This window comes from Acanthochromis polyacanthus, chromosome 1 (genome assembly GCF_021347895.1).
Source record: "Acanthochromis polyacanthus isolate Apoly-LR-REF ecotype Palm Island chromosome 1, KAUST_Apoly_ChrSc, whole genome shotgun sequence".
Classification (NCBI taxonomy): domain Eukaryota; kingdom Metazoa; phylum Chordata; class Actinopteri; family Pomacentridae; genus Acanthochromis; species Acanthochromis polyacanthus.
This window is the reverse complement of record NC_067113.1, coordinates 42,831,710-43,268,391: the sequence shown is the minus strand read 5'-3', so window position 1 is coordinate 43,268,391 and position 436,682 is coordinate 42,831,710. Positions and strand designations below refer to the sequence as shown.

The following is a 436,682-nucleotide window of genomic DNA, read 5'->3' as shown; positions in this document are numbered from 1 at the left end:
AGTTTTGTATTTAAGCAGTGCAACTACTTCTGTACATTACATTTGTCCTAAGTAGCATGAGATTTCAACTCGTCAAGAGTAGCATATGCTCAGATGCACCAGCTGTAGCAGCTGTTGAAGGTCCAAAGTGACAGGTCGACACTTTAAGGTTTGTATGGCGTTCTCATTGAATAGAAATATTTTTTAAGGTTTGATAATTAATAACTAGCTAGCTAATAAATAGTTAGCTACATTATAGCTAGCTAGCTACCAACTACTTAGCTTCATTACTGAAGCAAGCCCAAGCCTACATTTTGCTAGTTAGTTAGCTTCATTATTATACATATATACACAAATGAATTGCACTTTAGCTTATTGCGTATGACAGCTTGCTAAGTGTTATTAAGTGAGTGTGTTTGTGGTCTGTTGGAAAGTCTGATTCCAGCATGAAGGAAGGACCTGCGGTAACGCTCCTTCACACACCTGGGATAATCAGTCTGTCACTAAAGGAGCTGTCCAGTGCCCTCAGAGTGTGTCATGCATGGAGTGGGAGATGCTGTCCAGCAGGGATGTTAGCTTGGCTAACATCCTCCTTTCTCCCACCACCTACACTGGATCCAGGGGGCTCCCCAGGACAGAGTAAAAGTCTTCCAAAAAAAATCCTAAAAACATCTAAAGTGATTCGATAAAAATCAGTAAAACTTAAATATTTTTTGAGAACATTCACATTCACATAAAAATCAACATTTTTTTCTGAATGTTCTTAAACATTTCTGACATTTTTTTCCACCAAAAAATGTTCAAAGATTTCCCAAAAACGTTGTAAATGTGGAAGTTTTTACAAACCAAGACAGAAAGCAACCAAGAAATGGAGAAACAACACAAATGAGACAAAAAAACACAAAATGACAAAAATGAAGCAAAAAGTGATGACGAAAGCACAAAATGACAAAAACACAAGCGAGACAAAAAGGAAACAGAACGACCAACATCAGACAAAAAACAAAGACAAAAACAACAAAACATATTTTTTCCCACATTTTATAACTATAAAACGTGTCAATTTTGACCAGCAGGATGACACGAGGGTTAAAGAAGAAGAGGGAAAAGTTGTGTCAGCGTGAGAGAGAGCGAACCACTACAATACGGGGCTTGTAGACCATGTTCTCGCTTCTAATTCCAAACCAACTATTTCCATTTGGAAAAATTCTTGGAAGCCATTTATCTTCATGTGTTGTTAAGCAGAGGGAAGGAGCTAATTATAAATGATTTAAGTATCATGTTCCCCTCTGCTGGTCAAGGCCAGAGCCAGCACTGAGGCCCAGCTCTCCAGCAGGACCAGGTCACCGAGAACTCCCAGCCGACCACAGCACGGTCCGCACATCCACACCGCTGACAGACGCTCTTCTCTCTTTATTTCTCTTTCTGCATGCCGCTGGAGAGTTTGGCCTTCGCTGGTTGTTTGACACTAGTCCAGAGTTTTGATCTCCACACGGCAACATTGCATATCAAAGATTTCCTCCGTGGAGGAGACAAGTCATCCCCATCAAGAAGACGGTGTCTGCACTACAAAAACTCCAAATCTTACCAAGTCTGTTTGTCTTATTTTTAGTCAAAATGTCTCATCCCACTTGATTTAAGATAAATTCACTTAACAAGAGACATTTCAGCAAGACGGAGGGACTTGTTTGAAGACAATGCATCTTAAATATCTTGTTCAGTGAAACAATCTTGAAATGATCTTGTTTTGAGTTGGATTTTACAAGAAAACTCAAAATAAGTTTATCCCTCATGCCGTCCTGCCGGTCAAATTGACCCGTTTTAAAGTTTGAAAATGTGGAAAAAAATGTTTTTTCACAGTAAAACTTCTGATGTCCACATTTTCAACAGTTTTGGGAAAACTTTGAGCATTTTTTGATGGCAAAAAAGAAATGCTAAAAATGTTTCTTAAGAACATTTACAAAAAATCAGCCAAAATCCAGCAAATTTCGCTGGATTTTGGTTGATTTTTATGTGAATGTTCTTTAAAAAATGTTAGAAATTTTCCTAATACACATGGAATCACTTTAGATATTTTTAGGATTTTTTTTGGAAGATTTGTATTCATTTTTTGAAAATATTTACAAGAATTTTCTTGCCATATTTGGGGAATTTTAAAAATAAAACTTTTCACAGAATTTTTTAGAGAATTATTGGAATTTTGTTCCGTAAGGCTTTCCAAAGGATTTTCAGAAATTTGTTGGATTTTTATTTGCTGATTTCTTGGCATTTATTCAGACATGAAACAATATTTTTGGAACCCATAAATGAAGAAAACAGGAGGGTTAATGTATCTCTAATTAGGAGGTTACATGAAAGCAAAATTCTATTTTTGAGTGAAAAACTGCTATTTTTTTTAGCATGTCTGGCTGATTTTAAGACACCTAAGCTTGACAATCCTGGTAAAATCAAATAAGTTTCCCAGCTAATTTTAAGATTTCAATATTCTAAATATCACATCTTATTTCAAGCAATCTTACCAAGCCATTTTTCACTTGTTCTACTGTCAGATTATTTAACTTATTTCAAGGTAAAGTTCCTTGAAACAAGTTTTTTCTTGTTTTGAGAAGGGCATTTTTTCCAGTGTTGTGCTCAGGGAGCTTTCCCCTTCCCATAATTCCACTGTACAGTAAATCAAGCCTCCCTGGGAAAGCCTGTGTTTGCAGAGGAGAAAAATGGTGTGTAGAGAGAGAGAGAGAGAGAGAGAGAGAGAGAGATAAAGCAAGTGTGGGGAAAGAGTGATCTACGGCTTGACAAGTGTGCAGCGACACACACACACACACACACACACACACACACACACGCTCTCCAACCAAAAGTCTCACACTTTATAATTTCTCGTATCTCACTCCACATCCAGCACTCTCAAATCCGCAAATCCCCACGAAAAACCGCCGCCAGGATCCGAATCTGCTGAGCGCTAAACAAAAGCAGGTTGCCGCAGCAACGGGGCGACCAGCGAACAGATCCAGAGAGATTCTTGCGCCTCGCTTACTCGCCGCAAATCCCAAACGCTGTATCATCCTGACTCCAACCATAAGTGTTTCCTTTATTGATGTGGGGACCGTCCTGCCTCTCTCTCTGGAAAGCAGGGTCAGGAGGTTCACTCTGTCCTCAGGCCTGAGAAAGATACTCTGGAAAAAATGCCCCTCTCAAAACAAGAAAAAAAACTTATTTCAAGGAACTTTTACCTTGAAATAAGCGAAAAAATCTGCCAGTAGAACAAGTGAAAAATGGCTTGGTAAGATTTCTTAAAATAAGATGTGATATTTAGAATAATGAGATCTTAAAATTAGCTGGAAAACTTATTTGAAGCTTTATTTTACCAGGATAGTCAAGCTTAGATGTCTTAAAATATGCTAAAAATATAAAATAAAACAGCAGTTTTTCACTCAAAAATAGATTTTGGCTTTCATGTAACCTTCTAATTAGAGATGCTTTAACTTTCCTTGTTGTCTTCATTTACAGGCACCAAAAAATGTTGTTTCCTTGTCTGAAAAATACTCCAAAAATTCAGGAAAAATTTCTCCAAATTTCTGAAAATCTGGAAAGCCTTCAGGAAGAAAATATCAATAATTCCTTAAAAGTTTTATTTTTTTAAAAAATCTCCAAATTAGGCAAGATCATTCTTGTAAATATTTTCAAAAAAATGAGTAAAAATCTTCCCCCCAAAAATCCTACAAATATCTAAAGTGATTCCATATATATCAGTAAAAGTTCTAATATTTTCTTTAGGAACATTCACATAAAAATCAACCAAAATCCAGCTTATTTTGCGTTTTCTTGTAAAATTCAACTCAAAACTACATAATTTCAAGATTGAGTAAACAAGATATTTAAGATGCATTGTCTTCAAACAAGTCCCTCCATCTTGCTGAAATGTCACTTGTTAAGTGAATTTATCTTAAATCAAGTGGGATGAGACATTTTGACTAAAAATAAGACTAATAGACTTGGTAAGATTTGGAGTTTTTGCAGTGTACTCTCAGAGGTGTAAGCGAGTGTGAAGATCCAGCTCTCTTAATACCTGACTAATCATTTACTGAGACTTTTTAGAGGCCGCTAAAGGAACAGTTCAGGATTTTGGGAGACGGACGAGAGGAGTCACGCCAATCTCACGTCCATCCAGCTGAAGTCAGGAGAAGAAACAGTGAGCCTGGCAGTGTCCAAAGTCAAATAAACAGCCTGCCAACATCTCCCAAGCTGATTAATTATAGCTCTTTTGTTCAAGTCAGAGAAAGAGAATTTGACAATTTGTGGCTTTAGTTAGGTGTTGAAACAAATTCTTGACGATCGACTGCCAAACCAGACTGGATAAAGCTGGAGTAGGCAGGATTTTTTTGGCATCTTTGGGTAAAAACTCCAGACTAACCTCTCAGCACGTTGCAATAGAGGTGGTCTGAGGGGTAACTGGACTTCTTTTGCACCTCCTCCTGGTTCAGTTTTCAAACAAACCTTGGAACTATAGATCGAGTGGAGGACTTGGAAGCTGGGATCCAAACCCTATGTGAAGTCACAATCAATGTTGACCTTTAAGACTAGCTGGGTCAATATATAATTGTGGGACTTTTTGTATCATAGCTGACATTTTTGCTGTTTTCAGGCCTAAAATCAACATGGCCGCCTATAACCAAACACCACATGGCATTTTTACAGAAAGATTCTTCTAAATATTCTATATAAAACTGAGTAAAATTCAAATTGAAAGTTATTTAAAAGATATTGTAGTAAATCTGTTGACATGCCATAAATCCACACTTGACTCACACACTACTTTATATTAAATAACTAAAAAGCCTTGGAGTCTTGCCAGTCTTTTCTTCAGGAGGAAATGACATCATGTGGAGCAGGTCATGTGGTCTGGAATCAACACACTTTCTCGAGAGGTGTTTTCGTAACGGTAACTTAGTTGAAAGTGATTTGTGAGACACAAAACGACAAAAATGAAACAGTGAATGACACAACAAAGAGACATGACAAAAACAAGACTCGAAACGACAAAATCAAGACACAAAATGACAAAAACCAGACACAAAACGACAAAAGTGAGAGACGACATGACAAAATTGAGACACAAAACGACAAAAAGAAGACATAAAAACAAGATGAAACGACAAATACACAAAATGACAAAAACTAGACAGGAAACAACAAAACCGATACACAAATCATGGCGCAGATCATGTGATGTGGAATTAACACACTTACTTCAGAGGTGTTAAAACTGCATTAAATTCAGAGGGTTATTTAGTGGACATTTTAGTGATATCCAGTCATTTTTTTATTATTAAGTGACTGTTTCCATAATAAATAATTATGGAATTTGTAAACACATGATCACAATGAACATAAAAAATATTGTATGAAAGATAAATCTCATGGACTTCAAATGTCCCTCAATCATATATTGACCCAGTTCATGTATTCTGATTCAACAAATAACTTAAACTCATCGTCTGCGAGGGTCTAAGTGGATGTTTGTAGGCAGGCCAACATTTGTGACAAAGTGGGACTGCAAGAACGTCTTTTGCACAAACAAAAGGTGCTCACAACAAAAGCTTGTCATGAAGAAAGACTGTACAAGGAGAGTCTCGTCCATCCACACCTTTAGAAATCATCACGAAAAGAGCTGTTCAAGCTGTTCTCTGTGTTTATCTCTTCCTGAATTCTACCTACTGGAGCTTTAAAAGCCTAAATGTATCTGCAGCATGCAGGCGTCCAAGCAGTACAGACGAACAACAAAGGTCCATCTATTTTATGTGCGTCCATCCTGAACCGTCCTGAAGGCGAGATGAACCCTTGGTTGTAAGGCCGTTGGGAGAAAGTGTCTGTCCCCTGCTGTCTTTACCCATATTTCCTCTCTCTCCCCACTGCTATTGTGAAATAAAGCCATAAGCATGACCCAAAAATACTGAAAAAAAAACAAAGATGAGTCCCTTTACAAATGGTGCCTCAAAGGGCGATGTGGCATTTTCACAGCACTGGATTTACAGAGAAGTACCAAGCACAAGAGCGTCATCTCTGAAACAACATTCATCAAAGCTCGCAAATTGTGCTGAGACAGACTTCTGAAGCCAAGAGAAAACCTAGAGGAGCACGATGGCCTGGCGCAGAGCTGAGACCGACAACGTAGCCAAGACGATCTTATCTGAGGAGCTCAGTGTGGCCTTGCGTCAGTAGAACTCCTGGAATGTTACAAAGACAGGGAAACCATTCCTCCGGCTGCACTGTTTACAGCAAGGTAGAGTAAATACATCTTGACTTCAGTTTCACACTTCATGAAGAGTCACTTTATCTTCCCAGAATAATCAACTATTCCTTCGGTTGTGAAACATTTATGCCTTCCGTTGTGGTTTTGTGGATACAAAAGTTAGAAAGATTGATATGAGTGCTCTCCTTCCAGTGGATTCCACTAAATATGTGCGCAAAGTTGAGAAAAATCCCTTCAACAGCTGTTTATTTTCCCTCCATCAAGGCAGTTTTCATCTCTAGTTGATCGGGGAAAGAATCCTCGCTGGTTTCGAAATAAATTCAGTCCTAAATGGACAGATGATGCACTGCCAAAGATCTGCAGCCGCGATGAATAAGATGAAGTGCAGCAATTTTACAGGAGCTGAATGCCGACAGGAGGGCAAAAAGGCAAACGGATTGCTTCTGGTTTACAACTTGTCCATAAAGAAATAGTAAATTGTTTCTCTTGAAAGCAGCTAGAGAGTCTTATTCAGGGGCCCAACAGAGCCAGTTTGATAGAGCTGGAGCTTGAACCCTTGACCCTTGACTTGAACCACTACTGCCCCTGATGGATCAACAGACGGCAGTGATGGGGCGCTTTCTGTCCGACTCCTTCCTCCTCATCAAGATCAACATAATAGCTTCATTCTGGGAAAGCATCGCAAACAAACCTGCGGCGAGATTAAATCAAACACCGGCCTCAAAGAGCTCTAATCTCTTTCTTTGTTTCCCCTCATATCATGCTCCTCATTATTTTTATTTGCTCTCCTTTTGTTGAGCCTGGGCTTAAAGTTGGCAGGGCCGCAGACGAATTATCCGAGAGGGGGAGATTAGGAGAAAGTTGGTGAGGATTTTTAAGGCGGCCTGATCTCACTTTCATCCATTTCACAGTTTGTTATTAGTCCACACTCCGCCACAAGAGATCGGGCTGTTTGCGAGGCACAATCGCTTCATTCAGGCTACATCAAAGGCAGCGTGGAGTCCGTGACATCTGAGGACGTGCTTCCAGGAAAGGAGGTGAGATTGTATGATAGTCCACACTGCAATAAACACACTCCGCTTAAAACATCCCTTGCCTTATATATAGTACCTCTAAGTGCAAGAAATAATAATATATACTGGACGATACACCAACAAAATGATACATCTTCACTACAATAAAAAAAAAAACAGTCAGGTCAAGGTCATACACCCCAAAAGGCACATCTATACTATATAGAGATGGCCTGGGTGCAATATGAATGAAATTGCTCAAGTAGTTTCAGAGATATGCTCCGGAAACGAAATGCGTACGTACGGACATACGGACGGACGTGCCCACGCCAATACCCCCCTCCGTGCCTACGGCTGGCGGGGGATAAGAACTCCAAATCCTACCAAGTTATTTGCCTTATTTTTAGTCAAAATGTCTCATCCCAATTGATTTCAGATAAATTCACTTAACAAGTCACATTTCAGCAAGATGGAGGGATTTATTTTAACCCTTCTGTTGTCTTCAGTTACAGGCACCAAAAAATATTGTTTCCTTGGCTGAAAAAAAATCCAAAAATTCAGGAAAAAAAATCCCCCAAATTTATGAAAATTTGCAAAACCTTCAGAAAGAAAATACCAATAATTCCTCAAAAGTTTTGTTTAAAAAAAATCCCCCAAATTTAGCAAGAACATTCTTGTAATTTTTTTAAAATCTTCCAAAAAAATCATAAAAAATATCTAAAGTGATTACATATATATCAATAAAACTATTATTTGCTTCAAGAACATTCACACAAAAATCAACCAGAATCCAGCGAAATTCACTGGATTTTGGTTGATTTTTGTGTGACTGTTCTTAATAAACATTTTTAACATTTTGTAAAAATATTCCAAAAAATTCCTAAAAAAATTCTAAAATGATTACATATTTATCAGCAAAACTTTGATTATTTTCTTGAAGAACATTCAGAAAAAAAATTTGTGAATATTTTTAACATTTCTTTTTTTTTTCCAACAAAAAATGTTCAAAGATTTTCGAAAAATGTTGAGAATCTGGACATCAGAAGTTTCACTGTGAAAATATTTTTCCCCCCCCACATTTTCAAACTTTAAAACGGCTCAATCTGACAATCTGACACGCAGGACAAAACAAGGGTTAAGACAACGCATCTTAAATATCTTGTTAAGTCAAACAATCTTGAAATTATCTTGTTTTGAGTTGGATTTTACAAGAAAACTCTAGATAGATTTAAGATTTAAGAAATCTTACCAAGCCATTTTCACTTGTTCTATTGGCAGATTTTTTTCCCACTTATTTCAAGGTAAAAGTTCCTTGAAATAAGTTTTTTGTTTGTTTGTTTTGAGAGGGGCATTTTTTTCCCAGTGAGATGGACTACATGCAGCAGAAAGCAGACAAGGTGGAATGGATGTCGTTCCGCTTGTCGGCCATGAGATGGTGTCTTCGAGTCGCTGGATTTGCCGAGATTCATGACTCATGTTTCAGAGGAAAAGTGGCTCAGTTAGCTATTCCAGGGGCTTCTTTCCCTGCTCTTTGGAAAACATTCAGCCGAAAATGGCAGCCTCTCGCTCTGACATTGACGTCTCTGTGTTGAACGCACCTAAAGCACGGCGAACGTTGGAGAGCGCAGACCACAGTGGACTTGTTCAAACAAAAGAGTGGACCAGGAGAGCGGTAGCGTGTTATGCTTTGTGGACGGCGGTTAACGTGTCCCGTCCAAGAAACATACGAGGCTGATGAACCGGTCTGAAAGAGTGACGCTCTCCACGGCCTCCGCTCGCTCCGTTCTGTCGTGCGGAACCATCGCCATACAATACAACCTAGTGTTCCAGCTGACATATACATTCATAAAGTACAATAAACGGCTCTGTTAAACGACCGGCTGCGATCACGGATTGATCCAACGCTGCGCCCTTGGAGATTAAGTACATCTGTGGAAACAAGTGATCAGCTGTCACCTCGAATGATTCATGATCAAGTTAATTAAACGGGTACCCTCCGCAGCTTAGCGGCCATGTGACTGCTTTGAAAATTGAGAGGGTGGTTTCTCACACAAGGCATTCCTGTGACAGTACAATGAGGCCTTGTTTTGCTGGAGGGCACTGCAAGTTTCTGCCAGATGATCCCTCGTCTATCTCTGTTTGGTCTGTGGTGCGTTTATAATTATTCAGAGGTAAGGTGAGGAGCATCTCTTCCTCTTCCTGCATCAAACACGGACAGCTTTGGTTCGCCACAAAGCTGGAGATGTGGAGATGACCTGAAATGGCCTCAGACTTCCATGTTTCCCAAAGCTTTTCCTAATCCTGTGGATTTTCTGCACACCACAGCAGATGGAACAGCACATAAAAAGATATTCTCTTGATATGACTCAAAGTCTGTCATGGATATTAGGAACATTGAGGACCAGAGAGGGAGAGAGAAAACACCTGTATGGATGTGATGATCACGCTGAGTGGTGGAGGACGGAGTTGGCACTGATGCCTCGACATTCCTTTGAACTTAGCGGGCATATGACTCTTTGGAAAGCCTTCAGATGAAAATGGCAGCCTCCTGCTCTGACATTCTCGTCTCCGTGTTCTATGCAGCTGCTCCAGCACCACTTGCACCTAAGCTCTCTTGGCAGGATGTGAGAGACAACTGATGTAACTTACTCTTAAGAGGAAAAAACAAGCTCTTCGTAGAGATCAGACCTGCCCGCTTCTCATCTGACCTGAAGGGCTGGTCGGACATGAGAGCAGCAAAGCTCAAGCATGCCGAGCATTTACATGAAATTCTACACAAATCTGGCAAATACTAAGAAAAATATTTTATTGAACATTTACTAGGATAGAAACAAAGGACGAAGGGAAAGTGCAGCACAGAAGTCTACATTTCAGTCATCCAAAAGCAAAGTTTCCTGTCACCTCCAACAACACAGAGGGGCAGCGTCCGGTGCCAGCTGAGACCCGATCCGACAGGGGCCGATCCGATCATCACCGGCTGTAACGACATGAGACGTACGTGGCATGAGGCCAGAGTGGCAAAGGATATGAAAGAGACACAATCAACCGGACTATAAAAAGCACAGACTGACTTGTGGGTGGCCGAGATGGTGGATGAACAACTGACTGGTGATCTTTCCTGGACATCCGGTGGTGGCGAAAAGGTTTTCATTGGCTCGAGACCATCTGAGGAGAGGAAGAGCATCCCTGAGTGTCGTAATGTGATAAAACTCAGTAGAAATACAGGGGGTCTCGACTTATGTCGGAGTTCCGTTCCTACAGGTTTATGTAAGCTGACTCGGAAGAAAATGGAAACAAAGTTATGTGCATCAAGATGTTAATCAGTTCTTCATAAAAATCATGAATACCAACAACTTTCATGCATGTATGAATCATTTTACGAGAAGATAACAGAATATGCTGCACTGTTTTTACAGCTTGATCTTATAATACCGATGTTCGTCGGTGTTTCGTCCTGTTCTGAGCATTTTATTAAATCTAATTTCCCTTCCATGGTGTGTTGCCCTTAAGGCAGAATTATCGATGTGCTTTTATTTTGAAAAAGCCTTTATTTTTGAGTTGCCTGCTCACAGTTGTCACTTCCTATCCACTGTTTCGATGTTTACCCTTTACATGTGTACGTGCTTTTCTGGATGTACGGCTCTCTGCTTTGTAAACGCCACAGAGGCAATGTCATTAGTAATTAACCTCATTTTGGACTTACTGGTTAAGTTAAAAGGATATATTTACATATATTTATGTTGTTTTAGTCTGTTTTTGTTGCGGTTTTCACTAACATAACGACGAAACGCCGTAGGTTGATGATGTCATAAACTGAGGACCCCCTGTATAGAATATCAACAGTTAAAGTTCTTATAATGTACCTCTGTGTCTCACATGTCCCCATAGTGTCTCTGTCTTCCAGTATTTTAACTGAAAATACCGCAAAGATGGTTCATTTCCCCATAACCATAGCTGGATAACCACCTTCTAGGATTTTAGGGTTGTTCTAAACTGAATGTTTTCCTATCAAAACCATTGAGCTGCCTATGCTACTGCCTCTTTCAGGAAGAAGACTCTCTCTGTGGAGCTATAAATCACAGTTTTACTTGGACAACTATTATTTAGTTGTAACACATGGGTTGAATTCTTGCAACAACTACAAAGACGTTTCGAATGGATTTTTACCACATAAGATCTTCAAGGTTCATTGAAAATATGTCAAATAAGTTGATAAGAACCTGCTTCTATTATGAAATATATCTGTTTCTCTGTGAATGTTGGTAACAACTCAAAAGATTAAGTGTACAACAGAATTTCCTTACTTGAACAGCCGAGCTTTATCTATATGCGCCGGCCTTTTTTCTTGAGGGTAACTGCAAAGAATGAAGACATGATTTAGACACATTCCAGATCAGTACATCAGGTAGCATCAGCGTCACACATTCCCTCACCTGGAGCGCGTTATGTCCCAGATAAGCCAGTCATTACCCGCCACCGCGCCCACTTTGATGGTGTTGGTGAGACACCAGTCGGCCGAGATGAGCGTTCCACAGTCCAGCGACAGGATGGCCTGCTGGGTGACCAGGTCGTAGAAGCGAATCGTCCCCTTTTTCTCTGCCACCATTAACTGGAGAGGACAGACGGTTCACTTAATGTAAATGTGTACGAGGACTGACGAGGTTGGATTGTACATAATACATGATAGTCCTTCTTCTATGGTACCAGACGATGTGGACAAATGTTAACAACTTGTGCAACACTGATGTCAAATAAAGTGATGGGTCATGAGTGAGTTGGACATACACTGCCTGATAAGAGTCTTCCATTGGATAATTACTGCAGTGATTGATATGTTTCAGCTGCAACAACTTATTTAACTCTAGCTGATGCAGTGAGGAGCTTCTCATTTATTAAACAACCATGTTGGAAGACATATCCTGGGTCAAGGAAAGGATGTTGTCAAGTTATTGTCCTGCATCAAGCAAGGAAAATAAATAAGGAGATAAAACTACTAAAATAAGGTTAAGCACTATCCAATGCATTATTAAAACCTGAAGGATAGTGGAGAACCATCATCTTCTAGGAACAAATGTGGCTGAAACAAACTCTTAGATGATCATAGGAAATCAATGGTAGAACTCATCTCTATGTTTAACAATGAAAGTAAGAGCATTTCCACATGTACAATGTGAAGGGAACTCAAAGGATTGGGACTAAACAGCTGTGTATTCGTCACAGATTGCTACTTAATGGACTGTGATAAAGTTTTTATTCATTTCTTCAGAGATAAAAAATAATTTTGGTGATTTTCTTCCTATTTTTTAGACAGCATACCTTTTAAACCTGCTTGGTATGCTTTAGGGTTCATAGGATTAAAGTCATACAATTACTGATGTCTTGGTGTTTTGTTGACAAAATGAGTCTTACTTTGGCAGGTCCGCTAACCAGGCATCGGCATTGGCATTGGTATTAGCATTAGCATCGCTCATGAAGTGTTGTCTTGACCTGCAGTGTTTAGGTGGGTGGTACGTGTCAAACATTCACATGAACGTCAGGACTCAAGGTTTCCCAGCAGAATGTTGCATTTTAACAAGATGATCGATGTGTATATCAGCAGACTTTTTGGAACAGCTGTAAACATTGACCCCTTCAGACGTCGCACCAGATTACGTCACAGTAAACTTTAAATGTTGGACAGAATCTTTATTTGGCTCATTTGACCTCCCATGACAATATCAAATATGTCTGACCACAATCAGGACGACGTCCTTCCCACAACAAAGAAGGTGACATGGCTCCTTAATGACCTTTGGCAACTACGGTAAATTCAGATTTCACATTTCACCAAGCTTCACACCTGATTATGTGACTGGAATGCATCGGTACAGGTACAGTGGCTATATATAACTCAGGAGTTTGACCTCAGGAGAGCACGTATCTAAAACAGCCCCCTCCTACCTTGAACACTTCCTCTGGATGCCAGCACACACTCATGCCAGGAGAGCGAAGTCTGAGAACAGTGCTTTCGTTTCCATCCAGGTCCCAAACTCTGCAGACGTGAATTAAGAAAAACAATGAGGACTGACATGAGCAATGAAACAGAACAACAGAACCGTGTTTGATGTACTTTGCTTCGGTGTATTGGACCCAACATTGCATTTGTATTTTAGGCAACGTGAGAATTAATAGCAGAAACTGGTAGAAAAAACAGGACTTCTCATCAATTTGAATTAGTCATTTTAACAGATTGATTCAGCTTGATGTGTGAACCGCTCCAAAAACAAAATCCACAACCTCTTAATTAACAACAAAGATGGGGGGCTTTAGAACAAACTGCTAAAAATAGCATCAGATTCTGAGTCACCCTTCAGTTCTTACATAACATCTGACAGAATTCACCTCACAATGGTCTCCTTTTTCAGTCGCAAACACACAATGACATGTCAAACCTCGACCCCAGCAGATAAAGAAGGTTCATCATTCACATACACAAAAATATTCTTGAAAATGGGACTTAGTTGTTTCTCGGGATACTAATTCTGTAGCTCAGTGCAAGAGGGATAGATGACCTGTTTTCATTCAAGTACTTCATCCAACTCCTGCCATTTGTGCGCAAGCAATGTACTGCCTCTTCCTGCTTTTCCAGGGAAAAGAGCTTCTTTTCTCAGATCCGGGCCTTCAGCTGCGAAGACAGACAGACTTATGCTGAATTCCACTTACAGGGAAAACGCCAGCGTCACATTACATTGAGCTATGATAGCACCGGCAGAGGGCAGAGAGGGGGGCAGCAGCCTCGCCTGAGTCGGCGTTACGCTCCACTCGCATTACAGCAAATGTTTCGCTGTGGGCGGCCCGCTGCCATTCACTTTCTGTGGAGTACGGAAAGGGCACGTCAGCTGAGGAAGAGCCGCCGAAGAGAAGCTGAACTGCTTTATGCAAATGAAACAGGGTTTTGAAACCGAGCAAGAATCAAAGCTCATGTGAGGATTATGACCAACATTGATTAAAGTCAACGGTAGCTCCAGCAGCTAAATAAGACGTATGATTGCAAAAGCAGCTGAGAAACACCACGGATGTAATGAATCACTTGGACGGAGAGGGTTGCGGTTCTTGAGACCTGGATCTATGGTTAACCACATCTGAACGATCCCTGAACTAGAAGAAAAGGTGGGGATCGGGGCATAAGGGAGGCTTGCAAGTGTTTCTGGGAATATTAAACAAATGCTTGTGAAGCATGGGAAGGCGCTGACTGATGAGGTCATGCAGAAGACATCATGTAATAAAGCCCAAAAAGCACCTCCAAAGACCATCTAAATGTCAAGCGTGTTGTTGGAGAGATTGATGTCCTCAGCGGTGCGGTGTAGGGGAGGATATGCCCCGTCTCAGATGAAGACCTCAGAAAACACTCAAGTTTTCCTGCCTCGTCTTCTCTGCAGCAGGATAGAGTCCTGTCAAAACTGTGGGCTTCTTTCCTTTGCCCATGTGCAGACTCAGCCAGAGCCTCCGTCGTGGAGCATGAGTGAGGCTGAGAAGGAAAAATAAAAAAAGAAAAACCCCCAGACCGCATCAGGAAAACAACGACTAAACCCTATTCTTTCAGACCACTAGCCAAGCAGAGCTCAGTTGCACGCTACACCACCAACGGCCAAACTGTGGTCAACCACTCTGCCCTTCAAATGGAGAGCACCGGCTCCCCAAGAAAACATAACCTTTGCCGAATGAGGTGAAAGACATGACACACGAAAACACGCGTGACCGCCTCGGATAAAACACTGTGTAATTGCATAACACTACATCGAGCAATAACACTCTGCTTCCATGTACAACAGGGTTGAAAAGGACATCTGAAGTCCTGTATTGTGTTATCAAATTGAGAAAACAGCGAGGCCAGAGTGTTACGGTTTGTCAGTGTTTCCCATAAGTGGAGGAAACGGGAAACGCCGTTAGCGCTGTGTGATCTGATTTACTGTAGAGAGCAGAGTAAATAATCGAAGGTGAGGGAGGGAGAGAGAGAACTGGAAGACTTGAACAATATAATCCCAACCCGGTGCCTCTCAGGGTCATCCTGGTCGAGGTACACAAAGTCTGAATCAGCATCTAACAGCTCAAGACTGACCTAAGATTCAGAACATTGCCATATCTTAAAAATCACATTCTGCAGTTTTACTGTTGGGAAGTGGTTCTATTGTTTGACCTCGGAGCAATAAAAGCCATCAAATGGCAGAAGCCTCTTGACAAGAGGTGAAACGTCTTCAAGAACCAAAATGAGAAGTCCAGTTGCCTTAGTGCTTAGGACTATAATGACCTGATGACTAAGAATCTATACAAAAATAACATCATCCCCCAATTCTGTGAAGCAGAAACCTTAAGCTAAAACTAACGGATGCATGGTATGAAATAGCTACGTAAAAGTAAGGGCTAAACGGCTAAAATAGAAGGCTTAAAATAGCAGATAAATGCTTGAAATATCTAAAATTTAAAAATCAACAGGGAAAACAAGATCGCCTCAATCAAGTGATATGGCTAAAAATACAACGAGTCACCACAGTATGAAAAGCACTACCATGTGAAGCCAATAACGTTGATTGTCCAGCTACAGTTTCATCTGTAAAGTGGTTATATACAAGACAGGAAGTGAGCACTGAGTTCTTGAAGGTGATGTGTTGGACACTGGAAAAAAACAAATAAGGATCTCAGAGAGTTTGGCAAGAGTGAAAACATCTTCAAAACAGATGTGATGTCGGGTGTTCCTGGTATGCAGTGGTTACCAAGATATCCACTACCGAGAGCACTTAGAGTGGGCACTAGAGCATCAGAACTGGACTGTGCTGCAATGGGAGAACACAGCTGGTATGTTGGATCATGTTGTCTTTTCAAGCACTTGGATAGCGGGGTGCATCATTTACCGGGGGCAAGGATGGAAGCTGGATGAATTATGGGAAGAAATACTTAATACTGAGTACCTAAATACTGCTACTGACCAAGTACAGCCATTCATGGCAGCAGTATTCCCTGAAGGCCTCTTTCAGCAGAATAATGCTCCCTGCCACGATATTGTTCAGGAGTGAGGAACCTTAAGCTAAGCAAAGCAAGCGAAGGAGTTCAAGTGTCTCGGGATCTTTTTCACTAGTGATGGGACAATGGAATGAAGAATTCAATTTACCAGTCCATCTACGCTCCTACTCTCACCTTTGCTCATGAGCTCTGGGTAGTGACCGAAAGAACAAGATCACAGATACAAGTGGCTGAAATGAGCTTCCTCCATTGGGTGTCTGTGCTCAGCTTTAGAGATAAGGTGAGAAGCTCAGAGATCCAGAGGGAGTTCAGAGTAGAGCTGCTGCTCCTTCATGTCAAAAGGAGCCAGTTGAGGTGGTTTGGACACCTGATTCAGATGCCTTTGGTGAGGCTTCCTTTCGAGGTTTTCCGAACATTTCTGCCTGGGAGGAGACCCAGGGTAGAATCAGAACTCGCCGAAGGGATTATGTATGTACGCCTCGGGACCCCCCAGGAAGAGCTGGAAAGCATTGCTTGGGGGGGGACGTCTGGAATGGCCTGCTTTGTTTGCTGCCTCCACGATTCGGCCCCAGATAACTGGAAGACGATGGATGGATGGATGGATGGATGGATGGATGGATGGATGGATGGATGGACATGACAAAGAGTTCAAAATGTTGACTTGGCCTCTAAATTGCCCAGATCTCAAGCTGATAAAGCATCTGTGAGATGAGGTGAAAAACAAGTCTCATCCATGGAGACCACGCCTCAAATATTCCAGGAGTTAGAGGATCTGCTGCTGTGGAGACCAGGCCTCGATGGTTCAGCGCTATTTTGGTGAACCTACACCTACACAACATGAAGCATGGGGTTTTGGTGTAATCAGTGTGTGTATAAATAGCCGAAATAGTTGACTAAACATAATGGATAACTGATCGAAATAAGCTTAAAGCTACAATTTAGCTGAAAGTGAGATAAAGCAGCTTGAAGCTATGGAAAAGTGGTTGAAGCAGTAGCAACAGACAGCTCAAATGGATAGATAAATCCTTAAAATCTTCTCATCAAGGCCAGAAATGGATAAAAGTAATCAATAAATGTTTCACATTGAGGGTAAGTAGTGGAAACATCTTTCCTTCGTCTCAGTAAATGGCAGAAGAAATGTCAGCCTGAACCGAGCCAACCTCAACATGCACAAATTCAACTGTACGAAAAAATAATCCTGTTTACATAACTAACAGTGTCAAATAAGGTTTGGTTGATAATCCATTCGTGAGAACGCATTCAGAACACGATGGGTAGAGTTTACATGGAGTATCTGAACTAATCTGACAGGGCTGTAGGGGTACATGAGACCAAAAACGCCAGGAACCGCTCTGACCAAGACAGCATGGATGAGATTTGTTTCTCAGGGAAACACAGGGATTACCGCTGAGAACAGGCTTTGAAAATGCTTTAAACCATATATGTAAGTATATAAATGCAGCAGCAGGTGTGCAGCGGCGAACTCAGTCAACCCCAAATCCTGTGAAGATGCTGCAGTGTGCCCTTGTGATCTCTAGATGGCACATTTCCCTACAAACTCCACCCTGCTCCATCTACGCAGACACCATGAGCTGTTAAGACTACATGAAGAGAACTCCCCCGAGCGAGTGGAGTCTGGTTCCCCACCTAGATACTGAAGCATCAGGTTGCATACTGGCAACAGCAGAGATCCCAGAACTGTGGGGGACAGTGATGACAAAACTAAGTAAACTTATAGTAGAGGCGCCGCTGCCAAAGCTAACAGAGTGACGGAGAGGTCATGAGCCCATACATGCAGACATGAACCTCCCTCCCTTTTTCTGCAGGACCACTTCCCTCCTCTCGCATTGGGGCTCGGTTTGTGTGGGCTGACTGGAAGGTCCTCTCCTGTTAACTTGATCTATCCCTTGTTCCGCCTCTGTCTTCCTCCCGCGTCCCATATTTTCTCAACATGACAGAATTTAAATCTTTCAGCAGATGGAGCGCACTCCTGTTTTCTCTGGCCGGTCAGCAGAGGGAGGGGAGGAGGAGAGTGGATGGGAGCGAAGGAGACTTGTTCTACTCGGACTATCATCATGCTGGTGGCTGTCGAAGGGGTTTTCTAATGACAAATCAACCAGTTGTCAGCTCGAAGATGAATGTGATGTTTAACGCGGCTTCGTGGTTGTGAATGCTACTGATGTTTATGATTATATTCCACATGGGGAAAGCTAGGCCAAAGACATGTAATCAGATTTTTTTGAAGCTGATTTAGAATGTAGGATGAAACAAAATTATGTATCCTCTAGGGCAGGGGTGTCAAACATGAGGTCTGTGGGTCAAAACCGGCCCTCCAGAGGGTCAATCCGGCCCTCAAAGTGTAAAAATTACAAAGAAGACATTAACTGCAAACCTATAAATCTAAAATTGTTTCTAGACCATAACAAGTTGTTTTGATCTTAATGTAAAATAGTAGATTGTTCTTTTGTAATTGTGCCTCATTTTTGTAATAATTTGACTTGTTTTTATTGTCTGTTGTCTTATTTTGTCTGACTTTTGTCATTTTGTGTTTCCTTTTGTCTCACATGCGTTTTTGTCCTTTTTTTGTCATTTTTTGACTTGTTTCTGTCCATTTGTTGTCACTTTGTAACTTTTTTCCTCTTCTTTTGTTTTGTTTCGTGTCATTTGTATCATTTTTGCAATATTTTGTCTTGTTTCTGTTGTTTATTGTCTGATTTTTGTCTATTATTTTTGTCATTTTGTTTCTCGTTGTTGTCCCTTTGTGCTTTGTTTTTGTCTCGCTTGCGTTTTTTGTCTATTTTTTAGGCATTTTGTCTTTTGCTTCTGTCACTATTTGTCTTGTTTGTGTCGTTTGGCCATTTTTTCATTCGCTGTGCATTTTTTTGGTCAAATTTTTTTGTCCCTTTTTGTTTTGTTTCATATCGTTTATCTACTTTTTTACCGCCCGGCAAAACTGCGTTTTCCGGAAGGTATTGTTTTCAGCTGCATGGTCTTGCTTGCTTGCTTGTTTGTCTGTAACAATTTGGTTTCCACGCGATAACTCCATAAAATATTGATGTAGCCTCACCATATTTGGTACACAGTTGTACCATAATACGACACAGGTCAAGTTCGCATTTGGTGATCTTGACCTCATTTTCAAGGTCACAGGGGTCATCTTTGTTGCCGGGCGGTCCAAGTTTGGTAAAACTTCCTGTTATATTTAGTTCTTTCTTGTTTTGTCATTTTGTCTAGTTTCTTTGTCTTTTTTGTCATTTTGATCATAAAGTAAAATACTACATCATTAAGTTCCAGATAGCTGTGATTAAATGTTGTGTTCCTTTCTAGACACTCTGTGATCTGGAAGTTGTAATGTGTAAATGATAAACTGAGGCTGAATGTTGCTGAACTTATTTTTCTGAAGAAATTTCAGGTTGTTCATAATATTTTATAAAATAATTCTTTAAATGTGAATATTTTCAGAATGTGCTTTTTTGCACTTGGGGTTGTTGTTAGTTACAGGTTATCAGGTTATGATTTAACTGATGCAGCCACTTGACATCAAACTGGGCTGAATGTGGCCCCTGAACTGAATTGGTTTAGGACCACGGGCCGCATGTTTGACACTCCTGGCTTAAGTAAATAGCAAAAACTGTTTGTCTTTACAATTGAAAAGCAGCACATACTAAAAGCCTTGTAGCTACAACAGTTACTGCAGCATTGACTCATGATGTACAGGTTTTGTCCCGGCTCTGACCCTGGCTACTGACACACTATTTCCCCCCTCTGGCCTTAATTGAAAAGGAAAATTTGGGGACCCTGTTGCAGGTCCCCCTTACAGAGGAAAATCTTTCTGCGGCTAATTGGATTTCCATATTTAACCAATTAGCTAGAAAAGCTACAAAGCGGCTCTGTGCTTACGCACGGCCACACTGGAGCATGTTGTATTTAGCATCATGTTTCACTGTGGAAACACTGTCAGGACTTTCTGCACCATTAACAGAGAACAGAACCGAAAATCAGAAGCCGGGAAAACACACACACACACACACACACACACACACACACACACACACACACACACACACACACACACACGGAAATAAAACGGTTTGGACCTGCAAGTGTGGTCATCACTGACGGAAGCAATTTGTTTCCCCTCTGTGGGCTCGAACACCAAATGGTTAATGTAGCTGGTGTGGCCCTCCATCACCTAGGCAACAGCATGGAAAAACAACACGTAAACACAAACAGAAAACACGCCATCGATCAACTGTAAATGAACGTTTTCTAGCAGGCTTCGCTACGCATGCTGCAGCTCTGCTTTGTGAGTGTGTGTGTGTGTGTGTGTGTGTGTGTGTGTGTGTGTGTGTGTGTGTGTGTGTGCGGCTACGTTTCCTGCATCGCTAAGTACCAAATGTCAGTGCTAAGTAGAGAAAGTCTGATTCCAAATGACAAGCGCAGTTGTGGCCAATGTGCTCCAGATGTTGCACTACCTTGACTTCATGCCTATCCTGCAGATCAGAAGTCAGCAGGCGTAGCTTTCTGTCGGCTGCGGCGGTGCACAATCTGCGGGGAGAGAGGAAGAGGAAAAGAAAGAGGGGATATGAAAACAAACAAAGAGAGAACATCAAAACAGTGGGAGCGTGTGGACACAATGACAGACGACATCTCTTTCTACATGCACGCCTGCGAACGCCTCGACTGACACCTCTGGATGAGAGCGTCGGTGTGTGTGGTAGAAACTTGGACAGCGATCAGTGGAAACGCTGCCAGGGAGATTCTAATTGCAAGCTAAGATAAACACGGAGAAAAACAAGATTCCTCACGCCATTTACGCATGTCTCTGTTCAAAAACCTGTGCGGAGCCAGGCAGAGGACTTTCCCTCTAATCAGTCCTAGTATATACCAGCGCCTGCAATTATTCACACAATTACACTAACTCACTTATGACAAGAAAAACACACACATATCACCAGAATAAACAGACAGCGGTTCACACATTTTCAGTCGCAGGCACAGATGGATTTGGCATGATGTCACTACAAACACCCTTAACGTGCTCCGGGGTTTTACTGCTGCAGTAGATTAGATTATATTAGGATAGGCCCTCTAACCTTGCGAATTAATGTTTGTTGTAAAGCATGGAACAGGTCCTGGCTCCTTTTTTGTTTAATGTCAAACCAATTTCCAATATAAAAAGGGAAACTCCGCTGTACTTTAGCACCTGCACATTTTTGTTTTGTTGTTTTAAGGCGCTCCTTTTTTGAACTCATCCTTTCTCACACCATCACTTCAGCTGCACACACAGAGTTATTACAAACCTTTAGTGAAGCAGGAGAAGCTTCTTGAAAGAGGAAACATCTTTAAGCGTGGAACTTATTTACTCGCTTGAACATTTGAACTCTGAAACCTGGCAGATTATCTTTTACTCCTCCCCAAAAAAAATCTCCCATTGCCAGTTCCATTTTGCTGTACGTTTGCTGATTTGTAGAATATTTTACTTTTCTGACTCACAAACTGCAATGTTTAAAAGAGAGTTGAAAGTCTGGATTTACAGCGGACAGGCAGACAGTTAGCTTACTTAGCATCAAACAGGAAACAGGAGGAAACTGCAAGCCTGGCTCTCCACAAAGTTCTCCTACAAGCACCTTCAAAGCATCATCTATACCAACCGCATCTGTCTTAAAACCCCGAGCAATTACAGCGATACCAAAAAACGAATAAAGAGTTTCAATGATTTAAAAGAAGATAGTAATGGAGCAAGTTGGAGTTCCTCGTGCAGAACATTAAAACAAGATACTTGAGAAGTGCATTGTCCGATAAAGAAGACGTGTTTAAATCACTTTAGTTTTTGGCTAAATCTAAGTAAAATTAATGTTGTAGATTGAATATTTTCTGTGCTAAACGCCAACAGACTGACTAATCTATTTTCTATTCCGTATTTTATTAGCTGCAGAACCAACACTGTAATACAGACTCAGCGGCAAATCAGTACCAACAATTAAAACAGAGCTGGAATCAGCTAGAATTTATATTGCTCAGAGAAAATAATGAAAAAGGAATTGGTGAAAGGTTGCTGCTTCTAACAGCCAATCTAAGTCCGCCTGGTCCTTCCACTGTCTGTGTTTTACCGCTTTCTCACAATGGAAAACAACAACTTCTGAGCAACAACCCAGCACACTGAAAAATGTTAAGATTTGCAGAGGGTTTGGACAGTGACTATCCATTTTTAAGACAGTGCTAACCGCCCCGCATCCACAACTACTCCGTCCATCACTATTTACATCCTTCGATTAGCCCCGCCTACAATTGTGATTGGTTTCAATAAGCAACCCAGAGCACTCCCCCCCCCCCGATAGCAAAATGATAGTTTGGTGCAGACAGAGCGTTATATACTACAGAATGAGCTGGTAAAGTTTCCTATCTGAAGATCTCAGGCTGCACTGTTTGGTTAGAGGACAACAGCTTATTTCTCAGAGTCTGCATGAGCCACATTTACCGTCCATCGCTCTCCCATCGGCCTCTTTTAGGGCAACTGGAGCCAGATATACGCATGTTATGAAACTGACATGTAATTTATGGGCTGCACAATGGGGGGTGGTTAGCACTTCTCGCCTTGTAGCAAGAAGATCCCTGGTTCGTGTCCCGGCCTGCCCAGGATCTTTCTACATGGAGTTTGTATTTTCTCCCTGTGCATGAGCGGGTTTCCCCCACAGTCCAAAAACATGCTGAGATTAATTGATTATTCTAAATTTGCCAGTGAGTGTGACTGTTTGTCCTGTTTTAAGTTACTGTAGTGTTTATAAGTTGCTTTCTTGTTTGTTTGTTTTTATTGTGAAGCACTTTGGTCAGACTTTGGGCTGTTGTAAAAGGCTATACAAATAAACTTTGACTGACAGGTGCTGATTCTTTTGCTGCAACCTGTGATCACATCCGGGTGCATGCTCGGGGAAATGGTTGGAGTCTGGCTGACAGCTTTTGTTTCATGTCATCCCCGTCTCTCTCCCGACTCATTTCTTGTCCTGTCTTTATTGCAAACTCTCAGCGTGTCGTCTGCCGTCTTTACTACGTGACAGCCAAGGCTGGGAAACGTGCGCTTGGTGGAGGTCTGTGGTTTTAATAGTCTCCAGGTTATTATAAGCTGCTGTGGTGGCAGCAGTGCTGCTCGAGCCTCCTCTGGGCCCCCGTTTGAAGTGAGCCCGTGAGAACGTTGTACTTTTCCTGGAAGGCGCAGCTACGTGCAGACCGAAGGGAGGGATGGAACCTGAGTGGGTAGTCATCAGCGCAATAACATGTGCGCACGTCACAGGGCTGGCTCGAGGGTCCTGTGGAGTAAACCACAGAAGGCCAGGAATTATCGCTGCCTTTCCTTTTCAATTACAGAAAGCCTAAACACCTCCAGGGGGACCGCAGAGCCTTCCCGCTCCAATTAGGCGGAAACTCTTGCTTTCTAACAATCTACAGTTGGGCTACTTCCCTCCCGTCCAAAGCCACCTGAAACAACTTGGCTCACACTCAGGCAGCTGCAGCGTGACAGTGAGAAGCGATGATGCCTACTTTCACTGTTCACTAAAACTGCATCTTGCTCTGGACTGAATAACGATCCCGTTGAGTTAAAAGACACAGATAGCAGGTTTCTGATGAGGTAGTGAAGCGTGGCTTGATACCTTCTAATCCTGTATTCTGCTGACCTTTTACATAACAAGAGGCACTTGAACCGCAGATGTTCCCCCGTAAACACCATCTTTGATTAAAAACAGCCAGTTTTGCGAGGTCATTCCCTAAGCCGATTAATGAATTTCATAAATATGAAGGCACATCAGTCCAGTGACACAGTTTTCATCATTTTGGATTTGAAACTAAGTAATCAAGATGTGACTGAAGTGAAGATTTGTAGCTTTAAATATTGGATTGAACTGTATTAGCTGCAATTACAGCCATTTTTTACAGTCCAAACATTCATAACTATAAGAATTATTATTCAAGGTCGCACACCGTACAGTTTTCGTTTGTAATCGCACATCTCCAGAATATGTCTTTCAAATGTCTTCACATCTTAACAGCTTTTATTTTACACCTCTAAGTACAGTAAATTGTATTTATGTTTCTTTATTGAGTTTTTATTGTTTGTAATGTGCATCAAGAGCCACAGTAAAGAAGACAAGTTTGCTACGACTCGCGACTAATTTTGCAAGCACGAGTGTAACTAGTCTGACAGCTGCAGCTTTTATGTTTTTATGCAGTGAAGACAGCACACATAGAGACGGTTTTCCTTTTCTTCGAAGCATTGCCATCAGAAGAGTCTGACTTATAGTTAAAGGGCACTAAGTTGAGGACCCCCTGTATATAATAAAAAATATAAAGCATAATATAAATCGGACAATGATTAGACCTACAGAGAGGAGATCCAGAACCTTATTCAGTGGTGCTCAGACAACAACCTTGTTCAAAACACCAGCAAGACCAAGGAGGTCGTCGTGGACTACAGGAGGTCCAGGAGGACAGAGAACGATCTTCTCCTCATTCAAGGGGAAGCGGTTAAGCGTGTTGACGTCCACATTACATCTGATCTGACCTGGTTTCTGAACACAGCTCACCGAGTCAAGAAGGCTCAACAAAAGGCGCTTTTCCACTAGCTTCTACTCAGCTCGACTCGGTTTAGGTCGTTTTCCGTTACAGTTGAGTACCATCGTGGGTGGAGTCGTCACATCACGGCAGACCGACCAAAGGCGATGGTACACCTGCTGCTCAGCCCGTGGCTTTTTGTCAGATTCAAAGTAAAAGAAGAGAGCCAGAAAAAGCTGAAGGAGGCGAGTCGAAACACTCAGGAGAACAGGAGAGTTTGGAGTTTTCTCACTTTTGTCATTGGGTGTCTCATTTTTGTAATATTTTGTCTTGTTTTTTTAGTCGGACTTTTGTTGTTTTGATCATAAAGTAAAATACGACATCATTCAGTTCCAGATAGCTGTGACTAAATGTTTTGTGCCTTTGTAGATAAACTGTGATCTATAAGTTGTAAAGTGTAAACAATAAACTGAGGCATAATGTTGTTGAAATTGAACTTATTTTTTTAAAGAAATTTCAGGTTGTTCGTAATGTTTTGTAAAAAGATAATTCATTAAATGTGAACATTTTCAGAATGTACTTTTTATTGCATTAAAACAAAAGAAAAATTTGGAGTTTTAGTTATTTATAGATTATTATGCTGCAATTTTACTGGCCCAGCCCACTGGAGATCAAATAGGGCTAAATGTGGAACCTGAACTAAAATAAGTTTGACACCCCGATATATATGGTAATGACGGCGAAAGAAAAGAGCAACAGTACCTGATAGTGGGTATCCTGTCCAGCCGAGACTCAGGGCTCCAGGCGAGAGCATCGACACGCAATTCATGATGAAAAGCTCGAAGAACGTTGAACTCAACTCCCTCGATCTCCACATCCTCCTCCTGTGGGACGAGTTCACGGTCAGACAATAACGAAGACACTGTGCGATCAGTGAGTTAGACTGTGCGATGCTGCATCTCTGACCTGGAAGAGGCAGGTGCCCACTACCACATACTGGTTTCCACCGTAGGCCAGGAGAGAAGCTGGAGTTCCAGAGCTAAAAGGGCTGAACTCCACCACGTGAACATAGTCCTCACACGCCACCGTGTAGCTGGGACTGCGGCTCGAGTCTTCCTGCATGTTGTGTGTTGTGGTTAAGCTGGATTCAGTTCAGGTCTTACACTGTAATACATCACAATAATAAAGAACAGACTACATTATCCCTCCTGTTGTCTTCATTTACAGGCACCAAAAAATATTATTTTGTCTGAAAAAAATCCAAAAATTCAACAACAAATAAAAAATCCCCACATTTCTGAAAATTTGCAAAACCTTCAGGAAAAAATTCCAATTATTCTTTAAAAGCTTCCCTTCAAAGTTTTATAAAAAAATAAATAATCCTCCTAATTTAACAAGAAAACTATTGTAAATATTTTTTAAAAATGAGTAAAAATCTTCCAACAAAAATCCTAAAAATATCGAAAGTGACGACCTATGTATCAGTCAAACTTCTAATATTTTCTTTAAGAACATTCACATAAAAATCAACCAAAATCCAGCGAATTTGAAACTTTTTTTTTAAGATTTCTTTTTTCCCCACCAAAAAATGACACAAAACATTTCTTCACAGGTATCTGGAACTGGATGATATAGTATTTTACCGTATGATCAAAATGACAAAAGTCTAACAAAAAGAAACAAGACAAAATATTCCAAAAATGAGACACAAAATGATAAAAGCAAAAAAACACAATGACAAAAAATGAGACAAACAACACAAAATTTTAAAAAAGAGACAAAAAGTTTGGACAAAAACTAGACAAGAAAATACAAATGGCACAAACAGAGAAAAAAATGACAAAAAAGAAACAAAGCAACAAAAAAATAGACAAATGACACAAGCGAGACAAAAATGAAACACGTGGACATCAGAAGTTTCACTGTGAAAAAAATTTTTTTTCTCCACATTTTCAAACTTTATAACGGCTCAATTTGACCCGCAGGACGACATGAGGGTTACAATCAAATGTTTGGAGTGTCATTAAAAAAAGTGCTGCTCAGAACATTTAAAAAGGAACACCAGCTAATAAATAAATACATATTATATATATATATATACATAAGGTAATACGATAAGTTAACATTTCATTTAGCTCACTATTTAGCTACATTAGCCAAAACAACCATTTATGTGTGGTTATTTTACTCATATACATTTTTTGTAATTTAGGTTGCATATGTGCTCTGTACTGGACATCTACTTTAGTTCTATTTTTTTTAACATATTTGAGCTACCCTACTCAATCCTGATGTGATCAATGGAGGACATCCTGGCCTTTCTAATGATATCTCAAATGACTGGGTGGGATGAGGGGAACTTTGTTTTCATGCTGAGAAAAAATGGAGACTTCAGCAAAACTCACCTGCCAGGTAAAGAGAACAGTTTAGTCAAAAACTGTTAAGATGTTGTTGTTTTACTTATGATCATCATATATTTTCTTGTTTCTGAACACGTCAAGAATTATAAATTGGGGTCAGGGTTCTATTAAACTTTTGGTCAGGAAAAATAACAGCCCCTTTATGAAAGTCGACTGTTGTGGACATGAGAACGATTTAATATATTTTCTATGTAAAGTAATTAATGTAATAAACAAATAGTTGTTTATAACTAGGTTTCGTTCGGCCTTTAAAATTTTACACTATTATTATTTAATTTAGTTTCTTAAAAGTTTCACTAGAAAATGGATCGGCATGTTTTCTTCTCAGTCTATTTTGATTTCAAACTGTTGCTTTTTTTATGGTTGTTCTGTTGCCTACTACACTGGACATGCTATAAAGTCTAAAATAAAAATAATTTTATAAAATCCTAAATTGTGAGTTGTTGTTCTCACAAAAAAAAAAAAAAATTGAAAGATGCTTTTTTTCCCTCGGTTCTCAGGAGGATATGGTTCTTCCCTTACAGTCTGAGCAGGAATTTAAATACTGCTGACTGAAATAAAAATTTAGGAAGTTATATGATGATTCCACCCTGCAATCAAAAAGTAAGATAAATAATATGCAGTTGAATTAAATCTGTTCATACTTTTAACAACAATTACCATCTGTAATAAATTAAATGATTCCTTGATGTCAAAAGAACACCATTAGACAATAGACACTAAAATCAGACTCTGAAGCAAAGCATGCACAACACTTTAGAACCATAAAACCAAACTTCATTCAAATATCTGCTTGTTTTATATATCCCTGTCGGCACAAATGTATGCACAGTGAGTGAGGCACAGTGAGGGGTTTTCTTACCACACTATATAGATCTCCCTTCAATTCGGCTAGCACACACAAAAAAATTAAAGAGGCAAATTTAGATACAGACTACAATAACAGTGATTGTGACAGTCTAGTAAAACACAAAAGCCCAATTCACGATACGATTCTGTGGTGGAATTTTCTTCCGAATTACAAGAGAATCTCTCATATATCTGAGTTACTTCGGTACAAAATGAGTTAGCTACACTATGTGCAGTATATTAAATGAGCTATCGGTACATTCAGAGCTTCATTGTTCATAAATACGACACATAATGGTGACATGTCACCTGGGAAACAGCTAAAACGTGCATGTGAGAGTCCTGCTAGTTAGCGATTAGCCACACTAAAATTAGGCTCGTCCTTCGTTTTTTTTACCATTTAACGTTCACTGTGACACCGTAACATCTATCTCTTTCTGTCGAGAGTCTACTCCGATTCAGAATATTGTAGTAACTAATGTATTTTACCACTTTATTTCCAGCGGAATCAAATGCTGCCCGCCTTGGAGATGTTTATAATCTTTTTCCGTGTACGACACGGAATGTACCACTAAGTGCAATAGTCGAGGGGCGGCGAGGTTCGAACAACGTAAATGAAAAAAACATTTCGAGATAGACTCACATATAATTGGAATGAATCAGTTTAAAAACCTTTAACAACCCGATCTGTTATCCTACTATGACACTTTTAACATTATGGAGAGAAAAAATACTTTAACTGTAGGATAGTTGCCTCCGCCGTCTGCTGCAAGCTGATTGGCCAGAAGGCAGCGACGTCACCGGCAATTTAAAAATTTGAAACGGCAAATCTTTGTGGTGAAGGACGTGTCTTTGGCTCAGGAGACTGGAACAATACTAAAGGTTAGCACTATTTAATCAAATGCATTCAGCAATTTGTATGCATGCAGTGGGAGCTGAGAAAATGGCACATTAGTGTACTATTTGGGTAAATAAATGTGAAAAAAGTGTACTTATTTCAGTAGATATTTGCCACTTTGGCCTACAATCCTGATGGTTTTCTTTTCATTAAACTTCATTTAGCTCTTCTGAAGTCTTTATGATTATAGTTGGCAACCTATTTACAAGAAAAACTATGCTCTTTTCAAGTTTCTAAATTCATTTCATGTGTTTAATTTATTTGTTTTTAAATCTAATTCACGTAAAGCCTCATAACCAAGTTTTAAACAGGTTTCAAGTTTTGTTTCTGTTTCAGGGAATAATGGAGGCCTTAGGTGACCGTCTCAAACTGATGGTAAAGACCTTCAGGAGGGAGTGCCACAGAGTTTTGCAGTCAGAAAGAACTACTGTTTATGGAGCTGATGGCATGCTGATGGTGTTGCAGCTCGCCATGGCAGAAGTGAATAAAAAGGTAACCATGACATCATTGCAACCACAACACAGCTGTATATTCACAGACTAGCAAGATTTTCTAAAAACATGATTGTGTTGTGAAATTTCCAAGACACAGCATCCATAGTTGTTAAAAAAAAAATATAGCCTACAACTTCATGTATTTTATGACCCCTTTTATTTTGATAGTCTGTGTTTGAGTTCACTTCAAAATACTTAAAGGTTTTACATGCATAAAAAATGCTGGAGAGCACATTTACGACAATGCAACACAGGAGTGTCAAACATGCAGCCCATGGGCCAAAACTGACCCACCAGAGAGTCCAATTCGGCCCGTGGGGCGACTTTGTAAAGTGTAAAAATTACAGAGAAGATATTTGCTGCAAATTATAAATTCGTAAAACTATAAATTTAAAATAATTCCTAGATCATGAAAAACTGTTTTGATCATAAAGTAAAATACTAGATTATTCATAACTGTTTTGTCATTATTTTTGTTGGTTTTTTTGTCTTTTTTTTCTGACTTTTGTCATTTGTCTCATGTTTTTATCATTTTGTGTCTCATTTTTGTCTCGCTTGTGTTTTTTGTCCTAATATTGTCAATTTGTGTTTTGCTTTATTTGTTAATTTTGTCATTTGTCCATTTTTTTTGTCGCTTTAGAACAGGCATGGGCAAACTACGGCCTCGTTAACTTTATACAGTGAGAGGGCTTCAGCATCGTCAGTTTATTAAGTTTCTTGAAGAAACTGATGCTGATCACCAGGACTTGCTTTACCACTCTCATGTCCGCTGGTTAAGTTTGGGGAAAGTATGTCAGCAAGTGTGGAAGCTCAAGGGCGAGATTAGCTCATTTTTGGAGTTAGTAGGAAAACCGATGATTTTCTGAGCTGTGCCACAGAGATTGGCTCTTTGATTTTGCTTTAGCAGTGGACATACTGACGCACATGAATGAGCTGACTGTGAAGCTGCAAGGGAAAAATAAATTTGTGCACGAAATGTACACAAATGTGACAGCCTTCAAAGCCAAACTGACTTTATTCTCAAGACAAATGTCAAAAAACTCCTTCGCTCATTTCCCTGTACTGGTGACGCTGCCAGAGGCCAGTCGACAATCGATGAAACATAAGGAATCACTAGAAGACCTACACGGACAATTCTGCCGTCGGTTCTCTGATTTTGAAAAAATGGACAAGACACTTGAGCTGGTATCATGTCCTTTGTCACAAGACCCAGAAACAGCAAATCAGGAGTTGCAGTTGGAGCTGATCGATCTTCAAAGTGACTCGGTCTTAAAGGAGAAGTTCAGCTCCCTTAAACTGAATGACTTTTACGCTTCACTAGGTGAAGCCAAGTTTCCAAACATTGGGAAGATGGCACAGAGGATGCTGGTGTTGTTGGGATCTACCTACGTGTGTGAGCAGACGTTTAGCGTGATGAACACATACTGTATATAAAGATGGACGTAGCATCTGGCTCCAGAATTGAAGCCAACCTGGAAGTGTCAAAAACTTGCAATATCACGCCGTTCGCTAGGGTTGGCTCCAAAAAGCTTTTTCTCCATAGACCCCAATTCATTTTTGGAAAAAATAAAATTTGATAGACTGATTTTCTACAGCTCAGGATTTTTTTCCTGTTAGTTTTCATGGTCAAAATGAGAGATCAGGTGGCTGATCTTAAAATAAATCAATACTGAATTTTAAATAAATCGTTAAAGTTGGCGGAGCCAGGGGGCGTGGCTATACTTGATAGACAGCAACAGAAGCCTCTGCGGTAAAATGTGATAAGAGAGTCCTCAGCCAATCCTGCCCCTAGTTGCTCTCCGGTCCAGCCTGTTTGATGATGCTTTTTATGTCACTTACTCCAAAAATCCAAAACGGCGACCAGGAAGTAGCAAAATCCGGGCTTCATTTTCTCGGCGTTGAAACCAACGGGTGACGTCACGGTTAGTTTACGCCTGGATGAACATCAACAAAGCACACCACAGATCCCAGTTATCTGATGAACACCTCAGATCCATCCTGAGAATTGCCACAACCAAATTGAGACCAGACTTTGATGCACTGGCAGAAAAGGGTGACCAACAACACTATTCCCACTGACACTGAATGAGTATTCTTCACTTTGTCAGTAATGTCTTTAACATGTAATTCATATTAGTTTGCACAATCTCCCACCATCTGATGCTGGTCTGTCCCGTCTGTCGAATTTCAAAAGTCAATGTGGCCCCTGAGCAAAAAGTTTGTCCACCCCCGCTTTAGAACTTTTTTGTCTAATTTTTTGTCTCTTTTTTTTGTGTGTGTGTGTGTGTGTGTCGTTTGTCTCATTTTTGGTCATTTAGTTTCTTGTTTGTGTCTCATTTTTGCCGTTTTTTTGTCTCATTTTTGTCATATTTTGTCTTTATTTGGTCTGACTCTTATCGTTTTGATCATAAAGTAAAATACTTTATCATTCAGTTCCAGATTCCTGTGACTAAATGTTGTGTTCCTTTCTAGACACTCTGTGATCTGGAAGTTGTAATGTGGAAATGATAAACTGAGGCATAATGTTGTCAAAATGAGACAAAAAGTTACAAAGTGACAAAAAATGGACAAACGACGAAAACATGCTAAAAAAAACATTAACAAATGACACGAACGAGATCAACAATGACAAAAGGGAGAAACAACACAACAAAAAGTAGACGACTCAAACGAGACAAAAAGGAAACACAAAATGACAAAAGCATGAGACAACCAACAAAAATAGGCAAAAAATATGACAAAAATGAGACACAAAATGAAAAAAGAACTATCTAGTATTTTACTTTATGATCAAAACAACTTGTCATGGTCTAGAAATTATTTTATATTTATAGTTTTACTAATTTACAATCTGCAGTTAATGTCTTCTCTGTAATTTTTACACTTTGGGGGCCGGATTGGAGCCTCTGGAGGGCCGGTTTTGGCTCGCGGGCCGCATGTTTGACTCCCCCGCTAAAGAGGAAAGAAACACTGAAAACATTCTCCCTCCGATTAATCCGAAGGCCTAAAGGTGAGCCCAGTCCACATCACCGTCACGGCGTAGTTCAATTGAACCATCAGGCCGACTGTCATCACATCTATAACGGATGACATTACCGCAGGCTTCCGGCTGAGACCGCTCATGGCTTATTTTTGGACGGCGGCAGAAGGTCTTTTCTGCTTTTAAACTGATTGGTTCCAGGCCGTCGGTAATTACGGCCGCTGCTTTCGCTGTTTTCTCTCTTCCTGTGACAGCAGCGCGGCGGAGAGTTCAAAGTGGCTCTGAGCGACGTCCTGATGGCCTGGAAGCACTTACTGTTAGACAAACTTCACCTGCCGCCCCCCAGCTCTGCACGCTCGGAGAACTATGATCTCATTCTGGAGGCTTACGAGTCCTTCCTGAAACGCTCCAACGCCGTGGACCTGGTTGATATCTTCTCCATGTACAAACAACTGGGACTGGAGCCCGAGGAGCCCGTGAGCCCGGTGAGCAGGAGCTGTTTGAAATGAGATTGGCTGCAGAGTCCCAGATAAGGCCGATCGATTTATCTCCCTAATATTTTTTCTATTCTTCTGCCAAGACCCAGCTGTTTGAGTTCTTATCAGGCAACATGGAGATTCCACAGCCTCCAGACTCCTCAGTGCCATCAACGCCGTCTCGTAGAGTCGATCTCTGCAGCTCCCAGGTAGGCCCAGTGTTGCTGTTCTGCATTAACCCTCCTGTTGTCCTCATTTAAGGGCACCAAAAGTATTGTTTCTATGTTAGAAAAAAATTCAAAAATTCTGCAAAAAATTCCCCAAATTTCTGAAAATTTGCAAAACCTTCAGGAAGAAAATTCTGATAATTCCTTAAAAGTTATATTTTTAAAAAATCCCCAAATTTGGCAAGATAATTTCTGCAAATATTTTTTTAAAAATGCGTAAAAATCATCCAAAAAAATCCTGAAAATATTTAAAGTGATTACATGTATATCAGTAAAACTTCAAATATTCTCTTTAAGAACATTCACATAAAACATTTCTTAACATTTCTTTTTTTCCCACCCAAAAAATGTTCCCAAAAATACTGACAATGTGGACATCAGAAGTTCCACTGTGAAAACATTTTTTCCACACATTTTCAAACTTTAAATCTGCAAAACCTTCATAAAGAAAATTCCAATAATTACTTGAAAGTTTCCCTTAAAAGTTTTATTTTAAAAAATCCCTTAAATTTGGTAAGAAAATTCTTGTAAATGTTTGCAAAAAATTAGTAAAAATCTTCCAAAAAAAAATTCTAAAAATATTTAAAGTGATGTTTTTTCCCACATTTTCAATCTTTAAATTTGCAAAACCTTCATAAAGAAAATTCCAATAATTACTTGAAAGTTTCCCTTAAAAGTTTTATTTTAAAAAATCCCTTAAATTTGGTAAGAAAATTCTTGTAAATGTTTGCAAAAAATTAGTAAAAATCTTCCAAAAAAAAATTCTAAAAATATTTAAAGTGATGTTTTTCCCACATTTTCAATCTTTAAATTTGCAAAACCTTCGGGAAGAAAATTCCAATAATTCCTTAAGTTTCCCTTAAAAGTTTTATTTTAAAAAAATCCCCCAAATTTGGCAAGAAAATTCTTGTAAATATTTTCAAAGAAAGAGGAAAAAATCTTCCAAAAAATCCTAAGAATATCTAAAGTGATCACACATATATCAGTAAACTTCTAATATTTTCTTTAAGACCATTCACAAGAAAATCAACCAAAATCCAGCGAATCTTGTTAGGTTTTGGCCGTTTTTTTTTTTTGTGTGAATATTTTTAAGAAACATTTTTAACATTTCTTTTTTTTCACAAAAAAATGTTGAAAATGTGGACATCAGAATTTTTACTGTGAATTTTTTTCCCACATTTTCAAACTTTGAAACGGGTCAATTTTGTCCCGTAGGACGACAGGAGGGTTCATAAAAGGTGCAACTTCTATCATAAACTTCCATAAGAAACCCCCTATTTCCACTTTGCCCTCTGCCCTCATAGAAAGTTGTTTTAGTAATACGAATTGCTTTTCTCCTACAGGCAATAATCTGTGCTTTTACTTTCCCAATCGTACTTATTTTCTGTCTGGAATCCATCCTGCTCTTATTGACAGGAACTCTATATCATATCACTCAGATTTAAGAGGGCAATGTGAATTCAATTACTAAGCAGATGTTTAAAACACGACACGACGTGGGGCTGGATGAGAGCTTCCATAACGAAGTCTCTTTCCTCTTCTCTTCTGTCATTTGCAAATTTACGGGGTTTTTAGTGTGGCCTTGCTGCTGCATTACCAGTTATGGTGATGCCATTAATGGGGTTTATTGGTGCTGCTAGCTGCTGATTTTAATGGTTTTTACTTAGACAGAAATGCTAATCTTTGACGTTTAGGTGGATTGTTAGGTGAGGGAATCAAAACCACACTCCAGTCTGTGCTTCAAATAGGGTTGCCTTAACTTAGCATGAATCCAGAAGTAAATAAATACTTAACAAATACTTCAAAAATGTAAGCTTTTCTGCATAAAACCTTCAATAAGTGTTCTTTTTCTTGTACAGGTTAGATACAGTCATGAAAAAAAAATGAATGTCAGCAGGAAACCACTCTAGGCCTTTGAATGTGCTGCTGATGACATGAGATGTCCTCTTATATACTCTGGGAATACAATGAAGCTGAAGCATGTCAAACAGGACATAAAGTGTTATAATCAGCTGCATTTATGTCATGTTTGTTGTATTCTTCAGATAAAATACCTTTAGTGGTACCAGGAATTGAAATGAACAAGAAATTGAGAAAAACAAGGGTGGTCTAATGGTTTTTGCTGGTAGCAATCTGTTTTTCTAAACCAGTGTAACCAAATGTTCTAAACCAAAATGACAATAGTGTCTGATAATAATGTGTTTTCTGCCTGTCATAAATAGGTGAAAATGGCAGTAAGAAGGGTCTTCTTCTCCTATCTCAGTTTGCTGGTGAACTCCAAGAACGACATGGCCCTGGCATTAACCCTGGACGTCCCCAGTCGATCTCTGGGCCGACAGGCGTTTACCGACATCAAGCACGCTGCTCACGACCACAACACCTCTCTCTTCTTGGTGAGAAACATTCACACTAATCACGTGCTCCACGTGAGGCCACACCGCCCAAAGTACGACTTAAAAAATCGAGTAATCCTCTCCGGTGTTTTATTTTTCAGGCTGTGACATCTTTCGTTAGGGCCATCCAGCTCGGAGGGAAAGGCTACGCTCCAGCCGAGTCCGACCCACTGAGGAAACATTTCAAAGGCCTGTCGGAGTTTGTCCAGTTTTTAGACAACCTGGAAGAAATACTCGGGGAGATTCCTGACCCAAGGTACACACTGCAGCTTCATCCAGTCTTTAGTTAAGTCTTTAGTTAAGGTTTGATGTAGGGAGGATAAGACATACCTAATTTAGAACTAAGCGGTACATTTTTTATGTAATAGTTAAATAGAAGACGTAGGAATTTCATCGTGTGTAGCCAGTAGGGCTGGCCCGAATAGTGGTTTCTGGCCTCCGAATATTCGGGCCCTATTAAAGACGAATATCCGAATATTCGTTCCGCCCGGTAATTTCCGCCCGGTGGTGGTGGCGGCTTATGGCAGAGATGGCCCGAATATTCGGATCCGTTCATCTGGTCTCCAAATTTTGCCTTCGTTTTGTCTTCAGTTAAACTGAAGAATTCCCAAACACCGGGGGGGGTATTCGGATACCAAAATTAATATCCGGATACCGCCGAAGCGAACAAATATTCGGATATTCCGGATATTCGGGTCCAGCCCTAGTAGCCAGACCATTCTTTAGCACTTCCGGAGTGACGTGTAGAATGATCTGACTGCACCTCCTGATCATTCTGCTGAGGAAAGAAGCTCTGGCTTGTTTGTGTTCCTTTAAACCAATCATAATCATCTTGGGCAGGCGCTAGAACAGGGAGAACCACCGGCGATCACTTAGAACGGTGGCAGAAAGAATCGTTTTGGAAAAATTGTCATGTCTAGAGATTATTCTATATTTATAGTTTTACTGATTAACAATCTGCAGTTAATGTCTTCTCTGTAATTTTAACACTTTGAGGGCCGGATTGGACCCTCTGGAGGGCCGGTTTTGGCTCGTGGGCCTCATGTTTGACCCCCCTGCTGTAGACCTAAAGTGTTCTTGTTTGCAGCTTTTTGTTATTTTTCAGCTAATCGTGCCCACGCCTTCTAGGAATCCATTAATGTGACGCCAACTGGGACTACTTTCTGTTTAACTAGCCCATCGCTGGAACACTACGGAGGCTGAAGGATGTGTTTTTAATAGACTTTGACACAAAGGAATAAGATGAATCACACTTTGACAATCCAGGCAATATTTTACATTGACATAAAGAACACCACCTTAACCTTTAGCTGTGTCCTCAAGGCTTTCTTAATGAGGAAATGAATCTTTGTGGTCACGGCAGCTTCTTTCCATTTGCAACGTTTAATCACATATACATGGCGGATAATCCTTCCAGCTACAAATAATTTGCTGACATTTTCCATTTCCAATGATGCATCATTGCATTACAAAGTGCTGCTTTAATTCCTCCTGGTTTTGTTGTCTTACATAGAGGATCTGTGTTTTAAGAGAAACCCTTCTAGCTGATGAGGAGAATACGGAGATTCCAAGAAAAGCTGAGCATCTGGCAGCAGCCGAAGTCGAATACAGTGAAACTCGTGATTTACGATCGAATGGAATTTTCTTTGAATCGCTTCACTTCTTCCTGCAATCCCAGTTCAGGTTAAATTCTGCTGCCTTTCCAGGGTTTTCCAATTCAGTTCTCGTGAATTCAGTTCAATTCTGGAAGCCCTGTGTTGAGTTGGTGGGATTATTTACAGCAGGAGCGTCAAACTCATCTTAGTTCAAGCTCCACATTCAGCCCAGTTTGATCTCCAGTGACCAGGAAAATCACAGCGTAATAACCTATAAATAACCACAACTGCAAATCTTTCCTTTGTTTTGACTGCAAAAATATTCACATTTAAGGAAATGAAGAATTCATTTACAAAAACAGGTAACTCTACCGGGCTTTGCAAAAGTTCTGTTACACGGTTTCATGATCTTTAGAGATGTTTACATGTCGGAGTGAAAAATTCCATTGAATAAACTGAAAGTTCTACCTTATAGGCAGGTGTCCTTAATACAGTTTTTTTCTCCGGTGAAGTTGTATCAAGATGGAAGTCAAAAGAGTTGAGATATCTGCTCTCCTTTGTGCTGAACATCAGCCGGATGACCGTCCACAGAGTTGCGGAGAGGCTAAAGAATGGTGAAGATCTTTCAGGTCTTCACCATTCTTGAAAGATCACTGAAAGATCTTCACCATTCTTCAGCCTCTCCGCGACTCTGTGGACGGTCATCCAGCTGATGTTCAGCACAAAGGAGAGCAGATATCTCAACTCTTTTGACTTCCATCTTGATACAACTTCACCGGAGAACAAATTTGTGTTAATGACATCTGCCTATAAGGTAGAACTTTCAGTTTATTTAATGGAATTTTTCACTCCGACATGTAAACATCTCTAAAAATCATGAAACCGTGTAACAGAACTTTTGCAAAGCCCGGTATTTTCAGAAAACTCTTTTTTTTTTTTTATTGTTTACTTGAGATGATAATGGTAATCACACTAATAATTTATTTTTCTCTATTTTGTCATGTACTTTCTACTGAGTTAAATCCACTCAACTTCAATTTGATTGATATTATCTCAAGTAAACAAAAAAGTTTTCTGAAAATGTATCAAAACTGAGTTATCTGTTTTTGCAAATGAACTCTTCATATGTCTTTTTACAAAACATCATGAACAACCTGAACTTTCTTCAGAAAAACAAGTTCAATTTCAACAACTTTATGCCTCAGTTTATCATTTCCACATTACAGCTTCCAGATCAGAGTGTCTACAAAGGAACAAAACATTTACTCACAGCTATCTGGAACTGAATAATATAGTGTTTTACTTTAAAAAAAGACAAAAAAATATTACAAAAACTGACATGCATACAACAAAAACAAGAAACAGAATGACAAAAAATGAGACAAACGACACGAATCAAAGCAAAAATTGACAAAAAATTGGACAAAAAGTTTTAAAAAAATATTTCTGTTTATTTGAAAAAGGACAGCGTGCAGTTACATTAAAAAGATGGCTGCACCAGATTTAGCATCATGCTAATTTCCATCTGTAGTCCTTAAAATGTCAAAAACGATACACAAAATGACAAAAATGAGAAACAAAATGACAAAAACATAAACCAAACCATAAAAATCAGACAGAAAAAGACTAAAAACACCAAAAACATAACAAAATATTACAAAAATGGCACAAACAACAAAAGTGAGAAAAAAGTGACAAAAAATGAGACAAACGACACAAAACAAAACAAAAAATGAGACAAACGACATGAAACAAAACAAAAAAGTGACAAAAAATTGGAAAAAGTTACAAAATGACAGAAACAATACACAAAACAATGCAGCAAAATGACAAAAATAAGACAAAAAACACAAGCGAGACAAAAAAATACAAGACAACAAAAATAAACAAAACAACAAAAACGTAAAACAAACCATAAAAATCAGACAGAAAAAGACTAAAAACACCAAAAACAAGACAAAATATTCCAAAAATGGCAAAAACAACAAAAGCGAGAAAAAAAGTGACAAAAAATGAGACAAACGAAACAAAAAATGATAAAAAATGAGACAAACGACAGGAAACAAAACAAAAAAGTGACAAAAAATATACAACCGAGACCAAAAATGACAAAACGTGACACAAATCATAAAAGTCAGACAGAAAGACTAAAAAAAAAAAACAACAAAAACAAGACAAAATACTACAAAAATGAGACACAAAATGACAAAAAAATGAGACAAATGACACAAAACAAAGCAAAAAAGAGACAAAATATGAGACAAAAAAGTTAAAAAGCAACAAAAAAATGGACAAATGACAAAAACGAGACAAGAAATGACTCAAAACAACAAAAATGATAAAGGCAAAGCATAAAATGACTAAAATAAGACAAAAAACACAAGCGAGACAAAATGAAACACAAAACGACAAAAATGTGACACAAACTGTAAAAGTCAGACAAAAAAGACCAAAGAACAACAAAAACAAGACAAAATATTACAAAAAGGAGACACAAAATTACAAAAGAACAATCTCGTATTTCACTTTATGATCAAAACAACTTGTCAAGGTCTAGAAATTATTTTAATGTGTAGTTTTATGAATTTTTACACTTTGAGGTCCAGATTGGAGCCTCTGGAGGGCCGCTTTTGGCCCACGGGCCGCATGTTTGACACCCAGGATTTACAGCCTGAGGGACACCTGTGGTCATAAAATCCACCTGTCTCGCTGCATCTTGTTATTATTTCCTCCAAATCCCCGTAATGACTCCCGTCTAAGCTCCTCATTTAACATCGGGATTGCTAAAGCATGTCCATCTTTGCCACATCAAAGCAATAAGTCACCGGCTTTGATGACCTATCATCAGATCAGTCTCCGTACCATTACAGGTTATTCTGGACGTCAGCACATTTGGCACCACAACAGAAGAGTTTATCAGAAATGATTTAGCCGTTCAATCATGTGAGCTTTTTGAGGTCGAAGCTGCTGAAGGCATCCTTTGTAGCCAAGCTGTAACAACACACTGTGAGGTTTGTGTGGCAGTGCGTTCAACTCTCTCTGCTCTGCTCTTTCTAAATAAACCCACTTTATTATTGTTTAGCTAATTAGAAGGTGGATGTTATTAAATTCGTATGGTTATTTAGTTGACATTTCAGTGATATCCAGTCAATTTTTGTTGAAAAACCGAGACACAAAATGGCAAAAACCAAGACACAAAATGACAATAACGAGACAGGAAACGACAAAACCGAGACAGAAAATGACTAAAAGGAGACACGAAGCGACAAAATCGAGACACAAAATGACACAAACAAGACACAAAGCGACAAAATCGAGACACAAAATGACAAAAACGAGGCACAAAATGGCAGTAACAAGACACAAATTAACCCTTTGCGCTTCAGTGCGCTTCAGTGTCCCACCGGCGGTACACCTACTAATTTGCATAGGAATTTCAAGAATGTCCGACGGCTGCAAACGCGATTATACAAACACTATACGCCGATGGAAAGCTTAGATTCTCATGAATCCGCCGGTATAAACCACTTTCAGATGCGATTGCCACAGCGGGTGAGAAAAACACATTTGTCCGACAAAAACGAATATCCATCCATCCGTTCTCTATACACGGCTTCAACGCACACAGCGCGACTCACATTTCCGGGTTCATTATTACACACAGAAAAAAAGATTCCACAAAAAACGGCCATAATCCAACCTTTTACATCCAGACAACACAAGCCAGTAAACTATTTTGTCCAAGACATGTCCTGAAGTCGGTATAAAATCCACGAATCGGTCGTTTTCAAGGAAATGCACCTCACGATGTGCGTCCAATATTCCCCATATTTTTTGTAATTTTTTTATTTAAAAATAGAATATTAGCGATTTTTTGAAAACGGCTGGAATTGACTGCAGCTTAAAGGGTTAATCAAAACGAGACATAAAATGACAAATGAGAGAAACAACAAAAACGCGACAGAAGATGACAAAACAGAGGCAGAAGATGACAAAACAGAGGCACAAAATGACAAAACAGACACAAAATGACAAAACGGACACAAAATGACAAAACAGAGACAGGAAATGACAAACGCGACAGAAAACGACAAAATGGAGAGACAAAAGCACAAAATCGAGACAAAATGACAAAAAGAAGACCCAAAATGACAAAACAACAACTTAACAAACAGAACACAATCAAAACTGTTTCCGAATAAGCTCATTTTATTATTGTTTAATGAACTAGAAGGTGGTTCTTATTAACTTTGGACCGTTATTTTGTTGACATTTTATCCAATCATTTTTTTATTATTAATTGATTGTTTCCAAAATAAATAAATGTGGAATTTGTAAAGACATGATCATAATGAACATAAAAAATATTTTTTGCTTTCAATAAAAATGTATGCAGATATATCCCATGGACTTCAAAAATCCCTCAGTTATACACCTAATGTTCACCGTTGCAGTTTAACATGTTAGCATGTTAGCATTTGCTCCTCTGAGGGTTCTCGGTTCATGCGATGAGAGAGCTCCTGTCTGATGTGAACTGGGTCAGCATGCGTCTTTCAACAGGCAGTGCCTTTACGCTCTCGGCGGAGGAGTGGATTTCCTCACACAAACGCCTTCTGTGGCGAGTTCAGGGCCCCTTGTTCGGCGAACATCTGTTTTCCCAAATGATTCTGTTACTTGCTTGCATCAGAGCCAGGTCAGGGGTTGGACCTCCGCCTCTCCACCTTACCGCCATCTTCTTCTGACACGCTTTAGTGCACTTGACTCCTACAAACCTCCATAAGTGATGTGTTGGAGGAAAATCCTGGGGTTTCTCAGCTGACGGTCCATGGTGAGCGCAGAGACGGTGCCCAGGGTGACTTTAATGGGGATTTGGAACACATTTCCTGCTTCACAACTGTTAACATTGGCAGAGCTGAGTCACAGGGAAGTAAAGCTCAACAAAAACAAGACAAAATATTGCAAAAATGAGGCAAAACAAAAAAAGAGACAAAATATTAGAGAAAAAAGTTACAAAGCGACAAAAAATTACACAAAATGACAAAAATGAATAAAGCAAAAGACAAAATGACAAAAACGAGGCACAATGACAACATTGAGAAACAAATTGACAAAAACGATATAGAAAACGACATAAGAGACACAAAATGGCAAAAATGAGACACAAAATGACAAAAAAATGAGATACAAAATGACAAAAACTAGACACAAAACGACAAAAACAATACAGGAAACAACATAAGAGACACAAAACGGCAAAACCGAGACACAAAACGGCAAAACCGAGACACAAAACGACAAAACCGAGACACAAAACGACAAAACCGAGACACAAAATGGCAAAAACGAGACACAAAATGACAAAAACGATACAGAAAATGACAAAACCGAGACACAAAACGGCAAAAACGATACAGAAAATGACAAAAATGAGACACAAAATGGCAAAAACGACAGCTGCCGGTCCATGGTGAGCGCAGTGATTGTACCCAGGGTGACTTTAACGGGGATTTGGAACACATTTCCAGCTTCATAACTGTTAACATTGGCTAAGGTTAGTTACAGTGAAATAAAACTCGACTGGATGCTAGCTCTGAAACAATTACTCTGAGCCCTTAAAGTCAGTGTCCAATTAATTGAAAGTGAAGCTGCAGTATATCTTTTGAAGACATTCAGACTAAGGCCGCAGCTTTTCTGGGTTTCCAGCTTTAGGAGAGAGTTATTCCTGTTGGCAAACATTGGCTGAACTCTTGAGCGCAAATAATTCCATCCAGATGAAAACCTGCTCCCAGTCGACTCCTTTCCAAAACAAATGCAGCCTTTTTTCTGCATGTACAGCGCGACACGCTAACTGTCGCTGCGTTTCCTCCTCAGTGCGTGTGGAAGCAGACTGGTGGCGGCCATCAGGGCGGCGCTGGTGAAGGGTCGCTGCAGTGGAGAGGCGGCGTACGTCGCAGCTGAAGAGACGACAAAGCAGCTGAAGGAAAGGATTTGTCAGCTACACCAGATCCAGAAACAGGCTGCACATGGGACCGGGATAAGTCCTGCCAGGGTAACACTGCAAAAACTCCAAATCTAAACAAGTCTATTTGTCTTATTTTTAGTCAAAGTGTCTCATCCCACTTGATTTAAGATAAATTCACTTAACGAGACATTTCAGCAAGATGGAGGGACCTGATTTAATCCTCCTGTTGTCCTCATTTACAGGCACCAAAAAATATTGTTTCCTTGTCTGAAAAAAAAATGCAAAAAATAAAAAAAAATATACTTCAACATTTTTGGGAAATTTTTTGAATATTTTTTATTGGGGAAAAAAAGAAATGTTAAAAAAAAATGTTTCCTTAACCCTCCTGTTGTCTTCATTTATGGGCACCAAAAAAATATTGTTTCCTTGTCTAAAAAAAAAATCCAAAAGTTCAGCAAAAGAATTTCACAAATTTCTGAAAATTTGCAAAACTTTCAGGAAGAAAATTCTAATCACACCTTAAAAGTTTCCCTTGAAAGTTTCATTTTTAAAAAAATCTGCCAAATTTGGTAAGAAAATTCTTGCAGATGTTTTCAAAAACTGAGTAAAAATCTTCAAAAAAAAACCTAAAAATATCTGAAGTGATTTCATATATAATCAATAAAACTGCTGATATTTTCTTTACAAACATTCACGCGGAATTTGCTGGATTTTGGCAGATTTTTTTGTGAAAGTTCTTGAGAAACATTTTTAATATTTTTTTTCCACCAAAAAAATGTTCAAAGATCTCCCAAAAATGTTAAAATGTGGACATCAGAAGTTTCACTGTGAAAATATTTGTGTTTTACACATTTTTAAACTTTAAAACGGGTAGATTTTGACCCGCAGGACGACACGAGGGTTAAGACAATGTATCTTAAATATCTTTTGTCAAACAATCTTGAAAATGGCTTGTTTTGAGTTGGATTTTACAAGAAAACTCAAAATACGTTTAATGCATCTCAGATTAGGAGGTTACATGAAAGCAAAAATCTATTTTTCAGTGAAAAACTATTTTTTTTAGCATGTCTGGCTTATTTTAGCTTGACAATCCTGGTAAAATACAGCTTAAACTAAATTTTCCAGCTAATTTTAAAGTCTCAATCTTCTAAATATCACATCTTATTTCAAGAAATCTTACCAAGTCATTTTTCACTTGTTCTATTGGCAGATTTTTTTCACTTATTTGAAGGTACAAGTTCCTTAAAATAAGTTTTTTTTCTTGTTTTGAGAGGGGCTCTCTCTGCTCTCCAGCCAGTGTGCGACAAAACCTTCTTCATCTTGTTTCAATATCCGCTCTCATGTTGATGTTTATCTGCAGCCAAAAGCTCATGCGGTCAATCACGCCACCGCCTATGGAGGTCGGGACACCGTCAAGGTGCTGATGGCGCTGCTGGACGAAGAAGCCGTGAGTCCTCCGTGTCCCAACAAGGCAGATCTGCTGTCCGAGGACCAGCCTGTCCTCAGTGGAACCGATGGAACCTGTTTCCTCATGATGTTCAGGTTGGTTACAGTTGATCCTGCATGTTTTATGAAGTGTCATTGGCTGTTTTATGCACCAAGTTTAAAAAGAATGGCCAGCCAGGTCTTGAACTGTACCAGGGTCAGTATATAATTGTGGGACTTTTTGCATCATAGTCGACATTTTTGCTGTTTTCAGGTCTAAAACCAACATGGCCGCCTATAACCAAACACCACATGGCATTTTTACACAAAGATTCTTCTAAATATTACATATACAATTGAGTGAAATTGAAAGTTATTTCTAAAGATATTGTAGTAAACCTGTTGATATGCCATAAATCCACACTTGACTCACACACTACTTTATAGTAAATAACTCAGAAAGCCTTGAAGTCTGTCCAGTCTTTTCTTCAGGAGGAAATGACATCATGTGGAGCAGGTCATGTGATCTGGAATTAACACACTTCCTTGACACAAAATGACAAGAACGAGACAAGAAATGACAAAAACAAGACAGAAAACAAAACCAAATCACAAAATGACAAAAAGAACACAATCAAAACTATTTTCTGAATAAACTCATTTTATTATTGATTATCTCATGAGAAGGTGGTTGTTGTTAAATTCGGATGGTTATTTAGTTGAGATTTTAGTGATATCCAGTCATTTTTTATTAATAAATGATTGTTTCCATAATAAATAATGATGGAATTTGTAAAGACATGATCATAATGAACATAGAAAATCCAGCAAATCTCACTGGATTTTGGTTGATTTTCATGTGAATGTTCTTAAGAAAATTTTAGAAGTTTGCATACATATGCAAGTACTTTAGATTACTTTAGATTTTTGGATATTTTTGGAACATTTTTACTAATTTTTCGAAAATATTTCCAAGATTTTTTTTGCCAAAGTTGGGGGATTTTTTTTTAAGTTTTAAGGGAAACTTTTCAGGAATTATTGGAATTTCTTCCTGAAGATTTTGCAAATTTTCAGAAATTTGAAAATGTGGAGGGAAAAAAATTTTTTCACAGTCAAACTTCTGATCTCAACATTTTTGGAAATTCTTTAGTTGAAAAAATAAATGTTTGAAAATGTGGAAAAATATATAGATTTTCACAGTAAAACTTCGGATATCCAAATTTTCTACATTTTTGGGAAATCTTTGAACATTTTTTGATGGAAAAAAAAAAGAAATGGTAAAAATGTTTAAGAACTTTCATATAAAAATCAACCAAAATCCGACGAATTTTGCTTTACTTTGGTTTATTTTTACGTGAATGTTCAAGATTCGTTTTTTACATTTCTTTTTTCCTTCAAAAAAGGTTCGAAGATTTCCCAAAAAAGTTGAAAATTTGGACATCCGAAGTTTTACAGTGAAAATATATTTTTTTATTCCACATTTTCAAACTTTAAAACGGTTCAATTTTGACCCGCAGGACGACTTGAGGGTTAATACTGTTTTTACCATTTCTGGTCATGATGAGCAAAAAGCATTTTTTCTTCTTGCGACGTGTGCAGTTGATCACAACAGACACGTCTGACGGGGCTTCTGCCAAATTCTTTGTGGCAAAAGAGCGAAAAAAAAAAGTTGCATTTAGCTATGAAAAAGTCATCACACAGAGACTGAATTAGATTAGACCGTTCTCACAACCACAGAGTTCAGTCAGAGTGGGAAAACCCCTGAAGCAGCAATTAGACCAACGCAGGACTCTACAACTCTGCACTGAAACCATATGGAGGAAAATCCTCCCACACTGCACTGGAACAATTTCTCTGGTCAAGCATCTGAAATAAAAATATTAAAAAATAATAGCCACTGGCCGTGTTTCGGAGGGGGGGGGGGTGGCTACACTGTGTTGGAAGTGGAGGACGCTGGATGGCCGATGCTCGTGAAAACGTCTTTTACATGCTGGAAACTTGACTGTTAAAGCTACAATAAAGAGAGAGCAGCGCTTTCTTGGTTAGTGTAACCGTGTAACCTTCTAGCTTCTCTAATTTATAAACCTCTTGTGCTTGCATCTCATTGCGGCGCTCTCTCCAGATCCCCCGAAGTGTCTACTGGATGTTCTCCAGAACCCCTCAGGAACCGAGTCCAGAGCCGACTAGACCTTCTCAAACCCAAGGTAACACGGGCCCCTCCGTCCAAGAGCCCCAAATCCAAACCATCAGTTACTTCAAATTGAATCAGATGTGCAAACACTGAAAATAATGTCTTTACATCCTGTAATTTCTCCCTGGTGTTATATTATTTATTTGCTTAGCTGAAGCTCACATCTTAGCTGACTTCCACCGTTCCCGTTTGCACAGCTGTGTTTTAGCTCTCAGTGTTGGTTTGAGTGTGCTGTTTAAGTCGGTGGCATAAAATGAATTATTTGTGGGGGATTCAAACCATTAACCAATCCTGATGATAAGTTATCCTATTGTCAGGGCCTGTTTGCTTACAGCGCACACTGTAGCATACTTTATATTTGATATCAGCATCTCTGTCTTCCTTCCTTCCTGGCTGCAGGCTTAGCTGTTCTCTTGTTTCACTGGGATGTTTTCAGAGGTCAGTTTAAAACATCTGACAGGATCTTTTTTTGTTGCCTGTTGTAGTTTTGTTGACCAAAGCAGTTCTCACAGTATACACTCAGCAGGGGAGAGTAACTGAAGCACATGAAGCTGGTAACTGAGTGTTTCCATTTATTGCTGCATTATGGTTCTGTGTTGCAGTTGTGGGCTTTGACAAAGGAGAAGACTGCATGGAATGAAAGAAAACGATGCTTGTTCTGTGTTTCAGTATTGGCCTCAAACATCCAGTATTCCACGTGGTGTAATGCTATGCTGCTTAGGTGTTAAATCATCAACTCTAACCATCAAATTATGAAATTTATAGTAATACTTAAGGGTCAATATATAATTGTGGGACTTTTGAAGTCCATGGGATATATCTTGCGTACATTTTTATGAAATTATAAAAACTAATGTTTTTTATGTTCATTATGATCACATCTTTCCAAATTCCATCATTATTTATTATGGAAATAATCACTTATTAATAAAAAATGACTGGATATCACTAAAATGTCAACTAAATAACCGTCCAAATTTAATAACAACCACCTTCTAATTAGCTAAATAATAATAAAATGAGCTTATTCACAAATAGTTTTGATTGTGTTCTTTTTATTAAGCTGAGATAATCATGACAGATGTTTCTATTTTTGTCAGTGTATCAAATTTTATATGGAAAATAACAAATTGTATCCCTTTCAGCTAAGTTCCCCGTTACAAAAACACCTCTCCAGGAAGTGTGTTAATTCCAGATCACATGACCTGCTCCACATGATGTCATTTCCTCCTGAAGAAAAGACTGGCAAGACTCCAAGGCTTTCTGAGTTATTTACTATAAAGTAGTGTGTGAGTCAAGTGTGGATTTATGGCATGTCAACAGGTTTACTACAATATCTTTATAAATAAATTTCAATTTCATTTTTTACTAAATTGTATGTAGAACATTTAGAAGAATCTTTGTGTAAAAAATGCCATGTGGTGTTTGGTTATAGGCGGCCATGTTGAGTTTAGGCCTGAAAACAGCAAAAATGTCGACTATGATGCAAAAAAATCCCACAATTATATATTGACCCTGAAGTTATTTTATCAAGTGACTTTTTAACAGTGTATTTTTGCCCCACAACAGCTGAGTCACCCCAAAAACACAAGAGCGGCTTTAGATTTTAAACTAAGCCTGATCTTTCAACATGAGGCTCATCAGCTGTGTGAACCCCCTTTTGAACATGTATGCTGAACACATTTGGTGAAATGGCTCCTTTATTTGATTGCGCTAGCAGATGTCATCTTAGCTCCCCACAATCTGGCTGCCTTCCTGTTTGAGTGCGCCGTAATGGTCCCTGGGCAGCTCACCGCTTCCTGAACTCGGCGAGCGGAAGCTTTCTGCATCAATTTCACTTTGAAGATGCCATATCAGTCGCGTAACTCGACTAGCGAGGGGAACTTGAAAGGTTATTGTTTCCTGTTGTCTGCTAAATGACTTGATCCCTGGCTTCTCCAGCGGTTTCATCATGCGCTGACGTCAACCTTCGCACACGGAGATGCACAGATTTAGTTTCTGCTTTTGGGACCTTTCCAAATCTTTTTCTCAGTGCCACAGATGAGCCAAAAAAACCTTAGTGGAACTCTGCTGCTGCTCCTTTGGACATGAAAGACGATGTTTCAGAAGCATGGTGCTCTATGTACGTTTGATTTAGACAGTGATAGCAGTAATGGTGCACCTGTTCTCACTTCTATTACCTGCATGAGCTCACGTCAAGAGCACAAAGCTGCAGAAATGGTTTGCACCTGCTTTTGGAAGGAATGTGTTGGTCAGGTGTCCGGCGCGGGGTCAGGCGGTGTGCGGAGGTTATTTCAGGACAGCCCGTCCGACCACATGGTGCCACGTTGGGCTCCCACCTGTTGTAATTGGATTAGATGTTCTCCGTCAGTCATAGTTTGGCCGTGCTCACTCTTCCATCCACCTCCCATTGTTTCAGATATGTTTTATTAGCATGCAGCCAGGGCAGCCGTGCATTTTCAGCTCCGTTATTGAAGTGAAGTGTGCCCCGGTCTTGGGGTTTGCTGTTGTTTTAGGTGCTCTGTTAAGAAGTTCTTTTGAAAAGTACAAAGGCTTTGATCCCTTTGTGCTTCACGGACCCACCCAGCTTTGCTCGCTGTTTTTTTTTTTTTCTCCCCCTGAGATTTCTCCTCCCTACTGTGGCCCATTGGCCTGAAGGGTGAAATCCTTGGATTGTGTTAATCCCAAGCAGGCGTAGATCAAACAGTGGATGAAAAGCTGTGGATGTGCATGCCCCAGGGCCGGGATTGCACTCCTCAATATCGTTCGCTTTGTTAGAACTAACTTGACTGTGCGAAGGGCTTTTTAATGAAGTGCTGCACTACTGTCGAGGATATTTAACTGTGATAAGACTGAAGCATAGTTTCTCCTGTTTAAAGCGGCATACAGTTGAGCTAATATATGATTTGTTGGCCTGTATTAATGTCATTAAAGCACCCAGCAGGTGTTCTGTAATTGAGACAGAAAACGACAAAAAACGTTGACATTTATTATTATTTATTATCGTTTAGCTAATTCAGTCTTGCCGGTCTTTTGTTCAGGAGCAGGTCATGTGATCTGAAATTCGCACACTTACTTGAGTTTTTGTAATGGGTGATTTGACATTGCCATAAAAGAAATATCTGTCATGATTATCTCAACTTAATAAAAAGAACACAATAAAAACTATTTTTGAATAAACTCATTTTGTTATTGTTTAGCTAATTAGAAGGTGGTTGTTATTAAATTTGGATTTAGTTGAAATTTTAGTGATATCCAGTCATTTTTAAATATGTACATCTTTAACATTTTACACTGTGTTGAATAATACAGTGACAAAAGACACATTTTTCCTAAATAAAATGAACATAAATGAAATGGTCGGTCAACTGTTTAGAACAATCAGCTAATTTATATATTAATTAATTGAAATATAGTTTTTAGTAGCAGCCTTGAATACAGCCTCACAGAGCTGCAGAGATTTGCTGCTCCCATCTCTCTTGCTGAGCAGTTAAAACTAAGCAGGAGTGGAAAAGCACTTATTGAATTTTTAGTGTGAGGGTTTTTGTTTCAAAACACCTAAGAGCCAGAGAGCACGATTTAAAATCCAGAAGACCGAGGTCACCTGTCCTGAGTCACTGATACTGATCATCAGCTATGTCATCGTATCAGCTGGACTGAGGATGGTTTTCTGTTTATTCCAGGCCAGAGTCAGAGTCATCAGATCCCAGTTTGCGTGCACCTACAAGGATGAAGAACTGCCTCTCAACCGTGTGCTGGACTTCCCCAGCTCCAGCCAGCTCCCTACCTGTGCGCACTCAGCACCCAAACCCAGAACCACCACAGCTGTGGACGATGAGTGCAGCTCTGAGGCGGAGGACACAACCACAGGTACAGATTCAACCTCCAGTTTTTGCAAATACTACAGGTGCTTTTTGTACTCTACTGCACGCAGAGCAAAGCTCAAAATGTCAACACGAGCCGTGCTGCGTTCTTTCTGCTGGAGCAGATTCCCGTTTCCTCTGACGCCACACGGCTGGACTGAGGCCCAGGCACACCTTCTCAGCTCCAGCCTTGAACCCTTCCTGGTCCCAGCCCTGGGACTGGTACTTACCATCAGCCATTAAATGAATCCCCATTCTATAAAACCTGCTCGGCCCCACATCTGTAGTAAAAACCAGAAAGCACACACACTCACACAGACCTTCTGCCCATTTCCCCTTCTGTGTTTTGTTCCGTGGGAATTCAGGCTCAGTTCCATCAAGTTTACATGACAAATGTTGAATTTCAGCTTCATACAATAAACATAAAGCCTGCTTCAACTAGCAGCTAACGTCAGCAATTTCGTCACAACATTTTCCCTTTTTTTTTTTTCCTACTGACTTGTCACACTTGCTTTTGCTTTGTTTCAGTCTTTGCAGCCAAGCCTACGTCCGGGTGTCTGAGTAAGGAGCAGAGTGAGGCACAGCGGGGGGCTACTCTCCAGCAAAGAAGTGGAAATGCCCAAAACAGAGGTGCAGGCCCTGGTAACAGAAAGAAAACTGGCATTCAGATGCAGAGCAAGGGGAACAAGAGGAAGCAGCTGGAATCTGACCAACGTGACGGGTCAGAGAATGAGCCTCCACAGAAGAAACAGCCGAGCAGTGCGTCAGTCAAAATGCCTGGCAAAAATGTCTGCAAGGCCCCGAGTAAGAAGAAGCTAATAGCTGGACAGGGAAAGCTAACCAGCTTTTTCAGAGTCTAATCATTATATCCACTAATTAATGACACAATATGGGCATTCTGTCAAATGTAGTTCAGAAAAAGCAGCCGTAGGTTGTACAGTTGATTTCAATAGTGAGTTGCGTACATCTTGGAAGACACACTTTTGTTTTTTATCAAGAGGTTGAAGAGGAAATGATGTTTGTCTGCATGCTAATAAGCAGCTTAGGGTAGGAGACAGTTAGCTTACATTAGCCGCAAGACCAGAAGCAGAAAGAACATTATCTAGCCAGCTAACTAGATGCTACCATAGCTTCATTTTTAGCTAACTTATTGTTTTTCAACCTCTGTAAACAAACGAGATATAATGTGTTGATTAGAAAGCTTCATGCCTTGTCAAGACTTTATCTGGAAGCAGAGTTAAGTGGCTAACCACGTCACCTTGCTAGCTATCCAGCTGCTAGAACTTACAAATAAACTTATGTACAAATTATACAACCAATATGTTTAATAATGAGTTTCAGAAATTTGGTAAGAGCCAAGCTGCTGTTTCTTTCTTCTTTTGTCCTTGTGTAGTGGTAATCTTGTCACTTTGGGGATTCATGTATACAGTAGTGTACACAGGTAGCATCCATGTTATTATTTAACTCTCAAACTATAAGGTAAATCAGTATCTCAAAATGGAAAATTATTCATTTAATTACCGAGCATATAAAATGTCAAAATGTAGTCAATGAAAAGCACAAAATCTTGAGTAATAATAACTTAATCCTACACCTTTAGCAGTGTGGAAAATGCAGCTGCAAACTGAATACATCAACTGGGCGTCTATATTTTGTAATTGCACTTTATCTCTTTTCATCTTCAAGACCAGTGATCACTAAACCCGTGTAGATGCTGAAATGTATTTAATCACTGGCTGTGAATGTTGAAATTTTATTTCACTCATGTTGGAATAAACTCTGTAAATGTAATGCAACTGTTCATTTTTAATAAACTTTTATTTTGTCTCTACAAGGCAATGCACTAGGAGGGAATTTTTTACATCGCATCCATTGATGGGTGGCAGCATAAGAGAAACACTTATGCTTCCCAGCAGGGTCGGTACACTCTTCCTATCATACATCGCAGCACTGAAAAAAAGGAAGGACACAACAGAGAGCATTGGGTTATGTAAATATTAAGAAATGTGAAATGGTTAAATATGATCTTACAAACGTTTCCTGATTCTTACCGTCAAGGTCGGTGTCCCTTCGATCTATTTTCAAACTGTACTCAGCAGGAGTGTGGATCGAGCTCCGGGTGAAGGCCGGGGTCAGCCCACGAACACTGTGCCCTTTCAGCCTCGTGTCCTGGAACGTTGTATTGATCAGTGATTACATGTGACACCTTAAGCCCACACATGCTCCCGCTATGCAGGATGTGAACTCTGGATGGTCGAGTTGCAGCAACAGCTCTTAAAGGTTATCTGTTCTCTTGTAGCGCAGGTGTTGGATCTGCCTTTACCAGCTGATCCAAGCCACAGGAACCCCAAATGGAAGAAATGTGTTTGCTCATTTTTACTACATCACAGTGGCCTGTTTTCCTCCACAGCTCCGGTTCACCCAGATGTCTTTGTTGCCTCCATTATAGCTGCCTGTTCCCCATTACCGCAGAGATAACCGCCATGTTCATGATACACAGGAGACGCAGTCGCCAGATAAACTCTTTACACATCGCGGCCAAACGTTTGAGGGAGCTCCGATACATCATCATTCTTCCCACTGTGATTCCAATAAATCTTTATAGGCTTGTGATCATTTGACCTTTTCAGCTAACAGTATTTCCCGGTTTTCCAATGCTGCTGTAAAACTTTTTAATAGATCTGTGTGAAATATTGACTTAACAGTAGATGCGAGAACGGTGGCCAACTGAAAGAGGCCAAGTGTTCAGTCACAGGATGGAGATAATGTGCTCTTTGTTGTTGAACTATGGTTAGCGGAGATTGTTTATAGACAGAAATCTCGTACAATGAACAGTTATGATGCGTGACTGTCACTGACGAAACAGTATTAAGCTGAATGACGACAAACCGTTGCTGAAAGTTATCACAATGGCAGGTAAATTTGGATTTAATCATACTTATTTTCAATCAACAGTGCTTCAAGATTGGTTCTAAATATTGGTTCTGAATATTTAGCAATGATTTTGTTTGTCAAGGTTCAAATAGTTCTAATAATGCAGTTGTATTTGCAGGACTAACTATTCATACTTGGACATTTCAGGGGAAGTCATACAATGCTAACAGTACAGCACAGCGAATGGTATTTTTTTAGTTGCTCTTATATTTGATGGTCGTTGCTCAGAATAAGATACTTTCCAATAAATGAAGCGATCAGTTACAGCTAAGAAACCTTCACAACGGCTGACATAGGTCAAGGGTCATGAATGCTGCAACACTTACCGAGATGATGAGGGCTTTAGGGCTCTCGTCTTCATCTCTGATGGTATTGTCCAGCAAAAGGCTCCTTCGGTACACTGGAGGAAACACAACAGGCTCAACCATGGGCTCGTCACCCCGGATCAAATCCAGGCCTTCTTGTTCTGTCTCACCAACTTCTAGTTTAGCTGCAGGCATGGCTACAGTGACCATGTTGCCGCTCAGTTCGGAGAACAGTACCAGAGTGAACAGGACAGAGCGGACAGAAATCATGGTATCTGCAGAATTTAGAACTTAGGACTTCCACTGATCTCACCTCACCAAATGGCTGTTATGACTAGTCTTGCAATTGCTTTATATCCTGAGGCAGAGGGACTTTTGTTTCCAACTTAGAATAGTTGAATGTAAAAATCATCATATGTCCTGCAGGGATGCTTCTATCCTCAAGGTCAAAGGTCACAGTCAATGGGCTTTAATTCTATTAATAGGAAAGAAGAAGGTGAACAGCTTTATTTTGTCTGCTTGAAGATGAGATGAATTCAGATAATTACAGAGGGGAAACATGGTGGGCTGTAATTTCAACCACATCACCGAGTGGGGTCAAGAAGGCTCACAGGAGGTTAGAAGGCCAGAAGTGATTGTGAATGTCTTCTTTCAAAATCCACTTTCTGAAATGAACCCAGTAGGTGACAGGATGGAGATGGGATACAGCCGAGACGGTCTCCTTCTGAGTGGTCATCAGGAGTCATTCTCTCTGAGTGGCATCAATGGCTCAACAAAATCCTCTAAGAAACATCAGTAACACGTTTGAAAACTCCAGAACTCATGCTCAAGGTGCCAGTGATGACACCCCATTACCTGAATTGATGATATGTAAAACAACAGCACGTGAAGACAAGAATTAATCAGCAAACATAATTACTGCCTTGTACATGAGGTCCTCCATTTATGACGTCCTCGATTTAAGATGCCCTTCACTTACGGCGTTTCATTGTTGAGTCAGAACTAGTTCAGTGAAACTAGCTGGCGAGCAGAGTGGATAAATACTGCACGTACAGTAGTCACATGACACTATAAGACGGCTTTGTTTACATTTTTGCCAGTATTTCCCAACTGAGTTGTGTTTCAGTGTGAGCTAATGAAACTTTTTTATTACTGTAGTTGAACAAATATGTAAACTGACTGATATCGTGAGGCACGTAACCGCTTTGTTTACATTTTCACCGGCGTTCCGACTTACTGCAACAGTCGACCTACGTCACACCGTAAGAACAGAACTCCGACATATGTCAAGGACCCCCTGTAGTTGTTTTCCTCCATCAACCAGTCATGTTACAGTTACATCCATCTATGCTTGCGATGTTCCAAGAACAAAGAACCAGTCTGCAGAACAACAGGCCATCATATCAAAGTGCCTACTCTTTCCTGCCATCGGCATTGCAGCACATCCAACCATAATGCCCTTTATGCAGCTCTGTGTCCCTCTTTCCTGGCTCAGCCACATGGATGACAACTTGACCACCAGGTACTTGCCAGCAAGCTACCTTCCGAGTCCTGGTTAAATGAGGTGGCTCCTGTGCCTCTATTCCAGGCAAGGTACAAGTACTTTGCCAATTAATGGGGGTCATAAACAGTCATCATCAAGACCTTTCCCCTTGGACCAAGGTGGTGGTTTTGGATAACATACTAAACTATGACGTTTTTTTCACATTTTGGACCCCATACTAAACTGTGAGGTTTTTGTGACATTTCAAGCGACACACTAAACTATGACGTTTTTGTCATATTTTGGACGACAGACCCGGGGTGGCTAATCGGGAGGACCGGGACGATTCCCGGTGGGCCAGCCTGATGTTTGGGCCACGAGGTCCGGTGTTCAGTCATGGCTCTGGGTTGATCATTCTGCTGCTACCGCTGTTCCTGGGTCACCTCCACTGACAGCTCTGTTTGTTTTTTGCAGATGCACCGTGACGTAACACGTCCGTGCACACGGTCAGAGGTGTTTGAAAGATGAAAACAGGAAGAGCAATGGTGGCGTGGAGAAGGCAAGAATTAAAAAGAGGAAAGCTCTGGAAACAGACGCAGCCGAATGTGCAGAAATTGGAAACTTCTTCAATAAAGCTCGCAGGTTGAAACGACAAATGAGGACGAGGAAACGGATACGGACTTTGTTGTTGAACTTTGCAAACCGCTGTTCAAGTTCATTATCAAATCAATTTATTGTGTGTCATTGTGGCATAAAATATAACGCTATATAATTTAAATAATAGTATGATGCGACCACATAACTGGGAAGCTTTGTCCTGTAGCCTTTCAGAGTCAGAAGAAAGATCCAGCAACAAGCAGCAGCCAAGAACCACAAGTCCAGAGTGGGAGGTAGGATTGTTCATTGAGTGAATATTATCAGAATGAATATAATGAAGAGTCTGGTGTACAGCTGCTCTATGTGAGAAGATGATTCAGCTCTACATTCATGAAACTGACCTGATGGCTTTGTAAAAAGGGGAGATTTGTGCTGAGAATTTTGACCATTTTAAAAATGTGATTTAGTGTCAGAGGCAGAGCCAGTAGTGATGAGGGGATTACTGCTATCAGTATGAAGGAACAGGTGAGCTGTTGGAACAGAGTGAACAAGCAAGCATTAGTTCCAATACGTTCTATGCCCAAACCATAGTAGTGACCCATTTTATTTTTTATCATTAAAAGACAGTAAATACACAAAGCCCACAATTGAAAGGGAACAGGATGAGATAAAAACATTTACTTTCATTTCTGATGTTGTCCAGTTTTAATAAAGTTCATGCTATTTTTATAAAATGATGAAAGTGAATAAATTGTATTTCTGCAATCTGTGTTTGATTTCTGTCTTTTCTCCTGACATCCAGATGTTCAGAGGGAGCTGATGCCACATCTGGTCCAGTCGATGGAAAGTCTTGAAGTTCTCTGACTGAAGATGGTCCTCTGACTGGATTTAAGGTTCAGATGCTCAGGAACAAACTCCACCAATGAGCCAACAGGGAAGCTTTAGGTTTATTAAATGTTGCTATGAAACATGAAGACTAAACTCTCCACAAGGATCTAAAATAAGTTGGACTTCTACATGAGAGCTTTAGTTATTCTTCATCTACTTCCCGAAAAGTTTGGAGCAGCTGGGCCAGCCACGCCCGCACGGCATTGGCATCTGGTGGTCACGGCCCCCTGGGGAGGTGACCCCTGCCGGCCGGCTGGCCAGCCGCGGCCCCCCACCGTCCAGAGTGCGGGCGAGTGAGGTGTCCCCGGTGAGGGTGGGGGGTGAAGCCTCAGCGTGAGGCCGCACGGCAGTGTGAGGAAAGGCCTGTAGTCTCTTTAGCTTTAGGAGAGGATTTTATTATCCATCTTATCTGTGATGTAATTTAAATATAATAACTGTAGTGTTCATCATTACTTTGGACATATTCTGGGAGGTTATTTTTCTAATCTACACTGCAGGAATACGTACTACAACATGTGAATCAGTCATTAAACAATGTTAACAACTAGAAAGTAGATATACTGTTTTATTGAGTTTAACTTCAGAGACTAAGCAGATATTCAGGACTACTGACAACACAGGGCTTTAACCTTACTATTTTATTCACATTTAGGCTTTCTAAACCTTACAATGATGTGAACCAGCATCTCCATGAACAGTTTTATTAACTAAATGCACCACATTACACAAACACAACACACTTCAGCTGTTCACATGAAACTCCACACAAACATCGTTAGCTTAATGCTGCGTTAGCTTTAATCAGGCTACGACTGAGCAGCTAGCTTGGGCAGCATCCCTAACATTAAAGCTAATACACTGACAGTCATTAAAAACTTTGAGACCATATTTTTCAACATAATTTTATTTTGAAGCCCGAAACTGGATTTTCTTCATATGAATCATTTGTTTAGCATATTGGCATACAGAAACAAAAACTTAAAGTTTTATATATAAGTTTTATATATATTTATAAGTAATATTTTTATTTCTTTTTTTAAGGTTTGGATACCCTTGAACACTTATTTGAACAGAATATAGATTCTGATATTGTTGTAAAGAATAATGTTGGAGATATGCACTCATGTTGGAATAAATCCTCATTGTGAAGCAACCCTTACTTGCACTGAATTGGAAATATTTTAGAAAAACACACTGAATTACAAGACAAGTCTAGAATTACATGATTTTCATAGTAATAGGTCGTGATCTAAAGTGGGCCGGTCTGAGGTGTGAAAGTCCAGGGCTGAAAATGAGTCCCACTACAGCCCTGTTGGACGACATACTAAACTATGACTTTTGTGTCACATTTTGGACGACATACTAAACTACGACGTTTTTGTCATGTTTTGGATGACACACTAATCTATAATGTTTTTATACATTTTGTACCATGTATGAAACTATGACGCTTTAGTGATATTTTCCATGAACAACTGAAAAGCATTGCTGAGAAGAGGATGTCTGTTTCCACCACAACCCTGCACCGGTTATCCTGAAGAATAGAGGAATTTATTTTGTGTTCTTTAGCTATGCCATTAAGTAATGGCCAGAAATGTGTTTTTGCAAATTCACATCAACATTTGATCTTTCATTGACAACATCTAATCAGTTTGTCCTTCCGTCTAAGTGAACGTTTGTGTCAAAATTTAAGAAATTCCCTGGACACTCAGGTTCCTGAGATATCATGTTCACAAGTCAACAAGCCCTCAAAGTCATACGACCACACAGGTCGTATGTACGTGCCCCTGAAATACGACCCATGAGAGCGTATTTAGATTAGCGCCCCTACAGGAGACAGGAAGGCATTATGGGATTTAATTCGCAAAACGGCTTTTCCCTCACTTTCGCAAGACGGGTTTAGGGTTAGGGTTATGGTTAGGGTTAGTGTTAGTGTTAGGTCAAAGTTTGTTCATGGTGACGTTTCAGCTGAGAGACCGGAGTGTCGATATTTACTCAACCGCTAGAGGTCGCTTAACTTCAAAACGTAACACTCGGTCGTAATAAGGGCGTGTACAGACGACCTATGTGGTCGTTTTTTCAAGCAGGACAGTCTCTCACAAGTATGGGGTGCATGGTTGGACGTCCCCCAAAAACATCAACCCTCTGGTTTTCAATTTTGCCAGCATGAAGGTTTAATAAAATGAACTTCTGTTTAACTTTTAAAAAAAGCAGTACCCTCCGAGGCAGAAAAAGGAACACAGAAGAAAAGTGCAGTTCCTCCAGTGGTCACTTGAACTGGCTTTTTCAGTGAGTCAGTCCACATTGATCCAAGTATTAAAATGTCCAACTTTACAGCACAAATTACCATGCTTACAGCCTGGTACATAAAATAGTTTTGGTATCTGTAGCTAATTTCTTCATTAACTGTGCACGGGGTGAATTTTTACATAACCCTTACCAGTTTAGGCTGTAATAAGGCTCTTAAGTTTTACACAAGGTATGTGGTTGCTTTGACGTGGACGTCTTCATGGGACAGTCTGTGGGCTGATTAGCGAGGAGTTAGCAGGAGTCAAACACTGTCGGGATGCTAATGGCCAGAGCCACAACACTGAGTTTCAAAACTGCTGCTCAGAAAATCTATAGGTGACTTCCAGAGGATTTGTCCATCTTATACAGTCTGTGTCTCTTATGAGCAGTTGCTGATTCTAACTAACCATACAATACTTTAGGAAATAATGCATCCATTCTCAAAGTGTTCTGAAAAATCTTATGCTGTGCACAAATCCTGCTCATTTTGGCGATAACCATCAGTTACCAACCACTATGCCCAAGTACAGCCTGACGGAGCTGCTAGAATAGTTGTCGATGCTGGAAGGAGGCTGTGTTACCATTAAAAGGAGCCAGGTTAGCTGTTTCCACTCTTTGTGCTAAGCTAAGCTAACCAGCGGCTGGCAGGAGCTTCGCATTCACCACACTAATCAGAGAGTGGTATTGATCTTCTCATCTACACTCTCAGCAAGAACGCAAATAAGCAAAACGTCAAGCTCTTCGTTTAGAGGAGAATTTGATACGCCACAGCTCCGTGATCAAGCCTTCAGAGCGTTTGATCGACAAGCACCCACACCACGGTGCCGACCATCAGCTGATGATAAAAGGCGAAGGCAAGCAAAAATGTTGACATAGCTCCTCGTGGGCTTCTTCTCGGCTCAAAAGGCTTACCTTATTAACATCACAGGAGCCGTAGCGCAGAGGATGGAGAACCAGGACATGAATAATAGCTATTCAGCTCAAGTGATTTTACTTGGAGCGGTCAGCCTTTATTTTGTAAGTATTATTGTTGGAGGGCGAGGACTTCTACTGAAGGAACTTGTCCACAGGGGCATGGCCGTTCCAGCAGAAGCACAACTGAACTTGTGAGCTTCATGCTCTGTTGTTGTAACCTTTCTGGCTCTTTCTCTCTCTCTGATAATGTCTCCCTCCCTTTTCCCAGACTTCTCCTAATAGAGGCTGCATTTATGAACTGATACTGGATGAACCGCACATCAGACCACCTGATTCATAGACTCTACCAGCCCTCCTGGCACTTGCCTGGAGGTTTCAACCAACTCCGAGTTGTGGTGAAAGTTGTAATCTGGTGATTTTTTTCCTCCCTGGTCTGAATTTCTAAGAAACCATTTCCATAATTCTACAACAAAGAAGCCAAAAGTCAAATAATCTTATGAAGAACAGATGTGATTCGTTGGGTATCCATGAACATTATTTACTAAATTCTGATGTTTCCACAACACAAGTTTATTCAACTACACTGCAAAAAAGTCCCCTCTAAAAACAAGAAAAAAAAACTTATTTCAAGGAACTTTTACCTAGAAATAAGTGAAAAGATCTGCCAGTAGAACAAGTGAAAAATCACTTGGTAAGATTTCTTGAAATAAGATGTGATATTTAGAATGTTGAAATCTTAAAATGAGCTGGAAAACTTATTTGAAGTTCTATTTTACCAGGATTGTCAAGCTTAGGTGTCTTAAAATAAGCCAGACGTGCTAAAAATTAAAAGTTTTTCACTCAAAAATAAATTTTCGCTTTCATGTAACCTCCTAATTTGAGCTGCTTTAACCTTCATTTATGTGCACCAAAAAATATTGTTTATTTGTCTGAAAAAAATCCAGAAAATCATCAAAACATTTCTCAAATTTCTGAAAATTTGCAAAACCTCCAGGAAGAAAATTCCAATAATTCCTTAAAAGTTTCCCTTAAAAGTTTTATTTTTAAAAAGATCCCCAAATTTGGCAAGAAAATTCTTGTAAATATTTTCAAAAAAATGAGTAAGAAAATCTTCCAAAAACTCCTAAAAATATCCAGAGTGATTCCATATTTATCAGTAAAACTTCTAATATTTTCTGTAAGAACATTCACATAAAAATCAACCAAAATCCAGTTAACTTTGCCGGATTTTGGTTGGTTTTTATGTGAATGTTCGTAAGAAACATGTGTAACATTTCTCTTTATTCCCCCAAAAAATGTTCAAAGATTTCCCAGAAATGTTGAAAATGTGGAAATTTTCACGGTGAAAATATTTTTTTCCCCACACTTTCAAATTTTAAAAAAAGTCAATTTGACCGGCAGGACGACGCAAGAGTTAAACATATTTTGAATTTTCTTGTAAAATTAAACTCAAAATAAGATTATTTCAAGATTGTTTGACTAAACAAGATATTTAAGATGCGCTGTCTTAAAACCGGTCCCTCCATCTGCTGAAATGTCTCTTTTTAAGTGAATTTATCTTAAATCGAGTGGGATGAGACATTTTGACTAAAAATAAGACAAATAGACTTGGAGTTTTTGCAGTGTTGTAAGCAGTCCTAATTGCATCCAGATTGAAACTTTGAACCGGGTGAAGCTGTGGAGTGTTTTGTTCATCAGCTCTGTCAGCTGCTTGCATCACTTGTCAGTTGCTGGTGCCGTATTTCAATCACACCGCCTACAGCTTTGGTGCGTAAGAGATCTTAGAAGTCTGGGCTCTATGACATCAGTAGCAGCATTGTTTGAAACCCTCCAGGGTCCGGCACGTTATTTCCTCGTCCTGTATTAACACGCTGCCTTTCATCGCTGACACTCATCTTCTAATGAAAAACAAAAGGAAAGAAAAAGACAAACACCGTCACAGCGGAGGTGAAGCTTCGGTTCCAAGGAAATGTGATGCTCCGTGCAGGATGCCTCACGCCCGTGTGTGTGTGTGTGTGTGTGCGTGTGTGTGTGTGTTGAGCTGTGCCAGAGGCCGGCGTGCTGCATTCAGCAGAGATGCACTGCAAAAACTACAAATCTTACCAAGTCAATTTGTGTTGTTTTGAGTCAAAATGTCTCATCCCATATATCTTTTCACAGTGTAAACTTTCATATTTTCAACATTTTTGGGGATGTTTTTAAACATTTTTTGGTGGGAAAAAGGAAATGTTAAAAGAAATGTTTCTTGAAGAACTTTCCGAAAAAAAAATCAACGAAATCCAACGAAATTCACTGGATAGAAAATATCAGAACTTTTACTGATATATATGGAATCGATTTAGATATTTTAAGGATTTTTTTAAAAGATTTTTTTCCTCATTATTTGAAAATATCTGCAAGAAATTTCTTTCCATATTTAGGGGATTTTTAAAAAAAATAAAATATTTAAAGGAAACTTTTAAGGAATATTTTTTTACTGATATATATGGATGTACTGTAGATATTTTTACGATTTTTTGAAAGATTTTTACTCATTTACATTCTTTGTTTTTTTTAAATTTCTTGCTAAATTTGAGGATTTTTTTTAAGTAAAACTTTCAAGGATTTCTTAAAATTTTCTTCCTGAAGATTTTGCAAATTTTTAAAAATTTGGGCAATTTTTGTTGGACTTTGGTTGATTTTTTGTGACTGTTCTTAAAGAAAATATTTGAACTTTTATTGATATAACTGTAATGAATGTAGATATTATTTAGGATTTTTTGGCAAGATTTTTATTCATTGATTGAAAATAATTACAATTTTTAGATTTTTAATTTTAAAAAAAATTGTTTCTTGCCAAATTTGGGGATTTCTTTGGAAAAATTAAACTTTTAAGTGAAACTTTTAAGGAATTTTCTTCCTGAAGTTTTTGCAAATTTTTACAAATTTTTTTGCTGAATTTTTGGATTTTTTTCAGACAGGGAAACAATATTTTTTGGTGCTTGTAAATGAAGACAACAGGAGGGTTAAGGCACCTAAGCTTGACTATCCTGGTAAAATATACCTTAAAATAAGTTTTCCTGCTAATTTTAAGATCTCAATATTCCAAATATCACATCTTATTTGAAGAAATCTTACCAAGCCATTTTTTCACTTGTTCTACTGACAGATTTTTTTTCACTTATTTCAAAGTAAAAGTTCCTTGAAATAAGTTTTTTTTTCTTGTTTTCAGAGGGGCATTTTTTCCAGTGTGCGGGCGCAAACGGGGGGGATCGCATTTTGGAGCAGGATTTTTTTGTTGCCCAGAGAACAGACCATGGTTTCCTGGAACAATGCAGCTGATGAGAGTCTCTCCAAGGAAAATAAGGCTCTGACATCATGGGTTCTTAAAGCACACAGCTGAGCCAACACGCTCTCCTGCTATAATCAAGCCTCAGTGAATTTCCACTGTCGGCTGAAATCGAGAAAGAGGGAGAATCTCCAGGTCCAACGGTTTAGACACGTTTTTCACTGCAAAAACTCCAAATCTTACCAAGTCTATTTGTCTTATTTTTAGTCAAAATGTCTCATCCCAATTAATTTAAGATAAATTCACTTAACAAGAGACATTTCAGCAAGATGGAGGGACTTGTTTGAAGACAATGCATCTTAAATATCTTGTTTAGTCAAAAAGTCATGAAATGATCTTGTTTTGAGTTGAATTTTACCAGAAAACTCAAAATAAGTTCAACCCTTGTGTTGTCCTGTGGGTCCAAATTTACCCATTTTAAAGTTTGAAAATGTGAAAAATAAAATATTTTCACAGTGAAACTTCTGATGTCCACATTTTCAACATTTTGGGGAAATCTTTGAACATGTTTTGGTAAATAATATAGAAATGCTAAAAATGTTTCTTAAGAACATTCACAAAAAAATCAACCAAAATCCAGCGAATTTCGCTGGATTTTGGTTGATTTTTTTTTGTGAATGTTCTTGAATAAAATATCAGAAGTTTTACTGATATATATGTTATCACTTTAGATATTTTTAGGATTTTTTGGAAGATTTTTACTCATTCTTTGAAAATATTTACAAGAATTTTCTTGCCAAATTTGGGATCTTTTTAAATAAAACATTCAAGGGAAACTTTTAGGGAATTTTTGGAATTTTCTTCCTGAAGGTTTTGCAAATTTTCAAAAATTTGGGGAAGTTTTTTGCTGACTTTTTGGATTTTTTTCTAACAAGGAAACAACATTTTTTTAGTGCCCACAAATGAAGACAACAGGAGAGTTAAAGTAAGTTTTTCCAGCTCATTTTAAGATCTCATTATTCTAAATATCACATCTTATTTCAAGAAATCTTATACAAGCCATTTTTCACTTGTTGTATTGGCAGATGTTTTCGCTTATTTCAAGGTAAAATATTCCTTGAAATAAGTTGTTTTTCTTGTTTTGAGAGGGGCATTTTTTCCAGAGTTTTTCTTTCTTTTCTTTACGCATGCTTCAGTCTAGCTGCTAATATTCTCGCGGTAGCTCGGTGCACTTGCTGGACTTCTCGTGTCTGTTTTACATCTGGCTTTGGCTCACCGAGACAATAAAATGTAACACGGGGCTACTTGTAAATTTGTCACGATCAACTCATCACTTTCCAACGCTGGACCGTAGCCTCGGCATATGAGAATACTCGGGGATTAGAGACAACAACAAAACGCTGAGCCGACAACAGCAAAGAGCAGAAAGTCAAAACCCAGCAAGAAATGAACTCCTGTGTGTCCTGTTGGAAAAGAAATGAAACGGCTGAAGCCTGATGAGGCCTTACGACCGCTTTCTCTGTAAAACAACCGGCAGAATAAGTAGTAAAAATTGGTGAGTGTAGTAAAACAGACCACAAGGTCATTCAAAAGACAATTGTGTGTTTAAGATGAGGAGTTGAAGAGTGTGGGGAGATTGTGTTTCAGGGCCCGGTCCAAAAGCGGTGTCCTTAGATGCACTGGATCCCGCAGATCAATGGGAAGGGATTGTGCTGCTTCCAGAACCAACCTGGTTCTTGAGGTTATTCAAACATCTCGGTGTTGCGCTCTTCCCCCGCTCACCATGTAATCCAAAATTAGCGCATGTAAGCACATCGGAGCACGTTAAAGACATCCTGATGTTTGATGCCGGACGCACAGATTCGCTTTTCTAATTGGCTCAGGGCAGGGGTGTCAAACTCATTTTAGTTCAGAATGTTCTTCACCCTCGTGTTGTCCCGCGGGTCAAAACTGACCCGTTTTAAAGGTTGAAAATGTGGAAAACATATATTTTCACAGTGAAGCTTCTGATGTCCACATTTTCAACATTTTGGGGAAATCTTTGGTGGAAATAAAGAAATGGTAAAAATGTTTCTTAAGAACATTCACATAAAAATCAACCAAAATCCAGCAAATTTTGCTGGACTTTGGTTGATTTTTATGTGAATGTTCTTAAAGAAAACATTAGAAGTTGTTCTGATATATATGTAATCACTTTAGATATTTTTAGGATTTTTTTTTCAAGATTTTTACTCATTTTTAAAAAATATTTAAAAGACTTTTCTTGCCAAATTTGGGGGATTTTTTTTTTAAATAAAACTTTGAAGGGAAACTTTTCAGGAATTACTGGAATTTTCTTCCTGAAGGTTTTGCAAATTTTCAGAAATTTGGGGATTTTTTTATGATGAATTTTTGGAATATTTTTCAGACAAGGAAACATTTTTTAGTGACCAGAAATGAAGACAAACAGGCCAGACCAGTTTTTACTATATGATCAAAACAACAAAAAAAGACAAAAAACAAAAACAAAAAAAAAACAAAAAAAGCAAGAGAAATATTGCAAAAATGAGACACAAAACTTTAAAGAAAAAATTAGACCAATGACACAAAATAAAACAAAAAAAAAGAGAGACAAGAATTAGACAACCAAGTTACAGAGCAACAAAAAATTGGATAAACAACAAAAAGGAAACACAAAACGAACATGAAAGTCAGACAAAATAAGACAAAAAAGCAAAATCAAGACAGAAAATGACAAAAAATGAGACACAAAATGACAAAAGAACAATCTAGTATTTTACTTTATGATCAAAACAACTTGTCATGCTCTGGAAATTATTTTACATTTATAGTTTTACTAATTTACAATCTGCACTTAATGTCTTCTCTGTAATTTTTACACTTTGAAGGCGGGATTGGAGCCTCTGGGGGGCCAGTTTTGGCCCGCGGGCCGCATGTTTGACACCCCTGGCCTATGGCTTGTTTGCTCACACACATTCTCTCTGATTTATTTGACCCTGAATCCTGCAAGCTTGCAAGCTGCAATTGGCCCATTAGGGAGAGATAATTGATTTGTGTAATCGTCATACATAGAGGGGGATGAAATAACATCGTTTGGCTCTGCTGAGAGGCAGCCAGAAAGTCAATTTATCGGGGTTTTGTTGTTGCCCTGCGTCCATCCTGTTGACAAAAACGCTGACAGTGAGTTGGAGCTCGCTGCTGTCACTCTGAGGATCCTCCAAAGAGCTGAACATGCAGCTTGGGCCTCGGGGAGCTCCACGCCCCGCTCCGTTTGCTTTGGCACAACCCGGCCACCTCTTAGGAAGCATCACTTTGTCATTCAGAAAACCCATCGTTCACAATGCCTCGACCCGAGTTATGGTTTTATCTGTAGCCGAAACGTCTAACCCTCCTGTGTGTCAGACTGATCCGTTTTAAAGTTTGAAAGTGTGGGAAAAAATGTATTTTCAGAGTGAAAACTTCACAAACATTTTTGGGAATTTTTTGAAAATTTTTGGTGCAAAAAACGAAGCACTTAAAAAATGTTTCTTTAACCCTCATGTTGTCCTCATTTACAGGCACCAAAAAATAGTTTCCTTGTCTGAAAAAAAAATCCAAACAATTCTGCAAAAAAATTCCCAAATTATTGAAAATTTGCAAAACCTTCAGGGAGGAAATTCCAATAATTTCTTAAAAGTCTCCCTTGAAAGTTTTATTTAAAAAAATATCCCACATTTGGCAAGAAAATTCTTGTAAATATTTTCAAAAAATGAGAAAAAATCTTTTAAAAAAATCCTAAAAATATCTAAAATGATTACATATACATCAGTAATAGTTGTAATGTTTTCTTTAAGAACAATCACATAAAAATCAACCAAAATTCAGCGAAAATCGCTGAATTTTGGTTGATTTTTATGTGAATGTTCTTCAGAAACATTTTGAACATTTTTTTCCACCAAAAAATGCTCAAAGATTTCCCAAAATTGTTAAAAAAAAAGGGGAAATCAGAAGTTTCTCTGTGAAAATAGTTTTTTCCCCACATTTTCAAACTTTAAACTTGGTCAGTTTTGACCCGCAGGACGACACGAGGGTGAAGAACATTCAGAAAAAAATCTACCAAAATCCAGCGAATTTCTTGTCAAATTTGGGGATTTAAAAAAAAAAAAAACTTTAAAGGAATTTTTGGAATTCTCTTCCTAAAAATTTTGTAATTTTTTTTTATAAATTTGGGGATTTTTTTTTCCAGAAAATTGACTGGCCTGCAAAAACTCTAAATCTTACCATGTCTATTTGTCTTTTGTCTCATCCCACTTATATATATATATATATAAGATATATAAGATTAATCCACCGTACAAGGGACATTTCAGCAAGATGGAGGGACTTGTTTGAAGACAAGGCATCTTAAATATCTTGTTAAGTCAAACAATCTTGAAATTGTCTTGTTGTGATTTTACAAGAAAACTCAAATAAGTTTAGTACATCTCAGATTAGGAGGTTACATGAAGGCAAAAATCTATTTTTGAGTGAAAAACTGCTATTATGTTTTAGCATGTTTACCTTATTTTAAGACACCTAAGCTTGACAATCCTGGGATAATGTAACTTCAAATAAGTTTTCCAGCTGATTTTAAGATCTTATTATTCTAAATATCATATTTTATTTCAAGAAATCTTACCAAGCCATTTTTCACTCGTTCTATTGGCAGTTTCTTTTTAAACTTATTTCAAAGTAAAAGTTCCTTGAAATAAATTTTTTTTCTTGTTTTGAGAGGGACATTTCTTCCAGTGAAGGGAACAACCTTTTTGGTGCCCGTAAATGAAGACAACAGGGGGAGGAAAAGACTTAACAGGGACAAACTTGTAGTTCTTCTATTTATGCATCTGAATCCTCAGAGGTTCCTCATAAAATCCGCCCAGAACCACGCTGGGTGATGTTGTGTAGCGGGGAGGTCTTCACAGGATTATGCTTCCCCACAGATCTGATCGGTAGTATGTGGATGAAAGAACCTTCCAGCCATTTTTTGTGATGTTGACAAGTGGTTTATTCAGCAGGAATGGTGAACAGTTTGTCAGTATTTCTTCTTTTTTTTTCTCTACAGAAGGCAATCGAGCACCATAAATAACAGCGCTGTAATCAAACAGTTTTTGGACAGTGAGCTTTCAGGAAATCCTATTTTCTCATTAAACACCTCACAGAGTCGCTCTCACTTTCTAGGCTTTATTGATTGTTTCAAACAACTGACAAACTGAAAAGTTTTAAATGATTCATAGTCAGACGGTTTGAAGTTGTGGCTTTCTGCATCACCGCCTCGAGTACACCAGAGACAACGAAGGACTTCTGTCTGGTTCGCTTTACTTTTTAATACACAAGCTGCATTCAGGTACCAGAAACAGTGTGTGAAGGGCGTATTGTAGCTGCAGTGCAGATGAGACAGGGATAGCATCAATTGATATTTAATGAACTGGTCACAGGTTCAGTTTATGACATAACAATGCAGAGTGAGGCTTCGTTCGCATCAAAAAGTCTTTGGTTTGTACTGTACGTCTGAAGATGTGGGAGGACAGAGCCGCTCTCCAACCAGCTTCCTTTTCATTTCAGTCGCCAGGCCGACCGACGAGAGGATTTGGAAGGAACAGACACTAAAGCACAGAGCAAATCTCCATTTTAACACCTTGGTATTGAGAAAAGCACACATTTAAATTAAATCTTGAGAGAGCTGCGAACAAATGTTTTGGACAAAATAAATTAAACTCCTGGCGTAGACTTAAAGCGAGACCACGGAACTTTTGAGAGAACGAAAAATGATCTCCTGTCGAATATCAAAAGTTGAATTCCAAACCAAAAAGTGCACCTTTATACTGGTTATACATACTCTAGCAGGGCAGGGGTGTCAAACATGAGGCCCGTGGGCCAAAACTGGTCCTCCAGAGGCTCCAATCCGGCCCTCAATGTGTAAAAATTACAGAGAAGACATTAACTGCAGATTGGAAATTAGCAAAACTATAAATTTTAAATAATTTCTAGACCATGACAAGTTGTTTTGATCAGAAAGTAAAATACCAGATTGTTCATCTAGAAAAAAACAAATAACAAAACTAGATTGTTATTTGTGTGTTTTTGTCATTTTGTGTCTCCCTTTTGTAATACTTTGTCTTGTTTTTTTGTCTGACTTTTGTCGTTCCTCTCATCTTTTTGTCGATTTGTGTTTCCTTTTTGTCTCACTTGTGTTTTTTGTCTTATTTTGTCATTTTGCTTTATTCACTCTTTCGCATGCTGTTCTGTCTTTTTTTAAACTCGTTTTTGCTGTTTATCCAATTTTTTGTTGCTTTGTAACTTGTTTATCTAATTTTTTGTCTCTTTTTTTGATTTATTTTGTGTCATTGGTCTCATTTTTAAAAAAGTTTTGTGTCTTATTTTTGCAATATTTTGTCTTGATTTTGTTGCTGTTTTTTTGTCGTTTTTGATCATATAGTAAAAACTGATTCAGCCCTCTTGAGATCAAACTGGACTGAACGTGGCCCTTGAACTAAAATGAGTTTGACACCCCTGCTTTATGCTAAGCTAAGCTGTGGAGGCTAACTGACAGATATGAGAATGGCAGAGAGCATTTTAAACCTGCAGTGTGGAACATTTGTCGCCCCCTTTAGGCAAAGAGAGTTATTACACTAACACCATTAAAGAGCGGTTGGCTTGGAGAGGTGTACCTGCTGCTAATGAGCTAAATTTTGTGCTTATGCTAAACTGTAGCATGTCACAGATGAACATAAGGATTGTCCTGTGCTAACCACATGTAGCCACAGTGGTTGGCGTTTAGCAAAAGTTGCGTAGTCTCGCTTTAAGCCGTTTTAATCGTCAGTACCTTGGCTTCCAGTGAGGTGTACGTACGCACAACACACACAGACACACACACCTCTGGATAGACAAAAGCACACCATGACTTTTAACAATCTCAATACAATTGGAGGAATCACAGTTCACAGTACTTTTGTCAAGTTATTTGGCATAAGGGATCTATATTGAGAAAATAATTTAAAAACAGTAGAAAAAATAGCATTTTGCCTTCTTGGGACCACAACATGTTATATTCTTTGTCTTTTTTCTTTTTTTGTTATTCTCCATGCATTCACAGATTTCACACAGATACATTTACTCGCTTACACTACTACCTTATTGAAACAGCTTACAAATAAAAACACTATTAAAATGGTGGCCACAAGGCTGTGCAAAAGGGAAGACCTCCAATGTAAGCCCTGCCATCAGTCTGTCTCAGCCATCTCTCGCAAGTAACAAACTACAAAATAGCACCATTATACAGTGGATAGGATTCTTAATACAGTTTTGTTATATGAAACCATCATGTACAATGAATGATAGTAATGCATAGGTTAACATAATGGGAGTACTGTTTGATTATACACAGGCAGAGGAGACAGAGCCAGAGACGGGTTGTCTTGGGCGTTTTTAATGGAGGCTCGGACAAACAGCCGTTACAGTCGATCCTCATGCAAGGACTTCTCAGAACTGGCTTTTCATGAAGCTTGTGATTTGTGTGCTCGACCTTCGCTCGCGGTTGCACAACTCTCATTTACACTGTGGGTGAGTTCGTATGCGTGTTCGTGTGTCGGTATGTGTCACGTCTCCAGAGGACTTGTCATTTTGGTCGGCAATATTTACCAAATTGTTCAACCTGCGTGTTTCTGCGGTGGACTTTGCAACCGATGCCATGGAGTGGCCGATAACGCAGTCCAAGCGACAACTGAAGTAGCAAAGTTCTGGGCCTCGCTAAGCTAACAAAACAGCACAGGCCAAGATCAATCATTAAGCTTCTCCATTTGTGAGGCTATTGTTTCAGCCTTTGATAGCTTTGGGAATACTCTCCTCATGAGAGAAAGATAAAGATTTCATTTTCAATCCTGGTAGTTTATTTTTTTATTTTTTGCTGACTCACTGCAACTAAACTTTAATGACTTGTGATTAACCTTGACAACGGGCCTCCGCTCGAGCTGAAATGTTCACCGCATAACTGGAGCGTTGACAAAAATCGGATTTGGCCGGGCTCGCGTATTGTGAAAAGGATGCAGACGACAAACATTCCGCCTGATTGTCGCTATTTGACTTATTCCACTCGCGGATGCCAAACGCACTTTGAATCCGCTGGATGACCCATTTCTGACGACCAAACGAGCTCCGACTGGCCCAAAAAAATAAAAATCTCTAATTCAGTTTAGCTCCCAGATAATTTGCTTTTCTGTTTTTTAAAGCCACTGTCTTGTTTTTCTAGTACCTACTGTGCTTCCACCTTTCTTCAGAATCCCCTCTAATGGCGCTTGATCTGTTGTAAGAGAAGTGTTTGGATTGTAGACTCAGTCGTCGGGTTCTCGACACTTCCTGGGGCTTAGGAGGGATTTGGATTGGTCTCAAACCTTCTAGCAACTCCACTTAGTAGGGATTTGACTCAGGCTCAAGGTAAAATAACTACAACAATGTTTTAAGTCTGATGATGAACCACCTGGTCTTTGTCTTTAAAGCAGACTTCTATTTTTTAACATGTTAAAAAAAATCCACAGTAATGCATGGTGCGTAAAAACAAATTCTGAAGGTAAAATATCAGCTTTGAACCGGGGTACTAACTGTTAAAGTATCCTGTCTCTCTCAGAGTTAAAGGATTTACCTCCGCAAAAGTTCAATTGACAGGACGGACCACTCGTTCTCAATGAGATCTCTGATTGGCTGAAGCCCAGATACACCTTTCCTGGAGCCAGGGGGATGCTGCAGCTCACACATGGAGGTATAATAAGCTCTTGTTCGTGTCTCAGCAGCTAAACTAGTCTTGTTACATTGCATTAACAAAGAATTCCTCCCGATATGGAATGGTGCAGTGTATAAAATAATCACAAGATCCCTCATCAAACCCTTAAAACACCACTTAGCTCTCGGGTGTCAATCATTTTGAAGAGCCTTTGGGGCCATTGCTAGCATCCTCTTTGTTTTGTTTTACAGTGAACCATTCCACAGGGGTACCAGGTAAGGCCACTCCCCTCTCTCTTCCCAAGTCGCTGGGCGTTTGTCCATTCGCTCCGTCCCTACATTCTGTAATTTTTGCCCCCCGTGCTGCCTCGACTTGAGTTTTTCTGGTGTACTTCCTGCAACAAAACAAAGACACATTTTCAGATGCACAGCAGGGGCACAGAAGACACAGGACTGCCTAGAAACTGGATTATATTGTCTTTTGTACTTATTTGGGCACAGTTGAAATGACAAAAAATGAAGTTATTATTATTCTAGCAGTGATTGATCTCACAGATGCACAACACCTCAGGATTAACGGAACTTTTGCCCCTAAATTTCAACATAAACACGTCTCCACATCCAGCTTTTTTTTCAAAGACAAGGCCAACAGTAGTTGTTGCTTCGCACCATGTGTGATTTGATCACTCCATACATGCTGTGAGTTTTTGACAGTCTATTCATTTGCTGTCACCACAGCTGAAACCCCCAAAAAGAGGAACAGCCACTGCTAGCAAGCCCTCTTAGTTTTCTGTCTCTTAATGTTGGACTTTACAGCCAGTACTATCAACAAAATTTTGTTATGGGACTGGTAAAAACTAAATGCATAATGACAACAATGATTCTCGGCTTGACTAAAAATGCTGCGATCTTACAGTCTGGAGACCCAGACAGCAAAAAGCCTGATCACTTTTGGTCACTAGCCGAGATGTAGGAAGAACCAGCAGAGTCATTCACTGATCTGAATCAATGCCCCGGTAAGTAAGAGGCTCATAAGCCCTTGATGTAATTTGGAGCGAGGCCATTTAATGCTTTAAATGTGATGAGAAGATCTTCAAAATCAATGCGGACTGTAACAGGAAGCCAGCGTAAGCTCATATGCTCATATCTCTTAGTGCCAGATAAAACCTGAGCAGCAGCTTTCTGTACCAGTTGGAGTCGAGCTCTGACTGCTGCCGGCATGGAGCGCATTGCAGTATGTCTGATGTTATATTTATCAATGGCAGTGATTGAGTTGCAAAAAGCTTGATAGGACATTTATTTTAACCCTCCTGTTGTCTTCATTTAGAGGTACAAAAAAATATTGTTTCCTTGTCTGAAAAAATACCAAAAATTCAGCAAACAAATTCCCCAAACATAAACCTTCAGGAAGAAAATTCCCCAAAAATTCCTTAAAAGTTAAAAAAAAATACCCCAAATTTCGCAAGAAAATTTTTTGTAAATACTTTAAAAAATGACTAAAAATCTTCAGAAAAAATATTAAAAGTATCTAAAGTGATTACATACATATCAGTAAAAGTTCTATTTTCTTGAAGAACATTCACAAAAAAATCAACCAAAATCCAGCGAAACTCACTTTACATTTGCGAAACATTCAGGAAGAAACTTCCAATAATTCTTTAAAAATTTCTCTTAAAAGTTTTATTTTAAAAAAAATTGGCAAGAAAATTCTTGTAAATATTTTCAAAAAATGAGTAAAAATATTTTTTAAAAACTCCAAAAAATGTTTAAAGTGATATTTTTTCCCCCCCACATTTTCAGACTTTAATTTTGCAAAACCTTCAGGAAGAAAATTCCCCCCCAAAACCTTTAAAGATTCCCTTAAAAGTTTGATTTTAAAAAATTACCCAAATTTGGCAAGAAATTTCTTGCAAATATTTTCAAAAAATGAGCGAAAAGCTTTCCAAAAAAATTCTAGAAATATCTAAAGTGATTACATACATATCGTTAAAAGTTCTAATATTTTCTTTAAGGACATTCACAAAAAAAAAAACCCAACCAAAATCCAAAATTTGCTGGATTTTAGTTGATTTTTTACTACTGGCTGTAAAGTCAACATTAATTTGACCCGCAGGACAACCCAAGGGTTAGCGATATGGTGTCATATTCTGTACAGATTATTAACCCATTTATGATGAATGTGTCATGTAGCACCTCATACAACCAAGATTTGAAACAGCAGGGATATATAACATTTCTATAAAATGGTTTATCTTCATTGGAAAAATATGCAAAATTACTACAATGATCCTTTCAGTTTATATTTGCTCAAACAAAATGACGACTTTCCTGCAACGACACCAGAAACCAGAGACATGAAGACCGTTGCAGACGTCGATATGCTAAACGTGGTCTTCCGTATCTGCAGAACTCGCATGTGTCAGTCTGTTCTGGCGAGCCGTCTGAATTTCAGGACATAATGTACAGTAGCAGAGTGGAGATTCTGCCTGGGGAGCGGGAGTGCCAGTGGGTCTACCACAAAAACCACTTAGTTCCTTCTCTTGCTAATGGTTTTCTTTTTTGAGAAATGGGTAAAAAGCACACAGTTGAATCTTAAAAGGATCACACTCTCCTGCAGGTTGACAACTTGAGAATGTGACGGAGTCTGCATTTAGACATTACAAGAGGTTTCAAATTATTTATGTAGACTTCTCCGATTTCACCATGAAACCGCAGAGAGGTTGTGTGTTTGATAAGGCTTTAAATGACATAAAATGATCAGTATCAATGTCAATATGCATGCATACCTTGAAGGATGAATGACTATGTCCAGGTAAAGGTCTCTGTGGGAGAAAAATGAAGCCACTTAAGTTGGATGGATTAATTTCACCTGCTATGCAGTAAACTTAAACCTAGTGACCCCTTAAAGTAACAGTTTGTTAATTTGAAAAATACAGTTAATGAGCTGAGTGATTTGATAAAACTCTTCTGTTGGTATTACAGCCATTAGCTGGTTAGCCTAGCTTAGAATAAAGACTGGAAATGGGTTAACTGCTGTCACATAACATTTATACTTTTGGTACCTGCATGTGAAAGATTTGTCTTAAATAGCGAACTTTAGCTAGCTAGGGTATGTTGTAAGTTAAGACAGTTAACCCTTTAAGCTTCAGTCAATTCCAGCCGTTTTCAGTACAAAAAATCGCTAATATTCTATTTTGAAATTTAAAAAATGACGAAAAATACAGGGAATATTGGACGTACATCGCGAGGTGCATTTCCTTGAAAACGACCGATTCGTGGATTTTATACCGACTTCAGGACATGTTTTAGACAAAATAGTTTACTGGCTTGTGTTGTCTGGATGTAAAAGGTTGGATTATGGCCGTTTTTTGTGGAATCTTTTCTTCTGTGTGTAATAATGAACCCGGAAATGTGAGTCGCGCTGTGTGCGTTGAAGCCGTGTATAGAGAACGGATGGATGAATATTCGTTGTTTGTCAGACAAATGTGTTTTTCTCACCCGCTGTGGTAATCACATCTGAAAGTGGTTTATACCGACGGATTCATGAGAATCTAAGCTTTCCATCGGCGTATAGTGTTTGTATAATCGGGTTTGCAGCCGTCGGACATTCTTGAAATTCCTATGCAAATTAGTAGGGGTACCGCCGGCGGTACATCTACGACGCACTGAAGCGTAAAGGGTTAAAACTTAAAATCCTAAATATCATGTCTTTTTGGTCTGTAAATCTCTACCAAAAAAGGTACAAACAATTTGAGGTTCTCTGCGAGACCAGTCTTTATGCTAAGCTAACCAGCTGCGAGCTTAACAATTCATGTAACATTCTCTTGACACTATGTGCTCATAAACTAGCAGAACATCAATCATATCCCGTCCTGTCCTGATGATTTAACCTTTTTTTTTTTAAGAGTGTATCTGTTCGGTGCTGTGCTCACCTTCTTGTTTTTTGTCTTGTCTGGCTGCTGTGCTGTCCTACGCTCTGTGCCCTTGTCCACTTTGTGCCCTGCGGTACTAACCTTGGGTGTTCTCGGCATGTCTGTGTGGCGCTGTGCACGCACAGAGCGAGCTGCCTTGCTAGTCTTGGCAGGTGCACAGTACATCTCCAGGCGCCGCAGCTCACAGCTTTGGAAGCAGCACTCGTCCACGATGCCGCGTGACCGCCGTGCGTTGGGGCCATAACCTGGTTTACCTGTCGGAGAAGGACAACAGGAAGGTTTAGACACCTGAGGAGACAGAAGATCATTACCGCTGCTTCATAAAGTGAACGTTAGCTGGAGCGCTCCTCTTACATGTGGGTTTAGGGCCATTGAATGCTCATTAAAAGCTCTTTTTGAAAGGACAGATTCCAGGTGGGACTACAGTATTATGAGCTGTAGGCCATTAAGACATAATAAACTTCCTGTGAGCATGTGAAGGTCTTTCACAGACTAAATGTCACACAGGCTAAACCTGCATGTTTGCAATGGTACCACCTCTCTACAGTCATGTAGTGTAAGTAAATGCTGGTGTGGTTCGAATAAGAGAGCGCTATTGTCTACGGTCAGCAGCAGCTCTAGTAGCCTCCGCAATTCCACTTCCTGTGATCTCTTTAATGTCGTCAAGACAACTCGCTGTAGATCTACCTTTCTTTCTGTCCCTTGAATGATTGTTTTCTCGAGGCAGTGATGTTTGGTAACATGACCAAAGTAGCTGAGTTTTCTTGCGATGACGTTAGCCCGCAGTGTTTTTTCGACTCCTAGCTCCTTGAGTACATATAGTCTAACATATAGTCACTTGCTACTGGTAACCTCTAATCCAGTACTACTTGTTTCAGGGCCGGATTGCCGGCAGCTGAACCAACACCCCCACCTGTCTCTTGGAGATGGATGAGGAGGGTTTCTGGACACCCTGATGGAACTAAAAGCAAAATCCATCTTAAGGGCGTCGACTCTGGAGAGTCAACGATGGCCATCCAGCGACTCCATCGATGCAGAAGGACCTGGCCACCCACTGCATTTGCTTTTGGCCAAGTTAGTTCACATGAGAGGTTGCAATGGTACACATGAAGTCAATTTTATCATCCACCCAAGTCCATAACCGTCCATGCGAACCCCTCGGCAGATATCCACATACAGGCCAAAGTTTCCATGCACTGCAAGCACACCGACTGCCTAGCAACAAGGAAAACAAATGGTGCTCACAACAAACGCTTGTTGTGAAGAGAGACAAGAGATTCCCCACCATCCACTCCTTTGCAATCCATCATGAGATGCAGCTGAAGTGGTTACTGTTGGACTTTGATTTCAGGCTTTCCATCAATGGTGCCCAAACAAAACTGGAGGTTTAAAATTCTCCAGATATCCCGTGCTATGTGCTATGCTAACTAACTGCAATAACCTGTAAAAAATGAGAGAAAGTCACAGCCTTTCAGAAACATCCGTGGAAGCCACTTTTACTCCTGCTACTGTTAAATATGCAAAATATGTTGAGATTTTAAATGCTAACTCTGCTATTTTTAAATATGAACCCTAAATTTCCATCTTTTTTTTGGCTCTAAATGATTAAAAAAACAGAAACAAATGCACAGATTTGCTCAAATGTTGAGCAAGAACACTGCAATAATTCTTGTTTTCATCCTGCCATGACAACAGAATAACCTTTAGAGCAACAACTAACGGCTGTTTTTCAGTGCTACTGTTAAATATGTAAGTTATGATGTGAGAATTTAAAAGAAAATTCAGTTATTTTTAAACCTAAACCCTATTTTTACATCTTTTTTATATTTTAAATGATTACAAAAAGTGAAAAATGTTCAATTTTGGCACAATATTAAGCAAGAATACTTAACAAAACAGCTTTTAGGGCTTCAACTAATTGCTATTTTCACAGCTAATTGTATCCTTGATTCACAAATTAGTTGTTTGGTCTATAAAATGTCTAAAAAACATTCTAAACAGCTATATCAATGGTGACACCTACCACAACCATCATTACCCCAGTTAATGGCAATAGGATTTGGACCATGGTATTCTATTTTCAGTCATTTTGGACAGTAGTTGTTTCATGTTTTGTTAGTTGTCATAAACAAATCATCTAACTTTAAAATTGCAAAAATTTGGTTTCTGAAAGCAGCCAAGGCTCATGGTTAGCTTCTTCAGAAAGACAGGAATTGCAACCACCAATTGAGTTGATGGAAAAGAAGCTGGACAGGAAGTGACACGATGATTTGAGGAAGATTACATACAATAGCCACAGACACATTTGCTATCAGAGATAATGATGGAAGCTATTCAGAGAAACACGAACAATCTAGTTTCTCGGTCGTCTATGTGTAGGGTAAACTGGTACGGATTGTTAAATTTTGAAAACGTGATCATGTAAGCTAATGTACGATTGGTTTTCAAGGTGGTTCATGGTTCTGCACCCTCATCTTTCTAGTTTTTTTTCATTGCACCATGAAATGCTACCATGTCAACAAGGGCTTGTTGTATCCTTCTATGTAAAACTGCCTCTGGACAATCGACCAATAACCAAATGGAATCGGCTCCCCACTGAGCTAAAGACAATAACTGATTTTAAAGACTTTTCTAAAGAAACTAAACAATGGATCCAGAGAAACCAAACCTGTCAGTATTGTCAGTCCTTGAAATTACTTTTTTAATCATGTAAGTGTGAGAATGTGAGATCCTTTTTGTAAAATGTGAAATCTTGCTTGCTCCAGGAACTGCAGATAGAAGCTAGCTAGTGCGCTATAATCTGCTACAGAGCCTCTCTACCTTGAGTTTAATAGTCTTCTGTACATGGTCCCTGTCAAATAAACTAATAATAATAATAACAAGTGTTTGACACTGACGTGTCTATGTCCCCCGCCGAACAGATGGATTTGAAAGTCACAGTCAACAAACGCTCGGTGTGACCTTGAAAATTATGCGAAGGTCACCTAAATTGACTGGTGTCGGGGGATCATCCTAATACATGTTGACATCAAGTTTGACGAAGATCCGACGATTCCTTCATGAGATATCGCGCAAACAAGGATGCGGGACGTACGTAGGGATGGATGGATGGACGGACGGACGGACGGACGGACGGAGGGAGGCGAATACTAGGTCCCCCTCTTCGCGCGGCGGGGGACAATAATGATAATTGTTTCCTGAATTGTGCAGGTTTAGCTCCAGTCAGCCAGGAACAATGTTTTGAACCAGCTCACGGATCTATAGTTAGCTTAATTAGCTACCTGTCTACTGCTGATAAAATCTGCATATGGTAAATATACTTTCAGCCAACAAAATCAGTGAGTTAGAAGTGCTTTTGTCTGCCTCTTTCTTAAATAAAAGGACTCTGAAAGTTTACATTAAATTTCAAGGGGAAACTATGATAGTAACCTGCGTATGAACTGTGCAGGTTTAGCAAACTTCTACAAATCAGACTTTTTTATACCTCTTAGCAGAATTAAACAAACTGTGGTGAGCGGCCGGCCGTCATGCTTGTGTTAATGCAGTGATAATAGCCAGGTCCCACGTCTGATGTTTGTAATGTATGGACAGTCTTAATGACACTGATTTCTTCCGTGTAAAATTTACAGTGCATCACGTTGCACACTGTGGACCCATTTTGGCAGCTGTTTGACTGTAAAAATAGGGGGGTCACAGTCACCCAACTGCTGATTAGATCCCGCTCAGTCATATCTTTTACGCAGAGGTCCGTCCAGCAAGGGAAAACCACAACTCCTCGGGGCCCGATCCACCTGCAGAAACATCCAGGCGGGCCCCACTGTTCATTCACATTTTAATTTGGCAGAAACGTCCTGAAGATGGAGCATCGAAGTTTAGTTGTTGTCGTCAAAATGAAACCTATAGGACTACTTCAAAGTGCGACACTCAGCTTTTTTGACTCAATGACCACATTAAGCTGCAATGACGCCAATAGTCACTTCCTCTTACCCCCAAAGCCCACCCTCTTTGGTGGCTTTTAGAAAAACCCAGACTCTCCATTTACAACTCCCCACTCACCTTGAACAATATAGCCCTGATGGGCTTTTCCCTGTTACCAAATGAAATAATAATAATTTAATATGGCATTTACAAGGAGGAAATGCCTTTCCCTCTCAGAGTTAATAGCTCTTGGCTCAGAAGGCTGCCAGTGCTGACAAAGTGCATTAACTTCTGCTCTCTGTGTGCCGTGTTCTGACAATGTTGTTTTGGACAGAGAGCAGCTTTCATTGAGAAACAGAAGCATCATTCTCCTCGGACCCCCGGAAACAAAGCAGAATGGAGGCTAATGGAGGTGTGAATGAGAGGAGGGGAGAAGGGGGAAGATGGGGGGAGGCTTTCATGTTGCCCATCAGGTAGAATGATGCTAAAAATACGCCGTGCACCTGCATTATTTAGGATACAGAGGAACCGGATTTACCCAGATCTCAAACTTCCAAAACAGATGTGTTAAATTAAACATGCAGACAGATTTTTAAAGAAGACCTCCATTTAAATGCTGATGTGTCTTCTTATTCAATGCTAATTTATTGACACCTTTTATAGCTGTGTTTTTCTAGGAAAGTCGTTTCTGTGCTTTCAGTCCTCTGAGCAAACAGATGGTGAGGATCAGCGCGCCCGGGCTTGGCTGCTATATTAACACCTGATGTCAAAACATTTAGAAAGAGAAAAATATGACGTTGAGCCCTGGCTGGCGATTATATAATGATTGCTGAAAGCCAAAAAAAGGGTCCGTGCTCCATTGCCTGGCCTGTTTTCCAATCCCTCCCAATAAAGCCTTACAAATTAACATCCGCTATTATTCTGAAAATAGTTTGCCACCCTGCTGCACAAACAGCTGGAAGGGACAGAGAAATCAGCTGGCACCGGTTGTGATATGTGGGATAATCAGCTTGGACAGGTTGGGAAAAACACGCATATAATAATCAGGTCTGAAAGCTCTGGTTTTAAATGCTGTAATCCCTTGTAAACAAAGACTTTTTTGCTGAGACTGTTGTTAAACCAACAAGGGTAAACAGACTTTCCCAGCAGTGCTTCCTGCCTCGTGGCTCTGTGCTGTTTGAAATGGCGGATGCAGGGATCACACATGATGGTGAATAAGGATTTCAGGCCGGATTAAAAAAGCATGTGTTGGGATTTGATTTTGAAGTAGAATCATTGGCTGTGTTGGCCCTAATAGCAAAAGTTCATTCGAAGGAATACTCAACTGAAAATCTACCTTCAGGGCATCAAATGCTGGAAAAATGCCTCTAATCTCCTTCTGAAGTAGCAGATTGAGCTTTCTAACGGTAAGCACATAGATTATTGGACTAGAAGCAGACTATCAGGAACAGAAATACCTTAAAACGGGCAAAAAGGAGCAGATTCCAAGTAAGATGAGTAAGATTTTGAATGCTGGCCACATATCAAAAGACGATGAGGTGTTTGGGCTGCAACAAGACAATATTTTTGTCTATAAAATGTCTGAAAAAAGTGAAAATCTGTCATTTACAACAAAGACAAACTTCAAATCCTCACATCTATGAACCGTGGACAACTTAATTTTTGCAATCTAAATGTCTAAAACCATTAATCAATTACTAAAATAGATGCAAGTTATTTATTTTTGGTCAATCAACAGCTTGTAGCATAGCAAAGTAATGTACAGTAACATGCACATACATGGTGAAATGAAAGACTGCAGTTCCTCAAGTGGCCACTCGAGGCTGCCTCCACAGTTGAGTCAATCCCCATAGACGCCCATAATAAAATGTCCAACATTACCGCAGAAATAAACATGTTTATAACCCGGTACAAAGAAGGGTTTTGGTCTCTATGGGTAATTTCCTCTTTAATGACAACTGTGCAAAGGGTGAATATTATTATAACTTACCCATTTAAATTCTACTAAGGCTTGAAGTTCTGCCTAATTACAGAAGTGGACAGTGGATCTCCCGCCTCGGCTCCACTCACACTCCACTTGTTCGCTCATTTTTGTATTAGCTGGATATTAGGAGGAGTCAGGCACTGTCAAGATGGTGATGATCGGACCCACCGCACTGCACTTCGACATTCGGAAAACCTATAGATGACCTCACTGAGGGTGTGTCCATCTTTATATACGGTCTACGGCTGTGGCAGAAGCCGAGCCAGGTACATATCTTAGGCCAGGGCTCTCACAGAGGTCTCATTGAAATGAAGGAGGCGGCTGTGTAATTTCACACACCGTGCTGGTTTCTGTCTGAACAGAGGTGGTTTGAGATGTTCCTGTGGATGTTATGACATGTTCTGGGATATATTCTTTTTTCCGTAACTCTCAGTCGCCTTTGGAAAAGGTTGCACCAGGTGTTGATTTCAAAACGACTGCATGTGCCGTCCTCTACGCATGAGAAGCGCTACGAACTCTTCAGAACTATAAAGGCCAATTCATGGTTTCTGTGAAGACTCATGTGATGCAAATTTTGTCATCCGGCCAAACTGATGTTCTGCACAACAAAAGAGCCGCCTGGTCATGAACCAGAAGTTTGTTTCGTGGTCCGCATGTACATCATGATGTTGGTACTGTAATAGTGGCATACAAATCTTTTTCTTTTTGATTTGTGGCTGTTTTGAGCATGCAGCCAAAACAATTAATTGGTCTTTACCCCTATGAGTCCCAAGAAGTTTTTGGGTGCATTTTTACTCATTATGTGTCACATTTTTCACTAAAACATCAAGTTCTGCACCTCTGTGGAAACAACACAACCATGGCTGGAAGTAGAAAGAACTAAAAAAAAAAAAAAAGTGTTTTGTGCAATCTGGGTTCAGTTCAGTCAAAAAGTCAGAATTTTTGTCATGTGACTGTTGGTCACAGTCCAGTCAGTCATGGCTTATTGGTTACGCCGACGATCACAGAATTGTTTTTTGGCAAACTACCTTGGCAAGTGCAGATTATTAAATAATTATGGGCATAAAGTTGGTCAAATTGTTTGATAAAATTGCATGTTACGCATGATTAGTTGAAGGACTATTAAAAAATAACTACTACTAGTGCTGTCACACGGTTAAAATTTGTAATCAGATTAATCACAGGGTTGCTGTGGATTATGCACAATTAATCATGATTAAATATCATTAATTTTTAATCTAGATTAATAATGTTTCATTTTGCATCCGCAAACAGACTCAAGAAAGAAGGGTAGAACCAAGATGATGATTTTATGTCATTAGTGGATGATGTTTTCATCCACAATAACCCGTTAATTTTGACAACCCTAGATGATTTTTGTGTTGAGGACTTTTTCACGAGCCAGACATCATGGCTGGATGATGTTTCACCTCACTCCCAACCCTGCAGCATCATCAAAGCCAGAACACATTAGTTTAATTGTGCATTAGCCTACCTAGTTAAGCCTTCCCTTAAGCAACTGCACCTTCTCTAAATTTTCCAAACATCTCAGCCTTCTTATTTAATGTCACGAGATGAGGAAGAGGTGGATTGGGGCAACTGGTATTTGGGACTAATCCTGCTACTGATGAATAAGGCTGAACCAACTCACTCCTTGGTCTTCATCAGTATTTGGGACTAATCCTGCTACTGATGAATAAGGCTGAACCAACTCACTCCTTGGTCTTCATCAGTATTTGGGACTAATCCTGCTACTGATGAATAAGGCTGAACCAACTCACTCCTTGGTCTTCATCCTCTCATCTTGACTTTCCCTTGGGATCATCCATCCATCCGTCCATCCATCCATCCATCCATCCATCCATCCATCCATCCATCCATCCATCCATCCATCCATCCATCCATCCATCCATCCTCACTTAAAACCAACCATTTGGGCAATTGGTGTGAAAGCCGTCAGTGAGAGTCTCCACTGAACATGGACGAAGCATGTGTGAGCTACTAACACTGGTTGTTTTAGTTTCTAGCGTTGGACATCACCGCACGCCTCCATGAAACGTCTTTTGGTTCGGTGTTTGACAGGTTCAACATACATAGCGTTCATTCCTCTAAGGAACGGCACTGGAGAGAGATGGCTGGATTCCCCCATTCCAGAGTGGCACAGAAAGCATCTGGGTTTTACAGCTCGGTCATGGTCAATAAAAAGCAGCGGATTCTTGGAGCTGATGCACTGCCCTTCCTGCATAGTGTCAGGCAGTTTACAGCTGGGAAGGGACTGTAAGAGCTGCTTAAAGTACTGGAAACTACCTCTTTATCGCCGGTACCGCAAAGAGTTTACGGCGTGTGCGAAGTGTTCCTGCGCTGTGACACTGGAACTTTGTCCAACCGCACTAGAATTAAAAGAGTTGTTTGTGGCATTATGAATAAAAAGAGATAAAATGGGATTTATTGAGGGAACATTTTCTTGGCAACAGTGTTGAGACATCTTTTGGAGATCACTGAATTATATAATATTAAAGTGTCTGATTGAATCTAAGAAACGTATGCAGTTCATTCATTCTGGTTTGGGTAAAGATACGTATAATAGTGAGCATTAGCAGCCTTCATTAGAGATAAGAAGAACAATGCTAATGTTTTAAAGCAGGGGTGTCAAACATGCAGCCTGTAGGCCAAAACCGGCCCTCCAGAGGCTCCAATCCGGCCCTCAAAGTGTAAAAATTACAGAGAAGACATGAACTGCAGATTTTAAATGAGTAAAACTATAAATTTAAAATAATTTCTAGACATGAAAAGTTGTTTTGATCATAAAGTAAAATACTAGAGTGTTCATTGTTCTTTTGTGCCTCATTTTTGTAATATTTTGTTTTGTTTGCCTTTTTTTGTTGTTTGTCACTTTGTTTCTTGTTTTTGTTGTTTTGCGTTTCCCTTTCTTCTCGCTTGTGTTTGTTGTCTTATTTTTGTCATTTTGTGTTTTGCTTTATTTGCTGTTTTGCGTGTCGTTTTTGTCTCACTTGTATTGTACTTTTTTTTGCCATTTTGTGCTTCCTTTTTGTCTCACTTGCATCGCTTGTCTATTTAATTCTCGCTTTGTTTCTCAATTTTGTCATTTTGTATCTCGTTTTTATAAAATTTTGTCTTGTTTTTTGACTTTTTTGTAGTTTTGATCATAAATCATTGTTTTGTCATTTTGTGTGTCATTTTTGTAATATTTTGTCTTTTTTTGTCTGATTTTTGTCATTTTGATCTTACAGTAAAATCCTATATTATTCAGTTCCAGATACTTGTGACTAAATGTTGGGTTTCTTTGTAGACATTCTGTGATCTGGAAGTTGTAATGTGGAAATGATAAACTGAGGCTGAATGTTGCTGAAACTGAATTTATTTTTCTGAAGAAATTCCAGGTTGTTCATGATGTTTTGTAAAAAGAGAATTCCTTCAGTATGAATACTTTCAGAATGTACTTTTTTCCACTAAAACAATGGAAACATTTAGAGTTGTAGTTATTTATAGGTTATTATGTTCTGATTTTACTGGTCCGGCCCACTTGAGATCAAATTGGGCTGAATGTGGAACTGAACTAAGATGACTTTGACATTCCTGTTTTAAAGTGAGGTTTGTCAAACAACAAGAATGCTAATGGTTACCACTTCTTTTCCTACAGTTGGACAAAAATCTCAGTTGGACAAAAGTGGACTCGCTTTATTAATAGCCTTTCAGTCTCGAAATGAACCCAACAAAGGTAAAAATTGAAAGTCTTGATTTTAGGAAAGTGAGTTCGAGTGATTCGAGTTATTAGAATATTCCTCCCATTTTCAGCTGGGACTCAATATATCTTCATACAACCGGGGTTACGTTGGGTTACCTCGTGTCACAGTGTGTATTTTTGGTGAAATATTGAGTGTGCACAAGTGATCAACAGTGTGTCGGACTCTATGGTTACACCTGGAATGCAAAATGAAAAGCAATTTATGAGACTACCTAAGGCAAACAGTGGAGAACGCCAGGAAGGATATCGACTATAAATCTCTGTGATCTCCACGCTAATGTTACTAAACGTATCCTTGTTTTTCTTTGTGGAGGTCCTACGTTATGCGGGCGGACTAAACTGGTGAGGAGTTTCAATGGCGAGGTACTGTTTAGTCCCCGAGTGTCCTTAAATAACTCCAGTCTCGGCTTCACCTAATGTACAGATCTAAATCTGGAGGACGCCTGCCTGTCCTTTTCATGAGACGCCTCTTTGTTCCGTCGAGCAGTAATTCACAGAGAGGTTGGATATTTTGTAGTTCGGGTCCTAATGGGAAAACGACACCTTTTTTTGGCGGCGATGGAGAGGACACAGGAGGTCTTTCTTCGGATCGCGCTGAATTCCGCCAGTGTAAAACCGGGGAGGGTGGAGGGGTGTCCTGATCATCCTGTAATCCACATAATCCCCTGCTGCTGAGGCCTAGCTATGTGTGTGTTTGCGTGCGTGCGTGTGGGCGTGCGTCGTCGTGACGTGCTGTTTACACATTCACCCTCCAGCTCAAGTAGCTCCGAATAAAACAGTCGAATGCTGAAGACTCATCAATGGCAGCTAGAAGCAATTTCCTCCACTCTCCTTTCACTTCATGTGCCGCCTCTGCAAGCCAAAAAAAAAAAAGAGGGTACATATTTGCCTGCCCTGTTTTCATTCGAACTTTGTGTAGCAACAATAAGCTCTCGGCCAAAAACGACGGATTATTTCAACCCGTCGTAACTCATGAGGGGTTGTGCATCCTTCGTTTTCCAGAAACACACAGTGAGATTAGATATCTCATGCCTCCCTCCAGAATAACTGAATGTTTCAGCAAAAGTGACTTAGGACACGGAGCTACTTAGTGCTTACACTTTGGCCAAAAAAAAGTCCCATAACAGATCTGATTCATGGAATGAACATCCCAGTGAAATCACCCCGCGGTCCTGCCTGCTAAAGCATTACAAAGACAACTGAGGATTTCTAGGTCAGGCTAATAATTGGAAAAACTGACTACGGTTGTGGATTTTTTTTTTTTTTTTTCTTTCTGTTTCATAGACCGCAGTTTGTTTAATTACCTTTAAAGAAAAAAAATATTTCCACCAACTAGTGTTTAGCATTTCTGTCAGGGTAGGAAATCTGCAGGCTTGAAATGCAAGCGGTGGCATGCTTAAGGTGGATTGGCAAAAGTGGTGGGAGCACAGAAAGCTCGCTGTCGTTGCAACGCCGTCTCTGGACACATTATCAATCAGGAGGCTGCCAAGTTCAACACGGCCAGACTGGAGGGGAAGAGTTCAGGGAAAGGAGCATGCTTCCTTTGGCCGAGCCGTTACGCTGCCGGGTCCTATAGACGGCTGAGCCTAAATGGATTCTCCAGGAGAAGAAAATGGAATGACAAGCGAGAATATGAGAGAGGGAGAGAAACCGAGGAAGACAGTGAGCGGCATATTTTCCAAGGCACGGCACCCTGCTGCTCAAACCTCATCATCTTTTCAGAAAAAGGATGGAGTGTTTGTGAAATACACCTCTTTTTCAACAGGAAAATGTAGCATTGATAGATGGACGCTGTGTCGTTCGGTGACAGCTCCGTGTAAGGTAACGCGGGAAAGACAAATACATTCCCCCTACCGCAAAAAGGTCTGTTCCCGTTTAAGAAGTGTATCCTGCATGAGGATTCATGAGTTACATTGGCCTACGTTCAGCACTTTCTCATGAGATGGATATGGACAGCGCTACAAGTCAGCCTGTGAGAAACATTAATAAAACTGTAGTAAAACTCCACGATCGGTAGCCAACCCTTTGTCACATTCACACATCATCCAATCTCTGGACACCCTCATGCCTTGTCAAAATCTTAAACATTTCAGCAACTTTAAGCTACCGCTGCAGGCACTTCTTGGGACCATTTGTGAAATGAAACTGAAGAAAAAAAGGATTCCAAAGTCCAAATCCAAGCAGCTGTGTACTCAGAATCCAATGTAACGGCTAATGGCTCTGGACAAATGAGTGTAAAAAGACAAATTCAAGGCCTGCGTTCACTAAATTGTAATGTTTTATAGTGTAGTTCATGGTTTTCCACAGTTTCTCAGCTTAAACGGTCATTTATACAAGAGAAGTGCTGCAGCGGAGGGAATCCAGAGACCAAAAAGTCTTAACTGGCAGAAAACTGGCAAGCGAGCGGGCTGTCACGACCACTTCACAGCGTGCGGGCGTTGCCAGCAGCATCTGGATGAACAAGACTCCCAGCTTTTCTGGCAAATGTCGCACAGAGGCCCATGATGCAGAGAAAGATGATGGAAAAGCGGCAGGGAGTGGGATGGTGTGGAGCAGCAGCAAGGTGCACGATGACGCCAGTGTCCATACGGAGATCTGATGACATCCAAAGACCTTTTTGGAACATTTTATGCCAGTGATTTGAATTTATTGTGTGCGACGCCTTAGCATAATCAACGGTAGCATGAATAATGTTATTTAGATGACACATTTGGTTAAGGCTTTGTTAAGAAAGAGTTGGATTTGGATCAACCATCCAACTGCCTGGACTGTTCTCCACTGAACATGTTGTGTGCTGTAGAGTCGTCTAATATGAAGCTAACTCCTCGCCACGCTAAGCTGTGCATGAACAAGGCGCAGCAGTCCAACCCAGTTTCCAAGAGAATGACGCCAATATTCGATAATTCTGCACCACAGTGTCACTGGTCAGTGTCAGCACAGAAATGTTGCAAGCCACATGGAAAATGGAGGTTGGGGTGGTGAATCCAGGTCTAGCATGTTCCATCGCAGTCCTGCAGTCAATGTTTTCTTTATGAAGTGCAGTCATGATCTTTTCATGACCATAACCGGGTGGCAAAATACATCCCAAACTTTAAGCATACTCTCATTGTCATGGGTTAATATTTAGACGGAAATCAGACGTTTGGATTTTTGCTATCTTTACCAGCAGCTGAAAGCTATTAATGCTAAATGCAATAATGATAATGTTAAATACATACGACGTTCAGTTTTTAGCGACACTAGCTTGTGTTGGTCCACATGGTTGGTCCAAACTGAAGTCTGTCTGTGTAGATCCTCAGTCTTCCAGGTCATGAACAACTGGAAGCCTTATGGATATAAGATGAGACGTCTTCAAGAACCAGTAAAAAGAAGTCCAGTTTACCTTCTCTGATGATTGCAATGAAATTTTGTATGGATATTTTTGATCCCCAGAGGATGAACGATAATGAAGAGTGGATCCCAAGAGGCTTCGTTTGATATGTATTAAACAAATATCCAATGGATTTCCATTAAAATTGTCCGCCTTAGTGCTAATTAGCAAATGTTAAATACATACAACTTTCAGTTTTTGTTGACACTAGCTAGTTTGGGTCCAAATTGAAATATTTACTGATGGATTACCATAAAGTCTGTCTGTATAGATCCTCAGTCATCGAGGTCTTAAACAACCGGACGTCTTATGGATATGAGGTGAAATGTTTTCAAGAACCGATAAATAGTAGTGCAGTTGCATTCTCTGATGATTGCAATGAAATTTTGTATGGATATTTTTGATCCCCAGAGGATGAGCCATAATGAAGACTGGATCCCAACAGGTTTGGTTTGATATGTATGAACAAATATCTAATGGATTTCCATTAAAATTGCCCTCCTTAGTACTAATTAGCAAATTTTAGCATGCTAAACAACGTTGGTAAACACTATATGTGCTAAAAACCAGCGTGTTAGCATTGCAGAACTGCTGACATGGCTTTAGATTTATTTGCTATCATCGCATCAATAAAATGGACTCATCTACATATTTGGGGGTTTTAGATTTGCATGGTTCCACACTGACCACTAATGCTCTGTTGTACCGAGGCTGCCATTGAGAAACGGGCCCCTTTCTGGACTGTAATCTTACATCAGTCACCAAGTTCTTAAAAAAGGTGGATTTTTAAACCATTCTGGGTTCAGATTAAGGCGAAAGCAATCAATTACTGGAAAAGAGAACAACTGCAAATGCATTATTGATGCTGCTGATCTCCCACAGAAATCCTATATCTTCCTTTCTTTTTGAAACTGGCAGCTGACAAAGTCGACCACATGTGGAAAATCCTTCATAACTTTGGGACCAAACCAAACCATTTATAATGGATTGTTATGCCAAATCTGCACAGCAGTCAGAGGGACAATCAATTATAATAGATTTAAAAAAAAAAAAAAAGCCTTTTAGTGGAGACATGATGCTCCTTGAGGGCATTTTGCGCAAATTGGCTTAATTGAGGGACGTCAGCCAAGGAAATGTGAATAAGGATCTTAAAAACTTGTGTTGTGTAGCGTCTGAGCCAGCTATACTGCTAATGTACAGTCATACTGCTCGTCTCTGACAGATAGATCAGGATACAAGTCATGGGAAACACTGGCTGCCGGTGGAACATTGCACCTAACCTTGGTAGCTCCATATATCCTGTGCTGTTCTGGGCTAGGTTGTACTCTTAATGGAAAAATTGGAGATTTAAATCCTGGATTCTTGGTCGAGGGTTTTCTTTGGGTAGCTTTCCCTTCTCTGGTGGAAAAAAGAAAAAACTTCACTGCAACATTTGCTTTCTACCCCTCCTTTTTCTCAGAGATAGTCAGCCAAATTCCACTTAAAGCTCTTTCCCTGTGGGCAAAACTACGATTTGCCACCAACAATAGTTACTTATCATTATTCCATATTTCACCTGGGTTTTCTTGGTCGATGTCTGGGCTTCAGACCAACAAGTAGAGCGGAGCATTAAAACAAATGTGAAGAGAACTTAAAGATAAGACTGGCAGAGGAATGAATGAAGGGAGAAACATTAATGCAGGGAAAGTCAAGACAAGATGTCAAACTGGCTGCTTTTTTATTTATGAGCTCGCTGGAGAGCTCTGGGACATATACAGCCAACCTTTATGAATAAATAAAAAGGTGCACTTACTGAAATAAAAGCCTCTCTCTCCACAGACAAACTGCAGCGTGTCGACCAGCTCCGCCCCGCACAGGGTCTCAGGGCCCGCCCCTGTTGCCGTCGGAGTCAGGGTGAGGACGCACAGCAGTAGTGAGAGGGTGTGGCCACAGGAGATACAGCACATCGCACTCTGTGCACGGGGACAGAGGGAGAGCCTTAACATTTCCACTTCTGTTACAGAGCATCACCACAGGCACAGTTTCATTAATCACTGCAGAGAGAAAAGACATTTTAGCGCACAAATCTGCTGGCACACTTGGTGGCTCAGTGTTTTACGCATCTGTAGTGGCGACATTTCCAAAAACCAATGAGCTAAAAAAAAAAAAAGAAGGAAAGAAACAGATGGTATCTTTACAGGGTTTTGGAGATGTGGAGGAAAATGTATTAAATCCAAACTTCCACTTGGTGCCAAAGTCAGTTAAACAGGAGGCTGAGCAGCCCTGATGCTCCGGAGCGCCTCTGCGCAAAAACCGAGCGGAGCGCATCCAAATTGAACACACACTTCCCCTCTTATCATCGCTCTGCTCAGCTCCTGAGTGTGTCAACAACAATCCGTGTTCATCAGAGGATTTTATCCATCATATCTTACATTAACAACCCGCTCAGCATTTCCCCTGCTGTTCCAAAACCCAGCTGTCAGCGCGTTATTACGCACAAAAAGTGCTGCGAAATTCAGAAAGGAGAATAAAAGGTGCAAAAAAAAAACAAAAAAAACGCCGGGGGATCTTATGTGAGATGGAAAAAGACTCTCCCGCCAAAGCCAGCCGGAGAAAGCTGACTGGGCCAAATGTACATAATAAAGAGAATAAACACAGGACATTATCCATCCACATCACAACCCCAACCGCACAGCCCCGACGCCCAGAAGTATTTCATGTTAAGCTCTCCTCTCTCTCGACCAGCCCCGCCGCATCAGGTTAGATATTTAGCACTTAATAATGCACACTCAGCAGTAATTACTTTGAAAGTTGTAGAGCTGCATTAGAGCTTTCTGCTGAAAAAGAGCGCAGGACGCACAGAGCTGCGCTGGAGGATGAAAACCCTCCATTCATCCGTGCAGTCAAACTCATGCACGATTCATGTCAAACATTCCCAAAAAAGAAAAAAAAATCAATTAAAGCAAAAAAACAAAAAGGTGGACGATATCTAAATTAGTGCATTAAACAAAAAATACCAAGACATGCAAGCATCCATAACTGAATGAAAAAGGATTTTAAAAATTTGAATAAATCCACATTTGCCATGCATTTAAAAAGCTGCAAAATAGAAATAAGCCATAGAAATTCCCGTTTATTGTTTCAGTTTAAACTAGAAAAGGATGCTCTGTGCAAATAGTGAAGAACCAAGGTGATAATCTATAGTGTCAAAGGAAATCAGGTAAGTTACCTTGAAGACATCACATAAATGCCACTGAAAGGAAAGAGCGCTAGACATCCCCACGGGTCTCCGCAAGACAAAGCCCGGCGAAAATGAACTTGTTTGAAGTCATTAAAAACGGGGAGAAAGAGGATGAGATGCGGGCAATGTCACATCTCAATATTCCGACTTTGTTCCATTGCGCAGGCTCGTTTTGGAGAAGTGAGATTTAGCGAACAGGAGACGGATTTAGAGAGAAAATCCCTCACATTTATCTACATTACACAGACATTTTCAACAGGAAACAGCTGGGGCAGCATTTGCCTCCTACTCGTCCTAAGTTATTCATTAAGGATTTTGGGCACATATTCAAATAACGTCATTTCTCTTTTTTCTCAGAACGGGATTGAATTTTGATCTCTCTAAGACTTGGTTAGTAGTTCAGATCAAGATAGAAAAAGCGGTGCTGCCCCACACCAGCAGCAGCAGCAGCTCTCACTCACACAACACACTATTTTATGCCCTGAAAGCCCGTGAAGGAGAAGTTAAAGACAAGCCGGAGGTTGCGATGTGCCTCCCGGTCGTCGTGCGTAATTTGGCACCGTGTAATTCAGCAGTCTGTCCAGCGTCCGAGCTGATTAACGCCGAAATAAATCATTAAAAACACTTTTCCACTTACTTAGCACAGTGCTCCCGACTTGGATGGCCAATAAAAAGCGAAATAAAAAAAAGCGAAAGTGGAGTGAATATGGAAAAATATGACATTTTTATTGCAATGCAGAGCCGGTATGAGCCAGAGATAACCAGAGAGCCACATCTGAAGTCATGTTTGCTTCAAACTTTGTGCCACTGTGCAGGATTTGTGCTGCTTTTCTGCACACAGTTACAGTAATTTCAAGTAATAATGCTGCTTTTTTGGCTCTTGTTTCCTCTCTGTTGTTGCTGATTTTCAGTAGTCTGTAAATAACATGGGAACTAATGGGGAAGAAGGCATTTATTTCAGATTTTAGCCTTTACTGGTGCTCTGACAAACATTTGATGCCACCCACTGTCCACATGTGGGCCCCTCAGTTTCACCGCAAGAAGCAGCAATGACAGACTGAAGCCTCTCATGAGCTGGCTGAGGGCTTATCAACACTGATCCAACCACTGAACATGAGATCAGTGCCGCAACCCAATCATAAAACAGGACAGCAGTGTATCCCAGCATGCTCAGCCAGAGAGCTTCCCAAAGCAAGGTTGGATCCAAAGGGGCTAAAGACAGGCAACAGTTAGTTGTTGGGGGTAAAGTGGGTCAAAACGCCACCGTGGTCGCACGTCCCCATATAACACAGCAGCACGGATTCACACTCAGCATACATCTCAACTGAAATGGAATGAGTGGTGTCCAACCTGAGGGTGCCGGGCCCTGGTAGGGACGCAATGGTGAATGGAAGGGGTCATAAGATCCCTAAGAAGACAGAAGCTTCCGAAGATCTACTTTTTCTCTTCAATAGTGGAATATTTTATTAAAACTATGCTCTTTCTGTGAACTTTTCACAACTCACTGTCAAAAATGAATGTTTAAATTAGCTTAAAGCTGGAGTGCAGGACTGTTAGATTCAAGTCCTTATTGAATGAGTTTACTCAATGCTGACTAAGCCTCTCAGCGATACTGAAATCTGTCTGTATTTTACAGCATACTGGAGTTTTAAATCTACTTTTCTAATTGGGGTATCTATCCACCATCCATCTAATATCCATCCATCCATCCATCCATCCATCCATCCATCCATAGCGACATAGATGAAGTATTCTCCAATGCTTCAGATGAAAAAAATGAACTTCAGAAAACTACTTTCAATCAAAAAAGAAAGCATTTCGAGGAAAGATTACCATCTAAAAAAGAACCACATGGCAGACTTTATTAGTGCACATCTTGTAATTACTTTCACGGCCAGAAGGGGGAGACAGAAGTTCTGCACTGCAGGTTTAAATGGTCAGAAAGTGTTGACAGTAATGGAGCTGTATGATAGATGTCGACTATCTTTATTTAGTTTGTGCCTCGACATCAGAGCTAAACCTGTTAGCGAGTCAATACAAGATTAACTGACAAAGTTGTTTTTTCAAGCAAAAATGCTGAAACTGGCCACAGATGCGACAACAGAAACTATTAGCTGAACAACACAAAAATCGTTAATTGTAATCCTTAAACTCTCAGTCCCAATTGATTTGGTAACATCTGTAGTTACCAAGGCAACAGCAAGGGCCGCTTACAACAGCAGACATGAGCGACCACTTCGTCAGATCGTATAGGAGCTTCTGCAAAAAGCAACTTTTTTCACTTGAAGATTTTTGTCTTTTGCCAGACATGGAGCAGACATACAGACAAACAGCCATTTATGTAAGAAGTCAGTTACCATGTTGTGGAGTTGGAGGTGTTCAGGATGTTCATGGGACGCTCACTGCTCCATCTTCTTCCATGACTCTCCTCCAAAAACCTAAAAATAGAGAAAATGACTGTGGTCTTGCTGATGATGATGAAAACATTTAGTTTACTGTCTGCGTCACAGTAGTACAGTTTTAATGTATGAACAACTCATTTCCATGTAATCTGAATCCAGATCTATACAAAAAATGCACTGACACTAGCTGTTAAAGTGTAAAACACAACTGTTAACTGACTTTTTCTTTGGATTCAAAGGGTCACGATTGATTTTGGTGCGTTATTTTTGGCAAACGTATTTGATTTTAAGAAAAGCTCTTTTTTTTTTTTACAATGAAAATTAATTTCTACATTCCTGCAAACTGCACATTCACATAAGGTCCGTGCATTAAATAACACATCTGCATTGAAAATCTAAACTCCTCGCCAGACGTCGCTTCGACTGACGCTGTTTTATTGCTAATCTTTAAGTCCTAACTGCAGGTTTCCATGACCTCAATCTGTGACCTGACTTATGTTCCACGGAGATGTCCACTGAGCGTCTCCGTTTGCCTTCCCCCGGCAGGTTGCGTCACTGATACAACGTGGAATATGATGATGATGATGCTCCTGTGATGAGAAGGACAAAGCTGCTTTCACACCAGAGGGTGACCTTGTTAGCATCAGATCAGGGATGCGGTCGGTCACTGATGCCTGTAAGCCTCTCTGTTGGTGGCTGATCTTAGAGGTGAAACTCTCTCATCTTTCACTGCCAGCTGACAGAAAGAAGGAAAAAAGAAAGAAAAAAAACCCTACACAATCTAGCGTGTAAATGCTTCATCACAGACTGTGCTGTTATCAGTGTCGCTGTGGTCTGGCAGTATTGATGATGAGCTTGTGCGGTACATCTGCTGATGCAGTCGGAGGGGAGGAGGGGGGAGGCTGACCTTCCCTTGCTTGGCGTCTCAAATGCCCAGTTCTCTGAGCTGCCTCGGTGCCAAGTTTCTCTCCCTCCCTTCCTTACTCCTTCTCTTTTCTCTTTGGTTGCAAGACTTTTTGAACCCCCTCACCGCCAGCCTCCCCCTCCATCCCTCCACCTCCCCCCCTACAGCCTTGTCTAAGGAGACGTCCGCCCCAGTGAACTCATTGACCAGGAAAAGGCTTGTTTTCACTCCCTTCTGGAGGGAGACAGTGCTCGCTGCAAAAAGTGTCCATCTCTGTGAGTGATTGTGAATCTCCAAATCAGACTTTTCTGACAGCAAATGTGCAAAAATGACGCCACTGGGATGGTTTTTGGCGGATATTTTCTTGAATTTCTACACAACAGATAAGCAATGTTTCATTGTGCTCCATTTGAAGTGAATAATTTTTGCACAAAAGAAGATTTTGGTCTCAGACTGAGTTCTATCACCTCATCTGGACCATCCATCCATCCATCCACCTCTTATCTATACACCACTTAAACCTCATTAGGGTCATAGGCTAGAGCCTATCTTTGCTGACACTATGGACAGGTCACCAGTCTGTCGCAGGGCTACATATGCAGACAGTCACTCGCATTCACACCTACGGACAATTTTAGAGTTACAAATTAACCTCAGCATGTTTTCGGACTGTGGGAGGAAGCCGGAGAACCCGGAGAAAACCCACGCAAACTCCATCCAGAAAGATCCCCGGAAGGCCGTGACGCAAACCGGGGATCTTCGGGCTGCAAAGCAAAAGTGCAAACCGCCAAGCCACAGCGCTGCCCCCTCATATGGACCAGCTTGTACATATTAATGCAAAGCAATAAGAAAAGGCTTGTGAAGATGGACATTTTTTGCAGTGTTGACAGCGTCCCGTTGGGTCCATCCTGCCAAGCAAACGTCCGAGTCAGAGGCGCCCACACAGGACAGCAGTGCAGAATGCAAATGAATGCAAGTGGATGAAAGCGAGAGGAAGAATTACATTTGCGAAAACCTGCGTGGACACTGATGCAGGACTGGTACCAAAGATGAAAGGCAAAGTGTGAGGTTGGAGATATGTCTAGGCATGCACACAGGTTCACTTGAGGACACACACACACACACACACACACACACACACACACACTTCATTAGCAGTTATTCTGTTGATTAGTCTGAGGGTTTTTCCATCTCAACTGTTCCTCTGTTAGATTTCCTTCTTCATCCATCGACTTAAACAAAAAAAAATGCTTTGCAAAAACAATGAGGGCAGGGTATCTATTGCAAGTGATTGTGGGGGTAATTTAAGACGTTCATGTGTGTGCATTACGGTGGTTAAACAGGGTGTGGTTATGAGTTTGTGTGTGGCACTGGTGTCCATGCATTCAGGGCAGATCCTGTTATCAAAGCCCTCCGCTGTGTCGTACGCTGTTCATATGGAAGAAATAAAGGTGCGTCATGGAGCAAACGCAAGAAATGGGGCGCTTGTTTTGATACGCTATGTTTCCGTAGTAACATGTAGGGGTCACAGTAGTTTGGCAAAAAGGCCAGGAAATTCTGTGGTGCCTGTTGATGATCAAAACCTACTTTTTTCAGAAATATCTCCGGGCCAGTTTAACTGTTTGTGGCAGGGTTTTCTCCAAGCTGCAACCACACGTCCACCAGTGACGAAAACAAAAGACACACAAAGTCAGCGTTGAGTGCAGCTTAATGGGATTGCGGCCTGTTGTGTGTAGCAACATGGAAGTCAACAAAAAAGGGACGTTTAGTCTGCTTATTGAGTCCACAGCACTTACTAGTCGCAACGCTGCATAGTTTTATAAAGCCAGATCATTTTCTGAATGGGCTAACTGCACCTCACTATCATTCTGCTACATGTTCTGGTTCGTTTGCTTTTCGTTAAACCAATCACAATCATTTTTTGGGTGGTGCTAAGAGAAGATTGCAGCAGTAGTGTCTCCTCCAAATGATTTTGGTAGAACTTTTTCGTAGGGAGTTATGATAAAATGGCTAATTCACTGCAAAAACTAGCAACTTTGGCTTACTGCATGATCCAAAACTTTGATAAAAGTTTACATTTTCTGGTTCTTGCATGGAGTTTTGAAAAGTCCGGATCAACTTCTAATGAGGTTACTATCCAGCAGGCTGCTGATGTCAGTGAAAAACTTTGATAAGCTCACTGTGAGCTAACAGGCGCAGTTAGCAGGTAGCTTGTGGACACAGTGAAGTCATATGTTTGCCTTTTCAGCACATTTGAATCAAAACAAGGTTTTAAAGGAAAGTGAATATTAGATTTACATTTGTCAGATGAATAGCATTTTGCCATAATTTCACGCAAACTTAATCACCGTATTGACAGGTGAGTTTTTAGAGATGGAATAAAGAAAAAGATTTGACATCACTTTAGAAAGCTGTTGTGGTGAGACATACAAAAAAAGATAGGCAGATTTTCTTATCCAGCAGACATGGAGGACCAAATCTGGCATCATTTTTGTCATCACTTGAATTCAAATTCAGTATTCCCCCCCCCCCCCCTTTCTTTTCAACTAACTTCAGCCATCTTCAGAATTGATGTGAGCAGTTAGACTGAACCTAAAGCTAAAAGATGCTATATAATACCAGGATTATTTCAGTAGTCTCCTTAGAAGTGGAGCTTTAAAAAGGTAATTTTTCACCTTTCAGCTTTTGGCCTCTTCCACTCTCATTATTAGTTTTGTAGGTCCAACACAATCGGGATAAAAACATGTTAATAACTGCATTCTAGAGCTACATGTAGACAGATTTGGTCAGCTTCAAACTGAGCCAGGCAGTGGTGTCAGACTTGATTTGACCTCCTCAGATTGTTGCGTTTAAGTTCTTTCTGGAGACCCAAACAGCATCCAGCTCTGTTGCTCTGAAACATCAAAGGTCTCTAAAAAGGCCAACATGAGCTGCAGGTGCAACACGTGGCTCACACTGAAAAGTCCCAGACGTGTTATTTTTAAAAAGGGGACTTATTTTTCCCACCCCACGCATTTGTGACATCGCGCTAATTTGGAGACCTGTCGGAGCGTGCAAGCATTCCCGTCTATTACAAAATCCAGGAATGTTCCATGGAGTCAGAAACGAAAACACAAAACAAATAGCTGAACAATAGTACAATTTACAAGAATTACAGGCTTAATATGTGGTTTCAGCAGACAACTAATCCTGGAGAGACAGTCCGCAGCTGAGAGCCAAATATCTGAAACAATGCACAGATTCAGGACTTTTTGTGATTATTGCAGCGAGCCATCCTTCCCATCCACATGTAATACGCTCCCTCATGATACAATTATGGCGCTTTTCCACTAGCACCTACTCGGCTCGACTCGACTCGGTTTAGGTCATTTTCCATTACAATCGAGTACCACCTCATCGTGGGTGGAGCCACAAAACACTCACCGTCCTTGAACATGGTCTAGGATAATGCAGCAGTGGAGTTGAGGCCACTCTCCCTCCCGTTGCTTGCTGGTTGGTGCCTTTAAACGGCGTCCATTTGGATAAACCACTTTGAACACCTCCGGTTTGACCCACTCTGGTCGTTGTGGTCCTTGATGGACTGATTGTCACTTTTGGGCTTTTTCAGTCTCTCCTGACACTGCTTCTTTGTCCTGCTGTATCCGTAGGCGGCCATCCGCTCAGAGACCTCCTGATACACTTTCTCGTTGCCAGTTGCACTGTCCAGCTCCCTCTGGATTCTTTGGTCCACCACCAAAGACAGTAAAGTCCCGACCTCTTCGTTTGCCCATGGTGCTGGTCTCGCAACTCGCAACAAGAAAGTATATCAGGAGGTCTCTGAGCAGATGGCCGACTACGGATATAGAAGGACAATGAGGCAGTGTCGGGAGAAGCTGAAAAAGCTCAAAAGTGACTATTGGTCCATCAAGGACCACAAACGTGGTCAAACCAGAGGTGTTGGAAGTGGTTTAGCCAAATGGACGGTATTTACGGGCACCGATCAGCGAGCAATTGAAGGGAGAGTGGCCTTGACTCCACTGCTGCATTATCCTAGACCGTGTTGGAGGACGGTGACTGTTTTGTGACTCAACTGAAATAGAAAACAACCTAAACCGAGCCGAGTAGGTGCTAATGAAAAGCACTTTTAGAGCTGGACCGACACCTCAAAGCAGACGAGTAAGCTCTGGGTTTGTGCTGTTTACGTATCCCACGCAGAGCAGTGGCTCTGGGGGTAAAGGCCATCAGCTCCATGGCTCTCTGCGGCCAACCGGGGAGTGGGTGCGGTGCTCCTCTTTACCCACCAGCTGGCATTGGGGAGGTTATGTCTAGGAAAGAGATCTCTGCCAGGCCTCAATTATGAAGGGGGGGGGGGGGGGGGGGGGGATAATCCAGGACACACTGAAGCAATTACAGCCCCATATAAATCAATATGCTTTGGGTTAAAAAGTGATCTGCTCCCAACACTCTGGAGAGACTCAGTCAGCCTTTGATTTTTCAGAGATGGGAGCAGTTTCCTCTTGAATTCGAGGATGCTGCGGCTGTGGTTTTAACTGTCAGTCAGGCTGCGTCAACAGTCGCAGACCGTGAGGAAGAGCAGACGATAAATATTGATCTGCAGCCACCGGGCCTGGATAAATCGTTGTGAAATTCACGTTGCATAAAGCAAAAAAAAAAGTTGCATAAACAAGCAAGCCTCCCTGCAAATCACCAAGTAAACAAATGTCTTTCTGAGAGGCAATACTTTCAATATTTACTGAGAACTGAGATACGAGTGTTAATAAGGGGTAAACATGGCGTTATTTGTTATTTGTAAGTGTAAAAACCTACTTGGCAATAAAACGAATTCTGATTTATTTATTAGGAAGCTGGCAGAGGCAAAAATCCTTCAAAACAAGCTGTGGGTGTGCTGACAGTGAGCCTCATTATCGGTCCTCTACTGCCATCTACTGGTCAAAAAAGACAACTGACTGATTTCACAAAACCTTCAAACTAATCAGCACATATCTAAATCCTGTTGGATGCTCTTAGTTGAATTTAAAGCCTGTCTTACTCAGTTATTGCTGATCTTTGTTGACAATCTTTTAATACTGCTGCAACTAAACTGTCAAGAGGACCGATGGAAAATACATCAGTAGCTTCTTTAGTCATGCAGACAAACAGAAAAATCCCCAAATTGCTTGTTTTTCTTTCAGCTGTAGATTTTATGCCATTCTTTGTTCCATATTACAGAAAATTCTAAATCCATAGGGTTTAAAATCACCTATATACATATATATAAACACACACATATATATATATATATGTGTATGTATATATACATACATACATATCTATACATATACACACACACACCACCATAACGGGCTCCGAATGCAATCTTTAGTTGCAGTAAAGACACAAAATTGTCTTTAGGAATGTCAATCACATATATCAAAACATTTCTCACTGAACAGTTTAAACAAAAAGGATCAGACATAAAATGAGAAAGCAGAGAAAAGTCATGTGTTGACTGTTTGGCATTTTCCTCGTTAAGGTTAATTCTGCCCCTGAACAAATTGATTTGAAAACCAAAGAACTTTAACTTAAACTCACAGGAAGCAATCATAACATTCAAGGTTGATTTATTTCAAAAAGCAACATCAACAGAAATGATTCATTGGCTGTCAACATAAATGTCTTATTGAGAACTCAGAACGTGCATCAACACAACGATGCAACCAGAGACAAAGAAGAGCACCAACTTAGAAACTAAATCAAACAAAGAAATCAAGTGTTGGAGAAACGTGGACATCATATAATGGAAAATGAATTCATGAAAACAAAACAGAGGCTTCTACTGAAATTCTATCCCCACTTCATCATTGAATGATGATTCAATCTTCACATCGTGAGTGAGTGAGTGTTCCCAGAGGGACTTTTTCTGGAGGAACACTAACCCGCACTCCTCACAGCTGTAGCTCTTTGGCTTCCCGACGTGAGTCCGCCTGTGTTTCTTCATGTGATACGACAGCCTAAAGCCTTTGTCACAAATGTCACATTTAAATGGCTTCTCTCCTGTGTGGATGCGCATGTGTGACTTCAGGTAGCCCGACTGGATGAAGGCTTTGCCACACACTTCGCACTTGTACGGCCGTTCTCCGGTGTGGTACCGGTTGTGGAGCCGGAGCTCGTTGGCAGTCAGGAAGGTCTTTCCACACACCGTGCACTGATGCGGCCTCTCGCCCGTGTGGATGAGCTCATGTCTTTTAAGCGACGTCTCCTTCATGAACTGCTTCCCGCAGCTGTTGCAGGGATACCGGACGCCAATGTGGATTTGCTCTACGTGGTTGGTCAGCTGCAGCTTGGTGCGGTAAGCCATGTCGCACTGTGTGCAGGCAAAGGGTCTCTCCTCCGAGTGGGTTCCCATGTGGACCGTGAGCTCGGAGGCTGAGCGGTAGCATTTCCCACACTGCCAGCACAGGAAGGGCTTCTCCCCGGTGTGTTTCCGCTGGTGCACCGTCAGGCAGTTGGAGGATCTGAACTTCTCTGGGCACATGTTGCAGATGTAAGGGAACTCTCCTTTGTGGATTCTCTGGTGGATGGCGAGGTAGGACAGCTGGATGAAGGCTTTGTCACATTGTGTGCATGGATACGGCCCGGTGAAGTCGTGCTGCTTCTCGTAGTGTTCCCTCAGGCGTCTCAGTAAGGTAAAGGTCTTGTCACACATCGTGCACTGCATCGGCCTGTGCATCAGCTTGTGCCTCTCGAATGCAGGCTCGCTCGCGAGGATCTTTCCGCACTCTTTGCAGTAGAGCGGGTCGTGAATCCTCTGGTGCACTTTGAGCATCGTCATGCTCTTGAATTCCTTCCCGCAGTCGTCGCATTTCATGATTTCCGTCATTTCGACTTTGCAGATGTTCTCCTGGTGCTCCTTCAGAGCCGACAGATACTCAAAGTGTTTGCCGCAGTTGGAGCACCACACCGGTATCTTCAGCGGTGGGCCCTGTTGGGAGTCAGAACCGGTCACATCGCTCTGACTGGGCTCCGGTTTGGGCTCTCTTTTCCATGTTAATCTGGCAGTTTTCTTATGACAAATAGCATAAATCTGGTGCCTTTTCAGCCCGTGCATGTGTTTGAACCGCTTCTTGCAGTGGACACAGTGATATGGACGATCATCTGTGTGACACTGTATGTGCCTGTTCAGCGTTTTGATGCTGTCAAATGCCCGAGAACAGACAGGGCACACTTTGAGGGCTTTTTTGATGGCTTTTTGCACAGACGGGGACTCCTCCGACGCATCTGCGGGTGCATCTGGATTACTTTCTTGCTTTTCAAGGCCATCGGCATCACCGCATGTTTCAGCTTCAGCCAGAATCTGTTCCAGCGTCTTGCTCTGTTCCTCCCTGATGCCCTCGTGTCCGTGAATAATTTGGTGCTTCTTTAACGTGTCCTTGTACTTAAAGCCCTTCTCACAGGTGATGCAAATAAAAGGACGCTCCTCTGAGTGAGACCGTAAATGCTTGGCGATGTCGGCGGTGCAAGGAAGGATCCTGCTGCAGATGGGACAGACTTTACCCTCCATCGACGACTCCGTAGGCGGCAGTGGATTTGAACGCTGCGTCTCTTTCCTCTTAGGCTTCTTCTGCTCTCTGCTCTTACAAATCTCCTTCTGGTGTCTCTTCAACACATAGGGATTCTTGAATTTCTTCTCGCAGAAAGAACACTTGTATGGGCGGTCCTCTGAGTGGGACTTCATGTGTCGCTCCATGTCGACTGGGCGGGCAAAATACTTCCCACACAGAGAACAGTTTTTGTTTTCCAATATATCTGAAGAGCTAGCATCCCCCAAGTCCTCCTCCTTCGGGCTCACACTCATTTCTCCCTTTTCGTGAACGCGCATCGTGTGTCGGTTCATGTCGTAATGGTCCCTGAATCGTTTGTCACAGCTGGCACACTTGTACTTGAGGTCCCGATTTGCGTCATGAATCTCCTGGTGCCGCCTCATGGCTGCAGCTCGAAGGAAAGTCTTACTGCAGATAGGACACGTCTTATTGTTGGGGTATTTTTTTCTTTGCTTCTTAGCTGTCATTGAGTCTTTCTTGTCTTTTAAAGCTTTTCTCTTCAGCTGCAGCCTTTTGCTTTGTTTTAGTGGCTGAAAAGCTGCCGGCTTCAAGTTGTCACCCGCGTCCTCTTGTGCGTCTCCGAGTGTTTCCTCCTCGTTCACGTCGCTCTCTTCGTGATCGTCAGCCTCCACCAAACCGGGTGGCTGTTCAATGTGTATGTAGTCCAGCAGTGTCACAGTCTCACCCTCCACCTGGACGGTCATGCAGCCTTGCATCTGCTCCGATGAAGGCTGCAGCTGTATTTGGCCGGGATCGATCACAACCTTCTCCAGCTGAGGGAGCGACAGCGAAGAGAGGATGCAGTTCCCAAAGGAAGATGGAATGGTCTGAGTTTCATCTGCGGGGCAATAAGGAATCCCATTAGCGTCATAGGAGGTGTAGTGTGATATTTTCTGAGTGTGATGCACTAAAAGTAAAAGATGATATAATTATGGCAAATGTTAAAAGACTGAAGACCAGAAAATGTCTGGCCTTGTTCTCTGTAAAACATGACCTAATGATAACCTAATGTCCTCTGTGGGGAGTGATCTAGGGGTGAAATATGATAACCTGACATCATGATCTGACCAACAGATTTAGAATAATGGTGTCAAAACTGTCACTCCAAACATACGTCCTTGAGGTGTGGAAAAACGACCAACTCTCACAGTATAAAAGACGAAGCACAATAAATGGATCAATTACATTGCTCAAATGAGACCAGAATTTTTATGACTTCTCCGAGTGGTTTTGACCAAAGGTGCTTTTATACATATCTTTATTTATGTATTACTATTTTTTTTCTTTTTTTAAATACCATACTGTAGGCTCCCCTTTGAAGTTCGTAGTTCCAATTTGTTTTTTGTTTTGCATTCTGCTTCTATGTTCCAATTGTTCATTTTTGTTTGTATAATGGCAATGTGTGAGGGGAATTGATCTCCAGCTTTTTAAAGAGAAGATATTAAAAAGGTAAAATTTTTGTTACAGGCGATTTTACACTAGAGGAAAATTCTCCCACACAACTTACTTTAAAAAAAAAAAGGAAAGAAATGTGTTGAATAAGTATTAAGATGTACATGTCTTTGTAATTTTACTCGTTCCAAATAAAAATAAAATTAAAAAAAAAAAAAAAAAAAAGACGAAGCACATCTCAGTATCTCTGGTTCTACTTGTGGGGTTAATCACCGCTAAGAACCACTCCTGGATTTTGTCGACAGTAAATCCTGCTGCCTCTGAATGCTGACTACTCTTGGTGATTTTTTTTGGAAGATCTTTAACATTTGAACAGGGTCAAGTCTTAGAATTTGCCCCATGATTTGGGACTTAGATTCCACTTCATCAGTAGCAGCAGCTATCAACAAACTGGCGTGAACATTAGCTGTTGTTATAGAAACTTGTTCTTCAGCCCAAAGCCCTGCAAAAGCACAGAGGTTTGATCTGTTATCTGGATTATCACCAAGACCTTTATAGGCCAAATATATGCTAATGGGAACTCCTTTTCAGACACAAATGACTTCTTAGAGATGTGATGAACAATGTTTATGGAACTAAAATTTTCTTAATGGCTTAAATAAAGACTTACACACCATAAAAATATTAAAATGCAAACTTCCTGACTGTTTTTTTAGATTTTAAGAATTGTATTTCTAAATTACATACTGAATAAGTTCTGCTTGTGATTGCAATTGTTTCCTCCACTGATGATTATAACGATCTGTGATGTATCAGTTCTGATCAACATTTGATCAGCTCCTATTTTTCAGTTCAGGTCTGTTGTGACAATACAGACAACAGTACAAGCAGCCCAGTGAGACTCACCAGAGAGGTCAAAATGTCCCAGTGTTGTGTGGTACAGGAGCACAGTTTTCAGGTGTTGTGGGTCAGGAACTGAGTGTGCACACTCCTCTAGGGCAGCGGGGACAGCACCGAGCATGGAAGCAGTCTATAGAGAGGAGAGACGAGAAGAGAAATTTAAAAGAAGAAAATAAAAAACTGAGCTGATGACACATATCAAAGGGCTTCTGTGAATAACTGTGGTCTTTTTCCTGTCCTTTCTGAGATACTTTTAAAACAAAAATCACTAAATGGCAGGTATTTGGATGTGATTTTCAGCATATTTCATATTTATCTGACCAAATATTATTTACTTAAACTTAGTTGTTTGTGTCCATAATCTGTAGATTTTCAAAACAAAGCAAACATGTGGGTATAAATAGAAAGGAGACCTACAGTGTTGATGGGATGTTGTGTTATTGCAGTGTAAATGAAGGTAATAATTATGGATTTGACAGCTTTTGACATGATTTTACAATTAAAGTCTTTTTTTGGACCAACATTTGTTTACATTTTGACAAACTGACACCTAATTCCCTTTTACCATCCTCTGTCTGTAATGTTGCCACGGAGACACAGACAACTATCACTGGATAACTGTAGTTCTGAGGTCGACTAGTCAAGCAGTTTTGCTCTCATCTGATCAAATTCTTATTGGTCTGACAGTTTTTCATGTTGCTTTTATGAGGAAAGGTTTATATCAACACTCTTTCAGGATTAATCCATATTTTTTGGGCATCATGAGGCACAGATTACCTGGGAAATCCCTGGATTTTCAAAACTTGAGACCGCTGTGTCCGATTCATTTAATAATGCTTACTGAATATTCTCACTCCAAACTAAGTGACACCTTGTTAAATAAGTTGTTGATTGACTGCAAACAACCAAGATGATCTCATCCTGATGCCACATGACCTAACAACAGGAGCCTGTGTTCTATTTCTCAGTAGTTCTTGTACTGTTATCCTGAGTTGAGATCGTTCTGTATTCATAGATCATATGAATACAGGAGGTCAAGTTTAAAATGTGAGTAATCAGTTGGTTGAAGAGTGAGGTAGGTCCATATATATTTGGACACTGACACGTTTTGTTTTTTGCCTGTTTAATGAAGCATATTCCAATTACAGTTATATAACGGACATAAAGTGCTGACTCTCAGCTTTCATTTGAGGGTATCCACCTTCAGATCGGATGAAGGTTTTAGGAGTTGCAGCTCCGTAACATGAGCCATCCTATTTTAAAAAGGACCAAAAGTAATTGGACAATTGACTCAAAGGCCATTTCATGGGTGTGTCTGGGTAATTCCTTTGTTATGTTATTATCAAACATATAAAAGGCCTGGAGTTGATTTGCAAGCAGCATTTGGAAGATTTTGCTGTGAAGACAACATGCGGTCAAAGGAGCTCTCCATGCAGGTGAAACAAGCCGTCCTTATGCTGTGAAAACCCATCTGTGAAAATGCTACAATATTAGGAGTGGCAAAATCTACAGTTTGGTAGATCGAAAGAAAGAAAGAAAGAAAGAAAGAAAGAAAAGCAAAAAGACCTGGACGTCCACGGAAGACAACAGTGGTGAATGATCGCAGAATCATTTCCATAAAGGCTAGATTGGACTTTGCTATGAAAAACATCTTTAAAAAAGCCTGGAAGAAGATTCTTTGTTTAAAAAATGCTGTAGTTCCTCACATTTTTATGTAATCTTTTTGTTCAACCCACTGGATTAAAGCTGAAAGTCTGCATTTCAATTGCATCTGAATTGTTTCATTTAAAATTCATCATGGTACTGTACACAATCAAAATTAGAAGAACTTTGTCTCTGTCCAAATATTTATGGATCTAACTGCAAGTTTAGTTTCAGTCAAACTCTCTTTGGTCGACTCCAGCCCTACTAGACTATTTCTAGGTAAGTTCTGGAGCTAGAAAGAACATCTTTTTCCTATGATTTCAAAGCAGATTTAACCCTCTGATGTACAACATGGGTCAAAAGATATCCATATTCCATTGAGTACGAGTCACTTTTGACCCATGTTATACATCAAAGGGTTAAAGGTGCTTCTTGGACATAATATCCTCTGTAGTGTCAGACATGACTGAGTTCTAACTCCAAGCAGGAGTGATGTTTTGGTGCAAACTGGGTCAAGTGTAATTTGGAATTCACTGTCTGTTTTTGTTGCAGCAAACAGAGAAGCTGACTAACACTGAAAATGCGACTTTTCCACTCTTGTTCTCGTACCTGTTGAATGTCTGGTACTGGAAGAAGCTTCTCCAGTCTGGACAAGAAATCAAGCATCAGCACTTGTAGAGCACTGTCATATTCAGGCCCGAAATCTGTTGGGAAAACATCCTGGGAAAAACAATAATCACAGTTTATAGTTCAGTGACCAAATATTACAGAACCACTGCATATAATGTGCTCTATATAGATAGACAGTTACAATAGTTTATCAGAACAACTAAAGTCAAAAACCTGGAAGAATTTCTCCTTCTCTTCAGGATCTTTCAACAACAACTCGACTTGGTCTGCAAAGTTTGATTCTGGAAACTCGACTTCTGCAAAACACGGCTGGAACAAAAACATGCACGGCTGTACTTTATGCAGAAAGAAAAAGTTATCTGATGAGAAACATCATCACGCTACAGAGCTGTGTGTCACATTTTAGGAAACTAACCTGCGCCGCCCAAGTGGATATGAGGGCCTTGATCCGATCCAAGTGCATCTCAATGGTTTCTGTGTCCCTAATGTGCTCGGCTCGACACAATTCAAGAACCACCTGCAACAAATGGTAAGATAAATACAGTGTTCTCTTGCCATATCGTGGTGTCACTGTATTGAAGATTTTTAAACTGAATTTGCTATAGATAGAAAGATTAAACCTTTATTGATGCCGCAGATTTGTCGCTATATAAGTATTTTTATATATTTATTACTGCATCGAGGTGCGTTGAAGAACGACGGTGCAGTAAAAATATCTACCTTTTAGGCTCTCCGCAACTGGTAGATGCTTTTATTTTGACACACACATAGAGCAGTTTTAAAGAAAACGTGGCAGGAAGTCATCAAACACACTTCACACTCACGACAACATAACACTTCACCAAACTAACTAGGCTGACTAAACCACAAAAACACAATAAAACACAAACACTAATAACACTGGAACACTAACATTAACCACAATAATGACATTTAACCCCCAACACCATGAACTCCCATGGTGCATTTCAGCACAACAGTTCAGTCATAGCGACAGGCTCTGCGATCGTTACTTTATTTTAATTATATTTGCGGGAAAATAAGCATTTTCTATCCTAAAAAATGTTTAAATAATGTAAAAAATAGATAAAAAATAACAATTAAAACATATTAAAATAATATTTAATTGAAATAAAATGCAGCATTCAGGATCTCGCCTTGTCCAGTGCACATCGATGTCTCATCGCTGCGCATAGTAAAATATAAAAAAAATAAAATAAATATGGTCGCTATTCGCGGATTTCCATCCATCACTGGAGGGTCTGGAACGTAACTCCAATGATAAACGAGGGACCACTGTAACAGACAGCCCAGATGCTGTGAATTTTAGAGTGACATGGTATGATTTTACTCATTACTGAGCAAATTAAGATAACTGCTATCATTAAACCTCAATAGTGTGTTTTAAAAAAATAAAAACCCTTAAATGTCTGAGTAGCCGCAGCCTTACCCGAGCTCTCAGTCCCAGGAGGAGCTGAGCCTTCTGATCTGCATTCAGCAGTTCTGGCACGATTTCTGTGACCGTGCTGATGAACTCCTCCACCATGCCGTAGTCCTGCACGTTTCCCCTCTGCACCACATGCCACATGGCTGCAGACACGAGGCGCAGGGGAGGTATGAAGAGGCGTAGAGACTGCAGGAGCAGAGGAGGATCTGGAAGGTATTTTTACAAGAAAATCAAGCTAAAAATACAGCCACCACTTTGCTTCAGATAGTTAACATTTTAAAACAATTACACACTGATGCTGACATCTTACTGTTATTTTGGTGTAAAGTATTAAATGCACGTACCAGTTTATTAAAATAGCAAGTAAAATGACATTCTGAGAAACAGATTTTTTGCACACACAACTTTGGAAATACATATTACACCACTGCTTCTTTACAGTTCTTGGTAGAGCCATGTTGTGTTCTCTTACTGTTGTAGTGGTCGGCTGTTTTGCTGATTCCAAACCAGTTAGCGACGGCTCTCTCACTGCATTCCTCATTAAGGACCAAGGTGGCCGTCTTCTCTTCATCTCGCAGTTCTTTCCCTTTAAGAGATCATTTAATTTAGATTACGGGTTGACTTTACCTTTTCAGCTCATAAAAGGACAACAACGGTCACTGAAGAAATGCTTTAGCCATCCAATGTGAATTTCAGATGGTTTAATAACTATTTAAAAAGCTGTATGGGGCAAATACACTACCATGCATGTCTATATGGTCACAGCAAAAGTGTGTCTGTGAAAGATAACTTGAAATTCTTAAGAAACATAAGTTAAATTTCAACCACTTTATGCCTCAGTTTATCATTTACACATTACAACTTCCAGATCACAGAGTGTCTACAAAGCAACAAAACATTCAGTCACAGCTATCTGGAACTGAATGATGTAGTATTTCACTTTAAAAAACAACAAACACAGAAAAAAAACACAAGCGAGACAAAAAGGAAGCACAAACAACAAGAAACAAAACAACAAAAACGTGAGACCAATGACAGAAGTCGGAGAAAAACAAGACAAAATATTACAAAAATTAGAAACAAAATGACAAAAGAACAATGAGCCATCTAGTATTTTACTTCATGATCAAAACAACTTGTCATGGTCTGGAAATTATTCAACATTTGTAATTTTTTTGTCTTCTCTGTAATTTTTACACCTTGAGAGTTGGACTGGACCCTCTGGAGGGCCGGTTTTGGCCCACAGGCCGCATGTTTGACAACCCTTATCTTAAAGTTTAAGACAATAACTCACAAATGAAATCAAGTCCTTTTCATGCAATAACATTTCTGTCACAATGTAGGGACTGCAGTTTATTCTGCCAAGTAGAAAACTGCTTTAAATGAGCTTGACTGGCTATTTAAAGCTATTTCAACCAGTAAAAACAAGAGGATTGGTTATAATCCAGGTCACACAGCAGCTAAAATAATGCAGAACTCTCCCCACAACCTTGAAGCAAACGTGATGCATTCAGGGACTTGACAAGTGTGTCGTATTTACCAGCGTCACCCCAGTAAAGTAGTAAACATGGCTGTGGGAGTCGTGACTTTCTCGGCTAACCAAGTTGCTGGAATGGTAAAAGCAACACACTCCTTAGGCATTTCGTTACTTTTCTTATAAAACACACTGAGTAGGAAAGCGAGTCGCTGCGTGTCTGTTCTAACGCTCGTTGAGCTTCCAGACATTAGCATTAGTTGTCATTTTAGTTTTGTTTTTAGCCACCACCGCTAGCTGCAGTTTCAGTTGAAGTCCTCGAAGGCCGCATCTGTCAGCCGTTACACTCCCCGCTCCCTTCGGTTGCTAACTAGCGCTAATCTATGCTGCCCCTATCACTTATGTTGATTTCTACATTTCTAAATAAGAGAAATGCTTGTTAGCTGCCCGTGCTAGCTGCTAACTAGCGCACACAGAGGCTAGCGTAGCACAAAGCCACCGCCATCTCAGAGCGGGGTACGCCATGTTCAAAATCGGGCGCACACACTCCGAAAGAAAACCCCATAACTCGAGTTGAAAGACACATGTTTGAGTTTTTATCGACTTACCGTGGTCGATGCGATCCGGGTTCTCCATGTTGTCCCGGAAAACAGAAGAATTAGGTCAGGAAATCAATTCAGGGCTGTTGTGAGTCGACGTCTGTCCGACCCTGCGGTGCAAGTTGGCGCGGAGGAAGGGCGGCTCGATATTCTCCACGGAGTGCGCAGGCGTAGATGTTAACACAAGTTGCGCTGGTTTAATGTAGGAGTCACGGTTTCTTGCGCCCGATATCCGCTCATACGACCCGCTAACATACACACTCTGTTAACTTTAGTCAAGGAATTACTCCGTGTGATAATTTGACATACTTTGGGACAGTCTGGTACAGGAACAGGCTGTTCTTCTTCGTCCAGTTAATTCCGGGTTGAGACAGATCGCTGCTGGATATCACCGCCACCTGGAGGCCGTTTACGGAAATCAACCCAAGCCTTTCACTTCATGGCACTAAAAGATTTAAAAGTTAAAATGTTTACTTTATTAGTGTGACCATTACACAAATCAAGTACAAAATAGACATAAATGCATTTATACTGTCTGATAAAAATGTTGTACTATTTGACCAAATTCACAATTTTATTACATTTTGTACTCCACCGTTATATTTTGGATGCCAGGTATACCAATCTTGCTAATAACAACAACAACAACAACAACAACAACAACAATTATAACAATAAGTCTGAACCAAAACTGATCTAATTTAACTTTCCCTTTTATTTTAGCTAAAATTTGATCAGATTGCTGATAGAAAACTAGGCAAATTCATCTAATTCTTTCAATTTGTTGAAAATTTATTGTTCTACTTATTGCAGAGTGGCTGTTGGTTGTTTGAATTGAGAATAAATATGTATTTAGTTATTTTGTGGTTATGGTATGGCAAAAAAAAGATTATGTTTTTTCCTCTAGGAGAGTAAAACTATCCTGATGTCTGTGGAAACATTGATTATTGTCAGAACTAAAACAGAATGATTTTCATTTTTTAAACTATTGTTTTAGTGTTAGGGGTTTTCATTATTCTTCTGATTATTCTACATATTAATTGATGGAAAAAAATGCTTAAAAATTTGTTGGAAAGGAAATTTAAAGAGATGAAATTATACACTGGGTAATAGCTGTTTGGCAATTAAAACGGGGTTTTCTTCCTGCTATGCACCGAACGATAAATTAATTCTGAAAATAATTGATGGTTACAGTCTTGCAGGTTTTCTCTGAAGGAGTAATACTGTCTCGTCTGAGGTTTTCGTGTGTTAATGAACTGACACAAAGTAAAAAAAAGAGTATTTTTATAAAATGCACTTTACCACATATTAGCTCAGCATGAACAAAAAGAAATGAAGTCTTGAAACTGGACTTTTCCACAGCTCATAGCTAATATTGTGCTTCTATACTTCAAATTTATGACAAATTTGTGATAAATTCAATCACATCGACATAGATAACACAGAATAAATGTTTATTTTGAGGCCCCTGTGTTGCACGTTATGGTGGTATAAATACAGGTAGGCCCTTTTTTTTCTTGTGGAAACAGAAATAAAAGAAACTCCTAAAAGTATTCTTGTCCAGACTTTTTTGACCGTGTATTTCTTCATCAGTCAGACTGCAGATGATAAAAACATAAATGTTTCTTACATAATGTGTGTTTGTCTCTGTACTAATCCTCATATATCAGCTGCCTGACATTTGCTATATTGGCTATTGTTGCTCATACCTCACCCCATTCATTGTTAATTTAGTGTTTTGCTTTTCAAAGTAGAAATCTGGCATTAGTCTTTATTATTATTATTTTTATAAAAATGTTTTTCTCTGATTTTCATATTACTTAATACAAGTGACAAGTACTATCTGTCAGTCCAAAACTTAGGTCAAATGTTCCTTTAAACTGGGGCTAATGTTAGCTTTGGACCCCAAGAAGTTCATTACAGTAAATTAACAAATAATAATAATAATAATAATAATAATAATAATAATAAATCTTGTTACTTTTATACCCTTTTGAGAATGTTTAGTTGAAGTGCGTTTCAGATTTGCTAACACTGTAGCGCCTTTACTTAGTTCCCACTTGTTTAACTGCTAACTTTTATTAGCTTGTGTTAGCTTAGCGTTTAATGTAAACACACGAGATTGAACGTAAATATGTAATATGGAGAATAAACATAACACATGGTGCTTTCATATTTTTGTTTAGTTTACTTTTGTACATGCTAGCAGTTAGCTCTGTGACTGAATAGTAATACATGCGGGTCACACACTGGGCCTATCGTTAGCTCTAGACTCCAAGAAGTTCAGTACAGTAAATTAACAAATAAATATAAAAATAATAAAATAAAAAATAATAACTGCAACAATTGTTCATTTTGTTACCTTTATACCTTTTTGAGGCTGTTTAGTTGAAGTCTGTTTCAGATATGTGAACATTATAGCTGCTTTACTCAGTTCCAAGTTGTTAACCTGCTAGATGGTATTAGCTTGTGTTGGCCTAGCGTTTAGCATATATGTTAGCTCTGTGACTAAAAGCTAATACATGCTGGTTGTCACTGTCACTACCATGGCTAACGTTAGCTGTGTAGCTTGTGTTAGCTTAACGTTTAGCGCTTCATTCCGCCTTTGACAGGCAGCCGCAGCCGTACATGGTAGCGGTAGGCGGGACTGGAAGGCTCTGGTCCTCCCCGGTGCCTCCAGCCGTCACATGCCGCTCATGTGTCGTCCTGCTCGGCTCCGCCTCACAGCTCCTCTGTTATGAAAGCAGAGCAGTGGGTGTGTGACAAGCGGAGTCCGCTGCAAGGTCAGAAAACTGGTAAAAAATTAGCTGCTTTATTGTTTTACTCATCATTTTTTATCTAAACTCTCATTCTTTGTGCGTTTTCTAACTGCTAGCATTACTATTAGCATCGCTACTAATCTGCGTTGTGTTCGTGGTTCAGTGTGTCTCAGTCTGCGCTGTACAATACATACATAACATGCAACATCCAATGTACAAGAACAGCCGCCAGGACAAGGTGTTCCTGCTGAATGTTCATGCAGTTTACAGCAAACTCTGCACTTCATCCACATACATGCAACATACATGCACACAGATGTTTATTTACATGTCTTCACAGTTTGTTCGGGGGTTGTGTGTGTTTTCTGTGGCTCTGAAGTGAGTCAAAGTTTGACTGAAGTATGATTCTTTCATTTACATTACAGTTTTACCTTTACGGATTAAGGAAGCCGTGATTGTGATTTTTTTAGTAAATTATTTTTTTTTTCAAACAGTTAATGAATTCACTGAGAAGATCCTCGTTCATCACTGAGATACGACATTGAAAAAGAGTTCTAAACCTGTGCAAGTAGCAGTGACATGCCAGAAACAATGGGAGTCACTGTTGTAGTACATCATAAATAGATTTTATACACCTAAAGACTGGCAAAAATGACACATTTTTAAACAATCATTCCATGGATTATATTACCAATTAGCTGAATAATCTAAATCACTAGATTTTATTGGAAAAGTACAATTTGGGCAACAAAGTTTGACTGAAGGATTAAACTGTAAACTCAAACACGATAAAAACAGTTAGTAGGGCTTATTATTTGAGCCAATAATGCTAATTAAAAAAAAAAAAAAACATCTGTTCAGTCATTTAAAGTGAAAGAGTAGTAAAAGTAAAAGAGAGTCATCTGTATGTTAAACACTGAGTTTGACACACAAGATTTTACTATATCTTCATAAATAACTTTCAATTTCAATTTTACTCAGTTGTGTACAGCCATGGCCATAAGTTTGGACACAAGTACCATGACGCTTGTGAATCTTAGAAAATACCACAAAATTGTCACTTACAATACAGTACACAACTCCTGAGAACTATATTAAGTTTCATATTTTAAAAAAAACATCAAAAGAGTTTGGTGTCATTTTGTTATTCTTACCAAATTCGGTTGTGAAAGTACTGCATTTTTTTGTTATTTTCTTCTAATATTATGTTTTGGGAACAAAGTTGTTCCAATTGTTGGAATTTATTGATAATATTATATCCCTTGTTGATTTGTTGACTAATTAAATTGGTGCTGTCAAAAAATATTAGTTATGTTCTGTAATAGACATCAAAACAGACATAGTAAGTCATGCTGTGTCCAAACCTATGGCCATGACTGTAGATAATATTGAGAAGAATCTTTCTGTAAAAATACCATGTGGTGTTTGGTTGTAGGCGGCCATGTTGATTTTAGGCCTGAAAACAACAAAAATGTCAGTTATGATACAAAAAGTCCCACAATTATATATTGACCCGACTTATATCACGACACAATGTGGAAGCAAATCAGGTTAATCAGATGTAGAATTTTTCCTATACTGTGACCCTCTAAAAAGCTTTTACCATTACATAATAAAAAATATAAATGTTTCTTACATAATGCATGTTTGTCTGTTTACTAATCCTCGTTTATCAGCTATATTGGCTATTGTTGCTCCTATGTCACCCTATTCATTGTTAATTTAGTTTTTTTGCTTTTCAAAGTATAAATATGGCAGTAGTCTGTATTTTTTAATGTGTTTCTGCGATTTTCATATTATTTAATACAAGTGACAAGTATTATCTATTTAGTGTCACTCTACATTCACAGTCGATATCAATAAATACTCATAAGAGTGTCAAATGTTTACTAACCCTCGTGTCGTCCTGCAGGTCAAAATGATCCGTTTTAAAGTTTGAAAATGTGGAAAAAAAAACAATTCACAGTGAATCTTCTGATGTCCACATTTTCAACATTTTTGGGAAATCTTTGAGCATTTTTTGGTAGAAAAAAATGTTAGAAATGTTTCTTGAGAACATTCACAAAAGATTTTTTGTGAATATTTTCTTTAAGAACATTCACAAAAAATCTTTTGTGAATGTTCTTAAAGAAAATATTAAAAGTTTTACTGACATATATATAATCACTTCAGATATTTTTAGGATTTCTTGGAAGATTTCTACTTATTTTTTGAAAATATTTCCAAGAAGTTTCTTGCCAAATTTGGAGATTAAAAAACAACAACAAACTTTTAAGGAATTATTGGAATTTTCTTCCTGAATGTTTTGCAAATTTTCAGAAAAATGGGTAATTTTTTTGTTGATTTTTGGGATTTTTTTCAGACAAGTAAACAATTTTTTGATGCCCGTAAATGAGGACAACAGGAGGGTTAATGTGTGCCTCAAAAACTGCTGAAGAGTTTGATTTTTGCTAAGTTATTGAAATTTTGATGGCACAAAAAATCCAGGTACATAATTTAAGTGCAAAAGAAAACGTGAGAAACTCAGCAGATATTTAAACTTATAATCTGATGATGTTCCTGTGTATGGAACAATTATGCAGTGATACTGAAGAAAAGTACACCTGTTAAAAATCTTTGGTCTGAGTGTTTGACAGTCAGACCAAATTGCTTACACTTAAAGCTACTTCACCGTTCTAATAGACGTTCTTTGTTCTCCACACAGATCCAACCCAGTCGTCCACGATGCTTCGTGTCACCTCCGCCTCCCTCTACACCTGCTGCCAGAAGGTGAGGCTGCTGCTGCTGCCTCCCTCTGCCTCTGCCTCCACTCTCACCTCCCCCAACAAAAGACCGGAGAACCAGCGCACGGTGGACTCTCTGTACGAGCTGTCGGTGGACATTAAAAAAGTGCGCAAGTTCAAGGGCTGGGTTCTGTCCGAGAACTCGGCGTACGTGTCTGAAACGGCGGGCCTGCTGAAGGACATGGGTGCAGACGACACGGTGATCGCCCGGATCCTGGAAACCCACCCTGAGGCCATCCTGTGTCGGCCGGAGGACACCGTCGCCCAGAGAGACCTGTGGGTGTCCGTGTGTCCCAACAGGCGTGAGCTGATGAGCATCATCGAGAAGTTCCCAGCCTCCTTCTTCACGTTAACTCACCATGACAACCAGCGGGCCAACATCCTCTACCTCCAGAGCCTTCGCCTCAACAAGAGGATCATCAGTAAGCTGATGGCCAGCGCCCCGCAGAGCTTCAGCCGGCCTGTGGAGAGCAACAAGGAGGTCATCCACACCCTGAGGGAGACCTACCTGGACCTGGGTGGAGACGAGGGCAACCTACGGATCTGGCTGCAGAAGCTGCTCAGTCAGAACCCGTACATTCTGCTGCGACCCGCTGAGGCCTGGAGGGACAGTCTGGGCTTCCTGAGGGAACGAGGCTTCACCACGGAGGAGCTGCTCAGTCTGGTCTGCAGCCTCAGAGCTTCCATCGCGGAGCTGAAGCCCGAGGCCATGGAGCAGGCCCTCACCTACATCGAGGGGGCTCTGGCCTGCTCCGAGGACGAACTCAAGCAGGTGGTGATCCGCTGCCCGGCCGTCTTGTACTACTCCCTGCCCACCCTGGTGGGGCGGTACCAGGGCCTGATGGACGTCGGGGTGAGCATGGACCAGGTGAAGGAATCTCCCAACGTGCTGGAGCTCACCACCCAGATCGTGCTGTATCGCATCCAGAAGCTGGCCTCCTACGGATACGACGTGCGCTCGGGCAGCCTGGACGTCATCGTGGGAACCAAGAAGGACTTCGAGATGAGTTACGGCAAACTGCACCTCAGGCAGCAGCGACCACTGTTCAACCCCGTGGCTCCTCTGAGATCTGCGGAGGAGTAAACTCTACATGCTGCAGTTTGAAGTAGTGGTTTTTGAGAAGCACTTCATCGCTTCACCCTTTGTGCAATATGCATGGAAAAGTGAGGTACTTTCTAATGCCAAACTTCCACTAAGACTTGCATTGAGATCATTGCAGAACCAACCGACGCTGCCTTCATCACGGTCTTCAGATGCTCTGAAAATATGACACCATGTGTTCACATTTTTAGCAGGTTTTTTTTTGGGAAGTATTGCGTTTTATATGAAAAATATGCCAAGGAATATATGGTGTAACATTGAAACTGAGTAAGGATGTAAAGGAATGTGTGGAAATGAGAGCCTGTCAACCTTGTACTACTGTAACTGAACTGGAAACGGCAGATGAGCAATAAACACCAAGTCAACAATTTGATGTTTTGAAGTTTCATCAAGTGTTAAGAAGTTGATTTTCTTTTTCAAGTATCAAAATTAAAGTCTACATGACATTTAAGTGGGTTTTGGAATGAACTGAAACTAATTTAATTGGATTTTTTCTCCAAAGTTGCTGGCTAAAAGTTCATCTGTATTAATCAGATGCACACATTTAGTTTTTTCCTTGATTTTTTTAAACCTGACCTGTCTTAAAATAGTTTCTAAAATTTACTGAAATTATTCCCAGATGTGATAAAACAGAACACAAAGAAACTGATGAGTTGAAAGACAGCTAAATTTTTCTTCCATGTATTTAATCCATCTAAATCAGGGGTGTCAAACATGCGGCCCACGGGCCAAAACCGGTCCTCCAGAGGGTCCAATCCGGCCCTCAAAGTGTAAAAATTCCAGAGAAGACATTATCTACAGATTGTAAATTAATAAAACTATAAATTTAAAATAATTTCTAGACCATGACAAGTTTTGATCATAAAGTAAAATACTTGATTGCTCATTGTTCTTTGTGTCTCATTTTTATAATTTTGTCACGTTTTTGTCATTTTGCCTAATTTTTATCATGTTGAGCCTTTTTTGTCATTTTGGGTCTTTTTTATCATTTTGTCTCATTTTTGTCAGTTTGTGTCAAAGTTTTGTCATTTGTCTCATTATTATCAGTCTCATTGTGTTTTGGTGTCTCGTTTTTGTCATCTCATTTTCTTATCATTTTGTCAGTTTTTTTGTCATTTTGTGTCTCATTTTTATAATTTTGTCTCATTTTTGTCATTTTGTCTCATTTTTGTCATGTTGAGCCTTTGTCATTTTGTGTCTTTTTTATCATTTTGTGTCTCATTTTTGTCAGTTTGTGTCAAAGTTTTGTCATTTGTCTCATTATTATCAGAGTCTCATTGTGTTTTGGTGTCTTGTTTTTGTCGTCTCATTTTTTAAAATCATTTTGTCAGTTTTTTTTATCATTTTGTGTCTCATTTTTGTCATTTTGTGTCTTGGTTTTGTTATTTTGTCTCATTTTTGTCATGTGGAGCCTTTTTGTCATTTTGTGTCTCATTTTTGTCAGTTTGTGTCAAAGTTTTGTCAATTGTCTCATTATCAGTCTCATTGTGTTTTTGTCTCGTTTTTGTTGTCTCATTTTTTATCATTTTGTCTCATTTTTGTGATTTTGTCTCGGTTTTGTCATTTTCTCATTTTGAGTCTCATTTTTATGATTTTGTCTAATTTTTAGAATAATTCTGTGTCTCATTTTTATCAATTTGTGTCTCATTTTTAATAAACTTTCATCTACGTTTACCAAAACAGCGGTATCTATAATTCTCGAGGTGTGGCGAAAACAATCCCAAAAGATTGTGCTTCATTTGGGACTGATATTACCAATGGCCTTTGACTGTTTTAAACACCTCAGGTCCAAAGAACACACTGAAACCATTAGTATATTTAACCCAGTTTTAATTAAAACAAGCACATTGAGAAGGAACAAGAAGCAGGTGAAGCGGTTCTCTCCAGTGGTACATTTATTTGGGATTATACAAGGGCACCATAAAGACATGAAGACTCCGCTTTCCTCTCCCCTTTTTCCTCAATAACCATCGACAAGGGCGGAAAGATGATATAGTGACATTGCATCTATAGTGGGAAGGAATGAAACAAGTCCACTAGTACTGAGATAGATCAAAACACTTCAGTTGATATATACACTGGACGGCTCGACGAAAACAATCTGGGGAGTAAATGAGTGCAGCGGAGATACAAGCTTTTCTCACCGTTTTGATTAGTCTGAACCGACGGTCTATAAATGCTTTTGGTTTTTTATTGAAAATTTGTCCAAAAGAACGATCCCATCCACAATGATTTCTCTTATCAAAAATATATCAATGGGTCTATGGCTACACAAAGAGAGAAAACACACATACAATATCCAAATATGTACAAGTTGTATGTGAGCTGCAATTAGCAAATTTCATTATATACACAAGGGCTTTAGTCCCCAGTAAATATGAACCCAGGCGTGAGCGCGGTGCAGCAGCCTCTTCTTCGGCCGTGTCGTCCACACCACAGCAGACGGTCCGTGTGGATGCGTTTAGTGACGGGTTGGGATGCTTCGTCCTGGGGGTGTGTTCATGCAAATCGTAGTGCTGTAACAAAATTTCTTAGAGAGTCTTAGTGTCCGTTTTGTTTTGGTCGTGTACGTGATATGGGTGACGGTATGTCTGTAGGAACACCTGCATGAGGAGAAAGGAGGAAAGGACAGAGAAGTGTTCAGAAATGCTGTTTCGGTGATTAATTCACGGAGCATGGTGGACTCAGAAAACATACGAGCATCATGTAAGTGTAAGGAAAGGAAACACGTCCAAAGATTCGGCCATTTGTGCTCAGTGCTGCACCAAATTTTCCTCTCTAAACACATCTGCTGAAGTTGGTTTCTAATCAGATGTCACTGTGGTTGCAGTTTAACTGAAACACTGACATTCATATCGAAGGAAATTTAAAGCAAACTTTGAAATGTCAAGGAGAAACAAATGTCTATTCACTGCTTTGGAGCAAATAAATTTCAGCAAACAGAAGCTGGCACAGTGGTCCCTCGAAAATCCGCAAAGTAGCAACCACATTTATTCGATTATTTCTGTATATTTTAAGCCTTTATAACCCCTCCCTACACAAGGCAGAGCAGCACCATGCACAGCGATCAGACGTCTGTGTGAAACAGACAAGGCCAGATGCTGAATGATGCATTTTTTTTTCAATTAAATATTCTTTCAATTTGTTTTAATTACTATTCTTTAGATTGTTTTCACTTTTTTTAGGTTCAAAAATGCAGTGAAAACACGTTTTCAACATTTTGGGGAAATTTTTGAAATTTTTTTGGTGGGAAAAAAGAAAAGTTTCTTTAAGAACATTTGGAATAAAATCCACCAAAATCCAGTGAAATTCACTGGATTTTGGTGGATTTTTATGTGAATGTTTTTAGAGAAAATATTAGAACTTTTACCGATATATATGGAATCACTTCAGATAATTTTAGGATTTTTTTGAAAGATTTTTTTTGAAAATATTTACAATTTTTTTTTTATTTCTTGCCAAATTTGGGGATTAAAAAAAAAAAAAAAAACTTTTAAGGGAAACTTTAAAGGAATTTTTCAAATTTTATACATTTGCGGATTTTTTTGCTGAACTTTTTGATCTTTTTCAGACAAGGGAACAATATTTTTTGGTGGCCATAAATGAGGACAACAGGAGGATTAAACATCTTCCAAAACTAATGAGAAGAAACAAACTAAACATTACTTGGCAGCATTTTTCTGTCATTTTTGACCATTCACTGAATACAAATGTATACTATGCTTCAGTAGAAAAATTAAATTATAAAAACTAGAAGCTATTTTTGTTTTCAGTTCTTTGCATTTTGGCGTCGTTAAGTTTCTTTTAGCCTTCAGTAGTTTTCCCTGTCACTTTTTCCAGAATAAATCATTCCACAGTTCATTAACATCTTCGTTTGATATACTAAAGGAGAGGTATCTTCTACGTGTCTACAGCTGACCTCTTTAGTGGTTGCTCTGTCTCTGGACTTTAGAGCTTTTGCCGTTCCCAGAGTCCTCGTTGTGCCGTTTGCCACTGGTCTGAGTGGAGGGGTGGTGCTCCGGCCCTGAAACAACCGCACAGTTTAGAAATCTGCCAAAGAAGTGCAGTTTTATACTACTTAACGATCAACTACAGCTTAGAATAATGAGACAGCACTTTTAAGTATTGTGATTGTAAATTAATCATTGTGAACTGTTTCAGCTCACCTTTCTGAATTGCAGCACCAGGAATCTGCTGGGTGTTCTGAGTGTAACACATCATGCTGGAACCGGCTGAGTAACCTGGAACTGTAAGGAAGAGTCAAGGATTAGCAGGGTCGATGTATAACTGAGGGACTTTTGAAGTCCCTGGGACACATCTGCATAGATTTTTATTAAAAGTAAAAAATGTTTTTATGTTCATTATGATCATGTCTTTACAAATTCCATAATTATTTATTATGGAAACAATCACTTAAACACATGATCTGCTCCACACTTTTGTTGTTTTGTGTCTCGTTTTTGTCATTTTATGTCTCATTTTTGTCATGATGTGTCTCGATTTTGTGGTTTTGTGTCTCGCTTTTGACATTTTGTCTCTCATTTTTTTCATTTTGTGCATGTTTGAGTTCACTGTGCTGACCTGACCAAACAAACGCAGAATGTTCTTGTATTTGACTTCATTAAACAGCTATAGCAGCAGGATCTATAAATCTTCAAATACTAAGAGAGAAACAGGCCGTGCACAGTTCATGTATGACTAAAACGAGAATGTTCCGGCTTCTCCGGCTCTTTAGACGGATATAATTTGACACATCTGACTGAAACGCCACCAATACACTGAGGGTGAAGTGAATTTAGTTCATGGCACAAAAATAGACGCGAACCCTCAGAAAACTCAGCAGTAAAACTTTTCTTTGTTTTAACAGTTTTAACTAGAGCCACTTTCTACTTCAACCTCTGAGGACCAGGGCTCCATGTCATCACAAACACCAAATTAACCTCTGGATGTGACGAATGTGAACTCAGCAAGTGAGATGAATGAAGTGAAGGCGCAGCAGCTGCCAGTCCTCACCCTGCTGGTGTGTCCTGATGCTGGACTGTGGATCCCCCTGCAGGTACATCATGACGCCACTCTGCCAGTCTCCCTGGGAGTGAACCGGCATCTGATAGACTGAAATAAACCCAAAAACAAATTTAGTCAAAAACATGACCGCTGGAGGCGACAGAGGTCTGAGAGGAGGAGGTCTTGTACCTGATGGAGCTGCAGCGTCGTGTGAAGCCTCAACAGGGAATCCCATCACGTCTGACGACATCTCATTGGTGCCATTACCGTTTCCATTGGAGTTGGATGGAACTGTAGCCAAAAGGCCTGCAGATGGAAACAACAGTCAATAACTGATACACAGTTACTTACTTTTACGTACCAGGATCATCTTTAAGTCATTTAGGACAAATTTCATGCAATTCTAGACAAATTTTCCGTAATTATGGATCATTTTCTAGTCATTTTGGACAATTTCCTTGTCATTTTCAACAAGTTTTACGTCAGCTTTTATTGTTCTCGTCATTTTGGATCATTTTTGTGTCTTTGGAATAATTTCCTGGACAATTTTTGAGCCACTGCCAACAGGTTTTATGGTAGCTTTTATCGTTTCTCATCATTTTGGATCATTTTTGCGTCTTTGGGATAATTTTCAAATCATTCAGGACAAATTTCATGTCATTCTGGACTAATTTTCCGTAATTACGGATCATTTTCAAGTCATTTTGGGCAATTTTCTTGTAATTTTCAACAAGTTTTATGTCAGCTTTTAGCGTTTCTCATCATTTTGGATCAATCTGTGTCTTTAGGATAATTTTCAGCTAATTTAGGACAAATTTCATGTCATTCTGGACTAATTTTCTGTAATTATGTATAATTTTCAAGTCATTCTGACCAATTTTCGAGTAATTTCAGTCAAGTTTTGAGTCATCTCAACTTAGAAGGTGGTTGTTATTAAATTCGGACGGTTATTTAGTTGACAATTTAGTGATATCCAGTCATTTTTTATTACTAAGTGATTGTTTCCATAATAAATAATTCTGGAATTTGTAAAGACGCGATCATAATGAACACACAAAACATTACTTTTTGTTATTTCTAATAAAAATGTATGCAAGATATATCCTCTGGACTTCAAAAGTCCTTCAATTATATATTGACCTGGCAGTCTTTCAGAGAAAATGAAAACGATATCTAAGGTGATCCCTGCTTATTTGCTGATCCTTCTTTGTATTAATAATCAGATGTTTGCACGTCCTTACCCAGACCCCTGTAGCAGGAGAGCTGCTGGTAGATCTGCTTCATCCGCTCGATGTTGAGGCGGCTGGCCTCTGCATGGTGCACCATGGGCTTTGGATAATGCATTCCAATGATACATTTTGCTGCCTTCTGCACGGCCTCCGGAGCGTTCCAGGGATCATAAATATACTTGGCTGGAAATCCCCTCAGAATGGGCAGGTAGCGCCTGTGCAAAAGGATGAAGAGGTTTAGTGGGCATGTGGTTTAAATGATTTCTAGGAAAAGGATCACATCTACGGCGGTGGGATTAGCCGCTGATTTATCAGAGTAACGGCATCATTCACCTACGGACTGAAGTTAAAGTCATCACTTGACACAAACAGTGATTTAACTGTTCAGTTTTGCCTGTTTAAAAGTAGTTCTTAATTTTCTGTAACTGTTTGCTTAGTCATATAATCAGTACGATACCGTAGGACACAATACTTTAAGATTTTTTTGACTTTTTCTATATAAAGTTAAACCTGAAAGCAACATTAAAAATGATTTCTCATCTTCATTTTAAATATTAGTGGGGTTGAGTGTATGGATTAATGTTTTTTGTCATTATTTTGCCAGTTGAACAGTCTTTCATTAAGAATTCGACTAAATATTTATTCTGAAAAACACAAATTTGAAGTGTGCGCTGGCAGACGTCCTGACAGCATGCAGCCGCTGTTAGGAGCACAACAACAGAGATGATCAGTAGTCAGCCATAAAATGTGTATGTAGGCCCAAATAGTCATGTACCACATTAGCAATGTCTACACTGGATTTTTGATTCAATTAATGTTATCTTCACTCTTTTTTTGTTCAAAAATAAGGACATTTCTAAGTGACGTCAAACTTCTGAACAGTAGTGTATATGAATTAAAGTTTCTCTAAAATGAGTTAAAGTTAATATTAGCTAAAGTTGCTCTGTATTAAAGTTGCTCTACATTACTTGAAGGTGCTTTAAAGTTCCACTATATTAATTACAGCTGCTCTATATTAGCTAAATTTGCTCTCCATTAAAGTTGCTCTATAGCAGTTAAAGCTGCACTATATTAAAGTTGCTCTGAAGGAGCTAAAGTTGCTCTCTATTAGTTGAAGCTGCTCTATATTAAGTAAAGTTGCTCTATAATAGTTAAAGTTGTTCTATATTAGCTAAAGTTGCTCTTAAGGAGTTAAAGTTTGTCTATATTAGCTAAAGTTGCTCTATATTAGTGAAAGTCACTCTGTATTAGTTAAAGTTGCTTGAAAGGAGCTAAAGTTGCTTCAAAATGAATTAGTTAAAGTTGCTCTATATTAGTCTAAGTTCCTTTATATTAGCTAAACTTACTTTAAAGTTGCTCTATATTAGCTAAACTTACTTTAAAGTTGCTCTGTATTAGTTAAAGTTGCTCTATATTAGCTAAACTTACTTTAAAGTTGCTTTGTATTAGTTAAAGTTGCTCTATATTTGCTATAGCTGCTCTAAAGGAGCTAAAGTTGCTCCATATTAGTCAAAGTTGACCTATGCCACCATTCAAAAGTTTGGAGTAAGTCAGATAATTTCATGTTTTCCATGAAAACTCTAAACTGTGTCTGCTAATGACATCTTACTGTTCCTGGAACAAGGAGGAAGTGTTCTAATAGATGTAACCCCACCGTATGTAATCGCCATTGGGGTCTGTGCGTCGGCCAAAACCCACGGGGCAGTAGCAGTGGAAGAACTGCTGGAAGAAAGAGCTGCAGGAGAGCCACATCCAGCTGCCTGCATTCACACTCCAGTCTGCATCCAGCAGCAGCTCCTCAAACACCTGAACACAAACAAAGACGAGAAATGTGACTATCCCAATACGATCTGTGTTATCTGGTCATGATAAGATGGTTAATCAAATGATCTTATCAGTGTGGGATCGGCACAAAAAAAAAAATAAAAAAAAATCGCCTCATGCTTTACCTTCATGCCCTCCTCCCAGCTGATCCACAGGTCTCCTCTGGTCAGGAAGCAGGCGACGGCGTGTCGGGCCAGGTGGTGGATCCAGCCCTCCTGCCTCAGCTGGGTCATGATGGCGTCGATCCAGGGGAAGCCGGTCCGGCCCTCCGCCCACTTGGCCAGCGCCTCGGGGTTGCGGTCCCAGGGGATCTGCACGCAAATGGGGTTGCTCTCCATCTTGTCGAAGCAGGGGTTGTTGGTGGCCGCCGTGTAGAAGAACTCACGCCAAAGCAGCTGACCGTAGAGCGACAGAGGAGGGGAGCTGTTCTTCTTCACCTTGGTGAGGGGAAGGAAAGTGTTACTGATTCAGACAGACATCAGCCTTACTTTTTTATTATTGTTATATATATATTAGGTTTTTTTAAAATTTTGCTCAATCATTTTCTATATTTCAGTCTTACAGGGTTAAGTATAAATGTTCAGGCAGCCCGTCCAGAGAGCTACTCCTGGTTGTAATTTATGTTTTGTTCTGTAAACTAGTAAGCACAGGATGTAATATTTATTGGTAGACCAGGTAAGCACGTTTGAAACTCCCAGTTTTTGTTTGTATTAATTTCTTAAATCTGAGGAGCATCCACTACCCTCCAGTCCTGCAACACTGAAGCTGCAGATAACTCACTATGCAGCATCACAGATTTAACCTATAGGAGCTTGTGTTCCCTACTCAAACAGGAAATCTTCTCTTCTGAAAGTGTACTTGTTCACACCATTTTTCCAGCCTTAATTTTCAGAACAAACCTATCATCATACATTCTTCTAGACGCTTACCTTCCTGTAGAGGTCGGTGAGTTTGAAGTAGAAGAGGCGACAGGAGAGGCAGCCAAAGCGCAGGTAGGGGCTGAGGCCGGTCGGACTGGCGAGCAGCGAGTTGGCGTTCATTCTGGGACGCTCAAAGTTGGCCACCCACGCCTAATGGCAGCACAGTCACATGGTCAGATATGGAAAGGAACAGAGCCTGCTATGTCTTAACGCTCGAATAGATTGCTATCGAAGTTCACATTAGAAGAGGAACAACCTGGGACTGACATCTGTAGCTGAAAATGTCACCTTATATAACTCTAAAATCAATTTTTAAATTAAACTGCAGGAGGATGAAGCGTGGCTGAAGATAATTTTCTTCGCTGGATCTGATCTGATTGGACTGACCTTCCTCTCCAAATGCCTCTCTAGTCTGGTGAGGGCTTCAGTCTCTCCTCCCGGCCACACAGCTGAGGACAGACCTTCAGTATCAAAACCTGCAGGGACCACACCAACAGCATACATTAAAATCCATCCTTCTGTGAATTTTCAGTACGTGCAATCATTAGGGACGTCTGATACTGGCTTTTTTGCCAATAACCGATATTGTCCAACTCTCAATTTCCAACTCCGATATCAACATATGTAGGCTATTTAACTAATTTTAGGCAAAATCACGTATCTCCTGTTGTGGAATTAACACATCATGTCTGATTTTATTGTGATGCTCCGTTGGATGCATTCTCAGATGCAACACGGCTTTCAAATGCAAACATTGTCTGAGCAAAATAAGAAAACTACTTCAACTTAAGGTATGGAAAAATGCCATATTTATGCCATATATATGTTTTTTAATTGTCTCAAACAACCGTTTACACTCTCCCTCTCTCCTTCTATGAGTCCGGTCTGAAATCCAGGCATTATTTTATCGGTTTCCATGATAGGCAAAAAAACGATAACGATACTGACCGATATTATATTTTTGTGCCAATATTGAGCCTCCCTAGCAATCATCAAATTTTATCCTGGATCAGGGCTGGAGACTGAAATAAAGCACTATGTTGTCAGATTTACTCAAGCTGAAAGCAATAATCTAGAATCTGAAGTAAACGACTCCAGCTGTTGTTCTTTCTGATTGAACTCACCAAGTTCCTCCAGGGAAGGAACCCCAAACTTGTCATCGTGGTCCTCAGACAGCGGCGTAGTGCATTTCCCCATGATCTCAGCTGTGATGGACTCTGCAGGAACCTCCACTGCATCCATGCGACTGATGAGAGTCTGGAACCGCTTGTAGGTGAGGGGAGACTGGCCTCCATTCAGCTCTATGATCCTGCAGAGAGGGAACCAAGGACAAAGCTCTGTTTTCATGCCAAATGATGCTACATAAATGCTTTGCCATGGCAGACGGCGGTATTAACTCACTTGTCCAGGTCATAGAGTGTGTGGGAGATGCGAACTGTCACCTCCACTCCAGCCTCAGAGGCCAGCTTCTTAATTGCTGCATCTCGCTCTTTCCCAAAGGGCTCGGAGTCGTACTCGTAAGACAGACGACTAATCTTCCATTCCTGGAAAACCGGAAAGAAACATTAATATATTTAGTGTTAACAGCACCCAGGTTCTGTAGCTTGGTGGCTAAATCAGATGGACACGTCACCTTGAAGAGCCTGGGAAAGACATCAGTGGGTTGGCCTCGTATCACAAAGAGACGAGAGTTGAGCTTACGGAGGCTGGAGTCCAAGTCCTCAAGACTCTGCAGTAAGAACCTGAAGGAAAACCAACACAAGTTAATGTACAAAAAGATGCTACAATGTCATGAATTGTCGTGGTGTTTAAGTTAAACAGGATTAGAGGAAAGCGACTCAAAGATTAGAACGAACACATCCTCTTTTTTTTCTGGAGATGAACGGTTTCTGGATTCAGACCAATGTTTGCTTCCGTTACATCACAATAGCAGCGCTTTGTACAGATCAGAAACAACGCAATTTGTTTCCCCAAATTTAATCCAAGCCTGACCACAATTCTTCCTCTTGCACTGATAAGTTACGAGAATAAGGATGCAGCTGGTGATGAGTTTTATGGTCCAATAAATGCTACCGTTCCAAAGTTTGGGGTCACAGAAATGTCCTTATTTTTGAAAGAAAAGCATTTTTTTCAATGAAGATAGCATTAAATGGATGATAAATCCAGTCTAGACATTGTTAATGTGGTGAATAGAGTTATGGTTTTAATTTTTCTTCCTTCAAAAAAAATTTTAAAAACATGATCCGATTGTCAAAATAGTTGGAGAATAATGTAACAGTTGCCAAATAATGGATTAATTTTGCAGCTCTTGTACAAACTTGCACAAGTCAGTGATGCCATGAAAGAGTGGAATGAAAAACACTGAACAAGGTTTAAACTGATGGCTGTTCTGAACAATGGGAACATAACTGCAGCTTCCCTTCCATTCACTGATTAGCGCGTACAAAAAGAAGAAAATAGCGTGTGAGAAAAGTCAACACTTGGGCCCAACCCATCAGAGGTGGACTTAACTACATGTACAAGCCTCAATCTATGCGACAAAACTCTGTGATGTTTTAATAAATGTCCTGAGAGGGATGGAAATGTGTCAAAGGCTCAGCAATCTGAACAGAGCAGATCTGTGAGTCATCAGAAACGTCTGACCGAGCTAAATTCAGCAAACCAGGGGAGGCAGAGGGACAAATGGCCTCTTCAAAGGTGGTGAAGAAGCCCATTTCTGGTAAATGTGTCACCGTTAGATAACAATGCCACAGGCCCAACAGCCTGACATTCTCAACGACAGAAATAATTCAATGAAGGCTACCGCTGAAAGATCATAGAACCCATGAAAAGACAACAACAAGACAGTGTAGATGGGTACAGATGGAATAATCTGCTGTGGCATTTACACTAAGATATTGATGTAGTGACTTGTCTCTTGTCCCTTCAGAGCATCATTTCGGACAGTTCAGGGTTAGCAGTAATCTTGAAACAGTTGGTCGACCATCAATAAGCCCACTCAGAGAAATTGCCGATTATTTTGATGGTTAACTATTATTTTTCCGTTATTGTTCAAGCCAAAAATGGCTAAAACTGTGAATATTCGCTGGTTTTCTTTGCCTTCTGTGACAATAAACAATTAATTTGGGGTTTCTAGTTGGAAGAAACACTGAAGTTGCAACTTTTGATCCTGGCAAACAGTGATGGACCTCCCACTGTTTCTCACAGTTTACAGACTTCATGAATAATCAAGATGAATTCACAATGAAAAAGCTGCATTCCTACTCAACTGTAATCAGATAAAACGGTTTTGTCTCGGAGTGCCGAATTTCATACCAGGAAAACTACTTTTCCATGCAGCTTTGTATATTCTATACAGCTCGACTACATCCGGCTTTTCACTGAATCTGCTTTCTTAGTTCTCAAAGGAAAAATAAAAGTTAAAATATGTGAATTAACTGGTGTGTAAATATCCTGTTATGCAACTTCCAAAAAGGCCTCAAGTTGGCTTGCCTCGTAAAGCAATTATTCCTCATTAAACATAACTGCCTGTTACATTCACCCTCATTTTACTCCTGCAGAGCTTTGGCATTTGAAACCTGCTATAACTACAAAGGGAAGTGATCTCCCTGGAGGGCACCAATTTTCCTCTTTGTAATTACCCCTGAACAGCCCAATTTAACTTCCACTTTGCATGAATAAACAGGCATGTCCGGGTCATTTTTTTTTAAACGGCAAATTTGCTCTGTTGTAAAATCTAAAATAATTTTTATAAAATTAAAAACTATGAGCTGTCAAAAAAAGCAGGAAATAACAAAAAAGTGAAATTTTGAAAGATGCTTTTATCCCCGCAGTTCTCAGGAAAATATTAATTATTCACATTCTATGTTGCCGTGATTTCTGATCATCAATAACGAATAAAAAAAATGCTGCATTTTTGACAATGCCACGAGGGAATGAACAGCCTTGGCGTTTTGAGTGACTTTCCTGTTTGGTTCCGTTTCTCTCGTTGCCTGTCTTTGTGAATATTTGGGGAAGATCTGAGTTTTGTTATTTTTGTTAAGAAACCCCCACCCTCAAGGTGGCTCTTCAACCACTCACTTTGGGAATTTTGTTGACATCTTTGTTTATTCCCCCAATTATAGCTTTTCTTTGTTTTATGTACTTCTACTACACAATCCATCACTCCTGGTGCCATTTTATAGTTATTATTATTATTATTATTAAAGCAGGCCCAAAGTGACCCTTCAGTCTGACTCACGCTGACAGTGGATGAGTCAACCAGCCTTCATCCACATGAGCGTAATCATCTCTGTGTGTGACGTCAGCGAACAGACAAAAAGACAACATACTGACCCAGCAGGTCAAAGTATGACAAACACACACATTTAACTGCTTTTATAACACAGTCATAATTATATTTAGCTGTTTTCTATCATACCATTTGCTTCTTTTCAAACATATACACCAAATGCAAACACCAGAACGCTCAGCCACAGGTACATACATGCGTGCAGACGGAGCAGCAGTAACACGGTGCTTCCCGTGCTGTTGCTATAGGTACAACTCGTAGGAGGAAGATTCCTGTATCATCTGGGTCTAATCATGTCTATTACTGACATGAAAAAACCTCAAACACGCAACTGTTACTGTCCTATTTATTACCACAATGCAAACATTACAACTCATAAATCATATCTTTATATTTAACCAGATTATTAATTCACCAAAGCACTACTGTGTGAATTTCACATGAAAATACGATTCTGTGGCTATATCTGAGAAGCTGGCTGATTGGTGCTCACAGCTTACACCCTCTTCACCGAAAAAAAAAAAAAAAGATTTTATAACAATATATTATAAGATGTGAAGCCAAAGCAGAGGTGTGGAGATTGTAATGATAGTTATTATCCTGTTTCTGTTGCTATCATTCGTTTTTAGGTCAGACTTCCAAAGTGTAGAATCACAATCAAATGTGCTCAGTGTGGGCTAAATGTAAACCACCGGCACACCAATTACCTGGAAGGAACTGGAAGTAGGGAGAACTAAAAGAACTAAAACACGTCATGAACGACAGTTATGTCATAAATCACTAAAAAAAAGACACAGAAATGAAAGCTGAATTGACAAGAAGTGGAATTAGTATGAGCCAACAGACGTTTTTGGCCCCTTCATGGACATTATTCAATCTTAAATTCACAAAGTGAGATCTACTTTCTTGGTCGTTTTTCCTGCTCGCTCATGATTTTTTTTTTTTTTTTTTAAATCACTTGCTCCACATTTTGGACCCCGTCTTCACTAATTTCCATTTCTGTTTTGCATGTAATCTTCTGGTTAATAGTGGTTAACTCCGATTTGAAGTCTTGGAAATCTTTACGAACGTCTCGCAATTCCTCCAGCACCATCACTAGCACCGTAATTTGGAGACTAAGGCCTTCACTAGCAGCAGCACTAGCCATAGCTTCTTCACTAACTTCAGAGGTGTTTGATGTAGAAAGAACGTCGTAGGTCAAGGACATCATAAGTTGAGGAGCCCCTGTATTTACATTTTTATCACCCCTACGAACTAGATGTTTTCACACTACTCTCCACATCAACTCTAAAAAGACGTCTTACCGTGCTGAATGTATCTTTTAACAACTTGTGCCTCTGTATGCTTGCATTTTCCCTATCAGTCTCTCCTTATCCTATTTCTACTCTGCGTCAAGACAATCTGTCGTTTGGCCCAGATCCATCAAACAGTTCCTCAGTTTTGGTCATGTGACCATCTGGGTCAATCGTGACCTCTCAATTATGCTGAATTTTATTTCTTCAGGAATCTATTTTGTGCAAAAAGTTCACTTTATTAATTGTAAGCTTAGTCGTGATTATTTTTGTTCTGATGGGAGTACACATTCATACAGTTTCCTGCTATGGTAAATCGTGAAATTTTGGAGATATTTTTGAAGAAACACGTCTTCTAAACCCACTGGTGAAGTCTGGCCACCACAATTGTGTTTTTGTGGAGTTGTAGGGCAGAACTACAGAGAACAAAAAACCTTTTAAGTGGTAATTTCCTGATTTAAACACATAGGAAGAGGTCAAATGGATGTTATTTTTTTCCATACATTAGCTGAATATGAATGTATTTTCCAATAGCACCCTTCTTCCCTCTCACACAGACGTATACATTGACATCTGGAAGCTGTTTACGACAACTAGAGCTTTTTCTAAAGGACTGATTCCGAGTCTCCGTGTTGGCTGCTTTGCCCTCTTCATCTCTGAGGTCAGTGTGACACTATAAAGCCAAAGTCAAATCATCTGACTCAACCAGAAAAGCAGCCAGCTTAAGCTCCACTCATCTAGGGAGCGTAGACAAAGACAGAGCTCTGGATATAAACCCATCCATGACTGGTGCATTATTTTTCCCACACCGTCCTCGGACACTCCTACATCCACACTCCGTTTCATAAACAGCTCTTTTTATGGAGCGATTCCTCACTAATTACATCCTCATGAGCTTGTCTTTCATAACCACGGGCCACCCAGCGTTATAACTCTGTCGACTGGGTTAAACGGCATCGAGCGTTAAAGCATGATGTCAAAATGGGTATCGGATGCACGCAGCTTTGTTGGGATTAACGCTCATCAAAGATAGTGGGGGTCTCTTGCAGTAGTGGGAGAAAAGAAGTAGGTCAAAGAGGACGAGCGGGATGGGAGGTTCCCGCGAACACACTGACCTACTTATGCCATGCCTGCCCATGTCGAGGGGGGGGAGGGAAAGTTATCGTGATTACGTCATCTGGCGTTGACCTGCCTGGCTTGCCGAGGATCACCATGCAGATCTCAAGAACCCTTCGCAAGCATTTTAGATAATAAACGTACCGGAACGAGTGCTGATTACAGATGCTGCAGGCTAGCGCAAGCTTGTCATAGTGTCTCGCTGCATTGGTTTGTTTATTTAGTCTTAATTCGAGAGAAGTATACAGAGAGATACGAAATCAGACGCCTAAACGTTACAGAATTACAAATGTGCATGTACTACGGAAATATTACTCAGTTTTCAAGCAACAGATCATGTTTAAACCCAACATTAAATCAGAACTTCCTGCCAGTCAGTGCTTCAGTTCCAGTAGCTGCAGATGTGTACAATGTCGTTCTGAAGCTTTATTGCTGCTTTTAGTGTTTTACTGCGGCTCCGTTTTCTTTAGCACCTTGTAAATCCAGCCGTAAAGGAGTGACAGAAATAATGTAGAAACTTGCTTTTTTCCCTTTCATACTTTTAAAAGGATTTCTGTATTTGTAAAAAAAAAAAAAAAAGACTACAGATGTGGATGATTTTATGTTGCTCGTAGATGATTTTATGTCGTTACTGGATAATTTTATATCGCCACTGGATGATTTTATGTCACTAGTGGCTGATTTTATGTCTCTAGTGGATGATTTGTGTTATACTGCTGCTCTGTTTTGTTAAGCATCTTGTAAATCCAGTTGTAAAGGTACCACAGAAATAATGTAGAAACTTGCTTTTTCCTTTCATACATCATTTTTTTGCATTTGTAAATAAGACTACAGAGAAAAAAAGTGCACAAACAACACATCTTATGGATTTTTTACTCAACCACTATTGCATTAGGACGGTCTCTAGACTCGGATCTTAATCCTCTCTGTATGTTCTCCACTTTGCAAGGCTTTTACCCCATGTGCATGTGTGATACGTGCATAAAAAATAAAATAAAAGGAAATTAATCAGGGCGTACTGCATCACCCCAGGCTGCTGTTACATAACCGTGGAAGCTGCTGCTGCTGCCCCACTCTTCCACGGACGACATGGCACCGCAATGCAAACCAGTAGGAGAGGAAACAAAAACACCCAGCGAGACACCGACTGCACTGCAAAACCTCTGGGGCATTTTCTTTCAGCTGCTTAATGTGTGATCTATTGAATTTGGCAAGGAAAGGTTCACCTCTGTGGAACAAATGTCTGGAACCAAGTTTGGGTTAAAGTGTTGCCAACTATTTGATTTGACCGGGAAGAGCTTCCACACTGGGCTGGCTAACAGTCCTCTCTCTTATCTCTGTCACATGAGCCTGTAAAGCTTCAGATACTTATTAATGTCACCAGACCCTAACAGCCTGTTCCTGCCTCGGTTGTCAAACAATCATACACCCTTCCAGACAGTCTGGAGCTCAAGAAACATGTCAAACATGCGGCCTGCGGTCCATAACCGGTCCTCCAGAGGGTTCAGTCCGGCCCTCAAAGTGTAAAACTTACAGAGAAGATGTTAACTGCAGATTGTAAATTAGTAAAACTATAAATTTAAACTAATTTCTAGGCCATGACAAGCTGGTTTGATCATGAAGTAAAATACTAGACTTCATTTTTGTCTTTTCGTGTCTCATTGTTGTAATTTGTCTTGTTTTGTCTCATTTTTGTCACTTTGTGTTTTGCTTTATTCATTGTTTTTGTGTATCATTTTTCTCGTTTTGTGTTTTTTTTTGCCTCGCTTGTGCTGTTTGTCTAGCTTTTTGTCATTTTGTTTCACATTTTTGTCACTCAGTGTCTCGTTTTTGTTGTTTTGTGTTATTTACGTTATTTTTGTCACTGTGTGTTTTGCTTTCATCGTTGTTTTATGCAGTGTTTTTGTCGTTTTCCGTTTTTGTTTCATCTTGCTCGTGTCGTTTTTCCATTTTTTTGTTGCTTTTTAACTTTCTGGTCTGTTTTTCTGTCTCTTTTGTTTCGTGTGATTTGTCTCATTCTTGGGTGTTTTGTTTCTCGCTTTTGTGTTTCGTTTTTGTAATATTTTATGTTTTTATGTCTTTTTTTATGTGACTTCTGTCATTTTGATCATGAAGTAAAATACTATATCGTTCAGTTCCAGATTCCTGTGTCTAAATGTTGAGTTTCTTTGTAGACACTCTGTGATCTGGAAGTTGTAATGTGTAAATGATAAACTGAGGCTGAATGTTGCTGAAACTGAATTTATTTTTCTGAAGAAATTTCAGGTTGTTCTTGATGTTTTATAAAATGATAATTCCTTAAATGTGAACATTTTCAGAATGCACTTTCTTGCACTAAAACAAAAGAAACATTTGGAGTTGTGGTTATTTATAGGTTATTATGCTGAGATTTTATTGATCTGGCCCACTTCAGATCAAATTGGGCTGAATGTGGAACTGAACTAAAATGAGTTGGACACCCCTGCTTTTAAATGATCCATATCCTCGTCTCTGATCAGAACAGTGTCGTGAGGATGTTAAGAGGTTAAAGCGAGGTTCTTCAATTCAGTATCTACAGCTCTGGCTCAGATCTGGGCCTGCCAGGTGTCTAATCTTTATATCAGAAATAACTGCTGATCTGAATGCGACCACAGTGGGGATACGCAGCATTGTATTCAGGAAACTTTTTCTTTTCAACATTACATCAGCAAAAAAGCAGACCAAGACCAACTTCGACGATAATTACAGTCTAGCAGGGAGGCAAGAATCAACACACCAAAATACTGTTTGAGGAAAAGAAGGTTATAAATTATGCGTGATGTCACCAATCATATTCTGCAAGGTTTAATTGGCATAATTGATGTTTCCGCTGTTCTTTGTCGGGTTTTGTTTAGAGGTTATTGCAGTGTAATGTTCTAGTATATCTGAGGACACTAAGAAGAACTGGAAACACTCGGATTAACAGTGCAAATCATACTTTTGGGATCTTATAGTCGCATCACAAACAACTCAAGCGTTTCCATGGTTTCAAGTAGTGCTGCCTAGCGACTAGAGGATGGTTTTATGTCACCAGTGGATAATTTTATGTCACTAGTGGATAATTTTATTCCATATATATACACAATGATGAATCAACTGTCTTTTTTCCCTGTTAAATACATTCGTTTGAGCAGTTGTTTTTAAAGACAGAAGTAGAAATTTGGGGATTCCAGCATCCTAAATGTGAATATGCTCTGGTTCCTCTTCTCCTCTATGACAGGAAACTCTGTATCTTTAGGTTGTGGACAAAAACACAACCCTAAGATCGTCATACTGGGCTTTTAGAAACACTGATTTTTATTGTGACATTTGTTAGACCAAACAATTAATCAATTAAGGAAAGAAATAATCAACATACCAACTGATAATGGAAATAACTATTTATTTAACCTTTTCTAAACTTCAAGTGTGGAAGTCAACATCTCCGCTTGAAAGAAAAAAGCAAGATTAGGCCTGTTGAACAATGCCATGCCAAGATATCCCTTACATATTTCTGCAGTGACAGAAAGTCTTGCTCCTATCTTTGAATGTCTGGAGACTCTTGACAACAGGAGTGTTTTGTAACTGGTTAGGTACTAATACAGCAGTGTTTGGCCTTCAACAAATGAAGCATTGTAGTCACAAAACAAACGGTAAAAGCCAAATCTGAAACACATTTTATCTCCAAATAAACCAAGCTTTAAACTTTTTGGGTAGGTGTGACTTATTTGTCGTCACTTAAACTGTCGACTGCATTCGGAATTTATCATTTTGACTAGAAAATAGCAGAAAATTGTTTGTTTATCTGTGCAAATCCCAACAAATTAAGTCTGTGATCATCTAGGACCAAAAAAATGATAAAAATCATCACATTTAGGTTGTTGAAATCACAAAATGTTTCTCTTTTCTGCTTGAAAAGTAAAAGAAATCAACAATTAAATGAAAAAAAAAAGTCAATTTACTAAATCGGTTAACAAATTAATTGCAAGACGCACATCCAGATACAAATACACCACAGTTTGCTGTCAAAGGACATCAAGTCATCATACACATGGGTATGGGTTTATTTACATAGAGAGGGGTAAACACACCAAGTAGGCATCTCTGAGTGTCAAACGCTTTAGTTTCCGCATTCTGGTGAATTCTGCTGCACCAATTTGTTCCTTTTCTGCACCAATTTAAGGTGGAAATTGAGGCACTGGGTGACAAATGTACCTTTGAAAGTCTATTTGTGTCAGCTTTCAAGAACAAAACAACAGTAAGTGCTTTAAGAAATAAAAGGGGCCTTGGAATGAGGTGTAAAATATGAAAGAAGAGTCCCAGATTTAATCTAATGGAAGGGCAGCGGCAAAGAGAAAAGGTCTCAAATACTCCTCTGAAGCCAACAGAGTTCTCGTAATGTGGGTGAATCTGACAGGAAATGTTCCGTCTATGGAGAAAGAAATGATTTAATGCTATGTACGTTAGCTCCTGTACTGCTACTGTCAGAGGGCTTGTAGTTATGCAAGGAGTCTGGGAAATTATGAGCATCATCATCATCATTTTCTGGATTCAGGTGAATTTTCATGCACCAGTTTGTGAATTTTCTGCATCAGTTTATGGTGTTTATTCATGTATATTATCTGAAATGCGTGCATCACAGTCTCCTGCACATCCAGTCACCACACACAAAGGATGCATTTGAATGCTTAATTTCCTGCATTCTAATCAAACTTTTATACAAGCCTTTGTCCCTTTTCTGCATCACTTAATGATAGAAACATGTTTACTTACGCAAAAGAAAATACAAAATTCAGGGACTGGGCATGAAATCAAAATATAACGGAATGCAGATGGATGTAATTACATTTTCGACAACAGACTCAGTGGTAGTATTAGCTCAGAAATAATATTTTTCACAGTAAATACAGTGTCGAATGGGACTTTTGCACATTCAACTTTACTTTGCATGGAGGAAGTTAGCTTAAATGTATTTTACTTTTTATTACAGGAATTCTATACATGTGTATACATTTAACAGTGTCTTGTTTGAACTGCTTCATGCCACTCAGTGCAACATAACCCTGTAAAACCCACTGTTGCAAAAATACATCAGTTATATTTTTATTATTAAAAGTAGTAGTTTTTTAAATAATTTGTATGTAAATAAATATATATTATTTATATTTCATTTTTTCTATATTTGGGATTTACAGAAATATATAATTATTTTTAATTTTTAATTATTCATTTTATTATTATTTATATCTAAATAAATGTATATTATTTTTGCTTTTATTTCTATATTTTGTTTTTACAGATTTATATATATATATATATATATATATATATTTTAAATTTGTATTTCATTATTTATTTTTATTATTCGTATCTAAAATATACATTATATTACTATTTTTTCTATATTTGAGTTTTACAGATTATATATATATATAATCTTTTTACATTTTATTGTTATTATTATTTACATATATTTATTATTTATATTTCAATAGATAAGTATTATTTTTGCAATTTTTCTATATTTGCATTTTACAGATTTTAGATAGATAGATAGATAATATTCTTACATTTTTGTTTAATTATAACTTTTTGGTATTTATTTCAAAATAAATACATATTATTGTTGCCATTTTTGCTACAATTGCTTTCGATATGTGGGTTTTACAGTGTGTGTGTGTATATATATGTGTGTGTGTGTGTGTGTGTGTGTGTGTGTGTTAATTCTGCTGTGTTTTTTCTCCCATATTTGGGTTTTGCAAGGTTTAGTGTGTTTTGTGATGTGCAAATTGATGCTGCTACATCCCTCCATCTGTCTCGTATATGTAGTAACTACATTGAATGCACGTGTTTCTGATGCTCTGCTCACCTCCACCTGTTGATCCCGACGTTGGACGATCCTGCGAACCAGGGGTCGAGGATGTAGACGCAGCGGACGGTGTCTGCTCCCAGCAGAGATTCCTTGAGCGACGGGTTGTCGTGGAGCCGCAAGCCCTTCCTGAACCAGTGGATCGTATTAATGACCATTACTCAACTGGACGAGTCCTTTTTAAACTTTTTGAATAGTATCGGCAGTCTTTTCTGGTGCTCACTCCTCTTTTATTCCCACAGTTTATTCTAAATGAAGCCCAAGAAGGAGAAGAAGAAGAAAAGTCCAAATATGTGAATAAAAGTCTCTGTGTTGCTGTGTTTCGGTTCCGCTCTGGTTAACCTTGCTCTAACAGAACCTTTTCCATTGTGTCGAAAAACTCAGAAACGCACGGATGCTGAATCATTTGGGCACGAGACGGCGCGCGCTCTCCGACAGTGCGGCGGCGAACTCGGCGGGCTTTAGGACTTGGATGACCACGAAGCAGCAGCCTGGCTGGTTGTATAACTTGTTTTTCTGAATGATGAAAAATGCATGTAAAAAACACACACACACTGTTATCCGCTCTCGCTCTTTTACACACAAAATTTATCCCAATAATGTGTTAATTCACCGGCCTCTAACGTTAAACAGCCGCTGCTGATAAACGACCAAGACACGGTGGCAGGACCGGCGGTAACCCGCTGCGAATACCGGGCAAAGCTGATTATGTAAATACAATTTCTGGCCGCAAAACCGTCAAATTCGTCACCCGAACGCGAACCGGACGGATACTCAGCTGTGATAACCGCTTCTCTGATCCGTCTGACAGGTCTCCCTGACCGCCGAGCAGATGTTTTGAGTGGCTAAACGGGAGAATTTTCCTTAAACGTCCACGAATAACTGCCGTTGCTACTCGCCGCACCTAGGGTCGTGACTCCGCCTCCCGCTGACGTACGCGGCTCCCAGCGCCGCGATTGGTCCGCTCCGCTGCGTAAGTTGTCTCGGCGTGGTCACGTTTTTGCAGCGTGCTCCCTCAGCCAGCATGCACCGTGGACTCCGTCGTGGGAGAAATGACAGAGTTGTGACCTCTTATGGCAGCCGGCGCGGCCCCAGCGGGGTAGTAATTTCATTTACGAGGCTCTGCTAAGAATATTACCCCAGACAGAACAAGAAAATCTACTTAAAGGCAACAGGCTGCTCAAAAATATACAATTTCTGCATACATATCTGTATATTACTAAAGATCTGTGTTAACGGGAAGAACACCCTGGCTTATTTGTCACATAAGAACCCGGATTATCACATGAACTCTGGCATGAGCAGAAGGCAGTGGGTGCAAAAGATTTTAAGGGGATGCAGGAAACATCCCCCTCACCATGTCGCACGTGTATTTATTCCCTCCCATAAAAACAGAAAAGAAGTACAAAGCTTTTATTTTGAATAAAACAAGAGCAGTATAACTTTTTCTCCTCAGCATACCATATATCAGGGATGTCAAACTCATCTAAGTTCACCCCAATTTGACCTCAAGTAAGCCAATAAACCAGTAAAATCACAGCATAATAACAGCTCCTAATTTTTCCCTTTGTTTTAGTGTAAAAAAAGTATATTCTGAAAATGTTCACATTTAAGGAATTATGTTTTTTACAAAACATTATGAACAACCTGAAATTTGTCAAGAAAAATAAGTTCAGTTTCAGCAACATTGTGCCTCAGGTTATCATTTACACATTACAACTTCCAGATCACAGTTTATCTAAAAATAAACAAAACATTTAATCACTGCTATCTTATTTCATGATAAAAATGACAAAAGTCAGACAACAAAAATAATGAAAACAGGACAAAATATTACAAAAATGAGACACAAAATGAAGAAAGCAAGAAACAAAATGACCAAAAATAAGAAACAACATGAAAAAACTAAAACAAACCAAAAAAATTACACAAATGACACAAACGAGACAAAAAAACTGACAAATACGTTATAATGCAACAAAAAATGAACAAACCAGAAAAAAAAATCTCACAAATGAGACACAAAAATGACCAAAGCGACAAACAAATTTACAAAAACATGACACAAGTGTCAAAATCAGACAAAAAAAATGACACAAAACAAAAGCAAGACAAAATGTTACAAAAATGACACACAAAGTTACAAAAAAAGACACACAGAAGGACAAAAGTGGGAAACAAAATTACAAAAAATGATACAAATGACACGAAACAACCAAAAGAGATTAAAAAATAGACAAAAAAGCTGCTAAGCGACAAAAAATGGATAAACGCCAAAAACAAGCCAAAAAAATGACTGAAGCTAGACACAAAATGACCAAAAAATGGACAACACAAGCGAAACAAAAAAAACACAAAATGACAAAAAAAAGACAAAAAATAACGAATAAAGCAAAGCATAAAATGAGAAAAATGAGACAAATGACAAAAGTCAGACAGCAAACAACAGAAACAAGACAAAATATTACAAAAATGAGACACAAAACGACACATATACATATAGGTCACACATGCACTTTTAAGAGCTCATTACCCCAAATTAAAGCCCTAATGAAGGACAGAGGAGCAAATCCAGCCTGTGCTAACTCAGATGAGGTAATAATAAATGAGAAAACTTGATATGCTGTTATGATCCTGCTGCGGCCTCTGCCCTTCTTTCCCCTTCTTCCTCTTTTTCCTACTTTCTCCTTTGGGTGCTGATCTGTTTCTGTTTGGACCTGTCTCTCTTTGGCTCCCTCTGTCTGTCTTTCACCTCTCCCTCATTAATGCCTCTCTCTCTCTCTCTCTCTCTCCCTGTTTCACCTGCCCGCATTCTGCTACCTGCTGATTGCTGCAATGAGTGTCAGCTGCAGTAATCAGCTCACTCCTTACACCTGTTCACAACCACGTCTTGCAGTATGAAGCTCAGCTCATTCAGTTACACTTTGCTGGATCATAATAACTCACTTTTCTGTTGAGATGCAGCTTCCCCACCTTTTGGACTTTGTTTTTCCCCTCTGGAATACCCTTCATGGACTTCTCACAGCCTGTTTCACCTCTATCTGCCCCCAGATTCCCCCGTCTGTGTTCAGTCTCCCCCATCTTGTGAGTACCCCTCCTGAGCTTTGTTAATTCAGTTTAGCTTTGTAAGCTTCTGTTTTTGTATTCATAGTGTCGGTTTGGAGAGTTTAGAGGACTTTGGCTTTGTTCTGTCCCCCTGGTTCTGATCTCCATTCATGTATTGGTTTAGTTTCTAGTTAAATAAAGATCTTCCTATGGGTTCTCCTGCTCCCCCTGTAACATATGCAGGAGGGGGAAAAAAAGTTGAAAGCAATACAGAATTGGTTTTGAATTGGCTCCCTTTGCCTGAATTTTACTCCAATCTATGCAAACACAGATGTATGATTCATGCATGTGTGTCATTTTCCACGTCCACCTCAATGTGTTAATCACGTGCCTTTTTCTCCCCAAATAAAGAGAAGATAAAGAGTTTTATTTTGAAAAGCCGGTATTCATTGAACGCTCATTTTCTTTTTAGTTCTTTACTTAGGACACTATGAATACAAATTTTGAGCTCCTATTTCATTCTTTGGTCTATTTATAGTCCATTATATTTTGATTTGTCAAGGCCAAAGGTTCTTTATTGTCATATCAATACACATTTGCACATGAAACAATACGAAATTGGACCCTGGTCCCGGTTTCAGCCATAAAACAATATAAAAACGCTTTCATAAGAGACAATATAAGTATAAAGAGACACACTAATATTTATCACTCAGTGCTTGAGTATTGTGCCCTCTTTAACAAAAAAAACTTTTTCTCTGTAAATTGATATAAAATAGGCACAAATTGATGCTTTAAAAATCTTCAACATGAAGAAAATGAAGCATCTAAATGAATCCTGAGCACACGTGTACGAAGGCTGGATGTGCACCTGACACCAAACTGATGTCTGCATCATCATACATTATGTGTCATCTGTGTTTGTGTGTGAAAATGTGAAGTAGTATAGTCGCAAAGACACTTGATATCAAATCACTTTTTCTAAAATTTATTCTCAAATTTGCCCAGCATGCAGACAGGAAATAAGTCAACTTCAGAGGAATATTTGCTGTTTAAATCACAGCTCAGATCTCTCATGTTATATTAAATTCAAGATTATTCACACACATCTTCTACTACTTAAGTCTTGTTTTACTGAAAGTCTCTTATTCTGAAAGGTATCGCACAAATGAACTTGCAAAGAGTGGAGATGTAGCTCCTAATAATCATCTAGATGCAGTATGTATAGATTTTAATATTATTAGTAGTGTTACTGATAATACATATTTGCAGTAGTCTGTCTAGTTTTCTGCAGGTTTGATGCTGTTTAATACGTTGTTTTTTTTTCTAATGCGTCACAGTGCTCTTACATAAACCGGCCTGTAATTATGCAAGACAAGAAATGCAGCTTTGGCCAGCAGAAGTAGTACCTGCTTTTGGCCACTGAGGGGCAGTATAACACCATGCCTCACATACACCCGTGATCATTTAATGCGTTTATTCATTTATAGTAATAAGAAGTTCACACAGGATGCTGCAGCTTTTCCCCTCACATGACGACGTGTCTCTACAGATATTTATTTAATTAACCAGGAAAAGTCTCACTGAGATTAAGCATCTCTATTAAAAGACAATCTGAGTGAATATCACATAACACACACTACTAATAACACAACTAGTATTACTAATGTTAGCTTTAGGGATGTTTGATGTCTTTTTTCTTCAAAAAACACAAAAAATATTACAAAATGAGAAACAAAACAATAAAATAACAATGGACAATCAGATTTTTTACTTTATGATCAAAACAAAAAAAAACAACAAAACAAAATATTGCAAAAATGAGACACAAAATGACAAAAGCGAGAAACAAACTGACAAAAATGAGACAAACGACACGAAACAAAGCAAAAAAAATGCCAGAAAACTCTACAAAGAAATTATGAAGCGACAAAAAATGGACAAACAAGACAAGAAATTACAACGGCGTGAAACAAAATGATAAACGCTACACAAAACGAATGAATAAAGCAAAACACAAAATGACGAGAGACAAATAAGTGCAACAAAAAGGAAAAAACGACAAAATCATGAGATGAACGATAAGTCAGAAAAAAAGGCAAAAAAAACAAGACAAAACATTACAAAAATAAAACAAACGACACAAAATAAAACAAAGAAACAACAAATTAGACAAAAAAGACAGCAACAAAAATGGACATGGAACAAAATGACAAATGATACACAAAACAGTGAATAAAGGAAAATACAAAATGATAAAAATGAGACAACACAAGCAAGACAAAAAGGAAACACGAGAAAAACACAAGATAAATGGCAAAAACAAGACAAAATATTGCAAAAATGAGACATAAAATGACAAAAATTAGACAAATGACACGAGATAAAACGACACAAAAATTAGGCAAAAATATTACAAAGCGATTTAAAAAAAAAAAAAGGGACAAAAACCAGAAACAAAGTGACCACAAACTAGACAGAAAACACAAGTGAAACAAAAAAGAAACAAAGCAACAAAAACGTGAGACAAACAACAAAAATCAGACAAAAAGCAACAACAGGAAGACAACAAAAGAGCCAATCTAGTATCTTGCATTATGATCAAACAACTTGTCATGGTCTACAAATTATTTGAAATTTATAGTTTCACTAATTTACAATCTGCAGTTCATGTCTTCTCTGTAGTTTTTACACTTTGAAGGATGGATTGGACCCTCTGGAGGACCGCTTTTGGCCCACGGGCCGCATGTTTGAGCCCCCTGCGGAAATGCCGGTGAAATCCAAGCATTATTTTAACAATTTTCATGATAGGCAAAAAAAAAAAACCTGGTAACGATATCGACTGATATCATATTTTTGTGCCGATATCGGACATCCCTAGTTAGTATTATAAAATCAGAGTTTAGAAATATGAAATGTATGTATTTACCTCTGTATTTACTGAGAAAAGGTACACACAGTATGTTAAAACAAGTAACAGAAAGGGTTTTTACAGTGACACGGAGAATCGACAAACAGTGCAGCACGGCTGAGGAAACATGTTTACATGATGCACTCACTCTGCTGGCAAAATACTAACAATCTATCATCTCGCCGGGAAAATCGGGATAATTTTTGCTGTTACCAGGCAACCAAGGCTTAATAAGTGAGGACAAGCTCAGGAGCGAGACCCAGCTGTCCACCTCCACCGCTCTCACCTGAGTTTAGTCAGTGAGACGAGCTGCAGCAGGAAGAAGTGGGTTAATGTCTCAGACGCCTTAATGGTGGCATCTGCTGACGTAAAGCTGAACAACTCTTTCTGTGCTCCGTATGTGGAGGCTGCTCTATAAGAGAAGCTGTTAGAATAGTGTGATCTGCAGGGGTGTCAAAGATGCGGCCCACGGGCCAAAACCGGACCTCAAAGTGTAAAAATGACAGAGAAGACATTAACTGTGGATTGTAAATTAGTAAAATTATAAATTTAAAATAATTTCTAGACCATGACAAGTTGTTTTGATCAAAAAGTAAAATCCTAGATTATTCTTTACTAATCTTCTTTTTGTTTGTCTTTTTTTTCTGATTTTTGTTGTCGTGGTTTTTTTTTGTCTATTTTGTGGTCATTTTGTTTCTCATTTTTGTTAATTTTTTGTTGCTTTGCAATTTTTTGTCTAATTTCTCTTTTTGTTTCATGTTTTTCTCATTTTGTTTCATTTTTTGTCATTCTGTGTCTCATTTTTGCCATTTTTTGTCTCACTTTTTAAAATTTGGTCTTGTTTATTTTTTGTTGTGTTTTTGCCTCTGTCGTTGGTCTCATGTTTTTGTCATGTTGCGTTTCCTTTTTGTTTCAGTTTTTTTTTGTCTATTTTGTGGTTGTTTTTATTGTTTTTGTCCATTTTTGTGGTCGCTTCATAATTTTTTTGTCAAATTTTTTGTCTGTTTTTGTTTTGTCTCATTTTTGTAATATTTTGTCTTGTTTTTGTTTATTTGTGTTGTTCGTCTCATGTTGTTATTTTGTTTCCTTTTTGTCTCATTTGTGTTTTTTGTCTTATTTTTGTCACTTTGCAGTTTGCTTTATTTGTTGTTTCGTGTGTTGTTTGTATCATTTGTTGTTTTGTGTTGTCTGTTTTTTTTGTCATTTTGTTTCTCGCCTTTGTCATTTCTTGTCTAATTTTTGTCGTTTGTTCATTTTTTTGTTGCTTTGTAACTTTTTTGTCTCTTTTGTTTTGTTTCTTGTTTTTGTGGTTTTATGTCTCATTCCTGTCATATTTTTTTCTTGTTGTTTTCTGCATTTATTCCACGTAAATAATATAGCTGGTCAAACTGATGTAGTTTTCTGTTAATAATGAACATATCCTTTAATATTAATGACAGCTTTAACCACAATTTTTGCTACAAACACATAAATTTAACATTAAATACACTAACTGTCATGCTGAAAATGGAAAAATGCTGTAATATTTTCCAGTAAGTTACACAAACCTCATTTTATATGGTATTTTCACGTAAATTTTCTAATTTTTAAAGGTTAAAAACACTTTTTTTACAGTAAAATATGAAATGAAGCACGTTTTTAACTCTAAAATCAACAATAGCAATACATTTCTTTATCATAAATGTAGAAAATATTTTACAGTATTGTGGCAACCACATCTGCTGGAATTTTAATGTTAAAATGTACATTTTTTTCTTTCCTAAGAAAATGTGAAAGGGCCTCTGGCAGGGCGTGCAGCGTGGACAGATGGTGGTCCAGCTCAGATGTACAAGGAGAAGCCCCAGCAGAGTGGGTGAATCATCGTTCCACCAACTGTTCCTCTCAGCGTGTCCTCAGAATTCAGCTCACTCACACTTTGTTGTCAGAAACGTTGGGTTTTGGGGGAGAAATCGGCTCAGCGACGTTGTGATGAAGTGGAGCAGAACCTGGAGACGGAGCTGCAGGTCTCACGAAGCTTGGAGGACGTTCTCTGAGCAGTAAAATATTCATAGTGACCCGGTCTCAGAGATCATAGCGTTCTTAAAGACTCCTGCTGCGGAGCTACACTCACTTCTTACTTTAAATTATCACCAGTGGTGGACAAACTGCCCAGAAGCAGCCGCTTTGGCCAGTATTTTTCATTCAGACAGTCAGAAAGATGGTATTTTAAACAGTTTGTCATTACACAGTAAAATAGATATATAAACCCTGTATTTAAAAAAAATCGATGCCACAAAAATATAATACAGGATGTGGATAACGTTCAAAACCAAGAAAAAAATTATCATTTTTCAATTCAAAATGTACATATTTTTTCTTTTCTAATAACAATGAAACATCTGTAAAATAACAATATATTTTGGTGATTTAAATTAAATAAAAAATCAATATGTTCAACTGTAATAAATCACCATTTATAAAAAATGTAAAAAATATTAACAATTTTTCAACTTTTAACACACATTTTAAAAAATGAATATCTATAACAAAAAAGAAACAATAAATTTTGCTGATTTTAATTCAATAAAAAGCTAATGTTTAAAAGTTGGAATGGACCATTTAAAGAAATGTAAAAATATTTACCATTTTTCAACTTTAATGTACACATTTCTTTTAAAAAAATAACAGTGAATATTTGTAAAATAAAACATTTAGCTGATTTAAATTCAGTTTAAAAAGTCTGTTTAAATGTTGTAAATTATCATTTATTTTGTACATTTAATATATGTTTAAATACTACTACTACTACTACTACTACTAATAATAATAGTATACCATATATTGCATTACATACATATGTAAATTACATATATAATTAAATTTCAATAAATTCGATACAATATTTTAGTTATATATATAAATTTAATAAAAATAAATTAATAATATTTTTAAGTAACAATGATATAAACTATATATATATATATATATATATATATATATATATAAGCATTTATTTAAATACATTTAAGTAAAATTTAATAAAGTATTTATCATTTATATATATAAATTAATACATTTATATGTACATAATTCTGTAGATATTTTTTAATTTAACATAACTAATAATGATATTTGAAATATTGATAATGGCACTATATATATATATATATATATATATATATATATACATATATATATATATATATATATATATATATATATATATAATACAATCATTAAATTACATTTTAAAAAAAATCAAATTACATCTATATATAATTATGGAATTTAGTCATTTTTTCTGTGATTTTACTGTTATCTGTAATACAATTTGTAAAATAAGTCTGACAGTAAATTGTTCAACACATCACAGTTTAACTTGAATGACAGTAAAATCATGATAATACTCTGGTAAAAATCAAATTATTTTGATCTCAGCTGCTTTTACAGACCCTTCAATTACCTAAACAGAGCTGCTGCCTCTATAATCATAAAAGCAGCAATAAATTATCGGACAGAAAGCAAGGAAATGACCTTTATTTACCTCAGAAAAATGAATTCTCTGACCTAAAATGCTGTGATTATGTGTGCCCCCTCCTCACCATTTATCCTCTGTGGCAGAAGAATAAGACAATAAAATGTAAATTAAAAGGTTGGTCTATATTTGGACGTGACATTTGTCTGCATTACTGCTTCCATCGTGTCAGTGGGCTGGTTGGCATAGCAGCTACAGTTGTATCTCCCTCTTTTGTACAGTTGTGATCCAGGTGTGGTGCTGAGGAGCAGCAGGTAGCTCGTCCCTGCCACTCACAGCTGATCCAGCAGCTGATTGGCTCGTCTCAGCCCGCGGCTCTCCAGGCCCCGCCCCTCCATCAGAGTCCAGCCTGCTGCTCGCTGCGGAGGGTTTGTGCGCTCCCTCTCTGTCAGGTTACGCGTCTGAAGTTGTGGAAAGGAGGAGACCGAGGACGTCCAGCCACTTGGAGGAGCGGAAAAGTGGATGCTCGCTCGCGTCGTGTCGCTCTTTACGCGTGGGAATACAAATCACCCGGAGGAGGGAAGGCATCGGGGCGAGTTTGTGGTTTTATTCAACTGAGAGACCAAGCATACCCAACAGTATGCGGTGCAGTTATGGCAGGCAAGGGTAAGACAGTCGTGAGGACGCTGGAGGATTTAACGCTTGATTCTGGTTATGGTGGAGCCGCGGACTCGGTCAGGTCGTCCAGCGTGTCGCTGTGCTGCTCCGACACGCATCAGTCCTTCTCGCATGGGGGCAACTGCTGGCATCTGACGGAATCCATGCACAGCAGACAGAACAGTTTGGACACAGTCAACACCGTCCTGGCGGAGGACACGGAGATCCTGGAGTGCTCGGGTCAGTGCGCCAAGCTGCCCGAGCTGGAGGACGTGCCGTGGAGCCTGGGCGAGGTGGAGGGCGCGCTGAGGAAGGACGAGGAGCTGATGGTGGGCGACCCTCCGCCGGAGGTCCTGGCGCGCCTGTCGGGGCTCGTCAGCCGCGCTCTGGTGCGGGTGGCCCGGGAGGCGCAGCGGCTCAGCCTGCGCTACGCCAAGTGCACCAAGCACGAGATCCAGAGCGCCATCAAGGTGGTGCTGTCGTGGACCATCTCCGTGAACTGCATCACGGCGGCTCTGAGCGCTCTGTCCCTCTACAACATGAGCACCGGGGACAAGTTCAGCCGGGGCAAGTCGGCGCGCTGCGGGCTGGTGTTCTCCGTGGGGAAATTCTTCAGGTGGATGGTGGACAGCCGGGTAGCGCTCCGGATCCACGAGCACGCCGCCATCTACCTGGCCGCCTGCATGGAGAGTCTGTTCAGGGAGGTGTTCAGCCGCGTCCTGCGCAGCGCGCTGGTGGAGAGGGACAACGGGGTCCCCAAGTTTACCCCGGAGTCCCTGGAGCAAGCCATCAGCAACGACTCGGAGATCTGGGGTCTGCTGCAGCCCTACCAGCACCTCATCTGTGGCAAGAACTCCAGCGGTAAGAAAGATTTTTTATTCATTAAATATGTGTGGACACTCTGGTCACCAAAAGGTCTCTGCTGGAGGCTTCTGTGCGTCAAATCAGTCAGATCCCCCCCCGGAACAACCAACCAGTGGAGTCCACATGTCTCAGGAAATGTCTAGAAACGAGGCAGAAGGGTGACTCAACTGGAACATACAATATTCCTTTAAAAAAATCAGCTAAGCTGCATAGACTGTAAAAAATGTTATGGTAAAAAACAGTCAAACCATGACAGTAAACATCTTTAAGCTCCAAAACAGTTTGATCCCGTTTATACAGCACTGAATCAGGGGAGAACTGTGTTTTATTTACTTATTTACATTTTCTTCTCTTGCACAGTTATTTATTGGAAAAATGCGATTATTTTTGGCATTTATTTCTTAAAAAGAATACCAGTTTTCACCGTTTCTACTGGTTTCTAATGGAAACAGGTTGTGATATTTTTAATATTTACATTTATTACATGTAAAAAATACAGTTTGTACCGTTAAATTGATGTACTTTAGTGTTAATAATTCCGTCACACGAGTGCCACAATAAATAAATCTGTTAAAAATGAGGAAATAAATGTGTAGATATAAAGAGAAATAAATAAATAAAACTGTTAAAAATCAGGAAATAAATGTGTAAATATAAAGAAAAATAATAAAAAAATCTGTTAATCAGGAAATAAACGTATAAATATGAAGATAAATAAATAGATCTCTTAAAAATCAGGAAGTAAATGTGTAAATATAAAGAGAAATAGATAAGTAAAAAAATAAATCTGAATATCTTGAAAAAATAATATATTTTGCTGATTTAAATTCAGTATGAAGTAGTGTAATATTTTTAAATGTTGTAAATTACTGTTTATAAAAATAAAAAAAATACCATTTTTCTATTCTCAATTTTTATATTTTTTCTTTCAAATAACAACAAATATCTTTAAAATAATAATATATTTTGCTGATTTAAATTCAGTAAAAAAAGTATCTTTAAATGTTGTAAATTACCATTTATTAAAAAATTTAAAAATTATTTACCATTTTTCAATTCTCAATATACGTATTCTTAAAAAAATACAAATCTGTGAAATAGCAATATATTTTGCTAGTTTAAATTCAGTAAAGAAGTCTGTTTAAATGTTGTAAAATACAATTTATAACAATAAATTTTATATATATATATATATATATATATATATATATATAGTATCATGTATCAAATTGATTAAATAATTTTATTATTTATTTAAATAATTTCTAATATATTAAATCACATGCACACACACGCATATATATTATTGATATAAATTCAGTAAACATTTTGTAACATGTTTAAATGCTGTAAATGTACCCTTTACCTCTACACTGTATAATTATGCAGGGGAATTACCACTGCTGATATTTGCTGTGTAATTCCACCCCCAAACAAAAGGAGCTGACAGTTTCTTGAATATTTACGACCTTCAGCTCATTCCTCTGAAACCAGAACTGACTACAATATCTTTATCTACCGAAGCCCTGCAGCTACAGCACTCAGAATCGGTATTTATGGTGGAAAAGGATCAAACAAGCTCCAGCTTCAGTGTCTTTTGAAACTATTCTGTCATTAGAGGCAACAATGCTAACGCTATTGAGTGTTTCTTTTTGCATTCGAGGGTCACGATATGCGTGCCGTGACTGTGCAGAAGCAGGTTTTTGTTTGTTTTGTGCGCTGGCCTTGTTGATGATGCTACTGTCTCACTCCAGAAGGTGTAAGCTGTCAGTGTGGGCCGGCCCTCTCATCCTCAGCCCTGAATGAGTTGGCTGGAACTAGAAAGCAGAAGGGACTTGAAATGTTATTCTGCAACCGAGAGCCAAACCGGGCAAAGCAATGTTGACCAGAAAGAACAAAAAAAAAAAATCATATTGCAACTAACTCTGTCGCTAGCTGTTGCAACTTGTGCCTCGTTTTGTCATTTTGTGTCTAATTTTTGTCGCTTTTGGTGTCGTTTGTATCATTCTGTGTCTCAGTTTTGTCGTTCAGTCTTGATTTGTCATTTTGTGTCTCGTTTTTGTCATTTTGTGTCTCATGTTTGTTATTGTCTTGTTTTTGTCATTTTGCATCTCAGTTTTGTCGTTTCCTGTCTCGTTTTTCTCATTTTCTGTCTCGTTTTTCTCATTTTCTGTCTCGTTTTTCTCATTTTCTTTCTCGTGTTGGTTGCTTCCTGTCTCGTTTTTGTCATTTTCTGTCTCGTTTTTGTCATTTTCTATCTCAGTTTTGTTGTTTCCTGTCTCATTTTTGTCATTTTGTGTCTCGTTTTTTCATTTCATGTCTCATTTTTTTCATTTTTTGTCTCATTTTTATCATTTTGTGTCTCACTTGTCATTTTGCGTCTCGGCTTTTTCATTTTGTGTCTTAGTTTTGTCATTTTGCGTCTCAGATTTGTCGTTTCCTGTTTCATTTTTGTCATTTTGTGTCTTGGTTTTGTCATTTTCTGTCTTGGGTTGGTTGCTTCCTGTCTCATTTTTGTCATTTTGTGTCTCGTTTTTTCATTTCTTGTCTCATTTGTCATTTTGTGTCTTGCTTTTGCCACTTTGTGTCTTGCTTTTGTCGTTTTGTGTTTTCTTTAGCTTAGCTGAGGTGAAAAGAGGAGATGCCTGGGTTAGTTTCGAGGCTTTCTTGCACACGTGCATCCCGTCTTGTCAATGATTCATCCATTATAGCACCGGAGAAGATTGTACCAGAGGAAAAATTGATCGCGAAATATCCCTCAGTGATGTGAAATGACCTTAAACTCAATGTCATTGGTTGTTCTTTGTGTCTCCCACCTTTGGTCTTGGTGATGTGGAACAATAACATCTTATATCAATTACAGTGAGTTGATTGATTGAGAAAAAACACCTTTAATTATATTTTGATGGTATATTTTTGAGAAAAATGGGAATTTCCTTGGATCATAGGAAACTGAACATCCTGGGTTTGACAATTTTTAGATTAAGTATAAAAAACTATTTATGAAGAAAATAGTTGGTAGATAAATGTGCAGCACTGTATTCTGAGTAGTAAAATATCTGTAGAGTTTGTGTTCAAGTTCCTCAAGGCTTCATTTGTGAGCTTAAATCATCACAACAACCATTTATCACTGCAGGACTATAGCTGCATTTTTCATTTAATCTTTCAGAAATGTATTTTTTGGCAGTATATCACATTTTATATGGAGAATAACAAATTGTATCACTTTCCACAAAGTTCCCCATTACAGCAACACCTCTCAAGGAAGTGTGTTAATTCCAGATCACGACCTGCTCCATGTTTTGTGTCTCAATTTTGTCATTTTGCGTCTCATTTTTGTCGATTTTTCTCGTTTTGTGTCCCATTTTTGTCATTTTGTGTCTCAGTCTTGTTTTCCGTCGCGTTTTTGTTGTTTTGTATCTCAGTTTTGTCATTTTCTTTCTCGTTTTTGTCGTTTTGTATCTCAGTTTTGTCGTTTTCTCATTTTTGTCGATTTCTCTCGTTTTGCGTCCCATTTTTGTCATTTTGTGTCTCGGTTTTGTTGTTTTCTGTCGCGTTTTTGTTGTTTTGTGTATCAGTTTTGTCGTTTTCTTTCTCGTTTTTGTCGTTTTGTATCTCAGTTTTGTCGTTCTGTCTCATTTTTGTCGTTTTATCTCGTTTTGTGTCCCATTTTTGTCATTTTGTCTCAGTTTTTAATAAAAAATGACTGACATCACTAAAATAACTGATACAAAAATCTCGCAACTATACTGTATGTTTACCCAACTGAAAAAATAGTTGGTAGATGAACGTTGATTTGCAGAAGAAACATAAAAATGAATTAGAATGTATGATAGTGCATCACCTTCATTATTTATTCATTTGCCTATTCTTTTCTTGATTACAGATCCACCTTTTCCATCAGAAAGTATCAAAGAAATAGTAAAAAAAAGAGGTAACTGTAGCTTCCAAGAGCATTAACTGAGGCATTCAGATTACTTTTTTGTCTATTCCATCCAATAACGCAAAGATCCTCAGCCCGCAGTGATATAAAACCCTGAGGTTCAACTGATTCCACTTGCTGCCTATCAGATAAGTGGGTTAACTAAATATACCGCTCCTCACTCCTCCTCGTGTCTGTCTTTATTTTACGCTGAGATCCGGCCCGCCGTCGTACACGACCGCTTTGTCTTGAAGCGGTTCTCCTCATCCCCCTCCTCTCCTCCTCCTCCACATCGTTTCCTGGTGGTGCAGAGGAGGCTCCCATGTGCACTCACACAAAGCAGCATGATGTCATTCTGTGACAGGCTAACACTGAAAATGTGCTGTTTTTTTTCCCCCCTTCCTGACCCACTCTGTTTTGTCAAACATTTCAAGAAGCTGCGTTGTTTCACGACACCTAAAATGGCATCATTTCAGTTTAAATCGCCACATGTGCAGCATTTTAATGAAGCAGCTTTATCACACATTAACACTCATTCGTTCAGGTGTCTGTGAGTTTTCTCTTTTCTTTATTTTTTGTGTAGTTTTGGTAGCAGGAATGATATTCAGGGTGAGAAACTCTGCCTCCTGTCTAAAAATTTCGCCTGAGGAACCAAAGCAATACAGCACATAATGACTAAATCCACATTGCGCTGCACTCCCACTGACCAAACGTGACAGCCTCTTTGCTCTGACTAATGAGCAGGGCAAAACTGAAGCGTTTCTTTTCCAGAGGTACATGCTGCTGTCCGACCTGAGCGGTCCGAACAGAATTTCTAACGTTTAGTACTGCAGAAGAAAGACAGTGTGAGTGAAAAGGGCTGGAAAGGAAATGTATTTTTAGAGATTTAAGCTGCTAAAATCTTCCAGGTCTTACTAATATCAATAGCCACCGTTGGTCTGAAACTGGTCACAGCTATGATCCGGTTAGCTGTGGAGGGTGGAGGACCAGCTGCTAAAAGAACAAATGAAGCGTTTGTTTTTGATCTTGTGAATTATTTAACCCTCATGTTATCCTACGGTCAGAATTGACCCAGTTTAAAGTTTGAAAATGTGGGGAAAAAAAAAAAAAAATTTACAGTGAAACTTCTGATGTCCACATTTTCAACATTTTTGGGTATTTTTTTGAACACTTTTTGGTGTAAAAAAAGAAATGTTAAAAATGCTTCTTTCAGAAGTTCGCTGGATTTTGGTTGATTTTTTTTTTTTTTTGGTGATCTTAAAGAAAATATCAGAAGTTTTACTGATATATATGTAATGACTTTAGATATTTTTAGGATTTTTTTTGGAAGTTTTTTGCTCAATTTTTAAAAATATTCACAAGAATTTTCTTGCCAAATTTTGGGGGATTTTTTTTAATGCAACTTTTAAGAGAAACTTTTAAGGTATTATTGGAATTTTCTTCCTGAAGGTTTTGCGAATTTTCTGAAATTTGGGGAATTTTTTTGCTGAATTTTTAGATTCAAGGAAACAATGTTTTTTGGTGCCTGTAAATGAGGAGGGTTAACTGTGTAAAGCCCACTGTTGCAAAAGTACATCATCAGTGTAATTTATTATTATTATTATTCAGTGTTTTATCTATCATCTATCTATCTGTCATCTATCAATACATATAGATGTATAAATATCTATCTGCCTTTCTTTGCAATTTTTGTCTCTCTGTATGGATGTGTATACTGTATATCTATCTCTGTCTATATCTATCTTATCTATCATATCTATCTCTAAAGCAGCTCATTGCCTGCTGCTGATCACATGATTGTGATCCTACTACAAATCCACCGCTGTGGACTTATTGGGACTTATCTGCTGGAAGTCATACAAGGAACAATTGATTAAATTGGGGGTGTTTCTCAGTCCCATCAATTCCCACCGCCTGCTTCATATTTAGGTCACGCAATTCGGTATCTGTACATAACGTACACATGCATAACACACGCCTGTGCTCAGTGTGTTTGTGGGTACATCTACATTAAATGGGCACATTCTGTGGTGCTGTGATTTCTGCCAGAAATTTTTCCAAGGTTTCAGTCCTCGGAAATGAGCAGCCTTGGCAGAGACCTGTGCTCTCTGGATGCCACAAAAAGATGCAAAATTACCACAAAAACACATGAAATTTGTCCATAAAGATGCAAAATTGTCCCTTTAAAATGCTAAATTACCAGGAAAAGATGCAAAATTACCACAAGATGCAAAATTACCAAAAGAAGATGTGAAATTTGCCCATAAAAATGCAAAATTACCAAAAAAGATGCAAAATTGTCACGTTCATTCGTCTGCCTCTCTTTGACAACATTTCTAGTGTTGATATTTGTTGTATTTGTGCATTTATCTGACTACCTATTATGCACATTTAATTCATGCCAAATGATGACTGTAAAACACACTGCAGAAGAAGTAGCAAAGGTGCGCTAAATATAATAAGGGTGGTCTCCTGGAAGGTACAGCCATTACTCTTGCTGGGTGCAACAACGAGTGTGTGGTGTGCACATAGAAAATAATGAGGGTGGTTGTTCTAGCAGTCCGTCATATTCTGCCAGTGTGTGTGCCCTTAAAGGCGTTTGAGCCAGTCGGCCTCCTCTAGGCAAGGATATTTACACTTCCATTCCATTTTCTTACATTCTATATGCTTGAATGTAATCAGTAAGGAGGAGGTGCCATCCTGACTGTTAACCAAATGACCAAAATGCATCCTTTTCGAGAGGCTGCAGAGGGTTTGTTTAGTTGAAACTCCTCGTCCAGTCCGCCTGATTCATTACTAGGTAACTAGATGAGAAGGAATTGTAGAATTACAAACGCCACAGCTATGGTAAAGGCATCCTCTAACAACGTCCAGTGGGAGGTGTGCACGGCTTTGGTTGGTGGTGTGAGAACAGAGGGGCTCCTCCATTGGGATATCCCCTCTACTGAGTCTGGTGTTTTAGTCTGGGAGTGCTGCCAAACTGAGTGTCCAACACACACATGCAACAGTTAAGGTAAGAGCTAAAGTGGCTGTAATTGCTATTTTGAGAATCTCTTGTGTAACGCGTTGTTTGCTGTGATGAACGTGAACAGACAATTACCTGATTCTGTGGCTTCATTCATCTTTACAGGGTTCTGTGACAAGAATCGGCTCATTGTTTTGGTTTTCTAGCAGGGAGTCGTTTTCGGGAAAACCGTCTAAAAACCCTCCTATACATTATGTGCTTAGCACCAAACAGCATTTAACAGCTTGCTACTGAACATGCTGGAGAATTTAGCTGCAAAATAGTCGCTCAGGAGACGGTGGGGACCAAAAACGGAGCGAAAAGAGGGCTTTGTGACGAGAATCGGCTCATTGTTTTGGTTGTCTAGCAGGCAGTTATTTTCGGGAAAACCGTCTACAAACCCTCCTATACATTATACACTTAGCACCAAACGGCATTTAACAGCTTGCTACTGGACATAGTGGAGCATTTAGCTGCTAAAAAGTCACTCATGAGATGGTGGAGACCAAAAACGGAGCAAAAAGAGGGCTTTGTGATGAGAATCGGCTCATTGTTTTGGTTTTCTAGCAGGGAGTCGTTTTCGGGAAAACCGTCTAAAAACCCTCCTATACATTATGCGCTTAGCACCAAACAGCTTGCTACTGAACGTACTGGAGAATTTAGCTGCTAAAAAGTCACTCATGAGATGGTGGAGATCAAAAACAGAGCAAAAAGAGGGCATATGTTAATGTTGCATTATCAGATGTCCAGAAAACAACTCGCGTCATAATAATGTCGCTCCATGACTCTTGTATGTGAGGTGGATCATCAAAAAATGCTCACTTGAATGATTTGTAGAATATTTTGAGTGGTTTTGGAGAACAATATTGAAAAATCTGGATTGAAAATTTTAAGACCCAATTACAGAAAAAAATCTGTCCTTCAGTCTGTCCATCCGTCCGTCTGTCATACTTCATCAGATTTGACTCTGCTAATTCGATACACGCAGTTTTATAACCACTAAAACTGCAGTTCTGGTTTTCTTCCCTTATACATAGAGATCTTGCTTTGTTAGCCTAGAATAGCCGCCTGAGGCTGCTACCAAGATGGCTGCTGAGCGATGGGTCTTGCCTGAGGACTTTGGTAACACCTTGTCAGTCATGTAAAACCATCTAATGACAAGCGACGTTGGAAACAAACGGCGTTGTCATCAGCTTCCAAACCTGCTGGGGTGGCGTTTAAATTTGGAATCCCCAATGACTTGATTGTATCTGATAATGTCTGTCATTTGCCGTGACCTTCCCCAAGGAACCGATCCAACCTCCGCAGGACAGATGACACAACATAATGGAACTGCATAGCCGGCTATAGTCAGTCTATTAAATTAGCAGCGGGGTGTCTGCTGCGCCTCCTCCTTCGCTCTCCGTCTTTCACACCATGTTCTTCTGTGTTTTCTGCTGGGGGGGCGGGCTCAGCTCGTGTTTGCATATTTGTTGTTTTCCACTGTGGTTTTTAATAAGCTCAACTCATAACCGCATGATTCTGGCAAAGTCTTTTGTTGTCCGGTCTGTTGTTATTTTCCGCTCTCCTTGGGGGGAGACTGGCAGATGAGCTGACAGATTGCTGTCGTTCTGGTGGAGATGCGAACACTCGGGCAGCCGAGTTCGGTTGTGATGGATTTTCATGTCATGATAATTTCATAAGAGCAAAAAGGGCCGCTCCCACACACACCTCCACCCCGTTTCAGCAGCAATCGGAGATGGTGAAGTAGTTTCATGAGCTGCGTCTATTTCTGGTTTCCCTCCATGCTGGTGCCTTGTGAAAATATTGACTTTAATTTCATATGCTTCTTCATTGGTAGGGATTCCAAACCCATCCGAGACCAGCCCAAAATACGTTATTGCTTCCGTGTCATTGGAGCGTGGATCCCCTTCCATTTTCAGAAAGTAGGTGAACGCACTGGGTCAGGATGAGATAATCGGAGGAGTGTGAGAGCGTCGGATGCTTAATGCTGCGAGGGATCCGAGATGCGAGGGAGGGGAGGCCATGCTGGAGCGTGAGCTGGAGGAGGTGGTGCTGAGGGGGCATTGGCGCAGGTCCCTCAGAGATATAATTACCATGCAGCTCTCTTTAATTAACACTTGTGCTTATCTGGTCGTCATTAAGATTAGGAATTAGTAACGGGAAACACCAGGGACCTGGAGAGAATAAAGATAACTCCTCTCATTCATTATTAATACCGGCCTCTCGTAGTTCCACGTCAGCATGTTTGATCTGATCACTCAGCGTGACTGAGATATGTCTTCTAGACATTCAGACCTGTGGACTCTCCTTATGAGGCAAAGCAACTTGTTTCATCACTTGTCCTTGTTGTCAGTACTTTTGTGCACACCCACAACAATAAGTGCCTACTTGGATGATCAGGAAAACTGCAGGCTGTGAAGAACATTTTTACACGACTCTGTTTTTAATGACAACATAAGATTGAGACATAAATGGGTCATTTTATACTTAAAAGATAATCAGTGAGCTCGAATTACCTCATTATCGTGTATTACTCATGCTTTGACATTTCTTTTCGACAATATTTTTTTTTCATTTTCCAGCCCAAAAAAAGCATTTAATGAAACTCTGATGTGTAAAACTGTCTTAATCTGACCAAAGTAGAGAGGACAATATTTTCCTCTGAAATGTAGCAAAGATAATACCCAAGTAAAGTACTAGTGCCTCAGAATTTTGTGTAGGTGCAATACTTCTGTAAGTGCCGCTGGTTCAATTACTCAACTGATTTCTTCCCGTTTTCTTTGTGAAAGTGTACTGCTGTCTAGGATTTAAGATGCAATAGTAGTCGAGATAATAAGGGTCAATATATAACAGAGGGACTTTTGAAGTCCATGCTATATATCTTGCATACACTTTTGTTAAAGGTTAAAAAAACACAATGTTTTTCATGTTCGATATGATCATGTCTTTACAAATTCCATAATTATTTATTATGGAATTACCTATTAATAAATGACTGGATATCACTAAAATCTCAACTAAATTACTGTCGAATTTCATAACCATCTTCTAATTAATTAAACAATAATAAAATGAGTTTATTCAAAAATAGTTTTGATTGTGTTCTTTTTATTAAGTTGAAATGATCATGACAGATATTTTTTTTGGCAATATATCAAATTTTATATGGAAAATAACAAATTGTATCCTTTCAGCTAAGTTCACCATTACAAAACACCTCTCATGGAAGTGTGTCATTCCAGATCACATGACCTGCTCCACATGATGTCATTTCCTCCTGAAGAAAAGACTGGCAAGACTCCAAGGCTTTCTGAGTTATTTAATATAAAGTAGTGTGTGAGTTAAGTGTGGATTTATGGCATGTTAACAGGTTTACTACAATATCTTTATAAATAACTTTCAATTTCTCTCAGTTGTATATATACTATTTAGCAGAATCTTTCTATAAAATGCCATGTGGTGTTTGGTTATAGGCGGCCATGTTGATTTTAGACCTGAAAACAGCAAAAATGTCAACTATGATACAAAAAGTCCCTCAATTATATATTGACCCATATACCAAATCGTAATTTAGGCTGTCTATTCTACAAATGTTTCAGTACTGAATATTATTTGCATTTCACAAACTAGGGCATGTGTTATCAGTTTTGTTGCTTTTGGGGAGTTGAATCAAGGCTGAATCATAGCTGTAATAAGACATCAGTGTTCTGGATGCACTCAGGCTACATTTAAAAAAAAAAAAATCTTTGTGTGTTGGTTCTCATTTAACATCTTTGCATTTTCACATGATCTCCATTTTCACTTTGTGTATTTGTCACACTGAGTTTAAAAGACGTGCTGGAGCCGTGGTGTGTAAAGCCTCTCCTTCTGTTGACACTTGACTCTTGCTATTGGTGTGATGGCTGTACAGCAGGTTAGCCGGTCGCTATCACAGTTAGATGTGGCTGATGAGTTCACCCGACACTCACACTTCTGTGAGCGGGAAATAAATCCGTGGCAACAATGCTGCGATGTCAAAATGACCCGATGGTGCAGTCCAAGTTTGACAAATACACAGCGTTATGGAGAGATGAATCCTCAATGTCGCGAGTCTTTGATGTTGAAGCAACTTGTGACAGCGGCTGTCAGAGCATACTGCGTTTATTGATGTTATCTGTCAACAGCACAAACACGCATTTCAGCACTTATATCTTGTAGGGATCTTCTATAGCAACGAACATCGCCAGACCTTGTACTCAACCTACATTTGAACTATAATTTGAACTTCAGAAGCAGTTTCTAGCTGTATTTCAAGAAAAGGGGACGTTTAAAGCTTTTTTCCCCTCCTTTGTAAAGAGAGTCTGAGTAATGCCAGCGGGTGTTAACAGCCTCACAAGATGCATCAATTGGCCAGTTCATCCAAATTAGTAGAAGAAACATGTTTTCTCACTTAACCCTGATGACATCTGGCAGTGCAGAAAGTGGAGTTTCCCTTTGGATTTTAACTAGGGCTTTCAAAATTGACGCATTAATGCAGATTAATTCATCATTATGAGAAATCTTATTAAAAATTTTGAAAATATGGAATAAAATCATCCACTACTGACATAAAATCATCCACTGGTGACATAAAATCGTCCACTAGTGACATAAAATCGTCCACTAGTGACATAAAATCGTCCACTAAAGACATAAAATCGTCCACTAAAAACATAAAATCGTCCACTAAAGACATAAAATCGTCCACTAAAGACATAAAATCGTCCACTGGTGACATAAAATCGTCCACTAGTGACATAAAATTGTCCACTAGTGACATAAAATCGTCCACTGGTGACATAAAATCGTCCACTGGTGACATAAAATCGTCCACTGGTGACATAAAATCATCCACTGGTGACATAAAATCGTCCACTAAACACATAAAATCATCCACTAGTGACATAAAATCGTTCACTAAAGACATAAAATCGTCCACTAAAGACATAAAATCATCCACTAGTGACATAAAATCGTTCACTAAAGACATAAAATCATCCACTAGTGACATAAAATCGTTTACTAAAGACATAAAATCGCCCACTAAAGACATAAAATCATCCACTAGTGACATAAAATCGTTTACTAAAGACATAAAATCGTCCACTAAAGACATAAAATCATCCACTACTGACATAAAATCATCCACTGGTGACATAAAATCGTCCACTGGTGACATAAAATCGTCCACTAGTGACATAAAATCGTCCACTAAAGACATAAAATCGTCCACTAAAAACATAAAATCGTCCACTAAAGACATAAAATCGTCCACTAAAGACATAAAATCGTCCACTGGTGACATAAAATCGTCCACTAGTGACATAAAATTGTCCACTAGTGACATAAAATCGTCCACTGGTGACATAAAATCGTCCACTGGTGACATAAAATCGTCCACTGGTGACATAAAATCATCCACTAGTGACATAAAATCGTCCACTAAACACATAAAATCATCCACTAGTGACATAAAATCATCCACTAGTGACATAAAATCGTTCACTAAAGACATAAAATCGTCCTCTAAAGACATAAAATCATCCACTAGTGACATAAAATCATCCACTAGTGACATAAAATCGTCCACTAGTGACATAAAATCGTCCACTAAAGACATAAAATCGTCCACTAAAAACATAAAATCGTCCACTAAAGACATAAAATCGTCCACTAAAGACATAAAATCGTCCACTGGTGACATAAAATCGTCCACTAGTGACATAAAATTGTCCACTAGTGACATAAAATCGTCCACTGGTGACATAAAATCGTCCACTGGTGACATAAAATCGTCCACTGGTGACATAAAATCATCCACTAGTGACATAAAATCGTCCACTAAACACATAAAATCATCCACTAGTGACATAAAATCATCCACTAGTGACATAAAATCGTTCACTAAAGACATAAAATCGTCCACTAAAGACATAAAATCATCCACTAGTGACATAAAATCGTTTACTAAAGACATAAAATCGTCCACTAAAGACATAAAATCATCCACTAGTGACATAAAATCGTTTACTAAAGACATAAAATCGTCCACTAAAGACATAAAATCATCCACTAGTGACATAAAATCGTTCACTAAAGACATAAAATCATCCACTAGTGACATAAAATCGTTTACTAAAGACATAAAATCGCCCACTAAAGACATAAAATCATCCACTAGTGACATAAAATCGTTTACTAAAGACATAAAATCGTCCACTAAAGACATAAAATCATCCACTACTGACATAAAATCATCCACTGGTGACATAAAATCGTCCACTGGTGACATAAAATCGTCCACTAGTGACATAAAATCGTCCACTAGTGACATAAAATCGTCCACTAAAGACATAAAATCGTCCACTAAAAACATAAAATCGTCCACTAAAGACATAAAATCGTCCACTAAAGACATAAAATCGTCCACTGGTGACATAAAATCGTCCACTAGTGACATAAAATTGTCCACTAGTGACATAAAATCGTCCACTGGTGACATAAAATCGTCCACTGGTGACATAAAATCGTCCACTGGTGACATAAAATCATCCACTAGTGACATAAAATCGTCCACTAAACACATAAAATCATCCACTAGTGACATAAAATCGTTCACTAAAGACATAAAATCGTCCACTAAAGACATAAAATCATCCACTAGTGACATAAAATCGTTTACTAAAGACATAAAATCGTCCACTAAAGACATAAAATCATCCACTAGTGACATAAAATCGTTTACTAAAGACATAAAATCGTCCACTAAAGACATAAAATCATCCACTAGTGACATAAAATCGTTTACTAAAGACATAAAATCGTCCACTAAACACATAAAATCATCCACTAGTGACATAAAATCGTTCACTAAAGACATAAAATCGTCCACTAAAGACATAAAATCATCCACTAGTGACATAAAATCGTTTACTAAAGACATAAAATCGTCCACTAAAGACACAAACACAGTTTATATGTGTGATCAGAGTCCGGCCTTCACCAGATACTTGGGCCTAAACACACTCATGTCTGGACATGCTTGGATTGTGAGAACCTGATCAACGCTGCTTGCAGCTTTAATTACTGTTTGCATCAAGTATGCTCCTTATCTCGTGGCATAGAAAGTTTAGCTGTATATCTTTAACTGTAGCTTAACTGTAGCTTCTTTCAGTTTATATATGCCGTGTTTGATTAGACCAGTTGCAAATATATGGTAAATAAATGGTAAAAACACTTTATCCAGACACTATATTCAACATTTATCCTATTTGTGTACCTGTCTGGTGTTAAAATTGCATGTTAATGTCACAATATGAGTTCAATAAAGCATGGCCTTGTCACTCATTTTCATGATGACTATCTCTTTGGTGTAAAGCACCTTCAGTGACACCACAACCAAAGATCAACTGAAGATAAAAGTCAAAGTGAAAAGTCGAGCTACTGTGTTCGATCACGTAGTCTGCAAGGCTGTGAGGTCTAAATCAAGCTGCTTGCATCTGCGGTGAAAACCACGTTATGTCTTGTCAGCTATACTTTATATTTTCCACCTCGTCTCGACGTTTTCAGGGTCCCACCGTACAGTCGCTGTTGCACTGACCCTGTGGTTATTTTCTGTGTTCTTTAAATATGCTTTCTATCGCACCTTAAGCGCAAACTATTTTTTTTTTTTGGTGTCTGTCATCCAAAACATCTTCACTGTGCTTTCAGAAAACAGTCCTAGTATGGTTGTTTTTAATAAAATAAATCCCAGCTGGACTGGATTTTTTTTCTCACAAATGGGAACTAAAGCCATTGACCTGCTTTTAAAGGGAGACGTTGTATGAGTCAAGCCGCTGACGAGTTGTGAAATATTTGACTTGCTGTAACGCCGGAGTCATTCTTGGACGGAGAATGAGGATGTTGGCCTGAAAAAATCACACCCTCATTTACTGAGTCAGAGATTGCTTTTGTCTTTCTGGGACTTTCATGATTGCTTTTTAAACTGTTGGCTGCAACACAAACGCTATCACTTGGAACCGTCTGCGGTTGTTTTTCTACGCTCTTATGAGGAGATTTTCTAACTCGAAACCAACATGCTGCCAAAAGAATTTAGCATTACAATAGCTGTATGTGGGCACTTTGATCAAAGGAAAAAGATACAAAACTCGCTGTTTGATTGCTTACTTGAATTTAACGATTGATTAAATCAGTTATGAAATGCATACAATCGCAACATATTCTTGGTTAGTTTGGTTATTTATTGTATTGCCGTTGAGTCATTCGGTTGGACGGAGGGTTTCCGTTGTTCCAGCACTAATGAGTTGTTTTTAAACGCAGCAGGCATCAATCACAGCCTCCCACTGCACTTATTATCCTCCCTCTGATATTATATCACACGCTTACTACAGACTCCTGGAGTTGTTGCATTTACATCATAAATATGAAATTTCCTTCCTGCATTCATGCGATTGTTTGGAGCCTCTGCTCTAACTGTACTTCAAAATATCCATCTTTCCTGCTGAGATAAACTGAAATTGAAATGCTCTTCACTTCTCTGTGATTGTATATTTTCCAAAAGTGGATAAATCTGTGAGTACGGTCGAAGCATCCAAGCCTCTGGGTGGTAGCTGACGGACGTCTGAGGACTTCCTCTTCTGCAATCTGTCATTCATTCAACAGTTCTTTCATCAGTGTTCCTGGGGTTTTCCTTGCTATATTCAAAGATTAATCAGCTCTGGAAATAATGAGCTTTTGAATTAGGTTTTTCTTTTCTTGGAACAGAAACTGGTCAGTGGTAAATAAACAACAAATGATTACACTCCCTCTCCTGTAGCGTTGCACCACATTGGACGTTTTTCATGAGACGGCATAAATAACTTTATCTGGAAAGGATAAGTCTTTCTGCAATGACTAGGATGAATTTGTAGGGTAGTGACTCGACATTAAATTAAAAAAAAGAATTAAAAAAAGACATTTGGAGCCTTTCCTACTTGGTGTTTCACTGGCCAAGACATCTACAATATTTCTTTTTCCCCCCTTTGGTTGGAGGGCATTCACATCTGGCTTTGCACTCGTCACACGGAGCTTTGTGGTGCTCCAAAAATCAGTTTTGTCTCTCTTTGTCGTGTGAGACGCTGCTTACAGAGTACCTGATCAGGGTCATCCTTTCTGTAGTTGAAATATTTTCATAAAATTGATGTTTCTTTTTGCAACAGGAATCTTTCTTTTCTGCGTTTCTCTCCTGTTTCTCGGTCATTTTTCTGTCAACGTGGAGCCTGCATGTCACCAAAGTTCCTTTATTACATCCATGATGTAATAAATGATGTAATGATGATGTTCTATCACACAGATTAACCCTGTAAAACCCACTGTTGCAAGAATACATCAGTTTGAGTTTTTTTAAATTATTTACTAATACTGTGTATATATATATATATATATATATATATATATATATATATGCAATATATAAAGCCTGAAATTCTTCATACCCCGAGCTGATTTTGACCGAAAGTTAAGATAAGATGTTGTACAAGATGCATCATCGTAGAAAAAAATATTTTCTCAGCTTTTATTTACATTTAAAAGTAACCAACTTAAAATTTGTTAGGGGTATGAAGAATTTCAGGCTTGACTGTATACATATATTTTATATATACATATGTATATGCATATATAAATGAGCAAAAAGAAACAAAAATATATGTATATATGTGTATATAGAAGAAAAAATTAACAAAAAAATAAAATGAAGCAAAAAAATTATATCTTATATATATAATTTCTTGTTAATTTTGTTAGTTTTAAAAATAAATGTAAAAAATAAATTATATATATATATATGAACAAATTAGCAACATAAATAAAGGGAAACTAAAAATATAGATATACATAGGGTGTTTTTATTTTTAAAAATAAATTATATATGTTTGTGTGTATATGTAATTCTGAAAAAAATATTTTATATTGTATTTCTTTTGCTAATTTTTTTTACATATTGTATATCTATCTAGATATATATGTATAATTTTTTGTTTGTTTTTCTGTTGCTCATTTTATTTTCTGTATGTGGCTCTTACAGGGTTGAGTATAGAAAAGGAAAATCATGCAAATCTTTTTTGTATCGAGCAGAAAAAAAGGTCTACATGATGTTTGACTTAATTACCATTGCTCTGGTCTTTCTCTGTAAGCTGACACTTTGTCTTCTCCCCAGTAGACCTGGTTTCCTGTAAACTTTGAGAGCTTGACAAACAGGAAGGCCTTCATGTGTCTCTACAAAGTCTTTTATGTTTTTGTGTGTGGTGGCTTCAGTTGACCTCAGCGTGTCTGCAGTCTGCTTCGTTGTTGCCTTCCTGTAGACCCGGGTGTTGGTGAAGGGTCACATTTCTGCTCAATGTGAACGCTGATCGGTAGTCGACGTCTCCCAGCGGCCTCTATAAGCAGCGATTACTCCAAACTACAACATGCTCACTTGGCTTCCACCAGTCTGTCCACTCATGTTCTAGCAGGAGTGATTAAAAGCTTTGCCAGAATCGCCAAGAAAGGTTTTTCACATCGCCTTTTTTCGCTTGTCCACAGTTAAACCCAGTTCAGAGAGGAGCAACGCTTTGCAATTAATTAGTTTTCATTCTGCACTTTGACAGAAAACCGATCCAACCAAAGGCCAGTGACCTTTTGGTTTACTTGTGGGGCTGTAATTTAAGCGTGGGTGAGCTGCGATAAGTTGGTTTTAAAGGATCAAAAAGAGATTAAGAGCCGAACACCACCAATTGGATGATTTCACATAAAAACACCTCACAGATGATGTCTGTCAGCTGGTGGCCGGCGGTGTTGCATCTCTTTTACACAGTTTTATCCACAAGGCTTACTAAGAGCCCATCATTTGTCTGTCTGCATTGAATTGTGTAATGCTTGTGTAATACTTGTAAGTTATGTACCAAGGAGAGCTTCTAAATATACAGTCTGAGTCTTCTCCTCCAGCTTACAGACAGAAAGAAGCAGTGACAGCTGTTTGAAGAAATGAGATGGCACGCTGTTATTTTGGAAAAGACTTTTCTGTCAGATGTTACCCAGAAATTGGAAAAACTGGACTGTTAAGCCAAAGCCAGACATTACCTTGGGTTCTCAATAAATGATGAACTTTTAAAAAATCAAACAGATTAATTGATAATTTGGAGAGTCATTAGTTGCAGCCCTTCTAGCAACACGTTGTTCCCTCATTATCTGCCCAATTTGTGGTGTGATCTTCTCACTGATATGGTGGAATCAACATCCTGTAATTAGTAATATGAAATCATGCTGAATTAATTAGGAAAAGCAGTAGCTGTAATCTCACCTTTGTGATGTGGACGTAAGCTGAGTGTTTACGGAGTCTGTCAACAATTATCTGTCTGTCAGATAGTCGTTCTTTAAGTCATTTGAAGGATTTGGGAACGTTTCATTCTCTTTGCCTGAAAAATAACGGTGCTACAGACTTGTGACCCCAGTTACTCCTGGAGTTGTAGTAATTTAAAATGGGCTCGTCACAGAATATGTTCGTCAAAGTATTCTCCATGTATTTATTCTAGTACTGAGTAAGCACACAGTGTGTAGGAGCAGTAGACCCACAGGTTATGTCTGTGTGTGTGTGACGGATAGCATTCACTGCTTATTTTATCTTGTCAAACAGTTACAGGGGTCCACCGTAAGTCAGAACTCTGCCGAAAATGTGAACAAAGCCGTTACATGCATCACGACATTGATCAGTTCTTCAGAAAAGTCATGAATGCTAACGACTTTCATGCATGTATGAATCATTTCACTAGAAGAAAGCAGAATATCCAGATTAGCGTCATGTCTGTGAACGTACCATGTTTAGTTTGCTCTAGTTGCTGGGAATAGCGGCTAATTCTTGCGTCATCTTGCATTGAAACAGAAATCTTTAACAAATCCGTGGATCCAGACTATAAGCCGCATCACTGTCAAAATCTAATCAGTTGGTCGTTTTCATTTCTGACCTTTCCTAAAAGTTTCATCCAAATCCGTTGCTCCGTTTTTGAGTAATGTTTGCGAACAGTCGGACAGACAAACATACGCAATCGTCACATAAATCTGTCGTTCCTTGGCGGAGTAACAAACAAAAAATATTTTAAGCACCAGAAAAACATTTCAGATGAGCAACACTGAAACATTAGAACAGGTCAGCAGTTTTTGTAAAGTATATCATAACAAGTAAGTCATGTAGAGCGCAGACTGTGGTCACTAAAACGGACACGGACAAACAGAGCACATGGTGTGTGTCCACGTTCTCCCGTTCCAGAGCCACGGGGTTTCCGTGTGGCGTGTTCCATCTCGACAGGACAGACACGCCGTTACAGCATTTAATTAATGAGGGGTGAGTGCCGGATCACTTTCTAGCTGTTCCCAGGTGGTGATGAGAAATTAGGCTTCTTGCTCCGGGGAGAACCATCTGGTGCCACAGTGACACAAAATAGGCCAGTGGCATGAAGACAAGGCATTGTGGGTAACGGAGTCCAGGGGAATACCTTCAGCGATCTCGAACACATCCTCCCTCTTTTCTCCTCCTGTGTTTTCCGACTCCACCGCTTCATCGTAACTTGACAAGTGCAAACGCCAACACACACGGCTCGCAGTAGGGAACACCAATGTTTTTTTTGTTTTTAAAGCCCACGGTTACGTAAGCTGTTTCTCAATGACTGCTTATTGTGAAACGGTGACAGTGACACACCGTCCCTCTGGAGTATTCCTGAAATTTAGAGCTGCTCGTGTGAACGTGGCAAATTTTTCCACTGCTTTTTGTGTAGGAGAGAACGCTTCCTCCCACGGGCGAGAAGCATTTCACGATGATCACGAGCTACTGGAACTTCTGCTCTCAGTCGCTGGATGCTTGTGGCGCTCGCCAGGCTCTTCTGGGCGACGCTTCTCGTCAAACGTTTAGCTCTCATTTGCGCTGAGGATGTTTCATTAGGTGGATTACTTGCCCTTTCCACTAATTGCTATTTACTTAAGAAAATTAGGTTGTGTTGCAGCTGAAGAGCGAAGAAGAAATTGGAAAACATGCAGCTAAATTTGGCATTTTGATTGCACTGCCAGGGTCCACCGTTTTCATCCACGGGGACAGCGGTGGGTGGTCGGTGGGGGGGATTGCCAGTGCTGCTGATGAATATGTGAAACGGCTTCAAAAATATACCTGGCTGCCCTGAAGGAATGACATTTTATGTTTTTTAATGTCTCACTCTGAAGGCCATGTCATGAGATTAGACTGATGTAGCTGGATAGGACTTCAGGCCTGCTGTGCTTAAATGTCTGCATGAAGCACAAGACGTGATAAATGGGTATTATTGGTGTTTAAATTAGATGATTGGTCTGGTCCAAGTCGACTGTGTGTAAATAACGAAAGCAGTAGTGAAAGAGGGAGTATGATGACATCAGTAACTGGCAGGGAGCCTGAGCTTTTGTACTCAAGTTGAAAGTGAAACTGAACAATTGATTGGATAAAATATGAACATGTGTGTTTCCTTCAGTTAGTTGCCAAGCTTGATTTCTTTGTTTACATCAGGGGTGTGAAACACGCTGCTCACGGGCCAAAACCAGCCCTCCAGAGGGTCCAAAATAAATTAAACTATAGATATACTATCCCATTTTATTTTACCATGATATTACCATTAAAATACAGAAAATGTCCTATGTTCCAATGCGGCACATGGGACGACTTTGTAAAGTGTAAAAAGTGCAGAGATTAACTGCAAATCGTGAATTTGTAAAACTATAAATTTAAAATAATTTCTAAACCTTTTCATGAAGGTAAATACGAGATTGCTTGTAGTTCTTTTGTCGTTTTGTGCCTTGATTTTGCAATATTTTGTCTAGTTTTAGTTGTTTTTCTGTCTGACTTTTGTCGTTTGTCTCGTGTTTTTGCCGTTTTGTTTCCTTTTTGTCTTGCCTGTGTTTTTTTAATCATTTTGTTTCTGCTTTATTCGTTGTTTATGTCACACTTTTGTTGTTTTGTGCCTTGTTTTTGTAATATTTTCTCGCTTTAGCTGTTTTTGTCTGATTTTTGTCATTTTGTTTTTGCGCTTTATTCATCGTTTTGTCTCATTTTTGTCGTTTTGTCTTGTTTGTCCCACTTGTGTTGTTTCTCCATTTTTTTTGTCATTTTGTGCCTTGTTTTTGTAATATTTTCTCGTTTTAGTTGTTTTTGTCTTGCTTTATGTCTGATTTTTGTCATTTGTCTCTCGTTTTTGTTGCGTTGTTTCCTTTGTTGTCTCGCTTCTGTTTTTGTCAGATTTTTGTCATTTTGTTTTTGCGCTTTATTCAACGTTTTATGTCTCATTTTTGTCATTTTGTGTCTTGTTTGTCTCACTTGTTTCTCCATTTATTTGTTGCTTTGTGTCTTGGTTTTGTAATATTTTGTCTTGCTTTTGTTGTTTTTTTGTCGTTTTGATCATAACTTAAAATATATTGTTCAGTTCCAGATAGCTGTGACTAAATGTTGTGTTCCTTTGTAGACACTCTGTAATCTGTAAGTTGTAATGTTTAAATGATAAACTGAGGCTGAATATTTTTGTGATTGGACTTTTTTTTTGTCAGAAATTTCAGCTTGTTCGTGTTTTGCATAAAAGTTAGTTCCTTACACGTGAACATTTGTAGCGTTGTGCTTTTTGGCACTGGGTTATAATGCTATGCTGTGAGATCAAAGTGGGACTGAACTAAAAGGAGTTTGACACCTCTGGTTTACATAGAATCTTCTGCATGTGGACACCTGTAGCTTTCACACGATTTCATAACAACAAATGAGTTTCTTTTCTGTATTATTTCACTCTGCTATGCCGCTGGTCTGGTTGAGCCTGCTTTGCGTCATCCTGTGGCCCTTTTGGCCGCCGTTAGAGACAAGTAGAGGCAAACTGAGGCGTAAACGGGTTGCATCACAGCCCCTGTTTACCAAATCAGGCTTCTCTGCCAATAACTGGATTACTGCAGGCATGCAGACAGTCAAACAAACAGGTGTCTGGACGCACACAGGCGCCCATGCATGTTTGTGTTGCTGCACCTGTGGGAGTATTTGGCGACCGCAGCGATAAAACTGCTACAGACATATTTTAGCTCTTTTTGAACCTCAAATCAATCCAAATGCAATGCAATCTCTGATCCGAAGTCTTCTCTTATAATACTCATCTCCAGCACCTAAACAAATTTATAGTTCGGCAATAAAGTTCTATGGTGCAGGGATGGAGCCTGCAAAGATCTGTGGAGCAAATTACTATGTAAACAGGGATTCTAGTGGCTTAGAATTGGTCTTTCGGTGGGTAAATACGCGTGATCTACACTTCAGAAAAATATATATCTGTGTATTTACACTTAAATGATGGCTTATTTTAACGGAAACTGTCCACAGCATGTGATTCACCAGTGTAGTGTCTTTTACTCACATTTTCAATGTTATTTCAGTGTTGGCAATGGAATGTAAAAGACACATATGTTAATAAAAAACTATTCTAATCACCAAGGATTTTTTTGAACTAGCTTTTTCATCACTGTAGGTAAATCACTGGCTAACAAGAAGGTTCAGTTTTTATTGCTGTAAGTGTAGTAGTGTCAAAAATGCAGTTTTTATTTACAGCTTGTGGTTCATAATTTATCAGAAAATATCAGTCTTTTGCGTTAGGACAATGAACCATCAGTATTTTTTCAGGAATTTATTAACATTTACAGTTTTCACTTCTTCCTTTTGCTCTGCTTCATCAAATCACAGATGGTGAAAGAGGAACAGAATACCACATGAACTACATGGTAGAAAAGGTTTTAAAGGCCAGTGAACACAGGTGTATTCCCACTGCTGTTTCTGCTGTGTAACCTATAAAATTTGGTCTATTTCTGGTCGTAATTTGTAATACTTCAACGACCCCACAGAAGAAACTCGACGTGTTAAACGAGTTTAATTTCAGAGCTCTGCCATCGTTGAGTGCAGTCGTCGGTATTCATGTATACCCTGTAGCTAAGTTTATTCATCCAGCAGCTCATTCACCTATGCTAATGCACACCTACACAAGGCAGTCGCACGGTACCGTTCCTGCTTCCACACATTCAAAGTAGATAATCCTCAAGCTTCATGGAGTCAGATTTTTTTCCCACACTCCAAAAACAGATACTCAATCTCATCAGTACCCACAATTCATCATAATGTCCCAGAGGCTGCCTGGTACTGTCATGAAAATGCAGTTTGTTTTTGGCCCGGTCTCACCCGTGAATGTATCATCAGGGGGCTGGTAGAATCTCTCTTCCTGACCTGCATTTTTCTCTGTGAAAGCTCAGTTTAAATATGAGTCAGACTGAGTCAATATGAACATCCACGGAATGTAGACGGCAAAGAGAATATCAGGGGCGTTTTCTTAAGCACAAAGAGTCAGAAAATAGTCCAGCTCTGAGAAGTAACTCAGGGCCAAAGCTGATGTATACATTTTGCTGTTTTGTCCAACAAGCAGTATAAAAGGAGACACGCTCTTTGAGACACATTTGGTCTCAATATTTAGGATCTGAGCCTCAAGTGGTGCATAGGTGTGACCCAAAATGACTCAATAAAAAATTTCAAACGGGCTCTACGACCAGGACACGTCAGCTACAGCTATGAAATTTGGTAGGCATATGTAACTTGTTAAGATGCACAAAAATGTAACTGACAACCCAAATCCCAACAGGAAGTCAGCCATTCTGAATTCTGTGTCATATTTTGGACGATTTTGGACCAATTTTTGCACTTTTTAAACCTAGAAACTCAAACATGGTAACCTGAACAGAGTTCAAATTTGGCCGGGATGTACACCGGGCATGGGTGATCAAAAGTGTGGACAGCACGTGTAGCATACGTGATTACAATATTACAGTTGCAGCAGTAATTAGGAGCTATACAGCAAGTCATAGCTACAGCGTCCATTCTCCTCAATTAGCGCCATTGACAGTTGTTTGGCGTAAACGTGGTCGGCACTTCCGCAGTGAATGTGTAGTTCTGACAGTAAATCTAAACTTTCTGTCTGATGTAAGAGAAAATACCCCAAAGTTCAACCCTGAAATAATGAAGTTCCTGTTAGGTGATACAGTTTTGAATCATTTGACATTCAAGTGATGCTGCATGCATTGTTGTACGCTATCTTATGACCTTAGGAAGTTCCCCGGGGTTGTTTGTGCTTCCGATATTTGTCACATTTTAACTCCGCTGGTCTCCACTGGTGCTAATATGTTTGCTGTTTGGGGCTCTGCAGGTAGCTTCTGGTGTTTTTATCGTAGCTTTCTCATAGGTGAAATTTGTATACATGAAATAAGAGAGATTAAACCAATACAATGAGCTGAAGAGGCATTAAAGCTCTAAAGACATGAAATAAATTTTAGTTTCTGTAATGGTGATGCAACTCAAACAGGTTTAAGTAGTCTGTGAAACTATTTTCATACTGTACAAAAATGGATGTTAGGTAATGGATGCCCACAGCAGTATAAAAACAAACCATACAAATGATTAAGGTTCACTATGCAGCCCAAAATGTAAATGTCTGGATGCTATGAGCTAAAAAACACTGGTATGTTTCATTTTTCATCGATGTCGCTGAAACTGTAAATGTTATGCATTAAACAGTTAACCCCTAGTGAAAACTATTCCATCTTATTTTCACTCACTCACTTTCTACTTTCACACCTTCAAGTGACTGAAAATCACTTACTTTTTGGAGTTTTTTTTAGTGTGAAGTTGACAGTTGTCCTTTTTCTTTCTGGTTCTTTCTCTCTCCCCGTCTCTGCTGGAAGTCGAGGGCTGTGAAATTGCCCAGGAAACATCAATCATGCCTTCATTTCCTATCCTGTCCCCCCCCCGCACCCCTACTCCTGCATCTCCCCGACTCCCTTACGGGGGTTTTCACCCAGCTCTTCTTGTGCTGCTATCATCTCCAGTGTCTTCTCCACTGCATAAATCCTCGTGTGCTCTTGGGAGAAGAGGCTGATGGAGTGCGCTGCCATAAGTTCTCCTTAGGAAGGATGGAGCTCGTTTGTGTTTTAGTGCAACACAGTAGTGAGACATTTATGTGTTTAGAGACCTCATTCTGCAGGTTAGAGGAGTGATGTGCTGGAGGTAAGAGATTTCCCTCTAGTGGGAGATGGATTGGCCATCTGAATTTTATTTTTTTATTTTTTTCAGAGCTCACAAAGGGAAACCATGGAATGTATGTCAAGCTGCAAATGATGTTTTGAGTGCACATGTTTTTATTGGTCCATTAAAGAAATATCTCCTGGGTATTTCCTGTTAAAAAGAAAGAAGAGGAAAGTGAACATTTACATAGAATGTAAATGAAAATATAAAAAACTAATGAAAAATATTAAGCCATATATATGTGTGTATATATATATATGTGTGTGTGTGTATATATATATATATATATATATATATATATATATATTCTGTAAAAACATTCAAATAAAAAACATATATGATTTTTTATTTTTTTCATTTAAATATTTACAAATATTATATATGTATATATTAAATATAAAACTGTATGAAATATTTTAATGAAAACTATTTAAAATATGTAAAATTTATATTAATATTTAATATATTTAAAAATATTTAAATGAAAACTATTTAAAGTATATAAAATTATTTATATTAATGTTTTATATATTTAAAATCTTTAAAAATATTTAAATGAAAATGAATAAAAATATGTTTTTTGTGTTCAGCTATATATTTAATTTTTATTTTTTCATTTAAATGTATATATTAAAATATTTTTAAATATTCTCATGAAAAAATAGAAATGGTAAAAATATAAAACATATTAATACAATATTGTATGTATAAAATATTCAAATAAAAAAAATTTAGGCCATGTAATAGATAAACAAATTCTCATATGCAAAGCACATTAAAAATATAAACAAAGAATTTTGTGAACATAATAACTTTAACATATAAATACATGAATTGAGCCATAAAACTGACTGCCTCCTTCCCACTGTTTGCAGAACACATAAAGACGTCTCGTATTTCCATCAGTGCAGAGGCGAGACAGCGAGCCAACCTGTCTTAAATAATTCCAGTGATTATAGCGAGCTGTCAGACAGGTGACACGGGAGACGAATAATGTGATCTGACAGTGAGAATTATATGCAGAGGAGGGTTTACTGTGTGACAGATGTAGGAAGAGGCTGCTGGGATATAAATATGCTGCGCTTCCATCAGAGTCCTTTCACATCGTTGACTAACTTTAGAAAACTTTTATGTTTGTCATCACTTTTTTTGTGTGTATGACGGATCTTTAGCATGACAATAGGCCCCAGGGACCAGATGTACGAGAAGACCAATTTCTGCCTTCGTTGTCCAGCCGCCCCAAGTGTCAGCTCCTCTTTGTTGCCGTTATTGTCGGTGTCCATCTATGCATGAGCCTTTATGCCGTACAGATACTGCTCTGTCAGACATTTTGCTGCTGACACCGTTAATCACCCACACAAATACACAAACAGCCTGACGCACATTCAGCAAAGAGTCCACCAGGGGAGATAAACAAGTGTTCCTCCGTGGAGAAAATGACAAAAAACTGTCAAACGCTTGCTCCGAAATCGGCTTTGATCACCTTTTCTTGTGACAAACAAATGTGTGAAATTACTCTAGCGTCTGAAGCGTTCTGCTGGTTTTCCTTTTCTTTTTGTCTGGGGGAGACATCAGTACAATTAATTGAAAAGGAACTTCCGACACTTTCAAACATTGTTCACACCGCCTGCATGACGGGCAAAAAGGTTTCCCCCCCCGACGGCTTATCAGATGCCTAAACAATTCTTTTGATGAGAAAAGAACTGTTTGTGTTGGTGTGAGTGTTTGGAATTTCGTGTTGAATTAATTTTTGCATTTGAGGCAGCAGAGGATTAGTTGTTAGGTTTATAACTTGTGACTGGTACCTGTAATGTTTTTGATTCAACATAACTGGCACTGAAAAAAAACCTTTCAACTGAGTAGTTAATTAGGAAAAAAATGTAATATTAATGTAAGTTGTTTACCCACCGTTTTTGTGCTGCTTTATTCAAATCAAACACAGCAAAAACAATGCATGATGGCAGATCTCGTGTTTTTGTTCATTGTGACCCTCGACCACATGGAAGTCACTGGTGTGGACCATCATGTGGCTGTGGTAAGAGCTGCTGAAGTGCTACAGGTTTTATGACTGTACTGGGAATTTCTAAATATCACTGAACTCATCTGCTAGTTGCAGAGAGTTCAGTAAGAATTTGGCTGCAAAATTACACAGTATTTCACGCCTGTGTCGGTCATTGTACTTGCACAACCTGCAGGTTTTGCTTTAAGCTCATTTCCAAGGTTTTAGTGAGTAAAATGTCTTGAGTATTTTTTTGGGGGGTAATGATTTGTGTGTCTAGAGCACAGAGATGTTTAGACAGTGGAATACTAAGGAGTGCATTCAATCAGATTATCAGCGTGTTATGTTTGTGTTGCAATTCTCCATATTTAGCTTAGAGTGGCAATCAAAAAGCATCTACACCCGACACATTACATGGAACACTGCACTTCTCACATGCTCATATGGATAGAGCTACTACACAACAGAAATACAGGAGGTCCTCGGTTTATGGCGTCTTCGACTTACAGCATTCCAATGTTCCAGCTATAAGATGGCTTTCTTTACATTCTCTGGTTGTACGCCACATTGGATTGTGCTACATTCACTAACTTTTTGTCCTTCATTATGGCTCCCAAGCGTAAGTCAGACTCTTCTGATGCTTCAAAGAAAAGGAAAGCCATCTCCATGGAAGTGAAATTAGACATAATAAATGCTTGAAACGGGGCCAAACACAGACGAACATCAGTCAAGTTGTAAAAACAGGTCAACATATTGTAGTGACCCTCTGTGATGAATGAGTGAGACTTCATCTGGTTCTCTGGTCATTCATTGAACCTTCACACAGGCTACTGTGGACCATAGTCAACGCCAGAATAACTACAGAAACCCCATAACTTAGCTCCAGAATTAGCTGTCGTTCCTAGCTCTCTACTGCTGACTCTTAGCCAATCAGAGGTGAGCTAACTAAACATGACATGTTCACTGACATTAGGTAAATTTGGAACTTAACAATTAACATTGAAACATCAACAACAATATCAGTTTGTTACAATATTCTGTTATCTTCCAGTAAAATGATTCACACATGCATGAAAGTCGTTGGTATTCATGACTTTTCCAAAGAACTAATCGATATCGTGATGCACCTTGTGGCTTTGTTTACAAAATGGCGAAATTCAACTTGCATTAATCCGTAGGAACAGAACTCTGCCGTAAGTCGAGGACCTCCTGTTTAATGTCGTTGCTGACTGACAAGAACCAACATTCTAGATGTTTTTTTATCAGTAAAGTTGTAAATTCAGACCAGAATTAAGTAAATTAGTAAATTACTGCTTCTGGGCTTGTCATGAGCTTCTATTTGTTTGCTCAGATGCCTGCTCGCTGCATCAGGCAGAAACGGGTCCTAAAAGTTCTGGAGTGCTTTGGAGGAGGTCCGTTTCCCTCCAATGGGATGAGTGAGAACATTCTTTAATTGCAATTCTTTAATTGGGAGAGTTGCATGGGTTCCTTTTAGTTTGATGAGTAGAGACATAAATGGCTTGTCAGACAGTGGTGGTTTTAAAAAAAGCACTGATCATTGTGAGTCTGACAGTCTTAATGTGGCTGTAGCTACATATTGTATATTTGACTTTGGGTCTGATGTTTAGTGAGGAGTGAGGCTTGAAGGCCTTTCTACAGACGGTCAGTGGTTGGTTTAGACTGAAATATAAACTGTTTAAGCTGTAGGATGAATTTCAAGAGCATTAATCTGAGTAATTTTGGAGATTCCCTTAATTTTCATGTATAGTTTTGAGTAAAATGTTTTCACTATTGACTTGTCACGTAAGCTTCTGCCATGAGTAAATAATTAGGTTAAGTATGGAAAAAAATGGTAGAATTGTCTATAGTGATAGGTCACATGACTGCTAAAGACAATGTACAGTACCTATAAAGACACGGCAGCTAAAAACATTTAGCATAATAGCTTTATTTATATGCCGCCCTGAAGAACAATGTTCACAGAGTGCTTAAAACATGCAACACAGTCAAACACGATATAGGCGACAAGTCAGAGCAGTCAATTAAAATAAATAGTAAAAATGACAATAAATTTAATTAATAATTAGGTCGATTAGCAATCATAAAAACAAAGGGACTAGACACTTTAAAAATTAAAAACACTGAGTTAAAATTAGAAATTAAAAATTAAAAAGGCAGAGAATTAAAAAATTAGAAAGACGACATCAAACCAAAGAATCAGGCAGCGGAAAGTAAAATAAGAGAGAAAATCTAAAATAAACAGGACATAATACAGAATAAAACACTAAATAAAACTAAAAGTGAACCTCACGTAAAAGCAAGTCTGTAAAAGTGGGTTTTCAGAAGTGATTTAAAAGAAATTACATTTGATGCCAGCTGCTTTAATTCTGCTTTTCCTGGTGTACAAGAACCAGTAGCAGTGCAAATATTTAGTATTTATTATGTAGGCTTTATGTACATCAGTGTGTGTGTGCTGGGATGTCCTCTGCTAGCTGAGCGACTTCCATGTGAACGGCTTTGAACTGACAAAAGCGGCCTTAAAGCCTCTCCCCTTTGATCCAGCTAAATGATGAGCAGATAGCTTTAAATCAAACTAAATTAGAGATCAAATGTTCTTTCTCTTTGAATAGTGGCAGTCTTTGCAAATAGCCTCCTGATTGTTCTTGCAGAAGCTCGGCTCCGGAGGAGGGAAACGTTATATTTCTCCACGTCTCTAATTTGCTTTTTAGATCATTTGTTTCCTCAGAGTCCCACTTTGAACATTTTTTACTCTGCGGTATAATTATGCCCAACGGTGGAGAACCTCTACCTAACGCGCAAATTGACAGGAAGCCTCGAAAATATAATAACCTCTATGTGGAGTGAGCTCGCTCGCTATCGTGTGTGAAGATCTTCAGCTGTTAGTTCATGAGTCAGCGTGCGGAGAAGAGTAATTGGGACCAGACTAATGGGGAATTACTATTCTGAGGTTTTGGTAGGCATTATGTGGGACAGCATGAACATGAGCGTTTCACTGTGTTCAAGTGTCACTTAGGGAGCTTACAAACCAGCCATTTATAATGGGAATAAGTTACAGAAGTTAAAAAAGGAGGTACAGGGGTCCTCGATTTACTTTCGAGTTCTGTTCCGACAAATTGATGTAAGTTGGTTTTTGATGTAAGTCGGAACTCCAGAGAAAATGTGCAAAGTCACAATATCGATCAGTTCTTCATTAAAGTCAGAAATACCAACAACTTTCATGCATGTATGAGTCCTTTTACAAGAAGATGGTAGAATGTTCCTCAATTTTTACAACTTGATCGATGTTCATCGGTGTTTCGAGCGTTTCATTAAATCTCATTTCACTTCCATGGTATGTTGCCCTTAACCCTCATTTCGTCCTGTGGGTCAAAACTGACCTGTCGTAAAGTTTTGAAAATGTGGAAAAAATAAAAACATTTCACAGGGAAACGTCTGATGTCCACATGTTCGGCATTTTTGGGAAGTCTTTCAACAGTTTTTGGTGGAAAAAAAGAAATGTTAATGTTTTTTAAGAACATTCACAAAAAAATCAACCAAAATCCAGTGAAATTCGCTGGATTTTTTTCTTAATTTTTTTGTAAATGTTCTTAAAGAAAATTTTAGAAGTTCTACTGAAATGCATATGGAATCACTTTAGATATTTTTATTAGGATTTTTTTTTGAAGATTTTACTCATTTTTTTGAAAATATTTACAAGAATTTTCTTGCCAACTTTGGGGGAATTTTTAAATAAAACCTTTAAAGGAAACTTTTGAGGAATTATTAGAATTTTCTTTCTGAAGGTTTTACACATTCAGGAATTTTTTTCTGATTTTTTTTTTGTTTTTTTTCAGACAAGGAAACAATATTTTTTGGTGCCCGTATATAAGGACAACAGGAAGGTTAAGGCAGAGTGATTGATGTACTTTTATTTTGAAAAAGCCTTTATTTTGACGTTCTGTTTTGATGTTTAGCTTTACACACGTACGTGCTTTTCTGGATGCACAGCTCTCTACTTTGTAAAAGCCACAGAGGCAATGTCGTAATTAACTTCATTTTTGGACTTACTGGTTAAGTTTAAAGGATTTCTTTAAGTGTATTTATGTTGTTTTATTCTGTTTTTGTTGCAGTTTTCACTGTTTGTAATGTATATCAAGAGCGAGAGTAAAGAAGTCAAGTTTGCCTTGTCTACGTACAACTGGTGAATGTAAACAAAACTGTCTCATATCACAGCATGACGATGTATTCATCCGCTACGCTCGCCATCTAGTCCCACAGAACCAGTTCTGACGCAACAATGAAATGCCGTAGGTTGAGGACGTCGTAAACCGAGGACTCCTTGTACTAGCAGGCACATGATGGGCTGTTTTCACTTGTATGTTGTTTGTGAGATTTTAGGGTTTACTGTCAGAGAAATACCACACTCATATAATGCATCACTTCTTTGAAAACACCCTTAATAATGACCTCAATTAAAACTTTTGGGGCAAATCATCACTCAAGTGATCCAAGACATGCCTCAAATCCTTCAAGACAAGTCCCAGGCAAAGTCTCAAGTTTCGAAAAGAAAATTTAAAATGCAGAAAACTTTTCACCTTCCACTTTTTGTGTGCACAACGTCACAGTCTATTGTACTCGTATAGATTTGCAAAACGAAAATCAATGTTAGGAATAGCGACTCTACTCTTGATTCAACTCATCACTCTGCCTCCTCGTGAGAATTTTTCACAGTAATGGATAAAACTGCTCCTATACCACAGAGGATTTTTCTTTTTTTTTGCCATGTCCAGGCAGCAGAAACAATTTCTAAACACAACACTGACAAATTATCACCTTTGGAAGTTGGGATGGCAAAAAGGCAAGCAAAGCAATTCACACCTCCAGTAGATATGAAGCAAAAATTATATTTTTTTTCGCGTTGTGTGGCTGATACAAGTCTAGTCAGTCCTTTCTAACTTTAGTTTTTTGGTCTCCACCAACTCCTGAGGGAAACGTCTGCCTCTTTAGAGACTGAATGCTTCATTGTCTTCACCAGCTAGTCACTAACTGTTGTTTGGTGCTGGAAAGGTACACTACAGAGTAGTCTTTGCTGGAAAAACTCCTGTGGCTGAAAGCAAAACGGAAAATAAAAACACTGATCTGAGAAAAATGCAGTAAAGCTTTATAGAGGAACTGCAGAGAGGAACTTGAGAGTCTGGTGATTCTCCATGGATTTGTTCCCAGCAGTGACATCCTTCTCATTCAACTAGTAATGTGAGTAAATCCCATGAAAACCTCATGACCAGCACCGGCCGACAACAATACATTTATCAAAGTGACAAAACCACCGAGACACAAAATGACAAAAACAATACACAAAGTGACAAAAAAAACGAGGCAGAAAACAATACAACCGACACAAAATGACAAAACAAGAGAAGAAACGACAAAACCGAGACACAAAACGACAAAACGAGACAAACGACAAAAACACATGAAACGACAAAACCGAGACACAAAATGACAAAACAAGACAAACGACAAAAAAGACACATGAAACGACAAAACCGACACACAAAATGACAAAACTGAGACACAAAATGACAAAAACAACACATGAAACGACAAAACCGAGACACAAAATGACAAAACTCGGACACAAAATGACAAAAACGACGCACAAAATGACAAAACTGAGACACAAAATGACAAAAACAACACATGAAACGACAAAACCGACACACAAAATGACAAAACTCGGACACAAAATGACAAAAACGACGCACAAAATGACAAAACTGAGACACAAAATTACAAAACTGAGACACAAAATTACAAAAACGACACATGAAACAACAAAACGAGACACAAAATGACAAAACAAGACAAACGACAAAAAAGACACATGAAACGACAAAACCGACACAAAATGACAAAACTGAGACACAAAATTACAAAAACGACACATGAAACGACAAAACGAGACACAAAATGACAAAACAAGACAAACGACAAAAACAACACATGAAACGACAAAACCGAGACACAAAATGACAAAACTGACACAAAATTACAAAAACGACTCATGAAACGACAAAACCGAGACACAAAATGACAAAACAAGACAAGAAACGACAAAACTGAGACACAGAATGACAAAATGAGACAAGAAACGACAACAGTCACAAAATGACAAAACGAGACAAAAAACGACAAAACTGAGACACAAAATGACAAAACGAGACAAGAAACGACAAAACTGAGACACAAAATGACAATACGAGACCGAAAACGACAAAACAATACGCAAAGGACAAAAACGGGACACAAAACGACAAATTTGAGACATAAAATGACAAAAATGAGACATGAAGCAACAAAATTGAGACACAAAATGGCAAAACCGAGACACAAAATGACAGAAACGAGACAGGAAACGACAAAACGGATACACAAAACCGCAACAATGAGACAGGAAATGACAAAACCGAGACACAAAATGACAGAAACGAGACAGGAAACGACAAAACCGATACACAAAACGACAAAGCTGATACATAAAATGACAAAAATGAGACACAAAGCCCAAACACAAAACGACAAAAATGAGACGGGAAACGACAAAATCATGACACAAAATGACAAAATCATTAGTTTTTGTTTCACTTTTAATAAAACGTATGCAAGATTTATCCCATGGACTTTCCTCTTGAACCCACACGAAGCACATCAACGTAATTTCCTCCACAAAGCTGCCGGACTCAAGAATAACAACAACAAAAAAACAACAGATTTCAGCATTTTCTGATTGTGCCGTGGGCCTACATAGGAGGTTTTGGAAGCAGTAACAGTGCTGAGTAGCGCTGTCATACACCCACTCAGTCACCCTCATCAAACCCACATGTCGTAGCTGCAGTTGCTATGCTCCTGCTGTTTTGTTGCAGTCCCAGCATTGTGTCGTGTCTTGGGTGAGGCAGCACTTGTCAAAGGTTCAGAGAAGAATCCATGGGTTTGTGAGCAGCAATTCTTCTGTGCTCTTCACATTCATCTTTGTGCACATAAGAATCCGGTTGAACAGTACAATATTTATCACATTACGGATTTGTCTCTCCTCTGCATTTGATTTGCATCCTGGTTTTGGTGTCGGCAAGCTAATATTATTCCAGACGTCCACCTCCTCGTGGGCTCGATGGGAGTGCTTGGATCTGCACCAGTGTGTCCTCACATTTGGAAGTCCCAGAAAACCTTCATCTTCTGCAGAAGGCAGCATAATCAGATGCTCGAAAAACCTCAGCTTGCTTTCTTTGTTGTGAAAGAACCAGCAGCTGCATTCCACTTGTAATGTTTTTGATTTTATGCTCCAAGTTTGTGTAGGTGACAGTTTGAGTTCTTCCATACTTCCATTATCGTATGGAAAGCTTCGCCCTTGGTCTCACTCAGTAAGTCTGGGGATTGTTTGAATCTGTGTTTCTGTTCTGTACCAAGACGGCAACCTTGTCAAATAGACGTTACTTTTATATAAAACCTACAATAGTTCTCAACTGCAAACATGTTTTGAAAGACGCATAATAGCTGCATAAAATGGGCATGATTGACCCATTGTTGGTTTTAGAAAGTTGCAGAAATTGTCAACCTCCCGAAATAGAACTCCAGTGAATGATGATTTTCATTGCCAGTTAATCTGTCAGTTAGTGTCTGGTTTATAGAATGTCAGAAATGGTGAAAAATGTCAATTTCACGTCCAAAATAGTCTTGTTTTGTCCCCAACCCAAAGACACTGAGTTTACTGTCATGGAGGAATAAAGAAACATGGGAATATATGAGGTTTAGACGCTCAAGTCAGAGGATTTTACTTTTCTATCAGGAAAAAATACTCAAATTAATTAATGGATTGCTGTCAAAGTGGATGGCAATTAATTTTGTTTTTCACAGCTGATTGATTGGCAGTTCTACCCGTAATATGTCCAAAATGTTTTTCTATCATTTCGTCAACTGTTTGGGGCTGCTCAGGTTGTAAATTTGATCAAGTTGTGCTCAAAAAGATACTTTTTGCATCATATAAACATCAGGGAAAATAAAAATGCAAACATATCTTGAGATTTGTTCCCCTTTTTGTGCAAAAAAAGTAAAATCTCACATCATTGTAAGGTCAAGTTACTACTCTTTTTGTTTTACAAGTGAATATTTGCATGCAAACGGTGATGTAATGCACTGATGCATGCTTCTCCTCAGTGCTTATTTGGGCCACATTCAAGCCACAGCCATCCAAGTGTCCCAGATGACCACTGTGGCCTGCTGTGCTCGTGTGCGTGTTTAGAAGCCTTGTGATCTGCTGCAGATGGGTCATGACTTCAGCTGAGTGTGGATGCACCAGCAGACAGGGAGGGCTCGCTTTAGAGGATGCAGCAGATCCTCTTGTTCTTGTTTGAGGCCTCATGATATGGTGGCTAGCAGGATGGGAGGTGAAGGAGGGTTGGACTAGTTCAGCCTGTTAAAGAAGGGGACTGTCATAGCTCATACACTCTTGTGAAGATGACCATCCTCCCCGTGTTCGACTGCAGTGATGTCATCTATAAAATGCGATGATGTTAGCCTAAAGTGTTCTTTTCGACTCCTAGCTCTTTAGATACAGATGCATTTGTTCTCTTCCCTGTCCAGGGTATCCTCGGGATCCTGCGGTAGCACCGCATTTCAAACAAATCCAGTCTCATTTTATCTGCTGATGTCATAGTCCAGCATTCAGAACCATATAATTCCACTGCAAAGGTTGTTGATCTCAGTAGTCTGACCTTGAGGAATGAAGGAAGTTTACTATTCCATAGCTTGGTCATGTTTTGCACTATGCTTCAGGCCCCTGCTAGTCTTCTTTAGATCTCTTGGGTGCAGTTCCCTTTTGCGTTGATGACCGAAACCAGGAACTCAAAGCTTGCCACCTCTTCTATGACATCATCGTCCAAAGAAAAGATTCTGCTATTTGCTGCAACAATCGATTGGAATTCCCTCCAAAAATCTGTGAAACTGTCAGAAGCTGCAGCAGACCCTAGCTGACCGCTTTCACTGAATTGCTAGCATTAATTTAGTCTGTATTTTTTGACTTAGGTTAGTATAGTGGCAGACAGGAAAGTAGCAAGAAGGATCGGGGAAAGACCTGCAGAAAATGGCCGCGAGCTGGATTCGAACCCAGCTTATAGCCCCTGTTTAGGAGACACAATAGCTCAACCAGTTGAACTATCTGGGCGCCCTATATGGGCTGTTTCTAATCTCTGTGTCCTTTATGTATTGTTTATTTATCTTTCTTCCTCTTGGGCCTCTTGCCAGGTCATCGTTGTAAATGAAAAATTGTTCTCGACTGATCTTACCTGGTAAAACAAAGAATTGAAAAAATATCAAGTGAACTTCTTTGGATGTTATGTGTGACGTTTGTTTTGGAGAAGCTACATGGAGCAGCAGCTAATATGAAGCACTGTCCGTGAAGCCAAAAAGAAACTCGGGCGTCCCTTTTTGCTGTGCAGAAAGAAAGCAAGAAAAGCTCCTGTGCTGTAATAGTGTGCCACTTCAGAAAGGACAGCTCATGTATAAGTGTACAGCGATGTTTATTGAAAGACGTGGGCGGTCAGACTCCATCTATGGGAAGCATCTTCATGATGTGTAGGCCGATATGAAGGCAGGAAAGAGGACAAATGCTGCTGCTGGTGGAGTCGAGCCGGTAGGTGGTTGATGGAAACTCCCAACTGGATGTTCCCAAACGCAGCCATGGTGGTAATGAGGAGGTAGTTGGTTGTGCAATAGTTGGTCACAAGACAGAATGACAGATTAGCAGTGAACAGCATCCAAGAACAGATTACTGGTCAGTTATATCGTCATAGTGGTGTTATGAATGAAGGGTCCATGACAACACAGCTGTCAGATATCACCAGATTACAGGTATTCAAGCTAACTTTGATTATTTTCTGTAGCTGTTCAAACACCTGCATAAAACAGCTGGATGGAACTAACAGAAGTGTAATATTTCAGTCACTACTTACATGTTTTGTGAGCGTTTGTGCCCCTTCTTCTCCCACAGGGGAGAAGGGGAGGAGACAGCAGGAAAATCTACCAGAAATTCCTCCACTGATGTGTGAAAAGATAACATAGATCCCCCTCGCTGAACTTTGACTTATAAAATATGAAAATACGCCTATCACAAGATCCCCGAGCCACAACCAAACTTCTTTCATCTGCTTTTTCTCTGAACAGTTGAAATTCTGTTCACAACATACTCTTCTTTTAGCTCCGGTTTGGATTTCACCAACTGTCTTTAGCTGCTAAATTCACCAGCTGGCTGGTTCTGTGTGCTGAACAGGTGGTGTACGGTTGGTTTTGAGAGCTTTATTGCTGACATCAGCTGCCTGCTGTGGCTGAAAACGATGCTTTGCATAATGCGTGAGTCAGTGGGGTCGTCACTATTAGCTTTTTTTCAGACAAGTAATGTGTCCCGTTGTTTATATGAACAGCAGCTTTAAAAAAAAACTGAGAAATGGTGGCTCGACTGGTTAAGCGGGTGACCTATAAAAAGGATCTGTAGACCCCAATGCATGGTCATGGGTTCGAATCCAGTCCGTGGCTCTTTGCTGCAGGTCTTTCCCCATTCTTCTCTTAAAATCACAGCATGTTTGGGCCGCATGTTTGACACCCTTGCTGTACAGTAACCGACTGTTTAAAAAGCGTTAGCTATCGGGAAATATTGTTTTCATTTTAGGAGCTTCCTACACCTTTATTGGGAAAATAAGGCAGATCACATTGACGAAATTAGAGCCGTTTTACACCAATCTTCTCAATCATTTTGAACAAGTTTCCAGACTTCCATCTTGTTTTGCAAATTTCAGTCATTTTGGACACTTTATTTAATCATTTTGACAATTTTAAGACATTTTTAGACCATTTTTCAGTTATCTTGTAGAAATTTCAGCCATTTTTGACCAATTTTGAAGCCATTTTTTTTCCAATCATTTTGACACATTTCCATCATGTTTAACAAATTTTAAGTCATTGTGGACATCTTATTCCAATTGTTTCGACCAGTTTTGAAGCCATTCTACATCATCATTTTGAACAGATTTCTAGGTTTCTGTCATGTTTAACAAATTTTAAGTCATTTTGGACCCTTTTTTTCGATTATCTTGTCAATTGGAAGTCATTGTTAGACCATGTTTCAGTTACCTTGTAGAAATTTCAGCCATTTTTGACCAATTTTGAAACCATTTTACACCAATTTTCTCAATCTTTTTGAACATTTTGACAATTTTAAGTCTTTTTTAGACCATTTAAGTCATTTTACTTTGATAATTTTCCTTGAAGGAGCACAGCAACAAGCACCACTGCTTGAAAAACGTTAGCTAACGGGAAATATTATTTGCATTTTAAGAGCATCCTACACCTTTATTGTGGAAAGTAAAGCAGAAAAGCAGAAACACTCCTACTGTTCTGATTGTGAATGTAATTTTAACATCATTTCCATATTTCTATAGAAAACGCTGACCTTCTTCTATTGAATTTTGCATGTAGGAGTTCTTTCCCTTCACGACATCCCTGCTTTCACACAAATAAAGCATGAATGTACATTTTTCACTGCCACTCGCAGCAGGACCTTTCCTCCACACTTATTTCACTGTCAGAATCCACCAGGAGAGACTTTCTAACAGTTTCCATGATGAAATGGCAATAGCTGTTAAACAGTCGGGGAATCCCTTGCTGCTTCCAGACAAAGCTCTTTTAATAAACGTCTCGTCTCTTGTGAAAGATGTCCTTGCTGCCTGGGGGAACTCGCAGACGCTCTCGCTGCATTAATGCATTTACAGATGTAAACACCACACGTGTCGGTCCATGCCGGGCAGCAGGACTGTGACGAGATGCAAGAAGAAAGAAATATGGAGGTGTGATAATTGGGCTTACTGAGTGGGGAACGAATGCAGGGAGATGGAGGAGAAGCGAGACGAGGAGGAGGTGGAAGAAGGGGCGGCAAAGGCCCGAGTGGCAGGGGCCCGTTCCCGCTGAGCAGGCCGGGATAATCAGAGCAGGGAAATGAGCCGAGTCCCACGCAATCCTCGCCAACCGCCCCGGAGCGACCGATGACAAGCCTGATGGATGGCGGCGCACAGCGAGCTCCCTCCTCCGGGAGCGAGGGAGGAGGTGGGAGACGAGGGGAGGGGAGGCATGGAGCTGCAGGTGGTCAGAGAGGGAGCCAGATACCGATCGATGGGGAAGACTGACCATTAAAGACGAGGTGAATGAAAAATATGTTTAGTGATGATGACCACTGAGAGGGAAGTTATGCAAATATTTCTTGGAGGAAAAGCTTCTCTGTAGGAAGAAACGGTCTCATTTTTACTGGTTACAGACTTCTGACTTGCTTCCCACATCTCCATTTTTATTAAAAGTAAAAACAAATAATGCTTTTTAAGTTCATTATGGTCATGTCTTTACAAACTACAATCAGTCATTAAAAATGACACTCATTTTTTGTCGTTTTGTATCTCGATTTTGTCATTTTCTGTCTTTTTGTCATTTTGTATCTCGTTTTTGTCATTTTCTGTCTCATTTTTGTCATTTTGTATCTCGTTTTTGTCATTTTGTATCTCGTTTTTGTTATTTTGTGTCTCAGTTTTATTTTGTGTCTCAGTTTTGTCTTTTTCTCTTGTTTTTGTCATTTTGCATCTCATTTTTGTCATTTTGTGTCTCAGTTTTGTCGTTTTCTCTTGTTTTTGTCATTTTGTCTTGATTTTGTCGTTTTCTCTTTTTGTCATGTTGTGATTTGATTTTGTTGTTTCGTGTTTTGTTTTTATTTTGTCTTGGTTTTGTCATTTTGTATCTCATTTTTGTCATTTTGTGTCTTGTTTTTGTCAATTTGTGTCCGTTTTAGTCATTTTGTGTCTCGTTTTCCTCATTTTGTGTCTCAGTTTTGTCGTTTTCTCTTTTTGTCATATTGTGATTAGATTTTGTTGTTTCGTATCTCGTTTTTATTTTGTCTTGTTATTTTGTGTCTCATTTTTGTCATTTTGTTTCAAGGAAGTGTGTTGATTCCAAATCACATGACCTGCTTCACGCTTTGAATTTCAATTTTATTCAGTTGTATAAATCATAACATATAATATATATAAGAACCTTTCTGTAAAAATGCCATGTGGCGTTTGGTTAAAGGCGGCCATGTTGATTTTATTTCTGAAAATGGCAAAAATGTCAGCTATGATACAAAAAGTCCTGCTATTATACATTGACTCACTCATTAAGCTGTTTCCTTGGTTAGAAAAGCTACCAATCACATGGAATTAAAAATGGGGACATCTGTCTGTGCTGGAGCCGAAGAATGGCCACGAAAATGGTACCACAGCATTATTTTTTCTGGTATTTGAAGGTCAACTTACAACAAAAACAACTATTTGATTGACATGCCTAAAGTTGAGTCAGAATCTGAAGTGACTGAAAAAGACATAAATTGGACGTCATGTCAGTCCGTATACGTCATTTAAATATAGGTTGGGACAAAATAAAAACCTGTTCTGACTTGACGTGACCTGAACATGATGTTAAACGGACCAAATGAACAGAAAAGGTAACTGAGTCTTATTACCAGACGGAAGCCTTCAAGGGTACAGGCTAAAATAGCTTTTTAAAGCGTAATTATAACATAAAATATAAACGACATATCATCTGCAAAGTACAATAAAACTCTTAAGTCAGTGAAGTAATTATACAGCTTTCCTACTGTAGCCTGAAGCTTGTGTGGCAGAAGTGAATTTGGATGATCTTTGGCGCAATTAGCGAACGTAACTGCCAAAAATATTTCAAAACTCAACTCTGTTATGACTGGAGTTTTTTGAGTGTTATATACCAAAATGTTTTCAAATGTGGCTAATTTTATACCAGTTGTCTCAATCATTGTCAACAAGTTTCCAGGTTTCAGTCATTTTTCAGTTATTTCAACCATTTTTGACCAATTTTAAAGCCACTTTACACCAGCTTTGAGTCATTTCGAACAAGTTTCCAGGTTTCCGTCATGCTTAACAAATTTCATTATGGACACATTTTTCCATTATTTTGACAAGTTTGTCATTTTAAACCCATTTTTCAGTTATCTTGTAGAAATTTCAGCCATTTTTGACCAATTTTGAAGCCATTTTTGGCAATTTTCTCAATCATTTTGAACAAATTTCCAGGTTTCCATAATGTTTAACAAATTCTAAGTAATTTTGGACACTTTTTTTCAATTATTTTGACAATTTTAAGTCATTTTTGCCAATTTTTTGCCAGCAAACAAACATAGCAAGCTATCAAGTATTTTTTGTCAATTAATGTCTTAACTATTTTAAAAGCTAGTCAAATGACATAAAAAAATTGTTGTTCAGTAAAGCAAAATTCCCTTTCAGTTAATTTTCGCTGATTGTTTTATATAATGCAGCTCAAAGGATTAAATAATAAATCTGTAAAACACATACATTCTTTGAGCAGAAATAGCTCTTTTGCAATGTACAGTACATACAGATAGGAACATAAATACAGAACATCTGCGTACGGTTTAGTTTACATCATGTTTTTAGGACACTTTAGAAGACTTTTACACTTTTACTAAGCCTCTAGATCTGGATATTTTTGTCAGTCCAAGTCGACTCCAGTTAAAAGTTAGCTGCAAACTTTTCACTTGCCAAACCTACAGGGGGTTAGTGTTTGATATTCAAAACTCCTCTTCCTTACTTTTTTTAAAGCCTAAATAAATCAAGACTGTGCCTGCTTGTACAGCAGGAAAATCTCAAATCTGCCACAAACTATGATCCTGGGACCTCTAGCCGACATTGATGGGACTCCACAGCGTCTTCAGCCAAATGAAAGATGGTCTGAAAATGTACGAACTGACGGTCATAATCACACGTTTCTCCCTCGATGCTTATATCTGCACACCGTGTTGACTGTTACATAATTAAACAGGAAGTCCTCAACAACAAACACATCACAAACATCACATATTGATCTCTAGGGAGGCTGATTTTATCTGCTTGAGCTCAGTAACATAAAATATTCTCTTACACCGGTCTTGATCTGTTGTACTTTACCTCCTCGTCCTCCTGCCAAAAAAGACACAGTTTGATCAACTGTCTGGCAAATAGACACACTATACTTTCATGTTTTATTCACACCTACACATGTCCCTGTATGGCAGCACTGGGCCTCACTCAGTGCAACATAATGCAGGAGAAGACAGACAAGATCGTATCAGGGAATCTGAGACGCTGTTTCCAATTGGCTGGATGTTGTCCCGGCCTGAAGTGCACCTTGTGTCTCATTGCTGGGAGATCAGCGGCCAGGAGAAATAAATAAGGCCGTAAACACTTACTGCCAGGGGGACGGCCACGAGGGAGAGCTTATTTTTCACTCTCCAAGAGAGGTCTGTCCAATCAAAACATGTCCAGCTCCCCGCAAAATCACACCGACCGCTTCGCTTGAGTGTTTAAAGAGACGGGTGACAGATGTCAGCACTTAGAATTATAGAAATCCCCAGAGAGAGGCTTTTTATGTGAAGCTACACCACTCTTATGAGCCTAATTCATCTAATTGAGCCGTCTAGGGTCACAATCATCCAACTTATTCAACACGGATTTATATTTTCTAAAAGAAAATTCTGATAGTTGCAGCAAATTGGGAGACTAAGAACAAAATTACCAGCAACAATTTTAATTAGTGATAAGTTAAAGGCTGCTAAGCCGTATGATTTCCAATGGATGACATCTTGAATAGAAAATTATGTTACTCTGAGCACAGGCGTGTGTTCTGCATGTGTATGTTTTGTACAGGTACCGAATCACATGACCTTAATATGTAGCAGGCGGCGGGAATTGATGGAACTCAGAAACACCCCCACAATTTAATGAACTGTTCATTGTATGATTTCCGACAAATAAGTCCTGATAAGTCCTCACCGGTGGATTTGTAGTTGGATCACAATCGTGTGATCGCAGCAAACAGCTGATGTAGTGTTCACTTGTTGTCATGGTTACAGTGACGTCGTACCGCTATCTCACAATACAGACGTCTTTAACGAATCCAGAATATAAGCCGCATCACTTCCAAAATCTAGTCACTTGGTCCTCGTGTCATTTCTGACCTTCCTTGAAAATTTCATCCAAATCTGTTCGTCCAGAGGTGTCCAACATCTGGCCCATGGGTAAAAACCGGTCCTCAAAGTGTAAAAATTACAGAGAAAACATTAACTGCAGATTAAAAATTAGTAAAACTATAAATTTAAAATAATTTCTAGACCATGCCAAGTTGTTTTGATCATAAAGTAAAATTATAGATTGCACATTGTTCTTTAGTTGTTTTGTATTTTTTTTGTAATATTTAGTTTTTGTTGTTTTTTTGTCATTTGTCTCATATTTATTGTCGTTTTGTTTCCTGTTTGTCTCGCTTTTGTTTTTGTCTTATTTTTTGTCATTTTTTGTTTCTTATTTCGTTGTCTTGCGCATCGTTTGTCGCTTTTCTACTTTCATTTTGTTTCTCACTTTTGTCATTTTGTCTCTTTTTGTACAAAGTAGTAGAAGTAGTACAAAGATAATTCCTTAAATGTGAACATTTTCAGAAACTTTTTTGCACTAAAACAGACAACATTTGGAGTTGTAGTTATTTGTAGGTTATTATGCTGTGATTTTACTGGTCACTGGAGATCAGATTGGACTGAATGTAGAACTAAAATCAGTTCGACACCTCTGCATTAGTCTGTTTAGTAATGTTAACAGACAAACGTACGCTGATCGTCACATGACTCACCGTCTTGCTCGGTGGAGGAACAAATGAAAGCAGTTTGTGACGTTGTCATCATTAAGACGCCACAATATGCAGGCATGTCGAAAAGTAATTTGTTCGTGCTGGAGGCGTGAGAAAACAGAACATGTGTGTGTGTGTTAGCGTGTGTGTGGGAGGCCGGCGACATTAAGTGCAGCTCACATTGGGTGCGAAGTGTGTTGACTCATTAAAGAGAGCGGTGCAGATTGCCGATGGGGAGCCGATGCCAACGGTGAGCAGAGGAGTGTGTCACACTGCAGTCAGGACCACAGAGCTGCACCTCTGAGCGATGTGCATCGACAGGCGCCTCTTGGCGACGTCAAAGACGGCGTGTCAGGGCTGATGAAAAGTGACTGATGAGCATATCAGTGTCCACTTTAGATCCAGCTCATAATACATGCTGATGAATAAAGCCATCAGAAAGTTTCAGCAGGAGCCGGCCGATAGGGAGAGGTACATTAGCTCGTGTCACGTATCTAATAAAGAAAATAGTTTGTGACAAAGGGAGCTCAACTTTGTCTCAAGGCAGACTGACTATGTGGCGAGGCTCTGTCTCTGGATAAAATATGATTCTCTGTCTCAGTTATTTTATTATTACTGACACTGATGGATAGCTTTAATTATTAATCCGCTGCAAAAATCTCCATCTTGTGACACTGCCTTTCTCTGTTATAGCATCCCAACAGCTTTATTTTGAGATAGATTTAATCTGCTTTCAGTGCTTTCTACACACGTCATTTTTCAAGTTATAGTTTTGAATTTGGAATGTTTACATTTTTGAAAAACGAATTCCATTCGTATAGATTGATGTAAGTCAATTTTCGCCGCAAGTCAAAACTCCAGGGAAAATGTAAACAAAACCGTTACGTGCACCAAGATATCAATCAGTTCTTCAGAAAAGTCATGAATACCAACGACTTTCATGCATGTGTGAGTAACTTTACAAGAAGATAACAGAATATGTTCCACTGTTTTGTAGCTTGATCTAATAATGCCGATGTTCATCTGTGTTTCGCCCTGTTCCGTGCGTTTTATTAAATCTAATTCTATTATATCTATATCTGTCTATTATTTATGTCAGCGGGGTTACTGCATTGGCTTCAGTATCTGGCTGGCTGGGTAAGTGTGTGTGTGTGTGTGTGTGTGTGTGTGTGTGTGTGTGTGTGTGTGTGTGTGTGTGTGTGTGTGTCCGTTCATGGGCGTGGTTCTGCCATCTACTGAGGGCTCGTCTAGTTTCTATCGTATCTAATTTCTATAGCTGTCCAAATAAATGCGTTAACACAGATTAATCCATCATCGTGATTAATCTTATTAAAAAACTGTACTCAGTATCTGTACCTCGGAATGACTCAAAGTCCCTGAAACATCTCTGGTAAGGCATTTTGGGCAGTTTGTCCTATCAGTAGTGGCAGAACCAAGCAACTGGAAATGGATGATGCTGAACAACATGTTGGCCGTTTCGATGGGAAATGAGAATACAAAAAATCCCAAGAAGGAAGAGTCATCGACAGTCATATTCACAATCTGAAGGAAGGAGTTTTGTGTTCACCGAAGCCCAGGTGTTTCATTAACACATTAAGTGGATATATATTCCATTTTTTCTTGAGTCTGTTTGCTCATGCAAAATGAAACAGAATTAATTCACATTAAAAATTAATATAGAATTTTGATTAATCGAAATTAATCTACAACAACCCTGTGATTAATCCGATTAAAAATTTAGTCATTTAACAGCACTACTAATTTCACTTCCATGGTGTGTTGCCCTTAAGGCAGAATTATCAATGTACTTTTATTTTGAAAAAGCCTTTATTTTGAAGTTGTCTGACAGTTGTCACTTCCTGTCCGCTATTTTGATAATCTTTACACACGTACGTGCTTTTCTGGATGCACGGCTCTCTACTTCGTAATCACCACAGAGGCAGCAATTAAGTTCATTTTTGGACTTGCTGGTTCAGTTAAAAGGATTTATTTACTTGTATTCCTGTTGTTTCATTCTGTTTTTGTTGCAGTTTTCACTCTATTTGTAACGTGTATCAAGAGCCACAGCAAAAGAAGTCAAGTTTGCTGCTACTCACGATTCACTTCTCTTCGAAGCACTGCCATCAGAAGAGTCTGACTTATACTTAGGACTCATAATGAAGGGTAAAAAGTTAGTGAATGCAGCACAATCCAAGGTGGCGTACAACCGGAGAATGTAAACAAAGCTGTCTTATAGTGCTGCGTAACAACGTATTCATCCGTTCTGCTCGCCAACTAGTTCCACATAACTAATTCCGACGTAACGACGAAACGCTGTAGGTTGAGGACGTTGTAAACTGAGGACCTCCCGTTCACTGATTTGTATTGGAAGTATGTTTCAACCTTTTTTCTGCACCGGTAGAAAAACATAACCAAAACTGACATTAGAGACTTATCAAGGCGTTCAAATTCAAGATTCACAGGAAGGCAGAGACTTCACATTAGCATACCATAGCCATGCTCAGTCACATGAGCTCTGTGAAGTTGACTCCTGCCTCATTACCACATCTGTATGTCCTGCGTCCTCAGATCAGACGATCAGAAAGCAGGAGTGAGTCTGTGTATTCCTGTGTGTCACTTTTTAAGTTCCGTCATGAATTATAGAGAGACTGGCTGCTTTCCTTCAGGGAATGCACCAGAAATAGTTTGTGGAGACGCAAAAACTCTTGGGTACCGTGTGTTTTTAAAGTTAAAAATAAGGGCTGTTTTATGTTACCTAGGAGAGAATTTCACAGAGTGTTTCTGGACATTTTGGTGCTTCAGGCCAGTCATTCACTTAGAGTTTGAGAAGCTGTCATGGCCCCATTTCTTGACTGTCATTTAATTTTATTCAACAATTTGCAACATTTGCTAACATGTAGAACATCAGTTTCTATGTCTGCTTGAGGACCAGTGTACCAGTTAAGAGAGAGAGAGAGAGATCTAATTTGAATACAGCTGTACAAGTTTAGTCTGCTGCAACAGTTTCCCATGAACATACACTACCATTCAAAAGGTTGGAGTCAGAAATGCCCTTATTTTTTAAATTAACGCAGTTTTTTTTCTGTGAAGGTAACATTAAATTTATCGTAAATTCAGTGTAGACATTGCTAATGTGGTAAATGACTATTCTAGCTGGAAACAGCTGATTTTTAATGGAATATCTCCATAGGGGTACAGAGGAACATTTCCAGCAACCATCACTCCTGTGTTCTAATGCTACATTGTGTTAGCTAATGGTGTTGAAAGGCTAACTGATGATTAGAAAACCCTTGTGCGGTTATGTTAGCACATGAATAAAAGTGAGTTTTCATGGAAACATGAAAGTGTCTGACTTTTGAACGATAGTGTAAATCAGCGGTATCAGATTGTAATGTGGAGCAAAGTTCTCTGTTTTGTGAAACTGCATCCGCCTACAGCTGCGAGCTCAGTGCAACAACTGACCCGCTAGCCGCAATTATCTCCCGATCTGCTCGCATTCGTATAAGACCTTCGGCCTGATCTATGATTTAACATACAGGCTGTGCAGTCAGTCACTGTAAATTGTTTTACTTGTGCACTTGGAACATATAGAAACATTAACTGCATTGCTGCCCGTAGCGACTCGCTGTGCTGACATTTAATTACCCTTGAGGCGGCTATGCAGGAAAAACATTGTCTACCTGCCCCACTATGACAAATCCCATCAAGAACTGGTCTCTTTGACTTGCTGTGTGATTCTGGGATGCTGAGCACATTCAGTAATAGGTTCAAAAAATCAGTTTATTAAGTTTGGGTTGTTGGCTGATCCTGGCAAGTGGTAGACCTAAAATTTGCACTTGTTTTTATCCATGAATTTCTATACCCATGATTTTTAAACGTTACTTGTTTAAAAGTCTTTCTGCAGCACAGAACGGTTCAAAAAATGGCTCAAAATGGTGATGGGGGAATTGTTTTGTTGCAATATTTGCATGTAACGAGGCATAAATTAGAGTTTTTTGGTTGGTTTGGAAGGTTGGTGTTTCTTGTAGTGAAAGGCTTTTGAAAACATTAACACAGATAGTGGCACATGAGGAGAAAATCATGTGAAATGTGCAGCAAGTGGCAGGCTTGAATCAAAGTTCAAGGCCAAATCTACTTCTGTTGAGTGAAGTTATGAGTCCACTCGGTCCGGCAGTTTCTGGCCTCCCATTCTTTGTCTATGCTGGTCCGGTTACAGTGCGTTTTGAGCTGCAATGCGGAGCGTCTCCGCATAGCAGGCCACAACTCATTACACAAAGTAGACTCGACTTCTCCTTTATGCAAATTCGATGCGGCGTGCGGAGATCTGACACATCGCGAAACTTTCGGCAAACGTCTAAACTAGCTGTCGAACTAAAATGAGAACAGATTCAGCTACTGCACAGTTTTATTGCCTCAAATGCTTTCAGAAATACTTTTCGCTGAAGTGTTTTCAAAATAGAAGAGAAAGTTTGCAACAGTGAAGCCATGTTGGTCCAACGGATCTACCGGACCGAAGGGCTGTCATGTGACCACATTTTTACATTTATCTTGCCAAATGCAGGACTGCAGATTGTTGTTATTATTAATATTATTGTTATTAAAATGAGTTGTTTTTGTTTAGCCTCGCTGTATGGAAACATTAAATGTGGCTTTGGCGTTACTAAAACCTGATGATGCTGCCATTGAAAATCACCTTCGTCTCGTGTCCAAGTTTGTAATTTGATGACTCGCGTGTATGACTTCCCTGTATTGGAAGTCGGAGTTAATGACCATAAAGGTAGGTCTGCTTTCTGAAATAAGTGACTTCTGGCTGGTGGCTCCTAAATGCTCAGCTCCACAGGAATAGCTCCTCTTCCACAAGATGCAGTGAAGGTGGAGAGATTTGCTCGACTGTATCATCAAAGCTGAGAGACTCTTGTTGAGTGTAGCAGTCAGAGAACAACCTTCCAGACCAGCAGTTGGAGTCATACGTCCATCATGCTGCAGGACAGATGTGCAAAGGAGATCTAAATTCAACAGCAGCTATCACCAAGGGCCTTATAATCCAGACCCAACGGCTCCTGAGAGCCTTATGAATAAATGAGTGCAGCAAAATGACTCTGTCTGACACGTCTCGTTCTCTAATTGACCAGAACACGGGCCCCAAAAGGCCAAATTTTGGGATGTTTTCTGTGCTACTGACACCTGATTTGGCATGCATGTGATCTTTACCGTGAATGGCGAGCGCAGCCCTTAGCCGGGTCACTGCGAGGGGATCTTGACATTTGTTAAGCCAAATCAACAAGTGCTTTTGGAATAATGAGGACTACATATTTATTTGGATAGGTCACGGAGACAGGATCGTTTTTTTATTCTCGTTCAAGTCTGGAATAAACAAATGGAGATTACTGTGCATTTAGAATGCAAATGCAAACAGATGGGGCTTCTGCTACCCAGAATGCAGGAGCATGAATTTAATTAATTATGAAAATCCAAATAATAGCAGAGTCATCCATGCAGATGCTCACCTGTACCTGGCGTGTAGCTCCGGCAGACGATGTTCCTAAATGTGCCCGAGGTGGTACAGATGGTATTTTGTATGCTGTGTGTGGAAAACGCTGCTTCCAGCTGCGTCTGCCCTCTACCAAACGCAAAACCAACCCAGTCTGGATGAGTGTGTTGCTGCAAGTGTTGTATGATGCCACTGTGTGTGTCTCTGCCCCCCTTTTGTGCGGTTTTCTTACCAAAAAAAGCACATGTCACTTTCCCTTTTCCCGCTCTCGTCACCACATGAAACCATTAGCTTTAGCTGTGGCCAACGTTCCATCGCTTTGACATAAATCAGAGCCTAATGAGGCTATCTGTATGCTGCACATGCCATCAGTGAGATTTACTGCAGAGCGCATTGACACCATGTTATCTTCGCGATACCTCAGCGCAACAGTTCAAACACTTTCAGACATAACAACCGCATGAAAGGTCATTTATAAGGCTGTTTTTTCCCCCTCTTGACGGGGAATAGTTCCTCAGCCATGTGATTAGCCCACTCAGCCGGGGCTCTTTTAGGAGCTTCACTGACTGACTCGCAGCCTCCAGGTGAGTTAGATTTATATTAATGTGACTAAAATCAGCCAGCCATCGTATTCACTCAGCCTTCAGCAGGTGCAGTTCTGTCAGTCTGGAGGGAAGATGAAAGCCACACTGGGCGAAGTAGGTTACTTAAGGTCTTTAATACTTTGTTAAAAGATAAATCTCTTGGATTTTTATTTAGCAAGTTGTCTTATTGGAGTTGCCCTCGGGAGGAACAGATGCAGAAGTAACTATTGCAACATGCTGCAGTGAAAAGACTAGAAAATTAGGAAAAAATGGGTCACATAGTGGAGCATGTATTTTGTAACAGTTTAGTCATACCTGAGAGGTTATATCAAGGCAATGTCAAGTGTCCGTATCTGACTTTATTTTTCAGGACAAGCGAAAACCCACCTGAATCTGCAGCTCCCTTCAGCTTTATGGAGCTTTACATTGAGTTTCAGCTCATCGTTTAGCTGCCGCCTCGTTGTTTTGGGTCATGCACAGTTTCACCAAACAGCAGAATGACACATTTAGTGACTTGCTGCTGAACAAAGCGGAGCATTTAGCAGCTAAGGAGGCATAAACAATCCTGCTGGGGTGGTGGCAGAGAGTGACTGTTACCTTCAACAGGTGGGCAGAAGCAAATAAAATGCTGCTGTATGTGTAAATAAGCAACCGTTAGCTCCCAAGGTCACCACATCAGTTTAGAAGGTGGTGATGTTTGACTGTTGTGCTTATCTCTCGTATCCGTTGTCCCAAATGGGCAAAAATCAGTTTCTACTGGTTTAATTCAAATCTGAGAATCTACAGCCATGCAAGCTGTTCTGTTTTGGCTAAATGTTCACAGTGACGATGCTACTGAGCTGATGATGCAGGTTCGTGTCTATCCAGACGGCCATTTTAGTCTTGCTAAGTGCAAAGACACTGTTCAGCACCACCTATCTAATGTTGTTGAAGTCCCCCTCATGACACCAAACAGGTTTAACCCAAAGAGGCATCAGTCTGATTCATCTGGGAGTTTGATTTTTGGATTGTATGCTTTATCCAACCTGGGATATGGAGAGTTTGGAGGCCTCGGGTTCTTTGCTGTGTTCCTCGAGTCATTCCTCAGCAGTTTTTGTGATGTGGCACATTGTCTTTATGAAGGATGGGCTAGTTGCCGTGGGAGAGTGTGCTTGGTCTGCAGCAATATTTAAGTCTGGAATATTTAGGTAGGCGATCATCATCATGTGCCGCCTTCGTTTCGATGGTTGGCAACCATAGATCTCCATTCGCGTCTATTCTCTGTTCATTGTAGGACTGTGTTGCACTCCACCTCTTGATGTCATCACTCCATTTACCTCGCTGTCTTTCTCTTGCATGGGTTCCTTCGATGATGCCTTCAAGAATCAAAGAACATAGCCAGCACAACTCATTTTCCTTTGCATTAGATCACACTCGGCTCCTTTTTGTGTCAGCTCTCTGTAACACTTCCATGTCTGTACTCTTTCTCTCCAACTGATTTTTAACATTCTCCTAATGAGCCACCTCTCAAAGGATTGAATTTTCTTCTGGACGTTTTTTGTGAATATCCATTCCTCACATCTATAAGCTAGTACAGAACACATATAACATCTTAACAGTGGAATGTGGACATTTCTACGAAGGAATTCTTTGCATTCCCAAAACTTGGTCTTCGCCTTTCCAGTTCTTCTTTTAATTTCTTCATCCACTTTCCCATCTTCTGATATCGAGGTTCCAAGGTACTGGTATTCATGGACTGATTACAAAGTTCTCTGGTGTTGTCTTAGGTAGGTGATACATGTCAAATTAACATCTTCATGAATGCCAGAACGTTGCATTATGAGATGATTGACATTCAGTACACATGTCAAGGGTTTTAACGTTGTGACTGATCAGTGTGTATCCGAGGCTGATGGGGAAGTCAATAGCATTGCGTATATTTAGTAATAAACATTGAACAAATAAAAATTTGGATATGGTATTGACACTAGATCAGAATCAAGGAAAGTTATGACTTTCATCCTGAGGGAGACGTGAATCTGCCAGTCAGCTGGTGGCGCTTCAGGTAAATTCAGTGAATTTTTCCCTTTCCTGAACGTGAATGTCTGCACCAGAGAAAACAACTATTAAAGCCTCTCTTTGTTTGTTAATTTAAACCCTAAAAACTCATCTCTGTGTATCAAAGTTGCATATTTAGAATTTCTTTCCTTGAAGAAATGCTCAGTCACGGTGCAAACACTTAATTTTCACTGGAAGGGGTCTGTAAGAAATGTTTGTCTTGACATAGTGGATGGATCAACTGAAATTAAACCCGGTAATGAGAAAAGGACGTTTATTAATCATGGAAGTGATTGCTGGTTGTGACCCTAATGTGAACTCTACCTCTCGTACTGTTTCCTCATTGAAAAAATAATCTTTTCCTCTAATGACAGTCTGAAAAAAAACCCCAGAACTTAATAATTCTGCAGTTCTGTACATTCCATCTCTCTTCCAGATCCACGAGCCTTAAACAGGAGCCAGATTATCTCCTCCATCCTCCCCCTGTGCTTTCTGCTCCCCCTCGGTTTCACCACACTCACTCTAAGCTGCACTGAGCTTTTGTACCTTGGGGACTGACAACGGCATGTAGGAACGCTGCCAAGCTGGTACAGTAAGATAGGCACGCAGCGCTTTGCTATTCCCAGCAGATAAGCCCACTGAACGAAAACAGGCGAGTGGCTGAGTCTAGCATACTACAGGGGTCAGTGGCTCGATTATCTACCCTCTCTGAGGCCCTCCATTGTTGCCGAGGGCCCATCTTATCTCCAGGCACTAGATCTCTGACACAAATGAATAATCGCACCCCTTATCACCACGTGGACTCGATCCATCCCGGGGCTGAAGCGCTGTATGGGAACATAGGGAGCTGCTTTCCATCTGTAGCGGTCGACTATGAAAGTGTGTATCTCGACGCATCAGAGTGTGAATGTGTGTAGAAAAGTATACAGAGGAGAAAAAGTGCTTTCAGTGGGTTAGGGAGAGTGATGAGCTGCTTCTGGACATTTGTTAAGGTAATGGTAATGGCCCTCTGTGCCCTGAGCAGTACCCCGCTGTAATTTCCCTGCTGGTCTTTTATTGACTGACTGTCATTGCGCTCTGCAGCCCTTAAAGAACCCCATCTGTCATGCATCTACTTGTACAGGAGTTGCCACACTGAACCTCGGTGCAATTGAGTCATCTGAACTCACTAAGCTAGCTTTAGATGTTTACCAGCTGTGCAGTATAGCTCCCACTTGTACTTCCACTGTGTTCTCTGTGTTTCTGATTGCTGCAGTTGCATATCACCACCTTACTTTACACCAGGGCTGTCAAATATTTTAGTTCAATTCCACATTCAGCCCAGTTCGATCTCAAATGGACTGAAAAAGTAAAATCAGAGTGTAGTAACCTATATATATATATAACAACTCCAAATATTTTCTTTTTTAGTGCAAAAAGTATATTCTGAAAATGCTCACATTTAAGGAATTATGTTTTTACAAAACATTATGAACAACCTGAAATTTCTCAAGAAAAATAAATTCAATTTCAACAACATTATGCTTCAGTTTATCATTTTCACATTACAGCTTATAGATCACAGAGTGTCTACAAAGACACAAAACATTTAATCACAGGTATCTGGAACTGAACGATTTCGTGTTTTACTTTAAAAAAGAGAAAAAACGACAAGAACACGACAAAATATTACAAAAATGAGACACACAACAACAAAAGCGAGAAACAAATTGACAAAAAATGAGAAGCTAAACAAAATAATAAAAAGAAACAAAAATTAGACAAAAAAGTTAGAGACAAAAATGGACATAAATGAGACAAAAAATGACAAAAAGGAGACAAACACACAAGTGAGACAAAAAAGGAAACGCATAACGACCATAATGTGAGCCAAACAAAAAAAATGAGACGACATGAAACAAATGAAAAAAGGCAAAAATGTTATGAAGTGACAAAAATATGGACAAACGACAAAAATGGGGAAAAAAATTGCACAAATGACCCAAACAAGACCAAAAATGACAAAAGCGAGAGACAAAACATCAAAAAAGTAGACAAGCAACACGAGCGAGACAAACCCCCCCACAAAACAACAAAATGATAGAAAACAATGAATAAAGCGAAACACAAAATGACAAAAAATCTGACAAAAAACAACAAAAACAAGACACAATATTGCAAAAATGAGACAAAAAAATGACAAAAGAGCAATGTAGTATTTTACTTTATGGTGAAAACTCATCATGGTAGAGAATTTATTGTAAATTTATAGTTTTACTAATTTACAATCTGCAGTTAAGGTCTTCTTTGTATTTTTTACACCAGGGGTCGGCAAGTAGATGTGGCTTCGGGCCAAAATGCTAGTAAACAATCGAACAGCGGGCCAACCTGCGGGGGGGTGCGCTCCGATTCCGCGAGCAGGGGGGTGATACCGCGAGCAGCGGAGCTTCTACAGCTGATCGCCGCTGCTTGGGACACACGTCTCAATTCTGATCACAGATGTATTAAAAATGACTCTAAAAAGACAAAAACACCAAAAACATGACAAAATATTACAAAACCGAGACACTCGATGACAAATGCGAGAAAAAATGACAAAAAAGTTACAAAGCGACAAAAAAATGGACAAAGGAGACAAAAAAACGACAAAAGCATGAAAGAAAATGACAAAAATGATCCAGAAAACAAGGAATAAAGCAAAACACAAAATGACAAAAACGAGACAAAAACAAAAGTGAAACACAAAACAACAAAAACGTGAGACAAATGATGAAAGTCAGACAAAAAAAGACAAAACATTACAAGATTGACACGCAAAATGACTAAAGAACAGTTTAGTATTTTACTTAATGATCAAAACAGTTTGTACAGAAATTATTTTAAATTTAAAATTGTATTAATTTGCAATCTGCAGTTATTAAAAAATGCACAAATGACCCAAACAAGACCAAAAATGACAAAAGCGAGAAACAAAACATGTTTGGTGTTGCGGAGACGGACTGGCTTGGCTCCGTGCCAAATCAAATTTTCAAAATCATCTGGCGAACCAGATATTATTCCTGACGGGCCAGTTTTGGCCCGCGGGCCGCCAGTTGCCGACCACTGTTTTACACTTTGAGGGCCAAATTGGACGCTCTGGGGGGCCGGTTTTAGCCCGCGGGTTGCGTGTGTGACACCTCTGCATTACACTGTTTGAGAGTAGAAATGCACTATTGGCTCCACCACCTAATCATTCATTTCAATGTCCCTAAATGTGATTCATTCGTGGGGCTAAATTCATTGTTAATTTCCTATAAAGTCATCAGTTCAATCCTATCATGTACACAACATCGCTTTGATCCATCTTGCTGCTTTTGACAGCACATTCTGTGGTTCAGCTCTGTTTGTTTGCTGAACTGCTTCAATAAGGCACATAAAATAGAGGAAATAATTGTGTTTACCTCCGCAAGTGTTCCACTTCAAACATACAGTGCACCAAATGAGTGACTTTAGAAAGCCCCAATCATCCACAACAACAGAGCAATTGACAATCAGCGGAGTTTCTGATTAGGTGAATCATTTTAAGATGGCAATTTACAGCTTTTGCCAAATAGAAAACTTCAACAAGAAAGATTTCTCTGCTGGCTCATATACATCATTGTTAAAGCTGCACAGAGAGACATTTTTGTGGAGTCTGCATGTCCTCCAGGTGATTGCATGAGTTCCTGTGGGACCCCTGATTTCCTCCCACATGGCTGGATATCTATGCTGGGTGGCCTATTTCAGATTCTCTCCCCATTCCTCTCTGTCTGTCAAATGACCCTCAGTGTTTACACTACAGCATTAGTTCCAGTGGTTTTTAATATAAATTTAAGTCACTTACAGATGAAATGTTGGGAAATGCTTTTAAATAGTCCAATCAGACCACCATCAGTCCAACAACCAGCAATTCAAGATAAATTTGAGGTGAGGCAAAGGAGCCCCCAGAAACACTGATTTTTATTATTTTTTCCATGACAGCCACAGTGGAAGGTCAATAGGAGAGCCACCATACCACAAAACACTGAAGTATTTCAATCCAAATGGACAAGACAGACTTACGTTAATGCCGGGACGAGCGTAATAAGCATGCATTCCCTCGACATTGTTCATGCTACATTTGTTGTTAACTCCAAGGTGAATGAGATTCATTGAAGTTTGGATTTGTGGATTTAAAATGGTTCTTAGCTTGAATCCGAAGCAGGGTTCTGTGCTTGTTAAACACAAAGGTTTGGATCTTCTATTGCTTGTTTAACTCTGAACACCTGCTATCTTTCCGATAGTCCACTTCCTGCCACCTTTGCATTGATTATCTGTTGCTGCGGGTTATGAATCGTTTCCGTCTGTCTCATTGTCACGTTCACTGACATTAGGTAAATCTGGAACTGAACAATAAACACTGAAACCTCAACATCAACAACATTATCAGTCCGTTACATTATTCTGTTATCTTCTTGAAAATTAAATCATACATGCATGAAAGTCGTTGGTATTCTGGACTTTTCTGAAGAACTTAAGGAATTTCGTGATGCACGGCTTCTACATTTTCGTCGAAGTTCCGACTTAGATTAATCTGTAGGAACAGAACTCCGATTGCCGTACTGCCATATGAGCCACAAAATAAAGAGCCTAGATTGCTTTTTTTTTGGAGATTTTCCCATTTGTTTAGTGCGTTTTAGCTTTTCTGTGCATGTAAAAGCTCTGCAAACTTCCTCTATGCTGAAGGGAGTTGGTCTCTTCTGCAGAAAACGCTGCTCCTTGCCTGCCTGAAATGCCTCGTTTGAAGTCCAGGCTTTTCTTCTTTGCTTTTGGAACTTTAAAGCATCTAAACCTATTCTAGTAGACCCCAAAAAATACAGTTATAAACTTGTAAATGTGTAGAATCTTGACTCTTTAAAGAGACTTGCGAACTGTGCAGTTGAAGGAACCAACGCTTGGAATCAGGAGGCACATGCGTTTCTCCATTTAATTCTCAAATGTAGCTTACCGCTCAAGAAGATATCTCATCGTCGTTTGTTCGCTGCCATGTTTTGCGAAGGACAGAAATCAGTGCAGCCAGAATGTGCACAATGTGACCCAACTCCATTTAGTTCCTGCTTTGAATTGCTCTCTACAGGTTAATTCTTTACCCAGTTGAATTCTCAAGGAAGGAGAGCATCAAAGTAACAAAAAAACAAAGACAAATCACCCCAGAAATATTGATTCAGTGAGCCAACCTTTGCTATTTAACCACATTTTCTCCAGCATCATTAGAGAGTAGGACCTTTGTCACATACTGCTGGCTAAGTGTCACATTATTCAGACAGTAATATCAATTTGTTTTAAAGAAAAAAAATCAGGCTTTCTTATCATACTTCCCTCTGAGAGTTAGAGTCATATGTTTACTCTATTCTTACTAATTAAAACCTGCCTACCTCCCGATGGCCTCTCACAAGGAAAAACAAAAGAAACAGAAAGTGATGCCGCAGTAGCAACATATCTGGATTGACGAATCGAGCAACATGACCCAGCTGAATGGGAGAGTCGAGGTGCAGAGCAGGGCGAGCTGTAATGAAACTATTACCCTCACAGCGGACCCGGTGTGACAAAGAAGCAAAGCAATTATGCTGACAGAGGACGGTCAGTTTTATTGCACATCTGCAGTTAACCTGGGAACCAGAAAACAATGCCGTTGTCAATCTGACTTTTTGTAAAGAGTAAAGGATCAAATTACAAAGAAATGTTTTGCCTTTAAAGCAGGGGTGTCAAACTCATCTTAGTTCAGGGGCCACATACATCCCAACTGGATCTCAAGTGGACTGGACCAGTATGGACCACAGCATAATAACCTATTAATAACCACAACACCTAATGTTTCCTTTGTTTTAGTGCAAAAAAGTCCATTCTGAAAATATTCACATTTAAGGAATTATCTTATTACAAAATGTCATGAACAACCTAAAATTTCTTCAGAAAAAGAAGTTCAGTTTTAACAACATTCAGCCTCAGTTTGTCATTTATACATTACAACTTCCAGATCAGAATGTTTACAAAGGAACACAACATTTAGTCACAGCTACCTGGAACTGAACAGTATAGTATTTTACTTCTAAAAAGACAAAAACGCCAAAAACAAGACAAAATATTACAAAAACGAGACACTCGACGACAAAAGCGAGAAAAAAATGACAAAAAAGTTACAAAGCGACAAAAAAATGGACAAAGGAGACAAACGACAAAAGCATGAAAGAAAATGACAAAAATGATCCAGAAAACAAGGAATAAAGCAAAAAACAAAATGACAAAAATGAGACAAAAACAAAAGTGAAACCAAAAGGAAACACAAAACAACAAAAACGTGAGACAAATGATGAAAGTCAGACAAAAAAAGACAAAACATTACAAGATTGACACGCAAAATGACTAAAGAACAGTTTAGTATTTTACTTAATGATCAAAACAGTTTGTACAGAAATTATTTTAAATTTAAAATTGTACTAATTTGCAATCTGCAGTTATTGTCTTCTAAGTTTTACACTTTATAAAGTCTTCCTGCGGTCCAGATTGGACTCTCTGGAGGACCAATTTTGGCCCACAGGCCCCATATTCGACACTCCTGCTTTTAAGAGTTCATTTTGTGAAATGTTGGTGAATTGTGAAGTTTCATGTTCTAAAACTAAACTGACGCGGTGTCAACATAATGATCGTCTCAAACACAGCGTTTTGTCATTATTTTCCACTGAATTAGGTATCTTCTGTCAAATTAACGTCAACAGCAGACGCTTTGCAGCTCCTGATGACTTTTTAATTAGGTCTGGGCTTATGAAGCTTCAACGTTTGATTTGATTACTTGTGTCTAGATGTGAAGAAACATCTAAGAGACTGACAGTTCCCAAACTTGTACTGGCTCACACTGAGAGCTGCTCAATCACTTGGCAGCAAAACGGCAAAAGACATTAAAATTGAAGAGAAATGTGAAAAAGAAAGTTTAGTTTTCTGTCTATTGAGGTTGTTTTTGACAGAAGCGATTCTTTAATAACATTTCTGGTGCTTGTAGGAGCAGGCTTAATTCCACGTGTTGAATTGAAATCAGTTTGATGTGCATATCGTCAATACGCTCGCACATTAATTCAGAGCCAAACAAAATACGGTCTTTAGAGATCGATAGGCCGTCACCTTAAATCTGCAGGACGGCTATAAACCTCAGCAGCTCGATGCCGTTCATTCAGGAAGATGCTGCTCAACGGCGACACGTAGACAAACTCAGCTGACCCAGCAAAAGTATCGACCTCGAGCTGCGCATAAACACAGCCCTGCAGAAGCGTTTCCTCGTGTGCTCGTAGCGGTTTCCACACGAGCAGAGTTGCCACGCTGGGTTTTTGTCACACGCTCCCCCAGGGCTGAGGGATCTCATGCAGTTCCAGCCACTTTAACCCCTCACACAGCGGGAGAACGATTGATGGGCTCCAATCACACAGTGACCAATATTATATAACCTGAGGGGCGTTTACTGTGGGGGCTTATTGTTTGAGTGTGTTTGTTCAGGGTCTTGCACCAAATCAATGTCAAGCATGGTGGAAAAATCTAACTAATGTCAAAGACATAGATTCCCTATAGTTCTAAAAAGCATTGTTTCTGCAGAGAATGGGGTTGGTGCTAGAACCTTTATTGTTTGTTTATTCATTAGTAAATGGTAAAAATGGTAAATGGTTGTATTTATATAGCACTTTTATCCGCTTTATATATTAGTTTGAGCGCTAAAATCTATCTTGAATTTCCCTCGAGATTAATAAAGCATCTATCTGTCTATGCACAGTCGAATATTCATCCAAATTTTGGCCTCCCACAATTAGAACAGAACATGATTGACTGCCATGTTGACATTTAAAAACTTTGTTCAAAGATAACTCCACTCAGAACAAACATCCTGTGTAGATAAAAATCCCTTGGTTGCAACTTAGATTGGAGTCCACGGTTTATGATGTCATCGACCTACAGCGTTTTGTTGTTCCATCAGAACTGGTTTCTTGGAACTAATTGAAGAGCGGAGCGGACGAATACATCGTCAAGTGGCGACTTTGTTTACATTGGATTGTGCTACATTAAATAACTTTTTGCCCTTCATTATGGCTTCCAGGCATAAGACAGACTCTTTTGATGCTTCAAAGAAAAGGAAAGCCATCTCCATGGAAGTGAGATTAGATATAATACAATTCTAAGAACAGGGCAAAACACTGATAACCATCAGTCAAGTTGTAAAAATAGGTCAACATATTGTAGTGACACTCTGTGATGAATGAGTGAGACTTTATCTGGTTCTCTGGTGGTTTATTGAACCTTGCTTTATTTACATTTTCATCGGAGGTCCGGCTTAATATCAACTTGCGTAGATCCGTAGGAACGGAACTCCAGCCTAAGTTGAGGACGCCTTGTAATTTGTAAATAACTGAATCCTGCGGTAACTAAGTGGGGAGACTAGAGGCCTCATTGTGCACAGCAGCGGCGGCAGAGGCAGAGACGGCCTGAATATTCGGATCCGTTCGTCTGGTCTCCCGAGTCCAAATGTTGCCTTTGTTTTGTCTTCAGTTAAACTGAAGAATTCCCAAACAGCAGAGGTCTTCAGCATCTTGTCTTGTGTTTATGCAACGAAGTGAAGCGTGACTTCAGAGTCGGCAGCCACCCGGCCATTCGGATGGTGTTTACAAACACGAATGGAGGATCCGAAATGAGCCGAACACGACGGGATGAGCCAAAGTGGGCCGAAGGCGCAGGGAAGAGACGAGCTCCAAATATTTTCGTCTGTGGGGAGGAGGGGGTGATCACATCGACAATTCTGTATATGTTTATGTGATCACAGGACGAGATAAGCCGATAAGTGCTGATGTGGGCTGACGGTGGAGGGAAGACAGTAACGCGGCATATTCTTTCCGCCCGGTAATGTCTGACCGGGGGGGGGGGAATATTCGGATGCCAAAATTAATATCTGGATAGTGCCGTAGCGAACGGATATTCGGGATATTCGGGTCCAGCCCTAATTTTTATAAATAATCTCCACATTGATCAGAATAAACATCAGTTTATTATACTATTCAATGCCTTTCACAATATCCTTATCGTGCCTGTTTATCTCTACCTCAGATCTGTGGTGTTCTCCAGGGTTCTGTCCTGGATCCTCTCTTATAGTCATGCACCCTATTGAACATATCAACTTTTTCAATGATTTTTTTGGCCCTTTTTGCATTTTATTTGTCGAGCACAGTAGATATACACAGGAAGTATGACGATACAGCTTTGGAATGTCAGTAAAGCAAAGAGGAACTTAGCTCTTAAGGGCCTTTTAGTCTTCTGCCCTTCTGCAAATGATGCCCAGTCTCTTTTGATTGAGAGAGGCCTTTATCTATTTTCTTCATCTGTTAAATCCTCAGTTACATCTTTTGACCAGGCACTGGCCCAGCTTCAGCATGTCAGGCATCTGAGGAACATTGCCTGACTCTGGCCTATTATACTTCAGACTAAGATGGAGATGATTATTCATGCTTTTATTCTAGCCCATCTATTATGAGCTCTTGTTTACTTGTCTTAGCAAATGGCAAATTATCCCTGCATAGTTTACAAGGAATCGATGAGGCCGTAGAACACAAGATTTTTGCAATATCGACTCCTCCTTTTTAAGTCATGTCTGCTTAGGGCTGGATATCAATCTAAAAGTTTCAATACCGGTACCAATACTGATACCTTCACTTCGATACCGGTTCCTAAACGATACTTTTTTCGATACCAGTTTTACAATATATACTCTAACAGAATGAAAATTGCATTACACATTACTTTTCACATCTTGAGTTTAATTTTCCAGTGATTTCCAGTGCAAAAGAACATTTGCAAGCAATATACAGTTCAGTACATGGTGAGCCATCTTCGCCCCCGGACCCTTCCTGGCCGACCTGGAGCCGGTCACGGCGCACCGCCGTGGAGGAAATGCGCCCGGTGGGGGACGGCCCGCACCCGGGAAGAGGTCCCGCGAGGGGATCCTCCCGCACCGAGCGGCTGACCCTGGCCTGCCGAGTTGAATCCTCCGGGCGGACTGCGCAGACCCCACCCGTTTACCTCTTAACGGTTTCACGCCCTCTTGAACTCTCTCTTCAAAGTTCTTTTCAACTTTCCCTACTTGTCGACTATTGGTCTCGTGCCGGTATTTAGCCTTGGATGGAGTTTACCACCCGCTTTGGCATATACTGCACCGCGCGCTATTGGCGTCCATTTTACAAAAGTAGAGCCACGTTTTAGACCTCAGAGGCATCTTTTCCCACTTCGACGACACACTACACAACTGCAGTAAAGTCAACGTACCTAACGTGAAACCTGTCTGTGAATGAGGGGGGGCGCGCCACAGCATGTTTTTTTTCCGGCTTGCCGCAATCACGTGTAATGTTACAGCCAATCACAGGTTTGCTTTATCATAATCACGTGATAAGTACCGGAACATGGAATCGAAAGACGAGGCTTATTTCGATACTCATTACTACCGAAACATTTTGGTCGGTGCCATTAAAGAACCGAAGTTCGGTACTCAGGCCTATGTCTGCTGTATGTTACACCTGAAGGGTATTTAAATTAAAAAAGGAAGATGTGGGCAATGCAAGATTAGAATAAAAGTCAGTCAGTGGTTGCAGAGCTGGGTGCCTTTAGGTAGGTTTTTGATGTAGCTTTCTGCTAGTAGTTGGTAGAGCTTTTCTGTTTTGTTCTGTCTGCATGTATTCAAAAAAAAGTCAAGGCCAAAAAAAGTCAAAAGAGTCAAAGAAAACACAATGAAGCAAGAAAATATCTGAGTTCTAAATAACACAAGATGGAGCACTAAAGATGTCCAAGAAGTGCATTTTTTGACGCACAGTACATGTATACAGGTACATTTGTAAACACAACTATTTGGTAAAAGTCTTATCTCCCGACTTGGTCTACAGCACATTTGATTGTGTTGCCATAGTGACCAAACCAAGTTTCAGGGCAATTATGGGAATATTGCCTTCATTACTGAGTGTGGGAGTATAGTCATAGTTGGTTGGGGTTGTGAGGATATGAAACTGCCATTTATTTAATTTTAAAAGGAGGACTGAGTGAAGCCTCATAAATCTGCTGCTGTGATAGATGCAGATTGTTCATCGCTGTTGAGATTTTTTTTCTGAATTGTATTTTAAAAGAGGAATCTTAATCTAATTTGGGTGTATGGAGAGCACAGCAGTGAACCCGCCATGGAAAGCACATTTACGACTCCAGGAGGATGAAACTTTCCTGCTACTCTTTGTCTCTCTGTCCCCTTTTTATACCATTTGCAGCAGATTCCCTTGAAATTTATGGGCCTGTTAGGGCTCCTTAATTTGAGCTGCAGCCAGTCCTCCTGGCCACAGCGCAGCGGCTGTGGAGGAGGCCATTACAGCTCTGCTCTGGGTTTAGAGATGACCCGGGTCACGGATGACATCAGAAAGACTCATTTCCCTCGCCAGAGTCTTCCAAACTTCTGCACCGCAACGAGGTGGCGGAGCTGGCACAGTGTCCTCTTCTACTGCCTTCATTTTCATCTCAGCCGAATTACTGCTTTGAAAGGATTTTTTTTTTTTGGGCTGTAGCTTTGCAGATAAAAACTTTCCCAACTGCATTTAAAGACGGGAGGAAAAAGTAGAAACACTGCTCGTAAAAAACTGTTCTTTTGCTTTTTCTGACGAGATCTTTTTAAAATCATACAAAAATGCATTAACTGTGGTTAAATGCTTGATTCCGTTATTGCTTCTCAAAATGTGTCTGTTATCTTTTGTCATTATCTGTCAGTCTGCTTTAGAGGATAGACCGTCACACCGCAGACTGGGACAGGTTTAATCCCTGTGGTCAATTTGGGGACTTAAACTCACCAGAATCTCATGTGTGCTATACTGTACACACACAAATACGCACATTTTTGTATGTCTGTACTTGTCAGTCGTTTGCTGACACAATGCATTCCTCAGACTCCATCCTTTACCTCATCCATCACAACCCTGACCCTGATTCCAACCTTAATGGAATAGTTAACACACTTATTTGCTGTCATGCTTAAAGTTAGCTTACCACATTGGCTGGAAACAGGCTAATTGGTCAGGTGTATAATATTTTGCATTTCATTTCCGTTAGGCTCATAAAAGCGGAATAAAAACATAATACAGGAGGTCCTCAGTTTTTGGCATTCTCGACCTATGTCGTTCCACCGTTTTGTTGGAACAGATTACGGCTGGTCCTCGGTTTAACGTATGTTTTTTTCCTCATTACGTCGAAACGGGTTCAGTGGAACTAGTTGGCGAGCGGAGCGGACGAACACTGTATGTAAACTTCATTATGACTGTAGTTTTACAAATAAACTGATGCTCGTAACGGCTTGGTTTACATTTTCGCGGGTATTTTCCTACCGAGTTGTGCTTCAGTATGAGCTAATGACTGTTTTCCTTACTGTAGTTGTACAAATATGTAATCTGATCGATATCGTGATGCACATAGTGGCTTTGTTTACATTTCCACCAGAGTTCTTGAAAATCGACTTGCGTCAGGTCGTAGGAATGGAACTCTGATATAAGTCGAGGACCCTCTGTATTTTCATTCAATTCAGTTGCATTTATAAGGTGCCAATTCTCACGATAATTAATCTACAAGCACTACACATAGTGAGATGAAGATCTTATAATATAATACAAAGCAACATTCATAGTAGTGACTGTCCAGTAAGTGGAGACAGATGTGGACACTGAAGACGTCACTAAACCCTTGGAGAACTGTAATTATTCTGATGCTAAGCTAAACAGCTGATGGTTGTAGCATCATATTTACAGTACAGACATAAGAGTGCTATTAATCTTCTTATCTAATTCTCTGCTAGCAGCTGAAATCATATTTTACCCCTTAAATAAACCATTGGAGAAAAGTCAGAGTTCAAAAATATGGGTCCTCACAAAGATCGTAGTCATGCACAAACCTCTCCTCTGTCCTGCAGGGCCGGTCTCATCACTCACCATTACATCATGCAATTAAACTTGAACATAGGAACTTTGTCTGGGCTTATTTCCAAACACAGTGTAACTCCAAATTGATTTCCCCTTAATGCAACCCCACACTGGCACAAAAACAACCCTGTAGATTTTGCGATTAATGTGGCAGAACAGATACAGCCACAGCACACTTATGACCGATGGAGCACACGCCCCGCAACACGAGATCAGCCGTCACGATCAAATGCGTCGCAGAAGTGATGAATTGTGGGTAATTATGAGGTTACTGTGGCGCGTGCAGAGAACACTCAGTATCAAGTCTCTATTTATGAACACTTTATGAATATTAATTGTTTTGTTCATGAGTCAGAGGTATGTAGGTGAAGGACTCATTAAGTGAAACTAATGTCTCGGAGGCACAGCTGCTCCAGAGGAAAAAAATTAACTTCATCAAAAATAACTAAATGGGTTAAAGCTTAATGGCCAAAGACAAAAAATCATTGCTTGATTAGCAGAAGAACTTTACAGTCAGGGTAATAAAAAACAGCACAGCTACAAGGTTTCTTGCTGTGTTGTGTAGTAAAGGAGGTTGAACTGTAGCTAGCATTATTAGAAATGTCTTTAATTATACATGATATTAAGGTTATTTAGCTTTAAGAAAAAGTGAGTGAGTCTGTAGAAAAACATCTAGGAACTCTGTAACAATCACATAAGATGTGCTTAGACCTGTCTGCTTTAGCTAAGCAGGTGTTTAATTGGTTTACTGATGACATTATATGATCACAGTTATTATTCCAAGCAGTACACAGTGATGGGGAAAATTGAAACTGTGAGAACAGTGAAAAACAAATTGTTTAATCAGTCACGTCAAACCAAGATGTGTGACTAAAGTCTTATTCGCACAGGACTAGTATTACCTGGGGACCTCGTGTGATTCAGAAATTACTCGCCCACGTCTGTGTTTTGTGTGGCGTATTCAAAATCTGTGCTGCTCTGGAATTTACTGACATTTTCAGTGGATATAGTATTATCAGATTGTCACATAATAGGTTATGGAATTATCTTTTTTTTTTACAAAACATCATGAACAAACTAAAATTTCTTAAGAAAAATAAATAAAATTTCAGCAATATTATGCCTGATTTTATCATTTACACAAAGATCAGAGTATCTGGAACTGAATAATATAGGATTTTACGTTATGACGAAAATGACAAAACAAAGACAAAAAGCCCCAACAAAAACAAGGCAAAATATTAAAAAAATGAGACACAAAATGAAAAAACCGAGACACAAAACAATAAAAAATGAGAAAAATGACACGAAACAAAAAATTGCAGACGTGACACAAACACAATGACAAAAGTGAGAAACAAAACAACAAAAAGTAGACAAACAACACAAGTGAGACAACAAAAACGCAAAACGACAAAAACGAAAACACAAATTGACGAAAATAAGACAAAAAACACAAGCGAGACAAAAAGTAAACGCAAAACGAGAAAAACAAGACACAAAGGAAGACAAAACAAGAAAAAAACAACAAAATATTACAAAAGAGACACAATGTGATAAAAAAAACAGACAAATGACACGAAACAAAACAAAAAAGAGACAAAAAAATGACAAAAGCGGGAAACAAAATGACAAAAAAATTGACAAGCGATACGCAAAACAACGAATAAAGCGGAACAGAAAACGAGAAAAATAAGACAAATAACACAACTGAGACAAAAAGGAAACGGAAAAATGCAAAAACCAGGAACAAAACGGCCAAAAACATGAGACGAATGACAAAAGTCAAACAAAAAACAAGACAAACCATTACAACGAGACACAAAACGACAAAAGAACAATCTAGTATTTTACTTTATGATCAAAACAACTTGTCATGGTCTAGAAATTAGTTTAAATTTATAGTTTTACTAATTTACAATCTGCAGTTCATGTCTTCTCTGTAATTTTTACACATTCAGGGCTGATTGGACCCTCTGGAGGACCGCATGTTTGACATAGATGATCTCTGTAATTATTACATACAGTGGGTTTTTCAGTTTTTCTTTTTTTAATAAATTTGCAAAAATTTCTACAGTTCTGTTTTTTTTTCTGTCAAGATGGGGTGCTGAGTGTACATTAATGAGAAATAAAATGAACTTTTTTGATTTTGGCAAATGGCTGCAATGACCCAGAGAGTGAAAGATTTCAAGGGGTCTGAATACTTTCCGTACCCACTGTATCACTTGTTCTGCAGGTAGTACCAATCCCGTTTGTGTTTACTGGCTTGGATGCTAAACGCTTTGGTCAGATGACAGCAGATGTTTACTACCTCCACTTAGTAGCCTCCTGGAGGAAGTTCTTTTGCCTCAAGCAAAAATCTTTACAACAAAACAGAGTCTCCACGTATTCCCTTTTCTGGCAGGCTTTTTTTTTTTTAGGTTTGTACACCTGTACATCATGATGGATAAAAGAAATAGTAACAAATATTAAGACATTATTGCACGTCTCACCAGTCATAACGGATACAATTGAAACCAACTTGTGTTAGAAAAATGCAATAAGGCTCCAATGTGACACATCTATATTTTTTTAAGTATACATGTACAAATATATTAAAAAAGAATACTGAAAGCATAGTAAAATAACCATGCATATTTTAGTGATAAATGCTATCCCATAGGCTGCAGCTATTAAAATCTGTCAGTATGAGATGCTTCCACAAAGTACATACATCTTTAATGATCACTTTGAGCACAGACGGGGCAGAAACTGAAAATCAGCCCACTATTTCATCTTCTCTATTTGTATTCACAAGACATTAGCTTGATGTGTGCAGACAGCTGGCTAGCTAGTATTAGCTAACTGCAAGGACCCACTGAAAACATTAGAAACCACACACACTGCTCACTTCTGTGGCTTCAGACGATATCTCGTCAGCTATCAAGAAGAGAGCTCAGATGACTGTGCAGAGGCTCTTTTCACTCTGTCTCTCTTGTACATGCGATCTCTAGATTAACCACCACATAACTAGAACCAGCTGAACATCCACACCGAGTGGGTCCACATAGACTGTAACTGTTCATATCAGTTCCACTCCAGATGGATCATACAGCCAGCTGTCATCTATATTACTTCATCATTTAAAATACCAATATCCACAACTTAGAGACAACATCCAACCCTAACTGAGCAACAAGTACGGTAACCACCGTCAGTGACGTTAAATAAACAGTATCACTATAGGCGTTTTTTTTTTCAGTAATGGGTAATCTAACTAATTATATCAAAGTTTTTGACTTGTTAATATCCAAGTTTTTGACATTTTGATGCATAAATATTCAAATGTTTGACATTTTGATGCAAAATTATCCAATTTTTGACATTTTGATGCAAAAATATTCAGGTTTTTGACATTTTGATGTGTTAATATTCATTTTTTTCCACATTCAATATCCAATGAACCCATCAAAATGTCAAAAACTTTTAATTTTTTTGCATCAAAATGTAAAAAAATTGGAAAACTTTTCCTCAAAATGTCAAAAATCTGATTTTTTTTGCATCAAAATGTCAAAAATTGGAAAATTTGTCATTTTATTTTTGTAATTATTTTATATTTTTGTAATTTTTTTTACATTTTATGTTTAAAAAATACAAAACGAATACGCAAATAAAAATTAGAATTTTTAATGATAAAAGCTGCTGACTATTTGAAAGCACCACAATCTTTTGAACTGCTACCTGGTGTTTGAAGAAAATTATTTAACACGAAACAAAAGTGAATGATCCAAAAATCTGTTTAATCTAGCTCCATTAAAAGTGAGCTGAGTGGATTTATTTTTATGTTGCGCTATCAAGTGCATGAAGACATACTTGCATACTTATACTGAGCTACAGTTGGTGGAAGTAATGGTCTAAGAAATGTATCTGGGTGTCATAAAAAGGCGGCCAATGAGAACAAAATTCGCCTTTGCAATTTTATGAGGAAGGAAATGGATTCAAAGTGTTTATTCACCCTATAACACACAATATGCTCGGTGGGTGCCTTTAATCGGCTAAATCCACACCAAATGAGTTCACAAAAGTCGCTCAGTAGCTGTAAATGGGTCATTTGCAGCCTGTCAACTTTCCAAGATCATAAATACTCTCTGCAGTCTCAAATAAAATGAAAAACACACATCAGGCCAGATCTGAGATGTCGAGCAGAGCCCTCCGTGTTTGCAGCTCGTCTCTTTCATAACACCGCGTGCACTGCGGATTTATCTCGGTGAGATTCGAGGGTAGATGCAGCTGCATTGTAATGAAGTGAGACAGCACTTACTGATACAAACAGCACAAGGACAAAGGATCTCACAGCCCATATAATGCAGGAGTAGACGGTGCAAGACGCCCACTGGGGATGGTTTCTTGGCCAGTTCTCACTTATTAGGATGGCTGACTGAGCATGCAGACGCCCCAGGGGAAGAGGATGTTGAGATGGTGGGTGGTGCCGGATGGAACGAGCCACTTCGCTTTCTCCTCAAGATAGTTTTTGTCTTGGCGAGCGAGGTCAGGGGCAATATATTTTGTGCACTTCCTTGCTTTGGCTTTGTGCGGCCTTGATGGGGGTCATCTGGCAGTTGACCTGCACTTTCTGGAAGAAGTTAAAAGGGACTGATGGATGATGGAATGACGCTTTTCTCGATAAATCCAGGAGGTTAGACGGAGGAGCATTTGGAGACCTTTGCTTCTTTGGTTGTTGGTGTTTCGGTCTTTGCAGAGATTTTTCTTTGCATCTTCAATAGATTTTTGGAAGCAGAGGTCATCGAACGTTTGAGCAGCTGTCGTATGCAGTCCACTTTTTGTTTGGTCTTTTGTTACGTTCTTATTCCGTCCTCAATCTTATTCTTTTATGCTCAAGAACTTTTTCATTTGGATCTAAGCACCACGTAGTAAACTTATTGGAATGCAAGGTTTGACGCCCTAAAATACCCGAAAATGCATGAAAGTTTGCAAAACACACCAGGACCGGCGAAAAATTTGATATATTAGCACCCTGTGGAATATTATAAAAATTCAGCCCCCGGACCACGTTTCACCCACAGCTACGAAATTCGGGATGCATATACAACTCGTCAGGATGCACAAAAAAGCCTCTTGCACCAATACCCAAAACACAACTGGAAGTCGGCCATTTTGAATTATGATTCATGTTTTGAACAGTGTTGTGTCCTTTTTGGACATTTTTAAAAATATCAACTCAAACAGGCTAACTCAGAGAGAGATGAAATTTGTCCAGGATGTACACCAGTCATGGCAAAAATCTGCGAAATGGCGACCAGCGGAATGCGGCCATTTTGAATGTTTCGCCATCAGACAGGAAGTGCTGTATAACTAGCCTGTACATGCACCAATCTGCCTGAAACGTTACATGTGTGATCAGAGTCCAGCCATAATCACATCCATAGGTCGATATAGACTCTCAGTTGGAACCCCACCTGGTGGACATGCGAGGGATAGCCGAGTCGCAAGGATGCTAGGACCCAACCAGCGGTGCTTGCAGATTTAATTTTCTTTGTGTGTGTATCCTTTTAGTGACATTAGCATACAGGAAAGCGCAACCATTTTAGATGAATTTTAAAGTTCTCTTTGGTTACTTTTAGGAATATAGTGTGGTCTGGGTTAAAATACAAGCCAGTGACAAAGTGCTTTTGAAGCCTCTCCTCCATTTTCTGGATTAGCAGGGAGACCAGTTCCATTTAGTATATGATTGTTTGGCTGTAAAGTAGCAAAAGGCTAAAAAGAATACAATAAATGGAAAAGATTTGTTTAGATATTTGCAATGGACAATCTGAGAGAAGCCATGCAACCCTCAAAAGGTAACTGATATTGCAGTTTAGTTGTATAAGACAGTTTTTTTTCAGGGGACAAGACAAATGGATGGTTATGTTGGTGTGTTCATTGGTCTGGCCGTCCACTTTGAGTCAATCAGACTTTATCTGTACAGTGCCTTTCACACAAATGGACTGTAAATGCTTTACAGGACAAATAGAAATAAAAAAAAGCCCCAAAACATTATAACGGTGGACCTTGAGTTTGCTTTTTAAAAATATCCACATTCGCTGCTGCCCTCAGGTCTTCAGTAACAAAAAGATGCCTCACTGTGGGTATTTGTTTTGAGTTTTCGTCTGTTTAAAATGCTATAGACCACAAGATAAAAAGCATTTGTTTTAACCAATGAAAAGGATTTCAAATCAATTCTATAGCAAACAGTCAGCGCAGAGACCGCTACTGTATGGATTTGTATAAATTTGAAAGGACATTTATGTTCATCTTTGGGACTTTGATGATCCCCTAACTGTTCCTGTAGAATCATTTCCACAATGGATTTGTGCAAAAGTTTGTTTGGTTTTCCGTAGACTTTTTCTGTGACGCCACTGCTTTGTTTACATCAAGGTATTCATGCCCCAGCACTGATTGAATTTTACCATATGCAAAAGATTTGTGTATTACTTTGAATTAAAGAAGGTCTATACGTCACTTTTCGTCAAGTTTCAGATGAAGCAAGGCTGTGTTTACTGAATGGTGCAATCAGAACACTTGCATGAATCAATCTGGAGAGGAGAGCAGATGGGATTGTCTATAAAACATGTGAATTTACCTTAACTGTGAATATGTGGAACCTAGTAAGGCTGTGGAGAAACTCAGCAATCAAGTCATGTAACATAAACACTTGAAAATAGCAGAGAAACTAGTGCAACTCTGGTAAAGTGAAATGTTGAGGCTAAATTCTAATGGAGAGTCGATAAGCAGATAATAGCACGTCTGGATGAAATGGTGACAGATGCGCTGGTAATCATCCCCTCCTCACAGACGTTATGTGGACTGTATCATTGACCCAGCGAGAGTTGGCGCACAAGCTGTCCGTGATCAATGTCCCATGTGAGCGAGTGTGACATTACTACCTTTGGGCGACTGGCAGCGATTGCACGTGTCCGCTGAAACAACACACAGCTGAAGGGCTTCTGAGCCGAACACAGACACAGTCAGGGTTTCAGATCAGATATGTGCAGGGGTTCAATTGGGATTTGTAATGTAGGGGGGGCTTTGTGGTTTCAGTGGCATTGACAAGACAAATACTTCTACTAGACGATAAATAGTACATCTGAAATGATTTGAGGGACTGTCCAGAAAATTTTACGAGGTCTGACAACCCTCTACTCTGTGCAAAACAACCATCTGAGGACAATTAGACCTTTCCGTGTGTGCCAGTGTCAGCCATAGGAATGGTGGTATTAGTCTACCATTAAAAGGATTAATATGCATGCACCTGTCTTTTTAAGAAGTACACCGAAAGGGAATTAATTTCCATTCTATAGTATTAAAATCTACACAGACATGTTGTAGGGTTCATATACAATTGAGGGACTTTTGAAGTCCATGAGATATCTTGCATACATTTTCATTAAAAATTAAAAATGCATTTTTTATGTTCATTATGATCATGCCTTTACAAATTATATAATTATTTATTATCGAACCAATCACTTATTAATAAAAAAATGACAGAATAGCACTAATGTCAACTAAATAACCCTCTGAATTTAAAAACATCCACCTTCTAATTAACTAAACAACAATGATATGAGCTGATTCAAAAATAGTTTTGATTGTGTTCTTTTTATTAAGTTGAGATAATCATGACGGATATTTCGTTTTTGGCAATATATCAAATTTTATATGGAAAACAACAAATTTTATCGCTTTCAACCAAGTTCTTCATTACAAAAACACCTCTCAAGGAAGTGTGTTAATTCCAGATCACATGACCTGCTCCACATGATGTCATTTCCTCCTGAAGAAAAGACTGGAAAGACTCCAAGACTTTCTGAGTGATTTCATATAAAGTAGTGTGTGAGTCAAGTGTGGAATTATGGCATGTCAACAGGTTTACTACAATATCTTTATAAATAACTTTCAATTTCAGTTTTATTCAATTGTGTATATATAACATTTAGAAGAATCTTTGTGTAAAATGCCATGTGGTGTTTGGTTATAGGCGGCCATGTTGATTTTAGGCCTGAAAACAGCAAAAATGTCAACTGTGATACCTGTCGACTACGTCACAAATAATCCTGATTTTTGTATCATAGTTGCAACTAAACTCATAACTCAAAATCACACACTAGTTTCCTGTATATGATTGTAATTCTTACTTCACAGTCTAGACAGTGACCAGTCTGATGCTTGTGGCATTGAAATTTGAATTTTTGAACTTGATTAGGTTCTCTCTGCTGTCTCTGTTCTCCAACTTGGCAGCCGACAAGCCTGATTCTCAGTCAGGGCTCAGTGAAGCGTGAGACTGGTTCAAAAGACACGACTGTTCAGGATCCTGCATCCATGATGTCACGGCCGACCTCATACAGAGGCAGCGGTCCTTCATCTCTGCTGAACTCGAGCTAACAAGCTCAATTACGGCAGCCCTGGCTCCGGTAGCATGGCCTCAGGTTGGATGTGCATGTCGTGCTCCCAGTAGTTAGTTGTGGTGGGAATGTTTTTACCCCACGGGGCTTTATATTTTATCAGGATGAAAGTGGTGGCACACAGGGGGTTTGGATTGTTGTTGGTATTTTCCAGTAATAACAGTCATTCTTTCAAAACAGATACGCTGCCGCTTGAATTGAGCTAAATAACCAGAATACAGATTTTCTTGTTTACTTCTAGTGCATATCTTCTCTATTACCCTTAATACAGATTTCCCATTTGTATTTTTTTCACTTACCTTTCTCATTTTCCTGGCGTTGCAAGATAATTCTCAGGGGATGCAATTAACAGCGGGACAAGACGGCAGAAAAATAGAACTCTGCAGCACAATGTAGCAAAGTGTTCCCAACTTCAGCCTGTGACAGGAGGCTGCAAATAGACACTGCTTTGCTTTGGAGATCTGTTGCTAGAACTAATGATTTTCACTGTGGATTAACGTGTTACATACTTTTTGATTAAAAACCCGAAGGTCCATCCATCCAGTATCTATACACTGCTGAATGCTCATCACGAAGGGCTGGAGTCTATCCCAATTCATTTAAGGCCACGACACATTTTGCAATTTCTGACTGTCCCAGATGAAAGATAACAATCGTGAGAGAATTGTGGCGATATCTTTGGTTTAAATCGGTGGTCATACGTCGCACCGAGACAGATTAAAGGACCGTCGTTTTCATGGTCTTGTGACCAAAGACAAGCTGCGATAAAATTCTGACTGTCAGAAATTTGGGGTGATCGCCTCACAGTGTCATTGCTGCTGCGACCTACGACAGCTAACTAATCAATAGAAATGCAGGATGAAATGACGCACTGATCCCAAACCCAGATAGATGATTTGCGACAACAATGGCACACCACATCAAGAAGAAGTGTGTCTTGTTGGAAAATGACAGACCACAACAGTAAATGCTAACGTAAAATGCTAATAGATGTTAACAAGTACTTACTTCAAGCTCCCTTTACAAAATTGTCATCCCAAATTGGCCTCTATTTCTGAGACACGACAGCATCCATATTCTCTTTCTTCTCCTTTTTTTTGGGAGGTATTTCTCTCCAAACACATAAATGTCACAAGGGCGAGGGCTCTGTTCATGTTTCGCTAGTTTCCCTGAGATTGTGGGAGCTCTGTTTATACTTCGGTTGTTTATTTTTCATGGATGAACCGTGCAAATCGAGAGCTTTGCCTTACGTCTCAACAAGGCAAAGTTCTCGATTTACCAGTCCACGTTCCAACCCTTACCATGATGGTTAGATACAACACCCGCATTACTACCTACGATGCACCAATCCACCTGTCTATCTTACGCTCCATTTTCCCATCGCTCGTTAACAAGATCCCGAGATACTTGAACTCCTTCGGTTGGGGAAACAACTCTAAAGTGACCCCTTCAAATCCCATGTGTTGTCAGAAATGTATTGTGTAGTGATATGAGACAGAAAAAGAACAAATTCTCATGTATTTAGAGGCTGGAACCTGCAAATATTTGGCATTTGTAATTGATGATTTGAACTGTGGATCATATGTTCAATTCAATGTCAAGGTCAAGAGGTTAAGAACCAGTGCTTTAGTGGCATCTGTCTATTCTGTAGCCATATTTGTCTCCATAGAATATCCATCAGAGATTTCCACTGCCACCCAGATATAATGCAGGTGAGTTGAATTTGATTTCACTGCAATATAAAACAAACATTGCTTTCCAGAAACAGTCTCTGACTAATCGATACTGGAGAGAGTTTTCATATAAATGGCTACTGTCTCTTTAGAAAGCTGTCCAAAGGAAAAATGATAGAAACAATTACGCATAAGTTATTGCTGAATCTTATAAATTCAATTTTTTTAGGGCTGTTTGACAAATTCCAATCGCCTCCATGAGGCAGAAATCTCAGAGCAAATTTCTAGCAGCTTCACAAAACCCTTCCTCTTACATTTAACTTTCTTCTTTCTGACTTTCCAACCTCGCTCACCGCTCAAACTTTTTTGTACTCTGAGTGCACTGACCCGTTAAAGGCATCTAAACGCAGAGAGAACATCACCTCTCAGCTCCACCAATGCTGATCAGCATAAATGGGATAAACTGCTCTGCGGATACATCCTCGTATCGTATCGATGCCCTGATTCAAACAGAAAGCTGTTGGCTTTGTTACTGTTCCAACGAGCGCTCGACTGACGAGGGGAGGTTGTCTGAAGGTATTTACCCAGTTGGGGGAAACCTGCCAAATTCGCTCATCAGCAGCAAGTATAAATCATTTTGTCAGCTCGTAGGGTTCGGTAAGGTCGGGCTGTCATTCTTTGGGTGTTGAAAACAGACACAACTGCACAGAGAACGCCACAGGGGGATTCACAGACATGCTACCTACGGTACAGTGGAGGTTTCTCTGTACGCCATGCTGCTGCTTATCTCACTCCGTGGGGCAGCAGACTTGCAGGAGCCCTGGGTTTTAATCACAAGGATGACAAATTCGGCATTGTATTTTGGCTCACAGTCGCAGTTTATCACAGTTTACAGTCATGTTTTTTACATTTTTGGCTCTGTTTAGCAGTCACCGAGGAGAGAGGAGGGAAATGACTGGAGGGGAGATAACTGGGAGAGAGTTAAAGCTCCCAGGGAAGATTCACCCTCTGGATGTTACATTGACATGAAAAGCATCCAAAAGCAGGAAATCAGTGCAGCCAGCAGTCTTCATCTGCCTGATATGTAGAAATATTCAACAGCAGTAACTATTGCGTTTAGTTTTATTTATTTTTTTTTGTCATTGTAAGACCAATTTGGCCACTGTATAGAATTACTAAAATACCACAACACTCAGCAGAATCCATCTCCTGTAGAAAACATGAACTGACCGTGCACTGAGACTGTTCTGTTGTCTGCTCGATGCAAGGTCAAGAACTATGAGATGGTGTGGAGAGCATATAAAGTATTTATTGATGAGCTAAAACAGTTTTCAAGCACCAAACTGCCAGGAGCAAAAACTAAACCGACACTGTTGCCTAGAAACTGCATGTACATTATATATGTAAGAGCTAACTACTTAATGTAAGACCCAAATATAGAACAAAAGAGTTTTTAAGATTTTAAATGTAATTTCTAGAATGTAGGGTTGACTTCCCCGTAAAGGAAAACAACAAAGCTGAAAAATAGAAGTGTCACTTGAATGACTTCCTGTTGATTTATCCTTCTTTAGGCACATAAGAGACAAAATAAATAAACTCAGAATGTCAAACATCAAAAGGTGTGTGTGCTGACTTGCATCTTTTGAATCTTATAGCTCCGAGAGTAGCAGCAAAGTGTGTGCCAGTCAAGTGACAGTTTGTCATTCCAGCTACCAAGTAAAAGCAGATAAAATGAAATAACTTCATTATAAAATATATCCAGAAACACTTAAAGCAACTCTTTAGACCAGAACAATAGGCAAGAAGTCAATTTGCTTGACTTCTACCTTAAACTACAGTGAGAGCTGTGAAAGTTATTGATGAATGGCTGTTTGATTAATTGGTGTTAATGATTCAATCAATTGACTGATCAGACAGGAGATGAGAGAAATGAGCCAAAGAGAAAGTGGAAGGACAAAATGTCAGCTGCTTTGATGCTTCCATGCAGTTTGCAGTAGATAATACCTTTGAACTGCCAGAAGAGAATATATTTAACGGCTTTTGGGACAGAAATGTTTCGGTTTAAAAGTAAGCCTTTTGTAAGTGCGGAGAGTTTTCTGAATGAGATTAGACTTTAACACCACGGTACTATGTGCTGAGTCAGTATCGCTGGAATGGAAGTTTAAAACTCACCCAAAAATAAGAAAAGAAAAAGAACTGAAAAAGAACTGTGATTAAATGATTCTCCAGTATCACGACGCTTGAGCTTTACTTTTAGCTTTCATCCCTATTACAGTCCCCTTGGGATTTGAGCTTGTTTGGGATTTTGTGTCTCGTTTTTGTCATTTTGTGTCTTGGTTTTGTTGTTTCCTGTCTCCTTTTTGTCATTCTGTGTCAAGGAAGTGTGTTAATTCCAGATCACATGACCTGCTCCACATGATGTCATTTCCACCTGAAGAAAAGACTGGAAAGACTCCAAGGCTTTCTGAGTGATTTAATATAAAGTAGTGTGTGAGTCAAGTGTGGATTTATCGCATGTCAGCAGGTTTACTGCTACTCAATTATATATATAACATTTAGAAGAATCTTTGTGTAAAAATGCCATGTGGTGTTTGGTTATAGGCGGCCATGTTGATTTTAGGCCTGAAAACGCCAAAAATGTCGACTATGATACAAAAAGTCCTACAATTATATACTGACCTAAATTATTATTCCATTGTTGATTGATTTGGTTGACTGTTGGTTGCAGAAATTGCTCAAATTATGCATTCCTAGTCTGAGTCATTTTTTACATCACTTAAAGTCTGATTCTGGACAACAGTTTCATCACTTGTATCTCTTAGTTTTACAAAATGCTGTGAACAAATGTTCAGTCCAAACCTCCAACGGGACATATTACACCGTATAAAGGATGAATAGTAAAAGTAAAGGCCAAGAATCATGAGCCCAGAGAGTCATGAATCATACATCTCTTAGTTCTTTTTCTTTCTTGTTTTAGGATTTCACTCCGGCGGTCCTGACTCAGCACACAAACGCCGTGATGTTAAAAAGTCTGATCTCATTCAGAAAACTCTTTGCACAAGTCTTACTTTTGCACCGAAGCATTTCTGGCCCAAAAGCTGTTAAACATATTCTCTCCTGGCAGTTCAAAGGTATTATCTACGGCAAACGGCGTGGAAACATCAAAGCAGCCGACGTTTCTGTCATTTTGTCCTTCCACTTTCTCTTTGGTTTCTGTTATACACCAGAAAGAACAGAGCATCTTACACCTCACTGACTCAGTTAAGATAGGACAAGCTCTCTGGACAGGTATAACCTTCTGATTCCTAACTGCACACGGCTCCACTGACCTCCCGAAGCAGAATTCTACAAGCAAATATTTGACCTTCAGCTGATTTATTAAGGCGTTTCCTCGCTGTTTCCATTTGTACTTATTATTCAGGTCTCCTCTCAGGCCTGTCTCTTTGGGTGCTTTCTGCATCCGCCGGGAGTCGAGTAAATGTCATTTTTTTTCAGCGAGATAATTGGACAGGGAAACATAGCGGGAGGGATTTTCTACGTGCTTCAGTCTGACAGTCTGACATCCAGGTTAAGGTCTGCTCACATCGACGCTGCAGCACTGAGAAATTCTGAGCCTCTCATGGACGATCTGACACCTCTGTGGAGTTTTCCTTTTTTTTCTGAAGCAATACGCTCTCCTTACCCTTCTCAGTCGAATTGCTCATTAAAATTCAGGGCTGATGAATATCACAGAGGTGAACGGACAAACATCTCTTTGGGACTTTCGTCTGAGGTAGTTCATCTGACGGTCAAACATTTGAAAATGCTGTTGAGCCTAGAATGGACAACTGTTTTTAAAGTATTATCTGTGGCATTTACAGTTAGTTTTGACAGGAAGTGGACGAGAGACTTTTAAAGGCTCTTGATCTGAATAAAGTCCCTGAATGTATAAATGAAGGGCATTGTTGTAGAAATCTGGTTGTGTCTTTGCGTGAGGATCTTTTATCTTAATTTGGAATGTGATCTACTTTTAAGTGGAATACAGATTCGTAAATTAATTAAACAAATAACAGCGGAGTTCAAACTTTCCTACTCCACCTGAACTAAGCAAAGTCGAGATTGGTTTTGACACAATTAGGACGACGTGCATTGGACAGACTGCATGTCCTTGAGGTGTAGCTTATTCTGTGAACAGCCGACAACACAGAGGACAAAAAGTAGTTTCAGAATGTTCTTACTCCGTCAAGGAACACGGTGGAGTTATGTGACGATCAGTGTATGTCTGTCTGTTAGTAATACTACTCAATAATGAACCACTGGATTTGGAGGAAATTTTCAGGGAAGGTCAGAAATGACACAAGGACCAAGTGATTAGATTTTGGCAGTTATGCGGCTTATAGTCTGAATTCACGAATTTGTTAAAGACTTCCATGTCATAGCGTCATTGTAGCAATGACAACATGTGAACGCTACGTCAGCTGCCTGCTGACGATCACGATTGCGATCCTTCCACAAATCGATGGTTGTGAACTTATCTGGACTTTTTCGTCAGAGGTGATAGAAGGAACAACTGATTAAATTGTTGGGTGTTTCCGAGTTTCATCACTTCCTGCTGCCCGCTACATATTTAGGTCGCGTGATTCAGTATGTGTACATAACGTACACATGCATAACACACGCCTGTGCTCAGCGCAAGGTCTTTCTTTTATAAAAGATGTCATCCATCAGAAATGCTACAAAGACTGAGTGTTTTCCTTGTTTTTTTTTTTTTTTTTTTTTTTGTCAAGGACTGTGAGTGCAGATAGTCAGCTGTAGTTCCGATGCCATGTTGGTATTCTGTTTAAGCCTTCAATTGATTCAGTAGGTAATAGTGTTCTGGTTTAGGCTATCATTGAGTTATTGTGTTTGTCGATAAATTTTACAACTTCAGAGGTATTTCTCATATCTAAGGAAGTCTGGCTGAGAACACTTGATGTTTGTCTAGCAACAAGCCACTATGGGAGATTCTTCTGTAGTAGTTAATGACTTCTGACTGCTGTTTTTGAGTAGAAAACAAGTCCAAGTTTACAACATACGTCTAGGTGGTTTGCTACATCCAAGTTAATGCTCCCTCTCTGCTGAATAAAGAAGCTGAACATCACCTCGAGACTCTGCAGCTCGGTAGCAATCAATACTTATTATTTAGCAAGCCTTACAGGATGCAGAGATGTGTGAGTGAAGCTTTTAGCCTTGAGGTGAATTGCTCAGCTTTGTATTCAGGTAGTCATATGCGCAACTGATTAAGTGATCAAATGGTTTCAACTAAATCTGATTCAGCTCTTTGACCATAATTTTAGTCAAAAAGATTGCCATGTGATCCTACTACAAATCTACTATTTAATAGAAAACTTTGTCCTTTAAAGGCATCTGTTGTGTTTCACCAGAACCCTGAGAACTTCACTGATCACTGGTCTGACTCATCAGATGAGTGCTTTGAGTACAAACCCGCCATTTCCTTTGTGTAGTTTTCCACAGATTTCTCCTCCCCTTCTGTTTTCTGCATGAAGCCCTTTTCAAAATCCCCTTTTTGCTCTGGGAAACAACAACCACCACCACCTCTCAGTAGCAACCTACACGCTGAGAATTTGAAGCTCTGCTGAAGATTTGAATTGTGTTTTTAGGCGTGCTTGCTTGTTTTATTTATTTTGGTGAAAAAAAAACATTTTATTGATGTGCTCTTGGCGGTGCTCACCTCCCTGCATGCCAATGTTCCACCAAAACAATATCCCATCGCTATTCTGCATAAACTCAGCTACAGCATTGTGGTTGTAGCACCAAATAAGACGACTGGTTTAAAGAAAAGCAAGCAAGCCAAGCCTTTCTCTCTCATAGCAGAATGATGATGAGGTGCAGTCAGACCATTCTGCACAGACCTGGCTATGTGAGACTAACTGATTACTGAAAATATTGCCTTGTTGGCGAACAAACATGCTGGCAAGCTAGGAAGACGGCAGAGCTAGTCAGTCAGATATTATTTAAACTAACAACAACTTACGTCTGTTTTTTTAAAGAGACATAGCTGTATTGAATCCTGCTCATGCTTTTCTATCCTGTAGTCCTCTGGTCTGACTGTTTACACCAAGGTCATCACATTCTGGCATGATGTCAGGTAGCTTTCGAAGTAAAAGAATTGCATTGATTTACTTCGTCCCAGAAAGCTATCTGCCGATTGCAGCCTTTCAGTTCTAATTAAATGATTGCATGATGTTTTCAGGCCTTTTCTCTGCTCGATAATATAGTTAAGGCTGATAAATCTGACCTTAATCACCGATGTGTAGCTCAAGTGATTTGTTTTCATAGTTGGATTAGGTTCATTTTGTCGTTATTACTATACCATAGTGTTGCTTATTTAAACCGACAATTCAGAAAGAGTTGTGTTACCTTGCTGACATGTTTCGACAGCCTCTGCTGTCTTCTTCAGAGCGTCATCTGACGTTTGGTGACGTGTCCTTTTTGTCACATGGCCGCTTGACAGATCTGTCAGAATCTGTCAAACCGACCACGCCTCTCATCGTCTGAATTGTCGGTTTAAATAAGCAACACTATCCTGATTTGTTTTCATGTTTATTTGTTATTTGTTCATGGATGTCAAGAATAATTTCCATTTCCACGCTCCTAAACATGGAATCAACAGTTTCCTGAGTGAAAAAATATGGATTAATCAAGAAAATGTTTGCTGCTGACATTCGAGGTGTGCAAGTGGCAGCGAATACGTCTCTTAAAAGCTGTGTTTGTAGAATTGACTAACTTGAGAAACTAATTGGAAAATTCAGCAGGGACATATTCAGACTGAATGTACAGACCGACTGTTCGTATATTCGGTGTAATCAGTTTTGTTGTGTTTTTGCTAACTTGGCAATGCAAATGAGTCACTAGAATTTATAATATGAGAGTGGCTAGAAAACATTAAAATTCATAACCATCAAGCTCACAGTTTTTGATGTGAGTTTTATTCAAGGTCCGTTTGGATTTGATGATCTTTCGTTTTTGAACCCTGCTGTTCTTCAGGTCGTGTTAGAACATCTTCTGAGGCCTGAACCACGCCGAATAGACCTAAAACTATTTGTCCCTTCTACACCTTACTTCCTTCATGTGACATTAAGAGTGCTAAATTGGTGCTTTTCAGACGTAGTTAAAAGCTAATGCATACCGCAAATTGGCGTACCACCTGTGAAGCTGTGTTGTAAGGACGCCACTTAAAAGTTCCTGATCTTTTTATGTGATGTGATTTTTTTTTTCTTGTCATTTTGTGCTTCATGATAATGATTTTACTTGAACGGTGCCAGTCCCAGGAGTGTTAATGAACCTCGACGGTGCGCCTTTGTCTGTGGCACATTTTCTCCTCTACTCCTCCACATCATCTGACCATTTGATTGACACTCAGGCTCACTTTTATTTCAGTGGGTGGTGAGTTATATAAGGAGGAGCTGATGGAGGAATGATTGCCCCCAGCACGCCTTCTTCCATACAGTCCTATGTTCAGCCTTGGACATCTAAGGGTGGCCAGTAATCCATTTTAGCCACAAGCATATGCACGACATCATAAAATAAGCTATTTTTTCCCCCTCTACTACTTCAGATATGTCAACTTCACTGTAGAGCTACAATTCTGCTCTTGTTATTGAATGAAGCCTATTTTTCTTGACAGTTTGTCGCCCATTATACCGTTTATAAAGAGCCTCAAAATTGTCTCCAGTCTCTTGAACCATGTGAAAATGCACCATATTACCACTGAATTGACTCACTGTCAGTGCTAAAATGGGTAAAGAATTATTTGCTTATTTCAAGGCTGTGGCAACTTTTACCACTTTTGTTTTTTTCATTTTCAACAACGTTAAAACACAAGTAGAGCTGGATGACTGCATGCTTTGGAGATTTAGTAGTTAAAGTCAGGTAACTATTTAACCACCAAAAAACAACAATGACAAATAGTTACATAAATTGAGTATAAAACGGATGGAACATTCAAAATAAAATCTGAAAAAAGATGCAACAAATGAAGTTTTTCTCCTGGTTGGGGAGGATCGACCTCAGTATGACCCGAGCATTTCCAAAATCTGAGCTACTTTCTTGCTCACATATTACAGTATGTTGCCACAGCAGAATAAACCCAGCGCGTGCTAAAAACGAACCGCCTCTGGAAACTCTTGGAGTTGTCCTACAAGCATCTTTTTAAAAATCGTTACAACCGGAATTAGAAGAGTGGAATAATTCATTGGCACGGATTGAGCATCGCCTTCGTACAGATTGTGAACAGTAATAGTTTCCTCAAGGGGCCCTAAATAGAAAACGGAGGCATCCATCAGACACTAATGCTCGTGATATCATTGAATAGATAATTACCTCCAGGCCGTTTGTGTGCCGAGCACTTGGAACATCCCTGAGCGAATTTAGCTGAATGCGTTAAAATGAGACATCCTTAAAATATGAGTTAAAAGCTTTGGATTGTATGCAACGTTTTCAGCATCGATTAGCAGAAAGACCCAGAATTCCAGCTGTGATGTGAACTGAAGCTGTTTGTACGTATTCTCAGCTTGATAATCCCCGTTAACATAATTATCTCTCTCCTTTTTTTTCATGCTACTGGACCGGATCTCCTCGCTGTCCACCACAGGTAAGCTCTTTTTGTGTTGCACTAATATTGGGCTTAGTGTGTTCCCCCCACTTTGCTTGCGGTGTAATGGTTCGGGCCGCTTGCCAAGCATGAAAACAATTTGCCGCCGGCTAACAAGTTGTGAAATTGGAATCTGTGCATTTTCCAACTGTATTATGGCCAGTGGATGTGCTGGCTTTATTTCATCGCTCTGAATTTGGCAGCATACAAAGCAAACACATTATTTTGCTGGTGTGTTGTGTAACAGATTAGAGGAAGTAGAAGGAGCATCTTTTCTCTTGTTTTCTCCTCCTAAGAGTCCGGTGTGTGTGTGACATCTCATTACTGGGATGCAGCTGATTATTCCTTTGATTATGTTTTGTTCTTTTAACTGTTTGGAAAGTGTGATATCTCATTACTGGGGTGTTTTTGCTGCTAGCTGGCCTTTTTGTTTTTAAAACTGAGACACTCTAAGGGGGCTTGTTATATCAAATCCATCCTTCGGTGAAGCAATGCCACATTCATTCCTGCTTTAAATCGTTACTTAAAGCAGCCGCAGCCTTTCCAACCCCGCTTTTTATATCTACATTTCTTCTGTCTATTTAAATCTGACACACATTTGTCACAGTTTGTCTTTTGTCTTCTGTCTTGTTTATCTTTCAATATTTGAATAGGTATTGTGTCTAAATGGTGCATCAGATGAGTCACTGAAAACCTCGGCTGAATTTGTCCAGTTTAACTGAACTTTCAGTGCATGACCTCCTCTTACCTGCTCTAAGTCAGATCACCTCTGCTGTCCAAATCACAGACTCTAAACTGCCCTGCAATCAGAGGCGCACATTTAAAGAAAATGATGGAGGCTGGCATTAGTTGGGAACAGCCGGCTGTGCGATTTAGTTCAGACTTCCAAACCATTAAGTGCTCCGAGTGCTGTGCAGGTCAGCTTTGATGCAAACCCTTTTTGCATTAATTGCACGGGAAGCTCTTTGCCGTTTTTGGAGAAAGCACCTTTAATTTGTTTTATAAAGACTCTACAGCGGTGCTACACATCACATTTAACAGTGGTTTTTCCAAGATACATTCAGTTTTTGGTAAGGTTTAATTTCCATCCATTCATCGGTTATCTATATGCCGCGTGAGAGATTTTAAACACAAAAGATTTATTTACAAAATCTAATGTTTACAGGAAGTGTGGCTATAGAGCAGGCCACCTGAGAACTCTTGAGGGACCCCCTGAGGCCTGGAGGGGTATAACAAGAACACCAGACTGCACTAGACAACAGGAGAAAACTAACAAACTAACCCGAGCAAAGCAACACAATGTCAGGAAAGTGTTCACTGTAAATCTGAAGAAACACACAAACCTATACGTCAAACATACGTGGACAGAATGGTACGGAACCCACTAAGAAAGCCGACAAAACACAGCCGAGAACACACTATATCCAAATACATTAATCTGCAAGAATACAGAGGTGTTGACACGACGAGGTACAACCAAAGGTTTTTCTAATGGGTTTGAAAGTATTTATTTAGCTTTTACTTCACCGGTGAAGGTCTTGCAGAGATTAAAAACATATATCGGTTACAGACAGATACTATATTTAAATAGGGTTGAAATGAAAGATAAATGTGCGATAAAGGACCATGAAGTTATGGATTCATTAAGTGAGATAAAGCTCTTTAAGATTGACGAGGATCAGTCAAAAATGAGCCTTTATTTCCTTGTCTACTATATTTACCATCAGTCTTTTTGGATGACATCTTGTATGAAGCCTTTAAATGTGTTTTTAGATCACTTGTAGAGATTTTTCATTTTTAAATGAATCAGCTGGAAACTGCTGAATATGTTCCCAAACTGAATACTGACACATAAGTACTTCCAGGAGCATTCATAGTACAATATTTAGAGATCATGGACCAAACATGTACCGCCCGCTGTGTTAATAATGATGTTGTAGCATCTGTTTCAAACACTGGTTCTCCAGCTCTTTCAGCTACACGTCCCCAGTCAGAATTAGCTGTTTTGGACGCTGCCCTTACAGTGTTTCCTGTGTTTGCTTTAAAGTGTCTTCCAGGAGGGATTTGCAGCTTTGATCCTGCAGCAACACAGTGTTGGCCGCCAGTTGGAGTTATTGCCCACTGGATTCCAAACACAGGCAAAAACTGGCTTTGGCGTGAAAATAAAATGGGGTCACTGGCTACTGGTGTGGTAATTTATTTTGAGAAATACTGCCAGGCTGAAATCGCTGTTTTCTGTGCTGTGACTGGCGCAGCTTATGACTGAGCAATAATATGAACCCTGTGCGACCCACTGCAAGATTGTGATGTGAGGACGCGAGGAAATAAACCCCAAAATAACAACAAAAAAAAAGCTGCATGTAACAAAACTGAAAGTCTGAAACCACTAATAGCTGCAATTTGGATTTTACTCCACAACAGAAAAGTTTTCAGCAGAACAAACATCCTGAGGATTGTGCTGTTGCTGTTTAATGGGCAGTAAAAATGTGCTTGCATGGTAAATTTCTCAGTCTACCTGTCACTGGCAGATGGGTTGGAAAATAAATTGTTGGTTGCTGGCTTCATCCAGCGGGCATCGTGCCCTGCAACAGGTGAGCAAGCATCAGACGGCTGGAATTAGCATGATGAATGCAGCGAGGCCTGTTCATCATAGCAAGAGGCTCTCTATCAGAGCGTAATCACCGCTCTGCTGCTGATGGAAAGAGAAGGACGCAGATTCACAACCTTGAACTTTCCTTCCTGTTTGTCTTTCCTGAGCAGTTTAAGTCTAAGTCTTGCCCCTGTTGCTCGGCATGGAGGCTGGTGAAGGCAGAAACTTTTGCGTTTTGTTCACTAAGTCTGAACTGACAGATTTGAAATATTGTCGACAACAGAATGCATACAGCATCAGCCACTCTCTGTTTCTGACAGTGCGGTTTCTCGCTTGACGTTTGCTTTGAAATTGGTATTTCCTTGCGTCTTTTAGGGAGTTGCATTGTTAACCAGTCGCTGTGGGTGTAGACAGCTGCTGTAAGTTGTCAGTCCTGGAAAAGCTTGAGCAAGCAGACAGGTGACATATTAGAGGAAAAACTTGAATTCTTCACGCCTTTTGTGAGAGGATCTGCTGTTAGGCTGTGTGGGCATCTTTCTGGCATGTTTTGGGTCCACTTGTCCCAAGGGTTTTATTGATTTGCAAGGAAGGGTCACTGCAAATCAATACAAAGTTGTCCTGAAACCTTTCTATTGTGATGGGAGTCATCTCTTCCAGGATAGCAATGCCTTCATCAGTACAAAAAGGGTCACTGATTGGTTTGAGAGTGTGAAAATGATGTGAAGAAGACTGGAAACTAGTGATTGAGATGATGAAGTCATTGGGGAACCGTTTACTGAAGTAACAAATCTTTTCTCATAGATTTCTATACAATAAGACTTTTTTTTGCAGCCGTGAGTTGCGACCCCTACTGGCAGGAAAGGCAGTTCTACAATGACTTGACTTTGTAGATCCAAAAGCTGTGTTCTTGTTTCATGCACAGACTATGATCTAAACCCACTGGGAGACTTTGAACCAATGCATTAGCCACCACCATCATCAAAACACTAAATGAGAGAATATCTTTTGGAGGAAGGCGAACAATCCCTCCAACAGAATTCGTGTTTCTTGGAGAATCAATGCTATGGTACGCTGAAGCTGTTCTGGTGGTACTGAGTCGCTCTGTGTTGGCTTTTTCTGTAAGTCGTCACCTGTCGTTGTTTACTCTACAGGCATCAGTGCTCTTGATCATGCCACTCTCAGATAAGGAAGAGAATAAATATGCTTCCTAAAATAGCACAATGTTCATTTTAGATCACAAGATAGTGAAGTTCACAGGAAGTGTGACAAAAGCAGGAGAAGAATTTTGGCAGCTTCAACATGAGATGTGTTTCCATAGCGTATTTAAATGCAACATTTTAAAGTATCACATTAAGGAGACATGAGACATCTATTGTAGATGTCCACATTTCTTAGGGTTTCCTCTTATTTGGGTTTGTAAGTTGTTCAGCAGACTACTAGAATTGTTTCTAGCTTCTTCTGCTCTGTTTATTACAGCCATGTGCAGCATAGCCTGTACAGCCACCTTCTCACAACACTGCACAGCCGAGCTTATTATCTCTCTACTTGGAAATGGATGAAAATAAACAAAACTTAAACGTAATTTGCATTTAGACCACCCACCTGCTTTTTTGCTAAAAGATTGAAGTCATTAACACCAGTTTTCTCTTCATAACAAAGTTCAGTCGGTTTCCAGGTGACCTCCAATGAGTATTCACATCTTTCACTGTATTTACGACATGTAAACAGTGTGCTTAGACCATATGTTGCATTTCTGTCAAGTAGTCCTAGGTTCTGTATATATGCAGCTTGGAGTGTGTTCAGGAATATTCCGTCATGAAACAATTATTAGACCACTCTTGTTTTCTTCACTTTCTTGTTCATTTTAATGCCTGGTACAACTAAAGGTCCATTTGTTTGGACAAATATAATAACAACAAAAAATAACTCAGAAGAGTTTAATTTCAGAGCTGATATCAGACTTTTTTCATGGTTTTCTTGATAACCAAAATCATTTCAGTTCTTCCATCAATATCTCTGGCATTGTTCTGCCAAAAACAGCTTTTAGGATTCCATGTTTTCTTTTCTGTCTGTTTTAGTCCCATGATCCACACAGGAGTTAGTACTGATTCATAACCACTGTTTCTGATGACTGCAGCCATGCGTCTTGGCATGCTCTCCACCAGCTTCTGACATGGTTCTGCTGTCACAGCAGCCCATTCCTGTTGAACTAATTCTCACTAATTTGATGATTTTCCACAGGTTTTCAGTTGGATCTAGATCTGGTGATTGAGCAGCCAAGGCATGGTTCTGATGTTCTGGTTCTCCATCCAGGCTTTAACTGAACTTGCCACCGTCATTTGAGGCAGGAAAGAATTTTCCAGCTGATGGAAGAAGACAGTTTTCAAGAGTAGTCCTGCATATGACCTGGTTCATTTGCCCTGTTCCAGTCAAACTGATCCACCATGGGGCTGTTTTACTGTAGGGGCAGACGGTCTGGTTTGTAGCTTCTCCAGACTTCCTCCTAACCAGTAAGTTGGCTGGAGTGGGCTTCAACTGAAAACTGGATTCATCCCTGAAGAGAACCTTAGCCCAATCATCAACAGTCCAATCCTTGTGATCCCATCAAAGAGTAACCGGGCTTTCCTCTGCCTTTCCTTGATGAAGGGCTTCTTCCTGCCCTGTGTGACTTCTCAAGAAATCAGGTTCCAACTGTCCTTGCTGAACAAGTCACATTTCTCCACAGTGTTCACTCATTTTTAAGGTCCTTGGAGGTCTGAAGATGAGTCCTGACACAGGAACAGATGAGTGCATCATCTCGTGGGGTAGAAAGACGTTTCCTGTGGAGACCAGCTAGCAGTTTGGTAGAACCGTGTTTTTTCTTGGTGTAATGATCTCTATCTTGGAGATCTTCAGTTTCTTCACTACCTGTCTCTCACTCATGCCAATTTCCAGCAGTGCCAAGATGGCTGCCTTTGTAGCTTCACATAATTCTTTAGTTTTAGGCATTATGTGAGAGCTGACGACTTCTGAGTTGTGCTACGGCTTCAATGTCAGCAGGAAACCACTCTAGGCCAAGTATTATGCAATCAGCTGCATTTTTTCAGGTAATATACCTTTAGTGGTACCAGGTTTTAAAATGAACAAGAAATTAAAGAAAACAAAGGTGGTTTAATATTTTTTCCATGACTGTGCAAGAAGAAGCAGAAAAGTCTGCCGTCCATGCATTGATACGTACAGTAGCTGTAGGAGGTGATAAATCATGCACTCATCCTGTACTTGCTAGAACAACACTATAGCTTGTGCCACCATAAATAAACCAACAATTTCACACTGTTCGCTTCCACCCACCGTCTTTTTCCCCCAGATTTAATGTGATGGAGTGAGGATATCTAAAGATTTGCCTGAATAATTTGTGAAATTCCTGTATTGTGCAATTGTAATTTGTGGTGGCATTTGTAAGATACAAAAACGCTCTCAAATATAAAAAAAGAAGCAAGGCTTTGACATGTTCTTACACAGGGCAGTAACAAAGATTTTCTGTTAACACTTGTATTCTGGTGTGAAGGTGTCTCTACCTTGTCCATCTGGAGAAACGGTTGAAATGCCTCAGCCTCTGAGCAGTGACAGTACAGTCAGAGTGATTTATCATTCAGTCCTACAGGAACACAAAAAAGGGTTTCCCTCGGTGTGAGTGGGCATTAGAGGATTGAGTTTTGTTCAGCTCGCTCTCTTTTCTCACCGCTGTTCATTATTTCCATTTATTCTGAATTCTCCCAGCCTAATCACATTCGAGAAGCAGCTAGGTCTTGATTTCGCCGGTGCAGCAGGAAGCCTTTCCTCTTTCTCCGCTTTGTTTTTCTCTCCCTTCTCGCTATAGGTCGTTATTGCACATGGTGAAATCTTAGTATTCATGTGGCGGCTGCCCTCTGACTTATGCATTTGTCATTTAAAGGGATATAATTAGCTAATGGAGTGTGTCTGACTCAGGTCAGTTAGTCTGACGCAGAGTTCTAGTCAAAAGATCCAACCGGCCCCTCAATTCCATTTAGCCTGAATATGATTTAACTCGATGGATGTTGGCTGCTTTTGCTTTTGCTTTTAAAGGGCCCCCTTGAATAAATGAATGCCAGAGCGCACAGAGGAGCAACTGCTATAAATGTTACAATGAAGAAAATGTCATACATGTTGAGACTAAATATACTTTATTCAGCTGAATGTTCAGTGCTCTTTATACAATATTTATCCATTCTTTAGACATAAAAACCCCCACAATCCTCACGGACGGCCAGTGTGCTGTTTTAATCACTGTTTGCTGCAGGACTCGGTTTATCACTTTGCTGCTCCCCACCTGTTGACCTAGATTCCATCTGAAGAGTTACCTTTGTCTCCTTGCACTGCGGCTCCACAGACCATAATGCTCTGCACTTGTAAACAAAGTTACGTAACGTGTCAAGCCGCAATAGGGGAGCCAAAATTCTGCAGAGCATTTTAGAAGCATCTCTGAAGCTCGCTCGGTGAATAATTCAGAGCTGCTACCTTCAAGAAGCATAAGCCGCTGCCCTCGTCTTACCCGTCGGCTGTCATGTTTTTGCGTGAAGGACAAGGGTGCGCCGGTCACCTGGGGTTCATGGAGAGATCCCCCATGTCAGGGTTATACAGGTTTTTTGGCTGTAGAGCAAGCAAGACTTAATCAGCTGAATGTGGTTGGACGGCTGCCTTTTTGAGGGTCACCGGTCAAAGTCACAAAGGAAGCTTGAACTGAAAGATACAAGAAGTGCATAAAAAGCAGAATTGCAACCAGTTACAGTGCAGCATTCCTCAATAATACCATTAGGAGCTGTGATTTCATGCTTCAAATAGTTTTCCACACAACAGAGCAGAGGGAAATTGGTTACCTTGCTGAGATGTGTGCACTGCATATACGTCTTATTTCAGTCTCCCCTTGCAAGTCTTGTAAGTGATTCATTGATGAAAAAAGGAAATGGATGTCACAAAAAGTGAACCTGTAGTCAGGAGAGTCAATGCCAAAATTCTGAAAATGTGGCAGTACTTATTTTCTATGGTAAGGAAAATACTGCAGTGATCACTGGAGGATGATTTTTGTTGTGAGGAGAAAAAACACCTCAAATGTCGTGTGATCAGAGACCAGTTCTAGAGGAGCAGAAATCAGAAGCTGGAACAAACGGCCAACTAATCTGAGCAGTGCTGTGACTCAGTCTGCCGGCTAAGGGCCAGTTATGATCAGGCAACTTTCTCAAACATATAGTCAAAGATCAGTTCTGGATCAAAAGGTGGAGTCTTCAAAAAGTTCTTAAGGAAAAGTCTTGGAGCAGTCTTCAGAGTCTGATGCGAACTATGTTTATTCAATACTGAGGCAGCAAGAACGAACCTGAGCAAAATCTCGAGATTTTAACTGACTACAGAAAGTGTTACATTGTCTTAAGCCGAATTCACATGGGATTAGTTTTACCTCGGAACCAATGGTGATTTGTAATAATTGAGGAGGATGTCTGTGATTTTATTCCTGTGCAAATTTGTCAAGTAAAAATTCAACCGCACATTAACTACTATATTTGTGGTTATCAAACCACGTCGAACTCGTCAAAATACGGTCTCCTAATCTGCTCGGAACCAGTCCTCTTCTTTTTTTCTTTTTTTTAAGCTATCGGGGCGCCTTTCTTTCCTTCGCGAAGGAGTTGAAGTATCTCGGCTGACTTAGCTTGTTTAGGCTAACATGGTGAGAGCTCATAGTGTGAGCTGGGTGCTGCTGATCGCGGCTGTAGGCTCCTGCTCAGCCTGCCAGCATGCAGCCGTGTGTTTGTGTTCGCATGCTGTGCACAGCTGCTTCTTTGGTTTTCTTATTTCACTTTTCATAGTATCAGAAAAAAAAGAGAATACGACTACAAAATGTACATGGAAGTGCTTACATGGAAATTGAATTGCTCTTGCTGTGAACCACTAAACCTGAAGCGGTTTCTGGGTGTCGTTTGCTCCCGTCATATTTTTTCTCTCTTGGAACTCATTCGACACTGTAATATAAAGTCCTGCACCTCTCAGGAAGTAGCACAACAATGGCATGAGAAAGTTGAAGTTTAAAACATGATTCTTTCCGTTTTTACATATTAGATGGGTGTGAAAGACGTGTTGAATAACTGCAGCATCTTTTTTTAATTACACCAAGGCTCCATCCCTATTCCCAAAACATGTTAAAAGGCATTATTTTAGTTGGTTTGCTTCACTGAATTTGAGTGATTCTGGTACCAGCTACCATACATCTGCCATGGTCACATTCCTAAATAAAAAAAATCACTGTTGTCTTGTTTTGTAGACATGGTTTGGATGATGGATTGCTGTTCACTCTGTGACATATGTACAAAATCTACCACGTTTCACCCCTCAAACAATTTGGACTTAACAGAAATAGGCAGGAAGTGGCCAGTAACCAATGAAGTTACATACAGAATGCCACCACACAGGCAGCTAATGCCTCTAACCCTGTAAGACCCAGATATAGAAAAAAAAAAAATAAACAAAATAAAATAAAGCAAAAAACATAAATAATAATAATGATATATAAAAATAAATATAGAAGAAAATGAGCAAAAAACAAAAAAGATTATACAGTATATATAATGAATATAGAAAATATTTGCAGAGTCAAATCAAAATAAATAATAATAATAATACATAAACCCAAATATAGAAGAAAAAGGTTAGCAAAAAATCCAATAATAATAATAATAATAATAATAATAATAATAATACATAAATCCAAAAATAGAAGAAAAAGGTTAGCAAAAAATCCAATAATAATAATAATAATAATAATAATAATAATAATACATAAATCCAAAAATAGAAGAAAAAGGTTAGCAAAAATCCAATAATAACAATAATAATAATAATAATAATAATAATAATAATACATAAACCCAAATATAGAAGAAAAAGGTTAGCAAAAAATCCAATAATAATAATAATAATAATAATAATAATAATAATACATAAATCCAAAAATAGAAGAAAAAGGTTAGCAAAAATCCAATAATAATAATAATAATAATAATAATAATAATAATAATACATAAACCCAAATATAGAAGAAAAAGGTTAGCAAAAAATCCAATAACACTAATAATAATACTAATAATACTAATACTACTACTACTACTAATAATAATACATAAACCCAAATCTAGAAGAAAATGAGCCAAAAAATCAGAAAAGAAAAAATAAATAAAAACTAATATAGAAAAAATGAGTGTGTGTGTGCATAGACAGATAGCTAGACGGAAAGGTACATAAATATATAAACCTAAATCTAGGAAAAATAGCAAAAAATACACAAAAATTATATATATATATATATATATATATATATACACACACACACACACACACACACACACACACACACACACACACACACACACACACACACACACACACACACACACGCACAATAAAACTGATGATGTATTTCTCCAACACTGAGTTTTATTGGGTTAATGGTCATGGAAACAGAAGGGACAGTAAATAGTATCAAGAACAGGGTTTTATTTAATGACTCAGGAAGAAGCCTGTCCCTTCCCAGAATGCTCCTGTGGCCTCACCGTGGCCCTGCGCTGGGCCGGCCTGTCAGCTTTCCTCACATCAGCGGGGTGAGAGGAACTCAGCAGAGAGGTCACGGCTGGACAGTCTACTGTCTACATGTCTCACCGGGACGCCGCCTCCCTCTCATAGCTGTCAGGCAAAGATTAAGAGGTGTGTGTGGTTTTGCATAAAGCGTGTGTGTCGTGGAAACACTGATGTTTAAAGCAGTCCCATCTAGGAAGGTCTCCATTTTAACCTGCGATTAACATCATACTTGCTTTGAGTGACTCTGTCCTGCTTCCTTGGAGATGTGAAGCTTTCAGTCGTGTCTCTGGAGTTTTCCTCGATAAAGTGTCATTTTCTTGATAGTAGTGCCGTGATGTGTCTCCCAGCTATAACTACTAGTGAAGACACGGAGGTCGCGTCCTCTGCAATTTTTTTTGTCACGTCCACTTTCATTTTTCTCACATCGCTTAGATTTTGCTCGAGTTCGGTGGAGGAGGGGGAGGTCTTTGTTTTGTCAGATTTCAGCTCTAGATGATGGGGCACACTGAAAGCCTACTGTAGGAGTGTAACAGTTCATCTTGGGCAGTTCACAGGATATCTTGGAGGCGCTATGGATCTTACAAGAACCCATTTACGCTTGGCATGTGTTTTGTTGCATAAATGCATCCCTGTTAGCTCCCAGTGAAACCAGAATGGGTCCCAGTGAAGCTCATATGAGATACTAGTGGTGATGGTAAAAAGCTTTGTGACGCAGTAATACAGAAAACACTGCTGTACTCTGAGTGGGGTTAGATAAAAATGTACTGTGACTAATTCTACCATAGTCACTCTGTTCCCTCAAAGGTCAGCGCTGTCGGGATGATTTGCATGTGGTCAGCGGCTCAAATTCATGTGTCAAAGTTCACCAAAGTTGAACATTTTGCGAGCTTAATTTACTTCCACTTAGAAAGAGTTTGCTGTGAGAGTTTATCCATCTGCATCCATCTGTTTTTCTGCTTTGCTGGACCCAAATGGGGGTAGAAGTGATGCACAATATTGGATTGTTGCTGAAGTCCAATATTTTCCAACTAATTTTGGCCAAGTGCTGATGCCAGTATTTGTACATGTACCTGTTTTTTTTTATTAAACGTATTATTATGTGTGCTTTTATCGTGGTGCTGCACTGGCAGGCGCATGTTTCAAATGTACATTTACTGTACATCTGTCAACTTACATGTAAAATATATCATATTTTTATTTTACATTTTCAACAAAAGGTGTACACTTCGAGTCTGACAGATGTTATCTGCCTGTCAAGGTTAGTTTTTTAGTCAATGCTGATATTTTATGAGCAACATCATCGCCATCATTATGGATCCCTAGTGGTTAGAATGTAAAGGCCATCAAATACAGTGGGTCCTCGGTTTACGACGTCCTCGACATACGGCGTTTGAGTGTTATGTCGGAACTGGTTACATGGAACTAGCTGGCACTTGGAGTGCACGGATACGTTTAATGTTGCCCATTTGAAATGTTTTTTGTTGCATGAAATATTTTTGGTTTGTTTAGTTATTGCACTTCTTTCTAAATCACCTTGTAACTGGTTTGAAAATGTACGTTGGAATACATTTTTAGTATATAAGACTTACTCAGCCTTTCATTTGTGTCATTAAGCATGGTCCTTCTACACAGAAATGGGCCATAAAATGTTTTTATTTTCTTAAATTAAACTACTGCTATACAGGCGATAATTACTTTGTATCAAAGAAGACAAATTTTGGGGTCTGGACCATCCCGTCGGCATTTATTTCACCAACACAAACTGATGGTTTCTGTGTAACTTTATCCATTACTGTCTACTGCAGTCTATAGATGTCAACTTCTCCATATTTCACAAACTCTGTGAAAACTTGGATTTGCCACAGCGCTGTGTTGGGTCCAGGACTGAAGACTGTCTTGTTTTGCCTGTGACTCACAACAACAATGCGCCATATGTCTGCTGTAAAAATACACATTCTGCTTCACGTTCTCGCCACTAATGGTCACGTGACGCGTTCAGTGTAGCCAACACATCAGACTTATGTTCCTCGAAACAAATCAGTCTTGAAAACAATAATTAGGATTTTTTTATGTTCATTTCACTTTTTCATTTATGTTCACGCACAAAAAATGTAATTATAAAGGCAAATATAGGACAAAATCACTTGTATAACGAGGTCATCAACGAATGCTTTTAGCCACATGGCAGCAGATAAATAAACAAATCTAATGTGCTGCTAAGTGCATGTATTCTTTCACTTCCCATACTGATGGAGAAATTCAGAGATACACCTTTATGCACTATGAGGTATATATCAACACATTTTATTGCCCTAACAAGACCCCTCCCTCCTCCTCTGATGACATAAACCTCCTCTTTTATCTCTTTTCTTGTCCAATCTCTTAATTATCCTCTGTTGCCAAGACAGCTTCTTTTTTTTTGACTCTTCAGACAAGTGATCCAACAGATAAGGCAGCTGACGGCTAAAAGATCGATCAGAGTGTAGCGCTGCTGCAGGGGCTGAATTAGAATTTGTCGCAGTCCCCCCTTCTCTTTCACTTCACAGCACATCATCTGACACACTCTCAAGCAGAGAGACAGATCACACCGAGAGGGAAATAAGAGCAAAAAAACGGAGAAACAATCAAGTGTGAGGAGAAAGAAAGGAGCTCATTTCCTCTGCTGGCTGTGTGTGTGGGTTAGCGGTGAAGTGAGTGCTCGACATCGCTGATGTGTTTCTTCAGAGGGGCAGGGGATCATTCTGTATTTCAGTGGCAGTAAATTAGACAGCTGTGGCGTGTCCGGCGGAGGTATTAATCGGGAATAGCTGCCCTTGTTGGCTTCACTGAGGCAGGATTGACTCTCCTGAAAGGGATCAATTGAATCAGCCGTGACTCACAAGGTCTCACATTGCAGTGATCAGGGAGTCGTCGTAGCTTGACTTGTGGATTTAGAGCGGGAGCAGCCACAGCTCCTTGATGGGGATAGTCGAGAGAATTGAGGCTTTGCGAAGGGTTCTGAAATTGCTGTGAAGATTTTTCGTTTTGCTGGGGTTTTTTGAAATGCTTTCTCTTAAGCTCTCGCATTGATTTAAAGAGGAGAGAAGAAGCATGTATCGTTTAGGCGTGACAGTGAACAATGGCCTTTTTTTAAAAAGTTGTCATAGAATCCTTCAGTATGCTCTTACCCACCTCTCGGAGTGGTTTCTCTTGACCTTATGGATTATTTGGAGACACTTTGTTCAGAAAGTGCAGTGGTTTCACATTGTTTGCTGTGTACTTTTCCCAGTGCTGTCGGGTTATTGATATGTGGGCAGGCGGTCCAGAACTCATCCTAGCAAGCTGCATTTGTGTCTTAAGGGGATTTCACAAAATTGAAAGTGAAGCATGAGACCTTGCAGTTGATCATGAAAAGTCCCATATTGTGCCTTTTCCAGCAAATTAGTGAAAGTCTCATGTTCCCAGGACATGTCTTTCAATTTTCAAAATGCTGCACAGATGGTTCATTTTATTATGAATATATAGGAGGTCCTCGGTTTACGACGTCCTCGACTTACGGCGTTTCATTGTTGGGTCAGAACTGGTTATGTGGAACTAGTACGTGAGTGGAGCAGAACACAAGAATACGTCGTCACACAGCGCTTCAAGATGACTTTGTTTGCATTCTCTGTGGATATATGATTGAAGCTAATGGTAACGTTAGACACATTAGCAATGCAAAGTGCTAACACTAAGGATTTTCTGATTGTTGCGGTGACTTCACCATCAACAGTAAAAATAATGGGGTGCCAGTGTAGCTCAACAGGTTGGGTGAGTGACCTGTAAACAAGGGTTAAAGTCTCCCCATGTTTTCTGTCTCTCCCCAGGCAAAAAGGCCAGTTAAATAACTTTAAAAAATATAATTAATCCACTAGGTCATCAGTTGCTCAAATGCTACAAGTGCTTGAAGACTGTTGTGTTCGCTCTTGCAGCCAACTGCAGAACATTTGACGTGCTCGCCTCATGACTCAGGCACTTTAGACTTAGAAAGCAAAGTAAATCACAAACATGTTGGATGGAGAGGCAGCTGTTGATTCATAAGTGTTTACCTGGAAGCAGCGAACAGTGACGAGGTGGGATTTTGCAAATTATTTTAGGTGAACAACTCTTGGGTGCTCAGGTTTGTTGGAAAAACTGGAGAAAATTCTTCTTTGCTTGTAAAGCAGGGAGACTGATTAATTGAAGGGGTCAGGAGGAATGGCAGAAGTAAACATCGCAGCTTTCATTTTACACCTCTGAGGTTATAAAACACATGTGATACTGAGTCCTAATTCTGTTGTACTCCTGGTATAAAGTATGGCCAGACGGAAAGATTTTTACACATTGAAATTGGTTGACCTAATTACTAATCACTGAGTTGAATCTCCAGCTCCTCTGATCCAACGAGTTTAACGAGCAAGACGCTGACTCTCAATGATTATACTCGTCCTCTGCATCGTGGCTCACTGCCACTGTTTGTGTGTGAACCGAAGGATGTGTGAATGACTCAGTGATTGGCAAATGATAGGGTGGGAGCTTCGTGAAGTCTAAGAAAAAGGGCCAAATTTACTTTGTTTTGTCAACTTCAGATTCAACAATGGAAAACTCGAGATGTGGAGTTTGAAGAAGTTAGAGGTTTAGCAGAAAAGAAGGGCCGATTAAAAGATAAGTCCTGATGAAGGAGTAGTTGAACGCGACGTTTTTGAAGGTAGAGGATATCTCATTCGATCTCCACCATCCTTATTGCACTCACAAATCTCCCCGATAAATGAGGGTGTGATGCTACATTGCTGGGATGCTCCCTGATTCACTCCTGCATATCAGTCCTTCTTTCTCTCCCACGATCGCCTACAAATTCTCTAATGCCCACCTGTGTGCAAAGACAAGATCCTCCTGAAATGCTTTACAAATGCTGAGTCACTTTAATTTGCAAACAGCTTTCAAAGAAGATGTGGATGCCAGGAAAGGAAAGTTAGGATTTGTTGCCTTTCTCTGATCTGCATCATTTAAATGGTCTTTTTGAGTTTAGGACTGTTTATAGGACAAGCAAACTCAGAGTCAGAGCTCTGTGAATTTGTGATTTACATTTGTACATTCTGGTTTAGATGATGCATAGACAAGCCTGTAATTGAGTAGTGAAGCTACAGTGTAATATATCATGTTTATAATCGAAAAACTCAAGTGGGGCAGTACTGCTTTCTTGTCAAGTATGAAGGGGGTCCTCGACTTACGTCAGAGTTATGTTCCGACAGATCAACGTACGTCGATTTCACTGTAAGTCGGATCTCCGCTGAAAATGTAAACAAAGCTCCGTGCATCACGATATCCATCAGTTCTTCATAAAAGTCATTAATATCAACGACTTTCATGCATGTATGAGTCATTTTACAAGAAGAAAACAGAAGTAAGTATTAACTGGAAGGCATTTAAATTGTTCTTCCTGCTACATATTGTCATAGCAGCTCCCCCATTGTGAAGCTTTGGTTAATTTTAGGCTTTTATAGCCACTTGTTTGACATTATAGAAGCATCTATTTACATCTGTGACCTGCACGTCCTCACTCTTGGTTGAACTACAACATTTCTGATGAACATTACCGCTGAATGGAACCCGTGTTTAGCAAATACGTTAAGTATAAACAGAATCATTCAATATCACCTTGCCTTCCAGTGTGCAATTAACCTCAGCTCGACCCAGCGGCAGTGACTGCAGCTCGCCTGATAATCAAGAGTGAAAAATAATCTCGGCAGCAGCTGCGGTGATGAGCGAGGGAGGAGGAGTGATTATCGATCTCGCGCGGGTTGTGATGGCAAAAATCATTCAGACCATCCAGCCAGAGTGGACACTGCCTGGAGGAAAACATGCATCGATCTCACTGTACCAACACGGCTCTTTCAGAAATATTACCTCTAAATCACAGCTTCTGACACAAAAACACTTTGCTTTCTTTGTTTTTATAGAATTACTGCATCTACCCGCTTGACATGTTTCACTAACGGAACATTTCTAAAGATTTTGCATGAAATTGACGGAGGCCACAGCTAAATGAGCTTTAGTCTGATTCAGTTACTCCATCCAAGCTGCCATTTTTTAACACGAGCCTTTAATTTCAGTCAAACTGTACATTTCTCTAACAAAAGCGTCTTGATCAGTGGTGCAGTTAGCACACAAAAATAAAGAGCAGTAATGAAAACGAGGACGAAGCTTCGATTACAGGGAAAACAGTTAGAGGAGTTTTGGTTAGAGACTCTGCCAAAGATGCGCTGACGATTATTATTTAGCTGATTTTCGCTCAGAAGTTGGTGTAAGGCTTGCTTATTAGCAGAATCTCCCCTGTGTTGAAATAGTTGGAACATCTCTGTTGGTCTGGCTGTCAGTAGAAAGTTTTAGAGTCATGTGATGCTCATGGAGAGATCTCCTACTGAGACACATTACACTTGGCACATAACATGCAGATTTACTATCTAAAAATCGTCCTATCAGGACAGTTTAGCCTGTCTTCCAGACGTTAAACTTGCACTTTTCTTTTGACCAGTCAGCAGTCTGTCAGTGCGGTTCAACTTGCTTGCAATGCAAAACAACTCACTAGAAGATCTGGCCTCATATTTCTCATTTCTGTAGCACACACATCTTCTTGTTTCTCAGATATTCTTGGAACAATTGCGTGTTTCTTGGAAATAGACTGATCAGATCCCCATCATGTGGTGAGCATCAAAGTTACCTCAGTGTACAAATACTGCATTATATGTCAAAGTTCTGTATTGAAAAAAAAGGATGGAGTATTATTATGCACGGCCAAAATGTAAAGTTTTTATGTTTGCGCTTGTGCCTGATGGTCCTATTTTCTAATTGCAAATGAAATTCTGTGCGGTGATGCCAGAATATTGCAACACTTTTAAATCAAAACATTTTTCTTTCAAGTACTGTAATGATCCAAGATTTAGTTTAATTATCATTATAGACACTGCTCACAAAAAACACCGACAAATTATTGAAAGACTAAATAATCAAGTCATGGAAGTAAAACAGCTTTAGTCTTGAGCTGAGGAGGATGAAATCAGTATTTTTACATCCTGAAGAAAGAAACAGCTGTGAGTCCTTCTGCATTGTTTGGCAGACAGGTTGAGACTGGGGCGGGTTTTGTTTTTGAGTATTTTTGGGCTCTGTGCCGACACCTCGCCTCACCGTACCAACAATGTTCTGGGCTGTCTTAATCACCTGCCGCAGAGGCTTTCTGTCTCTGTTTTGACTGCACATCCAGTTCAGGATGTTACCAGTTTAGTATTTCTGCTGCTCCTCTGTAAAAATGAACAAGAACTCAGCATTGGGAATCTGGCTTTCTTCACTTTCCTGAGTTTTAGTTAGCAGTGTGATTTCCAGGAACCTCAAACTGTTCACCTGCTCTGCCTCAGCTCCCCTCATGTGAACAGTGGTGTGTGTGTCTTTGCCTCCTCTTTATCTAAAACCAATAGCAATCAGCTCCTTGGTTTTTCTGTGCACCACACTGCAAGATCGATTTCTTCACTCAGGTTTCCTTAATCTCAATCTAAGTGACATGCATTCTTTAGAAGCCCAAGTTCTTATAAAACATTTAAATACCCAGAAACAAGGACAAGATTCCACCATTTTCCCTGACTTTGTGATGAATGTCTGGACCAGGAGTGTCAAACTCAGTTTAGTTCAGTTCCACATTCAGCACAATCTGATCTCCAGTGACCAGTAAAATCACAGCATAATAAGCTATAAATAACCACAACTCCACATTTTTCCTTTGTTTTAGTGCAAAAATGTTCACATTTAAAGAATTAGCTTTTTACAAAACATTGTGAACAACCTGAAATTTCTTAAGAATAAAAAATTCAATTTCAACAACATTCAGCCTCAGTTTATCATTTACACATTACAACTTCCAGATCACATTTTATCTGCAAATGAACAAAACTTTTAGTCACAGGTATCTGGAATTGAACAATGTAGTATTTTTATTTATGAAATGACAAAAATCAGGGAAAAAAAACAATAAAAATAAGACAAAATATTGCAAAAATGAGACGCAAAATGACAAAAGGCGCGTAATAAAGTGACAAAAAATGAGACCAATGACATGAAGCAAAACAAAACAAGTGACAAAAAATTAAACAAAGTTACCATGAAATGGACAAGCAAAACAAAAATGACAAAAGCGTCAAACAAAATGACAAAAAATGCTGCACAAAACAATGAATATAGCAGAACACAGAATGACAAAAATAAGGCAAACAACACAAGCGAGACACAAAGGACACTCAACAGGACAAAAATGGGAAAGAAAATGACAAAAACACGAGATAAACGACAAAAAAGACAACAAAAACAAGACAAAAATAGCAAGACAGAATATTACAAAAATGAGACACAGTGAAAAAAGAACAGTCTAGTATTTTAGTTCATGATCAAAACAACTTGTCATGATCTAGAAATTATTTCAAATTTCTAGTTTAACTAATTTACAATCTGCAGTTGATGTCTTCTCTGTAATTTTTACACTTTGAGGGCCGGATTGGACCCTCTGAAGGGCCGGTTTTGGCCCGCGGGCCGCAAGTGTGACACCCCTGATCCAGACACACACTGCACAAACATTACAATTTAGATACTTTGGAGTCTGTAGTGGAATCCTTACAATCTGAAGTTGCACTACATGCAACCTGTTTCCAATTAAAATCAACTTGTTTCAGTTTTTGACCCGAACGTGGTTTCATTTGGAGGAAGGTGTGTTTGAATCAGAGAGAGAGGTTAGGTGTTTGGTTACACACAGAAATGGCTTGCTGAGAAGGAGATTTGACACAGGAAACGACAGCTCCACTCGTATGATCAGCTAATATAGCAGTTGATGTGCCTCCTGGGCAGCAGCTGTGAGGAAAGCGAGATCTTTATAACCCCTTCCTGCTCTGGCATCGGTGGCTCCTGTCAGCCGGAGTTACGGTCCGGGTTTATGGGGGTATCCCTGTACCTTGGCTGGGCCCCCAGCTCCGCTCCCTTTCCCTCCTGCCTTAGATCAGCCTTCGTCTTTATGAGCTGTCTGTGCCCTTTCTGCCTCCCTTATTCTCACGGCAGCTATTAACAGGGGCAACTCCAGCTCCAGCCTTGCATGGCAACACTGCTGTCCGATCCTGCTGCTGCTGTTGGAGGGATGAGGCAGGGAGAGGCTGTCACTGTGGCTTCAGAAAAAGAGCTAAAATCTGTTTTTTTTCCTTCGAATGTGCAGTAATGTTCTGCAAGGTACAGAAATGATGACATGAATCTCAAATGTCCTCATTTAAATGTTCTTCGTTGCTGCTCCTAAATGCTGTAAAAAGAAAACTTATATCTAAGCCATGAAATGTCAAAACAATTACAGTCTAGATGAGTGAAAGCTTGATTGTACATGTCCGGTCAGTGAGTGTGTGTTTGTGTTTATTGCATCGGGGGGATTAGAAAAGCCTCCCGTAATCGGATTATTGCACAAAGCATGCTGATGGAAACAGAGCTCAGTAATTAGCAGAATTTTAGCAGATTTCAATTGACTAATAGACATCCTTGTCAGTTTGTCTGTTGTGTCTCTGTGTGCAGTCCAGAGATAGCTGAAAGAGAATTGCACAAGATGGTTTGTTAGTTAGACAAAGTGTGCTTCTTTGTTTAAGAGCTGCGAACAATGTGACTGTACAACGTTGCTGATAATTCAGCTACTCAGTAATGGAACTAATTAAGGTCTGAGCGCCAAATGGTCCAAAGACCCTCTTGAAACCCATGGGTTCCTTCTTTTCATTGTCTCCCTTTTTTTGTATTGCAATTTTGAAGGCTGAAAAATACTTCAACGCGTGAAAATTTGAGCACACAGTAGAACTGGTGGAAAATTTGATGTTTTCTGGAATTTTTATGAAACTTGGTAGGCAAAAGTAACTCGGCACAATGCACATGAATGTAATCGACAACTATACCAAAAACACAACAGGAAGTCCGCCATTTACAATTTTGTGACATATTTTGGACGATTTTAGACCAATTTTTGCACCTTTTCAAAAGCTCAGATTTGGCCAGGATGTACAGCAGACATGGGTGATCAAAAATTATCAAAATGCTCCACAAAATGGAAATGCCAGCTGGCGGAATTCTGACAACTCGCCACGAAACAGGAAGTGCTATTGAACTACCCTGTACATGCTCCAATCTGCCTCAAACATGTGTGATCAGAGTCCGGCCCTGATGACATCCACAGGCCAATATACATTCACAGTCATAGCGCCACCTGGCAGGCATTTTGGATGTCTCGCCATGAAACAGGAAGTACTGTCTAACTAGCCTCTACATGCTCCAATCTCAGACTTTACATTTGTGATCAGAGTCCGGCCTTAATAACATACCTAGGCTGATATACAATCACAGTGATAGTGCCACCTGGTGGACAGTTTTGATAGGTCGCCATCAAAAAGGCCAGAATACACTCTTCAACGCTGCTTACAGCTTTGATTCCCTTTTAAAATTACAATTACTGAAATCTCTTGCTAGTTTTATGGACACTTCAGATTGGAGCAGACAAAAGCAGCCTGTTACCTCAGCATTATCCAGAACAATGGCCAACAGTTCTGGTTACATGAGCCTGCTGTCCTGAAAATATGGACGTTATTTTTTACCTTCTTGAGATCAAGAACAAAAACATACTGACGAGTTTAAGCCTATGTGAAGGTGAGATCTTCAGAAGCTCCTGGTAAAGCAGCACAGCCGGGCCCCCAGCCGGGACTGGAGGAGGCTTAAAGTTGTAACAGATTTTGAAATCAGGTTGCATCACCCACATAAGAAGAAACTTCACAGAAATTCTTCCCTCTAATCTCACACATGTACACACTGGTAGATTGCAAAATAATGGCACATCACGCATGCCACGGTATTGTTAAGATTGTCGTGCCAAAGGGAGCAGTTTGGAAGCTTTCAAACTCCATCTTAAAACCCCTTTAATTCCAAACACTGGGCTGGGCTGACGCTTCATCACAACAACAGCAAAATTGTTCCATACAATTGATTTGTTTGATAGTTTCACTAAAATTCACAAGATACAAAGGTGTGTTTATCTTCAGTTATACTTGTTCTCTTTGTTGATGTGTATCAAGGGGATATCATTGCTTTAAACCTATTCGTTTTTATTTATGTTCACATTTTTGCCCATATACATCGAAAAATAGACTGAAGGGTTTCATGGCCTGTTCATTTTTCATTTTACAGCGTTTGCTTTAACTTGTGTTGTTTTTAGATGCTCTTTATGATTAAATTTGACTTCAATTGATTTTCAAAGTGAAGTCTTTACTAAATATAGTTTGATCTTTAGTTAGAAATGACCACTGATTATCAATATTGACGGAAACAGAGGTGTTTGTCACGGTAAACTTTTGTCAAACATCAGTTCAGTGAAAGATCCCAGACCAGATTTCTCCTTCGATTGTCAGGAGGGAAGAAACTAGATAATCTCTAATAAACTTCCTGAGCATGAACCCACCTGCAATATTATGAAAATCCAGCCCCCGATGCATGTTTGACCTACAGCTACAAAATTTGGCACACATCTGTAACACGTCAGGATGCACTAAAAAGCCTTTTGCACACATACCCAAAACGCAACAGGAAGTCAGCCATTGTGAATTATGTGTCATATTTTGGAAGATTTAGACCAATTTTTGCACTTTTTCAAAAGCTATAAACTCAAACAGAATAACCCAGAGAGAACTGAAATTTGGCCAGGATGTAAACCAGGTATGGGTGATCAAAAGTAAGCAAAAATACTCCACAAAAGTCTTTGGCGTGGAAATGGGATTTCAACGTTTTGCAGTGACACAGGAAGTGCACTCTAACTGGCCTGTACACGCTCCAATCTGCCTGAAACATTACATGTGTGATCAGAGTCCAGCCCTGATGAATTCCATAGACCAATATACAGTCACAGTGATAGCGCCACCTGGTGGATGGACAGGAATTGCTCTATTACTAGTCTGTACATGCTCCAATCTGCTTCAAAGTTTAAATCTGTGATCGGAGTTCAACCCTCATCACATCTATCGGCCAAAGTACACTCTCAGTCGCAGCGCCACCTGGTGGACATGTTTGGATTTGCTGACCAGCAAGGATGCGAGGACCTGTTCAATGCTGCTTTCAGTTTTTAAATAGGGTCCGAGCACTAAAACTGCAAAGGCCTTAATAAAACCCATGGGTTTCTTCTTATTATTATTACTTTTATGTTCAGTCGTTGGTAGAGTAATCCAGTTACTTTTGCATTAAGTAAGTAGTAACACAGTGTTTAAGCGACCTGCACAACACAGGCTTCACCTCAGACATGGACAAGACACAAACAAGTGAAAGAAACATCTTCATCACTGCAGCAAAATCATGACACAGTGTAAATATATATAAAAAACCAACAACATTAAAACACACCCATAATAGAAAAATGTGATGTAAATATAGAAACACGGCAAGTTGCACAGACAAACACATTTCCAGGGATCTCTGATTGGACTCATGAGTAGTTGCCATGGTTGCGGCTCAAATCAATTTATTTAGAGATGCATTTATAAACAACAAGCAGCGACCTAAGTGCTGTGCAATTAAAGTAACAACTATAAAACAGCTCAAGTAAAAGTAAACATCAAATATTGAATCAAGAAGTAAAAGTGTTTTTTAAAAAATGTACAGTGTTAGTGATGTCCTGATGTGAAGGGGCGAAGTGTTCCACATTTTAGGAGCAGCTTCTGCAAAAGGCTTTAATCTGGACCTCAGGACAACCAGGAGATCTGCAGACCTCAGTGATGTTGTGGGAGTGTGTGGAGCTAAAAGATCAGAGAGGTAGAGAGGCCTGGGGCTATTTAAACACCTAGAAACAAATCAGAAAACCTCCAGATCAGGTATAAATGTGACTGGGAGTCGATGCAGAGGAGCAGCTATAGGTGAGCTGTTATTTGACTTGCCTTTAAAGAGCCGAGCAGCAGAATTTGGAAATGGTTGGAATCATTAAAGTGTCACTTAGCATGATGCAGACTTTGTGTAAATATCTGGGCCCTGCAATCAGCATGTCAAAAATGTCTTCTGTATAAAATGCGTTTTGTTGTGTCGTCAGTGATCGTCATTAATCGGAACACATTTCACTGAATTTCTCTCTAAATTTGCCTCTTCTGTTTCTTTTTCAGCTAATGGCTACACATGCTGTTGAACTGGTGATGATTTTTTCTTCTCCTGCTCACAGCTTGCAGTGTTTTGATCTCTCAGGGCTACTGTAATTGTAGTCCAACCCTGTTTCATTAACACTGAGTTCCCGTACAGCTAAACTGCATTGCCATTTATGTTCTGAAAGAAAACATTTTCCTCCCTTAAAGATAAGACTGTCGGAAAGGCTTCCAGTTTCAAAGCTACAAAGCTTCAAAGTGCACATTGGGAAGATCAAAAGGAAGTCAGGGCACAAGTCTGACACAAGATTTTGACCAAGGAGACTGTTTTTTGCCCTGTTTGAAACCATTCTCCTTAATTTTTTTTATACATTTTTGTTTGGTTGGGTTGTATGTGCCAGAGCTTCCTATTTAAGCTCAAGGAAATGTCATGTTTTGGGTTGGAATATAGCCCATTTACAACATATTTGGTCTTCTACTGCATTTTCTAGGTGATGAGCCTCAACCCATCAAGTACATTGGCTGAGAAGCATCAGCAGTAAAGCAGTAAAGCAAATACAACTACAGGGGGTCCTCAACTTATGTCAGAGATCTGTTCCTACAGATTGATGTAAGTCGAATTTCAGCATAAGCCAGAACTCCGGAGAAAATGTAAACAAAGCCGTTCTGTGCGTCACGATGTTGATCAGTTCTTCAGAAAAGACATGAATAACGACTTTCATGTATGTTTGAGTCATTTTACAGGAAGATAACAGAATATGTTGCACTGTTTTTACAACTTGATCTAATAATGCCGATGTTCGTCGATGTTTTGCCCTGTTCCAAGCGTTTAATTACAGCTAATTTGTTGTAAGTAATTAACTTCATTTTTGGACTTACCGGTTAAGTTACAATGACTTAACATGTATTTATGTTGTTTTATTTCCTGTTTTTACAATAAAGAAGTCAAGTTTGCTACAACTCACGATTCATTTTGCAAGCACGAGTTAACTAGTTGGACAGCTGCAGCTTTCACGTTGCCGTGAAGACAGCACACATGGCTTTCCTTTTCCATTTCTTCAAAGCACAGCCATCAGAAGAGTCTGATTTATGCTTTGGAGACATAATGAAGGGCACAATGTTAGCAAATGTAGCACAATCATGGCTGCGTGCAACCGGAGAATGTAAACAAAGCCGTCTTATAGCGCTGTGTGACGTCCGCTTTGCTCGTCAACTAGCTTCACGTAACCAGCTCCGCATAATGACGAAAGGCTGTAGGTCGAGGACGCCATAAACTGAGGACCCCCTGTATTTGTTGATCACAAGCTAATTTGTCAAACGTGACAAACTCCCTCAAAACATGATTGAGAATGCAGTTTAGTTAAATGGAAATGTAGTCTTTGGGAGTCAGAGCTGCTGTAATCATCTTCATACGAATTCATCAAAGTTTGAAGCATAAATGTACTAAAAATTAGTGACAAATGAAGCCAAATGCAAGAAAAAGACATAGACGTGAGTGATGCTGATAGTGAAGAATAAATTGTAGTTGTTCTCAGTTTCAGGCAACTGTGTCTCTCCGACGTGTTAATCGATCCTTACAGTGCTTTCCGTCACTAAAATGCTTGAAAATGCTCATCATAAATTCCCACACAGTTCAAGAGTAAGTGTCTAAATTGCTTGTTTTGTCTGATCAATAGTCCAAATTCCCAAGATGTTCAATTCAAGGCCAGTGCTTTTTCATATTTTCTTACAAGACAAACATAATTACAAAACAAATCGGTCTGTTGATCTCTTAATTAACTCGTATTTTCAGCGCTAATTGAAATAATCTCATTAACCTGCGTACGTTTGATTGGTAATTGTTCTGCTTTGTGTTTGCGACTTCAAACTTCGTCTCTCCTCATCAGTATGTGGCCACCGGGTAATATATAAAGCCGGTTTTATTCAGCGCGCCTCCCAGAACAAGACCCTGATGTGTTAAATTGCTCTCTCCAGAAAAATTTAAAATCAGCAGGATGTCATTGCGAGGCGCCGAGGTACAGGCCTGTCTCGTTTCCCTCCATCGAGTGTGCCACGGATACCGCGCTCATTCCTATGGGTTTATTATCGCGCTCTGTTATTCCCCGCCTGTCACCCCGACTGTTAATTATTCATGCTTAATAACCACCTGCATGGGCGTAATTTTGGTCCTGACATTTCATTAGCTAATATCAGATGCCTTCATTTGTTTTCTGGAGTCACAATTCAGGATATTAAGTTGGATGACATTAACTTCTATGGCCAGAATTATCTTGTGAACCTTGTAAATTGTAAAGTGTGTCATAATTTCAGGGGAACGATTATAATGCGAATACGTGTTTTGTCTCTGTAGTGTGATTTTCTGTTGGCAGAGCATCGGTGATGAAGTCAAAGTGATTCCTTGTCTCTTCTGAGGGCTTTTTTAAATGTTATTATCTGAGCTCCAGATGTGCTGATGAGCCCTGAGGAGGAAAACTTGATGGAGTTTAAGATAATTGGCAGAATTAGGTTGTACATATTGCGTGCTATGCTTTCCTCAACTTAAGTTAAAAGCATGATGAGGTCAAGAAAAGCTGTGAGGATGGATTCAGGAGGAAATAAAACCAGACTGCACTTCCTCTAGGCCACACAGTAATCAATAGATGTTGTTGACGTGGTTCTGCATCGCTTTCTGATCAGTGTATCAGAAAGGAAGGACTAAAGCATCTGTTCTTTTAGCATTTAGAGATTTTAACCAGGTCAAGCAGTACGAAGTGTAAAAATTGCAGAGAAGACAGTAGATACAAATTAGTAAAACTATAAATTTAGAATAATCTCTAGACCTTGACAAGTTGCATTGATCATAAAGTAAAATACTATATCGTTCAGTTCCGGATACCTGTGGCTAAATGTTGTGTTCCTTTTAGACACTTTTATCTGGAAGTTGTAATGTTTAAATGATAAACTGAGACTGAATGTTTTTGAAACTGAATTCATTTTTCAGAAGAAATCTCTGGTTGTTCATAATGTTTTGTGAAAAGATAATTTCTTAAATGTGAAAATTTTCAGAATGTACTTTTTTGCACTAAAACAAAGGACACATTTGGAGTTGTGGTTGTTTATCGGTTATGCTGTGATTTTACTGGTAACTGGGGATCAGATTGGGTCGAATGTGGAACTGAACTCAAAGGAGGTTGACAGCAGGTTGGGTTCAATTCCAGCTCACGGCCCTTTGCTGCAGGTCGTCCCCCCATTCGTCTCTCTACTAACCTGTCTAATAAAGGCCAAAAAATAGTTTTAAAACAAGCTGTTACCTAATGAGAATCTGCTGCATGTCTCAGTTGATCTTTAGCACTAAATTCTCCTACAACTTTTAGGATGTTTGGTCTTTTGCTCGACAAGAAGACTGACATCTCTGCATCAAGAAAACCTTTGGTTTCGAGTTGCATAACCACAAACTTAATCTCAGTCTTCATTATTAACGGAGACAGCTATGATTCATCAGTGTAATAAAAACTTAAGCCTCCTGGCTTAATTGATTTCCGCTGTGAGTAAAACAAGATGTGCTTTTGTAAGAACAAAAATCCTTTACTACTTTGGTTTAATCCCTGTCTTTCTTTTCTTCTTTTCCACTCAAGACATAAAAAGTTGCACACCACTACCAGCCATAGAACTTCTTCACTTGAAGACTCCATTTCAGGGCACCAGACTTCTAACCACCAGTAGCATTGTTGTTGAAAACCTTTAGAGCACCAGAACAACACTGGAATGTAGCTGGTTAATGGTTTAGTCTTAACTCTGACTAATAAATGGCCAGTTTACTGACATAACAACCTATTGTTCTACTTTAAAGGAAAAATCAAAGGTAGTAATAAATTTGTGTTTTTACGTTTGAATTTAGAGATCAAGTTGGCAAACCTTTCCACAAATGTTGGGCCCGATATAACGATGATCGAGTTTTAGAAGCTAAAATTTAAAACTTTTGAGTCCAAATTCTTCAAGTTCAATATTTTCTGGTTTGTTTCACTCCTCTATGACAATAAACTGAATATCTTTGGGTTTTGGTGAGAACAAGACATTGGAGGATTGAGCATTTTTCAAACATTTTATAGAGGAAACAAAGGGACAGTTTTTTGGACAGCAAAGTTAAGTGTTGCCTGCAGAAAAAGTAGGTCTGCTGATATGTCTGGGACTGTAGTGGCACAGAGGGACACTGTTTCCAAAAATGTTTGTAAAATGCGACTAAATGATCACATTTCTCAGCCACTTTAGGCATCGTCAGTGACCAGATAGTCGCTGTTTGATATTAAAATGCAACCGAGAAGCATAGAGGCATAGTGCAGTCAGATTGATTGAAAAGTCCTAACCAGTGGTGGAGGGAGAACTCTGAGAATTACAGTAGCTACCGCATTAGTACTATGTTATGAGTGAAAGTCAGGACTGACAAGTATTACTTCCATGCTCCTGCAGTGGCACTGAATGTAAACAGTGAGTGAATCTAAGTGGGTGTAACTGGTGACTACATCAGTAAGCACTCTGTGCCACAATCTACTGCTATAATGGCAGCTGAAAATGACACTAAATTAGCCTTCTTCTTCCCCATCACTGGAACATTAAAAGGAAACGTTTGAGCTCTCGCTGCCGTACAGAAACTTGCTGTTGTCGTGTTTGTCTTGTCCTCGTTTAGTTGCAACTACTGAATTATCTGTGTGGGTGACAGATCACTGGACTGGAGTAGAGTCTACCCACACAACCATGCATGTAGGACAGGAAAAGCAGAATCGTGATCAGCCCAGTAGAAATGGAAACACAGTATGTGGGTAAATGTACATGTGTTACAAGTTGTGCAGTAAGTAAAGGTGTAGAAGTATTGTTGGTGGGTTGGTGTGTAAGGAGGCTAAAGTTAGATTACTGTCATAAAGCTGCAAATGTGCCGTTTTATTGAAGATCCCCCTCCGATGAAAATGGGGTGTTTTTCTTGTTACCATGTCCTTATGGTGTTTCCTGAGCAATATAAGCAGCCATGTCTATTGAAAACTGAAAACTACACAATCAGACTTCCAGGATTTAACGTGTAGCAAACCTGAAGAACAAATCCTGTCAACTTCCTGTAGCATCATTCTTCTTTAGATTTGGAATCCTGTTGACTGACTTCAGCATTATAATTTGCTATTGTGTGGCAGGAGCGGTATAGATCTGCACATTCTAGAGGAAGAAGCATTTTATAGTTGCATCTATGCCACTTTACAGTTGGAAGTGATTATTTTAGTGAAAACAAAAAGATACACAGATGACTGTTTAGGGGTTTAATCAATGACCGAAGAGGGACTTTAAATCCATCCATCAATTTTCTACCGCGAAGTCGGCTGTTTTAGATGTCCCTCCCCCCAGCGACACTTTCCAGCTCTTCCTGGGGGATCCTGAAGAGTTCCCAGGCCAGATGAGATACATAATCCCTCCAGCTAGTTCTGGGTCTGCCCTGGGGTCTCCTCCTGGTCGGACGTGTTCGGAAAACCTCCAAAGGAAGTCTCCCCTGAGGAATCCAAATCAGATGTCCAAACCACCTCAACTGGATCCTTTAGACGGGAAGGAACGGCAGCTCTACTCTGACCTCCCTCCAGATGTCTGAGCTTCTCACCCTGTGGAGGAAGCTTATTTCGGTCGCTTGTACCCTTGATCTTGTTCTTTCGATCACTACCCGGGGCTCATGACCATAGGTAAAGGTTTGAATGGAGATGGACTGGTAAATCAGGAGCTTTGCCTTGCGGCTTAGTTCCCTCTTTACCACGATGGTTCGGTACAATGCCCCATCTGTCCATCTCTCGCTCCATTTTCCCATCGCTTGTGAACAAGATCCTGAGATACTTTAAACTCCTTCGCTTGGGGAAGCAACTTTCCTCCAACCCAGAGGAAACAGTCCACTGGTTTCTAGCAGAGAACAATGGCCTCAGACTTATAGGTGCTCGAGGACTTTAATATATAGAACCTAAATGTTTCCCTAGTCCTACTGAAGTGATTTGATGCTTAATCCAAAACACACTTTTAACTTGTTTGTGATAACCACAGATATTTCATAGCTTTCACAGAACCTCTATGAACATGTACTGTAGATTGCCAGAATTTTTTAAACATTATGCACCAATATTCTTATGGCATCACAAGTGTAAATTGAACCTTTGTCGCTAGCATGTTTCCATGGAATCATCAAGTGAATCTAAAGGGAATGCATTAACTGTTTTGAAACTATTTAACTTGGCTGTACAGGCTATGTTGCTGTAAACCTGAAACAAAACTCAAACTGCTAAAAAATCTTGAAGATAAAAAAAATACAGAAAGCTTTCTCCATCTACAAGAGAAACACTGTGAGAAGTCTTCAGGAATTGTTTTGAGTCGGACAAATAGTTATTATTCTCATGCGTTTTTGCCAATTTTGTCATTTCCATTAACTTTTCCTGATGTAGAACATACAGATACAATTATGTTATCGAAACATGGCTCATGCTGATCTCTGATTACTTACTAAAACTCAGTGGACGGAGCTCTCTAATAGATGTGACTTGAGTGTTGATTGTTGATACTCCTCCAAAAAAACACTATTTTTCCCCAAACAGCCTCGAAAGCAGACGCAATCCTTCAAGATGAAGTCCTTGAAGTCAGTTTAACTGAGCTCCTCTGTAATAGATGGACTGTCTCCTTTCCTCTCCTCCATCCAATAAGTAGCAGTCAATATCAGCCCTTCCAGCTGAACAAACATGGTCACCGGTGTGGGTATCCGATCAATCTGTTCTTTCTGCACCGTACCAGTCCCACGGATCTTCTGCTACAGTGTTTCCTTTCATTCACGCAGCAATCCACTCCGAGCGCTTTAAAGGAGGTTGGGAAGGAAGTGTGCCTCTGATTAAAGTGAGCCCCCTCTGAGTTGTGACCCAGCCCGACGGTGGCAGCGCTCCAGATCTGCTGATGAGGACGCTTCAGTGAGGCCGACGCTCTGTCTGCTGCTCTGTGGTCCAACATGGGGGTTTTCTGTCAGAGGCGTAGCTCCTTTTGTCTATAAACATTTTCCTTGTCAAGTGCTGGCCCCTAATTCACCTGGCAGCTCACTCAGCGTTATATAAGTCATCCCGGTGTTTTTACTGTAAAAGTGAAAGCTGTAGCCCAGCGTGCCGGCGGCTCTGGTGAATCCAGCAGCAAAAAAAGGACAAAAATCAGTCGTTGTCTGTACAGTCTCAGACATAAATATCTCCAATAGTTACACAAGAACCGCATTTGACTTTGCTTGACTGAGAAGAGACATAAAATATTTCTTTTAATTAGCAAATGAATTAATACATGATTCCAGATTGCCCTTGTCCTGTAATGTAATAACACGCATCAGTACCTGCCAAATAATTTGTGCAGACTAATTTAGATTTGGCATTGGGGGACCGTACTCAATTTTGAGATGAAAAGTTTAGAAATTCCCTCGTGCAGTTTAAAAACTTTAATCAAGCTCCAAGGTCAAAATCCTGCTGTGTTTTTAATTTAAGAGCCGTTTACGGTCTCCGTGGCTGCTAACTCGTAGCTTGGGAGGATATTTAGGAAAGTATAGCGTGTTACAAGATCTGGATGTGTCGTTTCACATCAATCAAAGCAATCTGATTAGAAAAGAAATAGTGAAGTCATTGTGAGAGGAAACCCAGAAACAGATGGATGTCTGAGAAAACTTGTGATGTAATAAGTACAGAGAAAAAAAAAATAGGTGTAACACTATTTGTGGTTCCATGTACTCAAGATATAAGTAAATGATGCAATAAGGACCGAGTAATGCATCATGCTGTGACATACAGAAATAGCAGACAGGGTTAACTCATTGTAATGTTGACACATTATTTTTTAACCCATGCATGTTTTGTACAACCAAATAAACTAACTCTTAAAAATTTTGTTAAGACAAGCAATGTACCTGAAGAGCAAACAAACAGGAGCTAATCAGTGTAGAAGAATTTAGCGTGTTTGCTTCTCTCCTGCTCTCTGTGCTCGCATATTCCGCATCAAAAGCTGTTCACATTTCTATATGTTTTGCATTTCTGCTGTCAGACAACAGTATAAGTGTGAATGACTGAAGTGCGTTAGGACGACTTGTTACCCAGCAGGAACTTCCAAGCTGCTGCTGCTCTGACATGTTGTCTGACAGTCATCATACACAGGAGTTAACAAAGACAGCTGTGTTGTGAATTTGGTATTTCAGTGCATGCTTGATAGAAAAAACTATCACTGAAGTCAGAGAATAATTACACAATGAGGTGGATCTATGGAGGGATAGATAGATAGGTAGATAGATAGATATAGATCCTTTAATAACCACAAGGGAAAAACATTACAAAGATTTTATTCAACATTACAAAAGTAACTTTGTGCAGAAATTCAATGTAAAAATGCATCTTAAAAGAGTGTTTCCTATTTCAGTGACACATGTATTGCACAAATATTGACCAAATTGTTAAAAATGAACACTGTTTATGTAATGGTTCCACATAGGGCCTGAACTCCAGTCTCCTGAGTACAAGTCCTGTGTTGGGTTAATGACACTAACGCCTCCAGACTCCTTGGTATTTATTTTATGTGCACAGCCAAAGGAACTCACTAGTTACATGACACGGATGCAACCGACCAATAGGCCCAGGATGTAGCTACAACTCTTGCCTTTTTTTGTCTGCCAGACCCCTTGATTCAACCACCTTTTGTTCTTTGTTGTATTACCCTCTGCTACTGATTGGTAATCATATGCAAATGAACCTCTAGTCACCTTTGTATTTACATCCCCTTCCTCCCCTTACTCTCTGACAATCCCTATAAAATGTGGACTTCCCAAATATTCTGGGTCAGCTTACCTTCACAGACTCATGCTCTGTGTTGGTAAGCCCACCGTATGCCGGAAGACCCATAAACACCCCACTACGGCAAACTTCGAAGGACTAAGAGTGAAATTTCTTCAGCAATATATCAACTGTCTGGGAGCATTCTGCATTACCTCCTGCCCAGTTTTTGTGAGATTGGATGTCGTTACTTTTGGTCAGACTACTAAACATGAAACAACGATGGTTCTTATTCTTATTAATTAAGAGACTCTCATTTCGTTTACTGTACAGTATGTATTAGCTGTATCAAGTCGCAGTTAGTTTTCGTGTCACTGTGTTGCCACCTTTTGCATCACGTTGTGGTCCCCAAAGTACCCATAATGCTTAACTACCAGCAGTCATGGAATATAACCAGATACATTTACTCAAGCACTGCACTTAAAGTTATGAGGTACTTGTACTTCACTTGGGTATTTCCACTCCACCACATTTACTTTGCAGATTCAATTCATTATATATCAGCTCCGGCAGCATATGAGCTCCATCACAACCAGCTGCAGTATTTAAAAGCTGCTTACAAAGCATAAGTAATAAATCAAGGGCAACTCCCTGAATTCCTGATGGATATTGTCTAACAGCTCTTTTGTACTTCTCCAGCTATAAAATATGGAATGCAGAACATTTTTCTTGTAGTTCAGTATAGATTCAGCTCTATTTTTATGTTTTATCAAACAGAGAACCTGAACACATTGTCCGGGAACTAATAAATGTTCCGTTGTATTTTTATTAAGCAGTGCTGTAGCGGTTATATTTCCAATCTCCTGGCCTGTCTTTGACCTTACTGTCTGTCAGTATACATTTACTGGCATCATAACCCCCCACATGTCTCACATGTGTCATCAGTGTTCTTTACAGTGGCTCTTGTAAAACATCACAACCCCATCTGAACGGCTGGTGCGCTGATATTTTACCTTTTTGATCTGTTCTTATCAGTTTGGACAGGAGGGAGCTCAGGTCAGAGGTAAGACAACAAAGACTTTACAAGGAAGACATCCAGTCTATCATCGGACACATTTTTGGCGTGCTGAGCACATTATGATGGGACAAACAGTTCCCCTTCCGGCTGCTTCTTGCTTCAGTCCTAACCGTGTTGTTGGGTGGATTTCAAAGGGTTTCATACACAACTGTTCAGGTGTAGATCAAAATCTCTGCTGTTCATTAGAACACTCCTTTTTATTATTTTTTTTTCTGCTCTCAATCATGACTAGGGCTTATCCCTCTTTGCTTTTAGCTTAAACTCAGCTGGATTTGAAGGGATTAACTGAGGTGTTTTTGACAAAATTGCCTGTCTCAAGTGTTGCAGTCTGTCTGAAATCACTCTGCAGTGACCTACCTTGTTAAAAACCTCCCACAGTTTCGGTCATTTATGGGAGAAAAGTGACTAAGATCACAATGATTGGTAGTGATAATTAAGGGATGGGTATATGCACAGTGCTGTCACTAATGCCAGCACAGAGAAATAGCTTGAGTGTGGTTGGGGAGGATTATATATTCATCGGTTTCAGGGGTGCTGGTTTGTAAATCCTACAGTGAGACCTTCCTCACTCTGCTGAAATGAGCTGCCAGCAGACTTAAAAAGAAATTCATTTAAATTGGTTTCAGTACTGAATAAATGCTGTTTCAGGGTATTTTTCTTTCTTTTTCCCCCATAACTAAAATTCAGGGGGAAACACTTTCTAGCCACGAAACCTGTCTATCTGTCCGGGTGAATTAGCATAAATCCTGAAGTTTCTGTCGTCTTCTCGCGCTACCGGCAGCCACAGACATACAAAAGTTGGACAGCCCACTCTGACCATTAGTTTGTGGACTGTCATTTTAAAGCTTAGACTTTTATCCTTGATTGGATTGCTCTTCTAATTGTTATTTTTGCTTAATTTGCTACTTATTGATCGTCACTCATTTTGTACAACCACCTACACTACCGTTCAAAAGTTTGACATCACTTAGAAATGTCCTTATTTTTGAAAGAAGCACACACATGAAATGAATCATAAATCCAGTGTAGACATAGTTAATGTGGTAAATGACTATTCTAGCTGGAAACAGCTGATTTTTAATGGAATATCTCCATAGGGGTACAGAGGAACATTTCCAGCAACCATCACTCCTGTGTTCTAATGCTACATTGTGTTAGCTAATGGTGCTGAAAGGCTAACTGATGATTAAAAAAAGTCTTTTGCAATGATGTTAGCATGAATTTGTCTGAGTGACCCCAAACATTTGAATGGTAGTGTTTATTTGACTGCACATACTGGATTGTTTACAGACGTTACAAAATACATTTGCACTTGAGATCATGGAACAATAAAGAACGGAGGGCAATAAGCTGACTCTGACACGAGCTAAAATTAGCCTTGGGGCAGATGATTTCCGTTGCAGCTTTTTGTCGGCAACAACATGGACTTTGCTTAAGGAAAACATACAGAAACTTTTGCCCGATCATTTCAATAACAGTATTTTTGATGGTTTTATGGTGCGGATATAAATGGTCAAACAAACAAGTTGTGTTGTAACAGCAAATAAAATGTCCGTTTTCAATCAACATCATCCTTTTTGGTTGCTGAAATATTTCCGTACCGCAGATATTGTGTTTGTTTTTGTAACCAGATCTTCCTTTTGAGTCAGTCTTTCACGTGTTTCAATCATTTTGCCCGTCAACAAACTCTATATCTTGAAGATTCAATGATAAACACAAATGTCTATCCAAGAAGTCAGAGTACATTATACTCTATGAGACAGACCTTTGTTGTAGATTAGTCATGGAATATGACAAATGTGCAAGGTTTTTTTGTATTATATAGCAAAAATAGTTGTATTTGACTTAATTTGCCTCACTTCTTGCTTTTGTGGAAGTGTGTAGTAGGATGTCGACGCTGAAGCAATATATTTTGTAGCCCTGGACCACAATGTATGTTTTCCGCTCCGTTGGTTGTAATGGTTCAACTATGGCAAGCTGCTCCTCCAGGTGTCCTTGAGCCTAATGTTTTCTGCTTTGTAATGAGTTGTACAGCCCAATGCACACAAGTATCTATAGATGACATACCAGGCAGATAAGATAGTTGTTACTGAGGATGGAGATTGCTTACTAGCCCTTGACATGTTTCTGTCTCGCACACATGCTGTGAATATGAGCAAAAAGAAAAAAAATGATTGGTTGTATCGCCTCCAGTCTTGTGGTTTATTAGTATAATCAAACTCAGTGTCAGTCTCATGACTCAGATGAAATTGGCAGCGGATTTGTTTTGATATAAGATAATTTTTGGATGGTGGAAGTCGCCCAAGTGAAACAAAAAGTCGCCCCAAATATCACAACCTACCTAAATCTGCCCACTCAGTTAGATCAAAAGAATAAAAATGGGGCAGAAAACCACCCAGTGAGGTAAGCTACAATTAAAACATTATGATTCTACCCAGATATGACTGACATTCAGCTCTCCTTTCAATTTAGAGTTCCTGTTGCGCCCATGACCCTACAGTGCGCTATTATTCTGTCAAGAAATTCACCTTATTCTCAGTATATACTCAGTAAAAGGGAACAACACCTGAATGCAGCCTAGTCAGACACCCTCAATATAATCCTTGCTCTTTATTTGAACCTAAATATAAAAAACCCTGTTTGAACAGCTCCTGTCAGAGCTGCTCTTCTGACGAGATCATTTTTGTACTGGAAGCTATATCTGTTCCATTGAGGTCATAATGATTATATTTCACCTCATCTGAGCTTAATGACATACTCCACAAAGTCTTTTGCGCTTATATTCACTCCATAATACTCAAATCGAGGACCTTTATTTTCCATAAAGTGGCGGTGGGGTTCAGAAATCACTGGATCGGTGATGAAAAGTGTAGAAAAGATCCCATTTTTCATTCTTCATACCGGTGTAGAATGAGTCTTTCCCGCCCCCCGCTCTGCTGGGTAGAAGTTCAGTGGGATTGATTCCAAACGGCAAAAAAGATTTTTCTCACTTTGCTCCCGTCGTCCTCTGACTGAGGAGAGAGCCTATTTAATTGCCCTGGCCAATCTAATCAAGTGCATGCTAATCTGGATTGATTTTGACTTTAACCTTAATCAATCGGACTGCTTCTCTGACGGTTCATCAGAACGAGATTTTGAAGGTCTCAATCATTCAGATATGATTTCCCTCACTGTCATTTGATAACAGTGGATCAGATTTCCCTATTGAGGGAAGATGCATCTCAGTCTATGCTGAGGTGTTTTCTGGATAACTGACCAAGGCAAAATTAAATCGGCGAAGTTGTTGCAGCAAAATTCTACCGCTTTATGATATGGATTCATAATGATGTCATAGCTGTTGATGGATAATGAACTCCATGCTTCTTGGGCCAGTTTAACCCTCCTGTTGTCCTCATTTACGAGCACCAAAAAATATTGTTTCCTTGTCAAAAAAAAAAAATCCAAAATTTCAGCAAAAAAAAATTCCCCAAATTTCTTAAAATTGGCGAAACCTTCAGGAAGAAGATTCCAATAATTCCTTAAAAGGTTCCCTCAAAATTTTATTTTAAAAAAATGGCAAGAAAATACTTGTAAATATTTTTAGAAAATGAGTAAAAATCTTCCAAAAAATCCTAAAAATATCCAAAGTGATTACATATATATCAATATATATGTAATCATGGCCCAGAGATCCAAAACTGAGACAGATTTGTTGTTCACAAGTCATTCTATGATCATAGAAGAAGGCTAATTTAATATAACAGGTGCACTTAAGAGATCAAAATATGCAAAAAGTTCCATCATCATGAACATTTTAAGGAAACCCACTTTCAAGTTGAACTTATTTGGAAGTTCAATGGAAAAATTATGACCAAACTATCATCATTCACAGTCACAAATCAACTTTCTTACTTACCTTTATGCACTCGCAGAAACACACAATTATTCTGTGAAATAAATGATTATTATTGTCATTTAGCTTCTGCTTAGTTTTGGCTTCTTTCCAATAAAGGTTTGCTGGATGTTTCGGGTTGTTTGCAAAGCTTCTAATCACCCCACAAACCAGTTAATGTTATTGTGTTCACAACATTAATGAAAGCCAAACTACATCAATGAGTTGCAATAAACTTAGAATTTTCCTTTAAATGCCTTAAACATGTATTGTAATTCCAGGTGCTACTTCTGCTTTAGCAAATAAAAGAAAAAATCGAGGTACAACAACAAAAGGTTCGCTTACTCATTTATAGCTAACTGAGAAAATTACAGTGATCGATAGCACAAATTTCAGGTAGTTTTCTCAACTGTTTTATCTCATCGCACCTGTGAGATGAATCCAAAGCGCCTGCAGAGAAAATGTCCTTGTGAGAGTCACAAAGCCGAGACAATAGATTATTCATGATTTTTAAGGAACGCACGCAAACATACGGCAAACCTCAAGGGTCTTTTATTCATTAGGGCTTAGACTGCCGTAAAGCAGCATGCCAACAAATTGGATTAGCGCTGCATTTAGAGAATTAAAACACCATTCTGTGGAAAATTGATCAGGATGAAATGAGATACTTGAAAAGAGCCCGATCTGAGCGCTGAACCCTGTCGCTTTTCTTTCATCTCATGCTGAGATTCACCGTGAGATGATTTCCTCCCTGAGGGGATAGATGTGTATCTGGGAATAAAATATCTATTCCTGACTGTTTGGCATGTCTAATGTACACAGATTTACAAGAAACACCTTGGTTTAGCCCTCATGGATAGGTTTACATAAAAAATAGCTCAAACACAGCTAGGGGCTTCTCCTCCTTCTTCTTCTCCAGACTGATTAATGGCCGCCCCTGAGAACACAGACCCCTGTTTCTTTACACCAAAATACAATAGCCAGGGTTATTTGAGGGATTTGTTCTATTTCAGCCAGCTGTGGTGCATTTCTAGCTGCTCTCTCACTCAGCTGTGTATGTTTTAGCAGAGAGAGTGGGTGTTATGTAAAGCCTCCACCCATTCTGGGTATGTAGGGGCAGATCAGTAATAGCAGTGGATTTAGGACAGGAGTGTAAGATGCAGGATACGATCCTTCTGGAGCAAAGATGTGAAACATTCACAGTGAAATATTTATACTCCATGCTCCAGGAAGGCTAATGGTGTCACACCATTTGTTTTCATTTCCTGCTTGGAGTTTTTAGCCAAGTACCAATATGTGTAGAACATCATTTGAAAGAGCTTGAGCTGAGGATTTGCGCTGCGGACTTCTCCAGAATAAATAAGTGTGGCCTGCACTTAAAGTTCAGGGACATCTGAGACATGCCAGGTCCAGGCTGCACAGCAGGTGGCAGTGAAATACTTCCACTCTTTATGCAAATTAACTCAGAAAAAAAGCTTGTTTTTGGACACAAATAAAGATTTTTTTTCTTTCTTGTGTGCAGAGATTGAGAGAATCTGTGCCTCATTAAAGGGTGTACCTGTCGGCAGCTTCCTCCAGCAGTTCTGGGGAATTTACTGTGTGTTTTTGTGAATAATGAGGAGAGGCGCTGCCAGTATGTTCATCTCACCAACAGCCTACAGCAACTTTAATGGAGCTTTTTGTTTTCTCACTGACCTCAATAAGAAAAACAACTCAGAAAGTAAGTAGGGTCTGTGTCTTCAAGTTAGAGTGCATTGTCACTGAGGAAAAACAAGGAATGAGTTTTATTTTCTGCAGTTTGTGCGTGGCAAAATGGAGAATCTACATAATTTATTTCCTTCTATAAAAATATTTTTTGTCATTTCTCGAGATCATTCAAATTCCCTTCAGTTTCCTGAAGTGATATCCTCAAACTGCTTTTTATGTCTGTCCAACAGTCTAAAAACCCCTTAAGTATTTTGTTTACAGTGATACAGAACGCAAAAAAAAAATGAAAATACCCACATTTAAGAGCTGGACCCAGTTATATACTTATATTTTGATTACATAACACAAACAAAATCAGTACATCAACTGAAAAAGGAGCTAGAACTGGAAAATAAAAACATGTATTCCGGCAAAACATTACTGCAATTGGTATAGGAGAAGAATGCTGGTGGAAAATTGTTCATTTATATTTTCTTGTCAGGAAAATTCTTCAATGGAGTCCTGACTTCTCCAAATTAACACTCTGTCATCTCTCAAGTCAAAGTAAAGTTTTACTCGCAGAAAGGAAGCAGCATGAACAGAACATGGCTTGAACAAGTGATTGACAAAAGTGTGAAACGGCGTAGCTTTTATACAGGGACATAAGCATGAAATACACATCTTGGTGTGTGTTATCTCTAATTTGCTGCCGGTTAAGCCATGGCACTTCATGGAAAATTCCTGAGTACAGCTTCCTGTGAGTTACACACCACACAGTTATATAGTACTACAGTGAATAAGAACATTTAATCGTTAAATGCATTCATTTTCACAACATTTTACCAGTTAGTACTCTGAATTAATCGGACTGCTTCTCTGACGGTTCATCAGAGCGAGATCTCGAAGGTCTCTATCATTCAAATGTGATTTCTCTTACTGTCATTTGATAACAGTGGATCAGATTCCCCAATTGAGGGAAGATGCATCTCAATCAGCGAGATTCGCTGGATTTTGGTTGATTTTTTTGTGATTGTTGTTGAGAAACATTTTTAACATTCCTTTCTTCCACCAAAAAATGTCCAAAGATTTCCCAAAAATGTTGAAAATGCGGACATCAGAAGTTTCACTGTGAAAATCTGAATATTTTCCCACATTTTCAAACTTTAAAATGGGTCAATTTTGGCCCGCAGGACGACACAAAGGTTAATTCTATCAATAGTTTACTCACGTTAGCGACACTAAGTTGACACCGGGTCCAATTAACTGAACCTACCGATATGTTACATAACGTTTGCTGCACATCAGTATTTTGCGAATGTCTGTTTAACTTGTAAAATCTATTATCTTAAGCTAATAACTTCTCCAGTAATTTGCTGCCCTGTTTTCCAAGACAACACTCCTCTGACTCTCTGACCTGGTGTCTGGTGATGTGACGCCATTTTCAAGGTTGCACTCTCGCAAGTAATTAACGTCGTATTAACCCGATGTATCAAAGAGTAGTTACTGAGCAAGATAGTTATCTGTAGTTTACCTTCGTACTCTCTGGTATCTGACACAGTGCAGCACTCTGCTGTGAAGGTGGAGACGGGTGGTGGTGTACTGTATTTGCGATAATAAAAATTTTTTAAAAAGAAATTCAAAGGAGCGGCGGCTGTGATTTAGGAATGACGACCTGCCGCTCCTAATTGAATGTAGAAGAAACACTGACTAGTATGGAAGCTGGGTCAAATACTGAATCAAAACAGCTTCTTGAGTCTTGGCTGGTTCTTGGGGTGTACCCCACTTTGACCCAGAGATGCTTTTCCAGAACCTCTGGACAACATCCTCAGCTGCACCTGAACATTAGCTCTGATTAGCTCGCTGCTAATCTCTTTTCCATCACCCCTGCTAACCCCTTTTCCCTCCTCCAAAAGCCACATCCTTGGCTTCCTTGCTATATATTTATGGACCATCTATGTATATCCCATGCCGACCCGGTGGGTGAGGTCAGCCCTCGGAGCGGCGAGCCGGACCGGCAGCTTTCCTGCGGCTGGAAGTTTGACTTGTGCCAGACACGTTGAGTCGTGATGGCGCTCCAAGTGAAAAAAAGAAGGGCGGAAGAAAAGCCGCGCCCTGAGAGCAGAGCTGCCGGTTCTGGTGAACCACTCCTCCAGCTCTCAAACGGAATGGTATTACATAAGCTGGACTTGAAGAAAAACAGGGCCAGCGTGCATACTGTACGGGGTTGCACAGTCCTTGAGCGTATCGAGTGGTGAGCAGTGTGATTCTAAGGCTAAAAAGCAGATTTCGGTTAGAGGTTGCAGAGGAATAACTGTGTAAATTATGTAGTTTTCTACACTGACTGATGAATCTGTAGTGCTATGTTGAACACAGGTCCTTAACTTTGTTTTCAAGCGTCAAGGCTGATTGCATCTCACATTTAATTGGCAGCCGTGATTCCCTCAGTGGGCAGTGGATGCTGTCCTTGCCAGCAGCTTTATGCTGCATTCCTGTTTCAGTCAGTTTCATGGACATGCAGTACTGTGCAGAAGTTTGAAGCCCGTTAGATTCGACTCTAGAGAACAACGACACGTGAATATGAGCCACTTCGTGAATCCAACTCACTGAGACAGTGCTGACCTTTTAAAGAACAGAGAATATGCTGAATTTAGTAACCATACAGTTTTATTTAACTCTACTCTGCTGAATTAGAAGCAACACCGGAAGAGCGTTTGTATTCATTCTGGAGCAAATTAAACAAGCTGCGAGGATTCACTGTCACTGAGCAGTTACTGTCGACAGATCAGTGGCTGTTTGTAAAAATTTTTAGTTAAAAAAGCCAAATAAATACAAGAGGTCCTCTGCTTATGTTGTTTTACCGTTACATCTGAACTGATTACGGGCCAGTCTTCAGTTTAATGTACGGTGTTTTGTCGTTACCTCAGAACTGGTTCAGTGGAACTTGTTAGCAAGCAGAATGGATGAATACTGTATGTACAGTAGGGCTGGTCCAAATAGCAATTTGTGGGCTCTGGATATTCGGGCCCAATTAATGACGGATTGGCTTGTCTGGAGGGGAGGAGGAGTGCTCATCATCATAGCATTAGCATGGATGCCTCCTATCTACGGCATTTTGTCTTCTATTTACAAACACGGACGAAGTGAAGTGTGACATCAGAGTTGGTAGATCTGCGTGATACAGCCAGCCAACTGGCCAATCAGAAGTAACCTCGACCCCAGAGGTCACTGCTAACACTGTTGGACCCACATATATGCTTATATTTTGATTACATGACACAAAGAAAATCAACACATTCATAGAATAAGAAGCTGGGAATGGAAAGTATAGAAATGTATTCCGAAAAAAACGTTACTGCAATTGATGCAAGAGAAGAATGGTGTTAGAAGACTGTTTATTTTATGTCAGGAGAATTCTTCAGCAGCCATGGTCACTGCCAATCCTTTACCAATGATTCAGAACGGTAAAGGAACTCAATGGTGGCGACGTTTTTCAGATACCGCTCCAACGACTGAATGTTTGGATTTTCGGGTCCAGCCTTGATGTACAGTTGTCACGCGGTGCTTTATTTACATTTGCTGCCAAATTGGATTACGCTACATTCGCTAACTTCATTATGGCTCCCAAGCACAAGTCAGACTCACAGTTTACATTTTCACGGGTATTTTCCTACTGAGTTTTTTCATTGTGAGCTAATGACTGTTTGTCATTACTGTAGTTGTACAAACATGTAAACTGATTGATATCGTGATGCATGTAACAGCTTTGTTTACATTTCCACCGAAGTTTCGACTTACGGCAAAAACCGAACTCTGACGTAAGTCGAGGACCCCTTGTATTTCGTGTGGTCACTCCTTGCCTATAAACCAGAACCACATCTACTAAAGGAGGGTTTAATTTCTGCCATCAAGATGTTTTCACAGCAAACATTACTATGAGTTGTTGCTGCTGTTTTGTTTGGAGGCTACAGTGTGACTTTCTGTGCTCAGGAAGCGTATTTGGCTGGAACGACTCACTGTGGCATGTGAGAGTTCGCAGTAAACACCATGTGAATAGGCAGTTATTACTATCCAATCTGTCAAACAGAAGGCAACAGCCCTCCTCTGTCCAGCATTAGTGAACTTTAACATAACCTACAAATACAGTTTTTACTGAGGCTGGATATTCGGTGCAACCTGGGAGTGGAGCAGGTGTGACTAAGGAAATTAACCCACGCTGACCGCACTGCTCTCAGCTGCTGCAGTTCATGCATCTTAAAAAGGCCCTGCTTTTAGAGAAACCCTGCCTGAACAAACTCAGTCGGCTGAATCAAATTTCAAGATGTATTTACTCATTATATTGATTCACAATTCTGTCAAAAATACTCATAGAAGGGAAAGAAGGAAGCTTAACTGGTTGAAATACAAATTAAAAACATTACAGTTTTGACAGGCTAGGGGTCTGACTTAAACAGAAAACACTAAAAAACTATTCTGTCAAAAAAGAAAAAAGGTACTAATAAAAGTGTGAAGTTTAAGAGTGACAATAATGACAAAGATCTGCAAAGTATTAAAATCTTAAGTTGATTCATTGGTATGGTACAACATTGTAATTTTCTAATTACACATTGTAAAAGAACAAATTATTTATTGTAAAAATACAGATTTTCGTTGTGGACATTATTTACAAAATAAAAGCACGATTGTCATTAGCAAAACAAAGCTTTGCAAAAAGTGATGAATAGACCAACAGAGCTTTATAAGAGTAATTTACACACAGGTCACATGATTTGGTATCCGTACATGATGTACACATGCATAACACACGCCTGTGCTCAGCACAAGGTCATTTTGTTTGTGGGTACATCTCTATTTTATGGACACATTCTGCAGTGCCATGATTTCTGATCATCAATAATAATAATAATAATAATAATAAAAATGCTGCATTTCTGATAATGCCATATGGGGGAATGAGCAGCCTTGGAGGAGGACTGCCCTCTCTGATTTTCCTGTTTTTGTTTTGTTATCTTCTCACATTTTTACATCTCAAAAGTTTGCAGGTTCGCTCCACACTTTTTTTACTTGGCAAATAATTTGCTCTAAGGATCTTGGAGACTTTGCCACCGTTCTTCTGTGGATTGAGGCCGTCTTAATGTGTTCCGGCTCGTGGTGTTCTCACTCCATGATGTCGAGATCAGGACTCCGTGGAGGCCGGGACTCCTTGTTCTTTTGTGGATGAACAGATCTGAATGACTCCGGCTGTGTCTCCGGTGTAGCTGGTATGCTGCAGGATGAATGCGGGGCCGATCCGGCGGCTCCCAGATGGCACTGCATGATAGATAACAATCTACACATCTGAAGGGTTTAAAACATTTGCACAGCACTGTACTTACAATCAATTCTTAAGCAGCGCCTCTCTGTAGTTTTATTCATTAGTTTCAGCAGAAGCCGCCAGCCTTCCAGCTCCACTCTGCTCAGAGCACAGTGCATCCTCCGCTTCCTGTTTCAACTAATAAGAAGCCATCAGGAGAGTCATCACTGGGCTAATTTTAGGATAAGGTGTTGTGCTTTGTGAGCTGGGAAGTGCCTAGTGTTTAGCATAAATCTGTTTAAAAAGTTTGTTATTTAACAATATGCTGCTTCTCTTGAACATCTGGAAAGAATGTTTTGCTTTTGTTTGTTGCTTACTGTGGTTTTTGTGCAGATATCTTGTCACAAATCAGATTTACATGCTACACTAGGCAGGTTTTATGTCTTAAAATGGACATTATGCATTATAAATACGATAGATTTCGGATTGTGGATGCAAACTGTTTTTCCACGATACAACAAAAAAGAACCAAAAACTTGGAAAAACAACCCGTGTTCCGAGGCTTGTTGCTAACTTTGTGTGGTTTGGTGTTAAGCGGCAGTGTATTGATGTAGCTATGTAGCATGAATGTTGGTTTTACACCAAAAACGTCGGCTTATTACAGCAGAAAAAATAAACTGTGAGAGCAAAAAGAGTGAATGAAACCAAGAAAACTTAAAAAAAAATAAAAACATGGTGTGGAAACATGACTATTGAGTTGACACAGGAAGCTACAGATTCAGATTCAACCTCTTTCATGTCCAAGTAGTCTTGTGATCTGTTGTTAATGTAAAAATAGGAATCATTGCAGCAATTTTAAAACAAATCCAAAGAGAGAGATCCTTTTCTTGTAGTTCAATCCGCACTTCTAACATGTAAGTCTGATCCTACACCGTGCATGTCTTCTTTAATTGGTTGCATTTGTGGTGGCTGTTCACTGTGCCTGTCAAAATCTTCAATTCCCACTATGTAAACATGTCAAGCATGACCTGTGTAGATGTGGCAACCTTTAAGTTGGATTTCATTTTGGGGCAGAGTAAGAAGTTACAGGGAGCCAAACCTAGTAAGTAGGGTAGGAAGGGAGTGATGATTGTGTTGTTGTGGCCAAAAAACTCAATGGATAATCACCGTGCTGTCATCACACTGGAACACCTACATGCTATTGTGTCACAGTTCAGGTTTGGCGGAAATCGCAAATGAGCAACTACCAGTGGCCATAAGGGTCAATATATAATTGCAAGACTTTTTGGAACATAGTTGACATTTTTGCTGTTTTCAGGTCTAAAATCAACATGGCCGCCTATAACCAAACACCACATGGGATTTTAAAACAAAGACTCTTCTAAATATTGAAAGATTGAAAGTTATAAAGATATTGTAGTAAACGTGTTGACATGCCATAAATCCACACTTGACTCACACACTACTTTATATGAAATAACTCAAAGTCTTGGAGTCTTGCCAGTCTTTTCTTCAGGAGGAAATGACATCATGTGGAGCAGGTCATGTGATCTGGAATTAACACACTTCCTTGAGAGGTGTTTTTGTAATGGGGAACTTAGCTTAAATTCACACAATTTGTTATTTCCCATAAAAATTTTTATAAATTGCCAAAAATGAATATCTCTCTTGATTATCTTTAGCTTAATAAAAAGAACACAGTTAAAACTATTTCTGAATAAGCTCATCTTAATAATATTGAGCTAATTAGAAGGTGGTTATTAAATTCAGATGGTTATTTAGTTGACATGTTAATGATATCCAGTCATTTTTTGTTAATAAGTGATTGTTTCCATCATGAATAATTATGGAATTTGTAAAGACATGATCATAATAAAGATGAAAAACATTAGTTTTTGTTTTACATTTAATAAAAATGAAAGATATATTCCATGGAATTCAATAGTCCCTCAGTTGACCCATAAAATCATGTGACACAGAAACAAGCTGCCTCGAACCAGCGTCAGAGTTCATCTAGTCGTCTGTTTTCAAGCTCTTTTTTCAGATCTCCAAGGTCTTTAATCCTCCCATAGGCAAATCAGAAAGCGACAACGGAGCCGTTTCTCCAAAAACACACTGCTGTTATTTATTTGTTGTTATTTATCCTTAAACTGGCAGACTGTGAAAGTAAAAAAAGCCTTGGAAAGTTTTGGCAGAGCTGCTGCCACAATGCAGGTGTTGGAGGGGATGAGAGGCTTTGCTTTTGTGACCAAACTCTCTTTTTGCTGGGCTCCAAATAAAATGTCCAATTACTCCCTCGGCTTGTTAATCGAGGATTCTTGAGTTGATGACATCACCTATTCAGCATCTTATTCTGTTGCACAACTCTGATATCGTCTCTGTCTGTTGTAAAAGCAGCAAAGAAAGCAGCCTGGAGGATTATTAAGATGAAATAAAGACGGCGTGTCAAAATGAACTCAAAGTTATTATTGTGTGTTTGCAGTTCCTGGCTCTGCTCCAACATGTGGAGAACATGGAGGGAAACTACCAGACTTCCTGGACCACTTCACTGAGTCATGACTCTGCAGGAAAAAAAAGAGGAGAAAAATGTAATTTCCTCAGTAACAAAGGAGGCAGTGAAAGTCACAGAAAACAGGCAGAGATGAGGGAGAAATGTTGCCATCGTTACTAACTTTATTTACCAAATGAGCCGTGGATTTTGGAGTTGAATAGAAACACTCGGTAGATGACAACAAAGGTGAGGTGCCTGCTCAAGCGGTGCGCTAACATCCTTTTAGAGGCAAAGAGAAAGCAAGGCCTTGGAAATGAAGGGTATTCTGGCTCTGCGGTGAAAGGGAGATTATCCCCAATTGTTCCTCTCAGCTCGCCTAAGCTGTCCTGATTTACCTTCAAATCACATCACTCATTCTGCAGCCTCATCAGCGCTCACCTATAGCGTGGAAAGTGTCGGGACAGGAGTGTGGATTTCTCAAGTTGCAGCATTAATGCTCAGATGGAGTACTGTATGTAGCAGGCTGACTCAAGCCCTGCCTTTTAGCCCCGAGTGTTCAGTAATAGACCAGGCCAGGCTCATTTATTACAGCTGTACTTCTAGTGGAATTATTGTAAATGAAATGGGTCATCAGTTTTCATGCTTGGTAGAGTCTTTTCATCTTTAGGAGGTGGGGAAACAATAATAAAAGCTGCACGGTGCAGCAGAGGTGGCTGCCACAGGGCACCTTTATTAATAACAAAGGGAGAAAAATAAAATGCAGCCTTAATGAGTCTGAATGATGGACGGGAGCCTGTATGGAGTCAAACCTAAGGGCTCAGAGGGACAAACTGACCTAATCAATCTCCAACAACCAATCCACACAGATTAAAGAGGCAACAGACGATTTTTTACCCATGTTGGCCAGATGTTGTCTGATGGGGGGAAAAAAAAAACCCTAGACCAGGAGTGTCAAACTCATCCTAGTTCAGTTCCACATTCATTCCAATTTGATCTCCAGTTACCAGTAAAATCGCAACATAATAACCTATAAATAACCACGACTCCAAATGTTTCCTTTGCTTTTGTGCAAAAAAGTACATTCTGAAAATGTTCACATCTTTTACAAAACATTTTGAACAACCTGAAATTTTTGCAGAAAAATAAATTCATTTTCAACAACATTCAGCCTCAGTTTATCATTTACACATTACAACTTCCAGATCAAAGTGTCTACAAAGGAACACAACATTTAGTCATCTGGAAATGGACAATATAGTATTTTAGTTGTGATCAAAACGACAAAAGTCACACCAAAAACCACAAAAACAAGGCAAAATATTACAAAAACGAGACACAGAATGACCAAAAAATGAGACAAAATTACACGAAACAAAACAAAAAAAGAGACAAAAAAAGTTGCAAAGCGACCCAAAAATGGACAAATGTCCAAATGAGACAAGAAATGACACAAATGAGACAGAAATGACAATAGCAAGAAACAAAACAACAGAAAAGTAGACAAACAACACAAGCGAGACAAAAAACAAAACACACAAAACAACGAATAAAGCAAAATGCAAAGTGACAAAAATAAGACAAAAACACAAGCAGGACAAAAAGGAAACAAAATGACAAGAACAATAAAACAACAGAAACATGACATGAAATATTACAAAAACAAGAAACAAAATGACAAAAAAATGAGACAAAAATTAAACAAAAAAGTTACAAGGCAACAAAAAATGGACAAACGTCCAAATGAGACAGAAATGATAATAGCGAGAAACAAAACAACCGAAAAGTAGTGAGACAACACAAGCAAGAGAAAAAAACAAAACAGCACAAACAACACACAAAACCACGAATAAAAGCAAAATGTAAAGTGACAAAAATAAGACAAAAACACAAGCGAGACAAAAAGAAACAAAACGACAAGAACAATAAAACAAAAAACATGACATGAAATATTACAAAAACAAGAAACAAAATGACAAAAAAATGAGACAAAAATGAGACAAAAAGAGTTACAAGGAAACAAAAAATGGACAAATGTCCAAATGAGACAAGAAATTACATAAATGACACAAACGACACACAAAACAATGAATAAAGCAAAACACAAAGTGACAAATATAAGACAAAAACACAAGCGAGACAAAAAGGAAACACAAAACGACAAAAATGATAAAAGAACAAAAACATCAGACGAACGTCGGACAACAACAAAAACTTGACATGAGATCCAAGTTGTATTATTTTAATATAAACACACACTGCTGTTCCAAAGTTTGGGGTCACCCAGACAGTTTTATGTCTTCCATGAAAACTCACATTTTTATCCATGTGTTAACATAACTGCACAAGGGTTTTCTAATCATCAATGAGCCTTTCAACACCATTAGCTAACACTTACATTTCTAAGTGACCCTAAACTTTTGAACGGTAGTGTAGGTAGCCACAGTTTTCTAATCAACCCCTCATTAATAAAATGACAGTTCAGCTGGATGAAGTACATTTACAAGAACAGTTTGACATTTGGGAAATGTGCTGATTCACTTTTCTGACCGATTATTTCGATAGCATTCTCATTTCTGTGTGTTAATGTGAAGATAGTATAGCTGTTATCGTGGCACAAAGGCAGGAACCAGGTGGAATCAGTTAACCTCACCGTGTCCAAAGGTCACTGGAATAGTTTGGACCTTAATCCTCTATAACACTGGAACACGGTAAGCCGATTTTATAACCTTTGGACAAAGTCACACTGACTTTTCCTACAGTATGCATGAATAAATCATTTACGTGACCTCGTCCTGCATACATTTTTAGTTTTGTACGTATAGTTGAATGTGTTCTTTTTTGTCGTCGTCAATGCTGTGCACACACATCTGCTACAAAACATGAAATTGCTTTTAATCCATTAGTGATAGCAACATGCTTTAAATTGTGTCTGAACCGGGAGATTTTTAGCTTTCTATACGAACCTGAACGCTGCTTTTACAACAATCAGGGTGGGTTTTTGGTCGTGATGTGGCAACAGATGCCTGCTGGCTCATGGAGTTGGCAAAACATCATGTTAGGCTATGCTGTGGTCCTATTGTGCAAGGTTTCTGTTCATGATCCATGTGTATAACTGTGCTGTTTGGACAAGAGGCTGTGGAATATTGTTTTTTTTTTAAATTCATTAGTGAGCTGCACACAACAGGCAAAGAGAAAAAGTGTCGTAAACTAGCATCTGCTAACAGATGTCGGGGACTGTTTGTGTAATAATCTACTTGAAGTCCAAAATTCTTCTTTGTCAACTGAACAAATCTGGACAAACTATTTTGTTTCTTCTTCTTTGTCTCTTCGTGCACTTTGTAACGACTTTTCTGACAAGCAAACTTACTTTGAGCATCATTAAGGGAAGAATAACAGCACAAGTGACAGTTGTTGCTGTACTTGCATCTGCCAAGAAAAATAAATATTAATAGTGCTCATTACTTTCAAATTTAGTGATTGAGTGTGGTCATTATTTTCAGATCTTGACATACTGGGGCACGCTGGATAATTAATGGGAATGCATTTCTCGATCAAACTCACTCATACCCGTGAGAAACGTGTCTAATATGTATTAGAAAAGACAAGACATGTCATCATGAGAGCCAAGCCTACCTTCTCGTATATATGCTAATCAAGCCAGGTAATGCGGCGGGCGTTACAGACTTCCTGCTTGATTTGAAAAGAGCTGTGAAATCAATCTGTGGTCACGGAGCCTGGATACGTGTGAAGTCATGTTCAAAACAATCGAAATCCATTTGATGGTGATAGAGCCAACAGAGATGCGGGGGAGATGCGTTTGCCTGTGAAAATGATCACAGCGAGGGGCTTTGTTTAAACATGAGCCATCCTCCGACAGCAGGGAAGATAATACAGGACACCTAATAACCACAGCAGAATACAGTAAACGTGTTGTGGGATTGAAATCTCCCTCCAGAGGTGTCATATTGGGTCTACTAAAAACGCTGCGTATATTGTTTACCGGGGCTGTTATTAATAGCATTTCCATTCAGCTCGGTGTTTCTTGGATTGGTTGCCGGCGTGGATTCCCAGCAGAGCTTCTGAATTGCTGTGGGTCATTCAGTTAAATACATGTCAGATAATAACAGCTAACTTCCTGCTGATGAAACTGCACATTTCACTTCTCTGACTTTTATGAGATTCTTTCCCCCATTGTGTGGTTTGCAAAGTGGAGCGCTGCACAAATTGGTGCTGGACTCAAATCTGGGACTCATGTTGAAGAAATTTCAATCTTAACCTTTAAAGTTTGCTGTAGTGGGGTGTTTATGGGTATTCCGGCATACAGTGGGCTTACCAACACAGAGCATGAGTCTGTGAAGGTAAGCCGACTAAGAACATTTGTAGAGTCCACATTTCATAGGGACTGTCAGAAAGTAGGTAGGGGGGCCGTTTGTAAATACAGGGGGTCCTCGACTTACGTCAGAGTTGTGTTCCTACAGATTGATGTAAGTTGATTTTGGCTGTAAGTCGGAACTCTGGAGAAAATGTGAAAAAAGCCGTTACATGCATCACGGTATTGATTAGATCTTCATAAAAGTCATCAATACCAATGTGTTTCATGCATGTATGAGTCATTTTACAAGAAGAGAACAGAACATGTTGCTCTGTTTTTACAACTTGATCTAATAATGCCGATGCTTGTCAGTGTTTCACTCTGTTTCGAGCGTCTTTTTAAATCTAATTTCACATCCATAGTGTTGTCCTTAAGACAGAATTATCAATGTACTTTTATTTTGAAAAAGCATTTGTTTTGAAGTTGTCACTTCCTGTCCGCTATTTTGATGTTTAAACGCCACAGAGGTAATGTCGTAAGAAATCAACTTCATTTTTGGACTTCTGGTTGAGATAAAAGGATTTATTTACATGTATTTATGTTGTTTTTGTTGCAGTTTTCACTCCCTTTGAAGTCAAGTTTGCTACGACTCACGATTCATTTTGCAAGCACGAGTTTAAGTAGTTGGACGGCTGCAGCTTTTAGGTTGCAGGGAAGACAGCACACATGGAGATGGCTTTCCTTTTCCTTTTCTTCAAATCGCTGCCATCAGAAGAGTCTGATTTATGCTTGGGAGCCGTTATTAAGGGAAAAAAGTTCGCGAATGTAGCACAATCCAAGGTGGTGTACAACCGGAGAATATAAACCACGTGACGACGTATTCGTCAACTCCATTTGGCAACTATTTCCACATACCCAGTTCCGATGTAATGACAAAACGTCGCAGGCTGAGGACGTGGTCAATTACGGACCTCCTATACAAGGGTGAAAAGTGGTTAATTTACGTGTAGTTGCTAATCAGGAACAGAGGGTAATACAACAAATAAAAGGTGGTTGAATCAAGAGGTCTGACAGACAGTAACACATAACAAAAGATTAAAGAATTGTGGATGACTGTGGGAAATGGAATGAAGGAGTGACACTAAAAAGTATATGAACAAGAACATGCAGAGTCCACATTTTATGGGGATGGTCAGAGAGTAGGGGTGAATACAAGAGTGAATCATGGTTGATTTGCATATGGTTGCTCATCAGTAGCAGTGGGTAATACAACATATAAAAGTTGGTTGAATCATGAGGTCTGGCAGACGGATGCAAATAGCAAAGATGCAACAACAAAAAGTAAGAGGGGGGTCTTACAGACAGTAATAAGTAAAAGATAAAAGAATTGTGGATAACTGTGGGAAATGACGACTGACGCTAGAAAGTATCTGTAGCTAAAAGTGTGCTATTTTCTTCATCACTTAGACACCATATTAATAAGGTTGTTGCTAGAGGTACGGACCCGTATCCGTAGCCTGTGGACTACGGATACGGCACTTGCCATTTTCCAATCAGATACGCGAGATCTGGTCACGTGACTCCCGGTAGACGCTAGCGGTACGGACCCGTAGCATCGGTACTACAGGTACGGACCCTAAACCTGACCCTGACACTAACCCTAACCTTAACCTTTGCTTACCTTTCAACAGTTTGCAGTGGTTAGCAGCTTCTTGACTCGCGAGACTCGCGTATGGGTCCGTATCTGTCTGGCAAATGGAAAGTGCCGTATCCGTAGCCCACAGGCTACGGGTACGGGTCCGTATCTGTAGACACTACCTATTAATAACCTAAAACATCAGGAAAAGTAATAAATTAAAAGATGACAGAACATGAAACTTTAAACTTATTTTTCTTAATTAAAAAATGCTGATATTTTGACACTGGAGGAGCTCTTCATTAGGATCACCTCTTTCCATGGTCGTATCTCTCCACCTCTACACGTTACACTGCTGCTTCTAAGAGGCTGAATCCTTGCGGAGATGATATTTTCATAACCCACTCTCATTTTTTCTGCACAAATTCAGTTGATTAGTTAGAACTGCTGTTGCTGAGCTATAAACTGTAAGGACCTGCAGAGTTACCAGAATCAATGCTGAGATGTCTGCCGCGGTGCTAAGCTATCTAAAAAGATACGGTGTTTAATGTAGAATAGAGGTTTGATGTAATTGTGTGTCTGCAACTGTCGCTCTTTGAATCCTTTGAACAAGTCTTCAGTTGGACATGTTAGCTCTTTCCGTTCACATGAGGAAAACATGTTTTACAGACGGACCTTGTGGTGTCTCTGTGGCCTCACCTTGATTGTTAGATGTAAGTGGAAAAAATGGCTTCTTTTGCTTTGTGTATCGGGCAGGAGCACTCTCTATCTGCCACCATGAAATTGCACAACAACCACAAACACAAAGGAAATGGATTTGGACCACATGAGACCTTTAGTGACAGTGGAGCTGCACTTACAAATGGAAATAAAAATCAACATTTGGAGGCTGGACTGCTTGAAGATCAATACCCATCTTGGACAATTATCACAGTTATGTTTTTAGCTTCATTTTGACATTCATTTTAATTTGCTGCTTCCCACTCATTGTTTACTTACATTTTCAGTTAGTATTTGGTTACGTTCAGACTCCAAAACGACTTGGTTAGGTTAAAAATAAATAAAGAAGTCCCATGTTGTCTGTTTCTAGGGTGACAGCCCCACCAGAGCTTTCACATACACCTTTTCATGTCACATTTTTTTGCTTATCAATGATAAGATTGATGCTAAAAGACCTACAGAACCTGCTAGAAGGACCATAGTAATATGCAATGATAACAGCCATTTATTGGACTCATAAATGTCATATTAATCTCATAATCGAGTGAGTAAAAACTTGCACTTGGTCATGATTATTGTGCTTAGATCTGAGAAATTTGCTTTAAAATTTGTATTATTTTAATATAAACACACACTGCTGTTCCAAAGTTTGTGGTCACCCAGGCAATTTCATGTTTTCCATGAAAACTGACACTTTTGTTCATGTGCTAACATAACCGCACAAGGGTTTTCTAATCATCAATTAGCCTTTCAACACCATTAGCTAACACAATGTAGCATTAGAACACAGGAGTGATGGTTGCTGGAAATGTTCCTCTGTACCTCTATAGAGATAATCCATTAAAAATTTGAAGCTAGAATAGTATTTACCACATTAACAATTTCGAGACTGTATTTATGATGCATTTAATGTTACCGTCACTGAAAAAAAAAAGGTTTTCTTTCACAATGACATTTTTAAGTGACCCCAAATCTCAGACTTAATTTAATGACATTTAATGGTACGGTATCATCATGATGTTATTATTTTGTTTTGCTGTTTTTACAAAATTCTGCTGCATATCAATCAGCTAAATATCAACAGTGCTTTTCCAGAATCACGAACCTTTAGTGACTCCCGTCGCAGTTTTAACTCATTAAACTGATTTCGTTCACATGTTTCCCCATCGTCAGGCCTCCTGTTTGCATTTCGTCTCCCGTTAGAAGAAAACAACTTGACACACTTCCTCTCTCCCTCGTGGTAACACAGTAGGTGTGGGTAGTGAAGTGGTCCTCGCGTTGGCCCATAATGCTTCACTGCACTTCTGCAGAGCCAGGTAACTAGGCAACAGCCCTGCCGGTCGACGGAGGTGGGTTTGCAGAGGATGCTGCGGGGAGACTGTGACTTTTTGAGATCCTCCTCTTACGTCACGCTCATCGTGTGAGTGGGAGACTCGATGGAGGGGCTTTTTGGGTCAAAAAGCCGGGGATATTTTTAAGAATTTTTTATTTTTTTTTCATGTCAAGAAGGAATCTCCTCTCTCCACGGTTGTATGTGGATTCTGCTGACAGACTGAGGCTTGTTGTTTTCTTGGCTGTCCCAAACTCCCACTACACTCCCACAGAGCCGGGCTGCCTGCCATATGGTGCAGGACGTGGTTGAAAAGAAGAGTGCTGAGGGAGTTTCTGTAGAGAACTGGGTCACTAAGATTTCTTGCTTGCGATTGAGGATGATAAACCCACCTGAACTCACTCCTACCTTCTCATATTCCACTTGCTTAGACTCTTAAGTCCATCAGATTGAGAAGTATTACGCATATGTCATTTAATTTTGCAAATCGGGTCCTCTAAAGGCACAAATCAATTATTTCTTGAATATATAATTGATTTTTATTCCCACTGGGGATGGTTTAGCATATGAGTGGGCATAGTTCACTCACCTTTATATCTACCTCTGCTTGTGTTGTTTTCCCTCCATTTGTTTTGATTATGTTCGTTTTTAATGAAACTGAATGGAATGATTCATATCACTACTATGTTGTTTAGCTGAAGGGAGGGAGGCGTCACGGCTACAGGTCAGAGTTGTGAATTTTAATAAGCGGTTTTGTTTCACCCTCCCCACCCCCCTACACATTGTAATAACTGAGATTAGATGCTGCACATTTGGCTCCTGGATCATCAATGTACTCGAGTTTCTCACCGTTCCACAGAAGGCACTCGAAGCTTTTTTAGTTCTCGTTGTGGTCGACCTACAGGCCGGGGTGGCAAGTTTGCCATTTTAAAACCCTCCTGTTGTCCTCATTTACAGGCACCAAAAAAATATTGTTTCCTTGTCTGAAAAAAAATCCAAAAAATCTGCAAAAAATTCAATAAATTTCTGAAAATTTGCAAAACCTTCAGGAAGAAAATTCCAATAATTCCTTAAAAGTTTCCCTTAAAAGTTTTATTTTAAAAAGATTTCCCAAAATTTGGCAAGAAAATTCTTGTAAATATTTTCAAAAAATGAGTAAAAATCTTCAAAAAAAAGCCTAAAAATATCTAAAGTGATTACATATATATCAGTAAAACTTGTAATACTTTCTTTAAGAACATTCACAAAAAAATCAACCAAAGTCCAGTGAATTTTGCTGGATTTTGGTTGATTTTTTTGTGACTCTTCTGAAGAAACATTTTTAGCATTTCTTTTTTCCTGACCAGAAAAAGTTCAGAGTTTCCCAAAAATGTGCAAAATGTGGACATCAGAAGTTTCCCTGTGAATATATATATATTTTTCCACAATTTCAAACTTCAAATTGGGTCAATTTGACCCACCGGACGGCACGAGGGTTAAAATTCTTTACCCCTCGGCATAGGCGTCAGTTTAGGGGGGGACGGTGGGGACGTGTCCCCCACACTTTTTGTCAGGGGTCATTTTGTCTCCAACACATTCGAATTCTTCACATGTAAGCTGTTGTAAACAGTTATTTTCAGTAGTATAGAAAATTCCGACGCTCCTGAACGCACCATCCGCACCAGGCCGAGAGTTGCACAGACACGCAGCACACCTTCGTGAGGTTAAAAAAAACCAAAAAAAACGCGCAAATGCTAAATTTGCGTCCGTGCCAAGTGGAAGCTCCGACCAGAGGCATGCAGGGGCAAAATTTTGGCCCGGGAGAATTAGTACTATAGCACCCCACAGACCCCTCTACTTGCATGTACTGATAGCTCAACAGCTTGAGCCTCTGCCTTTGGTGCGGTGGTTATGAGTTCGAGCCCAGCTTGTGGTATTTTGCTGCCGTTCTTCGACATTTTCTCAAAGTGCTGTGGTCTCCATCCCCCCCACTTTTAAAAACAAACTGACGCCCTTGCCCCTCGGTGACCGCTGTGCGGCTCGGTTTGTGTTGTTTGTGTTTCAGAAGGTGTGCGCTCACAGTTCCTGGAATTGTCCGCATGTTTAATTCATGCGGCGGTTCATGTATAAACCAGACCGTCTTTGTCAGGTTGAGTCTTCCTCTTCCCCTTCCTCCGACCGCCCGGAGCTGAAGGCATGCCAGGAAATGTGGCCGGGCAGCTCAGTTTGATCTCTGACTTACCTCCAACCAAACGGTTTGTGAGGATGTAGGCCGGCCTACCTGCCACTCACAGTCATGAAGCTTGACCTGATCTCTCCTCTGACTGGGAAACAGACAGCTCTGGACACATCTGTGCTGCTTCAACACAGGAGCTTTACCTCAAAGTTGCTCTAAGAGACAAACTTTGCACTTTAGCGGCCTTAAGGGATCTTAAGGGAGCTGCTGTTTCAGATTAGACCAGGCGCTAGAAATAGATCAGGGCAAATTCACGGCTTCTGAAGTGGAGCTGGTTATAATTTTGTCTGATTGGATGGGTGTACATTTGACTAAAAAGAATCACAACAAACCTGCTTTATTTTGAACCTTCCTTTTCCACTTAGCTCTTGTATTTCTATCAGTATTATTTTGCCTTTTGATGTCTCTGAGACCCCTTCAATCCCCTGTTTTTGTGGAAGTGTTGTATGCAGGGAGGTATAAATTCTTATTCCACATCTGAACACTTCAAAAGACATCTTTATACTCTTTAATGGTGAAATATTTACACTTTAAGGTGCATTTTAATCTCCATTAGTTATATTTCACCCTTAGGCTCTGGAAGATAGATTTTGTTTTAATTTATTTATGGTATTTTGCTTATTTCATATGATTTATTTATAGGTGGTGGTACAATTAGCATGCAGTGCTGAATGTTGTCCTATTTGTTGCGATCACAAATTCCTAACAACTTTTTGCTAATTGCGCTACAGTTTGGTTAACGTAAATTAAACATAATAAACTGCATGTACAATTTTAGATGCATTCATTACAGAACCAACTCATCAGTAAAATTTGTGAGGTGCAAAAACAAACTACAAACTCAACATTACGTTCTACGGAAATGCAGTCCAGTTAAACTGAGGTCACTTTGCTCAGCTTCACATCTTCAAAGTAAAGAGTCTCCAAAAGTCAATCCATCATTAATATACAATATCCAGGAATTTGCAATCGCAGCAATTCACACATATTCAACCAACCTCACTTAATTCTGCGTAATCTTGCAATTTTGTCCAATCTCTTTGTGACTGGAGGCTTCTTTGCACACAGTCAGCTAGTTGGCATCTACGTTAGCCTGCATGTGGGGCGTTTGGGGAAAATCGGTGAATTGTGGTCTCGATTGAAAACACAACAGAAATATTTTGTCACTAAAATCATGATCCCATGATTAATTAAAATAATCCTGATTATCTTATTGGAGACAATCATGTAGCCCTGAATGGGTTTTTCAGTTTTCCATCACTGGAGTTCTCTTTTGGTCTGTAAACTGCCAGGAAATATTTAATAAAGGTAACAAATGTTTACCGTTTATGTTCGGGATGAAATATTTTGCTTGAAAAATAACCTACCTGATTAAATGAGTCATAATATAGCTGCCGATGTAAACTCTCTCCATTGAAACTACTCAATAAATCGTTTCATCGTTCCACCTTTACACGCGTGTTGTTTAGATTGCCATAACAACACACAGCCGAGCATGACAGATGAGGCTGTTCACACGGAGGTGGGTTATTAATGTGTTGATTAACAGTCGGCTGGTTTACATACAGGCTCCACAGACAGGGGTGGTAGTCTGTATCTCTTGAAATGAGGAAATCAGTGCATGCAAATATTACACTGAAATCATGATAGCACCTGTTTCCTCCATCTGTTTTTGCTCGTGTTCGCCGCAGCGAAGATTCATGGTCAGAAATCAACAGAAACAGAATCTAAATCCAGAGACAGATGAAGACAAATGAAGTCACGGTGCCCTTTTCTGATTGTTTTCTCTTTGTCAATTTAGAGATTCCACGCTTGACAGCTGATGCACCTGCTACTGTGCAGTCACAGCACAGTAATTGTCTCATTTCGTAGTAATGCCGGCGAGCTAATCCGGGCTGAAAGCAGCGGGACACTGACACAGAAATAAGCCTGTGCAGGTGGGTGGGTGGTGGCGGGGTTGGAGGGTGTGGATGATTTGAGCTCTGCGGACATGTGCAGCCCTCTTTATCTGGTAAATCTGCCGCATCGTTTCGTAAGATCATGTCAGACGAACCTGACACCTTCATTAACAGGTGACGGCAGAGGTCGAAGGCGACGAGTCCGCTTTACTTCAGGCTGACGGCGCGCCCTCTCACCCACGATGCTCCGGCCGTCACCGTGGTGACAGTAAGTGGCAGACGGAGATGGTGTCCCGATGTGACACCCGCTGGAGCTCTGACCCAGGTTCTTGGGTGGCCCCTGGCCTCTCTACGAGTCAGCACCATCAGCATCTGCTGTCAGCACAGTGCCTGACAGGCCGATTGGCTCGTTGTGGCTCTCAGGCTCCTTGTGTCTTTCGTGTTACAGCTTGCTCTACTATACAACATGAATCTAATGAATCTAATCTTTGGACACAACGTGAATGCATCTGAATCTCAGCCTACGGTGGACGTGAGTGGACGTGAATGTGTAATAAGCGTGCGCCATCCATCCATGAACAAAAAAACACCTGAAGCATAAACAGAACTCCTACAATCATAGGGAAACTAGCCAAACATGAATGGATTTCATTTTTATTTATGCAATACCATAAAATAAGTGCTGTGGCCATTATTTACAGCAGTGTTTCTGTGTGTTTGCTAGCGGCTAATGTTAGCTTACTAAGCTGGGAGATATGTCCTTTCATGCTTCGTTTTTTTTTTATCCACTTGTGGTATGAGCTGGAGGACACATCAGAAAGGCTTCTGCTGCCACAACTCTACTAGGCTGTTTTCTTTGTTTAAATCCCACATACTTGTTTTGATGCCTTTTGCCATTTTCACTACAAGTCATCTATTTGGGTTTAACTCCGGTGTCGCTCTGATCAATCTGTCATTTCATACTGTATTTCTCTTGGTTATTTAGTTGTCGTAGGTCACAGCAGCAGTCACATTGTCAGGATTTTATCACAGCTTGTCTTTAGTCACAAGACCATGACAGCGGCCGTCCTTGAACCTGTCTCACAGTGCAATGCAGGACCACTGATTTTGAGCCAAGACCAAAGATATCACCACGATTTTCTCATGATTGAGAAATCACACAGTGTGTAGAGGCCTTTAGAGCACAGTCCCCAATCTTTGACATTTAGAATAGATTAGAGTAGAATAGAATAGAATATATACTTTATCGATTCTTAATAGGAAAATAATTTGTAACAGCAGCATGTTAACATAGACAACGGAGGAGCAAGCTTGGGAGGATGAAGGTAGAAGTTTGGGTTTGAAGAGAAGTTTAGGGTGGAGGAAGAAGGTGAATGGTACAAATGTCTTTTTTTTCGATTTAACTCTAGTTCTGTGATGTTTATATGTCAGGTCATTAAGCATTTAGCAGAGGTTTGTAAAGTTGGTCCTCTCATGGACCGGTGGCCTATCCAGGTTGAATGTCGCCTTTTTCCATATATGAGCTCTGATAAGCTCCAATGGCTGTAGCAACCAACTGCATAAAGTTGTTCGAGGTTGTCTTTGTCTCCGTAGTGGAACTTTGTTCTGCAGATTGAGTTCACATGTTCAAATAAGTTATAAAGGACAACAACAGCAGTAAATAAACTAATTCAGAAAATGGAAACCCATACTAAATACAAATGTGCACATGTGCCAATGTAAAGCAAAGATGCTGCCAGAGAGCTAATTTTCATTGGGAGGTAAAACACATATGAAGTCTTTTAGTCCTTCAAACAGGTGCAAAAGCATAAACTCCTGATGCAGTGGATGTTCCTGCTCCTCGCAGATCAATACAGCAATGGCCTAATTCTAAATGACCACAATCTTAGCCTGACTCCTCGGAAATATCATTCTGTCCAGGACTTCTAACATGGGGTTAATATTTTTGTGATTCCTGAAAATGATCTTGAGTCTTCAGGTTAAGAGCTGGAGAGGTATTTCTGTTGTCCTAGAAAAAGCATGTATTGAAAATAATCTATTCTGAAAACATGTTATATATTGAATTTATACAGGTGCTACTATAGTAGGTTTACCAGTGAATATATTGTTAGAAGGATGCTGAGTTTCCCACTGCCAGGCAGGAGGCCTAGAGGAAGACCAAAGAGGAGGTTTATGGATGTGGTTAAAGAGGACATGAAGGTAGTTGGTGTGAGAGAAGAGGATGCAGCAGACAGGGTTAGATGGAGGCAATTGATTCGCTGTGGCGACCCCTGAAGGGAAAAGCCGAAAGGAGAAGAAGAACACTATAGTAGGTTTACCAGCTAATCACTGACTTTGGCTACATCCACACTCTTACATGTTCCTTTAAGAGTGGCATTATAAAGGCTAAGTGTTCAGAAAACATTTGAACTGCCTCAGAAATGATCTCTATCTGCTCTAAAATACCAGAAAATGGAAATCACGTGCATATGGGTGTTGATGTAAGCGTGTAGCAGCGGGTGAGTTGCTTTGTTGTAGATAATACGATGAAGAACAGCAGAGTACGACCACTGATTTCCTTAACTGCACCACAGCTGCTAGCAGAGACAACAAGGTCAGCATGGCCTGTCAGTCATTATCCATGCCGAGTTAACCACTGATGTCTTTGTTGTCTCTTCTGGAAAATGGTCACGTAATGGGAGCATGTCGAATCACGGAACGATCGTAGTGACAGTTGAGGCCCAATCAGAAGACAAAACAGGTGTCTCCATTTCTGCTCGTCCAGACCGACATGCAACCCTGAAGTTTTAAAACTAAAACGCAGTCAGTGGCATTTATTGCGAAAGGTCTGGCTTTAATGGAATACTCTGGAGCAGTTTGGATGCCAGGTGTAGACAAAGATGATGTTGTACATTTTAGAATGAAAACTTACTAATACTACACTGCTGCTGGACAAGTAACATACGGTTGATTCATCAAAGATTTTTGTTGCAGAAAAGAAATGTTTCATGGTGCCCAAAAGAGAAACTTCGAAGGACTCTTAGTCCTTCGAAGTTTGCTGTAGTGGGGTGGTTATTGGTTTTCCAGCATACGGTAAACGGTAACGATTTGGAGAGGGCAAAATTTATAGGGATGGTCAGAGAGTAGGGCAGGGGGCCGTATGTAAATACAAGGGTGCAAGGGCGTCAGTTTGTTTTTAAAAGTGGGGGGGATGGAGATCACAGCACTTTGAGAAAATGTCGAAGAACGGCGGCAAAATGCCACAAGCTGAGCTCGAACTGACAACCACTGCACCAAAGGCGGAGGCTCAAGCTGTTGAGCCATTGGTACATGCGGGTAGAGGGGTCTGTGGGGCGCTATAGTACTAATTATCCCGGGCCGAAATTTTGCCCCTGCACGCCTCTGGTCGGAGCTTCCACTTGGCACAGGCGCAAATTCAGCATCTGCGTGTTTTTTTGTGTGTTTTTTTTAACCTCACGAAGGTGTGCTGCGTGTCTGTGCAACTCTCGGCCGAGTGCGGATGGTGCGTTCAGGAGCGTCGGAATTTAGAAATACTACTGAAAATAACTGAGTTTACAACGGCTTATATGTGAATAATTTGAATGTGTTGGAGACAAAATGACCCCTGACAAAAAGTGTGGGGGACACGTCCCCACCGTCCCCCCCTAAACTGACGCTTATGCAAGGGTGAATAGTGGTTAAATGGATCGGTTGCTAATCAGCGACAGGAGGTAATACAACAAAGAACAAAAGGTGGTCTGACAGACAGTAACAAATAGCAAATGACGAAAGAATTGTGGACAGTCGTGGGAAATGGAATGAAGGAATGACACTAGAACGTATCTGTAGCGAAAGATATGCGCTATTTCCTTCATCAGTCCCTATACAGCTGAGGGGAAGTGCAGTCTGATCAATCTTGTGACCCCATTGCTGCCACACAATGATTAGATCTTTTGAAGTAAAAGCATGTTGAATAGTGACCTATAAAGTTAAAAAACAGAATTACTTGAACTAAATGCAATGAACTAACGGCCCGTTTTCCAAGAATGTAAAGGAAGAAGTCCTTTTGTTGTCTTCTGGAGTAGAAACCTGATCGTGTTTCTAACGACGCATCTGCTGAGAATCCGGCATCCAGGAGTCTTATTAGCCTTCAGGTGGGAGCAGACAGGCAGCCGTTCGGTGACCATGTAACTCCACTCCTCCCGTCATGTTCATGAAGAGCCGATCCCCGGCTTCAAGGCTCCGTCAGAGCCCGACACTAAGCTCCTCATCTCTCCTTCCTCTGCCACCCATCAAGGATTTATCTCCTTTCAAACAGACCGCGAGCTGCGAGTCAGCACTGCAAAGTCACGCAAGGGCAGCTGTCAGAGGAGAAACACGGAGCTGCTGCAGTCTGATTTCAGATTTCAAAGCACAATATTCATGCCAAATAATCTACCTCTCTGCCTCCTATGCTAATCTGACATGTGATACATGCAGGAGGCAACTAAATTCCCAAATCTCCCTGGATGCCCCCCTTCCTCCCCTCTCTGGTGAGCGCAAGCTCAGCTAATTTACCTCCAAGGAGAGGTTGTGAGGAGCTGGACCTGCCATACTCCAGCCTTCCAGAGGTATAATTACACCACCAGAACTCACCCTCCCTGACAGCCATTTGTTCTGTGTGTCTGGTCTGACTTGCTCTTAGTTGGTTCCTCTTAGAGACTTTGAAGAGGGTCCTGTGGTTGGGGGCAGGGGTTACTACCCGATACCTGCAACTGAGGAGCGATAAGTGAAAATCACTGTGAGAACCAGATTCACTGACTCATTTCTCTGCTTGACTTTAGCCTGCAGACATGTCTGTAATGAACAGATCAATAAATAAGCAGCTCACTTCTTTCTGCTGCTTTCAAAAATCCACAGTCCATCTTGACCTCAGCCGGTTGTTGAAGAAACCGCAACAAAAGCCTTGAACAGAAGATGCAAACTGTGGTCTGGCCTACCAACAACCTCCTCCTTCTGTAAGATATAGCAATAGGTTTGTTTCCATAATGCATTTTTATTTGTGGTTTAATCTCTAAAAGTTCATGGAAATGGCTGAACTTGAGTTTTTGTGCTTGCTTTTGAACAGATAAGGTGCATTGTGGGAGATGGAAATACCTTTTTTGAGTGAATGTAGTTCATATCTTTAGTTATCTTTGGCTCTGATAATGAAACATGACCAATATCAGCAAACACAAGTTACGACATTTCAAAAAACAGAAAACAGTTGCAATTTGCTCGATTGAAAAGGATTCCTGAAGACTCTTCTTCATCTTCTTCTTCATGCATTTTCAGTGATCAGCGAACAACTGGTTTTGTCTCTGACTTTGATACACAGTGTGGGTCAATAGATATTCATTTTCCATTGGATTTGGGTCACTTTTGACCCATGTTGTGTATCAAAGGGCTAACTCTGCTTATAAAAGCCGTGAGTGTCCTGTACTGCCACCATCTGGCGACACAATGCATCCAAGTTAATGGAAACGAACTGAATTCACATTTTCGCTTTAAATTTTTCCTCACATTTCTTTGAAAACATGACTGGAAGGAATATCTGTGACAATAATCTGACCGGCGACTGAAACTCCCATGATAGAAAATCCCGAGAAGTTTTTGATTGTTCGGCTGGAATGTAAAAATTCCCTGCTTACACTCTAATAAGCACAATGTATGTATGTAGTGACAAAAATCCCCCCCAAAACTAGCTATTTTTGTTTACCAAACACACAGGATTATGATGTTAGATTACTGGATACAGACACATCACCTATCCTGACACACAGTAGAACAGAATTTGCCGGGGACCCCTCAAAGAAGTTTTGTTGAACAGTTCAGTTTTTGCTTCACAGCGATACAACATCAACAAATCAGACCGTCCCTCCAAAGCACCAAAACAAGCCCCAACTGCTGCAGCATCTGGGGGCTCCAGTAGAGAGTAATTGAACATAATTGAAGCAGGAAAATGGAGTGCAGCGACTGTCTGAAACTTTTAGCCATATCACTGTGCTCCTCGCTGAGGGAAGCGAGGCGTAATAACACGACCACACCTGAGTCCCTGAAGACACATGAGCCATAATGGCGTAACGGGGAGGTGGGTGCTGCTGTGGTTCTTCTCGCATGAAACCCACAGACAAAGGCGTCTCCCCTTTCAGCAGAACATTGCAAACTTTCCAGTGTAACAAGTTATTTTGGCAAGAACCGAATCATGAAGTCCAGACGCATAACAGAGAGGAGGGTGAAATCATTTTAATCTCTTCTGGGTAAAATGAAATTCGTTTTTTTTTTTAAATCAAACCTCATTATCTTGATGCCAGTTTTTAGATCTTTCGCACTGATGATGCTGATAGCAGTGAAATCATTGCTCTTCATAACAGATTTTTTGTTTCGAGGCCAGCTGATCACTGAAGAGATAAGCCGTTGTTAAAGTCTGTCACAAATTAATTATGCAATAATAGCATCGTAGCTGTGTTTCAGATGCGCAGATCAATCAACACTTTCCTTATAATGTGTGTAAAACTCTGCGGCGTGATGGTATCACACATGTTGCGTTTTCTGATACTGAATAGAACAAAATGGGAACATGAACCATGCCCTGAGCAAACACCACCAGGTTTTTGTTGTCGATTTAAATCAGGGGTGTCAAACATGCGGCCCACGGGCCAAAACCGGCCCTCCAGAGGGTCCAATCCGACCCGCTGGACGACTTTGTAAAGTGTAAAAATGACAGAAGACATTAACTGCAGATTGTAAATTTCAAATAATTTCTCGACCATGACATGTTGCTTTGATCATAAAGTAAAATACTGGATTGTTCTTTTGTCATTTTGTGTCTCAGTTTTGTCATATTTTGTCTTGTGGTTGTTTTTTGTCTCTTTTTGTCTGACTTTTGTTGTCTGTCTCTTCCTTTGCTTACTTTTTTGTCTGGCTTGCGTTTTTGGTCTTATTTTTGTCATTTTGTTTCACTTTATTTGTTGTTTTGTGTGTTGTTTGTGGAGGGGGGTTTCTCTCGCTTGTGTCGTTTGTCTATTTTTTGTGTCACTTTGTAACTGTTTTGTCAAATTTTTGTTTTGTTTCGTGTTGTCTCATTTTTTGTCATTTTGTTTCTTATTTTTGTCATTTTGTGTCTCATTTTTGTCATCTTTTGTCTTGTTTTAGTTATCTTTTGTCTTTTTTATCTGTCGTCATTTTGATCGTAAAATGATATCGCGGGATTTTGCGGTATATGGGTATTTTAACATTTATTATTGTGGCAAGCTCTGCAACTGGCGGATGCTTTTATTTTGATATGCAACACCGTATAAAATGTGGCAGGAAGTCAACATAACAATTAACCAAACTAACTAGGCTGACTAAACCCCAAAAACACAATCACTAATAACACTGTAACACTAACATAAACCACAATAATGACATTTAAACCCCCAACACCCCGAACTCCCATGGTGCATTGCAGCACAGCGACCGGCTGTGCGATCGCTACATTATTTTAATTATTTTGCATTTTCCAGCTTAAAAAAAATGAAAACAATATAAAAATTAATAATAAAAACGTATTAAAATCTAAATAAAATGCATCGTTTTCAGCACTGGGCTCCATTTCACATAGACGTCTGATCACTGTGCATAGTGTTGCTCTGCAGTGTGTGGTGAGGGTTTATAAAGCCTTAATGTGTATATAAATAATATAAAATATGGTCGCTACTTCTTGGCTTTTCGTCCATCGCAGGAGGGGTCTGGCTGGAACAAAACCCCCACTGTACTTTCTTTGAACAAATATGCTTGATTTGATGGTTAGTTTAATCTTTAACACAAGATTCAATTTCAAAAGCAAGAAAATGCAGATGAGATGTTAATGAGCTTGCTTTTATTTTGCTGCGTGATTAACGATTCAGCCCACTGTGACACTGATTGCCTTGCACTTTGCATAACCAGTAACCAGAATGCAGTTAATGAAGGCTGAATTATTTGTCAGATGGAGCAGCTGATTGTCTTTTGGATGAAAAACCTTCGTGCGTCTTTCTCTGCAGCGACTACTAGAATATTTTCAGTCTCCGCAACCCGTTCTAACACTGATATTTTTGCCTTTGAGCCCATATTGCCATCCATTTGTGTGCGACAGACGTGATCAGACCTGCTGCAGGCCGTGAATCTTCCTTCCAAGGTGTCTCTTTGCGGTCTGAAGCAGTTCCATTCGGTGTCACTGATACAGTAATTGCAGTAGCTGCAGCCTGCTCATGTTCATGCACTCCGACATGCTTTGTCACGTTGCTCTGACATCCTAAGAAAAATGCCTTTCTGTGCAGCTCTTCCCTCTTTCCTTCTGTCTACTGTAATGGCCATGCTGCATGTTCGAGCTCCTTTTTAGCTTTTCAGACTCATCGGTTTGATTGTCCCTTCGTGCAACAGGCATTCTGACTTTGCTGTGTTTGATCTCTGCCCACCTGTGACGACTTCATGCTCGCTTCATGGATGGACGGAGGTCCGTAAAAGACGGCGTCTTGATGAGTGACTCCTGTGATAGAAAATAGAAAAACAGACTTGAATTGCATGGAAGAACAAGAAACACTCGGTGACATCAGAAATACGCAAATCATGATCCACAGAAACCTGCAGAGCGGACAGGCAGTCAGGAGTTGACACATGGACTTTGTGATTATGTGATATCTGTCTCCACCTCTACGTTCCCGCGGAGCCCACTGGAGCATATTTTATCCAAATTTCTCGAAAAATGTTCCTGTCAGCTGCTTTTAAATCACAACTGTAAGGGTGGAAATATTGCGTTTACATTGCTCGTTCCTCTCATCACTCCAAGCAGAACCGACGTTTCCTCTGTGCCGCAAATTTTCCTTCCTACAGTGATGAGTGAGTCACTTTGTTCTTCTACGTCATTTGCATTTTTTAGATATTCTTTCACTGTTGTTATTTCAGCCTTTTTCTCACTCATTTAGGTTGTAAAAGCAGCTCATATTCTGCCTCCAGCTGCTGGATTTGTTTCGCTTTTATCTCTATTTACTCGGTACTTTATATTAACTGTCTTCCATTTTCTTTCCCTCAACAATTGCACGATAAATAGAAAAAACAATGTCCATTACAGACATAATACTTTACGTTAACAGTCGCACAATGCAAGATGTTGATGACTGATCATTTATCTGCCCAACAGCAGATGGTGTAGGTTCAAAATGATGATGACTAGTGAGGCAATTTACAGCCCACTGCGGAGTGAAGCATTGTTATCAGGATCTTTGAATTGTTGCCCTGAAGTGCCATGTTGAAGAGACACGTTGCTTCCTATCCCAGCTTTCATGTGTAAAAGTTAGTAGACTATTTGGAGCAAATTCATCCATCAGCTAAGCTAGCATTAAACTGTAGAGTGGATTTGGAGTGTTTTGCTGGTCTAACACTGAGAGACAGACACCCATCCACAGCAGTTCAGAACTAAACTTTTTGGAGCAAATGCCAGGATTAGTTTCTACTTAAGTTTTCATATTTGCTTTGCAAATACTACTGTTACTACTGTGATTAAACTGATGAGCCAAAGGAATCATTGCTAAACAAGACAACATGGTCATCAATATCCCCCGCCACATGTGATGTCTATGAGTCTATATCCAAAATAGTGATTAAGGGCCATAACTCTGTTAAATATTATCGCACAGGTCTCATTTTCGAACTTGATCAAGGTGTCCGTGGTGTGAAGCTACACACTAAATTTCATGATCCTAGCTGTAATAGTTTCCGAGAAAAGCTGTCCCATTCATCTCGAAAGGACGGGCGGACGCACGGACGGAGGCCAAATCTATATCCCCCTTTTCCACTTTGTGGAGGCGGGGGATAATAACATAACCACAGCAGTAAAGCCTTTTAATAGGCCTTTGAACATTTTATTTTTTGCAGAAAAGAAGAACAAAGGCATAAAAAGTCATTTTCTCCTGCTAGAAACCATCAACCACTTTAATGGAATTTAGCAAAAGGGTGTTTTTTTTTGTTGCAATTATACCATTTATTAAACCAGAAACTGTAAAAACACAAAAAATTGTTGGATTTGAAACTTTCCAACTAGCCTGGAACCATTCATCTGGGATGTGCAATTCGATCAGGAAACTAAGTTTACAGTTGTGATATTACATCAAAATTGTATTACTGTTGTGTGCACTAAACAGATTCTGTAAAAAAGCAAAAATTTCTGCACTTATCTGCACAACCAGGACACTATTTGTGACTCAGCCAATCACACAACAAAGATTCAGGGACTTTGTGGCTGAACTGTAGGCTGTGTTTGCACAGAACAGAGAGGAGACAAACACGGACACAAATTCAGAAATCTAAGTACAGGGGGTCCTCGACTGACAGAGTTCTGTTCCGTTGGATCGATGCAAGTCAATTTTTAAGTCGGAACTCCTTTGAAAATGTAAACAAAGGCGTCACGGGCATTACGATATTGATCAATTCTTCATAAAGTCATGAATGCCAACGACTTTCATGCATGTATGAATCATTTTACAAGAAGATAACAGAATATGTTGCACTGTTTTTACAACTTGATCCCGCTTAGGAGCCTTAATGAAGGGCAAAAAGTAGCACAATCCAAGGGGAAGTACAACCGGAGAATGTAAACAAAGCCGTCTCATAGCACCGTGTGACGACGTATTCATCCATAGCGACGAAATGCCGTAGGTTGAGGACATCGTAAACCGAGAATCCCCTGTAGTGTAATATCTAAACATGTTATTGTAGGGTAAATAAGGAACTTATTCCTGTTTTCAGCATTGTTTTGGTTATTCATGTGTTATTTGTACATAATATCAGATGTTGTTGCTGCAGATGCTCCGTCAGACAGACACATAACAAACACTAGAGGGGAAGACGAGCAAACAAACCCCGGCTTTCGGAAAGTGTGCACTTCTCACCCCTGGCTGCTCTCATGTTCCCGGCTCGCTGTATGTGGTGAGTGGACATATGGTGACCATCTGGCCCGACCCAGGGATGTTAGAACATTGTGACTGGGTGAGATTCGGGGGCCTGCAGGTTGCGTTAAACCCCTCAGCGGCGAACGAGGGAAGAGAGGACAGACGGCTGACTGTTAATATGAGCTAACGCCGGAGCAGCCGGCCTGGGAATGGCAACGTGAGAAGAGCGGCAGTGTGACTGACACACAGAAACCCTCTCCGTCCTTCAGCACCCTCACAACCACCCACTTCCACAAACCATTAAACTGTGCACTTTCATTTCCAGGAATCACCCAGGTTTTTGTCAGAGAGCTGGCTGCATTATTGAAAGAATAAAAGTTCAAGAGCTTGACATTTCCGTGGCGATAATTCGTGCTTGTTTATAAGAGCAGCATCTCACCGCAGGAGAGGAACATCATTGTCTCTCAGTTGTGGAATCGGTTAAGCCGGAAAAGCCTCTGATATCCTTATTTTTTGACTTTGGAGCGCTGGTGTTGCATGCCCTCAGAAATGAACCCTATGCAGTCACAAGAAACATTAAAATCTGCATATTTTATACAGCAATTTTGTGGTGGCGAAGCAGGTTATCACCTTGTAGCTGATAGTAGTAGTTAGCACACAGCTGCCAACACAAACAAAACCCATACTAGTATTCATTTGTACTTGTGTTTCTGGCCAACTTCCAAAGCTCTCACTTGGTATTCTGAGAGGACTATCTGTCTCATTAGCTGCTAAATGCTCCATGACCTTTGTGTGCTTGAGTGCTTTTTGGCGTGTAGTTGGAAACAGTGCTGATGAGTTATATTTGTGTGCAATAAAGCCAAAACAGTGTGCTGAAAGACACTAAAAACAGAAGCAGCTGGAGAGTCAGATGAATTCTATATGGGGTTTCCACACAGGATTCAAGTCATTCGGCTTCCCGTGCCACAGTTAACACCGTGGCAGCTTAGAGCCTGAGGCTGCAGGCACCAGCTTTAAATACCAGCTTTTAATTCAGCTGACAACAGGTTTAGAAACAAACAAGAAACTATCCTACAATGAGTGAGGACAAAACTAAGAAAGGAGGATACGGACGATGAAACAATAAAGAATGAGAAACCGAGAAAGAAGCTAAGGCAGGTAAGGACCCACCCAAAGAAAATGGCGACCGCCAAGTAAAGGAAACTTTGGACTGATTTAGAAAGACAGCGAATGAAGTTTTGACTGTAGGAATGGTAACACTCCAGGCCGAATTAAAGAAAGACCTCTCAGAATTCCGTAACCGACGGTGCAATTCATGAGATTTTTAGCATAAATATGTCATTATTACAGCAGCAAACAACTATTTGCTGTGTAAAGATATACAGAGGGTCCTTGACTTACGTCAGAGTTCCTTTCTTGCAGTTTGACATAAGTCGATTTTTCCCTAAGTCGGTACTTTGGAGAAAATGTAAACAAAGCTGTTATGTGCAGCACGATATCGATCAGTTCTTCATAAAAGTCACGAATACCAATGACTTTCATGCATATATGAGCCATTTCACAAGAATATAACAGGATATGTTGACCTGTTTTTACAACTTGATCAATGTTCGTCGATGTTTCGTCCTGTTCTGAGCGTTTTATTATATCTAATTTCACTTTCATGGAGATTTCCTTTCCTTTTCTTCAAAGCATCAGAAGAGTCTGACTTATGCTTGGGAGCCATAATGAAGGGCAAAACGTTAGTTAATGTAGCACAATCCAAGGTGGCGTACAACGGGAGAATGTAAACAAAGCTGTCTTATAGTGCCTTGTGACGATGTATTCATCCGCTCCGCTCATCAACTAGTTCCACGTAACCGGTTCTGACGTAACGACGAAACGCCGTAGGTTGAGGACGTCGTAAACCGAGGACTGCCTGTACTTAGAGTATAAAGTCACTCTTTTTGTAGTAATCTAACCTTTTCTGTTCTATGTCAGAGCTGTACATGTACGTTAGTGCATGTGAGTCCCTTTCATTGAAATTGTTCGTCCTTCCCATGCTTATAAACAGCCAAGAACACTTTTACTTTTCAAATACATTGTACAGCAAAAGTACAGACAAATGTTCAACCGATGGTCCCAAAAACCTAAGAATTCTCTCCTTTTCCCTCTCTGCTCGTATCTGCTTTATTCCAGTCTCTAGTTTTGTTTTTTTTGATTCAATAGTTTTTCTGGAATATTTTATGTTTACTCGTGTGTACACAACTTTTGTTTGTCTCGGTCTGCGATGATGGAACTTTAGCGACATCCAATGGCCCTGCAAGGTCTCACGCAGTACCTTGAATATAAGAAATATTACTCAAAGTAACTTTGAAGTATTTTTGGAGACAATATGTCAGGATGTGGAGTAAAGCCAACTGCAGCCTCAAATAACAAGGGTGGAGTGTTTTGCAGAGAGCGAGTGTCATCACTGGTGTCACTTTATCTGCCATTATATGCACATTAATAGCATTAATTAATCACCAAATCACCACTAAAAAAGAAGATATGATCCTTATCACTAAAAACACCACTGAATGAAATGTTTTGCTTCAGGTAATTAATTATGCGACAAGGTAGTAAAATCTGTATTAAGGCTGGTTGGAGTCGCAGGTCCACAAGTTTGATGGTTTATCAGATATGATTTGAAATAAAGAACATTTTGACATTGCATTTCATCCAAAGTTATGTGCTATTCAAACATTTTTGTCACACAAGTCTTTGTTCTTTGCCACAGCCGGTCACTTTCCTTCGGGCCAGGAATAAAGGATGAGTCCTCAGCAGGGTGATCGCTGTGAAACTGAAAGATAAAAACATGACTTCCTGGCCTGCTGTCTCTTTGCTGTGCTCATATCTCCCCCCGTTCAATCTCCAAACAGCCGTCACTTTTACATTTCCCATTTTCTTTCTCTCTTGACGTACATGTCTGCCTCTCTGCGCATCCTTTGGCTTCACTGTAGTTCACAGTCTCTTGATCTTCTATGTCGCGCTCTCGCTCTTTCATGATGGGATCAGAGCTCTTGCTGCACTGGTGGGAATGTGTGAAATCATCGGAGGCTGGCCTCTGGGCTGCAGCCAGTCACAGCTGTGTAACCTCAGCCACTTCTCAACCTTCCACGACTGGCCGCCATGCCCCGCAGCCCGGTGACCTGTGAGCGTGCTGCGTTTCCGCATCAGCCATGTCGCCAACTTTAACATCAAGACCAAGTCATATTGCCCCCAAATATAGAGCTGCCAGTCCAAATCTGCACGGATTTTTTGACTTGCGTCGCAGCTATTGTCTCTGCTCAAAGTGGATTTTCATGCCTTGCCTGTTAAAAGTGAAACCACAGGAGATGGGCTGCTGTTAACAGAAAAATAAATGTTTTTGAACTGCCCAGTTGCACAAAATGACAATCTGTGAAAAAGATAAGGTTGTTCATCACTAGTTCATTATTGCAAACTTCATTATTTCGAACCGCTTTCATAATTAAGTCCCGTTTTTTTGATTGTATTCATTTCTTTTGAATATAAAGGCAAAAATAAATGCATTCTGGATCCCATTTATCAACAGCTCTGTTCATTAAATGATGGCTTGATTTTGGTGGAAATTATATTTGACACCGTTTCCAATTGTGTTAGCCGGTGAGGCTGATGTTTTATCATTTCCCTTCACAAAGGCACAAAATAATGAAACTCTCAGCTTATTATGGCTGCGATTTTACGTCTGATTGCATGAAAGCCAATGAAAAACTGGAAACATTTTGCATTCTTTTCTTTTGAGTTTGCAGCTGCAGACAAAAGCCTTTTTTACCATTTGAAGTTCATTAAGTTTCTGCACACGTTTCACTAGAGTGATGCTTTTACAGGGAAATTACCCACCCACACGTGTTTTCAATACTTGTTGGGTTGAAGTTACTGTAGGAGGAGCAATGCAGGGAGCTTACATAATGTCAACAAGCTCTGTGAGCAAATAACAATGAATAATGGGGTAAATTCTCCCGCCTTTTTGAATGCAGCAGAACTAACAGGCGAGCGAGGGAGCTGGGTCAGTATATACCTGAGAGACTTTTGAAGTCCATGGGATATATCTTGCACACATTTTTAAAAAACTCATGTTTTTTATGTTCATTATGATCATGTCTTTACAAATTCCATAATTATTTACTATGGCATCAGGCACTTATTAATATAAAATGACTGGAAATCACTTAAAATTTGTAATTTTGTGTCTCGATTTTGTTGTTTTCTGTCTCGTTTTTGTCATTTTGCGTCTCATTTTTGTCATTTTGCGTCTCATTTTGTCACACTGTGTCTCAATTTTGTCGTTTCATGTTTCATCTTTGTCATTTTTTGTCTCGGTTTTGTCATTTTGCGTTTAGGTTTAGTCGTTTCCAGTCTCGTATTTGTCATTTTGTGTCTCGTTGTGTCCCTTTGTGTCTTGATTTTTTTCATTTCATGTCTTGTTTTTGTGATTTTGTGTCTTGGTTTTTAATTTTTTTTTAAAATGACTGGATATCACTAAAATGTCAACTAAATAACCACCCAAATTTAATGATTGTGTTCTTTTATTAAATTGAGATAATCATGAAAGATACTTCTTTTTTTCCCAATATATCTAATTTTATATGGAAAATAACAAATTGTATCACTTTTAACTAAGCTACCCATTACAAAGACACCTCTCAATGAAGTGTGTTAATTCCAGATCACATGACCTGCTCCACATGATGTCATTTCTTCCTGAAGAAAAGACTGGCAAAACTCCAAGGCTTTCTGAGTTATTTATTATAAAGTAGTGTGTGAGTCAAGTGTGGATTTATGGCATGTCAACAGGTTTACTACAATATCTTTATGAATAACTTTCAATTTCACTCAATTGTATATATAATATTTAGAAGAATCTTTCTGTAAAAATGCCATGTGCTGTTTGGTTATAGGCGGCCATGTTGATTTTAGACCTGAAAACAGCAAAAATGTCAACTATGATACAAAAAAAACTGTTATATACTGACCCAGCTGTCTATCAAAGACAGTGCATAGAAGGTCCTAATGAGCCATCATAGCCACTTTCTGACTTGCAAGCAGTACAAGTGTCAGCCTATGAGTTACAAAAAGGTAAAGTGGGTACATGACGACTCACTGCCAAGTGAATGCAGCCATTTACCATTTAATTTAGTTTCTAAGCCAAGTACATACTGTTTCTAATCTTACACCAGCAACAGAATAAATTCTTCATTGAATTTGGCCTTTTTTTTCCCCAGCAGCATGGCTTCACTTAGTGTACAAGGTGGGAGTGGAGTGGGCATAACATGTACCGCTCACGGTGCGTTTCAATTGATTTGAGTTAAATGTTCACGAAGCATCTTTTTGGCATGTGTGCAATGTGTACAAGCAAATTCAAAAAATCTTCTATTTAGACTAAATGTGAGACATAAGATGGCAAGAAATGAATGAAAAAGGCTTTAAATAAACTGTACACAGGTGCAGGCAACAGGGGACTCACAAATCTGTCAAAGAAGTCAGATAATCTCCTTTACTTGACATCAAAATTAAGTGTACATTAGAGGCAATAGGGAAATCACCTCAGTCCATTTTGTGTTCCTCTGTACCACTGCAGCTTCCTTGCATTGTTTCCATGCCTCTCTGCGGAGACAGCTGAGGCTGAAGGAATTCTGTTTTCGTGTCTGTCACGTTCTCATGAATTTTTTTTATCTCATCAGGCCTTGAGGGACTTTATTCAATTTTGACACAAGCCTTCACTTGGCAACGAACTGACTAGATTTTGGTGGCCAAAGATCACTGTGACCTCACGAAAACACATTTTGACCAAGAACCTCCCACAGTATATGATAAAATATCACAGAAATGTATTAGAGGATAAAACACTGACATTATGGCAATTTATATCCGCATCGCCAAAGGTCATCTTCAGCGTGACATTATGTTCTTCAAAGATATCTTTCTGGCTGTTATGTAACACCACAACTCAAGAACAAAACAAGGGAGAATGGAAATTGTTGAATTGGTGACACTAATCTTGGAACTGTGCACTTTATATTGATATTCTGTGCTGCCAGGTTGAAGCTCTCCAATTAGAACATCCATTTTAAGGCTTTCTCTGCTGTCAATAACAACAGAAATACACTAGATGCCTTGTTTAGTTCCTTGAAAGTCTTAACTGCATATACGATAAGTCTGGACTTGGATAAACTGCAACTTTACTGGTGCTTTTCTTTCATTTTCTTTAAGAAATTATCAATGTGATAGAGCAGTTTGTCTTCTGTAGTGCTCCAAACTCATTACAGAAAACAACGATATGATTACAATACAAAAACTAATCTTCAATCAAAGTCCACTTTGTTGCTTTTTTTGGGAGCTTTTCCTCCTTTCAGCTGCGTAGATGAAGCCATGTGAAAACCAGCTGGTCTGTGCCATACAAGGCATCCATCGAAAATCTTGGCAACTTCTAAGCTACAAATGTGTGGAATTGGACATCTACAGGTGCTGTGGTTGTTTTGTAATTAATTGAAGTATCTTCCATGCCTTCTGTTCTGTTTTTATTAGCAACCGAGTACGTCTTCCACTGCCAAAAATGATTAACTATCATAGTAACGAGCAAACAGTTTTGCCCCTGAATATGTGCCAGTAAAATATTTTATTATTTCCATTTAAGTCCAATTTTATATATGCAAACGATTAAGTTGTATTTTTTGGTTTAAATCCTTGAAGATGATTGTGTGAGGATTCCATGAGAAGTTACAAGCTGTAAACAGAGATTTGTAAAATCACTCTTTTAAACCACCTCCATCTGCTGAGAAAGATCTTGTAATGTTACTGAAATTGTGGGAAAAAGTCCAGCTTGACTTTAGTTTTTACTGGGGGTCCTCCGTTTACGATGTCCTCTACCTACAGCATTTCATCACTACGTCGGAACTGGTCACGTGGAACTTGTTGACGAGCGGAGTGGACAAATACGTCATCACGAGGCACTATAAAACGACTTTGTTTACATTCTCTGGTTGTATGCCACCTTGGATTGTGCTACAGTCGCTAACCTTTTGCCCTTCATTATGGCTCCCAAGTGTAAATCAGCCTCTTCTGATAGTAGTGATTCGAAGAAAAGGGAAGACATCTCCATGGAAGTGAAATTAGGTATAATAAAACGCTTGGAACAGGGCGAAACACCAACCAACATCGGGCAAGATGTTCGACACTCGGTCAACATGTTCACTGACATTGGGTAAATCTGGAACTGAACAATAAACATTGAAACCTCAACATCAACAACAATCTCAGTCTGCTACAATATTCTGTTATCTTCTTGTAAAATGATTTGTGCATGCATGAAAGTCATTGGTATTCATGGCTTCTTCGAAGAACTGATCAATATCCTGATGCACCTCATGGCTTTGTTTACATTTTTGGTGGAGGTCCAACTTACGGCAAGAATCGACTTACATAGATCAGTAGGAATGGAACTCAGACATAAGTCGAGGACCCTCTGTATTAATTTCTTCAATTTTCAGAGGAATTGACTTAATACACTGTATGATTGCTGTTATAGAACTATAATAATGTTATGATTAATTTCTCTTTATGATTTCAATTATCTAACTTTGACCATGAAAATATAACAAGTGGATCCTGCAAGCAGTCGGTTGAAACTGGCTGCTCAGAAAAGTGATAATACCAATGTAACTTATGTGCCTGCATAAAAACTAAAGTGTTTCCATCTATTGTCAGTCCCTTGCTCAGACTCTGCTCCGTTCATGTTAATTCCTTGCACAAGTACAACTTTGCTTTGACTTGAAAGACGACTGAGTATTTATTTGGAGAAGTCAGGACTCTGCTGAAGAATTTTCTTGGCATTTACACAATAAAATCATGCAAGTTGTTTCTTAGTGTGCATCGTTACCAAGTTTCTGCAGCTCAAGCAGAAAGTGAAAGGTGAGACATTGTGTCATCCCAGAGGATTTTTGTGACAAAGAAACACAACAGATGCTTTGTTGATTCAACAGAAGTCATTGATTATCTACTGTAATGTTGCCTGGAAGCCTCCCGTCCTTTGTTGTGTTGCAGAGAAGGGAGCGGTGTAGGATCTAGCTGCAGGGTGAGGCGATGTGAGCCACAGGGGAGGATCAAGCACAAGCCTGCTTTTTGGGAGCGACTTCAGTAGCCAGAGGCCAGTCCGACTCCTTCCACTGCTTGTTCCTGCTCTCAACGGAACGCCATTTTGGAGGAATTATGCAATCAATAATGCTCATTTGTGGGGATTTTTGTTTGACTTCTTCGGACTGATGCAGTGTGAGAACGTCCTGCTGAATACAGAGAGCAGATCAGGTGTTGTGCGATGGTAGCATCCTAATGCGAAGGCGTTACCCTTCCCGCAGGGCACGGGATCCAAATGTCAACATGGCCTCTGCCAAATTAGAGACGTGTTCTATTTGGGTACACTTGGTGGCAGGAGGAGCCCAATGCATCCGTCCAACTCTTCACACCTGGTACTCTGTGAAACACCCAAACTAGCCGAAAAACGGGCCCCGGGGTGGATTCCTCCTGAGAAAACACACCGGAATGAGGATCCTCCACACTATTGAAAAGGTGTAAATGTGTGATCACTGGCTACCTCGAAGCTGACCATTAAATCAGTTTATGTGCTACAGTATATAGCTGTAATGTAATATGCCTCTTCTGGGACCAGCAGCAGGCGAGATGTTGAACATATGACTTCATTAAATTGACAGTGAAACAGCGTCTGATTTTATTACAGGATCCTACACCCTGTGGGAACCTCAAATAAGGATACAAGTGTCTCAAAATACCTGATCTGCTCTCTGTAGTCACAAGGATGTGGAATCACTGCATCAGTGTGTGTGAAGCAAATTAACATCCTGTCAAAAGACAGATATATCGATCAGGTAATTTCTCTAAAATGCTGCTTTATTGATAGCGGAAGTGCCTTGAGGACGCTCTGATGTAGTAAGACGGATTAATTTAAACCCCTCAACACACAGAGTTTCTACTTTTGTCTCCTCTGAAGTAGTTTTAAGACTCTCAAAGGAAAATCCAGGTATATTTTGACTGTGTGACTCAGGGATTGAGGGAAACCTCCATAAGCCTCCTACAGTTTCCCAAATTAACTTTTTTTTCATGAGTCATTTCAAACTTGACAGCACGTCTAAGCGTCTGACCAAAAGGAAACACAGCAACCTCAAATAGCCATTGTGGCTAACTGCAGGTTGCCACATGACCTAACCACCCTGCTGTATAATTTTCTGCTGAGGCTTGTTGGCTAACGTGTGAGGTGATTATCGAAGTGCTTTTTAAAGAAAAAGTTTTCAAGTCTGACGTGTTCACGTACATTTTACTCAGTATGTTCTGATAAGTAGTGAGTGCTATGTCTGTCCAAGTAGTGGTCACTACAATCAGTTAACTTGTCCAGTTGATCTGCTGCTGGTTTTTTGCTGTTTCACGGCTTTGGTACCCCTTAATTATCATTCTACAAAACTCTAATTGCTGCATTTTCAGTCCAACACAAGACCTTTTTAAATGAAGGATGCTAATGATGAATTGTTGAACTGCAGATAAAAAATGTAATCAATTGAAATTATGTTGACTGAACAGGCTGATCAGGATGGGTAGACAATTAGACTGTCAAACATGCGTTGTAGATTTGCTGTAATACCTGGTTGTGTCACCAGGTGGAGCCTCTTGCTGTTTCATGAGGTGGAGTTACAGGTGCGTTTGCCGATTATCCACAAGGATAAAACAAGCGTGCCTCCCTGCTGTCTAACTGCTAGCTGCATTGTTAAAAAGTTTGTGGCATCTGTCCCGTTTAGCTAGCTACTTGGCGCTTAACGCTGAGCTAGAAGTTTCAAACTCTAACACAGGCTGGGAGTTGAGTCTGTCAGCAGAGAGCAGCTGTTCATTAGCAGCAGGAGTCTGACTACATGTTTCCAACAACATTCAGACTAAAATGATGATAAATACATTTAAAAGGTGGCGGTAAATTCTGACAGATTTCCGGACTGATGAAGTTGCTGCAGCAGTATTTGCTGACATCTGTTCCAACTGAGAAGTTGTTTCCAGCAGCTGGGTGAACACAGTAAACAAGTCACTTCATCACGTAGATTAGCCATGAGGATTATTTTGACAAAGCCTCTGTGAAGAGATGAATAGCACCACAGGTTATTTACTGTGGAAGAGTGCTGCTAGCTTGCTGTGTGGCCTTGTGTTTACTTTATCTGTCCTTGGAATTCAAAATGGAACCAAGCCAGTTTGACAATGAACATAAAGTGTCACTGATTAAAAATGGGTTTGTTATCAACCAAGTGCTGATTGGTTGATAATTGATTGTCAGTCGAGCAGAATGGTTAAATGAGGTAGCACACAACACAACAAAATCCACATTTAGCAGTTCAAGTCAGTCACAGGACTGTTACCCAGAGAGTAAGGTTCATGTTCCGTGTGGATCATTATATATAAAGGTGACCTATTATTGTTTTAAGTTTCCAGGCTGGGTTTAGGAGACTAATTTTTGGAAAAAGAACCAACACTGTCAGAAGGCTGAGTGGCTGGGATGCAGATGTCATTGGTAGTGGGTTCCTCGTTTGGATTCAACAGAAAATACACCCTTTTACGTTTTTAAAACCCTCCTCCATTTTCTTGCTTAGCTGCTTTAGGTCAATATATAACAGCGGGACTTTTTGTATCATAGTTGACATTTTTGCTGTTTTCAGGCCTAAACATGGCCGCCTATAACCAAACACCACATGGCATTTTTACAGAAAGATTCTTCTGAATATTATATATACAATTGAGTAAAATTGAAATTGAAAGATATTTATAAAGATATTGTAGTAAACCTGTTGACGTGATAAATCATACACTACTTTATATTAAATAACTCAAAGCCTTGGAGTCTTCCAGTCTTTTCTTCAGGAGGAAATAACATCATGTGGAGCAGGACATGTGATCTGGAATTAACACACTTCCTTGAGAGGTGTTTTTGTAACAGGTACAATTTGTTATTGTCCCCCGCCGCGCGAACGCCCGAAGAGGGGGATCTAGTATTCGCCTCCGTCTGTCCGTCCGTCCGTACGTACATACGTCCGTCCGTATGTCCCACATCCTTGTCTGCGCGATATCTCATGAAGGAATTGTCGGATCTTCGTCAAACTTGATGACAACATGTATTAGGATGATCCCCCGACACCAGTCAATTTGGGAGACCTTCGCATAATTTTCAAGGTCACACCGAGCGTTTGTTGACTGTGACTTTCAAATCCATGTGTTCAGCGGGGGACATAGACACGTTAGTGTCAAACACTTGTTTTTCATATAAAATTTGATATGTTTCCAAAAAGAGATATGTCATGATTATCTCAGGTTAATAAAAAGAACACAATCAAAACTATTTTTGAATGAGCTCATTTTATTATTGTTTAGCTAATTAGAAGGTGGTTGTTATTAATTTTGGATGTTTATTTTGTTGACCTTTTAGTGATTTCCAGTCTTTTTTTTAAACTAAAATGTGATTGTTTCCATAATGAATGATTATGGAATTTGTAACGACATGATCATAAATGAACGTAAAACCATCAGCTTTAGTTTTTTTTAAACTTTTAATAAAAATGTATGCAAGATATATCCCATGGACTTCAAATGTCCCTCAATTATATATTGACCCCTTTACAAGTTCCACAACGTCTAAAAGGAGCGACAGTCAGAAACACCACCACCTTTCTGAAATGTCAAATGATTTTACAGGCACTGCAAGAAGCTTCCATGTAAATACCCCTTAAACAACTGAGCTGTACTTTTCTGGTGAACTTGATGGCAGGTGAACACTTTGCTTAGCGATCCTTCCCTCAGTGAGAAACCCACTGCAGGACAAAGCTAAGGCTTTTAAAGACGCTATCGAAGTGTGGACCAATTTCCATCATTCTTTCCCCTTGTAGTGGAGACTTTTTGACAGCTGATAGACTAACTTTTTCATTCTTTCTCGCCTGCGGTCTTTTTATCTGCCACAATTGCAGTGGAATGTTGTGCTGAAGGCCATAAAGTAGATTAACTGTAGGACATTAAACTTTTATTCAAACAGTATGCCGGGGTAAATCTGCTCCTTGAACATCAACAACGTATTTCACCATAATGAAGGACAGAAATTTCAAGTTGCATTAAGAAGATTTATTTGTCGACAGAAGCCCTTTACTCTCTTTTTTCCCCCCGCATTTGCATCTCTGAGTAACACAGCTAACAGGAGCGCGTGAGTGTTTGCTTTATCATTTTCAGACCGCTTAATGCTGACCTTCTTTGACGCCACTGTTTTTCTTCTTGTCGTCCTCGCTTGTTACGCACACGGGCTGATATTTGTGTTGCGTCTGATTGCATTACACTGCCTCCACGTCTCTTCGCCTCCGGTGATTGGGATGAGTCAGGCGGCTCCATTGAGAACACAGACTGAACCTCGCGTGGCATCCCAACCGGGGGAACGCAGGCCGCTCATTTTGAATCTATGATATCTGCATGTTGCAAACAGCAGACTGACTGACAGACGCTGGTGTCAGTTGAGGCATAAAGAAGGTTGTGTGCTGATTTATGTGATCTTTCCCTACGCTCTCGATGGAGATGGTAAATATAGTAAGGCATCTGCAATCCATCTGTCCTGGTGTGATAAAGGTGCCCAATTGATGAAGGATTAGGCTCCTCATAATGCTGATGACACTGATGCTAGTGTCTTCATTTACGGGCACCAAAAAATACTGTTTCTTTGTTTAATTAAAAAATAAAAAAATTCAGCAAAAAATCCACCAAATTTCTGACAATTTGCAAAACCTCCAGGAAGAAAATTCCAATAATTCCTTAAAAGTTTCTCTTAAAATTTGTATTTAAAAAATCCCCCAAGTTATACAAGAAAATTCTTGTAAATATTTTTTAAAAATGAGGGAAAATCTTCAAAAAAAAAAGCCTAAAAATATCTAAAATGATTACATACATGTTAGTAAAACTTCTATTTTCTTGAAGAACATTCACATAAAAAATCTGGATTTGGTTGATTATGTGACTGTTCATGAGAACATTTTTAACATTTCTTTTTTTTTTACCAGCAAAAAATGTTCAAAGATTTCCCAAAAATGTTGAAAATGTGGACATCACAAGTTTCTCTTTAAAAATAGTCTTTTTTCCCCACATTTTCAAACAAGTCAGATTTGACCTGCAGGACAACAGGAGGGTTAAGAAACAAAACAGCCTCCAAATACCAACACTGATGGTGTCGTTGCAGAGGTGTAAATGATGATACAGAACATACGGATTTGAACCAAGCCTGTAGCTGCTCCAGTTCGCTCCAATTAGAGCCGTTTCTGACGCTCGTTTGCTTACTTACTCGCTGTGGATTCGGCACAGAACCAGGAAGTTGTTTGGAGGACCATCTGGTGCAGCACCTTTCGCCCTGAGAAAATATGTCTCTTGTGATTGGTAATTGCTGTACCCGTTTATGTAGAGCTAGAAGTGAGACAAATTAATATTCGAGCGTGGAACTTTAGAGATCATCGTTGTCGAGGGAAGCTCGAGTCTCGGTGCCATATGCTTGTCAGTTTGTCAGTTTTAGGCGGTTAATCATTTTGGCAGCAGATTCCGTGTTACTTTTGCAACCGGTGGTGGAGCGTAACTAAAACAGGACATTTGAAAAATGTCATGACTCACGACCTCTTTGCAGCATTACAGAGCATGTTTCAGATGGTCTCATTTCAACAATGAAAAACTTGAGAAAAGATTTTTAAAAAAAAGAGCACAATTTCATGTAGATAAATGTGACCTAGCGATCCCTTCATGATCGCTCACGTTTGTATAGAGACACTTTGGAGCTAAAATCATAAATTTGTATCCGGTAGATCAATCATGCGGCCCATGGGCCAAAACCAGCCCTCGAGAGAGTCCAATCTGGCCCGTGGGTTGACTTTGTAAAGTGTAAAAATTACAGAGAAGACAACTATAAATTTATAATAATTTCTAGACCATGACAAGTTGTTTTGATCTTGAGGTGAACTACTAGATTGCTGATTGTTCTTTTGTCATTTTATGTCTCATTTTTATATATTTTTTTCATGTTTTTGTAATTTTTTTGTCTGACTTTTGTCATTTGTCTCGTAGTTTTGTTGTTTTGTTTCTTGTATTTGTTGTTTCATTTCTCGCTTTTGTCATTTTTTGTCTCCTTTGTGTCATTTGTCCTTTTTTTTGCTTTGTAACTTTTTTTTAAATTGTGTTCTCTTTTTTTGTTTTGCTTCATATCATTTCTCTAATTTTTTTGTCATTTTGTGCCTCATTTTTGTAATATTCTGTCTTGTTTACATGTTGAATATTTTCAGAATGTACTTTTTTTGCACTAAAGCTAAGAAAGAAATATGAATTTTAATGATTTATAGGTTTTTATGCTCTGATTTTACGGATCCAGTCCAGCAGCTTATTTCTCACATCAAACGCTTTCTGAAATAGTTTTTGCTGAACAGTTTTCATAATAAAAGAGAAAGTTTATGATGTTTCTGCACTGATTCACTCTTTATCGTGGCTGGCAAACAGACTTTAGGTTCATTACCGCCACCTACTGGGCTGGAGTGTGCATCAGTGTTACCCATGTGCCAGAAACTAGGGAACTGAGAAAGGTACATTATTTTTTTTAACGCACTAATTTTTCCATAATTAATTAAAGTCCCATCCCTATATATCATGTTGCACTTATTGTTACAGATATTGCAACATGAAGCATGGGTTTAATAGTATTTTTTTTCTCCTTTATATTCCGCTATGTGTGTTTTTTTTTTTTTTTTAATTTGTTAGTTTTGCTTCCATTTGTGCCACACAGGCACGATTTCTTACACTTGGAGAATATGGGTAGGCTGGAACATCTCTACAGCACCACAATGCTTCACTTATAATGTTGTTGTGACACATTTTAACTGTATCAAAAAGCTGTAGCTCCTGTGATTTGGATATTGCACTTGGCCACACTGTAGTGTAGAAACTAAGTTGTTCATCTCTACTGGACTCCTTATAGAGGCAGAAAATGCCTTTGAAAGACAGAAGCGGTGATGTGCTCGGCTGTATTGACTATTCTCTGTAGCATCTTGCAGTCTGCAGTGCGACAGTTACCGTCACACACTGTGAGGGAGTTTGTTGGCGAGGACGCCAAATTTGGGCTTTTGTTGTGCTTCTGTGTTGGAGGGTACTTCAAAAAGTTCTCACCAGAAAACATCACAGGGGGAAGATTGCATTATTATTCAACATAGTCCCATTTAACTTCAAAGCACTTGGTCCGCTGGTGTTCAAGCATCCCTATCCCTTTGTGGATCACATCCTGAGCACCCAAATTCTCCAGCATCACTCCGTCAGTGGTGATCATGTGAGTTGGACCTCATATTGGGATGCAGATAACAGACGGTGCAGGTTGGGCATGTTAGGGTCATGGGGCAACAGTTTAAATCCACATTTGGCTGCTTCTGCTCCCTGTATGGACGGGAACATTGTCCTGGAGCTACAGCAGCCAGCTTGAAACTTCCCTCCCCTTTTTAACTTTGATTTCTTCAACATTTGAGTTTTTGTCGACGGCGATGTAAAAGGCTTTATAGTATACAGTTATGCCTCAAAATAGTAGTTATGACTTCCGTGCCAGGTCGAGAACTTAAGAATTACCCTCGTATATCTGAACATGTCTTTGCACTGTAATTTAAATGATGACTGTTCTCATTCTTGATCAATCTGCCAAATATTTTATCAATTAATTATTCTCTATGATACATGTAACCCTTTGATCCACAGTGTGGGTCAGGAGATGTCCATTTTCCTTTGGATTTGGGTCACTTTGGAACCCATGTTATACATCAAAGGGTTAATGTATGGACATTTGTAGCTTTTTTTGCTTATTTACTTGAAGAATGCTTGAGAGCAGTTGCACATTAATTTTAGTTTGATCAACTATTGGTTCATTGACAGTTCTTACAGCTCCGGTGGTGACACAAAGACTTCAGTATCCTGGTTAAACTGTGCTCACGTTGCAGATCTAGTCCCGTTTCACCCCTTCTGACTATTTAAGCAGAAATCTAGTTTTGGATCTTGCGCTAAACTGATATTTGGCCTCGAATATTCAGCAATGTGACAAGGTTTACAGAGCCAGTCTCAAATACCCGGAGCTGCCCCGATAATATCAAACACGTCGCGTATTTTCAAGTTAAAATCTGGCTGATAACAATTATCACGCTATCACTCGGAGCAACAGAAGCTGTTACAAAGCAGCGCTAAAATTTCTAGCCCGTGAGGCTAATCTGAGCCACAGACATTAAAGCTGGTAGTTAAAATCTGACCTCCAGTTCTCACTGAAGAATGAGCGTGCTGACAGCTTCTTCCCAGCCGTTTTTTCGCTGGCTTGGTTTGTGTTTCTGGTCCTCATTTGGCTGAAGCTGCGACTGTGCAGATAGTCAGTTGAAGTACTCCATTTTAAGGGCTTTCTGAAACCGGAATATGATGTTTCCATGCACAAACATAGAAAACAAATACTTCAAAAAACATATCATATCCAGGACAAGCCAGTCCATGTAAATGTAGTCAAAGCTGACCACCAGACTGCCACTTTGGAGGTAATTTTATATTGTAATTGTCTAAGAAATATGACTGAAACGTAGTGAAATTATTACACTTTAGACACACAAACTGAGAAAAGGGCTGCAGTGATGCATCTCAGGATATGCAAATACGTTGGGAAGAGAAGAATCAGTAAAACATGCAGGGGAAGTAAAGTTTTTCATGTTGGTGAAAAGCAGGCGGTTTGTCGCAGAGGACCATACGCTGCAGAACCATTCCAAGTGAAGACATCTGTATGTGTTTTCATGCTTGTTTGTTGTGATTTATTTATGCGGACGTGAGGGCCCATCCTGTTGGCAGATATCGCGCTTGAGGAGAGGGAATCTTCACTGGAAAACAGTCGATCATTTGAATGCTAATGAACAGATGAAACAATGATCAGGTCGCTGAGCAGCTGCTGGAGACGCTGAAGGGCTTTCCACACATGTTAAAACTTATTTTGATTGAAAAAGATGTGGTCAATTTAGGATGTCATGCTCACTTCATATGTTGTACATACAGGGGGTCCTCAGTTTACGACGTCCTTGTACGGCGTTACATCGGAACCGGTTATGTGGAACTAGTTGTCGAGTGGAGCAAACAAATATGTTATCACACGGCGCTATAAGACGGCTTTCTTAACATTCTACGGTTGTACATTGCCTTGGATTGTGCTACATTCACTATCTTTTTGCCCTTCATTATGGCTCCCAAGTGTAAGTCAGACTCTTCTGATGCTTTGAAGAAAAGGAAAGTGGCACGTTCACTGACATTAGGTAAATCTGGAACTGAACAGTAAACATTGAAACCTCAACATCGACAACAATATCAGTCTGTTGCATTATTCTGTTATCTTCTAGTAAAATGACTCATACTTGCATGAAATTCGTTGGTATTCATGACTTTTCCAAAGAACTGAATTCTGACTTATGGCGAAAATCGACTTCTGTAGGTCAGTAGGGAGGGAACTCTGACCCCTGTGTTACAAAAAAGTCCTGCTGCTGTGACAATAAAATCTCAAGAAGAGCGTTTTGGGAGGTGAAATGGTGCCAAAAATCCTGACTTTACATGAACTAAAGCCTCTGAAAAATACAGATCTTGACATATAACTCTTTGGGGATGAAGGGGCAAGTTCACAGACTGCTAAAAAACTTTGTCACTCCCTGCAGCAGAATAAAAATCTCTGTCAGAAGGAATGGCACTGTTTCAGACCTTCCTTTCAATCTGATGTGTAGGAGACTCCAGTTCAGTCTTTTGCTTCCTAAATGTTTTCAGACTGAGGCAGCAGATTTTATTCAGCTTTGATCTTCAATGAGCTGTGCTTTATAATAACTGTTGGACCTCCATATCACCCCTTTTAGGTGCAGGGGTTTCTGTTAAGTGCCGCGAGGAAGAGAAAATCCTCTCTTAGTCTCTGTATGTCATCGACCAGGGAGCCACTTGGCCACTCAAATAAACATTTATAAGGGCAATGCCAGAATCTGAACTATCATCTGTGAACTAGTAGAGGCTGATCAGTGATTACTGCAGGGCTGGCATCGTGTGTACACTGGAGTTTTTCATATCCACACCTATGCAGGAATTCCAGTGCAATGAAAGGATAGTGATATGTACCAGCAGCTGAAATCTGCAGCTTTGATGAACATCCTGGAGTTGAAGTTTCACTTCCCTGAAATCAGCTGGAAGAAAAGACCAACCAGACTGAAAGCTTAGCTCTCCATATGGGAAGCAAAAGTAATACAGTTATGAAAAGTCCACTCCAGGTGACTAATTTCCATTTCCTTTCTGACAGAAATGATTCGAGTAACAATCATCTTTCTTTGAAAAGCTACAGGGAGCTCAACAGCCAGTTTCCTTGAATCCCCTCCAACGAAGGCAAAGACTGCAAAGATAGCACGACAAACAGGTTGAAATAAACAAGAATTATTCTTGAATTCAACTCTTTAAATACTTTTTTTTTCAAAGAAACAGCAAGAGCATAGGAGCAGTCATGCTAGCATTTATTGATTGATGATGTACACTGTGTCCACAATTATTAGGCAGGTTGTATTACTGAGGATTAATTTTATTTTTGAAGCAACACGGTGCTCTCAAGCAATCCAAAAATGTTAATAAAAACCTCAAACCTGAGAATTTAAAAAAAGAAAAAGTGAGTTTTGGCTTTCTCAGGAGAATAATTAATATCCAACCCTTGGTGTGCAGAATTATTATGCAACTAAATGAAAAACCCAAAAAAATCCCATCTCACTTTTTTCGTTTATTGGAGTAAGAAGAACAAGTACACTCGAAATTTACAAATAAACACTTCTGGCATTTCAGCAAATATTCAGTGACCAATGTAGCCATCTTTCTTTTCATTAACTGTTATGAGCCTTCCATCCATGGAGACTGTTTGTTGATGATCAACTTTTCACGCAGCAGCATCTCACATTTAAGAAGGGCCAAAGTTCTCCGCAGGGTTTAAATCGGTGAGGTTGTCACTATTCTGTCATCTTTAAGGTCTTTAAGCCATGCAATGGAGGACTTGGATGCATGTGATGGAGCTTCTTTCTGCATAAAAAAAATCATGGTCTTCTTGAATGATCTAGACTTTTCCCTGAACCACTGCTTGAAGAAAGTATCTTCTAAAAACTGGCAGTAGGTTTGGGAGTTGATTTTAAGTCCATCTACAACCCGAAAAGATCCAACTGGCTCATCCTTAGTACTAGCATCATACCAGGACCCCACCTCTACCTGTGGAGGTCTGTGCCCATAAGGGATCCATCCATCCATCTGCTCCGTCAAGAATCACTCTCGTTTTATCCGTTCAGAAAACCTTCAGAAATCTCTTGGTCCAGTGTTGACATTTCAACTTGAGTCTTGTTCAGTGGTGGTCGTGTTTCAGCGTTCCTTACCTGGGCCAAACCTTGTACTTCTGGACACTCCAGGTAGGTTACATTTCTGGAATATGGCAGCACTGGCAGTTAATGAGTTCCTGGGAGCTTCATGTTTAATTCTTCTCAAGCCTTTAGCTGTTAGTTTGCATCTTTTTTCCCCCATGTTTCTTGCGACCCTGTTGACTACTATTGACGCCACAAAACGTTGGATTGTTTGGGGATCATGCCTTTATAGCTTTTAGCTACGTTAAGGGTGCTGCATCCCCTCGGAAAGGCATTTTACGATCTTTGACTTTTCAGAGGCTGCTAAATATCTTTTTGGGGACATTTCGTCTGAGGTAATATAATATATGGTGTTGATCACTTTAGGCCTCATTACAAACGTACACATCAACCGATAATGTTTAAAACCAATTAGCATTCACATTTGTGTAGTTTGTAGTTAGAAAATATGCATGAAAATAACGGTAAAGTCAAAATACTCACTTGCCTTACACTTGTGCACACAATGTAATGCTTCAGAGATTCTCCTTTTGTCGTAGAAGACATGATGGAAACTTTCTTTGTGTTACGATCATCATAATAAAAACGCTAACCATGTTGAAGGTTACTGAATTCAGCTCACTGTGGTTCCTCTAACTCCTCAAACTCTTCCAAGCTGAGACTACATTTAAAATGTGTTACTTGAACTTATTAAAACCCACACACTATTGCAGTGAATACACAGTGGGACCGCACAGGATTTAGTTTCGTCCACTCTCCTCGCTCTTCGCTTTTCCGCTGTGGGCGACCACCAGCAGCTGGGTCGTGGATCTACGCCTGACATTTGCAGTTAGCCAGTTGGGTCAACCATTTAATCATTTTGGCCATTTCACTGCTAATGTAGTCTGAGACCCAAGTACATTCATTCATTATTGATGAGAGAATGAATGTCTCTGTGGTATAGTAGATCCAGCAGTTACCCCCCTGAATCATCTGCCCCTGATGGGATGCTTTCTGTTCTATGTCTGGTCATTTGTGGGGATATGACTCTGGGGCTTAAAACTTATTGAGCTACCGACTTTTTCTTCTGCTTTCCTTACAGTAAAAGAAAGAAAGAAAGGAAAAAAAGAAACAGCTTTTTTTTTTCTTCCAGCTCAGCCAATCGCTGCACTGTTAGGCAGCAGCCGCCTGTTGCCATGGTAACTACCTGTTAATATTCCAGCAGAGTTTTCTCACTGACAAACGGAGAGCGCCACTTTCTCGCCACAGAAAATCGATTGGACATTCCTGCAGAAAATAAGGCAGCTCAGGCATGTGTTTGAACACGCCGCTGCAATACCGGCGCACATGCATGCACAAAGTGACCTCATTGACCTTGACATGTGGCTCATTACAGATCAAAATGTCATCATTGTGATACCAGCTTTGGATCTTATTGGGTAATCATGTTTTGTTTTTCAAAGTGTTGTTTCTTTACCAGAGATTTCTCTTGAGGAGATTGTTCAAAGGTCGGGCATTTTGGAATTGAGCTTCCTTTGCTGATGAGTGGTAAAAGCATTCAGGCGGGATTGGCTGTCTGTCATATAAAGGCATTGATCATGAATCCCATTATGCCCTGGGCTTCATCTGAAACAGTCTAGACAATCCCTTCTCCCGTTCCTCCTCTGAAAAGACCCTTTTTAAACGGCGCTTTTCTCATGCAAGAGGCAGGAAAGTCTGTTTAATGAGCTATTAATTACACACACAGGCGTGCATTTGCTTGTGTAGATAAGACTCATGGTGACTTCAGGGATATTTCCTGCGTGGAAGAATTTTCGGCGCCTCTACAGAGGTTTTACTGGGTACCAAGGTAAAGTAGATTTATAACTAGTAAATTCATTCATTTTACAGATGGTAGTTCATTATTTTACAGAATTTGACAATAAAGTCACACTGTTTTTAATATATATGTCAGCTAATAATATTCTTTTGCAGATATTTGCCATCTTGTGAAAAAGAAAAAAAATTCTGCATATTATTATGGACAAATGGGAAATCATATATATATATTAACATTTTTTCATCATCCTCGCTGCCAAATTTGTTCTTTTTGTGCTTATTGATTTACTTTTTTATTTATTTTTATTCTTTTAATGCAGTGTATTAAGAAGAGTATCTGTTCATGCGTTTCATTTTCACTTTTTCTTTCTTTTCCTACGTGGTCAAGACCAAACAAATAATAGAAAAAAATGTCTTAAAAATAGTGAATGGTGCTGATTATCTGCAGCCCTACTCATACATGCATATGGTAGTATCATTCTGTCATTGACGAACGTTATTTCAGAAAACAGGAGTTACATAATATGTAGAACTTTTTTATTTATTTCTTTATTTTTTACATATTATGTAATATGATTTTTTTTTTCCAAAACAGAGAAGTCAGCAGCAGAAGTGCAGGGAGGCATGAGGCGTTGCCTGTGGCTCATGAGGATAACAAGACTTTTTTTTTGAGTAATGCACAAATATAGAAATGTTTTCCTCGCATTTTTCAGAGAACGAGTGTCTGGAGCAGAAAAATAGCTCCAATTCAAAATGTCAAGGTACGCCATTAAACCAGCAGCGTTTTTGTCCCAAACCCATTCCTAGTCTAACCGTACAAACGGTGAGCTGAGCTGAGGTTGGAATAAAAGTCTCTGGGTGCCAATTGGACTTTAGATTCATCTCCTTCTGAGGATGGAGTAGATCTGGAACATCAGGTTGTCATGTGGACTCATTCTGGACTAATTTTCCGTAATTGTGGATCATTTTCAATTCATTCTGAACAAGTTTTGAGTCACTTAGGTCAATGTTTGAGTCATTTTGGTCAAGTTTTGAGTCATCGCATCTTAATAAAAAGAACATAATCAGAACTATTTTTGAATAAGCTCATTTTATTATTGCTTAGCTAATTAGAAGGTGGTTGTTATTAAATTCTGACAGTAATTTAGTTGACATTTTAGTGATATCCAGCCATTTTTTGTAAAGACATGATCATCATGAACATAAAAAGATTACTTTTTTATTTTTAATAAAAAATATATGGAAGATATGTCCCATGGACTTCAAAAGTCCCTCAATTATATATTAACCCACATAACTAGATTAAATAAAGACCTCACACCAGTCGGCTTCAGATTGTTCTCCTGCCCTTCTCTACTGCATATCTGAAAAAGAGAAAAACAATGCAGCTTATTTAACAGTCAACAGCAGTTTATTCAAATAACATTTGTTTCTTTGACTCCTGTCTGATAGCTGTCTGTGAACCTTTTTTCTTTGTGGGTCTTTGCGCTCCAACAGAGGATGTTAAATAAAGACGGATGGTGCAACACAGCTCACTGGATATGAAAGCTTCTTCCATTCCGGCTCCATGTTTTCAGCACAAATAGCAACAGCACAAACTCAGGTCAGAGTTCATGAAAGAAAAACACATGTGGAAAAGCAAACCGTAAAATTCTCTCATTTCTCAAACAGAAGACTCCATCCCACACATCTAGATATTGTACCAAGTGGAGATTTGGCTTTTTCTGACCGCTGGAGTTGTGTTTCTTCTTCTGAGTCTGTTTTCAGTTCACCAGCTTCATGTAAACATCAAATATCTGATGAAAAACTTCTTTATTAACACAGAAGCAGCTGTTTGTTTTAAAGCACGGTGCTATCAAAGACTAGTATTTTAGTTCTGAAGCTGCTTTAAATGCTTTGTTCTAGACCAGGGGTGTCAAACATGAGGCCCGTGGGCCAAAAGCGGTCCTCCAGAGGGTCCAATCCGGCCCTCAAAGTGAAAAAATTACAGAGAAGACATTAACTGCAGATTGTGAATTATTAAAACTATAAATTTAAGATAATTTGAAGTTGTTTATAACAAAGTAAAACACTAGATTGTTCTTTTGTCATTTTGTGTCTCATTTTTGTTTTGTCTTGTTTTTGTTGTTTTTTGTCTGACTTCTGTTGTTAGTTAGTGTTGTTAGTGTTAGTGTTTTTGTCGTTTTGTGTTTCCTTTGTGTCTTGCTTGTGTTTTTTGTCTTATTTTTGCCATTTTATGTTCTGCTTTGTCATTGTTTTATGTATCGTTTGTGTTGTTTTATGTTTTTTTTTGTCTCGCTTGTATTGTTTGTCTACTTCTTTGTTGTTTGGTTTCTCAGTTTTGGTATTTTTGGTCTCGTTTGTGTCTGTCCAATTCTTTATCGCTTCATAACTTTTTGTTTCTTTTTATGTTTTGTTTCATGTCGTTTGTCTTGTTTTTGTCATGTTGCATCTCCTTTTGTAATATTTTGTCTTGTTTTTGTTTTTTGTTTTTTTTGTCTTTTTTGATCAGTAAAACACTGTATCATTCAGTTCCAGATATCTGTGACTAAATGTTTTGTTCCTTTGTAGACACTCGGTGATCTGGAAGTTGTAATGTATAAACGATAAACTGAGGCTGAATGTTGTTGAAATTAAATGTATTTTTCGTAAGAAATTTCAGGTTGTTCATAATGTTTTGTAAAAAGATAAAAATCCTTAAATGTGGACATTTTCAGCATGTAATTTTTTGTGCTAAAACAAAGGAAACATTTGGAGTTGTGGTTATTTATAGGTTATTATGCTGTGATTTTACTGGTCCAGATCACTGGAGATCAAATTGGACAGAATGTGGAACCTGAACTAAAACGAATTTGACACCCCTAGTCTAGACCATGTGATTTTTTTTTTTTTTTTACATTTATTCCTCTGCTTCCCTGCAAAAAGCCCTTTTTCCCCGAGTGATTTATCCCCATGCAGACAGCTGTTGTGTGTATAGGCTTGTACAGCTCAATATTCTCTACATTATTTATGACGGCTTGCCTGAGCAGCAGCGTCTCTGCGGTGATGACTCAGGGGGTTTCGGTACACCGCTCACAGCTTTAAAGTAGTCTTGTCCCCATGACCCAGTCTCCGTCTTCATCCGCACGACAGGAGCGGAGATGAAGGGAGCCCCGGAATAGAAGATGCGGGTCATATCTGTTTATCTGGGATTAGACTGTTTTTCTTTTCAAGTATCCATATCTCTGGTATTCCGCCGGGCTCATCCAATTGCCTCGGAGGTCACAGAAATACGAGGTTATGACACACGCCGCCGTGCTTCACGGTCTCATGTTACTTGTCATTTCTTAATCAGACGTTTGCGTGCGCATCCTCCCCCCTCTTCCCTCAAACATCTTCCCTTTCCCTCGTCTCCAAGGGACCAGGCCAGCTTCCTTCTCACCTCTGATGTTTATTACACAAACATCACCTAGGATCAAATATTCATACTTTATTTTTTCCCTATTCGGAGAAGCCAAGTGTTAGTGAGAGATAACATGGAGAGGGAGTGGGAGGTGGGGGAAGAGAGAGCTGCAGACTTGTTTATATGTCTTGATCTGACAGGATGAATAATTCAGCAAAGGAGCTCCCTGGCACCCCAGGATGATATTAAAAGAATAGTTTGGGCAGTGGGGGAGGAGAAAAAATAGGAGGAGGGGAAGTTAGGGCAACAATAAAGATGGGAGGCCTTGATTACAGAGAGCGCTGTGAATTATTCAAACCTGTTTTCAACACAACACAAAACACAGAGGTGTAAATTCTCCAGCCGGGGAAGCCGTGAATGCCAATATGGTTTTGGTGATTAGAGATTTTTCTGCCTCACTCTGGGACGGGAGACAGAGATGGACTGACAGCTTCCTTTTCCCCCCAGAAGCCTGAGGAATCCCTGCTTTTCTATTTGCCATCAGGCGGTTTCAAGTCTTCTTTCACAACTTTAACTTTTCTCGGGCTTCGCTTTCCCCAGACACTTGCAGCACTGAGCAAATTGCATCAGGGAAAAACTGATGTGTTGTTTACTCTGCAGTCTCACAGAGTTCTAAAAAATTGCCTGAGTCCCTCTCGGTCTCTGACCTTATGTTTAGAAAAACAGGCAGGAGTCCCAGTTTAGCAAAATAAACTCCCACAATAATAGGTTTAATCGTCTTGGGGGAACAGACTTACTGTGGATCATCACAAGGACTACAGATGGAAATTAGCTTGAAGCTAAATCTGGTGCAACCATCTTTTAATGTAACTGCACGCTGTCCTTTTACAAATAAACTTGAAACTAAACTAAACTAAACTAGAGATATACAGGGGGTCCTTGACTTAAGTCAGAGTTAAGTTCCTACAGATTGATATAAGTCCATTTTCGCTGTAAGTTGGAACTCCAGCAAAAATGTAAACAAAGCTTGTTCGTTGTTTCAAGTGCCTTCAGTTCTATCAAGCCATCGCTGCTTGGTGAGAAGATGAGGATGACGATTTTGTGGGTCATGGACTATCTGACCACAGTATGTTTGACTGTAGAACTGTGTGTCCAACAAAATCCTCAGCAGCACAGGGACCTCACACGAAACTGTCCTGTCCCCTTTCTTCTTCACATTATAAATGTCTGGATTCCGGTATAACTCAGACAGCTGCTTTCTTCAGAAATATTCCAATGACTCCGTTGTTGTCGGCTGGAGGAGTGCAGGGACATGATCAGGGGCTTTACTGACCAGTGCAACCTCATCCATCTTCTACTGAACACCTCTAAAACCCAGGAAATGGTGATTTTCTTCAGGAGGAAGAAGTCCACATTGGTACCAGTCGACATTCTTGGTACGGCCGCCAAAGCAGACTTTACTTTCTGTGAAGGTTAAGGCCTCTTCTATGTACATGTTACCAGACTGTGGTGGCCAGTGCTTTATTCTTTGGGGTTGTGTGTTGAGGGGAAGGGGCTCGCTCCAGGGACAGAAACTGGCAAAATAAGCTGATCAAGAAGACAAGCTCCACAATTGGTGTTGAGCTAGAATCGGTCCAACAGGTGGCTGGAGTAAGAATATACAGGAAACTGAGCTCTATTATGAGCAATGCTTCTCACCCACGACACAGTAAAGACGTGTTTCATCAGAGAACCTTCACCAATCAGGCTTTTCAATTCATACTAATTCACGCTAGTATTTTAACTTATGAGTCATATGCTGTGCATATGTTTTAACTTTTGTAAGTTTTTCTAACTTGTATATACTGTCTGGCCAAAAAAAATCACCACCTGGATTGAACTAAGCAAATAGGTGAGAGCCCTCCACTGGATAATTACTGCAGTGATGAATACATTTCAACAACTTATTTAACTCTAGCTAATGCAGGGAGGAGCTTCTCATTTCTAAAACATCCGTGTTGGAAGACATATCCTGTGGTAATAGAAATGATAATGTGTCTCAGAAGGGCCATGAGATGAAACTCCTAAAATCAGGTTAAGAACGGTCCAACACATTATTTAAACCTGAAGGATAGTGGAGAACCATCATCTTCAAGGAACAAATGTGATCAGAACAAACTCTTAGATGATCATTGTAGGAAACACGGCTATTTCACGGCTATGTTTAACAGTGAAAGTAAGAGCTTTTCCACTCCCACAGTGTGAAGGAAACTCAAAGGATTAGGACTAATTGAGGCTAGTCAGAAAAAAAGTCTTGTTTGCTAGTTAGCATAAAGATTGGACTCTGGAGCAAAGAAAAAAGGTCATGTGGTCTGACGAGTCCAGATTTACCCTGTTCCAAAGTGATGGGGGCATCAGGGTAAGAAGAGAGAGGGATGAAGTGATGCCCTTATCATGGCTAGTGTCTACCAGCCTGTGGGGGTTAGGGTTATGATCTGGGGTAGCTCAGGTTCACCAACGGTATGTTCCCAAAGAAAGAGGTCAGCTGATACCTGAATATAATGAATGACAAGGTCTTTCCATCAGTGGTCTTCTCTGATGGCATGGACATGTTCCAAGATGACGATGTCAGAATTCATAGGGCTCACATTGAGAATGAGTGGATCAGGGAGCAGGAGATGGATTGTCCTCCACAGAGTCCAGACCTCAGCCCCACTGAGAATCTTTGGGATGTTCTGTTGAAGAATTTATCCGACTCTCCCATCATCCACTGTAAGATCTTGGGAGAAAATGAATCCAACTCTGGACATAAATAAATCCTGTGACATTGCAGAAGCTTATTGAAACGATGCCACAGTGAGTGAGAGCCGTACTCAAAGCTAAAGGCGGTCCAACAACATACTAGAATGTACAACTTTTTTTTTTGTCCGGGCAGTGTATGTGTATGTGGTCATTTTGATGACTATTAGTGTTGGTGTTCTGTCAGGTTTGTGGGTTGCCCATATGTTGAACATGAGGGAGTTTCAGCAGCCAAATGTTTCCTTCAGGAGATGATGGATGGCAGTTTAGATTCATGGTGTCCAGGAACTTAATGGCCACATCACTTCATGTCTACTCGCTGTTTAATAAACTTCTGTTCACTTCATCAACTTAAAGTGTATAAAAATCAGCAAACTTTGGTATTAATGTCTGACTGGACACTAACTAGGCTGTATGACCTTTTCCTTTAAGGCATTCACAGTTACACACAAACAATAAATGGCCATAGAGACTGGAGTAACTCAACTACATCTATAAAGAAGTAAAAGCTGGTAAATTATCTTCCATCTAGTGCACTCTCATGGCCTTGGTGTTCAAGCAATGCCCCACTTTGTCTCTAGAAAAGTCTCTGCAGAGCACTTAATCAAATAAGAAACACTCTATTTGCGCTGACGTGGGGATTTCCAGGTAAAAGCGTAGCTGAATGTGATGCAAAGTGAGTTTCTTAGAAGGCATTAAAATGATCATACTACACCTGAAAATACAGTCGTTTAAATGCCGTTGAAATGGCAGCTACGTGTATAATAAAACCCAAAAACCTTCCCATTTCATCCTTGGGTTTCACCTTTCAGCAAGTCTTTACTCTCTGGAGAATCCGTCTCCTCTTCAGAATATAGAACTGCCGCATCACCGCAGAGCCACATCTCATATTTCATTCGAGGAATTCCCTTTGAGACACACCCTAATACTCAATCCAGCTAAGTGGTTAAACAGCAGTGGAAAAAGACGTTAGAATCATTTTTGGAGGCTCTAAAAAAAAAAAAAGTCCCCGGAAAAGGCTGTGGGAAGGAGAAGAAGAGTGAGCGGAACTCCGACTGGGGAATACTGGAATTTCTGGGCTGGACACTGTGGGAAGAGGACATGGTGGGAGGAAGCTGGAGGGAAAACTCCTATAAAAACGAGCCTCCTGAGCCCCGCTGCTCCGTGTCCACTGCATGAGTCTTTTGTCTTCAGAACTGGCATCAAACCCAGACAAACTGACTAAGTTCCTCCGTGCTGTAATTACTGTTTGTTGAGAAACGATGGATCCCACTGGGCCGTGTCATTAGGATTAGGACTCGGCATGGTGTTGCTCTCCACTCTCCAGTAGAAAAACACTCAATATCCAATCTGTCACCAGCCATTCTCACAGCTAAACAAAGCCCGGCTGCAGTAACGGCACCTAAATGGATTCATTCTTGCCAGCCAGCGTGATCTGCCGTGTTTGCAGAGGAAAAAAAACACACCTGTGATCATGCAAAGATGTTGTGAAAAAGGCAAATACACAAGGTCACAGTTTGAATTTGTAATGTTTGAAGTGAGAAATGTGGCTCGCTGCCTAATTGGCCAATTAGAGCTGGAGCCACGAAGTAAAAGCCAGGAGGAGGGTGAGAGTGAAGTGTGTTAATTCCAAATCACATGACCTACTCTATGTTTTGTGTCTCGGTTTTGTCATTTTGTGTCTTGTTCTCGTCATTTTGTGTCTCAGAAATCACTTTCAACTAAGTTCCCCATTACAAAAACACCTCTCAAGGAAGTGTGTTAATTCCAGATCACATGACCTGCTCTACATGATGTCATTTCCTCCTGAAGAAAAGACTGGCAAGACTCCAAGGCTTTCTGAGTTATTTAATATAAAGTAGTGTGTGAGTCAAGTGTGGATTTATGGCATAACTTTTAATTTCAATTTGCTCAATCATATATAGAAAATTTAGAAGACTTTTTCTGTAAAAATGTTTGGTTAAAGGTGGCCATGCTGATTTTAGGCTTGAAAACAACAAAAAGGGCAACTATGTTACAAAAAGTCCCACAATTATATATTGACCCACTTAAGAGACCGGCTGGGATGTTTTCAGGGAATAAAATGAAGACGTATTTTATTCTGTTAACCTGTAACTTTGTCTCCGTGTTTAATCATTTAGACAAATGTTTGCTCTGCGGCTGCTGCTTGTGTAATTTATGTGGGTTTTATCATCCAACTCTGTTTTTGAAACTATCGCTAAAAGTGCTGATTTGCATCCCCTGCTCCCTCCTGTAGAGTTTTTTTAATATAGTTTGTACTCCCCTGTTTTTTTATGTTGTTGGATTTCGTTTGAAATCAGTAAAAACTGAGAGGACTTGAATGTGCTGCACATGGAAATGGCCGTAGAGACGATGCATGGATTTTTACTTTCCTGTTGTTGATCTCCTGCCTCCTGTCTCCAGGTGTGCTGAGCCTGCCGGAGAGTTTGAACCTGCACCGGGACCAGCAGCGCTCGGGGAGGGGCAGCGAGGGTCACGGATACACCCAGGCCGAGCTCCGCACGCTGGAGCAGTCGCTGCTCGCAACCCGGGTGGGCAGCATCGCAGAGCTGAGTGAGTGTTTTCTCATCCGTTAGCAGAACACACAGCGAGAACACAGGGAGCAGCTTTTAACCTGGTTGGAAACAAAGAAACTGATGTAACGTTCAAGAATTGGAGGACATTTAACATCCCATTCATGGAATTTCAAATTATCCATGGACAAAATACTAAAACATGCAGTTATTGTGTAAATGTACTTGTCCTGAGACCAAATCTAAAAAAAAAAACATACTAGGAGAAAAGAATGCTTGAAATTTTTATTTTTAAAACACCAAATTCATCTGGAGTTCCCCCTAAAATGCCATTTTTCTCTGTCCCACCAAAATGAATCTCATATAAAACAGTTCAAATGCAACTTCAACCTTCTGTTTTTGGTTTTTTAAAACAGAGAATAAAAATTGTCCCACAGACATGTTAACTGAGCTAATCAAGCCTTTGATAGTTTATTGTTCAAACATTTTGAAGCCCAAATGTCCTCCAATTCTGGAATGACCCAACAGTTTTTCGAAAAACATGTTTTTTTTTACTTCGAAAACTCAAGGTAAAGACAATAGCTTTTCCAAAACTTTCTTGTAGAAATTGGCCAGTCATCATTCAACCAAAGCATGAAATGCTCCAAATATGTCCAATTAACAGCTCAGACTTAATCAAAGACTCTCATATAGTTCCCTCAAGTGTCTCCACTCTGCTCTTAGAAATGCATAAGTAGTTTTCCAGGAAAACTGCCAACTTGGGAAGCCAAATGATCTCCCAAATGTTGGCATTTCTCTGCTGTGGCTACGGCTGGAGGAGCAGCAATGTGTGCCGTGATTGTCGTAAGCTTAATGATGCTCTAAAAGTCTTTGTTTGAACACAGTCGGATGAAAAACTCCCACAGAACTGCTGCAGATGCCTCGTGTCCGTGCAGCTGAACCACATAAAGAGGTTGGAGCAGGCACAATCACGTGAATGTGATCAATGGATACGGTGCTGACTGATTTGGGTTTAGTGGGTGCCACGAAGTTCCAGCTGGCTGTGGGCAAAATAAGACAGAATTACCATGAAATCAGGCTGCAGTAATTGTTCATTTGTTCAGACTAGAGCTGCTAGTTGTCAATTATTACATTAGGAGTCAGCTATGTTGTTATTTTTCAACAAAAGCAAGTCAAAATTCTCAGATTCCAGCATTTTAAATTGAAACATTTCCTGGTAGCTTTACACCTGGGTTGGGTTGTGGACAAAACAAGACATCCATTGACATCCTCTTCAGCTTTAGGAAGCACTAATCAACTTTTTCAACTATTTTCTGAACTGTTTTTTGGTCGCCAACTGTTTTGAAAATCGATTGATTAATTAGAGAAGTTGAAATGTAAAAAAAAAAAAAATTACCTGGGAATCTCTGGTAGTTTGTGAATTAGCCCCACATCTGTGTTTCTTGCAGTGCTTTCGCATGGGATAAGGGAATTCTTTTGCTCAAATTTACTGACATTATGGCCCGGATATGATGTCAGATCTGTGCACGTTGCAACACCCACTGTGGTCACGTCTATGTGGGTCGCAGAATACGGTGTGAACAACAAATCAACAAAAAAAAATGGACAAATGACACAAATGAGACCAAAAAATGAGAAAGTGACAAAAATACACAAAACAATGAATAAAGCACAACACAAAATGACAAAAATAAGACAAAAAACACTAGCGAGACAAAAAGGAAACACAATTTCAACATTTTTGGGAAATTTTTGAACATTTTTTTTTGGTGAAAAAGAAGATTCTTAAGAACATTCATAAAAAATCAAGCAAAACCAGTGACTTTTGGTTGATTTGCTTTGTGGATGTTATTAAAGGAAATATTAGAAGTTTTGCTGGTATTTTTAGGATTTTTTTGGAAGATTTTTACTCATTTTTGAAAAGATTTACAAGAATTTTCAAGCCAAATTTGGAAGATTTTTATTTTTTTGTAGAACTTTTAACAGAAACTTTTAAGGAATTATTGAAATTTTCTCCCTGAAAAATTACAAATTTTCTGAAATTTTGGGAATTTTTTCTGAATTTTTTTTTTTTTTTTTTTGGACAAGGAAGCGATATTTTTTGGTGCCCATAAATGAAGACAACAGGAAGGTTAAAGACTGAAGCTGCTCTGAAAGCTTTTATCACTTTTAATGATAGAATTCTGTCAATTTAATCATTACATTGAATTTTAAATGACATGAAAGTTCTTCAATTTAAGGATTAAATACTGACATAAAACACTAGGATCTCAGATCCACATTTGTTGACCCAGAAAAGCTGAAGAGGCTGCTGTACAGAAGCTCTAAGTTGAGTATACAGCCTATTATAAATTCAGCAGTAATTGTTCTGCACATTAGAACCGATCGCTCCAGGACTTATTTCCACGTCTATTTGCCAAATAGCTCTATTAGTGTGAAGGAATGCTCGCTCCCTGTCCCCGCTGGCTGTCATGGTGGTCTGAGGCCGACCCGGCATTATTCTGCCGTCCCCTCCCCGCTCACCTCATCCATCTCTCCCCCCTCACCCATCGACACGCTGAAGCCAGCAACTGTTCTATTACAGCTGTTCTAACACCTGTTTACGAGTCCCGCCCGGAGACCTGTAAATCCAAGGTCACCGCCTCAGAGGCTTTTAACCTCAACTGGAAAGCCGGAGCTCCACCTTTAGCTCTCCCGCCTCCACCCCCTCTCCGTCCTCGTCCTTTTTCACAGTCTCACTTCAGATCATCCTCTCCCCCGCAGACATTTGCACAACGTGTTGCGACCCCACAGGACATTATAAATCGGTGCATTGTTGATCGAAGCAGGAGTTCAAGGTCTTGTCTTCACCCTAGAGACAGTTTGTGAAACATCCTGTCCTCCGTCATCCATACTGGGAGAAAAACCACATCTACAGCTCATATAAATAATAATAACACAAAAGTAATGTCCTCTAATGACTGTTTTTTTTTCACGAAATGAATGCAAAATATTGAGAAAACCTCTGCTTTTCCATCCACCCAGCATCTTCTGGCTCATTCATTCATTCATTCACGGCTTTACTAGTTTACCGCCCATTTGTCCTCAGCTGTTGCCAGGCAACACTTACCATTAGCATGTACGAGCTAATCGTCGGTAAATGGACTGTTAAATATATCTTGTAAAAGGAGCATGCACTGGTTCTATTCAAACTGTACATAATGAAGTATTTTTAGCAGTTTATAGATGCATTATGATTTTGCATAATTATAATAATTCATTCCACTCTCTTTTTTACCATATGAGCTGGAATAGAGTATGACATTTAGAAGCCTGCACATTACTGGATGTAGGTTAACCCTCGTGTCGTCCTGCGGCTCAAAACTGACCCGTTTTAAAGTTTGAAAATGTGATTTAAAAAATGTCTTTTCACAGTGAAACTTCTGATGTCCACATTTTCGACATTTTTGTGAAATTTTTGAGCATGTTTTGGTGAAAAAAAAAGTTTCTTAAGAACATTCACAAAAAAATCAACCAAAATCCAGAGAATTTTGCTGGATTTTGGTTGATTTTTATGTGAATGTTTTTAAACAAAATATAAGAAGTTTTGCTGGTATTTTTAGATATTTTTAGGAATTTTTTGAAGATGTTTAATAATTTTAAAAAAAATATTTACAACAATTTTTTTGCCAGATTTGGGGGATTTTTTTTAAAAAAATTAAACTTTAATGGGAACTTTTAAGGAATTATTGTAATTTTCTTCCTGAAGGTCTTTCAAATTTTCAGAGATTTGGGGAATTCTTTTCTGAATTTTTGGATTTTTTTCAAACAAGGCAATAATAATTTTTGATGGAAAAAAAGATATATTTTTTTGAAAATATTAGAAATTTGGCTGCCATTTTTAGATTTTTTTGGGAAGATTTTTTTTTTTACCTATTTTTAATGAAAATCTTTACAATAATTTTTTTGCCAAATTTGGGAGATTTTTTGTATTTAAATTTTTTAAAAATGGAAACTTTTAAGGAATTATTGGAATGTTCTTCCTGAAAGTTTTGCAAATTTTCAGAAATTTGGAGGTTTTTTTTTTCTGAACTTTTGAATTTGTTTCAGGCAAGGAAACGATATTTTTATGTGTCCATAAATGAAGACAACAGGAGGGTTAAGAGATTTTTGTTTGAATACTACATAACAGGCTGCTTAGCGTGTTTTTGGAAAGCAGCCGTGTGAGAAATCCGTCCTGGGAAATGATGGAACTCACACAGAATTAATAAGGCAGAGAAAAGTTTCAATCTTTTCATGGACGTCTCATTTTAATTGCTGATAAACTTGACTCTGTGACAAGAGAGAAAGCATGATGCCGTAAACATAAAAACATGAGACATGCTGCGTGTAGGAGCTTCTTTCATGTTAAACCAGTTATTCTCAGCAGGAAACGCACTGGGAATGCATACATTAGGCAAAAAAGTAAATAAGCGAGTGCTAATTGCCGGCAGAAATGCAAATGTGCTTTACAGACCAGCTTTGCTGCGTTTATTCCCGCTAATTTGAACATGGGTCGGAGAGCAGAAAAAAGCAAATTCCTGTTTAATGCACCGTGGGTCTGCCTGCCTCAGCTGGGCTTCCTCACCTCCGGGGTCGGCCGGTCCAACGCTGCCAGAGGTTGACCTGTGGCTCGTGATGCGCTTCCTGCCAAACGCTCGCAGTCATTTACTGGATTTCAGCGGATTCTGTGGCATGATTTCCTCCTCGTGTGGTGTGAAGTGAACAGATTGATCTGCCGAGTGTGAATCTGCTTATCAGGTCTATGATGATTTCATTAAGGGTGCTACTTTAAGCATGTTCTACCATCTGCTTACGCAAAAATAAAAAATAAAAAAATGCTGGAAAATTTCATTTCAAACACATTTCTGAAGTTTATTTCTACCAAAACAGGTGGAACAACCTGCAAGAGCAGTTTTCCTGTCATCTACAGTGTGTGTAATCATCTTCTGATTTATGCATATTTAAGCATATGTCTGGTGAAATTCTGTGTTTTTCTTACAGTCTACAAATCCCATTAAAAGACCAAAACCAGCACTGAATTAATCCTATCAACAAGTAAAGTTGGTGTGTATCCAAGGCCTGATTTATCTTCAATGAGCCACACCAGATTACTTTTTATAGTAACATAATCTTGTTGTTAATTAAACTCTGCCAAGTGGAGAAAAACACTGATACTGAACATATCAGTGGAGCACATTCCTTTCCATTCGTAATAATTCATATTAAACTATCCAGTCTCACGATATAATTTCTAGTTGTAGTTAATGTACTCGGTGAAGGTGAGGGGAAGATTTTGGTGAGGTTTAATAAAGGCAAATTATCATTTCAAACTTTAACTTTCAACTAGTTTTTGAAAGTTCCACAAAGCAAAACATCCTCAACTTTATTCAAGAACAGTATTAGAGCTGTGAGGCAAAAATGAACAACCTTGGACTCTGTGGATACTGACAGAATTATAAATACCACTAGTAGAAAAAGTACTGATATGCTGTTAGCTTCGGATTGTTCGCTCATATTAGCTAAAGAAAGCTCCTAATTACACCAGTTACCTCCTTTATGTTAACCTCTTATAGTTTCTGTTCACCTATTGACTCTAATCATCTCTGGTTAGTTCCTGTTAGCACCTTTTAGCTCCAGTGCATCTGAGCTCCAGACACTACCTGGTATCTCCAGATAGATCGTGTTGACTTCTGATGGATTCTGTTAGCTCTTGTTGGCACCAGAAGGCTCCTGATGGCTTGTATTAGCTTCCATTAGCTCCAGAAAGCTTCAATTAGTGTCTTTGAACTCCAATTAACTTATGTTAGATTGCATGAGCTCTTTTTAGCTCTTGTTGTTTCCATCACCTAAATAACAGTGAGATTTGGAAAACTTAAAAATATTGTGATGCAAGTCGATTTTCGCCATATTCGCCATAAGTCGGAATTCCACTAAAAATGGTAACAAAGCCATTATATGTGTATCTTTCATTTTACATATTTGTACAACTACGGTAACAACAAAAACAGTCATTAGCTCACACTGAGACACAACTTAATTGGAAAATACCGGTGAAAATGTAAAGTGTAAGTGTGACTTATGCTTGGGAGCCATAATGAAGTTTGTAAATGGAGCATAATCCAATGTGGCGGCAAATGTAAACAAAGCTGTCTTATAGTGCCGCATGACTACTGTACATAAAGTATTCATCCACTGCGCTCGCTGCATGATGACGTACTCATCTGCTCTGCTCACTAGTTCCACTGAACCAGTTCCAATGTAACAACAAAACGCCTTAAGTCGAGGACGCCGTAAACTGAGGACCTCCTGTACCCTGGTCTCAAATGCAGTTCTGCCAAATCTGATACAACCACACTAAAGCAGCAGAATGCTATGCTCATTTTAGCCATCATAGTACCAGGAAGTCCTTTCATTGAATGTACAATGACGGTCTGTCTCAGGCCAGTGGTGCTCCAGCTGTGGTTGAGGGTCTCCAGCTCTGACTCTACAGTCTTGGTCTCTGTTAGATTTGATCCCTAGTTACAAGATGCCTGGGATTTTCCTGTGGCTTTTGTGTAGTTTGGTGAGGCGGCTGTCTGTGATCCTCCAGTATACTGAATCACACAGTGGGGGGAAGCAGCACAGCTCCAGTACTGCCTCAGCTCAGCGTGGCTGCTGTACTGTGTTGACCTCCAGATGCTGTTAATGCTGCAGAAGGCAGTTGTTGCCTTCTTGTGCCTGCTTTTCTTGAGCAAGAGTCTTCTATCTCATTTGACCACAGTGCCCAGATATATAAACCTGTCTGGTACTCGTAGTTTCTCTCCATCCACTGACATTAAAGGTCCAGACCTCAGTAATGAGGCAAGATCATGCACAGAACACCAACTTGTGTTGTAGAGAGACACATTCTGATGCCTCTTGGTGCATTTTGTTATGCAGTGTTTCCCTAACCTTACCTAAAATACCTGAAGTGTCTTACCTGAACCACTAATCATCAACTTAGTGCGTTTGTTTAACCGCTATGTAATGGATGTTAACATAGTCGTAGCTAAGTAGGTAAGCTAACGCTAACACTCCACTGTTAAGAGTTAAAACATCTCTGACAGTTACCTGTCTTCTCAAATGTAGTCGCCATTGCTTGTGATTAAAGAGAAGACAGGTAGCTACTAATGATTTGATTATTTGTTTCTGGATTGCAATGCAGGCTTGCAAGTACAGCACAATGTTGTTGAACGGCTACACATGAAGTGACGTACTAACAATTTACAGTGACGCAATTACATGGCTCTGACTTGGCTCCTTGCCAATGGAAAAGCAAACCGGATCTTAGGAGGCACAAGATTTGGACCGACTAAGCACCAGCACTGAACTAGCACCTGGTCCTTTTTGGTCGAAAAGGGGTAAAACAGGAGTCAAGATGCAGCCCGACCACCTCCCTGCAAGTCACTGATGTTCAGAAATGTAGTGCTTCTGTCCATAATCCAGTGTGGCGATAGTGTTTTTCATCACAGCCTAATAGGAAAACAATTTGGTACCTTAAAAATATCTTTTCAAGGACAGTGAGTTGCATGATAAATTGTGCTGCTGCCAGAAATAGAGCACCAAATATGTGCTGAGACTGGTGCCCAGCAGATCAATATGTTCATGTTTGAGTACAGTTTGCTAAGGACTACAGTACCCAGCTGTTTAGGAAATTAAACAAAGCTGCATTGTTGACCTGTTTCTAAAAATGCACTTCTTTGGAATCAATGTGCTCGGGGGTTGATGAGGATAGAGAAGTAATTAAGTATTGACGGACAGACTTTCATATCGTTGGTTCTAGTGTGGATTGAGATGCGTCCACATTATTAAACACAGAGAATCTGATGTCATGTTCTGAAGATCGCATAAAAAATAAGAGAGGTAAGAGAGTTTGCATCTGACTGCCTCAGATAATATTTATGTGGGGTTGGATGTTCTTTTCTACAGTTAGAGCTGAACAACAGAAGTAACACAACAAGAACCATCATTGATAGAACAGAAAAAAACAACAATAAGCAAGATATGTGCTGAATTAAAGCAGTCACTGGAAGGTTTCATGTTTGGTCTACCGCAGTAAACAGTAGTATTTCCTAATTCTGCTCTGGCACAGGCTTCCTGAAACATCAGTCTGCCACTGCCGGGTGAAGTTTGGGCCAAGCTGAGATATAAGATGGCAATTTTCCACCCAGAGCACTGTAGATAAATAAATACCAGTGGTTATTACATCTCTAAGGCAGACACAGTGTGGTTGTCTGTTTTATGTGTAAATGTGTCCTCATCTTAGCACACACAATGAAAAAAACATGGTTGTCTGCCAGCAAAAAAAAAAAAAAAACATGTTTTCAAAATAAATTTCAATGACACCCCACAAAGTCTGCCAGGTGAAGCACCAGGGAGAACTGTAGTGAATTACTTCAATGGAAAAAACACAACAGCAGTATGAAAAAGATGTGTACAGCAGCTAAAAATAATACAAAATAAGACCGTTTTATAGCACCGAACAAAGAGGGACCTCTGAGTGATCTGCTAATGCACTGCGGTGATTTCAGGCTTTTGAGAAGACATTTAAAAGTATGCATTAGGCTGCAATTACTGTGGAAATTGTAGGGTGGGCAGCAGGCTCATCAGTGCCACGTGTGACATGCACATTTTCCACCAGACCTCCACAAGCGTTTCGTCTTGCGTCAGGTGTACAATTTATCACTCAGAAGACACAACTTGTTGGAGTCGATCAAGCTAAATGTTTGGTAATGCTGCTGACATAGAGGGTCACGCCACTTTGATGGGTTGTCATTAAATCTTGCACAGATTTCCATGGTCTCCAGTAGTGGGTTGGTTGGTTTTAAGCAAGAATTGTATATAAAAGATGGCCATAACCTCTGTGTGACTTAGACCTGCATTCTGTCTAACAGCCAGCAGGGGGCGACTCCTCTGATTGAAGTCAATAAGAAAATGATCCCTCTTCTCAGTTGGTTTGTTTCCTCAGCAAACATTTTCCTCATGTGTTTATGGTCTTAATTACTAGTTGCAAGTCTCCTTTATTACAGATGATGTTCATTTGGGAAATTACAGTCCCATTCAGAGCAAAATAGACAAAAATTCAAATTTTGCTTTCAGATGGAGCTGCCTTGTGATTCACTAGTTGCTAGCCTATCTGTGTCCTCTGGTTTACTAAATGGTACCTACTTTTTATAACCAGCCTTTGCCCCAAACCATTTTTTTTTCTGATCTAGCTAACTGTTTACTCCACCTGGGAATGCGGCAGAGTTATGTGACTATTGGCGTAAGTGAATCCTTCCGTCTGTGTGCAACACAAAAGCGGACTAACGTATTTTTAATTTTTTCCACAATCATGCTATTGTACAGAACTAATAACACTGCCAATCAGCCTCAGGAATACTTTGTGTTTAGAGCTATTGCTAGCATGCTAACAGGGTAAACTAAGATGGTGATCATAAGATACAATAGGATAAGATCTACTTTATTCGTCCTGGAGGAAATTATTTTGCCAGAGTACAATAAACAAAAGTTAGTGGAATATACACAATTACAAAAAGTTTAGTCGTAAAATAGAAATAACAAATACTACAAAATACAAAATGTAAGTTCTAAAAAGTGTTTGTGTAAAGTGACACAGTGTGTCAAATGTCTTAAGTGTGTAAAATGACTGTATACTAAGACTAAAAACTAGAAAGATTCATAAAATGAACTGAAGTAAAGTAGACAGATGTGTTGTGTTGGAGTCTGTTCATTATGTATCCCATGGAAAAAATGTGTGCTACGCTTATTAGCATATTAGATTCATTTTGGGAGCATTGAAGCACCCAGATGCACTTCAACTGTCATAAGTACTGTAGAACCGTGTCCTGTTAGTTTAGCAGAGTAAATTTATGTGGCAGAATTCTTAAAGAATCCAAACAAACCAGGTTTTTGCGCATCATAGGTAGCATTTTATTTCCAAGATGTGAGAAATAGCAGCTTATAAAGTTTCAAATGAATGTAGCACCTGTATGATTCAATGAATAATAATAATGCTGCATAGAGTCTAATCACAGTCGCCACTTATCTCAGTTGGATCCTGGCTGATTTACAGTAATTACTCTGTTTTATGTTATACATTACTATAATGTTCATTACAGGAAATAATGTGATAATGATGTGAAAATGCTACACACACCATTTCTGTTTAACAGCATCGACCTGGAGCAAATCACTGACATGGAGCAGGTGTTTTGTGAAGCATTTAAAATCTGCTTGATATCAGCACATTCAAATAGTTTAAACTGAAATCAATTTTTATCCCATTAGCTCAATATCTGAACAATAAACAAGATCGCTTGGAAGGAAAGTGGCCACACAGAGCTGGACGTCAGGGCAATTTCACACCCGACTTGTTCGGTAATTAATGGATAATAGAGGAGGCTGTTAAAGAGAAACATTCATCACTATATCCATAATTTCATTCTCCCCAAGTCAAAAAGTAAGTCTTTTATATCTGAGATCATCATTATCTCCCTGCACTCATATTTCACGCCATTGTCTGAGAGGGGAGAGCAGATAACTGTTGGCAGATTTGGCCAGCAGACGCTCCGGGTGTTTTCCACATATCTCATGACGCTCAGCCGCGAAGAACTTTGTTTCTTTGTTTCCCTTCATGTGTGTGGCATATAGGATCCATAGGCGCTAAACTGACATATTGTGACCAGGTGTGACAGAGAAAGGCTTTCATCTGTCAGCTCAGCGGCTGCCCTGTGGGTCAGACAGCAGCCACTAGGCAAATAAACGATGTAATGTAATACAGTGCAGGCCTCTAGCAATGGGGCCCTCCATTCCTCATGCTGGGTGTGCCCCCAGTACAGAGCACAGCAAAAATTCAAAGTATGAGCTTTTTTCATGTCATACTCACATATACTTATTTTAAGGGTTTTGATAGTACTGAATAAAATAGCTTTGGTAGTTCGTGGTGGCCTCTACAGATTTAAAACGCCTTCCATCCACGTTGCACAAGAGATTCACAGGAAAAGATGCAGCATGTACTGCAATTCTGTCCTATTATTTTTCATTTTATTGCATGAATTTGCCTGATATCAGAGAGAATAGTCCATTTTCAGTGTGACATTGCCTCCATCCTGACTCGATTATCCTCCAGCCACTAACTCGAGAATGTATCCGCTGGAATCTCCTGTGGTTTTAAATCAGCCCTGATGGGTAGCTATGCAAACATAGCCGACTGATTTTGCTGAGGGTTTAAGAATGAATGAAGGGTTTAAGTATAAACAATTTATGATGCTGGGTGATATTGAGAATACACACCGTTCATATAAAATAAACACCATTAATTACAGTCTAGGTTATATCAAACTTTCCTCCTTGTTTGCACAACTTGACAACAGTGAAAGTTTCGCTCATTGCATTTTTTGCAATCGTGTATTTCATGAGTATTCAACTAATTATTGTTACACTGTGGACAAAGCAAGACATTTGCTGACCTCCTCTTAGAGGAAACAGTGATAGACAATTTTCACCACTTTCCAGCATTTTATAAGATAAGATCTACTTTATTCATCCTGGAGGAAATTATTTTGCCAGAGTACAATAAACAAAGGTTAGTGGAATATACACAATTACAAAGAGGTTAGTAGTAAAATAGAAAAAGCAAATAGCAAATAATACAAAGTACAAAAAAAATGCAAAGTACAAAACTTTAAGCTTCTGAAAGTATTTGTGTGAAGTGTCACAGTGTGTCAAGAGTCTGAAATATCTAATGTGACTGTATACTAATACTAAAAACCCAACAGCGAACTGACTCATTGGCACAATCATTGACAGAATAACTGATGATGAAAATAATCTTTACTTACAGTCCTTATAGCATTGATTGGCTAATCATTAGTCTGTGGCCATCACTGGGCAAGTTTTCAATTTAGACAATTTAGAAAAACAGCTTCCTCGTTCAGAGTTGTAAAACTGAGGTTAAAACTGATGGCTGTTGTTCATCAAGAATATAAAACTAAACAGTGATCACTTTTGGTGCTCAGATCAGTTTTAAATCCTGCAGGGAGCACTGAACACACATTCACTAGGAAGTGCAGTATTTACTGCACCATCAAAGCACAACTTCACTTCACCACAGAAACCACAAGTGTCATCTTAATCTTCAGGATTACAGCCCTATGCTCCGTCATCGCTTTGTCGAATCGGTCTCTCTTCGCTTGACGGCTAAATTCCTAATGATATGTTGATATCTATCACTCGAGGTGCGAGCTTTAAACATTGAGGCATCGCTTGCTGTCTATTTTCTCAGACTGACAATAGCCAGCTTGAGAAATGAGTCATTCTACTGTGCACAGGCAGAGAGGAAAAGTGCCTATTCTTCAAGGCTGAGTAGGTTTTTCTTTTTTCTTTTTATACAAACAGAGGAATCCCTCTGCCCCTGCAAAGCTGCAGGAGTTGTGCACTGGTTTGAAAGGGTACAGCAAATTGCACAGCGATGGGATGTTATTTTTTCAGGAAGTGATTACCGTGCTGAATACCTGACTAGCTACAGTGCACATTAATGTTTGTATTTTTTTCCTCATATGCTTGAAATTACTATTCATACGCAGGCATCGGTCTTGTGATAAATGATCATTGAAAAGCATGCCCTTCCTATTCTTTTTACCAGCCTACATTTCAGCAGGATTTCATCAACATCACAGCTTTTTAAAGCTGCTACTCAGACTCGCTTCCCATCCTCTCTGCTCCATTATCCCACACTCGCGATGTGAATATGGGATAATGGGATTGCTTCACACACTGGGAGGTGTTACATTTCAGCTTGAGTCCATCCAAGCTATTCTCATTTTTCATTATATTAGAGTTACTTGACCATGCATCATCATTCCTAATCTCTTACAGTCTGACCTATTTCTCAGCACAGGTGATGGTGAAGGGAAAAAAAGGAGACAAATGAGTGAGTCAGACTTCTCTTAAGTTGATAAAAGTTCATAAAAACTTCATCTGCTTGGTAAATAGGATGAGTCACTGTGAGATAAGGTTGCATGTCTCGGTTTTTTGGGTTTAAGGCACATTTTAGACCACTTTAATGGACATCTCAGTGTTCTGTGAAGGGTTGACAGTTTTATCCACTACGCTCCTTCTCTGTCCCTCACTCTCACTCGTGTCTGTCCGTCTTCGAGTCACTGTGGTTCAGAGAAATTTAAAAAATTGTTCAGTAGGCATTCAGCCACTGGTACAGGGTACGGCCATTTTCCTTATCTGTCTCCTAACACCTTTAGGAAGACAGCGGAAGCATGCTGACACAAACAGCCCTCCTCACAATCTCCCCAGACAAACACCACACTCACCTCTTCATCTCACACAAAAGACGCATGCTGGAAAACCTTGTCGACTGTTGCCGTATCCTGCAGTAATTACGTGAGGCTGGATTCATTATTGTGTAATGGTTTAATGTCCCTCGATACCTACCACGGGATCCTGCTGGCTCATCGCAGCTCAGCTCCGCAAAGATTAAGTGGAGATTAAAGAGCTGCTTGTACAATAATTCCAGTATTTTTAAGACTATGTTTTCTTGGTATAAACACTTGGAGAGGTTTGGTCTTTGTCCATTGGGTTCTTGGAACATTAAATTGTGCTTTTGGTCATTTCAAGGTCAAAAAAGATTAGTTACCACAAAGAATGTGTTTAAATATATTAGCTGATGAGGCAGAAGATGTCTTGTACAGTAGATTTGCTTAGTATCTGGTTGTACCACAGTTGGAGCCTCTTGCAACAGTAAGAAGTCAGAGATGGTGTTACAGGTGTGTTTGCTGTCTACTAACTCTGGCACACGTGTTGATGAGAGGTGGCAAGTTTTGAGTTCCTGGGTTTGGTAATCAGCGCAAAAGCGAACTGCACCCAAGAGATCTAAAAAGAAGACTAGCAAGGGCCCAAAGCATAGTGCAAAACATGACCAAGCTATGGAAAAGTAAACTTCCTTCATCCCTCAAGGTCAGACGACTGAGATAAACAATCTTTGGTGGGCATTTGTCTCGAAGTCTAACTTTAACATTCTATGTTTTGCTGCTTTTTTGTTTTGTCGCTTCTCAGCCTTTTGGCTAAAATCAAGTGTAGTATCTGTTCTTAACAATTTAATATCTGAAACGTCCCCTACCCAGGGACCGTATATTAAATTGATTTGTGGAACAGGGAGATGGAAAAGGGGCTTCTTGCATATCCCTCAGGATTAGCATCCGTCCGTCCGTCCGTCCGTCCGTCTGTCCAACCAACCAACCAACCAACCAGATTCCTTTTCCATCCTTTCATCTGTCCATCCATCCATCTGGTCATTCCAGACTACCCTCTAGCTGCATTTTAAAGTTCCTCCTCGGGGATCCTGAAGTGCTCTCAGGCCATAGTTTAGCAAACCCTCCAGCAAGTTCTATCCCAGAGTGTCCTTCCACCTGGATGCGCCTTAAAAAAAATCTTCAAAGGAAAACCCCTAGGAGGCATCTGAAACAGATTTCTTTTGGTGTGAAGAAGCAGCAACTCTCCGTTGAGCTCCTCACCCTGTCTCTAATTCTGAGCCCAGCCACCCTACAGATGAAACTCATTTCAGCTGCTTCTGTTCACAATCTCACTTTTTCATTCACTACCCAAATTCTAGACTATAGATAAGGGTCATAACTGGTTAATTGGTAGTTTTGCTTACCCTGTCCATCTCACACTCAATTTTACTCTCACTCAAGATCCTGAGTTACTTAAACTCCTTTGCCGCCCCCGCCCCATGTTCACATCCACTTTGATTTTTCTTTCCACGCTTCACGAATCTTTACAAGAAAATAAACTAATTTCCCAGCAGCAGTATCTGTGTGTGGTTGACAGGCAACAGTGAGCACATTCAGCAATCCAAGCTGTTCCCTTGTCTGCTCGGGGAAAAAAAAAGTTTCCTTCAAGGACGCGAATATTGGCCAGTGTTGGATTTTCACCTTGGGCTTCGCTTCAAAGATATTACTAGCTGCTCTTTGTCCTCTATAATCCATTGACAAAATTTACAAAGGCTGATGCACAATTCCAATTTCCCGAGGAACAACAAGGACAGTTGGTGGATAAAGATCCCGGCGGTTTACTTGCCAAATGAGAATGCATCACATGGCGACTTGGCCGGCAGCAGTGAATGGACAAAAAAGAAGGACAGCCAAAGATTCACTTAAAGAATGACCCACCTCACTCAAACAGCGTGTACTCTGTTTGTACAGACAAGAAACAGGTAGGAAACTGAATGCAACTGAACTAATTACACAACAAGGCCAATGTTCATGTTCCTGAGATTCATCCGGAAGGACACCGACCATGACTAAGGACTCTTGAGTTTAATAACCATCAAATTGCTGCTCCTAGAGATTAAGCTGGGATTACTTTGCTTCCTGTCCATGTATAAGGTCAGCGACCTACTTTTAAAGCTCTTGTCGATGTGGACATTTGATGATATGCCGCAGCACAGCCCGAGTGTGGCCTTCTAATTAGACTCTATTGAATGTATTGCATTTCAAATGAGGTGGAAGCGTACACGCGGACGCACCGGCATGTGTGAGCGTTCAAGAGTGCGACACCTCTCCGGAGAGGTACACAACCCACAGGCAGATGTTGTTCATTAATAATTATTACCCATCAGCCTGACGTGTGAAACCTGAAGATGCTCAACACTGCCTCCCACAGCTCTATGACTACCACTGACTTGTGAGGCTGAGGGACGAGATGAAGTTATCTGTGTTTAACTTTACACTGAAGTCCTGCTGCAGAACATTACACCGGAGTCTTTCTTCGCCGCGGTGCTGCTGAGAGATAATGCAGACTTACTAATTGAGTGTTTTCGAGGGAGCCAGAGGGCTAATAGAAGTTTTTGGGTAATAAGGCGGTGAATTGAACAGGCTGCTCTTCGTTCTCACCTCACTGTTTCCAGGAAAAAAAGAAAAGAGAAGAGCTGGCAGCTGTTTGAAGGCTAATACTGGCAGCTGTTTGCAGCAATGCATTGATGAAAGGACACTGCGCAATAGGGCCTAATAGCTGTTGGTGTTTTGACTAGACTTTTTCAGCAGGCACTGTTTCATACACAGACAGGTGATCAATGACTCATCTTTAATTCATGTAGCTATAATCACTGAAGCATTATCACAGGTTACATAAAGGCTTACAGGAGGCGCAGTAAAGATCAGTGGTGTTTTTTTAATAAATGAGCCGCGCTGCAGGACAAATATTGAAAGTTTTATTCATTATCATGAGTTAGAACCTGAGTCCACACATGTAGTGATTATTTTCATCTGATTGTTGGCTTCCCCACAGGACGCCATTTTGAGCGTTTTGATGAATCATAATCTTTTAACTTTCTTCCGTTTAGAAAAATACAGATAACGTGACGAAGGACTCCAATGGGTAAAGGAGTTTTCCATGAAAACTCACACTTTTATCCATGTGCTAACATAACTGCACAAGGGTTTTCTAATCATCAATGAGCCTTTCAACACCATTAGCTAACACAATGTAGCATTAGAACACAGGAGTGATGGTTGCTGGAAATGTTCCTCTGTACCCCTATGGAGATATTCCATTAAAAATCAGCTGTTTCCAGCTAGAATAGTCATTTACCACATTAACAATATCTGGACTGGATTTCTGATTGATTTATTGTTACCTTCATTGAAAAAAAAAACTAATTTTCTTTCTTTCTTAATTAAGTGACCACAAACTTCTGAACGATATTGTAGGTGCTTTTCAAATGCTTAGGATATTAAATTTGCTGTAAAATATCAAAGGTGAGTCTTACATTTAAACATTTCTCCTTTCTGAGCATCATCAGCAGATCTCTTGGCCCATTTTTTGGTGTTATTTTGCTCTCAGACTTGGTTGCATTCTTCATACACATGTAAGAAAAAATTGTACAAGCTAGCAGCGATAGCTTTAGGGGATGTCTGTCAGTCAGTCCACTGCTTTAGTCCAGACTGAAATATTTCAACAAATACTGGACAGATTGCCGTGGAATCTGTTGTAAATACCAATGGTACCTACAGGATAAATGTTGTTGAATCTAATGATCTCCTGACTTTTCCTCTTGTGCCACCTTGAAGTTGACAGTCAGGAGTTTGGTACACATTTCCCTGGACCCAATAGAATGAATTCTAGTGTCTTTTATGATCCTCCTTTTTTTTTTTTTTTTAATCTAGCGCCATCATTTGCTGAACATCTGGATTTTTTTCAGCAGCTTGGCTAATAACATTCCCATCTGCCTCACCAGTAGTCTCTGTTTAATGCTACGGAGCAAATTTAGCATGCTAAGGTTGGCATGATAAAGTCATACCACCTATAAATCAGCATGTTAGCATTTGTCAAAGCATCACTTTGTCCAACTCCAGCCTCACAGTGTGACTGTGTACTTTTGTTAAACATACATATATTTTGCTTTTATCAGTCCCGAACGCAATCTTCTCTACATTAACATTATTGGCTGCTGTTGCCATGTGCCGCACACGAACGCAAATGTGTTTTTGATTTGATTTTTTTGCTGTGTTTTAGTCAACAGCTGGACAAGTCATTTTTAACCATACTGTAATTGTGAAGTGCATTTTAAAAAGGGAACAAAAATGAGCCCCAAACTGAAATATGAATGGTGCAGAACTATTTAAGCTCATTTGACACAGTGGATAATAAAGACCACACATAAGAAAGTTATTTATTATACAGTGCCACAGTCTGCAGCAGTGCGTCTGCAGATCTTCATAGAAGAGCCATTAAAGTCCCTAAAAGAGCTATTAAGAATAAAGTGGCATCCATTTAGAGGTCCCCTCCTGTGAGTTGCAGGAAAGATGATGACAATAGGACAAGAGAGATAGTATATGTAGTCTCCTGCTCCATTTGCACAGACTGGAAATATCTGCGGAAGACTAAGATAAGATGATGAGACAAAGTGAAGCTACAGTTCAGGAACTTCTTTAGAATGAAACAAGTCATTATCAAAAAGGGTTTCTGAGTATTTTCCACAGCTTTTTAAATAGTTGTTAATGAATACACTTATTCCAGGGATCCCTTGGACTTTTACAAATGAGGCATCGCGTCTTTTTTTTTTTCATCGTGCTGGGCTTTTCTGGTGCTGTTTCCTTGCTTTTGTTCACAGTCATCATTCTAGAAGTAGACAGCTGCAGCACACGGGGGATTCTGTTCACGCCTTAATGACCAGAAAGAAGTAATCATGATTGTCTCTGCAGCACCAGCACTATTAAATATGATGCAGAAACACAGCCGGTACAAGTACTTCACTTTCCTAAATAAAGATTTCATCATATTTTGCAGCATCTTGCATCATGGCATCCTCATTTTCAGTCAAAATCACCTCCAGAGAGAATCAGGGGGAAAGAACAACCCTGGACATTTGACCCTTGCTGACTCTGCTGCTCGACAAATGAACATACATATAGATATAAATATATAAGAAAACAGACATCTACCTCGCTTTTTATGGTGACTATTTGTCATTCAGCGCTAAATATTTCAATATTTCATTGATTCTGTACCCCGTCATCAGTTGTTCCGGCAGTCAAACAGATGGTGTCATGCTGCTGCTGCCTTCAAGTGCTCTTTTAAAGTAGTTGCCTCCAGATAAACTGTGTGTTTTGGTGCAGTGGCTGGATAGAAACTGCACATTAGGTGTTTTAATTTGCTCACGAAAACAGTTACGGTATCTGCCAGACTCCGTAACATCTAAGGATGCGTGAATTGATTTTTAACATCTATGGGGCAGAAGAACGTCAACACTGTGAGGGATACAATGAGTGTGCATCATCCCCAGAATGACTGTTTAATCATTTGTGAAACACGAACCATGGACTGATGGATCCTTCTGCTCTACTTTGTGTGGGTGTGTTGCTGCTTGTGGCTTATTAGTTTCTTGTGTGATGCAGAGGTTTATGAGACTGCATCCTACACACTCAGAAACTATATTCTACATATTATTTAATTTTTGTGAACTTGGACCTCTCAGAAAATCCTCCTCAACATGCACAATTTGAGTAAGTAGCTGTATATCTTTGAACTTATCAGCTATGGCTAGCTAGCGGTTTAGCCCTCACCCTGACACTTCATAAAGACATAATGTCCATTTTGTGAATGTCCTTAAAGAAAATATTAGAAGTTTTACTGATTTGTGTGTAATCACTTTAGATATTTTAGAGATTTTTTGGAAGACTTTTTCTCATTTTTTGAACACATTTACAAGAATTTTCTTGCCAAATTTGAGGGATTTTTTAAAATAAAACTTTTAAGGGAAACTTTTAAGGAATTATTGGAATTTTTTCCTGAAGATTTTGCAAATTTTCAGAAATTTGGGAATTTTTTTGCTGAATTTTTGGAATTTTTTCAGACAAGGAAACAATATTTTTTGGTGCCCATAAATTAAGACAACAGGAGAGAATTGATAAATTACAGCTTTTTTCACCTCTGTCCGACAAGATTGTCTATTTTTTTTAAAGACTACCACCTTGTGTGTCATGTTCCCATTTTTATACTCTCAGCTTTGGTCCGTATAATATTTTCAGCAACAGTTCAAGACAGGATAATATCTTGAATAACGAGTGCTGTACTGCTGCCTGGTGCTTCAAAATGAATGAATCACTGCTTTTCTAACAGGGCACTGTGTTTTTTTTTTCTCTTTCCAGTATCGTTTTTTTCAGTCCCACTTGTGCGATTTCTACCCTGCTGCTTTTCCATGTTGTGGTCTTTTCACAAACAGTGTGTCGATTCAGGCTGAGTGTATAAAAAGAAAGATTAGACAATGGACCAGTAGTCCTCTCGTGACTATCCCTTCACATTTTCCCTCTGCGTAGTGTCTACGACTAAAGAAACAACACATCTGAATACATTTTTGCCCTTTTGTTTGGCTCGTCTTTGTTTCATCACAGGGTCACAGGTCCACCGGCTCAGCAGGGAAGCTCCTAGTACTCCAGATGGCCATTCAGCCTGTGATTGCATCCCAGCCAGGTTACAATGAAAGTGTGATTTTTGATTATTAAACCACCCCACAGAGAGCATTAACACGTCTGAAAAGCAGCCATTGTAGTGCGCTTGTAAACAGATCCGCTGTCTATTTAAACACAGACGGTTATCGGCGACCTTCCTTCATGTGTCCCATATTAAACGTGTCTGCCGATGATTAATTTCCACTTGAGCACTGCTGGTAAAAGTATCTGCTAGTTCTGTGTTGATGATGACATGTCCTGTAATTGACTGTGATTAATAGTTGCCACGGAATTGCTAATGTGCCCCAAAGGCAGAGCTCTGAGCTGGTCGTATTACCAAGTGATGATTAAATGTCCTCGCTGTGGCCTCCAGGGAGCTGTAGGCCATGACAGTGTGTCAGAGGACAGCGAGGGAATCTTCCATCTCGGTCCTCCATTAGGGAGCACAACGGCCGTCTCGTCGTCATAATCTTGGGTCAGATTCGATAAGAAGTTGGCTCACGTCACTTTGTCTGCTTGAATTAGAACTTGCTTACTGATACATTATCTAATTAGGGTGACTGAGTTCAAACACTTAACTCACATTAGGTCAAGCGTGTGTTCAATTAGCTGCACTGCCTGTCTAAATTTACTTTATTGTTGCGGTTATTTCTGACCGCTTTCATAGTTACTGCTGTCAAAGTTCTCATAAACCGACTTTACGCTTCCTGCTCTGCAACAAACAGCAGACTGACAAGCTTAGCTTCTAGCTAGTGAGCATAGTGGAGCCTTTAGCAGTTTAGCAGCTAAAGAGACAGAAATTCCCATCAGGAGCTGGAGGAGACCAAAACTAGAGCTAAACTGGAGCTAAAATGAAGCATCATTCCCAATAAATAATACTGACAAACTTGGACTGACAAATTTAGCTACTAGCTGATGAGCAGAGTGGAGCCTTTAACAGCTAGAAAGTCAGATATTCCCCTCAGACACTGGAGGAGACCAAAACTGGAGCTAAAATAAAGCACCATTCCAAATAAATAACACTGGCAAACTTAGACTGACAAACTTAGCTACTAGCTGGTGAGCAGAGTGGAGCCTTTAACAGCCAAAAAGCCAGATATTCCCTTCAGGAGCTGGAGGAGACCAAAACTGGTGAAAAAATTAAGCACCATTCTAAACAAATAATAATTTAATTTTGAAATATTAGCTGAAAAACGGATTATGGAGTTTCACCTGCCCCAGAGTAGCCCTTTGAAAACATCAAACCCCCAAAAATTTGTCACGTGGCACTTCCGCTTTGGTATAACTTTTTTAGCCGCTGTTGAAGAGAAAAAGTCCCTTGGCGTCAACTTTGGCCATGACAAGTTTGCAGAAAAAGCTAAAAAAAAAAAGTCAGCTATTCCCTACAGGAAGGTGGAGGAGGTCAAAACTGGCACTAAAATTGACCACCACGCCAAATGAACAATCATGTCATTTGGACATAACTCTAAAAGGGAATATGTTGTTTCCACTGCCCCTGAATGCCCTCAGACTTCACAAATAGCACCTTGTATATGACTTCTGCCTTGCAACTCACTTTATTTATTTAACCTGTAACCTCTTCTTGCTAGTTACCTCAGCACCTCTTCTGATGTAGAAACCTCACTCCCCCAGTTTCATGCAGCGTGTTTGAATCGGATGAAAGCAGTGTTTCATTCAAGTTGGAGGACCACAGTCAAAGGATTATTTCCACATGTAGCAAAAACATGATGTAACACTTCAGTATGCTGTTCCCGACTTGTTTTTTGAGCCTGTTGAAATATAAAATGACACCAAAGGCAGCCATGCATCTCATCCATCTCATTATCATTAAAATTTTTGCTCTTTTGATGGATTTAAGCGTGTTCTCTCCCAGAAGGGCGTCCGTGCTGAGTAGCTGCAGGAGATGAGTCTCTTGAATTTGCACTCCATATACTATCAGAAGTCCCATTAATAATTTTCACAGCATCCTCCCCAAAAAAGAGGGAAACCAGCCAATCTACTAAATTTGCAAATAAAACTCACATGAATAATGTCCACTACATCCCCACTAATTTATACCAGGGAAGGCGCTAAGCGGCAGGTAAAAACTAAAGAATACCAGCTACAGCACCAAGCATATGCTGGGCGGGATGCAATTTATGGGCAGACTCACACATTAATTATTACAAAGAGTCAAAGAAATTATACTTTTCTTGCAGATGAGGATCTTTACAGTGAGTTTTCGCTCTGTACTGAATTAGGAATGCATAAATTACCTCACAGTGTGGTAACGTTGTGTTAGATTCATGAAGAATTCAGACTTTGTGAAGTAAAGGTATCATTGTCACAGTAGAGGATGCTCAAAGACGTTTACATTATTAACCCTGTAGGACCCAAATATAGGAAAAAATTCTCAGAAAATAAAGAAAATATACAAATATATATTTATATACAACACCTAATATAGAAAAAAAGGATAAAAATATAAATAATAATAATGATAATAATATATAAACCCAAATATAGAAGAGAATGAGTAAAAATATAGAAAAAAATTAATCGTACAATCAGAAATATTCTATACACACACACACACACATATATGTAACCCCAAATATAGAAGAATTGCAAAAAATAAAATAAAACTAAACAATAGTAGTAATAATAATAATGATAATATTAATAATAATATACATCCAAATATAGAAGAAAAAATAAAACTGATGTTGTATTTCTCTAGCATTAAGTTTTACAGGGTAAACAAGGAATATCCATCTTACTTTTTAGTAGAAAGCAGCCAGAACATTTAAACTTCACTCAGAAAGACGTCTTTGAAACATGCTGATGTACTTACTAATAGTTTTTGCTTTAAAGAGGCAAAATATGATCCCAGATAATTACTTTAGAAAGAATATTACTGAACTCACACTGCAGTTAGTTTTGAAAATGCTTTTGGGGATTTTTGCTCATCACATATACAGCGTAAGAATAACTTACCAAAGTTAAATTACATCAAAGTTAACTGTTCTGGGTCCAATAACTCAACCTCTACCCCTGTGGCTTTCCGTTATTAGGAACATTATTACACCGTGCTTCATTATACCTGATGAAAAAAAGACTGTGAAGTGAAATATTTTGGAAAAGCTATCTTAACCTTGACAGAGAAAAATAATCTGGCCATGAAAGTTGACTTTAAAGAGCTTCATTTGCTGAGTTGTAGAAAGTGCAGTTCAGGTGAGACGGCTTCACTTTGTCAGTCTGTACACTTCAATGGCTGCAGGTCTTCATTAGTTTGGAATAAAGACGCTTTGCTGAAGTTCCTGAGATGTTAGAACTCAGAGGAGAATAGGTTTTTATCTCTAATGACTTGTTAGGTGGGAACTATAAACTCAGTTAAAACATCAAACCCCAAACTTGCATTAGTTCTGCTTATAAAGTAGTGCTAGAGGAAGACAGGGTACCAGGAGTTTTTGGCATCCTTTTTTTCAGCCCCAGGGTTTGCCGCTTGCAAACGAAGCATTTCAGGCAGGTGTAGGCTGTTAGAGAGAAAAAATCCCTTCGGTGTGGACTTTGGGCTTTACAAGTTTACATGCAGAAAAAAGTTATAAAAGGAAAACTCCAAACAGAATATGGACTCCTTATGAACAGTTCAGCTTTACTTTGACCTAAATGCTAACCCTAGCATGCTAACTTATAATAATCTTAACGTGTGGATGTTTAGCACATATAATGTCTGTTTAGCGCAATAGCAACCAGCTATTTAGCAATAAATGGAAAGTACAGCTGGGACTACTATTAGCTCTACAGGTATTTTTTTAGCCAAAATAAAGGATGAATTGAAATTTTCACCCAATTGGGGCCACATTCAGTCCAATTTGATCCCAAGTAGGCCACACCAGTAGCCTAGCCGCGCTAGACCCATGTTCTGAAGGCACAAGGGTCTAGGCACGCTCGACAGGGAGGGAACGAATAGGCTCCTAGAGCGCCGGAAATCAGAGGATGCGGTAGTTCGGTGAAGCCTTATTTATACAGTCAATGGGTGAAGCTCAAGTATATTACAGACATGTTAACAGAAAGATTATTCAGAGTCGGTGCTAATGGAGCTCAACGACTGTTGTCGTTTTTGTTGTCGACCCTGACAGAGAATTAAATTCATTGCCGTGGGTTGTCTAGCACGGCTAGGCTAGTTGTTTCCGGTTGATTCTGTCAGAATTGTCTTCCCTCTGTCGTCACTTAGTTACGCCCGCCTTCTGACTCTACACTTCATGGTGATTCGTCCGGCCAGTTTTAGGAGCATCCAACCTCGAGCCTTATGGAGGGTAACTAGACCCACCCTGGCAGAGAATTAAATTCGTTGCCATGAGTTGTCTAGCACGGCTAGGCTACCAGACCAGTAAAATCATAACACAATAACTGATAAATAACCAAATGTTTTCTTTGTTTTAGTGCAAAAAAGTACATTCTGACAATATTCACATTTAATAAACTATCTTTTATATAAAACATTGAGAACAGCCTGAAAATTGTTACGCAAAATAAGTGAAATTTCAACAACATTATGCCTCAGTTTGTCATTTGTGTATCACAACTTCCAGATCACAGTGTGTCAGAGGAAGAAAACATTTAGTCACAGGTGTCTGGAACTGAACAATGTAGTATTTTACAACTTGTCAAGATCTAGAAATTATTTTAAATTCCCATTTGTTTCATTATATTCTCATTTTCCTCATTTTGTGTCTCATTTTTGTAATAGTTTGTCTTGTTTTTGGTTTGGCTTTTTGGCTTTTTTTTGTTGTTTTGATCATAAAGTTTTGTTCAGTTCCAAATAGCTGTGATTAAAATTTAGAGTTATGGTTATTTATATGTTAAAATGCTGTGAATTTACTGGTCCGGCCCACTTGAGATCGAATTGGGCAGAATGTGGAACCTGAACTAAGATGAGTTTGACATCCCTGTCTTGGAATCTGGCCCATGCTTTGTGACTAAGATTCCACTTCACCAACTGACCTGAGGAAAATAAAAACTCAGTGCATAAATAATAACAGAAAACAGTCATGACTGGCAGTTCTGTGGCAGCTCCAGGTATATTTATGATACAGAATTAGATTCCCTGAATTTTCTACACCCTATAATGCAGACTATATTAGCTCAGTAGCGTTTAGCTAGAACCTCAAGCAGGCGGAATAAATTGAGCATAAAGAACCTTTCCACTCCAGGTGCTCTTGAGCTCCCCACGCTGCTCAGTGTGTGTTTACGCCCTGCGCTACTGACCTGAATATTAAGAGGGAAAATGAGACATTAATAAACATTGAAGAGATAAAACAAAAATGCATTTAGAGTACAAAATACCGCTCTCTCAATGGGAAATAATACGAGCAGCCCATAAAACAGACAACAGATAACCGCTAACTCCAAGAACTGACAACGCTCTCCTGGGGTTTGTGGAGCTCGAAAACAGAACTATAAAACCTCACAGCATCCATAAATAACAGACCGCATGTTGGGTTTTAGTTTTTTGGTTTTTTTTACCACAGCTAACATTAGAGGCAAACAGTCAAACCACCGCTGTCCCTCTGTAGCTGATAATCAAACCTGATTTGCCTTCATTAATTATTTCTGTGACTTTGGTTTTGTCAGCAGGACAACATTTGCTCATATCTCCTTTGCTGTAATTATCTATGCAACGCTCCTTTGGGGTTCAGGCTTCATCTCATCTGAACTAATCACAGGATGCAGCTTCGCGTCTTCCTTTCTCCTAGCCAAGTGTTTGCCTCTTGGAAGGACTCATTACAGAGCAAAACTTTGCTGCTTTTTCCTTGTGAAAAACAGTGGAAGCAGCATGGAGCGAAAACTTCCTGCTGTCACAAAAAAAAACACATTCTGTCATATAACAGCTACAAAACACTGAACTGCCTTGTCCTCATCCGGTGCTACATTACAGTCAGTTAATATGTAACCAGTCATTAAATATAAATAACTCTTTTCACCGTTGACTGCACAGAATATAGCTAAATGGCTATATCATGAATGCTGATTTAGGGTCTGCTAGAACATGTTTATATGCTTTGATAATAAGAAAGCTCATTATTTTCCTCTTACTGTACGCTGCTGCAGCATCTCTCAGAAAAGCCTGGACTTCAAATGAGCACTGACTACACTAAAAGATGGATGTCACTTAGAAAAGATGACATCACTCATCGGTCTCCATCTTAGCAGTGTGACTCGTAGCCAATGCAAAAATGTACAAAGAGGTGGAGCTGAGGTGGACCACGCAAACATCTCTGGGTCATGGACTGTCCTGTGATGGCACCCATCTGTCATTCAACATGGACACGACCGAAATTACACTGTACTTTATTCCTTGATGGAATTTACTAGATAATACATCATTATGTATTTTATACACGTTTTAACTCTAGTCTTCAGTCTGATAGCGTTTGCCAAAATTATTCCGCCAAGGAACGGCGGAGTTATGTGACGATCGGCGTACGTTTGCCTGTGAATCTGTCTGTCCATGTGAAGCATTACTCAAAAATGGACTAACAGATTTGGATGAAATTTTCAAGGAAGGTCAGAAATGACACGAGGACCACCTCAATAAATTCTCACAGCGATGCGGCTTATAGTCTGGATCCACGGCTGTAACCATGACGTGATCACTGTGTCTGTTCCCTGCCCTCACATGATTGCAGTCCGACTACAAAATGACTGTGATTTATCAGCTGAAAATCATACAAGGAACTACTGATTAACCTGTGGGGTGTTTCTGAGTCTCATCAATTCCTGCCACCTGCTACATATTTAGGTCATGTATGCAGCAAACCCCAACCAGACAGTGGTGAAGCTCCTGATATTTCGCAAAGCGTTTATTTCCATTCAGTCGTCAGCCTTATTTTGAACACAAATTCACCTTTCTGTCCTTCATTCCTTTCTTCAGGAAACACTTCAAGAGTTGGTCCCCATTCCAGCTCGGTGCTATAAGTTTAGACACGTGGAACCGTTTTCTGTCATCTTTACGTGAATTTTTGAGCTTTTCGGCAGCGTCGTCGTCATGTCAAGAAACTGCTTCTTAGATAAACACTTCCTGTGCCGCTGGAGTGGTGACAAAATAAAAGCCCACAACAGTAAAAGAACACCTTCAAAATAAAAGCATGGATGGAACGGTTATTTTTACACTAGCAAAAAAAGGCTTGCCAAAAGTGATAAACTGATCAACAGACCTTTAAAAGAGTAATTTACATGTGATTCAGTATAAATACATAAGGTGTGCATGCCTGTGCTCAGCACAAGGTCATTTTTTATTAAAGATTTCATCCGTCAGAAATGATGCATCAGCTGAGCAGCCTTGGTGGAGTACTGCTCTCTGAGTGCCTTTCTAGTTATATCATGTTTTACTTTTAGGGTATTGCACCCCAAAAATATTACACTACAGTTGCTAGACTGGGCAGAAGTTCAAACTGAGAAAATAACTAAAATTCTTACCTTTGGCTATGGAATGTTTGGCATTCATAACTTCTACATTGCTAAATAATTGATTTATCAACGAAACATTCCAACATTTTTGTCACTCTGGTTGCTTAAAGGATAAAATGTACAATTTTCCTTCAGATTGATACAAAGAAGCACCTTTTTCATTTGCCAGTGAGTTCCAAAACAGTTTCAAATCAATAACAGTAGTTGGATTTGGATCTTTATTAAGACTAGTGTCCGTGGTTAAAAGGAACCACCACCGGTACTACTCTGATGTTTTGTTGACCCATCCAGCCACCCCGGCTTCATCAAACTGCGCCACTGTCCTAGAATCACACAATCCTAGAATCAGAGCATGTCTTATTTGTTTTTAACTATTTATTGGTATATTTCATTCTTTCTCAAACGTCTTTGAGGCTCCCTGGGGCCCAACTGCAAACTTTGCTGTGAGCAGCGAGCTCCGTTTTCGTCTGAACACTGTGAACTCTGTCAGAGGCCGTTAGTTTGACAGATGAAGAACCTTAAGCTCAGACTCACCGCATCCCTCTGTCCAAGAAATAAGGTTTCAAGATGGTCCGACTTTCCTCAGTCTGGGTATTTTTGGAATAAACAATCAAACTAGATCAGAAAATGAGTGTGTGTGTGTGTGTGTGTTTGCTGTTGACTGCAGCTCACACTCACAAATCCTCACACGTTTTGTTATATTTGCATCCCACTTGAGACGGAGTGCACTGTCTTAGCTCAGTGTGAATATTCCTCCATCCCACTGTAACCTGCAGTGTTCCAGTAAACTGAGTAAATAATTAGATCAGTGGGGGTTCACATTTTTCTCAGAAATCAACCCTGCAGGCCCAACGCTGCAATATTTTCCCTCTCAGAGCAACGTCGTTATTCTTTAATGCATCGGTAATGACCTCATCGATAAGCCGCTGAGAAGCAGTCTAAATCAGAGAATTATGACTCTCTAAATGTCAGTGCTGAATATCTGCCACTGTACTGCAGATGTGTTGAGCAGAATCTGAAACAGACACCTCCTCTGGTGAGAAATTTCCGACTCTCATTCATTGAATTCTCCTGCTGCACAAAGACAGTTTGAAAAAGAAAATTAATTCAACGCATTTATCAAGGAAAATAGCCGACAATGTCCTCTATGCTGCCTAGAAATTAAGGTTGGCTTAATCTCTGAGGCTTTTCTTTTCTTTATTGCACATAGATGCTCAGTTACAAGGTTCTTTGTGCGACTCCTCAGAACCTTGGGAAAGATATGAAATGATTTTCTCATTCAGGAATAAACTGAAACTAGGCTTTAGCTCTGCAGACGTGTAATCATCACAGCAGTTGTTGAGCAGCAGGGATGAAATGGTAAGAATGAAGACATCACGTTTGATGTGTAAAAACAGAAAATACATCTTAAAACATTGTCCTAAAATGCTGTGAAAAAGGTTCTAAAGAGGTTGATCTTGTGGTCAGAATTCTAGTCATGGATGAAATTATTGGCACTCTTGGAACTTTTCCAGAAAATACACTATTTCTCCCAGAAATTGTTGCAATGGATAGCCCTTTCAAAGTTGCATCTCTTGTGACAGAACATCCACAGGTTTTAAAGTTCACACTCTCACTGACAAAGATATTGTAGATTTTCTATGGCTGTTTGGATGGTAACATAAGGTAACAGTGAGACTTGAGGACATAACCAATATCTCATGACAAAATTAGGTGAGAATAAGAGCTTAGACGACTGAGTGCTTTGCTGAAAGAGATATGATTGGGCTAAGATTCATTTCAAGGCAGCAGTTTCCCACTCAGGACTGTGTGGGCATATGTCTATGACTATGTTTGCTGAATCAGAGGGTGTGTGAATGAACGAGTGCGTCTCTACTTGATCACAGAAGTGCTGTGAGTACTCATATGTCAGAGGAGTGTTGTAGGAGAAGGGTTTGTGCGTAGGATTTTGTTGTCAGCGTAGTACTCAGTGTTGTTATTTCATTTTTAATGAATTTCTCACTTGTGTCTTTTGTTTTGTTTTCATACTGTTTCTGCGTCACATCTTGCTGGCAAAATCCATGTGCGGTTCTCATATGTTGACATTCCCCTCCAGGTGATTTGGTGTCCCGGGCCATGCACCACCTCCAGCCGCTGCACATCAAGAACCCCAGCAACGGGACTCCAGTACACCAGAAGACCAACACCACGGTGCACTGGGAGCCTGAGGCGCTCTACACCCTGTGTTACTTCATGCACTGCCCACAGATGGAATGGGAGAACCCCAACGTGGAGCCCTCCAAAGTCACCTTACAGACCGAGAGGTGAGTCCAGCCGTAGAATCAGAGAATCAAACCTTTGGTCCTTTGACCTTTTTCTGAATATAGATGAAGACCAAGAGACTGTCTAGTGGAAAATTGAACAGTTGCTGGCATTTTCAAATTGTTAGCAAGGAAAAAAGGAGTGATAATACACAAAGCTAGTTGTTTTACATTGTTATAGTGTGTCTGGGTTGGGTCACTGCTAGGCTTGGGCGGTATTATGGTAATACCGTGTACCACTGGTGTTTAAAAATAGCAGCAGTATCAGTTCCAATACCGTCATGAAAAAATGCAATGCTCTGATACAGGAGATAAGTGTTATGAGAGTGTGTGGCTCCGTTATGAGAGAGGGAGAGAGAGCAGCGTGTGTGTGAAGCGAGATGTCCGAGCGACCCTGAATGCACCGCGAGCGAGGAAGACGGCAGTAGTCAGTTCGGGGAGGAAGAGAGAAAAGGTGTGTAGCTGCTGGGTTAGCACGACTGTATGGTTCAGCCGCTGTTAATTTACAATAAAGGCTGCAGTGTTCTTCAATAAGGCCGGGCTCCTGTGTCTTTGTCTTCTACTACTGCTGAGGAAGTGAAGGGGGTTAACCCTGAAGTAACAACAGTAACTTCAGCCCCAAAGAACTGTCCTCCGATGGGCTTCCTGACCACGGTCGGGAGCTGAGCAGGAAAGGTTAACTTAAGGATTAAATATTAAATAAACGTCGTCACGTGACAGTGCGGAGGAGAGAGAGAGAAGGGAAGATGGCAGATCCCGCACGGAGTGACTTGGTATCAAAAAAGAACACAACTTCTGCAGTTTGGAAGTATTTCGGGTTCCAGGCAAACGAGAAAGGAGAGCCGGTAAATACTGATGAAGCAATTTGCAAATTCTGCAATCAAAAGGTGATCGCGAGAGATGGAAACACCTCTAACCTAAGGACGCATCTCCAAATCGACCACCCACTCACTGCTGCGAGTATTCAATTTCCGAACGTGAAGGCACAAGCCAGTAACAGTAATAGTCACGGTAATACCGTATACCCCGGTAAAATGTGAAGAAAGTTTGATGGTATCAAAATTTGGATACCGCCCAAGCCTAGTCACTACCTTCAGTTGTGCTCTTTGGGGGCTTTCCACTGAAGGAACTTGGATTTTGGTGCAATGTGGTACAAATGTTTACAGAAATGGTCCCATAATTGGCCTTTCAGTCTTTCTGTTTCCATCACAGTGTAGAATCCAACAGCATTAACCACTACCATATTGTTCTTTTGCAATGACGATAAGGCCTTTAACAACGTTCAGTCTTCATGTGCTAAAACAGCTACAAATGAGGTATTGGACGTTGCTGCTGTTCTATGCAAGAAATAGAAGAGTGGAGGGTGTGTTATGTTGGCTTATATGTGGAATTTTACATTGTTGGTCTTGATATTAGAGAGAAGGCAGCTACTTGAGGAGGACATTGATGAATAAATGGTTCTTGATGTCCTCTTCACACTGAACAAAGCATATTTGTCCTTTCCAAGTATAAGTAACTCACCAGCACTTTTTCATGTACGCTCAGAAGTACATGTCTTGGAGTAGTGTCTTATTCTGTTCTGAAAATGGCCTAAAAGAGGTTTTAAAGAGGCTGTTCTTGTGTTCAGAACATGCATAAAGCTTCCTGTAGGGAAGGCTCTCGAGTCTTGAGTATGTCCAGAGCAGCAGGTTATTATTTTTCATTGAAGGAGGTAGATACCTGAAGCGGGGTTAAGAAAAGAAGGCATTGAAGAGTCTGTACTCAAATAAACCAACCTGGATAGAGTTTTGAGGTGATCTACCTTCACCAAGATCAAAACTGCACAAAAAACATGGGTGCTTCAGTTTAACTCAAAGTTGAGTCATTAATATCCAGGTTTATCCCAAAAAAGTTGCTTATAAATAGCGAACAAGGGCTAAATGTGAGTGGTAATTGGAACTTTTTTAGTGATTTCTCACATTTGAGTACAAGTGAAGACAGTTAATGAAAAAACATCCTTGTGTTCATGATAATTACGTCTTTAAAACTTTTATTTTTCTTCGATTTTCAGTGCCCTGTTACTACCCCGTCTACGCTAATCTTCTACCAAAGCGAATCTGTGGCTTTTTTCCTGCTCTCCAATTTTGTCTTCAGTAATGTTCACACAGACACACATGCAGCACTGTAGGTCTTGTGTTAGCTCCCGGACTACACTCCGTGAAGCAAGTAGCTATAGATTTAAGGAGAGTAATAGCTGTCTAAAGGCAAACGAAAGCATAATTACTGAAAGCTTTCAGAATGGAACAGGTCTTAGTGAGCACTTTTCAATTTGTGACAGTAAAAAGATCAAAAATGGCCCATTTGACCACAGTTCCTTTATTACCGTTCACTTCATTCACTTAACGGCATTGGACTCTCTGAGCATCAGGTTTAAATCAAGCTGTGAGGTGATTTCTGTCACAGAGAATGTTTTCTGCAAGTTTATATGAAAGCATTCCATTCAGCAGGCACACACTCCAGATCCCCTCCTTCTTGATGTGTCAGTGAGTTTGTCCTCCTCTCAGCACAGGGGCGTGCAACTCATTTTATATTATTTTATATTATTATTTTTTATTAGTTCAGTTCCACATTCAGCCCAGTTTGAGCTCCAGTGGGCCGGAGCAGTAAAATCGGAGCATAATAACCTAGAAATAACAACAACTCTGATTTTTTTTCGCTTTGTTTTAGTGCAAAAATGTTCACATTTAAGGGATTATCTTATTACAAAACATTATGAACAACCTGAAATTTCTGAAGCAAAATAAGTGGAATTTCAACAATATTATGTCTCAGTTGATCATTTACACATTACAACTTACAAAACACAGAGTGTCTACAAAGAAACAAAACATTTAGTCACAGCTATCTAGAACTGAATGATAGTATTTTACTTTCTGCTCAAAGTAGCAAAAGTCAGATGAATAACAACAAAAGCAAGACGGAATATTACAAAAATGACAAAAACAAGACACAAAATGACAAAACATTAGACAAACGACTCGAAAGAAAGCAAAAAAATAGATCCAAAATTTGACAAAAAAATAACAAAGCGACAAAAAATAGACAAACGACAAAAAACAGACAAAAACATTGCACAAATGACACAAACAAGACCAAAAATGACAAAAGCGAGAAACAAAAAGACAAAAAAGTAGACAACGCAGGCAAAGCAAACCCCCCCACAAAACTACAAAAACAATACGCAAAACAATAAATAAGCAAAACACAAAAGGATAAAAATACGACATGTCACCAGGGAGTGAAATGCAAAAATGAGAAACAAAACGAAAAAAAACCATGAGACAAACGACAAAAATCTGACAAAAACAGGACAAAAAACCCCCAATAAAAACAAGACAAAAAGTTACAAAAATGAGACAAAAAATGACAAAAAATGAGACAAACTACACAAAACAAAAACATACAAATATTTGACGAAAAAGTTACATAGCATAGACAAAGGACAAAAATAAGACAAAAACATTGCACAAATGACACAAGACCAAAAATGGCCGTAGCGAGCAGTAAACAACACAAGCAAGACAAAAAACACAAAACGACGAAAAACGGTACTCAAAACAACGAATAAAACAAAACACAAAATTACAAAAATGGAACAAAAAACACGTGAGACGAAAAGGAAACACAAAAACGAGAAAAAAACGACAAAAACATGAGATGAATGACAAAAGTCAGACCTAAAACAACAAAAACAAGACAAAATATGACAAAAATGAGACACAAAATGACAATCTAGTATTTTACTTTATGATCAAAACAACTTGTCATGGTCTAGAAATGATTTTAAATTTATAGTTTTATTAATTTACAATCTGCAGTTAATGTCTCCTCTGTAATGTTCCCGTTTTGAGGGCCAGATTGGACCCTCTGGAGGGCCAGTTTTTAGGCCTAATGTTAGACACTCCTGTCTTAGCACAATCATTTCTACTTTCTTGCACAAGTTTTTCGCCCCACCAGCGTTCTCGTGAGCATCTGCGTGGGCTGGCCAGCGCTGACACTTCCCCAGACATGGGACAGATTGATGGGAACCAGGGGGCTTCACTTGGATGGATGGATGGACAGATATTCCAACATCTTCTCTCCACTGTTAAGAGATAAAACTCCATCTCTGCGACCCAGGGGAGCGCGAGGAATGTCAGGCGGAGTGACATGTCAGCAGGCTCTCGGTTCCCTGGAGAGAAAATTCTCTGTTTAGCATTCTGCTGAAAGGTTGAAGACGAATAGGAAGGGGCCGAGCATCACAGCGGGACGGGATGAAGACAGAATATGATTAAACGGGGTCAAATAATCTTTGGAACTTCACTCTGTGAGGTCTAAATTACTGGGATGATTGTCACACCTGGGCTTTGAGTAGCCACATGACTTGAATTTAGCTGGAGAAGAAGAAAAGGTGATTATTGCTGTTACAAGTTCTGTCGGAAAGATGGAGAATCCAGAGGAAGTCCCAATAGTAGAAGAGCTGCTTTATGTGATGATTGGCGTACGTTTGTCTGTGAATCTGTCTGTGTGCAACATTACTCAAAAATGGATTAACGGATTTGGATGAAATCTTCAAGGAAGGTCAGAAATGGCACAAGGACCACCTCATTAGATTATGGCAGTTATGCAGCTTATAGTCTGGATCCACAGATTTGTTAAAGATTTCTGTATCATTGCAAGATAGGCACGGTGTCACTGTAACTATTGTTTTTTTTTCTTTTGCAAGATTTAAAATGGACCAAACAGCTCTGTGCAGCAATTTAAAAAGTCATTTCAGGGACATTTTCCTGCTAATTAACCAAACGTTGAACTAATTTCTTGCTTCAAATAAACTTCATTAAGTTGCAGAGATGATTTTTGATGCTGCATTAACTTAATTAAAGCAGTTTTAGTGTGTTTAAGCAGAGCTGGAGGCAGAGATTTTAAAGAAAGCAAGTTAAATTTGAGCTATGCCGTGATTTTGACCATCAATAATGACAACAATAATAAAATGCTGCATTTCTACAAAACAAATGCTGCATTTCTGACAATGCCATATGGGGGAATGGACGGCCTTGGAGGAGTGCTGCGCTCTCTCAGTGCTTTTCTTGTTACTTTTTGCTGCAGGCTTGCTGTCTGTATCGATGGATGACACCACCCTCAGGCTGGGCCTCCCTCTTTTTCAAACCTTCAACTGTAAATATGTCTTGAGGGAAGCAGCCATCAGTTTAAGTGTGAACTCTGACAACAGGGAGGAGGTCCCAGTCGTCACATTGATCATCCAACTGCTCAACAGAAGCCTTGCCTTTTTGAAAACTCCTGCCAGAGTTCAGATTCCTGGCAGCATGTAGGTATAAAGACAAGGCTAGCTTTGGTTGTGGAATGAGAAGCTGATGCACACATAATATAGACTAACCAAACACGGCGTGTCAATATCCAAAAGCTGCTATCTTGATTAAACATGTCCTTACAGCAAATTTACAGAAAGACCTGGCAGCTGCACACACAGTAAACATCACAGTCCCAAATGGCTTCTCCCAGCTGGGGATGGGGTTCTGTTTGAAATCATTTTTTTAGGAAATTATGGAAGCCAGAGGGCCATGAGGGAGAAAAGCTCTAAAAGACCTCTACTGATGGATTTGTAATACGATTTAGCTGACTATAATATGAAATCAACTCGTTTAATTTAATGTTTGAAGGTTTTGTAATGCACATCTGAGACTAGTTCATGGGTTTAAAAGCCTCAGAGGAAAAAAGTCTGTTTCATTATCATCTAAACTGGGATCTGGTGAGTCAGAATTACTCCCAAAAATCCACATTTGTTGTTAGAAGTATCCTGAATGGCTGAGTTCATAAAAAGGGCATAGTCATGAAGGGAGGGTACAAAATGAAACTGACTGTCTGCCTAATGAGAATCTTGTGAAATAAAATTCTCAAGTCTGTTTTATCTACCAGTTTCATGCTTAAAGAGTAAAGACACAGCAAAAAGCACACATAAGTCATTTCCCAAGGTTGCTCTGTTTGTCATCAGTTCACTAGTGCAGGGAAAAGGAACGTTTTATGAGAGGACAATTATTACAGATGAGTAGGAATTACGGTACTTTGGGCTCATGGAAATCATTTATTTCATTTCATTTATTTTCATTTATTAATTTCAGGCTCACGACCATTTTTAGTTTGGAGCACAAACATTTACGTAACAAAACAAAACATGGCAAAGTATATTACTTTAACAGAGGTAGGACATTTTTCAAAAAGGCACCGAGCCTACAAATGATATTTGTATTTTTGTTCTGCATTAAATATATAAATTTAAACATAGGACTCATAGAACTCATCTATGCACTTTATCCAGTCCAGGAAAACATTGGACTTTCTTTGATGCTGAATCAGAACATTTTTCTGATGAACAATGGCAAATAGAACCAGAATCTGATGAGACGGTTAATCAGTTAGACGTGACAATAAATGTTTGATAGATGAGTTATCATGTGGAGAACTCTTAGATGAAGTTTTAGGTCTTGTCTGTCCACAAGTTTACGTTTCAGCTTGTGCTGAAATCACATCGCGGACATTTTTAAATCGTAACAGATTTTCAAACCAAGTTGCATCAGAAACAAAAGGAAGGACTTCATAGATTTTCTTCTTTAATCTCAGTTGTCCACAACCTAAAAGACTTACAAAAGAATTGTGCATTACAAACCACAGCATTGTCATGCCAGAGGGAGCAACCAGGGAGCAGAACATGTGATAACTGTAATCATACAGATCTGAACTGATATCAAGCCTGCTTGATGGTTCTGATGAGTATTATTCATTAATGTGCGATGAACATTGAGATCTTGAGATCAAGATCCCAGATTTCTCCACTGGTTAATGGGAAGGATAGCCTAGCCACGCTAGACAACCCACGGCAACGAATTTAATGGGTCTAGTTACCCTCCATAAGGCTCGAGGCTGGATTCTCCTAAAACTGGCCGGACCAATCACCATGAAGTGTAGAGTCAGAAGGCGGGCGTAACTAAGTGACGACAGAGGCGTGACGATTCTGACAGAAACAACCAGAAACAACTAGCCTAGCCGTGCTAGACAACACACGGCAACGAATTTAATTCTCTGCCAGGGTCGACAACAAAAACGACAACAGTCGTTGAGCTCCATTAGCACCGACTCTGAATAATCTTTCTGTTAACATGTCTGTAATATACTTGAGCTTCACCCATTGACTGTATAAATAAGGCTTCACCGAACTACCGCATCCTCTGATTTCCGCGCTCTAGGAACTATGTCAGCCTATTCGTTGCGCTGATTGGTTGTATACCTACCCAATTGCTGCAGAGTGATTTGAAAGACAACCTTTTAGCCCGCCTCCCTCCCTGTCGAGCGTGCCTAGACCCTTGCGTCTTCAGAGCATGGGTCTAGCGCGGCTAGGCTATCGGAAGGATACAACTGGGATAAATCGGGCCTCAACTCCCACAGTGTGAGCCCAGGTATACAACAAGTGGCATGATGAAATTAATCCACATAATTTAGCAAGATGGTTCTTTCATGACCTCTGGTGGATGGTGACTAGCTGCTGGGCTAGTTGGTGAACGAGTACATGGGGTCCTCGACTTATGTCAGAGTTCTGTTCCCAGGGATCAATGTAAGTCGATTTTTGCTGTAAGTCGATACTTCGGTGAAAATGTAAACAAAGCCGTTATGTGCATCACGGTATCGATCAGTTCCTCGTGTCTGATAACTGTCTTTAAGCTATTACCGTTTTATGGAGAGTTTCGTACAGCAGAGGATTTTAAATAAAAATAAAATGTGCAACACAGAAAGGCTAGCGTTGTCGATTTTAAAATATTTTCCTCAGCGTTCACAGTAATATACAATCCAATTCTATATAATATAGATTTTTCAAAGACGTTTTATTCTGAGACTAGAGAGGCCTTCAGAGAGCTTTGACCTCTGCCAAGGACAATGTTCTATCTCCCATCATTTAAAGAATTTTAAAGGATACGTCTTTGGCCGTGATGATTCATGATCCTGGGCCAAACAAACATACTGAGAAAGACCAATGAAAGCATCACTGATAATAATAGTAATGGTAATATTCCTCATGTTCACTATGTGCAGGTAACTTCTAGCTAATGATGGTCAATAACAGTGATGCTAAAGCTATGTTCAGAAAACTAAAAGGGAAAAACGAAGGATTTATTTCCAAATGAAACCATCAGATACAGCTGAAGTACATGCTGCTGAAAAAACTGAAATAAAATCCAGCAAAACATTGCACACTCAGTGACTTTATTCTCAATATAAAACAGTAACATATGATCACTGTGTCATGTCCATCAACTTGTATTAGCTGCATCATAATACTTTTTACATCTTCAGTGTATTTACACAACTCGCCAAAGATGTCTTTGTTCAATCCCGGCTTCATGTATAAAAGACCAAATAAAATATGCATTAGCTACAGCTCTGCTCTTCTGAAAAGGCTTTTCTTTTCTTTTTTTTAAAGAATCAAACCCTATTGAACATAAAGAAGTGGTTTCATGTTTCTTCGGAGTGGTATTATCCTTGTTAAGTGGCAGCTGAATAGCATAAGGGCATTTTTTACCAGTTCTTCTGTCGAGGTTTCGTCTAGGATTTCCTCCACTGGGTGCAGTGAGTGTCCACGTTGTTGTGACATTAATGGGACTGAATGGATATCCAAGACCACCACCAACTCGCTAAGGACTTCACTTTCAGAGATTCCTTTGAAATGTCATTTTTATGATATAATTCACACCTTGGACTTATCATAAATACCTGACTTAATTTTCCCCAGAGTTTCTGGCAGTCAGAACCGTCAGTCAGCCGTAGTGGAGCGTGGTGCTGATTTCTGGGAAAGATGCACTGCTTTGTAATCCAATCCTCTGAGGATGGAATAAGCCACTGCACTGCACAGCACAGCGGGACTGAAGCACTGAATCATAATATGGTTTTAGGGTGGTGTGCTGTGTGGTCCCTGGGTGCCTGCTGTAGCTACTGTATATGTAAAGTGGAACATTTCCCAAACACTTTGCTTAGGCTTCATTCGAAAAGGCACTTATTGTAACTTTTACATTGTTGCAAACTACAAAGACAGACAAACAGGCTCATGTAAGACTAAATAGTCTGATCTTACAAGCACTATTTAACTTTATGCTGCAATAGAGCAGCAATGTTGTCCAGTTTTTCCATGTCTTCTGGCTTTTTGTCCTGGCATTTGAGGACCCCGACTAGAGAAAATCACAATTTTTGCCTTGTTGACATCTCCCTATGGTGTTTTTTATTTGCTGGATGGCATAGTCAACACCATGGAAGAGCATTTCCACCTTGAAACCGCAGGGTAGCTTCAGACTGCAGTGTAACTTCAGACTTTTAGGATTTCATGCATACCAAATGTAAGGAACTGTGTTTTTTTTCGTTTTGTCATTTTCCATCTCGTTTTTTGTCATTTTGCATCTAGTTTTTGTCATTTTGTGTCTCGTTTCGGTCATTTTGTGTCTTGGTTTTGTCATTTTCCGTCTCGTTTTTGTCATTTTGTGTCTCAGTTTTGTCATTTTCCTTATCTTTTTTGTCATTTTGTGTGTTGTTTATGCCATTTTGTGTCTCATTTCTGTCATTTTGTGTCTCGTTTTGGTCATTTTGTGTCTTTTTTTTGTCATTTTATGTCTCATTTTGTCATTTTGTGTCAAGGAAGTGTGTTAATTCCAGATCACATCACCTGCTCCGTATGATGTCATTTCCTCCTGAAGAAAAGACTGGCAAGACTCCAAGACTTTCTGAGTTATTTAATATAAAGTAGTGTGTGAGTCAAGTGTGGATTTATGGCATGTCAACAGGTTTACTACAATATCTTCATAAATAACTTTCAATTTGAATTTTACTCAATTGTATATATAATATTTAGAAGAATCTTTCTGTAAAAATGCCATGTGGTGTTTGGTTATAGGCGGCCATGTTGATTTTTGGCCTGAAAGCAGCAAAAATGTCAACTATGATACAAAAAGTCCCGCCATTATATATTGACCCAACAGTTTTTTTCCCTACAGATCGGTGACAGATTACAGTAAAACCCTCAACCCTTGACCCCTACAGTGAGAACATCTGCTGCCTCTGTTATGCTGTTTGGGCATTTTGTTGTTATGGTTCACTTGTCTGCTAAGAGCGGGGGTCACAGCGAATCAACACAAAGCTGTTCTGAGTGATCACCTTTGTCCTGTAATGAAACCTTTCTATGCTGATGGTGGTAGTCTCTTAGAGGATAACAGGGCTCTCTCCATATGAGGGCTGACTGAGTGGTTTAAAGAGTAAAGAGCTATGGCCTTCACAGCCAGCAGATCTAAACCCAGTTGAACACGTATTTGAGATTTTTTTTTAACTGAAATGTTATCCTCCACGTTAACGAGAACGCCAGCTGAGGAAATGTTTTGTAGAAGAATGATGTTCATGTGACGCTAACACACTTTGTTCTGCTATTTGCAGTGTTTGCTTTCTCTTTATTTACTCAACCGTCTGTGCATTTTTTGAGAGATTATGAGTCATTACGAAGCCATAGCTGTTACATATTTAAATCTGGACAGGTTATTCATATTTAAATTGGTGTGACTCAGTAAACCTGACAAAATGAGGAAAATCTTTTTTTTCATACAACACAACAACTCATTCTGATGGTGAAGCCGATGTAAAGAGGTTAAACATCTGATGAATGACTGACCTGAATTTGGCTGCTGTTGCACAGCGGGGGAAGAGATGAAAAGCGGACAAAACACCACATGAGTGTATGTGTGAAAGAGAAATTAAACCCACACACACACACACGCAAACATACACACACTTGTCTGGGAAATAAATGATGAAATATGAACATGTCAGCCGGGCAAGTCCCATTACTGATTTTGATTAAAGAAGGTAATAACAGCATCTAAATCTCTTTCTGTTCTGGACTATCTGAGTTATAAATGATCAAAATGGATCTGGTGTAGCTGCCTTTTCAGATATCTGTAAGGTCATCTTTAATTAGAAAGTTTGTGGCTATCGGTGTTGGACCAGAGTCTTTATTAAGTGATTCTATTTAAAAGGGGAATAAAGCATTATAAAACCTGGCGATGTGGCGATTTTATCAGTTTGAAAAATTCATTTTGACATCCAACGGTCAGATTAAAAGTTTTGTTGTTTTCGTATGATCGGTGTAGTTGTGTGTTCAAAGGGTGTTACCGTGGGATTTATTTCATATTTTATATATTTTTCTGCTTTGTATTTGTGGCATGATTAATATGTTATTTAACAGAGCGTCCTGTTTTACCTGAGTGGAGTCCAACTGAAACAAAATGTGTTTTTTGTCTGTTTTTTTTTTCTTTTTTAATGAAGCACTCATATCTGTGGTACATAGTTAAGAGCCTTCTATTGGATAAATACTGCAGTGATGAATACGTTTCAGCTGCAACAACTTATTTAACCCTAACTGATGCAGTGAGGAGCTTCTCATTTCTTTTCTTTCTTTCATAAGATTTTGTATGTCTTCATACATAGCATGCCAAAAATACCAGTATGTCCGACTCTATACGGTTGCATTTTGCAGTATGCTAGCCAACATGCTATTCTGACCATTCTGACCCACAGTCTGTAACGGAGGATGCGTCACAGTTACATGTTAGGGCTGCAGACAGACGACGGCTCATTTGGCACCTCAGACTGCAACGGATATATGAGGAAAAATGGTCAAAATTTAAGGTCCAGTATTCGGACAAAGTAGTATGTCCCAGTTGTGCGGTCTCTGCATGCCACAGTACATATATTGCAAAAGCAGCTGCAGCACGTAATGAGATTAATAAGAAAAAGTATGCAAATTGGAAGAGGTATATTTGGCTTGTGACATGAACTTGATTTGGTTACAGTTTTAGTCAAACTACCTCCTACAAGTGCCCCAAGAAAAACAGGACCAATGAAGGAATCTTGTGGAGGAATCGTTCCCTCAGCTGCCTCAGTCTTCTTCTGTTAAATGTAGTGTTCCAGGATCATTTTCCAACATGGGAAGCCAAAAAATCCGACATGCAGTCATGGAAAACATTTTCTTTCAGCTCCATCGATGGAGAAAAAGAAATATGGACCAAAACTTGTAGCAGCTGGTGGAGGCTGTAAAGGTTTAGGAACACTTTAGCTGAAAAGATGCTGGAAATGCCTCAGCAGGCTGGACCACAGAGCAGTGGACCGGTGTGTTGCTCTTAAGGAGTTACAGATCACTAGTGACAGAAACAAAAACAATGCATGCATGTAAATGTAGCTGCAAATGTCGCTTTGGTCCAGGTAGATGCTGGTGTGCTGTCTAACCATCACGTGTAACTATAGCACTCATTCTGTCACTCACACACAGAACTGCCTCTCCAGACAGTTTCGTTGAAAAAGGAGCATTTCCAAAGTTTGCCCACAGGCTTGTTTTCTTCCTCTAAATACGAGACATTAACAGTATATTCAAACAACATGCAACATACAATTCTGTTTTCCGTTTTTGTTTCCAGGCCGTTCCTGGTGCTGCCTCCGCTGATGGAGTGGATCCGGGTGGCGGTCGCCCACACCGAACATCGACGAAGCTTCTCTGTGGACAGCGACGACGTGAGGCAGGCTGCCAGGCTGCTGCTGCCCGGTGTGGACTGTGAGCCGCGACAAATCAAGTAAGAATATGGCCTGTTTCAGACATCTCTTAATCTAATAATACCTAAACGTTAGCCACACAGAAGCAGCGTTGGATACTTCAAGCTGTTTATAGAAATTGAGCCAGTATTGGTCAAGAACGGTCAGACAGAGCAGAAGTCACAGTTTGAGTAAACTAAACATTTTCGTCATTTTCTTTGCCCTACAATTTCACATCTATGACAAACATCATGAAGCTACTCTGATGAAAACAGACTTTAACAGATCACATTAATGACACTCACCAATAATAAATGTCATCGAGGGTTTGACAAAATGCGAACAGAAGCTGAAATTTTGCTGTTTGTAGGTGTCTGTCCTCTGGTTTATTAAAAACCTGCAGCATCAAATAGCAGCAGGAGGGTCCATGTCAGCGTCTCCAAAATGAGAGAGTTGCCACATTTATGCACAGAACAACAGCAGGAAGTTAAATAATGAGTTCTAAAATGCCTCCAACGTGGACAACAAAGGCTCTATCACCAGGTCACAGTTTTGTTCACTTCAGTCAGATGAGCTTTCTCAGGCAAAGTCAGAGCTTGTAAAGTACTGGTAAAATCATTTGTTTAATTGCAGATTTTGAAGCATTATAAATCACTTCATTTACTGTCCAGTTTTGCATATGTGACAAAAATTGTGTGCATACCAATAGAGTGGGTATGTCTCGACCAGGGGAGTAAAACTCATCTTAGTTCAGGTTCCACATTCAGCCAAATTTGATATCAACTGATCCGGATCAGTATCCTAGCCGCGCTAGACAACCCACGGCAACGAATTTAATTCTCTGCCAGGGTGGGTCTAGTTACCCTCCATAAGGCTCGAGGCTGAATTCTCCTAAAACTGGCCGGACCAATCACCATGAAGTGTAGAATCAGAAGGCGGGCGTAACGAAGTGACGACAGAGGCGTGACGATTCTGACAGAAACAACCGGCGCACAATAAACAGTTATCTTTCGACTCGGCTTTGGCCACAGCCCTTAAAGATTTGAAGCTAAAATTCAACTTGAAAGATAAACAAAGGACGGCACTGAAGTGTTTCATTGAGAAGAAAGACGTATTTGGACTTATGCCGACGGGATATGGCAAATCCTTAATATACCAGTTGGCTCCGCTGGTTGGGAAGCTAATGGGATTTAGCCACAATCCACCGGCGCTCTAGGAACTCCGTTAGCCTATTTGTTGCGTTGATTGGTTGTATACCTACCCAATTGCTGCAGAGTGATTTGAAAGACAACCTTTTAGCCCGCCTCCCTCCCTGTCGAGCTGACCTAGATCCTTGTGCCTTCAGAAACATGGGTCTAGCGCGGCTAGGCTACCGGATCAGTAAAATCACAGCATAATAACCTATAAATAACCACAACTCCAATTTTTTCCTTTGTTTTTGTACAAAAAAATGTATTCTAAAATTTTTTAAGAAAAATAAACAGTATTATGCCTCAGTTTGTCATTTACACATTACAACTTACAGTTCACAGAGTGTCTACGAAGGAACACAACATTTAGCCATCTGGAAATTGACAACGTAGTATTTTAGTTTATGATCAAAATGGCAAAAGTCAGACAAAAACAAGACACAAAATGACAAAAGCGAGGAACAAAGTGACAAAAAATGAGACAAAATGACACGAAACAAAACAAAGAGACAAAATATTTAACAAAAAAGTTACCAAGCGACAAGAAAATGAACACAAATGAGACAAGAAATGACACAGATGAGACAAAAAAATGACAAAACCAACAAACAAAACAACTAAAAAGTATACAAACAACACAAATGAGACAAAAAGAAAACACAAAATGACAAAAACGATAAAACAACAAAAAGATGAGACAAATGACAAAAGTCAAACAACAAAAACACAACAAAATATTCCAGAAATGAGACACAAAACGACAAAAGAACAATCTAGTATTTTACTTTATGATCAACAACTTGTCATGGTCTAGAAATTAGTTTAAATTTACAGTTTTACTAATTTACAATCTGCAGTTAATGTGTTCTCTGTAATTCTTACACTTTGAGGGCCGGTTTTAGCCCGCGGGCCACATGTTTGACACCCCTGGTCTAAATGAAACCATGAAGAACAATAACATAAAAGCCAACTGTGTTTAGTGCCGTCACTTTAACGGACTGATAAAGCCAGCAATGTTAAGTATCCCATGTGTGAGAAGGGCTTTTATTACTTCTAAGAAAGTTTCTTGCAGCAAGCAGCGAAACTACCAGAAATAATTTCTCTGCATCACTTCAGGAAGTAGTTTTGGTCTGTTTGGATTTACAGGTGTGAGTCCTGCTTCCTTCTGGACCTGTTGCGTCACCATAAAATCTGTGAATCCAGATGTTCATAGCCATTCAGATGGTCAATAAATTCTCACAACAGCATCAAGCAATAGTGTGTAACCTGTAGATGTAGCACTAACATGCAGGTCCCCACAGCCATAATAACAGAGCAGATGAGACTGAAACAAAAAAGCTTTATTAATGTTGCATGTAGAGTTCTTTATTGTGGGTTGTGGTTGGTCTTTGATGTACTCGTGTATAATCAGACCGTCCATCAGAATGGTGCTTGTTGTAATAGGTCTGCCTCGATCTGACATGGCAAACACAAGAGTGACTAATAGCGATTCGTCACACCATATTTCAAAAGCGTGATCAGTGTGAGATCTCATCTGCTTTTGTCAGATGAGATTGTGGATAGAAGTGGCCAAAATTAGTTTCCTCCGTAGGGTGGCTGGGCTCAGCCTGCCAGATAGAGCGAGCAGCTCAGAATAGAGTCGCTTCCCCTTCGCACTGAGACAAACCAGCTGAGGCGGCTCTAACATCTGATTAGGATGCCTCCAGAGCGCCTTCCTTTGGAGGACGTCTGAGCACGTCCAACTGGGAGGAGACCCCAGGGTCGACCCAGAACTCTCAAGGGAGGGATTACACATCTTATCTGGACTGTGAAGACCTCAGATCCCCCAGGTGGAACTGGAGAACTGTGAGATGGACATCTGGAATGCCCCGCTTAGCCTGCAGCCACCACGACCCCAGATAAGGGGATGGCTGTGGATGGATGGAGTCAGTGTTAGTAGATTCTACTGGGCTGTCTCTGCTGTGATGAGTCATAGTGTTAGAAAATGAAAATGCATGCAGAGCTGTGATTTATCTGGCCATCATTTTCAAATAATTTTTACTAAAAGATAGAGTACAGAGGCTAGATCACTAGTGGCACGACAGATGGGATGTAGGTTGGTATCTCGGACATTCAGGATCATTTGTGGATGAATTCACATGACTTATGTAGCACCAACAGCAGGTTGGTAGTTCTGGTTTTACTGAAATGTTGCAACAACTATCAGCTTAAATAATATTTGCTCCATCTATACATGTGGTGACTTTTCTTTTCAGGTCTTCAAAACGACTTATTTTACGATCTGCAATCTCACGACATTCCCCTCAGTCTCAGCTGTGCGTTATGTTTCCTCCTCATTATCTAATGCTGGCATACACACACCCTAAACTAAAGTGGTAAACATATTATCTGCTGATCACACGTTTACATTGGTTTTGAGCGTGTGTTAGCATGCTGACATTAGCATTTAGCTCATTGAGCTGCTGAATACAATGTCGACTCACAATGTCTAAATTTAAACACTTATTCATGAGTCTTGGCAGTGAATAAATGAAGTGTGTTAGTCCCCCTTCATGGACAGGACCAAGCAATAAATCTTCTCTCTCTGGGTTTTTGTCTCGCTTACAGTATCACCTGTTCTCTCTCTCATTCACATTCACACAGCTCTGCTCTGTATTCCTCTTACTGTCTTACTTGCTCAGTAATTTTGTGTTTCTTTTATGATGTTAGTGGGTGAAGTGTCTACTCATATTACAAATATTTTCAAGGAAGTAATAAATGGATCACTGAGAGGTGTGTTGTACCAATTAGCGTCTCCTCGTGTTTGTCAGATATAATTGTTAGAATGAGACAAACATGAAGAGGATTTTCTGTGACACAGTGGAAGCTTCAGCTCTGACAGCTGCTCACAGCTTGGATTAAGACTCTTTACAAGAAATATGAGTCATAATGAGTCATAGCTGAAGCCTCACCTGGAGAAAAGCTACTTTAGAAAAGAAAGTAGGGAACCAGAAGCAAGCAGAGAAAAGTGAGTGTTGACAAATTCAGATATTAGTGAGCCGACTCTGAATGCAAACAGCTCAATACTTCTGAAGTGGCTGCTCATTTTATAACACCAAGAGTTTACATTGTGAAAGCTAAGCAACAGTCATTTTCTGTTTCTTTCAGCATGCAGCAGAGATGTATATCCACTGATCTCAAAATCCATTTCAGAGATAAGCTCCCTCTTAATCACAGTAATGGATCTGCTGTTTCCATCTGCAGAGCAGAGGATTGTTTCTGTGCCACCAGAAAGCTTGATGCAGCCTCCACGGAGGCCAAGTTCCTGCAGGATCTGGGCTTCAGGATGCTCAACTGCGGCCGGACGGACCTGGTCAAGCAGGCCGTGAACCTCCTGGGCCCTGATGGCATCAACAGCATGAGCGAACAGGTCTGGCACTGAACACACACTCCTACACACACATACAGCATCAACTTCAAATTAGTGGTGGGACGAGATTAAAAAGAATAGTCTAATTAATTATGGGCTTTATAATTAATTATTCATGATTAATTGCATTTTTGTCAAATATCAACAAGTAAAATTCTCTTCAAAAAAATTTTGTTTGACAGTTGACTCAATGAATAGACATATGCATGCTTATAATTTAAAATTTTATAAAATTAATAACAATTTAAAATGGGACATGTAGAAAAAAAGTGATTTGGATGATTTTATATCTTGGATTTAGTTAGTTTTTTCCACTATATGGCATATAATGTAAGCATAAGTGGGAAAGACCTTCAAAAAGTTCAAAATGCACAGATTCATTCTGTTTTCATAGCTTCTGCATCTGATAAATGCTGTAATTTTGATGGTTCTTTTTTTAAGAAAATACATTTTTATGTGAACAAAATATTTTTTCTGAACTAAAAGTTTTTAATCAATTGTTTATAAGACAGACATAAGTGTAGTACTAGCTTAAATAACAAATTGCTTGTTTTATTTCTATTTATCTGCATTTTTCATCAGTCTGCTACATTCACACATTACTGCCAACTCAAAGTCCAGTTAAAACGATTATATTCAACATTTTAAGATTTTCTGTAAACTCAAGCACTTTAAATGTATTCTACAGTGGTCTATTATGGGATGGCTACAACATTACCCGGTAGCAGAACTGTCGCAGCTAACGTTAGCTCTGGTGCTAACAGCAACATGTTTTGTATTGAGGTGATAAGAAAACTTTTAGTTGCACAATTTGCACACAACCACGCTTTTATCCAAGCTGCCATCGGGGAGTTTTTTTTTACAAGAAAACTTTCCGCCCAACAAACTCAATGCGGTCTCATCTTCCTTCACTGTTCACCAAACTTTCTTGTGCGCTGACGTCACTCCTGTCCATCTACTTCACGGCTTACAGAACTGACTTTAGGCTCATTAGCGCCACCTGCTGGGCTGGAATGTTGCCGTTGTGTCAGAAATAAGGGAACTGACAAAGGTGTAATTAAATGTGTTATTTTTTAAACGCGTTATTTTTTTATGTAGTTAATTAATCGAAATGAATGCGTTAAAGTCCCAGCCTTTGTTAAAATTTATCTCACGCCTCCACAGCAATGAATTTTTATTTTCTAACAAGTCTTACCTGGCATCCCATAGCAGTTCGCACACATGCTGGGCACAGACTGCTCCCTATGAGTAATGCAGCTTGCTCCATGTTTTTAGGCCCTGATACAGTTTTTGTTTGTTTTGGTAGAGAAAGCAAAAAAAAGAAGAAATAAATGACATTATTTTCAAGACATTGTTGGTTTCTTTGTGCCTGGTTGCGTCTGTGCTGCACATATCTGTATCATCTGAAGTATTTGTCACCCTGCACAAGCATCCCTTCTGCTCGGCATTAAACTCGCCTCAACCCTCTCTGTTCATGAAGGAAGACCTCAGATCTGGGCTCATAACGAGGTTGCATCTATCATTATTGATTTCTGTGTGAATTATTAATAAATCTATTGTCTATAAAATGTGAGAAAATGGTGGAAAAACCTCATTATATTATTCTAATGTCATTACTGACAGTACACTTGTGTCTGTTCACCTGACAAACACGCAAAAATAAATTGGTTTTATTATCACACAATGCAATTAGGAGGCCTGATTAAGCCTTGCGCTGTTTGAAAACTGTTTTTTTTTCTTAGAATTAAAAACACAGAAATTCCTGAAAACAAATATAATTCAAAAGCTTTTTTCTGTCAATCAACTAAAAGATGAATTGCTTCACCTCTGGCACATAATTATCATTTTATACTGAAAGACGAGGAGCTATTGAGCCGATCCAGTGTGAACAGGAGGTTCAATATATATCAATTATTCAACAGAGTGTTTCACATGATTAGCTGGTAATGCAGCAAAAGGCTTGACTGATGTGAGGTTTTGATTTTTTTAAAATCTTGGTACCAAGCGTGACTTTAAAAATGTGTTTCGTTGTGTGTCCTTGTGTTCCAGCTCAAACCCTTTTCTGATCTCTTTCTGTGAAACATGTGAATTGTGTATTTGACATAAAAAGTTGATTAATTAGCTGACCTTTCTTATCACATAAACCCATGTTTGTTGAGGTCATACTAGCAAACTGAGTAAAATAAAATCAGTACCATCTCACTTGGCAGGGACTTTGCATTCCCAGAAGAGCGTGGCGGAGCTCTAATTGAATTTATTCATTTCTGGCTCATCCACCTCCAGATCTAACAGATCAGGTGTAGGAGGGGTGGATGGAGGCCAGCAGTCTTCTGCAGCTCCGTGTTGTGCTGCACTTACTTTGACCCCTTTAAATATAAGATAAATCCTTCTCTACATGCAAATTGAGCGTCATTAACATTTTAGTTGCTAGCTTCTATTTTGTTGTAACTTTGAGAGCACAAATCCATCTTGGAAGACCATTTTAGATGTTTGTAAATTATTGAATAGGGCCAAACAGATGTTTTTTTTTAACTCTACATCTACATATTTTATTGTTAAGACTCTTCGAACTTTTATCTTTTTTCACGCCTTATTATTTAGTGCTTTAGCTACACGGTTAAAATATAATTTTATTTCATTTATACTACCGTTCAAAGGTTTGGGGTCACACAGACAATTGCACGTTTTCCATAAGAACTACCACTTTTATCCATGTGCTAACATAACTGCACAAGGGTTTTCTAATCATTAATGAGCCTTTCAACAGCATTAGCTAACACAATGTAGCATTAGAACACAGGAAATGTTCCTCTGTACCCCTATGGAGATATTCCATTAAAAATCAGCTGTTTCCAGCTAGAATAGTCATTTACCACATTAACAATGTCTACACTGGAATTCTGATTTATGTAATGTTGTCTTCATTGAAAAAAGCTGCTTTTCTTTCAAAAATAAAGACATTTCTAAGTGACCCCAAACCTTTGAACAGCAGTGTATTTTGTAATATAAATCAGCCACCTTTGTCTGAATCGAAAGTGAAAACGACAAAAGTTCAGTTGCTCAGCTACCTGCTGTTTATCTGAAATATGGGGACTCATCTGTTCTTACCTAATACTGTAACACTTTTCTGGACTGAGCGCTGACAGGTTGGGTCGATATCTAAGTCTTACTGCATCCAAGTGCTAATGCCGTTTGGGAATCCCCATCTTCCCCAGTCAGTGGAAATATTGGTTATTCCTTGTGCTGCTAAGTGGAAGCTAAAAGGGTAATCTGATTTTCCGTGGTCACAAAGCTGCAGATAGTTAAGCCCATTTGAGGTACTGCGGCAGATTGCCATTAAAATACTGTAAAAAATAAAAAAAAATCTCCTAAATGCGATTCATGTCGTCCCTGAATTCCCACCATAAGCATTAACAGAATTTGGCTGTTCCAGGTCCGTGATAAGATGACATAATTGTATTGATTGACACTTTACTTTTCTCGCCACACATAAATAACAGGCCGTGGTGACATACAGGCTTTTATCTCCTTGTAAAACTGACTAAACAGAGGGGACCAGACAGCCTTACAGGAGCAATAAAGTAAAAGTTGCAGTCTGTCATCAGGGCTGAGAGGCATTTGAACTCATCACGATGATCATCAGGGTCCATCGTCTCTCGGCCTTTAGCTGTCTGCTGATTAAGTAGATCGGTGTCCAGGAAATATTTCAGAATTAATCGCCACAAAGGGATATCAGTCTTCAACATAAAGTGCTGTGGTGTGTTATGAGCGAGTCGTAAAAGTCCTCTGTTGAACATAATGGCCCAGATCAGACATATGATTGAAGTCTGTTTTATGGAAGCTCATCCGAAACACTTTAGAAAGGCTTAAAGATGGTGAGAACTTGCTGCCTCATTACAGCAAAATTCTTTAGGTTTTGTTTTGTTGTAGCTCTTCCGCAGCAGCACCTGGAGCCTCAACCTGCAGTTGGGAGTGTAATGTGTGTAACGTTAGGAGCTTCACAGCCCACCTATGCTGTTGTTCCAAAACACAGCCATTTTAGGAAGTTAGGATTCCGTTTGGAGACTTAGAATCTCTTATTGTTGAGGATGGAGATGCCTTTGGGCTGGAAGTGATTCATGAGGAGTGTATTTCACTGCAGTCTTTAGGAACGGGGTTGATTAGTAACCAGCAGTGAACTGCACTTACGCAAATCTCAAAGCCGGTGATATGAAGAACATTACAGAAGGACTTTTTTGTTGCACTGCAGCTGTTGAGCTCCTTAAAGAGGAGCAATAGGATATTTTTGGATTGTTAATGTGGCACAATGAGTGATACCGACTTTGCGCTCCCAACCTCTGCTGGAGATTTCGACCTGGGACGTTTGTTTTCAAGTCTGACTCGAAGTAAACACAGACATTAGCTGCCTGGAGCGGGCGTTGTGTTAACTGCGCACCAAGCCACTCTTTGATGAAGGTCCCATATGGTTAAATGCACTTTTATTGTGTTTTGCGGTTGCTATACACTTGGGGATGTAAAATAAAAGCTGTTGAGACATGAAGACGTCTACTTCTCCCACTCTAACAACTAAACGGATACCAGCCAGTAACAGTTATACTCAGCTGCTGTTCCAGCTGCATAACCAATAGTCATCTAGCTTCAACTCTGTAAAATCCTGCTTCCCAGGTTTAGTTAGCTGCTTTTGTTGACTAACACACCAAATGCTCTTCTGTCTACTGAAAAAGTCAACACAGGAGTCATGTACTCCCAGCATCCGAGGAACTGAACGATGTTTTTACTTTTATCGTTCCTAACAATGTCATTTTCTTTCGTGTTCATTGTATTCTTCAGGTAATATACCTTTAGTGATACCAGGTATTAAAATGAAGAAGAAATTGAAGAAAACAAGGGTGGTTTAATAATTTTTTCCATGACTGTATGTTTTGTCTTGTGGGTTAGAAACAACGGCTGTGCTGTGAGTTCAGCGATTTTTCAAGGTGAAATGATCGCTTAGGGAGAAAGTTAGAAGTGATGGAAAGTCCTGGTCTCACAGAATCACTCATGTCAGCTGCCTCTCCGCCTTGTCAATCACAGACGCAGGCAGATTTTTCTTCAGGAAGACAGCAGCAGCTCAGCAGCCTTTACAGTAACAAACACTGAAACAGCCCGTTTAGAACCGCAGTAAAACCAGGGGTTAGACCGTCACGGCAAAGCATGTAAGTCATGGTGTTTTGAGCTTCGAAATGGAGAGACACGTCCTGGGCTTATGTGATTCTTGAATTAAATAGTCGAAAAAGCAGCACATTATGGGACATTTACGTTACCATGACGCATACGGCTACAATAGATTATCGCATTAATGTGAACAACAGCAGGTTGAAATAAGCTGGAATTAGCCTTTAAGGGCTTTGTTGCCTGCTATGAAATCCACATTCTTCATGGTGTGGTTAAGAGGCATGAGCAAAGAATCTCTCTTCACTAACCCTAACCCTGACATAAAATCATCCACTACAGACATAAAATCATCCATTAATGACATAAAATTATCCACTAGAGACATAAAATCACCCACTAGTGACATAAAACCATCCACTAGAGACATAAAATCACCCACTAGTGACATAAAACCATCCACTAGAGACATAAAATCACCCACTAGTGACATAAAACCATCCACTAGAGACATAAAATCACCCACTAGTGACATAAAACCATCCACTAGAGACATAAAATCACCCACTAGTGACATAAAACCATCCACTAGAGACATAAAATCATCCACTGGTGACATAAAATCATCCACTAATGACATAAAATCATCCACTGGTGACATAAAATCTTCATCTTGGTTCTACCCTTCTTTCTTGAGTCTGTTTGCTCATGCAAAATTAAATGTGATGTAATTACATTGATTGCGATTAATCAAAATTAATCCATATCAACCCTGCAATTAATCTGAATAATCATTTTAATAGTTTGACAGCACTGGTTTCTACAGTTCCTGTAAATGGTTTAATTTTGTTGACTTTTTATGAACAGGCCTTACAAACCCGCGTTAAAACAGCATCTGAATATTATGTGTAATTTTCTTTCTCCGCTATGTTTCCAGAAAGAAAGCCGTGGATGTGTTCTACCGTTCAACCTCTTGCCTTCTCATGAACATAGAAATGTTTCCTCCTTGTTTCCCCCCCACCCGCTGCAGGGAATGACCCCTCTCATGTACGCCTGTGTCCGCGGTGACGAGGCCATGGTTCAGATGCTGCTGGACGCCGGAGCCGACATCAACAGCGAGGTCAGTGCTGACTGTCAGCTCTCCACACGCACAATGATTCCACATTTTTGTCCCAGTTTAATATGCTCATTCGCATTTGTTTTCTGTGTACCAGTGAATACGATGAACCCACTTTGTGTCGCTCTTTCCCCTCCCCTCTCTATCGTCATGGTCTCACCTGCTCTCGGCATGCTCTCTGTTCCCCCGGCAGCTCATTACACCAAGTGCACTGATAAGCAACAAACGAGTGTCATTCGCTCGGCAACAATGGCGGTTTGTCTTTACGCCGATGCAGAATAATAACCCGCTGATAGTCCCTGAGCGCAGGCACTCACTTCATTACGTTTTACTCTGCAGACATCCAGCAGCAGTTTGCTTTACACCACATCAATAATTCATCACTGTTGTACAATTATGTGCACTTAGTGTAACTCGCTACCCGCTGACTGTACATGAAGCATGAACTTCACTGCACTTATTTGTCGTGTTGAAATCAGAACACTTTAACCCTCCTGTTGTCCTCATTTATGGGCACCAAAAAATATTGTTTCCTCATCTGAAAAAAAATCACAAAAAAATTTCTCAGAATTTCTGAAAATTTGCAAATCCTTCAGGAAGAAAATTCCAATAATTCCTTTAAAGTTTCTCTAAAAAAAATTATATAAAAAATCCCCTAAATTAGGCACGAAAAATCGAGTAAATATTTTTTTAAAAATGAGTAAAAATCTACTAAAAACCTCTGAAAAATATCGAAAGTGATTACAGATATATCAGTAAAACTTCTGATATTCTCATAAGAACATTCACATAAAAACCAATCGCTGGATTTTGGTTGATTTTTTTGTGTGAATGTTCTTATGAAACATTTTAACAGTTCTTTTTTCCACCCAGAAATGTTCAAAGATTTCCCAAAAATGTTGAAAATGTGGAAATCACAAGTTTTTTTCCCCCCACATTTTCAAACTTTATGACCCACAGGATGACAAGAGGGTTAAAGTAAGAGTGAGGCTGTGCTATTATGAATCCTGCTTTTGTCTCTCTGTGTGTAGCCGCTTTAACTGTCGTTCTCAGTTAGAAAAAAGCAAAAGTTAAACGACTCTCCTGCTTCACACTGACCTCATGGTTTGCTGTACTCCATCGGTTTAGTGCTTGTGTTTAGTGCAGTGCTGACTCAAAGGCAAAGCAGTACCTGTAGAAGTTTGTAATGCAGTAAATGCTTCAAGGCTTTGTTACCCCAAATTTAAATAAGAATAAATCTCATGCACTTCTACTGGAGGCTCACCATGCAGATAGTTTTATGTGCAGACATTTTTTAGATGCTTCATCTGTCTGGGATTTCAGCTTTTGCACCAACATAATGCTGCTCAGTAGAATATTGTATTTTCTCTGCAGAGCGACGACTCTCTCCAAAAACAGTTTAACTTGATCAACTGTTCCCAACATGGGACTCAAGAAGGGCTTCCAATAAAACCCTCAGCAAGATGAATAAGGGAATTGGAAGAGCAAAGGTTTTTTTTTTTAATGTATTATTTTTAGATTTTCTTTTTCATTTCCCCAGAAATAAAGCAAACAGTCATTTCAGGGTGCTAAAAATCCATCCATGCATCTGTTATCTATACACCGCTTGATCCTCATTAGGGTCATGGGGGGCTGGAGTCTGGACCAGATGACTTAGGGTGAAGGCAGGGGACACCTGGACAGGTCACCAGTCCGTCATAAGGCTACACATATGGCGCTTTTCCATGAACACCTACTTGGCTCAACTCTACTCGGTTTGTGAGGTTTTCCATGAGGACGTAGTACCAGGTACGATTTTAGCGAGCTGAGTCGAGCCAATAATGTGACGTCTACAGAGTGCAGGCCACCGATTGGACAAGCAGTGACGACACATGAGACCTGTGCTGTGGACGAATGAAGAGGTCGAGACTTTTCTGTCTTTGGTGGTGGACCAAAGAATCCAGAGGGAGCTGGACGGTGCGACTCGCAATGAGAAAGTATATCAGGAGGTCTCCGAGCAGATGGCCGCCTACAGATACAGCAGGACAAAGAAGCAGTGTCAGGAGAGACTGAAAAAGCTCAGAAGTGACAACTGAAGGACCAAAATCGCCGGAGTGGGTCAAACCGGTGGTGTTGGAAGTGGTTTATCCAAACGGACGCCGTTTACAGGCACCGAGAGGGAGAGTGGCCTCAACTCCACTGCTGCGTTATTCAAGACCATGTTCGAGGACGGTGAGTGTTTTGTGGCTCCACCCATGATGAGGTGGTACTCGCCTAGTAATGGAAAACGACCTATACCGAGTCGAGCTGAGTAGGTGCTGGTGGAAAAGCGCCTTTAGAGACAAACAAGCACACTTGCATTCACGCCTACTGACAACTTTAGAATCACCAATTAACCTCAGCATGTTTTTGGACTGTGGGAGGAAGCCGAGTACATGGAGAAAGCCCACGCATGTGAAGGGAGAACACGCAAACTCCATGCAGAAAGATCCTGGAAGACTGGAACATGAACCGGGGATCTTATAGCTGTAAAGCAAAAGTGCTAAAAATCATTCAACTTAAATCTTTGTGCTCTGGTAAAAGGCAGCTGAACTTTGTTTTGGTTTCCTTGCTCTAAGACAGGGGTGTCACAAATGCGGCCTGCGGGCCAAAAGGGGGCCACCAGAGGGTCCGATCCGGCCTGCAGGATTACTGTGAAGTGTGAAACTGACAGACAAGACATTAACTGCAAACTGTAAATTTCTAAAACTATGAATTTAAAATAATTTCTAGACCATGACAAGTTGTTTTGATCATAAAGTAAAATACAAGATTGTTCTTTTGTTATTTTTGTCTTTTTGTCTTTTTTGTGTGAATTTAGTCATTTGTCTTATGCTTTTGTTTTGTTTCTTTTGTTGTTGTTTGGGTTTCATTTTTGTCTTGCTTGTATTTTTTGTCTTATTTTTGTCATTTTATGTGTTGCTTTATTTGTTGTTTTGTATATTGTTTTTGTCATTTCGTGTTTTTTGTCTTGCTTGTGTTATTTGTCTACTTTTTTGTCGTTTTGTCATTTTTTTTGTCTACTTTGTGTCATTTGTCAAATTTTTTTGTCAAATTTTTGTCACTCTTTTCATTTTGTGTTCCACTTTAATCGTTGTTTTGTGTATCGTTTTTGTCGTTTTGTGGGTTTTTTTTGTCTCACTTATGTTGTCTAATTTTTTTGTGTCTTTTTGTTTTGTTTTTTCCTCATTTTTGGTGTTTTGTGTCTCGTTTTTGTACGTATTGTCTTGTTTTCAGCGCTTATTTTTTGTCTGACTTTGTCGTTTTGATCATGAAGTCAAATGCTGGATTGTTCATTTCCAGATACCTGTGATTAAAATTTTGAGTTGTGGTTATTTCTAGGTTATTTTGCTGTGATTTTACCGGTCACTTGAGATCTAATTGGACTGAATGTGGACCCTGAACCAGAATGAGTTTGACACCTCTGGTCTAAGAATTCCAGTTGCCTTCTAGTAGAGCACTTAGTGATTTAATCTACAAACACATTAAAAACAACCAGATGGAAAATAAAAATAACAATTCTAATGATTATTTTGTTTATCTCCTCAAAACACAAACTTACTTCATATATATTTGGGGTTAACAGCGCTACAGTCAAAAAAACTCATGTTTAGTTTGTGATTTATAGCTCATCATCATTTTTTCATCATTTCTCAATTCCACCACAGCAGCACTAATTAGACAGTACGGTTCTCTGACTTCAGTCCTCACACTAATTGGGTTTAAATGCTTTCATTACTGACAGCTTTGTAAACTTCGCCTTGTTTCGTTACTGAATTGAACATTCCTGACATTTTTCCTGCTGCTGTGGAAGCAGCCTAAGCAGATCAGTTTCTGCAGTCTAAAAGTGCTTTCTCCAATAGCCGCTGGTTACATTTTTGAGGAGACTCTCTTGACAGCATTTATGGCAGATTTTAGCCGTAACCTTTGATGAAAAGTCATGACATTTTAAAGTGTCAAGAGCCCAAAAAAGTGGGAAAACACTGACCTGACTTCACAGTTTTTTGATGGGAGTTCAAACCTATTCGGGATTCTCCTGTTGAACTTTTCAATTCCATAAAACTCCATTCACCTCCACTTTATTGAGACTGCAGCTCAGTCTCAGACCTGAACCCTGGTGTTGTCCTGCAGATCAAAACTGACCCGTTTTAAAGTTTGAAAATGTAGAAAAAAAAATGTTGTCACACTGAAACTTCTGATGTCCACATTTTCAACATTTTTGGGAAATCTTTGCGCATTTTTTGGTGGGAAAAAAAGAAATGTTAAAAATGTTTCTTAGCCCTCCTGTTATTCTCATTTACAGCCACCAAAAATATTGTTTCCTCGTCTGACAAAAAATCCAAAAATTCAGCAAAAAATTCCCAAAATTTCTGAAAATTTGCAAAACTTTCAGGAAGAAAATTCTAATAATTCATTAAGAGTTTCCTGTAAAGGTTTTATTTTAAAAAATCCCCCAAATTTGGCAAGAAAATTCTTGTAAATATTTTTTTAAAAATGAGTAAAAATCTTTCAAAAAATCTTACAAATATCTAAAGTGATTACATATATATCAGTAAAACCTCTATTTTCTTTAAGAACATTCACAAAAAAATTGATGTGAAAGTTCTTAGACATTTTAAACATTTCCATTTTTTCCAACAAGAAATGTTCAAAAATTTCCCAAAAATGTTGAAAATGTGGACATCAGAAGTTTCACTGTGAAAATATTGATTTTCTTTTTTCCACATTTTCAGACTTTAAAACGGCTCAATTTTGAATCGCAGGACGACACGAGGGTTAATTACTTTCACAAAAAAAAAACACCAAAATCCAGCGAATGTTTTAAAGAAAATATTTACTGATACATATATATATATATATATATATATATATATATATATATATATATATGGAATCACTTTAGATATTTTTAGGATTTTTTTGGAAGATTTTTACTCATTTTTAAAAAATATTTACAAGATTTTTTTCGTCAAATTTGGGGCATTTTTTTAGATTAAACTTTTAAGGGAAACTTTTAAGGAATTATTGGAATTTCCTTGCTGAAGGTTTTGCAAATTTTCTGAAATTTGGGGATTTTTTTTTTCTTTCTGATTTTATTGATTTTTTTCAGACAAGGACACAACATTTTTTGTTGCCCGTAAATGAGGACAACAGGAGGGTTAAAGGATCAAATCTATCTGCATGGTTGAATACACTGAAGGGGGTGTAATTTGGGTGAACTAAGCCTTTGATCTCAGTATAATGTTGCAGTGTGGCTGTCAGTGAACTGCCTGTTGTTATAAGAAAAGCAATTAATAGTTCAACCTTGTAAACACAAAAACAGAGCTCAAACACAATGTGACACTGATCGTCCTCCAGGTGACATTTCGAAAACCATTTCTAATAATTTGCTGGGTTTAGAAATCACACGGCGACATTGGGCTTTTTAATTTCCTCCTGCTTTGTTCGTGAGTCAGCGCCACTCGTCTGGTCAGCGTTTGTAGCCGTGTGCCAATGTTTTCTCTCTGGTTTCATTCTTCTTTTTGAAATGAAACACGACTAAGAGGTGGAAGTAGGCAGATGCACCGCCGTGTGGTCGGACAGATCTACGCTAAGCTGGTTTAGAGTGACCACTGAGAGGTTGGATTGAAGCCGCTAAAAGATTTTCTATGAAACTCAAGAGGAAAATCTCCCTCTGCCATTTTATCCTCCTTTTGCTTATACTTCTCCTGCATACTGCTTCTCACTCCTCCTCCCTCTCCCCATCTCCTGCCCTGAGCTGTGAATGTTAATGGCTGTATATCTATCTATATATATATCTATCTCTCCCTGAACTTCACCTATGACTTCCCAGGTGCCAAGCACAGTAAACAAGCACCCCTCAGTTTATCCTGAAACGCGCCAGGGGACGCCACTCACTTTCGCCGTGTTGCACGGACACGTCCCTGTCGTGCAGGTAGTGACGTTTATGACCTGTAACATTAACCTGTGGCCCTTGCCCTGTCCTTTGTACCACAATGAGGATAATAATGATGATGATGATTATTATTATGGTGCATCATGATAACAATGATGCCCAGATGTCCTATTTATTTCTCCTCCTTGGTCCTGTCTGTGCAGTAGCTATCTGTTAAGTGGAGAGGGCTTGGTCGAGGCAAACTCTCCCGTTTGTTTCTAATGATGTGTGTATTACAGATGTATGACCCAGCCCCCTGGTCTTTACCCCCAAATGAGTGTAAAGATTTGTCCTGCAGCAGTAGCGAGGAGCTCAGTCAGCCTGATACGCAGCCGCAGGGTTCCAGATCCCAGTGTTTTGTTCAGTTCTATCCATTTTTAATATGTAACACATTGTGCTGCAGTAGTTACTGACACTGGATGAAAGTCTGATGAGCAACCAGCGCCTTCAGGATTACTTTCAATTTTTAATTTGTATCACCGCAATCAGAGTTTTTGGAGACAGGAAGAGAGATTCTTTCCCTTCAGCCCAGCACCGACAATGAGACCCCCAGACAGAAGCTAATGAGGAAGCGTAGCTAGCAGTGTGCTTAGTGTCCAGAGCTCGGACAGCCTCCAAATGAGGTCGTTTAGGCTTCCAGCAGTGGAGGCTTTTCCTCTTGCCAAGCCTGACTGTAACACCCCGTCTCCCCCTCGCCTGTTTTCTTCCTCCTTACTCTCCCTTCTGGTTTGTTTCCCCCTCCTCCTCCTCCTCCTCCCCTCCTTCCCTCCCGGCTCCCATCTCTGCCACAGTTGTTGCTGGATAACAGAGCGAATGTGGAGGGCGCCCTGCAGGATGGGGCGGAGAACTACACGGAGACGCCGCTTCAGCTGGCCGCCGCCGCAGGTAATCACCGCCAGGCAGCCGGGAAGCGGAATCACCTTTTCTTTTGTGTTTGGGCAGTGAATATTTGACCCTGCTTAGTCCTGATACAGCGTACGAGGGATTAGTCATGACATCTTGACTCTGAGCGCACCACGAAGCATTCTCACTCCCCTATAATCATCTAGTTAATTTATCATTTTCAGTTACTATCTGGGGTTTAAGAGTGTTGGTTCTTGTAACTGTGTTGCTCAAGAAGAACCTGCGGCAGGTCAAAATGAGCTTTAAACTGACTAGAAAACATGTCTCAAAGCAAACCCACATATGCATTGAACCCTCCTGTTGTCCTCATTTACAGGCACCACAAAATATTGTTTCCTTGTCTGAAAAAACTCAGTAAAATCAGAAAAAAAATTCTGAAAATGTGCAAAACCATCAGGAAGAAAATTTTAAATAATTCCTTAAAAGTTTCCCTTAAAAGTTTTATTTTTTTTTAAGAAAAATCCCCTCAAATTTAGCAAAAAAATTCTGGTAAATATTTTACAAAAAATGAGTAAAAATCTTTCAAAAAAATCCTAAAAATATCTGTAGTGCTTACATATATATTAGTACAACTTCTAATATTAAGATCATTCACATAGAAATCAACCAAAATCCAGCGGTAATCACTAGAATACCAGAAGATCCAAGCTCTCCTAGCTCATTGTCCTTTTCACTTTAGGTTGCTACACTGATCATTTTTGTCATTTTTTCGTGTAGAGAAAGAATAGTAGCACACAGATGGCTCAAAAGTTAGGAGATTGATGGGCAAAATACGCATAATACAAAGTCCATAGCAGCTTATATCTGCTTATGTTCAGTGAGCCCCACTGAGTCGTCATAAACCGTCACATCCATCCAAGAAATAGTCCCTCAAACTGTTTGTTTTTGCACCAAATTAACAAAGTGTGACGCGTTTATCAGTGAACTGTATGAGGCCAACTGTGCCACTTAACACCAATGATTGTATTGTGAAAATGTCAAACTGTTCCTTTCAATGCACGATCATTCTAAATGTAAAAGGGCGGCCTTTTATGTACAATACAATCTATACATGGCTACCCTCTAATTAGCCCTGATAACAAGTTGAAATATGGAGTGTTTTAGTGAGCTACCTGGCAGCCATGCTACCATGGCAACAAGTCATTAAAGCCCACAGATGATGAACATTATTAACATCCTGCTCATTAAATAATAAATAATACAGATGGAATAAAGAGCACATTCCCCCGAGCTGTTATTGTTAATGAACAGCAGTGACTGAGAGACTTTATTAAAGGTTCATTTTGTTAGGCTGACACTCCCGACTGTTTTACTTTTTGCTGCTGTTGTCCTCATTTACAGCCACCAAAAAATATTGTTTCCTTTTCTGAAAAAAATCCAAAAATTCAGCAAAAAAAAAATTCTCCAAATTTCTGAAAATTTGCAAAACCTGCAGGGAGAAAATTTAAATAATTCCTTAAAAGTTTTGATTTTTAAAAATAGCAAAAAAAAAAAAATTCTTGTAAATATTTTTAAAAATTAATAAAAATCTTCCAAAAAATCCTAAAAATATCTAAAGTGTTTACATGTATATCAGTCAAACTTCTAATATTTTCTTTAAGAACATTCACTAAAAAAATCAACCAAAATCCAGCAAAACATTTTTAACATTTCTTTTTTTCCACCAAAAAATGTTCAAAGATTTCCCAAAAATGTTGAAAATGTGGACATCAGAAGTTTTACTGTGAAAATAATTTTTTCCCACATTTTCAAACTGTAGAGCGGGTCAGTTTTGACCTGCGGGACGACACGAGGGTTAACTTTTATTGGGACAACAAAGCTCAGCATGTGAGCATGTTGAAATACAGGTGACAGTTCAGTTTGAGTGGAGCACCGTGTTGGTTGTATCACAGAAGAGCTGCTTGTACTCAGTGAACTGTCAGTAATGACGTGTTTGCAGTGAAGGTTTCTGCTCGTGTGACGGCTCCTCGTTTTATCCTCTACAGAGCAGCTTTCACTTGATTTAATTCGCATCTACGTGGAACCCAGGCAATAAGAAAAGGTGTTTTTTAGATTTCTGTTTTGCCGTTGCATACTTGAACTCCAATTACAGAGATGCTAAAAGAGCCTCCTTTGCCTCAAAAGCTTCAGTGAAGCACAGATATGGCTTTTTAACACATGAAAGGAGACATTTTTGTAAAAAACAAAAGACTTGAATGATCAAGAAATGATCAAAACATTTGCAAACTGGTTTAATTTTCTCGTGTCATGTGATTTTGACAATGTCTTGCTCCACTTCTTTCAGTTATTAGTCAAATTAAATGAGCTTTTTTGTATTTTCTCTTTGGAAAAAGTAAAAGTGTAGATGTGTGTTTAATGATTTATACCTAATACATCCATAAAGTAGTCTTTATGCACAATCACCACTTCCCAAGTTACATTTTAGAATGGCAGGGATGTCAAACTCATCTTAGTTCAGTTCCACATTCAGCATAATTTGATCTCCAGAGACCAGTAAAATCACAGCATAAGAACCTATAAATAACCACAACTCCTAATTCCATTTCAGCAACATTCAGCCTCAGTTTATCATTTTCACATTACAACTTCCAGATCACAGAGTGTCTACAAAGGACCAGGATAGTGTTTTTACTTTATGATCAACATAACAAAAATCAGACAAAAAAGGAAGAAAAAAAACAACAAAAACAAGACAAAATATTACAAAAATGAGACACAATATGACAAAAACGAAAAACAAAATGATAAAAAAATGAGACAAACGACACAAAATAAAACAAAAATCTGACAAAAAATCCTACAAAAATCTTCATTCACGGGCATCAAAAAATATTGTTTCTTTATCTGAAAAAAATATAAAAATCCAGCCAAAAAAATTCCCCAAATTTCTGAAAATCTGGAAAACCTTCAGGAAGAGAAGTCCAATAATTCCTTTTAAAGTTTCCCTTGAAAGTTTTATTTTCAAAAAAATCCCCCAAATTTGGCAAGAAAATTCTTGTAAATATTTTCAAAAAAAATGAGCATTAATCTTCCAAAAAAATCCTAAACATCCTAACATTTTTTTTTCACCAAAAAATTATCAAATATTTCCCAAAAATGTTAAAAATGTGGACATCAGAAGTTTCCCTGTGAAAATATATTTTTTTCCACTTTTTCAAAATTTAAAACGGGTCAATTTTGACCCGCAGGACGACACGAGGGTTAAAAATGACAACATATGCAAAGGAGGCCAGATACAAACAATATGGGACATAAATGAAATGAAATAGAATAAATATGGTGAGGAAATTGCACGTAAGCAGCATTTGAACCATTGAAAGTGACGATTTGCATTCAGGCTTTCGGTGTTTTGACAGCAAGTTGTTTGGATTTAAGTACAGGGTGGCACCAAAGCATTCTATATCCGAGTGTCTTCACCTTTTCTCCCTTCTCGTTAGGTAACTTTGAGCTTGTCAGTTTGCTTTTGGAAAGAGGGGCCGACCCCATGATCGGGACCATGTGTCGAAACGGCATCTCCTCGGCCCCGCTGGGAGACATGAACTCCTACAGCCTGGCAGCAGCACACGGCCACAGGTGATACAAGCAAACACACACACACACACACACACACACACACACACACACACACATACATACATACTGTGTTTTTCTATCATTGTGGGGACATACCATTGACTCCCATTCATATCTAACCCCTAACCCTTACCCTAACCCTAACCTTAACCCAGACCAAAACAATGCCTAATCCTAAAGAAACGTTTTTGCACTTTTACTTTTTTCAGTAACAACAACATGGCCAAGAAAACACTGTTTAACACACACACACACACACACACACACACACACACACACACACACACACACACACACACACACACACACACACACACACACACATGTTTGTACTTCTATCTTAGTGAGGACATCCATAGGCGTAATGCATTTCCTAGAGCCTTACCCTAACCTTAACCATCACAACTGATTGCCTAAACTTAATCCTTACCCTTACCCTAACCAAACCTCAATTCATACCTGTTCTCTAAAAACAAGTCTTCACCCTCAAACATGGCTATTTCAAAGTGAGGACCGGCCAAAATGTCCTCACTTTGTAAAAATGTCCTCACATTGATAGTTAAATGCAGAAAATGGTTCTCACAATGTAGCAAGTACAAGTACACACACACACACACACACACACACACACACACACACACACCGGTGCCAGCCAGCAAAGACATATCCATTACCACAGTATTGATCCGTTTACACACTCTGCCCCGGTCCATCTGCCCCTCACAGAAATCCCACGCCACACAGGAGGCAGATATCTCCGTTTCCCTGTCGGACGGCAGGCGACGATAAGTGCCGCCGTCTATTCAGCCGCGCTTACGGCTGCAGTTTGACATAATTTCCCTGCAGCCGGGTAAGATAAAGCCCATTAACATTCAGGGCAGTGAGAGCTGTCAGGAAATGGAGTGGAGTGAAAAAAAGCCAACAACACAATGCAGCATTATTAGGACAATCAATTATGGTGTGATGGTCACGCTGCAGTGTGTTGTGAGCACGTTCAAATTGAATTAGAATCGGATGGGAGACGTGGGGGAGTGGAAGTTCTCACTTAGCAGCATAGAAAGTTTGCATATAAATCAGGAGGCCTGCTTAAATCTTTCAAAGGTCCTGGGCAGCTGTTAACATTATGTACTGTATTTTACACCTTACCCTTTAGAACAGAGACCAGACTTTGAGAAATATCACTTGTTGTCTTACCAGGAGCTGCACAAAAAAGAATATTATGTCGTTCCGTTTCAGCAACCGCTTCGCAAAATGACTTAGATTTGAGGGAAATAGCTATCGCAGCTCCAAATTGAAAAAATACATCTTCCAGCAGCTCCGGTGTTTTTGTTTTTTTATGATATGTTGGTTCTTGTTATCTAGTCATAAAAATAGCCGAGAATCACCTGAGTTTTGGTTAGAGTCAGGAAGTCAGGCAAATCTTCAAAGATGCTAAATTTAGCCTGCTAAATCAGCTCTTATTGGGCTCCAGCTAGCTACGTGTCAAGTCACTGGTGCTTCCATAGCACATTTAAAACAGAAAGCCACTGACCCAAAAGGCTCCAGGAGAACCACAATCTGCACGTTAAACCACAATGTATTCTTTTCAGTTTGTTCACTTTTAGATGCAATTACAAAATGTTTAAGTACGATAGTTTGGCATTTTGGAAAGTTTTGCTAAGCTATTGGTTTCCCTGCTTCTACCTTTTGTCCTAAACCAGGCTAAATGTGTCATGAAGAGATAAAAGTCTTCTCATCTAACGCTCAGTAAGGCAGGAAATAAATGTATTTCCTTGGAACTATTTTATTGTATAAACCGTAATACAGCCAGTGAATGTGGACACCCGTAAGTTTTGTACAGCTTTGTTTACATTTTCACCGGAGTTCCGACTTAAGGCGCAAACATCACACTGTACGAGCAGGACTCCAACCTAAGTCGAAGACCTCTGGTACTTCATTTTTAAAGATGTCCAAAAAGAAATAATTTGCACTGGAAACCGTAATCTAACCAAGATGTCATGACTCAGCTACAACCGATAGTCATGTGACAAAAATGCTGGGACTAGTCAGCTGAACTGCAGGCTGTGTTTACACAGTAAAATGAGGCGAAATAAAACAAACTTGAGCTACAAAATAAAAGCAGCATGGCTCAGTAACAGTAGAGCAATTGTCAGAAAACTGTTGAAAGATACAGTGGGCAGGGTGAAACATTATTCAAGAGCTGATGGACATGTGTTGGATCAATATAATGTATGGACTTTTTTTTTTTTTTTTAATTGTGTGGAAATTGAGGGATTGTGGTGGGATGGCCTAGGGGAGGTGGAGTGGGTGAATGGTGGGGTCGCATGGTTTATTCCTTTTTGCCACTCTATGTACGGATATACTGTTGGATAAAAGAAAATCTAATAAATTATAAGTATCAAAAAGAGCTGATGTCCAGAGAAGGATGAAAAACACTGAGTTTGTAGAAGCTGTAAATAGTAAAACACCTACAGTATGTATGCATGATATAGTATGTATACTATCTCTGCAAAATGTTGTACATGTTGATTACAGTTTTTTTAACTTCTACAAAATAAATAATCAAAAAAACTTTTACTTTCATTTTCCTACACTTCTACAGCTTCATTGAGCAGCCGCTTTTATCCAAAGCGACGTACATCTAATAGTAGATAGAACACAAACAAGGATGTAGTCAGGAGAAAACAACCTGGATAAGAGCCCTAAAATAAATTTAAGAATCATAGGACCGTAGTGTCTACAGGCAGTAGACGAAATAGGATCTTTTTTGTTTGTTTTATTATTCTCAGTCTGTCAAGTGCAAAGGTGTTCAGTGAAGAGCAGAGTTTTTAGTATTTTCTTAAAGACTGAGAGAGACTCTGCAGAGCTAAAGGAGGTTGACAACTCATCCCAGCATCGGGGAACCACAGATGAGAAGAGTCCAGCTCTTGGTTTTCCCAAGCTGCTGTGGAAGAACTTTAGCTGCCTGCTCAGAGCCCTGACTTCTACCCAAGCTAACACCTCTAGAATGGATTCAAGCCAGACCCGATCCCCCAGCATCAGCACCAGAATACTAATTCTCCAAAATCACGTGAACAACCTGAAACCAGACGGATGGATGCTGCTACTGCAGGAGATTATTGCTTATGTTTTTCAAAGACGATAAGATCCCACCATATGCTCGGCGTCCGTATACTTTTAACCACGTAGAGAACGCTCTGTGTGATTCTGCTCACACACACCCCAAAGCCCAGGAGACTGTTAGTGGCAATCAGACAACATTTTACGAACGGCTTCAAAGTGACGGCTGTGAGCCTCCCACCGACGTGTCATCAGTGATCAAAGAATCTCCCCAACAGGATATGATGTTTGGTTGCTCTCGGACTCCAAATGAGCCCGTCCTCGCCGAAGCAGATGGTGCGGTGATACTTTATCAGGCTGTGATCACACTCTATATGTTATGTGCTGAAGTCCATTCTCCTCAAAGGAGGGCGTCTGTTGCTGCTGCATCACTGTGTTGCCCAAACAGTGTGTTGCGGTGTTGACGCCGTGCTAATGAAGGATGGAGATTTTGCGGCATTTTTCAGCATAATCCCTTCGCTTCAGTCGCTTCATTTATTATGACTCTGCACACCAGCGATACAGGTTCAGAGAACGCCGTTTCATTGGTGCTTAATTAGGTACATTAGAGTATTTGGAGTGTCATCCGAGCCGGAGAGCTGATTGTGTTTAATGCGGATTTAATGCAGTTTGTGTGGGCTTAATTTAGAAACACTTTCTGGTGTGTGATCAGCCACTTCACAGCTTTCCTTCCTACTACCTGACCCCAGGCCATGCTAGGTGTTTAACAGTTTGGCCACACAGCTTTCTTGCCTTTTAACTTCGGGCTTGAAACAATCCGTCACACTTATCTTATCACTTAACTTTCCTTTAATCCTCTGAATCCAGAAGAGTTTCAGGGCGTTTTTTGCTGCTGTCACATTTTTACTCACTGTGGGCTCATTTGTCACTCTAATATAAAGTCCTGAACTTCTGTGGCTTGACGTAGAGAGAACCTAAATATGTTCTGTGTGCTATGACGCAGTTATGACGCCATGAATTATAAAAACAAAGGGAAAATGAAAGGGTTTTCTTGGTAGTTTATTTTGCAAAAAAAAAAACTGTAATCAATTTGTCCAACATTTTGCAGAGATATGTTGCCAGTAGTGTACATACGATATCATGTACACATACTGTAGGGGTTTTACTATTTACAGCTTCTACAAACTCAGTGTTTTTCATCCTTCTCTGCACATCAGCTGTTGACTGATGTTCCACCATGCTCGTTGTGCCTTCCAATAACTTTCTCACAGTTAGTTCACTGTAACTGAGCTATGCTGCTTTTATTTTGTAGCTCAAATTTGGTTTTTTCACCTCAGTCAATCTCATTTTTTTTTCCATACTGTGCAAACACAGCCTGCAGTTCAGCCGACTAGTCCCAGAATTTTTGTCACATGACCTATCGGTTGCAGCTGAGTCACGACTAGGGATGTCCGATAATATCGACCCACCAGTATTGGCATAAAAATGTAATATCGATCAATATCCTTAGCGTTTTTTTGCCTGTCGTGAAAACTGATAAAATAATGCCTGGATTTCGGCGCGCGAATGATGACATCATCAAACTGTGCCATGAAGCGTGTAAACAATTGTGGCTGCAGTAACAAGCTTGCTGTGCCTGACTAACAATAAGTTTTGTGGTTTGGAATTATTTCCAAGCCAACATATGTATCAGTATCGGTTGATATCGGAATTGGAAATTGAGAGTTGGACAATATCAACATATCGGTTATTGGCAAAAAAGTCAATATTGGACATCTCTAGTCATGACATATTGGTTAAGTTACTGTCTAGGTTAACTATTTGTTTTTGGGCATTTTTGAAATGAAATACAAGGGAATTCCATTTCTATGGTGTGACGTAAGTTGATTTTCACCATAAGTTGGAACTCCGGTGAAAATGTAAACAAAGCCGTTATACGCATCATGATATCGATCATTTTACATATTTGTACAACTACAGCAACGAAAACAGTCATTAGCTCACACTGAAACACAACTCGGAAGGAAAATGCCGGCAAAAATGTAAACAAAGACTTTACGTGCATCACCATAAGGCTCACCGGGATACGCAGTAATAATCTTTCTATCTCAATAATGAGACCACTATGCTGCTTTGTTATCACAGTTGATTTCACTGGTGCAGAATCTTCCACATGTTCAAGTATCCGCTTTCTATCACCGGTGATCGTTGAGACAGTCATGCGACTTAGCCGAAACAAACGGTGGGTGTTTGTTTGTGTTTTGCCCTGTTCAGAGTGTTTTATTACATCCAGTTTCACTTTCATGGAGATGGCTTTCCTTTTCTTGGAAGCATCAGAAGCATCTGATTTGGGAGCCATAATGAAGTGAACCAATGTAGCATAATCCAATGTGGCGGCAAATGTAAACAAAGCTAACTTTTAGCGCCGCTTGACTACTGTACATACAGTATTCATTCGCTCCGCTGACCAAGTAGTTCCCTTGAACCAGTTCAGATGTAACAACAAAACGCTGTAAGTTGAGGACGTCATAAACCGAGGACTTCCTATATGTAGAATAAAATGATTTTGACTTCTGGCTCTGATAATATGGTAATAAAGATAATATGAGTTTAAAAGCCCCTTGGCAGATTTTATGGTTATTAATTTTCTCTGTTTCCCTCTAGGAATGTATTTCGGAAGCTCCTGTCCCAGTCAGACAAAGAGAAGGGGGATGTGCTGTCCCTGGAGGAAATCCTGGCCGAGGGTTCGGATCCAGGGGAGAAGAGGTTGGCTCCTCACCCCAACGGCGGAGGGACCCTGCGAACAGGAAAGGCCAAACTGAGGGCCCTGAGAGAGGCCATGTACCATAGCGCAGAGCACGGCCATGTGGACATCACCATAGACATCCGCAGCTTAGGTCAGATTTACTAATACATGCTTCACTGGCACACATGCCTGGCTCTCTGGTGCCTCCAGCTGTCCTGGAGATGTGCTCATGCTGTGCCTGTCCTGTCCCGTCCTGTCCAGTCCTGTGCTGTCCTGTACACAATCACCGCCACTCATCCAACAATCCCACAAGTAGGACTTTTTATATCAGAGGCGCTAATAGCTCGGGCCCAAAGGTGTGAACGCGGTGATGAAACCGTGTCCTCAGGCGGTGCTCATTTTGTAAGTGTGGCGATCATCGGCTTTCACCTCCACACAGTCCAGCCCGTTGAGCACCAGGCCGAACGTGGCTGTTGATTAGGATTTTATGAGCATTCATTGATTTTAGTTGGCAAAACAATCTCACCATCAGGCCCATTTAGCAACTGTTCTGGAGCTGTTATGGCTAAAGCAATAGTTTGACATTGTGGCAAATATTACTGTGTGCTTCCTTGCTGGGAGTTAGATCATAACACTTTAATATCTGAACAGTTAAATATGAAGCCACCATCACAAAGACTGGAACCAGCCACGCTGGCTCTGTCCAAAGGTTTAAAAAAAATCCTCCCACCACCACATCTAAAGCTGACTAATTAACACGTTTAATCTCATTTGTTTAATCAGGACTAAAACCAAAGTGTTAAATGGCACACTGCGGTTTACCCATGAGATATGACCTGTTAATTAGTGAGCTTTTACTGCTCTGGACAAGCTGTTTACTCCTGTTTCCAGTCTTTATTCTGAGCTACAAGTGAATGAGCTTATCTCTCTTTAAATGTCCAACTATTTCTTTTAACAAGTGCTCACCCGTGTTGGTGAAAGGAAGGTTAGTTTTCAACACTGAAAACTGCATTTGGGTCAATAAATAACTGTGGGACTTTTTGTATCATAGTTGACATTTTTGCTGTTTTCAGGCCTAAAATCAACATGGCCGCCTATAACCAAACAGCACATGGCATTTATACACAAAGATTCTTCTAAATATTATATATACAACTGAATAAAATTGAAAGTTATTTCTAAAGATATTGTAGTAAATCTGTTGACATGCCATAAATCCACACTTGACTCACACACTACTTTATATTAAATAAGTCAGAAAGCCTTGGAGTCTTGCCAGTCTTTTCTTCAGGAGGAAATGACATCATGTGGAGCAGGTCATGTGACCTGGAACTAACACACTTCTTTAAGCAAAATGACAAAATTGAGACACAAAATGACAAAAATGAGACACAAATTGACAAAAATGAGACAGAAAACAACAAAACCAAGACAAAATGACAAAAACAAGGCACAAAACGACAAAAACGAGATACAAAATGGTAAAAATGAGACACAAAATGACACATCTTTTTATTAATCACTGACTGTTTCCATAATAAATGATTGTAGAATGTGTAAAGACATGATCATAATGAACATAAAATACATTTTTAATTTTAATAGTATTGTCTGCAGGATAAATCCCATGGAATTCAAAAGTCCCTCAATTATCAATTGACCCATTAAAAAAAACAACACAACTCAGCACAAGAAGTACAATCTGATAGTTCCTTTCAGTTAAATGTTCCCCCTCTATTGACATAAAAAATCTAAAGATGCACATGTTTTCAGTGTCTTCTCATTTTCGATTTTTAGCTTACAAGTTGTCATCCTGTTTTGTCTCATTTCTTAGCGTTTAAATGTTTTTATCTCATTTTTTGTCCTGGGTTTTTTTTGTTGCTGTATAATTAAACTTGATTTGACTGACAGATGCAGACCAGCTGCCAAACTGATCTTGTGGTGAGATTATTTGGTCAGCTCCTGTTTTCAAGCTCAAGAATCACAGTTTTAAATGCCGTTTTTAATCAGCAAAATGCCTGAACGTTGGGAGAAAATTGCCATCAGTGTGTCAAATGTGCAGGTTTGATCCAATCAGCAGCGTAAAAAACTAAGATAAACACTTAGCAATGACAGAAAACCTTCAAAAGCTGCAAATCCTGAAATCTAAGCAGCTCAATCAGGTGAATATTTGGAGAGTGAATCGTTTTAGTGATTAACAGTGACTGATACACACAGCCTCCCCTCATGCTGAAATTTATTTCATATCCATCATGTCACTGCAAACATTTTCTAACGGGACATTCTTTAACCCTCCTGTTGTCTTCATTTACGGGCACCAAAAAAATATTGTTTCCTTGTCTGAAAAAAAATCCAAAAATTCAGTAAAAGAATTCCCCAAAATTTGAAAATTTTTAAAACCTTCAGGAAGAAAATTCCAATTATTCCTTGAAAGTTCCCTTATAAGTTTTATTTTTAAAAATCCCCCAAATTTGGCAAGAAAATTCTGGTGAATATTTCCAAAAAAATGAGTAAAAATCTTCCAAAAAATCCTAAAAATATCTAAAGAGACTGCATATGTAACATGAAAACGTACATATTTTCTTCAAGAACATTCACAAAAAAATGTATGGTTATTGATTTTTTGTAAATGTTCTTAAAAAAACAGTTTTAACATTTATTTTTTCCCAATGATCAAATATTTCTCAAAAATGTTGAAAATGTGGACATCGGAAGTTTCACTGTGAAAATATTGATTTTTTTTCCACATTTTCAAACTTTAAAACAGGCCAATTTTGACCAACACGAGGGTTAATTACATTCAGGTGCTGCTTTTATTTTCCCTCTGACTTTTCCCACTAATCCAACACTCGCAGTCGCCCTTCAGACTCACACCGTGAAGTGATGGAAACATGGTCGGTTCTGTCGCCCTCGAAGCCGCTCCTATTCGCGTCGCTTTGCCCCGCGCAAGTGTGTATTCACAGTTGTGTTGTTGGTGTTCCCAGGCGTTCCCTGGACGCTGCACACCTGGCTCGAGTCCCTGCGTACCTGCTTCATGCAGCACCGCCGCCCGCTGATCCAGGGCCTGCTCAAAGACTTCAGCTGCATCCAGGAGGACGAGTACACGGAGGAGCTGATCACGCATGGACTGCCGCTCATGTTCCAGATCCTGCGCACCAGCAAGGTCAGCGGGGCTTTCTGCCATGTAAACAAAACGCTTGTTAGAGAAACATCAGATGAAGTCAGGTTGCTTTTACGGGAAAACAAGCTGTCCTGCGCTAGGGTGACATTAATGCTCATATTTGCATTTATTTAGCTGCACTCCAAACCATGTTATCATACGTTTGCATAAAGTAAAATCACAGTATAATAGCATATAAATAACCACAACTCCTAATTTTTTCTTTGTTTTAGTGCAAAAAGCACATTCTGAAAATGTTCACATTTAAGGAATTGTCTCTTTAAAAAACATCATGAACAACCTACAATTTGTTATGAAAATTAAGTTCAATTTCAACAATATTCAGCCTCAGTTTGTCTTTTACATATTACAACTTAGTGTCTACAAAGGAACACAACATTTAGTCACAGATATTGGAACTAAATGATGTAGTATTTTACTTTATGATCAAAATGACAAAAGTCAGACAAAAAAGGACAAAAAAACAACAAAAACAAGACCGAATATTACAAAAATGAGACACAAAACGACAAAAATGAGACAAACGACACAGAGCAAAACAAAAAAGAGACAAAAAATTTGACAAAAAAAGTTACAAAGCGACAGAAAAATAGACAAAGGAAAAAACGAGACAAAAAAATTTCACAAATGACACAAAGAAGACCAAAAATCACAAAAGCGAGACAAAAAGGAAACACAAAACGACAAAAACGCTGAAAAACATCAAATAAGGCGAAACACAACATGACAAAAATAAGACAAAAAACAAGCGAGACAAAAAGGTAACACAAAACGACAAAACAACAAAAGTCTGACAACAAACAAAAACAAGACACCAAATAACAATCTAGTGTTTTACTTCATGATGAAAACAACTTATGGTCTAGAATTTTTTAAAAAATTTATAGTTTTACTAATTTATAATTTGCAGTTCATGTCTTCTCTGTATCTTTTACTCGTTACAAAGTCGTCCCACAGGCTGGATTGGACCCTCTGGGGAGCTGGTTTTGGCCCACAAGCCACATGTTTGCCACCCCTGCTCTAATATGTGTAAAGTTTCTGTCCTCACTGGTGTCGGCGTCTTTTTTTTTGCAGAATGAGGTGATCAGCCAGCACCTGTCAGTCATTTTCACGCAGTGCTACGGGCCCTTCCCCATCCCCAAGCTGACGGAGATCAAGAAGAAACAGACCTCACGCTTAGGTAAGGAGACGCTTTGAACAGTCACTGCTTAACGTTTTCTGTGACGAGGGAGTGACAGCGCACAAGTAGAAACCGGGAGGTCCCTGTTTCTTCTGACTCATGAGGTCAGAGATCACTTGTCAGACCGTCTTTTTCCTTTGTTCCCTTTTAAAAATGTTCCCTTCGTGGCATTTGAGGTTTTATGAATGGATTGAAGGTTAAATTCTTTCAGAAATTATTTCCTTTTGTGCTTGAAAATGAAAAAATAGGCAAATATATGCCGATCAAATGGCAGAATATTGCTTCAAACTCATAATGAAAAAAGATTAAAGCAATAATGCTGCAGTTTATTAGGCAGGATGGCCATTTCTTCATGACATTTGGGGAATGTCAACTAAATAACCATCCGAACTTAATAACAGCCACCCTCTCCATTTTGAAGTTTAATCCTTTAAAATATGAGAAAAAAGGTTTCATTTCATTCCACTCTTGTAGTTGTTATTATCATAATTTTTACATAACCATAAACTATGAGGATATAGAGCCAGTTTCAAGTAAACACAGTTGTTGAAGTGAAATTTCTAAAGTTCATCTCATGTTTTATCCTCAGAGTTTACAACACATACTGGATAGTTGTGATACTGCCATGTTTTCCTGTCAGATATTAAAACATGAGGAAGCCGTGGAACCCTCAGTGACTGTGCTGCAGCGCCACCTACTGTTCCTTTAGGGTCTGAAGAAGAGCCCTGATGTTTATCATTTGTGAAGAGAATTATGGGCTTTAAAAAACTAATTAATTTATCAGGATGTACTTTTAGAAAGAGCTTAAAGCACCAGATATCAAATTCAAATCAGCAGCTGCTCAGAATAGCAATAAATAAGAAGAGGACTGCTGTGTTTTGGAAACTCGCCGCTGATAGCTGAGTGATGAATTGGCTGCAGAGTAATTAATGACCGCATTAACTTCATCTTCTGCTGTTCGCTGTGGTGCATACGGAGTTGAGTAAGAAGCCTCATTTTTATTGTTTTTCCCCTCAGACCCCCACTTCTTGAACAACAAGGAGATGTCAGACGTTACCTTCCTGGTGGAGGGAAAACCGTTTTATGCACATAAAGTTTTGCTGTTCACAGCTTCGCCCAGGTAAGGAACAAAGCTGCTGTCAGGATGGACTTTATTCATGCAGCAGGCCAGACGGCTGTGTTTTTAATGTACAATTTATGTGATTTCTTCTGTTCCGTGCAGGTTCAAGTCGCTGCTCCAGAACCGACCAGCAGCAGAAAACACCTGCATTGAGATCAGCCATGTCAAATACAATATATTCCACGTAAGAAGTCCACGGAATTATATTTTACTTTAGAACGAGGCTCAGTTTTAGACAAAACCCAAACGTGTCCTCATGTTGTTTGGGATGTTTTGATGCTAAGCACATACTGGGTTCAGAAACATAACATAAATGTCAGTTCCAAACATTTGTGATCATGTGTTCGGGACTCTTTCTTATTGTGAATAGAAACCAAAACTAATTTATTCAACTAACAAGTCACAGCCTGACATACAGCCTGTCTCATTCCTCGGTGCTACAGAGCTCCATTGTTGTCTGAAAAACTTTTAAAAACACAGCACTGTTGCCCTCCCTGACATTTCTTCATTAGCATTAAAACACACACACACTCATTCATATCAGCCAAACATACACTGTCCTGCTGTCAAACGTACTCATAGGATAATCAACCACTAAAAAGAAACTGCCAATAAGCAGGGACCTGGTTTTTAAGTGTTACGTCTTCTATAAAGCCAACAGTTCCTACTGCTGAGTACCACGGATGGTGTCAGGAACTTAGAACATATTCATTTGTTGGGAATTGTTAGTCATAAAAGAATGATTCGACCACCCTTATTTTCTTCAGTTTCTTGTTCATTTTAATGCCTGGTACCACTAAAGGTACGTTTGTTTGGATAAATGTAATAACAACACAAATAGAGCTGATATCAGACATTTTTTCTTGGTTTTCTTAATAACCAAAATCATTTCAGTTCTTCCATCAATATCTATGGCATTGTTCTGCCAAAAACAGCTTTTAGGATTCCATGTTTTCTTTTCTGTCTGTTTTAGTCCCATGATCCACACAGGAGTTAGTACTGATTCATAACCATTGTTTCTGATGACTGCAGCCATGCATCTTGGCATGCTCTCCACCAGCTTCTGACATGGTTCTGCCGTCACAGCAGCCCATTCCTGTTGCACTAATTTAGTAATCAGCTGCATTTTTTGTCGTGTTTATTGTATTCTTCAGGTAATATACTTTCATTCATCAGTTTCCATCACTTTATACGTATATATATATATATATATATATACACACACACATATAAGCCCAAAATTAGTCGAGCAAATTTTGACTTAAAAAGTTACTTTTATTCAACCAACATTTTTTTTTTTTTTAGATTGGACATGACACGGGTGCTTCACAAAACATAATAAGATGATGTACAATAGACATTGTGGAAAACTTAATTTCTCAGCTTTTATTTACATTTAAGAGTAGCTTTAAGTCAAAATTTGCTCGGGGTTTAATATTTTCAGGCCTGGCTCTATATTCATATATATATATAGAGAGAGAGAGCCAAACACTGATACATATCAGGATATGTGTGTTTATTGGTCAGTGTTAGATACATTCTCCTTCCCTAAACTTATACTTGAAATCTGGACTGTCATTGTCAAAAGCAAAGATCCTTGGTTCTGTTAAAGTAAAACTCTAAATAGAAACAGCCTAATTAAGAGCAACAGAAAAGGAATCCTCCTCTGTTTGCTTCATGTCCGCCTGTCCTGTCGTGTGTTACAGCTGGTCATGCAGTATCTGTACTGCGGAGGCACCGAGTCGCTGCACATACGCAACACCGAAGTAATGGAGGTAAGAGAGACTTAACCAAAGCCTGCCGAGCGACGGCGCCAGTATTAGCATTTCTAATCCCGAGTCCTGTGCCTCATTCTGTGGGGCTGTACTGTTCCCTGCAGCTCCTGTCTGCAGCCAAATTCTTCCAACTAGAGGCCCTTCAGAGACACTGTGAGATCATCTGCTCCAAGAACATCACCACCGAAACCTGCGTGGATCTCTACAAACACGCCAAGGTGGGGGACTGACTCCAGACATCAGCAATTATCTGTAAAAGTTGTAAACAGGTCAAAAATAACAAAAAAAAAATTACCCAAAACATGCTTATGTAATGTATTGTTACGTAAGATGCAAACACAACATTAATTAGCGACTGCAGATAGGAAATAAACAAAGCAACCTGTCTGTTTTCACTTAAAGCTCAGTGTTTTTATAAGAACACTGATTGGAATGAGTTAAAAAGTTATCTCCTAGTATTGCAGAGCATTTTATCATCTTTCAGCTTGTTGTTTTTGGCTCTATATTGTTTGGATTTGCCCTCATTGCCTTCATGTTTTTACGTCCTCAACCTACCTCAAACAACAAGCAAAGTTAAAGACTACATAGTCAACATCGTGTAGTATTTAGCTTCTAACTAGCCTGATGTTTGCATCAGGACGACAAAAAGAAAACAGATATTCTAACTTTAATTAATCTTATGCTAATGTTGCTTTTAATGAAGTACATTGCAAAGAAGTGGCAATGAGAAAATTTACTCAGATGAAAAAGGATACGGTAGTAATTCAAAGTTACTGCTTTATTAGTAGGAGCAATAAATGAAGGAATCATTTAAATGAATTTCAGTTTTATTCATCTAGCCTCTCAAAGCACTTCCCTTGTAAGATGAAGAAATTACATTTTTATATTACAGAGGAAAACTCAACAAATTCAAAGATTTCATTTGAACAGCACTTTGGCCACAGCAGGTAGTAAATCAAGGGTAAAAGGGAGACAGAAAGGATAGCAGAGAGAAACAAACAACGCATCAGAGAACAGTAAACACCGGGGAGGTTGGTGGAGCCAGAAACATGCAGCTTCAGGGCCAGAGACACGTGCCCTTATGCCGGTTAAAAATCATTTCTGTTGTGCTTTTGCAACAGTAAACTCAGGAGGTCTTCAGATAGATCCTGAAGTCTTACAAATTTTTGGCCACACTAGCATCGCTGTAGCCTGGCATCGAGAGACAACTGTGCAAATGCAAATTAGCCTGGAAGCTTTGAGTTCAGACCAAAATGGTTGCAGTTGGATAGTTCTGTAAGCAATTAAAGAAACAAAACGTGTAGCGTAGCACTGAAAAGAGCCTCAATGGTGCTCCTCTGTACAGTTATTGCGTCAAACCCACCCCATATTAGTTAAATGGCTGTGTAAATGGGAGGCAGACAGACAAATTCTCCCTCAGCAAATGAAACTCAGATTTGTATGGTTAGCGGTGTTGGTCAAAGAATGAAAATGTGAGTCTGTAGTTTGTTCTACACTGAGACATATGATAAACTGTAAGATAGATGAATAGTTTAGGGTCATCATGTAGTAAACATTTGTCCAGGAGTTTGATTTTGACGAAAAAACTGTAACTCTATTTTGTGTTCCGTGCTAATGTTAGCATGCTAAAAACATGGCCACTACAGTTATCATTATGCTAATGTTAGCATGCTAAAAACATGGCCACTACAGTAATCATTATGCTAATGTTAGCATTAGCATGCTAAAAGCCTGGCCACTACAGTAATCATTATGCTAATGTTAGCATGCTAAAAACATGGCCACTACAGTAATCATTATGCGTGCTGCATATCAGTGTGTTACCAAGTGAGATTAGCATTTAGCTGAAACCATAACTGTGTCTTAAAACAGTCTCCCAGAGCAGCTAGCATGGCCGTACATCATTAATGTTGACATCCGTCTTCATCGACACCTCTACACTGTGTCGGTTTTGACCTGAATTTCTTCATAAATGTACACTGAATCTCAGAATCTCTCCTTCCATCTTGTATTTTCATTCCAGTTCCTTGGTGCCGCAGAGCTGACGGCTTTCATCGAGGGCTATTTCCTGAAGAATATGGTGCTGCTGATAGAACTTGACGGCTTCAAGCAGCTTCTGTACGAACCTCCCGCAGCTGAGAGCCCCGCGTCCAGCCCTGGCATCTGCACCGACATCCTCCTCGACCTGGAGAAGACTCTGGCCCACCCGCATCCACTCCATCCACCTGTCCACCTCCAAGGGCTCCGTGGTGTGACACCGTCGTCCCCGGAGCCCTCCGATCCAGCCACAGCGTCCATGTAACACCACTTTTTAGCATCCAGTGTCCCGCCTGTGTAGACAATGTGCTCCACCTGTCCTGGCCCCGCTGCTGAAGAGGAGCTGTCGGATGTTTCTGTGTCAGGAATTCCCTTTAATTCTGCTTGTTGCAGCTCGCTGAGGGTTAATGTCGACAGAGTCAGAGAGGGATCTTTCTCGTCTTGTCAGAGGCTTGAACTCTTGTCCTCGTGGCTCCCATCGGTCACCTCACACCTCATACAGTAAGAAAAACTTTTAAAAAAAAAACAGAACTGCCTCAACCCAACAGTACCACTTAGATCTTACCGTGATTATAGAACTTTCTATTGTATTTCATATAGGATACATGCATGGAATACATTCATTTTTCACTCTAAAAAGTAGAGTAGAATCAATAAATGCAGCTCTGTCATCATCTCTGGTTTACAAACAACACTTTATAGAAATGGACGCTGTCGCAGCATAAAGTTTCACACATGCCAAAATATAAATATAATCCTATATCCTATACAACCAATAAAAGTCATTAGTAGCAATGCCAGCAGGCGGACTTTTAGGTGGACTTTTTTGAACTTCTCTACATTTCATCCTGTCACTTCTGTGTTGGATACGTTTCACTGTGTTTTATCGACTGTGTGCAGAGGCCAAACCATCACAGGAACTTCCAACGTGGGCCGACACTGCAGCCAGTTGCTGATCAACTAAAGACGGCCCACTCAGTGAGATCTATGCTGACTTATGCTTGAAATGTGGATGTCCAACTGGGAAATTAACTTGCGATAAGTCCACGGTACTATTTTTTGCATGACACCTCCTCAACTGAGCTGCTCTCCATGTTGCTTTTTATGCAGAGCTTACTTCATGGACCACTTTCGCAAGGGGGAAGCAAAGGGGGAAAACGCTGCTTATTAAACTTTCTATACACTGCAAAACGGATTGAACGGGACTTTGGAGATGGGCTTCACTTGGCAGGGACTTTCTCTTTAAAGATATCTAAAGCAAAGTGTAAATACGTTCTGAGAGTCATCGTGCTGGTCGGTCCTTTTTGTAAACTGATGTACAGTACTCCTCCCACACTCGCTTTGGCTGACGACACCAGTCTCATTGAATGTTGCTCCCTGCTGTGTGTCTTGTTTATGCAGACTTGCATGTTTAATCTGTTTGTACGACTCCTCCGTTTTGCTTTAGGCGTGCTTCTCTGTGTAGATCTGTAGGGCTGATTGAGGTGTCCATTGTTCCAGTCCAATCAAAGCGATTTTCCCGTCGGTTGTTTTTTCTGTCACATTCCAAGTTATCAGGGTAGATCACCACACACGTTAAAGTCACCTTTTGCTTTAGGATTCCTTCACATGAATTCTGTGGGGTTGAATTTCTGCACACTGTGAGCACTGAGGTTATTAGAGATGCAATTACACCTGCCATCTGTATCTGGATACATTATCTGATCTATGGGTGTGAGCATTTACACCTGGGATTAAAATGGGTCATCTGATTTGTGCATGTAAATTTGAACCAGTCTTAGTCTTGACTTGCCAACAAACATGGCACATCCCAGGTCTGCTGATGGTGTCAGTTTGTTCCTGCTGCTTGTCTGTAGCTTTTGTCAGGTTCTCTTGAGTCCAGAACTGGAGGTTGATGCTGTCATACTGTAAAAGACTGCTTTTATTCGGGGCTGAAATATAAACACAGTCTGGCCATCTCTAGATGTGGTCTAGCTGACGGGATCATTTCCAGATTCTAGTGCATTCTGCATGCATTTACACCAGAGCCCACCCATACTGGATGTTTGGGACCGATATGGAGGAGAATTTCCATATCCTGGCTGATTTTCTTTATATAGGTGTTAGAGTACAATTGAATTTAAGTAACTTTCCAGCAATATATTTCACTAACTAGCTGGCAACTTACTGTAAAGACTCAACTTGGCTCTACTACACATGGCTATAGTAAAAAGAGTAGAAGAAATCAGGGAAAAAAACAGTTGTTTGAAGAAAGAAGCTGAATTTTGGCATCTTAAAAAGTCTTTGGGAATTGTTTTCAACCAGGAAAGGTTGTATTTGTTCTTTCATGCCAACTGGTATTGGCCATGTTTCAGTGTTTTATAATGTCCAGAAGTGATGGTGATGAACATAATGGAAAACAGCGTGAATTAAATGTTTGGTTCATCATCATTTTTTTTAAACAAAGATGGTTCCTGCCCATGTTTTATACTCATTAACGCTTTTTTCAATGATAAGTCGCCTCATGATTGAACAAATTTTTATTGAAAACTGGGAAGTTTCTTCTAAGTTTGTCAATTCCAATAACTAATGATTTTAATGACATTATCACATTGCTTCCTCCTCTTCTGCTTTTTAAATGGCATAGGAGTGGAGAGTTAGCATCCATCATTTTGCTCCGATGCTAATATCTGTATCTGTACGAAACACGTAACACGGAGGGTCCTCGGGTTACGACGTTCCTCGAACTACGGCGCTGCGTTGTTACGTCAGAACTGGTTACGTGGAACTATTCTCCACTTGCACACCACCTTGGATTGTGCGACATTCGCTAACTTTTTGTCCTTCATTATGGCTCCCAAGCGTAAGTCAGAATCCTCTGATGGCAGTGATTCGAAGAAAAGGAACGCCATCTCCATGGAAGTGAAATTAGATACAAAAAACACTCAAGTTGTGAAAACAGTGCAACATATTCTGTTATCTTCTTGTGAAATGACTCATACATGCATGAAAGTCGTTGGTATTCATGACTTTCTGAAGAACGGATCGATATCGTGATGCACGTAACGGCTTTGTTTACATTTTGGCTGGAGTTGCGACTCGCACCCAAAATCAACTCACGTTGATCCCTAGTAACGGCACTCTGACATAAGTCGCGGACCCCCTGCAATTTGTAAAATCACAAAAATATTGGGTGGAAACTTGGCTATAGATCTGCAACTTGGAAAAGTCTGAAACTCCTCTGGTTAAATTACATCAGTTAATAGAAAGTTAAAGGTAGAAGAACAACTACGACTCCCAGGGGTGCATTTTCAATAAGACATCCATTCATCCATTATCTACGCCGCTTAATCCTCATTGGGGTTGCAGAGGGGCTGGAGTCTATTCCAGCTGACTTGGGGTGAAGGCAAGGGACACTCTGGACCGGTCACCAGTCTATCACAGGACTACATATAGAGACAAACAATCACACTCACGGACAATTTAGTGTTGCCAGTTAACCTCAGTATATTTTTGGACTATGGGAAGAAGCCTTAGTACCTTCCTGGGAAGGCCGGGACTCAAATTAGGGATCTTCTAGCTTCAAGGTGACAGTGCTAACCAGTGAGCCACTTAGACATACAGTCTGAAACTCAAATTAATTGACTTAGGATTCTCGGTCGAATTCATTTCACTTGGGTCTTTTTTTTTTGAGTGATGGCAGCTGAGATTCTTGGTAAAAACTCATCCAGCAGCGAGTGACACTTCACAGCTTCATTCCAGCTAACTATACAAAGCAGCAGATTGTTGTACTAAAGCTACAAAAAAAGGGACCAAATCTCACACCTGAGACAGCGAGTCAGTAAAAGATCCAAATGGTGTGTCCAGAAATGTTAAGTAAAAGATACAATGGCAATAATCTTTTATCAATAACAACATAAGGTGCAGGTGTTGTATGAGTTGTGATTGTTTGATTTGGTCCCGTCTTTTTGATTGGTTTGTTGTTTCACTTTGTAAATTTGATGCCTGACAGTCGTCCATGTTGTGTCTGAACTCAGTGCTGAAAGTGTGCAGAAACTCACCTTTGGTTGCACATGATTGTTGTGTATTAATGACCGCCTCTGAATTCTATAAGAACTAAAATGCTCAAGCCTGACACCTGAAAGCGAAAAGCGCCAACAGTTCAAGAACATTTTTCATAAAATCCAGCTGACTTTCCGATAACCCCTCACCACACAGCACACGGTATACTTCATGAATGTAACAAAGCAACAGCTGAATATTAACAAAATGTGCAATGTTTCCACTTCAGCAAGAAACCAAAAGAAGACGCTTCTGTCTGTCTGATGCAAACGTCCGTACAGCGTCCTCATACTACATTGTGATTGTTGTTTCTTCATTCATCAAACTGTCCTAAAGATAAAAGACGAATCTTATGACTTCAAATATTGTAGCGCACTCAGAGTTATTTAAATACTAGTTTTGGGCCCAACAAGTCATTTTAAGAGAACATAAAGGTGAACTGGTTTTAGGTTCTGTAAATAGTTACAGAAAGGGGAATACAGATACTATCCTACGACTTTATTTTCTTACCTGCATACATAGCACTATATATTTTATTTTACATTCCGCAGCTATTTTGTTTTACAAAAGTGAAAAAGATTATATAAAAAGATGCTTTAAAATTATGAAATCGAGCAATATTTCCATTAGATTGTTTTACTTTGAGTGGTGCAATGAGTAATATGCCACAGGAGCTGAACATAACAGACTTGGAGTGACTGAAAAAAAAGTCTGAATATATTATTTTTTGTGTGTTTTCTTTGACATACTCATTTTTGAAAGCACATTTGTTAAGCAGCCATGCTGTTGACTTTACCCTGAATGCTTTCCAGAAGCCGATTTCTTCTGTTATTAACACACATTTGCATGTTTGACTTCGCTCTGATTCATCACATTTGAATGGAAACTCGCTTCGTCAATGTGAACTGTAACTTAAAGATGCAAACCTTTTTTGTCTCCGCCGAGGTAAAAAGGTTCATAATGATGTCAAGCACTTTCTGTGCCAGTGTTACTGTAGCCTCACACAGTCATTTAACAGTGAGTCTTCTTGTGATCCAACTGCAGCTGAACATGGTTTCAACATTCAAACATGAAAATCAGCCAAAAGACTTTAAGCTGTTTTTATTAGTCATTAGCAAAAAGACTAACTTTACCCCTGTACTGGCGCTTTGGACCCCGAATTGGGTCGAAGCTGTAGAGTTCCGCATGGCTCTTCTTGTTTAATGTTGTTGAGAATGTGCCCTGTACACCAGCTTCGTCGTTAACGAGTCTCTCCCTTTATTTGTCCGAGCATTTATTTGCCTGCGTTCGTGTTCCTGGTAAGAAACATTTCTCCTAGACGCAGTGGAAACATGCATGGGATGTTCACTAGATTTACACTCCACAGAGGGGGATGAACTTTTTTGCTATTTTTCCTTTTTCCTTTGATGAGAACATGTATATTGTACAAAATATATATATAAATATATATATATATATATATATGAAATATAAATTATACATGGTGTGAGGAGCAGGGATGTGGTGGAGTATAACACCAAACAGGAATGTTACACTCGTGCTACAGTTTCTGTTGTTCCATGACATGCTTTTGTGGACAGCTAATAAAAGACCACAGTTTAAACCATATGAAGGGCTTTTTATTGGCTTTATGTCTGCTTTGTTTTTAGTCAAGTTGCTCTGTTTGCTACTGTGGTGTAGAATGAAATATCCTGATGCCCAGAACATGAAGAATACCAGCTTTTCTGATCCCTATGTGATAGTAATGGTCATTTTTCTAGTGAAATATCTGCACTGGAGGGTCCACATTTTATAAATTGTCATGTTTTGTTGAGGATGAAGTCCCATCAATTCCCGCCACCTGCTACATATTTAGGTCACACAATTCAGTATCGGTACATCACGTACACATGCGTAACACACGCCTGTGCTCAGTGCAAGGTCATGTTGTTTGTGGGTACATCTATATTAAATGGTCGCCTTCTATGTTGCCGTAACTTCTCATCATCAATAACTAATAAACAAACGCTACATGTCTTTAAAAATGCAGCATTTCTGACAATGCCACACCTTTCTAACCAGAGAAACTGGGGGTAAAGAAGACATTTTAATTCAACACCGCAGCTGGTAACATGACCGAAAGCTCAGTGATCATTTTATACAACACACTCTTCATTTAGTGTCTCATGTTCCACTGAGCCACAAGTTGCTGTATATAACCTGCAGAGGGACCTAGAGGGCAGCTGTGCTGTATTTCACTTTATTCAACACTTCAAATGCACCAGATTGGACCTTAAAGCATCGATTTTATTCCTGTGCTTTAGTCAGAAAATGCCAAACCTCCCGCGACCAAGATCAATAACGCAGTTTAAAGAGGAGGACTGTCAATATAGATGATGGATCCTGCCGAAGAGGAAGCTTTGACCACTGATGGCCTCCAACTGGAGCAACAGCATCTGATCAAGTCGAACGTCGATGGCTGCCAGTTCACTCACGACAGATTTTTAGATCGTGTTGTTGGAATTGTTGTGGAAATCTGGATGAGTCGCAGCAAAAACAGTCTGTCTAATCTATCTATCTATCTATCTATCTATCTGTCTGTCTGTCTGTCTGTCTGTCTGTCTGTCTGTCTGTCTAATCTATCTATCTGAAATGCACCCTGGGAGTCGTAGTTGCAATAATTTTTATTGCAGAAGCATACATTCACACTGAAAATTGTACAAAAATGTATTATAGGAGAAGATTAGGTTCTGTTTTGTTGGCAGAAGGGGGTTTTACAAAGTATTAACATCAGGGTTGCTAATAATTGTGGCACACATGATTTGATGTAAAAAGAATTACTTCTTAATGTGTGATTTTTTTCTCTCCACTGAATAAATGCACTTTAATTAAATCTGTCTACAAATACTGTTGTACCTCGACTGTTTTTGCTGCGACTCATCCAGATTTCCACAACAGTTCCAACAACACAAACTAAAAATCTGTCGTGAGTGAACTGGCAGCCATCTACGTTCGACTTGATCAGATGCTGCTGCTCCAGTTGGAGGCCATCAGTGGTCAAATGATCACTGAGTTTTCGGTCATGTCACCAGCTGCGGTGTTGAATTTAAAATGTCTTCTTTACCCCCAGTTTCTCTGTTTAGAAAGGGCAATGAACAACCGTGAAGGGGTTACTGCATTCTCTACTTTTTTTGTTTTTCTTGTTTTCCTATGATTCTAGCAGATTTAGTCTGTCTGTATTTTTTAATTGTGCAAGAGTGTTTTTATTCAAACTTAAATCTCCTGGAGTGAAAAAAAAAAATCCTGGACTCTTGGAGCTCACCTGGATCATCAGACATGTTTACGGTGGAACCCTCACATCCTGTTGACTGAACTGGACCAGATGGACTACAGTTATTTATGTCAACTCAGTGGAAGCTCATATATCGGCTGAACCTGCCAATGGAAAACTTTCTACTTATATGTTCTGTTTCTCACTTGTTCACTGACATACTTTAGTTCTTTCTTCATGGATCATAAAAAAAGCATATATGAGAAAGCAATATATGAACATCAGCAGGCTTCTGTTGTTTTAATGTATCGCAATAAAATCCTTGGAGGGGAAAAGAGGAGGGGGCTGCATCAGGGAGAAAGGCCTTTAAGTGTCCTCTTGGGGTTTGAAGTTGAAAGTCTGGATCTTTGAAAGATGGACACAGTTTGAGGCTGAGGAGAAAAGACGCACTGGAATTGGAGAAGAGCTTCGGATTGGAGTCTGAGCAGCCGAGCAGAAGAAGAAAGCCACATCTCGTAGTCAGCAGCAAGATGAGAGACAGTCCATAGGGTGGAGGTTGATTCAGGGCAGAGGGAGGAAGGAGAATGTTCAGAATTTGTGCATTTCTTTATTCCCAGCAGAGACGTTCAGGTAGAAATCAATCAGGGGCCTCCTGCTTGAACATCTCTGATTTGCTGAAAACCATTGTATAGCAACCTAAAACTTTGTAGATATTAAAATTGATGCCTGTAATATCAAAAAACTTTTGAGATTTTTAAAGAAATTGGACCCACTTTCCGTATGTTCTCGTACACAGGTTATGTTTGAGCGATAAGATCTCAGCAACTGTTGAAGACAAAAGCTTGAAATTCTTACTTCAACATCAAGTCACTGATTCAGAATCAGCAACATCAGACAAATAGATCAAACAACCTAAATACCAGGAAGAAATAAAGCACATCACCAAGGAGCATCAAGAGAACAGGGTTAGAGTTTAAAGAGTTTATTTTCCAAAATGCACTTAGCAAATAGATGTGCAGGGAACTGAGAGACTGGACTTAGAAAAGGCAGTGACAGAGCATGAGAATAAAATACTGACAAATAAAATAAATAAGCTCAAACTAAAGTACTGGGAATGATTCAGAGGTAGTACAATAATGTTACCAATGAGAATCAAAAATTGTACATTGTTAAGATCCACCGCTGGAATGGTGTCAAAAATAAAACGTGAAAAAGAGACACCTTCAAAATAAAGCATGGAGGGAACGGTTATTTTAACACAAGTAAACATAGCCTTGCAAAAAGTGATGAGCTGATCAACAGACTTTTGTGAGAGTAATTTACACACATGTTGGCCACTGATTCAGTATCAATGCATAACGTACACATGCATAACACACACCTGTGCTCAGTGCAACGTCATTTTGTTTGTGGGTACATCTATATTTAATGACCACATTCAATAGTGACATGATTTCTGGTCAACATAATAATAAACTGAAAAATGCTGCATTTCTGACGACGCCATATGTGGGAATGAGCAACCTTGGCGGGGTACTTTGCTCTCTGATTGCTTTTCTTGTCTAATTGTTTCCAGGTCGGCGGCAGGTGATGTGGTATGAAGTCAGAGAGCACCTGTCGCCGATCCGTACCGGAAGCTGCGACTTCTCTGGACGCTCACGTGCGTCAAGATCAACGTTGGAGCCAGTGAAAGTTTAGGAGATAGTAGCTACGTTTTGGTCTTTGCTGGTTTAAGCTGGGGACCGGATATGGATCTGATGGCGAACAGAGAGAGGCGTACTGGTTGGAGTCTCTTTTTTTTCGGGATGTGAGACGCGTTTAACTGCGTTTCTGCAGCAACGCCGATCTCCTTGTCTACAGGACCTCATTATGGATTCAGCTGATGGACGTGGAGGAGATCTGGAGTCGGGCTGAACGTTTCCTCAGGCTGATGTTTGAGCGGTTGGTGGTAAATCAGAGTTTTCTAAAACTTTCAGACTGGCTAAGTGATTATGTGTGTTAGTCTGTACACGAGAAGCGAGAACGAGCAAGTAGGAAGGGCAGAGTAGTGTGTAAAGACGTAGGACCGGAAGTGGAGAGATCCAGGTGTCGTCCTGCTGCTGAACCTCAGCTAAAAGGGTCAGTATATACACGCAACAAAAATATAGACGCAACACTTTTGTTTTTGCCCCCATTTTTATGAGATGAACTCAAAGATCTAAAACTTTTTCCACATACACAATATCACCATTTCTCTCAAATATTGTTCACAAATCTGTCTAAATCTGTGACAGTGAGCACTTCTCCTTTGCTGAGATAATCCATCCCACCTCACAGGTGTGCCATATCAAGATGCTGATTAGACACCATGATTAGTGCACAGGTGTACCTTAGACTGCCCACAATAAAAGGTCACTGTAACTATAGGCTTTATCGAAGAGGAAAGTTTTAAGCCTAATAATAAAAGCAAATATGGTGTCTAAACCTTAACTAGGGGCTGATTCTACAGCAGATTAGCCTAATGGCTGAAGGCTTTGCTTCTGGAAACTCCTGGCTGTATGCTGCTGATGAGGCGGTCAGGGTTTGAAGCCACAGCACTGCCCTTAAGCCCGTCTGCTCCAGGCGACATACACTCTGACCTTAGATTCCTAACAAGCTGGGACATGCAAATACTGTATAGTATTGTACTCAGCAATGACGGTAAACTCAAAATTCTCACGTAATACAAGAAGGTCTTTAAGATACATTGGAGCTTGGTCACTGAGAGCTTTTAGAGCCAATAAAAGGAAGCTTATATGGGAGAAATATCTCTCCCGGATTCTCGTCAGAACTCTGGCTTGCTTTTGGATTAGCTGGAGATTTTTCCAGAAAGGTGTCAGGACATCCTGACAATAAGGAAAAATTGTAGTCCATCCTGGAAGTTTGCTGGACGTTCTTGATTCTGACAATGTTGTGCTGCACAACATTGTCAAAATCAAGAACGTCCAGCACAACTTGTGCAGGTGACAAAAGGCCGTTCTTGAGACTGGTTTTATGTCTGAATTAAAATACTCACTGCTGTTTTGGAACCCAAAACGATGTCATTCAGATTAACTGTGTGGTTAATTAATTTTTCTGAGGTGTTTTGGGTCAAATACAGTCAGTCATCCAGGTCTTTATGTCCTTAAGACATGCTTGAACTGATTTGTGGTCCTGAATAGGACCAATTCTAACATGCAGTTTGAAAGCCACTGGTCACCTATACACACTAGGACAAACTTGTTTGTACTTTTTAGACTATATCGTCACACGTTTCAGTTTTTTCTTTATTGCTTAAAATTTGAATGCTTTCTGGTCTGTATTCCTTCATTTTTAAACTAGTGCTGTCAAATAATTAAACTTTTAAAATCAGATTAATCACAAAGTTGCTGTGGATTAATTTTGATTAATCATTATTACATCTCATTCATTTTTAATTTATATTAATCACATTTCATTTTGGATGAGCAAATAGACTCAAGAAAGAAGAGTAGAACTAAGATGATGATTTTATGTCACTGGTGGACGATGTCATGATGATGGACTGACTCACATTAAGGCGTTAATTTTGACAGCCCTGTTTAATGTCCTGTTTTCTTTGGTTATTGTACTCAGGTTTGAAAAAAGAGGAAGAACAAGGATGTATCTGCAAATTCACACGTGGCTTCTGCAGTCAGATTTTCGGCCAAATGTGTCGTGACGGGTGAGTAAACGTGGATCATTTTTATTTTTAGTACACACAGAAGACGATTCCCTCAGGGTGTCTTCACTTTAATGCTGAATAGAAATGTTACACAAGATGTCAGTCAGAAATCTTTAAATGTATTAATGCTCAATTTATTGCCTGACAACTGCAGGGGCAATCAATGCTCACATTCTCAGAATATTTAAATTAAAGAGAATTCCCTTTGATGCAGTTAGCTGTGTTGACCACAAGAGGTCACTGTGAATCCAGGCTTTGCTGCTGCTTCATTCATTAAACTTCTTAGACGTTTTTTGTTGAAGCTTGACTCACTGACTCAGAACAGCAGGTCCCAAACAAAACAGGTGTGAATAGGATATGACAACTGCTTATTCTGGACTCTCAGCCATTGTGTGCAATGTTTTGCTGGTTTGAACACAACCTAACTGCAACAAACAAAGTCCCTTGACTTGTTTATTTAACCCTCCTGTTGTCTAAATTTATGGGCACCAAAAAATATTGTTTCCTTGTCTGAAAAAAATCTAAAAATTCAGCAAAAAAAATTTCCCAACTTTCTGAAGATTTGCAAAAACCTTTGGGAAGAAAATTACATTAATTCCTTAAAAGTTTCCCTTCAAAATTTGATTTATAAAAATCCAAATATGGCAAGAAAATTCTTGTCAATATTTTTTAAAAAATGAGTAAAAATCTTCAAAAAAATCCTAAAAATATCTGAAGTGATTCCATGTACATCAGTAAAATGTGTATTTTTTCTTATTTTCTCCTTTCTTAAAATACATTCTTAACATTTCTTTTTTTCCACCAAAAAATCTTCAAAAAATTTCTAAAAATGTGTACAACAGACGTTTCACTATGATAATATATATTTCCCCCCCCCACATTTTCAAACTTTAAAACAGGTCAATTTGACCCGCAGGATGACACGAGGGTTAAGTCAAACAACAGAGATTGGGACTATTTTTATATATATATATAACCCTCGTCATTTGCTGCCTCTCTGCTGATGGACACAGTTGTTCCAGGACTGCCATGCTTATAGCGGAACCACCTGCTGTCTTCATGTTGCACTCAGACACTCCGGGATGAGACAGGCGACGTTCTCATGGGCATTAAGATTTGTTTTGTGGTCCTCTCAGGCCACAATTAGCCAACCTTCACTCAGCCTGAGCTCCACAAGATTTATCACAAGACTGAAATTTAACCCCCGCCTTGGACATAATAGCGTCTCATTTCCCCACGTACGAGTGCAGCGGAATCGCGTCAGCAGCTTGATCCTAAGGAGGCGCATGTAACGAGTTAATTGGGATTCTCAGACGCTGGCAGTGCACCTGTCTGTCTCTGTCTGTTGCATCACCCCCTAAAAACTGCATTTGTCCTTTTCCACTGATATCTCAAGACTCGGGAACATGAATTCTTGACACCCGTATTTAAATGACACCGCACGGGAGCAATTACACTTTAATCCACTCAGCGCTGAAAGCAGGAGGCCTCCAATAGCAAGAATGTTTTAATCACATTCCAAAGTGGAGACGAGGCGGAGCAGTAGAGCTCATCTTGCGTGTCATTGTTCCCGTTGAGGCTGCTGTCTTTCTTCGAGTGTCACTTTTCTATGAAAGAATAACTGTCAGCGTCCAACGAAAGGACTGAATTCAAGTTACATAGATGAACACAGTTAAAATGACCCATAAGCTTCCAGTTTTCTCCTTGATTATCTTTATTTTTTTCTAACTTTAAAATAGCATTTCATTTGTTAATGTTAAGAGGCACAGGATTTTAAAGGTACCGGCTTATTTTTAGAAGATGTGACAGCTGTAGCTTCCCGTCATTATGGTCCTCACCGGCTCTGACATACTTAAGAGATTGCCGTGTACTTTGTTCATGGAAGTTCTCAACCACATAGTTTTGACGCTGTGGCTTTTAGTGTCGCGATGGATTAGGAAGTTTCCAATATCTCGCACACTGTGAAGTATCCATAGATTGTTCATATCGGTAGGAGGTTGTGGCCCATTTTTCTTCTTATCACACTTTAACTTCTTCAAAATTCATCCTGGACATGCTTGAACTCGGTTGTTGGTTTTAGAACCTCCCCTCTCATGACGCCTATATTGTGCAACACCACATTGAAAGAGATTGGGAAGACCTTATTTCTTACGTTATATTTTCATTTTACTCTGGACCGACTTGGAAACCGTGCAGCCATCAGGTCTAAGGTCTTGGTGCTTCAAGATCCCAACAACCCCACTGCCTTAGACCCTAAATATCAGCTGTACACATGCTGACCATGATTTTATCACCTTGATAGTTCATGATTTTGAGCTCGTTTTAAGTTGTTGTAGATTTCAAAACAGGAGTCTTTTCAGGATCTTAGACCCAAACTGTGAAACATAGTTAAATACAGTAGATTTCCTTATGATCTAAGGAAACAGATTCTAAATAGGTCTAATGGTTATTTGGTTTTTTTGTAGTTTTTTCTGGCCTGTGTAACTGTTACCAAGAGTTCGTCTGTGAGGGCAAAACTAATTACTGTTTCACTGTTTTTAATTCATGAACCACTTTTTTAGGTTCTGTCAGTTCCAATTTAAACTTGTTTGTACTTTTTATACTCTATCTTTAAATGTTTCACTTGTTTCTTTATCATTTTGAATGCCTGTTGGGGCTGCATTTCTTCATTTTTAAACTAGTGCTGTCAAACATTTAACATTTTTAATCTGATTAATCTCATTTTAATTTATATTGATCACATTTAATTTTCTATGAGCACACAGTCTTAAGAAAGAGGAGTGGAACCAAGATGATGACTTTGTGTCACTAGTGGATGATTTGAACAGTTTGAATTGTGTCTGTGTTGTGTGTGCTGCACAAATATGCTTGCCTTGCTTTACTAACTGACTCCAAACAGTAATGCATCACGGTTCTGTGTTTTTAAAGTACTTGTAGCAAAGAAAAAGTGATGACTCTTTTCTTCTTTGCTGAGCTAAGCCTTCAGTGTTTCTAGATCCTATCAGCTCCACTGCGTTGGATCCACAATATCCGCTGTAAACATGCTTACCATGACTTTATCACAGCATTATCACCTTTATCATCCGATAATTACCTCCGCCAAGGAGGTTATGTGACACCCGGCGTTTGTGTGTCCGTCTGTCTGTCTGTTAGCAAGATAACTCAAAAACGCCTGGGCAGATTCACATGAAATTTTGAGGGGTTGTAGACTATGGTAAGAGGAAGAGCTGATTTCATTTTGGTGACAATTCCAAAAGGATCCTGGATTCTGGATCACTTTGAATTTTTTAGTATGTTTTAGTATGTGGTCCAAAATAGGACATAAACATCATAGGTTAGTATGTCTTCCAACAAGTTGGAGCAAGGTGTCCAGATAGCTCAACTGGTTAAGAAGGTGATTTGTAAACAGAACTGTGTCAGAGACGCAGGTTCAATTCCAGCTCATGATCCTTTACTGCATGGGTTTCCTGTTTTCCTCTCTGTCCTTGGCGGAGGTCTGCACTCTCTGAGTGCTTTTCTAGTTAATGATTTGAACTCGTGTAAAGTAGCTATAGGTTTCAAAATGAGCTTCCTTTCAGGATTTCTGTCACATAATTACTGACAGTGGCTCTGTAAGTCTAAAGTATGAGAGGTATCTGTTCTGGAATATACTGTGTGTTGCTGTGCGGAACTTGAAAGCACAAGTGTGTGTGCGCATCTGTTGTGCATCTGAAATAGTCTCTCATCTTGTCCTTACAAAGGAATGAGAAGCCCTGCAGGATCAGAGCAGACAGCAGGGGGGTTCATGGGGGATAACTGTGTTTGGCTGACAGAACCTGTTGAAGGAGAAAATAGACTATTGCATCTGTGCCACAACCCACCCTGCTGCTGACCCAAGCCCTGGAGGCTGCGGTCAGCGCTCGGTCACATGGGGAAGGCAAACCCTTAAAAGCTCCCCCAACCTTCACCCGACAGTACAGTCTTCTCTTGGTTTTCTTTCTTTGTCTCTCCCGGGAAGCCTCCGAGGTACCAACATGTCAGACGCTGAGGAAATAGTGGAGGAGTATGAGGAGGAGGAAGAAGTGGAGGAGGTGAATGAGGAAGAAGATGCTGAGGAGGAAGAGGAGAAGAAAGAAGGGCATGTGGAGGAGAGTGAGCACGAAGAAGAGTCCAAACGCTGGTTTAAGACAACTTATGTGCCAAACATCGCTCCTCCAAAGCTCCCTGAGGGCGAGAAGGTGGATTTTGACGACCTTCACCGCAAGAGACTAGAAAAGGACTTCAACGACCTTCAGACCCTCATCGAGGTGCATTTCTCCAGCCGTCAGAAGGAGGAGGAAGAGCTGATCGCGCTGCGGAATCGCATCGAACGCCGGCGCTCCGACCGGGCCGAACAGCAGCGAGTCCGAGCGGAGCAGGAGCGCGAACGTCAGGCGAGGCTGACCGAGGAGAGGGTGAGGAGAGAGGAGGAGGCGGCCAAACTTCGAGCCGAGGAGGATGCCAAGAAGAAGAAGATATTCTCCAACAAGTCTTTCGGTGGCTACCTGCAGAAGGTTGACCAGAAGAAAGGCAAGAAGCTGACTGCTCGAGAGGAGAAGAAGAAGGCCTTGATGGAGCGCAGGAAGCCACTCAACATCGACCACCTGACTCAGGAGAAGCTGGCAGAGAAGGCGCAGGACCTCTGGCAGTGGCTTCACCAGCTGCACGCCGAGAAGTTTGAGCTGGCGGAGAAGCTCAAGAGGCAGAAGTACGACATCTACGTGCTGCGAAACAGAGTCAGTGACCACCAGAGGGGCTCCAAAGCATCCAAAACCTCCCGAGGCGCCAAGGGCAAGTCCGGCTCCTGGAAGTGAGCGCCAGAGTCCGTGATGACCGGACTTCCAAGTTGTTTCTGGACTATCTGGTGTCCGTCTCCAGCTTGGATCATAAAACTTATCCCAGGGATTGTGTGCAGATTGATGGGCCGGGTTCCCCTTTCAGGGACTGAATGCAGTAAATCATGCAAAATAATAGTGAATGATGTCTGATTGTTCTGTTGAGATTTAATAATCAACTTTATTTACGTTTTCATGTGTTCACAGGTTGTGGTTGAAGAGCTTGTTACGTATATATGTATGCTGGTGATGTTTTGTTTTGCTTCCTACTAACTACTAGTTTCTCACCATTTTCCTAAAAAATGTTCTGCTTATTTCCAATAAATCAACACGTGTGTAGTAGTGTTATTTATTTATCTAAACTGTCATTACTCTGTTGTTAGTGCTTTAACTGAGACGCCTCTGAAAACATGCCCCTTCTTGTTAGCTTTGTATTGCTGTGATTCTTTGGTTAAGAGTGGTGTAGGCTGGGTTGTGCCTGAGAAGTCAAACAGGTGCTGCACAGCTGACTTGCGGTGCTGCTAATTTAGTCGCTGCAGCTCAGGGCTGCAGTGTTTTTAGCAGAAAGACTCAAATGTTGACTGAGAGGTCGAGACCAGCATTCTTACAGTATGCTGAGTGGAAGCAGCTGCACAGAGGGGGTGAAACAGCAGGAAAAAATGTTTCCTTCTTAGCTTTTCATGTATCAATTGGATCAATATATAATTGAAAGACTTTTGAAGATATATCTTGCGTACATTTTTATTAAAAATAAAAAACTCGTGTTTTTATGTTCATTATGATCATGTCTTTACAAATTCCATCATTATCTATTATGGAAATAGTCACATATTAATAAAAAATGACTAGATATCACTAAAATGTCAAATAACCGTTCCAATTTATTAACAACCACCTTCTAATTAGCTGAACAATAATAAAATGAGTTTATTCAAAAATAGTTTTAAGTGTTCTTTTTATTAAGTTGAGATAATCATGATATATTTAGTTTTTTTTTGCCAGTATATCAAATTTTACATAGAAAATAACAAATTGTATCACTTTCAACTAAGTCACCCATTATAAAAACACCTCTCAAAGAAGTGTGTTAATTCCAGATCACATGACCTGCTCCACATGATGTCATTTCCTCCTGAAGAAAAGACTGGACAGACTCCAAGGCTTTTTGAGTTATTTAATATAAAGCAGTGTGTAAGTCAAGTGTGGATTTATGGCATATCAACAGGTTTACAGCAATATCTTTATAAATAACTTTCAATTTCAACTTTACTCAATTGTATATATAATATTTAGAAGATTCTTTCTGTAAAAATGTCATGTGGAGCAGGTCGTGATTTGGAATAAGCTCATATTGTTCTTTAGCTAATTAGGTGATTTTGATTGACATTTTAGTAAAATCCGGTCATTTTTTAAAATATAAATAAGTGATTGCTTCCCTAATGAATGACTGTAGAACTTATAAAGACATGATTTTAATGAACATATAAACATTATTTCTTTCACTCTTAATAAAAATGTATGCAAGATATGTCCCATGGACTTCAAAAGCCCGTCGATTGTATATTAACCCAGTAATCGTCAACTCTCGAAATGAATGTCAAAGTGTTGAGTAGTGAAATATTTCCACTAGATGGCAGTGGAAAACCAGTTTGCAGCAGACGAGTTTTCAAACATTCTGGAAAATGCTTTCAGAAGGTGTTGCACAACAAAGTGTGTACATCTTCCCTTCATGTTTTACAGGGATGAAGTTCCAATACAATGACTGCAGGCAGCCAGATTTTAAACAAATCAAAAAGTTTTTATTTCATGAAAGTAAAATTTATTCATCAAATATTGTGTTCTTGTCTGTGTCCATGCATACCATTTATCTCTTTAGGAACGATCAGATCAGACAGGCCTTTTTTTTAAATTTTTTTTAATTTCCCAGCACAAAAATCACCCTCAGTAACTTCTGTGAAACATACTTCAGGCCAAAGCAAATTTCTGTCCCCTGCAGCTTTTGATTGTCACTCTGCTGTTTCACTCTGGCGACTGTGACAAGCCATTAAAGGTGCGGCTGATCAGTTGCCTTGGAAACAGGGAGAGGCTATATATGCAAACGGGTCTCTGTACCCCACCTCCAGTCTCGGTACAACCTGCACCACCTGACTTCAGCTTAAACATGTTTGTGCCGATGATGCATGCCGGAGCACCGGTCGGCTGCCTCGCTGTCAGCAGGGACAACACGTTCCCAGAAGTATGCTGCTGCTGGAGTTGATAACAAGTTGTTGGTGGATGATGATAGAGCTCCTCTGTTGTGATTGATTCTCCTTATGGTTGAAGGAGATCCTGCAATTTAAGGTGCTGCATGTGTGGCTGAAACATGCGGTAATGATGTCAAAAAGAAAAGGAGCTATTGTCATTTCACTTAGTGGCTGTTTTTGACAGCAGATTATCAATATTTGTCCTCACAGTCCTGATAAAAAACACTCAGTCAAGTTTCCTGCTTAGGAAATTCATATCTTTTTAATAATTGTTTTTTTTTAATGTAATTTGAAAAAGTTCAAGTCCCAAAGATCCTTCCTTGTCTAAATCACTAACAGATGATGGACGTTTTTCTGAAGCGAACTGCTTCAGGAGAGGATTTAAGAGTCCTGTCACCAGACGTTTTATTTTTAACATGATGTGATCGTAGTTAGCAATGCTTTGAGCAGACATCTTCACCGTTTTTCTGTTTGGCCATAAATCATTTATTTTTCATGACAGCCGGGTAGACGACGATGGTAAACACACTGATAGTAGGTCTACTTTTCTTGTTTGTAGTCCAGGATTATTGCTGTTGCAAATACAGCATCTTCAGTATTTACTTATTTGATATTTGCTCTAAAATGTGAAGGACTCTGCAGCTTGTCTAGTTTTTCGTTTATGTACACTATCAGTCAAAAGTTTGGAGACTGGTGTCATTCATTTGAATAAAAAAGTGTCTCCAAACTTTTGACTGGTAATGTTTTTTCAACCTCAAACGATGACTACTTTATAAAAGTTAAATTCTCCACATATCCATTTTTAGCTAACAGCACATTAAATGTGTAATTGTTTATGTGTAATGATGATTTCACTGCGAATAACCACCAAAACCTGCAGTTCTACTGAACCTTTTAAGCCGATTTTATCATGTTGTAGAGTGTTGGGGCTCACAAATTATCTCCAATAACTTAGGCCTGACTGTCTGTAGTCGTATTTGAAGATATTTCAGTGGTCAGATCAGGTTATGCTTGTGGTGATGTGACTGTTGACGGACAAGAAGCTGAGCTCTGGCAGGATGTGATTTGGAGATCAGGAGGTGGAGTTCATCTCCGGAGGGCTCCAGCCTAATTTAACTTCTGGCTGAAAGATAAAGAAAGCAGGATTTACTGTCAGGTCGCCAGGAAAGGAAGGATGTAAATACAGGCTCATGCTAGAAGCTGTGATTGCCAAGGTTCTTGTAGTGGTTTTCTGAAATATAGTTTAGTGCATTTTCTTGCTTCAGTGGAATGCTTTTGTATAAGGATAACCTCATTAACCCTCCTGTCGTCCTGCGAGTCAAATTGACCCATTTCAAAGTTTGAAAATTTGGGGGAAAGGGAAATATTTTCAGTGAAAACTTCCACATTTTCAACATTTCTCAGAAACTGAACATTTTTTGGTGGGAAAATAGAAATGTTGAAGATGTTTCTTTAAGAACATTCAGAGGAAAAAAAAAACTAAATCCAGCAAAATTCCCTGGATTTTGGTTGTTTTTTTTTTTTTTCCTGAATGTTCTTACAGAAAATATCAGAACTTTTACTGATATATATGGAATCACTTTAGATATCTTTAGGATTTTTTTGAAAATATTTACCAGTTTTATTTATTTAATTTTTGTCTTGCCAAATTTGTTTTTTTTAAATAAAATTTTTAAGTGAAACTTAAAGGATTTTTTATAAATTGGTGAATTTTTTCCAGATGAGGGAACAATATTTTTTGGTACCTATAAATAACAGAAGGGTTACGATCCTGGAGGGATAGTTAAGAGGACTAGTTAATTCTAGCAGTCAACAGGTGGCTAAATCATGAAAGATGTCACTGTTTAAGACATCTGATCATCATGTCTTTGTATTTTAGGTCATAGAGGAGGTAGAATCCTTTTTTTTTTTTTTTTTTTGGCTTTTAATTTCCATCTGAGCTCTAATTAGCTAATTCTGCACTCCCAATGGTGATACAATAATAAAAACATCTTAAATATCTGAACACATGTAAGATTCTACCCATAATAGAAACAGCTGGTTGAGGCCATCTGCGTATAAATGTAACCAGGGAGGAACACAACAATACAACTAATGGCTTCCTAGCTGCAGTTCTAACGTCTGTGTGCCTCTGTGTATTTAACTGTGTGGCATAACGGCAGCCAGGAGCCTGTCTAATGTAGCAGCTTGTCATTCCTCTATTAATTATTTACGATTATCTGTAATGAGTATTAGATGTAATCATGTCTTTTGGTAAACATCACGAGATAAACACATTTTCAGAGTCATTCAGCCTGTCATTACCAGAATCTTCTCAGTTTTAACATTTGTTTTATTTTGGTGCAACTGACCTTTGTATTTACACAGCAAAGACAAGTATCCGTTTTAAAATTGGTGAAAACAAAGCAACAGCAGTAGTTTCTCCTGCTATCCCTGTTTCCAGGTCATACTTTTAGACAAACAGAAGGATTTTGTTTTGAAATGTTTTCAGCCCACAGAGATAAGGAGAATAAGTCCATTTATCTCAGCATAGATGTTGTCCAAGAGAGAAATCTGATTACAGTATACCGCGTTTTACATTTTTTTAGGTTTTGCATGGAGAGCTCAGGTGCAGGAAATGAAAACAGGATAGACCGATGCAATTAAAACAATGATTCATTAACAAGGAAGTACATAGAACTACAAGTCCCAGCAAAAGGAAAAACTCCGGAAATTGGGCTCGAACCGAAAGAACTGAGGGAACTACAATGCCTCTAGATGATGGGCTTGCAAACTAAAAACACAAACCCACTGCAGGAAACACCGAGAGAGGAATGCAGAGCTGGGATTAACACCCACTAGAACAACTAAAACAAGGCTCAGGGTGCACTTCTAATAGCACTTAAATATTCTCAAAAAATCCTTCAATGCAAGGGACGCTCTAGGAAGATAAAGGAACTATAATATATATATATATATGTATACAACAAAAACTCTAAATCTACCAAAACACAGGGCTGAGGCTACTATAACTGGGCAGACTGAAAGAAACAATAGCATCCACCAAACTAAGGCTCGAGCTAAAAGCAAAAGGGTACTCTGGAGGCAAAACGTCAACCTCGCCTGTCTTGCTCTCACTGTGGCACAGCTACGGTAATGTGGGACAGGAAACTGGGAGCTGGAGAGCTGGGGGGTCCTGGGGGCCGAAGACGAGTGCTACGATGACAAGGAAAGGCTGGAGGGGTGTGAGCCGTGTGTAGGTCGAATGATGAGCCAGATGACGAGTCCAGAGGGGGGGATGGTTCTGAGCAGAAGACAAATCCAAAAAGCCAGACGAAGGGCAGCAGGAACAGGTGGGGAGTCGAACTAAGGAAGAGCAAAACAGAGTTGCTGGAGTTCAGCAAGCTGTAAAACCATGTGCAGTGAGCTAACAATAGATGTTCACGATCCGGCATCCGAGCGGTGAATGAAGTCTGTTTTTATTGTCAGGCTTAGTGGGCTGATTGGCACTGGTGCACCTGATCCTGCAGAAAATTACCTTCACCTGCCGCCGCAGCACCCAGCATACCTGAAACGAAGCAAAAACATGGGGAGGGAGGAGCCCTATCTGGAGCCTGCAGAAACAGGCCAAACATTTTTATTCAAGGGCTGCCTTGTTGCTTGGTGGTTAGCACTGTCGCCTTGCAGCTAGAAGATCACTGGTTTGGAATCTGATGAAGAAAATAGCACACTTTATACTGGAGATACCTTCTAGTTTCACCTTTGCTATTTGCATCTGTCTGCCAGACCTCTTGATTCAACCACCTTATGTTCTTTGTTGTATTACTCTCTGTTACTAATTTGCGTCTGTTACCAGACGCAAATTAACCACTATTCACCCTTGTATTTACATACGGCTCCGTCCCTACCCTCTGACCATCTCTATAAATTGTGTCTGCAGATGTTCTTGGTTGGCTTACCTTCAAAGACTCGTGCACTGTGTTGGTAAGCCCACCGTATGTCTGAATACCAACAAACACCCCACTACGGCAAACTTTGAAGGACTAAGAGTGAAATTTCAAATCTAAGCACAGCGTGCAAATAGTCTTCTTTTCTGAATATTTTCTACTGTTCTGATAAGAAATGGGTTAAATTTCTACAGATGTGCCTCTAAAGGGCAATGATCAGATAATTTGGACCAGTGACGAAAAATGACACCTTCAAATCCAGCTTTATAAAAACGATGTCATGACAATAGAAAGACAATAGCGAGCTGTTGACGTGATGGATGCTGGCAAGTTAGTTTAGGGTCGTAGCCATCCAACTCCACCTTTTGTTGTCTAAGAAATAATTTCAAACATCTCTGGAGGGACGTCTACCAACATGATCCTGTCCCCCAAAAATGTCCACAAGCCTGCATCATCAAACTCATAACCTCCTTGTGTTGGAGTTGCATGGTGCTAATGGCGAACCGACTTCTTACAATTCCTGGTTTATGACCCCATTCTCAGTTCCAATATATTTGTTTGTTTATACGGCGCCCATTCCGTTGTGGCGATGCCGTGTGTTGGAACCATAAATACTTATTCCCTGGTGTTTAAAAGAACAGCGTTTATATTTGTGCTCAGTATACTTTACAATGCTAGCGTGGGTTATTGCTGCTGGATTATTTTTTGCTGGCTCTCTTGTGCACAACCGTTCTGGAGTTCAATGAAGCATGAGGGGGAGGGGGAGGTTCAGCTGAGGATCCCATCAGGTAAGAATGGAACATTTTTAGGCTGTGTTATAGCCTATTACACTGGGGGGAAAAATGCTCCTCTCAATACAAGAAAAAATAACTTTTTTCAAGGAACTTTTACCTTGAAATAAGTGGAAAAATCTGCCAATAGAACAAGAGAAAATGGCTTGGTAAGATTGCTTGAAATAAGATGTGATATTTAGAATGTTGAGATCTTAAAATGAGCTGGAAAACTTATTTTAAGCTGTTTTTACCAGGATTATTAAGCTTAGGTGTCTTAAAATAAGCCAGACATGCTAAAAAATATTGTAATTTTTCACTCACAAATAGATTTTTGCTTTCATGTAACCTCCTCATTTGATGTGTATTAAACTTATTTTGATTTTTATTGTAAAAATCCAACTCAAAACAAGATCATTTCAAGATTGTTTGACTTAACAAGATATTTAATATGCATTGTCTTAAAACAAGTCCCTCCATGTTGCTGAAATTTCACTTTAGTGAATTTATCTTAAATGAAGTGGGATGATAGCCTAGCTGTGCTAGACAACCCACAGCAACAAATTTAATTCTCTGCCAGGGTGGGTCTAGTTACCCTCCATAAGGCTCGAGGCTGGATTCTCCTAAAACTGGCCGGACCAATCACCATGAAGTGTAGAGTCAGAAGGCGGGCGTAACTAAGTGACGACAGAGGCGCGACGATTCTGACAGAAACAACCGGAAACAACTAGCCTAGCCGTGCTAGACAACCCACGGCAACGAATTTAATTCTCTGTCAGGGTCGACAACAAAAACGACAACAGTCGTTGAGCTCCATTAGCACCGACTCTGAATAATCTTTCTGTTAACATGTCTGTAATATACTTGAGCTTCACCCATTGACTGTATACACACGTGGACAAAATTGTTGGTACCCCTCAGTTAAAGAAGGAAAAACCCACAATTCTCACTGAAATCACTTGAAACTCACAAAAGTAAAAATAAATAAAAATTTATTGAAAATTAAATAATCAAAAACAGCCATTACTTTTGAATTGTTGATTAACATAATTATTTAAAAAAACAAACTAATGAAACAGGCCTGGACAAAAATGATGGTACCTCTATAAAAGATTGAAAACTATTTGACCAGAGTGACATGATTAACTCAGGTGTGTCATTTAATTGACATCACAGGTGTTTCCAAACTCATAATCAGTCAGTCTGCCTATTTAAAGGGAGACAAGTAGTCACCCTGCTGTTTGGTGAAAAGGTGTGTACCACACTGAACATGGACAACAGAAAGCGAAGGAGAGAATTGTCCCAGGACATCCGAAAAAAAATTATAGACAAACATCTTAAAGGTAAAGGCTATAAGACCATCTCTAAACAGCTTGAAGTTCCTGTGACAACAGTGGCTCATATTATTCAGAAGTTCAAGACCCACGGGACAGTAGCCAACCTCCCTGGACGTGGCCGCAAGAGGAAAATTGATGACAAATTGAAGAGACGGATCGTTGGAATTGTATCCAAAGAGCCCAGAGCAACCTCCAAAGAAATTAAAGGTGAACTCCAAGGCCAAGGTACATCAGTGTCAGATCGCACCATTCGTCGTTGTTTGAGCCAAAGTGGACT

At 39.6% G+C, this 436,682-nt stretch overlaps 9 protein-coding genes and 1 pseudogene across 15 annotated transcripts; 5 read left to right on the top strand and 5 right to left on the bottom strand.

The window, feature by feature from the left end:
- Nucleotides 1-10,031: 10,031 nt before the first annotated feature.
- Nucleotides 10,032-28,625, bottom strand: nup37 (nucleoporin 37). Of its 3 annotated transcripts, XM_051952006.1 has the most exons (11): nucleotides 28,545-28,625; nucleotides 28,069-28,097; nucleotides 25,753-25,950; nucleotides 25,549-25,670; nucleotides 20,715-20,787; nucleotides 20,337-20,431; nucleotides 13,183-13,273; nucleotides 11,676-11,851; nucleotides 11,547-11,597; nucleotides 10,314-10,407; nucleotides 10,032-10,219 (listed from the first exon to the last, which is right to left on the bottom strand). In XM_051952006.1, the coding sequence occupies exons 3-11, from the start codon at nucleotides 25,906-25,908 to the stop codon at nucleotides 10,106-10,108; spliced, it is 972 nt and encodes a 323-aa protein (XP_051807966.1). In that variant the 5' UTR covers nucleotides 25,909-25,950; nucleotides 28,069-28,097; nucleotides 28,545-28,625; the 3' UTR covers nucleotides 10,032-10,105. The 3 variants fall into 3 exon arrangements, with proteins under 3 accessions (XP_051807966.1, XP_051807959.1, XP_051807969.1); XM_051951999.1 differs by lacking the exon at nucleotides 28,069-28,097 and having other exon boundaries at nucleotides 28,545-28,621; XM_051952009.1 differs by lacking the exon at nucleotides 28,069-28,097 and having other exon boundaries at nucleotides 28,453-28,552.
- A 216-nt stretch (nucleotides 28,626-28,841) lies between these two features.
- parpbp (PARP1 binding protein) lies at nucleotides 28,842-52,393 on the top strand. Of its 2 annotated transcripts, none has more exons than XM_051951952.1 (11): nucleotides 28,842-28,937; nucleotides 29,290-29,445; nucleotides 32,685-32,912; nucleotides 33,008-33,112; nucleotides 35,353-35,523; nucleotides 35,625-35,779; nucleotides 42,990-43,167; nucleotides 44,441-44,622; nucleotides 46,628-46,709; nucleotides 50,380-50,566; nucleotides 51,088-52,393. In XM_051951952.1, the coding sequence occupies exons 2-11, from the start codon at nucleotides 29,296-29,298 to the stop codon at nucleotides 51,417-51,419; spliced, it is 1,770 nt and encodes a 589-aa protein (XP_051807912.1). In that variant the 5' UTR covers nucleotides 28,842-28,937; nucleotides 29,290-29,295; the 3' UTR covers nucleotides 51,420-52,393. The 2 variants fall into 2 exon arrangements, with proteins under 2 accessions (XP_051807912.1, XP_051807906.1); XM_051951946.1 differs by having other exon boundaries at nucleotides 32,682-32,912.
- Nucleotides 52,359-54,132, bottom strand: pmch (pro-melanin-concentrating hormone). Its single transcript, XM_022212739.2, has 3 exons — nucleotides 53,820-54,132; nucleotides 52,611-52,728; nucleotides 52,359-52,509 (listed from the first exon to the last, which is right to left on the bottom strand). Exons 1-3 carry the CDS (start codon nucleotides 54,066-54,068, stop codon nucleotides 52,460-52,462), a joined length of 417 nt encoding a protein of 138 aa, XP_022068431.2. The 5' UTR covers nucleotides 54,069-54,132; the 3' UTR covers nucleotides 52,359-52,459.
- Nucleotides 54,133-68,277: 14,145 nt separating this feature from the next.
- On the bottom strand, nucleotides 68,278-94,632 carry igf1 (insulin-like growth factor 1). Of its 2 annotated transcripts, none has more exons than XM_051952029.1 (5): nucleotides 94,516-94,632; nucleotides 90,731-90,890; nucleotides 75,901-76,154; nucleotides 74,755-74,790; nucleotides 68,278-72,363 (listed from the first exon to the last, which is right to left on the bottom strand). In XM_051952029.1, exons 1-5 carry the CDS (start codon nucleotides 94,516-94,518, stop codon nucleotides 72,304-72,306), a joined length of 513 nt encoding a protein of 170 aa, XP_051807989.1. In that variant the 5' UTR covers nucleotides 94,519-94,632; the 3' UTR covers nucleotides 68,278-72,303. The 2 variants fall into 2 exon arrangements, with proteins under 2 accessions (XP_051807989.1, XP_022068432.1); XM_022212740.2 differs by lacking the exon at nucleotides 94,516-94,632 and adding an exon at nucleotides 92,147-92,604.
- A 6,415-nt stretch (nucleotides 94,633-101,047) lies between these two features.
- LOC110964120 (zinc finger protein 14-like) lies at nucleotides 101,048-111,505 on the bottom strand. Its single transcript, XM_022212735.2, has 8 exons — nucleotides 111,140-111,505; nucleotides 109,530-109,643; nucleotides 109,061-109,263; nucleotides 108,026-108,127; nucleotides 107,824-107,919; nucleotides 107,590-107,700; nucleotides 105,343-105,466; nucleotides 101,048-103,882 (listed from the first exon to the last, which is right to left on the bottom strand). Exons 1-8 carry the CDS (start codon nucleotides 111,165-111,167, stop codon nucleotides 101,277-101,279), a joined length of 3,384 nt encoding a protein of 1,127 aa, XP_022068427.1. The 5' UTR covers nucleotides 111,168-111,505; the 3' UTR covers nucleotides 101,048-101,276.
- Nucleotides 110,590-118,144, top strand: LOC110964121 (transcription termination factor 2, mitochondrial-like). 3 transcript variants are annotated; one of them, XM_022212738.2, is made up of 2 exons: nucleotides 110,590-110,672; nucleotides 116,594-118,144. In XM_022212738.2, the coding sequence occupies exon 2, from the start codon at nucleotides 116,614-116,616 to the stop codon at nucleotides 117,754-117,756; it is 1,143 nt and encodes a 380-aa protein (XP_022068430.2). In that variant the 5' UTR covers nucleotides 110,590-110,672; nucleotides 116,594-116,613; the 3' UTR covers nucleotides 117,757-118,144. The 3 variants fall into 3 exon arrangements, with proteins under 3 accessions (XP_022068430.2, XP_022068429.2, XP_022068428.2); XM_022212737.2 differs by lacking the exon at nucleotides 110,590-110,672 and adding an exon at nucleotides 113,786-113,913; XM_022212736.2 differs by lacking the exon at nucleotides 110,590-110,672 and adding an exon at nucleotides 113,808-113,925.
- A 1,443-nt stretch (nucleotides 118,145-119,587) lies between these two features.
- Nucleotides 119,588-140,253, bottom strand: LOC110964127 (cryptochrome-1-like). Its single transcript, XM_022212743.2, has 14 exons — nucleotides 139,317-140,253; nucleotides 128,385-128,493; nucleotides 128,153-128,295; nucleotides 127,876-128,060; nucleotides 127,139-127,227; nucleotides 126,761-126,901; nucleotides 125,957-126,268; nucleotides 125,662-125,813; nucleotides 124,020-124,222; nucleotides 122,968-123,084; nucleotides 122,788-122,886; nucleotides 121,941-122,021; nucleotides 121,694-121,798; nucleotides 119,588-120,377 (listed from the first exon to the last, which is right to left on the bottom strand). The coding sequence occupies exons 1-13, from the start codon at nucleotides 139,472-139,474 to the stop codon at nucleotides 121,698-121,700; spliced, it is 1,890 nt and encodes a 629-aa protein (XP_022068435.2). The 5' UTR covers nucleotides 139,475-140,253; the 3' UTR covers nucleotides 119,588-120,377; nucleotides 121,694-121,697.
- Nucleotides 140,254-149,019: 8,766 nt separating this feature from the next.
- On the top strand, nucleotides 149,020-417,934 carry LOC110966716 (ankyrin repeat and BTB/POZ domain-containing protein BTBD11-A-like). The gene is given in 18 exon segments (XM_051951931.1): nucleotides 149,020-150,244; nucleotides 333,384-333,533; nucleotides 363,044-363,251; nucleotides 375,779-375,931; nucleotides 380,324-380,489; nucleotides 386,671-386,760; nucleotides 392,609-392,710; nucleotides 393,502-393,595; nucleotides 397,051-397,186; nucleotides 402,911-403,143; nucleotides 405,977-406,155; nucleotides 407,248-407,353; nucleotides 408,371-408,473; nucleotides 408,576-408,657; nucleotides 410,180-410,248; nucleotides 410,353-410,466; nucleotides 412,272-412,451; nucleotides 412,453-417,934. Coding segments are annotated over 18 exon segments (3,081 nt in total). The 5' UTR covers nucleotides 149,020-149,379; the 3' UTR covers nucleotides 412,504-417,934.
- Nucleotides 347,591-347,755, top strand: LOC127537290 (uncharacterized; annotated as a pseudogene).
- An 8,974-nt stretch (nucleotides 417,935-426,908) lies between the features above and the next one.
- On the top strand, nucleotides 426,909-429,008 carry tnnt2c (troponin T2c, cardiac). Its single transcript, XM_051952016.1, has one exon. It carries the CDS (start codon nucleotides 427,290-427,292, stop codon nucleotides 428,106-428,108), a length of 819 nt encoding a protein of 272 aa, XP_051807976.1. The 5' UTR covers nucleotides 426,909-427,289; the 3' UTR covers nucleotides 428,109-429,008.
- Nucleotides 429,009-436,682: the final 7,674 nt, after the last annotated feature.

Coding starts and splice junctions, on each gene's coding strand:
- nup37 (XM_051952006.1), bottom strand. CDS start 25,908: ATGCAGGAAGACTCGAGCCGCAGTCCCAGCTACACGGTGGCGTGTGAG. Junction 20,432..20,714: donor AGGATAGGCATGAAGTCAAG/GTAGTGCAACAT, acceptor GCTGTTGCCTAG/GTGATGGAGGGCCACACCAG. Junction 11,598..11,675: donor TGGGACATAACGCGCTCCAG/GTGAGGGAATGT, acceptor CATTCTTTGCAG/TTACCCTCAAGAAAAAAGGC.
- parpbp (XM_051951946.1), top strand. CDS start 29,296: ATGGAGGCCTTAGGTGACCGTCTCAAACTGATGGTAAAGACCTTCAGG. Junction 43,168..44,440: donor CCGGGATAAGTCCTGCCAGG/GTAACACTGCAA, acceptor GTTTATCTGCAG/CCAAAAGCTCATGCGGTCAA. Junction 46,710..50,379: donor TAGACCTTCTCAAACCCAAG/GTAACACGGGCC, acceptor TGTTTATTCCAG/GCCAGAGTCAGAGTCATCAG.
- pmch (XM_022212739.2), bottom strand. CDS start 54,068: ATGATTTCTGTCCGCTCTGTCCTGTTCACTCTGGTACTGTTCTCCGAA. Junction 52,729..53,819: donor CTAAAGCCCTCATCATCTCG/GTAAGTGTTGCA, acceptor ACAACGTTCCAG/GACACGAGGCTGAAAGGGCA. Junction 52,510..52,610: donor AAGGGACACCGACCTTGACG/GTAAGAATCAGG, acceptor CCTTTTTTTCAG/TGCTGCGATGTATGATAGGA.
- igf1 (XM_022212740.2), bottom strand. CDS start 92,194: ATGTCTAGCGCTCTTTCCTTTCAGTGGCATTTATGTGATGTCTTCAAG. Junction 90,891..92,146: donor ATTTATGTGATGTCTTCAAG/GTAACTTACCTG, acceptor CCCCGTGCACAG/AGTGCGATGTGCTGTATCTC. Junction 72,364..74,754: donor ATAGTCATTCATCCTTCAAG/GTATGCATGCAT, acceptor GTTTTGTTGCAG/GAAGTACACCAGAAAAACTC.
- LOC110964120 (XM_022212735.2), bottom strand. CDS start 111,167: ATGGAGAACCCGGATCGCATCGACCACG. Junction 107,920..108,025: donor TATCCACTTGGGCGGCGCAG/GTTAGTTTCCTA, acceptor TTTTTGTTCCAG/CCGTGTTTTGCAGAAGTCGA. Junction 107,701..107,823: donor AGAAGGAGAAATTCTTCCAG/GTTTTTGACTTT, acceptor TGTTTTTCCCAG/GATGTTTTCCCAACAGATTT.
- LOC110964121 (XM_022212736.2), top strand. CDS start 113,868: ATGAAAGCAGAGCAGTGGGTGTGTGACAAGCGGAGTCCGCTGCAAGGT. Junction 113,926..116,593: donor GCTGCAAGGTCAGAAAACTG/GTAAAAAATTAG, acceptor TTCTCCACACAG/ATCCAACCCAGTCGTCCACG.
- LOC110964127 (XM_022212743.2), bottom strand. CDS start 139,474: ATGGTCATTAATACGATCCACTGGTTCAGGAAGGGCTTGCGGCTCCAC. Junction 127,228..127,875: donor TCCTTCCCTGGAGGAACTTG/GTGAGTTCAATC, acceptor TGGTCCCTGCAG/GTTTTGATACTGAAGGTCTG. Junction 125,814..125,956: donor GCTGGGAGGAGGGCATGAAG/GTAAAGCATGAG, acceptor GTTTGTGTTCAG/GTGTTTGAGGAGCTGCTGCT.
- tnnt2c (XM_051952016.1), top strand. CDS start 427,290: ATGTCAGACGCTGAGGAAATAGTGGAGGAGTATGAGGAGGAGGAAGAA.